The sequence below is a fragment of the Lonchura striata genome, chromosome 18 (assembly GCF_046129695.1).
Source record: "Lonchura striata isolate bLonStr1 chromosome 18, bLonStr1.mat, whole genome shotgun sequence".
Classification (NCBI taxonomy): domain Eukaryota; kingdom Metazoa; phylum Chordata; class Aves; order Passeriformes; family Estrildidae; genus Lonchura; species Lonchura striata.
This window is the reverse complement of record NC_134620.1, coordinates 12,604,326-13,019,548: the sequence shown is the minus strand read 5'-3', so window position 1 is coordinate 13,019,548 and position 415,223 is coordinate 12,604,326. Positions and strand designations below refer to the sequence as shown.

General features: G+C 45.5%; 16 protein-coding genes and 4 long non-coding RNA genes across 40 annotated transcripts; 10 read left to right on the top strand and 10 right to left on the bottom strand.

Moving 5' to 3' along the window:
- The first annotated feature begins 6,964 nt into the window (after window positions 1-6,964).
- On the top strand, window positions 6,965-22,215 carry CDK2AP1 (cyclin dependent kinase 2 associated protein 1). Of its 2 annotated transcripts, none has more exons than XM_021532758.3 (4): window positions 6,965-7,270; window positions 17,691-17,797; window positions 18,490-18,616; window positions 21,330-22,215. In XM_021532758.3, exons 1-4 carry the CDS (start codon window positions 7,063-7,065, stop codon window positions 21,395-21,397), a joined length of 510 nt encoding a protein of 169 aa, XP_021388433.1. In that variant the 5' UTR covers window positions 6,965-7,062; the 3' UTR covers window positions 21,398-22,215. The 2 variants fall into 2 exon arrangements, with proteins under 2 accessions (XP_021388433.1, XP_021388434.1); XM_021532759.3 differs by lacking the exon at window positions 6,965-7,270 and adding an exon at window positions 9,549-9,670.
- MTRFR (mitochondrial translation release factor in rescue) lies at window positions 22,131-25,836 on the bottom strand. 2 transcript variants are annotated; one of them, XM_031506193.2, is made up of 4 exons: window positions 25,768-25,836; window positions 24,321-24,631; window positions 23,404-23,646; window positions 22,131-22,465 (listed from the first exon to the last, which is right to left on the bottom strand). In XM_031506193.2, the coding sequence occupies exons 2-3, from the start codon at window positions 24,594-24,596 to the stop codon at window positions 23,434-23,436; spliced, it is 489 nt and encodes a 162-aa protein (XP_031362053.1). In that variant the 5' UTR covers window positions 24,597-24,631; window positions 25,768-25,836; the 3' UTR covers window positions 22,131-22,465; window positions 23,404-23,433. The 2 variants fall into 2 exon arrangements, with proteins under 2 accessions (XP_031362053.1, XP_021388431.1); XM_021532756.3 differs by having other exon boundaries at window positions 25,749-25,823.
- Window positions 25,837-26,024: 188 nt separating this feature from the next.
- MPHOSPH9 (M-phase phosphoprotein 9) lies at window positions 26,025-49,437 on the top strand. Of its 5 annotated transcripts, none has more exons than XM_021532748.2 (24): window positions 26,025-26,138; window positions 28,458-28,590; window positions 28,821-28,971; window positions 30,232-30,321; window positions 33,211-33,677; window positions 33,925-34,048; window positions 34,706-34,796; window positions 35,969-36,075; window positions 36,444-36,569; window positions 37,336-37,772; window positions 38,336-38,494; window positions 39,429-39,516; window positions 40,397-40,612; window positions 41,442-41,489; window positions 41,854-41,918; window positions 42,350-42,451; window positions 43,973-44,110; window positions 44,251-44,426; window positions 45,132-45,296; window positions 45,621-45,741; window positions 46,058-46,161; window positions 46,982-47,187; window positions 47,555-47,623; window positions 48,450-49,437. In XM_021532748.2, the coding sequence occupies exons 2-24, from the start codon at window positions 28,484-28,486 to the stop codon at window positions 48,549-48,551; spliced, it is 3,459 nt and encodes a 1,152-aa protein (XP_021388423.1). In that variant the 5' UTR covers window positions 26,025-26,138; window positions 28,458-28,483; the 3' UTR covers window positions 48,552-49,437. The 5 variants fall into 5 exon arrangements, with proteins under 5 accessions (XP_021388423.1, XP_077643388.1, XP_021388429.1 ...); XM_077787262.1 differs by lacking the exon at window positions 26,025-26,138 and adding an exon at window positions 26,315-26,376; XM_021532754.2 differs by lacking the exons at window positions 26,025-26,138; window positions 28,458-28,590 and adding an exon at window positions 30,925-30,957 and having other exon boundaries at window positions 28,865-30,321.
- A 2,392-nt stretch (window positions 49,438-51,829) lies between these two features.
- Window positions 51,830-177,020, top strand: PITPNM2 (phosphatidylinositol transfer protein membrane associated 2). Of its 5 annotated transcripts, XM_077787259.1 has the most exons (27): window positions 51,830-51,960; window positions 66,350-66,449; window positions 113,308-113,481; window positions 127,935-128,149; window positions 129,974-130,095; window positions 131,403-131,636; window positions 138,065-138,388; window positions 141,226-141,321; window positions 144,438-144,542; window positions 145,394-145,464; window positions 148,115-148,359; window positions 148,819-149,008; window positions 150,010-150,129; window positions 150,446-150,657; window positions 154,676-154,851; window positions 155,218-155,388; window positions 157,323-157,472; window positions 162,262-162,426; window positions 164,230-164,433; window positions 166,122-166,270; window positions 168,794-168,910; window positions 169,584-169,700; window positions 170,053-170,201; window positions 170,849-170,998; window positions 171,076-171,259; window positions 172,480-172,608; window positions 172,873-177,020. In XM_077787259.1, exons 3-27 carry the CDS (start codon window positions 113,404-113,406, stop codon window positions 173,203-173,205), a joined length of 4,206 nt encoding a protein of 1,401 aa, XP_077643385.1. In that variant the 5' UTR covers window positions 51,830-51,960; window positions 66,350-66,449; window positions 113,308-113,403; the 3' UTR covers window positions 173,206-177,020. The 5 variants fall into 5 exon arrangements, with proteins under 5 accessions (XP_077643385.1, XP_021388414.1, XP_021388418.1 ...); XM_021532739.2 differs by lacking the exon at window positions 164,230-164,433; XM_021532743.3 differs by lacking the exons at window positions 157,323-157,472; window positions 164,230-164,433.
- On the bottom strand, window positions 175,832-196,054 carry ARL6IP4 (ARF like GTPase 6 interacting protein 4). Of its 4 annotated transcripts, none has more exons than XR_013340937.1 (7): window positions 182,434-182,496; window positions 180,639-180,836; window positions 179,980-180,321; window positions 179,471-179,588; window positions 178,233-178,302; window positions 177,870-178,043; window positions 175,832-176,965 (listed from the first exon to the last, which is right to left on the bottom strand). XR_013340937.1 is itself a non-coding variant. In XM_077787261.1 (7 exons), exons 3-7 carry the CDS (start codon window positions 180,826-180,828, stop codon window positions 177,987-177,989), a joined length of 777 nt encoding a protein of 258 aa, XP_077643387.1. In that variant the 5' UTR covers window positions 180,829-180,836; window positions 182,434-182,479; window positions 196,050-196,054; the 3' UTR covers window positions 177,079-177,986. The 4 variants fall into 4 exon arrangements, 3 of the variants coding, with proteins under 3 accessions (XP_077643387.1, XP_021388421.2, XP_021388422.2); XM_077787261.1 differs by lacking the exon at window positions 175,832-176,965 and adding an exon at window positions 196,050-196,054 and having other exon boundaries at window positions 177,079-178,043; window positions 182,434-182,479; XM_021532746.3 differs by lacking the exon at window positions 175,832-176,965 and having other exon boundaries at window positions 177,079-178,043.
- Window positions 182,522-186,875, top strand: LOC110471802 (uncharacterized). The gene is made up of 3 exons (XR_002465643.2): window positions 182,522-182,636; window positions 184,151-184,299; window positions 186,550-186,875. It is a non-coding gene; the product is annotated as an uncharacterized LOC110471802 (long non-coding RNA).
- OGFOD2 (2-oxoglutarate and iron dependent oxygenase domain containing 2) lies at window positions 183,190-188,862 on the bottom strand. 3 transcript variants are annotated; one of them, XM_021532815.3, is made up of 7 exons: window positions 188,614-188,862; window positions 188,482-188,538; window positions 186,433-186,543; window positions 185,860-185,959; window positions 184,980-185,104; window positions 184,322-184,576; window positions 183,190-183,797 (listed from the first exon to the last, which is right to left on the bottom strand). In XM_021532815.3, the coding sequence occupies exons 1-7, from the start codon at window positions 188,734-188,736 to the stop codon at window positions 183,519-183,521; spliced, it is 1,050 nt and encodes a 349-aa protein (XP_021388490.2). In that variant the 5' UTR covers window positions 188,737-188,862; the 3' UTR covers window positions 183,190-183,518. The 3 variants fall into 3 exon arrangements, with proteins under 3 accessions (XP_021388490.2, XP_077643386.1, XP_021388492.2); XM_077787260.1 differs by lacking the exons at window positions 188,482-188,538; window positions 188,614-188,862 and having other exon boundaries at window positions 185,860-185,940; window positions 186,433-186,532; XM_021532817.3 differs by lacking the exons at window positions 186,433-186,543; window positions 188,482-188,538; window positions 188,614-188,862 and adding an exon at window positions 186,124-186,185.
- ABCB9 (ATP binding cassette subfamily B member 9) lies at window positions 195,955-209,375 on the top strand. Its single transcript, XM_021532738.2, has 12 exons — window positions 195,955-196,059; window positions 197,533-198,224; window positions 198,571-198,685; window positions 199,128-199,258; window positions 200,300-200,505; window positions 200,895-201,092; window positions 202,657-202,785; window positions 203,919-204,107; window positions 204,653-204,826; window positions 206,216-206,375; window positions 206,464-206,600; window positions 207,627-209,375. Exons 2-12 carry the CDS (start codon window positions 197,612-197,614, stop codon window positions 207,963-207,965), a joined length of 2,391 nt encoding a protein of 796 aa, XP_021388413.2. The 5' UTR covers window positions 195,955-196,059; window positions 197,533-197,611; the 3' UTR covers window positions 207,966-209,375.
- A 6,092-nt stretch (window positions 209,376-215,467) lies between these two features.
- Window positions 215,468-227,453, top strand: VPS37B (VPS37B subunit of ESCRT-I). The gene is made up of 4 exons (XM_021532737.2): window positions 215,468-215,618; window positions 221,295-221,466; window positions 222,093-222,175; window positions 223,299-227,453. Exons 1-4 carry the CDS (start codon window positions 215,514-215,516, stop codon window positions 223,800-223,802), a joined length of 864 nt encoding a protein of 287 aa, XP_021388412.1. The 5' UTR covers window positions 215,468-215,513; the 3' UTR covers window positions 223,803-227,453.
- Window positions 227,454-231,589: 4,136 nt separating this feature from the next.
- HIP1R (huntingtin interacting protein 1 related) lies at window positions 231,590-249,496 on the bottom strand. 2 transcript variants are annotated; one of them, XM_021532735.2, is made up of 32 exons: window positions 249,282-249,496; window positions 244,326-244,389; window positions 243,787-243,929; window positions 243,429-243,485; window positions 243,133-243,213; window positions 242,968-243,044; window positions 242,602-242,663; window positions 241,432-241,572; window positions 240,930-240,987; window positions 240,767-240,842; window positions 240,509-240,646; window positions 240,376-240,434; window positions 240,238-240,310; window positions 239,727-239,910; window positions 239,499-239,587; window positions 238,784-238,900; window positions 238,261-238,362; window positions 237,831-238,025; window positions 237,483-237,630; window positions 237,109-237,195; window positions 236,732-236,839; window positions 236,287-236,423; window positions 235,635-235,745; window positions 235,466-235,524; window positions 235,287-235,317; window positions 235,105-235,167; window positions 234,540-234,640; window positions 233,778-233,883; window positions 232,965-233,088; window positions 232,783-232,844; window positions 232,509-232,700; window positions 231,590-232,429 (listed from the first exon to the last, which is right to left on the bottom strand). In XM_021532735.2, the coding sequence occupies exons 1-32, from the start codon at window positions 249,372-249,374 to the stop codon at window positions 232,424-232,426; spliced, it is 3,144 nt and encodes a 1,047-aa protein (XP_021388410.2). In that variant the 5' UTR covers window positions 249,375-249,496; the 3' UTR covers window positions 231,590-232,423. The 2 variants fall into 2 exon arrangements, with proteins under 2 accessions (XP_021388410.2, XP_077643384.1); XM_077787258.1 differs by lacking the exon at window positions 241,432-241,572.
- A 2,464-nt stretch (window positions 249,497-251,960) lies between these two features.
- Window positions 251,961-256,868, bottom strand: LOC144247216 (uncharacterized). The gene is made up of 3 exons (XR_013340936.1): window positions 256,635-256,868; window positions 255,880-255,999; window positions 251,961-252,146 (listed from the first exon to the last, which is right to left on the bottom strand). It is a non-coding gene; the product is annotated as an uncharacterized LOC144247216 (long non-coding RNA).
- A 2,757-nt stretch (window positions 256,869-259,625) lies between these two features.
- CCDC62 (coiled-coil domain containing 62) lies at window positions 259,626-265,738 on the bottom strand. Its single transcript, XM_031506228.2, has 10 exons — window positions 265,678-265,738; window positions 265,337-265,473; window positions 264,888-265,080; window positions 264,147-264,313; window positions 263,769-263,870; window positions 263,276-263,447; window positions 263,090-263,191; window positions 262,026-262,114; window positions 261,137-261,237; window positions 259,626-260,542 (listed from the first exon to the last, which is right to left on the bottom strand). Exons 2-10 carry the CDS (start codon window positions 265,370-265,372, stop codon window positions 259,789-259,791), a joined length of 1,716 nt encoding a protein of 571 aa, XP_031362088.2. The 5' UTR covers window positions 265,373-265,473; window positions 265,678-265,738; the 3' UTR covers window positions 259,626-259,788.
- A 932-nt stretch (window positions 265,739-266,670) lies between these two features.
- DENR (density regulated re-initiation and release factor) lies at window positions 266,671-274,021 on the bottom strand. 3 transcript variants are annotated; one of them, XM_021532732.3, is made up of 8 exons: window positions 273,872-274,021; window positions 271,789-271,903; window positions 271,056-271,075; window positions 270,859-270,943; window positions 270,155-270,244; window positions 268,212-268,328; window positions 267,607-267,746; window positions 266,671-266,959 (listed from the first exon to the last, which is right to left on the bottom strand). In XM_021532732.3, exons 1-8 carry the CDS (start codon window positions 273,890-273,892, stop codon window positions 266,915-266,917), a joined length of 633 nt encoding a protein of 210 aa, XP_021388407.1. In that variant the 5' UTR covers window positions 273,893-274,021; the 3' UTR covers window positions 266,671-266,914. The 3 variants fall into 3 exon arrangements, with proteins under 3 accessions (XP_021388407.1, XP_021388409.1, XP_021388408.1); XM_021532734.3 differs by lacking the exon at window positions 273,872-274,021 and adding an exon at window positions 272,957-273,035; XM_021532733.2 differs by lacking the exon at window positions 273,872-274,021 and adding an exon at window positions 272,776-272,932.
- On the top strand, window positions 273,101-277,001 carry GPN3 (GPN-loop GTPase 3). Its single transcript, XM_021532731.3, has 8 exons — window positions 273,101-273,211; window positions 273,288-273,396; window positions 274,019-274,186; window positions 274,603-274,727; window positions 275,381-275,496; window positions 275,784-275,880; window positions 276,240-276,368; window positions 276,759-277,001. The coding sequence occupies exons 1-8, from the start codon at window positions 273,164-273,166 to the stop codon at window positions 276,819-276,821; spliced, it is 855 nt and encodes a 284-aa protein (XP_021388406.1). The 5' UTR covers window positions 273,101-273,163; the 3' UTR covers window positions 276,822-277,001.
- A 709-nt stretch (window positions 277,002-277,710) lies between these two features.
- On the top strand, window positions 277,711-282,324 carry ARPC3 (actin related protein 2/3 complex subunit 3). The gene is made up of 7 exons (XM_021532730.3): window positions 277,711-277,821; window positions 278,845-278,944; window positions 279,905-279,981; window positions 280,246-280,314; window positions 280,585-280,711; window positions 281,024-281,118; window positions 281,843-282,324. The coding sequence occupies exons 1-7, from the start codon at window positions 277,816-277,818 to the stop codon at window positions 281,903-281,905; spliced, it is 537 nt and encodes a 178-aa protein (XP_021388405.1). The 5' UTR covers window positions 277,711-277,815; the 3' UTR covers window positions 281,906-282,324.
- Window positions 278,607-284,038, bottom strand: LOC116184180 (uncharacterized). Its single transcript, XR_004148929.2, has 3 exons — window positions 283,052-284,038; window positions 282,798-282,948; window positions 278,607-278,692 (listed from the first exon to the last, which is right to left on the bottom strand). It is a non-coding gene; the product is annotated as an uncharacterized LOC116184180 (long non-coding RNA).
- Window positions 284,039-284,116: 78 nt separating this feature from the next.
- On the top strand, window positions 284,117-292,921 carry ANAPC7 (anaphase promoting complex subunit 7). Its single transcript, XM_021532810.3, has 11 exons — window positions 284,117-284,354; window positions 285,406-285,592; window positions 286,072-286,191; window positions 287,293-287,404; window positions 287,655-287,808; window positions 287,904-288,046; window positions 288,280-288,397; window positions 288,751-288,947; window positions 289,616-289,840; window positions 290,256-290,406; window positions 291,274-292,921. The coding sequence occupies exons 1-11, from the start codon at window positions 284,254-284,256 to the stop codon at window positions 291,461-291,463; spliced, it is 1,698 nt and encodes a 565-aa protein (XP_021388485.1). The 5' UTR covers window positions 284,117-284,253; the 3' UTR covers window positions 291,464-292,921.
- Window positions 292,922-296,908: 3,987 nt separating this feature from the next.
- Window positions 296,909-339,186, bottom strand: ATP2A2 (ATPase sarcoplasmic/endoplasmic reticulum Ca2+ transporting 2). Of its 3 annotated transcripts, none has more exons than XR_002465638.2 (21): window positions 338,830-339,185; window positions 337,753-337,770; window positions 337,579-337,661; window positions 330,802-330,906; window positions 327,192-327,330; window positions 316,837-316,917; window positions 315,352-315,437; window positions 313,948-314,412; window positions 311,663-311,751; window positions 309,285-309,387; window positions 308,648-308,779; window positions 308,437-308,559; window positions 308,049-308,267; window positions 306,965-307,300; window positions 306,513-306,733; window positions 305,343-305,545; window positions 305,091-305,176; window positions 304,561-304,694; window positions 303,453-303,570; window positions 301,786-303,338; window positions 296,909-298,013 (listed from the first exon to the last, which is right to left on the bottom strand). XR_002465638.2 is itself a non-coding variant. In XM_021532729.2 (21 exons), the coding sequence occupies exons 1-21, from the start codon at window positions 338,945-338,947 to the stop codon at window positions 298,000-298,002; spliced, it is 2,994 nt and encodes a 997-aa protein (XP_021388404.1). In that variant the 5' UTR covers window positions 338,948-339,186; the 3' UTR covers window positions 296,909-297,999. The 3 variants fall into 3 exon arrangements, 2 of the variants coding, with proteins under 2 accessions (XP_021388404.1, XP_021388402.1); XM_021532729.2 differs by having other exon boundaries at window positions 303,218-303,338; window positions 338,830-339,186; XM_021532727.3 differs by lacking the exon at window positions 296,909-298,013 and having other exon boundaries at window positions 301,683-303,338.
- A 30,377-nt stretch (window positions 339,187-369,563) lies between these two features.
- On the bottom strand, window positions 369,564-406,728 carry IFT81 (intraflagellar transport 81). Its single transcript, XM_021532725.3, has 18 exons — window positions 406,468-406,728; window positions 405,487-405,590; window positions 404,038-404,218; window positions 401,084-401,173; window positions 399,971-400,036; window positions 399,542-399,652; window positions 398,205-398,289; window positions 391,909-392,072; window positions 389,598-389,693; window positions 387,676-387,822; window positions 380,243-380,392; window positions 379,159-379,287; window positions 377,938-378,027; window positions 376,920-377,006; window positions 375,554-375,625; window positions 375,379-375,464; window positions 371,858-371,903; window positions 369,564-370,952 (listed from the first exon to the last, which is right to left on the bottom strand). Exons 1-18 carry the CDS (start codon window positions 406,609-406,611, stop codon window positions 370,770-370,772), a joined length of 2,031 nt encoding a protein of 676 aa, XP_021388400.2. The 5' UTR covers window positions 406,612-406,728; the 3' UTR covers window positions 369,564-370,769.
- On the top strand, window positions 377,289-404,112 carry LOC144247215 (uncharacterized). The gene is made up of 3 exons (XR_013340934.1): window positions 377,289-377,365; window positions 379,221-379,382; window positions 404,074-404,112. It is a non-coding gene; the product is annotated as an uncharacterized LOC144247215 (long non-coding RNA).
- Window positions 406,729-415,223: the final 8,495 nt, after the last annotated feature.

Here is a 415,223-nt window from a genome sequence, read left to right as displayed (position 1 = left end):
CAGCCGCTCTGGGGCCTCGGGCTCTGCCCTGGCCTCGTGGCTCGGCCGCGGTGTTTGATCGCTGGCGGGGCTCGGCCTGGCACTGCGCTGTTCAAATTCCCGACCGAGCCAGCAGCAGCGCCTGCCAGGGCTGTAAATCCTTCACATCCGGGATTGTCGCTGCCTTTCTGCGCTCACGGAGCACGGGGGCACAGCGAGGCGGCTGCCAGGCTGCAGAACCTGCCGGGGCAGCTGCGTGGGGAGCACCCTCAGCGTGTCCCCTCCAAAAGGTCTGGGGAGCACCCCATGGCCTCCCCTTTTTGCTTTTGTCGGGGGAAGAATGGGTTTTGAGGCAGTGTGCCAGGGCAGGAGGCTGCTGTCACTCTTCAGGTAGATGTTCAGGCAGAGTTTGATCTTTTGGCTCACTGAAAATACTTTGGTTTTAGCATCATCCTGTCCCATTGCCTCCACTGGGAGAGGGGATTTGCACCGCAAGACTCTGCACCCATATTCCCACGGAGCTGGGCACAGAGGCTTCACACCACGGACACCAGCTTGGCAAGAGATGTCAGGGCTCTCCCTTCTGCTCTGAGCAGTGTCCTGGGGCAGGAGCTCAGCAGACGTGTTAGACTCATCCTGGCAAAAGCTGTGTCTGGGCTGTGGGCTGGTGAGGGAAGGAAGTGCTGTGCCCAGCAGCGCCAGCCGAGGGCTGTGTGACACCGGCAGAGACACTCGGACTGTGCTCTCCTGTCACCGTGATTTACCTCCTGCTTTTCCTCCTTCCCCCTTCACCCTGCTCTTCTCTCCCCCGCCAACTCTGAGTTGTTGTGAAGCTCCACATTCCTTTCCTCACAGTCATTTCCATTTTCCAGCCCTGGGCTTTGCTTTCACTCTCTCCTCCACTTCCTTTGCTCAAATGACCAGTAACAAAGCAATTAGGGATGCTCCCGTCAGGCTGCACAGTTGGTGCTACGAGGAGGCTCCGAGGGACAGAGGTGTTTGTGCTTCTGATTGTTTCAGACATTTGACACTGGTCAGGTGATGCTTGCTTTGCACTCAGGAGGTTTTCTGTGGGGCTTAACCCCAGTGTGTCTCTTCAAACTGTGATTTGAACCTGCAGCTCTCCCAGGTGCCACGTGGATGATTATTTCACATGGACAGGGGTGTGTGACACCAGCCTGCCTCCAGGAAGCACTCCAGGCGAGCCAACACTCAGCTTTGCTGCTGTGGATTCCGGCGCTGCCAGACGCAGAGCAGGTTCAGGAGCTTTCCCAGACAGGGCTGGGATGAAAGCAAGTCTCAGAACCTCCTCTGCCCCAGCCAAAGGGTGGGGTATTCCCTGCCCCGGGCCCACAGCAGCGCGGGGAGGGAGGCAGAGGAGGGCCGTGCCGCAGCCCGGCAGTGCCAGCTCACTCCTTGGCACAGCCTTCAAGGGCTCAGGAGTGGGAGGGAAGCAGGAGTCCAGCCCACAGGGCAAGAAGGGAGAGTCCTTCCAGGCAAACTGAAGGAATCGGGCAGGGTGGAGCACTCATTTGTCTGGAAAGATGATGCAGAGAAGCTCTCTAATGTGGGCATAAAGTGATATTCCATCCCTGCGAGCAACAGCAAGAAAGGAGGAGCCCCTTGGCCCAAGCCCCACCATCAGCCCAGCTGCCTGTGCCCTGTGCCCAGCAGGGCAGGGAGAGTCCTCTCCTCTCCTCTCTCCTCTCCTCTCCTCTCCTCTCCTCTCCTCTCCTCTCCTCTCCTCTCCTCTCCTCTCCTCTCCTCTCCTCTCCTCTCCTCTCCTCTCCTCTCCTCTCCTCTCCTCTCCTCTCCTCTCCTCTCCTCTCCTCTCCTCTCCTCTCCTCTCCTCTCCTCTCCTCTCCTCTCCTCTCCTCTCCTCTCCTCTCCTCTCCTCTCCTCTCCTCTCCTCTCCTCTCCTCTCCTCTCCTCTCCTCTCCTCTCCTCTCCTCTCCTCTCCTCTCCTCTCCTCTCCTCTCCTCTCCTCTCCTCTCCTCTCCTCTCCTCTCCTCTCCTCTCCTCTCCTCTCCTCTCCTCTCCTCTCCTCTCCTCTCCTCTCCTCTCCTCTCCTCTCCTCTCCTCTCCTCTCCTCTCCTCTCCTCTCCTCTCCTCTCCTCTCCTCTCCTCTCCCCGAGGGGGCTTTGTAATTTTTTTTGCCAGTACTTACCAAGCAAAACGAAGCGGTTTCATTTCTACTCTAATACTTCTTTGCTGGTTTTCATTGGAATCTGGGCTGGTTTTGATATTGGTGCCTGGTGCTTGTTTGCCTGGCAAACTGCAAAGAGGAAAACTTTCATTAGAGAGATTCCAGGCCTGTGCTTTTGTGGCTGCGGGCTTGGAAACTTCTCATTCCTCCTCCGTGGTCCTCCAGGGAGACCTCCAGCCAGAGCAGGAGCGAGCAGGCTCTCTACTCACGCTGTCTCAGAGGTAAACCCAGAGCACCACCAAGGCCTCTTTATCTTAAACATTCCCAGCCCCTTTGACAGCTTTGCAGGTGCTATTTGCCTTTTCTCTGCTGGGATGCCACACCTCGGAGGCCGAGCGTCCCCCTCGGAGATGGAACGGGCCTGGAGTGGGCTGCTCAGCCCATAGGGCAGCACCCGTGCGGCGATGCGGAGCAGCTGTCTGCCTGGCAGGGCTGCTCCGCTTGGCAGCCAGACAAAGGACTCAGGAGCAGGAGGAAAACAAGGCTGGGAGGGAAAGTCGCTCCAGATAATACGGCATCTGGCCCTGGGAGGAACCATCTCCAAGTGGGGAGCAGGGCTAGACTGGGAAGAAGTTTGTCAGGGAGGATTTAAGGGGGAAAGCCTGGCTGGAATAGGAATCCACCTGAAATTGGGTTTCCACCTGAAATTGTTGCAAGGATTTCCTGGGGCCTGGCTCTGGACACGGTACCACAGCCCTCCTTGTAGACAGTCTCAGAGGGCTCTTTCCCCTGGAGGGGAGCAATCCAGAGCTTCCAGGGGGATTTTGAGGTGTAAGAAGGCAACAGGGTGGAGCTGGGAACATGTATTTTTATTCAGGATTAGATTGGTTTTGTGCATTTTGGTGAGGATGGGGCAGCAGGCAGCAAATATCAGCCAGAAAAGGCAGATCACAGAGGAGGGACTCCGAGGGCTGACAGCTTTCTCTTGGGAACAAAAAAAGCACGAGGGAAACTTAGTAGCATCAGCAGGAAGCAGTTGTGGGGAACAGAGACAGGAATGGAAGGAGCTGTAGCAAAGCGATAAGAAAGGAACAGCACTGATGCCAAAAAAAGCATAAAATGCACAATTTTCCTTCTGTGCCAGGGTCCCAGACTGCCCCAGGGGCTTGCTGGGTGTCCTGGGGAAGGAAGGGTTCTGCACCAGGAGCTGCTGGCTCATTACAATCCCAGTGAGAAAGGTACTCAGCTCTGCAAAGCATCTTTGAAAATGCTGTTTGTTAAAGCTGACACTCACATGCCTCTATCACGCTTTCCACAGAGGTTAAACCTTGCCTTCACTCAAGACTTAAAAAGCTTAATTTTCAGTCTAGGCCTACCAGAGGCTTTTCATTTTGTGTAGCACCTGATCGGTTTGGAGACTCAAAGATTAAACTGGTGCTCATCAACTTGAAGCTGCATCTGTGGTTATTTTATGTACGAGGCTGGATCACCAGAAATGTGAGGATAAGCATTTGAATATAAACTCCCTCTAGGAAAAGGAACAAACTTCCCACTTCTTTCCCCTTGGTGCTACATGGGGCTCTGTGGTGGGTAAAGGACAGTTAGAATATCCCCAAGTCACTCAATTAATTAAGCCTGATAACAATTAATTACATTAAAATTAATGCGCAAATTTAATGTTTTACACATGTCAAAGACATGCCAGGAAAAAAAGAGGGTCTTACTGTGCCATCTTTAATTCTTTTCATTGTTGGTTTAACCCAAGGTGATAAGGAACAAGCCTAGTTTGTGCTCCTCATTTGCAGGTCCCCATGAGTGTTACAGCACGGCTCTGTGATGACTATTTCGTTTTGTTTCCAGATAAAAGGGGACAAACAAGTTTGTTTCACAGCATGGCCCACGGCCCTGTGGCAGAGCTGCCAGCACCTTCCAACATCCCACTTTGCATGTGTATTCCTTACACCCTCGCCCAGGGCCATGGCACCGACCCACAGAGCTTTGGAAAGGGAAAACCTCCTTCAAATCAGTCACAGCGCTGCCTAAGCAGGGGCTGGAGGCAAACTCTGTGGAAATATTGGCTGCTCAGTATTCCCAGTGGTTTGGGAGGAGCAGAGGTGAGGAAGTCAAACCAGGAGAGGGAAAAGAGAAAATAAAATACCAAGAGAAGAAAGGGGAGGGGAACAGAGTGAATGTTGCAGATATTGCACAACTCAGAAGAGGCAGCTGTACCTGGAAAATACATCATCAGTGCTTCTTGTAGTGGCTGAAGAGACAGGCACACATTCCTGTCCATCCTCTCTTGTGGGAAAACAGCAGTTCACACGTTTATTTTTAAGTTGCATTTTAGCGTGCAGCAGGCTTGCAAATGTCACCTGTGTGATAAAATGGCTCTGCTGTGTTTCCTGCTCTGTGACTTGGCCACTTGGTGATGAAGAGCTGCTTTTGCTGTCAGCGAACACCACCGAGCCATCAGGCTGCAGAGCAGGGACCTGCAGCTTGCTGCACACAGCCTGGGAGCTGGAGCTGCCACACTCGAGGCACAGTTTGCATGTGCAGAGCACAACTCCAGCGGTGCAGCCCAGCTTGGGCCATCAAACAAGGTGAAACCGCCCCTCCAAGGGAGCTCGACTCTGTGGTCACCCTGCTGAGCAGCCAGCCCAGGGCCCGAGCACGACAGTGGTTTTGTTCTTGTGGCCACACCTGGTTCAGAACAACTGCAGTGAGCCCTCAGAGCACACGGCAGATGGGAAGAACTTGCAGGTACTTCCTACCCTGCAGTGAGTGCCAAAAAAATAGAGTAAATTAATCTTAAATAGAGTCTGAGGCCGAGCAGTAAGTTTGTCCTTTATCAGGGTCTTGTGTCTTGTGCCACCACTGCTACCTGTGCCCAGAAAACTGCAGAGCAAACATCAGATACCCAGATCTGACACTGCTGGGCTCCTGCTTACAGGACAAATGATGCTGCCCTGCATGCCTGAGCATCTCAGCAAGCCTGGCCCTCACACCTTGCTCCAAAGATCACAGTGCCTTGTGCTGAAGGAAGAATAATCTTTACAGGACTTTTTCCACATCACCCTGCCTCCCCCTTGGAATATTGTAAATTTTGGAGCTGTCTTTATAAAACGCAAGCAAAACACAGGGGATCTTGTTCTTCACAGTGTTGCTCTGAGCACAGTTTTGTAGAGTTGGTGTAAAGCCGTGAAAAACACGGCAAGCTCGGAGTGTTCCCATTTCTCACTCACTTGGTGTGACTGTAAACAACCACATGATGGAAAATCCCGGAGCGGTGTGCAGGACTTTGCTGGCCTTCCAGGATTCAACAGAAAGGCTGTTATTTACAAATCTGGAAGTGAAGCTTTAGGTTTGCAGAGTTCTCACTCACACGGTGAGGGTTTACCAGTGCAGTCTTTCAGGGCTCTAAGAAGAATTACACAGTTGTAATCACAAGCACCAATGTGAAACTACTGTCACTGAGCGTGTAATTCTGTGCCTGGGGCTCTCAGGACCCCTCTCTAATAGACCAGAGCATGGATCAGTTGTAAGGACAGTCAGTGCCAGTCTGGAATTCGCCAGGATCGCTGGAGTCAAGCATTTGGTCTGGAAATAAAATACAAAGGTATTTCATCTGGTACCAGTCAGAATTTTCAGATGTTTCTCTCATGCAGTGCACAGTCAGCAGGGCATGAGCCAGGGGCTCAAAGGCTGCTCCTCTTTTCCCATTCTCCCTCGATTCTCCTTTATGCAGAGGAAATAATCTGATTGCTCTGTGACTGTTTCCGTGTCTCTGTGACGGAGGTGTTACCTGCTTCCCTCTGCAGGGCCGTCCACTCTGGGCCTGAGTCAGTGTCACTGACGAGGAATGTGCCCCTGATTTCCAAAAGGCATGATCAGGCTCTCCGTGTCTGCTGTCACTGGCATTTAGAGCAGTATGAAGCCATGGATAGACATTAAGTAGCACATGAGGCAGCGCATGCAATAAAACTATCAGATCTCAGAGTGGCTGCTGGTAAAATATACATGGGGGTCTGATATGGGGGGGTCTCAGGCTGAGCTGTGCACCTAAGGAGAGAGAATGTCCAGATCCCAAGTAGTTTTGTTTGGATAAACCTGGAGTAACTGAACAATTTTCGAGTGTATTTGATATTAATTGACTGAAGGAGCAAACCTGAATATCTTGCAGTGAAAAGGATGAGTTCTGATGGCAGACGCATGCTGGAAAGCTTCGTCATTTAACCTGATTCTTTTAAAAATTTTGGTGGGGAAGTTTTACTGCTGCTAGCAAGCAGAAAATGTGCCGATTGTCAACGAGATCCATGTTCTTTTAGTCCCTCAGAAGCTGCAATCCACATTAACCTTCCACCTTCAAGCAGAAAGAACTAGTGGTTTGGAAAAAAAAAAAAAAAAAAAGAAATAATAAAAAGGGCAGGTTTTTTCTCGGCGGCATCTAGGGGGGTGGGTGAGAGAGAGAGAAAAAAAATTATTTAAAAATTATCAACAGGTATTTTCGAGGTTGGCGGGGGGATGAGCGCGGGGTGAACGCCCGCCCTGAGGTGAGGGGGAGGCGGGAAGGCGGCGGCGCGCGGGCCGCCCTGAGGGACGCCCGGGGCTGACAGCGGCCGCCGCCCGCCGCGGGCACAGCGCGGCCAAACCCGCAACTTGTGCCAAAACTTTCCGAAGTTAATTAAAACATCCCCCCCCCGCCGCCCCGCGCCGCCGCCGGGCTCCGCGCCGCCGCCGCCGCCCGCCCCGCTCCCTGCCGGCGGTCCCTGAGGGGAGCTCCATTGTCTGTGAGGGGATGGCCGCGCACCCCCGCCGCGCCCCCGCCCGCCGCGCCCCCGCCCTCCGCGCCGCCGTGCGCGGGGCGCCGGGCGGCCGCGGCGGGTGGCTGCCGGCTCTCCCCCAAAGTTTTTGGATCCGCGTCTCCTCATGATGTATGGATGATATATTGCATTGTGGGTGTCAATATAACTGACGGCCATATTTGCCGGTGCTGCTACTGCTGTAAACAACCCAAAGTGTCTGGGAGACACGGAGACGCTTCGCTGAATTTCAGGACGCTTCTCCTCCTCCCGCTGGCCATGTCTCTGGGAATGTCTTACAAGCCCAACTTGAACGCCCACATCCCCGGGACTCCCCTCAACCCGGGTAAGTGCGCGGCGGCAACTGGGTGGCAAGTTTGGGAGGCGAGCGGCGGGTGCCGCACCGGCACCTGGGGGAAGCCCCGGACTCGAGTTTGTGCCCAGTCCGGTATGGCGGGGCAGCGGCTCCGCGCCGCCATTACCGCGCCCGCCCGCCCGCCGGCCGGCGCCGCCAGCCCCGCTCCGCGCCGCCCCCGCGCCGGGCTCCGCGCCCGCCCGGCCCCGCGCAGCGCCGCCGCCGCTCCGGGGCTCCGGCCGCCGGGTTTCCTCCATGCTCGGCTCCCCGGGGCGGCTGATTGATCTGGATCAGGAATATTCCGGCGGCGCCTCAGCGAGGACCGCTGCTGGCGGGACGCCGCAAGTGCGGCCGCTCGCCCCGCGCCTCGCCTCGCGCCTCCTCCGGCGGCGGGGCCGCCCCGGGCCGCGCTCCGCGGGCCGCGGGGAGCCGCGGAGCCCCGACCTCCGCCGGCGCCTCGGGGCGACCCTCGGTCAGCGCTGCCCCGTCGGAGCCTCCCCCGCATCCCGAGCGGAAGAGCCCTCTCCGCTCGCTGGAGACTTTTGGGGATGGGGGGGCACACAGGGATTGCACTATTTCTTAAAAAACTCCTGTTTAAAAATCGCTCCTCATCCTTGGATTTGTACAGGAGTCCTGCCAACTTTCCTCTTTAAAAAGTTTCCTTGACAGCGTTAACTTTTTGCCTTTTTTCTTTTTTCTTCCTTTTTAAACTACGTTGCCCCGTTTTTCTCCTCCCGATTTCCGAAGGCATCAGCCGGCGGGTTTTTGCCGGTGCTGTGGTGCTGCTGTGCATCGGGTCTCCGTGTGCGAATCGGTGCAGCCTGAACAAAGCCGCAGCAGCAATTGCTTCGCTGTGGGATATTTGGAGGGGATCTCGCTAATCTGTGCTCGTCGGCTCCGATTAAACCGCACCAAAATGGAGAAGTTGGTTCTGACTTTAAAAATTCGTATTCGTCTCCCATGCCCGCAGCCCAGCCTGCAGGACTGGCATCAATCAGACAGCCACAAATCAGACTGATTTTTTTTTTTTTTTTTTTCCCTGAGAAAAAGTTTTGGAGTTAGGTTTAGGAGGGAGGGAAATGTGTCTGTGTGATTTTTACGGCACCGTTAGCGGTTGTGATCCTGGGAAGCTGAGGAGCGAAAGGGATCTCCGGGATGCATCTCTGTTCTAGCTACCAGGAGAGCAGCAATCGTATTTTACTGCAAGGACTCGTCACCAGCTGGTGGATGAGCCGATGTGGCTGTGCCACCTCGATCCTGCATGGAGCTGAGCTCGGTGGGGCTGCGAGGGTGCAAAGCTCGGGGAGCCGGGGTCGTGTGTGGGGAGCACCGTGGGGCTCGAGTGCTGCTCTGCGGAAGGGTCAGGGAGCAGGGGATGTGCCGAGGATTTCTGACAAAAAGCAGAAGTGTCACCGGAGGGGGGAAAAAAAATTAAAAAAAAGAAACAAAGCAAAGCCCAGCAAGGGAAACCGTTCTCCTGCCGGCTCCCACGAGAACCTGTGCCTTGCTCTCCGGAACAGCCGTAAAATTGCAGGGAAAACAAAGGTGGTATTTTGCGATGGTGGGTGAGGGGTGGGGATTAGGTCATGCAGTGGAGGGGATCCGAGTCTGGCTGCTCTGCGAGCAGGGACTGCAGAATCCCGGCTCAGACATGCCGCGCACAATGCGAGCCGAGCGGTGAAGTTTCTGTCTCCAGCCCTCTCGCTGCCGTGTCTGCGCTTTCCACCGCTCCGGCTTTGGATTCTTTCATGCAGTTTTATCTTCCCCTTCTCTCCCACCCTCCTTTTCCCCTTGTATCGGCAAGTTAGCAGCAGTTTGCTGTCATGCTGGAACTATTCTTGTCTAAGTTGTCCTCTCTTCTGAGTTCGGATCATCCTCAACACCCCCAGAATCTTTTCAATGAAAGAACGTCCTCCTCTGAATCCAAAATGGGCTCTCTCTTCCCTCCCTGTCTTCTGCCATTATCCTCACGCACCAGCTCTTCCTCTAGCTAGTGGTATTGCCAGCACCGTGGCCTAAGGCCAAGGGACTTAGACAAAGCAGTCCTTGCAGTTGCACATATCGCATTCAGAGTGATATGACTGCAAATGGCCCCCTCCTTTCTGGAGCTTAATTCTGATTTGGAGGAGATTGCCTCTCTATTGTGCCTAAATTAAATGCCCCCCAGCCAGGAGGATAAATCCTAGGTTTGCTTCCAAAATTGGGGTGGAGGACCCCCATCCCCTACCTCCCCCCCACAGCCCTGCAGAGGAGAGGAAAACAGGAAATCTGTCCCTTTTGGCCTGAAATCAGCCCTGCAGAAACCTCTCTATATGAATGCTGAATTTTTTGGGCTTGGCCGACGGAGGGCTCTGGGCAGCTGTGGATCTCACAGGGATTTTCCTCTGGGAGGTAATGCTGCTTCCCTGCAGTGCAGGGCTTCTGGTGGAGTATTTGGGAAGGCAGTGTCGACTCAGCTCTTGGAGCCGTGTCCTTGCTGCAGAGCAAACTCCTCTCAAGTTGAGGCTGAGAGTAGCCACTCTGCAAAATGATACTTAAACTGCACATCAGTGAGATGAAGCAGTTGTGGTTGGTGGGTGCCTGGGCTCTGTTCTTGCATGGGAGCATGTTTTGGGAATCCAATCCTGGACTGAAGTCCAGAGGGAGAGGAGCTGGATGTGGGGGAGGAAATACAGGGAGGAAACCTCCGTGGGTTGTCGGCAGATCTGGGGATGACTGTGGGTGAGGAAAATGCAGCTGCTCCACAAGTGACTCAGGATGCTGGAAGCATCTGGGTGCTGACTCCTCTGCCTTACACCAGGCTGAGGGAAGGAGAATGTGTTGTCACAGCAGAATTCAGTGCCTGTTCCTCTTCCCCGTTGCCCAGGTCAGTGCTGACACTTGGCCCAGGGTGGCTGCAATCGGGTTTGCAGTGTTTTGTCCAAATTTTGTCCGAAGTCACCTTCCTGGAGTGTCTGTGCTCAGGGAATTGGGTTCCTGCATGTAGTACCCCAAGCTTTCAATTCCAAGCTGCCTGTGCATGAGGAGCCCCATTTAATCTCCTGCACAAGCACCTTCACTGCCTGGGCTGTAAATGAGCTTTATTAGAGACCTGCAGTGGCTCTACCTTCCCAGCCTCACCTGACCCTGCAGGGTCCCAGGGGAACCTCTGTTACCTTTTCTAACAACCATGTTTTGATTTGTTTGTCTTCTTTTGCTTATCCTACTGATTCCTGGGAAGTGCTGTTTCCTCCTCATCTGTCTTGTGTTTCATCTTGTTTGACTATGTAAGGGACCAGCTGCTGAGCTGAGGTGAAGTAGAGCATCTCCATTGACTTAAGCTGAACTTGACACTTACACCAGCTGTGAATGGGTCTGTAGTTTGTTTTTCACCATATTTCCATGTGTTTTTTGGCTCAGTGGATATTCACCAGCATTCCTATTTTGTTTAGACTAAGCACAGGTCAGAGAAAATGCGTGTCAAGATACAGAAGCTAGCAGAAATAGCTTGGGATTTTCCTTTACTTTCATTCTCATTCTTGCAGAAATGTCACATTTTGAGACAAAGTCTTGTTCATGTAACAAAGCTTAAAAACTGTTGTCTGTAGGGTCTGGAAACACCAATTCCAGCTGACAGTGACAAGGGAAGGAGCTGTGTCTTGGCTCCATGTGAACAAGTGGCGGCCTGTACAAGTGCTGCTGTAGCTGAGGACCAAAGGGGCTCTCAGTGCACCTGCCACACCTCGCAGCAACCACAAGTTTCTTGTGAAAAGTGCAAATTCTCACTGGGAGGTGAAATGAAAACCATTTCCCTGTCTGGGGCCGTAGCTGGCAGCTGGAGAGACCAGTTCCACTGAGCCCTGAGAAACGATACCAGCACACGAGGCTGGCCCTTATGTTCTCAGCACTGCAGTGCAGACTTGCTCGAGCACATGGCTTGCTTGTCGCCCTTTACAGAGACAGCTTCTGTTTGATATTGTTGACCATATTGAGAGGTTGTTTTTGGAGTGGGAGTACTGAAAAGAATACTCTTTGTAGGCAGAACAGAGAGCAAAGTGTTTGTGCCTTAGCAGGGGGGATAATTTCTAGGAAATATGCTCCCCTCTCCAATTCAGACTGAAATTTGTGTGATCCCTGATCTCTCGAAGTCCATGTGACGTTAAGTATGATGCAAAGAGAAGCTCTCTAAACATGTTTCAGAATTAGTAATTTTCAAGTGGACTTGTTTGGGCATTCAGAAAACGGGCATTTTTGGCTTTGCCTTCCTGAGTGTTTTGCTTGAGAGCAGTTTTCACAGCGTGGTTTTCACAGTCAGCCAATCTTCATGGTCCCCACCCAGCACCTTGGTTTTGCTGCAGAGTGGTTTGGGTTCATTCTAACTGGATTCCTGTTGGATAAAAGTAGCCCAAAAGCTCTTCTCCAGTTGTGCAACACAGATGCTCCATCCCTTGCAATGGGAACAAGGGATCCAAACCAAAGATGGCACAGCTCTGAACCATACCCCCCTAGCCTGGGGAACCAGACTAAAATCTAACCTTAAGTCATACTCCCTCAGGCCAACTACATGTGGTGTACACATACCAAATGCTTTAATCTCTTGATCTGTTCCTTGTGGTGCCAAATAACTTGCTGGTGTAGGAATAGCTTAAGCAAGAAAAGAAGAATGGTGGGGAGTCAAGGGACTGGCTTTAGTTTTTCTGATACAGAAAGAGACAGGAGGGCAGGAAGAGGAGACATAAACCATGACCGTTATCCACATGGAAAGATTAAATAGCACAAGAGTACTAGAGGAAAGGCCCAGAGTGTGACAGATCAAAAGAGCAAGGCCTCTGGCTGTTATGATAAAGAATGTCCTAGTTCTTGAGAACATATTTATGTGTCTGCGCACTGCGTTTTTTAAAAGGAAATAGTTTTATTCAAAGAAAGGTCTGTTCCTTCCACAAGGGCTGTTCAAGGGAGAAATAGTGGGTGAAAATACGATTTTCACAGCCAGTGCTATAAGGAATGGTTTGTGGAAATGAGAACAGGGTCCATTCTTTTAAATTTAAAAAATTATGGGAAGGTTGGAGGGAGTGGGGGCTCTGTCTGAGCTCTGGGTTGGCAACTGCTGTTAGAATTCAGTGTGTGGCTTGGCTGTGCCATGGATCTACTTGTGCAGACATGCATGTGGTGTCCCATGGGTGGGAAGGAGTTCTTATTGAACTCAAACCAAAGTGTGTAGAGGGCTAAGGAATAAAATATTCTTGTAGTCAGCCAAAACACTACAGCTGTGTTCAGCTACTTGCTGCAGAAATAGCTGTGCTGGGTGAAGCTGTTACCTCTCCCCTGATGCTCGAGGATGCCTCATGGTTGGCAAAACAGCTTCAGGAGCGTTTCTCATGTGTTTTCTTGCAAAGTTGCCTTGTTTAGGACAGAAGAATTTATATCCTTTCAGTACCAGCCTCGTTGTCTGGTACCCCATATGGTCAGGACTCTGTGAGGAGGTCCTGCAGGCTGTGGCAGAGGCAGTAACCTCCAACAACAGAGGTGGTGACCACGAGCCACTGAAATGCCAACAGCCTTGATGTTTCAAGCAGCCTCAGCTTGAAGGGTCTGTGAAACAGAGGGAGAACTGCTGAGATTCCACAGACAGCACCACGTACCTTGGATAAAGTCCAGGCTACAGGTACCTCCTCTTACATGCTCTCGTGTTCATGTGTGGAAAGAGTCTGTAAAATGTGGCTTTATAGGACCTTACAAAATACAGGGCAGAAGAGAAACACACATCCAGTGGGACTGGGGAGCACACATCCAGTGGGATTGAGGAACACACATCCACTGGGATTGGGGAGCACACATCCAGTGGGATTGGGGAACACACATCCAGTGGGATTGGGGAGCACACATCCAGTGGGATTGAGGAACACACATCCACTGGGATTGAGGAACACACATCCACTGGGATTGGGGAGCACACATCCACTGGGATTGGGGAGCACACATCCAGTGGGATTGGGGAGCACACATCCAGTGGGATTGAGGAACACACATCCACTGGGATTGGGGAGCACACATCCACTGGGATTGGGGAGCACACATCCAGTGGGATTGAGGAACACACATCCACTGGGATTGAGGAACACACATCCACTGGGATTGGGGAGCACACATCCAGTGGGATTGGCCCTTGGCTTGTCTAAGTCAGTCCTACACGAGTAACTCAGTGAGTTGTGTGTCTGTTCCTGGTTTTCCTTTGCTGCCTGTGGAACAGGGGGTAGCTGAGCTGTGTAGATGCCTTGGCATCTGCCAAAGTGAATCAGGTGAGTGTACCCAAGTGTTCCTGCTCCTGCTGCTTCCTTCAGGGTGCTCAGCAAGCTGCCTTCCCTGTTATTTTTCCAGCAAGCAGCAGTAACAGAATTAAGAATTAAAACTTGAAGCAGCAAATTGGTCATCATTGCTCAGGCTTGGAGCTGAAGGGATCCCGACAAACCTATCAGGAATTAATGAGAAGGTTCCTGGTCAGCAGGAGTTTAGGCAAACAAAGATTTATTTGAGATCCTTTGTCTCTTAGGGTGTTAATTTGGGCTGAGAGAGACTGCTGGAAGGAAGAGATTTTGATACCAAAATCTCATTTCTGTTTGTTGTGCCCCCCTTAATTAATAAAGATTAATATTAATTAACAAGGAAATCACTATATTTTTGTGGGGGAAAATGGTTGTGGCAGTCTTCTGCTGGAATACAGAAATAAAAGACATTGTTTGCACTAGAATAAGTGGGGATCTACAAGGTTTTGTGTACATTTAATTGGGAAAGTGAAGGGAGGAAAGTGCATGTATTAATTTAGGTTTTAAACAACAGCAAGAACTAAGACAATTTGGGATGTGATACAGGGTGCCACTGAAATTCAGTACCAAGCACACTCCCTTTTTGATTCTGTCAGTTCTTAACTGTCTCCATTGTCATTTTAACGTTGGAGAGAGCGAGCCTCAATTTAGATCCCCCCTCCTTTTTTCTCTCTAGTGAATACCTAATCATCACACCGATTTTTGACTGGGTATTGACTGTGAGACTTCCTGGCCTAATTTCTAACTATAATAGCAATATCTGGTGATTTTTTTTTTTTTTTTTTAATCCAAGATACACAGACTGTTCAGACATGCAGATGAATTTTGGGTAAATTGAGTAATAGTCATCAGGCTTCTCCCTGAGATTAACATACAAAGTGATAGGTCAAAAAGCTTGTTGCCCTGTGAGATACTAATATCCCCCCCCCCCCACTCCCCCAATTAATTTCATTTTCATGATCGCATCTTTTAAAATTGAGGTGAAACCAAGGATTTTTCTTTTTTCCCCTCCCCTCCAGCTGAGTTTGACTGGCACAACTTCTGACATGGATGTACGGAGGCTGGTACCGCGGCCAAGCCAAATCCTTTCCTTTGTTCTCCGGGCCTGCTGCTGCTGCTGATAAAGTGGTCGGCGCATGGCATTATGTCTTATTACATTTTTGATGCAGACTGCAAAGAAACGGGTAAACTCACCATGGTTACCACGCTGTGTCACTTGGCAGGGCCGGCGCTCTCGGCGATCGCCTCTAGTGTCGGCAGCGCGGCTCTGCAGCGCCCCGGCCGCGCCGCTCCGCGCGTCCCGCCGCCGCCTCCCCGCCGCTTTTGTCCCTCGCTGCTGCCGGCTCCCGTGCTGCTTCCACGCCTCTGAAACTTTTCTTGGTCAGGCGGATTCGGATCCAACTCTCTGCTTTGTCCTGGAGTTTGTCTCTCCTGTCTAGGTGTACGCTGCTGTGTTGTCTCCTGCAGGGCAAGTGCGTGTCGTTGCTTAAATCGGCAGAATGGGAGACAATCACGGAATTGTCTGTGCTGTGATATGGCACAGAATATGCTGAGTTGGAAGGGACCCATCAGAACTATCGTGTCTAACACCCAGCACACCCTCAGACTCACAGCATGTGCCTGAGAGTGTTTCCCAAACACTTCCCAGACCACTTCCTTGGGGAGCCTGTTCCAGTGCCCACCATCTCCTCATATCCTTAACCAATACGTTTTCATCAACCTATATGGGATCAATAAGTTGCTCTAGATTTTGGATGGGCTAACACCCAGCACACCCTCAGACTCACAGCATGTGCCTGACAGCATTACCCAAACACTTCCCAGACCACTTCCTTGGGGAGCCTGTTCCAGTGCCCACCATCTCCTGATATCCTTAACCAATACGTTTTCATCAACCTATATGGGATCAATAAGTTGCTCTAGGTTTTGGATGGGCTAACACCCAGCACACCCTCAGACTCACAGCATGTGCCTGACAGCATTACCCAAACACTTCCCAGACCACTTCCTTGGGGAGCCTGTTCCAGTGCCCACCATCTCCTGATATCCTTAACCAATATGTTTTCATCAACCCATATGGGATCAATAAGTTGCTCAAGGTTTTGGATGGGCTGCAGCTCAGTTTTGCTCAGAGCAGGATTCTTGAGCCTGGTCATGGGAATCTGTGCCTTATTCACATCCAGTTTGGAGCTCCCAGCTCTTGGATGTGACTGCTTGCAACAGCAGTTCAGAGACAAGTCTTTGCAGGATGGGTCTTTTGTTTTGTTGTACATGAGGAAAAATCACTTAAGCCTTTCTCTGCTTAATTGAGGTAATTAAACCTTCTTACCTTGCAGCACAAGGGGCTCATTAATGTTTTTGAAGCATTTTGAAGTCCTTGGAAAAAAGATGCGGTTTGCTGTTGTGTCATGTTTAGTAATTGTTGAAATTCAGTCATCTGGACTTGAAGTACTGAGTTTCACATAGAGAAATCTTACACTTGTGTGTGTATTTTGAGCTGATAATGCGAAGAACTAATTGAGAGAATAACTGACAACTGTGCTGTTCCTACAGTGCCCTACTCTATGGGTGTGTTGTTTTTTTTGGGGGGGTTTAGTATGCTTAAGCTAAAACCTCAGTGATGAAACTGCAGGTTGTAATTACATAAAATTTAGCAGCTTTGTTAAAGACAAAGAGAAACCTTGCTTTTTTAAGGTGACCTAGTGACCAGCCCAATTTGCCTTATTGGGATTTCACATCTGGTTAACTAGTGAAAATTAAGAACATGTTCTCTTCTCGTAATGAATGATATCCTGTGATAATTCTGAAGTGACAAGAGACTTCCCATCTGAGGACAAGAGTCTTCTCCACTATATTCAGCAGAGCTTTTTACAGAGTAACTGCTGGCCCTTTCTTTTTGTAGAGAGGGGGAAATAGGAATGAAGTAATTTGCAACTTTAAAACAAAGCTAGAGATTTACACAGTTCTGAGCCCCAGTGACTTTTAGCATCAGTTTAATTTAGATTTAAATGAAGGCTGGTAAATGAGATCTGTTCCTCATATGAAAGACAGTTGGGAATTTTCAGCAAAGGAGTTTCTAAGAGGGGAGATATTTCCAGACAGCAGGCAGTCTGTGTCTGTGCCTACAGGCAAAGACAGCAGCATCCATGGATGCAAGGGCACTTGAGCTGCAAGACTGAAGAAGTTCAGTGGTGTGATGCTCCCTTGCTCCCAAGTGCATAACCAGCAGGGTTTTTAGCACACTTTTGAAGTGGGCAGTATAATTAAGCTACTTTAAAAAAATTTTTTTTGAGTTGTTTCTCAAACCAGAATTCTTACCATTGTGGGACAAGGAGAGAAAGTGTTTTGATTGCTCATTTCTGGAGCAGTTTGTCAGTGATGACATTAGAGTCTCTTTCTGGAGCTCGTAACTGACTCAAAACTCATTAGATGTGAATATAATCTTTTATAACTTAAGATGAAGTTACCATAACACAAAGTGATGTTATTTTCCCTTTGATCTACTGATACAGCACAATTTGACTGGCTAAAAATGTTTGATATCACACAAAGAGGAATAATGGTAGCACTCCTCGCCTCCCATGTCACACAATGAGCAGCAGATCTGATATACCTCAACTGACTGTTCCCTAGGAATAGTTTTGGCATTGGCTGAAAATAGTACTGAGGGTAACTTGCTTTGACCATGTGATGACACTTTGAGTTGCAAAATTACTTTCAGATAACTTGCACTGTAAAAGTAAAAATAGCACGGCACATTAGACTCATCTGTGTGGAATGTATGTATGCAAAAATAGGGCTCCTTAATACTTACAGTTTGTCTAGGGAGAACAACCTGTCATGCTACACTCTGCTTCACTTTTAGGCAAACAATTTGCACTGATAATGCTGCAGGCTGTGCTATTTCCAAGTGTTCATCAAACACGAGAGAAGCATTAATTCAGCCATTCTTTTCCTAGCTGTGACGTTCAGAAATGTCATTAGTGATCTTAGACAAAGGTGAGAGGTCACAGCTTTAGGAACAAGTGATTAAAATGTGTCTCAGTGTAACAGACTAATTAATCTTTAGGCAATAACAGGGTTTTTTTATCTCTCTTTTCTCTCTGCAGCTGGGGGTGTTCACTCTCCCTCCACAAGTATGGCAACATCGGCACAGTACAGACAGCTCATAAACGACTACGGCCCCCCATCTCTAGGCTATACACAAGGGATACAGGTACAGCTCTGCTTCTTTTCCTTTAATCAGAGCACTGACCCTACATTTGCATAGTAGCAGGGATTGTGGCCTGTAATCTGAGGTGTTCCTCCCTCCCACCAAGGTCTGAAATCAAACCCAAATGGCAGACTGCTTCCTCGCACATGTCTGGGGATCAAGTTAGGCTAAGCTGAGTGCTGAGTGAGGTTGGTTCCTAATTAACTGCCAGTTCTGTCCTGTCCGAGTCAGAGAAATGTCTTGAATTATGTTCTGTAAGGGCACTTACATATTTTAAAGTTATTTGTTAAAAGCCCAATATTTCTATTCAGTTTTATCTTCTCAGTCTCCCTGCCTGGTGAACTTCTCCATAAAATATACACTGAAACATTGAAAAACCAGTTTCAGGGTTGAGTAAGCAGTTCCAGGTTTTCTGGTTTTGCAGGACTCTTTTAACTTTGCTTCACCCAAAGTCCAAGGCTTGCAGCTGCATCCTCACAGTTGATCCCAATTTTTGAAGGGCACATAGCATTGTGTCCAATTGTAGCAGCAATTAAAAAAAAAAATCATGTTTATGTAATAATCTTGAAATTTTGTTCTTTTAAAAAGTGATTTACAGGTCTATCTCTGGTCTTCCATAAACTTCTGCTTGCTGTTTCTTGTAATTGTTTTGTTTTTACAGTATTTGACTGAGATTAATCCACTTTCAACTACAGGGCACCAGCAGCAGTCAAGTACCACAGAGCAAATATGCAGAACTTCTAGCTATCATAGAAGAATTAGGAAAAGAGATTAGACCTACATATGCTGGGAGTAAAAGTGCGATGGAGAGGCTAAAAAGAGGTAACTTTAAAATTTATTTTAAAAAAATAGTTTCCCATCCACTTTGTGCACTGATTCCTTGTATACACTTAATGACAACTGTTACTTTTGAACAGAGACAACTTGAGCTCCTCCTGAAAGTGGGAGTATTAACCAGCAACTGAAACCTTGGGATGCTCCGTCTGAGCAGTATTTGATAGATAAACAGTGACAAAAAGTGTCTCATGTGCATATGGGGAGTTTCAGTTAATAATTCCAATTAAAATAATTCTTACTGTACAACCTTTCACGGATACATTCTTTCAGGCTCCTGGTGATCTTGCCCTTTCAATTCCCTTTTCTCCCCATTCCCCAAAATGCACAGCCAAGCATTGTTTACATCTCATACCCATCACCCATCTACTTGGCCCAGGAATCTTCACTGAAGTGCACTTTGACTAAAGAAATGCAACACTGTTTTAGTTCTTACTGAGGCTGGTGGAGAAAAAAAAAAACCCAAAAAGGTGTTAGGGAAGGCTGTTCAGGCTGAGATGTCAAACGTGAACCAAACTCTGTGCAGAGGAGAGTGGGGCTGCTTAGGCTCTGTTACCTCCTGTCAAGTGCATGTCATTAAAAGTCCACTAGAAAGGGACAGAGCAGCTTTTAGGGTTGGCTGATGAGTGTCTCCAGCTTTGCTTTGTCAGCCAAAAGGGGTAATAAAGCCCTTTCCTTGCAGTGTAAAAGAAACCCCTGCATGTCCCACTGCTGACATCAGCCTGACATTGTCCTCTGCAGGGGACGTGCGGGGATATTTCTGAAGGAGCAGTGGGACATTCCACTGCTCCAGCCCCTGAAATGACTCTGAAAGGCCACAGACAACAGTTGTACTGGCAGTTCTCTCCTTCTCTAGCATGACATGCTTACTTTTTCCTCCCTTCCTCTGGTCCTTGTGATGAGATTGGCTCATGCATTCAACCCAGAATGGGAATGTTATTGTAACAGACTAAGTTCAGCACCTTGCAAATCCCCCTTACACTTACCCGAGACTACAAAGCTTTATTTAAGGCTCAGGCATTATGGAAGAGTAATATATCTGCCATGACATGCAATAAAATGACTAGTAGCTGTTCTGGGAAAGGATGCAATAAAGTCTGCTGATGAGTGGTAAGTGGAATCTGGCCCAGCTAAAATCAATGTTGCTGGAGTCTCTCTTTATTGCATTGCCTGAATCAGTATTAATAGATCATGAATGGCAACAGGCTAATGGGGACATCTTGAGAGAGACTGAGAGAGATGCAGATGTTCTCTGGACTGGATGGTTTAGTTCAGTGAGGAAAAAGTTGCTTTGCTGCCTCTTGCAACAAGGTAGGTTTAAGATACAATGCTGCCACTGTGACTTTGTGCAACACAGTGTTGCACAAAATCCTGAATAAATACTTTTTGCTGCCATCTTTTGGTCACAAAGGTACCTCTCTTTCCATTTTGGGAGCCTGGTGGCTGAAGGAGCATGTGCAAGTGTGAGAGCAGAAGTGATTGAGGGTGACACGTGACTGCTGCCTCCATGGCCATGGAAGTTATCCCTGAATAAAGTCCCTGTCCCCAGCTCTGCTACTGACCTCTAAAACTGGCCAAATTCCCAGTGTTCTACATTATTCAGAGTAGTTCTGCTGCATGGGCTGGGCATCCTGCCACCAGATCCAGGTCTAACACACTGCTTTGAGTTCATGTTTCTGCATCCCACAGCTGCAGCTTTCCTCCTCTGTGGCAGTTTAACCCTCTGCAAAGCCTTGCACTCATCAAGTCCTCCCAGGTCAGTAGGCTGCTGCTGTAATCTGGGCTAGCAGCCTTCTAGAAACAGAAGCCATAATCTCTTAGAGATTAACCCCCATCTATTGCCTTACTGCCCTTTCTCTACCTTGTTAAGGAGCATGATGAGCAGAGAAATCACCTTCTGTCTTGCCTAGTCAGCAAAATATAAACCTTTGTTGTAGAAAAATCTGGCCACCTCTCATTTTAACATCTGTCTCAAGCTCTGTTCTTTCAGTAGCTCTGTGAGCATGAATCCACATTTAGTTCCAGGATTATGAACCAAGGTCCAGATTGCTGGAACTCAAAGCAACAGGACTTGTAGTGGAAAATTCCACATTATGTCTATCAGATGAGAGCAGATACGGCAGCATGTAAAGTGATGATTTACACTGGGAGCTGAGCCAGCGTTAGGAGGTAACTTTCTACACACACCATAAAAAAGAAAAAAATCTCTTATTTTTACATGAGACACAACTTGTCTTTGAACACTATTATGATGGCTTGGAATTCAATGCATTCTACCATAGGAGAACTATCCCAAGGCATTAAGAGCTTGCTAAAATGACTTCCCAAGTAATTTTGTAATTTGTTTCACTCCACTAGCAAAGTAACTCACTGGTAGGTAAGATTTTCTTTTCCCCCTTAAATCTTTGATTTTAAGGAGGCCCACATTGCACATTAAGATCTACCTGCCACTGCAGACTTAAAAATCTTACTGTGTTCTGACTCCTGGTTTAGTCCCTTTTCAGTTTGTAATGCAAGTTTGGGAAGGCAGACCTGCTTTAGTGGCAGCTGATGTTTGGGGAGCGAGGGCTGTCCCCCTTTGCTGAGGCCTTCTGTGGTAGCCTTGGCAACGGGGGACAGAAATACATAAACCTTTCTGTGGACTGTCACTGCAAGTGTGGCCTGAATGGGATGATTTAAAACATGTCCAACTCTTTTGCAGGCATTATCCATGCTAGAGGATTAGTTCGGGAATGCCTGGCCGAGACGGAACGAAATGCGAGATCCTAGCCCAGTGGTTCAGCTGCAAGGTTCTCCATCTCCTCATGAAGAAAAAGTAACACTTATTCTTTTTGACTCTTGAAACATTCAGACAAACTCCTTTATTTTGAATGTTTTACCCTTCTTGTTTTGCCCTTGCAAAAATGTACAGTTAAAATGAAAAAAAACCCCCAAGGATTTTTCAACTTACTGAGGGTTTGCATTTTCTAAGGACGTTAAAACTCCCTAAAATGTTTCTAAAATATGGAAACTGAAGTGCATGCAGAAGAATGCTCTTTCTCTCCCAGGCTATATTTCAGTTCTCTTCTTATCCAGCCACAGCCTCATTCTGTTTTTTTTTTTTCTTTGACTATGTTCACTTATCCCCAAAACGTCAATCTTTCAAAGTTTGACATAAGCTCTAACGATTTTTTTAATAATGCAGAATAGCATGCTGTACCTAGTAGTCTGCTAAGTCACAATTTGTCATACAGCATAGACCCTGCTTAGAAATAACCTTCCCCTTCTCTTATTTTTTCCTTTTTTTTGTTCACTTTGCATAAACATTTGCATGACTGTTAGTGCTTTGAAGTCCACTTAAAGTGCATGAGCTATATGGAAAAATAGGGAAACCTATTAAATAATAACAAAGTCCTGGAAATTTAATTTCTACATTAAGGCTGGAGATTTCAGTTTAAAGTTTGCAAAAAAAAAAAAAAAAAAAGAAAGAAAAAGGAACTTTCGGGATGAATTACTAAAACTGTTATTTGCATCTTTGTATGTATTTATTACTTGACGTAATAAAGCTTATTTTCATTAACAGTTTGTATTAAAACTATGTACAGTCACTTTAATCAGATTCATATTCCAGGAGCAAGAACTGTCAACAGAGAAAACTTTAACCTTCATGCAGGAGTTTAGGAAGGGACAAGGGAAGGGGCCCTGCAGATTGCTGGAGCACTCCATCCATGGCACAGGGTACAGCTGGTCACTGGGAAAAGGAGGTGAAATTCTAGAAGTCTCTGTTGCCTTCAAAATCCATGCTCTGGCTTTGGGTCTCTGTTGAAGGCCAAAACATCGTAGCAGCTGGTGAGAGTGCTGTCCAAAAATGAAAGAGAAGTTCTGGTTAAGCTGCTGGAATTGTTAACAGGATAAAACCAGTCAGGAGTGGCTTCAGAGGAATGGTGACAAAGGAAACGCAGCTGCATTTGTTCCTACAAAATGGGAAACTATCAAAATGAGAGAAGGTGCCAACATGGCCAAGCTGAACTGTAGCACAGCATAAACATAACAAACAACTAATTATTTAATTCACAGCTTGGATGAATTGGACTCTGTTGCCTTGGGAGGCAGCTTCCAACACAGGTAATTTTTCTATCTGTAATGACTCAGTTTTACCTCTAAACTGGAGGGCCATGAGTGACCATCCCTGACCTGCAGGAGGGCCCTCCCTGTGCCCCAGTGCTCAGCACCACTCCAGGTAAGATCTGGGAAGCTGCTGGCTAAACTTTATTCAGAGCTGAGGGGGACAGAGCATTTGTTCAGCTGATGGGTCTGAACCAGTGACTGGTGTCTCTTCCAGCAGCAGCTCAGTTCACTCCATCACAACCAGCATCCAAACCTGGTCACAGTTTGTAAAGGATTTATGTCACTGAAGGCACTGCCTGAGGAAGGATGGGGAGTGAGAACCTTTTAGTGCTGTTCTCATGTGCTGGAGCTCCCAGGAAGCAGCCCAAGGTGTCATCTGCACAGAAGGAAATCTATTGATTTTTTTTGGTCTGTGCTAACAATGGTGGAAAGCTTATAGCTCCTCTTTAACAAGGATTCCTTTATCTCCTGGACCTGGCAGAAAAACTGATTGCTGAATGTGATTAATGAGATGATGGCAGGGAGAAGCAGGAGTACATGAGTGCTTTTATCTCCTCAGCTTTACAGGAACAGCAGGTCAGCACTGGAGTTTCAGCTGTGATTATGAAGCCCTTCATCATTTGTTAGCTGGAAAACTGTTTGGGTCTAATGACAAACAATTCTCTTACTCTGCTAGGGCAAGGCTGTATTTCACATGTTTATTCCTTATCCAATTGTTGCATCTCTTTAAAAAGCTTCTTCCTTTCTAGGTTTTCCTTTGCTCTTCTTTTTTTCTCCTGCTTTTGCTTCTCTGATGCTTTCTTCTCTTTAAAAACATCACTGTCTTCGCCTTTGTAGAAAAGGTCAACTTTTTCCTGCAGGATTTCTCTGGCAATCTTTCTGTTCTTCTCCACTGATCTTGTCTGATGACACTGAAGAAATAAAAAGGACATTTTTACTGAAACTTTAACCTATTTATTCTTCAGCTTTCCCTTTCAGTCTATACATTCCTACCATTAGAGTAAAGAAGATCCCCTCCTCCCCAGGCCAAGAGCATCATCCCACCAATAACAGCTGCAGCTTCTAAATCCAGATGATACATTTAATAATTATTTGCTACTGTAACTCATCAGACTGGCTTTTGCATTAATTTTTAATGCTTCCCATCTTACCCTGGAAAGCTGCTTGAGTTTAACTTAACTGTGTCTTCCCCTTGTGACAGGAAGCAAAGATTAATTTCAAGGTATTAATCCACAAGAAGTAGGTAAGAGAAATGCTTAAAAAGGATCTGCAGGAGTGATCAACTTGCTAAGGAAGAGATTCTAAGTCACACGAGGGACAGGAATGTGACAGCTACAATGAAGATTAATTTAACTGCAAACTGCAAAACTAACTGTGTGGCAAAGCCAGGAAAAATACCTCTGACCCCAAGTTTATTTATCTGCTGACAGCCAAGACTGCTTCTTGCTGAGACTCATTACAATATAACGATAAATACAAATATAAATACAAATATACTTTTCCTCCACGTGATTATACCTTATTCTGAAAGGAGACTTGGAAGTCCTGATGCAATTTGTGACTCAATAAAATAAAACACAATTACCTTCACTACAATCCCAGATGGAATATGCTTCAGAACAACACAGTTGTTTGTCTTATTTGTGGCTTGACCTCCTGGGCCATCACCTCTTACAAACTGTTCTTCTAAATCTGCCTCACTTATTTCAAGGAGATTCAAAGAGTTCCTTTTCCTTGCTGCCTGAAGCAAGGGGACGCTGGGCAGGGAGAGCTGCTGCTTCCTCAGACCCCACCGTGTCCATGATGGTGTTTGCACCCCTCTCAGTAAGAATGCAAACTGAAATAAACCTGGAACATTCATACAGAAACCAGGACAAGGCTTCTCTGGAACGAAACCTGGAATGGAATGGGAGAGAGGAGTTTATCATGAGAATCCTTGGTTTAAGATGAGCTGCTTCAGCTGCACATGTTGAGCAGTATTTCAACATTCAGATTTATTTTCAAGGTTATCTGAACTGGTTTCATTTGCCTTAAAATACTTATCATGCAGAATAGAATTTTGGTTCTCAATATAATTATGTTTCTTAAAATATTTTGAAAGGCATCTGGAGAGCAGTAAATAAAAGAATACTCCTACCAACATTTGGAAAATACAAAACATATAAAAAGAAGAAAATAAAACAACAGTGGGAAAAGACGTTATTTCAGTCTTGCAGTCTGACCTGTACAGTCTCACTGGGAACCTGATTTTTCCCAGGTCAAGGAATTAACAAGATTATTAACAAAGGCAAAAGGTATGCCTGGAAGCGTGCTTTTTCCTCGTGGATAATGAGGAATGTAGCTCCTACTCCTGTCAAGTGTCAGTCTTCAGTATTAGGTAAGCAATTAAAACAGTACATGCTGTTCTGCTTGAAATACTTTATTTGACTCAGAAGAAAATACTTCAGTGTGTGAAGAAGTGCCATAAACAGAAAATTTGACCATAACTATTGAAATTAAAAAATAATTAAAAGAAAACTTGGCAGCTGCTACAGAAGTTAGTACCATTTTAAAATGAAGAATACAGGCAGAAAAACGAGCAGCACTTCTGGCTGGTTCTGAGCCTTTATTTAACAGGTTTCATCTAGCTCTACCCATTACAGAACACTTTTTGAAACCAGGACTGGGGAAAAAAAAAAAGTTAAAAAAAATCACCATCCCTCTCACCCTATTCCTGCTGTTGGACAGGACTCTAAAGAAAGAGTAAACACAGAAGGAACCGTAGAATTTGCTCCATTTCCCTCAGCGCTGCGCCCCGCCGCGGCCACCGCGGCCGGCGGCAGCGCTGCGGGCTGGGGTCGGGCTCGGAGCGGCCCAGAGGAAGCCGAGAACCGAACCAGGGTTGATCCCGGGGAAACCGGGAACCGAAGGAGCTCCGGCCCCGGGGAAGCCGGGAACCGGAGCCGGGAACCGGAGCCGGGAACCGGAGCCGGAGCCGGCCCGGCCTCGCTCGGGCCCCGCCGCCCCCGCTCACCTCCGCCGTCCCCGCTCACCTCCGCCGTCCCGCCCGCACGACACATGCGCACTCCGGAGGGGGCGGTGCCACCAGGCTGATTGGCATGTGGATCAGCCAATCGCTACGCGGGGGGGCGTGGATTGCGCTCACCCTCCAATCGTTTCTCTCGGGGAACGGCGCCGCGGCGCGCGGGCTTTGCGGCGCAGCGAATCAGCGCGGGAGGCGCGCGCTCGAGGCGGCCAATCACGGGGCCGGGCTCAGTGCGGAGCGCCCTCTACCCCCGTCGCCGCGTTCGAAACTCCCGGCCGCCACTCGCCGGGCGGGCGGCGCAGGGCCGCGCCTGTTCCTCGCCTCTCGGCCGCGGGAGGAGGCGGCTGCTGGGCGCGCCGCGGGCTCTCAGCGATGCGGGTATGAACCGAGCGGGCAGCGCCGCCGCGCTTGGCCCGGTCCCGGAGCCGCGAGGCCGCCCCCGGCGCGCCGCCCCTTTTCCCCGCAGAGTGGCGGGCGCTGCAGCCAATCGGAGGCGGCGGCGCTGTCAACATCGCGGAGCGCGAGGCGCGGCCGGCCAATGAGAGCGCGGGGGCGGGGCTTGCGCGGGGCCGGGGGGTGCTGGTGAAGGGACGGGGCCGCGGAGGGGCCGCGCCGGGTGAGGGGCGGCGTGTGAGGGGCCGGGGGCACGGCGGGGGCAGCGCGGCGCTGCGGGCGGGCGGGCCGCTCGCGGAGCCGGGGAGGGGGGGACGGACTGATGGGAGGCGGCCCCGAGGGCGCGGACGTGGCCGGAGGGGTCCCTGCGCGGGCTGAGCCCTCGGGGCCCTGAGGCAGCTCCTGAGGGCGCCGCAGCCCCGGGACTCGTTTTGCCTCCTGGGCGTCCCTCGGGGTCCGTGGGGAGTGCGGGCCTGGCGGGGACCGGGACGCTCTGTCACCGCTGAGGTGTCTGCGAGGGGTCGGAAGGAATCGGGGCTGGCTCAGGAAGCGCTGCAGAGCCTCACGGGCTGTGCGTGCGCCGGCGTTTCTGAGTTAAAAACGCCTCGCAGCCTCTTGTTTCCCGTGCCCCTTTCTGCAGCTGCGTGGCCCTGAAAGGACCGTGCTGTGCTGTGGGATCGATGGAGGACGGCGCTCCCGCAGCGCAGTTACAGCTCGCTAATTTTTTTTTTTTTTTTTTTTTTTTTTTTTTTTTTTTTTTTATATCGAGAACTGACTTCTAATGAGGTTATGAAACGAGCCTGTGTCACAGCTAAGTCCCACCCATTTGCTGTGCTGCTGAGATAGGCCACCCATGATTATTCCATCCTGGGCTTTCGGGGGTGACTGATGCAGCCCCCATCCCTTGCTCCGGTGGCACTCCCAGCCTCAGCTTGAGCTGTCAGTTTAGCAGCCTAATAACCTGCAAGTTTTGCAGTCTTCTGACCTCTAGAAAACGAAGAAAGCCATGTTTTTTTTATTTTTTTTTATCCCACGAAGCTCTGCCAGAGGGATGTGTGTGTGTGTGATAACTTCCTCCCAGTTCTGGCATTTTCAGCCCTACCCAGAATAGATAGTAAGTGAGTACCCAAAAAACATTTCTGCTAAAGCCAGGCAGGCTCCAGCAAAACAGGGGAAAATAGGACTCTTGTCCATTAGTTTGCTTCTGGTGAAAATGTTTTATACTTCTGAAACTATTGGGGATATATCTCCAAGAACTTGCAAATAATGAAAACTTGAATCTGTAAAACCCCTAAGCCCTGTAAAAAGAGGGCTGTGCTTTGGAAGTGTTGTGCTTCTTTAAGGCAGCAGGAATTTGTTCTCTAGCATTATCAGACTACCAAGATGATATTTCTTAATGTCTCTTTTTACTCTCCATCCATGAAATGATCATAAGGTTTTTCTGCAGTGTTAGAACACAGGCTGAATTCACCAGGGTGTACAACATGCTGAAATAAGCCCTATGTAAAAACTGGTTAATTAATTATTTCAAGGGTTTTCTTAGTGAAAGCATGCAAACTGGAACAATGTTTTAATCTCTTTATGGCCAGTCTGCTTTGAGTGCTGTAAGGCTGTGGCCCAAGTCTTGTGTATTTATTTATTTATGATGCTTTCAGTTAACCAGCTGCTGTTTTCAGCCACTGTGGGATTCCTGTTTGACTAATTTTTTTTTTGTTGTTGTTGTTTTATTAATTGGTCAGAAATGTAGCTCAATTTCAAAGCTTTCTGGTTTAATGTTGCATAATAACAGTGAAGCAAGTGATCTGTGAAAAAAAGTAAGCCAAATATTACACACAGAAATGGCAGAATTGGTTGATCCCAGTCTAACTCAGCTGGTCTCAGTTTTATTATTTTTGGTGAGTGTGTTTCTTCCAGTGAAGGTTCAGATCCTCATTCACATCAATAATAGACTTCACACCTAGCACGTGGTCTGTGGAGGCCCAGGTTTAAGAAAAGCAGCCAGTCAGACCCCACCAGCACGGTTTTACCTGGAATGTTTTGCATTCAGCCATCCTTTCCAGCCCAGTCTGGATGTTTTGGGAATCCTTGGACTTGTGGGAGGCCCAAGGCTGAGTGAGCAGCACCTGCTTGCAGGGGTGGCACAGGAGAAGGGAGGGAGCCTGGTTCTTGTGGAATATTTGCACTTTCTGGGGTGGTTTGGCTAAAACAACTGTCTCTTCAGTTCCAATTCTGTTTCTTCACACAAAAAAGTATTTTTTTTTTTTTTAAAGAAAGAGAGTGATGCTTATTTCTCTCTGTTTTCAGGGTAATGTCATACTTGGCACTAAGATATGGAAAACAGCGATGTGGTGAATTCTGTACAAGAAACCCCTTTGTCCTCTGCAGATTCTGATGTCAGAAACACCCACAGCTCTGTCTGCAACTTGAATTCTAACAGGTAAAGTGCTGAAGGAATCACTAATTCTATTATTTTGGCTCTGCTTAGTTAGCATGCTTTCACAGTAATATTATATTAAGGTGAAATTTTTATTTCAACATGATGATAGTCCTAAACCGAGTGGATAATTCTCTTCTGGCAGTCTGGCATATGTAGTGTATTGTTTGGGCCACTGTGTTGCACACCTGACACAATAAATAATTGAACTGTTTTTCCTCATGTTTCTCTAGGAGTCCTTCATCCAATCCCAATGGAGTTTCTGGTTACTCAGGGAATACCAGGTCCTCATTAAAGCCTGGCTCTGTTGAGCTGCTTGCCTCCTTTATGCAAGATATCCAGAACATTGGACATGCCAACTCAGAAATTGTGAGGAACTGTGAGGTATTTGATATTAAGTTTATTTTTAAAAAGTGGTATTAATGTATTTGCTTTGCATTTTGGAAGACTAATCTAATGATACAATTCAGCAGCAAGATCTGTGTTTATTCTTAATTATGGGACAGATCCCTTTATAATAAATGAACTAAATAAATCGGATCCTTTTATAATAAATGAACTAAATAAATTGGATTTTACTACAATTTTATCTTAGTGTTTTACAATAATTTGTTTTTATAGCTTGGTGTTTTATAATATAATGATATTATAATAATAATATTTATATTATAATATAGATCTGAACATTTTTTCCCAAAGTTACAATAAGTTAGCAGGTTTTTGAACTGAAAAATTTAAACCATTAAAACTGTATCACATCAAACTGGTCTGAAAGGATGCTAGAAATTAGAAGTGGTTTTTTTTTCTGAAAATGGTTCTGTTTTGCTTGACTTATTTATATAATCCATTTGTAAACATGTGTAGGGGATTAGTTTGTTTCCAGATTTAAACCAATGCAAAAATAATTATGTGGTTTCAATGAACTGATTCTCCCAGATACTTTTTGGAACATTTTCTGTTCTTTTGTATTTTAAATTTTATCATTATTTTTAGCTATCTTAAGGAGCAAACACTTATCATAAGGTCTTGCACACCATGGGCTTGCTCTTGCAGAGTTTTGAGCTTCCTGGCTGGGATCCATCCAAGTGTGTGTTGACAGATGCTTAATTTGGGTTCTCTTTAACACCTCCAGGAACAGAATATTGATGTCTGTGTCCCGTGTCCTGTGCTTCAAGCACCAGGCTCCATAAACATTAGCATAAAATAATTTTTAAACATCAGATTTTGCCATGTTTCAAGAATGCTGTATATTTGATTATTTAAAAAATGATCTTTTTGTTTTCATTACATAATTACGCATTATGGCGTTTAGGTGGATTGCTGAGGGGAGGAGTTGCTTACTGAAGTGGATGGACAGAAGGGTGTTTAATTCTCAATTTTAGAATTGCCTATAATTAATGAAACTGGAATCAACCTTTCCAGAATTTGACTTTTCTTTGCTGGCAGCTGTTCCTACTTTTAGTTCCCATTGATTGGCATGGTGGGGGCTGAATGTACTGTGGGGTGGGCAACCACAGTGCTGTTACTCAACTTTGTATTATGCCAACACCCAAGGATAGGATTGCAAAGCTATTTGTAGCCAGAGAAAAAGGTAAGAGGTGCAATATTTCTGTGCTTTAATTATTTCACTTTGTGATTTAATAGACAAGGTGGCTACAGCTACTGAGACTGGTAGAAAAACAATGCCAGGAACAAATAAATGCCCAGCAAGAGCAGTTCCACCATCAAATCCAAGTAAGTAATGACTGTTCATGGAGCTAGATAAGGCTGAATGATTTTTTTCTTCCTCCAAAACAATGCAGGGAGGCAGTTAATGGAAGTGGATGACTGGAGTGCTGTTTAAAGGATGCATTTTTGAAACAGCCTTGGCTAATTAATAAAGTAACTGTTAGGAACCATTTCAGGAGTGATTTGTGGATTATTTGTTTTCAGCTATTTTGTTTTGGTTCAGAATGCTCACATGATAGTGGGATTTTGTAGGTACAAGGTTTTTATTAACTGTTAGACTGTGTAATTTCTAATTTTGAGACAATATAGCTTTCTTTTTGTTAAAATAATGTTATACAACTTATCATCCCCTCATCCAGCCCAGGAAAACCATCACTGTAATAACTGAAGACCTATTTCACCTTCAGTTGAATAGTTTCCTTTCTAAGAATTAAAAATAACCCATGTGAAGGTTCATATTTTTGTTGAACCCCATTTATCCATTAGAACAGAAGCAATGTTTATGTATCTATAACCGACAGTAATACTATAAATATATAATGCTTAATATCTTCATCATTTTGGTTGCTGTTTTTCCCTTCCCTTTCCTGATGCCCTCCACACTAGTAGTAATCAGCAGTTCCTGAACTGAATTACCAAGAGGTACTGTCCTTTTATCCTATCTCTTGTTTCTCCTGCCTCACCTCCCCACCTTCCCCCCCTCCTTCCCATCTTGTTATTTTCCTGTTTCCTTGCCCTTGTTTTTCCTTCCTCTTACTGTAGTGGTTTGATTCACTTGTTGCTGATCATAGTCTTTACTAATCCATTGTGTTGGCTTTGCTGGTTTTTGTCTTTTTTAATAGGAAAGGCTACCTCTGGAAGAGCTGAGGGTGTGGTGTCAGCAGGGGCTTTCTCACTGCACGGGTTGCCACACTAAATACAAAATCAACAGCTAGAACTGAGCTATTTTATGCATTAAATAAAATAGATGGGGCTATTCCAAACGTACACTGGTGTGCCAGTGACCTGGTGAAAACACTGAAACACAGGCAACTCAACACATTCAAGTGAGAGTAATAAAAAGACACAAAAAGAGTAATCTGCTTTTTGTGGTACAAAAGCAAGGAGCTGGATCAGCACTGACATGACTCTGAGACAAGGTTTGCTCCATGCTGAGTTTCAAGACCAGCTGGATAAAAATCTCCATCCATGTGAGAATAGGGATAAAAAACCCTTGAGTTCCTTTTGGAATCAGTGGGGTCAGCTCTTGGCTTATCTGATTTATACAGTAAAAGATAACTGTGCCAGGGACAAGCTGTCACCAGCTGTGGATCATTCCAAGATCAGGATTTATCACAGAGATTTTAAAACCAAAATTACAATCCCAAAATTTTAGAAAGGACATCTTAATTTTCCCCTTTTTATTTAATCTTGCAGTTAATTGTGACTATGCAAAAAGAAGTAAAAATGCAACTTAATTGGAATAGGAACCTTTCATTTTTCCTGCACAGAGTATTAATGACAAAGATTAAATGTCAGCAGTGAATCTGATCTTTCCCTCCACTCCAGTTCTGTTCTTTCCCTTCTGTTCTCCCTTCCCTACCTTCCTGACAGTTGGATCACAGAACTAAAATACAAATGATTGCTGCAGTCATGATTGAAATATTAGCAGAACACAAAACTTTGTAGTGGAAGGAAACTTCATCCCAAGTTTTTTGTTTGTTATTTTTGGCAGGGAAAGACTGAACTGAAATTCAGTTGTTTGTTCCGTTGCAAATTAATCAAAAATCTGAGGCTTGATCCTGACTAGCATTACATGTAGGTTCCTCTGAAATTAAATCTTCTTTTTTATTTCTTACTTTGAGAGAATAAATAATTTTTGTTCAATTTGTGCTTTCCAGTTGCTATTCACATGTGAGTAATGTACTGTAGTTCTGTGAAAAAACATGAGTGTCATGTTCTTAAAATTATTGCAGGTTTTTTTCTTCTTTGTTTCCTGAGGGAATTAGTTTGAAATATATTCTTGAAAACAATTCTGTGCTCTGTCCTGTCATGTGCAAGAGTTGTGTGCTCCTGCAGTTCAGTGTTCTCAGTTGAACTCTGCAGAAGTGCTGGCCACAGGCACAAATGTGAAATCTCTTCACAGCCCCTGGCAAAAGCATTCATTATTTCTCAGAGCTGTTTTAGTATTCCCAGTGCACAACTGCAAAACGTAGAAATTCAAAAAATTACTTGCCTAATATAAGTAATAAGTCTTGTAGACTAAAGAGTAAGGGACCTGTTAAATCTAGTGATCCAGTTTTGGGTTTGCTCCACTCCATCAGACATCAAAGCAATCAAAAGGAAGAACTTTGTACCGTATGAACCTAACAACATAATATCCAAATTGGGTTTTTTGAAGTTGAGTTTTATGCAATAATCTTGCAGAGGTACATTATTCCTATTCTCATGGTAAAGTAATGGTTAATACTTCCATCAAAGCATCCTTGCAATCTTTAAAAATGTGTATCCAAGTGAAAAAGTGTTTCAGACTTAAATTTAACCAAACACCTGGATAGTTTGTATTTCTTTAGCTGGTTGGTAGGTAACTATAGTTATGAGGGCAATTAGTGAATACATTCATGCATGTTTTTTACATGAATAAATGACTACTGAGACTCGTAATTCACTGCATGGAATTAAGGATTGTTCCCATGGACATTTTACTGTTATTTTTACTGTTTTATTTATATTTACTGTTATGCACAGTATGTATTGATCTACTTTATGCATGAGATGTCTGCTCATGAAAACTTGGAGTTATGTGGAATAAATACTCTAAATCTCCCACTAATAACACGAATGGAAGATGCATCTAAACAGGAATGTGACTGCTGGCAGGATCTGATGGCAATTGTTCCTTTCCCCCCCGTGCAGCTGATTCAGGATGAGATAAAGCAGCTGGTGAGGTCGCAGAGCAGCGCCTGGGCCAGGAGCCGGGCTGTGCCCTCCCAGCTGCCCAGCACCTTCCCCTCCCTGCCGAGCCCCATGGGGATGTGCTCGGGGGCGTCTGAGGAGCAGGAGAGCCTCGTGGTCCAGCTGAGATCCAGCGAAGGGGACGGCCCGGCCGAGGCCTCGGAGGTGCAGCAGGAATGTGCGGGCAGCGAGGCCTCCATGAACAGCGGCTACGGTTCCCTCTCCACCTCGGAGCTCAGCCCTGCCCAGCCCGGCCCCAGCGCGGGCGCAGGGCTGCACGCTGATGCAGGCAGCCTTCAGAATAAAAGAGAACTTTCAGCAAAGGAGCCTGAGGAAAATCGTTCATTGGGAAGGAGTGATATTTTAGTTTTTCCCACTGGGTTGGAGCATAAAGCTGATAAAGATCATCAGCATGGGAAAAAGCCCAGGTAAGTGATAAACATCCCAAATATGGTAATTTTATAGATAATCCCCATTCAGTAAAAGCTGGTGGCTACTGGGGATGTGTCTGAGTTGAACTGAACCTCTGAATGTTCTGCTGCTTCATAGATAAACATATTTATTTAGCCTGATGTTTCTGGGTGATGCAGGTCTGCATCTCCAGTATTTAGCTGTTGTAGATATATTTAGGGGACATACCTTAAGGTGTATGTGTGTGTTTTTCCTACCATCTAGTAAATCTTTAACATCATGGGCACAAAAGTTGAAACAAAGCCAACCAAAAAGAGTAACTGCAGATGAAGTATGTGTGAACTCTATGCAAGAAAATGAGAGCGTGAAGAGATTACCACTTGAGAATGTAAGTCTCTTCTTACTTAATTATGTTTTTCTAATGTTATTCTTGTAACTGGTATTTTTTCAGAGTTACAGCATGTTCTCATTCAGCATATACTTTTATATTTTAAGCATTTGAGTTCCCATTCACATATTTAAAGTTCATGTGGGCAAAGTTTACTTCTTGGATCATTCTATACTTAGGCACAGAGCTATTTTGGTTTATTATTCATTACCTAATTTTTGCCTTGACAACTCCCTGAGTGGCACATGTTCTCTCCTTCTAGAGGTAATGGCCACACTCTCAGCTGAGGCTTTGGGTCATGGTAATTTGTTGTGCTCTGTAAGTCTTGAAGGATCTTTGATTTCAGCTGGTGATGCCTCTTTTGGAACACAGGATTCTTTATGTGTTAAGGCATTAACCACTTTGCTCAGGACAGAAACACAGGCACATGTATTAGGAAATACCAGTTCAATTATGTGGTTTAGCTTAGTTCCACTTTTGGCTATGATTACCCTCAATATAAATTCTGTAGGTTTGGATCATGCTGTATAATTGTATTTAATCTCTTTGCTTAAAAAGACAAATAACATTTGTATGCAATTTTTAAACATTATACTCTTGCTTTTTTTTTTCCCTTATGATTTTCCTTCTGAATTTGTTTTTCCATTGTAATTTTAGACAAACCTTACTGATGCTGCTTTGCCACCATACACTTTTTACCTCAATCAACCCAAGGAAAGTCCAAATTCTGTAGCATCAGAAGCTTCAGGTATAGTTAATTTATTGTACTTAAATTCCCTTTCTTTTAAATTCTCATTTTTAAAGCTCTTACTGGAATGTATCTCCAATAACTTCAGGGAGGTAAGGAGGATTTAAAGCACTGACAAGCTTTGCTATGGCATTAATTCTGTTTCTTGCTCCTGTTTTCAAGCTGATGGCATCTCCTGTGTATTGCTGATGGCAAATGTAGGACATGTAGCAGTTGGGAATTTTTTGTCCAAATTTCTCAGCATTTCAAAGCTGAACTTTAATTTAAAACTGTTTCATAATGGAATTGTTGTTAATGTTGTGGTAGGATATGAAATATTAGCATGAGGACATGATTCAAGAATTGTGTAAATAGACAAGAACAGAATAATGCAGTGTGCAATGTGGTGATTCTTTAATTCTGGGGGGAGGGTTGCTTTTTTAGTGTTTTGGTAAGGTTTGACTTTGTTGTTTTAGGGGGTGTGTGTGAGGGGTGGTTGGTGGTAGATTTGCATGGGTTTGGGGGTTGTGGGTATTGCTTTTTTTTTTTTTAATCAAAGCCAGACAACTAATTTAAATATTTTGATTATAACAGGGTGGATTCATTTCAGTAACAAACAGGGGCACAGAGATGCGGCCCTGCAAACTGTGTATAATTATTGCTTCTTCACAAGCCTGAGAGAGGGACACATTTAAGAAATTGAAGTGGGATGGAGGCTGTGTCTGTTCCTCTTGTGCCATCCCACTTAGCCCTGGTAGTTTCTCTTTGCATGCTGCAGAGTGCTGCACAAAGTGAAGAGTTTGTAATATCAGGTGCCTGCCTGGGATTATTCCTTGGGTGGTGCCAGTTTTAAGTGCTATCCTCGAATCATGAGAAATGTAAGTTCATGGTAAATGAGGATTTGCCCCTTGAACACCAAATCTGTGTGTTTTAACTGATTTATAGCTTTTGTTGCTGGTGCTGTACGGTGTGAGAATGATTATGGGGCCTGTGCTTTGCATTGAGATTTTTCTAACTCCTGGCCCAGTAACAAATGCTCTAATGACATCCTTAAGCACTAAATGCAAATAACTAATAAGCTATTCTTGTTACTGACAAAATAACATTTTACTAATGGGTTTTGGATTCCTGTTCTATAGCTGCCAGCTTGAAATCTGTAGAATTAATTTTATTTTGATATTTTTTCTCATCAGGACTTTCATACTGGAAGTTGGATGAAAAGGAGATGTATAACACTTTACCAGAGAATTTCAGAAGTGAGTTGCCTGATGTCTTCTCCACAAAAGTATCACCAGTTCAGGTAAACTTTGTACATGTTTAAAAGTTATGTAGTTGCTTTTTGTCTTTGCTGTTTTCCTGTGATGGAGAGAACTCTTTTGTCATCTCAGTCTCTCATACCCGGGCTCTTCATTATTCCTGTACCCCACTAACCTCACTTGGAGTTTATTGACCTTTTGTCATTCAAAATAAGCTGTGTACAGGAGATGAGAAGTTACAAACTAATATGTTAAAGGTATATGTGCTTGTTAAAAACCCTTTTTTAACTTGAATAAAGCTGCATGTTCTGAGCTGCTTTATTAGCTAAGGCCACCCCAGAAGTTGCTTATCTGTGTTGGGGGTGGAGGATTGTGTTCAGAAAAAGTAATGTAGCAATTTTGCCTGTTGAAGTTGTCTTCTGCTGATGAAAGGAAGTTGTCATCACTGAAGGATATTTATCATAAAAGACAAAGGGAAAACAAGCAGATGCCAGACCAGAGTTTTATGCCTTCTTCCCAGCCAAGTCACCCACCAGAGGTAACATTAATTTCTTTACTTCACGTGTCAATTGAGGATGTGTTGGGCTGGTTTCACACGGCTTGGCCCCTGCTGCCACCTCCAGTGTTATGCTGGAACAGCAGTTTGAGCAGCCTGGGAAAGGATCCAGCTTGGAGGAACCTCTAAGAACAGCCTGAGCAGAGAAGCACCTTTGCTGCACAACCTTGAGGATGCTGCAGGGACGGATCTGCTGCTGCTGGGGCTGCAGCTGCTGAGCTGCACCTGGAACTGCAGTGGCAGGGTTTTCCCACAAGACAAGTTTGTTCCACCCATGGAACAGAACGTGCACAGGTTGTGGAAATGATTCTTTCTCATATCTATTTTTTATATAGCTTTCAGTCCTGTACATAACCCAGTAATGGTGGCTGCTGTGTGACTGTATTGTTTAGGTAATTGATGAAGTGCTTTTGTAACCCTGCAAGGTTATTGTTTCAACACACAGATAGACATCATAGTCTTTCAGGTTGCATAACTGAAATTTCAGAGGTTTTCTACAAAGCTACAGATCTTGGATATGTCCTTTATTAATGGAAACTTAGAAACTCAAGATGCAGTTATGGGAATGTGTATTGTCATTTCAGTGTTGCAGGTGCCTTCATTTTATTTGTCACTTCCAAATGATTGTAATAATATTCAATATAATACCTGCAGTATGTTGTATGGTTTACCGATGACTTTGGATAAATGTTGTTCTTGTAAATGGAGTTAAATCACAATTTTTTTAGCATTGTAACTTATTTCCTAGATCTTGACCTTGGACCCAACCCTGCATATGAAGCCAGGCCAGCAGAACCAGGGACTCTGTTTTTCCAGGACTCCTGCAGACTCTGCTCCCTTTTCTCCAGACTCTATGGCAGAGCCCGGATTTCCAAGTCATTGTGACACTGACTCTTTTTCACAGACAAGTCATTCATCTCAGTTAGATGATTCTCCAACACACCCTGCCAGCAGCAGAGCTGTGCACTTGGACCTGTGGAGAAATCACCCATTCCAGAGTGAAAACAAGGCCAGCTCTTCCTTCCCAGTAGCATACATGGATGCTGACAATGATAATTCTGTCAACACTGAGGAGGAAGAAACACTGACTCTAACTCCATCTTCTGTTACTCAGTGTGCTGACAGTGGTTTGCCAGATTACAGCCTTTCAGTGACATCCCTTGAAGATCCTGTGGTAATGTCAAAGTAAGTAATTTTTTCTTTTTTAAAAGTCAAAAGTTTGGTACTTTCATGAAAGGAATGAAACAATAGTAGTAGTTAGCCAAACAAAATATGTGAGTTCTCTTGGTCGTGTCTCTTTATACATAAAGATAAAAATGCATCCTTCCCTCATAGGCTTTGTGAGGGAGTTCATTTAGGCAGAGAAATTCAAATTTCTGTGGAGGGGGTTATTTTCCTCTATAGAATCAAATGCAGAGAAGTACAGAATTTACTGTGCTTAGGAAAAATAAATATGCTCCAATCAATCCAGCTCTGATTTGCACTGGACAAGCAGACAGGGCATATATTCCATGTATGAGGGCTTGTAAAAAAGTAAAGCTTTATATTGTGTTTGTATCATAATATGTATCTCTATTATTGTGAAGACTTCTCTGCCTTAGATGACAAAGCTATCTTTGGTTTAGGTTGAATGCAAATAGAGTTTTGTAAGAGACATTTATATGCTGAGTTCATTATGTGCGAATGAATCCAGCACTGCATGGTCCTGTGGATGGCTGGAATTTTAAAAAATTTTATATTGAAAATAGAATTAGGCAGAACCTGAAGGAAAAACATGCTCGACACATCGCTGACCTACGAGCTTACTATGACTCTGAGATCCAGAGCTTGAAACAGCAGCTGGAGTCAAGCCACAGAACTGCTGCATCTGAGGAGCTGAAGAAGATCAATCAAAGCCTTGCTGACAGGTACTGTTTGTCCTTCCTGTCTTTCTCTTTACGTGGTGCTCTTTATATTTTAAAGACTGAGTACTCTTGTTTGGAATATCTTGAACAGTTTATGTCTCGCTTCAGTTCTGAATGTTTCATGTATCCATGATTCTAATATTTCCTTGGTAAATACAAATTTTGCATTATTTAATGCTGTTGCTAAGTTGTGGCTGCCACATACCTGGTTAAAGGGCTGGACAGGGCCCTAAACTGCCTCATCTTGTGGAAGATGTCCCTGCTCTTGACAGAGGGGTTGGAGCTGGATGAGCTTTAATATTCCTTCCAACTTGAACTATTCCATGTTTCTGTGAAGATCAGTTCACTATTGTTAGACAGTAAATGTGTTAGGACCACAGTCTTTGTTGGACCTGTTTTTTTCTGGAGCCAGTGCAAGCTTTTCTCAGGTATGGCTGGCAGGCAGAGGTGCTCTGAGCAATTTGTAATGGAATGCTTTATGTTGGAAGTTTGTGCTTTCCTGTCATGCTGCTGAACATCATCCTGCTGTACCTTCCATGTCAGAGCCACAGGTGACACAGGACCTGAGTTCATTGGTGCCTTTACCCTGGAGTCTGTGTGCCCCAGCTGTGCATTCCATTATCTACAGCTTGAGTGTTTGCTGTACAGAGAATACTGGTGTGGTTTCTGTATAATTATTGCCAGTTAAAACACATATTGAAAATTTAAACAGCTGAAGTACTGCACAAAATTTGTGTATTCCCAGTTTCCTTCCCATCCCAAGCCACCACAGCCCTTCTGAGCAGAGACACTGTTGGGGCTGAAAAATGTGGGAGGAGATCACAGGCTGGGCACCAAAATTTGTGGGGATGCTTGAGGAAGGAATAAAAGGATATAAAATATAGGTTTATTATTTGAAAATTTCAAGAGTTTGGTGTTATGTCTATATTCTAAATAGGTGTAACCAGTTAGATTCAGCTCTGAATGAAGCAAGTGCTCACATAAAAGCCCTTGAAAATAGGAATAATCTGCTAGAAAAGCAAGTGGTAAGTATGTGTTCTTAAATCAAGTTGCTTTTTAAGTAAAAGGGTAAAAGAATGAACTTTTTCATTAATAAGCTGATCAGTGTTCCCATACTTATCTTTTTATTTTTAACCTTTCAACCTTTCCCTTAATATATAACATCAGTCCACATGTTACACAGTTACTTTCCTACCTGACTTTCATAGGATTCCTTACTTGAATCATCAGCACTTTTGCTTGTGAACTTTTTTCCAGGTTAGCAGGGCTCAAACAAAGAGTGAGATACTGTTATGTGTTTATCATGTTCCTCTTTAAATTTTCTTAATTAATTTATTTTGTTTTAATTACTTTCTTACTAGATCTGTGATAAAAGAAATCTCATTTATGCTGGGGAAAAAATACTCTTAAGGTATACTTGCAGTTTTTCTAGCTGGGCCAGACCTGTTTGCTTGTTTATAAGTTAATGCATAGCTGCACTAATTATTAATACAATTAATTATTAGGCAATTAATTATTATTAGGCAAAAACCAGGACACTTTGTCATGGCAGTTGCACTTTGTCATCAGAGTCAGACACCTGCAGGGTCTAATTCCACCTTCTGACATTTTTCTATGCTGAGAAGTAAGTCAATTGAATGGATTGGAGGCTTCACCTCTAGATATTTAAAATCTTATAAAAGAAATACATTTTTGATGGGTTTAGTCTTCATTTTCATTCTTTCCAAGTCAAAGAAATGAGCAGAAATCTTGTTTAGTTCATGTACAGGTGTACCCTTGTTTTCTGTGCAGGTGATTTTAAGAGAATTCATTGAAATAAAAATAATCTTAGAGATAAATAAGATTATTTTTATTTAGGGAATAAGAATGTTTCAAAGATCCTGAAGGATGTTTTCTGTCCTCCAGGCAGATTGGAGGGAACGTTTCTACACCATCAGTGACAATTCCAAAGCCCTGCAGGAGCGGCTGGAGGAAATGCGCGTGACCCACAAGGAGAAGGACAACACCATCAGCCGCCTGAAATACAGGCTCAGGGAGCTGGAGGAGGCTTTTGAGAAGGCTTACAAGTTCTCTGACAATACAAACACAAGGCTCCAGGAAGAAAACAAAATGTTTCAAAATGTGAGTAAGAAAATGGATGATGGTGTTGGCAGGGGTACGACAGTAAGTCCCAGGCGTGAAAAATACTCTTGAGTTTACAACTGGGAAGTCTTAAGGCACAACAAGAAAACAGAAATTCCTCAGTTGACTCCTAACTAGGCTGGGTGTTGGAGGGCACTGTGGAACTAAAAGATACTTAAAAACAATTATTTAAGGCAGCAAGTGTATATTTGATGTGGTAATCCTTGCAACAGTCTGTCTCGAGAATTTTATTACTTTAAGTTGAAGATATTACATGAAATTATTTTAGAAAGTAATCTTTCCTCTCTTAAGCTTGTTGGAGATGGACTAAACTTTTCATACCTCATCCCAACTTGCTAAAACTGTTCATTGTGTATGATTTTATTCTGAATCTAAGGAATTGCTCCTCTGATTCTTTAGGAAGATCTTTATGGAATGTTTAAATGGACTGGCAGAATGGGTATTAGCTGGAAAAACTACTTCATGCTTTAACTTATTCTTTACAATTGAAATTTCAAAAGACAAATTCACTTTTAAAATCACTGAGGAATTTTACTGGTTCTTCATTCAGTTTCTTTAGAGACAAATAATTTGAAAATTAGAAATACATTCTATGAGTAGCTCTGTCTCTTCTTGTCCTGTCTATAACTTTTTGTTCCAATTAGAAAATTATAATAACTTAACAAATACTATTAAAGTACATTTTGTATCCCCTGTAGTGCTCCTGCATGTGTTAGCCAAGCTGTTGAGATGATTTTACAGCAGCCAACAAAAACTGTTAATTGACTGTGGTCTCACTGTGGGTTGGTGTTCTTTTGTTTTGTTTTAGCTTTTAGGAGAATACGAATCCCTTGGAAAAGAACATGAAAGAGTAAAGGTAGGCATACAGTGATTAATTAAAAACTCAAACATGCAAACTTTGTGATACTATTGCATGGAATTAGCTAAATTAACTTAAATGTTTTGAAAAAGCTAAACAGAAAGATCCACATTTATCTTTACTGATGACTTCCTTCTTCAGAGTCCTGGAGAGAAAAGGAAGGAAACTGGAAATCTGTTATTTTCCAGTCACAGACAGCAAAAATACTGCAAAGTCAAACTGAAGAAATTTAATGGACCCATTGAACTAGGAAGGTGTAATTGATGTGTTGTTTTCAAGACTGATGTGGAGTTATTTGGGTTTTATTTAATGCACTTCTGTAGTTTCTGAACTTTTTACATTTTTCTTTGTGTCCTCGTAGGATACGTTAAATACAACTGAAAACAAATTGCTTGATGCAAACACAGAGATTTCTGATTTGAAAAGGTAACTGTGAAACTTATTGTTTTAACAATATGAAACACAAACTGTGGCCTAAATGTCTACTTCCAGAGTATGGGGGCTGTAGATCTTTCAAGTTTAATCACATTTTATGAAGCATTTCATGTTGCTTCATGCTACTGGTACAAACTAAAAATCTCATTAATTTAGGATATGCATTTTTTTTCTACTTCCTCTGCTTCCTCAGCAGTGTCTTCTGGTCCTGTCTTTCTGGCCAGATTACCTGATTTATTTAACTTCAAATTCAAATACATATTTATATCCATATTTAGATAGAGATGCATAGACCAAAATGCAGCAGTTGCTCTTGTTCTACTGCTTCAACCAGAATATCTGAATAAAAATGAGCAAAACTCTTTAGAAATAAAATCTTTCTTTTATGCCATTTAAATCATCTCCTAATGCATCTTTTTAAGGACAATTTTAAAACTTGAAGCTCAGCTCAAGCAGGTGGAACATGAAAATGCACTGAAACTTCGCCATATAAGTGAAAATCGTTTAAAAACCTCTTGTGCCAAGTAAGTGAACATTCAAACATGAAAACAATGTGTTTTAGAATAGCTTTTAACATGTTTTGGCTAAAAATGGATCAAGATGAGGTCAGTCCATGGGCTGAACTGGATTAAACACATGTGATGTAATCCAGAGATTGGATGTGCCAAGAAATTATTAAACCCAGCTGAATACTCTGGCTGATGTATCTCTGATTTGGCCAGCTGTCCCTACTCTTCCCAGATGAGTGTTTGCTAGGTCTCAGCTGCTCAGCTGAATTCCCATACTCCACAAAGATTTTGGGAATACAATCTTACAAGTCCAGTTAGGCATTGGAGGTTTTCCTTGGGTGTCATTGGTTTGAAAGGCTGATTCCTGCTTAGTGTGGTTCTAAATATAGTTTGTACAGGTAACCTAAGAGTAGAGGGGAGGTTCAGTTAGAATGAACACTGGTTTGAATTGGGAATTTATGTTGAAAGAATTCAAGTTGATCTATGCTCTGGTTTTGTTTGTTTGAGGGGATTTTTTTTATGTTTTAAAGGGCTGAAAAGCTTTGTCCCCTCTGGTTTTTATTACTCAGTTATGACCTGTTCAGTGTCTCCCATTTCAGCTCTGATGCTGTGGAGCCCAAAATGACAATTAATGTGATTTGGAGATGTCCATTTGGATGTATTGAACAGGAGTAGCTTGGGGGGATTTGAATTTTGATGATTACAAAGACAGAAATAATTTATGTATTATGATATTAAAGGGACAGATTTCTGTTTAGAGCTCTTTAATATTTATGAACCAGACCCTTCAACAATGAACAGAAAAATGGCAGACCATGTTCATCAGGGAGAGAGGGATGTAAAAGCCAATATGGATTTACAAGTTAATCTGTCCCTAACTGATCCCGGAGGCTCAAGGAAAGCCTCATTCCAATTGAATGCTCAGCAGGATAGATTTACAGAATAGTGCCTATAGTTCATAGCTTGGGTAAACAAGACCCTTTTTTTCCTAATTATCTGCTTTCCTATGTATAGAAATCACATTTTTCTTTTGATATCTCAAAATAATGATCTACTAATTGATGCTTATTAGTTGATATTTATCACTCTCAGGTTGTCAATGCTGGCTTTTTCTTGTTTTGTTTTGTTGTTTTTTTCCCTAATAATTGTTGTCCAAAGGAAAGCTGGGATCAGATGCTCTGCAATAATCTCCACCAAATGTTTTCATTTAATTAGTTGAGATCTACTTGCAACCCAAACCTGGGTCTGAGTAAGCAGCATTAAATTACAGCAAGATCTTTGTGGAGCTCTGCATTCTGAGCATATTGTGTAATTCAGACTGAAACCTCAACATATGGCTTTTTTACCCCCCAAATATTATATTTTTACCATACAAACATGTTTTTAAAAGCAGTTATTTTTTCAATAGTATTTATAAGTTTATTGTATTTTTGTTTCTGTTTACATGCATAAATCACAAACAAACATAAATAAACATAACCCCCTCCCCTCAAACTCCAAAGCCTTTAATAATTTTGAAGCTTTGTATTCCCACAGCAACTTGGGAACTCCTGATGTCAGCAGGCGAAAGTGGTTGATACCAGGAGCTGAATATTCCATTTTCACTGGGCAGCCTTTGGAGGGCCAGGAAAGCCCCAAAGACAACAGGCTGGAAGAAGCCTATATTCCTTCTAGGTGAGTTGGTATCTGAACTAAACTAAAATCTGAACTAAATTTCTCCATGGTTTTGTTTATTCTGTTTATGTTTGGGTACATGAAATAAAATTTAAAAATTGATCTTCTTTTTTTCCTTCCACCACCTCACATTATTCAAGGCACCATTCTCCTCCTGAAAAAGACTCCTCACAGGAAGACTCTTCAACAAACACAATTGAAAAGAAAGAAAATGAGATGTCAGAAGCACCAATTATAAAAGCCTTTAAAGAACTTGAAGAAGGAAAAATTCTTAAAGATTGGGGTACACAGACAGAAAAAGAAGATGCACCAGCTAGTAACTCTTATTTTTATATTCCTGAATGTGTCTTTACTGGCTTTTCTTTGCATGTCTTTTGGCTTTGGTATTCTCAGCATTCAAGTCCATCAGGTTTCAGTGATGGGATAAAAACAGCTTTGGCATGCAAACTTGTGGGGTTCTAAGAAAATTCAAAGTTAATTATCTTAGTGGTTTGTTTAGAATAGGGGGAATGCAGAGGTTGTTGTTAGGTCTCAAGCTGAAGACTAGTTAATGTCCCCTTTTCTAAGAATATCTCAGTATTTGTAAACAGTTAATGGAGTCCTAACAAAGCTCTGGCTGCTGTACATCCATTTGAGTTTCCATGGTGTTGTATGGGAATGGAATTGAGGAAGTGGGACTGCCCTGAGCTGTTGTAACAATGCTGATTTAGAGAAAAAGCTGAGTCTTCCTTAAAATCTTGTATTCTGGGCCTCAGGCAGGTCCTTCAGCCTTTCCCAAAAGATGCTTTTGTCCTGATTTCCACCGTTTCTCTGTCAAACAGTGTTACTCAGCATAATTTCTCCTCCACACACTGCAAAGATCCTTTTTCATGAGTTAAACTGTTCAGTGAGCAGGAAGAGAGCAAAACAGCACAAATAACATTGATGTGAGGGACAAAAAGCTCGGTTCAGGGGAATATTTCTGAGCTCTTGTGTTGAAGAAGACTGGTTAATATAAGAACTTTTTTTTTCTTTAAATTAGAACCATCAACTCGACGTCAGACTGTGGGGTTTGTTGAAACCTCTTTGGCTGCAAACCGATCTCCAGAGAAAGGGAGAGACCAGCACAGACCCAAACGGTTCAGCTCCCCCTGTGGCCAGAGGTCATCATCCCTTCCTCCTGCAAACAGGAAATCCAACACTCCCAGTCAGTGCTTTTCTCAGTTTTGCTTTGTGTCACTCAAAAAGCAGAATCAAATAATGAAAGGCTGCTCTAGAAGATGAAAAAATAGAGAAATAGAGACAGGGTTCTGCATTGTGCTGGCAGTCTGAAAAAAATCATGTCTGTAATCACAGAATATGTGAGAGTTCTAAGTTTATTTTTATTTTTCCATGTTGTGATGCACTTCTCATCTAATTTAGATAAACATGTAGACAGCTTTGAAGAGCATTATTTTAAGCTGTAAGCACATGAGTAGGAGGTACTGCACTGGGGAGTTTGGGGTAGATAAACACACTTTGTCTTTTGCAGCAAGGAGAGAGATAATGTTGGCACCAATGTCTGTGACATACAGCCCAAAACGATCTCCAAAGGAAAACCTCTCTCCTGGATTTAGCCATTTGCTCAGCAGAAATGAAAACACAGTGACAAGGTACGAGTCTGGCAGATACAGTTGTGTTCTGATCATTTTTAGAGCAGCAGGATGTTTATCCAGGCTTAATGCTGCTGTTTCTTCTTCATTAAATATCCTCAAAAATGAGTCATGAAGATTCCTGAATATAAAACTAAGTTGTGCTTTTTAAAATCTGGCTAGGAAAATCTAGAGTGATTGAACAGGATTTGGAAGACTTAGTCTTCTTCTAAAAAAAAAAAAAATATTTATTCAACCTAAAGGTGAAATAGTAGATAATGTATTGCTTGATACATGACTTATGACAAATAATTTCTGTGTGCTTCCTGCTCTGTAGATTTGATATACTTCTAGATGACCTGGAAACTGGTGCTACTTCTACTTTACAGCACAATAATCCAAGGAAAAGGCTCCAGTTTCACTCACTAGATGATATAGAAGGTAATTTGTCAAAGTGGAGGGAAATTGTCCTTAATATTTTTGTACCACAATTCTTTCCACAGTGGTAGTAGCTGCTTATCTAGAAAGCTGATTCTTTACTCTGTGAAGTTGAACTTAAACATCCTCCAAATCTTGCCTTATTCCTGTAGACAGAGAAATTGTGTTCATGCAGTATTTTATTTTTATGCATATGTGTGTGTGCGCAAACACAGTGGAACAAGAAAAATAATTAAATTGAGGAAGAAGGGAAATACATTTCCCTGTGCTTAACTCAGTTATCCAATGCATATCTTAGTGGGGTCTATATTAAGATGTACACACTGAGTCATAGTAATAAAATTCTATTACTAAACATTGCATTATGGACAGCAAAGAGTAACAAATAAAACCAGTTGTTTCAGATTTTCTGAAATGATTGATCTTTTCTCCCTTCTGTAATCCTTGTCACAAGTGTTCTGCTTTTTGGTTTTGTCCATGCTCTTATTTAGACTGGTGTTTGCATTAACAGCCTGTCAGCTTGGTGTTACTTAGAAATGTACCAGTAAAAGTAATTTCTAATTAGTCCAAAAAAGGAATCTGGTTGTTAACAAAAAAATATGCTGTGTTTCAAAGATCCCTTGAAAGTTGACCAATACAAATGTTTTGCATTCATTTGGGAAGCTGTTTGAGTCAAGGAGTGAGGCTTTGCTTGTCCCTCTCCTGAGTTCATGCACTGGCAAAACCACACTGCTTGTGCTGTCATTAGTTTATTTTTCTGTCCTGTGTAACAATTTCCTAGATAATTACAAAACAAATAAAAAGACCCCTGTTCTGTTGATAGGAAGGAAGCATCCAGGTGTCAGACACAGCTCCTGTACTGAATCTGTCAGCAATGGAATGAAGAAAGCAGCAGCTTGGGAGGAGAGCAGCCAGAGACACGAGGCAGTGCAATCACCTTGTGAGGAAGACTTCAAGTACTCAGCAAGGATTACAACTCTGGCTGAAACAGAGAGGCTTTTTGATGAGCTGACTCATGAAAAGCAACAGGCAAAGATTATTTTTGTTTTCAAGTTGTGAGAAATCATAATTGTTCTATGAGAGGTGAGGGATGGAGCCATTTATCCATGGAATACCTGGCTGAAATTCACCCACAGCTTCAGTGTCACATCAGGAATGTGCCATTATCCTTCCCTGCTCTACTTGCAGTCCTTCCCTGCCCCTAAATTCATTCAAGGAGAGTCACTGTAACGAACACAGTGTGGATGGGGGTTGGCACAGTATTATGGTGTTAAAGAACAAAACTCTCCATGTATCTGTAATCCATACACCTCACCTCTCCTTCTCTAAGAGGAGTTAGGAAGGCTCTTATTGGCTCTTGAAACTAATTTACAGCTGAAGTGTTTTCTGTTATTAGATTGAGGCTGCACTGAGCCGAATCCCTTGTTCTGGTGGAAGAATGACCTTGCAAGCAAGACTAAATCAGGTGAAAAAGCTTCTCTGTATTACTGTTCTCTTTTGTTTTCCACAATTGAGAATACATAATGTAGAGGAAAGATCCTCTGGGTAGTAAGTGTGATTACTGTGGGGAATTTTTATATGGGTTTTTATATTGTTTAATATCTTCTATTTTTTGTACATGGGATGCATTTTGCCAAATTATTGTAAGAATAGTCTGTTCTTGTGCTAAAAACTGAGAAGGAAATAAAGGCAATGCATTAACAAAATGCAGTGACTATGAAATAGATCCCTGAAGCTGCAGAGAGGATGTTGTGCTGAAGGAGGAATTAAAAAGTTCAGTTTTTGTTTGGTTGGGTATTGTCTCCTTGAAAGTACAAAGAAGAAAGTAAGAAGGTAAAAATATATGGTTTAAGTGGAATACAGGGAAGTGCTTTTTGTGGGAAACTGAGACTCTTCTAATAAAAACAAGTCTCAAAATTGTCTTTTAGAGGTCTCTGCAAAGCCTTCAACTTCAGCATTTCCTAAATTGTAATCCCAGGCTAATATTCTTAAATATGCCTATTTCCTAAATATGCCTAATATTCCTAATTATCAGCCTGTCCTCATTCTTGTCAGGTTTCTCTCATGGAGTTTTATTAGTCACATGTTAAAAAAGCCAACAAGTACATAAAAATAACATCACAAGTTTGTAGGTCTGGCTCTGGTTTTTGAGTGATAACAATGCACCTAAGGCCTCAAAAAAGAGACCAGGAATATAGGAAGGATAGTAGTTTCCTAATTTTAGAAGGATCACTGGATTTCGTGATGTATTATTAATGCTTTTTGTTCTTTCTTTAAACTCATCCTTTTAGGAAGCCCTGGAAGATCGTTTGGAAAGAATTAACAGAGATTTGGGGTTAATACGAATGACTCTGAAAAGATTTCATATTTTAAGAACCTCTGCAAATCTTTGACAGTTCTCTCTTGACTGCAAATATACTTCTTTTTTTTTGCACTAATATATAATGATGCACTCAGTAAATGCAAATTGTTTTGTATTTTTATAAACCCTGAAAAGTAGTTTTGCAACCATGTTACCCTTTACAAACAGCAATATTTTGTACTTCAAACAGCCACCTCTATTTTAAATGTATTTTGTTACACCTGAGAAATCAATGTTTATCCTGTATTGTAATATTTTTAGAAATATCGATTATTTTTAAATAGTGATATTCAATTTATAATAAGAAACTAAAAGGCAGCTTGTTTTCAGAAAAAATGGTAGTGTTACCCTTTTGCACTTGGTTTTCCTCCACCATTTTATAAATATTTATGGTGTGATGTAAATATTAGCCAAGAGGAGATTTTGGACTTTAATACAAAAAGCAACATGAGTTACCTGTGTTAAAGACAACCACTGTTCTGTGGCAAATCCTTTTAATTTAAACCTTTCACATGGATGTTTCTCGTTGGCACAGAACTGTGAGCAACACTTGCACTTTGGCTGGCTGGGGCAGGAAAATCCTTCTCGGATGGATCTGATGCCTCCCAGCAGTCACAGTGAGGGGTGTTTTGATACTGTGAATACCAGGATTCACCTGGCAGCAGCCTCCTGCCTCCCAGTGAACAGCTCAACTCCAGCTGACACTCCAGGACTGGAACTCCTCACGTGAAGTTGCTGGTTCCCTGTGCCAGGCTAGGTTTTGTGCCAGTGTTCTGTTCCTGTACATTTCATGTATTTGTGAACATAAATTTTTCTTGGTGGAAAAATACATACTTGCCAGTTGACATATTGTTGCATTACTGTCCAACGTTGATATTTTGGTTTGTATTTTAATATTAAATAAATGTTTAATTAGATTCTTTCCTCCTGCCCAAGTACAGTAATAGGCTCTGGGATATTACATCAGTGATAATGTAGGTTTTAATCATATTGTGTGTTTCAAATTCTGTCCTTGTTCAAGATGTTTAGCCACCAATGATGTGATTACAGGGCCAGAATAGCTGTCATAAAGGAAGCTTGAGAAGGTCTGATTCTAAAATTAGAGTGCTGTGGTTCAAGATATTTGATGAAGAATTGTCCAACCCATGCATGGTCTTTTCAGAAGGTCTGTAGTTTTTGCAACCCCTTCTGCCCTGTGGGTACTTCCAGTGCAAGATCAGAGCTGGGGAGAAGTCAAGGATGGGAGTTTCTCATTTTCTCCTTTACTCCAAAACGCAGAAATTGGGTCTGAATGCTTGGAGAGGACTTGCTCCAATGTATTTCCAGTCTCCACAAAGAGGCGTACAATTCTGATGGCATTCCATGTTCTCACTGGTAATTTTTACTTGGAAGGGGTGGAGAGGGGGGAAAAAAGAATCTTTACTTCCCTGCTTAGCTCTATTCAGCTGCAGTTTTCCCACTATTTTGTTATTAACAGGTGCAATTTTAAAGCATTCTTCAGAAATATCAGTCAGCCAGCAGGATTTTTCCAAGGAATCCATCACAGGAAAAATTCATGAGTCCAGTAATGGTCTTGTTTTCTTTCATCAGTGCTACAGCAAAACCAAAGAATTTTCCTGACAGACATTAGAGGCAAGTAGGTAAATCAGCTCAGCTCTTTCACTGCCTCTCCTTGTAACCTCCCTTCATCTCCACTTCATTCTCTCCAGCACTATTCATATTCATGGACTCTTTTTTATTACATGCAGAAAACTGAATTGTGAGTCAGAATTTATTTTTTAATCAAAAGTTCTCCTCCATCTGTTGGAGCTCTTTAGGCTATTTCTGTTCTATTATAACATTGAAGGGGGAAAAAAGTGTTGCTTTTAGTAAACTTCTAGGCCAACCTTCTCAAATATCTGTGTGACCTGTTCGGTGTGGTGCCTTTGGCCTGATTCATCAGAGGGGCAGAGGCTCTGCAGTTCCAGATTAAATCGGTGGGAGGCCTGAATGCTCAGTGCTCCTGAAAATCAGACCTGAAGCGCCAAAAACTGGGACACAGGGAGCGTTCACTGTGTGCTGGCCCTGCCCTTTGCTGGACATTGTCCTTTTGCTTATAATCCCCTTTCAACTTCCCCTTAACGTGAGAAAATTGCCTCGTTCTCTCTTTGAGGACACATAAGGATTTCCAGATAACCAGAGAGGCTTTTGCTTCCTCTGTGGAGGACTTTAGTCATCTTCCTCTCGTGTTCTTACCTGACACCTCCCAGCTATGTTGGCATTTATCGCCTTTCCAGATCTACAAGGTCCTGCCTGGAGCCCCAGGCTCTTGTCTGCCTCAGTTTGCCCTTGCAAGACACTCCCATGCATATTTTTCTCTATGACAATAAACATTTCAGCTCCTCCAGCTCTGAGATTTAAGCTTTGGAAAATAAAATTTCTGTTCGCATCTCTAGAAAGCAAAATTTTAAAATTTTGTCTTTGATAGGTTTAGGCATAATCTGCCTTGCACAAAGCTGAAACGTGGATGATAATTTAGTGTAGAAATTCAGGGAGCAGTTACAAAACAAACTGCGAGTACTTTGCAGAAGGGAAAAAGGGCTGGGATGATGCATCCTGAATGAGAAACAACCGCAGGAAATTAACAAAGGTTTAAAAGGCCACGCTAAATTTCATCGCAGGATCTTTTCCTGAGGTTTCGGCATAAAACAATCGCCGAACTTTTTGCGATTTTTATTTTTCCGCAGTAAGCTTAGGCGAGAGTAAAGATCGATGAGTCCCCAGCGCTGCCCTGAGGGCAGCTGAGGGCACAGCGCGGGCTGGGGCTCGGTAAGCCCCGTTACCCGCGCTGCGGCCACCGCTACCGGCAGCGAGCGAGCCCGGCAAGGGGCGGCGAGCGGAGGAAGGCGGTACGAGCCCGGGGATCCCCGCACCACCCGTTCTTTCTTTCTTTCCCCGTTCTTTCCCCGCTCTTTCTTCCCCTCACGGCGGGGCGGTCCCGCTGCCCGCGCCCCTCAGCGCGGCCGCTAGGCGGCGCCCCCGCCCCGCCCGCCCGGCTGAGGGCGCGCGGAGCGGCGCGGGGAAGGAAGTGGCGGCTCCCGGTGCTGCCGGTGCGCGGGGCTCGGCTCGCTCGGCGGGCGGATAAATCCGCGCGGCCCGCCGTGCCACGGCAGGGCAGGGGCAGTGCCGGCGCGGGGCTCTTCGTCTTCCCCGCTCCCTCCTCCCCCGCAGCCGCGGCGGCCTGCCCGCCTCGCCTCCCCCCCGCCTCCGCCGTCCCCGCGCCGCGGCAGCGCCGGCGGGCGAGGAGCTGCCCGCGCCCGGCCCGCCCGCGCCGGGGATTATGCCAGCGGTGCGCGGGCATGCCGGCAGGCAGCGACCCGTAGGCAACGGCAGCCGCCGAGCCGCGGCGGCATCGGCAGCAGCAGCAGCGGGAGCCGCGGCCGCCGCGCCGGGAGCAGCCGGTGCGTGGCGGGGGGCGCTGAGGGCGGGCGGGGGGCGGCGGCGCGGGCACCAGCACCTGGCGGCCCCCGGGCCGGCCCGGCTGCGCCTCGGCGGGGGCGGGAACCGCGGCGGGACCGAGGGGAGCCGAGCTGGGCTGGCCGGGCCCGCGGAGGGGCCGGTGCAGCGCGGGGGCCCCTCCCGGGACCGCGGAACGGCCCCCGCGGGCCGCGGCGGATCCCGGCCGGCACCTGGAGGGTGCCGCGGCCTGAGCGGGGCCGGGCTGTCCGTCCTTCCCCGGGATGCGGCGGTAAAAGTTTCCCGATGGAGCGGTCGGTGACCGGGAGGGCCCCGCGGCCATGGCAGCGCCCGGCACCGCACGCCGGGGACGCGGGACCGCAGCCCCGCGCTGCCGGGGCGCGGCGTGAGGCGCGGCCGGTGCCCGGCTCTCCCTGTGCCCGCAGGTCGCGGGCGGCACGCACCGCTCCGTGCCCGCGGGGCACCGGGCACGGGCGGACGGACCGAGCACCCGGAGCGCTCGGGGCGGCGATGGGCCGGGGTCAGCCCTCGGGACAGCTCCGTCCTGGCCCCCTTCCTCCGGTACCGCATCTCCGAGCCTTGAATTTCACCGAATTCTGCTCTGGCAGGGGCCCCCGGTGGAGGTTCTGCCGTGCGGTGGCCTAGGAGCCCCTCGGACGGGGCCTGGCCGTGGGGAGGGCGTGAAGGGGCTGCCGCGGGTGCCTCCCATCCCTGTGGGAGAAGAGCGCAGCAGCCTCAGAGAATAAAAAGAATCAATGCCGCTGGCTGATTACAGCTGAGGGACAGCCCCGTGACATTTCGGGGCTCGAGGCCCCCCTGTGTCAGGGCACTGCTGGCCGTGCTCCTCAGGCGGTGCTTTTCCTTGTGGAAGTGGGAGGAAGAGATTCTTCCCTTTGGGAAGAGCGGAATGCCCATTCCTTAGCTGGATGATGGGCTGCAAGAGGGGATTCTTTTTGCTGGGCCCGGCAGTCCTTTCTCCTGGCCTCCCCACCCCTTGATAGAAGGGGTCCTGCCTTGTGTTCCCGAACAACCCCGGGCTCCATCCTGGAGCGTGAAGCTGCTCCGTGGCTACAGCGTGAACAGCTCCAGCTTTTTGCCCAGCTGTGGGAGGATTAAATCCCTTCCTTCACGTCCTCCCCAGCCTCTCCTGCTCCACAGAAGAAGCAGAAGCACAGAGCGCACTGAGGTGCTCAGCCTGGGGCTGGGAGCGTCATTCAGGGAGCCCCTCAGAGGAGCGCCCTGCTCAGTCAGCTACACAAGCCAGTCCTGTCACATTTCACTTTTAAATGCCACGACTGAGGTGAAGTTTATTTAAACTATGTATTTAAGAAAAAAAAAAAAAAAAAAAAAAGTTTCTTCATGTGTTGGTACCTGCTCTAAAGTGATAGCTTCCATCTTCTTTGTGCTCTGTGTGTCTGGAAGCTGCTAAGTGGAAATTTGATGTCAGGAAGCGTCTTCAGTCTTTGAAGACAGAATCTGTGAGTGCTCAGCTCTGAACAGGAAAGTGACAATAGATCAGTCTTTGTGGACATCAGGACTTGAATAGGCGGATGTTTGAGCGCCTGTGAGAATATCAGTGGCTGTAGGACTCCTTCTCCCCCGATGGCACCGATTCCTGTTCCATGCCCACATCTTTTTGCTCGTGCTGTATTTTTATCGCCGGGTTTATTTTTGTCATGACTGCGTTGTGCTCCGGGTAACACAAGACGACTGCCTGCCTTACAGAGTTCAGCACTGGCTTCTGGGCGAGGGGTTTTCCCCCCACCCACTGTTGAGCAGGAGACTGCTGTTTGTAGGGCAGCTCTTTTCCCTCTTTTCCTGTGGCAGACCTCGTGCCTCCGATGGATCTCTGAGTGCCTGGTTATTGTGACAGGTAACCAGCTCCTTGTTGTGGCCGCAGGCTGCTCGGTAATTGAAACGTCTCCTCGGGATATACAGAATAAAGAATGGCCAGGCATGAAAGCATTGTTGCAGCCTTGTCTTGGCTTGTGGTTTGTATCAGGATTTCTGCTTTGTGGTCCTTGCAGCGCGTTCTGGTTGTGGCAGCATCTCTGAGAGGGGAAGAAATGAGCAGCCGGGGCTGGGAACGCAGCTTGTGCTGCTTTTGATGGAGCAGACTTCTGGTAGGCTGCTGGGCTTCATTAATCATATTTAAGTTTCTGTCACTAACTTTTAATTAAAAGCATAGTTGATACCACTTTAATGAACGTACAGATGTTAGCCATCTTCATGCATAAAAATGCTTTTTAATTCCCTTACTATTCCCTTTATGGCCCTTAGATGCTTTTGTTGCCATCTAAACCGTGTACAGTAGCAGCTCTTTATCTTCTTAATAAAACTTTTTCTTGCGTGTGTGTTCGGGAAACAATAATGGTTTGAGTAAACAATTCCCTGGTATCTTTTAGCAAAATTCTTTTTAGAACTTGGCAGAAAGGGTCAGAAGTGGTGCCTAAATAGTGAACTCCAAGGCTGTTGGTGACTATAGCCCGGAGCCTAATGTAAGTCACCTGAAATTCTTGGCTGTTCTCAGGCTTATGTGAGGTGATGAAGAAAATAAGAAGCCCTCAGTGTATGACTTTTGATTCTGATGAGCTTCATGAGGATCTTTTCCCCAAATGACAACTTCTTATTAAAATATCTTTTCTATTTTGGGCTTGCTGCTGATGGTGTGTGTCAATGCTTTGTCGCTTGTTGTGCATCTAACAGCCTGAGCATTTATTGTGATTTACCATCTGGCATGTGGGAGTTTTATCTAACTTCTCATTTTACTTGACAGCAACCAGTTTGGAAAGACCTTGTCCTGATTTTTTTTTTCTTCCCCCTAATAGAAATTATCAAAACTTAAAACTGACAATGGAGCTAAAAGGTTTTGGATTTAAATAATTACTCTCTTTTTATTCACAAATTGTTACTGCTTCTGTGAGCTGGCCAAAGAGAGAAGCAGCGCATCCTTCAAGTGAGCTAATTTAAAGAAGGTTCCCCCAGTTAGTCCTAAGGAGCATTTATCTCCCCTCTGCATTCAAATAAAACTCTTGTCATTCAGTTGCTGTCTTGGCAGCCTGAGTGGAAGGCTTTGGAAAATGGCAAGTGAAAGCTGATGCTTGCTCCTGAGTACAGTTTGACTCATGCCTTTCATGCATATTCACCATAATGTCCTGTTCCAGGACAAGCAGGATCCCTCGAGAAACATTTCTTCTTTTAAGGTGTTTTTCTTTTAGGCTTCCTCTTGTTAGAGACTCAAATAAGAGGAGAGGCCAGAAACAGGCATCGATGTGTTGCTTTGCTTTATTTCTATTTTCTTAGAAGGAAAAAGCAACCCATGGTTTTCTTAACAGCCGATTTCTCTAAATGGTGAAGATGCCTTCTCATTTAATTTTAAAACTGGCTGACGTAGGGTGTGATGCAATTAATATTTCTGTTTATCTCCCCAAATTGGTAAAATATGCCTAAATTTAATTTTGAGCCCAAAAGCATCTTATAAACAAAAATGTTCTGTAGTTTTCAGTGTGAATGGAAATGGAATAATTAATGGGGGAGAGAGGAGGGAGTAAATAAACCACTTTTTATTTATAACTTTATTTCCTGGGTGTTGGAGGAAATCCAAGTGCCACAAGATTGTACTGGGGCAGAGTCTGTCTGAGCTCACCCACAAACTGAAAGGGAATGTGGCTTCTCTAATTGTGGTGTCCATGCCAAGAGTCCTAGGAAAATTTAAATTAACAAAGTAACGAATGATATTTGGATGTTCTTAGTGTAAGAAGAAAACAATCTAGCCTGGTGCTGGCCCAGATCCTGTCACTACAGAGAATTCTAATCAGCATGATGCCAAGTCAATAGACCGAGCTCCTGAAGTCAGGCTCGTGCATTTTCCATAGGAAAGAGGGTTTGCTGGTGTGACTGGATAGTGGTTTCAATTTTTCCTTTTAACTGAGCTAATATTTCTTAGATGCTCACGGCAAAAAGCTTCAGTAAATCCCACTGGAGTATTTAGAAACCAGTTGGGAAAAGGTATCTTTCATTTTGAAGGAGGGAGGGAGAGGTGCAGGGGACCTCCGGAGGGATGGCAGGATCTGGAGACAGCTGCTTCCCCTTCCTGCAGCTCTTCCTGAGCGTGTGACACAGGGTCAGGCTTCAGAGGAGAGAAGAAACAAGAGGTTGCTCAGGCAAGTGGAGTTCTTGGGCAAATCTGGGTGCAGGGCAAGAAGTCCAGTTGGCAGAGGGCTAAAACCCGCCCTGGGGAGCGCACCTGAGGAGGTGCTGGCTTTGCAGGGAGAGGCCATCCAGGAGGGAAAGCAGTGCCCTTCTCCCTCTGGCTGTCCCTGTGCCGGGGGTGGTGAGAGGATGAGCAGCACCCTGGGTTTGGTGGCTGGGTCAGTGCAGGGCGGGGGCCTGGCAGTCCCGGGGTCATTGTCCCAGGATTATTGTCCCGGGATCATTGTCCCGGCAGCCTCAGACCTGGCGCCGGGCAGGGACGCACATGCCAGCGCCCTGAGTGTGCCCAGGGTGCCACTGAGGGCAGGGACAAAGCACACACCTGGCTGAGGAAGGAGTGCTGATAGGAGAGGGGCACCCACAGCAGAGTCTTGGACTCCCAACGGCAGCACGGGCTGATTTTGGCTTCTCCTGACCTAGGTAGAGAACTCCAAATTAGATTTTTTTTTTCCTGGATTTAAACAGCCTCAGACAGATTTGAAGACCTACAACATCCAGAAGTCTGCACCCCTGTGGACCTCAAGTTGTTTTCCTGCAAAAATAACCCAAGCCTGAGTACTGAGTACCTTGGATAGCGAGGACTCTGCACAGCTTTTGCGGTCCTGGCTTTGTGTGTTTGGACAGCTGAGACTGGTGAGTGCTGAGGTGTGGGCACAAACCCTAAAACTCTCCTTGGCAGGAAAACAGGTGGGATTAGGTGAATTGGAGGGAGTCCCTTGATGTGATGAGGAAAAGTGATTTCCCCTCATGGCTTTCTTTAAACTTTTCAGTCTCCAGTTGTAGACCAGATACTGGGATTTCTACTCAGGGGTTTTCCACAGGTTTCTGTGGTCTCATCATGGTGGGGGGAAGGAACTGAGATCCAGTAAATCCAGTAGTGGAACAGAGGTGGTTTGCTGTGAGCTGGTAATGCAGTTGGTGAGGACTTGGTGAAGAAAATAGTGAATGAACTGCTGAACAATTTGTAATTCACCATTGGACAGGGATTCCTGTAGTGGCCAGGGGAGCTAACTCTGATTTGTTTGGATTGCTGGCACTTACATAACGATCAGGGAGCTTCGGGATACTAATTCAGGCTTAACCCTCAGAGCAGTGACCTGGGAAGGCATTTTAATGGTGTGATAACCAATTTGGAGGGTGGGAGTGTGTAATCACATCAGCATGCTGAGGTATCTGGGCACTGCAGGGGCGAGGCCGCCTTATCTCGGGCTCCAAAGAAGTTTGGTATTTACATGACTTAACTCTGGATGTGTAGAGGGGCCTCAATTCCATTATGTATTTTAGAAGGTTATGGGAGGATTTCAGGTTTTTCTGGTACAGCCAGCAGTTTAGCTTCAGCTGTGTTTTGTACAGGTGTTCATAAGGAGTTGGGTTTGGATCATTTTGTGTCTCTTTTCAGATGATTTGGGTTGGAGTCAGAGTTGTCCATAAAACAACCTGGAGGGCTGTGGGCACTTCTGAAGATGTAAAAAAAATAATGGGCTGCCATCAGCTACTACATGTTTGGAAGGAAGAGCAAAACAATTTCAAATATGCATTTGTATATAAACGGGGTGTAATTATGTTTTGTATACATCAGAGGACAATTCATTGGGAATAATTTCACTTGTAATTTGTTTCAAGATCAATACCATAACTGAAATAACCTTCTAAAGGTACAAACATGGTAGAATCACTTTCTCTATGTGGGTGGCTTACCTATTTTAATGTTGCCTTTTTTTTTTTTTTTTTTTAAAAGAAGGAAATAGAGATTTTATATTTATCATATGAGATTAAATTGAAATCTAAATATTTACATCTTTTCACTGGATCTGGGGTTGAGCACCAGCTGTAGGCGTTGCCAAGCTGTTGAAGTTGTCTCCTCCACAGAGCAGGTTGATTTCTCCAGGGTGGTGGCGAGATGGAGCCTCGTCTTTCTGCCTCTTATTTTCTAGCCCATCTCTGCATCTGGAGGTCCTTCCCTCTGTGGGCTCTGTGACCCGGCCTCACGTTCAGAACAGCCTAAACAGGCTGAAGCTAGACATGTGTTGTCTCCACCAGAACGCAGAGTAAACTGCAAGCTGTGAAACTGGAGGGGGAGTCTGGGACACGAGGATGTAAATAATTGGAGATATTTGGTGGAAAAGAGCAGGAGGGGGAGGAAGGCCTCTCGCTTGATTTTTTCTGCCATCCCATCTCCTCAGTAACATTCTCTGTGCTCTTCACAAGCAAAAGTGGAGGATCACTTCTGTCTTAAGGAAGGGTAAACCAGGAGCAGACATAGGAAATGCTGGAGGCACAATTCAGCAGAAGAGACACTAAAATTCCTGAGATTTCTGTCTCTGGTTTTGTTTTGCTTTCCTCGTTTCCCCGTTAATTTCTTGAGCAGGCTTGACATGGGGCTTTTAGGCTTCTGATCCACCAAAGTGAACTGATGGAGAACACCTAGCCTGTTTTGTTCTACCTCTCTTTTTTTTAAGGATAATTTATCCAGACTCATGGGACTGTTTGTTTGTCTAACCTGTCTCTGGCTTGTAAAACATTGTTTCTTGTGTTAACTTCAACAAACAGTAAACATCTTCCATCAAATATCCTCAGAAATGTGGTTAGCCTGGGCACAACTGTTTCTATTGAGACTAGAACAACTTTAAAATTGTTTTAAAATTGCTCTCTTTTGCTTACATTTAATACTTATAAATAAGTTTTGCAGAAGGGCACCTTCATCTAGCACACTGCCACTGTGAGGAAAGAAAAGCGTATTTGGACAAGCCTACTTGAAGGATGAAACTTCTGTGTGTTGCCCTGGCTTCCCAATTTTCATTTATCCTTTTGTTCAGAACAGGGACAGATGGTTTGATTTGCCTTGGGTATCTTTAGGTCGAATCTTCTGCATCATGTCTGCCAAACATCTGGGCAGAGAGGATGGAAAGAGCTTTCTGTCCTGCCTGTTCCTTTGTACAGGTGCCCCAGCAGCAAGAGGAGTTTGACATAAAGGGGAGATTTATTTCACGTCTAATGGAGCATCTGTATTATCAAAGGCAGATATGTCAGAGTACTTTCCCCCTCCCTGCTCTGTCTTTTGTTGTCTAAATGTCATTTTTGCTGATAGAACTTATGTTGTATTCCTTGTTATCAAAGTAGAACTAAAAAAAAAAGAAAAAAAAAAAGAGGTGATGCTGTGTTTTGAATGTTGTTACCAAAATCATTGGCTAAACCAGGTAGAGTGAGGATTTTAATTCCTGGTTTAAAGACTCAGTATAATTTGGCTTTCAGACCTCCCATTTTTCCCAAATCAAGTTTATGGTAGCAGCAGCCGTGAGTGTCAGCTTCTGATTATAAACAGATTTGGAGCCACTAAAAACCTCCTTGAAATCAGTTTGACAACTGTTTGAGAACCACCTTTTTAATATTCTCAGCAAGTTCCCTGCTGAGGTTTCTTGCAGCAGCCTTGTAGATCTTGTAGATGTTAGTCTTTCCTGCATATTTTATTTTAACTTGCTCATAAGCTTCCTAGGAGAATGCACATGGATAAGCTTTTCCAAGCTTTTTGAAAATTCATTTTTACAGGGAAACCTGGGCTCAGTGAGATGAGAGTTGAGTGGAAACTGGTTGTGCTGTGCTGGGGAGTGCAGCACCTTGGTGCTCAGAGCACCTTGCAGGGAGGTGCTTTTTGCTTTTGTTTGGTTTTTTTGAGGCTGAATCCCAGTTTCTCCCCACAGTTTCTGACTCCAGGTGGGTCTCTGGACCAGCAGAGGGGAGGAGGGTGCAGCAAATCCATCCCCATGGGAGACAGTGGGATGGGATGGACTGGGGCTCTCAGGGTGCACAGGCTCAGGTGGGAGAGGGGAAGGGGACATTGGCTGGTGCTGGTTTTTATTTCTGCAGCCTGGGACAGCCCCTGGTCTGAACCACTGGGCTCAGAAAACCTGAGCAGCTCCTCAGGGAGCATCGCCCCAGGCCTGTGCTGCGTGCCCAGGGCTCTGCACTGCAGGGATCAAGGGATATTCCATGTGGAGGTGGGAAAAACAACCCTGGCAGCCTTTCTTCCTTCGAGGCTGGCAGCGGGAGCAGAGTCAGGGACATATTTCCATTTGACTCATCTGTTGTTGAGATGGTGACACCCCTGAGTCACATTAAAAACGAGACCTTGTAGCTGAATTGGCACATCACGGAGCAGGTGTTTGCTGGGGTTTTGGGGGGTTGTCCTTGCTTAGGAAATGATTTTCCTGTTCTCTGAGATGGGATGAAATTGATTAACGGTGTTGCTGATGTTCTGGGTTAAAAATAACAGGAAAACCTGATTCAGGTGGAATGCTGGAAGTTAACTGTCAAGATAACCTGCTTGAAATAGTTGTAAAGGCCTAAAAAATAAAATAAAATAATAAAAAAGATGAGTGCCCAGTAGCCAGATGGTTGGAAGAGAACACCCCACGATCAATGAGGCAATATGTAAATATTTTCAATCATTACCATAGTACTGCTGTGTTGACATTGAAATTCAGAGTGTTATTCTGTGGGACTCCTCATTGATCAGCAGATGAGCTCTGATAAAACAGAGGATGAAAGCACAGTGCTGAGCATTATTATGGATTGTGGATTTCATTGACAAGGACAGGCTTCCATCAAGGGCTAGGAATGGATTTCAGATGCTCTTTAAGCACGGTGCTGAGCCACTGTGTTTCTTCCCTGGCTGTCAGCTACCAATTAAATGGTGTTTTATTTCTTGAGCTGCTTTATTTAAGGTGAAATACTGCATAATTGACTAATTTTTCTGTGCTAATTGCTACAGTTATATGGGAAGGGGCAAGGTGGAAGCTGACATAGAGTTCTCTGCTTGAAATATTCCTGGCTAGAAATGACTGGAAAATAATAAAACAGCTGAATTAAATTTTTTTTTTCCCCTAAAAAGATTCTCCTCAAAGCTGGTTGTAGAGACCCCGTCTGGCTGAGTCACTCAGAAACCCTCACAGGGTGATGGCATTCTCATGAATAAAACACGAAGTGCCTTTGGCATACACAGGTGCTGAACCTGCCCAGAGGCTTTTTCTTTTTTTTTTTTTTTCTTCCTTCTCCTTAAAAAAAAAAAAAAATCTTATTGGTTTTACTGCTCTCAGAGGGGACTCTGAAGCTTGACACTAAATGGACTCTTTTGAAAGCTGGTTTGGGAAGGTGATGTGTGCGAGGAGCAGGTTGCCACCTTTGTGTGATATTAAATGTGATTCTTCCTGTTTTACGTAGACTGGTGTGAGGTTCCTAAAAATCTTTTAAGTATGCATATATAGCGTAGGGTTTGAGTTTTTTCTAATTTTTTTTTCCTTGCAGTTGATCAGAACAATGGATTGTAACATTTCCCATTTCATATAAGGGAATAAAGACTTTTAGGAAAGGCTTAATGACTTCTAGGGAAGGAGGGAGAAGGCTCTTGGCAAATGAAAAGCTCATTATAGCTACAGCAGGGTCCAGAGCCCAGGCAGCTTCTGGAAGCATTTTGCTGTTTGTTTTTCCTCCCTTTCCCTTGGGTCTGGTTGCTTACAGTGCAGCCAGGACCTTGTGCTCCTTTGGGAATGTAACCCCGGGGCATTTGGAGGGTCCAGATGCTACAAACATCAGAGAGGGAAAAATGGTCTCAGTGCCTTTCCAAGCTGCTTGTATTTTCCAGTTAACTGCTGCATTTCTCTTGCATGTTGATTAATTTCCTGGCACGTCCTGAAGCCTGTTCCTCCGATTAGAGTTCTTCAGGATTCTGAATTTATTTCCTTGTGATTTGTTGGTTTTTAGTTGCTCACTTGTATCCCTTTAGTGCTTTCGTGTGGCTGGTAGGAGAACAGAATCCACCTTTTCTGAGGATAAAGGGCTCTGGAGACTCTGTGGTCTGAAACTGATGCTCCCAAACCATGGGCATGTGATGTTTGACCACAGCTGACACTCGGTAGGACTTAGAATTTATTAATGCAGATTGGGCAAGATCAGGAGGCTGAGCTACACCAGTTGTGATCATGAGGAACAGTTGTGCTGCTTCATTTCTCCCTGCAAGGCGGTGCTGTCAGTGCCTCTGGCTTTGCAGGAACCTTTTTACTGCCTGTGCTTGGTAGGGCTCTGCTCCTGAGGCCGGTGAGTTGTGGTTTGGGGTTGTCACCAGGTGTGTTTGTGCAGGTAATGGTGAGGAGGGAGCTCTGCCCATCCCACCAGTATAAAGTGATTTAGTGGTGGCAGCGATGGTGCCTCCTGGAAGGACTGAAAAGTGAAGTGCAGCACATCAGTTCAGCAGAGAAGCCTTCAGAAGCCAGCAGAAAGCATCTTGTAATTAATTAATCATCTTCCATGGAAAGGTAAATGCCAGTTCTGTTAGTGCAATGTGGTGTTTTCAACATTAGTGCTAAAAACGAGCCGTGTGGCACCTCTGCCTCTTTGCAAAACATATTTACATGTGAATCTGTCTATTAATAGCTGAGGTCTGTTTTCCTGTGCCTCGGGTGCTGCTCCAGAACCAGAGGTGGTCTTTGATTCGGTTCTGGGCTTTCCTGAAAGCCTTTCAAGGAAGGGAGGGAGTTTGTAACGTTCCTTTTTGCAAATCACCCATTATAAAAATGTTGTTGCAGCCTTTTGGGAGCTCTTGTATTAACTCACATTTCTGTGTTTTTGTTGCATTGCTTTTTCCTGGTGGTTTGGACAAATGTGCCCCTTGTTTAACAATGCTGAATCCTCCCACACTTCAGAAGTTTAATTTTAAAGCAGAAGCAGTTTTAACTGTGTAATTGATTTCCATTTAGCACAGAATGTTTCTGAAATGCAGACAGGGTTAATGATTATAAAAGAGGATGAAAAACTGACAATTTTTAAGTTTAAATTTTGCCTTGGTAATCTGTTCTCACACCTAAAAATAAGTAAATTAAGAATAGCATCAGCGAGGCCTCTGCAAACTGCAGTGACTTTAAAAAGTGATGACTTGGGAATACAGTCAAGGTGAATTGTTTATGATCATTCCAGAAAACAAGTTTCATAAATGTCATAATGTCCTAGGATACATTAATTATCTATTACTTTTAGTATTTGCTGCGGAGAAAAGGCCAGTGTTTCTGTTTTCCCAGAGGCGATACTTTCACTTTCTCTTGTACAGAAATGTTTTTGCTTTTAATCACTTTTGATTGTAGTACCATTAACAAGTGTGCAGAGAAATCAGTTTTTCTCTTTGGAACAATTGCTACAGACTTTCTGTCACTGAAAAGAAGAACTTTTGTCTTCCTTCCCTAATCTATAACACAGGGGAAAAAACCCAGCCCCAGAACAAAAAAGAATAAAGGAGGTAGGAAGATTGATATTTCTTAACTGGAGGAGGCTTTGTGGTTGCCCTTCCAGATTTGCAGGTACCCACCCTGGGGGCTTTGAGATTTGGCCTCACCCAAACTCTGAAACCCTTTGAAGCCCTGTGTCCAGGCCCTGCTAAATCTGAGAACTGTTCCCTGCTCAGCAAAGCCAGCAGAGAGAGCAGGGCCCTGCTCTGACTCCTTTTTTTTGCAATTTATTTGCCAAAGTGCAGGTTGTAGTGGATGGTTCTTTTGGGAGGATGGTGTCTGGCATATCCAGCACCTAGAGTGACTTGTCTTGCTTGTGGAAGATGGGGAGAGAATGGATATGGACAAATCCCAGTGTGCTTGAGGAATGAATTATTGTACAACCCATAAAAATTGGTAAGGCTCAATCAGACTGGATGTGTATTGAGTTAAAAACTACCTAGCTATACTGAATCCTTTTAAAAGAGAAAGGTAATGTGAGGATTCTTGTTTACTTGCAAATCATAAGGATAGAATGGCTAAAAGGACTGATGAAATACTTGCTTTCATTAAAAGGCATTTAAAATTCAAAGGCAAAGCAAGATTAAAATGTTGTATTTAAATATATTTCCATCATACAGATTTGAATAGTTGCTTTAGAGGGAAAGTCCTTTGGGCTTTGCATCATCGTATTGTACATAACAGTAGGGGAAAAAACACTTTACATTTCCTTTTATGAAAAGAATTTTTACTTAAAGCATTCATTAAGAATTTAGTGGCCTAATTCTGCCCCAAAATACACACACAACATGCTGGCACAGGTATAAAATCATCAAATATTTTTTCTTCAGTTATAAAGAGGATGTAATTTTAAAAGTAGTGGTGATTTTCAGTGTTAATTTTGTTGTGAGCCTGAAGAATTTATTTTATTTATCTTCTGGTCTTGACTGTATTAATGTTGGCAGCAAGATCAATAGTCAACGAAAGAAAAGAAAACTTAAGATTCAGGTTTCAGATAAATTCTGATCAGATCCTAAACCACTGGGACACAGACTGGACCTGTGGTTTCCAATTCTGACAGATCCAATCTAAAATGTGCATCATTGAAAGTTTTGAGATAGGTTAAGCAACTTGATGCCAAACACATTAAACAACATTATTATTATTATTATTATTATTATTATTATTAATTACCACCCAGCCTGGGAAAGCAGAAGTGCCATTTGGGCTCTATGTGCCTGGCTCAGCTGTGAATCAGCAAATGACGTTAATAAGCGTTTGTGGACTAAATATATTTTTAAGCTGTCTGGCTGCTTGCTCCTGGTGAGATTTCTGAGATTAATGGTCCTGAAACGTTACTCGCATTGGCTCTTCCTCCAGGATGAATCTGACCTGTGCAAGTACTATTATATTTTTTAAATTGCTGTGCAAGAAGTTACAAGAGTGAAGATTAGTTACTGGGTTTTTTTTAAGCTGTTGGCAAGACATAAATTTATGTTAACTGAAGCAGTGTTTGCAGCTAAAGGTATTGATGCTTTTTCTAAACATTTCAAGTTCTTTAGGGGAGGGAACAGAGTGTATTGATGTTTTATTTATTTTTTGTGTAACACTTTGGTAGCAGGTGCTGGTATTGAGGCTTGGATCCAAGTCCCAGTCAAGGAGATGTGCTTTTAGTTGTGTGGTTGTGGAGCCAGATTTGCATGTTCCAGTGCAAAACACAGCCCCTGCTGCTGGGAAGGAGAATGGGGAAGGATAACTATGCCCTTCATGACCTGAAGGGGAAAGGGATATTTCTGCTAATGGGCAGTTCACTGAGATGGAGGCAGTTTTAATGTGAACATGTGGGAACAACGATGTTCCCTGCTCCATCACCCTGTTAGACCAGTGCTGTGAGAGCCCTGGCTGCTGCTTGGAGGACAGAAAAAAGACATTAAAGAAGACCTAAAGGAACCTGAATATACTTGGGGAGATCATCAGTAGAGAGGGGAGTGGAGAGCACATGTGTGTGCCCTAAAGTGCAACCCAGCTGCTTTAAAAGCAGCATTAAAACCATATTTAAAAAAAAAAAAAAACAGCATTAAAACCAGTTTGCAGTGGTTGGAGGTAAAGATGAGACTGCCCAAAGGAATCTCTTAGAAAGGCACTGGGGCTGCTTGGAATGTTGAGCAAGCAATAACTTGCTCTGCAGGCAGCGTTAGGTGTTCCTTCTGCCCTCAGCCCTCCTGACAAAAATCAGCCTTGGGGGGGAGCAGGTGGCTGGAATAGGAGTGTAAATGGTGCCTGGGCTTTCCTGACCTGGGTTTGCCCTCCTGGCTGCTGCTGCTTCTCCAGTCCTGTCTTTGTTCCCTGTGGGAGCTGCTGTCTCTGTGCTCCTCCAGTTGTGGAAGGATTTGTGGGATTACAAGGGCAGCTCCAGCTCTGTTTCCACCCTCCAACGTGGGATCCTACCCAGGCTCTGGGGCTCCCTGGAAGAATCTGTGACGTGCTGGGTTTGTCTGTGGTATCTCTTCTGTGGAAGTCACCAAGCTCCAAGTTTACAAGGGAAATGCTTTGAGAAGTGGTGTACAGAGGGAGCACGTGAGAGTGGTCAGTGCAACGCATGTGTTTTTTCTTCCCTCATTTTTTTCCTTCTTAATTTCCATGAGTTAGAGATGACGATGACTCATGGTTTGGAACACACTTTAAATCCCTGAGGTGCTCATTGCCGCCCACTATCACGTATTGAATTTCTGACATACCGGAGGGATGTCTGCAGAGAAACTCTGATGTGCAATTATAAAATGTTGTAGCTTTATGTTGTTTGCATAAGAGCCATTAGCATGGTGTAACTGGAAAAATAATGCAGCTTTATTCTTGTTCTTGATTTCCCATGGGCATGGCAGTTCAGCAACTGTGTTCTGTCTTTTTCTAGGATGTTGACACATGTGGACCAACACTGACATCCTTTTTCAGCAATGCTGTTTTTGCTCCCTCCTGCATTCAGAATCATCTAGAGAGATTTTTTGCAGAAGGTAGGTTCTGACATTTCAGCTGGATGGCTGTTCTTCTGGGTTAGAAAAAAAACATTTAGGTGTTACTAGGGAGAGTGATAATTTGTCTGAGGGATACTAACTTGCTGTTGGTGAGATATTAACTTTAGCTTGGGTTCCACTTGAATAAATGCTTGGGGAAAATGTGGTAAAATGGAGGCTGGAGAATGGCTGCAGAAACTCTGAGAAAGGCTTGGCAGTCACAGGACATGGTTGGCTTAAATTACCAATGCACACACTTCTTTTGAAAGCAAGCTCAGGCTCCTTGCCTTTTTCTGTTTAGTCAGCATCCTTTTCTCCTTAAAATATTTCAAATAAATAAATTAAAAGGGAGAATGGCTGCATATGATTTGCAATTCATATAATTTTAAATTTAAATCTTGGGTGTGTTTTTTTCTCAAAAAAAATCTTAACCTTGTTGATTCTATTTTATTTATTGGTATTGAAATAAACAGTGGTACAGCATCATTTACTACCATAAAATTGTAGTTTCTACCTTTCTTTGTCCCCTGAACTTTAAATTTGTTTTACATGAGATGCATAACTTTTCAATAAACAGTGTGGAAGGGGAAGCAGTTATCTGTAGTGGCTTTTAACAAGGAAAAGTGAAGAGATGGTGTTTTTATGAATGTGTGTACCTGCTACTCTTTTATTCTGTAACCTTTGCAGTGTTGCTTGGGGGTTCACTGTGTGTGTCCAGCTCCATCCAAACCTCTTGTGTGAATTTTAGAAATGTATCTCATGGTGTGAACTCTCAGTACAAAATTAGTGGCTGGAGTTTTTTGGTAGACAGGGTATCAGCCTTTAGCCTGATTGCACAGTTCTGCATCATCTTATTTTCCTCCAGTACATTGCTCAGCACATTAAGTGTTTTTTCCTTTATCAGAAATGGTCTTTTTGAACTTCACCAAATGTTTCTTTGGGGTGATACTAAAACTTAACAATAGTCAAGTTTTGCTTCAAGAGCAACAAATTGCTGAGAGGAAGAGAAGGAATAAATGAGTTTGGATCTGAGACTGTTCACTTAGCAGACAGAAATATGTTTTCAGTCTCTCTGGGTTTATACCTCAGGGTCACAGCAGTTACACTGAGACTGCAGTGACACCAGCTCTGTATTAACATGCAATATCTTTATCAGAAATTGTTGAAAACTAGGGGTGATTTCAATACCTTAATTGTCTCCTGTCAGGAAATTGGTTCCCAGTGAATTCACTGCCATTCTCCAGGTTGATTTCCTTCCTGAAGCCTCTCTTTGGGATTAGCAGACCCAGTGCCAGGCTGGGTAGGCTGCTCCCAGTGCTGTGTCTGGTCCCTCTGTGGAATACCCGGTTTCCTCGGGAGAGAGCTCCTGCCTGCCCACTGCAGTTCCAAAGGAGCTGTGGCCAGGTCTCTGTGGGATCAAAAGCTGCCAGCAGCAGCTTTAACAGAGGAGTTTATTCTCAGAGAGGCATTAATTGCCATGTAAGTTTGTGCTGCTGTGCTGAGGACGAACAGCTGTATCCCAAGAGCTTTGCCTCCTGTTTTAGGTCACACACTCCCCCACGGGCTGTTGTAGAGGGAACATTTTTCTCTGAATTAGCCATAACAGCAGAGAAGAAATGCAATCCTTGGCAGAGCTCAGGGTTTGCTTTGCCCCAAGGCTGAGGCTCCATTCATTTAGCTTTCCTGAAGGATTTTACAGGGCTGATGAGGTGCCCAAGTGGTCATTAGTTCTCTGGGTAGGTGAGGGGAAATTGCCTCCAGAACGGTGTTCACAGGAAAATGAATCCCCGCTCTTGCGTCACCAGAGAGGAGTAACGTCTGTGAGTTGGCAGGTAGGGAATGTAGGGAGAGAAATGGGCTTTAAACCTTGTCAGGGAATGCAGTGCTCATGGAGACAAAATGTCCAGGAGTCCAGTGCTCACGTCCAGGAAAATGCTGTCGGCACTGGGTAATTTCCCCCTCTGTTCTGCCAGCATTGCTGTGCAGCCTTCTGTTTTTCCAAACCTGAAGGCTTTCAATCCAATCTGCTGGACAGAGTGAAAATGTTGGGAGAATGCTCCTCTGCAAGTCATTCTTGGGAGTATTTTGCATAGAACTATTTCAGAATCTAGGGAAGTGTCCTCAATCCCTGCTGTGAGCAGAGCCCGAGGGAGGCGTGTGCAGACGTGAGCTGTGTGTGCTGGTGATGTTGGGAGCTGTGGGACCTGGCAGACAGCCAGGGGGAAATGCAGTGTGATGAGGAGATGGATGGGGAGGGACCTGCTGCTCTGTCCCTCAGCATCCTCACTTCCAGCTCTCCTGGGCACTCTGCTGCCTTTCTGTGCTTCCACTGCTCCTGCAGAAGCCTGGATGGGATGAATGTTCTCTGTCTGTAAGAAGAGACAGAGGTTGACATTGGGCAAGAGGGTAAATTGAGGGGAAGGTAGATGAGGTTGAATCCAAGGGTGCCTGAGAAGATGTGAAGCAGGTTAGGCACAGGGGACTTGTGCCCTGTGGAAGTGATATCCCCTCTAAGCAATTTGTAATGCCACAGAAGGAATATGTTGTGTCCTGTCAAAAGGAAGCACAGCTTTGCAGTTGCCTCCTATTGTCCTTCCAACACTTCCTGCCTTGCCTGCAGCACCTGTCCCTGTGCTGGGCAGTGATTTTCCACCCCTGGCTGTGTGATGTGACCTGCTTTGTGCCTTTCAGAGCCTTTTGTCCTTTTATATGGACACAAGATGGGCCTGAACTTTACTTCTTCTGCACCTTGTACTACATGAGAATTGTCACTCATAGGGGAGAACTCATTCATAGGGGTGAGTTTGTGGAAGCTAACTAAATGTGGAGAAATCCGTCTTCATGTTAGATCCTTCATCAACTGGATTGAAAAACTCACTGTAAAGAGTTAGAGCAAGGGGATAGCACTCCAGGGAGCTGGGTGATGGCTGCTTTTGTACTGCCAAGGAGAGGAACCCTATTTGGCAGCATAATGGAGCAGCACAATTGTGACATTCCCCTGCCTCACTGTGTAAAGGTTGGCTTGTTACTGTGCCAGGCAGGGAGAAGGAGGAGCTGCTGAGAGGTGAGGAAAGGAGAATGGGATCTTGTAAAGGTGGGAGAGAGTTACAGGTAAACCCATTTAGACCTGCCAGGATGCAGATGTTTGGAAAGGCACAGAAGGATCCCTTTTCAAAAAGAAGAAGAGATCTACAGAGTCTCTTGTATAATCTGGCTCTATGAAATTTCTCATGGAAATGGGTGAGTTTTTCTTCTGGTGGTTTTCCTCCTTTTACAATAGAAACACAAGACACGAGGAACTGTTTGGACATACATCTTTAACTGAGAGGAAAAGGCTGTGATGCCACTGTGGTTGTAACCACAAACTAACTGACAGTTTCCTGCTGCAAGTAACTTTCTATAGATCTAAACCTTCTGCATTTGTGTTTGTTTTTCTGTGCTGTTTAAATATCTGAGGAAGATTCTGTTGCTGCTAGGCTTCTATTTTTTGACAAAGTCTTTGTTATAATTTTGGGGGATGGTGGCATGAAGAGAGATCATTACAGCACTGATACCAACTTAGGTGGAGTCCAAAAATGTCTTTATTTTACAATCTGGTTTAATGCAGAAGTGAAGAAGTAACACCATTGAATCAGACTAGTTTTGCAGTTACATTTGCATGTACAAAACTCTGATTATTTCTGAGGAGAAAAGATGTCATCATGTGAACCTGCCTGTGTGGCTGAGATGCTTCATCCAGTATTTCCATGGCATCATTACTGGCTTCTAATTCTCCTGCCTCCTTCCCACCCTTCTCCCCTGTGATGTGTTAAATATCACAGCTGCAAAAATGAGGGCACGTTTTTTCCCTGCTGTTCCCATTCCAGCTGGAAAACTTGGACAGAACCTTCCCTTGTGGTTTGTGATACTGTAAATAAAGGCTTGGGAGGTCACACGTTTTCCATCTCAAGTTATTTTGATTCCCGAGCTGGAATTGGAGAGGAGGAGGAGGGAGGAGAGGAATAAAAATAAAAACAAAACCTCAAACTGTTGTAGCTTATTGTGGGAAAAAGAGCTCATTAATGCAAAGGGGAAGCAATTGGAAAAAAGGCCTTTGCAGAGAGGACTTAGTCTTTGACTGAAGCTGCAACTTGGATAATTAGGGTCAAAGATTTCAAAGAATTCTTCTTTGAAAGCTTTGAAATAAAAGTTATCTATAAAGCAGAGGCCCCGAACACCAGCTCCTGTGATCTGGGGCTGTTGCTGGGCAGTTTTTCTCTGCCGTAAAAGGTGCATCAGCTTGACTCTCTATAGGCATGTGGGTGAGTAATTTTACCTGTGTCCCTCTGAACATGGTTACTCATACTCTTAAATGTCAGTTAAGTGGGCTTTAAGTGCGGAGGTGAGAAATGGTGGTTGTAGGTCTCGCTGGCTGCGGTCGCGTGAGCTGGAGTCGCGTTCGCAGCCTGGGCAGTACCCCGTGGACTGTGGCGTGGGGGGTGGGAAACCTGCTTGCACATTTTATCAGCAGCAGTGGTGCAGTTCAGCCTTCTGAAAATCCCCACACAATCGTGGCTGGTACTGCTGCTGTTCACAGCTGCTGTCCCACATCTGCAGGCCTGGGCTCCTGAGCTGTGTCCCTTCTCATCTTGGTGTTTGAGGCTGTGTGTACTCACAGAAAACACTGCTCAGGCTTAACCTTGTCATATTTCTCTCTTTTGGTATTTGTATAGTCATGTTTTGGATTGAGTAAGAAATGAGCTCAGGACAAGGTCCACTGGGCTTTACTACTTGGTGGTGATATGCTGGGTGTGATGAATGTCGGCTTAGAGAGGAGCCACTAACTTACTGGTAACTTGTGTTGCTCACTTTAGTGGAGTTCTGAAGAGACCTTTTCCTGGTAATGATTTTTTCTGTTGGCTTTTTTATCAGAACAGGATACAAAATGTGAATATAATTTGTCACTGCAGAACTCACATTTTAACTTGATACTGCAGAAGTATTTCTTTTTCCATAAGCTGTTATATTTGTAATGTACAGCAGGAACAAAAGAGGAACATTCCACATCTAGATGTTAATCGGGTAGTCTTTTGATTCAATAACTTTTCTTCCTTGATCTTCTTTTCCCATTTTTTTTTCTTTAATAGGCACAGGACATATGGACATAAAAAATAATGGCCCAATTTCACCCCTGCTGTAGCTCATTGACGTCATTAAAGCTACAGCAGGGATGACTTGGCCCAGATTCTTTAAAAATAAGACCTGATGAACAACCTCTCCTGGAAAAACTCTGTGGAGAAGGTTGTCCTGAGCACAGCATAGAGCAGATGTGATGCAACTCACCCTGACATTCGATACCATTCTCCTTGATGCCTTCCAGTGAGATGCTGGGCCCTTCCTGGAGGGGACAGAAGGCTGCAGATGTATTCCAGATGTGTTTTCACCATTCACAATAGTGTGATGGAAAGGGGCAATTAATGAAGTGAGAGAAGGGCACTTAGGGCAGAGGCAGGCCTGGGTGGAAACCTCACTTGCTTGGAAGCTGTCTGTGCCTGAGGACTGGGCTTGGCACATGGCGAGGCAGAAGATGGAAATGTGGAATTATCTGTGAAAATCTGTTGCCCTGAGCAGGTTTTTAGGAAGATTGTTTAAGTGTGTTTTCTATTTTTGTACTTTTTCCTCGCATCCTCTGTGATGTCTGGGTCATTGCCACACAAGGATCAGCCATCTGAATGTGGCAGTTCCTGGCATAAAGGAGCACGGCAAGGTTCAGTATCTCAGGGTAGCTCTAAAGTGCAGCTGCTTTTTCAGGACATATTTCCCTCCTTAGAACTGGGCATAGAAATAGAAATTCCAGGTAACAGATCAAAAAAGGCAACGTGGATCATGGTGAAAATAGCAGATATGACCTTAAGTGCCGGGTCTGAATTAAGCTGAAAAATGAGCTTTCAGATCTGAACACACTGAATTCAGAAAGGTGAAGATGTGAAAGGTTTTCAAGAGCTGTTGACTGCTTTCTGTTTACTGAAATAGTGGTGGCAATTCATAGATGGTGACTCCAAAAATCTTCACGCTAAGGTACAAAGTGAGTGTTTTACTCACTCTTATTTACAACTGCTGGAAGAAACACCATTTAGAGAGCAGTCAGAGCCCCAAAGCTGTGTCTGAGGTGGGTGAATGCCTGAGTACTTTTTGTACGGCCACTATTCATCGCCCACAGTATCTTTAACTGAATCCTTGGTGGTTAACTGTGCCTGGCCAAGCCAGGTTCTCTTGCAGTGATTCCAAGAAATCAGATAGTTCTTTTTCCAATGCCAGACTCTTCTGGTCCATTGACTATAACTGCAAGAACACATAGTTCCCAAGGAAGAAAATGCTTACTGTGTTTTTGGTGACAGCTGAAGCTAACTTGGGGGAGGGCAAGATGGAGCAAATGGCACTTGTCTGCTTATGAGAGCATGTTCGTTTTAAGGGAATTTGAGTTGGAAAGTTTTTTGCAGGGAAAAGCCAGAATAGTGTCAAAGTGACATTGACTAGTATAAATAGTGAAGGGAGAATTAAATCTTTAAAATAAATTCAGTCCTTTGATTAGTCATCCAAAACTCTGCTGGTAAGGCAGTGAAAGAAATCTGGACTTAACCTGATAAATGTCCTTCTAATGGTGGAAGTCAGAAAACCCAAGAATTTAATTCGTGATATCCAGAGAGGTCATGAAGCAGCTAGCAGCAGACTGCTAAGGAAGAGTATTAATCCTAGAGGAAACAGGAGGAAAAGGTAACTGAAAACTCTGCAGCCTTAAAGACTTTTGGAAGTAAAAAATGTTTGTTGTAATGCAGATAAAAGTGATTAGCTTATTTTATTGCATAGAATACACCCTTGTCTGATGAAACTATCTTGCTTTGAAGTTCTCTTTCCTTGTATTGTCTTCTTCATCCATTTCAAGCTCCTTTGTCATTGTGGGTGGACCTGTTCAGGATCTAACCCTGCTTTTACCGAGGTTAAAAGCAAAATGTGATGGGTGTGAAAAGAGCCTGCCCTGGGACTTGAAGTGAACCCTCACCATCTCTCTAACCAGACTGATGAACAGCATGGATTGAATATTTATGCCAGTTCCAGTAAAACCTTGATGATTGCAGAGAAGGGTTGAAGAGAGGATTCTACCTGAGTAAAAGAATGTATGAAAATTTTAAATTGCATATCTTTGTGACTGACCTATAGCAGTTAATTTTCCAGAGCCAAGGCTACATTGTCATGAGTTTTAGCAGAGTAGAGAAATGATTAATTTCTGGGGCATACAGAGATCTTTCTTAATAATCAGAAGCGTGTCATCTGCTTGAAAATACAATTTTTCAGGAAGGAGGGGAGCTGTAAATGGGCAGCAGCTCGTTGTTATGGATGCAGTCAGACAGAGCACAGGCATCCCTGTGACCCAAGCCTGGCTCTCTCTCTGTGGCACTCGGGCAGTGCTGGGAAATGATGAGCTACAGCCAAGTCTGGTTTCCCTCAGCGCGTGGATGTCTCGCTGCACACACGTCCCCAGGCCGCAGGAGGTTATCAGGGAGATAACCTGCCTGAACCCCAGCCACTTGTGATGGTGTCTCAGCTTCACAGGCTCCAGTGGAAGCTCCAGGAAATTCCAATTCCTACTGAGGCAGTGTTGTGTGTGTTAATCCCCGTGCAGGGGCTGTGAGGGGAGAGAAGGATTTACCAGCACTTGAACTGACAGACTCATGTGCCTGTTTTGTTTATGAAGAGTTACAAGTTGAAATCAATATGCAGATCAGGAGTGTTCCGAGTACCTAAAGAAAATCCTTTGACTGTGGCTTCTGCATCATCCTGGCAGGATGGATTTTCTTTAAATTAAAAAAATAGAAGGAAAAAGAGGGGGAGGCAAAGATCATCTGTATTTATTCAGATTAAAAGGGAGTGTGGAGATGGAGCTGTAGGGCGAAGGGGAACTGTTCAGTGCTGAAGCAGAACTTTCAATTTATTTGATGGGAAATTTTAATCTATTCTGGATGATTTAACTGCTAAGCTCTAGACTCACTTCAGCTCATCACCTGCTAAGTGCTTGAGTTCCACTGGGTACTCTCAAGTCCTGCAGAGGCCCATGAGGTTCAGCTCTATTCCTAAGAGCTCACAGAGGGTAGGAAAGAATGAGGTAAAGGAAACTTTTTAAAATCACTGTTTGTGTTTATAAAAGAACAAAGAAAATAACCTTGAAATTAATTTGAGCTATCCCCTTGATCAATGACTCTACATTGTCCATTAATTCTTTTGTATATATAGCTAGAAAGCAGCCTACCAATAAAAGTTCGCTTCGTTTCTTACTATTTTAAGGTTTATTTTGATGGATTATGTTTCTAGGTAACAGTTGAAGGTTATTTCTGGGAAATGCTGCCAGAATGTTTATTAACATGTGACTAGATGCAGGTAGAGTCCCTTGAGAAAATCTGGTTCTTCTGTGCACTCTCAGCAAGGGGCAGTGACTGTGCTGAAGGGTGAGAGTCCTCCCCTTCCCTGCCCACGCTGGGCCTGGAAATAACTCTGTCAATAGTAGAAATGTCACAGCAGGAATGACTCGCTGGATGTGCCCAATCCCATTTATCTAAATGAGCTGTGATCCTGGATTTAACATGCTGTTTCATAGTTGAGATAAGAGTCACATGAATTAGATTATTGTTGGGAAAAAAAATAGAGGGGTTCTGATATAAATACTTCTGTGGGAAGTTTGGAGAGCATTAGCAAGTCTTTTTACTTTTATGAACAGCAGTGGTCAAAGCAGTTTCCCGCAAGAGATGCTTTCCACATGATAGGAACTCTAGTCATTAAAAAAGCATGAATCGGATTAAGAAGTGTAGGGTTATTTTAATTTGCCTTTGAGTCTTCAGATGTCAGTGCAAGCTTTAATCAGCAGCTCTGCCTCTGAGGAACCACCTTGTGACATGGAAGAAAAGGAGGATGTGGGCAGAGGTGCTCCTGGCTGAATGGTTCAGGGGCTCCACCGCAGCCTGAAGGGTCCTGCCCAGCTGCTTCTCAGTTCTCCACGATTCCATGAGCCCTCATGACCCTTTTGTGCCTTGTCAGCAACAGCCAAAGGTGTCCCTGTGGTTTGTGGAGCTGAGGACGTGTTCAGCAGAGGGGCAGTTGTGTGGACAGTGGGGTGGGTACCCAAGAGCACTCCTGCCTCAGTGTGAGACTCCTGGGTACAAACACATGGCAGAGGTAGTACAAGTCTTGTGACATCAACAGCTGGCTGTCTCCTGGGCAGGTGTCTGATGCCTTTCTTTCAGGTGGACTTCAAAATGCTATTTCTTCTTCCTTCTGGGAACTTTGCATGTGAAACAAAGTCCTGGAGCCCTTTGTCCTTAGTTTCACGTCACCCTTAGGGCCTGTGGTGCCCATTGCTTTGAGCACCTGGCTGTGTTCCCTGGGGTTCAGTGGGAGGTGCAGCAATGGCGAACGTTAACAGCTCAAATTCTTCTTTCTGTGTGTGCTTAATAAGCAAAACATCATCTGTGTTGTTTCAGAGGCAGTGATGAGCAGTTCTCTCCTTCCCTGTGTTCTCAGGGCACGGATGCTCAGTTCTGGCCCAGTACCAGTGATTCTGTCAGGAGGCAGAAGCAGGAGGGCACGGAGCGTGTCCCTTCTCAAGGCCATGGTGGGTACAGCAGTGCTGAACTTCTGATAACCCTGAGGGGAGGAACTCTCCCAGCACTGTGACTTCACTGGGGCATTCTTAATGCTGATGTCTGAGTGGATGGCTGTGTTCTGCAGGTCATGATCAGGGAAAAGGCATATTCCCTGGACAGGGTGGCAGGAAGTGCAGGAGGTGGGGCAGCAGGAAGCAGTTTTATGATCCTGAGCTCCTGTTGGTACAAAAGTTGCACTTGTTCTTATTTCTGCTCTGGCTCTGTGCTCTTGGCAAAGCTTATGTTTAATTTTGTGGGATGTTCAGGGCAGTACCTGCCATCTCTCTAGACAGCTGTACTCACTCCTCTTGTTATCACCATGGCTGTTCACTGGTGATAAAGGAGAAGCAGAAGAGGAGCCAGGATCCTGATACTTGGGAACAGGGCAACACTTTCACTTGAATTGTCTCTAGTAGCAGACAGAGTCCAGGTACTGTGGGGATCTGCCTCCTTGAAGACTTGAAATATACTTTTATTGACTACTCAAACTTTGAAATCGTGGTGGGACAAAGTACCAAAACCACAGGAAAGCTTCCCTCCCCATATCTTAGTGCTGTCTTAATAGCTGCCTCTTGGGAATCAAAATACTCTCTGTGCCATTCCCTTTCTTTTAATATAAGCTTGCCTCTACTGCAAATAAACATATTAATTTAATATCACAGTTGCCTGAAATCAAGTGGCTCCAGTGTTACCAAACTCATGTTGCTGGTAACTCAGGGGGATATTCTGCCCAGCAGAGACACAGATGTGCTGCTGCTGCATTGTCCGTGCTGTGACCATCTGACATTGGCCTTTCTTTTGTACAAGAGCAGGATCTGGTAACTCACACTACCAACCTTTCATAATCCTCCCTGCCATGCTGATTTAAGGGGAAGTGTCAATTCTCCATCTCCTTCCACCCATGCCATCACACACACCCTGACTGTTCCACTGACCAGCTTTCCTTGCCTCTGGAATCTGCCTCTTTTCCTTTCCAATGCCTGGCATCAGAGTGGAGCTTGGGGTGCCTGCTGCTTTTGCTGAGGTGTTACCTGGGCAATTCCCAGTCACCCTGAGCTGTGGGGTGCTGCTTCCTGATGTCAAAGCAGAGGAGTAACTCTGGCCAGAGGCTAAATTACATTGAGCTTTCGGAGATTAAGCTGATTGCAGATCTCTCATAAATAAATCTTTCTGTATTAATAAATAAATGCCTGCAATAGTTGCATTGTTACAGTTCATGGAAGCTTTTAGAAAGAAAAAATTCCTGAATGAGCCATTTCTGCAGTCTCAGCTGGCTTTTAAAGATTGGTGTCATTAACTGAATTTTGGCTTTTGCTCTGGAATGGAGCCTGTGCTCTCTGAGCATATGGTTGATGTACATGAAGGAGAAGAGGAGGAGATAAAGTCTTCAGAGCTACTTGCATGCTTCTTTGGCCATTAGTTTACTGGGAAGAGTGGGCAGCCTTTCCATGGGGCTGCCTTTTGCTTGGGTCTTTGAGGTGTGAGGCTTTCCCCACTGAAGCCCGTGTCATGGGTGTTGGCTGGCTGTAGAGACCTGGCTGCTTGTCTGCTGCTGACTCATTCTTCCTGCAAAATTCCTCTTGAAACCACAAAACGTGGTCTATGTATTACAAGTAGCCAGATTATTCTTTCTACAGGGAATGATACTTGTTGGAAATCTATCTTGCCTAATTCAGAGCATTGCAAATGTAATAATTAAATGCTCCTTAATTTCCATACTCATTTGGTGGGGAGATAATAGCTTCTTTTTTAAAACTGGGCTTTGCCTTTTGAAAATACTCTGACCAGTGTTACAAAGAAAGTATATTGCAGCTCACCCTTGACAGCCACTGATTAGAGGGTCCTTTGTGTGAAGTGTTATCTGTTTCTGACATAAATTAATTAATAAGAAACCAGCAAAACTCGTATGGAAACAAAACAGAAGTAGATTTAATACCAGATAAATGTGTGTTTTGGGCTATGGAAGTGATCACAAAACTCATTTCTTAACAGGACACTAGAAGAACAAACAAATCTATAGAGATGTGGTTGTAAGCCTCAGCTAGAAATGTATGTTTGTGGATATAATTAAACTTGAGTTAATAATGTATTGTCCTCAGTCTTGGCAGAGAGCTGTACTTGGGCTGTGGCTACACGTCCAAAGCACTTTTACCAGATGAACTTCTCTGTGCAGCCTGGTCAGGAGCTCTCGAGGCACTTGCAGCTCTGCATCTCTGCTCCTCTCTCAGCTCTGAGAGCACATGAACCCTTTCCTGTGGCCCTGGGTGGCTGTCCCTGTCCCCGACCTGCTCTGGGGGAGGCAGGGGGCAGCTGGAGACAGTCCTGCAGCAGCAGCCTGTGTGAGGTGATGCTTCCCCATTCACTTTTTGCATTGCAAATCCTGTTTCGTAAGTAAGCCGCTTCCACCGATACCTTAAACGATTTATTGTCTCTCAGGGCTTTCCTTCACCCTGGAAAAAAACAAAAGATCATCAGTGTCTTTGAAACCTCTGTGTTGAGCATTATATGATTAAGTTGTACTTTTGAAGTGATGGGTTTGGGCATATAATTTTCACGACCATCTTTGCTTTCAGGGGTCATAAATACTGGTTCCGGCTGTAATGAAGTGCTGTACTACTTACTATGTTCTTATCATTGTGTGTGTCTTTTGTTTAAATTACTAAATCACAGTGGCAATGACCATAATAATGTGGTTGTTTTATGTCTTGGAACAGGGGAAAATAATTTTATTTAGTTGGAATAATGTAATTGTAACGTGCCTCTGGGTTAAAGGGGGAGGTGATGCAGGTGGCTGGCAAGGCAGGGCTGTTCTCTGGATGATTTTCTGTAGCAAATTCCACTGCCGTGGAGTGGCAGCACATTTGTTTTTAATGGAACAACTTGTGAGCAAACACTGGGATGTTTATGATGACAAGGAAAGCACTAGAAAAATAGAGGCTATAAAATCCCACTGGTTAAGGGCAGCACATGGATAATTGGCTCAGTCAGGTCCATCTCGGGGAAGGGGACGTGGATCTGAGATTGGTCTAAGCCATTACCAGCAAAACCCTGGAGCTCTTTGCACCTCTGGAGGCTGGCTGTAGGGGAGGCAGCTCTGCCTGGGTGGTTTTGTGAGGCCAAGTGCCAGGGGAGGACTCGGAGATCTTCTGATGGGAACTGCTTTAGAGATAAGGTGTTTATTTCTCCTTTTGAAGGGAAAAGATGTCTGATGGTTTCTTGAATCAGGATGACTGCACCAATTCAGATCTAATTTGATAAATGAAGTATAAAGGCCCAGTAAATGACCTTCTGTAAAATACAAGAGTGCCTGAACTATTTGTGCTCTAAATCTTGTTTCTCATCTCTGTATTTCCTGCTCATGCTGTTCATTAGTCTCCTGTGCCCTGTTGTTTTGGGGCTGATAATGGATAGGTGAGTGGTGATGCTGAAAACAAAGCTCCTGTATAAATAACCTGCTTTTCTCAGCATAAATTCTTGTGGGTATGGGGCACATACCCACACACCTTTTTTTTTTTGTGTTCGTAGCTAGTCCCTAACACATATTAGTGTTCCTTAGGTAGCCCCTTGAAGTCCAGTTGATTGAGGCATCTCTTCCCCTGGTGAAAGCCACTGCTGTGGCTGCACAGGGACTGTGGTTTCTTTCCAAATGAATCATGAGGGTTTTACAAGCTGTAAAACTTCTCTGGAGAGCTTAAGGGTGTGACCAGCTTACAAGCGTGGGTGATCTTTTTTTTTTTTCTTCTTTTTCTGGTTTGGGGCTGAATATATCCTCAATATTTGCTTGATGCTCCAGGTTGCCAGCAGGATTTGTTTTTCCTTCAGATGGGATGCAGCACAATCCCACACTTTTGTGGCTTCCTTCAAAGCTCTGCTGGGACTCCCTTGGGGACTTGGTGTAGAGAGTGATAAAACTTCATTAGTGTAGGTTCCTCCAGCCAGCCTAAACCTTTTATGAGCAGTAAGCTTGTGCATTTGGGGACAAAATCGTTCATTTTTCTGGCTGGGCTTTGCTTAAGGTAAATGTATCTTTTTGCCTTCTACAGCAGCTCTTTGGCCAGGCCTAGGGAGGCAGATTTGACCAGTCCAGCTTAGTCCAAACCACTTCTCTCCCAAGCTGTTTGTTCTCCTGTCATTCCGTAGGTGGTGGAAGAGCCCTGCAGAGGGGACTGTGTGTTGGCAGAGCTCCTTCCCTTGGGCTCATCCCTTGACCTGCTGGGCTCTTCTGGCAGGGAGGTGACAGCTGGGAGGTCTGGGATGTACCCTGCCACTGCCTGGACTTGGAACGTGTGAGCAGCCCTGGGGAGGGCTTGGCTCTGGCGTGTGTGCTGGGCTGGGGAAATCTGGAAACCAAGGGTTTGCAGTAGTTGGAGCTCTGGGTGGGGGCCTGTAGGAGCATTTCTTGCACGTTGTCCTGCAGGGCTCATCCCAAGTTCCTGCAGCTTGGTCTCTCTGCTCTGACTCAGCCTTGGCTGCCCCAAAGAGAGACTTTCTCCAGAGCAGGGCACTGGCCAAGAAATCTGGAGCTGGCAGTGATACGGAGCTGGCAGAGGACAAACCAAGCTGGTAGGAACTGTCAGGAGCTCTGGGAAATAGAGGGGAACATTTTTTTCCCTTTTTTCAGGCATATGCCAAGGGTAGGTGGTTCAGAAGGGGAATACCTGGCACATTATGATGCCAACTTACCCAGCTGCCTTAACAGGATACTTTTGCCAGGAACCTTTGGACCGACTCTTCTTGGTGTAAACAAAATCAAATAAAATACTCGTTACTATAAATAAAATGAGTATGATTACCTGGAGTCTCTGGAGGCACCTCACATGGTCAGCATTTGTTCCTTTCTGCCTCTGCCAGCAATTACTGGAGAAAGAGGGAACCATCAGTGTGCACAGGCATCAGCCAGGCAGCATGGAGGCTCATAATAACTTTTTTCTATGATAAAGGAGATATTTTTATAGTCTGAATTTTTTATTTTACTTTCCCCCTAGTGGGAGAGAATTACTGGTGATGATAGTTGGTAGAGCAGCTCCTGTTGGGAAGCAGTGAATGGAGGAAGGATTGATTGAAGGGAATGTGTTGCGAATTCCTTTATAACGCACGTTTTTTCCTTCCCCTTTATTTGAAGAGCTTGTTTATAACTAAGAGACCGTTAGCACACAGGAGGTAATTTTGTTGTAGCAGTACCTTATTGAATGAAAGCTTGGTAGTCTGTTTCTGGATGGAAGCCTTGGGAACAGCTCCTGTCTAATGCTGTACCTAAGCTTTTTTTTTTTTTCATTTCTCCTTTTTTCTACTTTAAATTGCGGTTAGTGCTGTTCCTTCCCATGTAGTTGAATGAACAGCTTTGTGAAGTACATGTCAGCATTTGAATTATGCCTTTCATTTACTGTAGCCAGTTCCAGGTCTCTCCTTTCACCCCCAGGGTTTCTAGAAGGTTTCTTGACAAATCTCCCTTTTCACCCCCAGCAGCCCAGAGACAAAAACCCAGGAGCTCCTTTGTGTGCTGCTTGGCTGCTTTGCTGATGCTGTTACAGAAATTCTGTGATTTTTGCAAAGGTTACTAAACTTAGGGTGTGGCAGAACTGTGCTCAGAAGAGTCCCGCTCAGGTTACTGCTCTGCCTCTGCTAAGGAGCAGTCGGAATTTATCCGTGTAAAACCTTCTACACCAAGGGAGTAAACAACACAGATTAACTGGTGCGGGCTGCTGAGCACTCAGCGTCCCTTGTTGTGTAAAGTGGGGTTTGTTACTTTTCGCTTGAATACTGACCTCTTACTTATAATCCTATGTCTAAAGCACCTGCCAATCATTCCCCACTGTAGCAGTTAAGAGATAAGAGACAGGAGTGTATGGCAAAGACTGAGGATCATTGCAGGAGCTGTGTTCCTGTTTGGTTTAAAATAATCTTTCATGTGATCAAAGAAAGGGTGATGTGTTCCTAATTATCTCCACTGTAAAATCTTTTGAGCTGTTGCTGCAGGATGTCTAATCCAGAAATCTCTTTTGATGATAAAAATGGTGAGGGTGGGTCATGTGTATTTTGCATCTTGCCCCTTTTATCCTCCCTTTAGTTAAAGCATTTGGGATGGAATACACTGAGCTACCCAGGTGCAGAGGATATTACAGATTTCCATATTGCAAGCCCTAATTTTAGCTTCTCTCGGCAGGGTTCATGCCAATATTCACCCACTTGCATTTGCACTTTGGGTAGCACTCATTACACAGTGTGAGCTCCGCACATGTGCCACTCCTCCAGCAGTGGGGATTTGTGTTCCCCCAGGCAAACAGAGGGGTCTGCGTGGGGCAGGGGCAGGTGGGAGGCAGCTCACAGCTGGGGATGTGTCCCCGCAGAGCACCGGCCTCGCTGCAGCCTCTTGGAGCCAGTTGGATGGGAGCAAGGGGAGAAGAGCTCTGTAATTCCCTTCTGCTCTTCAGTGAAGTGCAGAAATGGCTCTGCGTTGCACGTTGTGCACTTTGACTGTGGAAGGACTCCCAGTCCAATTTGTCAAGGCAGAGACTTGATAGGAGTCCAAATGTACTTGACAATAGTCTCTCTGCTGTCAAAATCTCTCCTCCTCCTGTGATAAAAACACAGCTCCAAGAAACACTCCTCTCCTTCCTTCCTGTGGCTCTTAAGAAAGACTCTGCATCCCAGAGCTGCTCTGGGGAGGAAGTTTTTTCCTGGATTCAAAGCACTTACGCGTTTCCCATTAGAAAGATTTGACAGAGCAGTGCATTCAAAACAAGATAGGCACGGAGAATTTGGATTTATGCTTTCTTTAATTGGCCCACATAAGATTTTATTTACTGATAGTGTCCAAAGGGAGCTGTCGAAACATTGCAGAAAGAGTGAATGTGTCCATTGTGGTAATGTGCTTTTGATAAATGCATTATGGCATAGTTATGAAGTCAGGAAGAAGCCTTAATTACTGTTATGAAGCCATTAGAGTCTAAAGCAGCAATTTCAGCTCTTGTTGCAATTGTGTTTTATATTTCTTCATTGAAGACTTCTGCACAAAAAAAAAGTGCTTGTTTTAGAAGGTAATTTATGCCTTTTATTTCCTTTGCCTTTTTAAAATGGTGCAGAAGTGACTGATAGCAGTGAGCTCCACAGATTCACATAAATAAAAAAAATCCCACAACCTTTGTGCAGAGCACGTACAGGGAATTCATGCAGGGAAGTGATGCTATATGACCTCCTGATTGTTTTTTCTGTTACCCATATGGCATAAGAAATTACTGAGCTTGATCCTCCCATGATAAGAACAAAAAAAAAAAAAAATAGAGGGAGAGAAGGAAGGCTTGGTCTCTCAGAATCTCATGCAAATATTCCCCTAGGGTGTGAGGGAAGGAGAAAGACAGGTCTTGGAAACTTCTTATTAATGAAAATTGCTTTGGGAGATCAGTCAGTGTTATAATAACCTGCAGATGGGGTCAACAAATCGTCTGTCCCTGGAAGCCTCTGTTTTCCACATCATCTGTTCCCCAGCACAGCCAGAATCTCACTTGGCTCTCCCCTGACAGCCACCACAAAGCAAATTGTTTGGAGCTGGCTCTTCTACCAAAAATGTGTGCAAAAAAAAAAGAGCTTTGTTTTCAGATGTTTATGATCTTTTAATGTTTTAAGTTATTCAGCAAAAGGCTGTTTAATGTTCACTCCCCTGTTTTTGGTGCTTTGTACATGTTCTCTGACTCTTGTGTAGCACATTAGTTATAGCAGATGTTAATTTAATAGCGTGAACTCTGTTGCCCTTCAGCATAGAAGCATCTTAATTTCAAAAATGCAACTGATCAGCGGGGTTGTAAATCAAAGGTTAACAGGCGTAGCAACACGCAGGCATTGTTTGCTTGCTTATTAAACTGATAGTGAGCTGCTTTCTTAAATGGACTATTTCTTTAGCAACAGGAAGGCACGGTACAAGTTGTACTGTTATGAGAAAGGAGGAATGAACGTTACTTAGTGTTTTTCCAAAACTGCTTAAAACAATTGCAGGTGCAACACGGTAGTGCTGATGGTTTCTACAGCAGCTGTGGGTGCCTCCAGCCACTCCATGCCAGCTCTGAGCTGGCTCTCACTTGGCCTCAGCCTGGGCTCTGACTTTTGGCTGTTTCTTGGAATAGATTGCCCAGAGAAGCTGTGGCTGCTCCATCCCTGGAAGTTTGTGTGGTTCTAGAGAGCAGTGAGGATCTTTGCTCAGCAGCTTTGGTTGGAAAGCAGCATTTAAAAGAGCCCTTCCCAAGAACGGGGATTTCCTCGCTGCACCAAATCTCCCAGGGCAGGCAGGATGGGGGGCTCCACGTCCAGCATTGTGGAGTCTTGGGTCGTGTTGTTCCTGCTCAGTCTGGGATTCAGCCCCTTCAGCTGACACTCAAAAGATGTCAGGGATGTCAAGAATGTCTGCTCGATATGTTGGACCAGTTTTTAACTCTACCCAAGTGTGTTTATCTTTGCTGTCCAGGGTGGTTTGCGAGGGCTCTGCCCTTGGAATGGTTTTCTGGCTTGATTCAGTTACAAGTAATTAAAAAAAGCAGCAAAAGCCCTCCCAAACTCACCCCCAACACTTAACTATTCCAAGGCTGTGTGGTTTTCCTCTCCATGTGCTTTTAGCATGCTGTGCTGGGGAAGGTGATGATGGTAAATATCAGCACCTTGTTTCTGAAAGCTGTTGGGCAAGATCTCACTGCAGCATCTGAAGCATTACTGGAAATATTCAGAACTGTTACAACAACATCTCCGCATAATTTTTCTTTTCCAAAAGTCTTTCCCTTCCCTTAATTTAGGGTGGAAGACACTAATCAGAGAGATTCAGCAGAGAGCGAGTGCTGAGATGTTCCCCCTCCCTTTGGATAACAACATTAATTCTGAGTGCACTGGTAGTGCTGCTGCAGTTATCATATCTGTGTATTTTCAAACTGAAGGTGCTTGCAGTTATGATGTTTGTCCTGATTGACTATTGTTAGAGGTGTTCTGGAATTTGGGTTGATTTCTGAAGTCTGGCACCCAGCATAAACATTCTGTGTGCCTCATCTCTGTACACTGACAGCACTACAGATTAAACCTAAGTATTACTACTCCCAAGGAGATAGGCTAAGTATTTGTTCCTCTCCAGAGTACTCTACACTGTACAGCTTTACAATTAAAATGGATGGCTCTTTACCTACTTAATCTAATACCTATTATTTCCTATTTGTTTCAAATTTGAGTAGATTGTGGCAGTTCATGCTTCAGAGGTCTAATTTAAATGAATTTGTTCACAGCTGTAAGCTTGTATATGTGTTGGGGAATGTGAAGCTCAAAAGAAACACTGGAAGAGTCCAGAGAAATTTAAGCAGACAATTCCTCTGCTCTCCAGGCACGGTTCTGTTGGGTTGTCATTTTTCCAGTTTCACCAGCCTCCAGCACAGCCCTTCCACAACTGTGCGTGTATTTATTTATTCAGAGCATCTGGTGCAAATGTCTAACTTGCAGGCTGGTGCTGTTTGACCATTTTGTAGTTTGTTAAAATATTCCCCCAAAGGTTCCTGGCATTACTGCAGCTGCTTAGTCTGCATTTCCACTGACAGGGGCTGCCCAGCTTGTCACTGCCCCAGTGAGGGGATTTAACCAGTTCACCTCTGTCCCTTGCAGAATTCCCTGGGAAATCTTGCACCCCAGCTGTACACACAGACACACACACACATCCGTAGATGTTGAAACCAACCATTCATTCATCTTCAGGCATTTGGGGCAAATGCCGCCAGAAAATGGCACAGAGGACAAAAAAGTAAATTTGCCTTCTAAAATCCTTTCAGCTATTAACTATTACAGATATAATTAGAAACGCAGGCAAGGATTATTATCCTGTAAATGCCTTTCTAGTCTGTTCTGCTTTTGTAACCTTTTTTTTTTTTCATCTGTCATCCTGCCTCTCTGCGTTGTTTCTCCTTGCAGCCTGGCGTCTCCACCATCGTGTCCCATCGCTGCTCAGTGCTTTGCACTGACTCTGTTTGCTTTTCCCCTCTATTTACGTCAGAGCTGTCGTCGCTTGGCTCTGCACTGGTGTTCTCGTGAAGCCACCATCACTCAAACAAATCGGTGGTTCTTATTGCTGCAGGAAAATGAAGAGCTCCTCTCTGCAATTGCTCTCTCCCCAGGCTGCACATCTTCTGCCTTTGCCACTTGGTCGATAAGGATTTTTGGAGTGTTTTGTTTTGTTTCTAAAGCGCCTCAGAAAGTTGAAGCTTTGTGTAAATTGGTCCCCGCAGGTGCTGACGTGGGGGTCAGAATGGGTCCCTTGGATCAGGGATGCAAGTCCAGGCTGGAAAGCCTCCAGGAGCTGCCTGGACACGGTGGCAAGGAAAGCCATGGCTTTCCTGTAAGAACGTGCCACAGTTTGCCCAAACCAGACACCTGAGAGCTCCTGAGTGGGCAAGGGATGTGCTTCAGCCCCTGGAAGTGCACCTGAGCTCCCAGGGCTGAGCCCTTCCCTGCCTGCACACTGTGGTCTCCTGGGGTGCTGGAGAACCTGGGTGAGAATCCTCTGAGGTGCTGTGAGGGCACTGGCCTGAAAAACCCTTGTTAGGAACCACACAGCTTTTCCTCCCACACGTGATCTCCTCAGGCAGGAGCTCTGGAGTGTGGTTGTGTCTGCTCACTTCCATGTGTCTGTGTCAGTGAGGGGCTCAGCAGGACTGGGATCCAAGGTACACGGGCTGGGGCACCCACTGAGCAATGCCAGCACCTTGTAAAACAAACAACCCCCTCTAAAACCCACGTTCATCGTTTCCCAGACACAGCTGAGATGCTCAGCCCTGCCCACAGGGAGATCAATGGTGTGTCTGGACTCCCTGTTGCTTTCCGTGGAGGTGAGTGTGTTTATGTTATTTAAGGAGTTGGTACATAATCAGTCTTAAAATTAACTGCCTGCCTGTTGACTTGTCACCCTGTGAATGAAAACACATTGCTTGTAATTTGTTTGACATTATTCTGTCCTGTTGTCAGGCTTCTAATTACATTTAGAACATAACCCAGATGTCTGTCTGTCTCCTGTCTCTCTTTTTTTTTAAATTATCATAATTATTATTACTATTTATCTTTTTTATTGTCAAACATGAAAGGAAGTATTTCTCTGAAGTGATGGAAGTCTGTTTGTTCCTCTCTGTTTCCAGGAGATTAGTAGGTGGTTGCAGGCTTATCTCTTAAAACTGCTCCTTTAAAAAGAAGGTGTCACTTTGGGCATCCAAAATTGCTGATCCCTTGTGACTTTGGACTGACCTTCTGTGTGCTTTTAGGGTATTGAAATATGTTCCTATCTACATGAAAGTAGGTAGAAGGTACAGCTTTTTAAATACGATCACATTCCCCACCTTATTTATTTTTAAAGAAGAGATAAATTGCTTGTGCTTTTAGAAGTTTAAAATATTAATGTATTTAAATATAACAGTGATAGAGAGGCGAGGCAGAAGGGGTTGCCCTTTCAAAATGTGCACAAGTGAGCAGTCTCTTATGGAAGCCATTGGATAAGCCTGTCATACTCCTTGCCAGCAGTGGCTTTGGGTGATTAGCAAAGGAAACTCAGGCTGCTCACTGGGAGGTTTTATTGCTCCAGCCCTATCCTGTAGCTTGAATTTTCCTCAAACCACAAGATTTTAAGCACCAGAACCACAATTTATCTATAGAATACTGGATCACAAATGTGACCAAGCCCACTTTTCCAAAAGCATTAAGTCACTTAAACATCAAAGGGCTGCTACTTCTTTAATGGGAATTCTAAATACTTTACCTCTGTTCCCCACTGAACAAGCTCCATTCCCCTTGTGGTGGTTCTTTCTAAACTGATTTAAGTTTACAAAGCAACAGGAGTTTGTGGTAACTGTTTTTAGTGATTAGAAACTTGATTTTTGGTCCCTGCTGGCTTGGGGGTTTGGTATTATTGATCACCGACTATCCTTGTTCTGAGCTGGGGAGGGTTACTGTTATACTTAGATACTTGTTTTCTTAGGCAAAAGAGTCAGATCTGGCTAGTTCCAGCAGGAGACAGATTTTTCTGTTCTGCAAAACCTTGTTCAAACAGAGCTCATGGTAGGGGAGAAGGTGAAAGTGTATGAAAGACACAGTGGGCTGCCATAAGAGAGAAAAACTGGGGAGAAAGAATAAAGGAAATAAAGCAAGTGTTCAATGCGAGTGTGAGCCTTAGGCACAGAGACTGCAAATTATTAGTACAAATACATCCCTGATTTTTCCCCTCTGCATTGCAGCCAATGGGATCTTAATGAAGGACAAACTATGCAAACAAATTCCCTGAACCACTTGTGCCTCAGCTTGAGACGAGCTGTGTTCTTTATTGCCTGGTTGCTCCGGGTCGCTGTGATGGTGCTTTTTGATCCACTGCTGTTTTTCTGTGGGCTCTGGGCATCTGGCAGTCCTGCCACCTGTGGAGAAGGCTCCTGGCTGTGCTGCCAAAGGTCGTTTGAGTCTGTAAAACCGCAGGGACAGAAAGTAAATCTTGGTGGTTTTTTGTGATGGAAGAGCTGCTTCCCCAAAGGGACAGAACTGATGGGCAGTGTTGAGTTTGGCTGAAATGCTGCTGGAGTTTGCAGCTGGGAGAGAGGCTGGAGAGGGGGATGTTGTCACTTGAAGTTCCTCTTTGATCCCTTCTTGCTTTAGTTGGCAGCCAGCAGTTAAAGAAGGAAAAAGGCATTTTTGGCTGTAGGCATCTGGGCCCAAGCCTGGCTGCCACCTCAGCTGGCCTCAGCCACCTCTGAAGATCTTGGTCCTTACAGGAACTGACAAACAAGAATGAACTGGTGACTCACCAGCACAATAATGTCAGAAATGCTGGTTTTATTTTGCTGTTCCTGCATGTTCTTCAACCTGTAACTATTTTATGCAGTTTTTTAGCCTGAAGAGAGGCTCTTGTATCCATGTACAGCAGAGGATGAAAATGCAGAGTGGGTGCTTTTGGAAGAAAAGTCTCTTTGGCACGGTGGGATGTTGCAGGTGGATTGATGGCTTGGCTTTCACCAATATGAGGGGGATTGGCAGAGCTTGGTTTTAGTCCAGGTGGTTGGTGGAGCAAAAAAAGGGTTTCTTTAAAGGTTTTGTGTTCGGTTTTCTCTCTTGCTTTTTCTCCTGAAGCAGCACAAAAGACAACTGTGTTAACTACCTGCACTGGAGATCAGGAAAGCTCTGTCCATGTGTGTTTTCACAGGTTGGGGCTTTAAGTTACAAGTAATTCTCAGATTGAGGAGGGGGGAAAAAATCCTTGGAACAGCAGTGAAGCTATGTCAGTTTTGGGGAGGGGGGAAAAGAGATCTTCACAGACAGAAGAGGAAAAATATGCTAATTTACTTACTAATTTAATTTTAATTTAAGTTCAGCTAATGAAGCAAGAACATTTCTTGAGTTGTCTTTGTATTATTAGTTGCTGTGTTCACTGAGTGTGGTTTCCAGGGGTATGACTTTTCTTTCTCCTCAATTATGAGAAATTATCTTAATAAATTAAGGGATTTATTAGCAGGAGCTCTGTGTTTTCCAGCCTTCAGCCAGGCCCAGCTCTTGAGGATGCATGAATCCCCTCACGTTTCTCTTTGAGCACAGAGCAAAATGGGCTTTGCTTCTGGCTGTGAGCATGTCACACAGGTCCCTCCTCAGCTGTGGGGACTCTGTTCTGTCCCTTGTGACAATGTGCTCAGTGTCTAAACTGTATGGATTGTGTGAGTGCTTTTGATTTGTTTTTTTCCCCAAGTTTGACATTCCTTCTCCTTTTATCCGTTCTTTCTTGTTGTTCCACAGTAAGCTTGGATATTAATCATATGGTATTCAGCCTCTCCCACTGTGACAATAACAGCTGCTTGATGATGTTTTGTAAGAAATTTACCTTTACAACTGCAGCCTTCCAAAAAAAATCAACCAAAAATACCCCAAAGAATCCAACCTATGAAAAACACAGTAAGGCTTTGAAGAAATGTCAGTGTCATTTAAATATGTAACACACACACACACACTCAGGCTTTCTCTCTGTACCTGCTGTCTAATTTCCCTTCTCTCAATAGCTCTGACTAATCCTGGGATCTTTCCCTGTAGGAGCTCTGCTATTTATGAATAGAGCAAGTCCTGTCTGTAGAGTCATGAGTGCTTGGAGTATGTGGAGCGCTCAGATTAACAATGTGCATAAATAGCAGAGAGCTGAAGGACCAGATCCTCAGAATAACAATTGAGAGGAGATGACCCTGTGCAGTATATGATGAAGGAAACAGCTTTCCTCTGGTTGCTGCCCCCCCTGAGGTTGAGGGTGTGTTTCTGTTGTGGGACTTTCCATGAAGAATCAAGTTCAGCATCCAGAGGTGATGATCTCCCGAATTCTGCTGATCCTAACAGGGTAGTTTTTTTGAAATGGTGCTGAGGGCATCTGCAATAGAAACAATGATTTTTCCTCTTACTGCAGCCCTCCTGTGTGTTCACCAGGTGTTCCCATCACGCTTCCCTGTTTCCCTCCATCCCTGAGCTATAAAGGAGAAAACAAGAGTGCTGTTAACCTGTGTAGTGCTCCTCTGGAAACGGAGAGCTGCCTCTCCATCCTCACCAGGAGCAGAGAACAAAGCTGCACCTACATGCTTTCCTGACAAAGGCTTCAAGTGCTTTCCAGCTCTTCAGTGGATAAAATCCTTGGAGCACAATGCTATTGCTTATTTAATTACTGTTACTACCTAGTGCGTTTAGGGCAGCAGTTTGAGTGTAACTGGCATAAGGGATTTGCTAAACTCATTACTCGTTCTGCTTGTAACAATTTCTATGTCTCCCTGGCCCTTCTTGGGGAAAGTAATCCACGTAAAACGTCTTGAAAGAAGGGCTAGAGAGAGCCTGCTGAGGCCAGGGCAATTCAAAGAATGTGGTGGCAATATTGATGCTCGTTTTCTGCTGGGTGTCTGGAACTCCTGTTAGCATAAAAGATTTGATACACTGATTTCAGTGCAGAATAAGCATAAAGTGCTCTTGGCTGTGTTTCCAGGAGGCAGCTGACACACGGACCTTATCTCTGTAACATTTCAGCAATGATAAGGCATCTGTAGCTCTTTCCATGACACGGTTTAGTAAATCCAGCAGCAGCCTTTTGCCTGACTCACAGAGAAGATGTGGAGCTGCTTTTTGAATTGGCTGCACAAAGTGGTGTGTAATGAGCACTCTAAAATTGGGTCGTTTATCTGTTAAGTGTGAAGTCTGATTTCAGTCTCGTTGGGCTCTGGCTGCTCTGGTTCAGTCTTCCTTGGTCATCCCTGCACGAGGATGTGCTTCACAGCAAGGATAGAGGCCAGGACGTGTCGCTTTTTGGTTCTCCTTTTGCACATCTCTTGTGTAGGTAGTGGGAGAAATGTGCTCCTGATGTGCTCAGGGACAGGGTGCTGCCAAGGAAATTCAAGCCTGACTGGGGGCATGGGTGGCTCAGCTTGGTCTTGGGCAGGTGGGGCTGTTCTCCTGTGTGTGGTGATCACACTGCAGTAAAGATCAGTATCTCTTCATGATATTTCTGGGACTGTCACGAACTGGTGCAGCTCCATTATTAATGTTGACCTTTTCCCTGCCCGATGAGGCATCAATCTGCAGCATCCACTGCAGAGGCTCAGCAGAGCAGCATCCTGATACCTGCTGTCAAAAACAGCCTCTTTCCCCCTCATTGTGAACCATCTCTTGTGATGTTTCCACATGGCAGCCCCAAGTATGTAAAGACGTGTGTGTTTTCTGTGAACACAGCTGCTGCTCTTGACCCATCTGCCAGGAATTCTGCTCTTCAGACACAGCTTGCTTCCTCCTGGTGTCTGTCTCCCTGTTCCATCAGAAACAAACATTTTAACACAGCTTTGCTTAATGCAAAAGAATAACACACTCTCCTTTTAAGGGCATGGTTCAGAGAATGAATGAATGCAAGGATGAGCTGAATCTCCTGTCAAATGGGTGGTTTAGTTTGGACAGCTGTATGAAGTATTTGTTGCTGTGGAAAACTCTTTCTTCCACTGCATAAAAATTCCCTAAGCAAGTGTGTCTGTGTAATGCCAAACCTGGTTAGTGTAGGGTGAAGCTTCTTGGGAGTCTCAGTCCTACCTGCTCAAAACAAAACTGAGTCCATGTTTCATCTTTAATTGAGTTGAGTTTTGCTCTGTTACACAAACTTTCTCAATACTGGGACTGGAGAAAAAACAGTAATTTGTTTTACTATTGTAAGGAGGGAACAAAGGAAAAATACTAAAAACCCCTCAAACACAAAATAAACTTAAGGGCAAGCTGCTTTTAAAACACCTGCCTCCCACCTCTGCTAAAAAGGGCACGTAACTGAATTATGGAGGGCCTGGATCATGCACTCAGGAGTCTTTCCACACCATGCCCATGGTGCTGCCAAGGGCGTGCTCACGAGATGTCCTCTAATCCAGTTAGAAGTGCTCTTCCAGGAACCATATCATTACAGAGTTGGAAATTCTGGAAACTGGGTGGATGCAGTAGTACAGGAGAGCTGCTGTGCTCTTCCCCTCTTTGTGCTAAAAATGTCTCTGGAATCAGCCCTGTCCTGCTCTGGCTGTGCTCCTGCTGGCTGGGCACAGCAGCCTCTGAAGGGCTGCTCTCCCCTCCGGGTGCTGGCTCTGGCTCCAGGCAGTGGCAAGGGCTCTGCAGAGCTGGATGAAGCCTCCTCTGTCCTCCTGTGCCTCTCTTCCCTTTGGGACCACCTCACTGCTGAAGTGATTGGGTCTTTTTCAACATCAGGGTGGGCCTCCTGATCTTTTCATGCCAGAGGTTAAATTTTTGATGTAAACAGGTCTGCTTTGGTCTATAGGTCACATTGCCTGTGCCTGGCTCTTAACCAGCAGAACATCTGATGGAGGTTGGGCTTTCTGCCTTACAGGGCAGTGATTTGATGGGAAATAGCGACAGGCACAGGAGGAAAATCAGCTGCAGCCTTTGGGCTCTCTTTGCTGTTAGGTGGTTGTGTTTGTTTGTTTGTGTTTGCATGTTTTTTTACTGTGCTATGCCCCGGCCAGTCTGCTTGACCACCCCTGGCATTTGGTAAGTGTGTGCTCTTTTGAAAAGGACCATGTTTGAAACTGGAGTAGCAGCTTCTGGAATTCCTCCCGTGCTGCAGTCCTTCCTGTGGAGGACCAGGACGGGCAGTGACTCCAGAGGAGCAGCCTTCATCCCTTAGAAGAGATTCCTCACTGGGAGGTCTCTGCAGTGTGATGTTGGATCTGATGCTGCCGTATCCAGAAGACATTTGGGCCTTTTTATTGTAATCATGTTTATGCATTCAGACCAATTTTGATGGTCATGAAGGTTCAAAAAAATCCCAGAGATCCTAATAAGCTAATTCAGTAACTGTTTGTGGCTTTTGTTGTTCCTCTTTGTTGTGAGGACAGAACTGGTTCATGCTGATGAGTGCTGCATGAAAATTATATTATTAGTAATTACTGGTAATTTCTTGTCTGGAAGCTTCAGGTTTGTGGGAGCACTTGAATCCATTTGCTTCTGTATTCCCTCAGGCTTGGCTGTAGCGTCTCACGGTACCTCAAGACACTTGAGCAGTTCCCTTTCCTCCATGGCAACTTCTCACACCAGCTCTGGGTGGCAGAAGCAATTCCCTCTCTGTCCTGACGTGGATTGTCTGTCCAACCTGAAATGCTGAGGTTTTCCCTGAGCGAAGGGAGCAGCTCCAGCCCTCGCTCATGAGGGATGTCAGTGCAGGGTAATGGCTCAGGGATGAGGGGGAAGGCAAAGGACCAGAATGTGCTTCTGCATTTTCCCCTTAAAATTGTCATTTTATTTTAAATGTGCTGTGGTAACACCGTGGTTTCTGTCAGCTGGCAAAGTGAAGGATTAGTCATAGAGGTTTGTTTTGTTTTCTTCTAGGGAAGCTGGCAGAAAGGTAGAAAGAAAAAAGTGTACCAATAAATAAAATTCCCTAGAAAAAAAACCAATCCTAAACCACCAGCTTTTCAAAGAAAATGACAGTATTGCTGTATTTGCTCTTTATGGGGACCATCACCTGGCTATGGTGTCTCAAGTCCCTCTTTTAGATTTAGATTAGGGATATTCCTGATTTTTGAGTTGTGCCTGGAAACATGCATTGGAGGTAATTGTACCTGGGTTAGCTAAGGAAATGGGAATAAATGTAAGTACTGCTTAATTCTCCAGTTTGAGAGTTACCTTTATTCCTGTGCCAAATACTGAGTTTTTTTTCAAAGATCATCATTAGAATAGAAACATTTTTATCCTTCTCTCAGCCTAAGATTAATAGAGGAGGACTTCTTAAAAGCCATATCTTCTGTTTTGATTTGGTTTCTAACATCCTAATTACTTCTACTTCCAGCCATGCCTCTGTATCTGCTTTCCTTTCATCTTCTGACTCTGCCTGGAAGTAGCCTTAGAGCAGAAAAGAAGAACTCTTGGCTGGAGGTGGGCTAAGCAGCGTTTGCAGAGGAGGGCCCTGGCTGGCTCCTTGCACAGGACCTGCAGCCTGGCAATGCTCGGGAGCGCCGCGGAGGTGGGGCAGCCACAGGGTCATCTCACACAGCTCTGCCAAGGGCTGCTGGTTTGAGATTTGCCTGGGAGTAAATAGTAAATAAACCTTGGATATACTTGGAAAGGCAGTTCCTGCAGATGTTCCAAGCTTTTGTGAAAGGAGCAAGCAGGAAAAGCAGGAGGGCTTGCACCTTTTTTTTTTTTTTTTCTCCCCTAAGCTGTACTAAGTTTATCCACATTTTCAACCTGTTTGTTTTGGATACCCAGCTAGCCTTAATGAACACCTGATTCCTTACTGCTTGGAGATGCTGATGGGGTGGGGGCTCTGGGGTGTAAGCCTATGGCTCCTGTGTCCAGGCAACAAGGTGGCAGCAACTTTGATTCCTTTCCTCAGCATCTCTTCATGACTTTTTGCTCAGGAAGGTCAGTAAAGCTAAAGAGCAAATAACTTGTTTCCCAAGCAATGGGCTCGCAGTGCAGGTTGAGTTTATATTTGTAGCTTTGTTTTGAATTTTGTTGTTATTGGCTGAAGAAATGCTTGTGCTCTTCTGGTGCTCTGTGAACTCAGCTGCTGTGGTGCCCTTCAGTGCCTCTGGACTCGGAGTGGGAGGAATGCTTGTTATTTTGTGTGATAGAAGGGCCTGGCTGTTTTCAGACTCGGAGATATGTAAAACCTTCAAATGCCAAAATATTGGCAGGGTGATGCTAAACTTTCCTCTTGACCAGATAAGTAATGGGAGATTTACTCTGATTTGTAAAATAATAATTTCTTACTGATGGGGTTTTTTTATGAATTGATTCTCTCGCTGCCCCCTCCTCCCCCTGGGGAGAGATCTTTAGCAGCACATGGAAAATGTGACTGACCCACAAAGGTCAGATTCAGTCTACCCTTCTGCTTTTCTTATCCTGTTTGTCAGACAACACAACTTACTTGCTTTATCTCCTGTCCAGATCTGGGTTTTTTTCCTGTATATCTAATTTTTTTTCCTATGTGCGAATTTTAAATAGAATTTCTATAAAATATGGTGGCAGTAGAGCTGTTCCCTGAACGTAATTTACTGTGCTTTATGGCTTCTGCTGATCTTTTTTTAGTTTCTTGCTAAGGATGATATTGATTGGAGTACAGCATTTTTATGCAGCTGAAGGGAAAGGTTATGCTATTACAGATTATATATATTTTAAAAGACTGTCTTAGAGTAATAGACACATATAAGCAGTGGTTACCAAAACTTGTTATTAAGTAGCTGTAAAACCTCAAACAAGATAAACTGTTTAATGTATTGACTGGTTAGTGTCTTTAGCCCTGCCTTTGATGGCATGGTAGGTAGAGTATATATATTTAGAAACTAATTCCAGAAAAAAAACATCTGTCAGACTAAAGTATTTCTCAAGACCCAAAAAACAATCCTGTTTTTTTTTGGGGTTGTTTTTTTTTTTTTTTTTAAGAAGAAAATCATGTGCTCTGCATGAAAGATGCTGGTGGTAAAGCTTTGGGGAAAAAAAACAGGGGCAATGGGTTTGTAATATCCCAGCCATCCCAGGAGAGGGAGATTCACGTGGCATTCCTGCTAGGATGGAGAACTTGGATGAGTGAGAAGAACTTGACAAGAGTGTCGGTGTCCAGATTCACTTCCAAACCTCCTGCATTTGGGGTTGGCTTTGGTAGTAGAGTTTGGGGGTGTGCAGTCAACCGAGCTGAGCACCAGGCAGGCTGTGGATGTTTTTCCTCTGTCTGGAAGGGCTTTGGAGATGCATCAGGCATCTCAGGGAATGATTCAGTTTGTGACAACCCCCCTCCTTCCATGCGTCCTTGTGCCTCTCCTGGTGGAGCTGCCAAGCACTGGAACATGACCGGTTTTCCTGAACGTGAGAGAGCATCCTGAGCCATCTAAAAGCCATTGCTAAGCATTCCTGTCTTTTTCTTCCCATTTCTTCTTTTTCCCTTTTTTGATGTCACACAAAAAGACTTGTTGAGAGTAGGGAGGTGTGTGATGGAACATTTAACTTTCTAACTTTTTTTTTCCTCCAAAAGTGGCCAATTAGCTCATTAGCTGAACTTACGTGCTCTTGGTAGTAATATGGGGATTTTTTTCTTGGAATTTTTTTTTTTCCTACAGGGATGTGTATATGACTGAAAGAATCAATTGCTTCTCTTGCACATCCCAATATTTATTTGCTTAACTGGTCCTGCTAATGAGGAAAATGTACATTCTGAAGGACTTCACACACTCTAAGGAAAAGTTAAGGAAGTTCCTTTATTTGTAGTGACACTTAACTGCAAGAACTGGCCCAGTGACTGGGAAAAAGTTGCTTCTAATACCCAACATATTTGTCTTCTGAAATACGCTACTGGGAATGTGTGGTTATTCCATCAGGCAGCCTGAGTGATCTGAAAAAAAGCTTTATTGGCATCAGTTGGGTGTTACCTGTGTTAGCCCCGAGTGCCTGAGCTGCTGGAGAGCTGCGGAGGAACTTGCACATGCAGATTCTTCTTCACCAGAATTACAGATTTCACCATGTGTGTTTTATCTTGTCAGTTTTTTGAGGCTTTTCTCTTTTCCCTCTGTGGTTTCTATGGGAATGTCACGAGTTTGGGTGGTGTGTGTAACTCTCCACACTGCAGCACAGTCTGTCTCTGTATTGCTTAACTTTTGCAGATTTTTTTTGGTGCTCATTTTGTGGTGCAGGACAGGAGCAGAGGATGTTTGACATTTAACTGGGGGTGCCAGTTACAGGAACTGCAGTCACAGATGATTTCTCCATCCTCTGGCGGTGAAACAATTAAGTCAAAAAGCTGCACAAACCATTGTTTCCATGCAAGCTTGAGGATAGACCTTCACCATCCCCGGTCCCCTGGGGTGTGATGCCAGCTGGGAGAGCTGGAAACTTGGTTTGGGGAATGAAGGAGAAGAGGGATTTCTGTGGCTGATCCCAAGAAGGGCACTATTGAGTGAAAAGTTTCTCTCTACCACCTTTTCCAGAGGAACTGGTATGTGCTAAAACATCTGAGGGAACTGGGAGTGTTCCTAGCCCTGGGCACAGCGCTCCATGCATTTAAAAATAAAAACTGCTGACATTTCTTTCAGCTGTCCTTAGTGTGAATCAAAGCGCTCTGGTTTCCAGTATTTCTCAGCACTGACAACACCAGGCTGGGCAGCAGAGATATTTTAGCCCTGCATACAGGATTAGTGGTGTCTTAGGGAGGAAAATGAGGCACCTTGTGTTCCGGCAAAAATGAGCAATTGACTGTGCACTGAAAAAAGTCTGGTGCAGCCTGGCGGATGGGTCTGTGTTGTGCAAGGCTTTTTGATGTGGAAATGCTGTCAGTCACCTGCAAGCTGAAGAGCTGGAAGAGGGTTGTACTTGCTGGAAACTTTGTGCTCATTTGCTGCACTGGCTCTGGGAGCTTCTTCCAAAGACTGTTCAGTGCAGATTGTGCGAGCGTCTCTGGGTGTAAGAACTGAACGCCAAAGGTATAAAGGAATTTAGTTACTAATCTCCTTCTCCTTTTAGAACGTGATCACTTAAGCTTTGGTCCTAGGGCACCCCAAACCCTACATAAGGGGTTCAGGTGAGATTTTGGAGACGGTTGCCTGTGGTGCAAATACCACACTTTGCTGATTTCTCTGGTTTTAAAACCTCTTTATGCTCCATATCTTTCTGCCTGGGTGCTGCCCTTGCTCTGGCAGCATTTCTGCAGGAAGAGGTGGTGGGCCACTCGGGGTGAAAGATGCAACAGGAACCCAGTAAATAATTCCCTTTGTCCTTATCCTGGGATCACCCCTTGTGCTGCACCCAGAGCGTTTTGGTTTCGGTGGGGAGAGTGGAGGAGCCTCTCCCAGGAGGGTTTTTGTGGCCAATCACCAGAACACTCTCAGGGAACTTTGCTGGAGGTGTGGATAGCACTGGAGGTATTAATGCAGGCTTTTACCACATCATCTTAGCAAACCATTTTCTCCAATAAATGTGACAAGCTGACGTGGGGCTTCCAGAGGAATTTGTCCCTGAATCCTGGAGGAGCTCAGCACTGGGAAGTGTTAGGGAGGCTGACACTGCTGTCTTGGAAATCTTGGAGGTGACTGCCAGGGAGAGGAATATGAGAAAATTACTTCCTTCTCCTTCAGGTGTGTGTGCAGTTTGTAACTGTTTGGCTAATCTGATTATCTCATCTTGCCTGGGTTGACAAATGGGACAGATAGCTGTGCTCTGCTCAGTTGGGTCCTTTTGTGCTAAAGGAGCACATGGCCTTATTTTGAAAGAGTAAACTCCTGCAGGAATAAATACTGTGAAGATAAAAATGCTGCTTTCTCTACTTTCCCCTGTGACAGGCTTCAGAAACTTGTCCATTATTCTGTAAAACAGTGTAGATATAATCTGTCTGTCAGCATGGAACTGGAAAATATTTTCAGCTCAAAATAACCTCCACAAAGAAAATAGCTTCCATGTGATCCCCTATTCAGAGGAAAGCTACTGGACTTTAGTCCTAAATAAAGATTCCAACCAACTTTGGTGCTTTAAAGAGCAGTAGTGGTTGTCCTAAATTTGACTTTACCAAGTCCACTCTCCTGCACAGCCCTTTGCTTTGGTCAAGTCAACAGAGCAAGTTTCACATTGGCTTCTCTTTGTTGCTGGTGCTTTAGTGCTTTGAGAGTGGCTTCAGTAGTGTGAAATGCAAGGAAAATTTTCCAAAATGTAATTATTGAGCCATCACTTAGTTGGCAAGTCATTTTCAAAGCTTACCATTGTCCTTTTGTCCTCTTTTATCATCGCTGGGGAAAAAATGCATTAACCTGTGCTTGAGAAGGCAATGATTTGCTTGGTTTTTGATACAGTCAGACCTATTTATTTTGTCAGCAGGAGATGCTTCTAATGTATTTAGCAGTAAATCATCCTGAAGCCAGGGCTCTGAACAGCTCTTGCTCGTGTTCTTTCTCCTGATGGGGCTGTGGGGATGATGTTGCTGAATGTGCAGAAGAGAATGGCTGTTCTTCTTTCTCTTCTAATTTCAGAGATCAACAGGGATCAACTGCATTGCATTTTTAGAAGTAGCAGTTCTCGTTAGTTTGGAACTTGGAAGCTTTCTCTCTCATTAGCTAATTAGGACTATTATACTCTATTGTCATTATTGTCACTCGGTATTTTTGAGAATCAAGGGTGAAAAGTGACTGTATAAAATGAAACTCATCAACGAGGCTCCCTGAGCCTGTTGTGAGTCATCCTCACTGATTTTAGTGACAAAAATAAATCTTCTATTACAACTGTTGACTCCTGCAAGCCCTGCAGTTACTCATTGCAGGAGCTGGAGCTGGTTTGTGCCTTGGGAAGAGCCACTGTCACCAACACATGGCCATGGGTGGCTCCTGTCAGCCAGGCCCTTTTCTCTCCACCTCTAGCCTAGGATTAATTATTAAGATTTTACTACCTCTTGGTTGGTTTTGCTCTTTATCTCTTTTATTAAAAATGCTGAAGCTGAGTAGTGCTGTCCTGAGGAAGGAGGGGCAGCTTGTGTTTTAGTGGGAGAACAGAGAGGATACGGTCCTGGATTTATATAATTATTGATACCTTTTTTTTAAAACTAGAAACACTAATTGCACACCTGAGCAGCTGAGATAATCTTCTGGCAGTGGTCTGTGTAATTAAAAAAAAATGTTAGCAGCTTCTCACTAAAAGTATGGATTGTTAGTGCTGCCATTGCTTATGCTTTGCTTTTCTTCCTTGTAATTATCATGACTGGTATTTTTGGGGCAGCTTTGCAGCTTGTCTATTTTCTCCCAAGTTGGCTAAAAATGCTGGTCTCACGTGACATGATAAATATTCTCTTGGAAACTAATGCTGCATATATCCTGAACTTTCTATTCTGCTGTCTGGATTCATTCCTGAAAATTGCAGGAGCTGGAGGAAAGATGTCCCTTTTTATTGAAGCCTGGGCATGTGGCTGTTAATGGTCTTAAGAATAGCTTGAATGGTCTCTGCAGATAAATCTTAGACTAGAATGTTTTTGTTTGCTTTAGCTTTTGGGTGGTATTAGCCTTAGCTGTAACCTCTTTCAGTGTGTGTTAGCAGTTAATAAGGACTTCCTAGAGCTCTGGTGCTGCAGTGCATGCAGGATCTGGCTGTGGCTGCAGCAGCACAGCACGGGGCTGCTGCTGGGCTGCTCTGGTGTGCAGCTTCTCCACTCAGTGCTCCAACGTTCCACTGGAATCACAGGGCTCCTCTCGTTGCTTTCTTGAGCTGGAGGTTGCCCTTACAGGAGCTTTACTGTGTCTCCTGTGTGTGTCTCCAGGACACCTGAGTGCACGTTTCTCAGAGGTGTTGAGAGCTGCACATTGCTGGTGGCCAGCCCCAGGACTTGTCCCTGCTGTCCCTGTCTGAGCTCCCTCCTGCTTCTGGCCAGGTCTGTGGAGCCTCAGCACTGGCTGAACACCCACCCAGAAGGAGGCATCTGCATTTGTGTTACACATGATGACAATGCTTAACCCAAAAACTCATGGTTGCAGTGGGAACCTTTTGGTAAAATTACTCGATGTTCTCTTTTCAATGACACATTCCAATTCCAAGCAGGCTGTGAGGTGCTGGTGGGTAATCCTTGGGTGGAAAAGGTTTCATTTGTGAGCTCTGCCAGACAAGGTGCAGCTGGTGGACGGGCCTTTGCCGTGCATTTGGGCAGTGTTGTTTAGGTTGATCCCAAGGTTTCCTGCCTGGCTCTTGCAGGAATTGAGTGTGTTTGCTGGCATTGTTGCTTCCAAACACCCTCTGGAACCCATGAAGGACCAAGGCCCTCTTTGGGATATTGATTTCTGGACTTTGCTGTCATTCAGGATTTTGGTTTACTGACAGAAGCAAAATAAAAGCAGATCTGCAGAAGAGCAGAAATGGAACTTGTAGGCTAATGAAGCTATATTGTGTCTGACAAATGGGTGGCTAATCTGGTGGAGAAAGGGGAGGGTTGACTTTTAATGAGAAGTTATTACATGTTAAATTGCTGTATTAATAAAGTGGACAATCCTCTCTAGCTTGTCTCCTTAAAGTATTCTTTTAATTGAGAGCCCCCTTTAATCCATTCTTTTAAAATTTAATTAACATTTTGAAAAACACTTCTTTGACTGTGGTGGCCTGGTTCAGATGAAATTGGGGTTATGTCATGACTGCTTCCTTATGTACTTTAGCTGTAATTTATGGACTCAGTGGATAACACTAACTTCATAACTAAGAGCTTAACACTTCTAAGAACAAGACTAATGGTCTGATTTTTTTTTAGTCATAGTTCTTTGAATTGGCAGCAAACAGAAGAATAGAAATGAGACGACAAAACAGGATCTGGTTGCTTGGAGTGAGAACTTTGATCTTATTTTCAGTTCAGCTCCTGATTGTTTTTCTGTGAACCAGAATTTGCAGTGAATTTTGGACAGAACTATCCAAACTTTAATGTCCCTCAGATACTGCACTTCTTGTAGACTGCAGGCAGCTTTTTTTTTGCACAGACTGATTGTCCTTCATTGGAATGTTGAAGTCCTTTGGCTCCTCTTTTACATTTCATGGCTATCCCAAACCCTCCAGCTTTGGGTGGTTTTGAGTTCCCACCTGCCAGTTGTGGTGTTTTTGAGAGGGTGTCCCTCAGGACCAGCAGACACGTGTGCTCTGGATGTGGCTGTCTAAGAAAGCCCAGCTCCTGAATCAGGTCAGTGTTTACAAAGCAGATTGATGTCAGATATAAATACAGCTGTAATGCCCTTTAGCAAAGGGCACGTGGGGCTGTGCAGAGCTCCTGCAATCCGAGAGCTGACAGAGCTGGGTCAGCCAGGATGGAGAAATTCCCAAGGTGTGAAACAAATGGCCAGGCCATGGCAGGAGCTGGGAAACCGGGACAGGGACCTGCACCACTCGGTCAGAGCCGTCCCTGAAACCTGAAGCGAGGGGTTTGGACGCTTTGTGCTCGGCCCTTTGCTTCCTCAGCTGCTGTCAGGCTGGCACAAGGTTTCCATCCAATGGTGCATTGCGTGAAAAGGAAAATTTTGTGCTTGAGCCCTTAGTAAGTTTGCTTTTGTAACACTGTCTTGCAAGGGACACTTCAAAAAAGAGCAGCCCCAAAACAATTTGGATATTTGTTGGGGAACAAAGGAGAAATTTATTTGAATGGGTCAAGGGGGTCATGAAACAGATTTTGTTACTTTGTTTTAATTTACATTAAATTGCTTTCTTTTGACCCACATATGCAGTATAACACCTTGTTGCAGGACACCCTGATGGACTTGTCAAGCTGAATTTGTAGTTGGGGAGGCAGTTGAAATCCCATTTAATTTGAGGAATAAAACCACACACGAGTCCTCAAGGAACAGAAGAATTCCACCCTTGGGAAAGCTCTCTGCTTGCTTTGTCAGGTTGAAACCACAATATGTGCTCTATGGCTGTTAAATGCTTTGATACATCCAGAAATTTTCTGTAGAGAAGAGAATTGTTTCCTGGAGGGCATTCTGAGTGAAGCCAGACCTTGGTTTTCTGAAACCAGTGGCAGTGGGAAGGGCTGTGAGAGGGGTTCAGCAAAATGAGTCAGATTTAAGGGGCAAAGAATTTACTTCAAACTTTTGTCTTGTGAATTTGACAGCTGAAATGCGAGTTTGGTTTGTGATGCCCAAGATATCAAAGCAGAAGTTGGGTTCAGAGCACCACTTAATTACATCTGAGAATATTTTCCCCAGCAAGGATGATTTGCATGGGGTTTTGGGGATACTGTTGTGAGGGTTTGAGCATCTTTTTATCTTGAGTAGTTTCTTTCCTTGTCATTCTGGAAGAGGGAGAGTGTTTAGTTGTGGCCGTGCTGGTCTGAGTGTCACAGGCTGCATGGGCAGCTCTGCCAGTCTTCGTTCAAGTTACTGCATTGACCAAACCTGCATCTACCAAGATTTCAGCAAAACAGAAAAGTTCTGAAGCTCCCACGTGCTTTCCAGCAGGGAAAGGGCTTGTCTAGGGGTGGCAGGAGTTGGGTGATATGTGTGCTGAGAACCTCTGGGCACTTGGGGAAATTTGATATTTTCAAGAATCGTTTTGTTTTCTGCAGAAATTGCTGATATCTTGGAAGGCAGTCGGTAAGAAGGAAAAAATTCTTCACATTTTTTTCTTGCAGAATTGTATCAGTTATCAGAAAATTTAATTTGCTTGAGCTACTCCACTCCCTCCTCTCTTGATAAAAATTTATTTTGTGGAAAAAGTTGGATCCAATCTTGAATCTGCTCTGTCACTGATTCTCTCTTGGATATTGGACCAGATAATTTTTCTCCCTTTGTCTCAATTTCCCTGCAAATGAGGGATAATGATGGTTGTCCCTGAGGCCAGGGCAGAACTTTAATGGATCCCTCAAGTCCTGGGAGCTGATGCAAGGAGCATGGCTGGGCCCCAGCCAGGCACTCCTGCTCCTGTGGCTCTGCTCTGGCTGGGTGACTCAGAGAATGTTATTTCCTCTTTTCTTGCCAGTACCTGCATTTGTCTCCTTAGGTACCACTCCTGTCCTTGGCTTGGGTGAATTCATAGTTTGTTTATTTATTTATTTAAGTCCTGGGTTCAGTTTCCAGTTTCAGCTCTATTTTAAATGGTCAGAGTGTGTCCTTTGGGTTGTATGTTTTACGGAGTGGGCAGAGCAGGGAAGGAGTAGGTTGGTTTTTCCTGGAGGAGGTGAGAACTGGGGATGTGGATAACGCCTGGCAGTACCCCTGGGCTCTCTGCTGCCTGAAGTGGCCCTTGCATCCAGGTTTGGAAGCACGTGCAGAGCTCCTGGGTGTTGTGGAGGTGCAGCTGTGGCTCCAGGGCTGGGTCTGGGGCAAAGCCAAGGCTCTGGTGCCATCAGCAGCTCCCCAGACAGGAACCTGCAGCTGCCTGTCCCAGACCCTTTGAGCTGGGACTGTCCAAGTGACTGACAAAGTTTTGTCCTTCCTTCTCAAAGAGGAGTGAGGGACAGAAATGACCCAGCAGTTCGCTACCAAGACTAAAGAAGAAACAGAACTGGTCTGGCACTTTGAGCCTCCTCTGTCTCAGCTGGCAAAAGTGCTCAGCTGGAAACACCCTGGAAGCCTCTAAATGGTGTGGGTGGTATTTAGAGGCTGGGTGTTCCGTGTTGTGGTTAGCATTAAGGATGATTTGCAAAAGCAGTAAGATGTGATGTTTTAAAAATGCACCATCACTCTGTATGTGGGATGTGGAATGGTAGAAGGCAACAAAAAACACCAGCCCAAAATGTGCTGACTAATGAACTGAAAGTGGTTATTGATTAGCTGTGCACTTTCATTACCCTGCTGCAGTCCGAGAGCAGCGAGTGATTCTTTTTTCTGTATTAAAAAAAAAAAAAAGGAAAAAAAAACCTTTCAAAAGTGCTTATGAAATATTTAGTGTAATTATTTCCAAGATCAAAACTCCTAAGAAATTACCCAGCCACGGAAACCTTGTTAATCTGTTGGTGTTATGGATGAAAGGCGCAACAGAGGTATTAAACATTTACTGCTCTTGTGCAAAATGGCCCTGTACTTTCCACCTCAATTGCACCATTATTCATCAGCCTCCACTGCTGTTTCTGTCTTGCTCCCCATGTAAAAATTTTAGGTGTCATTACAAGTTTCTTCTGATGGAGTGGGACTTATTTTCTTTATCCCCAGTTTGCCTTTAGGCAAGGCAAGTCTCAGCCTAATGAAACCAGTGTGAAGTATTACAGTGCTCTAACACTGCCTTTGCAATGGTACAAGGTTTTCCTCCATGAAATAATCTTTTAAAACCAGTTTTGAATGCTCATTTCCTGTTCCACATGATATTTTGCATAAGTGAGGGAATAAAATGTTTTTTTTTTTCCATCAGGACTGTAACTACTGAAAAAGTGAAGTAGCTGTTGATGACCCTTTTCAGTTTGAATTGGAGTTACTGAGGAAGCAATCCATGGTCTGTCCAATGTTGACTCAAATCCCAAAATTGCATTTTTGTTTCTCAAAAGCAGGTTTAGTGGATCTGCAAGTATTTGGAGATAAAAATTCAAATTAACATTGAGAAATAGCCTGAAATGGGCTGTAGGTTGGAAAAGATGAGCATAAAGACCCATGAATAAATAAGCTATAAAGTGGGGAATGAGTGCTGTGTTTGCCATTCCAGGGGAGGTGGGGTATGACTGTAATGGGTTTGGGACTGAGTGGCTTTCAAGTGCCTTGTGCACTGGTGTAGGAACAAGAGTCACAGGAATTAATACATAAAGCTTTGGACTTCAGCCTCCCTGCTCTCAATTTCTTACTTTCATGCTTGGTGACTGGTGAGATGAAAGGATGGGAGTTTTCATTACTTTCTGCTCATGATGTTTTAATAGAAAACTGATTTCCAGTGCAGCAGCTGATGGAGAGAAAGAGAACAGGGGTGGTGTGGACATGGACATTAAGAGCCTGGATGGATTTCTGACTGGGTTTTCACTACTTAATACAAATGAAGCCTTGACCAGCTGGTGGGAACTGCACCAAGCTCCCTTGTGTTCCCTCTCCTGAGTTCTGTCAGGAAGAGGGACTGTAGCACCTGGAGCAGCAAAGTGTAAATGCAATAACCTCCCAGGGAGCCTACCTGGGAAATTAGATATGTTTATTTTGTTTTTAAACTTGGCCTGCCTCCTGTCTCCCTGTCACTGTTGCCACAGTGTGCAGGCTTCTGCATGCCAGTGGCCCTTCAGACTAATGGATGTGCCACCAACCAAAGAAAAAATCCTGTCCATGCTGTTTGCCTGTGGCATTCCATGGATTTTTTCTTTACAGTAGTTTAATGAGCTGCCAGCAATTTTCAGTCTGTTTTCAGCCAACACGCTGTACTTGCCACACTCGGTGCTGCTTTTATTTTTGTTTCTTTGTGTGTATATATATATGTATGTCTATATATAAAATATATATATATTGCACATCTATATTTATGTATTTTTGTGTGTGATGTCGGCCTGTTTTCAGTGGATAATGCTGAGTTTTGGACTAAGAGCAACCCCATTAAAAGCAGGATCTGCCCAGTTCCTTTGGCTCACCAGGTTCTGCAGCCTGGCCACAGGACACTGGGCTTGGTGGCTGCTCTCCTCATGCAGACTACTTGGAAACGTTTAAACTTTAATGTCAGCATTCTTTTTAATATTCATCTTTATCCCCAGTATCAGCAAAAGGATTAGAGGCTGGTTTGTCTTTCCCTCTGCACTCATCTGTGGCTCAAGTGTGCTTATTAGTTCTTTTAATGGCTTCTTTATTAGTTCGTTACTGCATAACCTCCAGGCACGGCAGGACTTGAAATGTTAATTTTCCAACCAAAGTTCAGCTGATGGACTTCACCTGATCCCCCCAGAGTCCGTGTGTGCGTGTGGAGGGCTGGCTGTCCTTGCACCACTTAGAAAAGCAAAAAGAAGGGAGTCAATTTTTCCTCTCCCAGGTGTTGACAGGGTAATAGGAATGGAAAGTACAAAAAACCAGCACGATATCCAAGAATGTTTATGGTGGGTGTTGTGGACACTTTGCTGTGGTGTTATTTCCCCCCCCCCCCCCTTTCCCCTCTCCTCACGTTGCTTCAAGCCAATATTTGGCTGCCCAGTGAACTATAACAAGATTTAATAGCTTCAGTGTCACTATATTGCATTTGGACTGCTTCCATCCTTCAGTTGTAATAAATGTCTACTTTACAATGAGCTCTTAAATTCTATAAGTGACGTCAAATTGTATCTAATAATGGAAAAAAGATCAAGTACTGTAAATGGGACTTTTCGCCCTGTCTTACCAAGCAGTGTTTGTCCCCAGCCCCTCCCTGTGCTGCTGCTCTGGAGCTTGCCCTACACCCGGGGAAGCTGATTTCCACAAATGCCTGTGTTTTCCTTGTGCCCTGGCTGTGCTGCAGGCAGTGGCCAGTCCCACGGGGAGCTGCAGCTGCTGCAGCACTGGCAGGACTGCTGCAGTGGTGCAGTGGGGGCACTTGTGTGTTAGCTGCTGATTCACTGTCGGGTGGGATCTGAGCTCAGTCACGAAACTCGGGCGTGCAAACAGCTGCATGGCAATTTTTCTCTCTGAAGATGTGACAGATGAGATGGGGGATTAGGATGAGTGACCCCACTGAGAGTCACACACTGACACAGTGGCCTTGGAGCCAAGAGCATGTGAACTGTGCACTTTTAAGGAGCTTTAACTTTTGATCAGTTTTCCTTTTTTTCCCCAGTCCTGATGAGTTTTTAAATCTGCTTAGCTGTCAGTGAGCAGGTACGACCCACAGTATAAAAACTGAAAACTGCTGATTTTCAAAGGCTCGTTCTCCCTTCAGTTTAGTGCACGTGTGTGTGAAAGAGAGACAGTTTTGAGAATAGTGATGAGTGTTTTGTGGCCACAAATAGCAATGTTGAGGCTTTTTAACTTTCCAGTGTAGATATGGATTGAAACAGTTCCACTGGAGAAGAGATCACTTTGGTGGGGTTGGGCAAGAGGGGCAGAGAAGGGAATGGTAAAATATGAGCACTCATTATTCATCTCCTTGGAAAAGCCTCATTAATTGTGTTTTCCCTTGACCTTTACAGAGTAGTGATCAGTCATGAGAGATTCATGGTGACACACTCCAGTCTAGAGTGTGCTGAGCACTCACAAGCCAAGAAGTTCCTCTCTGTCCTGTGTCCTTCCCATGGAGCTGGCAGTGGGATGTGGGCAGGAAAATTTCCAGGCTGTGCTGTTCCCTGTGGTGGATCTTGAGCTGTGTGTGCCACAGCTCCTGGGAGGGTTGGGCAGGCAAGGCTGGTGAGTGAGCCTGAGCAAGGTTTGACAACCAGGCTCTGGAGATACTCATGGAAAACTTCTGAGAGGCAGGGACACTGGACAAGCAGGACCTGAGTGACAGGGAATGGTCTTTGCAGCAATTCCACTCTGGACAGATAAAGCTGAGCAAGACTGCTCTGGGCCAGGAGGGAAAATGCTGCATTAATCAAGGTGTGAGCACCGAGGCTGCCTTTGGAAACTGCTGACTTAGGCCCTGGGATTCTGTTTCCCATTTATGCTGCAGCTTCTAAAGGCATAAATAAATCCAAGCACAGTAAGTATGCAGTGCTTCCATGGGAGAGCACCGTGTCCTCCTCCAGGGAGCTCTGCAGGAGAGGGAAGGTGGCCAGGCTGCTAAGCCTGGTGTTGCTTCCCGAAGTCCAGGTATTTTATCCACTTGGGATTAGTGCTGACATCTCTCTGATATCACTTTCTTCAAGGAAGCATCTTCCTGGGGGGATAAAGGCGATGTAGAGAGCCTAAGGAAGGTCTTTAGGGAGGTAGGTGAGGTTTTCAGGTAGTGCCTTTGCTCATCCTTTTGCTGTTACAGGTTTGGCTTAGTCTTCTTACAGCTGTTTCTGTAAAATATCTTAAATTTCTTGATGATGTGAAAATACTGCAAGGAAAAATGTTCAACAGCTGAGTCAAGGCTATCAATCCTTAACTCACTAGGGTGCTCTTTCATAGAGGAGACTTTTCTCAGCTTCTACAGAGAGCACAGCCCTGAGCAGGCAGTGGGTGATCAGAACCTGAGACCTGGGGCTGGGACCAGCTTTTGCTACCAGCTGCTGTGTAGACACCCCCCATGATGGATTTTCCTTTTAACTTTATAATGGCATAAAAATGAACCTCCTGTGTGAGACTGGAAAAAGCTCATTATAGCTGCTCTCTGTCATGTCTGTTGGAAAAGGGATGCAGCAGCCATGGCCTGAGGTGTGTTCCTGCTGCTGGGGCGTTGCTCACTGCAGCCCTGAAAAGCCTCTGCTCAGCAGCCTGAGCATGGAAAAAATGAGCTGGTCAAAATTTGTCATTGAGGTGGCAGCTGGGAAGAGTCATAACAGCTCTTTTGTAGCCTGAAACCACAGTGTGAGTGGTTCTCCTGTGTGTGAACCCCTCGAGGAGCTGGGATTTCTGCTGTCACACTCAGTTTCCATCTCCTCAGGGCCAGCCTGGGAATCATGGCTGGGATTTGGCCTCCAGCATTCCAGTAGCAGAGTCTAACCACCCTTCACACACTGAACTTACTCCTTAATTACGAGCTGTCAGTTGTTATCAGCCCTTTGCTACCTCCTTTAGTGCCAGGGAGGCTGCCCGGACGCTCCCGAAGTGAACCAAGTTCATGGGTTAAATGGAGAGATTCTTCTGGGTCTCTTGGTCTGTTCAGCTTCTGCAGATCCACATAATCCTCCCCCGATTTTAAAACACAGGCAGTTTCTTTAGGAAGTTTTTTGTGAGGGAGACTGTTAAAATTGGAAGTAAATGCAGCAGGCTGTGCATGAGCCTTTAGACAGCCTGGAGCAATGGCTCAGAGGTGGACCTGACTCATCTCAGCAGGATATTGACTCTGCAGCATAATTATGATGCTTTGAGAACCTGATTTTAAAATAATTGAGGTATAAAATTATGCGCCTGGCTCTCACAGTTACTACAGCTCAGGGTATAAATTGAATAAGGGGCTGTACAAATGTGCCACTTGGCTGTAGCAGGAGCAGCAGCAAGTCTGGAAACGTCACCGCCGCTTCCTCTTGCTGGGAAGCCAGTTGCAAACAGCCTCTGGATCTGGGGGTTGGCAAATCCATGGAAAGTCCAGCTTGGTGTAGCCAAAATCCACTGGTGAAACCCTGGCTGTTTGCTAATCCCAGCACGTGGAGCAGCTCAAGCACCTCTGGCTGCTTCCAGCAATGGGCTGGGTGCAGACGGTGCCATGGACACAACTGGGGTTTTGCCACCCGCTCTCCAGAACTCTGTGGTGGCTCTCCTGCTTCCAGAAGAGCTTTACCCTCTCTCCTGTCATTTCTGCAGACAAACTTCTGTGTTTTGTTAGGACAATACAGTGAGTGGTCTTTGATTCTCTATGAAATCCCAGGATTTTGGAGGGAGGCCACTGTCCTCAGTGAGTTGTCTGAAAGGGCCATTTTGTCACCTCTGTCCCACCTGGAATGGTGTTCCCCCTGACCTGAGTTTGGTGAAATCCCATGGTTTTATTTCATGGTTTGATACCTGGGCTCCACTGCTCTTGAAAGGATAAGAACAGGTTATTTTCAACTCAAGGATAACCCAAGCTGCAGACTTACCTCGATAATGTACTTTTTTTTGCTGGTTTGGCTAAAAACCAGGCAGACAAGTCAGGTTTGTTCTCGTTGTGCCTCCTTCAGTGTCAGGCTGCTGATCCCAGGTACCTTTCCCTTGGTTTTGAGGTTGGGATTTGCTCCATGATGTTGCCCAGTGTGTTTCCAGGGTTGTTTTCTACCCAGTTTTCAGGGGCTGGTCACTTCCAATGGGCACATAATCAGGGTCTGCTGCTGCCTGCAGGCCTGTGGGCTGAGCCCAAATGCTGCTTTTTAATCACCGGCCACAGGGAAGGAGAAACCTGAAGGAGGGCTCATGTTGAACCCTCAGCTCCCATAAAAACTGAGCAGGAAGCTGGAGCAGGAGCCAGTGCTGTGACCAGATAGGCTCCACATGCCAAGGCTGCTGCTTGTGCCTGCTTGGGACCAAAACGTTGGGATTTTTAGTCTGTAATAAAATAAACCCTCTTGTGTCTCAGCCATCTGAATTATTACCTGACTGGCACTTCATTATAAACACATTTTTTCCATGTTGATACTGGTTTCTTGCCATTTTACTGCCTTTTAGGTTCTATTTTTTGTTTTATTCATCGCTTCCAATCAATAGAAATATCCTGTTTTTAGCAAGCAGCAAGGACAGATATGACTGATGTCCTTATGATGGAGCAGAATCACTTTCAGAGCATTTGGGGAACAAGGGGAAGAGCTTTTAAATAAAATTCTCAAAGATCTCTAAAGCACAACAAACTGCTCAAGATGTGTAGCTGAGTCTCCTACAGCCATTATCTCCAAGAGTTGGGATCTTGGACCATTGCAGATCTGGTCCTTGAGATCCATCCTGTGGTGATAACTGTTGTTCCTTGCCATGACACTAATTAAAAACCACTTAATGAGATTATCTTCACCTGTTCTGGAGGATTAGTTTGATGGAGGAAATCCTGTATATACATGTGGATGCACATACTTCTGTGCAGAGCTCAGCAGTGTAGGGAAGCAGAGTTTTCCCAGAATCATTCTCTACAGGCTTTGCCATAGCAGAGACTTTTTTATCCTCCCCTCCACAGGCACAGATTGCTCTGACAGCAATAAAATGAGGCAGAGAATTGAATTTGGAAATAAATCGCTCAGATGATGCGGCACCAGACGGATCACTATTCCAGAAGAGTCGGTCTGGGGTGGATTTGCTTTAGTGCCAGACTGGAAATGTGGCAGTCACAGGGAGGAGAGCTGGGGGCACTGTGGCACAGGGCTGGGTGTCCCCAGGGCAGTGTCCCCAGGGCAGTGTCCCCATTTGTGCTCAGCACTGGGGCAGCTCTGGCAGAGATGTCACAGTAAACCTGGGTTATAAACACTGAATGTTGTCCCTGGTTGCTCTGTGACCATGGGCATGCGTTTGAGCCTCTCTAAACCTCGTAAAAGGTTGCTCAAGTGTTGTGCAAACACCGACGGGCAGCCAGGGCTGTTGATAGCGGTGCGGTTTCCTGATTCCCACCTCGTGGTCTAATCCACGAGATAAATTGGTTGGGTTTTTTCTGTTGGTTGTCTTCACCAGTCACAGGACTCGGGGGTGGTTTGGCTCCAGCAGCTCTCTCTGAAGACATCCAAGGAGCAGGCACAGCAGAAAGGTGGATTTTGGTGACAAGAAGGAGCCAAGTGAATGGTTTGTGTGCTGTGAGAGCCATCACCAGATCCTGCCCAGGCTGACTTGGGCTGATAACAGACTTTCTTCTTGTGTCCTCTTCTCCTAACTAGTCATCTTTTATTTCCCCCTTCCTTAGATAAAGTTATTGTCTTTATCCACAGTCCATAGGGGGGTATTAAAGGTATTTGAGAAATTCCTGCTTTGACCTGTGGTGTAGTGAATGCTGTATTCCCTGAATTCTTAACTAGAATTCTGTTACAGTGCCTTGAGGTGGGGTACGATGGGATTTTTCTCTGTTGCAGTTTGATCTTTGACTGTATTCTCATGCAGTGGGAGTGTAAAAATGAGACTGACATTGACAGAAGTGACAGGAGGATCTTGCCAGCAGACTCTTTTGGAGGTGCAAAAAGAAAGGGTCCTACCAAGACTATAATTCAGAATAAAGCAGGGAAGAAAATACATTTCTGATGTCTTTATTCTTAGAATCCGAAGGTCTTTCTTCATCATACTGTTACTGAGGGCTGAGGAAGTTGAATTATTGCTCTTTCTTGCTGCTAAATGAGTTTGAGAGGATAAAACCTGATTTGAGAAGATAAAACGTGGTGTTTTTGAGAGGATGCATCTCTGGTGTGTTGCTGACACTGGAGACTGTGGGCAGCAGCAGATTTGCCTATTTATTTGGAGCTTTTGTCACATCTCTTCCGTGGAGATGCTGTTGCATATGAAAGTCTGATTGATACTATGGCAAAGGTCAGGAGAGTAATAGCTTTGATGGTATCCCCTGAAGCAAATCAAAATTCTTCTGAAAGATTCTGTTCAATTTGATATCAAAGGTCTGGTAGCACTCCAGAGATTATTCTCTCTGCTATTATGCTTATAGCTATTATAAAAATTAATGTTTGCTTGTTGCTGGAGGTTTTTTTTTTTTTCCTAAATAGGATGTTCTGCCATAAGAATGGAAAATAACCACTTCTCTCTTTCCTCCCCCCTCCTTTTTGTCCGTTTCAGGGATCCTCGATGCATTTCCTTGCCATTATTTAAGGAGCCTTTACTAAAAGCTTTTGGATTGTGTTTCTGAGCGGACAAGAGGTTTCTGTATCCAAAATGCTCATAAAGGAATATCGCATTCCTCTTCCGATGAGCGTGGAAGAATATCGCATCGCCCAGCTCTACATGATCCAGGTCAGGAACATTCTGCTCCCTGCAGGGCTCTGGGGGCGTGGGGGAGGATTCCTGCAGGATTGGAAGTTTTTAATTTGGGTTTTGCTCTTTGCTTTAGCAGGGCAAGTAACGCAAACTTCAATTTCTGAGTTGCTTCCTCTCCTGCTCTGTCTGTCCTGCCTGGGGAAACAAGAATTTGTTCTTGTGGAAACGCTCAGCCCAAGTGTGTGGGTACCTACTGGAAGGGAACAAGCTGTAGGGCATGAACAGGCACTGCTTCCCAGCTGGGTGGTGGTCACTTGTCGTGCCAATTCCAGTTACAAACCAAATCCTGTTCTTTTCTTGGGAAGCAACGGTCTAATATAAACTTGAGAGGGTAAACCAAAGGTATAATTTGGAATTAAGGGAGGGAGAAAAAGATATGTAATATATCTGTGCTCATATACCACAATGAAACAGATACTAATCAGTTTAGGCATAAAATGTGGATTATTTTTAATAGGCTTCTGAATACTGATGGGAATTTTTGCAAAATTCCCTGTCTGCACTAAAGCAGTTAATTAAAATGTTGGGTTTTTGTAACTGAAGTCCTTTGTGCCCATAGTCTCCCAGTATTTGAAATCCAACCAGGAGCAGTTATGCAAGGAAATGAAACCAAAGTGTTATTTCATTGTCCCGCACTTTAAATAAAATGTAATTTTGCTCATCCAGCAAAAACACATCTAATCTTGAGCTTGCAAGAGAACTCTGCTTTCTGAAGAAGTGCTAGAAAAATTTGTTTTGGCTTAAAACCAAAAATAAGGGGGAAAAGCAAACCCTCCAAACCAAAGGAAAAGAACAACTCCCCCATTTCTCTCTTGGCCACCCAGCTGTGTTCCCTAAGAATTCATGCAATTGGGCTTGACTGTTAAAAGAATGCATAGGGTGTATTTTGCAGTAATAATGGTCAAATTCCATTTTCTGACACAACTGTGTCATCTATGTGTGTTTAACCTAAATCTTGGCATAAACAGGCAAACATTTTTCTTAGGTGGCTTCATTTTTCTGTACCTTTTCCTGACAGCTGCTTTGAATATTGGTGTAATTATTTTGTTAACAACTTTGTCTTCCTAATTTGTCTCAGCTGCTTTGCATGGAGAGCTGGTGGATGGCAGCAGAGTATTATCTGTGCAGAGCTTGTCAGTGAGCAGCAGAGCGTAGGGGAGAGTGATCTCATTAGGAAGGAGGAGTCCACCTGATTAAACAGAGGATGAATCCTTAATTGGGGAGTGTCTGTGGGGCCTCCTGGGAATTCTGGAGGACTTGGTCAGGGAGGTGGATTTGCTTTTTGATCTCTAAAGTTAAATTGCTGGTTTTAATTTTCTTAATGCAGGACATTGGGTTCTGCTTTGTTACTTGACAGAGATTTTGGCCATATCTTGACATCAAAAGGACACAAGAAGCCATAAGGGTTTCATGCAAGGGGAAGTTCACCAGCTTGAGAAGCTACATCTCCAAATTGCCGTCCAGCCCTGCTTTAATTTTCTGCTGCATTGCCAGGCAGCAGAGTAAGGTTTCCTCTTGGCTCAGGTGTCAAGTCAGGTTTCTGATCTCCCTCCACTCTCCTGGAGCAGGGGGCTAAGCTGGAAACACTTCATGGAGCCCAAGGTCTGGGGGAGCTGGAGGAGTGCATGACAAGCAGGGGACTTTGCTGTGTTACTTGTACAAGTAGCACAAGAGGAAAAGTTAGCTGTGCTTTTCCTTGAGAATACTAGTTTGAGCTCAAGTTTGAGATCAAGAAAAAGCAATAACAAAACAAAGACCACTTAGGGTAAAGTTCATAACTTGGTAGCAATTTGCTTCCATTATTCCTGCAATTGGTGGAAAGATTCCTGCTGGCTTCGGTGTGAGCTTTACTTAGTCCAGGATCTCAAATGTTTTCTTCAGTTTGATTTAAAAGTGGAGGTTTTGTCTTTGAGACAGGCAGTGGGGAAGGAGCAGTGGAAAGCGTGACTGTCTTTTTCAGAGAATAAGAAAGTGCTTCGTGTCTGTCCTTTTATTTTTCCTCTGGAACACCTAAAGAGGCCACAGGAGAAGTTCTGTGTGTTGAGCCTCCTTATGAGATATCTGTGCAAAGCAGCAGCGAAGAGGCATTTCTGAGAAGTCTCTGGCTGAAATGTGGAACAGAATGTTTTGAAGTAGTTCCTGGGAAGAGGAGCAATTCTTAAAGGCAAAAGGTTAATGTCTGAGAGCTTTGTCGTGTGCAGAATGGTGGCGTTACTGCTGGTGGCAGCCTGCTCCTGTGAGAAGCTCTTCTCCAGCAGTGGCAAAGGAGATGTCACAACTGTTCCTCAAGGCTTTTAGGGAGCCTCAAGCAGGTACCTGAAGTTGATCACTCGTTTGCCTTCGAGCTCATGAGTGAAAATGCCCATTAAATTCCACACCAGTTGGTACAAAGCTGCCTATTTTTTTTTACATCTTTTTGCATATATATATATATATTTTCCTAGATTTCAGCATGGTCCAAATGTAAGTTTTCCAAAAGGCCCTTCTCCCCTGAGCCCTGTGGTGGAAGTGATGCCTCAAAGCCATGTGGGCAGGGATGTTCAGACTCAAGCTGTAGTACTGTCATCACTTTTCAAAGCCATTTCCATGTAGATTTTTGCTCTGCAGTGGAAGGATCAATCATCTGTTTTCATGAGAGAACAATCCCTTCTTATTCATAGAAGTCTCAACAAAACTTTCCACCAGATTTGATGTAAGCAGCATCATGCCCAAATAGCAAAGGATCCGTCCATTAAATGGGAACAGGCTGTACTCATATTTTCTGTGTTTACTGGATGGGAGAATTAAAATTGTGCAGTATATAATCCACATCTCTCTTGCTTCTCTGCGCCACTGGGCAGGCAAGACGTGCAATAAATCATTGTGTGCATGCTTGTGTTGCTCTGTAATTCCTCTTATAACTACAAGTTCTCCAGGCTGGTGTATAAAGCTGTGAAAACTGAGATGAGTGGCCTGCTGCTTTGCTTTTTCGTGGTTTTTTTAAATTTGAGGTGAGAGAGCAAAAAGTCTCCTAAGTTGCTTTCTGCTGGCTTCAGAGATATTATCTACAGTCAGTGGTTTCAGTACTTTAAGTAGCACTTAAATTCTTCCTTAAATAAGTTAATTTTACATTACAGCAAGGACTTAATGTACCCTCGACTTGCTTGAAGCCTAGCAGATCTGAATTGTTTTTCTCTATTAAATTTCAGACTTTCAATATCCTTCCAAGGGAAACCTCTCACGCAGCATTGTCAGCCTCTCCAGGCTGGGAGCCCTTGCTCCATCCAGAGCAGTTTGGTTTAGCTTTTCCATAGGAACAAGACCTTTTTGCATCATTGCTGAGGTTTTGTCTCTTTTGAGGTCCAAATTAAAATATACTCATTTTTGTATCTGAGCTAAGAAGCAGCAATCTTCCTTCCTGCTGTGACCTGGTTTTATTCTGGTGCATAAAACGGGCAAAATATTTCAAAACAGTAAAATGACTCTTTATAGCTCTATTAATGTAACTTTTCCCTGAAATCTCTGTGCACATTTAAAAGCCAGCTCTGCTTCCAAGGGTGAGGGTTTCTCAATGAACTCAGCCTGGAGTTGAGTTGTCCATGGGACTGGGAGTGGTTTGATCTGGGGAAGCTGCAGGCCGCTGTCCTGAAGTAAGCAGAGAGGAGGAACTGGAGATGAGCACTGGAACGAGTTCTGTGAGACACAAACCATTTATGGAGGGAACAACTGTAACCTTCTGTAGGGATTTGTTTCTTTCTGCAGAAGTTTTGAGGCAAGAACTCTATCCTGGATGTCTTCTCAGACTCTGCACATCACATCCGAGGTGTGTGTGCTATTTCAGTCTCTGTGAGGTGAATCCTGTTGGGCACAAAGGGATTTGTGTTACACATTAGAGAGATCTTATTAAAGGGTCTCTTAATTCTTCCTCTCCTGAATCCTGTATATTTTGGTCTCAGGAGCAATCCTTTCCTGGAACAATGGCATCCTGTCCTTGTGTGTTCAGGCAACCTTCCTTTCTGTGCAACTCCTCCCCACCCCAGAAACAATGCACACATTAACGTAAAATCTCTGTTTCATAAAAGCTTGAAACATGAGCCCTGAATGCATTTGTTAGGATGTTATTAGCCAAAGGTCAGTCCTTTTATCATTTTTAATAACATTCATTACTGTGCTTCCATATGCCATGAGATTCCGAGAGACCGCTGCCCTTCTGACCCTTTCATGAGACAAGAGAATTCCTTTTGTTATTAAAACTTATTTTTGAATCAGTGTGCACAGCTTTCTTGTCTGTTGTAAATAACTCGTCTTCATTTTGTCTACGCAGATTTCTCTGGGTATTTGTGACCTTTCTCCAAAGATAGTGTGCTTTAAAAATATTCTTCTGCTGGACCTAGTGATTACCTTTTGAGGATAAGACTTATTTTAAGATGCAGCGTCATCTTTTTGAGTTAATAGCATTAATACTTTGTCATTCATCACTCTGAGGGTCCATGACTGGGAAAGGCCTCTGGCCCTGTTTGAGGCACTGCATGGAAGATAACCCATCTGCTCAACCCTGCCTGCTGAGCTCAGGCAGAATCCTGGGAATTGAGGATTTCTCTCATGTTTTAACATGAGCTTCTTCTCTACCATCCTCCAGGGCTTTGCATTTATTGCTTTCCCTGAAAAATCAAAGCGTGTTCCAAGCATCTCCTGTCCTGACTGCTGATGGAATATCCTGAGTCACTTTCCTCCTTTCTGGAGGATTCTGGTTTGTCCATCATCTCAGTTTCCAGACACCTGCACTGTCCTATTTTATCCCTTCATTTCCCTGTAGCTCTCAGGAAGCACCTTTGAGAACAGACTTAAAACTCTGCTTGTGCTGGTGGTAATTCCTGAGGCCCTGTCGTGATACCCAGGTGCAAAAGTCGTGTCCCCTAAACCCTCAGCTCTGCTTGGCATTTGCCAGCAGGCTCAGCAGATGGTGAAGGATTGATTGAGTGGGGGAAAGCAAACTAACCCTTCATCTCTGGACACTGAAAACTGGATGGCTGATTATTTTTGCTCTGCATGCAGATGCCTTGGCCATCTGCACAGACAGACATTTATGTTTCAGTTTTAAAGCAGGTGATGCTGCTGACAGCTCCAGAGATCCTGGAAGGCTCACAAGTCTAAAAGCAAAGTCTGGCTTGAAGCTTTTTCCCTGATTTCTGTGCTGCAGCATTAAAACCTATGGCTTCTGTATTCTCTGTATTTCCTCTGGTTTTCATAACCTTTTCTTTGTTATCTTGAGGATTTGCATCCTTCTGGAGGAGGAGAGTAAGGCACTTTCAGATGTTTAGTTTTGAGAATAAGGGTGGTACAGTTATGTTTGGTGGTACCACACTTGGGGTCTCATTTGCACAGGTGACAGTGACACGCATACAGGTTATCATTTTGGGAAAACATACAGAAGGAGCAAACACCTTTTCTACATTTACTTTTTCCTTGTTTTGTAGTCATTATCCTTGTATTTTTACATTGTCTGGGATTCCATATAATGTTCCAAAAAAGATTGATTTTAGGGTAGTGAACTTGATGTTGCCTTGACAGTTCATGTTCTCTCTTTCTCTTAACAAAGGTGAATGAAGCTGAGATAATGTTATAACAGAAACAATTTTAAACTTCATATTTGCTGATTTTAATACAGGAGACAGCACTGCCAATCCTACTGAACTGGCTGTCAAAAACCCTTTATCCTTCTCTATTTTTTTTTTATTCTTATGAAAGAAGGACAAAAATATTGTCTGGGATTAGATTCTCCCTTTTTCAAATACCTGAAGGCAAGTAATGAATTAAGTATTAGAAGCCTATGGGGATTTCTTTAAGCCAGTCCTGTGGTATTTTAGCACACAGCCCATTGTTAGTGAACAATTGCACTGGGTTCCTGAAGTATCAGGGATGTAGTCAGAGGATTAGACTTGATCAAGAGCAGTCCAAGTTGAAATTTTGTCTCTGACTCACAATATAGTAATGGGCAACTTGCTTTGCCTCCCTTTAAACCAGGGACAGTAATTCTCACAGACAGTGTCTGTGGAATAGTTAATGCAATGAAAAATCAGTTTAAAGACACAGAAGGAAATACTTAGATTAGATGAAATACTGAGCTGGAAGTGTAGTAGGCATTTTGAAAGATGAGGCATGTGGGGTAAACAGGTTTGAGGTATCTCCATAATAAAGTGATCCCTAATTCATGTGCCTGTGGCACATCCAGCCCTGACTCTAAAGGACTATGACTGGGTGTCTTTGTAAGGCAAAGTGATTAATGAGTGGCCATGAGAAAGGTTCTCTTAATGCTGTAAATTTTTTATGACCCTGCACAATAGATTGTCCCCAGAATATCCTGTTTTTGTACAAGCACCTTCATTAATATCTAGCCCTGATTCTAAATAATGTAGTGCCTACAACACTCGTGCAGAGTGATGCTGTGCATGTTTCTGCTCCACCTTGCCTGATGCTGACAGCCTGGCCTGCCTTCAGCTTTTAGGGCTTTTTTTACCAAAAAAGTGTATTCCATTGCAAGCAAAGCAGCCAGGAGAGCTGGTGCTGGTGGTGCTGCAGAGGCAGTGCAGGTGACGTGCACATGCCTGGGTGAGAGGTCCCTTCCTCAGGCTCTCCTGCACACCCAGCTTTGCTTGTGCAGCTCTACATGTGCCTCTCTCTGCCACAAAGACCCTTCTTGGTCTCCTTGTGTGCTGGAAGTCCCCTTGGAGGCAGCATTGAGGGTGGTTACAGGCCTGTCTGCTAGTCCAAATTCTTGCTTGGTAAACTTGAGGGAAGATTCCCCTCCATAAAATCTCTGCCACAGGCAGGAGTGACCAGGTGGCATCCCCCTACAGAGCTGGGAAGGACCCAAAAGAGAATTCTCCTGGAAGTTGCAGCAGATCAGTGCTGGGTTGGGAAAAGGGTAACTTTATGGTTACTAACAGAGGGTAACTACTTCATGGTTACTATCAGAATTATGTGCAGTTGGTGAGGCATCAGTGTTTGGGGACAGGGCAGTGCCTGGCTGGAATGAAGCATGGCATATTGCCCAGCCCGTTGATCAAACCTGCAAGGGGGATGTTTAAAACAGCTGCTCTTTTGCCTTTATTAATGAAGCCGTTGATGAGGAACAGATTTATTTCCCCTCTCCCCAGGGTTTCAGGTCATTCCCGTATATTTGGAGCAGTGAGGCTCAAAGTGCTATTGTCAGGCCTTGTGTTCTGATCATTATCTTGTTGACTCAAACTAACCTTCCTTCCCGAAATAAGTATTGACATGGCCCTTTATGAGTTGTTGTTGTTGTTTTTTTTTTTTTTTCTTTTTTAACAGCACTAATTGGATTAAAGTAATTGTCACGTGTGAAGGATGCGTGTTAGAGCACAAAGGGCACGGGGAGGCTCAGCTGTGGGCACCATGGTTACTGGTGACATCACTGGTTTGCTCTTCCCAGCAAGGATTCAGTGCAGCTGAATCCTTGCTGAGTGAGGATGGCCCAAATTGGGGGATTGCTGATGCAGCCCCTCCCATTGCCATGGAAACACAGGATGCAGTTTGAAGTTGCCTGCATTCATAACGTGGTGCTCATGGTGTAAAAAAAAAACAGGGTCCTGTGGTGCCCACAGCTTCTGGAAGAGCAGGAATGGTGTTATGGGCACAGTGGGGAATCCTGTTGTGGTTGGACTTGTTTTCCCATTGACTTTACTGTGCATGATGAGACAGAGTGAGCCTTGCTTTGAGGGACAAGAGCAAAACTCACAAGTCCCTTGCTGTCCTGAGCAGTTTTGTGATTGGGAGACTGTCCAACTTGATGTAATTGTTTCTGATTGTATCTTACAAAGTGCAGGCTCAAAAGTTCTGTTAAAACCATCCCTGGGATAACAGGATTCCCATTATTAAAGGTAAGCCCCTGCCGACCTTTAATATAACCATTAAGATTGTTCTCAAGTCCTGCAGAAAAGGAGTAGAGAAGCTTCCCTGTTTGAGGACTGTTTTGCTATATTTGCATAAAGATCTCTACTCCATCCCAGCAAAGAGCACTGTCACAAAATGGTAAGGGTGCAGAAATGGGGATTTAAAGATCTGGGTACTGGATGTAGCCCTGCCAGCAGCTCTGTGTCTTTAGGTTGCTTTCTTCAAAATGCTGCTCTTTTGTTGATTCCATGGTCTTTAATGTGAGGGACTCAGCTGTTCTGACTGGGACACAAAAGCCTCTGACAGCCAGAAATTTTGTGTGCTGCTGTACTTCAGCACTCTCCTGCATAAGTAACAGTAGGGGTGACTTTTCTTTTTAATTTAGTTCCTGTATCTTCCTGTTTGCTGTTAGAACATTGTGCACGGATAAAAATATGTTGGTTTTGATGTGATGAGAAGTTCTGCATCTTGGCTTCTCTGAGTGCAATAGCTCCATCTCTTCTGCTCCCTTCTTTCACTTGGAATAAAGCTTTTTTGCTCAAGTATTGCCCTGGTTATGGTGATATGATTTTAATTGAGTGTTTCAGGTTTTTGACACACACGTAAAGAAAAGAAACAAGAACAAGTTGTAAAGTATGAAACTATAGTACTTTTAGGATAACCCAGCATTTTGTTTGCATAGGTGGGTTTTGGTTACCTGCAGTAAATAGTGACCATGAACGGGGCCTGGTCTATCAGATATCTGCATCAGCAGGCAGAAGGTTGCTGGTGCTGAAAGCAGATTGCTGGTAATGAATTAGATGTCAGCTCAAATGCTCGTGAAGGAGTGGTTAACAGAAGCCAGAGCTGAGTCATTCCACAGCACAGGCAGAGGGACCCACCCTGAGCAGGCACACCCTCCCTGGCCACGACAGCCATGTGCAGCACTCTGTGCTGGGAAAACCCCTTCAGAATAATCCAAGCAGTCCTTCCAGGACCTTTTGGTGCTTCCCAGTGTGACCTTCCTTGGCTTTCTGGTTTTTGGTGCTGTTTAATTCAAGCATGGCTGGAGTGTGCTGTCATATTTTATGCTGGTTTGTTTGTGGTGTTTGACTGCTGGTACTGCCACAATTAGCCAAATTACATGGCTGAGATAACAGGCTGCTTTTCTCATAACCTCTCCCAGCTTTTCTGTTAAAGTTTACAACGTGCAAGGTCCCAGCCACAGTGTCACTGGTACCTCCTCAGTACCTGGTGCTTGCAGGTGGGAGCGAGGATGGCTGGTCGAGCATAGCAAGGAAGACTCTTGGTGGTGGGAAGAAGACACCACTTTGGAAAATCAATTGTAAGAGTGAAATATCCCTCAGCCTAAATAATGTTCAATTGGAGATAGTTGGGAATATTTTTCCCTCAGTGGAAGAGATTGAGAGGAAAGAATTTATTCCTGTCCCCCAGCCTAAATTTTGTTTATACTTCGGGTGCCTTTACACTTCCTTTCTAAAACTGAACAGAACAGGTCTGGTGGTGAAAAAGGTCTTAAGAGCTCTCCAGTGATGACAGCAGTCATCTTGCTGAGCAGCTTCAGGCATTTTTGTGGTCTGATGGATTGTATGAGGCACTTCATTCTTTCCTTGGTTCCCAAAGGAAGGGTCTGTTTCTGGGGACTTAATTGGTGTTTGTGGTAGCCTTAGCATCCAAAACAGTAAAAAAATAGTAATTGGTCATAGAGAATGTTTTTTCAGCCTCCCTTGCCACAACAATATGAGCAAGTATGTTAGCAGGGTCCTCTGGGGATATTTGCTGTCATGTTCTTGTTCTGTGGTTACAGAGATGTCTTTGCTGTCCTTGTTAACTGAAACCATCAGCCAGCTGGAAACTGCTCATATCCCTATCTGTGTCTAAGTGGGCTAAAAAAATCCTGAGAGTTCAGTGTTATTTTAATGCATTCTCCCAGAAGAGTTTTGTCCAGACTATCCCTTTCCAAATGGGAGCTGGAGGGAAAAAACTCAAAAAATCTCCTGGTTATTGTTTCCATACAATGATTTGTGTCTTCTGTGCCCATGGATGATAGGTCTGTCAAGCATGGTGCTGTCAGTCTTCATAATTGGAGTAATCTCAAATTAGAGCTCTCATGGGTCCTTTGTGACTGCACTGCTGAAGGGAAATAAGAAAACATCAGGAACGAAGGCATCCCAACCTTTTGTAAGCGCTGTCTCACTTATTTAGATTGAGAGGTTGTACTGCAAGCAATAATCAGTGGTGAACAAGATGAGAGTGTAGTTATAATCTATTTTGAAAACTAGAACATGCCCAGATCACCCATTATCACCATGCAGCCCACCCTGTCCTTACTGTTCTCTGCAGGACCATTGCAGTGCTCAGAGTAGTTACAATAAAAACAGACAACTTGAGGAGAAGCTAAACAAGCTGAGCTGTTTGCAGGGCTGCTGTTGGCTTTGCAGAGATTCTCTGCTTGTAGACCTGAGCCTGTGAGCAGCCTGGGCTGGATTCCAGGGCAGGAACACAAGGAGGGCTCTGGATTAGATTAATATTCTTCTTGGTGTTCTGAGTTGGTTGATGGTGCTGATTTTTTACAATTCCCTAAAAGCAAAACATTACAAGGCAATCTTAATTTACACAGCCTGACTTTTGTATTTCTCCAGCTGATCCAATAAGCTACATCCTTAACTGTTTGATTCAGCATTATGCATTCCTGTTCTAGGAATGCTGTTCCTTCAGCTGTGCTGAGACTCCTTGGGCTGTGAAGGTTTCTGTTGCCATCAACCATCATTTGTTTATGGAGCTGTGTCCCACTAGAAAAACAAACAAATTTCATTGAGTCACTTGGTTCTGTTCACCTGGGCCAGGTCGTTTGCTGGACTAAGGCTTTGCACAAAAGGTTTGCTCTGGTTGGCAGACACATTTCAAATGGGAAAGGAGATGGAAGGTCTGAGGTCTGATGAACCTGCCTGTGGAAAGCTCTGTTTACAGCTGTTGTCTGCTGTTGAGAAGGGCAGATGATAAACAGGCTTAGGCTGGCCCAGTGGTTAAGTGATATTCATGGGAATTATTCATCTGTGATTGTTGTGCTGAGGTCATGTGCTGTGTCCCATGCTATGCTGCTGTGCCAAGAGATTTATTTTAATAGAAGCCTTTAAGTAACTGGCATTCTTGCTAATCATGGTGCATCTGCTTCTCTGGGTTCCCTGTTATGAGTAATTTAATGCTATTACTTTAGCTAGAAGGGATCTGTGTCACCATCTGTCCTGAAAAGCTATTGATGGGGCTGTGGGGAACATGGAGTGTCATCAGCAGGAGAGGGGCTTGGAAAGGGATGACTGGATTTCCTCTTGTAATGCAATATAAGGTGGTTTACTGTGATTATGGTTAGATAACCTGCATATAAAGGCTGTCAGATACTCTTTGATTTTGCTGGGGACCATTCCTCAGGTATTTATAGAAGGGAAGATGTGTGTCAGTAGTGAGTGGCAGTGACCCAGGTAATCTGCTAAATTGTCTCTACTTCTCTCCGAGGCTGAAACCTCTGACACTGACCCTCAAGTGCCTGCACATCACCTCCAGCAGATGTTCCTTGGAGAGGCCCTGCCACACACTTCTCAAGCCAAATGTTTTCCTAATGGAGGGTTATTTTCTAACTGTTGTTTACAGACCACTTCCTTGTGACAAGCCCTCTCCAGGCTGTAGCTCAGGCACAGTAGGCATGAAGAGGCTGCATGGCTGCAGAGGAAATTGCTCTTCACTCCCACAAGTGCTTCACTTTCACAGCACCACTTATGCCCAGAATACCATCCTGGTCTCTCAAGTGCGTGTGGCTAAAGTCTTTACTTTTATTATATGAGAAACATATTTTCTCTTTGTCTTTCTGATTGTTCAGTAACTGCTCTGTTCAGTCTCTCCTGACTCTTGGCCCTTCCTTACTTCGCTGCAGCTCGTTGTCTTCTCACAAGCCAGCTGCTAAGTGTGAGAGCCTGGAGGGCTGGGAAGCAGCTTTGTGTGGGTTTATCCTGGGGAGTTTCTCTTTGATCATACTATCCTTCCCAGCAGTGTGGTGTGTTATGAGTATAAATTTGGCCTGACTCAAAAGTTCTGGCTCTAAAGATAGTTTGGGATATAATCTTTGATTTTTTTTTTTTTTTTGACAGCAGAGCTACAGCTCTTATTTCACATTCATGTGAGAAAATGGTCTTGTCATATCTTACGTAGATGACAAGTAGGAGGGATGTGGAGGGCCAAAATTTGCTTAGGGTTTGTAACTGGGTGACAAAGGCTGTGGGCTGGAGTTGGTCCTCTGGAAAGGCTGGAGGAGGAAGCACACCCTGCTCCCAGAATAGGGTTTGCAGTCTGCTGCAGCTGCACAGAAGTGAATAAAATAACCACAATTCAGAAGTGGGACGACAACTGATTTTTACAAAGAGTCTCAGTGAACTTGGTTTTTCCTTCCTGCCTTCTCTCCCAGTGAGCTGGGACAATGACAACGTGTCACCCTTGCATCTCCCACCATTGCCAGTTCCAGGCTGGGTGGAGAAGCTGCTGATGGAATTATTAGTGTACAGCTAAAATTGGCCAGTGCTGTGGGTTCTTCAGGGTTCTAGCTGTGAGGTGAGAATCAGGCAGCTCAGCCCCATGCAGAGAAGTTTTTGTTAAAACTGACTGAACGGGGAAAAGTGAAATGGGGAATAGCAGTGTTAGTGAGTAAAACCCCTCAATGGATTTTGGTCCCAAATGAGGAATTGCAGAATTGCCTGGAAGTGCTGTAACTCTGCAGTCTAGAAGGGAGTTTTGAATAACCTGGCACGAAGAAAACCCATCTTCCCTCTGTTTCTGACTTCCATGTGCTTCTGCCATATAATAAAACTCTAAATCTCTATAATTTCTATCAACTGTTTAGAGCAGATGCCGTGCAATTATTCTGTCTGACACTTCCACTGTGTTGGCTGGGTTACTGCCTTTTCTGAGACCTTTGAATTAACCAGATTTTGGGGTCATCAAGATTATTTAATGTTATTGTCATAAATATTTGTACAGGACTTGGTCAGTGCTTATATAAGAAGTGAAAGACAGTAGTTTGTTAGAAGAGGATGTGTGCTTTAATGAACTGCCAGCTGAGTGTTAGAAATAAACTGTAACAAAATACTTCTCTGTTTTTTGTTGCTTTTTTTTTTTTTCTATTGCTGTTTATGGGATAGGAGAAAAGTGATTATTTAGATTGTCAGTTATTTAAGTTTGTTAGTTATGGCTGTTTAAATTAAAAATCACTGGAGAGTCTTTATAAACAGGGCTACTTACTTCTAAGCAGCTCTGTTGGCTTAACATCCTGTCCTCAAAAGATAAGAAGTTGATCTCTTGCATCTTATTAATAATTTTCTGTTAAACCATGTTATCCTTTGAATTGTTTGTATGCCAAAAATGAAGAGTTGTTATTGTGTTACATTTCACAGTTGATTCTTGGTATAAAATTCCTTTTTTGCCCCCTTAATTTCCAAAGTACTGCGCTTTCAAATACAAACAATAATCTCAAAATGCTAACAGAATGAATCTGTTGTTTGGAAATGATGAAGGTTATAAATCATCCAATCTGCTGAAATGTGTGAGAAATTAATAAATATTTGGTTTGCCTCTAGCTCATCTTAGAAGCACTGAAATTACTATTTTTTTATTGAAGGAATTTTTGCCAGGTTTTCACTGAAGGACAGTCCTACAAATAAGCCAAAATGCGGAGGCTGCCAGGGGGTGCAGTGATCGTTCTGGCAAACTTGGGTTGTTTCTTCTAAATATCTTAATTAGCAGAGCAAAGTCTCCAAGCTGTTCTTGGAGAGCTGCTGCTGGGCCAGATCACATGCAACAAGCCCTCAAATCCTGTGGGTGTAGGTCACAGAATAATCTTTATCACTGCAATCACGGAATCATTGAGGTTGGAAAGGACCTCTGAGATCATCACTCCAACCTGTGACTAATTCCCAGCTTGCCAACTCAACCAGAGCACTGAGTGCCACATGCAGTCATTTCTTGAGCACCTCCAGGGGTGGTGGCTCCAATGCCTGACCCCTCTTCCAGTGAAGAAGTTCTTCCTGGTGTCCAGCCTGAGGTGCTGCTGCAGCAGGAGTGTGTGTGATTCTTCACACTCACATCACCACGGGGCTGTGCCAGGTTGGACAAACTCCCCTTGGCTGATGCAAAAGGGTTTTGTGCTGTTGGGTGGTTCGGAGCTGGAGCCAAGGGGTTGGGGTGTGATGTGTTACCTGTTCCAGGAACAGGAGTTGAGATGCTCCATTCAAACTGAGCATCCAAATGGAAATTGGCATGGCGTCCTGAATAAATCAAATCTCTGTGTTGGCCAGATGAATCTCTAAATTTTGATTTTATAATGTCTAGGTTTGATAATCTTAGTGCTGGGGTGCTGCTACAGCTCTGCTGTGCTCAGAAGGAGTCCTAGAAACCATCCCCAGTGTCCAGGTGCTTTGAGAGCCAAGTCCTCGTATGATGCCCTGGAAAATGAACATTTTGGTGATGTATTTGTGATCTGTTTTCCCTTTCAGAAAAAGAGCAGAGAGGAGACATGTGGGGAAGGCAGTGGAGTGGAGATCCTGGAGAACAGGCCCTACGTGGACGGCCCGGGGGGCAGCGGGCAGTACACGCACAAGGTTTACCACATTGGCATGCACATCCCCAGCTGGTTCCGCTCCATCCTGCCCAAGGCAGCTCTGCGCGTCGAGGAGGAGTCCTGGAATGCTTATCCTTACACAAGGACAAGGTAAATCTGGGCAAAAATGTCCACAGCTGTTTCCTGTCGGAGTCCAGCACATCCCTCTGGCTGCCCTGGCTGTCTCCAGACCTTGGCAGGGGGCTCTTGACCTTAGCACAAAGTCAATAAAACCTGTGGCTTTGATTTTAGCCCATGGAAAAAACTGCCAACTCTGTATGAGGAATTAAAAACCACAAGGGTTTGAGTAGTGTGATATTTGAATTGACCCAGGGTGGAAAATTAGAATTTTGGGGTTTTTAGAATGTAATTCAGGGGTACAATCTGGAGGGATTTGGGTGTGTCCTAGCCTTCTTCTCCTTCTTGTCCTCCATGTCTTGCTGTGATGGTGACACTTTTCTATTGGTTTAAGGCAGAGATTCAATGTCTAACACAGGTGATGGGCACTGGCACAAATCTGTAAACATACAACACGTAGTTTTGAGTATATAATGTGGGAGCTGCTTGAGGCAGACTGCCATGGCTTCTCTACTAGATGGACCATGGCAGGTCAGAAAGAGAATGTTATAGATAAGGAGAAATAAATAACTTTGAAAACTCGACCTTACACATTCCTCTTCTTTGGCTGCATGGGCTGGGGAACAAGAATTTTACAATTTCGGGGTCATTCCAAGCAGAACTGACCCCATCAGCTTCCCTGTGTTAAAGACAGGGCTTGATGTCACTCTCTAGCATGGCATTGCCCTCTCCAGTAATATCTTGGGTCAAGTCCAGCAACTCGGGTCAAGTCCTAAAATTCCTGTGCAGTGCTTGGTCTCAGGAGTTTGCCTGGACTGACTGCACACCTGCCTGAGAATTTGTGGCTCCTTGCTGTAAAATGTGGAGCTGTTTTGTCTGTCAAAGCTTGGGCAATCATGAATGGTTTCTATTTGTATCTGCTTAACATTGCAGATCTCTGCACGCTTGGGGAGGTTATAAATGTGCACAGTGCTGGGACAGATGTCATGCTGAATCCTGTCAGGGAAGACAGGATGCATTTGTACAGGGGAAAGAAAAATCTTAATAAATAAATAAATAATCACAGCACTTTTTTCCTGAGAACTGTCTGTCATTTAACTAGAAAATAACAAACCTACATCCTATAGTTTTCACCCTGAGGAGGGAAGAGAGCCAGAGGCTCTGTGGAGCCCTCTGGGACCTCCTTGTTTCATCTGATTTTGTCAGGGAGGACTTCACACACCCTGGAAAAAAATAACCTTTGTGCCAGTTACTCCATTTTAGAGCATTTGCTCTTTTTCAGATTTACAAATCTGATTTTCCTGACATCTTGCACAATAAAAAGGCTTTAATGGGTATTTCGACTTCTATGAAAAATCTGGAAAATTTTTCTGGTTTTGTTTTAGCTGGTCTCTGCAAGTAACATCAATCCTGGGAAGGTGGGGAGTCTGTGTGTGCATATGGGCTGTTGCCAGTGACTGAGTATAATGGAACTGCCTGACTTTTAAGTGATTAAAGTTCACTTCCAGTCAGTTTTTATCTCTTCTCTTGAAATGCCTATGAGTCAATCAGTTGGCCAGGAAACCTGTGCTGCACAGAACTAGTTCATGTTTTATTCTGCCACAGGTTCCAGGCAGGAGCTTTGCTTTTCTCCTTGCACAGGTGCATTTCCTGGTGTCCTTGTAACAGTATCCAGCTTTTTAATGTAGTAGGCCCAAAATTTATCTCCTTGCTGAAAACTGGTGAACTCCTGTCTTAAGAAGTAATTAAAGAACAATCTCTAGTTGGTATTTTAAGCATATCTGAAGGAAAACATGAGTGAAGGCTGGCTGGGATTTGAGGTTGATTTACTCTAAGCTGTGTTGTTCTGGCTCCCAGGTACACGTGTCCTTTTGTGGAGAAGTTCTCTATTGATATTGAGACCTACTACAAAACTGACCCAGGAGACCATAACAACGTGTTCAACCTTTCTGCTGCCGAAAAAAGACAAACCATTTTAGGTAAACAGCCTTCTTCCTCTACTTTTCCCTGGTTTTGTCTTTTTCTTTTTTTGACTTGGTGTGCCCATCTGCCTGTCCATCCTCCCTAAACACCCACCTGCACCCTGTCAGTGCCACTGCAAGAAGGGTTACATCAAGTAGGGTGGGGATACCAAAATGCTTTCTAGTCTTGATGTAAATTCCGTGGAAATAATTTGAATGCCCCATCAATAAATTTAAGCTGATGCATTTCCATCTTATTTATGCAGCTCCCAAGAGGAGTAAGACATCTAATGAATTGGGGGTAATAAGTAGAAATAACCATAAAAGAGGAAAAAAAAAGCTGTATAATTGTGAAAATATTGCTGTTTATTTGTGTTGCTCCTTCATGTATATGAAAATTATTCCTATCTGCACTTTCGAAGCATGAAGTTGCATTTAATTTTTGTTCCCTCTCCTTTGAGTCCTGCCCTCATGTAGGCTAACACTCACTTCACAACTGCCTTTAGAAGATTGAGTTAACGTAAGGAATTAATGAGAAAAGGCAAAAGTATTTCAAAAAAGTACTTTTGTACTTCACTTCATCTGTCCTCATTGCTGAGCAGGCTGGAGTCCCACCAGTGCACTGAGAGGTGTCACAGAGCTGTCACTTCTGGGGAAGTGTGATCCTGCCCTTCAATCCAAACTTCAGATGCTTCTGCTGAGCTCTGGGGGTTGCAGGTCTTTAAAATATGTTAATTCACTCCACTCCTGCTGCAGCTTCCACTTCTCCATTGTTGGGTTGCTAATTAGGCCTTTAGTTAAACTTTCTGCTTCCCACAGTACATCTGGGCCAACAATAGCAGGTGAGGAGTTCCCAGTCCCCTCCTCTGATGGACCCAGAGATGAGATGTTCCATGGGCAATGTCTGCTCCAGAGCAGGGCAGGTGTGTTTAACTGTCTTCCCTGAGACAGCTGCAGCACTGAGTGGTATTAGAAAAGCTGGAAGGTGGAATGTGCAACAGATCTGTGTGGAGCTGGAAAGGCAGAGTGTGCAGAGCTGCCAGAGTGCCATGGATCTGCAGTTACTGTGGGCAAAAACAGCTATTTGGAGCAAAGCCTCTGTTTGCTGGAACTGTGTGTGCTCATTCCTCTGGCAGAGCTGATCTCTGCCCAGCAGCAGTGTATAAACAATTTAAATATCAGTCGTTTAAGTGTAAGTAAAAAGAAACTAAATTGCTGTAATGCTTCTGGTACTTACTACAACAGAAATAACTCATGAAAAATTTTGGTTTTGTGTTTTGCTCAGGAAAAGGAAAGGTTTAACCGTTTCTGTTCTCTTTCTATAGATCCTATTGATATTGTTAAAGATCCTATCCCTCCCCACGAATACAAAGCTGAGGAGGATCCAAAGCTGTATAAATCAGTGAAGACTAAAAGAGGACCCCTGTCAGAAGATTGGATTCAGGAGTACAAGAACAACCCTGGGAAATACCCCATCATGTGTGCATACAAACTGTGTAAAGTGGAGTTCAGATACTGGGGGATGCAGTCGAAAATCGAGCGCTTTATCCACGATGTTGGTGAGCATTTATGTCTTGCAGAGTTCACTCCTTAATGTTTATCCTGAATTGAAACATGAAGGTGAGGTATGTGCAATGCATCACATTCCAGGACACGTCTGTGAAGAGACTCTCAGATCTGATGACTCTGTGGGTCAGCTCAGAAAAAATCCTGTTATTCTGTCACTTATAATTGTGGCATGTGCAAATCCAAACCATGTGTGCCCACTGAAAAGGTTTCCAATCCTGTGTAGGCAACATCTTGCATTCTCCTTCTTTTATTTTTTTTTTTTAAGATAAACCTGCCAGATAATTTTTAAACTCTGCCAGTCTTCTTTATTGTGAGCAAAATCTATCCTGAAGGGCTGCCTAAAGAAATCAGCTTCACTTCAGTGTCCTGAGTGGTTCCAGAAAACCACTCCCTGGAGCATCCCTAGTTTCTACCTGCCTTGTGACAGAGCTGGTGGGTCTCTGTGTAGCTCTGAGTTATGAGTAAATGTCTTTTGATGGATGTGTCATTTTTAGGTCAGGGCTTTTAAGGAGGAGGTGGATGTGTCTGGGAGTAACTAAGTGGAGACAGTACAGGTGGTGGCAGTGCTGGCAGAAATTTGTTCTTTGCAGAAAATCTATAAAACACCTGATACAGTTTCTGAGGTTTGCCACAAATGATGAGATCTATGGTCAAGTGGAAAACCTAGTGTTTTAAAGGAGCATTCCCATCTGAAAGGGCTGAGGTCTGGCTGTCCTCTGGCAAAGAAAATGCCAAAAAAAGGATACGTAAAGGTTGCTACCACTTTCCTGTGCACTGAGAATCCTTCTGCATGACCTCTACAACTCTGCTTTTGATGTGCAAGTCTTCATGAAGTGCCTGATTCTAGCATAAGTAATTTTCAAGCTCTTTGCAGTCACACTGTGCTCCTGAGAGCTAATGTGAAAACCACTGATAGAGCAGTGGAGAATAGTGTGCACCTCTCTCTGAATGCTCTCAGATTGTTTTCTTACAGCTCCTTTGCTTTTCTTTGGGCAGGGATGGAAGCTTTTCCTGCTGTAGGCTGTGTTACAAGTGCCTCTCTGCACTGAACTCCCTTGGCGTTTTGGAGGCACGGGTTAATTTAGTGTATGCTGGAAAACACGGAGGCAGAATAACAACTCCATTGTATCTGTTAAATGAAAAAGGAGCATGTGACTCTTCCAGTTCAGAGGTGTTTGGCATAGATTAACTGTGGTCCCTTAGAAATATTGCTTTTGTATTCGGTGAAAGATTGCCTGCCATTTCCCTCTTGATTGAGGCTTTGCACAGAGCAGAGCCGGTTCATTGTCTGCCTTTCAAAAGCTTTTCCAGCCTGTTATAAAGATGGCAAATAGTGTTTTTCAAAGTGGTTAAGATGCATAAAATCAGGGAAGTCTTTTAGGTAAGATGTAGAAGTAGAGTGAAAAGTGAGAGTAAAAGCTTGGGGTATCTGCAGGAGCTGTTGTGGCCTCTCCCTGCCCTGGGATACCTGTGGGGAAGCCATCAGTGGGCAAAGTGCCCCAGCATTTGTACCAAAGCCAGCAGTGCATGAGGATGTTTAAGCTGGAAAGATGTGGTTGCAACAGGACTGACCAGGCTTAGGTGCAGATCCTTGTGTGGGGTTTTCACGTGGTGGCCAAAAGCAGATGGAGACATTTGTGCATTGTGCACCTGATGGTGAGCCAAGTTCCCAGGAGCCAGAGTTGTTGTGGTAGGTCAGCCTCTTCTTCCTTGGCATTTTCCTCCTGGTTCCTCTGTTGCCAACTCGAGCAACTTCATTTCTTGGGGAATGAGCCCATCCTGTGCAGGGTCAGCAAGCCAGCAAGGAAACAAACAGCAAGATCCAAACTCTGCCCAGCGAGGAGCAATGCTTAGTGGAGCAAACTAAAATTAGAGAATGGGTTGAAAAAAGAGCAGGTGTGAGGTAAATGATGGATGGCTTGTGCAGTGTGGAAGGGCTGCTGAGCACAGAGGGAGGAACTCTGGGGGACGGTGTTGAAACGTTCTCACTCGTACTGAGTGCAGCAGCCATTCTTTCCCATGACTAATTGGACAGTTACTCAGTGCTTTGACAGCCTGAGACACAGACTAAAATTGTGATTGTGGGCTATTAGTCTGCTTGGCTGTAATATTTGTATGCTTTTTTACTCCTTTCCCATAGATTTTAAGTTTAATTGGACTGGCACTGCATAATGTTCTGCTCCCACTTGCTTCCTAATGGTGCATGTGGGCTCTGAGTCCTTTGTTGTTAAACAAGTGTGTTGACTGTGTATGGGTTATTAATTATATACTGTGGCAAAGTGTGTTCCATCCCAGTAACTGGAGCTTTGTCTAAGCCACTGTGTCCTGTGCTTAATATGCCCAAATTGCTGCACAGTGGTGAAGTGGTGAGGCCCTTTTGCCCAACTTTGGCTTCACAAAAGCACTCTAATGACTCAGTTCATCCATCCACTGCCCACTGGATCCCAAAGGCAGAGTTTTGTCTTTCCAAGGGGAGGGAGGCAGGTGGCAGTTGGCATGATGTGCATGTGACCACAGGCTTTTCTTTGTGAGGCTTCTGAGCAAGGGAGGGCAGGGAAGCAAACAGGTGTGACTGCAGGTGGCCTTTGGTTGGATTGTACTGGCAAGCCTTTGGGAACTCTTGGGACTGTCAGGGAAATAGTGTTGCACGTGGACAATCAGGAATCCTGTATTTGCTGTCAGGAAATTGTGACAGTGCATTTTAAAATTATTTGGGAGGTTGCTTCTGGGTACAGAGGCAATGGGTATCTGAACAGTTGCTTTATTTGGATATTGAGGGCATTAGGGGCAGAATTTGCTGGTGGGTTTTGTGATTTATTTCTGTTGAGATCTTATTACATTTACTATTTTAATTTCACATTGAAAAACAAGCCCAGAATTACAGACCAAAGCTTTTTAAATTCACATGGAGCCACCTTTCTGTCCTGGCTCGTCTAATGGTCATTTACACTTCCTTTTGCATGATGGAGTCCAACACCACAAATCATTTCCAGGAGTCAGCACCTCAAGGATTCAACCAACCTCTGAGTTGTTGAGGTGGTGAGCTGGAAATCAAATTATTTAAATGTTTGCACCCTACTCAGCTCTTCACAGATGATCTTTCTGCACAGCACAGTGGGAAATGTTACAATAATTAAATCAACACATGGTGACGGGTGCTCTGAACTCAGCCTGCACATTTGTGCATGTGTGGTGTTATTGTTTGTTCGTTTTTTTTAAACAAAGCATTGCACTCTGGAGAAATGATAGTCTACTTAATGACTGATAGCCAGCTGGTAGCTGCATCCTTGTCAAAAAATCTCTTCCCATTTTTTTCTGCCTGACTTCAGTGAGGTGTCTGATGAGGCTGTGGGGTTTTCCTCTGCTTCTGAAGAAGAAGGCTCAGATAAGCTTGGGGCATGTTGGTGGAGGGGGAAAACCTGCTGGCAAGGCAAACTTCCAACTGTGCTGCAGCTGGGGCAGTGTATGACAGGGACTTCTGAGGCTGAGTAGGACACATTTACACCTCCTCTCCTTCCAGGCAGAAAAAGGAAAGCCAGCTGGGCCACAGATTCTCTCAGCACTCTTCTGATGGGCATCTGCTCCAAAGAGAGTTTTTCCCAATTACTCTTTCCTGGGTCTGGTGTTTCCCCTCCTTTTCACTTTCCAATAAAAACCTTGTTTTTCTCTAAGATTTTGATACAAAAATGCTTTGAGACTTGTTTGTTTGTTTGTTTTCCACTGCACAGGGAGAGCAGCAGTGTCTGGACAGGTGAGTCTGGACAGTCATTTGTAGCTGGATCCTGGCTCCCTGTCTCTGTGTGGGACACTTGTTGTGTTCCCTGGGTCTCTGCAGGGAGCCTGCTGGCTGGGCAGGAATTCAGTGCCCACTGCTGTGCACAGAGGAACCCCTCAAGTTCTCTTCCCTGGCACTGAAGCCTTTTCTGCAAGCCATGACTTTTATTTCTCCATTTCTTTTGTACCTGCACAGCCTCATTCTCCCCCAAGTTTTCTCCTCGTGTTTAAGAAAGAGAAATGCAGCACTGCTGGCACGTCCCAGGTGAAGGCCAAATGCTGGGAAAGTAATCTGTTTTTTGGACTTCTTAACTAACCTGGAGGGGTAGAGGCACAGCAGCTCTGAAGCCCTGTGGTGCCATCCTATTTTCAAAGGAGCAAAGCTTTAAGGAAGGGTGCTTTAGGATGTCTAATCAAAGGGATGCGAGTAGGGCACATGGGGAGATCTGTGTGTTGGCAGGAAGCAGTGCAGGTGATGTTTGAGATCTAAGAAGGCAGAGAGGAACTTCAAGAGACTTTTTTTTACGCCCAAGTGGTTTTCATGTTCCCTGTGGTGCTAGTCCATTAAAACACAGATACGTGGTTGGTGGCACCTGCGCCTCTACACAGAGAATTTCTGAGGAGTTGGGGCACTGATACATCAAGGCTGAATTCAGGAGCAGGAGTGGAGCCTGCTGAGCCCTTGAACGGGGGAAGCCTTGGGATAAGACCAACATTCACTTCTGTGTCTGATCACAGTCTGTTTTCAAGGTGTTCCAAGCAAGGTGGAATTGCACACCGTGGGTGTGGGAGTCCAAAGGGTGGTGGGGACAGCAAGTGAAATGTTTTATTGGCTTCCAGTGTGGGTGTGATGCAAATTTAATCTTGGGTTTTAAGCTCTGCTGGTTGTCAATCATAACAGGAGGTGAAGAGGCTAAAACATTCTCTTGTAGTTCTGCAAAAAGTAATCTGGCAGGGGAAATAACTCTGAATCTCAACTCAGGTCGAACAGAATTAAGGTGCTGAAGGCTGTCATTCTGCCCCAGAAGGTCACACTCTGCTGGCTCAAACTTGCCTCTCCCTTCTGAAGGTCTGTCACCAAAATACATCAAATATTGATAGATTTAATCTTGCTGTGTAAATGAAGTTCAGGTTGAGCTAGTCCGTGGCGTTAGCTGCTGATCTCAGTGGCCATCTCCTCTTGGCAGCCTGGCTTGGGATGACTGGTGACATTGAGGACTGACCAAAGAGCAGAACAGAAAAAAAGTGCTCAGACCTGGAAGGAGATAAACATATAAAAACATGCTTTTTGTGTGTTTAAGAAAACAGAAAAGTGATTGCTGAAAACCAGCTGGATCTTTAGGCTGAACATCACAGAAGCTGTGACAGTGGTGGGATCTGTTTTCTGTACAGCAGGGAAGCTCGTTGCTGGCAGCACCTTAGAAAATCTGCACATGGTGGGACCATCCCGCTCTGGCCATGCTCCTGGAGATGGAGAGTGGCTTAAGAGGGCTGTCTTACCTCATGGTGGTGCTTAGAGAGCTCCATCTGCAGCTCCCAAAACCTAAATTATTCTAATGTAGCCTGTTGATTGCTCTCTCAATCCCACTGACAGAAAATCCCACTGATGCTTTTGTCTTGTCCTTCAACCCATCTCTGCCTCAGTTTCCTAGTAATTAAAGAGGGGGCAATATTAATTGATTGTTTATTAGCAGAAAAACTCCTGAGGATCAGTTAGTATTTACAGAAGCTTTAAAAGCATCATTACTGTTGTGTGATCCTATTAGAAATAAATAGCAGTTTGGAGGTTTGATCTGTTGTGAGCTTTTAAGGAATAATATTGGTGAAAATCCTGAGTGACTCCTATGTTTTAAAAGTGTTGGGGGGGTGATGATGTTACTGAGTGAGTCTAAGTCTTGGGGAGAGTATCTGTTGCCTGGTCAGGTGCCTTGTGTGTTAATACTGATGCTGCTCTTCCTTTCAGATATATGATACATTGAAATATTATAAATTGGCTTTACCCACTCAATTTTTCTCTTGCAGCAGAAGACAGATGGTATCTGCAAAATAAAGCATCTTTATTCCCTCCCTTACCTTGCTTTCTATCCCATTATCTCAGAAGCTCCAATTTGTGATGCTGTTTCACTGATACATAGAAACCAGGTGCAGAAAACGGGTTTCCAAGGACAGGAATGTGGGATGTGCTTCTGTAGTGTAACAACTGGGGAGGGCTGTGGAGCATCCATCAAGGAATGACTTGAAACTCTCCAGGATTAAAAAAAAATCAGTAGCTTTTTTCTTTTTTCTATTTTCTTTTTTTAATTACTTAGTTATATGTTTCATTTTGAAGGCAGGGTCCAAATGTTACAACTTCTAGAACTTTAGGGAGTTGAAACTGTGGTATGTGTTTGAAAGTTTTCCATCCAAAATTAGGAAATCCTTTTCCAAGTTAAAAGCAGTGACAGGAGACTGGCTGATCTCAGGTTGATTAGGAAGAATTGTGGAAATCAGGTAGATGAAGTGACCGGGTTGCCACCGTGACTGTGTGAAGGTCCAGCACTGCGGGTTGGGTGTCACTGTAATGTCCCTGCAGTGGTTTTGGGAGGGGACCACGTTGGCTGGTGCACTTTGAAGCTCTGCTGACGGGGCTGTTTTGGCTTGGCAGGGCTGCGGAAGGTCATGGTCCGGGCCCACCGACAGGCCTGGTGCTGGCAGGACGAGTGGTACGGGCTCACCATCGAGGACATCCGGCAGCTGGAGAAGGAGGCCCAGCTGATGCTGGCCCAGAAGATGGCCCAGTTCTGCGGTGAGAATGACCCAGAGCAGCACGGTGTCAAGGACACTCCTGGGGAGAAGGACGTGGAGCCCAGCACGGGGTCACCTGCAGACGCCGAGGACGCCTCTGCGAACAGCGACGCGGCCTCGGGCAGGTCGCTCACCAAGCAATGGTCCACCTCCTCCAAGTCCTCACGCTCTTCAAAGAGAGGAGGTAAGATGCTGTCTGTGACTTGCTCTTCTGAACTCATGGAGGTTGGGCTTTTGGGGAGGTGGATCATGTCTCCTTGTGATGGGTGCCTTTGGGATAATGTGTATTAGTCCTGTGAGTCCTGTTAGCTCGGAGGCCTTCTTTGCTGGTGCTGCTGGCTTAGTCTTTTCAGGTGACCTGTTTTGGGTTGGGGAAGGTTTCTAGTCATCCCATAACTGTGAGTCGGTGTCACGTGGCAGAGTTGCCAATGGCAGAAGCACAGAATCTGTAAAAACCCTGTAGAGAAGCAGGCAGGAGCTGGCTGGCAGCACTGGGGCTCAAAAGACAGCCAGCAGCAGAGTTAGTCCTTGTTACTCAGGAGCCACTGGTGGCTTTCTAAGGCCCTTCCATGGTGTTCCCTTCTGGAGATCTGCTTGTCCTTGATACCTGTGTCACAGCAGGTACGTGTGCTCCTTGGCCAGGGTTCTGTGGCACCATGTGCCTGTCATTTCAGGAGGGGTGTTTGGCTCCCTGGGGCTGCACACAGTGAAACATCTCATCAGCTACTGGGGATATTAGGGCAGGAACCCCCAAAGGTGTGTGGGGGCTGCTCCCTTGCCCTGGTAATGATGTGCAGTAGCTGTTTGGAGATAAAACCTCACCCTGGGATTAGGTGGGACTGTACATTGCCTTTGAAACACCATTCAAGGAAGCTTTCAGGATTTTGATGTTAAAGCTCTGCTGTGGATACTCTGTAAGGGCTCAGCTTTAAGTGTTGGATTTTGTTACTCACCTCTCCCTTGGGACTCGCCTCGTTTTGCTGTACTTCCCTTCTTTGGACCTTTCTGTACAAAGGGGTGACTGCCTGGTGAGTTACAGCCACAAGGTTCAAGCTCTCAGCAATTCCCTCTCTCATGAGCCAAGGGCTGCTGGCAGCAGGGAAATAGCTCTCACTGCAAGAGGAGAAAAAAATGATGAAAACCCCAAGGGGCTGGATTTCTTCTAGTGATGGTGGAAGGGAACATCTGGGTGAGTGAAGCTTCTCCATCTGTCATATGCACTAAATATGGGGAGCTGAGTCTCCATTTTTATTTCCCACTCCATCACTGATTTCATCACAGGGTGAATGAGAGAGGAGCGGTAGCTTTACCTTGCGATGACTCACTTGAGTGAGCCCCAGGGAAGAACCTACCAGATGCTTCATAAATCACTGCATAAAGATAAAAATACTGGCTACTTTGCCTACACCAGGATTTTATATTGATGCACCCATCTCCCATTATGCTCCTTGCACAAACCCTCTTTTCCACTGCTGACATGATCACTGGGAGCTGGAGTTTTCAAACCTCTCAGGATTTCACTTGAAGGTTTTCACTGGGAGTAAAGCATGAATTTCTTTTCAACTGCAGAATGTCTCATCTTTTACAAGGAAAAGTAACGAAAGAAATTAATTGTGATGTGCTGGGAAGTACGTCACACAGATATTTTAATCCTCCTTCATGCTGGCAGCACATTACCATATGGAAGCAAGGAGGGCTGTCGCGACGCACCGCCACCTCCAGCTGAAAAAAATGCCTTTTCTCCAGAAGATTTCCCTTTTCTCCACCACCGAGCGAGACCTCTGGCGATGGCAGGACCCTTGTCACCCTCCCCTGTGTTATTAGGTGCTCTATTTTTAGCAGCTATTATGCGAGTGCCTTGACGTCACTCCGGGTGAATGAGCTCTGCTCTGCCACCTCCTCGCTGGCTGCTCCCAGGCTGGGCAGAGGGGTGCTGGGGGCTGCTGAGCTGCAGTTACATGACTCTGCACAGTCCTTGTTCCACGTGACAACCGGGTGGGAGATGAGAAGAATTTTACTTATATTTTCAACTCTGTTGGAACAATAGCGTGAAATGGCTCGTGCGGCTGTCACAGTAACTGGAGCCTTTCAGGCTCTTGTACATGCTGAATGAGAACTTGTCCGTCTCCTCAGGTTTTTGCTGGGTTAGGTGGCTGCTGTGAGTGCTTTGTGTGCTCTGTGTGACAGCACCAGGGGACAAACCCCCTCTTCCATCGTTCTCTGGACAGCTCTCCCTTCAGCAGGCGGCTGTTCCGAGCCAACTTCAGCCGAGAAGTGCTCGGGCTGGATGGTTGCTAAATTATATCTGAAAAAAAAAAGAAAAGAAGGAGCCATAATGTGTATATATTTAGCTCAGAGAACTCTGGAGGCGAAAGTGAAAGGGAGTAGGTAGGTGTGGTAACAGGAGGGCAAACAGCACTACAAGGACTTTGGGGTTTCTCCTTGCTCTGTCAGGACCACTGCTTCAACAGCTTCCTTTGAAGTAGTTGGATAGCATGTTGTTTAAATCATTCAAGTTTAAAGTTTAAACAGATCTCTAATCCAATTTGTGTGGAAGCAATTTCCTTCCAGAAAACAGATTATTTCTCTCCAGGCTGCTCTGCTGAGCTACCCACCCGAAAGTTAGCAAAGCAGAGGCATGGCTTGTGTGCTGATGAGAGGCACGGAGAGAGCTTCCAATCAGCCTGCTTCCTTCCTAATTGCAAACTTTAAAACCCAGCTGATTTTGCACGTCCTACTAACAATTATAAATAGCTGCCATTCAAAATAGCAGAAGAGTGATCCAAGCAGCTTTGCTTTAATGTAGCATCTTGCTGGCAGGTTCTACCAACAGTAAACAAACAGGATCTGTAAAGCAGTACACTGACATCACACCAGCATCATCGGGGTTTTGTGTTTTTTAATATTGCAGCAGTGAATTTTCTTGGAGAACACATGATTCTTCCTCCAGCAAAGATCATGTTGGGAACTCTCTGTCTTGTCGATGTAGCGTTTCGCATAAAGCTTTTTTGTTTTTTCCAGCAAGTCCCTCACGCCATAGTATCTCTGAGTGGAGGATGCAGAGCATTGCCAGGGATTCGGATGACAGCTCAGATGATGAATTCTTTGATGCACATGGTACGTGGAGCCTAAATCACCATCGTTTCTTCCCTGAAATGGTGGGGTAAGAGAACGGAAAGCATGAAGGGCGGGGGGTGAGCAGGGAAGGAAGAGAGACTTTTTTGCTTTGAAGTCTTTTCTTTCTGACCGTGACGTACGGCTTCTTCCAGCATCACCCAGCAGACTCTTACATTAATGCAGCACCATTTCAGGTGCAGGTTGAGCTGTTTGAGGGGATCTTGAACAGTCTTAGCCCTAGGGGCTGTATTGTATTTGGTGCAAATGAGTGTGCATGAAATCCAGCAATACTAACTGGGGCTGTGGGTGTGTCCTGATGATTCACTGTGAGTTATTATTTTTCTAATTTGTTTTTTAATCAGTAAGAGGTTATGATTAATTGTCCTGTCTGGGCCTGAAGAGACCCAGATTTGCCTTTATTAACTCCTCATTCTCTCCAAGAAATACAACGGCGAATGCAGCAAGGTACTTCAGGTGCCAAAATTAATCAGTGTTGATTCCAGAGTTCTCAAATTAACTTTGATTATCTGCATTAAGAGAACGCTGTTATATTTTTTTCCTCTGTGCAAGTGTGTGTGAAGAAGCTTTGTTCCACTGCACTCATTTTATATATTGTGCTTAATGCAAATTTAAGCCTGAAGGGCTCCATCTCTATTGACAACAGATGGACTCTCCTCCTGGCTGGTCTGATGGAAGTGAGAGGTGCAATATTTGCTGATAAAGTTGGGAAATGCAGTTGTTAAAAGATGACACCCCAGTTTCGCAAAGCAGAATTTCGCTGGTGCTCAGCTGAAGTTCAACCTCCAAAAATGGATTGTGTTGTGTTCCAGAAGAGTTCTGCCATGAGTGTTTAGGCATGAATCTCAAAGTGTGGGGTAGAAAGGGGTGTGTTGTTGTGGTGAGCTGCACAGCAGCAGCTGAAATGTCTGGGATGTGTAAATTGGGATAAAAGTGTGTCTCCTGCCAGGAAGGGGAAGGGCCAACTTAGTTTAAGTGTCGCTATTTATTAACTTATGTAGCATTTACAACAAGTATGTGAGGGATTTATTGGAGCAATATAAGGGAAGAGGAGTGAGTCATCCAAACAGCACCGTCGCTATCCACTCGCTTTTTGCCTTTTTAATTACTCAGTAATAAAACTGAAATGGAGACAGCTCTGCCTGGGATCCAGAGCCCAGGGAATCCCTGGCATGCTCCTAACAGGCCTGGGAAGGGGAATTAACAAAAAATGAGCCTTGTGCACCTCTGTTGCAATACTCGTAGGAGGTTGCTAAGAGTAAAAGCAGCTGCTCTCCTGCGAGTCTCTGTGTATGCACAGTTTGTCCTCTGCAGTCGGCACGGTTGGGTTGAAAAGTCTGCTTAAATCTGGTGGGATTTTGGCTCATGAGTCAAAGCCTTGGGGTGCGTGTGCAGGACCAGAGCCCCATCCCCAGGAGGGACCTCTCGGTGCCCCTTGGCCTGCAGAGACTCAGGTCTGGGAGCAGGGATGAGGCTCTGCTCGCAGCTCACGCTGCCCCACTCGGTGCCATGGGAACTGGCAGGGCTCCGGATGAGTCAACAGCCAGCAGAGCTCCTCAGAAGTGCTTCCCATCCACACACTCCATCTCCTCACAGTGCAGTGGGCGTAACCTGAGCCCAAGAAGATTCCTTGTCTCCAGCTTCCCACTCACCCTCTTTCACTGGAAAAGATAGTGACAAATACAGTAATATCGAGTATCTATCCTGTAATAAATGCTAATAATGGGAGTAATATCCCATTCAGGGATCACTTGAGCAGCAGTAAGGGCTGTAATTAGACCTCTCAAGGAATTAAGTTTAATATTTAGATTAAGTTGCTGGAGGAGCTTAGAGTGCAGTCGTCCTCTTAATTCTCTGCCAGCACGTGTGTTACAGGCCTGTGCTTTCCACTTGCTCTGGACAGGCAGCTCCAGACTCCTGTGTGCAGGGAAATTGGGATTTACTCAAATTCTTTCCATGGCTGAAAAAGGAAATGGCATGCTGGTACAAAAATTTCCAGGTTGCTCTCTTTTTATGGTCAAAGTTGAAATAGAAACTCCTAAAAATAATCAGACTTTGCTTGCATCTTCACCTAGTGCCCTTCATACATTTTTTTCTTAAGCTATTGCTCAGATTTGCTGAAAAGATTCATATATTTCATAACCTTTTTTGTTCCCCATTGCAGGATTCTTCAGCTAATTATTTTCTTAGTAACTGTACAGCAATAAGAAAGGGAAATCCTAGTCTGGGACTCTGAAGATTACAGCTTTTAGATCTTCCAAGATATCTGTAATTACTGCTGTTATTACATTATAACTCTTTATTAAATTTACAAGCCCAAAATTTTCAGGAAAGACATACTAAGCACAGAGGTATAAATAAATTAGAAAGCACTTAACCATTGTAGCAGCAAAAGATGCATCTTGAATGGAAAAAAAAAAAGACAGCGAGAGAGAGAAAGGAGAGGTCCCCTTTGTATGTCTCTTCCTTTTAATTACACTTTTAAGAACATAATATTTTTGGGACCCTTATTCTTTGTTGATTACAGTTGAACTGAGCCAGGGGATTTGGAAGATACTGAGACAGACACACATGGATCTGCCTTTTCCTGCCTATCTCCTGAGGAAATCAGCCTGTGGAGTTCACGTTCCCTTTATTGCTCCTGCTTTTTTAGGTGCTTGGTCCTATGAGCAGCAGTGATCCTTGTCCCTTCTTCCCCCAGAGAAATCCCACAGCTCTCAAACAGGGCTGGGAGGATCCCAGTGGGAATTCTTGCTTTATCCTCCCCTGTGCTGGAGCATTCTGACTGCTTTGGCACAATCAGAGAGCATGGCAAAGCAAAGGCCCAACGTGGTACCATTAAAAATCCAGATTACTTCTTTCCATGTTTCAGGAGTTTTGTTTAAGTCATGCAACTAAAACATTTTGTTTACTTTTCAAAAGGTACTTTGGTTTCTATATAACAAAAACTGATAAAGTATATGGTTTATTTTGACTTAAGCTATCCAAATGTGTATAGATTGAACAGAGTTGTGGGGTTTATTTAGAATTCTGGGTTTTGCTCTTTTCTGTATACATGTTTTTCTGTTTGTGACTCTCAAAAAATCTGTTTTTTAAAGAGGACTTGTCTGACAACGAGGAAATGTTCCCGAAAGAAATAACCAAATGGAGTTCCAACGATCTGATGGATAAAATTGAAACCCCCGAATGCGATGATGTCCAGGGTAATTCTTTTCCAAGTACAAACTGCATGTGCTATTTTACAGTATTTCCAGGCAATTGTCACAGCCTCATTGTGAACAAGGTAAAACTTGTTATCCTCATCTCACAAAGGGAGAAGCCAAAGACAGAGCATTAAAATGACTGCCCAGCGCTGCTGGAAAACATTTGCTCAGTGGGAGCTGGGATAGCTTTTGATTCTCTTTTATTTTCCACATTGGTTTGGCTCCTTTGTGTGCCAGCCAGGGTTCTCTCATATAATGATGAAATATCCCAGCTCTGTCTCAAATGACTTGAATTTCTCCTGGCTCTTCTTTCCTTTTGCTCCATCCTTTGTTGCTGACTGTATCTGCCTTGGTTTTATTTTCTGCTCATCATTATGAAATGGTGAAAGGAAGCTGTAGCTCCTCAGCCAGAGCGATTCACGGTGGAAGGTGACACTCAGGCTTTTTCTACAAAGTCAGTCTGTGTAGGCACAGATGTAGGAATACATCAGATCTCTACTCCCCAGCGTAGTTCAAGCAATTCCTTTTATTTTCCCACAAACCAATCATTTCTGACAGTCGTGCAGGGATTTCCCATTGTTGCCATCCTTAATAAAGCAGCAGTACCAGATCTCTGTAATGAGAGAAGAGCTCACTAATGTCCTCAGCTCTCGCCCAGGTTATGTTGGAAAATAAATGACCCAGCATTGCCCAGGCTTCTCAGGTGGAAGGAGGCAGGAAGGAGGGAGAGGATGATTTGATGAAATAATGAAGGAGATGTGAGGCATTGGAACAAGCAGCATCTTTATGGAAGAATGTCTTTGCCAAAGAGCATCTGGCAGTGCTGACATTTTACACCTCTGTGCTTCCAGGTGACTTGTACCAGGAGACATCAGCAGAGTACCACGTTGGCTCCAGCGTGGAGAGGCTCAGCATCATCGAGGTGAGTGCTCTGGCTTCTTGTAAAGAGATCCTTTGCTGCTGGAATGTCTCTGTGTGGGATAAATGGGTCCCTTTGTTGGGAGCAGTGTCTTGTCTCCATGTGTTGCTGAACCCCAGTAACACCCGTGTCCTTCTGTAATTCCAATTTAAGGGATTTTTCACCCATCTTTGGAACATCATATAGAAAATGCTGTGTAGTTTGCAGGCAGCATCAGGTATCTAGCTGGAAAAAAATGGCAATACTGTGGGGATCAGAGCAGCTCAAGGGTAGAGCTATCCTGCAATGCCAGATGAGCAAGTGTGGATGTGGGAGCGGGAGAACAAATTCCTGCAGCACCAAGGTGCAAAGGACAGCACTCAGCTGTAGCCCACAGCATGGAGCTGCTCAGAGTCGTGTTTGGAATCCAGTTACAGCACAGCCTGTGGCAGTACTCTGGGCAAAATAATAAATAAATAACAGCACACTGAGCCAGCCCAGCTTTCTGCAGTTCAGAGTCCTGGTCAGACACCCCAGGCTGGCTGTTCTCATCCTGCCCTTCAGCAGCTGCCTGTCTGTGCTGCAGAGGTGGTGCAGCTGCTTTGCAGAGTGCCTGCATTGTGTCTGAGTGGTCCTTCAAAGATCATGAGTTGTGGAATTACTGTCTGTGCCAGGCTCTAAGTTCGTGGTGGTTTGGCTTTTCCATAATAGACAGAGAGCTCAAGGGCTGTGAGGAGAGTGGGTGGCTGGGAGAGGAACAGCTCTGGCCACCTCAAAATAAGCAAGTCAAAGCCCTAAGATTTCTCTTGGAGCTCAAAATGGTGTGGGAAACTCATCTTCCTCAGAGGGCTGTGCAAACTCAACCCCCTCCTGTTTCTGCCTTCATTTTAGAAAAAGAACAGACTTCAAAGCAGGATGAAAAAGACGGTTATTTGTAGTTGTTCACAAGCTGTCTGCTAAAACAGTATGAAATTCCTGTGCCTCCAATTGCAATGATTTTCAGGTTAAAAGCTTCCCTCACTTGAAGGTGGTTCGGGATTTAGGTGTTTTAAGAGGCTCCATATCTTACAAGGAAGTTCTAAATAGTTACCTCCACCCTTAAACTGATCAGCAGTTCCCCACTTCCTTCAGAGCAGAGGGTAATGAACTGAAAGGTGCCTCCAAATCACTGCTGATAAACTTCTGCATGACCTGAGCTTGGTGACTCATGTTGTTCTCCAAATGAACACTTAAAATCCTTGTCTGGAAGCAGAAGAGGTGCTGAGACGCTTTGAGGGCTCCTCCTGTGCCTCCACCCAGGGAAAAGTTCACTGTGCAGGTGCTAAAATTGGAGTCAGAGAAGGTTTGAAGAGCAGGCATGAACACAGTGGAATGGTGCTAAATAATTCAAGGCCATTCTTACGCAGGAGGTCTGGAAAAATCATTATTACAGACTTGGATGAGAGTTTTAATACTTCTGGTGGGCTGTGTAATAAGACAAGCTTTAACATTATCTGGCAAAAACGTGATGTATTTGTTAGGCTGCCAATGTGTGCCTGGGCATGCTTTCCTCCCACCAGCAGGTCTGCCAAGGACTCAGTCACTGCTCGAAGGATAACAGGTGACTGAAGATGCTAGAATTAGAAGAATTTGCCAAATGGAAAACACTGCTGCCCTCCATCCCTTCCTTCCCCCCTCTCAGTGGCAGCAGCTCAGGATGTTCTCAGGTGTTGTCTCTGCTAGCACAGGGGTCAGGTACAGAAGGATTTGCACAGATCTCGCAGGTGTGGGATGGAGGATTTGAGTCGCTGTGGGAGCTGTAAACACTGAAAGCCCTGGTAGCAAATAGATATTAAAAATAGTTACTGCTCTGTAGTGTTACAGTACGTGCACATAGAGGCTCTTGTACCTGCCTGGGGCATCAGGATTGGGCTTACAACCCTTATGGCAGGGCATTAATGATAAGGATACAATGCACTCCTTCCCCTAAATTACAGCCTGTCTCTTTAGGCAAGGAATTGGTTCAACACAATAAACAAATCACCTGGACAGCCAAATTGAAATCCCTTACTGTGTTCATGCAGCAGTCTCCCAGCCACATGCTGGCCATCCTTGTGTTATGGGTCACGAACTTTTTTCTTTTCAGTTCCTCTTTTGCAACAGTTTAAGCAATTCTGAAGTCTTATTTATAACTTCTGTGTTAGGCAAACATGCGATGACTGATCTTCCCACAAGCTCTCAGTAACTTGCCACTTGCTGACCTGTTTGATCTCATTTCTTAATTTTGCTGAATGTGTTTCACTGCCAACTGCTTCAGCTGAGCTCAGCACCCCACAAAAAACAACACCCATCTCTTATTTCTGTATTTTTCCACCCTAATATACACAAGGATGTCTTCCCTGCTGCCATGTTTTACCTGGATACAATTTTATGCAGTTTTGGTTTTTTTGGGTGGTTTTTTTTTTTTAACTTTCAGCATTCCTTCTGTTTCTGACAAGTTACACTGAGGCTGTGCGTGCATTTGTGCATGCACAAGTGTAGGATAAGAGACCTGGAAGGAGTACTCAGGTTTTTAGCATTGTATTGTGGTGTATCTAATGGCCTTTGCCATAAATTAATTTGCCATAAATTAAGCACAAGTCCCACCCCTTTGAAAAATGAGTGTTTCTGTGTGCTCTCTTCCATCCCCACCTAGGATGAATCTGTGCAGCCATTAATGCAGCCAAGTAAAATCCATGTCCTCCTCTTGGTCCTCCATGGAGGGAACATCCTGGACTCAGGAAGTGGTGACCAGAGCTCCAAGCAAGGGGATGTCAACACCATCACGACCGTGTTTGACACGGTGATGAGGGTGCATTACCCAGCTGCTCTGGGACACATTGCCATCAGACTTGTCCCTTGCCCAGCCATCTGCTCCGAAGCATTTTCCCTGGTGTCCAGGTAAGTTGATGCTGTTTTATCATGGAGTGGTGGTTTTTTGGGGGGTTTGTTTTGTTTTATTTGTTTCCCTGAGATGTTCTGCATGTAGCACTGGGAGCTCTGACTGTGCTTTGAGAATATATTTATTAATGTACCAGCCAGGCATTCAATCCCGATTTCATACTTAGCTGCAGTGAATACAGTAATTGTGCAGCACAAGTTCTGAGATTGATTTATTCTAATTAATCCAATAAATACTAAGGATTTAATTCCTTGTCTGGAGGTTGTTCTGTCAGTGTAAGTATGTTGTCCTTGAAGATTTATGTTTGATGGGAGGGAAAGATTTATTGCACTCTCACCCACTCACAGAGGAATAAATGGCCTTTCTGTCTTGAGGCTTTTTTTTATGAACCACAACACTTGACTGTACTGCCTGCAAGTTGTTTTCCCCATATTCTCAGTGTCTCTTGCCTTCTGCAGCCTCAGCCCATACAGTTATGACGAGGGCTGCCTGTCCAACAGCCAGGATCACATTCCCCTCGCTGCGCTCCCCCTGCTCGCCACGTCCTCCCCACAGTACCAAGAAGCTGTGGCCACTGTCATTGTCAGAGCCAACCAGGCCTACAGTGAGTTCATCAAATCCCAGGAGGGCACCTCCTTCAATGGCCAGGTGAGCCAGAGGCTGCTCAGGCCACAGCTAGAGGAAGAGCACGTGAAGCAATTTCTTTCTGAAACTCTCTTTGCCATAAATCTCTCAGGAGGGATGAAAATATGGCAGTGCTAGGCTGCAATAAGGAAGTGTTGTGCTTTCCATTTCTTTTTTTCTGAGAGGGAAAGATTATTGCTTGTATGCTGTCCTGAACCTTTGGGATTCGAAGGAAAGCTTGAGTTTGTGTTCAGAAAAAGCTATGAAGTTAGTCAGGTTTCAGTGTGACACACCTTGCTAGAGCAGGAATTTTGCCTTTGTTACTAAACATGGTCTTGTCCCTATTGCAAACCAAGGCTGTTTAAGCATTCCTGGCTTTAAAGGACCTTCAGCAGCTTGTGCTGAAGCTGTTGCACCCATGGGTTTATGTTTTGAGGCTGTGCAGCTGCTGCACCCCATAAAGAGCACAACTGAGCCTCACACCCCTGAGCAGTGTGACTCCCCAGCCCCACAAGGGCAGAGAAATGAGAGGAGCTGTCACACTGCACTGCTGAAATGTGGTTTATTCACCTTGAGCTTCTTCCCAGCCAGCCCTCTCCTTCCCAGGATCTTGGTGCTTTGCTCTGCCTGTCTGCTCATACCCTTGGAGGCAGAACACTGTTATCCCTTTGGGATAGAAATGGGCAGAAGCTTCCCTGAGGTAGCACAGGCAGCAGGCCAGGGGGATCCAGCTTGGTTTCTGCAGTTAGCACCAGGATCAGGGCTCTGCCTTGCTGTCCTGTTGCTCCAGCTGGCTGGTGGGGACAGCCAGGACAGCTGAGCTGTGTGAGAGGATGAGAGTCTGCAGGCAGGGATGGATTTCACTGGCTGAGCAGTTTTACTGATGAAGGCACTGGGCATCCATCACTGTAATCCAGCACTCTGTCCAGCTGTTAGTTCTGAACTGAAGTCAAGGGGCATTTTTTTTTTTAAATTTCCTTTTTATTCCTCCTCCCTGTCCTCCCCTGCTTCTGTTCCCTTCTCAGGTGTGCTTGGTAGGGGACTGTGTTGGAGGGATCCTGGGATTTGATGCCTTATGCTACAGCAACCAGACCGTGTCCGAGAGCCAGAACAGCAGTCGGCGAGGGAGCGTCGTGAGTGTCCAGGTAATGCTGGCTCCCAGTTCCTGCCCAGACCCTGGTTTGAGTGAGGATCTCCTCAAGCAGCAAAGACTCTGTTCCTTATCAGTGGCAGACATGTCTCAAGGTGCACATGAGCGTCAGTTTGGGTGTGTTTGCTCTAAACAGGGATGTTTCACCCTCTGGTGTGAAGCATCACCCACACTTTAGAGAGTGACTGGGCCTGAGATCCTGTACTGGCCTCAACTGGATCTTGGGTAAATGGGGAAAGGAGGATAGGAGGGAGGTGTTACAATGTGGGTGTATTATTAATTCAGCTAAACCCATACATTTCAAATCCCAGGATACCGACCTTCTGTCTCCTGGGATAACGGTGAACAACAGCCACTGTTCCAGTGGCTCTAATCTGGAAGCCAGCAGACACCTCAGCAGGAGCAACATTGATATTCCTCGTAGCAATGGAGAAGATCCAAAGAAGCAGCTGCCACGAAAAAGGAGTGATTCATCCACCTATGAGCTGGACACAATAAAGCAGCATCAAGCCTTTCTTTCAAGGTAAGATTTAAGATTTGGAAAGAACAGATCCAGCAGTGTCCTGGAGCTGAGGGTGGGGTATCTGTGGAACCCGAGTGTTGCTTTGTCATCCTGTGATAAGCAAGGTGTAGGAAAACAATTTAGATTAGAGGGTTATCGATTTCAGTGTGTTGTATATGCAAAAAAAAAAAAAAATTACAGCTTTCTTGCTGAGTGGCACTGAGAGAATCCAGCTTCTCTACTGCATCAGTGGTGCAATGGCAAGAAGCCCTTTGAGCTGTTGTGTGACAGCCAAGGCAGTCAGGGAGCTGCTGCTCTGCTGTGCTCCAAGTGTGGGATGGAGGTCAGAAGCAAATGGAGAAATCGTGTAAGGGAACTCAGCAAAGCAGAACTGGGAACCCAGCTTTGTATTAATCTTAAAGCATCTCTGAAACCTGATTTTGAGTTATTCTGTCCCCTGCCAGGGCTGCTTCATTGCACCAAGGACATATTTCAAATTTGCTTGTCACTGTTGAAGCCCCCAGTTTCACATTTTTAAGCTTTTTCAAATGGACAGTCAGAAGTGTGTTTGTTCACATAACCCATGGAATTTTCACAGCGGTCTGCCCATGGCCACTGGTCATTCGGGGATTATTTCTATAAATCCAGAGGATTTTTCTGACTGAATCTTCTTCAGCCTCTGGAAGTGGACAGCCCAGAGCTTTTTCTCCTGCAGACCTGGAGGAACTGCAGTAAATATGCTCTTAATCCCTCTTCTCTCATGTCCCAGGAACTGGGAAGCAGTGTCCCCCACAGTAAATCCCATTATCTGCATTGCAGCTGCAGCCAAGGCTGTTCCTTTTGCCTTGTGCTGAGCTGAAGACTTCCCCTGCATTCCTCCCCCTCCATCACTACTTGGAGTCATTGTTTTAGCACAGGGATTTGTGTTGTTCTGCCATGTCAGGGCCCTTTGGTAAATGATTTATGGGGAGAGAAGGTATCGAAGTGAATGTTGTTGGTGCACAGAGATAGGATATTCAGAAAGACAGCTGCATTTACAAAATCCACAGTGAGGTTCTTGGCTATTTCCAGCAGGTTAATAAAAGGAAATCAGGCTCTTGTTCTTGCCTCCTCAAAACAGTCTCCTGTATTACAGGGAAAATATGAGTTGTGCAAAAATGTGCTGATTTTCTTCTTGTTACTGACCTCAGGGGCACAGACTCAGTTAAGGAAATCAGGCTGGAATCTTCATGCATTTTTACACCTATTTTAGAGTAAGTGCTGGGCCTGATATGGATAATGGATTGCTCATTTTGGTGTTCCAAATAGCTTTCTGCTGCTCCTTCCTGTTCCAGCTCTGAAGGGCTCTGCCTGCACCCAACATGCAGCACTTGTGAGTCCCTGGCAAGAGCTGTTTGGATTCAGTGGGGTGACAGATTGGTGCATTTTTACTTCTTAAGAGTTTTATGTGTTTCTAAGCCTCCCTTTACACCTTGGGCTAAAAATTAGTCTCTTCCCAGAACTCAAGACCAGGTTTCCCTCAGGGAAAGGGGCCAGGTTGAAGCTGCAGTAGGAATTCTCTCTGCATGTCTCTCACTCAGCTCTGTGGTGCAGGGGAGGCTGGGGAGCAGGGATTCACCTCCTCCCTGGTACAGGAGAGGCTGGAAAACAGGGATTCACTCATTCCTGATGCAGGAGAGGCTGGGGAGCAGGGATTCACTCATGCCTGGTGCAGAAGAGGCTGGGGAGCAGGGATTCACTCATCCCCTCCTGCAGGTCAGCTGGATGTCACTCCCACGCCCATCCCTGGACGTTGTTCTCCCAGCCAGCACCAGCAGAATGCCCATTGGCCTCTGCCATCAAGGAATGATTTTTCCCATGCAAAAACCAAGCCCTTGTGTGACGTGGCTTTGAGCAGAAGGTTGGCAGAACAGAGCCAAGTTTTCCTCCAGGGCTCGGCAGACGGGTAGCCTGGCACACAGGGACCTTGCTGTCCGTGCCCACTGCAGATTTCTGCCTGTGCCAAAGACTCATTTTTATTCATGTATCAGACCTGCCCACTTCTCTGGGATAATGCCCAGCAAGCCAGAGCAGCATCTGGAGATTACAATCACACATTTATTTTTAAATTCAGTCCTTCTGCAAAACTACATTATTTCTGGCTGTGCCGTACTTGTATTATTGTAAATGAGTTGATTTGCTTCTGAAATCCATAAGCTCCTGTTTAATTAATGCACTCAGTACATCTGCTGCTCTTTAAAGGGAGAACAGGGCACTGCAGGTTGCTTGGAGCATGACTGATCCAGAGTTCCCCTTGGCTCTCATTTCTTTTGATTGCTGAAAAGACGATACCAAGTTCCCAGCAGAAGGAGTGAAGATGCCCAAAATGCTCCGTGCTGTGCCTGCTGCTCTGCTTCTTCCTTTCCCCACCGAGAGATGCTGAGGGAAGCTGTGGGGAATACACCAAACACCCCCTGCACCCATCCTGCCATGGGGATAGCTTTTCCTCTGGAGCCTTTGTTGGAATCCCGTCGCTGTCACTCTGCCTTCAGCGAAACCGAGCGTCTTCCAAATGCCTTTGCATTCCCCACACGCAGCAAACTCGCTGCCTTGCATCTTGTTAGCTGAGGCAATCGTGGCTCCACCAAAGGTGGCTTGTTCTCAGAGCTGTTTCAGGGCTCTGCAGCTCTGATCCCAGGCAGCCTCGTCTGCATCACAGAAACAGGAGCAGGCTCCTTTGAGCTGTCACTGCTGTAACCTCCCGTTGTTCCTCCCGTTTTTGACACCACTGTTTTGACTCCCTGTGATGGGTGTGTGTCTGGCATAAGTAACTTATCATTCCCTGGCTGGGAGCTGGGAGAGCAGAGCCGTGCACGCAGCTCCAGAGGGAACACGGCGGCGCAGCAGGAGCAGGCGGAGGCTCAGCATCCTCTGGGAATGGTGTTCAACACAGGAGCTGTCTCTGGGATTATTCCTTATTTGCCACGGCAGGAAAGCAAAGTCTGCCTGAAACCTGGTTTTCCTCCCCAAAAATGTGAGCATTTGCAGCTGCTCCCAGGCTGTGGCAGTGTCTGAGGGGTCTGTGAGCAACTCCTCCGTGCTGAGGATGGTGGGAACAGCTCTGTTTTGGGACCACAGCAGTGCTGGGCTGTCACTGTCCTCAGAAGCAGCCTTGATGAGCCAGAGCTGTTGCACATGAGGGTGTGACAAATACTGGTCACCACCTGGGGTTTTGTTTTGGGGCCACAGAGCTGTCAGGAGATTGTTGGATCTGCACCATTCCCAACTCCAGGCCAGTAAACCCTTTATCCAACCCATCTCTTACGGTATCCATGTCTCCTACATGTTTTATAGAACCTGTTCTGATGCTTTTTTAAGTGTTTGCAAACACCCTCTTAAGGCACTGCTGGTACTGCCTTCAACTCTCTGCTTCTAATTATAATAACCCATACAGCTGCCACTGGAATCTGCACAACCTGGAGAGCAAAGGAATATGCAGCTTTATGCTTTTGGCTGGGAACAGAAGCATCTCAGAAAGCCTTTTGTGAACCAGGTTATCAGTGTTACACATCTGTCACTTAATTCTCCCAGATTTAGACTGCAAAGAAGCAACTCTCCCTAACATGGGGGTGGATTCCCAGGATTTTCACCTAAGCAGCCCTGCTGCTTTTTCCTCAGTGTCCAAGGAAAATGAGAATTTAAATCTCTGTGTTAAACCTGTGCATTGCCCAGCCTGCACAACACAGAGGCGGAATTTTGCAAACAGATTTGACACCTGAGAGAGGAAGGAAAATCTGGACATGTTCTATATAGTAGCAGCAACCACGATTTTGCCTCCTTAAAAAACATTTTGAGGAGATGGTGTGCAAATGAACTCACCTGAAGCTTGGATTTGTACATTTAAATTATGCCAGTGCAGTGGGGTCACTGTGGGTTGATTAGCACAGTTCCTTCACTGAAGAGATAGAAATTATATCCACTGTCAATCACTAATCCAGGCTTTAATTATGAAAACACAGTAAGAATATAATTGAGATTTTATTTTCTATTCTTGTCCCAGTTTACATTCTAGTGTCCTGAGAAACGACCCCACATCCAGGCGATCCAGCAGCTCCACCATGCTGGACGGAGGAAATATTGGGAAGTTTGACTTTGAGATCTCCGACTTCTTCCTCTTTGGTTCTCCCTTGGGTCTGGTGCTTGCACTGAGGAAAACTGTAATTCCAGCTCTTGACAGTAAGTCCTGGTGCAAAGTGCTCCCTTGGTGGGTGGTGTAAGCACCTCCTGCTGCACTTGCAGGAGTCTGGTTAAAGCCAAACATTTCTCTATCACATTTATTGCACCGTAAAGAAGCAGATCTCCCTGTGCTCTATGCACCACCGATTATACCACTTCCAAACATGAAAAGTGCTGGGCAATTCTTGAGTCTGTAAACATGGTAATAAATTGTTTCAGTTGACTAAACTAGGAGATGAGAGAGATGATAAATCTTTTGCAATTTCGTAACCTGACACTTGTCCTTTTTAGAGACAAATATCTACAATATTCTAACAAGCGATATTTTGATACTTGAGGGATTTTTTTTTTCTTTTGTCTTTTTAGTCTATCAGCTCAGACCAGCTTGTCAGCAGGTCTATAACCTGTTCCACCCTGCAGACCCATCTGCTTCACGTCTCGAGCCTCTTTTGGAGAGGAAGTTTTACCTTTTGCCCCCCTTCAATATTCCCCGGTACCAGAGGTTCCCGCTGGGCGATGGCAACTCTGCTGTTTTGGGTGAGTCCCTCTGGAGCCACGTTAGCTCTTAAAGGCTTCCAGCCACAGTTATCAACACAGGTGGCAATGGTGAGAAGGAGAACTGGCCCTGTAGCATTAGCTTGTTCCTGATTTATCAGAAAAGGAATTTTCTTCCAGTGAAATCAGTGCCTTGTGTTCTATGTGCCCTCTGTTTGGCACACAAGGGCCTCCAGCTGCTGAGGGCCATGAGGTGGTGACCTCTCTGTAAAGGCTTCTGTTTTACACCCAGCCTGGTGCTTGTGATTGAGAGTGAATGAAACACAACTGAGTTGGCAGAATTTAGGACTTGGAGGGCCAGAGAAGACTGGAGGGAGCAGAGCCTACAGCGAGATGATGAGATGATTTACTTGTTTGCATCCCATTTGTTTGATATTTGAATCATGCAGGACTAAATGAAGAAGACAGTGTAACTAGAGCTGATAATTCTGGTGACCCTCTGCATCATTTTAAAGTTGAAAATCCAAAGAAGTGGCCTTCTATATGTATCAGTGTCTTCAAGTATTGTAATTGCTCAGTCTAGAGGCCTGATTTGTTAGATGGGCACAAACTAAACCCATGTTTAATGAAGTGAATAAAATGCTTTCTGCAGGCCCCACTCACTTGTCAAATTTAGCCAAGATCTTGCTGCAACACTTTTTAAAAATGGATCCACCCACAACTGCATTTGTACCCAGGCCAGTTACAACAGCTCAGGGAATCTATAGCAACTTGAAGAGCAATTTGCTTTTTGGGTGTATTCTAGGTATCAGCTGCAAGGGGCTTTTTACAAAAAAAAAAAAAAAAGCAGCTAAGCCTCTTACCTTCTTTCTCTTAAATACATCCCAGAGCCTCTGTTGTCACTGAAGTCAGAGGTAGAGGCCTCATTGACACTAAACCTCTGTTCTGGTTATCACTGTGGACAGCAGCAGGAATATTAGAGCCCCCCTGGACCTCTGAGTTGGCTGTGTTTGGAGAGACACTTGCTATGCAGTGAACTTGAACAGCAATTAGCTCTCCTATGAGAAGAGCAGAGTGATTGCAAAAATTGCAAAACCTCTAGGTCTGAGCCTTGTTATTTTAAGAGATACTGCTCTGCCTGGATGAATAAAACTGACAAAAACCAGCTTTAAATTCTCCTTTTCCTGTAAGACAAAGCCTCTTCATTTGCTTATCAGAAAGTAACAGGCTATTCCTTTCCATTAGGAGTCCACATTGTGATGGGCACATTACCCAGAAGGACTAACCATGATTCACCAAGCTGCTCCTAAAGTTAGTGTTCACTGGAGGGCACTCCAGAAAAGTTAATTGCTGCTATAATTAAGCTGTATGTTTTGCTGATCACGTAAAATTCAGGTGCTCAGTTATAACCGGTTCTGTACAAAACCTTGTGTAACACTGCTTGTGCACATCTCTTCATGCAGGTAGCTTTTTTGGGAGTCCACCATTCAAAAAGCCTCTCAGGCTGGCTTTTCCCCCCATTTTCCCATCTGTACTAAATGCTGGTCCCTGTTTCATTTCAATGAACTTGCAGAGCAAAATCAAACTCACATCCCTGCTTACTCCTGTGCTTTGCACTGTGTAGGCTGTGAGTCTGATTCTTCCCTTACAGCATATTTTTTCCACTCACAGTAAAAAAGATTTCTCTGGATCTGCTGTGTATTTATGGATTTGGCTCAGAAGGGGGTGAAGATGCCTTCCTTTTGTTGTTGAAATGCCATCATTGTGTTCTCCTCTGCTCCCAGTTAATCTCTGATGTTGGTCTGTTTGGAAATCACCCGTTTTGTTTCTTTTACTCTATTTGAAGGTTGTCTGTTCATTGAAGACTCATAATTAAGTGCTGGGGTGTAACTGTTTGTATGTTTAACACTTTGTGGCCGCATGTCTGTTGTTCTTTGTCCTTCTGTTATGTTTTTTTTTTCCCCATCTGCTTCTAGTTGAGACAATCCAGAACAATCCCATCCTCCTGATGGAAAGTAGCCCTCTGGGTGCTCTCCAGCACCAGGACAGCTTCATGGAAACAAGTATCCCCGTTCCCGTACTGAATTGGCAAGATGTTTCCAATAAAAGTGCTGGTTGTGCTGAGTGTGTGTAATCTACACTTTTGTATTGTCTGTGGTGTTGGGTTCTTGGGGTCCTTTTTTGGAGATCACACTGTTGCCTCCTGGAGTTGAAATCTCTGTGCTGTGCCACACAAAATCACCACTGGGGATCACACTGGGAGAGCTGCTGTGGGAAAAGTGCTTGGGGTTATCAACTCTGTCCCGTTCTGCTGTAGATGCTGGAGGGGAGCTGCTGCCACGCACAAACTGGTTTGCTCTGTGCTGCTGGAAAGAGCCTTTGGCAGAGACAATCCCTGCTGGCCCTGCTCGTGTGGTGCTCACCGAGGGCAGCGTCCCTTGGAAAGGGTGTCCTGCAGTGTGCAGCTCCCAGCAGCCACGAATCACCGTGCCCAGAAGTCCAATTGATGTCCATGTCACACCAGATTTTGTCCCTTTGAGTATTTCCTGCTTGGACACTCTGAGCACAGCACTGAGGCTTTCCGACCCCAGGGTGGCTCTGCGTGTTGGTTATTTAAATTAATTTCTTGTCTCCCGCCTTAAAAGCAAAGTTTGATGCATTTGTTTTGCCTTATTTTCCATCATCAGTGCTGCATGGCCTCATTTATTCTGATCGTGGCTGGTGCTACATCTGCAATTTTGATGAGATTTGCCTTTGTTCTGGTTTTTTTTTCTTCCCCGCGTGTCTCACTTGCCCGTTCTCGTTCCTTTCTCGGTGTTTTGCATTGAGAGCTGGGTTCTGCTGTCCTGCTTGCCTTTAACAAGCTGACCCTCACTGTCCCTGAGCAGTTTGGGCTCTTATGTGGTCATACAGGATGGCAACATCGCCGAGTTTTCCTGTGTCTCCTGGAGGTGCAGAGGATTTTCAGGTGTGCAGTTGCCATGTTGCCTGTGCTGTGAGGGTCTGTGGTAAAGCAGAGGGGAAGGATCTGGTGCTGTTAATTAATCACCTGGGAGGTCCCTGGTGAAATGCCATTTCACTGTGAGCTGATACTGCCTGTGGTCAGGACAGAGCTTGTCCCTTGCCCGTGGCAGGGGATTGGAATTAGATGGTCTTTAAGGTCCCTTCCAACCCAAACCATTGCAGGATTATGTGATTCTCTGCTTTTTACATTGTGAGTCAAGAGCACAATGTGTCCAAGCAGTTCTTGATGTGAGTGTGGCAAGTGCTGAATCCCAGTTCAGCCACTGGACTGCAGGAGATTTCCAAAATCACCAAAACTTGTGGACAGCAGAAATCTGTTGCTGTTGATCTCAAGGTAGTGATTGTAGAGTGCCCAGCACTGACCAGTGACTCCAGTGTGAGCAGGGCCTGGCCTATGCTGAGCACCTGCCTGGCTTTTCTGTGGTTTTAAATTTTTTTTTTTTTATTGACCTGTGCATATTTTTGGATGGCTTTCAGTATTTCCTGCTTCAGTGCAATAGCTCAGTCTCCAAATAGCACATACCATATTCTGTCTTTCAGGTACCCCAAGGACTTATTGAGAGGATGGCTCAGGGCTCTTCCTTTATAAGAACATTGATAAATGAGTCCAAAAGTGAAAGAGCACAGCACCAAAATGAGTATTAAAGATTTGTAGGTAGGCCAAAACAAAAAAAGTGATTTGGCTTCCCATTTCCACTCCCCTGGAAGTGCAATTAAACCTTGGGCCATGGCATGGTTGTGCCATGTGGTTCCAGCAGCAGCAGGTGCTCTGCTGGGAGGGTGCTCAGGGCACTGCTCCAGCCAGGCTCCTCTTCCTCGCTCTGCTCCAGTGGCCCTGAGGCAGCCCTGAGTCACAGGACAAAGTGCAGTAGACAAGGGCACCTCTGTCCTCACCAAGGGACAGAGGAACAGCTCATCTTGATAAAGGTCTTGCTGCTGCTGGACCTCCTGGCTTCCCTCTGGGCTTGCCTGGAAAGCCTCCCCGTGGCTGAGCTGTGGCTGGGGATGCACCCTGGGGTGCAGGAGGCTTCCCATGGCTCCTGTTGGGAACACCTGGCTGCAGGTGCTGGGGTCTGCCTGTGCCAGCATGGCAGATCTGTGCCATCCCACCCTGCTCACCACCCTCCCCAAGAAAGCCCCCGTGGTTTCAAAATTCCTGCAAAAGAGACATGATGCAGAGAATACACAAATTCAGGAAATGTGCTGTTAGCTTTGTGGGTTTTTTCTGCGAGTCAGGTCTCTGGATTTTCTTTGGAAGTTGCTGTCACTGCAGCTTTGGTGTGGAGGAAGCTTTTCTGAGTAGGTTGTAATGCATAAAACAGGTTTTTCTCCACATTTCCCACCCTGCCTTTTCCTGGCCTTTGTTTTTCTCAGAAACTGCCCTTTCTCAGGGACAGAGGGTGTGTAGCTTGGGGAAAGGGAGAAGCACAAGAGCACCCTGAGTGGGCAGGAACAGGGGAGCACTGTCAGGTGGCACCTTGTCCCCTCAGAGCTGACTCCTTGTCCCCTCAGAGCTGCCTCCTGAACTGAAGGGTTCAGCAATGCTGAAACATCTCAGGCTTTAACAGGAATGGGAATTGTTCCTCTGGTGACACCAGGATGGGGCTGGAAGGGCTGCTGAGGTTGGGTGCTTTTGCTGCAAACTCATTATATTCCAAAATCCCTGGTCAGCCCAGGAAAACGAGATTGGCTAAAAAAAAACCAACAGGCCCAAAATCTCACTGTTTCTTCCTTTATTCACTTTCTGGGTTCTCAGTAAGGAGTTGAAGTTCAGGCAGAGCTAAGTGAAGAAAATTAATGGAGTCAAAGCTGTGACCACCCCAGGCAGGTCACTTCGGGCCCAGCCTTTTCTCTGTAGCACTCCTGAACTGTCTTCTTAATTCAAGCCACAGGTGCTTTAGGTTAAAGCAAAGGAAGAAGTTCAGGTTTCTTTGGTGGTCAAACCTGAATCTGGCATTTTTCCTGACACAGACAAAGCCAAACCTCTCCTCACATCTGAGGAGATCCAGGGAAGGTGATGATCATCACCTGTGTTGGGGCTCCCATTTGGTGACACGAGAGCAGGACATAGGCAAGAGAGTGGAGAGGGAGGGGTGATCAGAGAAGAGAGGGTTCTTCCAGGTGCCCCAGCAAGGGGAATGAGACCCTTTACCCTTGAGACCTTTGTGGGGTTCCTGTTTTCCACTTGGATTGCCTCCTCTTGCTCATGCTGGTGTTTTGTACAGTCAGAAAACAGCACTGGCCTGGTGGGACTGGCTGGGTTGTGGATCCTGGTCACAGCAGCTCGAGGCAAGGTGGAAATTCGAGGGGGAGAGTGCTGAGAAAGTGATGCTGCTAAGGGCCTTTCAGGCACACCGTGGGCTGTGTGTGCAGCTCATCATCAGGCCAGGCTCCCGCTAAGGCTCAGCTCTCACAGTCCACAAGGCTTTTACACAGAGCAGCTTGTGGCCTGATTTTCCCTGCAGAGAACAGAACTCTTTTACTGACACTTAGCCACACATTTTCTGCTTCATACGTTCCCTCTCCCTCGGCTGCAGCAGGATTTGTGTGGGCACAGACGCTGCTGCTGCGAACTGAGGGATTGGAGGGAGAAAATCAGTAGCCCCAAGCAAAAAAAAAAGACTGATATTAAAATAATCCAGTTGCTAAAACAACGCCCTGTGTCAGCCATGTGCCGGGGTTAAATCCGGGGATAATTAAAAAGGCTGGAATAGGTGGAGAGTGTTGATGTATGGCAGAAATGTGCTCACATTCCTTGTGATATCTCCTGCCTGATACCTGGGAATAAATTCAGGTGCTGCTCCTCAAGTGCAGCAGAGATGGGCAACCATAAAACCACAATGAATCGCTTTGCTTTTGCATGTTACTGCCACGCTGGTGCTGCCTGCTGTGGGCACCTGGTGCTGGCATTACAAACCTCTGCCCTGCAGGAGCTTGGGATATCCCACTTAATTCGGCCTCACAGCACCCACTGAAGGGTGGGTGCTCTTAGCACTGTTCAGAGACAAAACTGGAATGCAGAGATCTTAGTGTGACTTTCAGCATCTCTCGTTTTGCCCCTCCTGAGTGTCTGAGGTCCTTTTCCCTCCCATCCATATGTAAGGTCCATGTGAGCATGATTTTAAACCCTCTTTTCTGTATTTATGTACTGAGGGGTTCGGCCTAACTTGGTAAACCTCAGGTTGGGTTTTAAGAATCCAGACCTGCGTGTTGTACCAAAAAAGCTCTGTTTTCCTAGAGCCTGAGTACTCCCTGATCTGCTGACTCTGATGGGAGATGCAAGTGCCCAGCACCAAACTCCCTTCAGCAGCCCTTTCTCCAGATTAATGAATGTTGGCTGTGTCCTTCAGCAGTAAAATACAAGTCCAAATTTAGTCTCTGCCAGGCATGAAGATGTTTTCTTGATTTTTGCTTTTTAATAACACTTCCATCTTGGAGACATTCATTTAAATTTAAATATCTCAAGAAAACAAATACTTCTTTCTAAGGTTGTTTTTTTTTTGTTTTCCTTACCTTGGTTATCTTGTCTCGATGTGAATGTATAAAATTGTGTATATTCACATCTGTATGTATGACACATGCTTGTTATTGCTGCTTGAACAAGTCTGCCTGGGTTTTTCTTTGGATCTGATTTTTGAGCTACTTACTTTGCTTCTCCCAATCAAAGACTGCTCCTCCAGCCACATGTCTCTGCGTGCTGTGCTATTTGCTTTCTTTTCTAACCAGAGCTCCAATGAAATGTGAGGTGTTTCTGTTCCATTCCAATCAGCTCTGAAAGGTTTTTGCACCCACCAGCTTTGTTTGCCTTCTTCCTCCCCCCCCCCCAAGTTCATCTTGCCCAGCCTCTGTCTGTTGGTCTAATATTTTGATTTCCCTGTTTCAACTTTGTAGCAGATGTTGTTCAGTCTCATGGTGCCGTCTTCATGGAAAACGCGTCCCTGTCCACCCCCATTTCAGCCCCTCAGTTCAGGGGCTTCCGGAGAGCCAGTGAGATCAGCATTGCCAGCCAGGTCTCAGGAATGGCAGACAGTTACACTGCTTCCAACATAGCCAACAGTAAGTGTTGCACCCCTCCGAGGCTCTGCTCTCAGAGCACGCTCCGGGCCGAGCAGCTTCTGTCCGTCCGTCTGTCCGGGGGGTGCCTCCCACCCATTACCAAAAGCTTGGAATTATTCTGGTTCTGCCCCAGTCAGTGCCTGTGGTACCACGTCCCCTGCAAGAACAGGTGATGTGCTTGGTGGCCACGCAGGGACCACGGCTGTGTTTTTATGCGTGTTGGACCTTGCTGGTGATGAATTGTTAAAGAGAAGGTGATGGTTGTGACTCTGAGCACCTTTTGGCTGCTGTGTGTGGCGAGGGTTAATCCACAGGGATGTTTCTGTGCTGCCACGGTAAGTTGGTAAGTCGTGCAGAACTGGTCGGGATCAGCACTTGAGACCAGATGGGTGATGCAGGATGTGGCTTGATGCAGATCCCTCAAATGTGGCCCACAAAAACAGGGATGAGTAAGCCCCTCTGTAACGCTGAAAGGCAAGGACAGGTTGGTTCAGAACAGAACATTTATTACTTTGCATTAGAAATTCAGCTCTTCTGCAGCCCGCAGGGCAGCTCCCAGTCAGTTATGACCCATTTCCCAGAGCTGAATGAGGAGTAAAAGGCATTTTTTATTTATTATTTTTCCCAAGACCTGTGTAACTTCCTAACTAATACAGTGAAGAACAGACTTTGTTAAGTGGAGAAGAACAGACTTTATCAATGGCTCAGCTCTTTCTTTGTTTCAGCTCAGGTATGAAATGAACATTGTGTCCTCATGGACCTCTGGTAACTCAGACCAAAAAAGGGCTGAATACTCAAAAAAACCCCCAAAAACCACAAAAAAAAGCAAAACAAAACCTAAAAAAAAAAACATATGAGGAAATTTTCAGCCCAAACTCTATTCCCAGAAGGTATCAAAAACGTAGAGATGCATTCCTGGCACGGACTGTGAATTACTCACTCCATCATTAATTGCTAAGGTTAATAATGCTCCCGGAGGCAGGTAGGAGTTGTTGAAGGTCTGTGGGCGCTGCTCAGGGGCTGCTGGAACCTCCTGCCCTGTTTGAGGCAACACTCAGAACTAAAAGTCCTTCTCTGACAAACGAGGTTTTCCTGCTCAAAGCGTGTCCAAGAGCCGACACCGCGCTCCCCGTGTGCCTCCTTTTACTTGTCCTGACATCCTGCCAAGCACTGCTAGGTAGGAATCTGCTTGGGAAGCAGCTCCTGGGGGAGAAGGTGTTTGTTTTGTGCTGCTTTCCCAGCCACGGGGAGCTGCTGGGCTGGGCTGGCACACAATGGTGGTTCATGGGGAGGTGTTTTTTGTTGGGGTGATGCCCCGAGGCCGGCGTGTCCCAGAGAGATGTTGTCCTGAGCTGCAGCAGGGCTGGGTCACACAACACTCACCTCTGCTTTCCCCATGCTCTCCCTCCTTGTGCAGCTTCTGCTTTGTGTAATTTATTCCTCCACACAGCCATCAAAGCCCGTTCCTGACATCAGGGAGGAAGAGTCTTCCCTCGACTCCGAGTGTCCCCCGAGCTCTGGCTCTGCCTTGGCTGCTCTTGCTCTCAGCCTCGCTGGTGTGGTGGTACCATGGAGCCGTGGCACTGAGGGCTGGATGTGATCCCTGCTTATCCCAGGGAGGGCTGGAGGAAGGTCGGAGGGGCACTGAAAAACCACAGCTCCCTCCCAGGAGCCTCCCTAGGGGTGCAGCTCCCCTGGTACTGTGAGTTTGTGGAGGATGACATCGGTGTGTGCCATAATAATAAGTGATTTCTGCTTTTACTTTTTTTTTTTTTTTTTTTCTATTTTATTTTTCCCTTTTAGAAACCAAACAACACCTTAATCATTGTAGGGGGTTTAGCCTTCTGTCCCAACTTGCCCTCCCTCACAAATCCCCTACCCAAACCTCGTTCAGGAGGCGTAGGCAGCATAAACACAAAATCCCTGCCAAGGGAAGGAAGCTCAAAGGGCCACGGAGCCGGGCTGCAGGCTGTGCTCTTCGGATTCCAGACCTGGACATTGAGACAGGTATTCTGGAGAGATCCACTCCTGGGTGCCTCCTCTCTCATTTGGTACTCACAGAATTCACAACAAATCTCTGCGCTTCACTGAGGCACTTGCGGTTTCTGATTACATCTTAACAAGCATTTCTGTCACTTGGCCCTGAAGATCCATCATAACACTGCTAACAACTTGGCAGGAGCAGGAATTCTTCTGGGCACAGCTGAGGGGACAACGCTTCTGCCTCCATCGCTGTCTTTTGAGCATGGAAGAGTCAGTCCTGTCTGCTTCCTGTAAAGAATCTGAAATTACCCAGGCTGGGGACTTGCATGAGAAATGAAAGTTGGGACATGACCAGGAGCTGTCAGTTTGGAAGGCAGGGAATCAGAAGTGGCTGCGAGGAGGTGCCTGTGAGCTCTGGAAAAGCCACACTGCTCTGTCAAACCTTGCTCCTCCCTCCCACGGCTCTTCAGAAAAGTGGGGACTATCAGGGTGAGGGTGGCCTGGCACCTGGCACAGCCAGGGCTGGGCTGTGGGGATGTGCTGAATCCACGTCCCTCTGCATTTGCTGTGCTGGGAGCTCTGTGCAGGTCTCTGGAAGGAGCTGGTGGATCCATCTTTTCAGTTCAGCATCACTGCTCATCATCAGCCAGATTTCCCTTTGCAGAGGGGTGTGTTGGATCGTACCTTAAACCTGGCAGCTTTCCTGGAAGTCCTTAAAAAGGGAACATTGTCACAGAGACAAACCAAGCTTGAGGAAGCCCTTGTCAAAGCCCCAGCTTGCATCCTGCATGCAAACACAAACAAAATTCTTCTGCTGCTCTCTTGATCTCCATCTTTTCTTTCCTTGGCTGCTTTTCTGGGCTGGAGTGCACAGGCATTGAGGACTCCTTGCTGCTGGAAAGCAGCCCATGGCTTTGGGTTCTGAGGTTTTGGACTGAGAATGCTAATTTCCAGGGATTGGGGCAGGATGCGTGTGGGGTGTCCAGGGTGAAGGGTGGCTGTCAGACTCCTGCCTGCGAGCTGTTGGCTCCCCAGGGGAGAAACTTGTCTGTTTTGTTTATATCCTTGTCCCCCACTAAATCCCAGTGTATTTTTCAATCTCCCATGCAATGAAGTCCCAATACTCCCAGGTACTTTCTTGTTGTCCACCAGAGGCTGTGCCCCTGGGAAGGCCGGGCTGCACATCCCAGTCACCCAGGAGGGCAATAAGAATTTGTTGGGGACTACCAGTCCCGTCAGCACGTGCCATATTCCCTGCCTTGTGGTGCCTTGTAGCATCCTGTGGATTCCCAGTATTCAGTCCTCTTTAGCGTGGCCAATACCTGGATGCAATTCCCTGGTAAAGCTAAAGGAGTTGGAAGCAGGGCTGGAGACGGGCAGAGCACACCCGCCCATCCTTCCTCCCACAGCTCCAGGGAGATGTGTCGCTGTCTTTATGTTTTGGCTCGTTGCACAGGAGCCTTGAGCCCCTTCCCTGGGGTCTGGACTAACAGCCAATTGACCTGCAGTGCCTTCCTCTTTGCTTAAAGAGGGGAGAGCTCACTGCTGGTGGCCGTGTGCTCCTCCCTTGGTGCGAGCAAACACCAAGCCCTGGGTCGCTTGTCCCCCAGAGCAGTGGGAGCAGCCTCCTGGCATACCTGGAGCAAGGAGCCAGAGCCCTGAAATCCCTTCTGTGAACCCCCTTTGTCTGAAAGAGTGTTTTGCTCCTGTAGTTGCTGCCAAGTGGTGGGGAACCAAACGGATCGACTACGCCCTGTACTGCCCCGACGCCCTCACGGCTTTCCCGACCGTGGCTCTGCCTCACCTCTTCCACGCCAGCTACTGGGAGTCCACGGACGTTGTCTCCTTCCTGCTCAGACAGGTACAGTCATCCCCTGTCCCTCATCTGCCTCGGGCTGAAAAATGCTTAAGGCTCTTTGTTTTTTCCAGTGCACCTTCCATGAGACTTGTTGATGTACAGAGGTGAAAAAATAACACTTTGCCTCTGCAGATCTGTTTTCTTCCCATCTTTTTTTCCCTCACCTGTGGTGTTGGAGCTGCACACATACAGATTTCATGGACGTGCTGTCACATCTGTTTGGTTTGGGGCTGGGTTTATCATCAGAGCAGGTTTCAGGTGGGCTCACTGGGGATCCATGGACAGAGCAGTTTCCTATCACATCCATAGTGGCAAAGGTCAGTGGCACTTGTTTCTTGAACTGATCTGTGTGCCAGGTCAGATCTCCAGTCTGAAACTGAAACTTCTCAAAGGACAAATAAAACCAGCACCAGATACAATAAAACCAAAGGGGAAGTTTTATATGAATTCAACATGAATTGATAGGCAGAATGCAGTTCTCCATTTTGCCTAAGTTATTGTTGTCTCCTCTAGGAGCTCACTGGGATTTAGTCTTCATTCCTGCAGCACAAAGCAGTTCTAGGGCCAGGAGAATGGGGATTGCTGGTGTCTGGAGTCTGACATCTCCGATTTTATCAACCTATATTTGGCCTAAAATTCAAATTTACTGTCTAAAATGTGTTTTCCCCTAAAAGAAATACTTTCCCTTCAGTTCCTTGGGGATGAGGAGTAGTTATTAGCCTTAAAAAATATAAACTCCCTAGAGCATGCCACTTAGACCATGGAGCCGGAAAAAACAAAACTCAGAGCAACTCTGTGGTTTGTGTTGCCCACTTTGGTGCCGGGTTTGCTTTGTGTTACCTCAGCTTTTAAATCCTCCCTGTTCTCCTCCAGCCTCCTCTGCTGCAGCTCTCAGTTATTTATGATTCTGTTGGCAACCTTCCTTTCAGTATTATCTTCCAAATAGTGTGAGAACCATAAACAGCAGCGGTGGCAGCTGAGCAGTGCTGATAATCCAGTGAGACCCTTCTGTCCCCAGGCTGTGCCTGCACACTCCTGCCTGGATGGTCCCACATCCAGCCCAGCCTAACAGGGCAGGAAAGAAGAGAGAACTCTCACTGTGCACAAGGGAAAACAGTCATGACAGTCTCATACACAAAATGTTCCACTTGGGAAACAGTCAATTATTCAGGTTTCAGCCCAAACCTGGGTCTGTAGCACTGTGTGGTGTTTCAAGCCTTGTGGCTTGGGTAGCTGGAGGTACCTCTCCATCCATTCTAAGCCTGCTGGTGGCTGCCTGGGTAGTCTGGCACCCCCTTGTCTCTGTCCTGCCTCTTTGCCTTGAGACCTGGGTTTTTTCTCATCTTTTGTCTTCTCACTGTCCTTCACCAGCACCACACAACTGATTCCCCTAATAAGGACTTGTTTCTAATGGCCTTTGAAAGTCATCTCTGGACGAAATGTAAAAAGAAGCTGTTGAATAGTTTTAGTCTCCAAAGATTAAATCTTGTTAAAACAAGCCCAGATAGGATCCAAAATACATTCCTGATTTGAATAATTTTCAGTAAAATTTGTTCTTTTGTTTACATTGGATTTCCATGCGCTTCCACCCCAGCAAGCTCATCCTCCCTGGGGTCCTTTTTCCATTTCCCTGGATGAAAACCAGCTTCAGCTCTGCAAAGGAGCTGGCCCGTGTCAGCCAAGCTCAGCTGGAGAGCTGCTGACCTCAGAGAACATGTTCAGGACCTTGTAAAAGAGCCCACATTTAGGAGGCTTCTTAATTTTTTGGTCACTAAGGTCTACTGGCAATTTTGGAGTTCTGTGTGCAGGGTCACCTCCCAGTCCTGCAGTGCTGTGAGTCTTTGTGGCGTCTCCCAGCCTTTGGGTGTTATTCTTCCTTTTCAGTTCTAGAGGTTAAGAGCAACCTAGGTAGGAGTTAACCCTCCTCTCTCCATGTCCCTGCCTCCCATCCCTGTCCATGCCCTGGTGACAGGCAGGAATTGCCCCACAGAACTGGCTGGTTGGCAGTCATGTCCCACCAGCACGAAGTCCTGGGGTTCTGTCAGCCAGGATGGACAGACAGCCTGGGCTCTGCCTCACATGCAGCCAAGCCAGCTCCCTGTGTGCCTCCACAGGGGTCAGATCAGTGAGAGGAGCAAAAGCCATGGGACAAGAGTTGGGAATTTCAGGAGGAATTAGAAAAGAGCTGAAGGAACAGCATCTGTCGGCATGCAGCCAGTCAGAGCAGCTGGTGCTGGATCTGTTACGGGATGGGGGAGGCTCGTGTTCCCTTGCAGACCGTGGGAAGGGACTAATGAATCCCTGGAGGAAGGGCAGGTATCTTAGTGCAGAGCTCATCCTGCTCTCTTTGAGTCAGTTTTGTACCTCCTGACAGTCCCCAAAGCCTGCATCCCAGCCAGGATTAAGTCAGCGCTGGCCACAGGCTTTGCCCGTGCAGAAAAGGCCACTTGTCCTGTCCAGCCTGCAGGCTCAGGAGATGCAGAACAGGAGAGGGCTGACGCCTTGGTGGGATCTGTCCTCCTGCAGGTGATGAGACACGAGAACTCGAGTGTTTTGGAGCTGGATGGGAAGGAGGTGTCTGTCTTCACCCCCTCCAAGCCCCGTGAGAAGTGGCTCCGCAAGAGGACGAACGTGAAGCTCCGGGTAAGGAGGGTCGTGGGGCTGCACAAGCTGCCCTGATCTGGGCTGCACAGACTGTTCTGAGGGCGTGGCACAGACAGAGGCTTGTGTTGCATTGCTGGGCTGTTCTAGTGGTTATATCATACCTGGGTGCCTGTAAAAGAGCAATGTTGAAGATGTGTGTCAGCAAGGTCTCCTCTTAGCCTTGAGTCTCTTACAGGAAACGTTGGCTGTGGGTCAGGGAACGAGTCAGAACGGAACATCTTTCAAAGTCCAATAATACCAGTTCTCAGCTCAGTAAATGCCCTTTGCTCCCAGTAAAGTCTCCAGTTTCTGAGAGGGCAATTCTGTGCTAGAACTCCAACAACATCAGCAGATTTCTCTGGCAGCTGTGTGTATTTCCTCTTAATTCCATAGTGTGAGAGTTAATAGAGAGTATCAGGATTGCACGTACAACCTGCCATGGAAATTGGCTCTCCAGCACTCCAATCCACCCATCAGTTCAGGGCACAGGGCCTCACCTCTGCCACAGGTCAAATGCTTTCCCAGAGCTGAGTGTAGAGTGGAGGGAGGGGAATGGCACAGAGAAACCCATGCTCCAATTTGTCCAGTTATGTTTGGCATTTCCCTGTGAGGTTATCCTTTGCTGCGAACTGTTTATTTCTTCTTTTTCCTCCTCCCTCCTTGCCTCGTGCAGAACGTCACAGCCAACCACAGGATCAACGACACCATTGCTAACGAGGATGGGCCCCAGACCTTAACTGGGAGGTTCATGTATGGTCCACTGGACATGGTCACACTCACAGGAGAGAAGGTACCCTGTGTGTTGGGGGGTTGTCACCATGTGGTGACAACTGTGGGACAGAGGTGGTGCTGGTCAGTGCTCCCGTGGTCCCTGCTGGGGTTTGCTGCACATGCGTCTTGGCCTGGTTCTCCTGCTCAGCCTTGTGGGTGCCTCCCACTGGAAACAGCATTTTTCATGGAGGTGTCACCACCGAGGGCAGGTTTCATTCCAGCCCCTGATGTTTGGGTGCTGCCCAGCTAAGATCCGTGCAGTGCAGAGGGTGGGAGCAGGACCAACCCTGCTGCCACCCAAAGGGGCTCGGGTGGGATGTCCCTGTGCCCGGCCTGTCCCGCTGGGGGTGACGCAGCGTCGCTGTCCCCAGGTGGACATCCACATCATGACCCAGCCGCCATCGGGGGAGTGGGTGTACTTTGACACGGAGATCAGCAACAGCAGTGGCAGGATTTCCTACGTGATCCCCGAGGAGCGGCGCCTGGGCATCGGCGTCTACCCCGTCAAGATGGTGGTCAGGTGAGGGGCCTGGGGCTTGCAGGAGGAGCAGGGAGGAATTGGATGGCTGTAGAACATGGGTCCCTCCTGTTGCTGGGTGGGTTCAGAGCCTGGTTTGCCAGCAACAGAGGCAAAGCCATTTGTACTCCGCAGCTGTAAGAGGAAAATGCACATTTTATTCTGGCTCCTGCATCAGCACCAGCACGGGAATTGAGCTCCCGCTGCAGGAGCAGGTCTTCTGCACCACAGGGCCTCGTGGCCATCTGCAAAACTGCACGACTGAGCATATTTTAAAGATCATAAACTTGTCCTTGAGGGACAGGACTTTGTACTCATGATGATTCACAGCCCAGGGGCTCCAGCTCAGCTCCACTGGTGGTGTTGGGCTCTGGGAGGAGGAGGAGGGGAGCATTTTCTTGGTGGTGAACCCAGCAATGTTTTTCTGGGGGTAATTTCTGAGTCTCTGCTGCCAAGGAGTGCTAATCCATCCTCACTTGAACACAGAGACCCTCACACAGTGCCTCTTCCTGCTCTAACCAAGGGTGGCATCACTGATGGAGCCTTTGGGTCAGATGTGGGAGCTGCTTTGGGCACGTGGTGCTCCGCAGGTCCTGGTGACGCCTTCTGGATATTTTGATGCCTCTAAACACCTGCATCCCTTCCCTCAGGGGTGACCACACGTTTGCTGACAGCTACATCACGGTGCTGCCCAAGGGGACGGAGTTTGTGGTGTTCAGCATCGACGGCTCCTTCGCAGCCAGCGTGTCCATCATGGGCAGCGACCCCAAAGTCCGCGCCGGGGCCGTGGACGTTGTAAGGTCAGGGCAGGGCCTGGGGCGCTTGATCTGACACCGGCCTTGCTCTGCAGCCCATTGACTCGTGCCTTTCCTTCCAGGCACTGGCAAGACCTCGGCTACCTCATTATCTATGTCACGGGCCGCCCTGACATGCAGAAGCAGAGGGTGGTGGCGTGGTTAGCACAGCACAACTTCCCCCATGGGATCGTGTCCTTCTGCGACGGGCTGGTGCACGACCCGCTGCGGCACAAGGCCAACTTCCTGAAGTCCCTCATCACCGACGTAAGCCTGCCCCTGCTGAGGCACGGTCGTGGCACGGGTTTAGATTGCTCCTCGTCCAACCGCCGCTGTCAGCACCAGTCTCTTGGCAGCAATGTGACCTGCAGTGGAAGATTAATCTGTTCATTTTATTTTCATTCCTTTATTGCTCTACAAAAGTGTCTGTGCTGTTAAATTGTGTTGCCTCTGCTCTGCACTGCTCCATTTCATCACTGTTCCTCTAACCCCTAATGGAACAGAGGCAGTAGAGCTTCCCTTCCCCCTCCACTTGCACTTTTTTCACCTGCTTGGTGGCTTTTGGCTTCCTGTGGTAGAGACAGCGGGACTAAGAGGGGATGGAGCTGCTGCAGAAATGGCTTTGCTGGTAGACTCCACAGAGATCTTCCAGGCCTTTGACCCTTGGGAGGTCCTGATACTGCTCAGCCCAGAGCCTCAGGGAAGCTCCAGATAGATCAAAGTTTTTTGTGTCTGGCAGGTAAAGGAGCTGCCAGTATCCCAAGCACTTGCCCTGCCTTGATTAGCAGGAAAAGCCTGTCCTTAACTTCCTTAGACTCCCTTTTTGGCCCGAGTGTCAGTGGAGGGAGCAGCTGGCCCTCAGTTGCTCTCTGGTCCTCCGCAAGTTTGGGACCAGGGTCAAAAATCATTTTTCCATCTCCTTGATCTCTGGTCCTGGGCTCAAAGGTGGCCAGTGTGTGGTGGCACCAATGTCCACACCTCCCCTGCCGGTCCCTGCTCCAGCCCACTACAGGAAGGGTTGTCCAGGAGCTGCTCTCTGCTTGGAGTAGAGGCAAAGAGGTATCCCTGAAAAGCAGCAGGTTTTGCTGTCTCTCCCTTCTTCCCCTGCCCAGCAGGTAACAGCAGCTTGGCTGTGGAGGGGAGCATTCCTGGCTAACGATTCCTGCACAGGCTTGCAGCTCCTCTCCCCCAGTGACAGCGGGGAAGTGTGCAGCATCCTTGCCCCCTGCAGACCTCAAGGGAAGGCCATGGATCAGCAAGTGGAGATCTGCTCTTGTATCACTGTCACTCCTCTTGTCACGGCCTGTAAACATCCCCAGCTCTGTTAATTAGCTCTTCCCTGCGTGGTTCATTACCCAGCTGGGGACTTGCATTACTTCCAGTGACCTGAGATTCCCACAAATGCTATTGGAAAACCCAAAGCCCGGCCTGCTGAGCAGCATGGGGTGCCAGTGTGTTCTGACCCCGTGCTGCTTTCTGTCCCCCAGCTGCACATGAGGATCCACGCAGCGTATGGATCCACCAAGGACATCTCCGTGTACAGCTCCATCAGCCTCCCACCCACCCACATCTACATCGTTGGCCGACCCACCAAGAAGCTGCAGAGCCAGTGTCAGGTAGGAGCCAACTTGGCTGAGCCCTGGAGGTGCTGCCAAGGGCCTCCCATGGGAGGGAGGTGGGAATTTGGTCATCACGAGTCTGGTGACTGAGCTAGCGTTGGCCAACAGGCGGGAACTGTCCAGGCAGCAGGGCCACGTAATGGGTCTGAGCGGTTCCATGGCCGGTCACCCCAGAGAACCCGGCAGGGCGAACATCTCTGGCCGCCAGTGGCTCTCAGGGAAACGTGTGCCACCCCTCTAACGCCTGCCCTCACCCCGCAGTTCATCACGGAGGGCTACGCAGCCCACCTGGCCCAGCTGGAGTACAACCACCGCGCGCGCCCCGCCAAGAACACCACGCGCATGGCGCTGCGCAAGGGCAGCTTCGGGCTGCCCAGCCAGGCCGAGTTCCTGCGCAAGAGGAACCACCTGCTGCGCACCATCTCCTCCCAGCCCGCGGCCGCCGGCCACCGGCCCGAGCGCACCCAGAGCCAGTCGGACAGCGACAAGGACAGGGACAGGGAGCGCAGCCAGAGGAGCATGAGCATCGCCACGGGCTGCTGGGGCCGCAGCGCCGCGTCCCGGCTGGAGTCTGGCCTCTTGGGGCAGAAATAGCCAGGCCAGAGCCAGGATTGTCACCTGCAGCCACCAGAGGAGAAAAGGAAAGAGGGACGAGGCCAGTGTTTCGGGCTGGAAGGGTAAATATGGTGCTACTCTAATAAACACGGCGTTCTGGGAAGAGAGGGGATGTTTCCCACGCAGAGCGTGCAGGCCTTGCAGCGGAAGCGTCAGGTTTGTGCAGCGCGAGCCCGAGGAACAGCTGGAAAGCGGGGGGAAGTCTCCAGGTCAGGAGGGCGCTCTCTCCTGCCTCCCTCTCTCATCCAGGGTCAGTGACTGTAAATAGGTGCCTCCTCGCCTTGTTAGCCACCGCTGCCACACAGAGCCGCAGGAACAGGGCGCGAGGCCGGGGGAGCGTTCTGGGCTGTCCCGGGAGTCAGATGGGGGCTCTGGGGTGGGGTATCCGCCGCTCCCCCGGCCCCAGCCAGGGATTTGTTGTGGGCTGTGCCAGGCAGAGCAACCGAGAGCTTTTCCTGGACAGAGAGCTCCACGTGCAGCCACTTTCTGGAGGAGCTGGTGCAGTGCAAAGCTGAAGCTGCATCGAGGCCGTTGGCAGAGGCAGAATGTCGGCAGGTTCGTGCCCAGGACAGCGGGGTCGTTATTGTTATTACTGTTATTTTTTACACAGATCTTTTAGAAGCCGATGGAATTTAATGTGTTGACCTATTAAAAGAGGAATACAAGCTATTTTGTTTGAGCTGTTACAAACCTCAGACACTTAATTGCTGTTAAAGTCTCCAAATAGTCTCGCTATGTATTATTTCCAACAAGTAACCACCATATATTTGGAAGCAGCTGAAGGCACTCAGCAGCTGGATTACATTGCAGTTCTTCTCATCCAAATGCAGGGTCTGACTCTCTCAACGTCCACCTCTGAGACCTTTTTTCTTCCCAGGTTCTCTCCAAGTTCAGTAGCAGCTTTCATGGGAACTAGACTCGCTTCTTTTACCTATAGTTACTGAACTGTAAAACCTCATTGTTTTTTGCACTGATGATTTTTAGAATGGAAACCTGTTACCATCTCATGTAGCTACACCAGTGTTTGTAGTGCATGACAAATATTGCTAAGCCAGGGTGTGTGTGGATATCTATACATATATACATACACACACATATATATATATGTATATATTAAAAAAAAAGCAATCTGTGCAGAAGTTTTTCCAGCAGTAAGGAGACTGTAAGGAAGCGTGCCAACAATGTCAGGCAACCTTAAGAAAAGGCCATATCTTAATTTTTCTGGTGTGTTTCTCAGTGGATGTGCCTGAGGCACTGGGTTTGCGCTGCTGGAGCGGGCGGGCGCGTGGCAGAGGGCTGGCACCCCGGTGACACCCAGACAAGGACAGAGAACAGTGCCTGGAGCCAGGGCTTGCCAGAAAGCCCCTCAGTCCTGTCCCTCCCGGGGCCAGCAAAGGTGTTACCTCCTTGCACACACCTCCCGGGGCGGGGGGCATCCACACAGGGGCTTCCAGGTGCCCACTCACAGACTCCAGCTGGCCTCTTCACGTGGAGATTTTCTAGTCCTACCGAGCTCCCTGACTGTGTGTAACCCCGCTTTCCCCACCACACTCTCCTGTCTTTGTATCACTTTCTACTTACGAGGAATCTTATTTATAACAGAGAATTTTTTAGACTGGCTGCTTCATTTTCTTACCGGTTTCAATAAGAACGGTGCAGGACGGCCGCACTGAGATACACAGCACTGTGAACGCTGCTCTGCTCGCTGCCTCTGGGCCACGGTAGGCAAATCCAACTCATCCAACTCATGTGTTCCTGGTGTGGAGGGTCCAGGCTGAGGCAGAGCAGGGACAGTGCGGAGCTGCCGCCGGCATCAGAGCCCCTGGAGCGCTCAGACCCAACTGCAAAACGTTGAACCACTTCTCTTTGGTAATTGTCCAAGTACAGAATGTACCTGATGACTTTTTGTTACCAGAAACGGACTTCCCTTTCTGCTGACTCAGCTTGGCTCTCTCTGAATGTACACCCAGAGCTTTTACTGGGTTTGAAAACAATGTGAATTTGTCCCAGCTTTTTGCTAGCCAAATGTTCTGTCAAACAGATGCCATCTGAGTAGGAAGCCAAGCCACAATCCATTCTGTGAAGTCACCAAACCACATCACTAAATAATTCCTGCAAATTTGGATATGGCCTTTGCAAAATTCACCTTTCCTCTGAGTCCAGAACCAAGGCATGACCTGTACATTTTCCAGTTGACAAGATGTTCACATTTCTTATGTGTAGATAGTGTAAAACAGGCGAATGTAAATGTTCAACATAAAAAGTGGATATATAAAATTGAAAGTTATTTATTTATGTAGAGGAAAAGGAGGGACTGGAACCTTCAGGGTTTATTAATATTTTAAAAATGTAGCTTTTTGTTTCAGGCATTATGTACAAAGCAATTATTTTATGGACCAAGTTTAATGTAACTGTCAATGAATGCAGAAGTGCAATATGATACTCACCCTCTCCATCACTTCATGTTTTAAACAGCTCCTAACAATTAGCCTGACAATCACAGCACCTCCGTCCTCATCCTTTGTTGAGCTTCTTGAACCTTGCCCGGGTCCTTCCCCTGGCCCCCCATCCGTTGCCATTGTACGGATCCAACACGGAGAAGCAATTGTAGAGCAGGACCTTTATTGCTGCAATAATTCCCTGGGAGGTGGGTGTAGTTACCAGGAAATAATGCCAGGAAGTTTTTCTTCACCACCTCAGTCCATCCCCGTCTCCATCGCTCAATCCTCAGCCGCCCCCATCTGGCACTCATCCCTCTGAAGCAGAGATCAACACTCACAGAACAATAGCAATAGTTTAACTCTGTGTTTATAACCTGTTTGTCCCGAGCTGTTTTGGAGAGCAATGCATGTGACCCGATGCCTTTCCACGTGTATGGAAGAGGATCCGTTTGGATGTGGTGAGGGCAAGATGAATGTATATTCCATCCTTGCTAAAGGGGCACTGCCAGGGTAAAGACCTAATTTATCCTTGTTATGAGTAATTTGTTTGCTTGCAAAGGAGAGAATGGGAAGTTTCTTGTCCTCCTCCCTCGGCCGTTGTCTGGGCAGCCCTCAGTGACAGCCCACGTCCTGTTCTGCACATCAGCACAACACAGCCTCGGGCTTTGGGGTTGCTTTTCTGTTTCCATGGGAATCAAACTCTGCTGCAGAGCTCAGATTTTTTATGAAAAGCAGCTTTTTATATTACTGCACCCTTAGGCCAGACTTTCTACCTGATGCTGTCCCTTTAAAGTCTTTTAAAAATCCAGTGAGAGGAGCCCGCGCATTCCCTCCGAGTCATTTTCTGGGGTTTGCTCAGATCACTCAGTCAGATGAGGCGAAATCCTAATACCAAAAACCGTTTACAGTGTCGGGGGCACGAGCCCAGAGCAGGAATCAGCCAAAGGGTCACCACCACCCTCCCAGCAGCTGCCATGCTTGCTGTAGCAGCCCCTTCTTCAGGTATCGCCACTGTTTGCTGCATTTCCTATTAGTTCTAGAAGCCTTACGGTCCCCTCCCTCTGCCTGTTGATACCTTTGACTGTCAATTTTATATTCCAACAATGTTAGTTATATTTTATTTATAAAAAATTGCTCTAGGGGTACCAGCTGTGTGTGGGGAACCAGCGGGGGGATGCCCGAGGGCGCCGGGTACGCCCCGCGTGTGCCGTGCCGATGACTCGCGTGTGTGTGGCAAACCTTCTGTACAACTTCCTTCTCCTCCTTGCTGTTAGTGCATCGTTCCAATGCCTGGTGTGCTTTGTGTACAGTACCATTGTGAGTTACACAGATTAAAGAAATGGGAAGGCTCTACTCCCGTCTGCTTTTTTTTGGGGTGGGGGAATACTCTAGAAATGGACAAGTCATCAAATGTGAGCAGGTGCCAGTTTAATGGAGTTACAGCCATGAACAGAATGAGGAAACCCTCTGTGGAGATCAGTCCTGCAGGACCCATTTGTCCTTTAACCCATTTCTCCTTTTCTTTTTTACAGTTTATAGACTTATGGACTTTCCAGCAAGGGAAAAGGCTGCTGTGTTTGCTTCACGGCAGCCCTGGGCCCTGAGAAGCCCAGAGCCCCAGCGCTGCGCTGTGGGGAAGGGACACAAGTTGCATGCAGGAGCAGAGAGCAAGGCAAAGCCACCTCTCCACAAAGCACACCTGCACAGATGCCAGTGCCGTGTGCCAGGTCAGTGCTCCCCTACCCGAGGCTGCAGAAAGGCTGGAGAAGCCCCGGGGCACAGTGGAGGGTGGCACTCAGGGGTGCAGCGGAGCTGCAGCCTGAGCAGAGTCACAGCCACTCCTCTCTGAGCAGGGCCAGTGAGTGCAAGGGGCCTGTGAGCCAGATCCAGCAGGGAAAGGGCCATGGGCAGCCCCTGAAGGAAAGAAGTGGCAGCCAGCTGCGTGTTTGTGGCCTGGGTACACCCTGTCCTGGCCACAGCGTTGGCTCCTGCCCCCCAGAGCCCAGAGCACCCTGAGGTGCTCAGCACCCTTGAGCCTGTCCCCTGGGTGCTGCTGAGCTCCTCCAGTATCCAGAGGAGCATTGGGGCAAATGGCTCAAGTACATTACAGCCACACTGGCCTGAGCTGGGACAGGGAGGGGAGAAGCTGTTTACTGGGAGATGAGCCACTGAAGTCACTCTCCTTCCCAGTCAGTAACTTACAGAGCAGCTGGAAAGGGCCCCTGGGGAACATCTTGACACGGTGCTGTCCAGAGGCAGAGGCTCCCCCGGGCTGGCAGGGGCAGCAGGACGGGCTCCTGGGCTGGCTGCTGCCTGCCCTCACTGCAGCATCCCCGTCCTCACCTGGAATGCCAGCCCGTCCCCACGCGTGGCTTGCTGCAAGGGACACACGGCGCTCACAGCACTCCCTGCCCAGGGCTGCAGGACCACAAGCACCGCCCCGGGGGCCCTGGCAGTGCTGCCAGGGCTCAGCTTGTCCCCAGGGTGGAAGCCCAGCCCCTCTGGGTGCAGCAGCTCCCTGGCTGTGCCCAGCCACCCCGTGCAGCTCGTGCCAGTTCCCACTACCTTGTTAATCTCCTTGTGCCTCTCCTTGCTGACGATTTCTTCCAGGACTTCCCCGTCCCCCTTAATGAGCCTGCAAGACAAGCACAGGAGCCAGTGAGGGATCTGGCAAGTTCCTGCAGCTGCAAAGGTGCTGACCCCCACCCCGAGGGCACCTGCTGTGCCCCAGCTCCCCCAGACCCAGGAGCAGCTGCTGGGCTGATGTACCTCCAGGCAAGGCCAGTGCTGACCCACCCCTGACATTGTATTTTGTGACTTTGTTTTTGTGTCAAGCTTAAACGGCACAGCAGGCTTTGCCATTGCTTCTGTGGGATAATTGTCACCACACTGCAGCAAGGACAGGAGTGTTCCCCTGAGAACTGAGGCCAGCTGGCTCTGCCCCAGGCTGTGGGCACTGCCTGCTGTGTGCAGTCAGTCACACTGGCACAGCAAAACACTCCTAATAAAAGCATCCCTGTCACCCTACAATCCACAGTGCCTCAATCCATGCAAAACCTCTTTTTTTTTTTTTCTTTTCATAGAATTCAGGTGTGGTCCTGGCTGCCCCAGGAAAGTGCAAAGCCATTCAGGAACAGGAGCCAGTTTGGGCCTGAAATGCAGCCAGGCCAGGGAATATCTTGCTGAGCAAATTCCATGCAGTGTTGGAGGTGGCTCACACCTCTAGACATGAACAGAAATTTAATTGTCTTCATTACGTGCCTTACAGGGAACCGACCTTTGTTCCACACCTCCCTGAGCCCTGCAGGCTGCCTTCTATTTTAAGACTGGACTTGTCATACCCAATTCTCTTCAGCATGACGTTTTCTGCTTGCTGAGAAGATGCAGTTTATTAAAAACTGGGTCATTTCTGTTTGGCAGCTAAATGAACTTGGGTTTGATCGCTGTCTGTAACCCCACAGAGCACATGCTCCTCATTCCCACCTGGTGTCAACCAGGGCCCAGGGCTTTGGAGCTGGAAGGTAACTGGATGCAACAGTGGGAGACTGGGACACAGCCCAGTGTCCCTTGTGTGGAGCCCCAGCACAATTCGATGATTTGGTGTCATTGTGTCACTTTCTGGGTAAGTCACACCAGGCCTGACGAGGGGGGACCTGTGAGGGGTTGGCTCAGGCCTTTGCTGCTGAAGGAAGGCTGGTTCAGCTGTGGTGCTGCAGTGCCATGGACAGGCATCCTGCAGGCCTGCAGCCCACTCAGCATGGATGGGAATGGAGAAGCCATCTCCCTTTTCCCCAGGGTCATACCTGGTTCTCCCCGTTTCGGGATCCACCACTCTCCTTATGACGCTCTGCCTCGCATCCCACTCCTCCTTGGTCATTGGCTTCATGGCCTGGATCCGGGATTTCTGTTCATCTGTCAGAACTGGAGTGCAGTGCTCAGTCAGGAGAGGGGCCCAGCACCAGGGCTTCAGCCCACAGACAACATCCCACACTGATTCCCGGCAGCGCTCGGAGTGTGGCGACAAACCTCACAAAGAAAGGGACGTTTCACATCCCACAGCCAGGACCAGCTTTGCCAGGATTTACTGCTGTGTCCTTCCATTTGGCCTCTTTGTTCCCCACTCACATCCATAAACCACATCCTAACACTTTACAAATCAGACTCTGAGTGTGGCTCAAAGGTGGGCAAAGGGAGGGGAGCCAGGGGCTCCTCCCTGTACCCAGCCCTGCCTCCCTCAGTCACCCCTCATGGAAAGGGAGCAGCACAACTCCTGTGTGCACAGGCTCCAGCAGGAGGGAAAGAGCTTCGTTACCTGGCCCAGAGTCCACCACTGATTCCTTCTGCCACTGCTCCAGCGAGGGGCCAGGCACCTCCTCTCCCTTGGCTTTCTCCTCTTTAGCCCTCTCCTTTGCCTTCTTTTTTGATTTCTTCTTGATTTTTTTCTTCTTCTTCTTCCTCTTCTTTTTATCTTTCTGTTTCACTTGCTTTTTTTTGCTGTCTTGACTCTTCTTCACTTTGGAGTCACTGTCACTGGAGTCATCAGAAGAGGAGCTGGAAGAAGAGGAAGATGAGGAGGAGCTGGTGGACGAAGATGTCCCAGAGGAAGAGGTGCTGGCCTTCCTCTTCTTCTTGTCCTTTCCTTCCTTTTTCTTTTCTGCAATACACAAGAAGAGGGTGAGTGGAGCAGCCCTGGCCCTGCAGCAGCAGAGATGTTGGTTTATCTCCCTCCCAGCCTGGAATTCCCCTCTGTGCCCACATTTAACCCAGGATGCTCTGTGGTCCCAGCCAGCTCAGCTCGTGGAGGGACTGAGGGCTCTGCACTTGTGAGAACGAGACCAAAGCGGGCACAAAGTGCAGGATGAGGTGACAGACACCAACGAGAACCAGGGACCCTCTTCTCCCCCCGGGCCCTCTCTGTGCACCTGCCCCAGGGAAATGTGGTGTGAGCACAGGCTCAGGGGCCTTCCTCACCTTCCCTGGCTGCTGCCGAGCTCGAGGTGTGTCCGTGAGAGCCAGAGATCCTCTTCCTCACCGGAGAGCTGCCGCCCTGCTGCGAGTCCTTGCTGCTCTTCCTCCGTTTCTTCTCCTTCCTCTCCTGCCTGCTCCGAGAACCGCTCTGGCTCCTGCTCCGCGACCGCTTCCGCGAGCGGCTGTGGGCCATGGCAGCTCCTGGGGGAAAGGGGCACGTCAGGGCACCAACCCTGCCCAGCAGCCCCAAAATCCTTCAGTCTGAGCCAAAGCCCTGGCAATCCTGCTCCTGTCAAACCCCCTCCCTGCTCACACCCACTCTGCCCGTCCAGCCCCCAGCAGGGAGCCCTGGGCAGGGAGCTGGCACAGGGACAGCGCTCAGCTGCCCCACACAGCTGTCCCCAGGCAGCTTGTCCACCTTCCTGCAGGTTTTCCCTGCGCTCCTGCTGTCCCTGGAGGATGGGGCTGGCCCTGCTGCAGAGGGGCATGGACAGCACAGGCAGGGGGGGATGGACACCGCAGCCACGGCCAGCAGAACAAAACGTCCTCCCCGGGTCAATCGCCCCGGTACTTAAAATGCTCTGAGCAGGCACAAGCCAAGGGGAAGAATGAATTTTTAATATTCCAATTCACTCTTAGAAATCAGATGATGCACTGAGCTGCTACCCCTGTCCATCAGCCCCAGGGATGCCGGCGGCCCCAGGCCAGTGTGAGCCGTACTCTCATTAATTTAAAAAACAAACTGGCACCGTGGGCAGAGCAGGAGCTGGGAAACGCTTTCTCACAGCCACCTTCCAACCTCCACATTTAATGAATTGTTTGTTTACCACCTCAGCATTCCCAGGCAGCAATTTGGATTTGCTCCCGAGCAAATCAGACCTTTGATTGATTTCCATAGGGAAATTTCAATCAGAAAACAAACCCCAGAACCAATCACAACCATTAGAGGGAAGGATGAGAGGATGAGTCCTCCATGCACACACACCCAGCAGCCGCCCCTAGCAGCAGGGTCTTGCTGGGGACAGCATCAGGGGCTTGGATCTTTCCGTTCTGGCTGTGGCAGCAGGAAACCCCCACTGTTGTACAGCCCCAGCAGCAGGATCGATCACCGGAGCTGGGCTCAGACAGCGGCGTCCCAGCGACGAATCCCAAATCCGCCCCAGCAGCACCCCGGGCTGGCTGTGCTGGGCTCTCGCCTCCGCCCTGGCACCAGGCGGAGCCCACAGCGACTCCTGCCCAGCCACCCTGCCAGGCCGGGCCCTGGGGCTGCAGGGCCGTCCCGGCACGGGGAGCCTGCGGCACGCAAGGTGCGCTGGCCCTTTAAGAGCTCGGCACGAGGTGCGCTGGCCCTTTAACAGCTCGGCACGAGGTGCGCTGTCCCTTTAAGAGCTCAGAACGCGGTGCGCTGGCCCTTTAAGAGCTCGGCACGAGGTGCTCTGTCCCTTTAAGAGCTCGGCACGAGGTGCGCTGTCCCTTTAAGAGCTCGGCACGAGGTGCTCTGTCCCTTTAAGAGCTCGGCACGAGGTGCGCTGTCCCTTTAACAGCTCGGCACGAGGTGCTCTGTCCCTTTAAGAGCTCGGCACGAGGTGCGCTGTCCCTTTAAGAGCTCCGCGGGCGCGTTCTGCGCGCGGCTCCGAGCGCGGCCCCTTTAAGAGCGCAGCTCTCTATGCGCCCCCCGGCCCCGCGGCCGCCGCCGCGCTCGGGCCTGCGCCCCCCCGGCCCGCCCTTGTCCGGTGTCCTCGGGCGGCCCGGCCCGGCCCCGCCGCAGGCCCGGGGGCGGGAGGGAGCGGGGACTCACCGGGCCGGGTCCCGCCGCCCCGAGCGGGGCTCCCGCCGCCGGGGCCGCGCTGGCCGCCTCCCGCCCCCGTCCGCCGCGCGCGGGGCCGGGCGGCAGCCGGGCCGCGATCTTTGGTTCCGGGGACCGCCTCGCCCGGGCCGCGGCTCAATTTTTGGGGTGGATTCGAGCAGATTTGGGAGCGCTCACGTTCGCCAGTGAATGAGGTAAAGGCTTCGAGACCGCGTTTTTGGTAGCGACTCCTCGCTCAGATACAACCGCCGGTTTCCTTCCCCCGGTGTAATTTCACTGAGCTTTGCTAATGAGCAGCTCATCAGCGCCCTGTGCGAATGGCAGCCCCGGCCAAAATGCAATAAACACCTTTTGTGCGAGCTCGCCCGCTCACGTTCAGCCTTGCACACTTACCGACGTGACTGCCCTTGTGCGCTAATTACTGCACTGAGCACATCAATGGAAAACCCCTCATGAACTCAGCGGCATAAAGTTCACAAAATAGTAACTCAGCTTAATAAGGTTCACAAAACCTTTGAAAGGGAAGTTTCTGCTCCCAAGAAGCCTTGGGAGATCTCTCAGCTACCCTGGGGACTCAGCGTTGCTCCTGGTGGATTTTTCTGAGCCTGGGTTAGACAAACATCCAGTGATGGTAATTCCCAGCAGCTCACTATGAATCCCCTGGATCTCATTCCTGAGCTGGTCCTTCCTGGCCACTCAGTAACACAAAGCTCCTCCCCTCCCCTGGCAGAGGACAGGAGGCCCCAAGAACGCAGAGAAATGGTTTATTGTACCATTCTTCCCCATTTCCAGTGGGACCTGGGGTGCTGCTGTTGGCAGAGAGGCCAAGGCGCTTTGGGTGTTTTCCTTGTGTACATGGAAATGCCGACAGAGCTCCTGCAGAGGATCAGAGTTGGGGTTTCTGTGCCTTACAGAGTCCTCCAGCCCCAGCCTGAGCCCTCAGGAACCGAGTTCCAGCTCTTCCAGCTGGAATCCTGGCAGGGTTGGCTTTGCAGAGCTGCTCCTTTTAGGACTCGTGCAGCCTGGGAGGTCAGAAAGGGGCTCTGGGCAGCTCAGCATGGGGAAATCCCCCCCTGCTACCCCAGGGCACAGGCACTGACGGGCTGGGGCAGCTCCTCCTGCACTTGGGGCTCTGTGAAGCCGTCCCCGAAGCCCTCGGCCTCCACCAGCTGGGGTTTCCTGTGGCACATGGGGCACAGCTGGTTCCGCACTGCCGAGCATCTCATCCACACGATGAGGTTCCAGCGCTGCCCCGAGCCGATGGGCAGGGCCCCGTGGATCTGCCCCCCCCGGTGCAGCAGCCCCCGGCCCACCACGTGCTCCACCTCGATATACTTGGGCACGGGGCTGGGATCCTGGAACAAAGGCAGGGGGATTTGCTGTCACACCACTGAATCCCTCAGATGGTTTACATTTGTCACCCCTTACCCCACAGCGCAAACCCTCATTCCCAGTGCCGAGGTCAGAGGGAATTTAGAGAGATTCAAGCAAAAAAAGCCTCATGTTTCACTGCTGCATGGGAGCTTCTGCCCCTCTCTTGCCCTAAAAACAGGTGCTGGAGATTTAGGTTGAAGTCACATCTGAAATAAATCTCTCCCTCAGCACCACCCTGCTCACAGTGTCACATGCAGAAAGGGGGGATGGTTTGTTTCACTCCAGTTTCTACTGTGAAGCCGTGTCTGTCCTCTCTTTAAAATAGTGAATATAGGTATTGGATGTGGGAATACTGCAACGAAAGAGGCTCCTGTATAACCAAGCCATGAAAAAACATGGGGAAGGACAGAGCGGGTTTGACTGCCAGAAGTGAAGAACTGCTTTGCAGAGCACAGTGGATGCCTTGAAGCTGAGGGGTGAGAGGTGAGTGGGACGTGTTCAGTACCTGGTTGAAATCCCCAAAGTACAAGTTTCCTTCTGTGAATTCTTTTCCCAGGGAAACGTTCAAGGTGACTTCAGCGTTGTCGTAGTGCGAGCTCAGGTCCAGGTCCTCGTGCAGGGAGTACTTGACCACGAAGGCTTTGTGGCTGTCCAGGCAGGCCCCGCCCAGCTCCGGGTACAGCAGGGCCGTGATGGGCCGGAGCCGCTCCCGCAGCGGCGTCAGGAAAGGCTCGTCCATGCCCAGCTCGTTCAGCAGAACCTGTGCCGAGGACAGCAGGGGGGAGCAGCTCAGGAGCCTCGTCTGCTCTGTCCTCCCCAGCCCTGCTGCTGGCTCAAGTCACTTTGGAGCAAAGGCTCCAGCTACAGGGAAAAGGAAGGAGGATCAAGGTGGAGAGGGATGGGGGGAAACACAGAGTAGTAAGATCAAAGGGTGAGTGCTCTTTAAGAACCGTCTCTGATTTAAATTTGGAGGAGAAGGTGCTCTTTGCTCCGAGCTATCAACTCCCTCCCCTTCCCCTGCATTCCCACTTTCTTCTGTCCCTGTAACATTCCCTCAGCTCTGTGAGCTCAAGTGTGAAATGAGAGCCCCCTTGGACTGGAGGGAAGTGAGGAGGTGAGCACAGTGAACGCTGCCCCTAAGGAAGCACAAGGATGAGTCCTACCCCATAGTTGTTCATGGTGTTGGGCCTGCCTTTGGGCATATCCGACTGCTCAAAGTTCTCCAGCTCATCCACCAGGGCCTGGCAGAACTGCTCTGTGAACACTGGGAGCCGATAGATCCTCTTGTCTGTGGGGACAGGGGGGACAGGGTTTGCTGGGGAGATTCCCAGTGCTCCTGCCTGCCTGTCCAGTGCACTGTGCTGGTGGCAGGGAGAGCACAGCTCCCACAGGCTCCACTCTGTGCTGGGACCATTTCCTGGATCAGCCCTGGGCTGTGTTTGTTGTTTCTCATGCTGGTCCCCCATTGCCGGAGCAGAAGGCTGTGTCTGGAACTGGTGTCCTGGATAAATCCAGGAGCTCTGCACACAGACATTGCTGTCCTTTGCCTTGAGGAAAGGAGGCAGCTCTGCCTCTTCCCCTCTGCATCTTGGCAGCTTTTCTGGCAGGCAGGGAGCTCCACGGCTGCCTCCAGGGAAGCTGAAAGCCCAGCTCTCTCTTTCAAAGACTGAAACTAGACTGAAGCTGTTTCAGCCCAGACTAACCCACAGGAACTGTCTGCAATGGGAAAGCACCTGGGGAGGGAAAACCAAGCTCCCTGGGCTCCCAGTGCTCCCTTAGCAGGATCCCTGGTGAGGTGTGGTACCACCAAAATCCCAGCCCTGCTGCAGCTGGAGCCTCTGGTGAGACATCAGCAGGCTGGGATGGGAAAGCAGAAAGCAGCCTCTGATCCAGAGCAGAACTGCTGCCTCTCCAGAGACCCTCCTGAGGCAGGAGTAACATCCCGAGTGCCTCAGCTTCTGTCACAGCAGAGCTGCTCCACACAGGCCTTGGGAACAGCTGTCACCAGGGAGATCTGTGTGCCTGAGGTGCTGTTTTCTTTACCTGAGAAGGACTCGAGGTAGCTCAGGAGGCCTTGGAGATCAGCAGCTGGAGATGTGCAGAACCTCTCGATTTCTAGAAATTCTGGGGCCAGGAAGGAATCCTGGTGTCAAGGGAGGGATGGGAAAAGCACACAGAAACACAATCAGCCTGCACAGCCCGAGAGGGAAATGGACTCCCAGGGAAATACCCAGGCCCTAGGGAGCAAGGCTGAGTCACACTCGGGTAATTCCACGGCAGGAAATGCAGAATGCACTGGTGCTTTACCTGGTGGGGCAGGGGAGTTGCTGCTTGCTTTAGTTCATGGATGTTTTTAGGAGTAACTGGCCAGAATTATCACAGACATGGCAGGAAAAAGCCTTTCCTGGCTGGAACACCAGGAATCCTGCCTGGAGAGCACACTGTGCTGTTGTGTTTTTAAAGTTTTAAATCCAGTTTTCACATGCTACACCCGTGTTTTAATTCAGTGCAGCTTCAGCACTGTGCAATCCTGAGGAGAGGGGAAAATAAACTGCCAAAATAAAAATCTCAGGTGATTTTTTTCTGGGTGCAAGAGATTCCAAACCTTCTGTGTACCTGCAGAGTGTACACCTCTGGGTGTTTTGGTTTGTAGCACTTGGAGATGATTGCTCTGCGTTCCACTGACTGATGGGTTAGCTGTTTCCTTCTCTGCACTTCTGCCTCAACCTGCAGGTAAACAAGAGAGCACGCTGTCAGAAATCAGCAGGGCTGAGTGAAACAGCTCCAGGAATCTGCTCATTGCTTTGAAGCAGTCATTTTTGTTTGGGGGCAACTCCGGGAGACAGAGTGTGTGGTCAAGACAAGTCCAGCAAATATCTGGAAAGCCAAATGCCTGAGAGGAGTTGATGTTCCCTTTACACCTGGCTTAAAAAGTGACCGAGGACTTTTCTGTGGAAGTGTCAAGAGGAGCTGGGAGGCATCCTGACACCTGAATCTGGCTTTTGTTCTGACAATAGAGGCATTGTCCAAAATAAAGACACCTGGTGGGAGTGAGACAAGTCTTGTCATGAAGGGATTACTGCTTAGTGTGGTGGAGACAGGCTAAACTGCCCTTTCAGAGCAAACAGCTGATCCAGGCAGCTCCTCCCGTTGATTTCCCCCTCCTGAGATTCATTTGTAGCAGTCCTTACTGAGGGGTGCGTGAGCAGCCATTCCCTGGACCAAGCAGCTCCTGTGCTCATTCCCTTTCCCTCAGTGTCAGGCCCTGAAGGTCTTGGGAACCAAGCAGGCAAATCAAACAGATTTCTCAGCTTCCTTCCTCTTCCTCTCCCTCCCAGCCCCAAGGTCCCTGGGCAGGGATCTGTAACCCAGCACTGCCTAAAAAGCCAATATCGAGTTCTAAGTGGGAAATTTGGTCTGGAATTGCTGCTGGACAGGGAGAGCTGTGCCCTCCCCCAGCCAGGGACAGCCACTGTCACCTGCTTCCTGCCAGCACTGGGTCACTCATTATTATTATTAAAATTACATTTGTTTATGTAATTAAGTCTCCTTTATGATGTTTATATTATTACAGCAAACCTTGTGTGCAGATCTGCAGAGAGCCCAGGTGATTTAAAAGTGCTTAGGACCGAGGTGATTATAAATTACAGCCAAAGTTAGGATCTTGTTTTATAAATTCTGTATGACATTGCTCGTTGTGCTCCATTGATTCTGCCTGGGGAAATCCTATGCTGTTCTACTCATAAATTCTCTGAGTATGAATCATAATGCCCAGTTAATAAAGCTTTAATTAACAGCATGATTTACAGCCACCATAATTCTGCCAAGAATTCCTAAAAGAACCTGTCTGTCCCCTTAGTGTCAGGTGACATTGGAGCTGGTGAGTGACTGATCCCTGTCCCTGGCTTGGAAAGAGGCAGAGATTCCGTGAGAAAGGGTGAATTTCTGCAGGTTCCATCTCGGGGCTGCCTTTACAAATGATTGGCGCAAGAAGGGACAGGGGAAGACAAACCAGGGCACTGGGAGCCAGCGGAATAAATCCAAGGAGGGAGCGGCTCTGCGGCCGCTGGGAGGTGTTGAATGACAGGATTTAATCGCAGGGTGTTGGCCGAATAAACTCCTCGCTGATGGGGAGTTCTTCCCTCGGGACTGGGTCGGGACGCGGTGCCGGGAGCTCCGCCCCGGCTCCGGGGGGCTCCGGGGAGTCCCAAATTCCCTCGGGGGCCGGGGATCCCCGGGACCGGGGCTGCTGCAGAGAGCCCCGGGGCAGAGGGGTGGGCAGAGGGGTGGAGCAGCGCTGCTGGCACAGCTGGAGGAGTCCTGCTGGACAGGAGAAGCTTTGGGGTGACCTCCGTGTGGCCTCGCAGGGACCGACAAAAAACGATGGGAGAGAGACAATTCCCAAGGGCTGGAGCGACAGGACACAGGGAATGGCTTCGCACTGACAGAGGGCAGGGGAAGATGGTATTCTGGGGGAAAAATTCCTCCCTGTGAGGGAGGCGAGCCCTGGCACGGGGTGCCCAGAGCAGCCGTGGCTTGGCTGCCCCTGGATCCCTGGCAGGACACCGGGGCTTGGAGCAGCGGGCGGTGTCCCTGCCACGCCGGGATGAGTGTTACGTCCCTCCGAGCCCCCCCGGGCGGTGGCCGTGGGGCTGCCCCGCTCACCTCCCTCAGCACCTCCCGGAGCTGCTCCTCGCTGCGGCAGCCGCGCTCCCGCAGCGCCTGCAACACACGGGCCCGTCAGCGCCGCGGCCGCGGGCACGGCCCGCCGCCCGGCCCCGCCCGGCCCCGCGCTACCCGGCCGTGGTCCCGGCGGAGCTGCGGCCCGTCCCGGTACCGCACGTGCAGCCCGAACCGCCGCACGAAGATGTTGTCGGTGAAGAAGCAGGCGCACCCGCGGAACGGCCGGCCCGCCGACATGTTTCCTGCCGGCGGACGCGTCTCGGTCCGGCCCTCAAAGCGCTCCGCTTCCGTCCGCGGGAGGGCGCGTCGGCAAATTCCCAACCGGGGCGAAGCGGAGAGCGGCGGGACTCGCCCGTTCCGCCCGGTTTGACGCTCGTCGTTTCTGTCGCCTCCGTGACGCCACCGCGGCGCGGCCCCGCGGCCGCTGCCCCGCAGGGCTCTCTGCCGGGCCGGCTCCGCCGGGAGCGGCAGCGGCCGCCGCGGGCTCTTTGCAGACGCTCCCTGAGCCGCGCCGGCGGGGGCGCGCACGGGCGGCGGGGGCGCGCGGCCCCGGCCCGGCCCGGCCCGGCCCGGCCCGGCCATGGACGCGGCGCTGCCCGAGGCCGAGCGGGAGGTGGTGGTGGCGGCCGAGCCCTGCGGCCACGGCAGCAAGTTCGAGGACATCTACCGGCTGCTGGCCGAGGGCTGCTTCCCGCCCAGCTTCTGCTCCATCAAGAGGAAGAACCTCAAGCGCTACGCCCAGAAGTTCGTCGTGGACGGTGGGGACCGGGGCAGCGCGGCGGGGTCGGGCTGCCCCGGGCCGCGGCTCGCCCCGGGGGCAGCCCGCGGGGGAAGCCGGTCCCGCACACACGGGGGGATGTGCGGAGCCCCGGCGCGGGGAGGGGACGCGGCTCGGGCAGCGCCGTGCCCCGGCCCCGCCCCGGGGCACCGAGCGGGGCCGGGTCCGCCCGGGCCGGCACGGCCGCTGCCCGGCTGCCCCGTGGGGACCACGGCGGCTTTGTTGTAGCGGAGGATTTCACACAGTCCTGGGTGCAGAAAAGCTCCGTGGGCGTGCGTAGGCGTGATTCCAGTTTAGCAGCTTCTCCGGGGGCAGCGCAGCCCCCGGAGCTGTGTCTCAGCTGGGTTTCCCAGTGTGGAAAATGACCCTTTTCTGGAGGCGAGTGTGGGAGGGCGTTGCAGACAAACCTCTGGCATCCGCAGGCGGCTGCCTCTACTACGTGGGACCCAAGAAGGAGGAGAAGCGCGAGGTGATCGTGGATCCCGAGCGGAGGCGTCAGGTCTTCCTGGAAAGCCATTTCACCGAAATCGGGAACCACCTGGGCCAGAAGAAAACCGTGCACCGCATCCAGAGCCGGTACTACTGGCTGGGCATCGTGAAGGATGTTGTGGACTGGGTAAGTGGAGGCAGTGACCGTGTCGGTGACACCGGTGCTGGCAGCAGTCCCGAGGCAGCAGCCACAGGAGCGCTGGTGCAGGGATGATGTCATTGCCTGTGCATGTGCTGGGAAGCCGCACACCGAGTTATTCTGCAGGTGGATCCTGGAACGTCCCGAGGCAGCTGGGTAGGCTGCATGTCTTCCCCTGAGCCTCCTCAGCCTCCTCGTGCGGAGCAGTTTTGGTCAGCATGGCGATGTGGGATTGTTTCTGACAAGTTGCTGAGTCTAGCTTTGGGCAGTTTGGATTCTTTCCAGAGCTGCCCAATTCCCTAAACTATGGCAAGAGGAGGATCTTGGTGTCTGCTCAGCCACTTTGCCTCTCCTGTTTCATTGCTGGCAGTTCCCTGCAGCAGGACTCTGCAGCACTGTGGTTTAAGGAGTGTGCTTGTATTGCATGGTCCAAGCTCCTCCAGCATCCTAGGGCTGAGGATTTCTCTAACCAGCAGTAGGAGGTCAAAATACAATAAAAATCTGCCTGGAAACAGGGTGAGAAATAACTTAGCTGTAGGCCACATTGAGAAATTTGGTTATTGTGTCAGAGAAAGCTGTCAGGTGAGCCTTGTGAAAGGTGAGATGCGTCAGCCTGTTGTGTTTTGCGCTCTTTTTTTCCTGCGCCTCATTATTTTATCGGGAGAAAGGAAAGTGCTCAGCCCTGCTGTGTGTCTCAGTGTGCAGTCTGAGTCTGACAGGATCCATCAGCACATTCCCAAGTCCTTTGATCCCTCTTTTCCCTCTCCAGATCAAGATGTGTGAAACGTGCCAGAACGCGGAGCACAACAAGAGCGTGACGCGGAAGGCCAAGCCCGTCAGGGTGGAATCCCCGTGGGAAGTGCTGGGATTAGACATCCACGGTGAGTGAGTGTCTCAAGTGGCTCTCAGGGCTCCTCCCTTCCAGCCGGGAGCGTGGCAGACCTGCTGCCACACGCACCGAGGGAAAGCTGCCGCTGCCTCTCAGGAGGTGCCAAGGAAGCCACAGCAGCAGCCCAGGCTGCAACCTGATCCCTGGGCTTGGCTCGGCTCCCTCTGCACACACGGTGAGAGCTGTGGGCGGGCCTTCTTCCCCAGAACTGAAGCTCCCATGGGTGTATTTTTGCTGACCAAGGTCACCGAAAATGTTCTGGCCAAATGACATTGCAGGAAAGAGTCGTGGTCACTTCTGCAGCGACTGGATTTTTCACTTTGCCCATCAATGACATAGATTTTTATTTTGTTGGCTGTTTATGCAGGGCCTTTTCCCGAGACAAGCCAGAGCAACACACACGTCCTGCTTGTGACTGACTACTTCACCAAGTGGGTGGAGGCAGCTCCTCTGCAGAAGAAAGATCCCTTCTCCGTGGCTAAAGCCCTGGCTACTGTTTTTTACAGGTGGGCTCCTCTGCTGTTGGTTACATTGCACCTCTGCAGTGCAATGGGGAGCACTGGGGTGTGTTGCAAAAATACCTAGTGTCCTCAGGATGTTTTCCTATGAGAGCAGGAATTCTCCCTTCTACAGGAGAGACCATGCAGTGGCTCTCAGTTGCTCTCTACAAAGTCCTTGGGAAGAGCCTGTTATCCTCCTGTTACGGGCTGAGAAGAAAGGCAGAAACATTTTTTGCGTAGCCCAAGGCCAGGGGAGCTGTGTCCCAGTTCTCTGCAGAAGCTTTAAAGCCATTCCCAGATTTCTCCTAGAAAGTGTTCATGTCACCATGTGACATTGTCCTTGTGGAACACACCGTGGGGCCAGTGGAGATTTGAATTCAGAGCAAGAAGCTGCTCTCATTTCTCCTGCTGCCTCATTATTCAAAAGCAAACAGGCGTGGCTGGTTTGGAGCAGAGGGACCAGCAGACCTCTCTCTGCTCTTGGGGACATGAGGTCATGGCAGCCTCATTAGCACCAGCTCCACTGGAGGGTCCTGTCCCCTTCCTATCCCATTTGCACCCATAAAAATGGAACTCCTTGGGCTCTGCCTCAGCTGATGGAGTAAAACCAGTTGTGTGTCCTCTTCTTGCCCAGGTTTGGTGCCTCCAAGAACATTTACACCAGTCAGAGCTGGGACTTCTGCGAGGAGGTAGGTCTGGTGTGGGCTGGTTCAGGGGGAAGCAATGTGACCTTCAGCAGGCAGCAGATCCTGAAGGCAGAGTTGTGATGTGCTGTGTAGTGGGGTGATGTGCTGATGCTGCCATATCCCTGCCCCTGTTGGGAGTGGGAGCTGATTTGCCATTGCTTTCACCTTGGCAGCGATTTAAGGTTGTGGATCAGTGGTGCAAGTCCTCTCTGCTCAGAAGGAAAGACAAGGTGCACGAAATTCCAGCCCTACCCTGGGATTAACCCAGCTTCCCACGTCTGTGGAGAGCTTCAAGCACGAGAGCTGTCATTGCAAAACATTTTCTCTGGCTCTGATTTTTCTGGGGAGCGTTTCCTGCTGCACCTCTGCTGGCACAGGGGGACAGTGCCTGTCGTGGCACAGGGGGGACAGTGCCTTGGAGGCTGCTGTGGGGCTGACACGCCGTGATCTCCTGTTGTCCCAGGTCAGCCGGCACCTGTGCGAGCGCTGGAACATCTCGCAGCTCCTCACACCCACAGACCCCACAGACCCTCCCAGCCCTGGTGACCGCAGTGCTGAGGTGCTCAGGGCCTCCATCTGCAGCGTGGTGAACGAGAAGCCCAGCGAGTGGGATGCACACCTGGACCCCGTCCTCTTCGAGTTCCGCACCTCGGTCAACTCCGCCACCAAGTACAGCCCCTTCTTCCTCATGTTCAACAGATACGTGTGCCTGTCCTCAGAGGTAACTGCCCGGCCCAGGGGAGCCTTGCAGGAGCTTTGTCACTGCCATAGTTGCAGAGTAACACCCCAATCTGTGCCTTGCAGGTGGATTTTGTCAAGGACTCTAAAGAGCAAGGGGCTGGCTCCGGTAAGGCCAACAGCCTCCCGCCGTTCACAGCCACCGTGCAGGAGCAGCAGAACGTGGTGAAGGAGATTGTAAGTTTTGTGGTGCCTTGAAATAATTTTGCAGCTAAGTCCAAGCCTGGCCTGAGAGGAGAGGTGGCACCTCAGTGCGTGCCAAGGCAGCAGGAGCAGAGTTGGACCCTCTGGGCCAGCACCACAGGGGAGCTGCTGGTGGTGCTGCTCAGAGGTGGGTGATGAAATACAAAGGACTGACTTGCCCCATCAGGGTAATGAGAGCTGTGTCCCAGCCTGCCCAGCTCCCTGCCTGGTAATCTGCATCCCAAATCAGCCAAGGGAGTCCCTCCTTAGGCAGGGGCAAGAAGCCTTCAGGGAGATGCTGTGTAACTACAAAGGTTTAAAGTAGCCCTGCTCCAAAATTCCAGAAGGTTTGGGCTACCATGAGGAGTAGTGGCCCAGTGAGATGGGCTTCGGGAGCAAAGTCAGCATGCAGCTCCTGAGTGTCTCTGACATGCTGGGTGACCTTGGGCATCTCATTTTGTCTCTCTAGTCCTTGGTTCCCTCACTTGAAAAATGACCTCAGTGTCCCCTGTGAAGTGCTTGGTGAGCTGCGTGCCAAAAATCACAGACAAGACTCAAGTGCTTTGTTTGCTCAGTCATTTCTCACACTCCGTCAGGGTTGTGTGGTTCTCTCTGATCTCACCTGGACTGTGGTTGTTCTTGGCAGGGAGCAACAGGAGGAATATGGGACAGGAGGGAGGAGGGCCTGGGAGCTGGATATGTAGGATCTGTTCCTTTTGGCAGCTCAGGCTCGCCAGCTCAGCTCCCCTTTTGTGAAATGGAGCTGCACACTGTGGCACGGGGCAGGGAGAGCTCTGTCCTGTCCCTAAGGGAGCTGCTGTTGGGATCACTGGCTCTCTCCTGCATCCAGGCAGGGGTCGGGCTTGTAATTAGCAGGAGGTGATAAAGCTTCCCTGGGCTTTGTGGCACTCCAGCCTAGATCCCCTTCTGCCCTCTACTGATGGAGCACTGACAGCTCTGAGTACGGCTGGCCGTGGAATTGCAGTTTCACATTGCAAGGTCCTCTGCTGGTTTCTGGTGGTGAGAACAAGGCTGGGAAGTCCCTGCTGAGTCCCTCCCTTGCCCCAGGTGCATCCAGCTTTGACACTGCCAGCTCTCACTCACGCTCAGCCTGTCTTATGAGGAGAGACCGTGGGAGCTGGGCCTGCTCAGTCTGGAGAAGACTGAGAGGGGATCTCATCAGCCCATAGAAATATCTCTGAGGGGTGTCAGATGATAGTGACAGGATGAAGAGGAATGGCCATAAACTAAACCGCAAGAAGTTCCACCTCAACAAGAGGAAGAGCTTCTCTCCAGTAAGTGTGGCAGAGCACTGGAACTGCCCAGGGAGGCCGTGGATTCTCCCTCTGTGGAGACTTTCCAAACCCACCTGGATGTGTTCCTGTGTCACCTGCTCCAGGTGACCCTGCCTGGGCATGGGGTTGGCCTGGATGATCTCCAGAGGTTCCTTCCTGGGATTCCCTGAGCCTGTGTCAGAGCTGAGCTGATTGCTGAGTGGCACCTCGAAGCCCAACCCCTCTGTTCTCCTGACAGGTGATCTCCAACATGACCACGGCCTGCAAGCGGGAGCGGAAGGGCGTGAAAAGGAAAACTCGGGGCCTGCCCTCTCTGGCCTTCAAGGTGGAAGACAACGTGTTTGGGGGCAGCACTGCCAGCTCCCTGAAGAAGCTGAAGAAGGGCCAGTTTGTGTCCTTCCAGATCGAGACGGTGCTGCCCCCTGAGCAGAGCATGTCTGGTGGGAAGAAGCCCAGTTAACCCTGGGGCGTGCCGGGGGTCCTGCAGCGCCAGGGACAGCACGGACTGTCCCCAGGGTATGTGGCCCAGCTGCGTGGGAGTGCAGGGTGCAGATGTGCCTGCCATGTCCTGGGAGAAAGGAAGGGGAAGGTTCAGACAAGGGGGTCTGTTCAGTCCCTTCCTGGTCCGGGTTTGCTCTCGGATCATCCCTCGGACCGAGGCAGGTGGCACCGTCCTCGTTTAGGTTTGGCAGGGAGAGACTTGGTCCTGCCAAAAAGCTCCACCTTGACTGTGGCTTGGAAGTTGCCCTTTGGGAGTGATTGGGTGCAGACCAAAGCCTGGGAGTGATCTGGGTGCAGATGGAAGAGAAGCAGAAACCAGACCCAGCTTAGTCACGGACAATGTTTCCTGCAGCTTAAAAGTGTCCCTGCTGTGAGCCTGAGCCAGGAATAGTCACTCCAGGTCTGACTGTGTTCCTGGTGGATGTCAGAAGGGCTTGAAGAGAGAGATTTTTTTGGTTTTTAATGTTTTGTTTTAAGCACTTATTAGCAGAAATAAAATCAACAACAGCATGTGGTATTTTTGGTTTTGGTTATCCAGGCAGAGAAAAATGAATTTATCTTTTGTAACATCACCATTCTGTTCTCTCCAGAAATGGTGCAAACTCCAGGAATCCTGACATCTGTGCCTGTGCTAGTGAGGGTAATAAGGGATTTTTTAATCCCAGCACTCCAAAAACACATGGAAATTTTGGGATAATTACACTGCCCCTCTGTCACCTGTATAGCTCACCTGGACGCATGGGTGCTGTCCAGGGAAGCAAGCACCTGAGCCCTTCCATTCCTAAAGAGTTGGAGTGGGAGGTGAAGGGGAAAATAATTTACAAGCTGCATTTCTTGAAAGTGGATTCCTTTATGTTAGGGGTTAATTAAACCCTTGTCAAGTCCCTCTTGAGGGGTTAATTAAACCCATCAAGTCCCTCTTTAAGGATGAACTTAAAATATTATTTCGAGCTCTTTTCCCGATTGCTTTTGAGCCAACTCCTGTGTTGTGTTTTCCCTCTCTACTGCAGAAATGACATAGAACCAATAAAATAATTTTTAAATATTTAAAAACGCGTCTATTTGGGGAGGATAAAAAACCTTCTCAGGCGGGGAAAGTTCCGGGGCTGCCCTTGCCACGTCGGGGCAGGGTTTTATCGGGACAGGGCGGAGCGGGGGGACCGGGGACCCCCCTCGACCCCCGAATTTGGGGGTCCCCGGTGCCTGCTCGGTCCGGCCGTGGGCGGGGCCGAGCGCGCGCCGCAGGAGGGGCGTGGCGGGGGCGTGGTCACGGCGGGGCCACGCCCAGCACCGACCTTGCTCCCGGGACGCGCCGCCGCCGCTCGCAGCGGGCTGCTCCCGCCGATCCCCGACCCGCCGCCGGTAAGACCCGTCCGGGCGGGCCGAGGCTGAGCTGCTGTGAAGGGGGAGCCGTGTGTGGGAGTCCGGCCGGGCTATGGCGGGCACGGCCCTTCCCGGCTGTCTCCCCCTCCCCGCCTCGGGACATTCTCCTGCGCGGGAAAGGCGGGATGCGAGTGGGGACCTTGGGCGGCTCCAGCTCGGAGGCTGGGGACACTGCTGAGGGTGGTGGGGAGCTGCGGTGGCTGCTTCCTACTCCTCCTCCTTCTCCTACTCCTCCTCCTCCTCCATGGGCCGGATCCGCGCAGCTTTGCAGCGGATGGCAGCAGCGAGCACCCTGGGAAGCGTGTGCTGCTCCTCCCTGGCACCGCTGCTCTGCTTTGCGTCCATCCCTCCTTCCCCACCCACCCCATAAACCCCCGTGCTTTCCCCAAACTGCAGCCTCTGCCCTGTTTTCCTCCGCTTTTTAGTTTTTTATCCCACTTGTCCGACCACCGAGCAGCTCTGGCCCAGGGGCGCAGCTTGTCCACTGCCCTTCGTCCCGGTGGTTTGGTTTTGGGGCGTTGCGGTCACACGGGCCGGAGTGTGGCCGACACATGGCACCCCTTGCGCGGTGCCTCCCGCACTGTGCACCGTCACCAGCTGCTGACCCAGCACAAATTTCAGGATCGGGTACCTCCCTCTTGCCAACGCGTGGCTACTCAGGGCATGGCACCGGAGCAGGTGAGCGGCTCGCTCGGCGTAGAGCAAGTCGAGCTTTCCGCCCTTTGCCGTGTCCGTTCAGAGCCTGCCCCGCCGTCGCTGCTGCCGGACAGACCCGGGCGTCCCGCCCGCCCCGGAGCTTTCCCTCCCGCGGGACGCAGCTGTGGAATTCCAATCGCTTTTTAATTTCCTCTCGGGATTTTTGTTGTGTCATTGAACTGCACGCTGACTGCACAGCGGGTTCAGCGGGCTACCCCGAATTGTTACCCAAGAGGGCTGGGGGGCAGTAAGGTGTGGCAAGCTGCGGTACATTTGGTTTAGTCTTATTTTGATGAGGGGGATCCGTTTAGAGCTGAGCTGCTCCCTTGTCTGCTTTCCTACGGTTTTGACTGCTTGGTTTCAGCTTTGTCCTGGGAAAGGTGGGCAGGGACTCTGGGATCATGACTGTCCAAGTTTAACACGAACCCGTCTCTGTAGTGCAGAACACGTGGCTGCACGGATGTGATGGCAGCACCCAGCAGCCGCCACAGCAAGATTCCCATCGGGATGTGCAGATTTCTGCCTTGGGATTCAGGATGGGTGAAGGCATCCGGGAGAGAAGTTTGTTTCCCTTTGTGCTGCTCATTTAGTGAAATACCGTGTGAAGCAGGGGAGGGGAGAGAGGTGCAGGCAGTGGTGTCTGGGGTCAGGATGGGTTGGTGGGGAGCTGGCACTGTTGCCCCCCGCCATCCTGCTTCCCTTTCCCTGCCTCCTTCCTGGGGTAAATAACCCTGTCCCCCTCTTCTCCCCCTGCAGCAGAGGCCGATATGAGCACGTCCTTCCTGTGTTAGGGCTGCCCCTCACCACGTCAGTGACCCCCAGCCCAGCGGCGAGGATGCGCGCCTGGAAGGCGGTGGCCAGCACGCTGGCACTCAGCGGGGTCGATGTGGTGGTCACCACGCTGCTCTACACCCATGGCCAGGGTGGCCGGAATGTCCTGCAGGATCTGCGGCACTTCAACATCTTCAACTCACTGCTGGACATCTGGGGAGGCTGCCTGTACCGCAGCTGCGTGCTGCTGGGGGCTGCCATCGGCGTGGCCACCAACACGGCCTACGGCCCCCGGCGCCTCCGGGCATCGCGGACCTTCATCGCCGTCGTCTGCCTCCTCATGGGCATCTACATGATGGTGAAGCTGCTGCTCTACTCGGAGGTGCGGAAGACCATCAGGGACCCCTGGTTCTGGGGGCTCTTTGCCTGGACCTACGTGGCGCTGGCGGCCACCTTCGGGCTGTGGCAGCTGCTGGCCTGTGTCACCTCCTCCCGCGAGGCGCTGGGGCCCAGCTCAGAGTCCCGTGCCGAGGTGGAGGAGAGCTGTGATGGGGGCACCCCGAGGGACAAGAGGGAGGAGGCAGCAGGTCCCACCATCCATAAACTGCTCTCCTACACCAAGCCAGATGCCTTCTTCCTGGGCATCGCCTCATTCTTCCTCCTCATGGCCGCCCTGGGTGAGTGAAGGAACCAGGCAGGCCGTGGTGTGCTCCCATTCCCACCAGGAGGGATGGAGGAGCCATGATGATGGGGCATGGAAGCACCCTAGGATCGCTTTTTTTGGGGGTGCTGGGTAGCACATGATGTATGGGGTGGATGAAAAATGCAACGGGGCAACACCAAATGCAATAGGGGATAAAAATCCCCATGTGCCACATTCTCAGAGTGTATTGTGTGATTGTGTATCGAGTATTGCTGTGGTGGGGATGGGGTTGTCCACAGGCTGTCACAGCTGGGAATACAGATCCCATGCCAGTTTCATGCAGTGGAGCTGAACCTCCATGTCCTGTGTTTGTCCTGCAGGAGAGACCTTCCTGCCCTACTACACGGGGCTGGCCATCGACGGCATCGTGGTGCAGAAGAGCATGGATCGCTTCTCCACGGCAGTGCTGGTCATGTCGCTGCTCGCCGTAGGAAGGTAATGCAGGGGCTGGATTTGGCCCTGGCAAGGAGTTTGGGGTTTTCCCACAGGAGCTCGTGGTGATGGTGGGCACAGGCACCCACTCCACCAGTTTGCTGCCAGGCCCCAGGGATGTGCTCTGAATTCTCTGAGCAGAGAGGCAGTCATGAGGCTTTTGTGTGGCCCTTCATGTCCATCTGCTGGAGGTGGGGGAGCAGGACTGGACACAGGGAATGGGTTCCCTGGGGAGTGCTGTTCCAGCAGTGCTGCGTTCCTTCCCAGAGCTTGTGACTGCCATGGTTAGGATCAGCCACCGCTCTGCTGGTGGCACCCAGGAGAGGTGTGGGCTGGTGATAAGTGGTGTCAGCACTGCCCAGGCCCTTGGCCTGGCGTGGGGATGTTGGTGTTGCTGAGAGGGTTTCGTGTCCATGGCTCTATAACGTTTCTTATCTGCAATTAGCTCATTTGCCGCAGGTATCCGGGGCGGCGTTTTTACGCTCATCTTTGCACGGCTGAACATCCGCCTTCGGAACTGCCTCTTCAGGTCCCTGGTGTCTCAGGAGATGAGTTTTTTTGATGAGAATCGCACAGGTTGGTTCCTCTCTTCCCTGGATTTGCTGTAACCCCTCTACTCCATCCCAGATTTTTTTCCCCGTGGCTTGCTTTACTGTCATACAGCAGACTGGGGGCAGCCAGAGGTAGCACCCACATGTTCATGGTTAGAAATAGAGGCAGGAAGCTCTTCCCTTTCTGTTGCCTCCCATCTTGGGGATGTCCCATTGCCACCTATCAGCCTGGCATCCAGAAGTCTCACTCCCAAAACTCCCATTTCCTTCCCCCGATCTGCACCTATCAGTGGACTGCTCTCCAGCTCTGCTCCTGTCCCTGAAACCTTGGATGTGTGAGGCTTGCTGGGTGTGCTTGTTGTTTTTCCTGCTTCCAGTTCAGACCTGTCCCAGTCCTAGGCTGTGTGTGCCACTCTGGTGTAACTTGCACACATTTAATTTTGTCTCAGTGGTATTTTTAGTTTTGAGGCTGTTGCTGTATTTAGCAGTCACTGCACGGTGCCTTGGCTGAGGGCAAGCAGAGATGTTACTGGAAGTGGGATACAAATAACCCTGGACTTGCACAAAAGCATGGGAATTCAGCTGGACTCAAACACAGGTCAAGGATTCAGGAGTTCAGTGTGATGTTTGCTGACTGTAACACTCGGCTCCACCAAAAGGCACCGCCAGAGCTTCATCCCTTAGTACTGGACCCAGATCCTCAGGTCCCTTGGGCCAGCTGCAGTCTGTGGGCTGTCTGTGGCCTGTGGGCTGCCCTCCAGCACAGGCTGCTGCCACAGTCCCTTTTGCTGTCCTACAGCCACCCTTGGTGACCCAGGGATGTAGCCTGTGCCTTCAGATGCCACCTCCTGCTCCTCTTGCATGCAGCAATCCAAGCTCCTCTGTTTTGCTCTGCATCCACAGCGGTGGAGGGTTGCCCCCCTTCCATGCCATCCTTCAGACTCCCAGCTGGTTGGATGGGGAGCTCCATCTGTCCCTGGCATGGGATGTGGGACACGGTTAGGCAGTGACCTGCCGTGGTAACCACGTCCCTGCTCTCTCCTTCCCCGACCCCTCGTTGCTGCAGGGGACGTCATCTCCCGCCTGACGTCGGACACGACCATTGTGAGTGACCTGGTCTCCCAGAACATCAACATCTTCCTGCGCAACGTGGTGAAGGCTACGGGTGTGATCTTCTTCATGTTCAGCCTCTCCTGGAAGCTCTCCCTGGTCACCTTCATGGGCTTCCCCATCATCATGCTGGTGTCTGATGTCTATGGGAAGTACTACCAGGTAGGTAGGAGCAGCTGGCATTGCCACAGGGCTGGGCTGGACTCCCTGTGAAGCTATCAAGGAGCTTGTGGGTGGCCTTGGATCCAGTGGGAGTGATGCTGGAGTGTTTTGCTGCCAGCACTGGGGGCAGGAAGGTGACATTAAACCTGTGTGGGCAGACAGGTGTAGCTTGGGCTCTTACCTTGCTTCATGCTCAAGAGTGGAAGCATCTCAGGTCTGATAGAAGAGGTGGCTGGGCTGTGGAATGTCCTGTATGCATCTGCCTGTCCTTGTGCCATCTCTCCTTCCCCTTTGGAGTCGCCTGGTGGGGTCCCAGAGCCTGGGGCGAGCTGTGCCATGGGCAACCTGCTGCCCGCTGAGCTCCCTCTGCCTCCCCCTGCTCCCTGCAGAAGCTCTCCAAGGATGTGCAGAGTGCTCTGGCCAAGGCAAACAACACGGCCGAGGAGACCATCTCAGCCATGAAGACCGTCCGCAGTTTTGCCAACGAGGAGACAGAGGCAAACGTGTACTGGCAGAAACTGCAGCAGGTGTACAAGCTCAACAAGCGGGAGGCCATGGCTTACACCTACTATGTCTGGTCCAGTGGGGTAGGTGGATGGCCCTGCTGGGGCTGGGATGGGCAGGGGAGTCTCTCCAGATCCCAAAGCACACGTGGTTCTCCTCTGCTCCCAGGGAGCTCTGTGGAGTGAGCCCAGCCCTGCTGTCTGCTGCCAGAGATTCCCAGGCTCTTGATCATTTGTTATTTTTATCCATCAAAAAATGCATCCCGTTCTGCCCCGAGGCAGCGTTGTGTCGTCCCATGGAGCTGCCTGTTTTCCCTGCAAATGGGGCAATAATTGATAAGAGCTCAAGGTCGTGGAGCAGCCCATGGCTGCGTGGTGCTGCAGTGCGTGCCTGTGCCAGCTTCACTCCGGGGCTCCGGCTGGGAACAGCCGCGGCGTTGGTTGAGCTTCTGCTCAGGAACAGAGATCTTCTGCGTGTGGGTGGTGGCAGGGGGAGGCTGCTGGGCTTTGGGCTTTTTTTCTTCCCCCCCGCCTCCCCCCCTCCACAAAATGCTTTTTCATTGTTTTAACACCAGACGGTTTGGGATTTCTCCAGGGCAAAACCCTCACGTGAGGCTGCCCTTGTCTCTGCACGTTCAGGGATCGAGGCAGTCGCTGGTGAAGGGTCTGTTAGTTATGGTGCCTTCATGCAGCTGTGAGAGACTTTATGGCTTCCCAAGTTTGGAAACAAAATGGGAGCATTATTAGCATTGGTTTTGGGCTCCCAGGTGAAGCTGGAACATGAACTGGGTTGAGACTGATCCTGACAAATCTAAGAAGGCAAAAGCCCTCAAAAACTGCTGCTGCAGGGCTCATGTAGAAAGAAGACAATGGATATAGCTCAGCCCTGGTAGAGTCTTTCTTGGAGGGAATGCAGGAGCTTAAGGTCAGATCATGGCAGAGCTATAGAGGAGGCTTTTTTTCCCCTGTATTTTTGTCTGTGTGAATTTACAGCCTCTTCTGGTCCCACAGGGCACTAGGACAATGCTGATTTTTTGGAACACCTGGACAGCATGGAACAAAACCAGCAGAATAAAAGGGGCTGGTATTTGTCACATCAGAGCAGATCTGTCTCCTTTCTAGAGTAGGTGGTACCCCCCACACTGATTTCAGGTGACAGCTGGGGTTATGCTTCAAGGACTTGTGCTGGCAAGGAGGATATTCTGCATTAACTCCTGGCTTGCTTTTGTGTTCTAAATTAAAATGTGTCATACTCATATAATAGAAGGTTTATTTTAGTGATAAGGAGACCGCATGCCTTGGATGATTTGAACATAGATTATTATGCTTGAGGACCTTAGTCCAAGAGAGAAGTTCATGAGATGCTCTGTTATTTCAGATAAATTCTGCCTCCTTGGCTGTTGTCCCTCGGGACTTGTTTTGCTGAAAGATATCTGCCCAGCTTCTTACATCAGCCCATGTACTTGAGTTGTTTTTCTCATTTCTATGCTCGCTCCTAGGGCTGTCAGCTGCACTGTCAGGGATCCTCAGCACAGGGCTCAAAGAATAAATGTCAGCACATGACGTTTGGGCTGTTGTGTGAGTAATGACAAATGCACCAAAATATCAATTTGTCCTTGCTGATTCCAGGGTGTTTTCTTGCTTTCAGCTGACCCTGCTGGTGGTCCAGGTCAGCATCCTTTACTATGGTGGGCACCTCGTGATCTCTGGGCAAATGACGAGTGGAAACCTGATATCCTTCATCATTTACGAGTTCGTCCTGGGGGACTGCATGGAGGTGAGTCAGTTTTAGCAGGGAATCCCAGAACGGGTTGGGTTGGAGGGGATCTTAAAGACCGTCTCATTCCAGCTCCCTGCCATGGGCAGGGACACCTTCCACACCTTCCCAGATTGTTCCAAGCCTCATCCAACCTGGCCTTGAACAGTTCCACGGGTGGAGCAGCCACAGCTTCTCTGGGCAACGTGTGCCAGGGCCTCCCCACACTCTGGGCTGCCCCTTCTATCTCCCAGAAGGTCCCAGGGCAGTTGCAGGGATAGATCCAGCGCTGACTTTCTCATTACTCATTTCTTTGGTGTTGTGGCACTGCCAGAGGGGGCATTCTCCCCCCTGCTGCCCATTCCTCCCTTGCTGTGGTCTCACAACCTTCATGGTCCTGAAGCAGCTTGTCCCCCAAAAAGGCAGCTGGGACCAGAGGGGTCAGCGTGGCCCTGCTGAAGGGCAGAGCCCTGGCTGCCTGCCAAGCACATTTCCTGGTGTGAAGAATGAAGCGATTACAAAGCTGCCTGTTAAATTTCAGGCTTAATTAAGAACTTAATTATATTACTTTTTTTTTTCCCTTTCCCTGGAATAGGCTGCAAGCTGCTGCATTGGCAGCACATTATTAAGGTGGGATTGTGGGTGGGATGGTAGAGCCCACCCAGGGCTGCCTTCCCCTTGCAGAGGCATAAATTTGGCTAATCCAGGCAGGAATAATCCAGTTGAGGTTTCCTCACAGCCAAGTGTGGTTTTGGTGGTGCTTCAGCTCTGTGCAGGGGCAGAGCAGAGCTAGAGGCAGCTCGCCCGGCTCTCACCATCTGTTTAGATGACTGCAGCCTCTGGTGGGGTTTCCAGGCTGTGGTTTTGGTGTAGATTTAGTTTGGTTTGGGGTGTTTTTCCCCCTCCTGGTGGGAGGGGCAGTTACAGTACAAACTGTTCTGCAGCTCTGGGTTTAATACTGAAAAGCACCCTTTCCCTGGGTTGTCCATATATCCCTTCCACACCCAACAGAGGAGGGAGTGTTTTCTTCCCCTGTATCTGATGCCTGCAGGCGATGGGAGACTTGGGAATGCTTCAGCCATCCCCCTTTCAAGTGGCACTGGCTGATTTCCCCATCACTTGGGAGGCTCTCACCGCTGCCTCTTCCCTTGCAGTCCATCGGCTCCGTGTACAGCGGCCTCATGCAGGGAGTGGGAGCTGCTGAGAAGGTCTTCGAGTTCATTGACCGCAAGCCCACGATGGTGCACGACGGCTCCCTGGCCCCGGATCACGTGGATGGGATGGTGGAGTTCAGGAATGTCACCTTTTCCTACCGCACTCGCTCCGCAACCCAGGTCCTCCAGGTGAGCCCCGTGGGCACTGTGCCACTCCCAGCACCACTTGCTGCTGCTCCATCCTGGCCCCAGGAGCAAACTCCAGCCCATGGGGAGTGTCAGCTGCCTGTCAGAGATGTGTAAAGGCAGGCTCAGTGCTTGCTGGAAAACAGATTAAAAGGAGCAGCGGGTGTTTAGGGCCGGCCTTCCTTATAAGGAATGAGATTTATTAATAAAACCTTTGTTCCCCACTCAGGCATTAAACATGTCAGCGTGGTACAGGGCTTTGTGCCAAGCTGCCTCAGACTGTTTCCATGGGAGAGGGGCTGGGATCATGAGGCAGAGGGAAGCAGCAAAGAGGTCAGTTTACTTTTTAGAGGACCTGCTACATCAACAGGCAAAGCCAAAGCAATTTGGAAGCTTTTTGCTTCCTCAGAACCAGGAGAAATGGCTGATGTGGCACATCACCAAGGCAGAGGGGCACTCTGGCCAGATCCTGGCTCCTTCTCTTGTGTAATACCCCAGAATGTTGAGAAAAGCCTGGACCTGAGCATGCTCTCCCATCCATGTTGCAGAACGTGTCCTTCACCCTGCACCCCGGCAAAGTGACAGCGCTGGTGGGTCCTTCAGGGAGTGGGAAGAGCTCCTGTGTCAACATCCTGGAGAACTTCTACCCTCTGCAGGACGGGCAGGTGCTGCTGGATGGGCGTCCCATTAACATGTACGATCACAAGTACCTGCACTCCGTGGTACGAGCGACTGATACCTGTATTCTGGTTGTGATACCTGTGTTCTGCTTAGCCCACTTACCACCTTCAGGGCTCTGAGGGCATGCATGGCACTGCTGCACGTTGCTTTGGATTTGATCTAGCAGCTTCAAAAATGTCCAGAAAGCTGGAGGCTGGAAGTGGTCCAAGAAATGAATTTGGATAATTTGTGGGGGTGGAAGGGAAGGGGATGGAGGGTGGTTTCAAGAGGAAGGGGAAGCCTTCCAAAAACAGAATAAAAAACAGCTTTTGTTTGGTGTTTTTTGGCCAACACAGTAGAAATATGTTTTTGGCTGTTGGATTAATCATCATCTAAATTGGGGTTGGAAAAAGAGTTTTGTATTCCTCCAGCAATTTCTGCCTTAAGATCTTAGTGTAATTCTCAGCTAACGGGGAGTTAAACCTCTCAGGATCCTGACAGCAGCTGGAGCACCAGAAGGGCTGGTGCTTTGCCTAGGAGAGGGGTCTGGGCCCCTCAGCTCTCATCTGTGTGTCAGCACAGATCAGCCTTCATCTCTGCAAGTAACTGCCTCCTTTGTTTGCCCCCAGAGCAAATGGCCTCAGCAGTCAGCAGGAAAACCTGAAAACAATTGATCAGAGACAGGCTGGAAAGCCAAAGTCACTGTGGCTAATTTACATTCCCTACCCGTACAGAGCAAAAATCAGACCAAGCAAATGTTTCAGTTTAGAAAGCCTGATACGGTGTTATGGGCATGGAGAGAAGTCAATTAAAATATGACTGTGTCTCCCTGGCTCTCTCATGCACAATTCCAAGTAATAGTTTGAAAGGTTTAATTTATTCCAATATCAAGGGTTTGATAAAGTAGCTGAATGTGACGGTGAGCAGCCATGGCTGTAAGGCAGGACAGGGAGACTGTTGCTAAGCAATTAAGGAATTGCAGCAGTTACCTCCCTAACTTGCTCATTTGGGATTAAAAGATGCAAGAGGGCTCATTCACATGGCCCAAATGTGATTACTGGCCTTGAAAGGAAAATCAGCAAGGGCCTGGGAGAGGGTCTCTCCAGCTTGACTTATCCCAGGAACTGGTTTTCCATTCTGGGGAAAGCAAACAGTGATGGGAGTAACAGATACGGAGCAAAACTACAGCAGGCTTTAGGAGGGTGAAGCCCATCCCAGATGCCAACATGCCAGCATTGCATCAGGTTTCTTTCCAGCAGAAGATGCAAACTGGGCACCCTGACATTGGCATCCTCACTGAAAGCTCACCTTGAGCACTTCTCTATCTTGCTTAATGACATTTCTATATCTTGATCTCGGTCTTTACTCAGCAGGAACAAATATCAATGGTCAGAGATATAATGCAGTGCATCTTCTGCTCCTGACCCCTGCTCTCCCTTTGCTTCCTGCAGATCTCTCTGGTGAGCCAGGAGCCTGTGCTGTTCGCCCGCTCTATCGCAGACAATATTTCCTATGGCTTGACTTCGGCCTCCTTCGAGTCCGTGGTTCAGGCTGCCCAGAAGGCCAACGCCCACAACTTCATCACCGAGCTACAGGATGGCTACCACACAGGTACCCACCCACTGCTGGGCCTGCCAGCTGCATGTCCTGGCACCTCTTGATTTGCATCTTGACCCCTTCCTCTCCCTTGACCCAACAGAGGCAGGGGAAAAAGGAGCTCAGCTGTCAGGTGGGCAGAAGCAGAGAGTGGCCATCGCCAGGGCCTTGATCCGAGCCCCTCCCATCCTCATCCTGGACGAAGCCACGAGCGCGCTGGATGCAGAGAGTGAGCACGCGGTGAGTGGGTGACCTGACTGTTTGGGCCAAAGGGGGTTTGGAGGACAGACTGTAGCCTCAGTTTCCAGCCAGTGGACAAACTTACTTTTGATATGGTGCAGTCAGAGGGATAAGTAAAGCATGAATTCCAAATTTGCTTCCAATGCTCTTGGAGCCACCAGGAAAGGAATAATTCCATGCTCACAGCAGCCAATGCCTGACAAACCTGATGAGGTAGGGATCTTTGCTTATTTTTTCATTGTGGAAGGTGTTAATTGGCATACAGAGACTCTGTGCAGCCTTTTAGGACAGAATACAGAGGAAGACCCTACAAAATTGTGCTGCAGCAAGGAGAGTAGGAGTGCCTGAGCTCAAATCCTAGCCGAGGCACCAAAGAATCCACACTTGCAGGAAAAGCCTTGAGCATTCTGTAAACTGGTTTCTCTGTCTGGAAGTTTGGCTTCCCTAATGCAGTGATACAAGGGAAAGGCCATTCAAGGTTGGGATTTGAGATGTGCCTCCAATCCCAGAGGACAAATCCTGCTGGGGCAGCACAAGTGTCTGACCTTGGAGCAGCTTGCTGCCTCACAGGTGTCACGTGTGTGGTACCTGATGCCAGCCCAGGGCTGGTTTTGGCTACCCAGGGGTGTCAATGTGACATGTGCCTGATGGCCACCTGCCTGCCCTTAGACGTCAGTGCTATTGTCTCTTGCCTGGGAAGAAACCTCACTTGCCTTGCCTTGATACACTGAGGAAAGAATCCTGCTTTTCTGAGCAGCTGCATTCACCAGGTGTCGGCTTCCTGCAGTCTCTGCCAGCACCACATGGCCAAGCTGTAACAAGTCCCCAGCTTGCAGGATCAGACCTGTGCTCATAGCTCACCTGGCTGGACTGAGATGGTCTATGGGCTGCGGCCGGGAGCTGGGCTGGACGTGCTGGTGCTGCTAGTGCTTCAGGGAGCAGAGGAGAACACATCTCCTGTCCAGAGGTTTCTGGACACAGACCACAAAGCTGCTGCCCGGGCACTAACGCCTTTTCTCCCCGCAGATTCAGCAGGCGATTTACGGCGACTTGCAGAACCACACGGTGCTTGTCATAGCTCACAGGCTGAGCACTGTGGAGAGGGCACACAACATCATTGTGCTGGACAAGGGCCGCGTGGTGCAGCAGGGCTCACACAAGGAGCTGATGGAAGAAGGAGGCCTTTATTCCAAGCTGGTGCAGAGACAAATCCTGGGGCTGGAGGGGGGCGGCACGGACAGTGTCCAGCCTGCAGCCCGGGGGGATGCGGCCAAGGCTCCTGGAGGGCTGGAGGAGGAGTTCAGGATAGACCATTCCCTGCCGGCCGTGGCACAGGACGATTTCACCAACGCTGCTCCCAAGTGAGGGCAGCCGGCGCTTGGACGCTCCCTGGGATGGAGGTGGCAGAACAGCTGGGATGGAGGTGGCAGAATGGCGCCGCTGGTTCGCCCCATGTCACACACCCTGCACACCCAAACACACACCATAGAGCTTCCTGCAGGACACCTGCCAGCTGGCAAAACAGGGATTCACTCAAGGGAGCTGGGTCTTTAGCAATTTTCAGCATTTCTTACTGGGTTTCTTTTCTTACTACCAGTAACTCCTCTTGACTGGGACTTTTCTCCCATCGATCTGCATGTGTAACTGCTATTAACTGTAATGGATGTTAAATGCATGCGTGGAGGGGAAGGTTGAAAACCCCTCCAGGAATTTCAGGGGGTGGCTTTTGTGGATGGATAGAAAACCGGTGACTGTAAAGCAAGGTCCTGCTCCCTGTGTCAATCTATGGGGCTAATCCAAAGTTGGCTGAAGCCTGTAGGGAGTTTCCTTTGGCTTTGGTGAAAACTGGATCACTCCCATGGAGCTGAATTCTGAGAGAGTTTTGCACTGAGTGCCTGCAGGCTCAGGCTCTCAACCATTGCTGCTGAGCTTGTATTACGTAGTATCCATCCTTGCTGGGACAAGCCAGGGGACCAGGAGACATGTTAACTTTCTGATTTGCTCTTGGTGCTTGGTGGGTGTTTTTAAGGATGAAACATCTTATCATAACTGGGTTAGGTTTTGGGGCTTGGGGTTTTTTTGGTTTGATTTGTTTGTAGTTTTTTAACATTATTTGTGTGCACTGTGCAATGTCTGTCTGGCTCCAGCATCCACTGAAAATTGGTCTGTTATTTCAGATTTTTTTTTAACTCACAACCCCGGTGCTGGTGTAAAAAAAAAAAAAAAACACTACTAAAGACAGGCAAAAAACACTAAAAGACAGCACTTTATAAATCCCACCAAAGCTTTGTTCAGCTTCAAGCCATGCTAGCGACTTCACTGCATGGGAAATCCATTCTGTCACGTTCCTTGAAGTCCAACTTCAGCTGCCTGAACTTTATAATGTGTTTCTTTGAATATAATTTATTTTAGTATGAGGGATAGAAAGAAATGTGTTGCTCCTAGCCCTTTGGGGTAATGGCTCTGGCTTAGTAGTGTTATCCTGCTATAGACTGGTGAAAAATCCTATGCAGCCAGGCAAGTGCTGTTTTAAAAATAGCATTTCTAGGGGAACACTGACTTCAGACTCTGCATAGTTAAGAAATTCTCTCAAGCACTTTAGCTCTCATGTTTTCTGATACTTGAATGCTGCTGCATTTTCCTTTCCAGCAGGTTTGCATTTTTGTTATTAGCAATGTTTTGTTTTCAGTTAGTGATGTTTTACAAACTCTAAATTTAGTGTCCTTGAGGAGGGATGCTCAAAAAAAAAAATAAAATACTACCTCTGCCACTCAACGTCGAGCTGCTCTGGTTGGGAGTGTTTTTTGCTTTCTGGGTTTTCAAGGTAACGTTCATCTGACACCACAGCTGAAAGCAGCTGCTCTTGCACTTGTTCTGGGGAATGACAAGAGGAACCCACAGAGAAAGAGGTATGTAAAACACTTCAGCATCTGATAACGGCTGTGAGCCCAGTCAGGATAACTCATTTCCATCCCAGATTCCGTTGAGTGTCAGTCTCCCAGGCAAGGACAGGCAGTCTAACCCGTTCTCAAAGCACGGTGCTTCCTGACTGGAATCTTTTCAGCTGCTGGCTTTTGTGATATGATAACAATCTGTGCCTCAGAAGAAGAACAAGATCTCTTTTTGTTTTCCTTTCCTCCACTTAGGGAAATTGTGTGGCGCTCTGAGCTCCCCCATCACCCCTTCAGTAAATGGCCAGGAGTTCCTGCTTGATGAAAATTTGCACTGTGGGTATGAGGAGGTTGGGGGTTCCACCCAGTGCTGACAGGCAAGTGATTCATTCTGCATTTTTATCAATATCTGGGAGCAGAATGTGGCCACCAGTTCATAGAAGTGGAATTGATTTCTGCTTTATTAAAAAACTGGGGGAAAACCCAAATTGGGCTGCCTGGAAACTAGGAAAGCCAACTCAGCCTGCAAAGTACTGGTAGGACAATGATCATTAGTACATGAGATGCCAGGAAAGAGAATTTGATTATGTCCTGCGTGTTCCTCCCAGGTGTGACTGCAAAAAGGGAGCTGGAGGATGCAATTAGATTCGTTTTATTTCAAAAACTACACTGAATTTCAGGAAGGGAACCCTGTTTCCCAAGGCTGCTGTGATGATAATCCCAGCATTGTATTCCCAGGTTAGGTCTAAACAGCTTCAACTGAAATGGCACACTGGAAATAGCAAATTGTCTCTGCTGGTGGCACCAGTCCAAGCTGATAACAGGGCCTGATTGTGTTCATTGCCACAGGTGCTGAATTCTCTCTTCTGCATCCAGGTAACTCAAGGCTACTTTTCCCCTGAGCCTCTCATTTTGTGGCTTGAACAGGCCCTTTTATTCTGCTGTTGGCATGTGACAAGTGGCACTGCTTGTGTGCTAAAGCTGTGAGGGTTTTCTTATGCCCTGGAAGATGTGTGGGAGCTCCACACACCACCAGAGATCCAGCAGATCTAATCTAATGCAGATCTTTTTGCCTGCACAAACCCTGGGACTGTATAGAAAATCCTGTTTTTTAAATCATTCCAACTATGGCTTCTTTTTGAAGTGAAAATCAGGGTCAGCTGTGCCCATTAGCCAGGCTGAGCCTGGCAGTAAAGAAAGCTGTGCTTCACCCAGAGCAGCAGTGGGAACTGCTCCAGTGCTGGAACACGAGCTGCTTCCTGGAGCTGCCCAATCCCTCGGGCCTGGCTGCCTGCGGGCAGTCTGTTTCAGGCTGTTCTCCTGGAAACAAGGCCACTGTTCCCTCTGAAACCCTGGACTGTAGAATTGTGTGGCTGTGGCTTTGCCCAGAGTTGGGAACGTGAACAAAATCAGATTGAGAGCTTCTCAGAGTGATGGAGAGAAAAAGTTCCTTTTCTTCAAAGGGAAAAGTCCTCACAGGGAACTCAGAGGGGCTCATCTGAAACCTTAACCCAGGGGCACTGAAGACTGTCCTGGCAGAACTGTAAGCAATTAAGCATTTGAAAGCACAACCGATTGCAAAGTTGACTGTATATCCCATGGCAGGTTGTTTGCCTCACTATTAATAAGCTCTAACCATTCCCTGTAATAGGTATAACCACAGCTTTATTTGATTTAAATAACAGTGAACCCCATCCAAGGTGAAATTTGAGAGTGGATCCTACAGTCCCAGTGCTTCCCCAGGGACAGGGATTTACCCTGTACCTTTGCACAGCCAGGGTCTGTGGCTGACTGACCCAGTAAATGAGCACACTGATGGAAAAAACACAGCTGTGTTTATTCCAACAACTTGTCTCCTGCCACACCAACCTCTGCCTCAATAACCAGCTGTGTGTGTGTTTCAGTGGCTGCACTTTCTAGGCCTTCAGCAGGTCAAACAGAAAGTGCTTCTAGTTTGGGTTGAGAGATGTGGTTTAGTCTGGGGAGAAAAAATAAAATTTGCCTCTTCTATTGCAGCTCCACTGTGAGCTTAGGGCAAAGAAAATAAGTGCAGGTAAATAAACCTGCTGCTCTTCTGACACCTGCAGCTCCCTGAAAGGAAGGAGTACCTTACAAACACCTAATTCCTGCTCTCTCTCAGACAGCAGGGCCACTGATCTCTCAAATAGAACAGCTGTTTCTCTGCCAGGGTGCTGAATATGCAGGTCATGTCTGTGAAGGAATCTGGGTTGTGAAAACTAAACAGAAGTATGGGCTGTGCTTAATATACAGAAGGAAGTTAAATTGCAAATAAGCCCCAAAACTTATCTGCACATTGAGCAACCAGACTAATAGGGGTTAATGTACACCAGAGATGAGATTTGCAAATTCAATGTGTACATAACCAACCTGTTTGTCCAGGAAAAGAAAATAAGACATGAAGGTGACTTGCAAAATATGTCTAAATCTAATAAATATGCATTAGGGCAGTGCTACTGACCGTAAAAGGATATAAGGTAACAGGAGGAAATTCAAGATCAAGTTTAAATAGGGAAAAAAAAAAATCTAACATCTTATCTAAACCAGTCTGGATGCCAGTTCTCCCCAAGATTGGAGCCTGACTTCTTATTCACCATGACATGGTTTCCCCTGTAATCTTCACAAATTTTTATTCCATTTCTCCTGTAATAAGAAATCCTGACTTCTGTACTTTGCCTGCTTACAGTTCTTATGCACTCAATTGCTGTCACCCTTCAAAAGGATTTCAGCAAAGGCAAATAGGAACCCAGCCTGGGGAGATGATAAGTCCCAGCCTGCAGCACTGCAATATTTTATAAACCCTGTAGCCAAAATTCTGGTTTATCTGCAATCCTTCATATCCTGTCCCAGCGATTTGCTGTCACAAAACCTTTATCTTCCATGAAGACTGCAGAACAGAAAGGCACCCTCCTACCCATCCAATAGAAAATATAATTATACAAAAACAGTTGACTTCTATCTTGTGTCTCAGCCTCAGCTGCTTTTCTGGACAACTGGAGAACTCAATTACATGCAGGTGCCAACCAAAGTACTCCAAAGCAACCCAGATGTTTAATGCAAACTCCTCTCCACCATCACCAGAACCCAAATTATCCACCCAGGGAAAAGCAGTATTTTCAATGTATGTTGTACTTGAGCACAGATTAGTTATGTTCTTACCTGTGACTGAACAGTTCTTATTATCCCACTTTTTCAGCAAAAGCCACCATGGTTGAGGGAATCTGAGAACTCCACTCATGATCACACAGCAAGGCAGTGGTAGAACTAGATTTACAACTTGAAGCTGAGTCAGACTCTTCTGAACCACACTCCCCCCAAACCATTTATTTAGTTATGGTATGAAGTTGAAATTACCAATATTCTTGGGAAGAAAGGGCTTTGTCTAATCCCTCAGCTAATTCCTCTGTTTGCATGTGTGTATATCTATACATGTGTTTGCATGTGCAGATTTACAGCAGGTTTAACCCGTGGCTGTAATTCTGTTTGATGGGCACGTACAAATACAGGCTAGGTGGAATGGTGTTGGCAGGGCGACTATCTGCTGGTTTTAAAGAGCAAGGCAGGGCTGTGGTGACTGTGCAAACCCCTGCCAGTGCCCAGGGCACGGCTGCTGACTCACCTGGCACAGAGCACATACCTGCAGCAGGCAGGTGTGCTGGTGCTGTGATACTGGGACATGCCTGTATCACTGAACACCTTCTCCCCACCCTCGGCTCAGCTTCCTGCTGTGCAAACATCACGCCCTCACCTCCCTCTGAGCGCACCCTTGGATCTGCTCGAGCTGCCAAAAGAGCTGGAAGGCTTCCTCTAGCTGGAGGAAGGTCACCTTGCTGGTCGTTATTCCCTGTGGAAAATAATGACAAAGAAGGTTTTCAGGAGGGTGGGAAGTGTAGGGAGCCGAGTTTAGTTACAGGACAAAAGAACAACCATAAAGCTGTCACGTCATTGCAGTGTCCTGCCAGGAACTGCTGGGTCACTTCCTGAGTGTGACTGCAACATCATTCCATCAGAATTGCATTCCGTCACTATATGGATTTTTTTTCCCCCCAGTTAGATCGAAAATATCAACTCCAAAGGACAAGGACCACGTGGCCATTCCCTCCCCTGCTCCCTTGGCTCCTGGCTCCTTTTGGCTCTCTCACCAGAGTTATACACACGGAAATAATACACACACCCACGGAGGGACAAAAGCAGGCCAGGAAGGTGCTGCATGCCAAGTGATGCATATAACTTAGGCTCTTTTAACACAATTAATTGTTTCCAGACATAATTGCCTTTATCAGCTCTGCTAACAGCAGCAGTAATTGGGGAGCTCCTGCTCCTAAGGGTTACCACACACTGCCTACTCCAGTGCTGGTGACACGACTGATAAAAATCAGAAGAACAAAATATATGGTGGTTTAATTGATGCAGTTTTTACTACATTGCATTTCAAAAGTATTTAAATTTACAATGAAACACATCTTTGATGGATTATTTATTGACCTTCACTGTTGAAGAAGAACGTGCTCAAGATGGATGAAATGGCCTAGCACCAAAGCTTGGCCAGATATGATTTTTAGCTATTTTTAACCTAAGTAAGTACTCAGCTTAAGCTTGAGAACAATAATGCAATCACGCTTTTGAGATTTACCCCAGCCAAGTCCCAACCTGGGTAAGGAAATGCGAGTTAAATCTAACTGATTTTCCTTCCGAATTTATAGCTCCCAAGGAACACGAACAGGAGGAGAGGGAACAGCCCCAGGCTGGGCCAGGGGAGGCTCAGGCTGGACACCAGGAGGAATTTGTTAACTGAAAGGGTGATAAAACCTTGGAAAGGGCTGCCCAGGGAAGGAGTCCCCATCGGCGGGTGGCGTGGCACTCACTGGCTGTGGTCTGGTGGAGAAGGTGGTGATCGGTCACGAGCCACACTCGATGATCTCAGAGGTCTTTTCCAACCCCAGGGACTGATCCCTCGGGATTCCGAGGCCCCTCATGTGAGCACAGTGCACAAAGCTGGCACTGTGCAGGGCTCTGCCCGGCGCTCTGCCCATGGAGAGGCCTCATCTTCCACAGATCCCTCACAGGGGCTTCATCCCCTCACAGGGGCTTCATCCCCTCACAGACCCCTCACAGCGGCTTTATCCCCTCATAGAGGCTTCACCCACAGACCCCTCACTGGGGCTTCATCCCCTCATGGGGGCTTCATCCCCTCACAGGGGCTTCATCCCCTCACAGACCCCTCACAGCGGCTTTATCCCCTCATAGAGGCTTCACCCACAGACCCCTCACTGGGGCTTCACCCCCTCATGGGAGCTTCATCCCCTCATGGGGGCTTCATCCCCTCACAGGGGCTTCATCCCCTCATGGGGGCTTCATCCCCTCATAGAGGCTTCACCCACAGACCCGTCACAGGGGCTTCATCCTCTCACAGGGGCTTCATCCCCTCACAGGGGCTTCACCCCCTCACAGGGGCTTCATCCCCTCACAGACCCCTCACAGGGGCTTTATCCCTCATAGAGGCTTCACCCACAGACCCCTCACAGAGGCTTCATCCCCTCACAGACCCCTCACTGGGGCTTCACCCCAAAAGGGGCTTCACCCCCCTCAGCGGGGCTTCATCCCCTCATAGGGGCTTCATCCCCTCACAGACCCCTCACAGGGGCTTCACCCCCTCAGAGACCCCTCACAGGGGCTTCACTCTCACAGGGGCTTCACCCCCTCACAGGGGCTGCCCCCACAGACCCCTCATAGAGGCTTTACCCCCTCACAGAGGCTTCACCCCCCCCCCCCAGGGTCTCCCCTCAGCCCGGGCTCGCTCAGCCACCGTGCCCCCCCTCGCCGGGCCCCTTGGTTCGTTCCAGCAGCGCCCCCCTCCCGCCGCGCCGCCCCCGTGGTACGGCCCGTCACGCCCCCCCGGCAGGGGGCGCTGAGGGCGGTGCCCGCCGGGCCGGGGCGAGCCCGCGGCGGCACTTCCGGTGCGGGGCCGGGCGGGAGCGGCGGCGGGGCCGCGGCCGGGGCCGGGATGGCGCTGGACGCGCGGCGCCTGGAGGCGCTGAGTCTGCAGGAGCTCAGCGCGCTGCTGGACGACGAGGAGCAGCTCCAGGACATGGCCCGCGAGATGGAAGAGGTGAGGGGCCGCCTCATACTCCCCGGCCGCGGCCTCTCCTCGGGCCGCCCCCCTCAGCCCGCACGGTCCCCGGTGCCGCTCGGTGTTGGGGGGTTCGTGACTCCGCGGAGCCGCCGGGCGGTGTCGGCCCCGCCGCGGAGCTGCCGGTGCGTGGGGAGCCCCGGGGGCTGCGGGAAGCGCTGCCGGTCCCTTCCTTGCTTCCCTTTCCCTGCCGCCCCCGGCCCTCGCTCTCCCGGTCCCGGCCCTCCCGGCCTTTTGTTCGCCGGCCCGCGGCGGGGGGATCGGTGCCCGCCGGGTGCAGTGAGGGCTCGGCGGGCTGAAAACGCGAAATTAAATAAATTCAACCGCTGAATTAAGAGACGCTGACGGCCCGGAGGTGGGATCCGTTCGCACAGCCCTTGTGTTGTGCCTTGGCCGTGGTGAAGGATTTTGCCAGGGTGAATTCAAAACAATTTCTGTGTGCCTCGGTTGGTATGCTGGGCGCAGCCAGGGCTGTCAGGCTTTTCTGCTGCTTGTTTTGCCTGTTTGAAGTGTCTTTGTCAGTGCATCACGCTCTAAGTCGTGCTTTTGGATCCGTGATTCCTGAAACAAAACAGGAGCTTGTCTTCGTCTGGCTGTGGTTGTCTTTAACTGGGTTTTCTATGTGCCAGTGGACACTGGGTGTTACAGTTCAGATATGAGACTGTTCTGCGTTTATTTGGCCACAGATGTCCCTGAAAGGACCTTACTCTTAGTCAGATAAGAGCAAATAAGATTAAACTATATGTATGAAAACTTGAAAAGAAAAATATGTGCTCTGCTTTTCTGGGTCCTGTATTTATTGGGAGTTTTTTGTTTTCTTAAATTAGAGGACAAAAGCCTCAGGAGAAGAAAAACAGTGGCAATGTGTTCTTGAGAAAGAAGCTTAGTTCATTAAGTGAAATCAGTTTTAATTGTGTTCTCTCAAACTAAGATTCTGGTCCTTTTGGTGCTTCTGAGGAAATTGTTCCCGATCACCTCGAGCCAAATTGTCAAAGTATTACCCATGGAGAGGCCCACTGGAGGCTGGGGCTGAGTTGATGAGGTGTCCTGGGGAATTTATTTGCTGTATTATGCAACAATTTAGATCTCGAACTTTGTGCCGATAGATTTCTGAGAGTGGGGCAGCCATAAAAACTTTTTGTGCAAGCCTGTATTTTGAGAACTTGGACGAAACAGACGGTGCTGTAGAAGTAGAACATGCAGAGAGCTTTTGGAGGCCCCGTGGTGTGCAGGGGGCAGGAGCACCCTGCTGAATAAAAGCTATTTAAGGAAACTCAGCGGGTTATAATGGGCTTAACTTGGTGAAGATGGAACTGGTGCAGTGCTGCTGGTTCCAGTGTGACCCCTGACAAGGGACATGAGCACAAGGCCTGCCTAGGTGGTCTCTTTATTATCATTTATTTGTCAGTGTGCACTTAAGACTGTAGGTCAGAAGTGACAGAAAACCTCGTGACCTCAGTAGAAAACCTCTCTACACAACCAGCCCACATTCTCAATTTGACCCTCAGGTTTTCTTCTTCCCTTGGCATCTTAAGGCTTTGAAATTGTAGAGCAAAGTTCTGTGGGCCCGAGGGAATATTTTGTGGTGTTTGGAAAGTGTGGCCAGGTTTGAAGGTGCTCAGGCTGTGTGGAAACACGGCTGTGCTGCTGTCTGCTATAATCCTCTTTTATTGCAGGTGGAGGCTTTTACTGGAGTCTGTTCAACTAGAAATGTGTTTACCCATCTTGGAAGGAATTGGCCATGCTTGAATATTTCTTCCTCCTTCTGTTTTTGCCTTCGCTGAATTGTTTATTGCCTGTGCTGCTGAGACCTGAGTTTTTCACTGGGAAGTGTGTGGCAGGAAGAGGGAGAGAGGGAAATCCTGAACATTAAGGAGGCACCATGGTGACTTCACTGCTGCTTGGCTGTCAGTCCCTATGTATCCAGGTTGTGGGGTTATTCCAAAGTCCTTAAATTCCAAATTTTACTGTGACATGCCAACTAAATCATTATTCCCGAATCCCTTCTCTAAGGCCACTTGTATTTTCAGTGGCAGACTTGGTTAAAGCTGATGATTCCACAATTGAAAAAACCCTTTGTTCTCCTTGTTGCAAGGGAAACCCAGCTCAAACCCCAATGTTTTGTTCACAGAGGAGGAGGATTTGGAAAAACCACTTGGCTTTCTTGCTAACAGCTAAAAATAGGCACTTCCAGCCTTAGAGGGAATGTATTCCTGTGTGACATTTGAGCAGGATTTGTGGGGCTGTGTGTCTGTGTCTGTGTGTGCCCACAGGGTGATGTGCTCCCAGAACGTCCCGCGCGGGTGTCCCCAGGTGGGTGACACTGTGGCATCAGAGCTGAGCTGCTGCTTTTCCTGTCTGAGGTTGGGTTTGCAGGGCTTGAACAACGAACATCTTGTCTGCCAGAAAAAGGAAGGAAGCTGCTTGTCTGGTACTCCCAGTCTTTTAAAACTGAGGAGGGTTTTTTTTATCATTTCTCAGGGTGATCTTTGTAGTGCGTATACAGCATCCATCTTCATGAAAATTGGCAATTACAGGATGGTTTAGGTTGGAAGGGACCTGAAAGATCATTTAGTTCCAAACCCCCTGCCATGGCAGAGTCATAAAAGTAATTTGTTTAGAAAAGTCAGTCTTGGTGAGATAACCCTGAAAAGCACAGATGAGAGAATTTGTGACCTGACGCTGGTGATGATTTGATGAATTTCCCTGTGAAAGTGAATTTTCTTTTTATCTCCTGGAGCATCCCTTCTGTAACAGTGCAGTATTGTGTTACTGACTGCTAAGGTTCCATGGCCAAAAATTGTTTGCTTTTCAATACCTTTATTATGTGAAATCAAGAAGTCAGAAATGTACTTCTCATTCCAGCATTTCAGAGTACACTGGCAAGCACAAAAGGAATTTTTTGAGCATAGTCCTTTTCTCAAAAGCTGATTGAACAGATCACACAGGGCAGAAAATCCAAGTTAAACTATGTGCATTCATGCCCAGATTTCTTGGATTCCTCCTCCTGTCCTAAAACCACATTGTGCAAGTGGTCATGTTCTTGTTGGCCAAACATGAAATTTAGTTGCAAAGTTAGGAATTAGACTTGGTGACAACTACAGATTTTTCTCTTCTAGCTGAGCATCAAATGAGTAACCCGTCTGTGTCTGATGAGTGCAAATTGCAGTGCTGAGTGTCTTGCCACTGCAAGAAATGTCTAGGAACTGCAGCTTACCTTCTAAGCTTTATTTTTGTCATTTTCAAGTAATCAAAAGAGCTAAATTTAGCCAATCTAATTACTTTGCAGTATGTTTTAATATTTATTACAGAACAGATGTTCTTAGGGGGTGTATTATTATTCACGAGTCCTTGATGAAAAGCACTCCTAAATCTTCTGTAAAAGAAGTCCCTTCTCCTACTCTGCACCTGTCAGCTCCTGTTTCAGGGGTTAATTTGACACTCCAAATGTGTATCTTTATACTTCCACAGTGTGACTGCATATTTTCTTAATTTACAAGTATGTGTAAGTGAAAGAGAATGTGGGAATGATAGAGGCTGGAGAAATCTAAAACTACCATGGATGTGTTGTATGTATAAAGCAATTAAAACGGTGCCACACAAAGCTGCTTTTTATTTATAGCTCCTTAAGAGACTTTTTCTCAAAGGTACCGAGAGACTCCTCTCTGTGGTGCTGGCCAGAGCAAGTTTATAATTAGAGCAGCTCTTGATGGACTTTGTGGGTAGTCAGGATTGCTCAGTGTCTCAGGAGGCAGCTCCTCTGGAAATGTGCTTTTGGATGAGCCAGGCTGACGCTTCTCAGAGACATCTTACACAAATAACTCTTGCTGCAAACCATTATTTTGGAATAAGGGATCAACATTTATAGTATGAATGTTGCTAAGCTAGTACTAGTGCTGGTTTAATTTTATCCAGCTTTTTTTTCTCCCTTTTTTAAAAGTGGGATGAAACAAAGCTGCAGTTCATAAAAGTAGTAGGCTCTAAATTCCCAAAGCAGTTCTGCTTCCTGCTCTTGGAAATGCTTATTAAATAAATCCTTGAGTAAAGTTATTCAAATTATGTACATTAAAGAAATTCATTTTTTAAGCAGCTGAAATTTTGAAGTGCTGCATAAACCATAGCTTTTGGTTTTAATAACCTCTGTGTGTCCATGGCTTCATTTTCTTGCAGCACAGTTTGGTGTTGAGTGGCCTGCTCAGGAGTGAGCAATCCTTGTACCATGAAAATCCCCTTATAAGCAGCTCAGTAGGGTTGCCCTGTTTGTCCCATTCAGAATTCATAGTGAGAGCTTAGCAGTTAAAAAAAAAAGTGATATATTCTCCTTAATATTGTCCTGTCTCACTGTGTCTCGTGATTCTGACTGCTATTTTCATCTGGTTTCAGATTAACAGTTCTACAGTTTCCTGCCTGTTGAAGTGCTCATGACCTCAAGAGTCTTGTTAGGAATTCTGCTGGACTCCCATGCTCCTGACTTTTATCTCTAAATAACTTTTTTTCCTTGCACTTCCAGTGGGCAGGCGAACAACCAGTGCAGGAGCAGTTCCCTGCTAATGCACACTTTTGTCACATGTGACAACAAAATACCTTTTGTTGGATTTATTCCTCCCTCAGCCTTTGTCTTGGGCTTGTGGAAAGCTGTGGATGGATGCTGAAAGCATGCTTTGTGCTGCACTGATAATCTTAATAGACTGCTCATGCTGGGCCGTGCCTTTGACCCTTGGATGATTTTGCAGCTGGTTTTCTGGTAGTTTTAAATTACTCATTTTTAGAAAGCTTTTCTACAGCACACTTTAGGCAAAGTTTACAGTGTTTGCTTTCTGATTCCTCAAATTAACTTCCAGTTGTAGTGGAACAGTTGCTGTAAGGATTTTACACAGACCTTAACATCAGTGACAGAGATTATTCTGGTTTATAGATTGTGACTGTATTCAAGTTGCATCACTCTGAGATTCTATCTATTTGTGAAATAGAATTCAAAGACTTCAAAATTCTTACAGTGACATAAAATGTTTCAATGTCCTGAAACAAGTGGCTGGGTCTTCACCAGCTCCTCCTTAAGTTTCATTAAACATCATTCCTATGTTTGCTTTGTATCTGAGGAACTGGTTCTTCTCATGGCTTTGGATGAGATTCAAGTTTCTCATCTCTACAAGTGTGCATTGTTAAAAGAAATTTGACACAGACCATTGCTGGAAACTCTTGCTTGTCACTCTTGAAGTGATATTTGCATTCATCATTAAGTGTCAATTACCATTTTTGATCAATTTCTGTTAGAAAAAATACGTCCTTCTCTGAAGTGCTTTAGTATGGAGAAAGTTTAGTCATTAAGTCCTGTGTCATTTCAAGTACTGTAATTTACAGTACAATTACAAATACCTTAACTTCTTCAGTTTAAAACAAGTATTTTTAAGACTTTTGCTAAAGATTTGTCTAGTCCATAATTATTAGATATCAGATGCAAGGGACAGGATGTCTGCTTTAGATGTAGGCAGGTCATATTAATCACATTTTTCACAGCACTAATTCTTGCATACTTTTGTTATTTATTTAAAAGTTTTCACAGAATCAGTCTCATTTCAATGTCTCATTTATTGCTTAATGATTTCACTGTCATTTCACACACTTTTTTTTGGTTTTTTTTTTATTTATGTCTAGGCCCAAAATGTTCAGCACAGCAAGGACATGACTCTTGCCAGCAACCGCAGTCTGGCAGAGGGAAATCTCCTGTACCAGCCAAAGTTGGAGTCTCTAAAATCAAATTTAACTGAGAAATACCAAGAGCTGCAAGTTCTTTTTGAAGCATACCAGATAAAGAAAACAAAACTAGGTAACACTGGCTGTTGACAATTATGATTTGCTGTTTTTTAAGTGAATGTAAATCTGTTGCCTGTTTGTTGTTTGGTTTTTGGCATCTCATTTTTAGCTGTGTGAATTAGGGTACAAAGTGAAATGTCGTTCTTGTGTAGTGCTGAAATAGATCACACTTCTGATGATTTATTAAGTGACTGTCACATCTAGTAACAGATACTGTGGGTTCTTCCTGTTACCTACCTATTCTTGACCTACTCTTCTCTACATTGTCAACTTCATTTACCTTGCTAAAGAGCAAACACTTTGAATTTCCAGTGACTATTTATAAATCAAATGGAATATTACATTTAACTTTCATACTGAATTATAGTGTACATCTGATACTGCACTTGCTGAAGTGCTTTCAATATTATATTGAATTTATATTTCAATATTTAATTCCAATACATAATTGGAATTAAATTTCAACTCTTAGCACTCTGACAATATTCCTGAACTTGTTAATGTATTTCTTACTGCGCATCACCCTGTGTAGGGTACTGCAGGGTCTGCTGGTTGTGCAGATGTGCTTTGGAGGTTGTTGTGCAGTTCCAAGTCACTTAGAGCCAGCTGTCATTTTCTGTCCTTCCTGTGCCTTTGCAGACAGACAATCCAGTAATGCTTCCCTGGAGACCCTGCTGGCACTGCTGCAGACTGAGGGGGCGAAGATTGAGGAAGACACAGAGGTAATAACACAAAACCCAAATTCTGCCACTTCCACCCATCACCAGAACCTTCCATTGTCCATGGCTGCAGTGCTGATTAGAGCATGTGACAGATTAAGAGTAGTTTTAAGGATATGGTCTTGTCTCTGCTTTGAACTTCAGGCAACAGCTATTTGATTCCAGCAATTTAATTTCTTTTTTATCTGAGTAATATTTTACCCTTAACATCATTGAGTTCAAGAGAGAAAGTACTCTTTTTTAGAAAAGATAGGCAAACCCTCTTAGTTCCTTGGCTTTGCCTTCAAACGTGTAGAGTTTAAAAACGTGGAGTCTTTTTGCAATGGGATTTGCCTGGTACATGTATTGCTTCATAATAAATGTCAATTAGTAGCCTAATTAAAAAAAGAACGTGCCTGTGCTGCTTTTCCTCCAGTGTCTCTGGTGAAATATTCCCCTGTGATTTCAGTGTGTCTGTGCAGGTGCCAGTGGTCACCACTTGCTGAGACACAAGTGCTTGAAGGGTGGTGTGACTTCAGAATAATGGGAGTATTTGGTTTTGTTCGCTGATTTGCATGCAGGCATTTTCTGTAATTAATCAGGAGAAAAAAACTTGCTTATTAACCTTGAGTTGTGATTGTAAAAAGACATTCCCAGGGCAAGCTGAATTTTGTGATTTTATGTTTGTTCAGCTCTCAGTCATTAAACATCATTTACCCAAAGACACAAATAAGGGTGAGTCTTAAGCCTGACTTAGCAATAATCTCTGTGCTGAGTCTCACAGAGTTCTCAGTGTTTCTGTTGGCATTCCAGCATCACTGAGCTGTAATTAGCTTAGCTGGCAATCTGGGAAGCTGCTGGACTCGGTTCGTTCCCATCTCTGGTGATCAGGGGAACGCTCAGAGTGAGATTCAGATGTTTTTACTGCTGTTACTTCAGTATAAATTTATGCAAGAGTGATATTTAACTCTCAGTGCTTCTGAGTAATAACCAACTCAAAGTTCTGCTCAGAATTCTTCAGTATGCCAGTCATCTTCCATATGCCAGCTGGAAAATCACAGGCAAAATGCTGCTATTTTTGGGATGTGAGCCATTTAGATTCTGTTGCAGTAGGCCGTTTCCTAAGAGAATGTTCTGCATTTGACAGAATATGGCAGAAAGGTTCCTTGATGGTGAAATACCCCTGGATTCCTTCATCGACGAGTACCAGAGCAAGAGGAAACTGGCTCACCTGCGCCGGGTGAAGATCGAGAAGCTGCAGGAAATGGTGCTGAAGGGACAGAGACTCGCTCAGGTTCAGGCGCCGCCGCAGCCGAGGGCAGCCGAGCCCGCAGCAGCCCCCGCCGATCCCTACAGGGCGGATGCCAACCCTCCTCCCTCGGTGGTGCCGCGGCGGATCCCGCCCCCGCCGCCTCCCTCAGGCCCGGCTGGACGCTTCCCCACTCCCTTCACCGCGGCCGTGAGCTCAGGACCAGCTCCCTCCTACCCAGGTGCTCCGTACCCTCCTCTCCCGCCCCGGCCGGGAGCAGCTCAGCCCACGAGTCAAGCGGCACAGCCGGGATACCCAGCTCAGTTTGTGCCCCCCTATCCTCCACCTCTGCCCCAAAGACCACCTCGCCTTCCACCACACCCTGGCTTCATCCTCCAGTAAATATTTGGGTGCGCCTGACTTATGTATTGGTGCTTATATTTCCTTTTCCCCCCATCAGAGACTTGCTGTAGGCAATGGGAAGCCTCTGTTCTTTGCACAATGGAGCACAAAGGCCGAGCTGTGGCACAGAGGTTTGCAGTTGCTTTGCTAAATGTGATGTTTGCAAAGGTCAGTGGTGACAAGGTTTTCCTAGGAAGGTCTAAATTCTGTAAATCCATCAAATTGGGAAGGCACTCGCAGTGGATTTGCTGACATTACAAACCGAGTCACACTCTGAATTCCTCAGTGATGGTAAATCAGCATCCTCCTCTGTTCTGATGTATTCCCATGGCAGCTGGATGTACGTGTGGCACACGGGGAGCTGGTTGTCCCTCTGAGGAATTCTGTGACAATGCTGGGATGGTAACAACCATATCTGACTGCCGGGCAAGGGGTGTGCACAGGACCCCCCTCAGCATCCTTTTGCATCCAGGGCCAGGTGCACGGCGTTTTCAGAGCTCACTGAGCTGAAACTCCTGTCAGAACACCTTGGGGGGTTTAGGCAGGGAAAAGGACAAGAGTTTCATTTCTGCATTTCAGTTGTTACCTTAGTGTGTAATCAAAGTAGGCACTACTCCCACTCCTAAATAGCTTGGTACCCTCAAAGTCCTGGTCTCTTGAAATGCAACTAAACTGTTTGTAGAGCCAGTTTAGGGTTTTATAGACACTTTACCAGGCAGTTTTATTTCCTTGCCTATTAAGACTCTTTCTAATGGTTGGTTTTTCTCTCCTTTTCCATACCTTGAATACAGAAATGATTTTTTTACACAGGTGCTTAGCTTTTGCTACCATGTGATTCCAGGAATCTAGGCAGGGTATTTTCTTAATCAAATACTGGATTTTCACATGTAATTGCCCACTTGAATTTCCACAATTTAATTTTATCCCTTAACTCCGTCTCTCACTTTACAGAACTACTTTTAACTTTCCCATTTAGTTTAGTTTTACAGTTTGGGGCATGTTTATCTATCTGGAGTTGGCAGTTAATGTTTCTCTGCAAATAGACAAAAAAGAAAAGCCTTTTGAAGTCCATGGTGGCTGTTTGCATCTTACAGAATCTGTTCTTAACTTCTGCCTCTGGATGGGAGAGGCTTTTTAGGGCAGCTCAGATTTCACTCTCAATGTGACTCTTGAAGCCTAAGGTGCAGACACATGCTGGTATTTTAATCCAGCACTGGGGGAGGCAAATTTTAACACTAGTTGTTTGCACAGAATGTGTCTGTGAATTTGTTATCAATCAGTAGCTGTCAAAGCCCCTGGTTATTTCAGTTATTTTGGTATCATTGTGCTGGAATGCACTACATTGTTTGGAAGTTTGTACTACAAACATCAGTCAGAATAGAATATCTATTTTTTTTTATGTAAGTCCTGGATTGTCCCTTAATCATTTCCTCTGGAGTGTGATGGTTAGCAAACACGAATCTGAAATTAAGCTCATAACAGGAAGCTCTTGATTCTGAAAATATGAATATGGTCATTTGGCTTGGTTTGCCTTCTGCAGACAAAGGGCAGAAGGTTGATCAGTGTTACTGGCATCTGAACCAATTCCCCAGTGGAAGTCTGGCAAGTATTTATAGATGGGGCGTTTTGTGAAGCAATGTGCATTGGATTTGTTTGCAAAGTGTGTTTTTTCTGTAATCTAGTGGTGGTACAGGATGTGGTTGTTTTTTTTTTTTTTAATAGTGTGATATATTTTCTTGGTATTATTTTCTCACTGAAGCTTTGTACAAGCATGGTTAATTATGACTCGTTTCAAAGTAACTTTGCTGTGCTGTTAGTGCTGGTATTTGGGTGGCAGCTGTTGTATCTGGATGCTAAACATGAGTCTGCTGTAGAAATGGTTTGTGTCCTAGAAAGAATTAAAGTGGGTGGGGGCTACCAGGGTGGTGTCCGAGTACAGAAATTCATACTTTGAGCCTGCTACACAAAAACTCTAAAACACTCCTAAATCAGTTTTACTAAGATTACATAAAAATAACCAGGTCTATTTTACACTTATCAAGTGCCAACTTTTTTTCTGAGAGTTGGAAATCCTCAGAAGTGATAGGGGTGATAGATAAGTGTATAGTGAATTTGCACTGCATTTTATGTATCAGACTTTATTGGTATTAGTAGTCCAAAAATATTTTTACTACTTGTTAAATCTTCTGTCTTTTGGTAACTTTTGTGATAACAATGACCTTTCAGGGATACTTTATCTAAAAACAACCTCTTGTGCACACTAAATACAGACAAAGCTAATGCAATTTTTTTGTCTGAAAGCAAAACAATGCATTATTGCATATGCATGTGGCTGATGTGCCTTAGGATCACTACTTGTGATTGTAATTCTAGGATATTAGCATTTTTATCATTTGAATGGCCATTGCTTAACTCTAATTTAAGGGCTCTTCAAGAGCACTGACTTTTACTAAAAACTAACCCTCATACTTCAGAAAAAACAGTTGTATCTGCTATTTGTAAGCTTATAGTTGCCTTCACTGATGGGTAAGTTTGAACATAGCTGATGTAACTAATGTGATGTTTCAGTTATTGCAAGCTCATAACTGAAGTCCAGCTGCTCATGGAAAACGTTTTGCCATTAATTTTGTGTGTGTGTGTGCACACAAACTGTAAATATTTACTTGACTGCTGGTGATGTTCAAGGGTAAAGGAGAAGAATGACTGTGGAAAGCTGTTTAATCCTTTCAGCAACAAACTTGATGAAACACTAACCTGGCAAGAGCTGTGTCAGTGCTTTCAACCTGTTGCCCTTCAACAGCTTCTCCTGTTCTCTTATAGCTAATAAATTAATTCTGCTCTGGCTAGGATGTTTAGAATTGTACTAATTTGCACTGTTTATAAGATAGATTAAAATGCCATAGGCAAGCTGAGACTTGAGAGGGGGTGGATCACGATGCTTGCCAAAAAAAAAAAAAAAGATATATATATATATTAAAAAAAGGATTTTTGATGTCTGCTACAAATAGCATATACTTCCCCAAAGCAATTGGAGTGGAGAAAAATCCTTTAAATACAATGTGTAACACGGCTTTAGAGTGTTGGTAGCATTGGAAATGCTCTCTTTGGGCAGCATTATTTGTGCCAGTCTTTTGTGTGCAGTTTTGTGAGTTGGGACTTGGAGCTGGGACTGCAGGGAGCAGTTGTGGCTCCTGCCTGGGTCTCCCTGCACTCAGGGCTGCCTCCCAGAGAAGGTGGAGTCGGTTGTTCCAGCACAGCTGCTCCAGACAGGTCACCTCGGTCCTGCAGGAGGGAACAGGAGCTGCCCTGGGATGCCAGGAGGCACCTGGGCACTGCCTGGTCGAGGTCACCATCCCCATTTCTGCCCCCACCTCCACAGCCTCGGGCTCCACCTCTCCTGGGACTTCTCTGCCCTCTCAAACTGGAATCACAGAGCTCAGACTGATTCTCTTGCCCTCCCGTGGAGCTCAGAGGGGGCAGAGTCATCCTGTGCCTGAACAGTTCCTCTGTGTGATCCCGGACTCTTAATAAGGGGCATTTTATAGGTCGAGCAAATTGTGAAACATCCAGTGGAGTTGTTTGCATAAAAAGTCTTTCTGTTATCTACTGTGTTCTGATTTTAAATAAAACAGCATATCTCTTGGTGTCCTGTCCCCTTGTGGCTCCATTCATTTATGGTGCTGATTGATATTAATGATATATTAATGATTTTCAACCCTAATGGTGCTTTTTTTCTGTAGCAACCTAAATACAGTTGTAGGTGGATGTAGAACATAACATTTGCAAAATGCTTTAATTATTCATAGTAAATCTGTTGGCTGTGTTTTTAGTGACTGGATATAACGAGTCCATTTTGTACAGTTAATATAGGATGGGTTTGCTCACAGAGGATTTCACGTGTTGTAATCAGGGCAATGAGGTAGGTGGGCTGTCAGTCAGGTAAAACCCCTTTGCTTTTCTAATTCCCTATAATTAACGAGTGGGAATGTTCCGAATCACCTGGAAAGGCTGAAGGGAGAAAGCCTTTCTTTAAAGAGAGGAAAATCTTAGCTATCAGCCAGTCAGGAGAAATGAGTCAACCAGAGTTATTTAGGAATATGAGTCAGAGGGCAGAAAAGACCTGATGTAATTTTCTGTGATATCTGTCACTTTAGCAGTGATGCAAAATAGAAATCCTAATGGGGAATAAGTGATCAGGGAAGAAATTCCCTTTTTTTAATTGTTTCTTGATTCCTTTGTGGTGGCTGCAGAGATTGGATAACCTTCTGCAGAAAAGGGAAAGTGCAGATGAGGAAAAGCTGAGGTGCTGACTCAGTGCAGGTGGGCGAGGGCAGGGGAAGGTGTTATGTAAAAGCTGCAGCTCCTCAGCTCAGCTCTTCAAGAATTTGCTGTTTTGTGGCCTGAAGAGTGGTGGGATCCCAGCTGTGCCTGTTCCAGCCCCGGGGCTCTGCTGGCCCTTCCCTGTGGTCTGGCTGGGATTGTTCCCAGTGCAAAGGAGCTGTCACCTGCTAGGGCCAGACCTTGCCAGAGAGGGGACTCGGGTGGCACTTGGGTGTTGGAAACAAAAGCAAAATGCCACAATAAAAGGTTGTGTTGTGTTGGGGACACGCTGCAGTGTCCGTGTGGCCTTGGCTTGTCCCTTCCCTGGAGGTGGCTTGGGAGGCTGTGCAGGTCCTTCCCTCAACCTTGCTGCTGTAATTTGAGTGCCCCGAGTTGTACATTAACATCCCCCATGCCAGGCTTTTACAGCTTTGCCTCTTCCCCTCTCTGACTCGGTCACCAGGAACTGGGCGTGCTGCTTGAGGGTTTTTGGGAGATGTTGGGTCTCCACTGAAGTTCTGGAGGTGCCCTGCTGAGGCTGTCCCTGGCAGCCTGTGCTGGGCTCTCAGCCTCACTCCCCATTTTCCCCCTACCTGCAGGACAAATCCAGGCTGCTGAGGCTGGGAGATGTGCCAGTGCAGACCCTGGATCCTGCTGTAAGCTAAAAGCTGTTTTTTAAATACTGCTTATTATTTCCAAACTGCTCAAAGGTGCTTTTTCTGCACCTTTGATGAGTAGGAATTATTTTTTCCTTCAAAGCTAAAAATGTTTCCTTCTCACCACATAATCCCACACCTTGCTACGTGCACTTAAAACTGCACATTATTCTACCAACCACTGCTAAGGATGAGCTAATTTCTGAGGGGTTTGTTATTCCTGAAGGGAGCCAGTCACAGAAGATGGGAGGTGGCAAAGTGGCTCCAGTTCTCAGCACTGGAATGAGACCACCTGGCTGAGGAGAAAATGCTGGAAATACCTTTTGGCCTGGGGTGTGTTGTCTCACATGGTATGAGGGGAATCCAGATCAGCTTTGCATTTTTTTTGTTATTATTTAAACTTGCACGAAGCAAGTTAAACTTCCATGAAGCATTTCTTAAATTACTTGATTAGCTGGTGCTTCTGGGTTACCCCAGTCATTTTCCTGAGTGGGTCATTCAGGAAATACCATCCCTAAATACTCTGCTGCCCAAACTCATCTAATTCATGCCTGGTTGGGCACAGCAGAAAAATAACTTTTCTCGTAAAGAAGCGGCTGCTTTTTGTGGCTTCAAGGGCTCTTAAAAACTTCTGCAGAAGTTTTGTGGTTTGGTTTCTGTACCTGACTTCCTAGAGCCTGCACCAGCCTGTTTTCTACTCGTGTGCTTCATTTCAATGCACTTTTTGCCCCAGTGATCTGCCACCTGTGTTTTGCCAGCTTTGCTCTCTGTTGCTGAGCTGCAGCTGCTCTGTGTGCTGGTGTTCAAACTAACCTGTGGCCACTGGAGGTTTGGCTACAGAAGAGGGCTGTGGTAACAGCCTGCTTGAAAGCTGCATCGAGAAAAAATAAAATCCACTTTACTCACCTCGGTGGACGGGAGCAGAAGGTGGATTATTTCACAACTTGGTTATTTTCCACTGCTTCTCTTACGGGCGCTGAGTAAAATTTGTTCTCAGGAGCACGTGGAGTGAAATATCTTCCTCTGTCCATAGCCACAATAATGGTATTTAAAAGTCATTAGCAAATTGGATCCTGCACAACAGGATGTCTTGATGGGATCTCAAAATAAACCTTTCCAGACACACAGTTTGTCATTCTGATATTTTTGTCAACTACAAATAGCATACACTTTTCCAAAAAAAGTATAGGACTGAAGAAAAAAAAATTAGACTGGACAGTAAGAATTTTTTTTTGTACAAAAATTAACTTAGACTACATTTCAAGTGGTTTATAAAGCTTATTTTTATTTGTGCTACTACTTTTTGAGACTTTTGATTATGCTGGCCTGGATGGTTTTAAGTAAATCAGTGTGATTTACTTAAAAGTTCCATTTAGCATCAATCTCAAAGCCACATTTTATTTCTAAGTTCTTTAAATATAACAAATCCTTTAAGTAGCACTGTGGCTAGACTTAGGGTAGTGAGAGTTTAAAAGTTTGCATTCCTGGTTAATCAATATTTCCGGGATGAAATGTGATGGTGTGAGTGGCTGGGTGACGTCAGTCTCCCAGCAAATATATCTTTATCACTGTCTATAAATAGACCCTGAGCTACTGCAGAAAGCACTTCCTTGAGAGAAAAGGGCTCTGAAAGAAACGAAACTCAGCAGGGAGCTGGCCCTGTCACTGCTGTGCCACTGCCACTTGCTGTGGCAGCAGCCACCCCCGGGCTGTGGAACCCCTGGCAGGGCTCACGGAAAGGCGGAGCAGGGAATAAAGCAGGGAATAAAGCAGGGAATAAAGCAGGAATAAAGCAGGAATAAAGCAGGGAATAAAGCAGGAATAAAGCAGGAATAAAGCTCTGGGCAGCTGCAGATCAGAGCTCACCTCGCCCTGAGCCCTTCTGGCACTGCCCTTTGGCCATGCCACGAGCTGGTCACTGCCATAAACCCAAAACCTGTGCAGGCACTTTGGTGATGTGCACCCTCAGGAAGCTGCTTCGTAACTAAAATAAATAATGAAATACCTTATAAATGTGTTTACCTGAGATACAGCCACTCGTAATTCTTGTTAACTGCTTCACAGCCCCTTGGCAGTCACAGAGATGAAAAGCCCTGGGTTTTACTGTGGCTTTTATGAAGTTTGATTGTAATTGGGCCTGAGGGTAACAAGGGATGGGATGTAAATGTTGACTGAACATGACAAGGACCCTCACAAGTCACCACCCAAACACAAGGCAGCTGTGTCACCTTATGCTGAGCTCTGAATCTTCAGTCTTATCACCCATATGAATCATATACAGCAGCCTATAATCTATCTATCTATCTATCTATCTATCTATCTATCTAGATAGATAGATAGATAGATAGATATATATCTAATACATATATATATATAAAATACATATATATATGCAACATGTATATAGTACATACTAATATATATTATAAATTACCTAGATTACCTATCATATATCTATAATAATATAATTATATATAAAATATAATTATCTCTTACATATTACATTTTATATAGAGCGCATAACAGTATAGGTACATAAAATATGCAAAAATGCATATATATACATGTGTGTGTATATATATATATATATATATATATATATATATATATATATAGGCACATGCAGAACCATAGATACATAGAGAGGACTCTATATATATTTATGTGAATATACTAATATATTTATTCACATATTTACTGATTTACTGCCTCTCTCTGCTCCACAGCTCAGGCCCAATTTCCTGCAACTAACCCTGTCATGGCCCTGGCCCTGTCATCAACCCCCTCCCCAACAACAAAGCAACACAAAAGTATTTTAAATATTGCTCATTTAATAATCTACATCCTGGTAGGTGCTCCAAGGGAAGACACAGCTGACAGGATTTTGATTCTGCCCCCGCTTCTGTCCACATCAGCAATTCCTTATTGCTGCAAACTTCTCTAGTCCACGGTTCCCGTAGGCCACAGTTAGATTTAATTCTGCTAATTATCTTAAATATAAAACATAATGCAACTGATCCCTTGACATTGCTGTAGTAATAAAAAATAGAAAAGGGAAAAAAAAATAAAAACGTTTGTATCCTTATTGCCAGTGTGTGTCAGTAACTGCTTTTCCCTAACAAAAACATTTCCCTTCCTGCTGAGGGCTGATCCCACACCAAAATGAAGTCAAATACTCCTCAGGCTGGAAAAAAAGGGAAGTTAAAAAAATGGTTGCAAGAAAAGTCCACCAGTTTCCTACTGTAAAACCAGTTCACAGTTCTTGGAAAGGGTCTATGCAGAACAGTAGAGCTACATTTACTGAAAACTTCTAGTGCTGATAAAGTCCTTAAAAAAAAAAAAAAAATTTAACCCAAATGAACCCCAAGTTAAATTAAACAGGAAGAACCGGATGGCAGGCGAGGAGGAGGAGGAAAAAGAGGAGGAAGAGAAGAAGGAGGAAGAGAAGGAGGAAAAGGAGGAGAGCGCTCAGCAGTGCCTGAGGAGCACAGGAGCCCCACCACTCTACAGACCAGAAAAAAGGAAAACTAAAATCCGTTCCTGGAGAAAAGCTCCGGTTTGGGATGGTTTCCAGGCCGGGCGCTGAGGAGCCCCCACGCGAAGGCACAGCAGCGCGAAGGCACCGCGGAGCGCGGCCGGGGCTGGCTAGGGCTGCAACGAGAGGGGAGACACAGGCCAGTCAGAACGGCGCCGGAGCCCCCACCCGCCTGCACCCCCGGCCGGGCCCCACCTCGCCCGGGCCGGCCTTCTGGGCGACGGGCGGCTTCTTCAGGATCCCTCGCCGCGGCGCCGGCGCCGGCCTGGCCTCCCCGTCCTCCGGCGCGTCCTCGCAGCCGCCGGCCAGGACGTAGTGCTGCTTCCTCAGCTCGCCCAGGCGCACCCGCTCGCCCTCCAGCCGCTTCTCCAGCTCCAGCACCTTCACCTGCGCCCAAAAAATGTCCTGGGACCCGTGCTGGGGGCACAGGGACCCCCACGGCCGCACTGAAGCCACCTCAGGGCCGCACCTGGGTTTCCATCTCTTCTTTCTTCAGCTTGATGAGGGACATGCCCGAGAAGTCCATGGTGTCTGTGGGGGACAGCAGGGCCCCTAATGAGTGCACCCCTCATGTGCCAAAGCAGAGCTGGAAAACACCTTGGGGTGTTGCCCAGGCCAGAAAGGGATTTGGGGTGGGTTTTTCTACCTCACCTTTCTCCTCAATCTGCTCTTGCCCCGACTTGGTGGAAGCCACCACGTTTGCTGCCATCTCATTGACGTTGCGTGAGCACTCCTGGAGCCTGGCCAGGTTCCTGCTGCTCTTCTCAGCCTTCACCTGCAACGAGCACAGGAATGGCTGTGGGTGCCCACCACAATCCCCCCATGGAGCTCCAGGGAGCCCCAGGCAGAGGCAAAGAGCTTTTGGCATGAAAACCTGGCAGTGGAAAGAATGGATGGATGGATGGATGGATGGACAGATGGGAAGGTTTATCCTCAGTGATCCCATCATGGCCAGACAAGGTGATCCCTGCAAAGCCTTTCAGCCCCAGGGCACCAAACCAGCTCTGCTCCCACTTTAGCCAAGCACTCAGCAAAGACACAGCTCTGGTTTTGTAACCGTGCTCTTGATTTTAAACCCATCTGGTATAAAAATCCCTATGGATCCCCCTCCCCTCACACCTGCATCACTGAAAACTCCACCTCTCACATCAACAGCAAAGGTGGCAAGGACCAAAGTCCACCATCCTCAACTCCAGCTCCTGCAGCTGCTTCTCTGGATTTCTTGCTAGTTATTAAGATTTCCTTTACATAACCAGCTTGACAGGAGGGAGACGGGGGTTTTACACATCTTCGTTTCCAAGGCAAGCCTCGGGAATATTAACACACGGATTAAAATCACAGACTGGAGAACAGCAAAAGCTTCCCTTCCCCCTGCTCTGGGAGACTGCAGGGTCGGCAGAGAGGAGGGGAACACCCGTGGGACAGAAGGAGGAGACACCCAGAGGATGCTGCTGGGACACCCACCTTGGAGGCAGCCACCAGCTGGGCCGTGCTGGCAGCGATTTCGTGGGAGCAGACGATCAGCTCCTCGTACTTCCCTGTGTGCAGGACAACCCTGTCTGCAGACTCCCTGCAGTGGGGGTCAGAGGGAGACCGGGTCAGAGACACAGCAGAGCAAGTGCGGATTGTTTATCTCCTGCTAATACCCTTGGAAATCAGCAGCTGGATCCAGCAGCTTTGTAATTACAGAATCATGGAATTGTTATAGTTGGAAAAGATCTCTAAGATCTTTGAGTCCAGCTGTTATTAAAGCTCATACACAAAGCAATTACTCAAAGACATGATCCAGGTGATTTGGACCCAGGCAGGATTTTGTTTTCATAATGGATGAGATTTTTAAAGCTTTGCCCAAGAGAACCCCCTTTCATTTTCCTGCATTGGCAAAGGGCAATTTCCAACCACCCCATCCACAACCATCTGAGCAGCAACCAGGACAGGGGGATTTGATTTCCCATTCTGCAGACAGGGAGCAACTGCCATCCCCAGCCGGGTGACCGTGTGGTCCAACCCAGGCCACGATGTTCCATGAGGAATTAGCAATGAACCAAACTGAGGGTCCATAAAAACAAAGACCTCCATAAGGAGCCAGCAGTAAGGCTCCACAAGGAATTAGCAATTGAGCAGTGGGAATTCTGCAGGATGGGGTGACAGGGAAGCGTGAGCCAGCCCTGGGTGCAGCCCATGGAGCTGTTTTCCAGGGGAAGCTCCCAGCCTGGGGGTACCTACACGAGCTGTGTGGCTCCCCAGCCCACGGCCTTGGAGGCAGAGATCAGCCCTTCGGTCCAGCGCGAGTTCTTGGCGTAAAACTCCTGAGTTGTTGCTGCCCCCTGTTGTTATGAGAATATTATGGCCTGGATTAACTTGTGTCTAATATACGACAACATATAAATCTGTATTAAATACCCATATAAAGTGTAACAGTGTGTAAATTAATGTATAAAGCCATAAATCAATGGAATGACAGCATTCCTGTGCTCTTCATGCTGCTCTTACTGCTCTGTTTAAATAATTATCAAGAAAAACAACATCAGAGTCCCAAGCCTACAAATTTGAGCTGGGATTGGTTTAAAACACACGAATTTGAGCCATGATCTTTATATGGACAAGGCTTTGCAAGGGTGACAGTGATTTGTGCAAGAGAGCACAGGGCTGAGCAGCCCATCTCCAGCAACTGGGACTGCTGGAGTGCTGCTAACATGGGAAACCAAGAAATCCAGAGTGTTTCTGCAATCTGGAGGAAATTCTCCTGTATTTCATCAGCACAAAGAGATGAGTGTAAGGGAGGACTTACCCGGCCACTTTCCACTATCTCCTTCTGGAGGTTCGTAGATGTTGTTACAAGAAGTCTGATAGCCTGGAATGAAAGAAAACAGGTTTTGGGGTTTGATGGGGGTCCTACAGAGGAGGATTGATGCTGCTGCTGGTGGGAGCTGACAGTTTTGTGCACCCCAGATGGGTTTCTGCAGTACTGACCTTCATTAGATCTGTGCAGGAGTTCAGAATCCTGAAGGGAAGCAAGGGAAAAGTGTTCAGTATCCAGGGAAGCTCTGGCCTCAGAAAATGGAGCTTTTTTTGAGACCAGCAATGTGTTTTGGAGCAGAGCACACTCCAGCAGGGCACAGACCTGTCACATGTCCCTCCTCCAAACTCACCGCTCATTCACTTCCAGCTTCACCCCAGAGCTCTCGTTCCTGGCCTGGTTCATCATTTCCTGTTGGGAAACACCAGAGGAAGGGTTGGGATGTCAGGGAGGAAGGTGGAGTGATGGACACTCTGCCTCCCCAAGGCCCCAGAACAGCCCATCCTGCAGCTCTGTCTCACCTCTATCCTCCTGACAGCATCCTCGATGGCCTCGGAGGTGGAGGCCATCTCCTTCTCAACCATGTCCCCCAGCTCCTCCTGCTTGATGTCCAGGCTCTTGGGTCTCAGCTCCTGCCAGAGGAGGTTTTAGGCAGAGAAACAGAAGGGAATATTTATAAGGAATAACTCCAAACCAATATATCCAATTCCTTCCCACCTCCACGAAACAATTAAAGCTCCAGGAGCAGCATCCTGCAGCCTGCACAGTGAAGGTACATGTGCCACCAGCTTGCAGCAAACATGGCATGGGAGGTAAGAAATGCCCAAACCAAGGTGACAAAACTCCATCATAGGAGCAGTTTCTGCTCCACAGGGCCCTGGAGAGCTGAAAGTGGTGCAAAATAAAATACTAATAGGGGCTTCAGCAGGAGAAATATCTGAAAGATGGGAACTTTCCTTCCACAGGGGTTACTGGGCTGAAAGACTTCAGCTGATCTGAGGGTGACCAGCTCTGTGCACCAGCAGGAAGGGTCTCAGTGCTTGGAAGCTGAGATGGCTCAAGGAGACCACCAGAACTTGTGGGTATGGGGGACAAACCACCCCAAAGTGTTGTCTGGGACCCACCCTGCCAGTCCCAAGTGGGAAGGTGGCTGTGCCGGGCTCCATCTCCTACCTGGGCCAGCTGCAGGACCCCTCGCAGTGCCTTCTGCACGTCCCCCAGCTGGGCACTGCCCAGCCTCTGCCTGTCCTTCAGCTGCTCCAGGTACTCCAGGCTCTGCTGGCCACACTCCCGGCACGTCTCCGTCAGCCCTGCAGGGAGCACAGCCTGGGCAAAGGGTCCCTTCACCCCAGCCCTGCCCACCCTCACCTTCCTCCTCCCCTCATCCACAGCTGAGCACCAGCAGCATCCAGCAAATGTCTTCTAGGAGGTTACAAATGAATTTCCAGGAGCAGCATGGCCCAGGGAGGGGTACTAGAGGGCAGGGAATGTCAGCAAGGGGAGCATGGGGAATGTGCTGCCCTTGGTAAAATCTGCCCCTGGCAGAGGGGACTTTGGCATGGCCTCCCTAAAGAAAAGGCCCATGAGAAGAGATCCCCCCAGCACCCCCTGCACTCACGGTCAGCGTGGTCCGTGGGGGCCAGGTGGGAGGTGGCGCTGCCGTTGACGATGGTGTCACCTGTCAGGTGTGCAAAGAGGGCCAGAGCCCCCACCAGCCCCGCAGCATCTGCCACAGACAGCACAGGGTCAGGAGCTGCCAGCCCCTGCCACGTCCTGGGGGCCGCAGCTCATCCTTGAAGGCACCCAAGGGTCACTACAAGCCTCAGAGATGCTGGGATTGACCCCTCCAGCTTGCAGGAGCACACGGGAACCCCCCCAGCCCCGCCCGTGTCCCTCTGTCACCAGGGCACTGCTGCTTGCTGGTGGTTCTGGGGCTGCTGGGCGCATGGAAACACGAGCAAGCTGGGAGCAGTGCCAGTCCCCAGCCCCAGGTACCTGCCATGGAGGCCACGTACTGCGCGTGCCCCTTCTCCAGGGCATCCGTGGACTCCAGCGCCGCCTGCGCCCGGCTCAGCAGGTAATCTGCAAGGAATTCCATTTCATTTCCTTAGCACGGCCAGCCTGGTGGGTGTCTGCACCAGTGCTGACTCCACAAGGCACCAGAGAGTGGATCCCTGGCTGGGGAACAGCACTAAAATCTGAGCAAAACAGTGCTGAACATGAGAGCTAAAAATTCGTCCTGCGAAGTCTGACCCCGACCACCTCAGGCATGATGGAAAAAAAGCCACTGGAGAGCTGAGATGCAACATTATGTGTCCAGGAAGGAGAAGGCACGGCGAGTTTCAGCCCCTGGCATGAGCAGGACATACCTGGGGAGCTGGTGCAGCGGAGGTGCAGGGGGTCATCCAGCTTGGCCATGGCATCACGGAGGATGGCTTGGGCTTCTCTCACTGTCTCCTGCAGGACTCCAAACTGCTCATCCAGCAGCTTCTGCTGCAGGCTCTGCTCCTGGTTGCTCTGTGAGGCAGGAGGAACACGTGAGTGGCACAGCACCCCCACCAGCAGCATATCCCTCAAGAGCCCCTTTCCAGGATCAGACCCAACCACCCCATGACTGCTGCTGCAAGGGAAATCCCACAGGCTACATCGGCTGGCACCCCCCAAACATCTCACCCTGGTGAGCAGAGGGGCAGTGGGCTCCTCACACAGCACTGTACCTTCTCCAGGAGCCTGCCCTGGAGCTCTCGGATCTCCCTCGTGGCCTTGTCGGCCTCCTGGCCCAGCTGCAGCTCCTTCTCCTGGATGAGGCCCCGTGTGGACAGCAGCTCGCACTCCTTCTCGCTCACCGACCGCCGCAGCAGCTCCTTCTCGGCGTGCAGAGCATCCACCTGGGCACTGAGCTCCACACCTGCCTGCCATGGGGGCCAGGACACCCTGTCACTGCCCTGTCACCACTGGCAGCCCAACAGACACGCGGGAGGGAGCTCAGGATGTGCCCAGCCCCTGGCACTGATGGGCTGGGCTGGGCTCAGCCCTGTGGCAGCTCCTTGGGCTGCTGCAGAAGCTCTGGCCCAGCAGTGGTGGAGGTGCAGCCCCTGTGCCAGGGTTGGATGGGGACCTGGCCCGTGCTGCCCCCAGCCCCTGTACCTGCTTGGCGTGGCTGAGCGAGCGCTGCGCCTGCTCCAGCTCGTCCCGGCGGGCGTCCAGCTCCTGCCTCAGCTGCTCCAGCTGCACGCTCTGGTCCTCCAGCTGTGCCCACACACCGTGCCCAGGGCTCAGCCCCTGCCCCGCTCAGCACCAGCCAGGATGCAGGGCAGGAACCCAGCCATGCTTTGCAGGGAGGGGGTTTTGGGGTCTTGGGCAGGGGGTGCCCCCTGGAAGGGCTCCTTTTCCCACACCAGGAATTTTAGGAGCAGCCCCCCATCTTGATCCCCAGAGAAGGAAAGCACTCAAACCCATCAATTTGCATTGTGGCATTTTCTTAGGGGAAGAAAAGGCAGAGTGGAGCAATGAGTCATATATTAACACCTTCCTGAGGAGCCAGGGCAACTCTTCCTTGGAATCAGGGCCCAACAGCAACAACCACCCCTTTCCTTGCTCCCAAACTGCAATTCCCAGGCTGGGGAGGGCTCAGTGCTGACAGGAAAGCAGGGAAGGATCCAGAGCTCACCTTCATCTCGGCCTCTCGCTTGACCTGCTCCACCTGAAATGCCAGCTGCTCCTTGACACGTGCCACCTCCTCCTGGCTCTGCTGTGTCACCGTCAGCTGCTTGGCAGTGTCAGCGTTCTGTGGGGGGACAAGGGACTCGCCTGGCGTTCCAAGGGGGACCCTCACCATCCCCGCACTCATTCCAGCCAAATTCTAGCTCAGAAAATAAATCCAAGATGCATTTCTCACAGCATCCAAAATGCCAGTGGACATGGATTCAAGGGGTGTCCCCTGCTTGGTGCTCAGAGGGCGATGGGACCAATACAGGGGGACTGGACAGGCACAAGCCACACCAGTGGGGGCAGAGGAACCAAGGGACAAAAGCAAGACTAAAACACCCAAAGCAAAAAATTAAACATGTGAGTGGCACAACTGAGACACAGGATCCCCATCAGCAATGTACCCCTCGAGAGCCACTTTCCAGGACTGGAGCCAAGCATGCCATGACTGCTGGTACAAGTGATATCCCACCAGCTACACTGGCCACAGAAACCAGCAGATACAGACCAGACAACAGCAAAACACCCCAAAAAACAACAAAACCACCCAAAGGGACTAGGATGGAAGAGGGAAAGGGTGCTCAGCTCTGCCCACAGCCCCAAAAGGGAGAGGGAGGGATTCAACTCGGGGACACTGCCCTCAGTGTCAGGCCCTGCCTGCAGAGGCAGCAGGTTACCTTCCTCAGGAGCTCAGCGTGGGTGTTGATGAGCTCGCTGTGCTTCTCCTTCAGCTTCGTGTAGCGGATCTCAGTGGCGTTGGCTTTCTCTGCACGGGGAGAGACCCTCAGGGACCGCAGCGAGGGCAGCCACGGGCCCTGGGCACCACAGGACACCCCAGGGCACCACAGGACACCCCAGGGCACCCCAGGGCACCCCAGGGCACCACAGGACACCCCAGCACTTACTCTCGGCCTCGGCGCAGAGTCGCTGTGACCTGTCGCTGTCCTGCTTCACCCTCTGCAGCCTCTCCAGCTCATCCCGCAGCTGCTCGTTGTCCACCAGCGCCTTCTGCTTCTGCTTGCGCTGCTCCTCCACCTCTCCCTCCAGGCTGTTCACCTGTGCCTTCAGCTGGGTGATGTAGCGCTGCGCCTGCGGGGTCAGCGGGCGCTGGGGCACGGCCCTGCCCTCCCCAGCACCCCCGTCCAGCTGCCCCGCTGCAATCTGGGCAAAGCAGGCGTGGGATGCACAGGAAAGCTCTGCCCTTTACCCCAGCAGTCACTCTGTCCCTGGTGTTAACATCAGGACAACAGGGGACAGGTCTCACACGCCTCCACCCCATCAGGAATCGCATCCTGGCACGGGGAGAGGTCCCAAAACACAACACTGGATGCCAGGACCCCACTCCTGCTGCACCCCTTCAGGGTTTCCACAGCATGGCACCAAACCCACCCCAGCTGCCTCCCAGCCAGGCTTTACCTCCAGTTTAATCTTCTCCATCTCTGCACGCAGCGTTTCCACCTCCTTCTTCAGGCTCTCGATCTGTGCATCCCTGTGGACAAGGGCAGGTGGGTCCCACGTGGCAGCGGCCACCCGCCCCTGCCGGCCCCCCCATACCTGTCATCCCAAACGCCGTTGGGCGGCCCGAAGGTTTGCTCAAACAGATCCGAGGTGATCTGGGGAGGACAGAGGCTGCTGAGCTGAGCCAGGGCACGGGAGCCTGCCCCCCACCCCAGCCCCAGGCCCCCACCTGCGGCTCCGTGGTGGAAGTTGTGCTGATCTCAATGAGGTTCTCTGGCTCCTCATCCTCGGGGGCCTCCTCGGGGATGACAACGACCGGCTTCACGTGCTCGGCCAGCGCCGACGCCCGCAGGAAGTTTGGGGGGCTCTGCAGGGACAAGAAGTTGGTGCAGGGCCAGAGGGTCCCTCTGCAGTGTCCCCAGACCCCAGACCCATCCAGGGGGGCACCCTCAAGCTCCCCAGAGCACCACACCAAATCCTGCTCTACCTCCGGCAGCCGGGGGATCTGGATGAGCCGCTTGAAATACAGCATGTCAGATGCCTTCCTAAAGAAGTTTTTAAGGCTGCAGAGGAGGAAAAAACAAAGGGGAGATGAGAGGGGGCTTGGAAGGAGAGAGGGGACCCCACTGCCCCACCCGGGCCCCAGTTACCTGCGGAACTGCTCGTGGAAGCGGTCCCGGTGGCCCTGCAGGGTGTCGGCCGGCAGACCTGGGTGAGGAGGGACAGCTGTGACTGACCCGGGGCTGCACGTGTGCTTACGTGCTCCCAGACCCTTCCTCTGCAAAAGGCAGCAGGGGAAAAGCCAGGAGGGAGTGGGATGTGAGGGGTCAGCATGGGAGTGGGGTGTTCCCATCGCTGGCACAAGGATCAAGGATGTGGCACAGGGAGATGTGGGTTTGGGAACTCCAAAATTCCCACATGAGGCTGCTGGCACTGTGCTGCCCACGCAGGGGATGTGGGTTTGAATTAATCAAGAACAAGTCCTTCTAATTCCTTTATCTGGAATGTCTGTGTGGGATGGAGCAGGCCCCTAGAGCCCAGCTGGGACACAGGGACACGGTGATGGATGCCTCAATCCACACCAGCCTCATCCCCAGACCCAGAGGCCCATCCCAGGAAAACACCAGCACGGAGCACATCCCCGGGACTCACAGGAGTGCAGCTTGAACATTAACTTGACGGAGTAGTGGTAGAGGTGGCTGCAGTCCTGGATGACCTGGATGAGGGGGGCCAGGCGGCACTGCACCGCCGACATCTGCGACACGGCCATCGAGGTGTTGAGCTGCCTGAAAACTGAGGGGAGCCGTGTTTGCAGAGCCGCCTGCGCCCGGCCGCCCGCTTGATCATTAACCACGGCGGATGTGGGGCACGGGGAAACGCCAGGGCTGCTGCCTGAGCTGAGAACAACCCTGCTCCAGCAGCAAAAACAGCCAAGGGACCACGCTGGCACAGGGAAAGGGTGCTCGGCTCTGCTGCGGATACCCCAACCCCAAAAAGGAGGGATTTAACCCCAGGGTGCTGCCCTAAAGCTGCCGCTGCACGACACAGCTGGGGAAAGTGAGAGGTTTTGCTCCATTCTATTTAATCATGCAAGGATCTGGGAGAGGATGCCAGGGCAGGGGACGAGCCCGGCGGCACCGCAGCCTCGCCTGCCCCTGCTCGGAAACAGATCCCTTCCCTTGGCAGGGATCCAGGCAGCATATCCACCCTGGCTTCTTCCCTGCTCAGCTTTAAAGTATTTATGAATATAAATTCTCTGTATAACTGGGTCAGGAGGAGAAGCAGGAGGCTGTTGGGAGCTTGGTCTCTCCCGCTGTGCCGTTTTCCAGGGCAGCTCCGTGTTCCTGACTCTCGGCAGAGGAAGAATCTGCCACCTCTCTAAAAATTCCTAAGGAGGTGAGAGACAGGAGCAGGGGCCTCCAGCCCTCCCTGAAGGCATTTCAATTAGGGGAAATGAGTCTTTAAAAAAAAGTACAGCCCCATCCTCTGCTTCAGAGGGACAGAAGGGATTTGTGTAATAGATATGATTAATGTGGTTGTACAAAAAAGAAATAGAAACATATTTCAGAGCAGCTCTGCTCTGAAAACAACACTCTGCCTTGCTCAGGTGGGTTCAAAGCAGCCACATGCTCTAAGTATTTTCCTACAACCGCCTCTACAGAGCTTCAATGGGGGAATCCAGCTGAGAAACCACCTCAGAAATCTCATGGGAGGAGGAAGAGGAACCTGAGCCTCCCGGAACTCCATTCCCGACCAGAGAGTGAAACTATTGCTCAAGAGCCCCGGGCGAGCGGGAGGGACCTGCCCCTGCCGCCTCCTCACCTGACTCCGACAGCTTCAGCTCACAGTCCAGGTAGTCAAACAGCTCGACCGTCAGCTGGAAGCTGCCAAAACAAACCAAAACTCCATCACTTGAGAGCAGAGACATCTTTGCTCCAGCTGCTCGTGTTCATGGAGAGTCCTCATGATGGCAAGGGCTCTGACTGACAAGAATGTGTGGCTTTTTCTCCCTGCATTTACACCCCACAGTGCTCTGTGGGTGCAGAGGGATCGGGCACCGTCCAAACAATTCACAAAACCCTGGTGACTGCCCCATCCTGGGATGGTTTTGTCAGCAGGACACTGCCAGCTGGGGGTCATGGAGCTGGTGACCACAGCCTGGGCTCTGGGCCCCACCAGGACACTCACATGTTGTTCACATCCGTCCCTGCGGTCTTTTCCAGCACCTCATCCGACACTTCGAGGCCCGGGGGGAACTCGGGATGCTTTGCAAAAGGAAGGAAAAAGCCATCAGCTGCTTCTGGCATGGCACATCCCCTCGTTCTGGAGGTGTGGAGGCAACAGAGGTCTCACCTTGACATGGAAGGAGATCTTGGTGAGCAGGAGCCGTGTGTAGATGCTCACCAGCTGCCCGTACCTGTCGTGCAAATGGCCCTGCAGAGACACAGGGGAGATGGAGAATCCAGAGTGAGGTGACCACACCCAGCAGATCCCACACAAGCCTGTGGCTTCACCATGCACACAACCATCACCCAAAGAGACAGCAGGCTGTTTCAGGCAGCGCTTCACCCTCTCTGTGCTCACAGTGTTCCTCAGCAACCATCTCCACACCCCTTGGGAGGCACAAGCCTGCACTGTGCCCCACTCACCCACAGGTCTCCCGTCTCTCGGATGTTGCTGCGGTACCTCTGGCAGTCCTGGAGAACCTGGCGACACAAAAGGGAAGGATGTGGCACAGTGGGGCTGGTTTTCTGCCCTGATGCTGGGGAAGAGGAGGGATCCAGCCCCTTACATCACTCCAGCTCTGGGAGAAGTTCCAGACTTCCCTCAGCACCCAAAGGTTGGGGATTTACACAGGGGAGTTTCAAAGGTGTGAGACAACAGAGCGCCTGGGGAAGGTGGCTGGGGTAGGGAAGGGATCCCACTCCCTGTGCCGAGGGATGCTGGCAAGAGCCAGAACTTCCCCCTGGGAACGAAGCAGGAGGGACACACAGAGGGGACACTCACGTTGGGGTGGCCATCACGCAGGACCTTGTGCAGGACGTGGCAGAACTTCCAGCTGAGGATGGCACTGCTGGGCAGGGGCAGCCCGATGGCGTAGGACCAGAAGGTGAACGCTCCCTTCTCGTGGTGTGTGCCCAGGATGATCCCTTCCAGGGCAGTCAAGGCCAACTGGACACACACAGAGCAGGGGACAGGCTGGGGACTGTTCCTGTTCAGCTTTCACTGAAAAGGGGACGCTGGGTGCCCCATGAGCACAGGGATCACCGGCACAGCGCTGCACCCCCAAACAAAACCCCCAGTTGTCATTTTTGGGTGCACCTCCCCCTGCTGAGGGCACAATGGGGCTCTCTGCATTTTACTGCCAAAGAAATGCAATTTTATTGCACTGCTCGTCTGCCTTTTCACTGATGGATGAACTTCCGTGATGCCAGCCCCCAGCACGGATCTTTGTCTCCCAAATCTCCTGTGGCTCCAGCATCAGGGGTGACACCCCCAAATCCCAAACTCCTCTGTGCTGTCCTGGGAGCCAAGGAAAAGGATACGGCGGGCATGTTTCTCCTTCACTGGTGCTTCCTGTGTGTTTATGGCTTTGCTGATGCTGATGGCCTGCAAGAGGAGGGGAGAGTGGCTGTCAGACACGGTGTGATCCTCATGGCTACCCCACACCCTGACATGCTAATGATCCTGGGGAATACCCTGAATTTTAGAACACATTTGTCACCTCAAAGTCATTTTTAACACATCAGAATAGGCCTTTTTATCCACAAACAAAACATCCATTAAAGCCCCCATCCCCAGCAGGATCTGACCACTGCTGTTGGTGCTCCCGGCTGTCCCTGTCCCAGGAAACCAATTTTTGCATTTTTGCAGCCTGAACTCAGCGCCGTGCCTGGGGAACATTAAAGCACAATAGTGAGATGCCAAATTCCAGGGTTGTTTGTGTAATCACAAGGAGCCTTTGAACCACGGGGGAGTGGTTTGGGTTCTTCTGAGGATGTTGCTGTGTGCAAACAGCACATGGGGAAAAGCAGCCCCCAAGCAAGAAGGGAGTGGCAGCCTCAATGCCCATCTTGATGGAGCAAAAATCCAGAGCAATGTGATTATCAGAAGAGGATTATCTATGTTTTGATGTGTTTGATCACAGCAGACTTTAAATTAGGAATTTATTCCAGAAGATGACCCCAGAGTGGGGTCGGTTGCATCCCCCACGTGTTGATGGGCTGCAAATCCAAGTTGCTGTATTTGATGAGGATCTTTTTCCTCCTCCTCAGACTCAGCTGAGCTGCTTCACCCTCGCAGGAGTGCTTGGGCTGTGCCTGTGTCCATGAGCCCTCTGTCACCAGCAGAGGAAAAAGGTCCCAGCTGGGAAGGCAGGAAGGCGCCTCGCTGGCAGCACTTGTGCTGGAAGAGCAACTCGGTCCCTCCCTGCAGCTCCACAGCCCTAAAACCTCATAAAAATCCTATCTACCTGCCCAGGAAAGCACCTGCTTCCACAAGGCTGCTTGTCCAGGGACACCTCTGAAATGGAAGTGCTTTCCTGTAGGAGGAGGAACCTGACCCCGAGTTATCGAGTGCTCCTGACTTATGCAGGAGGAACCCAACACCGAAGAGACAACGTCAAAGGTGTCCATGCACCAAACTCACCCCAAAAGAGTCCAGAACAGCTTACCCACAAACTGACCATGACAGCAGCAAAACTCTGAATGTTCCCAAAGAGTGAACCTGTCCCAAAAGGCTGAGTCCAGCTGCTTTGCCTTTCCTGCACCAGGAGAGTCCCGGTGTTACCCCGCCATGTGGGGCCGTAAAGCAGCAGTGGAGTTAAGCCGGTGACTTGCTGTAATCCTCTTATCCCCAAAGGTTAACGAGCCTGGAGTGCCCAGGAACAGGCACTTGCAGCACAGCTGCCTCTCCAAAAGTGCCCTCACAGCCACCCAAAAGCCTGGAGCTGGCAGAGGCTGTGCCCTCGATGGCAGCTTGGCCAGAGAGATGTGCCACAGGTCCTCAGGGATGCCAGCACCTCCCACGGGATGCTGACAGAAAGGATGGTTTATCCTGGACCAGGCAAGGAAGGATTTGGAAATGCATTTATAGTGAAGAGCTGCTGAAGGAGTTACAGCATCTTTCCTGAGGTGTTTTGCATAGAGGGAGAAGGGCAGACACACCTCCCAAACTGGAAGTTTTACTGCCTGCCCTAAGACAGGCCTGTCCCAGCCCATCACGCTCATCCCAACCCATCCATGGAACCTGAACCCCACGGGGGTTGGAGGAGGCGCAGCCAGAAGGGTCAAAGTGTGAGATGGGCAGACCCCCAGGAAAGGAAATGTTGTCCCCTATCTCCAGGGACAGGACCTCAGCTGCTCATTGAGCTGAGACCCTGCTGGTCTGTCCCAGAACAGAGCTGTAATTCCCAGTGGCAGTGGTGGTTTTATTGCATTTACTGCCCTTAGTCTCACTGATAGCCTGACCAGCCAAAATTCAGCCCAGGAGCTGCTGGAGAGGTTGGTTTCATCCTTGGGGATTCAGTGCAGAAGTTTCATTGAGCCATTTCATGTCCAGCACATGGACATGCAGGGTCAGCCCCAGCCCACCCACAGCACCACCACAAGCATGGGTCCAGCATGGTCCCAAAAAAACCATGGTGGCACCAAACCAATGCCAGTCCCTCTGGGCAGCCCACGTGTGCTTTCCCTGCCTCCAAGCATCAAGCTTGCCAGGAGATCCAGGAAAATGGGATTGGTGGCACCAGCATGGGGCAATGCTGCAGCCTGGCACACGTGTGCTGACAGGATGCTCCTGCTGGCTGTCTGGCAAAGCCAGGCTGTGGAGGATGGCTCCAAAACGGGGAGATTCACCCTTGACCCAACCTCTTGGGACACCGCTGGCACGTCCGGAGATGGGCAGGTCCTGGCTGTCACTGCAGGTGCACAATCAGCCTGGCCAAAACTTTGATGCAACCTGTGGACTGTTCCCCACCACTGGCAGGCCAACTGGGTGAGGAGCCAAGCCCAAAACCTGCCGGGCCGTGGGCTGTGGGATCCCACAGGGCTGCAGCCCCAGCTTTGCTCACAGCCCGCACGTACCAAGCCGCTGACTAAAGCCGGGATCAAAGCGCCCAAATGAAGGAGCGCAGTTTAACATCCACCCTTTCATTCCTGGCTGCTTTTAATTAGGGCTGATCCTCCCGCCCACGGCTCCCCAGAGCCCCGGCATCCCACCGGGGCCCAATCCCCTCCGGGCAGTGGATGCCGGGTTCCAGCACGGGATTATTTGGCAGCTGGAAACCTCCCTGGCCAGGCAGTCCGAGAGCTGTCAGAACAGCTGAGCTATGAACTCCAGAGTTCCCTTCCTAATGCTGCTCCTTTCCAAATTACACCAGGAAAACACCACTTGGCAGTCACACACAATGCAATCCTGCAGGTTCCAGAGCTCATTGGATTTTTAACCTTTTTCTTTAAGAAAAGCAAAAACGGGCAAGTTTTTCCTCCTGCAAGGCTGCCGAGCAAGCGCCTGCTGTGGGATGATTTCCTACTTCCCATGCACGGCTTCTCCGAGGGGAACATTAAATCACCCTGACACAAAATATGGAAAAGCATTTTCAGGGAAAGCAGGTGACCTTCACGTCACCCACAAGGACCTGGGATCACAGCAGGGCCAGCAACTCCTGTCTGTAACCACAGACATCACCTGAGCCCTCACAGGGGAAAAGGTGATGGGGCTCTGGACTCTGGTACAGAATCCTCAGGCAACAGAGGGGATGTGCCAGCAGCACCCCTGTGACACAGAGACAAGGAGGTGACGTGCCAGCAGCACCCCTGTGACACAGAGACAAGGAGGGGACGTGCCACCAGCACCCCCGTGACACAGAGACAAGGAGGGGACGTGCCACCAGCACCCCCGTGACACAGAGACAAGGAGGGGACATGCCACCAGCACCCCCGTGACACAGAGGTGACTGGCGGCCAACTGGGCAGCTGCTATAATTAGAGGTAAAAGGCAGATCAATACCCACGTTCTGACACTGAACAGTTCTGCTCTCACCGAAGCACCACTACAGGAAACCACACCAGGATAAAGCTCCTTTAGGACAGTTTTTAGCAGTTCTGGGCAGGGAATGTGACCATCAGCCAGCGAGCAACCACCTCTTTTCCGTGTCCACATCTCCGCTCACAGCATCCCTGTGACTGCGCGGATCTCCAGAGCACAAATCCCAGTGAAAAGCCCCAAGTGCCCTGGAAGGCCGGGGGGAGCGGGGCCCCGTTCGTGCTGGGCACGGGGCAGCGTTCACCAGCGGTGCCCAGCGGGCCGACTGAAGGAGACGCGTCCAGAGGGAACCGGAATTGCCGGTTTTCTCGTGTTGCTCCCCAGACACGGCAAAAGCTCCGTTTCCTACCCAGCACCGTGACCCTGCGAGGCCTGAAATTCCCACCTGCCTTCACTGGCGCTCTCCGGGGCCAAACCAGCCCAGGGCCTGAGGAAGGAACCGCAAAGCAAAGGGGCAGAGGGGAAAACATCTGCGATGAATGCACAGCCTGCAAAAGCAGAGGGGTCAGAGGAGGCATGCGGCAGGGCACTGTTATTTTTGCTGGGGCAGCAGCGAGCCCGTCACTCTGTCCATCCCTCTGCCCATCCCTGCCCACGCTGTCTGAGTAGTTCGTTTCCCCCCAGCCATATGCCGGCCCCATCAGTGCCCGAGCATTGCCCACCCCGTGGGGTCTACAGGAGCACGGACACCCCCGCCAAGCCGGACACGATGGAGCACGAACGCCTTTGGGCTTTGTTTCCACTCTGCCACCGTCCGTGGGTCCAAACACCCCGATCCCCGCAGGGTGACCCGCGGGTGACCCGGAGCCGCGGGGTAGGGGTGGATCCAACTCCGGTGCGAAACATCCCCCGGTGCCGGTGGGGCCGGGGCTAGGCAGGGATGCGGAGATGCCCATTCCCGGGGCGCGGGGCTGCCGCGGAGTCCCCGGGCTCGGCCGCGCTGCCGCCAGCACCGCAAAACTTTCCCCGTGTGCTGCCGGCCGTGTTGACCTGCGGTAAGGCCCGGGAGGCGCGGGGTGCGCGGGGCCCGGCTGCCCGCGGGAGCGGCGGCGCACGGCGGGGCCGCGGCCCGGGGACGGGCGCGGGGCGGCGGGACGGGCGGGTGCCCACGCGGGACCGTCCCGCGGCCGCGCCGGGAGGAAGCGGCGGCGCAGGTGGGGGAGGGGGAGCGCGCGGCGGCGGCACCGGGGACGGACGGGCGGACACGGGGACGGGCAGAGGTGCGGCGGCCCCGCTGCCCCACCGGGGCTTCCCCGGAGCGCGGCCGGGACCTGCGCCCCCCATCCCGTCTCATCCCATCGCCCGAGAAACCCCCGCGCTCAGCGCGCCCCGACGCGATGCCCCGCGGAAAGGGCCGGCCTGCCCCGTCCCCGAGCCGGGAACAGGACCGGGACTAAAACCGGGACCGTAACCGCGGCCGGTCCCGCGGCCCCGCCGCCCCCTCCCGCTGTCCTTGCCTGGCTCTTGTCGAACTGTTCCCGCTCCGCCTCCAGGCTGTGCCCGCCGCGGCGGCTCAGCACCCGCGCCGGCACGCTCTTGATGCTGTTCATGGTGGGCCGCGCTGGGAGCTCCCCGCTCCGGTAGCCAGGCTCCGGTATCCAGGCTCCGGTGCCCGCGCTCGGGGCTCCGCGCTCCGGGCAGGAGCGACCGGCGCCGCCCGCCCCCGCCCCTCCCGGCCGCGCACTGCGCCGCGCGCCGCCGCGCCCCCAGCGGCCACGCTCGGAACTGCAGCGCCGCTCCCCCCGCGGGCAGGTGGGACCGAGAGCCCCGGGGGGACACGGGCAGAGAGGGGACACGGGCAGAGAGAGGAGACACGGACAGAGAGAGGACACGGAGAGGGGACACGGGGAGGGGACACGGACAGAGAGGGGACACGGACACGGGGAGGGGACACGGACACGGGGAGGGGACACGGACACGGGGAGGGGACACGGACAGAGAGGGGACACGGGGAGGGGACACGGACACGGGGAAGGGACACGGAGAGGGGACACGGACAGAGAGGGGACACGGACACAGAGAGGGGACACGGGCAGAGAGGGGACACGGGGAGGGGACACGGAGAGGGGACACGGAGAGGGGACACGGACAGAGAGGGGACACGGAGAGCAGACACGGGGAAGGGACACGGACACGGAGAGGGGACACGGACAGAGAGGGGACACGGAGAGCAGACACGGGGAAGGGACACGGACACGGAGAGGGGACACGGACAGAGAGGGGACACGGAGAGCAGACACGGGGAAGGGACACGGACACGGAGAGGGGACACGGGGAGGGGACACGGACAGAGAGGAGACACGGGGAGGGGACACGGACACGGAGAGGGGACACGGGCAGAGAGGGGACACGGGGAGGGGACACGAACACGGAGAGGGGACACGGAGCGAGGGACACGTCCCTTAGCAGCCCCCCGAGGCACCAGGCACCGAGGTGCTTGCCCAGCTCAGGAAGCACCAGGAACAGCGGTCACCGCCAGCGCGACCGTCCCTTCTCAGCGCCCATTTCACCCCTCTCCCACTGCACTCGCACCGGAGCTCCAGCACCGATTCCCGTTACCAAAGTCAATGACCGGAGCTCGCACCCACCCTGCGGAAAGGCCGTGGCTGAACAGGAGCTTTGTTGTCTTTAAATAATAATTCAAACCAAGGATACAATAGCAAAGGGCTCCCTGGAGTATTTGAGCTGCTTCCAGAATTAAGGCACCGAGTTTGAAGCGTTTCCATTTGAGCACCAGAGTGTGGTCAATAATGTAGTTGGGCTTTAAGTCACTTAGTGCTGAATAAATTAACAGTTATTCCCCTTCTTCCCATTCTACAAATCCAGGGCAGCCCCGACACAAAATCCTAAGGCTCTGCAGATCCTTGATGCATCGCTTGAGCTCAGTTTTCTATATTGATCTTAAAGTCATCATTTTAAACTCTCCAGGGGTTTAAACTCAGTGAGTTGATCCAATAACCTCAAAACCATTTAAATGCAGCTGCTGCTTGGAAGTTGCACCAATTTCTCTGTGTAGCTGCTGGACAGCTTCAGGGTGAGCATCATGGCATTGTCATCACTGGCTTTTTAGGGGGAATTCTTGTCATACCCACAGCAGGAGATTGCGAGGATGGAGCCTGAGAAGGTTCTATGCAGGTAGAGGAATAAATGCACTGTAAAGGCTTGAGGAAACTTGGAAAGAGCTGGAGCAGCTGAGCTTCCCTCTGTGGGTAATGCTGGTGAGCAGGCAGGGAAAGAGTCTGGAGAACAGCAGCTCTCATCAGAACTGGCCACCTAATTCTAGGGCCATTAATACCTGCAGGAAAGGCTGTCACTGGAGTAATTAAAGAGAAAGCAGAAAATGAAATGAAAGAGTTAACAAGGAGACTCCACGGAATGTTGTGTTTCTCAGCAATAATTGGTGGCACTGGATGGAGCAGAAACTCCCACCCTTGGCTCCCCCCAGCAGGAAAAATGCTGGCACAGGGCTGTGGGAGGGGCACTGGTGTCCCAAAGTGCTCCCAAATCTACACAGGACTGGGCAGCCCACTCATGTCTGCTGAGAAATGTCAGAAATCAAGTGCTAAATGTGTTAAATGGGCAAGAGAGACACAGCAAAGTATCACCTTTATCAGATTATTTGATCTCTACATTAAAAAAGAAGTTCAAATTGTGATAACAGCACATCTTGCCCAATCAGCAAACATAAATCCAGTTTAAATGCTAAAAAAAGGTTACATCATACTTGGCTACCTCTACAGTGCAAACAGAGGCCATACACACCTGATCCCATAGACTTTTGTTGGAAAACCAGCTCCTGAGTGTGGAAAGATGTTCTGCCCACCTTGAGGGTGACAGTTCTCCCATTTCAGCAACATCGGAGGCAGTTCCTGCTTACAACACTAATTAGGAACTTCCTATAAACATTATTCATCTCTCTCTACAAGGCAAGAAATCCAGAACAAAAACAATGTGCTAAAAAAAAAAAAGGAGATTGCTTGGCTGTGTCATAGTCTATAAATATTTCTGAGCCACCATAAAAAAAAAAAAAGAAAAATAGTTCCTATGTTGTAACAATTACACACTTCAGATTCTTAAAAAATAAGCTAGTGTTTAACCTGAGCTCTCAGCTGTAAAAATAGCTTTGTTAATCTTGGTGTAATTCTGTGTTTTATTTCAAGATAAAATGCATTCTTGCAGAGTCACATCTTCTTGCCACTTGTGAGTCTTTCAAACACTCAGGAGGAACCACAGGAAAAATATGAGGTAACTTTCTGTTGTAGCTGCTGGGTCAATGATCTTCAGTCCTCAGTATTACCTCTGTGTTGGAAACACTTTTTCCTCTGAAGAAAAAGGAAAAGATTTTAATGAAAAAAGCAGGAACATTTCCTCTGAAATATCTGAAGCAATCACACTTACGTGAATTTATTACACAAATTTTCACACTGCAAACAGAGTAAGAACATGGAGTAAAACTATAAAGAGGAAAAGGTAAACAAAGTACTTCACAGAAAGGCAACAGTCTCAGGGCCACCACTGGGGTGCTGGGAAATAAAACCTTTCCAGTTGGCTTTGAGGAAAGGAGTGATCTTTGTGCCCCAGGCCAGCCACTGAGTCACCGTTTATGAGCACTGGCACATGCTGCTGTGTCCAAAAAAGAAAATAGCCTTTTCCTAACTTCTCTCCTCCTGAGTTCTTCAACTCCCCCCACCCCTCCAACCTCTCTCTTAGAGGCAAAACAACTGACTGATGAGAATAGCTAAATTACTGGCAGCTAGGGAGGAAATTGCCCTAATGTTTGCCAGTGCACCTGCCCTCAAATGAGTTTCAAAGCAATTTAAAACCAAACAAACACAACCAAAATCAATTCAATCACTTCTGTATATGAAACTGCACAAATGTTTGGTTATTTCTGAGCCTGCTCTGCTTCAGATCTAACTGATCACAGTGATTCGTTGCTTTTTAACACAGAAAGAAAATGAAAATTATGTATTAGCCAGTGACTTGGAGAACCACTCATTCTTGTCATGGATCTGCAGTGGATTGTGGCATGTTTGTTCCACCAGCTCTTTCTCACTTGAGGCAAATGTGATTATTTCTGTAGGCTCAGCGTGCTCTCCCCACTCTGCTGCCTCAGCACGGGGCTCAGCACTTTTGGGGATTTGCTCCTGAAGCTTTGTAACATCAGTGGTTTCAGGATGCAAGTCACAGTGCTGGCTCCAACCTATAAAACCTCTGTCTGCTTTTACCTCAGGGCTCTTTTCAGGAAAGGAAGAGTTCTCTGTGCACAGGAACGTTACAGCAGAGGAAAGTTTGGCACTCGAGCTGCTCAGCATCCATCTCCCCCAGGTGCCCCATCAGCTGCACTCCACAGTCCCCACGGGCTCACAGAGGAGTCTCAGTGACTCCAGGCTTAATGCAGAACCAGCAGAACATGAGTGCAGCCAGCCAGCCTGACTCCCCAGGGCACAAACAGCTCAGGGACTGCAGCTGGAATACCCAAGAGAGAACTGAGCAGCAGCTCCCCATGGGCTGGAGGCTGATCCACAACTGGAGTCACACAGTGTCACAGCCCAGCTGGCTCTGGGGTAACCTCCCTTTGCAGGCACGAGCCTGGGCTGTGTCAGCACTGAGAGGTTTCTCTTTTTTTGCCAGTTTTTCTCCTCATTGTTGCTGGTTCTTATTCAGTTTTGTGTGCTGTTCAGGATTTTAACCATATCTGGTTACTCTTTTGTCCTCAGAACCAGACAAGGTGGTGCCTACTGCAAGCATCCAATCCACAATAGGAGAACAAATAATCAGAGAGTGAGAAATTTCCTGACTCAGAAAGAAAAAAAACAATCTGCAGTGGGCAAGGCTGCTTTGGATATTCTGAAACAGCTCTATTCAATACATTTTATTTTTGGGGCTCTGAGCCCAAGAACAGTATCCTAAAACAGCCCTTGGCCTTGGCACTGGAAAAAACTTCCCAATCTCTCATTCAGCAATGTTCACATTCTTGATCCTGTTATCTGTAACACACAGAAGGGTTTTAACTACAATAAGGAGAGCACAGGTACTGGGGAATGAAGCTGTGAGATCTGACTGCCCCAAGGATGAGGAACACACTTCACAAGAGTTTAATTGTTTGACTAAAGGAACTACTTGCTGACTTAATATCTGTTTGCTGTTACAGTACTCACAGGACTTTTATTGGAAATGCACTTAGAATCCTGTGCCAGGCCCATCTCAAAAATCCATAAAGTGTATTAATATTGCAGATGCATTTATAAAGAGGGAAGCAAACAAAAAAAGATCAAGCTGAAAACACTTCCATGCTCAGGGAACATCACAGAGAAAAAAAAAGGAAGCTTAGCATCTCTTTCTTCTGCAGCAGGTAACTGGCTTCTGTGAAGAGTTCCTGCAAGTTCTGTTGTTTCTATTGTAATGTAAAAATACTACATGGAAATCAAAGGACTCAGAGAATAAAATTTCCAGAGCTGCCAGGTTCAAGCTGGTGAGCAGCAGGGGTACAGCTCTTAATTCCCCCTTCTCCTCCCTGTCCCAGCAGGGCACAGAATCCAACATGTACCACTTCCCCCTGATTAAATTTTAAGGGCTGTATCACATATTTATTCTGTTCTAAAGCTCAGTTTAAAACAGCCCCAGGTAAGCCTGGTTTTAAGCACAGGTTAGCTGGCCTGGTTATACATAGATTAACTCAAACATGCTTGACGAGTTTTTGCCCGGAACTTCTCTGAAAGTAGATCAAAGATTCCACAAATGTGGCTCAGGATTTGCTCCTGCCACTACACAGGAGTTTCCTTCATTTTATATCCACTAAAACTGAAGGAGAAGCCAATTTCCAAGCTCAAAAATGCAGCATCAGATCCTAAAGCAGAGTCATGGGCAGACGGAGGAGCTGAGCTGTGCTGTGACGTGCCAAGCAGTGAGCAGGAGCCAGACAGCTGATGGGGCTGGGCAAGAGCCACAAGCAAGCACTGTGTGCAGGGAGCTTTTCAGGAATCCTCCTACTCAGGAGCCTTTGCAAAAGACTAAACTGCTGCTGTCTTTGCCACTGAATGAAATCCTGCAGAGGAACTTCTGAACAGAATATCCTTTCAGTTTATGCAAACGCTGGCACACAACCTTTACAGTGAGGCCCAGCATAGCGAAGGGTTTATGGTTCTGAATGTTATAAAAATGGCTTTGTCTGTTCCTTACAGCAACGTTGTTCTGGTCAGGTTCATCCAAGGCTAAAAGAAGTGCAACTTTTTAGAGGGAGGTGAAATGTGTGAGGAAGAAGATGAGGGTTCAGCACTGCTCTGAAACCAGGAGCCTAAATCCTCCCTTTGGGATATACCCCAGTACAAGTGTGCTCATTGCTAGGGACAAAAGGTACAATGTCCTTGTCAAACAAGGTAGAAATTCTTATGGATATTTACCCACTAAACAAGTGACCCTTTCTCTGATTACTTGTGCTGCCCAAATACTCAACAGGAACTTTATCAGCACTTGTGCTCATAAAATAAACTGCCATGACAGCTACATACAGGTTCTTTTCTTTGACCACTGAATATATTCTCTGATCCTGCTATGAAGGAGCTAAAACTACTAACACACAAGAACTCTGCCTTTATTTAAGCTGAGTTTCTGGTTTAAATTCACACCCAAAGTATCCTATATATTCCCTACACTGCCCTCCTTTCCATGAATAAAATAATAAACCAGTTCTGACTGCGAGTCTCTGGGACAGCAAAGCAGTGAGTGTGTGCTGAGCCTGAGAAATCATCTAATTTGCTTCAAGTCAAAAAAGATCAGTGTTCACTTTTTTCTAGACCTCCTGCAGCTTGCCCCAAAATGACTTCTGCCTTCCATCTGTTCAGACACAAGCAGGAGTCAAATCCTGTCATGACCTTGAGCAGCCAAACAGAATCCTATAAAAAATTCAAGCACTAAGGCAAGCAGGAATTGTCTCTTCACAACCAATATCCTCCTCACGCTTTGCTAATGCAATGCAAGCCAAGCATAAGGGAAAGGATGTTCCCAATCAGTATTCCTGAGGCCTCAGCCTTGTTCTGGGAGAGCAATCTGTACCTTACTCATGTTGTTGGTCTTGGGAATGCTTGTGTGGAGAAGGCTGAGCTCCAGATCAGTCAGCATCTGTCGGGACTGGGCCAACGAGCGCTCCAGCTTCCAGAACAGGGAACTGGTGCCCTGCAGGACACAGAGAAGGAGCCAAAGTTATGGAAGGATCTTTTTTTTTTTTTTTTTGGAGGATTTCAAAGAATTATAACACACCAAGAATCAGCATTTTGAAATGTTTCTGTTCAAAATACTGCAAAGTAACAGACTCAAACTGCTGGTGTTCCTAATAAACACAGAGCTCTTTCCTAATGCCATTTTAAACAGATTTCCACATGTGGGTATATTAACCACTCACAAGAGAAGTACTTAAGGGATAAAAGGAGAGAATAAAGTCATGAGACAGAGGGAAAACCAAGTAGAACAGGAAAGAAACAATGTCCAATAGCTTCTGATAACTGCATCCACGTGTACCCAGATATTTAGTGGAATTACCAATTAGCCAGCATCCATTTTCCTCAAGCTTTTCATTCCAAAGTCTTATTCACTTTAAAAAAACTCATATTTATGTTGTCCAAGACCTACTGCGGCAACAAGGAGCTATTTTGAAAAAATGCATGTTATCACCTTTGCCATAAGCCTGCTGTCTCATCATTTGAGTACCCAGTTCTTCCATGCCTGGAGGCATTTGCATTCCTATCATCAGTCTTAATTCCTCATAATTCCCCTCAAAATCAGTCAAGGACACTGTGCAATAAGATACTGACTGTGTTCATGCAGTATCTCTTTGCTGGTTTAGTCACTGCCAGGTCACTGATGTCCAGAGGGGAATCTTCATCAGAGAATTTCCCAGAACTTTGGGTCATGTTGGTCTTAGTGGATGTCAAGGGAGGAGAAGTCAAGCAGAGGGAATTCAGATTCACGATTTCTTCACTGTTAAAAAAAAAAAATCAAGACATTGGCAGAAGCAGCATCACCATCCTTTTTAAACTTTCAAGGGAAAATCATGGCACAACATAAATAACTTTGGGCCCGGAGCCAAGGAAACCAAGAAGCCTGGGAGGTTACCCTGTTCCTCAGAGCATTGCCATGTTTAACAGCTTCCCTAGATCAGCTTCATCCTCTGAGCACAAGGGTTTGACATTCAACCAGTCTCAACCAGCTCCATGACCATGTGCTTGAGTGTGTATTTAACCTTGCAAGGAGCACACAAAGGGAAAACTTTGCTCTTCCCAATACTCTGCTACTCGCTCTCCTCTCACCCTCAAATCCCTTTCTGGTTCTAATCAACCATTAGGCAAATTAATATTTGTAGGTGTACCTTTCAAGGGAATTTCACAGTGTTTTACAGTCACCATCTCAGTTCAGAGATCACAGGAGAGCTTTCCCAAAGAGGCTCGAGTTTATTTATTTTTAAATGTAGGGGCAAACCATATTCATCACCACAACAGAAGCAGACTGCTAGCCCTGCCTGGACTGGCAAATAATGAAAAAAAAATGTGTATTTTATAACAAATATCCTTTTTGAATTGATGGCATTTCAGTAGATGCTCTTTAGATATTTATTTTGGTGTGACAATGCATTCCATACCTGACAAGACTGTTAAAAATAGGTGTATTTTTAACTGACATTCAATCTAGGAAAAAGCCCTCATGAGAGTTACCAGCTCATGAGTGTCTGCTGTGTCCCATTTCACTTCTCCCATAAAACACTGGGATAAAACAGGCTCTTTTAAGAGAGAAAAGCTCACAACTGTGTTTCTGACAAGGAAAGGTTCTGTGGAGGTGTGAGGGAACAAGCAGCCTGGAACAGGGATGTGAGGAGATGAGCAGGGCCTGTCCTGGAAAACACACACAGGTTTGATTTTGAGGCAGGGAAGTGGCTCAGGAATGGGTGGTTTAGTCCAGCCCAGGCAGACTCAACAAGTACCTGCTGATGCACCATCTGTAAAATGAGAATTGAGATAAAAATCCAAAGGCAGCAAACGTTGGCCCAACATAAATGAAGTCACCAAGTCAGAGCACAGAAATGATTCCTGCACTCTGGGATTTCACAATCCCCTCTGCCATTGGGGAAGGCATTTGACTGTTAACAGCCTCCTTGTTGGCTGTTCCAGAACTCAGGAACTCATGGCAAAAATATTTGCTGGGATGACAGGGAGGTGCCAGCACCCTTCCCTAAACACAAGCTACATCATCAGCACTCTGAAAGCAGCGATGGAAAACTGGAGGATCCAGATCCAAGTCCCAGGAGGAATGTTGTGCTGGTCTCTGCCATTAATCCCTTCACAGAAGCAATGCTCCTGCCTTCCTCCCATTTAGGGGTGAGGATTTATTGCCTGCCAAATCCGAGTCAGCAGAGGCTGGAGAGCAGAGAGTCAGAGATTTGCACTGAGTCAATCCATCTCCAATTAGCAGGGCCCCAGGACCAAATGTGGGCATCAAGAAAACTGGAGAGCTCAGCAGCAAATCCCACAGCTCCCCCCTAACTGGAGGATATCTTCTAGCTGCACTGCCCAGGTTGAATTTGTTCCTTTTCCCCTTAAAATTCATTCAAGGACAAGACAAATAGGGCAAGACAAAAAGTGAGAGCAGCTTTCCTGATGCAGCCTCAAAAGGGATTTGGAGGGATGGCAGTGTGTCATTGGTGCTGCTGGGGGAGTTGATAAGGAAGGTCAGGGTAGACAGAAGGGGAGTGGAGTCTTTCCAATGATTTATAGGCAGTGGAAACTAGAGAGAGCCCACATGGAGAGTGAAGCTCAGCTAAGGCACGTGGGAATGTGCCAGCATCCAGCATTCTTTTGCAGTGGCTGCCCATTCACCTTGTTTCTGAACAGGTCTGCCCCACTGCAGCAACAATTACTACAATATTTCTGTTTCAAAAGCCACACAGAATGAAAGCATCCATACATCAGATCTTTCCATTCCATAACATTAATCTGTTTGGATGCTGGGCAGCTTGCTGGCAAACACTGTGAGCAGGTTTAAACAGCTGTTCATTTACTGTGCTTGTCAAACCACCAGCTGGAAGGCTCCTCTCCTCTGGCTAAAAAACAGCTGTGAAATCGTTGTGAAACTTCAAAAATCCTTCTAAAATAGAGCTGGGTAAATCAATTTTTTTGAACAGAAATAGAGGAACCAACAGAACAAATCCACAGCAAGTCCCAGCTCTGAATGCCTTTGCTTATCCAGGCACAAAGCCACCTCTGTAAATGCAGAGCAGGTTTTTTATCTCAGAGACATTCCAACATCACTGAGGCACCTGGGTCTTCTTCTGACACTTCTCACCATTAGAAACCTCACCCTGCTCGTCCCCGACCACATGTCCTTCTCCTCCCACAGCACAAACAGAAGGATAGAGTCCCATGAGCTGGAGAGTGGACAGATTGCTGTCCTTTAAATCTTGCCATCTAATTTCTTGCCCTGACAGAGGCAACAGCCTGTGCTCAGAGCTGTGTTCTACATTCTTGCCCAGCCAAGATGTGATTTCTCAGTAGAAATAAAACAGTCACTAAAGCATCACACAAAACTTGCATCTGTTTCTTGCCTTACAGAAACATCACTGTAGAAGTCCAGCTCTGTCCAGAACATATTTTACCCATCAGAGTTATGAGCAACACCTGGGATTTCAAAAAATTGTAAGATTTTCTCAATTAGTTTATTTGGCTAAGTTATATGCTATTGCAGCTTCTCCTGCCCACACAGCTCTCGGGGATAAGAGAGGAGAAAAAAATAAATGCATAAAAATAGAATCACAACACTTTAAGAGCTATTTTTATTTTAAATTTCTTACTTTTCAGGTTGAAAAACTATATTTAAAACAGCACTTACTCTAAACATAGCTTGAGATAATACTGAGAGCTTATATACCTAAGTTTCTACGCAAGTCTAGCTTATGCTTATTTCTTAAAGGCAACAAACTCATAACCTTTTTGAGCAGGTACATTTCATCTCTTGTGCAGTCTCCAAACAGCTGTCATCTCTTCCATGGTGCGTATCTCCATCTCTGTTTTTGGGTTTGAAAATCTCCAGCCACTCCAGATCTGAGAGTGGCTTCCACCGTGTATCTTTATTTACAATGAAGTTATTAATACCGGAATCAGAGTCAGACTTGCAAGTCGCAGGAGTCTCTCTGCTTTTTTGGCCAGACTCAGTGTCAGATCTCTCTTCCCAGGTTTTGTTTGCATTATCAGTTTTGTCAGACGTGCTGCTGCTCTGGATTAAAGTGCTTTGCAAATCTACACGAGATTTGATTTTAAGCCAACGATCATATGAAGGCAACGACACCTCAAAGGTTTTCTCGTCTCTGCTTTTCACTCCATTCTCTTCGACTTCCCTGTTTCTCAATGGCTTTGTGTTGTTTACCTCATGAAATTTTTCACTGTCTAGCTCATCAAAGCTTGATGCAACATCCTGCTTTTCTCCTTCTTCCACAGGCAGGGCCAAGCCTTTCACAGCTTTTTGACACTGGTTTAACAATGCTGAGGTAGTTTCCTCCAAGTCTGAGGCATTCAGTGACTGTCTATTATCTACTTCACATATCTCAGGAGTGGGTTTTACCCTACTTGCTGGAACTGGTGCAGTTCCACACTCCTCGCACATCCTGTGGCTGCCCTCAGTCCTACCCTTGTCTGTCTCGCTGGAGCTTTCAGAGGCAGGGAGTGTGGCCCCTGAGCTACAACGGCACGACAAAAACAAGTCAGAAACACTGCAGGTGAAGAGCATCCCCAAGTGCACTCCTAAAGCTCTACAGAACACACGCTGCTGCCACGGTTCTGCAGCAGCTTACACACCGCCAGGCAGCTGTATCCTGCCAAAACCCCACAGAAAATCTGCCCAGATTTGGCTGTTAACTTTTCAAAATCAGTCCGAGAGTTCCCTCATGTTTTAATCACAGTATGGTGATCCTGTCTGAACCTCCAGGGTGTGCACCAATTCTCTAAGTTTAGTTCCTAAAATAAACGTTGCTTTTTAAATAAAAGTAGCAGGGAGCCAGGTTAACACCCCTACCACCAGACTAGTTCACTTTCTAAAAAAAATCATGAGCTGTCTGGCCTGCTACAAAACTTGGTCTGTAACTGATGTTCATGGTCTCTCCTGACCAAATAAAATACAGGGTACTTGACAGCTTCACTGGATGTTTGTGGTCAACTCCAGCAAAGCCATCCTGAGCCAGCACACACCCCTGTTAGGGTGTTAGCTGGGGCTGAACAGTGAAGTCTCTCTTTGAGGACATACTATTTAAGAAAAAAAATTAAAATGTCTTTACCTCCTTCCACTTGATGTATTTTCATGTTTTTGCCTGGAGTCCTGAGAGCTATCAAAGTTGACATGAAGGAAGTGCAAGTCCCGCTGCTGTTTTACACAGACCTGTTAGAGGCAGTGGGGGGCACTGGTGAACGTCTGGGTGCAGGAACATCATCAGGTACTACCACAGTGCTTGTCTTCCAAAAACATCCTCAAAATGTTTTTATAAACCAATGCCTATGGTCAAATTATTGACAAAGACTTCCAAATCTAAGAGGACATCTCTGCATGTATTTAGGAAAATAATGTTTTGCAACAATAAACAGGATTTTTATTAGATTAGAATATTCTTCTAAGACGGAACCACGCTGAACAATAAATATATCATTACTGTTACCTGATATTTAATACATGTTGTTATTACGTTATTCACAGCTACAAAATTACAGGACATGGATTATGATCATGGGATTTGGCTTTTACTGCAGGGGATTTTTTGTGAAGCTAATGAAGAAGGTAACTACCCATCAATTATTTGCAATTAAAAAGTGGAACATGCTTTGAGAACCTCAGCTGAGAGCAGGTGAACACACAGGGTTTAGGTTGTGAAAAACAGACCTGCCAGGACACTGTGTCCCTTACTCAGCTGAGTTCACCTTGGGCAGGTGTGCAATCCCAATCCTGCTGTCCTTCATGTGACTTCCCAAGACTGGAAGCACCATGGGCTTTTCAGCTTAACCCCAAATGAAATAAATCAACATTCTACAGGGATCCCAGCAAGCCACAAACAGATTTTTAGGTGTTCCTTAATTAATAATATCTATCTAACTTTTTTACACTGCTCCACACAGGTCTGATGTTCCTGAAAATGCTCCTCTGACCTCGGAGCAGAAACACAATCAGGGCTGTACCTGCCGCAAACTGGACAATTCTTTTTCAATCCGCAGTTGCTTAGACTTGGCAAACTGAAAAAGTTGGTCCTTTCTCTGTGCTTCTTCCACTGTTTCAAAAGATAATAATTACTTTTATTACTTCAGGTGAATAGACACAAAACAAGTGCATTGCTAATGCTGTGTCTGTAGCAGTAGGAGGTGGTACTGAAACAAAACAGAAGCAGTTTCTTAAGATCAACAGATAAAAAGAGCACAAAACCCACAAGAAAACAACAACAAAAAAAATTCAAGTATTTTCCTTGGACTTTTCCTCAGCGCCTGGCTTCATTTTACTAGCAGCAATACTGTGCTTTGCTGACTGATTTATTTAATGTTTTCAGAAAGGAAAAGAGAAAAGGGAAAGGGAAAAGGGGGAAAAAAAAGGAAAGCATAAAGGAAATTCAGTTAACTAATTTTAATTCATGCACATAGAGAGAAGTGCAGCAAAACAATTCCCCATTTTTTTTTGTTTTAAAATAATGAGACATGGCATCAATATCTGACAAAGGTCAAATAGCAGACTAAAAATGATAGGCAAGGAAATTATCTCACAGCAGAGAACACCTTTGGCCACCTAATCTTTCAAGGTCTCTGTGGTTATCCCCAAGAATACTGCAGTGACCTTTCCTATCCACTGCAGCACCAGATGTTCTTCCACCAAAAACCAAAGGTATTATGGAAAGCAAGATACAGTTTACCAAGTCCTGCATATTAAACCAGCCTAAACCAATTCCATTATCTAAAGAAAGCAACAGAGAAGAGAAGGTCTCAACATTTTCAGGAGAGAGTCCCCCAAGCCACTCACTCCTCCCCTTGTGTAATCCCCTTGGTGAATTTGTGCTTTCTCAAGACTTTATAAAGTGTCCCTGCAGAAGCCCCAGATATTGCTTCATAGAAGAATGGCACACAAGGGATATACTTTTATTAAACTGCAAGGAAGGCAGGTAACAAGCTGCCTCCTTCACAGATACCAGTGAATTGCTGCCCAGAACTCCCTGAGCTGTTGAAAGCCAAGGCATGAAAGGCCAGCTGCCCACCCTCACCTGCCAGTATCAGCTCACTCCTCAAGCAGCCATTTTCTTGTTTCAGGTGACTGATTTCTTCCTGGTTCTTACTGCTTTCTTTCATCTTTTCAGAGAGGATATCTGCAAAACAAAATGTAGCATTTCCCAGAGTGAAAAGGAATCTGCTGGCCTACACTTAATTAGGTGCCCAGCAGAAACATTTACCTTTCAGTGTATTTACGTGACACATGAAATCGTTCAGTGTCAGCTTGAGGTCTGGCTGCTCTCTGCTGTGACTGATGTCAGCAGACTTTGCTGTATGCAGTGCATTCTCCAATGTTTTAAATATAGATTTAACCTCGCTAATCTGATCGGTTGTTTCAAGTAAGGCCTTATCCTGAAATAGGAAACACAATGAATTCTTATTTTTTATATCATGGATGGGTTTGGACAAAACAACAATACATCCTTCTGCAGTTGTTAAAGTGACCCACAGACTTCCTTCTGAGCTTTTGAGGGAAAAAAAACCCACCCAAATGAAATCTTGGAAACAAGCTTGTTTGTGACAACAAACCATTTTTCTCTTCTCAAACAAGCCTAAGAATTAACCATGAGTGAGATCACCAATGATAGAAGCCTTGTGGCAGAGTCACTAACAGTTGCACTGCAGCTTGACCACATTTAGTGCCCATGAGCTGACAGATGTTACAGATGTTACCTTCATCTGAAGCATAGAGAGAAGCTCCTGTTCCCTCGCTTGCAGCTGGCCTGTTTTAGCAGACAGTTCCAAAATTGAGCAGTGAAGACTCTGATTTTTCTCCTAGTGAACAGAAATAAGTGTCAGCTATTACTTCAGTGATTCAAAGTTATTTTTTTCCCAGTAGATGCATCCACAACGTTATTTAAACGTTGTGGATGGCAATGTGGTATCCTGAGCAAATTGGAGAAAAGAAAACTGGAGTAAAAATTATTCCCCAACTTGCTTGTGATCAAGGGTTTTAATACCCTGCATGTCTCAGTTTTGAAATGTTACATTTCATCACAGGCATCCTGTAAATGCATGGACTACAAAATCAGACCATTACTCAACCCCTACCTCCAGAGCCTGGCAGCGACCAGATGAATCTGTTACTTTTTGAGTGAGCTCTTTAAACTTCTGTTGTGTGCTTTCAAGTGTTACCTTACTGTCATTATGCTGGGATTCTAATAACTTTAACTTTTTGGTTAGTGATTTTATAACTGCATTTTTCTCCTTCAGCTCCCCTGAAAAGGAAGGAGACAAAGTTATATGTGAGAGAACAGCTGAGAGGCTGTCATGCAATTTCTTAAATCTCAGAAATAATTTAACCCAGTGTTTTAAAATCACAGGATTCAGACCTGGATGCTTATGTTGCACACCATGAAGGATTCCCTGGCTACCCAGGTCAGATGGAACAGGAACTGCATGGTGAGCTCTGTACTGAGACTGTTCAGAGCCACCAGGTGTTTGGGTGGTTTGTGTTTGTTCAGAGCTGTGCAGTGAAACCTCAGGGCACAAAGCTCACCAGCAGGTTGCAAATTTTCCTCTTCCCCCACATTTATTTAATCAGATTATTTTTTTTTAAGAATTCATAGAAGCAATTTAGACATTCGGACAAGAAAGAGTTATCTGAACATCACACCCCCTTCAAGATCACTTCAGCACCATGTGGAAGTTTAGATCCCAGAGAAACAATAAAATTTAAGGCTGAAGGGTAGGAAATGGTTCCTTTTATGATGCAAAACTATTATTGAGGGGTTGAAGCACCTGAACATGCTTATAGGAGAAAAATCTCATTCTTTACATCACAACACTTACTAGTTAACATGCTGCATTGTTCTCCTAAAGTCAGTATTTTTTGGCGATCATCTTCCCAGGCCTGAATGTGTCTCTCATGCACTGCCACCATGTCATTGAGCTCCCTGTCACGATCTTTCAGTTCTGCAATTAACAGCTTGAGCTCCTGTCTCTGCCTCCTAATGATGCTGTTCTTTCGATCAGGGCTAAATGCCTACGAAAGGCGAGACACGGAATGCATTTCAACACAAGGGAAGTGACAAATTCTCTCGTAATAAACTCGCGGGGTTTATTTTTAGTTATGTTTATATTATAAATAGAGACCATTCCAAGAAGTTCCTTATGCTGGTGGCACCACCTGTGGCCCTTGACCGAACAAGGTGGTACCACCGGCGCCCCGTGACTCACGCCGGCAGCAGCGCCGTGAGCACAGAACAGAGCCGATTGTTAACGGCGCTTTCATCTTTTACCTGGGGCGAAGCAGAACTCTGTGGTGATGAACTCATAGGGGACTGGGGGCCAGAGCTCTGCCAGGCATTCGCGGAAGCGGGAAGGCTCCAGGGATGTCACGCTCAGCATCGGAGGCTCCCCGCGCTTCGCGCCGGCCCTGAGGGAGCACGGGCGGCGTTGGAGCGGCCGGGCCGGGGGCGCAGGCCTGAGGCGGGGCCCACCCCGGGAGCGACCCCGCTCCCGGGCAGGGCTCCCGGGCAGGGCTCCCCCGCTGTCCCGCCCCGCTGTCCCGCCCTTCCTAAGCGCAGGAGCCTCCCCTGCCCTCCGGCCCCCTCATGAGCCGCGGTGAGCCCCCGCTTACCCCCGGCCGCCCCGACCCACCGGCCCCGCCCGCCGTTGGAGGAAGCTCCGCCCCCCGCAGCGAAGCGGCCGCGGGTTCGAGTCCCGCGGCTGCCGCCTCACCCCGGGCCGCTGCTGGTGAGGCTGGAGCTGCTAGAAAAATGTGATAATTGAGGAAGAACCAGCCGGAATGTTAAGGGTTGGAGGCAGCTTCCCTGTCCAGCATTAAATGGGAGGACTATAGTGGTGCAGGCAGCTCTTGAGAGACACTATTTGCAATGACAGGGATGGAGTTATCTCTACAGATACACCCATGGTATATAAATAGAAATCACTGTAAAAAGCAGCCGTACAGGAAGACAACAGAGAGTTTGACACATCACCCCCTTGGCTTTCAGCTCTGAGGTTCTGCAGTGACAGGAGCATGTCACTTCCAGGACTCTGCCACCAGGGAGCATTTCTTGTTATTAAATGGAACAATGAAACAAAAAGGCACCAAATCGATGCTCGAGGCTGTCTGTGGGAGTACAGACAGCAGAGCTGGCACCCCACCTCCTAACATGACCTGTGGAACAGTGCTCACTATTAATTTGTATTCATTACTACCATTCTAAAAGGAGCTGCAGGTTAAAAGCAGAAAGTCATTACAATTGCCTCACCTAGAAGCCCAGCAGGGTTAGATCTTTGGAATTATGAAAATAGGCTAAATTTCTAAGTCATATTCACAGATGTCTCAGTGTTTCCACTTAACAAAATAATTAAATTGGCAGGCATGTAGAATGACCCCTTCAGGACTCACTGTTCTTCCACTGCTAACAAACCTTTAGAATGCTTGTTCCATTCTGATTTCTAAAATTCTCTTCAGGTAAATGAAAGGTCTACATCAGCCAAGTGCCTTATTCAGTTAAGCTCAGCAGAAAGAAGAGCAGATGAGAAACAAACTTCTAATGCCTTAAATTCTTATTTTCCTGTAAGATAAGTAGAGGAAAGTAGATGCAAAAAACCTCAGAAAGTATTCAGTGAGGAACAGTAATTTTATTTAAATCTACTTCATGCTTAAGCATGGTAGAACCTCAATTTAACTTTGGCAAATATCACAAAAAACCCCCCAAAACAAAAAAGAAAACCAAGCAGCCTATACAGAGAATGCCAAGGAAATGGGTTCTCCACAGTTTCACTGCAGAGCAAATGGATTTAGAAGCCTCACTTTTGCTATATCATTTATAACCATGTAATTAAATAAAGATAGTCTTCCACTATCACTTCTTGACTTCTCCAAGATCTTCAATGCTGTCATCATCCACCTAGGGAGAAAAAGCCACAAGACAGCAAATTAAATATTTTCTTTTTACATGCCTCCTTCAATGTGCACCCCTGTAAGTGTAGTGAAGTGGGAGAAGTGAACAGCCCCATTCCAGATCTCCTGCTGTAAATCCTATATGAGTGACATGTGCTTACAGGACACAGCTGAGCCTGCAGGGCTGGGAATAAAGACAGGCCTATGGAGTTAAACCATAAAGAATTCCACTTGGGAAATGCCAGGACAAGGGAGAGCCAGAGAAAGCTCTTGCAATTACAGCTCTCAGCCTTACATTTCAGTCCAACCCACACTAGCTGATCTCTTTTGAAGCACAAATGTGTGGGGCTTGGGGATTTTTTGTTTGATTTAATTTTGCAATATTTTAAGACGTGTTGAGAAACAGGATGGCAATGTAAGAACACTTAGACACTCACTGTTAAGAAATGGTCACAAAGAAGGCACAGATATTTGACAGCTGCATTTATTCTGACATGCCTCCCTCACTGTAGGGTGGGAATGCAACAACTGCTCTTTTATTTTTGTGCACCAATCTGTGCCGCCAAAGATGAAACCCTTTTCCAAAATCATTGGTAAATCACAGGCTAGTGTGGAAAAGCAGGTGTCTTCCTGAGAGAAAGAAGGGTTTATTACCTCAGGCCACTTCTCCTGGATTACATCAATAATGTCATCTGTAAAGTCCCCCTGAATAATGATTTCATCTTCTCCTGTTACTGAGGCACCGCAGGAAAATTTCTGAGCAAAAAACCTTTGTGCTTCCTTAAGATCGATTTCTGTCCAGGGGAAAATGAACAATTTAAGTACAGTTATTGTCACAAAAATATTTTCTCAAGATTAAAGCCAAAATCTTGTTTTAACTTGAAAAAGTAGTGGCACTTTACAGTTGAAGTTTTGCTAGAGTTTCCACTGAAAGCCAAGTTTGTTGTTTACACCCAAAACATCTGACTCTACAGATCTACAAATGCTTCAAGGTAGAAACTGCTGAATGTCCTCTACATGTTCTGCTGAGGTGAGTCTGCACCTGTAACCCTCTTTGTCTGAAAAATCATGGCAATAAGTGCCTTAATAATTTATCCCTGTGGGAAGTCAGTGTACCTTTGACATGCTTTGGAACTGCTAAAAGCACCTTGGGACTTTAATCTCACAGCTGGAAGCAGATTGCCCAGTGGAATACAACCAGAAGAAGCATCATGAGGTTAAAGGCAGGTACATCCAACACCAGGAAAACCCAAACTCACCAAATGTGGCAAGGCCACACACTCTTGTGACATATTTTTTCTTTGCTCTGGGAATTTTAGCTATCGTAACTTTCTGTGGTACTGTCTTCTTCTTCTGTTTTATCTGACCTCTTCCACCTTTAAAACAGAACATAAGGTTACATGATTAATTAAATTATGTCATAGTTCATCAAAGAAAAAAACATACAAGGTCAGATTTTGTCCCTATAAACAAAGAAGCTATTAACTCCCCAACACAAAAATGTATATTGCTTATTGTCTGAGATTTACTATTATTTAAGAAAGATCCCATGGCATCAAAGTCCAGTCTGATGGGAAATAACAATATATACATGTGAAATGTGCATTCAAACACAGGCTACTCAAAAGACCCCCACTACAATCAGCAAAAAAAACCCCTTTTCCCCACACTTTACCAATCACTGTGTTTGGGCTACATTTACATTGTTCCTTGGGTGTAGCCCGAGAAATAAATTTTTATTTTATATTTTCCACAACTATTTTAACATCCTCACGGTTTGTGTCTGAGGCAAAGCAAGCTGCCCATGCCCATTTCCTGAGGCCACAAGGTCTTGCTTTCCTCAGGTTGCTGGGTTTAACAGCAGATCAAGTTCTGGACACCCGTGCACGACCCCACAATGAACCAGGCATGGAAATGTGAGCCAGCAGCCAACCCCACAGCTGTGACAGCAGCCAGCCACAGCACCCCAATTCCACACCATTTACACCACCTTTCCCCTGCCTGCTCCCAGGCCAGCCTCTGGGAACACTCCCCATTTCAGGCATTTCTGAGTCAGAGTAAAGCATGCAAAAGATACATTCCACTCATTAGGATTCTTCCAGCCAGATTAAGATCTCAGCTAACTTCGTGTACAGTCATCATGTTTTTCCAGGGTAACTAAAGTTTCATATTTCTGAGCCTTCTCAGCATGAAAACCTAAAGAATTTATGACAAGTAAACCAAGCCCTGTGACTGCTTCTAACATGCAGCACTTTCAATTCTATTTTATTATAAACCAGTGTCTGATAATTTTTAGACAGTAAATTTCTGCCTTAAACTTCGTTGAGTTTCAGCAGTGTCTTATGAAGTTTGTGCTTGTTTTCCCTCACACTCTTATATTATCCTGCTTAACACCATATTGTACGCTTTCATGGAACTTTAGATTCTTGGAGAAAAATCACCAAATATTTTAAACACTATTATTTTGGAACCAGACTGAAACACCAGACTGAAAATTAATCATACCACCCCTCATAAAATTGAAAACTAATCATACCACAACAAATTAATGTTAAAGTAAAATCTCCTGAAATCTCTGGGAGAAGCATCCAAGTTACAGAACATGAATTACTGTTGTCACTACACATTGCCTGCTAAGAAGGTAAATTAAATTGGTTACCAAGATACCAAACTTAAAACACAAATATATGTGGCATAAAATATGAAGGTTACTGGGTATTAACCATAATTTCTGGGGCATAACACACAACTGACACTGCACAAGCAAGTGCATATTAACAGCTCGAGAACTCTAATTTATGGTGGAAAGCATGTTAATTAATTCAGCAGAAAGAGCTCCAATGATTGAAGATAACCGTGTGTTTAAATTATTCCACATAACTTTTTATCTTCCAAAGTTGGGTTTTGAAAATGTTTTTCATTAGTACTGCTGGGAGGAGACACAGCTTCTAATGGAGACACAGGTAACAGATTTTAAAACATGAAACCAAATCCTGTTCCATGAATACAGAGAGGTGGAAGGAACAAAGGCAAAAGCAGAGTCATGAGGCATTACCAGATATATTTCCCTATGTATTCCCTATATTCCAGAGCTAACCACTAAAATGCAAGGAATTCGTGCCCTGCTCCAGACCAGCAGGTGAGAAAGGGATGTCCCAAACTGTTTTGAAATCAGTACCACAATCAACTATTTAGACCTTGCCTCTCTTTTGCTTCTTCTTCTCCTCTTCTTCTCCTCCTCCCACATTTCCTTGGCCTTCTCCAACCCCAGCTTCCTGTTTAGGTGAATTTTCTTAAATGCAGCAGAAAGGAGTGAGGGAAAAAAAAACAAACAAATTTAGTGATCAAACCCCACAGCCTTACAGGAACAGAAAGTAAGGTAAAGTGATATTTTGCTGAATCAGTACACTGTGCTGAATTGCAGCAGCCTTTTGACTGATGCATGTTACATCTTCATTACAGCATTTCTGCAAATTAAACTCCAGAAAAGCCTCAGCTCCAAGCTACAGGGACAATTTCAATAAAGGCTCTTGCACAGAGGGACAGAAATAATGATAATATTAATACTGAAATTCCAAATGCAAACAAATAAGTTCTCCATTATTAAAGACCTTTCCTCCAGCTATCCACTGTAGACTGGAAAGACATAAAATCCAATAAACTATCTCTGATGGGAAACAAGTGCATGGATGACTGTTTATGGTAGGAACCTTAAGAAAGCTCAAATATTATTAATGAAACTACAAATTGATTATTTAGTGTTTTCTGACGTTATAAAACCCATTTCACAGCATCCAAAGCATTAACTCTCACATGATACATCAGGAAAAGAAAAGAGGATAAGCTCAGATATTTCTAAATACGTCCAAGGACACATATCAGTTAGAAAATAGAAAAGACTCTTACCGACTGTAAGCTTTGCAAACTCATCTGGAAAATTCTTTTCTAACCATTGTCTGCATTTAGTCACATCAGGCATGTATTCACAGTACTAGAGAAAAGTCATATGAATGCTGTTAGTGGAGGAATGACAAAATGCATCACAAATACACCAAAACAGGGCATAACAGGACAGAAGGAAATTTGGACAACAATGAACTCACCTCTGTTGGCAACGAACAGACTGGAGAAAGAAGGAGGAATAAAAAGAACAGATTACAAAAGGAATTTTTACTTTTCACCTTTTTACTTACAGGCTTAGTACTTAAATTCCAAATGGTGTTTCAAAGTCAGGGATGAGTTCTTACATAACTTTTGGTTATAACCACACACTGACTCAAAAACTTTTCTTTATTGTTGCCACTCCACATTTTAATTCCTCTCTCATTACACCTGTGCTCGCACGCTCTGCATTAGGATAAAACATCACAGCAAGAGCTGCCAGTCACTGAGGGAAGGGGAGGAGAAGCCCAAGGTTGGGAAAAGCTACAGAACAAAACACCACTTCTACCTGAGGCAAAAGAGACACTGAACAAAGCACCAGGTGGTTTGGTCAGCTTTCCTTTCTCTGAGAGCTGCCAATGTCCCAGAGAGGGGACAGCCAAACCAACTGTGCTGATTTTCACACACAACAGGGCTGTTTCCTACTGTATTCCAGCCTGAAGCAAAATGACATCCCTATCTAAAAACACACCTGTCAAGACAATTTACTTCCCTTCAAATTTCACCCACGTAACTACAAACAGAACATGCAAAGAATACTTTTAAACACAGTATGGCAGTTTAATGCATTCCATTTTTTCTATCACACTAATGCCCAGAGGCCTTTTCTGTGCTTCCTGCAGGCAGAGATGTGTGCTCCCACTCCTGCCCAGGCAGGAAGCTCCCAGGACTTGCCTCCACAGTAGAGCACCCGCAGTGGGTAATCGGCGTCGGACCTGGCACCGCTCCTGCCGTCCCCTCGGCAGTCAGGGACCACGGGCTCGGCCACCTCCGTGGCCATGTCACAGGCCTGCGGGTCACAGGGCCACAGCATCAGCACCCAGGCTCTGGGGCTGCGTCAGTCACAGCCCTCCCAGCTCAAAGAGTGCCACAGGAAACAGGGGAAGTGTCAAAAGAGAGTGAGAGATCAGGGCGAGGAAAATGGGAGCCAAACATATGAAAACATGGGGAAACTGCTTCAAAGGATGCCAAGCAGTACTGGAATTCTAGCATGTAAGGGGAAAGCAGCCAAAGCGCCACGAAATGAAGAAAAATCTTTCAGAAACCCACATGGAATTACAGAACACACTGGGTTAAGGACAAGTATCATGTTAAATCAGTGCACACGAGCAGTGGGGACACTGGAGGCAGGCACCTCTTGCATATTAGCAAAGGAAAGGGGTCATTTAAATCAGTGCCTGAAGAGTCACTATCTGATCCAAGAACACTGGGAAAAAAAACAACAGAGGGTAAAAAAAGGAAAGCAAACTCAAGGCACTAATGGATTTAATAGTGGTCTACACACACGTTTTCAAGCAAGGGACTTAGAAGACAGGAGTCAACAAGGAAAGAATTTGGAACACATAAGAAATCCCGCAGAGGATGGGAACGCAGGGGGTACGTGTGACGGAGCTCAGGATGTGGTGCGAGCTGTGCTGAGCAGTGGGGAACGCGGAGGGAACTCCAGAGGCGGTGGGTCAGGGCAGGGGACAGGCACAGGGGCACAGCGCGGCTGGGGGAGCCGGGCGAACACCCCAGAGGGGCGCGGGGCTATGCCGGGCGTCACGGGGAAAAGCGAGGGCGGCCCGGGGGAAGGGAGCCGGGACACCGGGCACGGCCGGGGGGATTCGCGGGGGCAGAGCTGAGGGGATGGGGGGCAGCCGGGGGATGCGGGTCGGGTACCTGAGGAGGGACGGGCTGGCGGCGCGGGGCGGTGCCGGCGCTGACGGAACGGAGGGCGCCGGGAGGATGCTCGGTACAAGCACCGGGGGGATCCCCGCCAGGGGCGGAGCGGGAGCGGGCGCGTGTGGGAGCCGGCAGGCGGGGGCTGCGCGGGGGGGCCCGGGGGCGGTGTCGGTGTTACCGGAGGCCCCTCGGGCCGCGGCGGGTCCCGGTCCCGGTCCCTCACCGCGCGCGCACGTGCGCCCGCCCCAGCGCCGCCGTCTCGCGAGAGGGGCGGGCACGGTTTGACCCCGCCGGCTCGCCGTACGGCGGCGGGCGGGGCCGTGCCGCGGAGCCGGCCGGGCTACGGGCCGCCGCAGCGGCCATTCCCCGCCGGGCCGCCGCAGCCATGCCCCGGTACGCGCAGCTGGTGATGGGCCCGGCGGGCAGCGGGAAGGTGAGCGGGGAATAGCGGGGAAGGGCGGGCGGAGGGAGCTCCCTGCCGGCTCCTGACGGCCGCGTGTGCCTTGCAGAGCACGTACTGCTCCACCATGGTGCAGCACTGCGAGGCGCTGGGCCGCGCCGTGCAGGTGGTGAACCTGGACCCGGCGGCCGAGCTCTTCAGCTACCCCGTCATGGCAGGTGAGCGGCGGCCCCGGGCACGGCTGGGCTCCGGCTGCCCCGAGAGCGTGCGACCGGACCCGTTCTGTCCTCCAAAACGGAGCCCGTGCAGCGCCGGGGGAAGATGTTGGAAAATCGTTTTAATAAAGTAACGTGTGATCCGTAAATTAAGGAATAATTCTGGTCTGCTGGCAAATAATGCTCAGTGCCTATGTCAGAGGTTGATGCACTCTCAATCCCTGTATTTACCTACACCAGTGATTGATAGGTACTGGCAGATGCCTCAGTTTCAAGAAAAACAGCAGTGTTTGTATCTGAACAAAGATGATAAAAGCACACCCTGACCTGCCCACATAGATGAGATACTTTCAGGAGGAGATATTCATTAGACCATAAGAGGAAAATCTTGGGGAATGAGATGTTTCCTAGACAATCACCAGGAACCCTCAAAAGACCCTCCCCAATAAATCCCGGGAAGTATTTAGCTTATATTTACCTGTTTAACTTTCCTGAACATAACGTGTTGTGTTTGGTGCTGGCTGTGCCTGTGCCAGGGAGATCCCCCTGCACCCAGCACTGCTGTGAAGTTTCCTCAGCTGCCAGAGTTCATTCCCTGCCTTTGGGGCCGTTTGTGTTGTCGCAGACATCCGCGAGCTGATAGAGGTGGACGATGTCATGGAAGATGAGTCCTTGAGGTTTGGCCCCAATGGTGGCTTGGTGTTTTGCATGGAATACTTTGCCAATAACTTCAGCTGGCTGGAGGAGAGCCTCGGGCACGTGGAGGATGACTATGTTTTGTTTGATTGCCCAGGTAAAGCCACACCAATGTTTTGGCATCACTCTTCATAAGCGTTGGAAAATTCGCAAATTGGAAAATGTGGTTGTGGAGGTTGTGATAATTCCCATTTTGTTCAGCTATTATCAGTTGTCAGAGTCACTTTCAGGTGTCTCAGGAGTGAACTTGGTCCTGGGCTGATCTGGGTGACTGCGCAGCTATTTGGTAGCATCATGAGCTGTGGCAACTGCAAACTAACACTAACTGGGGACCAAAGGAGGAAAAAACCTCCTTTTATTTCTTTTCTATTTCACTCAAACACAGGCTTCCTCAAAAGAAGGTGCTTTCCTTACTAGTTTTTATTTAAGTGCAGTTCCCATGTCTAAATATAACTGTGTACTGTTCTTGTTTGCTTCACATTCCTACCTGTTAACATCCTGAGTGTGCTCCAGGTCAGATTGAACTCTACACACACCTGCCAGTGATGAAACAGTTGGTGGAGCAGCTGCAGCAGTGGGAATTCCGTGTCTGTGGAGTTTTCCTTGTGGATTCTCAGTTCATGGTGGAATCTTTCAAGGTATCCATTTGAAATCTGTTGATAAAGTTCATTTTAATAAAGAACAAGAAGTCTTAGCCATTCAGGGAGCTGGGTTTGCCCAGAGGGAAAATTGCCAGGTGCAGGGAGATGTGGTTGCTGTCATCAGCTGCCTCAGACACAGCCTGCAGCAAGGACAATCCCAGGTGGATGTAAAGCAGCACTGGGAGAGTGAACAGACTGGGACAGGCACAGAGGGATTGTGCAGTGAATGTTCACAGAGTCAAAACTTGACTGGGCAAACCCCAGAGCAGCCTGCTCTGACCTGGAAGTGCTTCTGTTTGAGCAGTTGTAGGAGCCAGATAACCTCCAGAAGTCCCTTCCAACCTAAATTCTTCTGTGATTCCATGAGAGCTTTCTCAGATCCCAAGAACAAGCAGGCCACCATCCCCATTTAGCAGTAACTATTCCAAGAAGGGTTTTGGTTTTCTTAATGTCCTTTTCAGTGGCAGATCCATATTTGAGGCTCCAAAAATTTTTCCACTTCCTCTTTTCAACAGAGAGAATGATTCCTCATATGGCTTTGTGTCCATGTTCCATATATTCATTACCAGATTTGGCCTGTGGTTGAGTGTCCTGCATGTTTGTGTTCTGTTTTTGTGTACTTTAATACATCATTTTTCATCCTCTTCAAGTTTATTTCTGGAATCCTGGCAGCCCTCAGTGCAATGATATCTTTGGAGATTCCACAGATTAACGTCATGACCAAAATGGATTTGCTGAGCAAGAAAGCCAAGAAGGAAATAGAAAAGTGAGTTCCAAAAAATTATTTACTCTGTGGTACAATATACTGAAACAAAGTTCACTTGAGTCATGTTTCCCACAATTAAAACCTACTCATTTGGAATGGGAGAAGATGGATTTTGTTTCAAACAATAATCTCTAAACATTGGGTAGGATGCTTAATTTAGTCAGAGTCAGAAAAATAGCTCCATGTTTGTACTGATCTCTGGCTATTTCTGTAAATAATTATCTTGGATCTTTTGTGTCACTTTGAATGACAGACTTTCAATGTTGATGATGACTTTGTTTCTCCAGGTACTTGGATCCAGATATGTATTCTATGATTGAAGATTCTACAAATATATTGAAAAGCAAAAGGTTTAAAAAACTGACCAAATCTATATGTGGATTGGTAGGTACATTGCTTTTGAGCTAGTGCCCTAAAATTCACTATCACTTTTTGCTTAACTAATATTTTTTTGTTTTTTCAGATTAGCATGAGATTCTTGATACTACTGATAAGATACTCTTGATATCTGGATTATAGCCAATACATTTTCTTTGAATTCTTTTCTGTCGGCAATTTTGGGAATTTGCTGCTGCATAGAATTTAGGATTGGTAGCCAGGTGTTCTGAGTGGGGAACTGGGAATTGCCATTGGTTTGCAGTGTGAGTTTAAATGCTATTTTAGAAGTCCAGAAAAGAGTGGTTTAAGGAAGAGGCTTTGAGTGCTGTGATTGAGAATGAACTTTCTGCATTTCCCTTCTGTAGATTGATGATTATGGCATGGTTCGATTCCTGCCTTTGGATCGCTCTGATGAGGAAAGCATAAACATCATTCTGCAGCACATAGACTTCACCATTCAGTATGGAGAAGATCTGGAATTTAAAGAACCAAAGGTAAGGGACTGTTGCTGAGAAGATGAAAAATTAGAAAGTATCCATAAGAGAAGTTGTGATATAAGTATGTTCTTTGCTTTGCTAATAAATTATTCTCTTTGTACGGTTCAAAATAAGCTGTGTTTAGTCTTTCAGTGGTAATGCTTGTATCATCTTCATTTAGTTATAGAAATGAAATTCTTTAATATAATCTTGCATATGCAGGTTGATCAAGTGGTTGTTTAAAAGTATTGGTTTGGTTTTCAAAATTAACAGAGTTTTAACCTTCAAATACCAGAAAGGACCACTGAGATCACCAAGATTTTTTCCTGCATGACTGTTCAAAGTCCCCTAATGATTCCTGTGTTCAGACCAGGAAGGTTTATGTTTTTCTGGGGTTTTTTTTGACAGGAATGTGAAGAAGATAAATCTGCTCTTGTGGATGAATACTTTCAAGATCATGTGGATGAGTAAGAAACATGTTCAAACTCTGAGGAAAATACTTTGTTTTTGATAAAAAATAAAAATAAAATAAAAACCCCCCAACCCCTACACAAACACGCCTGATGTTTTATCTGTAAAATAACTAATATTTATAATGGAGAGTGAGTTATATGACCTCGTAACTACTTTAATAAACAATTTTTTTTACTATGCTTGGGTGTGTTATAAAATACATAGGCCAGTGTTAGTACATATAAACAAGCAGAACCAGAAACGGGCAAGAGGTTCAACAGACCAGCAAATCCTCAAAATATATTGAGGAAAAAGACTCAGAAAAATCTGTATGTGGCAGGTCTTGATCTGACTGAATTAAACCATTCAAAAGCTGGGGAAACCACCGTGGTTTAATTCACCTCCAGACTGCCACTGGGACGAGCCACGCTTAGGGCATGTTGAAAGGATAAACCCCAGCCTTGCAGTTGAATTATTGTGACTCACCTTCCAAACCTCCCCACTTTGTCTCCCTGACTCATGCCGGGAGTCAGATACCAGGGAACAATTTCAGCAACGCTGGATATCAGGGAAGCAATTGATAGCAATTTGAGTGTGCACCCTAAAATAGTGTGTCCCTCTGAACACAGCGCGTTTGGACCCGTTTTGTGTTTCCTTGCACGAAGTGCCGTGCTGGAAACACCCAGGGGAGAAAACCAGCGGCCAGCGAAGCATCCCGGGACCCCTTCCCCGAGCGGGCGGTGCCCCTCCCGGGACCGGCAGTGCCCTGGGACAGCAGTGCCTCTCCGTGGCCGCTCCCCGTACGGGCAGTGCCGGGGCACGGCGCTGCCTCCCGGGATCCCTTCCCGGTGCGCTGCCTCCGGGGCGGTGCGCGGCTCCTCCTCGCACCGCCTCTGCCGCTGCCTCATTTCCTGCAGCGTAGCGGAGGAGGAAGCTCTGTGCCCGCTGTCCTGCCCGGCTCGCCCCGCTCCCCTCCCGCCCGGCCCCGCCGAGCCGCCTGCTGCCCTTCGAGATGCCGGTGAGCGGCTCCGCGCCCGGCGCCGCGCGGCCCCGGCGGCGGCAGCGCGGGCGGGAGGGCGCGGGGCGGCGGGGCCGGGGGCGGCGATCCCGGCCGGGGAACGGGCTCTGCTCGCTGCGGGGTCCGGCCGGGGCACTGCGGGGGAACGAGGGGCTGCAGCTGCGGGGAGCGCTGCTGAGAGCGGGGATGGCTCTTCATGGGAGGCTGCTGCAAGGCAGCGCCTTCCTCTTCCTCTTCCTCCTCCTCCTCCCCCTGCCAGGGATCCACCCGCAGCCGGGAGGGTGCGAGCCCCGGCAGCAGCGGGGGAGAGGGCGGTCACAGCAGGGCTTTGCCCCGGCTTTGCTCACGCCACCTCTCAGTGAAATAAACTGCTTTTTATACATCCAGCCTCTCCCAGTCACATCCTCCTCTGCCCCCCCACAGAGGGTGGGTTGTGAGATGAGGGATTCCCAGTGGCTTGCACAGCACCTTGGAAAGTGCCTAGAACTAAACTCCTTAGTTGTTTAAAATCGGTTTTTCAGGGAGAATTTGTTGTATGCGGAAAGCTGGTTTGTTTGTCACTTAAATCACTTTTGTTGCTTTTGTTGATTTTTTTTTTTACTGCACTGAGCCTGCTTTTATTTATAATTATCTACTATTAATAGCCAGTCGTGGAATTAAATTACCTATTTTTTAATGACCAACTAACTTTCAGTGCAATGCCCCAAAACTCAGGCAGGTGAGCAGGGCTGTTACCCCTTGGTGCAGCCAGGATGGGGTAACAGGATGAGGCAGCCTGGGGATGAACTGTGCCTGCAGACCAACAACACAGATTTTATCCCATCTCCTGGTGCTTTCCTGGTCTTCACCAGAATGGCACTAAGATCTGGACCTAAAGAGAAAATAGCAATTGCTTGTGCAAGGAAAAAATGATGGAAGCATCATAATGAACTAGGCTGTGACTCCTGTTTGATGAAGACATGTGAATGGATATGGAAATGTCCATTTTCAGTAGGATCAATAACCAGCTCTCCCTGTCTCTAGGCTTACCACTCCACTTTAATGGACTCAGACACCAAGCTGATTGGGAACATGGCACTGTTACCCATCAGAAGCCAGTTCAAGGGCCCAGCACCTCGAGAAAGTAAGATTATAATAATCTCTGAATTACTGGATGTAGCTCATCACCTCAGGGGTTGCTCTAAGACAACCCCATTAAGAGTGATGAGAAGAATCACTGGTGGGAAATAGAAAGATTCGCAGTTTAGAGAGGAGGAAAGTTTTCAACTACTTCAGTTGTGCAAATTGTAGAAAATAATTATGCACAGATAATTGTGCTCCGTGTTGTGCTGAGTTAGGGGTTTCAGTAATCCAAGCCTCTGGCTGCTGTTCTGGTGCCTCCCCCTGTGCTCCTGAGCAGGGTTTTGAGGAGGCTGTGGTGGTGTGAAGCCTCTGTGTCAGAGGAAGTGGTTCAGCTGCAGAGAACTCGTGCTCTGGGCTGCTCTGAGGGACAGCAGCACTTACGGGTGTGGGGCTTCAAAAACTGCAGTGAAGTTCCAGGCACCCCGAGAGGGCCCACAGGCACACGTTCCCTTTCAACACCTGAACTTCCCAGGTGTGGTATTCCCCAGAAATGTGGGATTCAGTTTGGAAAGGGAAATGGAAAGGAAACGTTTCTGGATTTAAGCAGTCTTGGATGGTAACAAAGGTCAGATTGTCACTGTGTTCTGCCCCCCTCCTTTATTTGAAGAGGATAATGGAATCCGAGTGATGTGCTTTCTCCAAAAACTTTTTTTCTATCCTTTTATGATGTTAAAACTGTGATGAGTTACTCAAAAGTGGTAGAAAAGTGAGGAACTGCTGAATTGCTGCTATTTGTGAAGTGACATATCAGAGGGGAAGGAGAAAGGAGTAGGAAGCTTAAATATTACAGTCTGAACTCATGGTGTTTCAGAAGTTTTCTGTTACGTGGTGCTGACTTCTGCTTTTTGTAAATACCATGGTTTTGTTCTTGCAGTAATCCTTATTTATATATTTCAATGAGTAAAAGTTATGACAAATGTAGTGTAACAGAGCACTCCTTAACTCTATCTCTTCTTTATAGCTAAGGACACAGATATTATAGATGAAGCCATCTACTACTTCAAAGCTAATGTTTTCTTCAAAAATTATGAAATTAAGGTAATTTTTTGAGATACTGAGTATATTCTAGTTCTTTGGAGGGTTGGTTCTGTGAATATAAATTTATTTTCAAGGAAGTAATTTTAAGAAGATCACAAAAACTCCCCTTCCACTTAATCTTTAAAGTTGGGTAAATGTCATGAATTGCAAATCTCTCTCTCATGGGGAAACTATAGCCCAAAATGGCTTGAATTAATTCCTGTTTCAGACTTTATCAGTTCCACAAAGTGCTGTCATCTAAGAGTTCCTGCTCTTGTTTTGCAGAATGAAGCTGACAGAACACTGATCTATGTGACCCTCTACATTTCTGAGTGCCTGAAAAAGCTGCAAAAGGTAAGAAAACTGAATTCCTGTGCAGGTGGGAAACAGTCTGTTCTGAGAATTGTTCTAAGGAAAGGATTTCCTGATATTCTCCTTCCAGGGGAACAGATAATCCTGTTCACCCCAGTCCCAGTTGTCAGAGCCTCCAATACCTCAAGGCTGTGGATGTGCTGTGTTGCTCTTGATGAGTATTCATATTCCAGATTTGTAAAATATTTGGGTCTAATGCTGTGTCAGTTTTTGTTCATAACTGCTAACCCATTGTTTGCCTGGTTCTTCCAGTGCAACTCCAAAGGCCAGGGAGAGAAGGAAATGTACACACTAGGAATCACTAACTTCCCAATCCCAGGGGAGCCTGGCTTTCCACTGAACGCCATTTATGCCAAACCTGCCAACAAGCAGGAGGAAGGTAAGGCTGACCCAGGGCCTCTGAGGGTCACACTTGATTAACTGCACTTTTATGACTGCAGTTAGTTACTTTAAACCTAAATCTTCTAAATCTGCAGTCTGTCTTCTGAAGGCAGCACAAGCTGGATTTTCTGACCTTGAGGATTCCCCTGGTTCTATAGATAAATCGAGCTAATCAACTCAGCCAGCTGGGAGTGCCTGCAGATGTGAAACTCCCTCTCTGCTTTAAGCAGCGATGTCTGATGTGTCCCTGTTAAATCCAGTTTGGGTTGGTGCTGCCCAGTTTAGCTTGGTTTTGCTGTGCTGCTTTCAGAGGTGATGAGGGCCTACCTGCAGCAGCTGAGGCAAGAAACCGGCCTTCGCCTTTGTGACAAAGTGTTTGATCCTCAGAGCGACAAGCCAAGCAAGGTGAGACCTCAGTGGCATCAGCACGGAGTTAGTGAGAGCTTGGGGGAGTTTGTTCAGCTACGTGAGAAGTGAGACAAGGGGGTGAGAAACTTCAGCCAAGCCTGTCTGATTCTGCAGTGAAATGGCAGCTGCAAGTTATCAATAAGTTTAATCTAATGTGATATGACAGTGAATGCCACTTTGGGTTGCTTTCAAAAGCAGGGCAGTAATAAGAGGTGTCTGGTTCAGCTCTTCAAAGCACTGCACATCTGCTCGTGGCTGGGGTTGCAAATGGAGTTCACAAGCAGGAGAGGTGCTGTGTCTCTTCCCTGCAGCTCTGATGTGAGAGCTGCTTTGAAGTCGATTGTTTTGCCTCATGTCCAGATTGAAAAAATCGCTAATCAATGAATGAGTCACCTCCTGAGTGTTCACATGTTTCATGTGCAAATGTGACTGCATTTAGTGTCAAAATCACTTAGGCAAATTTACTTTCAAAGGCATAGCTTCCTGATGCATCCCTCATTTATGATAAAATACAATAAAAGTAAAATAAGACAAAGTAGAATTTCCCATAAGTCCTGTAATATGAACTCATTGTGTCCATTCCTGTTGTCTTGTTCACCTCAATTTAAGTAGAAACCAGTGTGTAAAACTATGTGTAAAATATTTGTTTTGTGTCAGAGATTGAATACTTCAGTCATTGGAAACCACTTCTGATTTTCTGACTCTGTACTTCCTTCTGCAGTGGTGGATCTGCTTTGTGAAGAGGCAGTTCATGAACAAGAGTCTCTCAGGCCCTGGGCAGTGAAGCAAAGTGGCAACAACTTTAAGCATTTCCACAGCAAGATGTTTTGTCTTTTGCCTTTGTTTTGGATACATAAAAAAAAAAAAAAAAAAAAAAAAGAAAAAACCAAACCTGTCAATGAGTGATAGAGGGAGAACAAAAAGATAAGTTGTGTAAGCAAATATTATTAAGCTGGTGCTTAATAAGTGATTTCTAACGTGCTGTTTCAGATGCAAGGTGCTTTGTAGTCGTGGCTACAGCATTTAAAACAGGGCTTGTATTTAAGAGAAGAAGTGGGCTTGGCTGTGGGGCAGGGGAGCTGTGTCATTGCTCTGCTGGCTGGAGTCTGGGTGTCGTGTGTCCAGGGAAAACAGACCTCTCACGCTGTGTTGTCCAGTGCAGTGATTTTTACCTTGTTTTCAATAAAATTTGCTTGTAATGAACGTGGTAACTACTGTGTGTCTTATGGACAGCCTTCAAAGAAATCAAAGAGGTTTTCTTCTCCTTGGTGAAAGGCTTTGGGGTGACCTAATTGTGGCCTTCCAGGACATGAAGGGAGCCAACACGAGCCTGGAGTGCCAGGACAAGGGAGAGTGGCTTTGAACTGGCAGAGAGCAGGATTAGATTGGATTCTGGAAAAAAAATCTTCCCTGTGAGGGTGGGGAGGCCCTGGCACAGGGTGCCCAGAGAAGCTGTGGCTGCCCCATCCCTGGAAGTGTTTAAGGACAGGTTGGATGGGGGTTGGAGCAACTTGGGATAGTGGAAGTTGTCCCTGCCCATGGGTGGAATGATTTTTAAGGTCTCTTCCAACCATCCTGTGATTCCATGATTACTGTGTAACATTAATCAGTAGGAAGTGAATCATTCTCACTGAAAACTGGGATAAGTGCCAGGCCTGCAGTTTGTAGCCATTTACCTGTTTGTTTAGCAGTCTGTCTCCTCAGAGCTGTGCTCCCAAAATGCCTTTACAGGGTAACACAGATCCCACACAGCTGGGTCTGTGGCTGCCTTCTGATGGTGCATTCAAACACTCACAAACTGGTAAAAAGTGGCTGTCCTGGGGATTTCTGGAAGAATACAAATCCACTTTTAGTTTATGTAGGTTTTGTCTCTCAATGGCAGGATGCGTGTCACAGTCACCACACAGCACTAACACACTTTTAGTGTTACCTGAAGCCCAGTGCTGATGTTTTGCTGCCTGCTGGATTTGTCTGCTGAGAGCTGCGTTCCTCTCCCAATAGCAGTGATGGCATGTGCAAACTGAAAGTTCTCACTGATTCCATTTTTAGGAATAGTGTAGCCCATGTTTTAAAATGTTTCTGTAACAAAGGTGGGAAAATAAAGTTTATTATTCATCTCTCAGTCTATCCTTGTAGTTAACAGAAGGCCTAGTGAGGCATTTCCCAGAAGAAATACAGGTTTTGAAAGGTTTTTCTCCAACAATCAGCATATTGGCAGAAGGACAAGGGTTGGACTCAGGAGCTGTGGAGGCACGGACAGTGTGTGTCTGGTGAAATGAACAGGGCTTATGCCTTTATTAATGTTCAGCTCTTTATTAAAAAGATCAGCTGGGCAGGGGGCTCGACACGGAGCTCACCCCCGTTGTTGTAGCTTTTTCCAGGTAGGCGAAGGGGGAGAAGGCGTGCAGAGTCTGTCCCTGAAGTCTCTGTGGCACACTGGTAGCTGAAGGGTGAAGAGGTGTGCAGTCTGTGGCTGAAGTCCTCATCAGCAGACTGTCCTTTCCTCCTGGTAACACCACAAAAATCTTGCCTCTTTATTCCTGCTTCCCACAGCCCACTCCAGTCCAGTCTTATGTAGGTGATAGTGACAGGTCAAACGTCGATCAGGGATGTGGTTCCCTCTTCCTCAGCCAGCGAACCGTACCTGCCCAGCCCCCTCTACTGTGTTTAGGTTTCCATCGAGGGTGTCCTTATCCCCGAAAACACGCTCCCATGGTTCCCAGGTTTCCGTCTTAGAACGGCAGCATGGGTGGGGTAGAGAAAACAAACAGAGCAATTACCTAACTTCCATTTCCATATGAGTACCTAGCTGGTGCCCCAGTATTGCCACGGGAAGCAGGAAGGCTCTTTCGCTCCTCACACCTGGCGGCAGAGCGGCTCCCCTCACGCCCGGCCCGCCGCCGCCAGGGCCCCTCGGCGCGGGCTGCCCTCCGCGCGCCTGCCGGGCCGCGCGGGCAGCGCCTCGGCCGCCTGCGGGCGGCGGCGCGCGAGGACCCCTGCGAGGCGCCATTTTGGAGCGGCGGCGGCGCCGGGGCCGGTTCCTCGCTCGGGCTCTCTCCCGGTTCCTCGCTCGGGGTCTCTCCCGGTTCCTCCCTCGCCCCGTCCTGTCCCCTCCGCCCCGCCGGCGGCAGCATGAGTGTGGTGGAGCACGTGCGCGAGATGGCGGCCGCCGGGCTGCACTCCAACGTGCGGCTGCTCAGCGGGCTGCTCCTCACCATGAGCGGCAATAACCCGTGAGTGCCCCGCCGGCAGCGGGCGTGAGGGGCGTGAGGGAGCGGGGCCGCTCCTGGGCGGGCCCTGTCCTGTCCCTGTCCCTGCCGGGGATGGAGCCCGCCTCTGTTCGGGTATCGGCATCACCGCCCCTTTGTGGTGCCCACTACAGCGTGGGTATCATGGCAGAGAATCACAGAATCAGCAAAGAAGGAACCTTGAAGATTGTTTTGTTTCAGCCCTCCTGCCTTAGGCATGGACATCTTTCATTATCCCAGGTTGCTCCAAGCCCTGTCCAGCCTGGCCTTGGACACTTCCAAGGGGTGCCACAGCGTCTCTGGACGACTTTTGCCAGGGCCTTCCCACTCTCACAAGGAATAATTTTTACTGATACCCAATCTAAAGCTGCCCTCTGTCAGTGTGAAGCCATTCCCCCTTGTCCTGGCACTCCAGGTCCTTATAAATTGTCTCTCCATGGTTTTTGTTGGCTCCCTTCAGGTCCTGGAAGGCCACAGTTGGGTCATTTGTTCTGCACACAGAACAATATTATATTAGGGGTTTTTATAATGTAGGAACAGGGACTAGGACCACAACTGCTGTACAGGCTGGGTTGCCTTTTAAACCTGAGTCCAAACAAAACACTGTTCTTTTAAACTTGAGTTCAAACAAAAGCCTGTTCTAAAATCTGAATGGGCAAAATGCTGGATCCTTACCTAATAAAAAGTGAATGAATCCTAGGAGAAAGTTGGTGCAGTGTAATGGATATTTACAGCCCCATGCTTGTTACAGAAAGGATGAGGGCTGTGCCCAAGCAGCCAAACATTGAGCTGCTGTTGCTGATGAGGTGTCAGGAGTGGCTGTTGGGTTTGTTTGTTTACAGATAAAAGAAATTGGTGAGATAAGCCCTGTGTGAGGAGTCAAAGCTGTTACTCAGTGGTCCTTCAGTGCAGTGGAGGAGCTGCAGCAGTTGCAATGGAAGCCACACAAACCAAAGCTACAAATACTTTGGATCTGTAAGGTTTGGATTCCTTTGCAGCCATCTGATCTCAGCCTCTCTGTGTGTATTTCTTGCAGGGAGCTGTTCTCTCCCTCTCAGAAGTACCAGCTCCTTGTCTACCACGCAGATTCCCTCTTCCATGACAAGGAGTACAGGAATGCTGTCAGCAAGTACACCATGGCCTTACAGCAGAAAAAAGCCTTAAGTAAAACCTCCAAAGTCAGGCCTTCTACTGGGAATGCTGCATCCACACCCCAAAGCCAGGTATTTAAGAATTGATAATAATTATTAATTGATAATGTGCTGCATCAAGCGATCACGTTCCCCCTGCCATTTCATGTTGCTGACTCAATTTTCACTGGAAGAGATCCTTGAGGCTGAATCCTCTGCCAAGTGCATCACTAACCACATCCCTGAGCATCACCTTTACATGTCTTTTAACCACCTTAGATTGTTCATTTATCAAATAAACCTGACATTTAAGGCTAATTAGTGGGATAATATCTGTGGTGCTTTCTAATGCAAAACTTAAAATGATCTCCAGCATTAAATTTTTCTGTATGTGTACTTTGTACTTTTAATTTGAATACAAGAATAATATGAACTAGTAGTGAGTTGCAGTGTTAACTTACATGCACCAGTTATTTTTCAACACAGTATAAATATTTATGAGGAAACCTTATGAAATTTTTCATACCTGATTGAACCAACATCATATTTAAATATTTTATTTTTTGTTTCAGTGTTTACCATCAGAAATTGAAGTGAAATACAAAATGGCTGAATGTTACACAATGCTGAAGCAAGATAAAGATGCCATTGCTATTCTTGATGGGATTCCTTCCAGGCAGAGAACTCCAAAGGTAAATCTGGCAGGTTTTTGTCACAGCCTCGTGGTCAGTGTATATAGGGTAGAACATATTATGTAGATTTAATGGCATTATGTCTTCTTCATTAGTTAAATATTGCTTGGTATCATTTCCTAATCTTAAATTAGCTGATATGGACCCTTTTCTTTAAAATAATAACAATTTTGTATTTTCTCTGCTAGAAGGAATTTAAAAAAAAAAAAAAAAAAAAAAAAGAAGGAAATAAATGTTTTGTGCATTTTATTAACTTCTTGTATAGTTGGGGCAATGCCAAATCCTTGAAAGGCTGGAGACTTTGGCAAGTAGAAAGTTTGCTAGTGCTCCATCTTTTAAAATCTTTTAATCCTGTTCAACAACAGTTTAGATAATGTTAAATATTTAGATCCCTTTGTGGTCTGCAGTGCCAAATCTGTGGAGTCTTTCCTCGCTGGCTCTGTTACTCAGAAGGGCTTAAAAGATTAACACATCAGATCAGTCAGCTGTGTTTCATGTTAAATTGTCCTAAAAGTGTACATGGCTTAAACTCCAGTTAATGTCTGAGTGTTCTGACCAACTTGCAAAACAGAAAAAGAAGAAAAGATTGAGAAAAGCAAACTTTTTACTTGTATAGACCAGCAAATGAAAATGCTGCAGCAGAAACCAGCTACTTGTGTTGTGAGGAGCTCAGATAATTTCTGTTCTTTGGTCAATCATGGCTCCTTTCAGGAGCTGAATGGAAACTTTCTCTGACTTGCTAAGCTAATTCAAACACTTGTATGGACACAGAGGGACTCCTGGAAGGGACTGATTAATGGATATACAGATCCTTCTTGGCACCGTGTACTTGCCCATCTTTTGACTTCTTTGATGCAAAACACACATTTTAAGGTGCACAGTGCACATACAAAAGATGTAGATTTTATTTCTGTACTCAGAAAGAAGCCACAGCTTCCATTTTGTACTACATGGTACCTTGGAGTGTTCTCAGAAATGCAGGTTATTTTGTCTTCTGCCCAGAACAGAGGCAGGCAGGCTTGAAGACAGAGTTGTGACCTTTCTTAGTGATTCTTTCTCCTTCCTCACACTCGACTGTCCCCACGTTTCTGTTGTCTGCAGATCAATATGATGCTGGCAAATCTCTACAAGAAGGCAGGCCAGGAGCGCTCCTCGGTGACGAGCTACAAAGAGGTGCTGAGGCAGTGTCCCTTGGCCCTGGATGCCATCCTAGGTGGGTGTCTGCACTCTGTCAGCCCTGCAGTGCTCAGCCCTGTTAAAATTTTAATTACACTTCTCTAACTGTCATGCATTTGCATGTCATACCCACACTGTAGAAAATGTAGCAAGCCCTGTGACCAGCTGTTTGTCAAGGGACGGAGTTTCTGCTCCTCGGACAATTTATTAAAAGCAGTTTGATATCAAGCTTTATATCAAAAGCAGTTTTGGGTGGTTGAGGCTGATGTATGCACCCCTCTAAACAGGCTTGCTCTCGCTGTCGGTGAAGGGAGCAGAAGTGGCCTCCATGACCATCAACATAATCCAGAGCATTCCCAACTTGGATTGGCTCTCCGTGTGGATCAAGGCATACGCCTTTGTGCATACTGGAGACAACACCAGAGCAATAAACACCATTTGGTAAGAGTTGGAAGAGCGTGGTGCAATCAAATCAGATATAAATTCTTCTATTCAAAATGTCATTTATAAATAACAGGCATTTTTTTCCCTTTAAGCTCTTTAGAGAAGAAGTCATTGCTGAGGGATAATGTGGACTTGCTGGGGAGCTTAGCAGACCTATACTTCAGAGCTGGAGACAATAAAAACTCTATCCTAAAATTTGAACAAGCACAAATGCTGGATCCTTACCTAATAAAAGGTGAGTAAATCCTGAGAGAAGGTTGACCTGAAGAGTAACAGCTGCACGCAGTAGAATATTTTATATTATTTACCCAGCTTTCAGTTCAGAATTGTCATTTAGAAGCTGCATATCATGAACCCTTCTAGGTAGTTGCACAGTTTAAAGTAGGTGTTTGTGGTTTTTGTGACTTTTTTTTCTTGTGAAAGAGCTTTCTGTTTCTTGAGGGTTGATCCTCCAACGTGTCTCTTTAGGAATGGATGTTTATGGTTATTTACTGGCACGTGAGGGTCGGCTGGAGGATGTGGAGAACTTGGGCTGCCGGCTCTTCAATATTTCTGACCAACATGCAGAGCCCTGGGTGGTGTCTGGGTGAGTTGTATTCTTTTCTTTCTCACCTCAGCTCTCCGTGTGCTGAATGTGGTGGGTTACAGCTGACACAGTGGTTCAGCTTGTTTTGTTCAGCAGGTGCTTTTCTATCCTGTCTGTTGTGTCCTTGGGTAACTCTCTGTAAATATCTATTGTGGTTATTTTCTGTATGTGAAATTTAGAGTTACACACCCGTGCAATATATTAAATAGTAACAATTTTAATATCTATACTGGGTGTTCTTAAATTTCTGAAGAAGTTATTTTCTTAACTTGGAATACAAGTTCAAAACCCCCACGACTGCACGCAGGCACCGCAGGCAGCGCGTGTTTCCAATCCCTCTCCTTTTTCTGTAGGTGTCACAGTTTCTACAGCAAAAGATACTCCCGTGCCTTATACTTGGGAGCCAAAGCCATCCAGCTGAACAGCAACAGTGTCCAGGCCCTGCTGCTGAAGGGAGCTGCTCTGCGCAACATGGGCCGGGTGCAGGAGGCCATCATCCACTTCCGAGAGGCCATCCGCCTGGCGCCCTGCCGCCTCGACTGCTACGAGGGTGAGCCCTGGGCAGCTGCTCACAGCTGCTCTCTGCCAGGGCTGCTGCCATGCTGCTGCTGGGGCAAGGGAATGGACAGCATTCCAAGCAGTTCTTCCCTCCTGTAAATAATTATTACCCCAAAAGCTACGATGTGATCGGGCGAGCGATGCGAGAGAACGCGTGGGTTTGTAAGAGTGATGTTCAGAAAGGGGTTTTCTTGGGTTTTTTGTTTTGTTGCATCTGGAGGGAAGCAAAACTTTGGTGCTTGGAGCAGCTCACTTTTGGATGATGACGTTAACTGATGGTTCGTTCTGCTGGGACCTTTGTTTTGTCGTATTTGTTTAGATATTTAAATCTGGTTGATCTCAACAGCAGCTTCAAGTAGTGAAGAGTCCAGGTGAAGTATTAATTCTCTCAGTATTGGAGTTGGACAAAACCATTAGATTAGGTGTACTTAAGGTTGGAGTTTTTTTTCAGTGCCTGACCATTAATAAACATCAAGTCAATTATCTGTAAATGAGTATGTTGACAAGCATAGATGCACTTTCTCAATTACAACGTGTATTTGCTTACTGGAGTGTCAGCTGTTCAGCACCCGAGTGCTGCTAAGTGCAAATAATAGTGGAGGGCTGAGTGCCTGAGGTGCTGACTCAAACCCTGAAGTGTTTCCAATCTGACATCACCAGGTCTCATCGAGTGTTACCTGGCATCCAACAGCATCCGTGAAGCCATGGTGATGGCAAACAACGTGTACAAAACCCTGGGGGCAAATGCACAGACCCTCACCCTGCTGGCCACAGTCTGCCTGGAGGACCCAGTCACGCAGGAAAAGGCAAAAACGTTGCTGGACAAAGCTCTCACACAAAGACCTGACTATATTAAAGCTGTGGTAAAGAAAGCAGAACTTCTCAGTAAGTTCCTTTTTCCTCTGGGTTGGTTTGTTTAAAAATACCCTTGTACATGGAAAGGTGTTCTGGAACTACATCCACGTGAAGGATGTGACAGTGATTATAGAGTCCAGGGGTTTATCAGTTCTATCCTGAGGGGAAAAAATCACAGAAATTAATTGCATCCAGCGGTTGATACTACATTTAAATTACAATTGCAAACAAAAATGGTTTGACTTCAAAGTAGATGTAATTGTGAATGTAGCAACTATTGCAACAAAAAGTAATTGTTCAGAGTTAATCCTGCAAGAAGCAGAGCACTGCTCTACTGACAGGTCTAGAGGGACAAACAGCCTTGTGTTGGGAAGACCATGAACACTGTGATTTTTATAGCTTTGTCTCAGCTCTTGATGAAAGCAGTGGTTTTGCCTGTGCACAGGCAGAGAGCAGAAGTATGAAGATGGGATTGCCTTGCTGAGGAATGCCCTGGCTAACCAGAGTGACTGTGTCCTGCACCGCATCCTGGGGGACTTCCTGGTGGCTGTCAACGAGTACCAGGAGGCCATGGACCAGTACAGCATAGCCCTGAGGTAAAGCACACCCTGGCACTGCAGGAGGTTCAGAAGAACCAGTAATCAGTTCCACTGAGTAAAAAGATGAGCTACTGAAGCATTAGGATGGGAATCAGAGGTGGCTTTGCATCATTCTCCCTTAAAATAACAAAACCACACTAATGACATCCTGTTTGTGAACTGGTTGGTCTTAAGATTTCAAACTGAGAAGTGCATAATGTAAGGACTGTATTAGTGCTAAATATGTCACTAGGCTTGTGATTCCTTGACTAACAAAAGGATTAAGGCATGGAATTATTTATAGTTATTAATTATTTTATAGTCAGACTTGAGGATCCATTTTTTTACACTAGAGGGTGCATATAAAAATGAGCTGTTTGATAAATGCAAATAGTATGATTCAACTTAACATAATCTAAATGCTATTTTAGGGTGTTACTTTGTTAAATATTCCCATGCTTTGATTGCAACGTCTTCGATTTGCCTTACACCCAGCACATTATGTCCCCTGCAAACTTGCATAGTTTAAATGGGTCAGCTGGTTTTTGCCTGCATAGATTATATTTAGTCAGAGTAATTTAAATTTTTACTGCTTTCATGATGCTTTATAATTAGTATTGTTGGGAGAGGTGACTAAGTTTTCTGGAAGAGTGGGATGTTTAGATAAACGTGTTCTCTGGGATCAGAACTGTTTTATAAAGAGGTTTAAGACTCAGTGTTAGAGCAGCTCAAGGGGAAGTTGCATCATCACCTAAAATAAGCTTCTTGATGGTGTTAAACAGGAAGTGCAGACAACAGGATGAGATTTTATTGTTACTCTTTACACTGAGGCCACAAAGAGAAAAAAGTTTCAAGACAATGCTTTATTTTCCTTCCTTTCTTCAGTTTGGATCCAAACGATCAGAAGTCACTGGAAGGATTGCAGAAAATGGAAAAAGAGGAAAGTCCAACAGATGCCACCCAGGAAGAGGATGTGGATGACATGGAGGGAAGTGGGGAAGAGGGGGACTTGGAAGGCAGTGACAGTGAAGCAGCTCAGTGGGCAGATCAAGAACAGTGGTTTGGGATGCAGTAAAAGCCTCCTGCTGCTTCTTTTGGCACTTGAACACACCACTGGGGCCACTCTTCTTAGAAGAACAGAAACTCTGATTCTCTTTCAGTAACAAAGGACTTGATTTTTTTTTTAATAGACTCTGAAAGCAGTTAGTAGCTCTGTGCATCTCAATACTGTGGAGATTCTTGATGCTTCTTATTTATTAAGTGTAAGGGACTAACTGCATCCAAGGTTATTTGCAACTTTTATTTTGAAAAATTCCTGCTAAAACTAAAACCATCAGAATCTGAGGTGTGTAACGAGCCTGTTGTTTGTGATGAAAACAATGTCTGAGTTCTGTCCAGGCTGAGTGTGCTTGGGCAAGTTGTAAATACAGTGGTTTGTATTCCTTTGTGGGAAAGGCCTTGCTCATTTGTGTTCAGCCATTTGAGTCTGGGGGAGCTGCTCCCAGTGAAGTCTGGGGGAGCTACTTGGGTGTGGCTGAAAGCAGCACTTTTCTTTTGCTGTTTCTTGAATTAATTAGTCTTTTTCCAGGGCATTACCTGTGCTGTCCACAATAAATTTGGGACAATAAGCAACTTGGACTTCCCAGACACTTTTTCTAGCTGATTGATTTGTCTGTGCACAGAATTGAGCCAGTGGTGGAGAATTAAAGTAATTTCTTCAATCCTTACTAAACTCTGCAATCACTTCAAGTCTGTACATGAACATGTATTTTAAAATGCAGTTTAGTTTTATTTCAGTATGTTCCTGGAAGGTTTTGCAGCAGTGACTCAAAGCACTTTACATTCTGTGTACAGCACTGACATTTAAAATGCTATAAAAAGAATTAATCCCTCTTCCCTTGCACTGCTGAAGAAATGTTAAATTATGCAAATACACATATTGTCCTGGTTTTTTCCATGTTTATATATTTCCTGGCTTTGTCAGGTAATTTTTGAATTCATTACTTTTTTCCCTCACCTTTTGAAGCCAAATTGCTTCATGTACAAATTCCTAACCTCAGCATTTCAAGGGTGAACTGCTTTGGGTAATCTAGAAACTGTTTCAGTTCTGTGGGCTTGATGTGTGGGAAGAGGAATTACTTATTTTTCTTACAGTTCTGATTCCCTTAGTCTTTACCAAAATGTGGTTTTATAATCTTTATATCAAGAGTTTAAGTCCTTTTGTATTTATTTTGTTACCATAGGTATGCTGGAGCACACAGACCTTTTAGAAAGCTAAAAAAATAGTTTTGAGTATCAGTTGGAGGAAGAATGGCTGTTTGTTACAAATACATGACATGGAAAAGAAGCTTCTCCCTGAAAGGCAGATATGGGTAAATATCCCTCTGTGATGTTGCATCAAAAATGCACAACAAAAGAGGGAGATTATTGTCTGTTTTGGAAATGTTCTGGTGTGTCATGGCTTACAGAGGAGGAGTCCAATAGTTCATCCATTTAAGAAAATAAAACAGCTGCTTGTCTGTTCTCTCTGGAATTCTGTGGGCTTTAGAGTTTCCAAAATACCAAACTGAGTTTTGGTTCTTTGAAGGTGGTAGGGGAAGAACAGCAAAGCAAAGCTGTCGTGGCAGTTGAGTTGGCACAAGCTGCTCCTGCTCTTCCAGTGAGCAGATTCACCAAATGTGTAACGTCTCAGGGAGAGCAAATATTTCATTAATGACTTTAATTAACAAAAGGCTTTTGTCCTCTTCATATCTTTGCCATTGCTGTGGGATGCACTGAATGGATTTCAGCTCATCACGTGTCTCATAACAGAAAAAACGTGCAAGATATTCAAAGCATCTATTTTTATATTAAAAAAACTTTGCTTTCTCCTCAAACTCAGCATTCACCAGCTCAAAGCTGGGTAGCTGCATTAGCTTTCTAGTTGTATTCCAGACCTCTGCTGAGAATGAAAATTGAGTTGGGTTACTAAACTAAAGGCAGGATACATTTAATTGATGAGGAGTATATGAGATATGTGCTGTATTTTTCAGCCATTTAATTCTAATAGTTCCTTTGAATAGGTTGTTCTTTTCAGGTGGAAACCACTGTCTTTGCACATTTCTCTGAAGTGTTTACATAGAAGAGGAAACTGGAGAGCCACAGTTCTACTGAAACCATTCTGTAGTGTGTTTGTAGATAATCTGATAATCTCTGCTTTTAGAACAGGCAGGAAACTAAAACTACTTCAAGATGAGTCTTTGAGTGCAGCTTGAGCAAACAAGTCCAGGCACAGCTCAGAACACCTAGAGATGGCTGTTAAAAGTGATTTGTACCCTCACAGCTTTGGTTTCCTGAGAACTTGGTTCCTTACTGGAAATGAGAAGTTGTCAGAGTGTGCAGATGAAGGCTGGTAAGTACCTGATGTGTTGGGCTTACGTAGCTGTGTGTGATCTTTGCTAAGAGCTGCACCGTGGCTGTGGAACTTTGAGGTGCCACACATGTTGAGATTGTGGAGAGAGATATATTTGGCCCTCACTTCAGAATTCTAGAGGGATTCTGCTTGCCTATTAATGAGCCTTCATTACTGCTTTAATTTTAGAATGTGATCTCTGGTTCTGCACAGGTCTGGTACTCTCCAGTGCAGTTACAGGCATTTAGTTCAGGGAATATAACAATTAGCCCTTAATAAGCAGCTGACCTCATTCCCTGCCTCAATCACATGCTCTGCACCTGAGAAGAAAAGATCACAAAGCCAAGAACTGAAGTTCAGGCTGTGTTAGATCAGTGATGGGAGTGAAACAGTTTGCACATGAGGCAAGAATTCTGTTGCCATCCAGTTGTACTGTGAAGTGTTGGTGTGTCTGAGGTGCTGGGTAAGGGCAGAGTGCCCCTGTTTGCCTGAAATCCTTCAATTTAAATCACATATTTCATTACTACCTTTTCATGCTTTCCTACTTTGACAGGAAGTGATAGGAAAGGGACAGAATTTCTTCAGACTGTACATAGACTTGGCTAAGGGCTAGAAGGCTGAATTTACCAGTCTGAAAGCAGCACACATTTGTGGTGTGGTTAGAAATTGCCTAAATAATGCATTTACTCTTATCATGTGCTGATAACACCTGCAATACTGGCAGTGTTTCTAATTTTGAAGATTTCTAGATCATGGGAATCCTGGAATTGTGAAGCAGAAATAACGGAGGGACTGAGGACTGCTGGCCAATATCAGTGTTCTCTGTTGAATTGCAGCAGAATCTTCTTTTTCTGCTGCTGCTTGCTGGTTACAGAGAGATTTTTGATTAACTAGGACTTTTTTCCCCCCTTTCAGTAACTGTCTTCCTCATTAAGCCTCTTTGTGTTGTGATTCTTCCCTTCCTGCTTTTCAGGAGCTCAGTGATGTGGAAACTGATCCATCCAGGGCAGAAGCAGGCAGGATTTCTGATTCAGCAAACCTTATTCCCTCATTTAGATCTCAGTGGTAAGGAAATCTGAAAGGCTGTGTCTGCCATTGTTACTTCAGGTTACACAAACATACCACCACCAAATATATTTTAAAAACCCAGATCTGCAGTCTCCATGGGTCTTAAATTTAGTGATCTTAGGAGGGCTTAAACTTAGTATAAACCTGTGATTTCAAACTAAACAGCCTGAGTTGGTTAAAATGTCCTTTGGAAGCTGGCCAAAAGGAGGCAAGGATGTATATAAGACTGGGTTGTTTAGGGAGGAAATTGATAATAAAATAGAGTTATTTTGGTGCAAACAGAGAAAAATAAAATGTACACCTGGGGAACGTCAGTGTAACAATTTATGTATTAAGGAAAGCCCTTTGGCCAGTCCCTGTCACTTGATGGAACTTCAAAATAGAAAGAATAATCTCTTTTCTCTCACTGGCTTGAGCCTGGCCTTTGCTTTGCAAAGTCAGGGGTGTGGAGTGGGTCCCCAGTGGGTGTTTACTCTGTACAAGCCTCTCTTTCCAAGAGCTTCCAGAGGGGCCAAGGACTTTTATGAGTTTGGAGATCAGATTCCTTTTCCTCACCTATCATCCCATCAAAATTGCAATGTGGCAAACAGGGTGATGGTTTGGGGTATGAGGTAAAATCCAGGGGCCTGATAAATTGATGTTGGAAGTCTTCTCTGCACCTCTATGTGGGTAAACTGTTGGGATGAAATCTTTTAGAAAATGTCCTCAGGTGCTCAGAGCTGCTCTCATTTCTCACCCCCTCTCTTGGGGGTGGACGTGGGCTCTAATGATACTCAAATTCACCTCGAGGTAAAAATAGGGATATTGCCTGCCCTCTGTATTTAGAGTTTAATGTAATATGTCCATAATGCCTCATAACTTGAGCTGTGGGGAGTGGTTTCTTTGCTCTGTGCTGTCAGTGGGCTCATCCATGTGGTGCTTTAGAGCTGGGGGTTGGCAGGGAGGAGAGGAGGAGGAGGAGGGGGAAGATGAAGCTGTTTATTTCAGCATCTCTTACCACATATTCTCACACTGAGCACCTTGGCAACCCACTGAGCATCACGTTCTCCTCACATGGCTGTCCTCCAGCTGGGGGACTCATTCTGCTTAAACTTGCAGATCATCATTTAAAGAAATGTTTCAGGCTGAGTTGGTGTGAGTTGGCTCAGGAGCTGCTCACCAGCCGAGGAGTGCAGCTCGCTGTGACAGCAGCACGGGCTGGTGCTGAATAACGATTTCCCATCGGGGCTGAGCTTTCCTTTGGGCACCGTGCTGGGGACAAGTTCCACACGCAGAAAACGGGGCCAGGAGCGCAGCCGGGCTGGAGGGAGGCTGAGAAAGGTTTTCCCGGCCAGGCTGAGAGGTGAGAGGCCGGAGATGCTCTTCCCCCGGGCTCGGGGCGCTGCTGGCAGCGCTGGCCGTGCTCTGAATGCGGCTGCGGGAAGAGCCGCGGGAGATAAGGGAGAGCAGAGCCGGGCTCCGACAGCCCCGGGGCGAGCAGCAGAGCTCAGCCTGCCGGCACAGCACTTCCATAGGTGGAAGCAGCCGCCAGCAGCTCGGCCCGATGCGTTAACACACATCCTATAGAGCTGCTGGACCATGGAATTCGAGCCTTTTATTTTTAAACCTCACACTGCTGCGGTTGAAGGGTCTCAGATGTGTCACCTCATTAGGATAACGCTGTTTGCCAGCAGGGTGCTGCTATCAGGGGCTGGAGGCTAAGAGGCATTACATTTAACGTAAAATACATTCCTAAATTGTCTCTGATTCCAAACAAAATCTGGTGTTCGGGCTTTGAGCAGAGCATTACAGGATACTTGGAAATTCCAGCTTTTACCCTGGGAGTGCTTTAGCCTTGCCCAGCAGCAGCCTTGTGAGCTCGTGGCAGAGCAGCCCCTGGTCTGGGGAAGGGAGTGAGCCCAAACTGCCAAGCACTCCCAGCAGGATGCTCGTGGTGTGGTTTGGAGCAAACCCATTTGGCTCATCTTCCTTTTGCCTACGGAAAGGGAAGAGACCAGGAGCTACTTTAAAGCTGGGGCAATTTAGAAACTAGAAACGGACAAAAAAAATATAAAGATGTAGTTGGGAAAGAATTGTTTATTTTGCGTTTCTCAGAGGGATTTTACAAACAATGGAGCATTTTAAAAAAACTGAGTGATCAAAGTACTTGACAGTGTCCCTTAAACACACACACAAGCCCCTGGACAGAGGAAATCACACCAGCGAAGAGGTCAATACTGCCGAGGAGCAGCTGCATCTGCATAGTTCTAGGAGGAAAGATTGCAATGGTGTTGGTGCTAAAAAGTGTCATCCTGGCATTAAAATAAGAGCGCGCTGCAGTGCCTGCGCACGGACCTGCAGGAAACAAAGTGCATCAAATAACACGCCGAGTACGTATTGTAGAATAAATTTATTTACCTGATACAAATGAAACTAGGTGTGATGCTCCTTTACTGTCAGCATGTCAATAGACAATTGATCTTATTTACAACTTCTAAAGGTCACACATGCAGCTGTGGGAACTGGCTACGTCGTTGTTGCTTTTTAGATAAATGCATCACGATATTTTGTATTGCACCAACATCTGTCTTACTGCCTTAGATTTAAATAAGTTACATTACAGTGCAAAAGAGGTTGATTTGCACAGATGATAAAAAAAAATCCAACGTTATGAAGTGGAGGCTTACGGTTTAACATTCATCTGTAATCGTTTCCATGGATTTATAAATAGGAGAGCATTGTACAGAAGCTGTTGGAGTAGGATGTTTGGATGATACAATACAGAGAGAGATCCGTCTACACCCCAAGGCATGCATTATCTGATATTGTACATTGTATAAACGGACGTTTTACATACAGGAATATGGAAATCGGCTGACAGCTCCGCAATTCTTGTTCAAGGATAACCAAACTCTTCTCCATGCAGCACAGAAACCCAACTTCTCTGGAGAGAGTTCCGACTCGGTAAGCTATATTGCACGTTTGTACATCTGTATCATGGAGTCCTAATGGTACCACACATTTCTTCCACAGAGAACACAATGAGTTTTGTTTTTAAGGGAAAGCAAAGAATCTTTACACGATACATGCAGAAGTTTTGGTAGATGTGTTGCTAAAAACACATGCACGCAACAAAACAACCTTACATTTCTGCAAAATTGTTTAGGAAGCGATTACTCCAGTATTGCTGAAAAGGAAAGAAAGAAAAGGCATCAGTTAATGAAAGGATGAATGCTAAGTATCATTATACAAGCAAGACTAAGATCAACAGTGACAGAAGAAAGAATGTTAAGTTTGCTAACTGGCTGCTCTGTCATTGAAGGGACACTCTCAGGTTACTTTGTTCTTGAAACTCAGAATCCTCTGGATTAAGGCTCAGCTCCCTTGATTATCATCAGAGCCAGCGCTTCCTACTAAGACTGCAGTGAAAAACAATTAAGACACATTTAATTAGCTTTTGCCTGACCAGTGGCAACAGACAATTCTCACTTCTTTGGAATTTTTACTTTCAAGTTCCATTTGTTTGTTTCAGTCGAGGCATTAGGGCAGGATTGGCCCCAAAGTGACCTAACAATGTCCCTTTTCCAAGTCAGGCAGCTTGTTCTGGGAAGCAGTAGGAAAGCTTTGGAGAAGTCATTAAACTACACGGATTATGTGTAGGCAAAGGATAGAGTACAAGGTCCTAAAGCTCCTGCTGTACTTCACCCCTACCACAGCATAAGGTCAGCCTTGTGTCTGGAGAGACTGCTCTGAGTCCCTACAGCTCCAGGGAAGCTCTTCCAAACACTGCTTCAACACTAAAATTTGGGCTCTCCTGCTAAGATTTGAAAATGCATATTAATGCAATTAAGGATGTAATTAGCAGAGATTAGGGAAACAGTTAATGGTTAGAAGTGCAAAAAAGTAAACAAGACAGGTGCAAGAGACAGACGACTCTATTGGTTTTACCTCCCTTCATCTCAGCAAATTGAGCCCCCTTGGGCTGTGTACCATCAGCTCTGGGCTCGAGCTGTCTTGGGCTGGCCCTGCTGTACTGCATTCTATCATCAGATTAAAAACTCATTTCGTACCAGGAACCTCCCCAGCAGCCTCTCTACCAACACACGCCTCGGAGCACTTTGACAGACCGGTAGAAATGTTTTTCTGCAGCCTCTTTCGTACTCATTTATTTGCAATAACGTTTTGGGAAACCAAGTATGAACTATTTTTATTGCTTGGATGCCAGCAAGAAGGAGCAGCTCGTTGTGTAGCTCAGCACTTTGGATTGCTCACACGTGAAAGCAGAGAGAGCCCAAGGCACTGCAAAGACAAGAGTTCCTGTCTAAAAATTCATTGCATGACTGCAGCTGCCTGAGCATCCTCCTTGCTACAGAACACAGGAGTCAGGAGGAGCTGCTCTCATTCCAAACCCCAGTGGGTTCCCAGCACAAGCCAATATCCTTCCTGGTGTTCCCAGCATAAGGCAGCATCAATCACACGATTGATCCTGCTCTTACACACCCCTCTCACAGGAGAGAATAAGCAGTGATGTGTGAGGGCACCAAGGAATCCAGGAAACAGCAGAGATGAAAAAGCTCGGTGAGATGGGAGCAAAGAGAAACAAAAAATATGAAGTTATTTTGTAAGAATGGAGTGGGAGATCAAGCCTGGGGAATTATCAGTTAGTCCTGCTTGAACAAGGGCTGCTGTTTGTGGGCTAACATGGTTCAATAGGAGTTACCTCCTTCAACCCCAGCTGGGGAGGTTGGAGAGGAAACTTCTGGGGAAACAAATGAGTTTTGACTTTGAGATGTTGGCAAATGACTCTGTCCTAAAAAGGCCTCCCTTCCTGGCTTCTCCAGCTGAAAAGACTGAGGCTGAAGGATGACAGGATCTATACAACTAAGGATAAACACTTTAGTTCAGACATTTCCTGCAAAAATGACAAACTTTGCACTGCAGTTCTGTACTTCCTATGACAGAAAAGCCCTCAGCTCCTTAGGCTCTTCCTGCAGCTTCCCCCAGCCTGCTCAGCTGCCAGGGCTGAAGCCCAGACCTGGCACCCCAGCTCCAGGATCACAAGGGTGTGATGCCAGGGCAGGATGCTTCATCACCCAGGGGGAAGCTCATGGTAGGTGTGGACATCCAACCAGCCAAGGGTGGGATTTACAGCATCTGGAGAACAGAACCCTGGAAGCACAGCACAGCTGCCATCCAACCCGAGATCTGCAGCTGCTGATCCTGGGGAACCCCATGGCTCCATTTCTCCAGGAAAACTTGGACAAGACTGGGAGAAACAGAAGAAAAACAGGGCAGATGAAGATTGCCTGGGCTCTGAAGTAGCACCTTGTAAAACCTGACTGTTCTGTAAGTTCAGGAGCCTGTAGGGATGGATCCAAACATCTCCATTTGCCTCCACTCATCCAGATTTCAAGGCAAAGTCCAAGAACACAAGGCCCTACCTCAAGAGACAGAGGCACGAATGAGCCCTCAGATCTCTATGGAGATCCATGACAAGCAGCAAGATTCATCTTCAACATTGACAGATCCAACAGAGAAGGTGCTGAATTCTGAATATTTTAAATCTACTTATTGACAGTCATTTTCCCCTTCAGCTTCTTAAGAGAGGCAAAAAGGGGGTGTATAGCAGGATTATTTGGCATAAAAGACAGGAACAGGATTGTACAAGAAGCAGATTTATTCATGGTGGCAGCCAGACACGTGGCTTTAAACAGGCCACCACACGGTGCTCTGAGGTTCAGCAGAGCCTGTGTTCAAGGATTCAGTGGCACTCCTGCCCTGGAAGTGTCTGTCAAGAGCAGTGGGAGCACAGAACTAAGCTCCTAATTTGTTTCCAACAAATAACACACTGGTACCCACTTTGATCTCAAGGAATCCTACATCACAGGAACTATTATTTTTTGTTTCAAGAACAGGGATGAGTCTCAAGCTGCTCATTTGTTATTGATACAGCTAAAGGCCGGTGAAGGCCAGTGGTTTTATGAAATGCAAAACTGTAGTTTGGCTCTTCCACACCAAAAAAGGGCATCTGAGGGGATTTGAACGCTCACAGTTTGGCAACACACCTGCAACATCATCAGGTCAGCTCCTCTGAGCCCCTTCAGCATCAAGTCAAAATCTCTATAAACAAAGTATCACAATGCAGTGGAATTTCTGAGAGAGCCTCTGTGTTCGGAGGGAGCACCTCTCCACTCGAGAGCTTAAACCTAGAGAATTACGAGTGCCCGCTGGATTGCAGCTGGCAGCAAGAGAACATAGCCTGGAACTATCCTTCCCCTCCAAGAGGGATCACAAAGCTGTTTGAATTTGGTTACTAAAGCACACTGAGCCAGCACAAGAGAACAGCACCTGCTGCTCTACAGACACAGTGACCCCAGGGCAAGTTTCAAAGACTGCCCTGTTAAGCTGAGACTGTTCTTTTGCCTTCTCAGATGGCAAATAACAAATAAGGAGCTGGTTTTGCCAGGAGCAGCACCTGCCCTTCGAGCACTGCAGGGACCAGGGGAGGGTGCTCAGCTCTAAGGGGGAGCCCCTGTTTCAGAGCAGGGAAAAGCTTTGGAATAATCCAGCACCTGACCACGAGTACCAGAGAGTTTTGGACACTAAACGTTCATGGTAACAGCTGCCAGGGTCTTAAGTTACAGATTTGTCTGATTTTATCTCAAACTTAAGACCAAAAGCTGTAAGACCTTGGGGCACTAAGGCTCCCAGGTGCTATAAAACAAGACCCTAAAATACACTAAACCAAAAGCAAGTGCTTTGCCTTTGGAATCGGTAATTTGAGCTTCAGACCACAAAACAAGAGTCTAAAGTGGTGATAATAATGTAGCACAGCAGAGTTTGACAAAACACAGCATGGGAATGAAGGAAATTACTATTTATTCTTCAACATGTATACAGCATATGCTATTTTACAGCAAGTCACCACTGGCAGGGTGAAATGGAAGAAAAATACTCACTTTAGTCGATGAAAGTTGGAAGGCATTGGAGAAAAACACCACAGTTAGGACTGTTAATGACTTACACATTGTTGATACAGGACTGAATTTGAAAACATGCTTTAACATTTACCGTAATAATGAAGGTGGTTAGTGCCACATTAAAATAAAAATAGTTCTATACAATATGTTCAATTTGGTCATGTGCTATTTACAGATTTTACAAAAAACACACACGAGCTTGTTACTTCAAGTCAGGCTAACAACAGGCCAGCAGAGTAACTCCATGTATACAACTGAGCATTAGTGCCCTAAGTGTAGGAAATCCAATTTCTAGCTATGCAGTGCAAGTTATTTTTTTCAGATCTCATTGCAAATTTTGATCTTAAAGGGAAAAAAAAAAAAAAAGAAAGAAAAAGAAAGGCTCTGACATGTGTAAAAAAGGTATTGAACCCCAACTTTAACCCTCTTTTGAACTGAAACAGATTGTGTGTGTTAGAAAGGCTTTAGATTTAAGGAGACAGAAGTAGCCCTCCCTATCCCTGCATAATGGGCAACACTGGCAAAGTAAGGTCTGTTACAATAAAATACAATAGACAAATAAATAATCCTTAAAAAAAAAACAACCCTATGTGTGTGGAGAGTATGGAAGAACCCCAGCAGGCTGCACCTGGAATGGTATTTTCTGCACGAGCAGGATCAGGCATACCTCATACAGAAAGTGGTGTAAACAAGGACAGTCAAGAACCAAGAGTGAGGGAAGAGGGGACCGAGAAGAAATCCTGACCCAGGGAGCAGGACTCTACCCAGTGCAGAAAGTTCTGCTTGTGAACAAAACCTGACTTTATGACAAATTAAGTTTGGATGATCATGCAGAAGACAAACAGTTACATGCTTTTTTAGTTTTAGACAACACACATTCATTCCCTAAAATCTGCTGCCAATTTAGTTTGATAGTGTCCGCTGGCTCAAAACAAATTTACTTTTTTTTTACACGATGAATAGACTATTGAACAGAACACTGTACATGCTTTTCATCTACAAAAAAATATTTGCATAAAATAGTGTTAGTTCTCTGTACATGTCAATGGACACTTTAACTGTGTATAAAAGAGGAATATATTGCCCCCACTGAAGTCAGAAAAAGCAAAAACCAAAATCTAGATTATGAAACCTCCATCACCGGCAAATATGTTCATGTGAAAATTCAGCAGAAATAGACAGTTGCTCTAAACAATAAAAAAATTAAGTTAAACTTTTTTTTTTTTTTCCTTTGAATGTAAAACTCGTCACCATGTCAGTCAAGACCAGAACATATCACTAAAGTTAGTGTCTGTGCTGTAAAGCCAGATAACCAGGGGCATAGTAATGAACACAAACGGCCAGGAAACTCCTTCGGTGCATGCTGACAGAGCACAGGGTTTGGTGGCAGGCCGCACACTATCATCTTTACCAGGTTCCAGGTAGTTACGGGCCACATATTTAAGTGTTTCATCCAGCAGAATGACAGGGAGGGAGATTTTCAATACCATCAGCCACTGAGTCACGTTCAGAGGTGTGATCTGGAAGATAATCTGAAAGAAAAGCCAGGGGTTACCAAGCTCCCCCTGCAGCCCTGGCCTCGAGCCCCACACAAGGTTTTGCTCTGTTGGGAAGTTCAGGGGTGGGGGTAAGGCATGAGCACTTACTGGCAGTGGTTCCACATAAAGGATAAGGAAGTGGAGGGACATGGACAAGCAAATGGCCCCCACCAGCCAGATGTTCTCCCACGGGGGCATCCTCATCAGGGACTGGTTTTCTGACAGGCTGCAACAGAAACATGGCTCATATGTGACTCTTTGACACCAACAGGAAGCTCTGAGAACCACAAAGCAGCCTGGCACAGCACAGGGATCCCAGGCAGGAAACAGCCCAGGACATGGTTCGGATGCTGCAACTTCAAACTGGCCTGGAAGTCAGCTCAGCAAATCAGTCAGCATCAGCCTCGGGTCTGTTCTTGAAATCACCTCAAGTGTTCTGTCCTGACCTAGTCTATTCTTCTCACTATGAGCCCAAAATCTTCTCCATGGGAGAGAAAGGCTGCCATGTCCACACTTCCCTAAGAGAGCTGAGTCTACCAGGGCCCCGAGTGCACCCATTTTTGCTGGAGTTCACTGAAAGACTGACAGAGGGCCAAAAACTTTCACCTTCTTAATGCTGGCTCTTGATTCCATCTGCCTTTAGGCTGTGCTGGAGAAGAGGCTGAGATCCAGAGCAGCAGATGTAGAGCAGTATCTTTATGTAGGACTACCCTAGTGCAATGTATTTCAAGTTTATTTGTTTTTAAATTAACTGACCTCTAAGCTATTTGAAGAAAAATACCCTTGACATTGTGCTATTTAGTGGTTTCCATTTATAATCTAATATTAATTGGCTAAACCCATACTCCCTTAGGGCAAGGAAAACTATTTTCCATATCTCCAGCATTCTTATTTTAGTTCTCCTTGATATCACTTTATACCAACATAGTAGGGATAATCTGATTGATTAATCTTAGATTAAAAATAATGGAAAATATTTCAGTGGCTTGTGCTTAGTAAAATACCAGAATGAATTGGCAGACTTAAAAATACACCTTATGATAAGAGATCTCAAATGTTATCTAAGAGTCAAGTTTGTTTGCACTACCAGAACTCAGAAGGGAAATGTGACTCACTCTTCATTAGCTAAGCTGTTCACCAAGCATCAAATTGCACAAAAAGCAGGATTTTGGATAAGCTGTGCAGAAGCTTGGCTTTCGTGTTGGGACATACGAACCTGTTGAGAGCATTGCACATCTCTATGGTGACAAGCACAGAGAGAGCCATTGTCATCGGATACGGGGACTCAAACACCACACAGTCCACCCCATAGAAGTCTGGATTGTCCTCCTTGCACTGCAGAAAATGGCTCTGGAACAGAACAGAGTCAACTCACTTCCACAGCTTGTTAACTTTTAAAATGTAAAATAGGCAACCAGGAACACAGCAGTGAGTATTGCAGAAAGGAAGTATCTTCTGTGACTTCTAAAAGTCTCTGCTTACAGACTCCTGCCTGCTTTAGAAAAATCCTCTTTAGGCTTTCACTTAACAAGACAATTTGTCCTTCAAATTGTTAGAAGCTCAGGTATCCCACCTCTGAGCTTTGCTATCAAGATTAATTAATCATGATCAAGTTTCACAGGTGCAAGTCTGAAAATATTTAATTATATAAATTTCCGTAACCTACCGCATTTGTACAGTCATTTCAAGTATGAAAGCACCAGGAACCTCCCCTCTCCCCCCAAAGATATTAAACTGAGCAAATACCAGCTGGTAAAAGGAAACTTTTGGACCACCATCAGCAGCAATAAACCACCAAGCAGCAGCACCCACTGTGGCAGCACCAACATAACCTGCAAGAAAACAAAAAGCTTTTCTCAGTGCTGGGAACTGTATGCAAGACATACTTGAACTTGCCACACTTGAACTTCTCCATCAAGACTTCCAGTACTGAAAAAACCCAGGTTGTAATTCATGTCTTAGTTTATTTAAGGAACAAAAAAAGCCATCAGGACTTACATCCAATAGCCAGGTAACGGAAGAAGAGCCACCCACTGATGAGGGGCTCTTTGGGGTTGCGCGGCGGCTTGTTCATGATATCAAGGTCAGGAGGGTTAAAGCCCAGGGCAGTGGCAGGGAGACCATCCGTCACAAGGTTAACCCACAGCAGCTGAACAGGAATTAGAGCTTCAGGAAAACCCAGGGCAGCAGTCAAGAAGATACTACAAAGAAATCCACCAGTTACAAGCTTATTCTTGTACATGTCAGTAACGTTTAAGCCTAAACCTGCAGCAGCACTTCTGTTCTCTCTTACCCACTGAAGATCACAAGCTGAATATTCACAATCAGAAAACTAAACACACACCCAAGAGCAAAGACTAACCACTGGCATGTAAGCTTTGAAGTATTGTTGCTTCTGATAACTTCAAAAATTGAAGACTTTTCTCCACTCTACTTGTCTGTATAGATAAATATATACAGACACATGGATAAAGGCTTGCAAACCACTTTCTAAAAGACACATTTTGGCTCAAATAACTAACCTTCATTTCCCTAGATTACTGCTATTCCCTGCAGAAGTTTATTGAACCTGTAACTTTCATGGCTCCAAGCCTGTGCGAATAAATAGAACAGAAATAAGGGGCTGCAGCAAGAGCCATATGAAGGACGGCCCTAAAGCTGACAAGAAACAAGGTGAGAGAATTGCTGTGCTTTATCCCACTCTGGGAAAAGTCTGCTTTGATGTAAGGTCTGTGAGCAGATCAATATTTACATTTTGTCACCAGCAATGCATTCTGTGGTGCTGGGTGACCACTGCTCCTCCCAGAGGAACACAAGACGTGTTTCTGGAACCTGAGGTTAAACAAACATCTAAGCTATGCCTGGGACTACGTTATCTGAAATTCTACATCTTGTGCTGTTTGATTAAGGTTTTGGTTTTCCTTCTCTAGAGAATTATTCCAATCATGGAAATGACTGGAAAACATTACCTACTGAGCTAGAATATTCTAAATAACACAATGCAACTTCTGTGGCAAGCTACAATTCTTCACTGAAGACAGGCCAGAAACATGCAACTTCTACAGAGATCCAATACCTGGAAAACCTCCTCCTCTGGTTTTAGTGAGAAATACTGGAAGACACCATCATCACTACTCTAGCTCAAAGAAAAAATAAATTTAAACCTACCAAACAACTTCCCCAACATTGGAGGAGATCAGGTATCTGATGAACTGTTTCATGTTGTTATAAATTGCACGTCCTTCTTCCACAGCAGCCACAATTGTGGAGAAATTGTCATCTGCCAAAACCATTTCAGAAGCAGTTTTGGCCACTGCAGTACCAGAACCCATGGCAATTCCAATTTCTGCTTTCTTCAGTGCAGGGGCATCATTGACACCATCACCAGTCTAAAATGAGAATTCAGGGTTGGAAATGAATCAGTAAATAAGGTGGGCATTCACATACAGATCCAGAAAGGAATTTTGCACTGGGTGTGGTTTTGGATCCTCCAAAAAACTCACTAAATGCAGGGAAATATGGAAGCAAGTGTTTTCCAGAATGGGAAGTTACTCAGAGAAGGCCCAATTAGGGTTTAAACAGCATTTGTCTTTCTTTCTAACCAAGTTACCATCACTTACCATGGCTGTGATCTCATCGAAAGACTGAAGGAACTCCACAATTTTGGATTTGTGGGAAGGCTCTACCCGGGCAAAGCAGCGGGCATGGTGGCAGGCATCCCTCTGGGCAGCCAGGGACAGCTCATCAAACTCCCTGCCCGTGAAGGCTTTGGTGGACACATCCTCATCCTCCACAAAGATCCCGATGCGGCGGCAAATGGCCACAGCTGTGCCCTTGTTGTCACCAGTGATCATAATAACTCTGATGCCAGCCTGTCTGCACAGCTTTATGGATGAAGCTACCTCAATCCTTGGGGGATCCAGCATTCCCACGCAGCCCACAAATGTCAGGTTGGTCTGAAACAAGACACAGCGAGTTTTAGTGCAAGATCCTGCAGATTTCTCCTCTGGTAGCAGTGAAATAATTGTTTTCCCTGCATGTTATGTCTGTGTTGTGACATTTGGGATAACTCCTTGTCCTGCTTTACCAAATTTTGCTTCAAGTGCACTAATTTGAAGTTAAACTGTGTTCTACTTGCCAGCCTTGCAAATTCAACCTGCAAGCATTGAGTCTTTCATTCTTACCATCAGTGCCAGGAGCAGAGAGAGCACAAGGCAAGAACTCATGCAACTGTTGTTACTTTCCTCCTAAATACCAGATACAGATTTCATTGGAAAATTACAGAGCAGCTAAGATGATAATCATGGATTGAGCCCTTGCAGCTGACAGCACAGAAGGCAGGGAAGTGAACCCGACTCCCAGAGAGGTATGTTCCATCACAAAAGCCCCAAAAAGGTCTTGTAGTTGAGCAACGTCAAACTGAAAAACCATAAAAGCTGAAACCACAACACAATTTTTGGACTGTTTAACTGATTTCTTCTTGTGCTTTTAGCTAAAAAAAGCTACCTGCCATCAACAATTTCTTCTAAAACAAAAAGTCTCTTCTTATACTGAGCATTCCCTCCATACAAGTGGGGAACTGTTTGTCTGACACCAAAAATACTCAGAAAGAAAATTCTCAGATGTAACTTCCTCAAGGAATAATCAAACAGAAGGAGCCACCACTCTCCAGTTTGGAAGAGGGAGAAGTGCTACTGATCTTACCTCATAGTTTATGAAATTTGAGGAGTCCTCCAGATTCATTTCCTCTTTTTTGGGAGGATTATCATGGGTTGCCAGAGCCAAGCAACGCAGCGTGTCCCTGCCAGTTCCCCATTCTCTAATGACAGACATTATTTTCTGCTTAATTCCTGGGGTCAAAGGTATTTTAGCATTTCCAACACGGACATGTGTACATCTGTCAATCACACCTTCAGGAGCACCCTGCAGAGACAAAAAGAAGAAGTAATTTAGCTTAATAAATCCCTTTCCATTACAAATTACTGAGTCTTTCCTCCCACTCCAAGCTGCAGTTAGTTGCACTGTAATTTTTAAGTATTTAAAATACTCTGCAGCCGTTCCATCACCTTTCTCTCTCCAGAGAGGGACTGACCTTAACAAACATCTTGCTCATGGACGTGCGGCTCGGTTTGTTCGGAGTACAATAGACAGACATCGACTTCCTGTCCCTTGAGAATTCCAGAGTGAATTCTTTCTTCATCAGTTGTTTTATCACCTTATTAAAACAAAAAGCATAAAATGCATTTAGGTGATACACACTACAGAGCTGTGTCCCCAGGCAATGGCAGTAAAAGAGGACTCACCGAGTTGCAGGCGTTGGCACGCTCGATCCTAGAAAGTCCCTTCAGGTCTGTGTCGAACACGTTCATTTTCTCAACCAGACACGTAAGCGCCGTCTCTGTGGCTTCACCAACCTTTTCATAAACTCCTTTAGCCTTGAGTTAACACAAAGCAAACAAAAGCACAGGACTTTAAACATCACCTGGAACCTACCAAGCTCAAGTGTCACAATGGGTGGGGGGAAGCTTTACAAGTTTTAATGTGGCTCATGAAACAAGTAAAACTATTTTAAAAGACCAGCTTTGAGGAGCTTGATTTGTAGGAATTTGAAGCCTTTAACCTCAGGAGCAGCAGGGAGAGATGTCAGAATTTTATCATCAAGTATTTCAGTCATTTTGAGACTTGGTAGCACCCATAAGGCAGCAAGGCAAAGCAAGAATGCAGCATCAGGAGATCTCCAAATTACAGATTACACTTGCTGCTGGATTTAGTTCTCAGTGTTCAACAAACATGTATTTCTCAGAACTAATACTTCAGAGGGCCTAAATACTCTCCCCGCCTTGACTAGAAGGGGATTTAGCACTGAAAGGTATTACACAGACAGATGAGAACATTTATCCTCATTGCCACACTCTCCTCTGTTCCAGAATATGAACTTACTTCATTGTAATCCAAAGAGGAATCATTGCAGAGTGCACAGATCGTTGCAAGTTCCACAAGACCATCATACTGGCTGCATTTAATGAGCTTGTCATCTTTATGCCTTTGCAGAGGAAGAAAACGGGGAGACTGAAGTTAGTTATTTAGTATCAGCATCTCGTATTTTCTTCATCCTCTTTACTGCATTTCCATTCAGTACAATGCTCATTAGTTATGGACTTGGAACCACAGAAGTTGTTGGGAAGAGCAGGATTGATAAAGGGGAGTTCTGAAGTTTGGATCAGAATCATGAATGGAATGAGAAGCTCACTGATGACATCACTCCCTGAGTGACAAAAACTCACTTCCTCCAGTGACAGTCGCACAGCAGCCTGGAGAAGGCTCAGTGACGAGCTCAGGAAGGCACTGTTGGAGCCCCTGTTTTTGCAGGGCTTGGAGGGGAGGTCCAAGCAGGGGAGGAATACTGCTGGATACTTGTGGAGCTCAGCTTCCTTCCTGCTGCATATTCTGCAGCTTTACTGCAATGCATGAAGTGCATGCACTGGGCAGGCATTAAAGCAGATTTGCCTCTTTAGTTTCCTAACAATTGATTTGTATTATATGTCAGCATCCTAAAGCCATGAAAAGTGAAGTTATTTCAGACTAACTCCACGAGAAAAAAAATGCTCTTTTCTAGGAGTGAAACACAATAATCAATATCTCGAGGCTTCAGAGAGGGAAGGTACATTTTTCTGAAGTAAAGCACCATTTTGACATCCCAACTAAGAAGCAACTTCTCTGCTTTCACACTTGGAAACAGTGAATTTACTCCTTTTCTGGAATATTCCCAGACTTCTACAGCAAGCACAAGAGAACCAAGACAGTGCTCAATACTGTTGTTTTCCCCTAGCAAAATTACCAAGGCTGAGCTAATATAGAATATCTTTTATTAAAGCTCTGAAGGACTGGGGGAAAAAGGTCTGATGGTGGAAAGATGTGGATCATTACTCTAAGAATTCACAACACAGACGATGACATGTCCCATTATGTAAGCTTTTGTTCAGTTGTGGTACTGCAAACAAATTCCAGTGTTGTGTAACACAGCACGAAAACAAAATGAATCTTAAGGAAACAAGTAAGTTTTTAATGTTGCATTTGGCATATAATCCCACAGCCATAAGCTGTGGCTTTGAAGTCCAGCTCTCACCTCATCCATCCCACCCAAAACTTCCTGTTTTCACCTGTTCTGAAGTCAAAGAACACCAGCATATTAGTGCAAGAACACTTAAAGGTTATGAAACTGAATAGGCTGTGGAAGCCAACAGTATCTGAAGTACCAAGTACCTGTTAGAAATGCTTCATATCTGGAGCAGGTCCTGCTCTGGGCCAGTGCAATGGATTAATTGCCTCTTAACCCCCCCAAACTCCATTTTCAGTGACAGTCTGCAATCCAAGGTGAAGTCAGTCACCTTACTTAAAAGTGGTTTTAAGTAAGGTGACTGACTTCAAAGCCACAGCTTTAAAAGCTGTCCATAAATGCAGATATAAACCAGGCCCAAGGGCTGGAGTTGAGCTGAGTTTCCCTATGCTCCAGTAAGAGCCTTTCTGTGGCAATTTCCCTCTCTCAGAATCCTCTGTGTCCCCGAATGCAGTGAGTTTAACACACTTGTTCACATTCCCTTAACTTCAGAAAGTGAAAACAGCACATTAACAAACATTGCTGTCTGTCTCATTATCCCTCACATCTGTCACCACACTATTTTATTATTTTGTTTATCTGGAGCTCTTGTAAGCCCAGCTAAAGTGCAATAGCTTGGAGTTTTTCAAGGTCTGGAGTCACCTTGTCTAAGCAAATGCTGCCTCCTGAAATGAAAGCATAAGCTTTTGACAGCAATTAGCTTTGAAACAAAAAAGAACTGGGGAATTAAGATTTCCAGCTGCTGGGAACACCAGGGTCTTAACTGCCATGGAAATTAAACAGAGATAATCATTATTGAGATGGGCAAGGAGTCAGAGGCACACGAGTGAAACCGCACAAGGCTGAGATGTTTACAATAACTGAAATTAAATTCTACATCATCCACAGCAGAGTTCTACTCTGCATGTAAAACTGAACTGATAAGGTTATAAAACACATGTAGGACTGATCAAGTAAAAGGAGCTGTAAAAACCCAGTGAAAAGAGGCTTTTCTTCAAAAAGCAGAGTCCTAAAAATTTCTGGTCTTCAGGATGAACCACTTACCTCACTAGTAGAGACTTACAGCTGATGCGTGCATTCTCACTGGCTGACCTTTCACTCATTAACTATCACTATTGAATATAACATATACCCCTTTTCTAGACTAAAGTAATAGTGAATGCATGAACAGACAAATATTTAACCTAAACAAGACACTTACACTTCTCCCATGGGAGCATATGTTGAGCCAGTTACAGTAAATTCATTCAGGGAGCAGCTGTCTCCTTCTACTCTGTCCAGGATAAACATCTGAAATGAGAGAGTTAGAAGTGTTACTACCTTTGAACAATGATTAAAGCAAGAGATTTAAACAGGCCTTAGGCAAGCAGGTACAAGAGGCAAGTTCAGTCTGAATAAACAAACCAGACAAGACCTGATTCTGTGCACTTGGATCCCACATGTGTTTGAATAGCTCCATACACTGAAGCACAAAGTACAGGGAACAGCTCTTCTGCCTACAGAGCTCTTTGGAAAGCAGAGCTGAAAACCACAGGAACTGTGTTACTTCAGCTGGGAAGCCCATTCACACACCACCTGACAAGCCTCACTAGAGCCAAGCTGTTCCTAAACTTCACACCTGTGAATTAATTCTCATGTAACACAAATAATGAATTAGTTCTCTGCTTTGGAATAGTCAAACACAGCTCAGCTGGACACTGTCAATTTCTTCCAAAATCATAATAAAAGCATCTACAAATAGGAGAAGCTGAGATCTAAGGGGTGAGGTTTTAGCAAGAGCCAGACTATGGCCACTTTCTCCCAATACCAGCCTTAAATGAAAGTGTTTCCTGTCCTGGTTTCCAGTTATAAGTCACTTTACCACATGGGATACTGGGAGTTTAAACCAATCAGCCAATTCAAGTGCTCTTCTAGCACTGGTGAAAATGGTATTTTCAAATTCAGACACCAATCTGAAGGATTCAGTTCTCTAAGAGATCTGCAAATCAGTCTTTCCTTCGTTTCCTTTCCAGGAGAGCTGCAGGCAGAATCACATGTGAGAGGATAGAGATAAAAACCACAGTGCCTGAAGCTGTCTTACTCTCCGTTGGAGTAGCACTAGAGAAGATAATTTCTCACTAATTGATGGTGTATCCTAATGGAACTTCTGATCCACTGGTTAGCACAAGCCATTTTGTCACATCACATTTTAGCAATATCCTCCTCTCCCCTCACTGTGTGCCCTACATTTTAGACAAGCATCTTCACAAAACACAGCCCAATAAAATAAACTCATTGTTATAGGTATTAAAATTTTGCTATGTATTTGCAAACTTCAATTCACGTTCTTTTGCAGCCCTCAGAGGCTAACAAGGAACCAAGCTCTGCTGGACAAGATCTAAAACATTTAGCCCTCTAAATAAGGAGCAGAGCATTTTGAGCTTTTAAATAAACACAACTTAAATGATGAGTTAACCAGGGAAGCCTCCTGCTTTTGGCATCTGCAGGATGAAAAAATCCCTGCAAAGACTAGGGCAGTTATGCAACTCTACTGCAAGTAACCTCCTCTGGAATACTGATGAGCAGCTGCTTTGTGTCTCTTAGGTATAAATACTATGATACTTAAGGAAGTACAACAAGTCAACCACCAATTAGGAAGAAAAAGCCATCAATCACATGAGAACAAAGTGCTTAGGGCTTACAAACTTTCACCACTGGTGTGCAGAGCCCAACATGCACACATTTGGAATTCTAACCCAATGTAATGAGGCTCTGGACATTGCATGCTGGAGTTGCTGTGCCACTGAGCATCTAAAGTTATTAAACAGAAGAATTCAGTGTATGGGGGGGAAGGGAGAGGCACAGAACTCCTGCTTACCTAAAAATACACCAACATTGACGATGACCCTGGCAATGCTGGTGACAGGGTCAACTGCACCTCAAGCTGCCAGATTAGTCATTGTTGCACACTGAAAACACTGCAGTGATCCCCATCAGACCAGCAAAGCCACTGAAGGCAAGATAACCAAATAAAGGTGGAATCACCCAGGAGTGAAAACACCTTTGACTACCTAAGTTACTGCAGTAAATCTCCTTTTCTTATACTAAGTTTCTCCACTATTGTTATCTTTCTCAACTGAAGTCAAGTGTTTGACACTTACACACAGCCCGTTCTACAGTGTAACTTTCTAATAAAAGGCATAAATCACACCAAAGAATTGGCAGTAACCTGAAAGGCTCACACGAAAGTCAATGGAAAGCTGCTTACAAACAGTCTGCTCTGTGAGTGTGGGTACAGCTGTTTTTGGCCATGACTAAGTAAGGAAAGAGACAAAAGCCTTCAAGACTACACAGTGGAAAACCAAATTCAAAGTGGAGGCTTATCTCAGGAAAATAAGAGCAGGATTTTGACGAAATGAGAACGCAAAAGAGCTGGGATCAGGAGAATTTGAGCAGTGCTGACTCCCGAGAGTGGCTGAGGAGAACAGGAGCAGCAGTGTGACGTACCCTGCACACAGACATCTGGTTGGTGGTCAGCGTCCCCGTCTTGTCGGAACAGATCACCGAGGTGCAGCCCAGGGTCTCCACGGAGGGGAGGCTCCTCACGATGGCGTTCTTCTTGGCCATCCTGCGTGTCCCCAGCGCCAGGCAGGTGGTGATGACAGCGGGCAGGCCCTCGGGGATGGCGGCCACGGCCAGGGCCACGGCGATTTTGAAGTAGTAGATGGCGCCGCGGATCCAGGAGCCGCCGTGCACGGGGTCGTTGAAGTGGCCGATGTTGATGATCCACACGGCGATGCAGATCAGGGAGATGACTTTGGACAGCTGCTCCCCAAACTCGTCCAGCTTCTGCTGCAGGGGGGTTCTCTCCTGCTCAGTTGCCACCATCTCGTCACGGATTTTCCCGATTTCAGTGTTTACCCCTGTTGCAATAACCACCCCCATGGCCTTACCAGCAGCAATGTTGGTACCCTGAGGTAAAGGAAGAGCAGGGAAAACTTGGAGTCAATCTACAAACAGGTTTTGTCGGCGAGTTTCTTTTGTTTGGTTTTAATTTAACAAAAAAAAAAAAAAAAAAAACAACAACAACAAAAAACCACCCTCAAACCAAACCACATCATACAAGTTCAGACTGTGCTTCAGCCAGGATATGGAAAAGGGTGAAGAGGAAGAGGATGACACTGCCTGTGTCTGTAAAGGAACACTCCAGGGTGGAATTTCTGCTCCCAGAACAGGCTCAAAACAAGTCAGTATTGATCTCTCACAAGCACCACAGCCAAACCCAGATGCTGAGCAAGCAGTATGTATTTCAACTGGAATACTGAATGTGTTTTACCTCTCTTTTTCTAATCCAAGTTCTATTTTGTCAGATTTAATGTTACTTGCTATGAGTAACAGATGAGTTCTTTAGGGCTCCCTGTGTGAACATATTTAACATGGAAATTAACAGTAAAATTAAGCTACCTGCCAGCAAAAAATTATTTTCTTATCTGAAATATATTTAATCCTTCCCTTCAAATAAACTTGAACAAACTATTTCATTCCTATACAGAAAGCCAGTTCTCAATTTTAGCTGCACAACACCACAATGTGTGGCCTCTTATCACACTGAAGAACTATTACTTTAGAAAATTACAGCAGAAACACTAAAAGTGTGTGTGCTCCACCCTCCAAGATTTCCTTGTGAAGGACAAAAATAATTTTCCTGATAGACTGGTTTCATCTTCCCCTGAGGACAGCTTTTATTAAAAGTTAATTTAGTTCAATGTGTATGGAGACACACATAGATATATACAGAGAACATAGCAAAGTCATGCAGTTTTTGGGGGAAGACCTGAAGTTTTGCACATTTTTTATCAGCTTCAGTGTTATTTTATAAATATTTTGAAAACGTCACAGTAAATTACTTACAGAAAAGAGCATGTTCTTCTTGTCTTGATTTACAGCACGAGGATCAGGCACAGGGTCCGTGTGCTTAATAACAGACACAGATTCACCTAAAATAAAGATTATAGTCTTAAGAAAAGATTTTGTATCTGGAGTCCTGAGGGAATCAAAAAGTTATAATCTTCAGCTCTGAAATTTTTAGGATGTCAAAATTCTTTCCTCAAATGATGTTAATTTAATTGCCTAAGTGAAACAGGAAATATTTCAGTTGGCCAAGAAAACCAAATGTCTGGCTTTCAGCAAAAACTCTGTATCAGTTTCTACAAGCATGTCACACAGGTACAGAAAGGCTCATTTTCTTTAAAAGCAGATGTTCATTGCTACACCAGATTTCACAAGGTGGTGCTCTCAGCTTCAGTCACTGAGCTACAGTACTTTGTGTAAGCTCAAGAGAGTCAAAGTTTCCTCCCTTTAAAAGGATTTTGTTGAGCAGCATCTCAGACTTCAGTCCTGTTTAATCTGACAGGAGACTTAAACATCAACTTGGGTGAAAACAGCAAAGGCTTCCTTTAAAACAAGAATTCTGTTCCTTAAATAAATTGTCCTTTTTTACAGAATTCTGATGTGCTATTTCTACTTATTCCAGCAGCTTTACAGGCATGGAATGCATCCATTTTCCTATGCTAAACATAAGTAAAGCTTGATCAGTCCTGTGCTATTCAGGAACTGTGGTGAAAAACTCTGAAGCCTGTTTCAAGACAGATTCAAGGATGAAAAATAGGCTTCTTATGAATACTTTACTGTTTTAAAATTCAAAGCTAGTTAACAACAACTTATGCTACCAAAACAGGCAGACAGATCTCCATGTTCCAGTTGAAAGAAAACTGTTGTAGCATGCTTGGTTGATTCCCAGTTTTTTTCCTATATTCAGAAGTGCTGCTACTTTGTTTTGTTTTCAACAAATCTGAAAAGGGCTCTAAAAATAGCTCCTGCATTTGAGGGCTGGTACCAGAAAACACACAAATGTGTGTGCATAGAATTTGAGCAAATAAGGCTTGAGTGCACTGAGTCTTTAGTGGCAGCAGCTTAAAAGCTGCCAGCATTGCAAAAATTGTTCTCTCCTGTTGCAGAAGACATTTAGTAAGATTTACATACTTTCATATTGGAGTGGTGACACGATGTTCAAACCTAGAAGACTCCGTGAACTAGAAGAGAAATCCATATTTTACAAAAAAAAACTTAATTTCCCACAGATTGCTTGTGTCTGTTGGGGAAAGAGGAAGGCCAAAAAAGCATTACAAGACTCAGTAAGAATGTTCATCCCACTAAAGGGAAAACAAAGCCAATGATGAAGCAACACATTCAGCCACTCTACAAGTTACCAGATCTGAAATTTACTGCACTTGAATGCAGAGAACTTCAATAGCTGCAGGCTTGTTTCTAATAACAAATGGTGAAAATGCACTTTCAATTATGCACATAATTACATGAAAGTCACAGAAACTGTACCTGTGAGAATTGACTGGTCTACCCTTAGAGTTGTAGATTTGATAGAAGTAATTCTTATATCAGCAGGAACCTTGTCTCCAACTACAAAGAAATGAGAAGACAAAGTCAGAATTTTGCTGTTTGAGACATGACTGACCAAGTGTCCCTTCCCTCCATCAGCCAGAAAAATGACTTTCCAGTAACTGCACAGATGACTGAGATCACCAGCAGCTTATTGCTGCTTTTGTGACTTGCAATACTCCCACTTTCTGAGTATCCAATACACCTTGGCAATTTAGACTTGCCCCTACCTAACCTCCAAGAAAGAAGCTGTAAATCACTGAATTGTTTTTTTAACCACATAGCCACTTGAAAGCAAAGGGAAAACATTCTCAAGAGCAAGATATCAATTTCAGGAGACATATTTATAAACAATCAAAACCCGTAGCTAAGGTGAATCGAGTTCCCTTTTCAGAACAACGAGTCCTGCAGAGTCTTTTAGCTGTTTTCTCTATGCCCAAAGTGAGTCCTCTGCTCTCCAAAGATCACATTATCCACATCTATTTATTTAGAAAACTAAAAGAAGTTGTATTTTCCTTTTCTTTGGCACCAATTGTGAGAATAACGTGCTTCTGCAAATATGCTCTTGTAATGCAACACTTTGAATTCTGCCAGATGTTTTAGAGTTGGAAGTTAACCTCAGATCAACACAGTAGCTTTATTTTCCAGTAATGCTGCTCTATTAAATAACCACAATCCATATCCCAGTTACAATTTTCACAGATCTCTGTTGTGTTTATCTTGTCATGCACATTTCTACTTTGCAAAAGAGAATACAGAAGAAAAAAAAATAACCCACAAACAACAAAACATCCATTAACAAGTGCTTGAGACACCCAGGCAGATGATAAAAGTTAACACCACAATCCTAAAAATGGCAGAGTGATAAATCCAGTTGTCAGTTGAGCTCCAGCATCCCTAACACCTCAACATTATCTTCTCCCTTCCTACGTCCTCTTACCCAGCTTTTCTCAGTTTTTAAGAAAAAAACTAAAGTTCTACCATTTTGTGACTACTGCAAATAAATGGCTTCATGCAAATTAACTTGCTAAAGCATATTAATGAGGCACATTTCTGATTCACATGGAGGGGTTCTACATTCTGCATGTCAATATTCCTAATTAACACATGATTGAACACTCCTAATGTAATTTAACACCGCAAGCATTCAAGTGTCAGCTATTTTATTATAAAATAATGCAAAGAAATAAAGAAGGGAGAATAACTAACAAAAGACAATTGATCCTTTCAGTAGGTAGAATCTGTGTCCCCGCAGTGAAATTAAAATAAGCTGCAATTCCTGCAGGAACTGCTTATGCAATCAGCAGCAATAATGCACATTAAGAAATAATATCACAAAAAGCTCTACAGTGGTGACACAGCCTTGTCTCATCCAACCCCTCACACCCTGGAGTGGAAAACTGTGGAACAAAACCCTGAAGAGGAGAATGAAGTGCTACTTCAAACGTTAGGAAAACTTGCACCATGTGACTTCCTGTAAATTCAGAGTAACTCCAACCACTAAAACCAGCACACGTTTGTATAGTTTTGCCTGTGTGTCTTTGTGAGCATGTACATGAAGGGACAAAAATCCAGCTACAAATGTGTCATTATACCATGTGAATACTAATTTAAGCCACAATGCCCTTGAGCAGCAAGAGAAAATAGCCTTAGACAAACGGTGACCTAGGCCAAAAAAGGCAAAACGATTCCATTTGCTCTCCTGGTGTCCTGAGGAGGGTTATTTGCAGACACACAGTAGCAGCTGTTTGCAGATATGGCTGGACAGGCCAAGCCCTCAGAGCAATGTGCTGAGAGCTCTGGCAACCTGCACAAACATCTGCAGAGCACTGCAGAACTACAGGCAGCCACAGCCACCACGTCTGGCAACACTGGTGGAGATGCAGAACATAAAAAGGAGCTGTTAAAAAAACAATCTTAACAGTAAAGTTCACAAGTCTAACATACTTCTGAACTTCTCCAAGTTGGTCAAACTTAATATTCACAAGATTTAAAATACTTGGAGTGACCCCACTAACAGACTGTTGATACTAACATCAGTATTTCCATGAAAACTACTACTGTTGTTATCAATTGCCTGAATCACCAGAACTGAAATGTTAAATTTAGTATGACAGTGCAGCTTCATAAATTTATCTCAACAATTTAAGATAAGACACATTATCCACTCGCCCTCTCTGACTGGGAAGGCTGTAGTAAAATATTCAAGGCATTTCCAATAGGCAGGAAAGCTGTATGTCAGGGTCAATTACAGAAACATTTTAAACAGCTCTTTGCAAAATAACAACTACTATGAGACTAAGTCATTTACAGTCTTTAATATACTTTCAAGAGCACAAGTGAAACTGAATATAAATAGGAAGCTATCCTATGACAGAGATGAACCACAGGAAATTTTCAGTGAGCAGTGTACTACAGATCTCATCTACAAAGAGAAGGCTCTTTTAACACATACTTTAAAACAGGAAAAAAATGGGAGGTTGTTGTTGTTTTTTGGGAGGCTTTTTAAAATTCATGTAATTCAGTCCACAGAACCAATGGAAGTAATACCCAAGGCTTGAGAGAAATGAGAAAGTGATTATGTGTTTGTGTTGCTCAGCACAGAGCTGCTACAGTAAACAATATAATTCCATAGTCTGACATCTAAAATAAAAAAATCAGTTGCAGAAGTATTTTCATCCATTATTTCAACCCAAGTTTTTAATCCTAAATAGTCCCTTGATTTCCACAACAGCTCTGAAGAAATAAAATAAGCTGCTTTCCAAAGTGCCCAGGTATGTGCTCTGAAACATAATGTAGCCAAATACATAACTACTGATTAAAACAGCCCCACCAGCTACAGCACTGACTGCTGTCTGGAGGAGTGAGAAGGGTTTGGTTTGAACCATTACAGCTTTACCCACAGAATCCTTTTATTCCCACACAGAATTTTAGAACTTTCATGCTGAGCTTCAGCACACAATAAATGAATCTGTGTAAGAACAACTTGGTCGTGACAAGGGGTTAAGAAAGATAAACATCCATTTTATTTAACTGTGCATGAGTCGACACTGAAACAGACAATTTACAATTTCTACTCCTTGGCAGAAACTTTGTTGCAATATGAATTTAAAGTTTATGTCAGTTGCTTTTTCACTGTAAACAGGGATAACTTAGTACTTTCAGATACTGGGTTCTTCAGCCATCTAACCAGCAATGCTACTTTTCAAAGCTCCCACTGATTACACCCAACACTCCAGCCTTTCTTCTCAAGCTCCCAGCCCTGCTCCCAGGGCTGTGGCAGTGTTATGGGTCAAGTTCCCTCCATGTGGACAATCACTGACAGAGATATTTGATTTTTACACAGTCCAACCCTGCTTCTCCACAGACTTGTCCCAAATTGACTTCAAGTACAGAATGTACTATTAAGCAACCCGAGTCCCAATTTTATCCTTGGCACTGGCCAAGTCCTACAGTGAAGTTATCAACTCATTACCTGGGTGTTTCATTTGAGCACTGATATCCCTTTTAATACTTCACCAGTTTCCAGCATAGCAATAAAATTAAATATTTCATTTCAGAATTCTGTCAGTCAATTGTTTGAGGCACTCCCTGGGAGACCTCTACAGCTAAAATACAATATTAATTTTGCAGGCTATGGCAATCTGTGCTTCAAGCAGCCCAGGAAGATGGGCAGAATTGATGGGATGTATATTCTATGAAAAATGAAGGTGGAGGGAACATAACTATTAAAGCTGAGTGGATTTCAGTCCCTTGTATTTTTAGTTACTTCTGGGTACTAACAAAGAACCTTAGACTACAACAAAACCATACTCCTCTTTCAAGTCTCAAATTATTAGACCAGATCTAAATATAGTCTATTGGGATCCATATTCCAGATTTTCTTGTCAAAACTGCTGGTGGCAGAGGGCTCAGGAAGCAATTAACTGTACCCCAAAAGCCAGTATGCTATAGAACAGTCCTCAGAACAAAACTGAGGCTTGAAATGTGTACTTTGAACACCAATATCAGCTCTGTTAACTCTGGCCCCTCACACCCCTGCAGACTTGCTCAGGTTTACAGGCAGGTACATTATAAAAAATTTTGCTTCTTTTTTATGTTAATGTGTTATAATTCCTCTTCTATGCAAAGAAAGCGATCTGTTTGCAGCAAGTCCCTTTTCGTGATCACAGCAAATCAAAGATAATCTCCCTGTAGATATCAGAGGAGCTGTTCATATACAACACGTACCTCACACTTTATTTGTGTTTATCATTAACTAAAGCCAGTGTCACCCTGGATCTGCTATCAGTACACTGAAGTTTGGAACTGGACTTTTGTAATAAAGATTATCAGGACAGCTCCAATTATTCTATAGTTCCTGAAACTGAGTAAAGCATCCCCAAACCAATGCCAAAACCCACCAAATCTTAAGAATTGAAACAAATAGATTTAAAATAACACATAAGGGATGCTACACGCTTCAATCAACAGAACTGAGAATTTTCTGAGTGTTGAATTGAGTATTTCTGGGGACAATAATATTTAAAGCTCACACCTGAACAGAATGGTTTGCTTTTATTTACAGGTAGAGCTGCTCCAGCAGAACTGTTTTTTTTATTAAACTTCCTTGACACAAGCTCAGCTTAGCTCCTCTTCCCCCCTTGTAGAGAGACAATCCCATCTTCTTATTGTGCTTGATTTCCTTAGACCATCAGAAACGTAATTTTTCTTCCACAGTAACAGATTTTAAGTAATTAACACTTCCTGAACAGGGCATAATAAAATGGTACCAAAAATCAGCAGCTCTACGAAACAGGAACATAATTGAGTCCATCTATGCTTTCATACAAGGCCAAGAATGTCAAAGTGCCAAAATTAGAAGAGAGATTATGAACCAAATTTTAAGTCTGAGTTTCCACTCCAAACCAGGAAGGTAAAATTTATTTTCCATCGAGACAGAGTACACCAGCAAAAGTCCAACAGTTGTAACCATAGCAGTAAAACAGTACTTGCTTTAACTAACAAGGTGACAGAACAATACATTTAAATTCATTCTTTGCATTAGACAATGTGCATGAAACAGCCTCTATCATTCACTTTCTGCATTCTGGGTAGACAGAAAATATCCCCACAGCTTAGTGTGCAGTGCATGCAAGGTGTGAGTATCCTAACCCAGGAACTGTTCAAGGTAGAGGTTAAAGAAAATTTAAACAACACATAGATATTGCTTTCTTATAAAGGGAAGCCAAAAGGACAGAAGAAGCCTTACTTTCTGGGAGCAAAGTATTTCCAAGTCAAAACTGAGGGTTGAGAGACATGGACATACTGTGTTAAACAGTACATAAGACTCAAGTTTTTCTTAAACTTCTTTTTTTTCATTCTCTAAAAACAGACTTGTCATTCTCTCTGAAGAGGGCACCAGAACATTAGATAAGATGTGCTGATGGACAGGGACCCTGCTTCCAAGTCTGCACTCATTTCTAAACCACATTTGTCTAGTTTTAGCTTTTAATTAGTGGATCTATTTATACCACTGCCTACTAGATGGAAAACTCTTGTGATCAGCCTACAAAAATATCTAATAGCAGAAAGAATGCACTGGTAAGTTAAGCTTCAACTTAAGCCAGGTCAGGTAGAGAACAACAACTTCTGCACACCAAAGCTGAAGTCCTGTTTCCAAGTTATGCTGCATTTGGGTAACAGAAGGACCAAAAGTCAGAATTCTGGAAGTGTGGCAAAGTTTCAAGTGCAAATTTTCTTTAGGCTTAAAAAAACCCCAAAAAAACCCACAAAAAAGAGCTTCCTTTGCCAGGCTAATACAGCAGTAACTGAACATTATCTTGATGTCCAAGCTTTTTGTTCAGTACTATTTGTCCTTACAATAAAACCCACTCAGTATCAGCTCTGTCAGAATATCAGGTATGTTCTCAATTTTCAAGCAGCTATATCAGAATCAGTTTTGCTATTTTTACCAAACAGTTTGGTAACTCTGAAGGAAAATGCTACAAGAATTGGGGTAGACATTGGAAATGTATTTTGCAATGTTCCAATGTGTGTTAAAAGTGACACAGTTTTAGGCCATGCTCAGAGCTGAACCTCACATAACTCCAGACTCAGTGAAGTATGGAATGGAGTTTGGACTGTATCTGGTTATCCCCAAGCTGCCTCTCATGGGTTGGCCAAAATGTTCACTGAAGCTCACAGACTTATGCACTACTCGTACATGTATTTATTAACCACTGATCTTATTTTTCTCTCTTTTCTGGCTCAAAAGTAGTACTTCAGGAAAAAAAAAAAAAAGCAAAATATATGCTTTAAAACACAGACCCAACAGTTTGCACCTGGTAAGGAAATACCCACAACATTTGCAGCAAATTCTTTTTCCCCACCAAAAGAAGCTCTCAGCAGTTTGCTTCAGGACAGCCTCCAGCAGTTCTCTGTTCTGGGTTTAAGCTTTCCCCCATCCTTTTCCTTATCTTTTCAAATCTCAAGATTTTCCCAGAAAAAGTAAACCTGCATCTCTAGAACAGAGTCTGAAAATCAAATCCTAGTTGTTAGAAAAGTAACACAGGCACAAGGACCCAGATGTCTGGGAGTAAGAGCTGCAACATCCATGTTTTCAGTGGTACCACCCAAGAGAATCTGGAGCTCTTCACAACCACGTGGGAGTGACACAACCCACATCAAGAATCTTCTTTCCTGACTTTCTTCATCCCAAAATTAAACTTGATTATAAGGCATCCAAAAGTCTTGAAGTGCTCTGCAGTTGGAATAAAAACCTTCAAAGAAGTTCTTGCCTACTCTGTGCCAGGTATAAAACTAAATTTTCTGGAATATACACTAATTTAAAAGGCAACAGCTTCTGGCAACTCTGTGTATATTTTTAACATGTTGAGTACTTACAGATACAGAAGGAGATGACAAGCACCATCCTTCAGAAATTCAGGAAAAAGAGGAACTACTGTGGCTGCACTTTGGTCATTTACTAACTGCGACTCTTCAACTTTCTTTTATTAAATTACACAAACTCAGATACAGTGTATTTGCTCCAGAAAATTTTAGACCAGAAAATACAGTGGAAGTGAACAAAGATCATTTCTGCTCCCAAATGTGCTTCTATTAAAAAAATACATTATTTACAACCAGTTTATCCCAATTTTTCAGGCTAACTTCATACAAAACTTGTAAGAAGTAGGGCCATGCTATTCTAAATTTCTCTTTCAAATATCACTTTAACCCAGCAAACAAAAAACTAAATCAAAGTGTATCTAATCTATTAAGATAGCCCCTGGTTACAGATTTAGAGTGTACCCTGCAATTAACTCCAGCTTCTACAACAATATGATAATCCATTTAAAGGCAGGCAAACTGAAAAGCCATGTGAGGACAGCATCTGGATGTCTGTCACTTCATCAGTTCTAAGATTCTGTAGCTTAGTAACCATCACACACTACAGCTCAAGCAAATTTAAGGCACATTTTCTAAATCTGTGACCCTAAAATCCCTAAGAGCTCCTGTTCATTGTACAGGACCTTTTCCACCATCTCTGCTGAAGTAAACATGGAGGAAAGTCCTTTAACAAAATGCAGTTAAGAAATTAATATCTGCATGTATCAATAGCAACCTAACAATTCCTACAATGAAGTCATCTCTGTGTCAGACCCACACACAGCTATTTCAAATTAGCAAAGCTGTTACAGCATTAAATACAACTATTTGGCAAGGGACGACTTGTAGAAATTTGTTCACTCTTACTTATCAGCACAAGGGAGAAACCAATCACCTGGTTGTTTATGCCACAGGGTTGAAGGAGATTTGCCTGGACACACAAATGTCATTGGCACTTGGCCAGGAATTCCAGAGCCAGATATGTATCCCAGCATGAAGGGCTCTGTCACTTCCCTACATGGCCATATTTTGCAAACAACATGTCAAAGGCCATCATAGTCCTGCTGCACTTGAGGCACAGCCATGCACAGAGTCTCTCTCACCTCCGAGTCTTGACACCAGTGCTGGGACATGATGCATTTATTTGGCTCTTCTCTACTTGCTCTGTGGCTTTTCTCAGTTAAATTACAATTAAAACTCATCATTGTCTAGCTACAAGAATTTATTATTTCAATGTCAGAAGATGTGTTACAGTGAAGCACTGATTTCTCCATTAAACATCCACATGACTTATAATCAACTGCAGCTTCAAGTGAACGTAATTTAAGTGTATTGTTTGATCCACAAATTTAAGTGAGTATTTTACCCAGAAAAGTTTCTACAATCCAGCAACAAGCCAGACCACCTATCTTAAAGGACAATCATAAAACTTGGATATTTTTGGGGTTTCTACATGAGCATACTGGCTTAAGCTTGCCCTTATCTTAAAAAAAGATAAATTCTACATAGGCTGAGCTATCATTGTTCTACAAGCAGATATTAATAATGCAATAGTAACCCTATGATAAAGAGGACACTATGCTAGTTAAAGGCAGTCTGGTGTTACAGGCACATTGGTTATTCCCAGTTTGTTTCTCTCCCTCAGACATAGGCTTTTTAAACAGAGTAATTGATTTTATTGGTACTGACAATATACAGCAGGTAAGTAAAAGCCCACACATCCCCCAGGTGTTCTCATACAGAATAAAGGCAAAGCTAAATTTGAAGATAAAAACACAATCTGTGCCCTTCTGAAATGGCAATGACTCAAGGAGAAAGTGTTCTGTGCTCTGTATACATGCCAGAGCACCAAAATCCAGCATTTCTCCTCAGTGATACACCAAACCAGTGCAAAACACACAGTCATCAAGTCCCAGTTCTACCAACTCTGCTTTAAAGTACCAAAAAACACAACCCCAGTGTATTCCCATGACGAAAACTCCTTCCAAAACCACCATTCCATTGCTGACATTTAAAAACAGGATAAGGATTTGACCCAGCCATCTACTGTAGTCTGTAACTGATAGAATTCTGTTTGCCTCAAAAGGACAAGTCAAACGCAGCAGAAACAACCCCCCTTGCAGAGCACACAGCTCTGGCCATGCAGAGCAGGAGCAGTGAGGCAGAGCACAGTCACTGACAAGGCATCACAGTGCACCCTTCATTTCACTATCACCACTTTGGATTTGGACTTGTAGCTGAACCATCCTGTGCACAAAACAAGGGCTTGAGACAGAAAGTTTCTCAAGGAATGAAAGCTGGGCAGGCAGCCAGCACCAACTTCATTCTGAGTGCACACTCTCTTTGCCTGCTAATTAAAACAGGAGGATAGTCGAGTTTAAGGGTATATATTTATCTCCTCTTGAGACAGCTACCACCTCTAAAATCAAAGTGACACAAGTGCAAAGTAAGTTTGATGTACACCCTGCATTATTCCCAAAGGAAAAATCACTCAGTTAACAGTCGATAATGACCTACAAAATCTGAACATGTAACACTCCTGACACTCAGCAAGAGCCACCTAGTTTTATCTGGGAAGGAACAGTCAAGTCCAGTTCAGAGAAAATTTATTACTATGGCATTATCACCAAAATTATGGAGTTTTAGCTAGAAGTATATAACCATTCTATTTTTGCACTCCTTCCAGACAAAGACACAGCTTTTAGAGCAAAACTAAGATATTACAAAGCTCTAGGCAAAAGTCCAGGCTTTTAAGACTGGCACTTCAAAAGCCTACCCAGGAGAAACAGGGCGCACTACTCTGCATAGCTTATGTATCTGAGATCTATACAGCAAATTGTCAGAAGAAGCAATAAATAATTGTGGAAGATGAGAAAAAAGTGAAGTCACATGCCAGTCACACTTGCTGAGAGGACAGAAGACATTTGTGAAGAGAAGTTCAAAGGCACTGCTACTACAAGCCCAAGAGCTGGAGAAACACATTCAGATGAAATAACAGACTGTGACAAAAAAAAAAAAAATCTCTGTGCTCCCAAACCCAAGGAAACTGCAGACATTTTAACACCAGGAACAAATATCTATTTTGTGACAGAAAAGCAGACAAACTTTCAGACACTCTTAAACCAGACACTAGAAAACAAAATTTTAAATTTGTGACAAGTGTTAAAACCACAATTCCAATTAAGATGCCTTCACTTTCAGACCTACCAATTAAACTAAGTGGCAATTTGAAGAACAATCCCCTCCGTACAAATGCACATTTAAGGTAATTACAGATGAACAGGAGCAAGATGGTTCTTAAGAGAAGCATCTGCTTATGAGTGTTTGAAAACTCCCCCCAGGGCCTCAAATCACTAAGACAAAGCCCCACAACAATTTTACATTAATATGCTAATGCCTGTATGCACCACATAAGTGGGTCTTACCTGCCACTTCCACGATATCACCTGGGACAATGTCTCTTGCTTTAATCCTCTGGACACTTTTTCGGTCCTGTCGATACACTTTGCCCATCTCTGGCTCATATTCTTTAAGAGCCTCAATAGCATTTTCAGCATTTCTTTCCTAAAAGACAGCAAAAATATGTAATTTTGAAAGCCTCAAGGAAAATAAGCCTGTCAGATCCAATTTTCCAAAAGCATTATCATATGAATGCTACCAACTCAGCTCAGCTATATTTCTTCATACAGAACATTTTGTCCCCTCCCCTTAGGAGATTGCTGACTGGAAATTATTAGTGTAATTCAGGTGTTTTTGGGCCTTCAGAACACAGAAATTATTTATTTCAACGCTGCAGCATTATCCATCAGGAATCTCCACTGTGTTGTTGCAAGGAGGCCACACAAAGAGTTCCATGTCACATATGGATGCTTTTTGACATTAAAAAAAGCACTAATCACAATTAAGATTTGTGGATGTAGGTGTTGGCTGTACTTGGACTGGAGCAGCTTACACTCAGCCTGGAGTGGACCAGCACTGTTGAATTTCATTTACTGACACAAATCAAGGATCAAGTTATGATGAAGCCAACTTATTATCAACTTTATTTCAGTAAATCAAGTCATGCTGAAGTGAAATTAAAGCATACACTAGAAACTTCCCCAGGATCTCCAAACAATTTCCAAACTCTGATTAATCCCCACACAGCAAAACCTTTTGATTTCCACCAACACATCAGCTTTCCTATCTCAGCTGCAGCCCTCTCACTGAGCTCTAGCAGAGATTGGTATCAGTATTGTGATGCCACCTGGATAAAGAACAACTGCAGAAACCAGCAGCTTATCAGTGCTCCTTCTCCAGCTCTTGGAGAAAGAACTTATTTTCCATTTCCCTGCCTATTGACAAGAACAAACGTCACTTAGCCCTGATAATTATAGATAATGGTAGAGTGCACAGAGTTTTTAGAACATCTGCCCTTCAAATATACATCAGCCTTTCCTGATAATAAAAAATTCCTCCTTGCATGTCAAAGCAGAAACAAAACCATCAGAAATTCAAAAGTTGAGGAACTCGCTAGTTCCTTGTAAAAGTGCAGCTGAAAATTACTGTTACCAAAACTACCTTAAGGAAGTAACATTTACATGGCACAACTTAGGGTCTGGCAGGGCAGACAGCAGCAGCACAGAGCCATAAAACTACAAGTAATATCAGCCCCATATTCCACCAGGTGACTTAATTCTGCTCCTCCGCACTAGAACACAAACAGTGCTTTTCTGTGGACTACGTGTCACTGTGAGGCAAAACCTTAAAGTCCCACAAAATTAAGGTTACTTCAACAGAACTTTTTCTTCAAAAAGGAGAAATAAAAATTCAATGTGAATTTTGGCCAGGTAGCCAAGAAGGCCAATGGCACAAGGCTTGGAGCAGAAATAGTGCAGCCACTAAGATCAGAGCTCAGGGGATGGGCACTGCTGAGGTATCTCCAGTTCTGGGGGCAGTTTTGGGCCCCTCTTGACAAGGACATGGAGGGGCTGGAACATGACCATGGAAGGAAACAGAGCTGGGGAAGGATCTGGAGCACCAGGAGCACCTGAGAGAGCTGGGGGGGAACTCAGCCTGGAGAAAAGGAGACTCAGGGGGGGACCTTGTCACTGTTTAGAAAAGCAACAGAACAAGAATAAACATTCAAGTTGCACCAGGAGAAATTCAGAATGGGTATTCGCAGCAATTTCTTCACAGAAATGGTTGTCAAGCATCTAAAACAGGCTGCTCAGGAAAGTGGATGAATCACCATGCCTGCAGGTATCTAAAATGTACATGTGGCCCTCAGGGACACGGTTTCATGGTGGCCTTGGCAGCGCTGGGTTAATAGTGTGACTTGATGATTTTAAAGATCTCCTCCACCCTCAACAATTCCATGATTCAGCTCATGCAGCCAACTCAGAGTGCTAGACTGAGTCTTTTTGCTGCAGTTTGCCTGAAGTTATGGTAGCCAGACTACCCTGCAGGCACTGGAGCGCTGGCAGGTGCTCCTGGGGAAAGGTGCACGTGAGAGGAAAGGCTGAGGGGGCAGAGCTGTGACTCAGTGCTCACATCTGGTACCTGTAGGAACAGATACATTCATGGGTGGAGACTGTGTACTGTGGCTGATTTTCCATGCCCATTAGATCAAGGGAATGACTCACTGCATCTGGGCAGTAACTCTCTTTCACAATGAAGTTCCATCTATATAATATACATAGAGGTATTCTTTGCATACTGCGACATCAGAAAAAAACCCTGATTATTTCCTACAACAGGGGAACAGCTACACAAGAAAAATCCTCAAACTGCACAAACAGCTTTAGCTTCCATGCTTAAAATTAGTACCTGCAGAACTGCAACTCAAGAGTTTTAAGTTAAACATTAACTCTTGCACAATTACTTTATGCAGACTTGAATATAAAATGTCATTTAAGGGGGCAGTGCTGTCACCCCTTGACCAACATTATCTCTTCCCTGCAATCCTGCTCCAGCAGGGTGGGCAGCAAGCTGAGTACTGCTAAAAACTGAATTTTGAGGTACACTCTTCAGCCAGCTCACTTGGGATAGCACAAAGCAGAGCACAGGAACGGGCAGCAATGCCACTCAAGGCCACTTCTTCCAGCAGGCAGGGTCCTCTCTAATATGTTGTAATCTATTAACAAGACTCCTCCTCTTAATTGTTGTTATTTTGACCAGTTTGATGTTTTTTAAAGCATGAAGCCTCATGCACTAAGAGAGCAAGTAATTATACCAAGCTAGCACCCTCCCTTACAAAAAATCCCAACCAAACCAACCAATCATACAAAGAACTTACCATAAAAACCCAAAAACATTTTTTATATGCAGGAAAAAAAACCTCTAACAAAACATCCACTGTCTAAAGTGATCAAATTAGCAAAGTGAAGTGATGTGAACATTTTTGTTTTGGCATCTCATGAAGTGTGATTTTATGTTATGGTACTACTGTCTATATGATTTATAAAAAGGCATCAAATTAATGTCACAGCTGACAGTGTATGAAAAGTTTTATGGTATTTAAATGTTTTCTTTAGAAACTTGTGCCTTTTGACGGACTTTAAATGTACACTTAATAGGTACTATAGTAATTGAATAGGGAGAATTAATACTGTATTAATAATTTACTAAAACACAACAGTTGTCTCAAGAGGAAACAGAAAAGAAACAAGATTACAAGTGCTCCATCCTTTGTTCCTTAGTCAGGAAAAAACCCAAGCAAACCACTCCAATTGTTCTTAGCTTTGCAAGGCCTGATTTATTGCCTGAATTCAGGGCTTTACTCTGGCCTGTCTCGTTCATGTGCTCAGCAGTGTGTGGCCAAACACACTGATGGGCATTTTGCCTTTCTGGCAACACTTCTGAAGCTTTCATTTTACCTTTAAGTCAACACTTTCTGTTGAGAAGCTTTATGGTTTGCTGACTCTCAGGAATCTGAAGTTAGCATTACATCCTACTTGCTTTGTAAGAACACCCAACACTACAGGGTACAGTGCTTCTTCCTAAAACATAAAACCCCAAAACATTTGTGATTTGATGCTGTAAAACTCTGCGTACCTGCCACACTCCCACAATTGCATTGGCTACTAATATGAGTAAAATTACAAAAGGTTCTACAAATGCTGTGATTGTTTCTTCACCTTCTTCAAACCAGGCCAGGACCTGCAAGAGAAACACAATGATTTAAATTCCTGATTTACACAGACACCTTGCAAACTTTATGCCTGTTAAGTCTCAGCTGCTTAGACTTCAGCAGTTTTGGAAACCCCTCAGTCTACCAAGTCTGTAGCTTTGTAATTCATGAATGAGTTGGCAAAACACAATGGAAAAGGAGAAAGAATCTTTACTAAAGCAGTACAAAGTTCACTTTAGAGGCTGCTCTTCTTTTAAAGGAATAAGCTATTTATCTGGGAAACAATTGCTACTGTTGCTTCAGAAGTGAAAGCAGAAGTTGTGACAATCGTTATGACAATGAAAAAAACTACTTAATTACTGTATAAAACAGGACATAGATTAGTTTGACTGCCTAAAATGCTAAAAACTTGCCAGAATCTGAATTTTAAGCAAGTTAATTGCCTTTACCAGTAACTTAGCCACACAAATGGAAACAGCTTTACAAGTTTTCCGTGAGCAGGTACAAAAACCAATCTACTTATTTAAACACAAGTGGTGTCATATTGAAGCATCCAGGTGAATGGTATAGTTATATCTGAAGCTGGATTGTAAACCCAGTAGCTGATAAAACTCAAAATTGGATTTTAAAAGATAAATCAAACTTGAGGACTTGCATATAAGGCTCCACACAGATTTTGTTTTAATTAATTTCTTTTAAAAGTGCACTCCAGCGTTAGGTTTCTGTCATTCATTTGAATTGAACGTGTTAGGGTCTCTGCAGAGTGCTGGAGTCACTGATGAAAAGTCAAGTTAACATGACCAGAGAGGAAGAGCATTTTCGTCTACATGTTGAGCAACAGGAAGCCTGGAAAGTGACAGTAAATAGGAACAACGTGTTGAGATAATTAGGGCTGGTAGTCAGGCAACAGCCCTCTGAATCACTAGAAGACTGCAGCGAGCAAACTGTTACTAAAGCAAGCCCATGATTCCACCAACATGCTGCTCCGAGCTATTGCTCAATTGTGAGACACTCCAGGATGTCAAAAGGAAGGAGCAGCAGCATGAAAGCCTCAAGCAGAAAACAGACTGTCAAGCAAATCCAAGGCAACAAGAAATTTTTATTACAAAGGGATAAACCTGTAAGATGCGGGTTGTGATTAAAACGACTGCAACATTCCAACTGGTAACACAACACTTCGAGGGTCTGTGTAATCCCCCTGCAGAACAGATTTAGTTGGGATCTCTCCAATCCCTGGAACAGCTCCTGCTCTGTGGGGACAGTGGGACAGGCCCTGCTGTCCCTGCTCAGCCCACACACATCCCTGTGTCATGGGCAGCCTCCCCTCTGCACCAGAGCTGCTGCTGCCCGTGGAGCTACAGCAGAGGCCAAGGGGCATTTCCAGATCTCTCTGTACACAAGGTCACACGCTGCCATCAGAATCTCTTTCCTCCCTCCCGTTCTTTATTGGAATTCTGTAGAGCCCACTTTGCTTCCAAACAAAGCAAATAAATTCAATTATGTCGTGATGTGCTTATCTGAGCAGGCACCTACAAAGTTAACTGGAATAAAACATCTGCTTTACACAACGTTAAACCAGAATATTTTCTGATTTAAGACCATGTGTGTTGTAAAATAACATTGAGAAAGGCCACAACTTCCAGATGTAAGGAAAAGGAGCTACAAGGACAGCAAGATCCAAGTATGTCAAGGAGACCCAAAATTAAGTTTTCAAAATTAAGTTTTCAAGGATCCTTTCTTTCAATAAGCCATTATTTCAAAAAGAGTAGATGAACTCAAATTGGAGATCCTGAGAGTATAAAGCCTGAAGGTTTAAATCTTCACTGCTGGCTTTTTTGGTGAAACTATCAATCTGTGACAAGACTAAAGTGAACTATCTTGTTAACCCTGGAAGCCAGCAATACACATTTCTCGCTCCAGAAGTTTCTACACAATTATTATCACTGGAACAATCCAAGCTCTAGTTCTAGAACAATTTAGTAAACACAGACATAAAATAACCCAATACATTGCAACTTCTTGTTTTTGCTATAGCAGACTACAGCTATATTAACACTTCACTTAGGATATTTGTGATACACAACACATTCTGTAACAGACACCATTTATTATTTGATAGCAGCCTGAAGTAAAAAAACAAAACAAAGGCAAGAAAAACAAAGAGGAAGTAGAACAAGCAATAACAAATATTTAGCTCTGCATTTTCAGTAACAATAGACCATATGTCAAAGCCTGGTAAAGACTAGACAATTTTTGTCCAAGTCACCGAGTCCTTGTCAGAAAGTTTTCCACTAGCACACTTTTAAGACTCTAGAGAGTTTTACAGTGAGAGATCTCCTTTTTTATTTCCAATTTCTACTCAGAAGGGCCCCACCATGTTTCAGCCTAATCACTTAAAACTTACATGTAGAATAGCTTCACTTCCAGGTCATTGATCTCCAATGCTCTGGTCAGGCACTACTGTCAATAGGTAAAGTCACCATGTATTTTAAGAAAGAGTAGGAAGAATAAGAAAAGAGTAAGATAATTGCTTAAGAGAAATGCAAGCCTAAAAATATAAGGGAAATAATAGCAAGACATGAAAGCCCCTTATCAACAGCTAACACAAGCAACTTAAAGGACAACTTTAATTCAGCATATCTGCTTCAGGGCTGCCAGAGCTATGGCTTGCAGAGCCTATTTTAAACAAAGCCTAATGGGGTGGACCTGCAAAACTCTGAGGCAAAAGATACACAATGACAGGCAAACAGCACTTTTATTTGTAAAAAGGGGACAGAGGTACAATGCCAAAGTCAGCCAGCAATGAGGTGAGCGCTGATGGAAGCGGCTGAAACAGCACAAGTGCCCTTGCAGCTTTTTCCATTTCTACAAGTGAAGGATCTCTATTGTCAGGGAAGTTATGGAGACAAGTTACCTCAGATGACTATGCATCATTAAGTAATAACAATTGAATTGGAGACTGGGAGTTTGGAGACAGAATTGTGTTGCCCAGCAGGCTGGACCCGCTCACCACTAACAGAGGAAAAGCAAATACTTTGTTGTCAGCAACCAAACAGGGATTTTTGTTTGGTTTTCATTTTGACAATGGAAACGTATCAACTGAGTATCAACTCCTGCTCAGAAACTCCTCTTTCAGTGATTTCTCCTTTCAGTACAAGTTAATTTAAAAGTAAGCAGATGCAAAACTATTTCAGTAGTCCTGTTCCATCCATGTCAGTTATACTGAACACCAGGTAACATTAAAGAAAAACCTCCCAATTTTAGTTTCATAATTCAGGAGAGAATTTTGTCTGCTACACAAAGAGGTCAGAGGAAAAAATCTCAAATACAAACCAACCTCTTGACCACATGTATAAGCGCAAAATTAAGAATTTTACTGAGTTCACAGATTGTAAGCACCCATCAATGTCATGCTGTATTTCTGAAAATAAATATATTATTATAGCAATAAGAGGAAAAAAAGATACCTGTCACCCACAGTTTAATTTTTGCAACATAAAATGGAATCACATTGACTTCTCACATTTTTATCACCCCTACCCTCATGCTAATGAGCCATCTAAGTTTAGCTAAAAGCATGTCAGTGTCACGTTCTTCAGCAACCCTTATCTTGTGCCACACACTCACTGCTGCTGACCTTAACAGGTAGCTTTTGGGGTGATTTCAGGGCAAAGCCTGCAATACTGCTACTGACACATCCTACTTCTCCAAGGGGACCTTTGCTCACCTTTTACCACAAGCTAGGTTGTACTCATGCTAATTCACAGGCTAGTACAATCTCTTGGCTAAAGCACAGCGTATTGTTTTAATCTAAACACAGATATCTAACACTATTGGAAAACATTGTCAGGACATTCACTTCTAAGTCAGCTTAGGAATTAAAGGAATAACCGAGGGGAGGGAATGCTCTTAGGATGCTGTACAAATACTTCAAGTTTTGGTAGTTTATAGCCTACGCTGCACCTTGTAGGAGGAAATCCACTGTGTGATGCAGAGTTAAGACTGCAGAGTTCAGCACACACCACTGCTTAAAGCAGCCACACTTCACCAAGGAATTATTCCACATGAGATGCAGTTCACATTTTGCAACCTGTCAAAATCATTTATACTGCAAAGCAAGCTGCTCTTTTCAGTAAACACTGTAGATGTGAGCACATGCTACACAAGTATCAAGAATTAAAAGCCATGAATACACTCCACAGGTTCATTTCTGCAGAGGCTTCACAGATCCAACAAAAGACCAAGACAAGTCTATGCAGAGATACATTTACTCACCATCAGAAATTATTTATACTGTTTCTCTTCAAAAGCCATACTTAAGGCTTTGACTAACCAGGCACATCCCTTGGAGCAGTTCTGACCTGGAATGTAGGACACAGGATCCACAGCCCACAAACACGCAGCATCTGACCTCGGCAATCAGCCTGGCTGACACAGATTGAGCTGCTGCTCTGAGGTATTTCACTGACACGTACCTGACAGGCAGTGTGGGAGCAGAGGGCACAAAAGGCACTCTGAACACAAGATTTTGTTCTACATCAGAGGGGATGTTTCTGCACAAAACCCAGTGCAGGTTACAGATGTGTGTTGCTGCGCAGGCAGCTCTAATGGCAAGAAACTAATATGATTTATGATTGTAACACAACCACCATAAAAACTCCCTCAACACCGGAAAACCAAAATTATCTATATACTTCGAGATCCTCTCTCTCATACCTCAATCTTAATTTTTCTAAACTGACAATGTGCAGCTGGTCAAGAACACCAGAACTTAGGTGATGTAATTACATCCTATTTTTGCAGTAATGCAATCCTTGTATCAACATATCCAGTGGTGCTTTACAGCTACTACAAAAGTCTGTATTATGCTTTCATCAAGAAAAAGTGTTAAAACCCAAGAAAAACAGATAACATGATCACCGTCTGAGCAAAGAAAACACCAGAAACAAACACAAAGGGGAAGAATTTTTAAAGTACCAAAATTATAATATATCTAGAGGGGTTTTACTTTTCACCAGAGAAACATCCTTACTTCTAACATCAATTTAGTGTGCCTCTGTAGCTCCAAAATAGAAGGCAGAAAAGGCAGGGCAGTAGCCCAAGGTCATGTACCATATCAGCTGAACAGAAGCAGAAAACCCAGATCTATCCCACAGTCCATTAGACTACAGTCTCTTCTTAATTAGATAGAAAAATTAACCATACTGAAAAAAGCAACTGAATTCAGCTACTAATCAAGTTTTCCAAGAGGACTTAGCAGTGCATGTTCTATGACCTCTGTCAGTCTGGTCTCATACTTACTCAGACTCAGTAATCAAAGCTTGAGTTTGGGAAATCAGATTTTTCACTTACTTGTTTGTAATAAAAACAACTAATTTACTTTGGCATGGAAAGCTAACAAACTTCTGTGCTGTCATTTGTCTCATGAGATGACAGAAACACTCCTAACTTTTCAGGAACAAAAAGACATCCCCTTCTCACCCTCTGTGCGGAAAAGGGGAAAAAAGAAAAAAAAGCTTTTCAATGACTGTTTATTCAATTTTCAATAGCCAGCCTGATTTCCTCTCCAGGAAACAGAGGAGTGAGAGAAGCACATCTGCCTCCATGGTCAGGTCTGATGTCACTGAGGCACTGCTCAGCTGGTACTGGTGAATTACAGAAAGCCAGAGCCCTCTGGAAGGTGTCGGTGTGGGGAGAGCAGATCCCAGCACAGCACAAACTGCAGCACCAGGGCAACCCTTCCCCCACCACACAACAGCTCCAGAGCACATTCTCCTCTGCCCATCCTAATTAGCTTGCCCTTAGCTAAAGAGTCACCACAATTTCCACTCCCCCCAAGAGCTGCAGCATTTACTTTTTTTCAAGTAGTTAATTACAACTCCAGGGCAAAGTCTACTGTAAACTTTTACTCCCTACCTAAACAATTTAAAATTCTGCAAGCTTTTGTTTCTGTTGTCCAGCCTTCACCTTCCTTCTCTGAGTCTTCATTTTCCAGTTTTTCAGCAAGCACATACCATTTAGACATAATGTGATTGCCTAATCATGCTTTTTTTTTAGGAAAAAAAAAGTTAAAAATGTTCTTGTTCTTTTAGTCCTGCATGCAAAGCAAGATGTCCATTTAATGACTTGACTATCCAAAGGTCAGTTACCAAATTTGGTCAACAATGGTGCCATCACAGCCGTCAACATTCTTGTCACTGTCAAAAGCAACAACTGTCACCTTGCTATTATCAGAAAGGGAAGGCAACTGGAATATTCGCCATGTAGATTCTATTTACAGTTTGCCTTGCATCCAAAAACATCTTCCAACGATTATACATCGAGCTTGATAAAGATTAACCCAAAGGCAAGAAGAATGTCCAGTTAAACGCTTACTTACTCAAGGTTAGTTTTAAAAGCCAACAGCAGCATTGGGAAATCCCACCTCAAAGAAGCACACTGGATTGAATGAGAAGCACTTTTTAAAATACCTGTCTGGTGTAGTTATGTACTTATGACTCATGCAATGAAAGACTCCCCAGAATTTTTGTTGGCCAGCACACAGAAACCTCGTCACAAGGAACTAGTTTAAGAGACAGCAATCTTGCATCTATCCAGCAAAAAAGAATAAATTCAGTATGTACAGGTCATATACACTGGAATATGTCTCTCTGCCATACAGAGCCCTAGGAAAAAAAAAAAAAGAAACAAATCATACTTACAAAAGATATGCAAGCGGCCAGCAACAAAATTCTAACAAGTAAGTCTTCAAATTGTTCAATCACAAGCTCGAGTAAGGTTTTTCCTGCAATATGTAACAAAGCCATTGAGTCACGCACATTTACAGAAATAAATTATCAACAAGAATTAGCAGAAGATTTCATAATCATACTCACCTTCCTCTGCCGGCAGCTCTGTCAGTGGAAGATTTTTCCAGGAAGCATGTGAAAGAAAAGAAATCATCGAAGAAACACATTAGAGAATTATCAGGCATCCACACCAGATATTCCTAAATTGCACGCTCAGCTGGGTTGGATTTGACAGACACACTGAAATCCCCACTAAGGCTGCTCTTTTCACCAGAGGGTGTGAATGGGCCTGAGAGTTTTGTATTTTAAGACACATAAAGGTTCGCAGGAAGGTGCCAAGGGTCATAATTCAGCCAAGTCATCACTCCAGCCAGCTGTGGGACTTCTACTGCTCCTGCACACAAAGGGTCAAAGGCTCAAAACGCTCTTCAAATGCTTTCTGACAAAGCTTTTCCTCCACATTCACTTCAAAAAAAAAAAAAAAAAAATTCAGATTCTTTCCTCCATTTTAAGGGTATGTCCTTATTTCTGCTCTCCCCTTTATGTTCCTGCAACTAGATTTAGTAACCCAAGAGTCATAAAAGCAGTGTTAAAGCTAAAAAACCACCTCCACCGTGTCATCTTCTCATAGATTTTCATCTTTACACAACGGCAAGGGAGTTCAGAAGGGACTAGGACAGCCAAGAAGTGAGGATTATAAAAAATCGACTGATTTTGGTGTCCCGACTGGAGAGACTATAAATTAAGGGGCTGAAAGGCGCTAAAAAGCTGGGGAAAATGAAGGTCAAGGCGGGGGGGGTGGGGGAAAAAGAAAAAATAAAAAAAGGCAAATCCTAAACGCCAAAGCGCTTCATTTCAGAATGGAAGAAGGTTTCCCACCGTTACGGTGAAAGGGAACGGGGGTGACACCCTCCTCCCCAGAGCAGCCCTGCGAGCTCGGGATTGAAAGAAACCCACGAGGTGGAGTTCGAGTCAGCCATCTTCTCTCCCTCGCTCCTATTCCGGGTCCTGGAAGAGATGCCGGCTTCGCCAGTGCACACGCGTTAGGCCTCGCACAGGGCCCCGGCAGGGATGAGGGAGAGCAGAGAGGGTGGGGAAGGGAGCAGAGGGGGAACAGGGCGAGCGCCGGCGGCAGCATCCCCGCGGCGGGGCCGCCTCACCTACCGTTGGAGCCCCATTTCTCCTTCAGCTTCTTCACTTGCTCGAGGCTGAGCCCGGTGCTCTCGTTGACGCCGAAATAAGCCAAAACTTCCTCCACAGTCTTTGTGTGCGCGTTCTCCATGGCTGGGGCAGGGAGCAGCAAATGGTGCCGTGCCTCGCCTCTTCCTCCTCCCTCTCCTCCTCCTCAGCGGCGGGGGCGGCGGCGAGACCCCTCCTCAGCCCTCACCACCCCCGTGCTATCACCATACACCCTCTCCCGCAGCACAGGAGCCCGAGCACACCTCTCTCTTTGCGGAGGAGGCCGGGAGGGGCAGGAAACAAATAAAAAAAAAAAAAAAAAAAAGGGAAAGCTGCCCTTAAAAAAAAAAAAAAAATTAAAAATAAAGCCCCCACCCCCCTCCCACCCCTCACGCCTCCGAGGGAGCCGAGCCGCCTCTCCGGCAGGGACGTCGGGCGGGGAGAGCGCGGGCCCCCGGAGCCGCGGTCGCCTCGGCGGGTCCCTGCGGGGATGGGCCGCGTCCAGGTGGCCGAGCGGCCTCTCCGCTCGCCTCAGCGGCTCCGAGCCGCCCCCGGTAACGGAGGGCGATAACAGCGCGGGGGAGAAAAAGCCGCAGCTGCCCCGCTGCCCGCGAAGGGTCAGGATCGCCCCCTTCCTTCCTTCTCTAGCAGCTCGCTCCCCCCCGGCCGGCCCAGGCCGCTGCTGCCGTCACGGCTCGGGCTCCCTCGCGCCGGCCGCTGCCTCCGCTCGCTCCGTTCGCACAGCGGCGGCGGCGGCTCTAATGTAACTCGGGGGCCGCCCGGCGCTCTCTCGCCGCCGCGGCATGTGGACGCCGCTCATTGGCGGGCCGGGGCGCGGGGCGGGCGGGCTGGCGGCCCCGCCCGCGGGGCGGAGGCGATGGCTGCGGCGCTGCCCCTGCGCAGCGCGGTCCCGCTGCCGCCCGTGCTCCAGCCGCGGGCTCGGCGGCGGCCGCGCCTCACGGCGCGGTGGAGCCGCTCCCGCTGCGCATGGGGACAGCCCCCCCCAGTTGCGGTGGCCGCTTTCCCGCCGCTGCTGCCCCGGCGGGAACCGCCCCTGTGCCGGCCCCAGCCCGCCGTGAGGGGGACGGGGCGGCCTGAGGGGAGCTGCCCGCCATTGGGGTCTTGGCGCGGAGCTGCAGCGCGACAGGAGCGCCAGCCGGGCTGTGAGCACTGCCCTCACCCTGTGGTGATAGCAGCCTCATCCAGTGCGGGGGTGAGTGTGGGGTTGGCCCCCGCCTCAGGAGCATCATCCGGTCAAAGGGTGACTGAGGCCGGCGCGCTGTGGCGCGACAGGAGCATCATCCGGTCAGAGTGTGAGGGTGAGACTCCCTGAGGAAGGCCGTGAATTCTCCCTCTCTGGAGACATTCCAAACCCACCTGGCCGCGTTCCTGTGTCACCTTGCCTTGGCAGAGGGTTGGACTGAGTGATCTCAGGGTCCCTTCCAACCCTAAAGGCTGTGATTCTGTGGGGCTGCGCCGGCCTCTGTCGCGACAGGAGCCTCACGCGTGGCGAGTGTGCAGAGGTGAGGGCCGCGTGCCTCGGGGCTGTGGCGGGGTCACTGCCCAGCGGTCGTGCCCTGCTGGCACTGAGCAGTGTCCCCAGCTGCCGATAACGTGAGGGGAAATAACCTGCACGCTGTGGTTTCAGCGCGGCTGTGGGGTGAGGTACCAGCTTTCCCCAGCGCCGTGGCTCGGCCCTGGCACAGGCGCAGGAACTGAGAGAGAGCACAAAAATTGATCCATCCAATCTCACAGTGAACACAAAACAAAGAGAAATCGGTGCCAAGTGACATTAATACACCTGCAACATACACGCACAATGCAGCAAGCAGATCAGCATAAACACCTTTAAAACTTGGTTCCAAGTGATGTTTCTGTGTACATATGCCTGTGCAAATACCAGAGCTGATCCCTACATGTGTGCTGGCTTACATAAATGCAGATCCTACCTACAATCTGCATTTCCACCACTTACAAACCACCCACAGCACCACGCTGTAAGAAACCAATCTGGAAGGACATAGCTTACCTCTGTGCTAGAAAAGGGATGGAGAGGGGACAGCCCATGTAAAATTATGATGTTCTAGGGTATATGTGACCCTATATCCTTTCTAACTAAAGTGTAACTGCTCAAAAATGCTCCTCTGTGAATGGCCAAGGTCCAAGGAAGGATAACTTGACAGCCTACACTTCACAGGGCAGTTCTGAATGAAAATTTCTGAGCTAGATCTGATGACCTAGTTCAGGTAAGGCAATCATTTATTCCATGCCATGCCCATATTAATTTCATCTTGCTTATCAGCAGGATTAATCAGCATGGCCAAATGTTGCATCAGTACAGTTATGTTGCTTTTCATACCTCACACTACACATAAACAGACTTAGCCTGTTACAGAGGTGAGGAATGTCAACATGACAGGTGCATATAATTTATACAATTTACTGTAATTTTAAAACCAGTTTTAATAATTTTCTTGATATGGCATGAACCTGTGATGCCACCATCCCCAAAACATGTACATATGCATATGCAACATTAAAAATACATTATTTCCACAGTAATTCCATATGGAATAATGCCAGCTACTTGAATTAAGGTATTTCAATAACAGCTCCATATATCTCTATGAGTAGTTTCTTCCCTTCTACCACATTAATACAACCTGGATTATATATAAGGTTTTTTTGTAAAAATGCATTTACCAAGCATTATTTTTTTTCACACAAGCATATTTACTAGCCTTCATATACAAGTTCACATGTAAAAGACTTGAAAGTCCTGCTTTTCGTTTTCTTGCTATTTTAAAGTATTACAATTAAACATCTGTAACAATTCTCAAAACAAAATGATAATAGAAAGAAACCCAGGTCATATTTCATATTATGTGTTGTATTTCCTATGTCGTTCTTGGTTTCTTTTTTGTGCCTGTTTCCTAAAGGCCTTATGGAACATTATTTTAAGCATACCAGAGGCATGGCACATGCAATTAGATCTTGGCAGAGGGCAGAATAAAGTAGTTACTGTGTTCTTTCTATCCAGCTTGTTAACAGGAGGAAATGGTGCTAGGAAGGCAGAGCCTGAATTCTAGCAAATCCTGGAGAACTCCTGGCATTCTCTGGAGTTCACTAGTTCAGCTACAGTTTCTCTCACCCATTCAGTAGAGAGAACTTGATTCTTCCCCCTTTCTTCCACCCTAGATAAAATCTGGAAAGAACCTGGAAGCACAGTCTTCTGCCTGTGTTTATTTCTGTCACGTGTTCTATTATAGCTCAGTGAATTTTGAGAGAATTACTGAATTAAGGGCTGTTCTACAGTTCTTTCTCTTCCAGGGCAGAATAACCTCTGCATTTCCTTCACAGTCCTTTCCCTGTGCTTCCCTAAAAGTGCAGAACCACTGCTGCTGCTGAGGACTCCTTTGCAGGTGATGCCTTCCAAATCCTGACAGCTACACATTTGAGAAACATTTGCAGATACAATTCATGGTCCAGACAGCACAGTGCAGAAGGAGCTACAAATACCCTTGTAGACACTGCAGCAGAAGCAGTACCTGCTAAATTTGGCATCACTTGAGATCATACCAATTTAGAATTGTGAGTTGAAATCAGTGTTGTTTCCCATCACTCTGCACGGATTCATAAAGCTTTCCATGACATTTGTCTTGTCTCTTAAAGAAGATGGTTATCTAAAGGACATGGTTAGCTAAAGAACATGGTTAGCTAAAGGACATGGTTAGCTAAAGATGGCTATTTTGACCCAAATCAATATGACAGCACCTCAGCTTGGCCTGAAGCAAACAAGCTCATGAAAGCTTCCAGGTGGTGCCAAGAGCTTTACATTCTCAATTTTTAAGAAAGGAAATAAATTAATTTTGCTGCTGCGAAGTTGCAGTTTGTCATTAGAGTGGAACCCCTTAGAGTGGTACGTGGGAAAGAACCACAACAAAATGGGGTAGTTTTGGCCTTGCTGAGATTCCATGCACGTAATGGAAGCGTAGATTCCTACATTTGGCCTATTACCTTTTTTCACTGTAATATATTAAGAAGAAGCAGCCAACACATCAGGCAGCAGCATTAAAACAGTTCCTGTAATGCTTACTAATTGAAGTAAATGGGAATTTGGCCTGAGAGAGGACTGCAGGATGCTTTCCTTCAAATTGCAATAACATTAAGTCATCCCTACTGCTGCAAAGCAGATTCACAGCAGAGTTATTGGTCATAATGTGAATTGTCTCTTGCTGTACACAAACACATATGTTTTGTAGCTCAATTTTCAAACAAGATTAATAGTTTTGAGTGGAGCTAAACTCAGCATGGAAGAGCACAACATAAAATGCCAGTTGTTGAGCCAAAACACATGGATGCTGACCTGCAATAGGATCTCTTTCAGTGAATGTAGCAAAGTGAGAATATTCTGCTTAATTGTGCCAAATTATGTCATGATTTTTGCAGACTGGCTAATTGCCTAATGGGGCTTATGTTGAGACCACCAAACTCACTGCTCTCATCACCCTGGCTGATTTCAAGTACAAGTCTTCATGAGTGACAAATGGGGGCATTGTTTCTTCCTCCCACTATTTTATTCCTCTGAAATTACAGTTATTAAAATGTTTCAGCCAGTTGAAATCTACTAAGGCATATTAAAATGCTGCAAAAGTGCTGTATCAAAGTGGAAAGGTTTTAAGTCTGCAGTTCTGTCATAGGATAATGCAGTTTAAATATAGTAACTATTTTTTTCCAGTCAGCTTGCTCTTTGAATTCATGGTATTATGTCAAGGGGTTTTTTTTCCCCTCTCTCCCCCTTTAAGAAGCTTATAGCTTAAACAGCAAAATGCAAAAAATACTGAGATGAAACAGTTACACAAACCCAGCAGAGGAATAAGTGATAAAATATGAGTTTGAATGTTGATAATTAAGATAATCTGAGTTTATTCTGAATAATTTTTATTCCTTGGCAATGTGTGTTCCTGTATCAGCAGCAGGTACATTTTACTTCCACAGAGACTGAGAGACTGTGAACACAAAGGACGGGGTTGCTGCTGGGAGATTTCTGGAACTGGATCTCTGTTCCTGCACAAAGAGCTCCTTGCTGCCTTGGAAGTGTAAAGAGGCAGTGAGAGAGAGTCTGATCTCAGTGACAGTAACCATGAGAGATCACAGTTTGGCTTGGTAGGTTTCTTATTTTATTTCTATATCTTATTCATGATCATTTGGTTCCTCTCCGATGACTCCATAGGAGTATTTGCCACAAAAATCTTCATTTCCCTGCTTGGAAAAATCTGTGTATCCCATACTGGTGTCAGTAAGAGATTTTACTGTATGGGAGGGAGAAACATTTTATCAGAACCAACGTCCATCATACATATCTGAAAACATAATTTCTCCTTATTTTGATGGTGAGTCAGTTCCCTGGAAAAGAAATCAGCTGGACTGTTATTTAAAAAAATGCACAGCAACTTTAGAAATAAAGCATTGGTTGGTGCCCACATGATTTGAATTCTTATCTCATCCTGACCTGATTTTTCCATCTAATTATGGTCTAATTCTGATTAATTTGGCAGCTTGCTGCCATTTTTTTTTTTTTTTCTTGTGTAAATATTCCTTGTAGGCTTCTGGATCTCAGTTTTGCTCTCTGTAGATGGGGCTGGGAGCTTCTAGAGGGCTGCATGGCCAAGCACAATGTTTAGAAAATGGTAGTTTGTTGTTTGTAGGGTGTTACAGAACTGCCCTGTGTTTTCTCTCTGTAACAAGGTGAGGAATGTCATAGCTGTAATCATGTTGTGTAGTAGTAACCTGCAGGATTCATACTGAGAGTGCACTCAACAGAAAATTGAATTATTTTACTGGTGGTCATGGGCCACCAATTCCTGAGCAAAGGAGTTACACAGGCTTTGTACAGTAAGACTGGTTTAAGTGAACCATCTGAACTACTTGGTTTTAAAACTTGATTTTTTTAATCTCTTGACCCTTTCAGAGGCATTAATCAAGGTGTTTGTACAACAATAAATATTTCCCTTTTTCCTGAGTTCTTGCATAGTGCCATGAACAGTCCCACCATGGCACAAGCTTCTGCCATTCCATGTATTTGCTGAATCACAAGGAAAAGTCACACTCTCTCTGACTTTTCAAGATTGAAAGGAAGACATGTAGGTGCACTCCATGTAGGTGAGTAGCAATAATGTAAGAGTGAACAGCTTTTCTTACTCATGGAGATGACTCCATTTTCAGGCATTGTTTGGGACTAATGGCACATGACTACCACTTTTCTCAGACTTCTGACACTTTGTGATATGACACAAGATGTAGTTTCTGTGTTTCTGGTGGAGGATTTCCTCCAAACTCATAGGTAGTTATTAGTAATACAGTGAAGTATGACACTTCAGTTTTCAGACACTGATAAAATTCTTGTATGCCATTAAACCATCTCCTCTATTGGTTATGGGGTATATTAAATAGAATTTCCAAAATTCTGTTTAATATAAAATTCATTTGAGGTATTTATTTTTTCTCTCTGTCTTCTTTTTGTCTTACGAAATAAGACAAAATGAGGGATTGAAACCAAATACTCTTTTTGGTTTACCAGTTAAAGTCTTCCAGTCTGAACCCTCAGAAGTCTGTGTAACCCACAATCCACATGGGTTTTGTTTTTTAAAAGGCAATATTTTTGTGGTAAGATTAGTGGGTACAATTACAATGTGTCTGTCACCTTTCCCTACCTTTCTAAGGTTTTCACAAATGCTTCCTAACATGGGCTATTCAGGAGGAAAAAAAACCTGCTGGACTGCCTTCATCCTCTATTAATGTGACTCTAACCAAACCTGAACATGTTTTTCTTTAGTGGAATAAATGTTATATTGATCTCCTATGCTTCCATTTCCTCACCTCATTTCTACCACTTAATACAATCTATCTAGGTATTTTACAGAAATGACAGGTTTTCAAAGGGGTTTAAGCTCCCAAATTACCTGTGGTAGGTTTTGATCACTCACAGAACAGAAATTACAGTTTATCTGCCAGAACTCAATGCTTCCAATATATGCCATCTGCTTTTTTATGCATAGATTTATTATATGTCAATGATGTTGCATGTGAACTCAAATTATCCTGACCTACAATTCTTGTTCTATTTCAAGGTTTTGGATTTCTAAAAGATTGTTTAACTCCTGGGTGTTTTTTTTCCCCCAGTTCTGTTAGAAAAAGAAAACCTCCCCTGAGTCATATTTTAAAAATACTGTTAAGCTCTTAAAGCTACTTCTGCTCCCATGTCACAAAGCATTATTGAAAATATATTCATTTTTACCACCTACAATTGCTCAGAAGGAGAACTTAAAGAAGTCTTTTCTAGTCTCATATTGAAACTCTGCTGGCAGCATTCTTGTTCCTAGAAGTGAGAGAGCTACAGTGATTTTCCTGCTCTGTGCAGGTTGTGCTTTTTGTCAGAACAATGCTAGTGAGCTTATAATTTGATATTAATGACATTAGCAAACATTATTATTATTATTAGCAATAATAATAGTAGTGCTGATACTGTTTACTGTGACTTGATTAATTATTTGCATTTGCAGCTTCTAATCAAGGGTTTCAAGCATTTTATAAACCTTAAAGAAATGAAAGTTATGTTATAAAATATCCTTGAGAGAACAGGATTGTCATCCCCATTTCACAAAAACAGGAGCTGAAGTTCAAAGTCACAGTCACACAGTCTATGGCAGAACTAGAAATAGAAATGGTCTCCTGGCTCCCAGTCCTCTTTCTTCTCCTGTCACCCTAAATAGTTTCTAGTGTGGTTTTATAAGACATTTATCACATGATTTTCAAAAATTGTGTCCTATTTGTTAAGGAAAAGTAAAAAATAATTTTTAAAAAATATAAAAAGTGATGAAAAAGAGACTATCTAATTTTTGCATGAGGTTGCTGAAACTATTTTAGCCATTTTATGGGAGATGCCATCCAAGCTTCATGAGTTAATCCTGACCATAAGTACACCTAAAATAGATATCTTTGCCTCCAGCTAATCAACAGGCTTACTGCCTAAATAATTTATGTATAACCAACTAGTGGAAACTAGATCTTCTGTGATTTCCCTAGACACATATTCTGCATGTATCATGTATATCCTTGCCTATTTCTGATATTCATTTGAAATTCAGTTGGGACATTTCAGAACACTTTCGTGCTCCAGCTGTATAGCTCTAAGAAAAAGCCAGCTGGAGACATAATACAGGATCTTTGAACTGGGCAAAATGATGTTTAGAATCCAAGTGCATAGTAAATGAAGATTCTGACTTTTTCTTAACCAACAATGGATTAAAATTTTGAGAAATACAGTTCTAATTCTAACACTCATTCATGTGGGTAAGGACTTTGTGTCTCTGCCCTACTAATGTTATTTAGTAACAAAATTCAGTTGCTATATAGTGATAAATAAATACATATAAATTTGTAGAGACAAATATATCAGAGGATGATTAAATAAAATTAAAAATTAAAGAATCAAATTTTATTGCTGGAAATGTGAAGAAAATGCAGCACCACACTGTGCTTTTTGGACACATTTGTATAAAGTTGCCTTCAATGGAGTAGTGAAAAGAAGCATTATCAGACATTGTCCTGTCATATCTGACTGCAAATTCTAGAATCTATAGCTGAAATGGAAGGTACAATACAAACTGTCTATGCAGGGCTCATAGCTTTTATCCAGAATTCCTAACTGGAAAATAAACTCCATGTCTTGTGGATGGCAACTGCTAAAAGGGGAGCAGTTCTTGCTCCCGTCTGCTCTGTGTGCCAGGAACGCTGTGGACTGTTCACTGCTCTTGTTGAGACTTGCTGCAAAACGAGGGCCACGTTGTAGCTTCAGTCAGCCGTGCAGGAGGGGGAGGAGGAGCACCAGGTACTCCAGGAATAATTTAGGTGTGGCAGCCAGAAATTTTGCAGCGCTGGGAGAACACAACCAACATTCTTGCTGCTCCACTACTAGCTGGTGCTGCCTTCACATGGGGAGCTGAGGCAGCACTGAACTGGAACAACACTTGTGGAGCTCTTTGTACCCGTGCAAAGGGAGGGAGAAGCACTGTTGTTCCAAATCACATCATTTTCCATGCACCTCTGCCTCCCCAGTCCAAGAATGCACTTTCCTTCTCACAGTGAGCAGTGTCACCATGCTCCTCTGTCCTGGTGTTGCCTGGGACAGAGTTAATTTTCCTGCCAGTATCTGTTAAGAGTGGTGTGAGTGAGGGGCTGTGTGGTGTTTGGCTGCCTGCTGGGTTAAACCACCTCCTATTCCTGTCTTTGCATATTCCATCTCTGCACACTTGGAATTCCTTCAGGCCTGGGCCTCGGGGCAGTGTGTAGAGTTCATGTACCATTCCCAAATGTGAACTTGATTACCTTGCAGATACAAGAGTCTGCTCATTGCAAATGTCACAGAAAAAAGCTAAGAAGAAAGACAAATGAAAATCTCATTGAGAATGGTGAAGATGTGAATTGTTTCTGGCCTGTGTTCATGCAGCACCTGTTTATGACAGCTGTGGGAAGGGATAAGTGGATTTGCTAATTCATATTTGCTGTGCAGAATTCCCTGGTGCTCTGCAAAGCTGGGAGATCTCCTCTGATTAAAGTGACTTTTAAAGGCAAGCACCACTTGGAAAAAAAAAAAAGTCTAATCACTGAGCTGTGGGAATCTGGCAGGTTCAAAGCCTGGGGATGCTCATCTTCCATAAGAAAACTTGGACCATTCAGTATTGTGATGTATTGAGACAAATTTTGGGTGGTTTTGTGATACCTGTTAAGGCCTCAAAATACTGGAATTTGGGGCATTTCATAGCCATTTTATGCTGGATGTGCTGCAGCCATGAAGAGCTTCTGTTGTTTTTATATTTCTTTTTGTACAGACATTTTGGCTGATGGGAAAGAGATGTTTTCCATGTGGCATGGGATGTATGCAGCTCATCTCAACTCCTACTAAATGTGATGTCCTTTTTTTTTTTTTTTTTTTTTTTTAATCAAACCCCTCATATCCTATCCATTAACAATTTTTGCTTGAAAAATTGTGGTTGCCACTGGAAACCATGACTTGCCAGTTAATCCTTTTGTTTGATCCTGGCTGACACAAGACTGGGTTTTGTTACTCTTTCTGTACATTTTGATTCCTTCTGAATCATCCAAACAAGAGGCCTGAAAGCCATTATACACCAAAGCAGTACCAGTAGTTTATTTTTTACTGTTTTGGCTCAAAGAAGCATCAATTCAATTATTCTGATTAGGAAAGAGGCTCAGTTAAACTCATTCTCATGTCAGTTTGATGAGAGGACATTCTCCTTCTTTTAAGTGCAGTGAAATAAAAAGCAGAAATTGAAGGGGGCTTTGGGTTGGGTGTTTTTTTGTTTTTGTTTTGTTTTGAGTTGTTGTTGTTGTTGTTGAAAATACTATAAAAATCTCAGGCTATAAATTCACCATGACAGTGAAAATAAGTGTCAGATTTTGGGATGGGTTGGCTTTGTGTCAGTCACTCTCTGTACACTGGACCGTGTGTTGGCTCCATGAACCTTTTTTAATTTATGCTGCCATAAGCTTTATATGTGTGTCCTCTCAGAAGCTGAATAAATGTCATGTAGGACATTCTGTCCCATCTGCCACAAGTGCTATTGTGTGTCTGGATCCATATTGGATTAGTATTGATGAGAGATCTCAGGTATTCAAAATGTGTATTAAGGAGGATGTATAGAAAGTATAGATATGAAAACAGACCACTTCTGGAAATAGCTGTGTTAAAGCAGTCTGTTCAAGCATATTTGAAGATATGTTTGAAGATAATTCCCTTATTTCAGAGATGTTTAGGAGGGGTTTGACATTTTTATTTGTAATTGTTTATTCTTTTATGTGTAAACCAGCTGTTGTGGCTTTCACATGACTAACTATGCACAGATCTGAGAGAAAAATTCCTAATAAATGCTTCCAGAAAATTCTAGAAAAAGCTGTTCCAGACATAGAAATGCCTCCAAGTCAGCTCCTCCCAGACTAAAAAGAAAGATGCAAGACAGGCAAGAGAGGAATCTCCCTTTTCTGAAGGCGTAGAGTTTCCACATTTAGCTCTGGAGTTTCATGGCCTTCCACCTGCCACTGGGCAGAGTGGTGACCATTTGTTGTCTTGCAGGGCAGTGTAATTTCAGAAAGAAATTCCACTTGAAATGGAGAAAGTGACCATTTTTGTGAGGCATAGATTCAGTTACTTACATGACAGCTGCTTGCAGAAGTAAGCCAAGCACTTAAGAGAATGATTTTAAAGAGGCAGAAATTCTCAACAAACCACTCAGCCTTCTTTTAGCTGGATTCACACAGAAACAACAAATAATTAATTGAGGCCAAAATGCATGTCGTGCTGAGTTTGCATGAGCTGGAAGGTTTGGAAATAATTAAGAGCAAAACTGTTAATACTCCATTTAAATAGCTGCTGCCTATCTGTCCAGTCTGAAAGCCCAATCTGTTGTGCTCAATCAGCTTTCAGCTGCTACTTGCCAGCAGCCTAATTCCCCAGTCTTGTCTCTGTGCTGTGCTTGTGCATTCCACTACCTGCTAAGTTAAACCCTGCTGTCCTGGTGCTGCATGGAGATTTCCAGTGCTATTCCAACCATCCACACTGGGTCAGAATATATCCCAAACCTGGGGTCTGGGTGTCCACAGCAGCATGCCTGGTTCCAGTGGAGCACCACATGGGGAAAGGGGAGCAGCAGCTGTGTGGTTTAGCTCCCAGGATTAGGGCTGTGCTCATTCAATCCCATTCTCTGGGCATTTATGCAGTTTGGACAAGCTGTTGACCTGCAATATTTCCACCTCTTTTTTAAAGTGATCTAATGCAGAATAAGCTGCTGTTAACCACAGCCACACTGCAGGTTGATAATATTATCTCCATTTTCCTACACCTCTTTGCACTTGTGTTGCACGTTCAATACTTTGGCTGATCATTTATATTGCAAGAGGATTAAAAGGAAATAAGTAATTGTACTTCTTATTGATTAGCTTGTGCAAGGTTCTGTGGAAATTGAGAGTGAGGCTACAGGGGAGTGAGTTCTAAAGCTGTGGGGGGGTGTGGAAATACAGTGCAGTGAGAGGTGTTTGCAGCTGAAGAGTCATTTTAAGCCTCAAACCTGTACCACCAGTTCTTTGCTGAGAAATGTGTATGAAAAATGACAAAGTTCATTGCACAGGCATTTGGAAGGAACTAAAGATCAATCCATTGACCTTTGCAGATTAAGTAGTGCATACTGTCATAAGGAAGTGCTATTTGAGCACCAAACAGCAAATGTACACACTTATCCTTCATTAACCCCTCCCTGGAGGCAGTCAGGATTTCCTGATCCCAACGTGGTTTGTGTTCTTGGCATCTGGGGTGTTTCCAGTGAGCACATCAGCTCCCTGAGCCTGTCAGAGGGTGCTTGGTGCTCTGCCTGCCTTTTTGTCCTCAAAGTGTCCCCAGGCAGGAAAGAGGGAAGAGGCCATGGGGTGGGTTTGCAGGTCTGTGCTCGGCTCCTGGGTCCAACAGAGGCCTCAGTGCCTGACTCCGTGTGCTTCAGTTTTCACTGAATTAAATGGGACTCAAATGTTTGCATAATACACAGAGAAACTTCCACTTGAAGGCAGCAGCAAAAAGCAGTTTTGCTGCTTTTGCAGAACATTTCTATTACAGAGAGAAGACATGAATGAAAATGAACCATGTGTATAATTCAATATTTGAGTGCAATAAAAGTTAAATATGTTCTTTTTTTATTTTATAATTTGTTAGGTCATTTATTTAATTTATGGGAAAAAAAATTATAGAAAACATTTTTTTTCCTGGAGGATGAAATACTCTTTTCAAGTACAAATGAATATGTCATATTCTTATATGACTTGCAAGAAGATGAATTAGTGTGTCTCTTCTTCTCCAGCCTTTCTTCCACTTTTCCAATTCTACAGGAAGATTATTATCAGATTCATTGTGTTGCTTTTTCTTTATGTGGTTTGTTACATACTGAAATAAATTTGCCACACTCTTGCTAACATAGTGTTTTTAAAACTACTTTTATTTAAAAATTCTTGGCACAACATTACACATTCTCAAAAATTAAATCAGTGAAAAAGAAGAAAAATTCTGTTCATCAGTCTTAGCATTTGAGCCCGTAATTGTGTGTCAGATGTGGGGAAAAAAAAACTGGAGATCTCCAGAGCCCCTGGACAAGAGAAGTCACTTTACCAGGACATTGAGATAATTTATCTGGGTGACTCAGAAAAAATGCTAGATAAGATTGAAATTTGGAGAGGCTGAGCACAGTCAGTCTCAGCCTTTGAATTATCAAGAATAAATCCAGCAACTGGCATGTGAATATGTTAATGCTGTAGATTCTAGCATGGAAACAGGAAACTGTATTTATGAGGCAAAATATATCAGAGATTAATTCAGTTCTATATATAATATATACATTTTACAGATACAAAATCTTTGCCAAAATATGCATAATTTGCAAGTACACTGAAGTTAGAAAATGCCAGAATAAAGGTTGCCTTTCCATGCATATGCCCTGAAGGCATCTTTAATTACAAGATTCCTGGCTTCTTTTTCCTGTTTTTTTTCCTAACACTGAAGTCTTCTAATTTCACTGCATGCTTGATATTGAAGTCCTATTATTTTCTCTTTTAAATAAAGACTAAGGGATGCATTTCCCCAGGTTTAAAAGAAAAACAACATTGGAAAACAACAATATTTCATCCTTCTATCATCATTAGACTGCAAACTCTGTGTGTCATCCCAGGAGCCTCCTGAGTGGATTTCCCCAATGCTGGTGTGGTGCTGGAGCCTGAGCAGTGATCCTGTGTCATGTAACACAAAACTACTAGGTGTCAGCAAGATGACTGCAAGGTAAGGCAGCACCTGAGCAGAGTTTTAAATTAGTTATTTATTATTTCTGTCATCATTTTCATTGTAGTCCTTATTGTGCGACCATTTCCAGCCTTGCTTGGAGCAGCCACGTGAATTTTCTGTATGCACGGTCACTTCTACCCACGCAAATGAATGTAAAAAGTTGATTTCTGATCTGCTCACGTTTTAAATCTCTTTGCACTCAGTTTGTGCAGCTGTGAGGGACAGCACATAGTGCTACAGCCTGCAAATCCAGGGCCATGTGCTCAGGAGGGTCCCACTTGAAGCTGTTTTTTCCCTCGTGGCTCCTAAGTCAGAGTAGTCACGCTGACAGCACAGAAGTTGATAATGATTTATCACACATCCAGTGCACTGAATAATTATGACTTGTCTGCCTCTTTCTGCTGTGGATTGAAGAGTTTTGATCAATAGTGACAGCATGCAAAGCCTCATAAAATTTGTTCATTTCCTAGAATCTCTTTCCATGCTTTGGTATTTTGTATATATAACCAAGGGGGCAATATTTCAAATCTCTCTCTGTGCACTACAGAAAAGCCCCAAAATTAGTGCTTACCTCTGCTGCTCTGAAAAGGCTGTTCATTCCCAAATTCCAAATTGTCATAGTCTTAAGAGGAAGGTTGGAAGACTCAGGACCCTGACTCCAGTGAGACAGCTTAGAGGTAGAAAAACACCCTACCTGTGAAGACCCATGGTGTGAGAGGGTTAAATACTTATTTTATATTGCTTTTTTAGTTGATTAAACCAGGACTATACACCTGGTACTGAAACTGCAAACTGAAAGTTCTCTGTAAGATCTGGAAACAGCAACAGGCTTGCTTCCATAAATAATACTGAAAGTTAAACAGTGATTTCACAAGGTCCAGGACCTAGTATAAATAAGAAAGCAGAAATATCCAGGAAATCCTTAGTTAACAAATGTTTTGTTTTAAACATTATATGCTTTTCTTGATCTCTGAAAATCATCTTCACAGTAGACACTAAACTGAGAGAAGTAAAAAAGAAAAATTTTCTGACTTGAGCAAGATATTCTGTCACGCTGAAAGAAGAGTTTCTTCTGAAGCTTTTCTGTGTGAATCCAAAAGCTCACAAACCTGGTGAAAAGTGAAAAAGCAATTAAATACTCTATTAATGGCACCAAGATTGTGTCAAAAAGTCTCAGATGCCGTGTGCTGACACCGAATATCACAGCATCAGAGCTGCAGGATATTGGATTAGTGCAATGCTTGGAATTGAACCATCCCAAAGGGGTTTTTAGGCATGTTGGGTCAAATTCAAAAAGAGGGTAACTGCATGGAATTGACTGGATTTATACCCAGAGAAATTTAGTCTTTTTTGTCATGGCCAAAATGTAATGCTCAGGTTAAAACTGGGCTTCTGTATAAAAGTTATGACTCCTGTTTGTAAAGAAATATTTAAAAATGTCATCTAGTTATTTCAGGTAAGCATAGGTACTACTTCAGACCATCAATTCTGCTGTTTTCATTTTTAGCTTCTAGACCAAACTGGATTGCTGAAAAGTGAAAAGGAGGGAAATGAGAGAAGTTCTGTGAAAATTTTTCCACTTACAGTGTACATCACTTGCTGTTTCTATGTCCCCATTGTCCTTAGGCCACCCCATTCTACATTCAGGACCTGTTTCAGTCACAAGTGTTCCTGTTCTGTCTAAAGCATCATCTCTGTCTGGTATTTATTACATAGTCCAGTGGACTGAACGACCTGGGATCAGGACAGATGCCAGAGGAAAATAAGCACAGGCTGAGGCAGCCAAAAACCTGCTGACATTGAGTCATTGAGAAGCTCTGAGGGGTATTGTCCTGCTTTGGTTTGTTTATGCTTTTTTCTATCTATGTGGTTTTTGAAAATCACAAACCCTGTTCTGGAAAATACATATTTTGGCTTTGTACAGGTTTCTAAATTCTGTTCAGCCCACTCAGCAGTATATTAACTTCTGCCACATGATTTGTTTTTTCTCTTACAGCCTCCATGGGAAAAAAGGTGTTGGAACTGTAGTTCTTGTTGTCTGATGTTTAGGTTTATTATTTCTATGTTTGCATGTAAATAAGGGAAAGGGAAAAGTAGCCAAGAGCTCCTGGCAAGTTCAGGAAGCCTGGTGCTTGTATAGAGCTGATGTGAACTGTGGCAGTGGGCAACAATTCTGTATCAAAGGGAAGGATTTTCCTTATCCTGTCTCAGAGCAGTGGGGAGGCATTTCAGCAACCATTACAATAATTTCTGTATCTCAGGAGGCTCAGAGTTGCTGTAGCAACCTTTTGCTAGATAGGAATTTGGCTGGTGAAGCCCCACAGGAATCTGCTCCCACTCTTGCCTAACCTCTCACATCACCAGTCTCAGCTGCCAGGGAGAAGCCCCAGCTGTTAATCAGGCAGGGTGAGGGACCCCTTTCCACAGGTTACTCACAGAACTTTCCCCTCATTCCTGCTTTTTGACATTTTTCCGTGGAGAAGAGCTTTGCTGTGTGTGCAGAGTTCTCTGCCTGAACCTGAACTGTGAAAGTGGTCACAGTAAATTTGGTGCACACAAACAAGCCCTTATTAGTGTACTTGCAGATGTAGACAGTGAAGATGCAAAAGCAGGGAGTGCAGATCGGTGTGGGAAGTTTGACTGGGAGGCAGCAGGAGTTGTGGTGACACAAAAGAAGTATTATAAAGTCACCAAGGGGATCAGGCAGATGGAACAGACTTGAGTAGGAAGGAATACAGACAAGGTCTCCAAAGCCTGTTACTTAGATTTGGATAAAAAATGAAGTGTGAAGTTGGTCAGAGCATGAGGGGATGCATCACTCCTAAACCAGTTCCTTCAGAAGTGTGAAGTAGTTTCTGGAGTAATGAAAGACAGGTTTTTGGCCTTCCAGACTGATGTATGGTTAAGAATAATATTTGGAAGGCTTTATTTATAGATAATTTTTCCCAGTGGTTACACAGAAAAGACAGTCCATGTTTTGGACTCTTGGCTCTTACTTCTAATGCTACAGGTGATTGACATTGTCAAACCATGGGCCTGGGTGATGCCTGCTGTTGTAACTCTTGGAGGAGGACACGGCATAACTGCTGCTTCCCTTCTATAAATGCTGTAATGGTTGTTACTTTAGAATCAGGACATGTAGGTCCAGTTCCTTCCCTTGTTTCCTGTTCCTACTCCCAGATCTGCTTCTCTAAGTCATTATTAGTCTGCTTAGATGAAAATACCAATCATGGAGCAGGTACCAAAATTAGGGCTAAGTTGAATTAATGTGCTGAGCTGGAGAACTCGGGGGCTGAGGAACCAACCCACACTCCTTTTTGCTAGCTGTGGTGCAGGGCTGCTGCCTCTGAGGAGCAGAAAGCTGAGGAGCTGCAGTGCAAGGCTGTCCAGCAAGGAGCACCAAATCCAGGCTCTTGCTAAACCAAAGATGCACCAGCTTAACAAAAAAATCCTGAGTCTGTGAGGTTAAACCAGGTTGAATCCCTAAAACTAATGCAAGATTTAACTCTCCCAGATACTATTTTAAGTTGTCCAGGAGGTCACTAAACACAACCAGATGTGAAAAAGATACTTCAAAATATGTTTGATTTGTGTATGTGATGATTCTCACTGGTTTAAAGCCCAGGTAAAGCAAGGCGAATTCCAGGAAAAGAATCTCTGGTTTGTTTGGGTTTTTTTTAAACCAAGTACCTTCCAGTGTGAAGCACTTTTTAATTATGCAGAGAAGGAGAAGATCCCTCCTGGCAGGTTTCTTGGGCTGCAGGGAGCTGTTGGGCCTCAGACAGAAAATGGGCCCATGTATGGTTATAGTCAGAACGTGTCGCTGAGTGGCAGCGAGGAGGGCGAGTGGGCTTTGGAGCGCTGACTGATCTCTGTGCTCTAGCAGAGGAATCAAAACTGAATATGGACTGTGCCCTAGTTAGACTGATTCTAACTACCCAAAGCTGTGTGTCACTCCATGAAATTTGGGCTGCAGCCTGGGCTCTGTTTCGGGGGTGTTGTGTGTATTTTTTTTACTGTATATTTTTAAAAGAGCACCCAGTTCTATGGAATCTATTCCCAGCTAAAGCACACAAGCACAAGAAAGGTCAGAGAGAAGCATCTCTAGCTTTGATAAATAAACAAATCTCTTCTCTGTGGCTGGGATGTTGTATTAATAGCAGTAGATTTGGTTTCGCATTGTGGAGCTCCTCCTGTTTCATTGCTATTGAAGATAAGAGAACACAAAATGTTCTGTCACCCTCCCTATGAGAAAACAAGCCAACAGGCAGAGACTATTATATTTAAAGATATTACTGAGGCAAAGACTCAGAGCACACAAACACCCGGGTTTATATTCAGTAACTACTGGATACCATCACTGGCACACCAGTAACTCAGCCTTAGTTAATGCCTCGCATGAAAGAGTTTGCAAAGACAAAGTCACTGCATGAGAAATAAACTAAAAATAAGGGTTGAGCCTTAAGCAGATGGAAAGGCATAGCCTTAATTTTTTCCCTTTTTCACTTTTCTTAGTGATTCAGTTGCAGCAAAAAATTTAACAGGTCTTTTTTCTTCTTAACCTTCTTAACCCACCAGGCTGCTGCAGTCAGGCTTACTTCAGCTGGTAACCTGGAGTTGTTCCTTCATCACAGGACACCAAAACTGAACAAATTTTTCTAAGCAATTCCTCAAAGGAAGACTTCTTGTGAAATTGTAAAACCCCCTAACTTGGCAGCAAGCATGCGTAAAATAAATTAACAGAGCTGTACCCTAGAGCTTCCCTACACAAGTTCTTTGGGAATAATTAATTCTAAAATTTCATATGTAGAATATTTTACTTGGGAATATGTACCTTCTGGGTGGAAGGCAGACTTTAGCCTAGTGGGTAAGAAGCGTGATGGGAAGAAATGAAGAATTTATCCTTAACTAGTTGACATATATGATACAAAGCATTGCTTCTCTAACACTGGTTACTGTTACATGAGTTAATCCATGCTCAGGGTGTACTTCTTGTCCTTAGTGGCACCATTGCTCCAGTTGGGCATCAGTCCAAGAAGGAGACAGCTTTCTCCTCTACAAATAAGCATCTTCTGTTGGACAGCAGATTGCTGGAGATAAGTAAAAATAAACATGAACCAAATCAGATAATTCTCCTCTCAACAGTAATTTTCCTTGTCCTTGAAATGTCCTCAGCTACAGGTTTATTTGTTTCCCTGATGCTCAGGTAGAGACTGTTCAGAGGGGAGTTATTCTGCATGCAGGAGGCGTTTTGGAAAACTGCACCTCTACATAGGATTCATAAACAAACCAAATGACTCAACAGATAGAAGTTACATGCAGTGAGATTTTTTCCTCTAGGGGTATTTTTAGAGAAAGAAAATAAAAATATTGGCAGAAGATAGACACTGAAATCACCAAAATTGTTCTCTTTCCAGTCTGACCAGTCTGGAATTTAAATTATGTGCTTGGTGTGGCCCCCTGGTAGCAGTCCACCTTTCTGTGTTGTGGCAAAAACAATCTCAGCTGGGGTTAAGATGCTGCTTACATGTATTTGTAAGTGAATATCACTTCCCATCTGCTGCACTCATTGCATTTTACATAAAAAAGGGATTAATTATTTCTTCTAGATCAGCACATATGCAAATTCCTCTAAAAAATTCAAAAGAAATTCTGGGCAGAGACAATGGACTTCTTTGACAGCTACTGATGAGTCTTTAAGATGATTATAAATGTTCAGAGAAAGTAACAATTTCTGTAGTTAGGAATAAAAAAAAAGGTAATTGTTCCATATTGTAGCTTCCTTACCATTTGAGAACAACGCCAAATTTAATTCTGCCATCACAGGAATTTCTGGCTGCGGTACATGTGAGAAAAGATTTCCATTTTGAGCATGAAATTTCTTTTAACTGTGATTTCTGATACAACATATGCGATAGAAATGAGGGGAAAAATCCCTGCCGTTTGTATGAGGGCCTTCTGATCCTTTGGAAGGATTCTGTGTGCCTCGGTGTGTTAGTGCTTGAAAGGATTTAATCCAGATGGTTTTGGAAAGGAATGAGTTTTATTTGTACCTGATACCGATCAGAATTTCTTTTTCAAACAGATTTAAGTGTCATAAGGGCTGTGCTGTGAATAAGGGATTCTGTATAAAATGAAAATCTTTGCATGGAACATTTTTCATTTAATTGCATCATAAGCTGCTAAAATGGAAATATTTATTTTTAAGTGATATCATTGTGGAATTTCAAAGCCACATCTAACCACTACATTTATGTAATGACCACTGAAAAAATAGTGCTGGAAACAGAGTGTATAAATTTGAATTATCCCAAGAATATCAAGAAGTTCTTGAAAGGTAAGAGATATTAAACACCCAATATATGAGAATAATAGGGAAATTAATTATTTTATAACTTCAGTATTGATCCATTTTTTTGGCTTTCTAAAAATTAATTTGTATACAGGGTGTGCACAGCTGAATTTCTGGGTAGTGATTTTGGCAGATTGAACCTGATATGAAGGATCTTAAATCTGTTTGAACAGCCTCTGAATTTCCCTTCAAGGTGTAATAAAAGGCAGCAAGCAGCCCCCAATTGCATAAGCAATAATATAATTGCTGTTCTGCTTGGCAAGGTCATCTGATTCCTGATTATATGTTAATGGCAACAAATTAAGATACTTCAAGACAATGAATGTCCAACAACATTATTTTAGTATTCCACGTGCCTGAAAAATTTATCTTTTCTTTCAAGAATGAATCCTGTTCCCTGAAATGCAGCTGGGGAACGAGGGCAGCTCAGGCCACCCCAGGCCTCAGGAGATTGATAGTGTTGGCAGCTGAGGATCTAATTATGGATTATTTGGGTCGGACTCTTTTATCCCAGGTAGGTGTGACTTGATTGACTCAAAAGAGGTTAGTTCATCCAGTGCACAGGGGTTATACTGAGAGCAGGAGTGAATTATTCCCCTAGAAACTGTCATCCTTTTAATCTTAAGGAGAGTCTTAACAATTCCTGTAAGTAGACATCTTGATTTTATATGGCATTTTTATGCATATCTTCATGATATTGCACAAACTGCTGGCAATGAGGTATGTTGTTATTACATTTGCATTAGTTATGTGTGTTTTTAATAAAGCTCAGGATGAAAGCATTTACTCAGAAAAATACTGTTAGGAATGTTTCCTTTACAACTTCTCTCTCAATTTGGCAAAGGCAAAGCCCAAACCAGATTGGCACAGTCTGCAGTCCTAAACTGACCATAAACAAGACACATGGCACTGTTGGGTTTATTGCATATTTTAAATTTTCATTGCTTAAGAGATTGAAAAATATTGTCTACTTTAATTACATAATAACCCACAACTGGATTTCAGTATTTTGATGTTTTCCACAGTTTCTTACATAAGCATTTTTAAAATCTCCCCGTTCTTGTATTTTACCTCATATTACCTATCAACACACAGGACATGTACAGCGTGTCTGGGAGTTATTGTAGCATTAAATAAGAGTTATGAAGTCAGTGTAAATGATGGGGTGCACTAATTAGGGCAGTCTGATTTCCCTTTGTTTGTTCCAAATTCTTGTGGAGGAGCTCAGGAGGGATCTGTCCAAGACATTACATCAGGAAAGAGGCTCAGTCTGATTTATCCATCGTGTAGGCGACACATTTCCAGAACTATATGTTCCACTTTAACAGATGCATACGTTCTCAGAGGGGAGGACAATGAGTTGATGCAGGAAAAAGCATTCCCTGAAAAATCAAAAGCCCAGGTGATCATTCTGTATCTTGGTATTTCATTTTCTGAGACTCACACAGAGGAGAAGAGCACGACCCTGCTGCCAGAGTAACCAGAAGTTATGAGTATTAATTTCCTGCCTTCCCAGCACTGATTGCCTGGTAGGCATTTTTTAAGTGATAAAATTCTGTCTTGTTTTCTGCTGTTTAACTTTGTGATCACTCAACATCCATTAGGGGAGCAGGTTTTGATGAAGGGAAGATTTCACCTTGGCTTGGGAGGTTTTTAATAAAACAGTTGTTACTCTTCTAATTTGTCTTCATACTGTCCCTGAAGCACATTGAGGACAACAGGGACTGCAGTCAGAGATGCAGCTCTGCAAAAGTTGTTTCCTTTGAGGGAGAGGATAGTTTAGGAAGCTCCAGCCCCATGTTCTTCATGTCCTTTTCTCCCAGCTCCTCACCTGCAGCTCTCCACCCCTTCAGTTGTTCTCTAAGTTGTTTTGTGGACATAAACTGTACAACTGAGTTAATAATCATCTTTCACCAAGAGATTGTGATAAGCCTGACTATGCAGCCCCACAGAGTTGTGCCAGCACCACTGAAAAAAAACATTGTCACCATAATTCCAGGCTGGTTTAGACTGAGGTGCCACAGAACACAGAACACAGAAGGGCTGTCCCACCTCTTCCCTTGGGTTTTCCTGACTGTTCCGTGGAATGTGTTGGTATGTGCCAAGGAACAGCTTCAGCTGAAAGCAGAGCTCTCACTACCATTTTACTGGAGGGATCCTTGTTTTGAGGAATCTTTGGCTGAATTTCCACACAGTCTATGCAGTACCCTGCAACTTAAGAAGCTCCATTCAGTTTTTATTTTGGCTTCCTTTTAGATTCCAGGTGCGAATTATTGCTGGGGTTAATCTCCTGGAAACCCACATCCTCCTTGCAATCAGGGAGCAACCACTGTGTGTGCAATGAGAGGGCAGGCCTAACCCATGCTCTCTGAATGTTCTTTTCCTCCAGCCAATAATCACCCCCAACTTAATTAGCTAATGTTGTGTTTGGGGATTCAATATTTATGCACCAGGGAAGCCACAACATTGCAAACCTCTCTGTTGAATGCCCTTTTGTAAAAACTGGACGTACCCACGTGAATTGTTTCAAATAAAGATAAATTGCATTAGCACTGTGTGTTTGCAGGTGAAATTGGCTCTGATGCAGCTGCTATATCAAAGAAATTTCCTTTATTATTAAACTCCAGTATTCATGTCTCTCCTTGTGGAATATTATACTGAGCCTGTGATGAGGAATTCATCTGATTCGAAATGAACTTCTCAGTAATGGGCTGTACATGGTATAAGGAGAACATCTTCATCAAGCATTTTGAATTGGTTTAGATTTTTTGTATTGACTAAAGAACATGGGTTTGGTATTTTTCCCCCCCCACCAAAAGTCTAAATTTTCTCATGACAATTTTGACTTCGTATTCTAAAGTTGTGGGGGTTTGTTAAACAAGCCTTTATTTCCATGAAATTATATGAATATTTAATTATCTTCCTTTCTCTCCACACTGAATTTCTCATGGGGGGAAATATTTTTATTCCCCTATTGTATATGCTTGTATCAAAAAAAGTTTTTGTTTAAGGCCAAATTTATCAGACTAAATAGGAGCTTTCACCATTGACTGGGTTATTCATTAACTAAGGTTACCCAGGAGTTGTTCTCATATGTAAAAACAAGATTTAGTGCTTAGTGATAAATCTGCTGCTCTTCTCTTTGAGGGGTAATCCAGCCAATTCCAGCACAGTGAGGAGGAGACAGACAAGCAGAAGCAGCAGTTTTGTCCAGAGCTGCCTGGGGCAATAAACCAGAAACCCAAACTCTCCCATCCCTTACCATGCTCCAAGCCAGCCAGTTTTTCTCTGGCAGCTCTTTCATATTCATGCATCTTTACAATTTTTGAAGACAACATTGAACAATATTCCAATAATATAATACAATATTAAAAATAGCTTCATTTCCTCTAATTTCCTCTAAGAAAAAATAGAATTCCCAGTTATTTCAGTGTCAGATTATATAATTAATATTTCAGCTACAGGACAAAGTATTCACTTGTTAAAAACGGAAATGTACAAAGAACAATCCCACAAATTTCAGGTTGTATTCTGGCCTCTAAGTGAGACCCAACCTTGTGTGCACACATGCACACAGGGCTTCTTCTGATCTTATCTCTCTGGCATTACAAAAAAATCTCAGGGTACAAGAAAAATCTCACATTTCATTTTGTTGACTCCATTAGCTCCATGAAGGAGTTGTGGTGCTTTTTATGTTTGAAATTCCTCGTTGCAATATAATTAAAAGCTCCTTCAGGAGTTGGCTTTATCTCTGTCTGTATCATATTTGTTTATTTTTTGTCTGTTCTGACCTTTCCATTACACTTTTCAATGAATTGTCACATCTCAAATGTCCAGAGATTTCACTCCTGAATTGCTTTTCAGGCAGTGGCAGGGTCAGCTGAGGATACTCCAAGTGAGGACACTGAGTCGTGTGCTGGGAAATTCGGTGACGTTTGAAATGTCATTCCTTTGTGCTCCAGCAATCCAAACCTCGGGCTGGATGGGGGCTTGGGGACCTGAACAACAAAATTCAGGATCAGCCTCAGGAGGTTTCACAGGGACATCAGGTTGGGAATCCTGGGTATGCCTTAGACCAGAGCCCAGAGACAGGGACTGGATTCCTGCTTTTGTTTCTGTTCAGTTCCAGAGTGGGTTTTTTTAATCCAGAAAATAACATTAATGCAGCAACTTGTTGATCTGGCTATATGGCCAACAGAATTTACTATGACTTTTTTGTCAATTATTTTGAGATTCCGTGGTGGGAGTTGCTGCACCAAATAGTTCATTTTAACCTGATTTGTGGATGTGCCAATGTAGTCACATGGATTCAAAGGATCAGGGTCACTTCTCTTAAGCTGTCCACAAATACTTTACATGACAATGCCACAAAATCAGGAAACTGGATATTCTGGAGTTAGAACTTGAGCCATCAGTCAGAGTCAGAGTGTAACAGAGCTTTAAAAGCGTGCATTGACACGGAGTGTGATGGAATTAATATAAACAATATACTCCCAAGCACATGCCACTTATCCCAGAGAGAGCCCACTGGCATGTCTAGATTTAGTTTCCATGTTATTGCTTGGATTTGATCATTAGGTAACACTGGACAACATTAAAATTAAAGGGAGCAAATCTTGTACAGGATAAATGACAAGAACATTTACTCTGTCAGTTCTCCTTTTGTTTTCAGCAAGGAAACTGCATTATCATTGCCACAAACTAATCCCATTTTGTCCCCGAGTGCAGGTCTGTAGCAGAGCAATACAAATGAATTAAAATATATTGATTGTATAGAAAATTAAGTGCAAACTATTTAACACATCCTAAGTGATTAGATGCAATAAAACCTTGCAGAGACGATTGCACAGCTGGCAAACACAAGTCAGGAGAGAACAATTGGGGGAGAGAGGACCTGGCTCCAGACCTTGGCTTTTCCACTGGGAGCCTGACAAACACCCTTTGTGCTGGAGGGGACAGGTGTCAGCCCCTCCCAGCCCTTCCCACTCCCCATTTAGATTTTACATCAAGTCACTGTGAGCTCTGCCTTGAAATCCCATTTTTCTAAGCAAAGACAAAGGCAAACACCTTTTATTGGCACTGGTTCTAGAGGAGCAAAGGTGTTACATAAAGGGCTGCTGAGATTCTGGATTACACAATATTTTTAAGGGGCATGTGATACATCAGAGACTATTTATATATACATTCAAAAGTAGCTGTTGATTACCCAAACTAATTCTTATCCTAAACAGATCAACACCACCAATAAGGTACAGAAAAACAATTCTGCAGTAGCATAAAATTAAACTGTCTTGTTTGTGGGTACACGAAAGGATTAAAGAGTATAATTTTACTCTCTTAGACCAAATGAATTCCTAAATTGGAAAAGCAGCTCTGTCCAAGGTCGCCTCTGTTGTTTCCAAAAATATCTCGAAACAAACGCAAGAGGGGCACTTTGTTGAGTGTTATCTAGACATATATAGTTTCAATCAAATTCTTCAACAAGTGTCAGAATAAAAGTCAAACATTTATCTGACACTGCCAAGTCACTGGCAAGTGAATCCCCTCAAAGGTTGAAAATAAATTTGATAGCAGAATTAAGAATTATGGAATGTTTTCTTTAAAGAAAAAGCCACGTTAATTTGGGATTGAATTGTAAACACCTTTTAGGTATTTCATGAAAGGGTTGTCTAATTCTTTCCACAACACTGGGTGAAGTGATACAAGGTTGTGTTCATGACCCTGGGAAAATATTTATAGTGCTTTTTCCAGTGTATGAGTTCCCTCTTTCCCTCTCTTTGTGTTTTATGATCACCCTTCAATTAAACCAAGAAGCAGAAAAGAACCTTCATGGTATGAGAGTTTAAAGTGGTGCATTTCCTACAGGAATATTGAAGTGCAGCATAGTAAATAAAAACCACAAAAGGAGCAGTAACAGCACAGCAAGAGCCCACTGTGAGTGAGCCACGCTGCAGCTCGCTGTCAGAGCCTGGTCGGGAGCTGTGGGAGACATTTTCTGGAGGAGATTTAATTAATGTCAGGGTGATGCTGGCACTGCCCAATTCCTGGCACTGCCCAATTTCCCTCACTGCCCCAGCAACAGGAACTGCCTCCCTCGCTGCTCCCTGAGCCCACGTGAAGGGAAAACCAAGGAGAGAAACCCTTTTGGGGCAGGAGATGTAACATCAGTGTAAAATACTCGTGGAACAGGTTGTCTGTGGGTGACTTTCAGTGCTCTGATAGTTCTGTTTGCTTTTTAATGTGCTATAAAAACACGGCAGGCTCCAAGCACAGAACGAGCGAGATGGGGACAGTGTTTTATAAATACTTTATAAAACCTCCAAGGTTTCAATGCTGCAGTCCACAGAAAGCTGCTTTAGGGCACTGCATCATTTAAATAGCCGTTGATAAGCAAAATGTATGATTTTAAATGTTTCCATTTTTAGAATCCCGAAGTAATTAATCAGCCCTTCTTGCTCTTGGTAGTTCTTCACTAATGGCTCTAAAACTTCTATGATAACTGCAAAGAAATGCCTAAACTCTGGTTTACTCACCAGAAAATGCTGTGGTATTGTAAACCAAGTAAATTGCTGAATTATTAATTCTTTATAACCTTAAGAGTTTCAATTGCTGTTTAAAAAAGAAGAATCCAAGTTTCAAAAAACCAAACATTACCCCCCACACCAAATTTTAACTGCAAAGAATCTTAATGGTTTTTAGGTTTTTATTTAGTATGAACCAGTTGCAAAATGTATAAAGAAACTGGGTGATTGGTTCCTTCATTATTTCCCTTACTTGGTCATTATTTGTATGTGATGTAAATCTTTATGGTTTTGTTGGTTTTGCTCCTAAAGAGCAAAGCATATTTCCTATTCTATTCCAGGAAAAATAAGTAGGGAGAGAGAAACAAATTTATCTTTGATAGCTGGTAAGATCCCATTTTCCATATTCCTGTCAACTGCATTTTTCATGGTATTAGCAAAAAGTGCAGGTTTTATCCTATTTCAAGAGTAGACTTAATTAAGTGCTTATTGTATAAATAAGTGGGTTTAGAACTTGCAATAAAATGTAGAAGCTTAAAAATGACATCTTATTGCGTATTAAGAGACTGAACTGAAGCAGGAAAATAGATATTGGCTTGAGTAGATCCATTTGCAGAAAAAAAACTCCAGCTCCTGGCTTTCAACAAACGCTGGATGTGTGTATCCTAATTAGCAAAAATGGAGTTTTTTCATTACTATGCAGAATGGAATGGCAAAAAAAGGGCAAAAATACATTTTTTAATAATAAATAGAAATAATGCATTTAAATGCAAGGTAAGAAAACAGTTTTAATCAAATGATAAATACTCTAAATATTTCAGCACTGGATTTGTGCAACAGCCTCTCATAAATGTCTACTAAAAATCAAACCACTTTGCTCAAGACTTGTTATTTCAATTGTTTGTGCTGAGAAAATCTTCCACAAACATTTAATTTTTGTTATAAATTAGAGCATGTCCAATGGAACATTGATTTGTGTTGGCTGAAAGGCGTTCTTTTAGATAATTACTGTTATTTTTATTTTCAGTGTGCTATAAATCTGATGATGGGCCCTTTAATTCCTGCTTGTTCTGTCAGGATGAAGAACGGAGCTAAATCCAGCAGACCTTGTTTCAGCAAAACTCCCAATGAAGTCAGGGTTTGTGAAAGTCAGGTTTGTCTCCCAGTTCCTGCTGATTATTTGGGACATTTTTGCTCCCTCTCCAAGTCCCCAGAGCTGCTCACCCAGAGTGACACCAACACGGAAATCAGGGAAATCGATGTGAAAAATGCCCTTTTCACCCACTGCCCTGGGAATAACACGGATTGCCTCGGGAATTTGGAGAGCCCGCTTTAAATTCAGAGGGAATTTAAAGAACTCTTTAAACGAGCTGGAAATAGGTCAGATTCAGATTGTTAGAAAACAACTCCCCACGTGGGTGTTGCCAGACAGGTGGGACCTTGTGATAAAGTTGTTGATTCGTGTAACACTTCCTTACTGCAACGCTGGCCCGGCCCTGGGGTGTCAGTCCCGTTACAGAGCACCGGAGCCAGGCAGCTGAAGGGTTAACGGCGTGCCCTGGGCAGGAACCTCCTGCCGGCAGTGATAACAGCGGGCACTGGGATTTGCCTTTCACATGGGCTCTGGGCAAACAGGGCCAGAGAGAAGCCAGAGCTGCCCCTGTGCCAGCCGGGGTGATGGAGAGGTGTCCCAGCCCCACTGTGTCACAGCCTTACCCCAAGGGCGCTCTTCAGGTGACAGCGCTCCGGTCCCCTGTCCTCTGTCAGCCACCATCTGCCTTCCTGCAGAGCCAAAGGGCTCTGCATCCATCCATGGCTCTCTGGGGACAGTCACCAGGAGTGAGCACCCAGCTGCCTCTGGGCAAACACAGAACACTGATCCTAGGTGCGGCTCCTGAACAAGATCTCACATTGATTCCATAGGTAATACAACCATGGACATCCCCAGGCACTGCTGAACACCTCTGCTGCAGCGTGTTCTGCAACTGAGAGCAGCATCACACTGCAGGGAAGTCTTGTCAAGAAACCTCTGGAAATTGGGATATTTAAACACAGTAACATTCATGACTGTGGGCACCTATATGCATGTGACATCCTCAGTAATAATCTCCATCACAGTAAAGAGATGAAAATAAGCAATCCTAGATTTGGGTAGCAAAGGAAATTTTATAGCATCCATTTTAGTTATTATAGTTCAAATGGAAGTGAGATGGTACCTCTAATATAAACCAAATTAATCTGATACCCAGATGGCAAATGGCTGCTCCCACAAAACAGTGGATGTGCTGCTTTGGATGTCTGGAACTATTTCCTCTCTCAGGTCCATGTGGATCTTGCTGTAGCTCCAAGGACAGCTGAAATCGACATCACTAAATCCCCCAAAGCTGCAGAATATTACAGTAGTTTTATAGCTGGGATGCCTCCTCATCCAGTTCTGGATAGGGATAAGGAGAAGTCTTTGGAAACAAAGTGAACTGCTGCTCATGTGACTGCTCAGAGTGGTGCTCCAGCTGGGACAAATTTGGTAAGTGCTGATGCTCCAAATTTACCTTTTTTTTTTTTTTTTTTTTTTTTTTTTTTTTTTTTTTTTTTAAATTTTGGCTTTTCCAATAGAAATGCAAGTATTTGGAATATTTAATATTATTAACCAGCCAGGCAATTAAAAATAACAACAAAGTAAAAAATGGAAAAGTTAGCTTTATGTTGCAAGATAGGAAGATAAAACTGTGAAATTCTAAGAATTTTGAATGCTCCTACCAAATCCTGAACTAGGTGGAAAAGCCAGTGAACAGAATCCATTAAAGCTGCATTTATTAAATGTCCACTTGTATAAAAAGCTAAAAATAGTGTTTGAGTTTTTCCAATTTTCCTTTGATAACAGTTATTATGATTTTTTGCTTCATCTCAGAAAGTAATTTTGCTGCTGCTGCTGCAGTGTATAATGTGTGCCCTTTCTTGGTGCAGCACAAATGACAGAGCACTAATCAAATCAGAACAACAATCACGTCATCTTTGAGTAACTAGCAATAAACTGTTTTTATAAGGAAGAAATATGAACTATTTTTAGGGTAACTGAACAGAAAACCAGAAAATGATTGTAATCAGTCTTACTCCACATCATTGCTGTGAATTTCTAAGGCATTGCTTTTTCCCGGGCAGCAGGCTAATCCCTGTCATGCATCTTTGTGTAAATGGCCCAGTCAAATAGGATTTCTAACGTTTGGTTTAAAGTTTTGACTTCCAGTCTATGAAATCCCCTTTCTCCCTGCCCTATCTAGTGACTCTGAACCACAGGCTGATTCCTAAGTAGCCTAAATGTCCATTTTTGGTGATTATCCCACGTTTTCAGCATGTCTCACATCTCCTTGTCTGTGTTATTTTGCTATTTGCTGTCAAGCCTTCAGCGAACGCCTCCGTTGGAAGTCCAGGAATGGGTTTGCCATGGCTCTGCAGCTCTGCAGCCCTGTGCAGGTGCTGTGTGGGAATGATGGCACAGGGCAGGAGGCACAAAGCACCCAGGTGTCTCTGGAGGTGGCTGTGCCCATCGCACACAGCCTGGCCTTTCCTGAGCTTCTCCCTGCCAGAGGTTCCTTCCCTGCTTCACTGAATCCTGCAGCAATCAGCTGCTGGAGGCAGGGGGTGGTGGCACAGCTCTACCTGTGCCTGTGCCTTCCTTCCACCCTGTGCCAGGGCACCCTGCTCTTCTCCCTGGCCTGGGAGAGCAGGGTCAGTGTGCAGCTGTTGGGAAAAACTATCTCCAGCTATTTGGCAGTGTGGGAGGGCTGGCATGAGGATGTCCTGGGATCTGAGACCCACTCCTCACACTGTGAGCCCTTTGGAAGCTTCTCAAATAAATGTCATTAAATAACCCATTTTTCCTGTGGCCCAGCCACCAACAATTTCTTTCTTTCACCTAAAAATTGTAAAAAAGAAGAATACCATACAGTCAAAATGTAGTTTTGCCAGCTTTTATTTTAGTCCTGTTAACAAATATATTTAATGCAAAAGCAAACCAGGAACTCTATAATTACCATCCTCTCTGGATATAGAATCCAGCGGAAGATCTGACATAGTTAGGTATCAAAGAAAGCAAAATTACTTTTTTTATATCCTGAAAAAAGACATTCTACTTCAGGCAGGAAAAGCTATAAAAAACCCCACCAACCTATCTAGGAATCCAGTAAGCCAAAGGAGAACAGCAGGAGTTCTGGTCCCACAGAATTATCTCTGTGCTGCTGATCTGTGACGGGGGCCAGGAGCTGCTCATCTGGAATGGTGACGTGTGAGGGACACTCTCAGTCCTCACCTCCATCCCTGTGCCCCAGGCTCAGCTCTGGGGCACCTCTGAGGCTGCTCAGGGCTGCACTCCAAGCCAGATGCAAGGAGCCCTGGGCCATGTCTACATCCATGGATAACCTCCAGCCCTGGGATGACCCTCTTGGTGTGTGTAATCCCTTTGGAATTGCACTGTGCAGACAAAACAGCTCAAAACTCCTCCCTGGGGAAAGCTTCAGCCGAGCTCCCTTTACATTTTTACACTCAGGAAATACAAAGGGGGTAAATGTTCAAGGAAAAAAACTTCTGTTAAAAACAACAGCAAAAGATAATGGAAAAAGCTCAGAATCCAAGTGATTGTTCTCCAGGCAATCAGCCGAGCCCAAGCGTTCAAGGAAAGAATGGCCAGGAGTGCTGGGGCCAGGCCGACAGTGGCCCCGCTCCTGCTGCCACACTGGGTGGGTAAGGACAATAGGGACAACAGGGCCAAGCCAGGAGGGTCACAGTTATACAATATCAAGTCTCTCAGGCCTTGCAAAAATGTAACCTTATCGATAGAGAACGACAGGCAGAGCAATTACGTGAGTTTTCTGTGACCCTGAAGAAGGATTTGTTTCCCTTTGATCTCCCTACAAATGCATGCCATTCCTGGCCTCATAAAACATAGATTTATGAGCAGGTTCACCCCAGTGCAGCCCTCCCAACAGCTTCCAATCATGGCACATTGTCATTCAGACACTGGAGCAAAAGATTTCAGAGGGGTTTCTTTGGTCTCTCTGTTTATGCACCAAAACCAAACCATGGACAAAAACTGTAGAATTTATGAAAGCAACAGTACTTAACAAGAGTCTTCCTAATTCATGTGGGTATCAGGAAGAAGAATTCATAACACAAGCCTATCTTTACCTCCTTCCTGAATGATCTGACCAATGGCTGCTTGATTTTGTTGTTTCAGAAAACATTCTCTCTTACATTCCATTAATTTCTCGAAGTCCTGCCACATTTTCATTTGCTTCATATTTGGCCCATGACTTTCCCGTACAATTTTCTGCTTCTCTCGTAGTTTCTGTTAAAAATACAAAAATATCAGATTTCTGCAGCAGCTTTACACCACAAAAACTGTTACATAAGCAGCTTGGAATGACAGAGATTTTTATATGCTATGGAAATATTGGTTTGTTCATATTGATAACACTCCCTGCAAGTGCAAAAGGCATTAACACCTAGGACTTAGACCTTTCTATGGATTGACAACTATTTCCATGGTTTTTAACTGTCTAGTCTTATCTGTTTGAGAACTTATGCTCAATATCTGACATCATTTCCATGCAGAGCTCTTGCAGTATCAAGGTACAACCTGCAATGGATTCATACCATGACACGCTAACACAAAATCAATGTTTTACAATTAAACCCCCTCCTGATTATTAAGAAAGGCAGCCCAGACCTGTAAAAATCACTCAGACTGACTAAGAAAAGGAAATTAATAAAAGCTGTTTGGTGTGACTTGCTAAGCCCAGCCTTGTCCCTGCTGATCTGAGCTTCAGACAAGATTAAAACTGGACAACTGCTTTTGTCTGACGCCGCTGATCCCCTGGCCTTTAGCAGCAGTTATAAGGGTGACAGGCTCAGAATTTATTGTCTTCAACAGGTTGCTTTATATACAACAGAAAATCTGAGCTGGCACAGTTCATTATGCCCCTGTTTCAGGGTCTTATCCAAATGGTTTTCAGGGAATGTGCTGCCACATTGAGCTGTTTGCCTATCCCTTACAGCAGCTCATGTTATTCCCTGCAGGAAATCAAGCCCTGAGGAGGGAGCAGGATCCTTTTCCAGGGTATTAATTACCAATGCCAGCAGTGATAGAATTTTCTTTGTAGGCTGCACAATGCTTTTTATAAAAGACTGACCACAGCCCCACAAAAATACAAACTGTACAATGGCTGAGCAAGGTAAAAGCCTCATTCTTACCTTCCCAAGGTTTTCTTGTTCAAGGATTATTCGTGTATACTGTTCTCTAAAGGAAACATAAAATGATTTTATCATGATTTGGTTCTATGTAACAGGACAGAATAATGATGCAAACATGGAAAATTATGGAAGTATTGGGAGGTTCACAAATGAGACAGAAGAGAAAACACAAAGAAACCTTTTTGTTATTGGACAAAATTAATCTTTGCTATGAAGGATCAGATCTCCTTGTCTCAGCTGTGCAGCTGGAAAAAGTGATACTGGCTAAGGTCTCTTACATTTTTGAAGATGACATGATCACTGCTCCTTCCAGCTTGAGGGCAACAGTGAGACCATACAGATGAGATCCTGATCCTTTTTGTAATTAATTTATCCTGGTGACATCTCGAGGGGAGCCACAGCCTCACTCATACAGGTGTCAGAATTTACTGACCCACAGCCCTTAACTGCTGTGAATGCAGCATTGGAATGAGTGGGAAAGTCCAGGAATGAGGGGGAATGGCATTTCAGCCCAGGCCTGACAAGGCCACTGAGTGCAGTGGCAATGCTGCACGTTCCTCTCCCAGAAAACAGCCCTCACATTTCGGGGCCTAGGCACAGGCTGAGAAGTGTTAATGCTGACATTCAGCATGGAAAGCCCTGGCTGGCCACCTCTGTCTGTACCAGGTGGCCTCATCCCTCTGCCATACCCAAAGCTGACACGACCCCTGACAGTAAAATACACAAAACACAACAGCACAGTCCACAGACAGCACAGAGACTTATATTTAGCTTTTCTGAAATGTGACAATAGAAAAAAAAACCTTGTGCACTGAGCCACTTGGAAAAAAAGATCAATTATCTTTTGTGTGTAATTATGACATTTTTCTGGTGTGAGAGTCATCTAGTGGAATTCAAAATAACCCAGCTCATTTAAAGAACTTTCCAAAGTGCTCTATTAACTCTATAAACCTAATTGTAACCTCCAAGTACAGAAATCATAATTTCAGGAAAGAAATGTTAGCCTCCACAATGCCAGAGCCTGAAGATTTCCTGGAGTGTGAGAGCAGCTGTGTGGACCCAAAGCACTGTGTTCCCTTAATCCTTCCCCTTCTCCCAAGTACTCCAGGACTTAGACTGGAGCACTTGGGCCTGGGGCCAGCTGGTCCTGCCTCCACAGGAATGGAGCTGGATCACTTTAGGATCTCTTGCTCTTGGACAATTCCAGCCAGAACAGAGCAGAGCTGTGCTGAGGCTGCTCCAGGTGCTGTGCTGTCACACTGATCCCAGCAATCTTCACCCATCTGGAGGTGAAGCTGAAGCTGCATCTTTGTCCTGGCACACAGTACGTGTTCTCACACATTTGGCCTCCAGAACACCCCCTTTTTTTTTTTTAAAGTAGAATTTTCAAAGTAATCATCAGAAGGTTTTATGTCTTTTCTAGTAAGTTTTTCTTTACTATTTATAATGATGACTGGAAAGAATGTAACTTAATAACTTTGTTAAAACTCCACAACTTTTTATTTTTAGAAAAGAAAATTAACTTTTCACATTCCTAACAAGTGACTCTACGGAACAGAGAGTTTATATTCAATAAAGAGGGTCTGAATTAAGACATTTTTTGTTCAATACGTTGTCAGGAAAGTGCAATTCTATTTATGGTTCATTTTTACTCTGTTTACATTCCAGCACTTGCTGAAAAATACATTCAGGTTCTAAAGAGATATCCAGAGAAAAATGTCATCGTCTCATTTTATATTTTGCTAAGATCTCTCTGCTGAACTTTGCTGTAACTCGCTGAAACGAGACAGCTCTGTGACCTCTTAGCAAGGTCAGGACTGTGGCTGGTCCCTGTGGGAGGATCATTTCCACAGTGGGGAAGTGAAACGGGGACAGCACAGAGGGGTAACAGCCTGCTCACATTCCCTCCCCATACCTGGGATTGCATGGCTGGGCTCGTGCTCCATCCCAGCACTGGGCTCTGATGGCTGCTCCGTGTGAATTCCCACATCCTGCATGTCCAATTCCCAAGGATTTGAGTGGAGTGAACCAACCTGAGCTCCCACTCCCTGCTGTCTGACCCTACTGCCTCAGGTCCTCATCTTCATGAATATTCACATCATCACTAAGCTTTTATCTGTTCAGCCTTCTGCTTAATTGTGCTGCTTCAAATGTTTATTTCCTACAGCCTTTCATTATTTTGTGAGATGAGCAAGAGCCCTCTTAGCCTCCATCATCTTTTCTCTCCTCGTCCTCTTCTCCCTCCCCAACGTTTGTAGTTTGGCTTCTTTGCTTACTCTTACTTTCCTACACTCTTTACTACAGTGTTTGAACACTCCCATGCCTCACATCCTTGCAGGTCTCTGTGATGGATTTTACTCTGCTCCTTCCCTTCCTGGTGATCTCTGCCTCCTGTTCTAGACCATGGAGATGCAGCTCCACTGGTACCAGCGCAAGGGGCTTCAGGAAAGGGTCTGATGGATTCTCCAGAAAGAATCCCTGGAGTTTTCTCACTGTCTGACATATTTCCCTATCAATGGCCATAAAACTGAGCAAACACGAATTTTAAAACTGTTTTGATAAATGTTTTCATGACTGGGAAATACTGTGGTGGGAAAGCAAAGACCACCTTGTAAAATTACTGACACCAACTGGATTATTTTGTTGACAACAAGGATCTAGGATTCACTTTTCTGGAAAAGAGAATTTCTATTTCATGCAATATTCTGAAACTTTGAAAAGCTAATTATGAAGAATAAGCTCTGGGTATTTTGACACTTCTACCAACTGGAAATTATTAATGTTTTGGATTTTCCAGATGCTTAATTTTGAAACAGTTTGTTGACTGTTGCCTGAATTTTGTTTCTTCTTTTATGTTGTATTAGAAGATTGAACATACACAAAATTTTCAACAGGATACTTTCACAAAAATATTTAGTTAAGTTTCACTTAGTTAAGTGTAAAAAATCTCTACAACATGGTAACGTTTAGACTTCTTAACACAGATAATGAATCCGAAATATCTCATTCTCAGAAAACATTTCCATCTTTGGCAGGAAAAATATCTATTTAAAATAGAAAACTACACCAAAAATAATCAGCAGCTCAATTTATAGTATTTCCTGTTTCTCTTGCTGCCAGTCAAAGGCGAGGGGTCCTGAAAAGAGTCATGGGATGAAGGAAGTGGCTTTTTACTGGAGTCAGTGAAACTGAGGGTAAGGATGGAGGTTCATGGGATGGTGCAGAACCATCCTCAGAGTGTGGGGCTGCCAGTTAAAGCCTGTCCTGGGCTGAGAAAATCCAGTGGGAAGGGCAAACCTCCTGGTATGTCTGACAGAACCTGTATGTTCACAGCAGTATAGGCTGGAATCCAAGATGCTTATTTTTAGATTATTATAGTGATTCTAAATTTATCAGGTGAACTCCTCCGGCCCAAATGCCAATGAGAAAATTCCTGACTTCAGCCTCAGTTTGTGAACCTCCTTCAAGTCACCCCAAGGGGAGAGAGCCCTGCCAAGGGGAGAGAGCCCTGCCCCGCTCACCGAACCGCCCTGCGCCGCTCCTGCGGGTCTGGGGACACGTAGGCCTTCATTTCCTCCTTGGCACGCTGCAGCTGGATCTCCAGGCTCTGTGAAGAAAGGCATCATTTCAATACATATATGGGTGTGTACATTATAATTGCCATTTCATTTCACAGTGAACAGTTTGTGCTCTCACCCTTTTCATGCAGTTAATGTAACGGTAGTTGCTCTCTTCCTGGGCACACTCCTCAAGCAGCCCCTTCACTTCCTGTGGGAAGAGTAAGATTCCAAAGCACATGGTGACTGCAAGCTCCCAGGAGATGCCCTGTGTTGCCATACAAACCATGAGAGTTTATAATAACAACAATACTAATAATCCTGAACTGATAATTTCTCAAATGTTTATAAAATTTAGGTTTCTCACAAGTCTCTTTTAGAGTGAAAGACAACTGAGTGGTTTTAGATTTGCAGCTTCAGCCACAGACAGAGATGCAAAATGGCTGTTAACAGGTTTTTATTAATGCCTGACTTGTAACAGACACTTCAGCAGTGCTGCCAGGACTCTGCTCCTCAGCACATCTGAAGTGCCAGGCACAGCTGTGAACAAGTATTTCCTGGAACACATCTGCAAAGTGCATGTTAGAAGCTACAGACATGCCAATAGTATGTTAATCACCAATCAATAGTTATATGGAGGACTCTGGACTTAGTGGGTTGCTCCCATCTCTAAATGGTCCATTCCCAAAAAGCCTCATGATCCCAATGGAATTCCTGTACACATTCCAGGCTGCACAGCATTTGCAATTCCAGAGCTCTGTTACTGTGTGATTTCCAGACCATCAGCTGGAAAACTGAATTCTACAGTTCAACTCATGTCCAGCTCAGTCAGTGGATGTGATTGTCACCATGTGGTAGAAAATGACTGAGTTGTCTGCCAAGAAGAAAAGCCTTGATTGCTGTTGTAAAATAGTTCCTTTGGAAGGTTCATTTCATAGCAGGTCCATCTGGTATGAAGGACCCTACAAAGGAACTTTTAGAGCAGGAAAATAGCTGTCTATGTATCCACCCACACTTTAAACTCCCTGTTTACCTTGCAGTATATTCTTCTGAGGGAAAGGCCCTGAGAAACCAAGCCCAGTCAAAATTCACAGGAGTGATGGAGTGAGACAAAACAGGAATACAAGGCAGTCCCATTTAATCAAGTCTCCTCACCACCAGTTTCAGTCATTAATTATCCACTGAATTTGTTGCTAGTGCAGTGAAATTGCTAATGACATATAAAGATTTGTCTTGATCAATTAATCTTTATTTTATGGTCAAACTCTTCCCTATCCAGGGCATTTCTGGCAGACTCACGTCCTTGCTGATCAGAGCTGGATGAAGCACCCTGCGTCCATGTGCTGCTGCTCAGGACCTGTATGACTGCACCCACCCCACAGAGCAGCTTCAGGCACGACCTGTGGGTGACACTGACTGGATTTGCACTTTCCTCATGCTGAGGGAGGGCAGGGAAGCACTGCAGCCCAGCATTAATCCAGGAGCAGCAGCCAGCCCCACCTCACCTGCTCCAGCGCCGAGCGATTGGTCTCCAGCCCGGCCGCACAACTGTCATACTGGATTTTCTTCTCATCACATTCTTGAGTTAATTCCTTGGTGAAAAGGGCAAAAGGGCACATCAGTGAATTCTTCCTTTGGCTGGCATGTGACACTCAGCCCCTCACACACCAGCCCCAGCTGCTGGAGTGTGACCCTTGCTGGCACATGGCTGTGGTTACACAGGGAAGCCACCAACCCCCACATTCTGGGATCAGAAAGAAGGAAATTCCCTCTGTTCCCTGCCAGGCTAACAAGGCTGTGTTTGCAAGAAGAAAAAACAAATAATTATAAAAATAGACAGTAGGAAAGGATCAATATAAGTGCTGCCTATGAAAAGCCAGATTTCCACTTGTGCACAATCAACCTTTCTGCTGGATTTCATCTGCTGACACTTTGAATGGAACTATTAAAAGTAGGTTTTCTGGAAATTTCATTGATAGATAAATGCATCAGTTTATTGAATTCCATGGTAATGAGCCAACTTATGGCAGCTATACACCCAAAAGACTTTTTTCCCCCAGCTCTCTATAAAATTTTGAGAACAAATGGACAAATTTATCAGTGCCACAGACAAAAGCAGAAATTAAATCAATGTAGCCAACATTTGGATGAGAAGTTATCTGCAATCCACTCAAAAAGACAGCGTTGGTTGGGATCACCAGTGCTGAAATACAGAAATAGCTTTGCAACTAATCTGAAACAAACTTTGCTTTGGGTTTGAACTATGACTTTTCACATTTTCCCCTGATGTAGTAATTTTTAAAATTGCTGTAAAGGACTGAATTCTGTGCCTGCACTGTCAGCTTTTACAAATCCCAACCTTTAGCACGTTGCTTGCTGCAAACGCTGTTGACAAATTCTGCTACTTCCAGCTTTCCCTCAGAGTTGATCATGTCCTTGTAGAGCACTTCAGAGATCTGTAAATTGGATTTATTTGTGGGTTTGACTCGGTGTACACAGAAAGAGAGGAGTGTTTCTACAAACCTGGCAGTTCTGACGCAGCTGCCTCAGCTCTTTGATGACAGGAGCAAGGCTTGCCTTCTTCTCTGCCACCATGGCATTCAGTTTCTTCACCTGAGAAAGGGACAAAATAATATTCGCTAACTCTATAACCCTAATTGTACATTTCTGTAATTAGGAATGTGAAAAGAAAGGGAAGTAAACCAAAATACAGAGAGAAAAAATGTGTGATGAAACCTTAATTATACAACTGAAGTTCAGGCCTAATTAAGAAAGGGGAAAAGCCCATCTGGCAGTGGGGTCATTCCCACAGATGATGCAAATTCTGCTTCCATTGTTCCAACTGAGGACATCCCAGAAAAGTCCAGGGCACTGCCCTCGTGCCAGACACCAAAGAGCTGAAGGAGCAGGGGAGATGAAGGGGGTGCACAGAGGGGGCTCAGAGAAAGGAAGAAATCCTTAAGAAAACAAATACACTTGCATAGGTTAAATAAAGCTTGAAAATGCTAAAACTGAGTCACTTTGATATACTTAGACTGAAAATTCAAATTGCATCCACCTTTCTGTTTGAGAGTAATTCTATTTTAGTTGCACCATTGTATTTGAGAAGTGCCCTAATGAGTTAAAAAGATGCTATTTTGCTTTTTGCTCTCTTATAATATTTTTAAATTAGAAATTCAAGTTCCTTCTTGCTTCTATGGCTATGTGGGCAGGTAAATTAAAACATGACAGTTTTAAGGGCAATTGAAACTCAGGCTATAAAGAAAAAGACAAGAATTTAGCTCTTTAAGCATATTAAGTATCTTTTCAACAAATGCTTAACTCCAGTGATTTACAAACATTTTAGAAAAAGACTCCATTACAGATTCAAACCATTCGTCTTTTTCAAATAATGTGTCAAATAAGAACAAATATGAAACCACTTCTGAAATGACAAAAAAAAAGTTAAAAAATCAAAGACAAGAAGATTTGATATCCCTAAAGTTTCTGAAGGGGAGAAAAGGATTTATTTGTAGGATTTTAAAGAAAAGAAATGCACATTTTAGTAAACTTTGTCAAGATTATCTTTGCAGATGTAGTTGTTAAAAATATTTATATACATATATATATATATATATGTATATATATATAAACACAGATTACAGGAAATTTATAAATCCAAACAAAAACATTAAATTGGGTTTTATATCCCAAGGAACTTGATACTCTAAATGAGGAAATGCAGTAATTTAAGACAAAAATCACCATTTCAGACATGTTATCTAATGTCTGGCCTTTCACTTCATCCATTTCACTCTTCACTGCAGAGACTCTTTCCAGCTCCTCCTGGGTGTAGCTGTATCCAGAGATTCCTTTCTTCTCCTCAATTGCTTGCTGCAGACACAAACAATAAATGCTGGATGTGAGTCCATTAACCAAGAAACAGCAAATGCCTTCGTGGAGCCAAATATTGTGAAGAAGTGAAAAGGGTAAGTACTGTCATTAATTTATTTTATTAATCAATGAATTATAATTAATCTAGCTTCCATAAAAGTAGATTTTATCTCGTGCCTGAACAGCAGGACAATAAAAACCCTCTGTACATACAATATTTGGTCATCCAATGCTCAGTGAAGTGAACAGAGAGTTTCCACAGAGCAAAGTGGGCTGGAAGTCAGGCTCTGAAGAAGTTCAATGTGTAAAACCTGTCTGCTTGATCAGCAAATGCAGCAAATTATTTTGTAAAGTATTTTGGTAACGACAATACAGGGATTGGAAGAAAATACCACAGAGTGTTCCTGCATTTGGGATGCTTATAGTTATCCAGAGCAGAAATCCTTCTGGCTTAGGGAAGATTCATCCAGTTTTAAATTTTAACACATTTTCTTCTAAATATTGTGGGGTTAGAATGTTTCCTTCTTGCCTGCTCTTTCTTTAAATACTACTCCTATATATTTTACAGCAGTAACTTGGATCCTATTTGCTGCTGGTCATTCTCTAAGCTCTCACTACATCTATGAATACCAAAAAGTAATGTAAGCATCCAGCCTTGCCTTTAGCAGTAATTAGGAATGTGAAAAGACTGTCAGGGTAACAAGACTGTGTACTAAGTTTTGCCTTAGTCAGTCTAAAAAGAAGCTGCAAACCAGTCCTGATGAACACAAAGTACAGCAGCCTCAGAGTCAAAGCCAAAAATACCTTTTCTACCCCAAAGTCCCCTTCAGCAAGTAAACAGAAATGGAATATTTGCATATTCAATTTTCAACAGAATAAATCCCAGCAGCATCCCTGCGATCCTCGGGCTGTTCCCAGGGCAGGGAGGCGGGGGAGCAGCACAGGCTCAGGTTACCAGCTGCTGCTGGGTGGCTTCGTGGCGCTGCCGCAGGAGCTCCTCCGTCCTCTGCAGGACCCCGCACTCCGCCGTGATTTCCGCTATTTCCTGCCGCTTCTTCTTGTAAAACGTGTTCTTGCTCCGCAGCTTGCTCACGTACCGCTTGAACTGGGGAGAGAGAGCAGAGCTCACTTCACTCCTAGCAAAGCAGGGCCTTACCACAGCGTCAAATGTAATTATCCTCTTGGTCCTGCACATCCAAAATGCAGTGGTTAGAACAGAGGGTTGGAATTCAGGATTCGCAGGGTCTATTTATTTTCAGCTCTGCATTCGTTCACTGAGCGAGATCAAGGAAAACAGCTCCTCTGCTTTCTGTCCCAGCTCACTCATTTGCAGGCCTGAGATCACTCCCTGCTGCTCGCCACCATTTGACAGCTGGAAAAGTAAATATTCCTTGCAAAACGTTATGGGAGTCATGGATAATAAAAACTTAATGCAACAGTAATTAGCACTTGTAACAGAGCCCCAGCCCTGCAGACCAAAACATGGTAACAGACAGCAGCAAAATTGGAAGGGGACATGGGAAAATTTTTTTTTTTTAAATGTTCTCAGTAGTTAAAACTTGTTGTTCTCTTTCCTTGACTCCTGCAGACCAGGATGATATTGCTGGCTAAGTTTTCAAAGACAGGAAAATAAAAGAGTCCTTGCAGAGAAACAGAGAAATGCAGTATCTATTTCATTCAAAATCTAAAGCAATAGAGAATTTATATTTTTATTAAAGACTAAGTAAAATAATAAAAAACCTTACAGTCTAACAGCCTTAGCTAATTTTACACCTGGACCTGTGTATGTTCAATTTGTAACACAAGCACCGGGGTTGAAAGAACCAGGTAAGATTTTTCTGTGCTTTAGTGTTTTCCATTTGTTGTGTAGTCTCAGCTCATATTCTTGGATTTTACATGAGAACTACAAGGTAAATGCCAGTCACAGCTCAAAAAATGCATTCAGATCCAGAGATGGAAAGCAAAATTTATAAGAGTAAATGATGTAAGAACAGGCTTCAGAATGCTCCTGGATGAGGAGGCATTCAGTGTGTGCAGGGAGCACAGACCAGGCAGCCCCAGGAGGAAAATTAATCCCACTCCCACTGATACAGGATTGAAATTCAAACATAAAATAACTTAAATTTCAAAATTTACAATAATTTTTCTTTTTGTGAAATTATCCCTCTCCCTTCTGTGGAATAAACCCAAACCCCTAATGTGAGCAAAGGCTAAGAGCCCCCAGAGTAACTGTATGTTCTATAAAAAGTGTCCTGGGCAAACTGCCCACAATGAAATCAACCCTGTTCATCTGCCATCCTGTGTAATATCTAGGCCAAAGCTGCCTCTCTCTTGCTACGCTCCAGAACTATTTTTAAAGCCAAAAGCTATAAACGTTTTTGGTGAAAGAACAAACCCACAAATTACTCAATGTGCTCTATGCAGATTGGCCTCTGTGAGGCTTTGGGATAACATCCTACATCCTGCTACTACCCAGGACAAGGATACACAAGGTCACCTGAGCCCCTGTCACACTCTCTGCTACATTACTGGCACATTTAATACAGTAGCACCAAATTCATTCCTTTTTGTAGCAAGTTTAATCACATCCTCTTCTTTAATACAAAAGACTTCTTTTTTTCTTCTTTAATTGCTTTGACAATACCAAGCTTTCTGTGATTTCCAAGTGATTATAGAAGTAGAGATACAATTTCTCCAACCAGCTGAGGAAAATCTAAGGGAAGCACAGCCATCTGTCTTGATCCTTGGGACATTTCATTTGACCAGTGAAATATAATAAAGAATGAGGTAAAGGATTAAATTTAATATGTGACCATACAGAGCTATCAAATCTGAATGATCTTCTGTCAGTGCATCCCAGGATGAAAAGCAAACTACAATTCTCTTCACTTTTAAGGTCTTGAAAATAGCTCAAGTGGGAGGTAGGGTATTTGCATATTCAATTTTCAAAGCATAATGTATTTTACAATGAAAGTCAAAGGATCTTGTTGATTAACGAACCAATTCCACCACTGTTCTATTATTAGCTGATTAACTTAGGACTATATAATACAAATTTCATCAAATGAACTACAAGTTGCTCACAGTGACAACTGAAATCTGTTCCTTTTATGAGGTGGATGCACAACTTCTGGTTTTTTAAAGGAAACTTAACCTTTCACACAGCTTTTATTGCAGCAAACAAGGTAAAACAGATGTAAACAACAGTAGGAAAGTGATAATCTGTGTAGAAAATCAACCAATAATGTGGCAAAATGTTCAAAAGACCTGATTTACTCCAAGGGCAGCAAAGGTTAGCCCCTCAAAATCTCACTGACTGAAGGCTCCTTTAGATCTACAGCCAAGTTCTGAGCTGGAGCTCTTAGATTTGACTCTACTTAAATCAGCAGCTTGTAGGGATCTTCCAGCAAAATTAGGCTTCTTCAGCCTAAAAGCTGAGAGTCATTCCATAGGTTTCCAAAAAATAAAAGAAGTAGAAAATGCCAAAAATGTTTTCATCTGTGTGAGCATTGCTCCTGAGGCTTTATACACCTCATGTGTACATGAGAAATCAATGCCACAAAACACTGTATTTTACTGTGGTGAAATTACTGTGGTGAAATTTTCAATAATTGGAATAGTTCACAGAGAAATAACATTGTTGGGCCACATCACTGTCAAGTGAAGTAACCAAAGGAGCAGCAGCATTTTCCCACAGACCAAGGCAACTGCTCCCTGTGTCCAAACTCAGCATGGATCTGCCTGTGCAGTGATGCTCCAGTCAAGGCATGGCCACCAGAAGCTTTTCCTTCTCAAGCACTTGAACACAAGCAGTTATTTCAGCCTCTGAGATTAAATGACTGGATGAGAACCAAGTGCTGGCACTAAGGGAAGCAAACCAGCCTGGAGCCTGTGTCAGCCCAGTCAGAGCCCCTGGAGACACAAAAACCATCCAAGGGAAAGCAAGTAAATATTCTGCCTTTTAACTTGGCTATTTTTACGGGTGACTGTAGCATAACAAGCATGGAATGCAGATTATGGAACACAGTGAATGAAAACAGGACTTTGATTTCTCATATAACACAAGTATACACCATCCCTGGGCAGATTTCCTGGGTTATGCTCCATTTTTATTGGAAGAATCCAGCAATGCACCTACTTTATGCTTTTCCATTTATTAGGCTCTGGAAGAGGTTGGTATCACCAGATTCAGTCTCCCCACACTTCGTGAAGGAATTACCATAACAGTTCTAAATAAAAATCCAGTCAGGGATGTAGAAATGGCTTCTCCAGGGGCATCCAGAGCCTGGCAGGTTATCCCCCTCCAGGAAAGGACATCAGCCTGGTGACCTCTGTGGTCAGAACTAGGACCAGAGCCCAGCTCCCCTTTGCAGCCTTGGCTTTTCACTACAAGCTCCTCACCTCATCTCCATTAACCTCACATTTGCCCCAGGAGACATTTTCACAAGGTTTCTTATTCCAAGATTATAATTAAAGGAGAAAATGGATAAAGCTTGTTTTCTCCAAAGAACAAACCCCAGATAAATTGCTCAATTTGGAGTCAGATTTTTAAAATAATATTTTCTGGATTAATGCAGCAATTTGATTGTTTTATTGTAATCAAAGTATTCTTCATATGAAAATATTACAGAAAATAAAGTGTTAATTGCAAAAAAAGTGGTTTCCTACGAAACACATTACAAGGTTCCAAATAAAAAAAATTAGTTAAGAAAATTATTTGCATAAGCACAATAACTGCAGAAAATCTTGCCTGACTATATTTACTTTCATTAATAACTGAGGAACAGATGTTTTTAATTTCTAACTATACTAATTAATGGGATACAGACTGTCCAAAGTATTAAAATTCAGTTAGGAAAAGTTCCTGAACATAACAGACTTTCCATATTTTTTTCCTTAGAGGCTCTAAATTCAAGTTAGTACAGCCAGTGTTGGACAGAGTTAATAACTCAGACATAGAAGGATGAACTTCTAAAAGATAAGAGCAGTAGAACCTCAGTCTAATAAAATGAAAGTATCCTACAGCCTGCTCATGGCACAGCTTGGCCAGGAAAACTCTTCCTTAGCATTTTCCAGGAGTGCTTGCTTCTGGTCAGGCAAGAACTATTAAGGCAGTCATAACTAATACTGTGAAACAATCTAAATATTTATAATGAAAACCCATTTTCAGTGCTCAGGGAAGATTCACAGGTCATTGAGATCCAGGATTTATCCATGGCAGGGGGTGCTGAGGGAGTGCTCAGCTCTGGGACATTTCCCTGAATCTCTGCATATTTTTAGTTCAGGTGGCAGGGAACTCCCCAGAGCAAAAATCTGCCAGATTCACGTGGATCAACTGTTTTTGAGGAAAAGTGGCAAGATCTTTTGTCTTGTTTTCCCAGGGGCAAGCAGGCATGGATGAGCATTTGCATGGAAAAAAGATCAAACTCCTTAAGTAAATGCATGTGCAAACCTCACACACCTGTGAACAACAAAGTGAGAGGATTTCCCATGCCCTGTTCTCAAAACCAGATTAATTCCCAGTCCTGCAGCTTAGCACAGCTCTGAGACAACTCTGAATCCTTGGGAAACTCCGTGTTCTTGGGCCCTGTGCTGAACTCTGGAAAGTACAATGGGTTGTGTAAAGGGCTAAAAATATCCCAGCTTTACCTAGGATCACTTGTAATTGAACCATCCAGCATTCCAAGTGTCAACATGTGATTCCCTAATTTTCAGGATCTGACAGCTGCAGTGAGGAGCTGCCAACTGTGCCCCCTGCTCACTGCACTTTGATTGAAGTACTTAAAAAGACTTCATAACTCCCAAAGACAATTTATTCCTACATTTTTTGTGTTTGATGTAAATGAATTGGTTATTCCCTGCCGTTTCTCCTGAGTTCTATCCAGGTGTACAATCTTTCAAACCCAGTGGAATGCTTTTCATGACCGTGGAAGAAAGCAAAACACCAACACCTAAAAAACGAAGCCAGGCCTAAGCTTTTGGTGAAGAAGGGCTAAAACCACCTCAACTGGAGATCCAAATGCTGCTTTGGGAGCACGAGTTAGGAAGGTGCTGATTCTTCCATTGCCAAGTCTTGAGAGTGCCATGGGATATAATAGGACAGAGCAAAGTGAGACAAAGCTAAGATTGGAAATGTTGGGTATAGGAGAAAAAACAATGCTTTGATTTAACTGCAGCATTTTGATAGGATTAAAAAATCCATTTAAGACAGCAAAGCTATTTGTTAAAACACCCTCTTTCTGCCTTTTTAAAAATGGAGGAACTAAATGTCAAACATGTCACTGGAAGAGGAAAGTGTAAGGAAGCTCTTGGCTGTCAGTGTGAAGTGGAGGTTGGATGGACAAACTCCTCCTGTCCCATGAACTGCAGCACTGACTCACCACCACATTAATCAACACTTCCTTTGCTATTGCCTCAAAGCTGGAGCACTGAACCAGAAAATACAAATCCTACCAGAAACAAACCTGCAGCAGGAGGTTGGCTGGCAGTGAGGAACCCAGACTTTCACTGGGAGGCAGAACCTGCTCATGCCACTTTTGCTTCATCACCTCTTCCCTGCCAGCCCTGGTTCCTCTCAGCCCTGGCTCCTCACACCCCCACTCTGAGGCAGGACTGGCTCTGTGCATTTGCCATGGACTTGGAGGAGATGCAGAATCTACAGCACCAAGGCCCTGTGCAGCAATTCTGGCTGCAGACATTTACAAAGAATTAAACATCACTGTCTCCACCTTCCAGATGAGGAAACCATGACCTTTGAAACAGAAGTGACCAAAAATCATCAAGAATTCAAATCCTTTCTTAGTCTTTCGGCACAGGAAACACCCTTTTTACTGCTTTGCACGTGTGCCTGTGAGTACCACTGCATTTCACCTGAGGAAGTAATAAACATGAACAGGACATGGATTTATATATTCACTTCCTTGCCAATACACATTTCCTTGCAGAAAATATTTTACAAACCAGGAAATGCTTCTTATGAAAAGACAAAACACTTCTGATTTTAAGCCAGTGGTTTTTTCCAAATTGCTCATTTATCCTTCTCTGTGCAAACTGAAGACTTGAAAATATTTTAAAAATCAAAAGCAGAACATATTTGAACAAAAGGAATGCAGATCATGTCCAAAACAGATCTTGTCCTTTTTCTGTCTTAAGCCACTTCCTTGTGTCAGAGTTAACTTGAGTTTTTCTTTACTAAGCCTTTTACAATGTTATGAGGCTTCCTTCCTACCCAGTTCTCAAATTTCTATGGATCAGTTTCTTGTCTCCTGAAGAATAGGCACAATTATTTCTTACCTTACAGTGCCTGTGCAGATAATGTAAAACATATGCTGCTGTCTTGGTAATACATTCTTGTTGATTAATTAAACATTTCTTTCCATCACATGTCACAAAACACAAATTGTCAGCTTTCTGCCTTAATTTTCACTTAAAAACTTGTCAAAGACTCCAGCAATGTGCCCACTGGAGCTGAAAACCTTGGAGTGGAGAGAAATCTAATGCAGTGGGTTCTTTATTATTGCTGCCACGGGAAAGGGTACAGTGTGTGATGGGAAGAGAAACCAACATCTTCATTTTCCACATCTCTGTGCCATTACTCCCACCTGAACTCTTCATCTACACTTTCAGACTCCTTTAAAAGTAACTGATTTTGTGGAGCAGCCACGTCCTATGGGATTAGGAAGGGAGTTCCTTCTCAAAAGGGCGTTCCCTGTATTTAGTAGTATGTAAAAAAAAGGCATAAAAACAAAGAACAGGCAAGCAAGGAGTGTGTGCTTCTGGCTAAATGATGGCAATGCAAAGACAATACATGAGAGAACGATATTAACTCAGAGAATGATGCAGATAAAATTCTCTTTAGTTTAGTGACTCTGCCTGTAAGTTCCCTTAGCAGGATTCTTCCCAACTCAAAAAAATTACAGGCTGAAGAAAAGTCAATTTATTTTACTGGCAAACCAATACCAAATTGCAGCTCCCTTATTCTTTGCAAATTTCTGAAGCAGAAAAAGCTGCTTTGAGAAGTTCAGCTGCCAATCTCACTGTGCCTGGGCCACACTATGCCAGTCACTGTGTCACAGCTGAACCTCAGGAGGGTCTGGGAAATTTGGGTTTTAAGGAAAAATTTTTGTGGGTAATAAATACCACAGGACTAATTGCATCTCTGATAATCACTGGTATTATGCTTTATAATCATACGGACTTTTTATATTATTTATAATCATATTGACCTTTATGGTTAGTTATTCACCATCACACCACTGTGATGATACTGCCATTATTTGGCTGGAATGTTAATCCAGCCCAACACTGAGTCCTTGTATAGCTTGCAATGGATTAGGCACAATGTGAATAAGAGAAATTAATCATTTGGAAATAGCTACAAATCCCTACCTCATCCTCAGTCAGGACTTCAGAGCCTCCCAGCTCGTGGGCCTGACTGTTCTTCTGCTCCACCTGCTTCTCCAAGCTGGACATCTCCTCCTTGGCAGCCTGAAGCTCTTCTGCCTTGGCTTCTTTTTTCCGGGAAATTATAGAAGCCTGCAAGATCATTAATGTAAAAATTGCCTGGTTTAATCAGGAGAAAAATGATTTTTAGATAAAATGTATAGCTTATATACAGCAGGTTAAACCACAACCTCATTGAAGTTGGCTGCAGCATCTCGACTTTCTCCAGAATGGGTGAGGTTTCCAGCACAGCCTTTTTGTCCAGACTCAAGCTGATGTATTTGACATTTTAGATTTACATTTTTTTCACCTCATTTTTTCGTTTTCATTGAGGAAAAAGGCAGGCATTTTAGCTGCTCCATTTCTTCTGCTTAGTCCCTCTTGGTGAATATGTAAGATATACCAGCATGGCTTAACCGAAAAGTAATCCAAGATTTCACAAATGTCATAATACAGATTTTTATAACTCCAACCTACTCCAACCTACAGAAATATGTTACACTAAAGCAGAACTGAGCCACTAAATCTTGGCAAATAGCTACAAGATGATGAATAAAGCAATAAAGTACAGAAATAGTGTAGATTACTGATTATTTTTCTTTCATAGTCTAGAAGATAAAGCACTTAAAAATAATATTTTATACAAGACTGAATATTTAATAGTACCTGAGTTTTGACCAGAACAGATTTGGTAATATAAGTATACATTAGTTCAAGGATAAAAATAAAAGCATTTTTCTCTTGCTAAAGTATCCTGTTGAAAAATACTCTAAAATAATACAACACATTCATTTAGATGCAGGTAGAGGAATTTGAGGCATGGCTGGTTTCTTCAAGTGAAAGGAAAAACTTACAACAAAATGAAGCCAAAACACAGCAGCCCTCTCACACTCAGCTGAGAGGACCAGCTTTCTCCCTAAATAAATCTCCAACAGAATTGTGCTGGGGTGGGAGCTCAGCTCTCTGCTGCACGAGGTGTCTGTGGTGACAAACCAGGGGACAACAGAGATGATTATTTTGTGAAACTGAACCCAGGCCCTGGCAGAAGAAAGCAAAGAGCTCCCCAGGCTCTGAGCTTCCAGCTCCTGAGGTGGACCCTCCTTGGTCCCAGCACATTCCAGAGCAGGATTCTCTCTTAGGAAGAACATCTCTTCCAAAATAAAACGGTGTTTCACTTTGCATTTGTGACTGAACTGCAGTGCATATCTTATCCCCATTTTTTCCCTCTCACTGGTACATTTTACTTAAGCCTTTTGATTTTTCAAGCCATGACCATAAGCATCACACTGAAGATCTTCCATAAAATTAGCAGTGCTGCAAGTAGCCTGGAAAAGGAATCACTCAGGTTCCTGCTTAAGCTCCGAAAATCTCAGAATTCATAAATCCTTTTTATAACTTGGGAATTTACTAAGACTGGACCAGACAGCCTATTTTATAGCAAGATTATTTTACAGCCTCAGGATGAGAAATCAAAGAATTCATTCTTAAGAGATGCAAAGGAGAAAAATGGCATTTGGTCAGACCTAAGGAAGGGACAGAGCTGCAGCAGGCAGCCCCCATGCTGCCTTGTAGGAATCCATCCAGAGCTGGAACTTTACCAAAATAGCTCCTCCAAAATGCCCCTACCAGAACTGCTGTGCTGCAAGGACAACAGTCAAAACATTCACTGACACCACTAAAAGCAAAGTTTGACTCAGCCCTAAACATACATATGTTCAACAGCTCTTTATTCTCCTTCTCACCTCCATTATTATGTATTTCTACTGATGATGCTAGATAAATCAAAAGAAAAAATCAGCATGTAAACCAATCAGAGACTGATTTTTTTTCTCCTATTTCTGCTTAAAACACATTTTATTCCCTCTTACCTGCTGGCGATACATGGAGAATTTACTATCAGTTGGCTCATACGTGATGATCCTTTTCTCAATCAGCTGATTAATTTGTGCATTGACTTCCTCTATCTGCAAGACAGAGTGCAAAATTAAGGAAACAGAGCTTGGTGTCTTTGTCTTCTCCAAGAATTAAATGCTTTGCAATGATGATTTACAATCCAGCCAGTTCTGTTTTTTTGAAACAGAGAAACAGACCCAAAAAGCTCTGTGAGTCATTGAGTACTGGCCAGGAAGAGGCTGTTTTTGGATTTCCAGTTCTGTGCCTTCATGATAAGGCAGAACCATGACGCTGGCCCTGAAAATGAAGTAAACTGGTGCATGTGGAGAGAAAGTGCAATGAGTTGGTATAGAAAAAAAGAAATTGCCACATACTGAGTGAAAAATGTAATTTTATTGATAGGAACTAAAATTCCCTTTCATTCAACCATTTAACAGAAGTTCAAAGGGAAGCAAATAAAGGTTAAGTGATTAAAAATTTCATCAACAATTTGTAAAGTCCCAGACCATCATATTGCAGCCCTGTGGTGCCTTCTCCTCCTGCCACAAGATGCCCTTGGTTGTCTTTAGTCCCAAACTGCTGAGCTTCATTCCAGCCAAAGTTCCTGGAGCTCTCAGCCACACCAGAGTGCAGATTCCAGCCTTCTCAGTGCCACCAGCCATGGAATACACAGCCACAGCAACCTTCCTTCAATTCTCTGCTGCTGCTAAGGGAGCAGTGTAAACATGCTGCAATCCCAGGGAGTCAGACCAGAACACAGGGACAGTGCTGGGCATCACCCTGGAAGCTCTGGGAGCAGCATCCATGTGCTTGGAAAACTGAAAATCTCAAATAAATTGCTCAATAGGACTAAAAGTACTCCACCACCTGGAGGAAAAAAAACCCAACTCTCCAGTGAATTCTATTCTATAAGTAGTAGAACAGGCTTGAATTTGAAAATGGCATAAGAATTCTCTTCTGTGAATAAATTCCTGGGTTTATATTATAAAATGCATGGTGGAAACATGCTTGGTGCACTTCAGTTCCTTTTTAAGGCACTGTGATAATAAAAAGCCAACTAAAAAGAAAAAGCTGCCTAAGGCCATGCTGTGATAACAGCTAAGTGCATGACATGGTTTTATTATCTTTCAAGAAGATACTTCCAAAATATAACAAATCAAAGGTTACATCATGGAGAAAGAGGGAAAACCTTAAAGCTTTTTAAAGTATTGTGATAAACCAAACAACACTTGGAAAAGAAATGTGCAAAAAAACAGGGTTCAAGCATGCCTGAAAGACATAACTGCAGCCACAAATATTGTTTTGATTAGATGAACTAATCTAAGAAAGCAGAGGCTGAATCACAGAGCTGGTTTATTATTTCAGCCCTAATCTGCCATTTATTAATGCTGTCATTCTTTAATATGGACACTCTCTTTCCTCATTATCTCTATTTCATGGCAAAGCCTAAGTTGGAAATCCTAGGGGTATTAAACACCAGCTGGTAAGAAACTACTCTTCTTCCCTCTAACACTGGTGTAAATCTTCATCATTATCATCCATAGAAATACTAATAATTAACATTCCTCTAAATTCTTCTAGGAGAATATATTTCATATTTAATCTTTTATCTAGGATTATGCAAATAGGAAAACTTCATTGAGTCAATATATAAATGTACTTGTGTGGCAACAAACCCCTCTGCATGTTCTGGATATATCTGACAAATGAGAGTTTTTCTAAGACTATTTGCTTTTAACTTATGAAAAAGCCTGGAAACGTAAATCAAGATTTGATGGCCAAATTTTCTTTGTTCTTAAAAACTAAAGGAAATAATGCAGAGTTCTTCCAAACACTGAGGAGTTCTGAACCATTGCACATGGATTAAGGCATCATCTTGTGAGGATACATCCCTCAGGGAATGCTGTTCCCTCCACAAGCTCTGGATGTGTTGGGATAAACCCCCTTGATGGCAGGGAGAGTTCCAAACAAGTGAAATCTGAAGAAAAATCAGCCCTTTAGTGCTGAATTAACACAATTTCCTCAATAGCACCTAAGGATATGTTTGGGTTTGGGGTTTGGTTTGGGGTTGGTTTATTCATGTCTCTTTTGTGGGTATGTAAAAAACACTTTATCAGAGAGTTTGTGCTTAGTGATTGAGACCCCTTTGGTTTTACAGCCAAGGGATGCTGCTTTGGGAATGAAACATTTTCTCTGGGATATGAAGCAGGGATAAGAACATTGCAGAGTCCAGGCAGCTCAGACCATGCTACAGAACACAAATGAAGGGTGACCTTGGTCCCTCACCTCACTTTCCAGTGCAGTAAGATCAGCTTGAGTCATGGCTGGCTCTGCAACCACCTTTTGTAAGAAATACACTGAAGTCTTTTTACTTTCCATCTCTCTGGGTATTTTTTCATTTACCAGGTAGGAATTGAAATTTATCTCCTCTTCTAGTTTCTTCATTAAACCTTAAAAACAAATTAAATCAGTGAGTGTCTATAAAAGCAATGTAGCAGATAATTAAGTTTGATTTCCCCAACACATTAAAGTATTTAGCAGCTGATTACAATAACACCACCATAACATTTGAGTCTTCAGTGCTCAGAGAAAGGAGGAGTTACTCGATTTAAATTTTTAATCTGGATCTCAAACAATACAAAAGGATTTATTATTCACCTATCTTGAACATGTAACTATCAGCTCCTTGAGAGATTGTTCTCATTAATAACAAGTAAACCCCATTTCACAGGAAACTCCAGCTGAGTCAGATACAGAATTCAACACACACTGCTGATATAAACAGCCATTGAACCTTTATCTGTAGAAAAATCTTAATTTGGCCTAGCTCGTTGATAGATTTATTATATCCTTGGAGATTCATGCTTAAAATAAAGCTTTTTTTTTTCTGTCTGGCATTTAAAAAGGCCTTAAAATGGGCCAAGTTTAATGTGTGCCTACTTTAAGGGTCCTTTACATTGCTGGAACACAGATTGCCTCCATGTAAAGACTTCTTCTTGAAAGAACAAACATTTAATCTCAGGACAGTTTATAGACTGAAAATGCAGAAAATAACAATCCAAAAGAAAAAAGCAACCCCATTTATAAGCTTTGCTAGAGACCAGCCTGATGCACCTACACCTTACCAGGCTCAGAAGGACTTGGCTTTTTCTAGACAGAGTAATTCAGGCTCCTTAAGAGATCATTTATAAATAAAGCCAAGATAAGAACAATTCACAGATAGAAAAATGAAACAGGATAAAAGGAAACATCTATTTAAATGATACTGCACAGTCTCCACTGACAACAGGCAGTTCAGTGCAGTAATTCCTCAGACAGCTGTGCCAAGGACTACAAGATTCAGAAGCTGCATGTCAGATGAGGGTGGGAATGAGTATTTCAGAGTATTTCTCATGATCTAGGTGATCCAGGACTCTTTTTCAATTTCAAACAACTTCTTATGGTTGGGATTTTGGTTCTCTCCATATTAGGGAGAAGATGGAATTGTGATGAAATGCCAAGGAAAACAAGAAGCTCACAATCTCCATCTCTTTCATTTACTGCACATGCAGAGAGAAGTTGAGCACAGAGATACAAAAATGCAGCTGATGCTGCTGAAACAGAGATGGGAAAGGATGTAGATGAAAACAGCTTTTGGTTCTCAGGCTAAGAAGCCTGACTGCCAAAGGGAAAGGTCAGAACAAAGTGAAAGAGTCCAGGAAAAGGGGCCCCCGTTTTTCTGCTGCTATTTACCTCTAAATCAGTGTCCTGAGAGATCCTCCTGAGCCCTGCTCCCAGCCCACTCTGACAGGAGAGCTGCCAGAAGGGAAATAAGCCATCAGCTCTTGAGAAAACCTCAAGAACTGGGAGAAAAAACAGGCCCTGGGGAAAGCAGCGCTGCCAACGAAGTCAACACAAACCAAAAGCGAGTGGGAGTTCCTCTTTCCCAGTTTGTTGGTTTCTGTGTTTATGGAAAGCAACGCTACCAGAGGACCTTTTCCCTTTTGTGAAGGGGCCATTTATCAAACCAAACAGCCCCCAGACTGGTTCTGGAGTGGGACAGTGGAGCTCCTCTGCCTCTGGACAAGTGGCACTGCAGCTGCACCCTGGGATACACACTGGGACTTACTGGGGGAGATTTCCCACTTCCTTCCTCCAGAAGAACTGAATTCCAATTTTCCTCAGCCCATGACAAAGCTGGGCAGGAGGGACCACATTTTAATGTCTCCCTAGAAATCTCCCACCTCTGCAAATGCAGCAAAGCTGCTTCCCATGTACCCTGTGAGCTGAATTATCACCTCAGAACTGATTGGAGCACCCCTCCCAGTCTGATATTTATAACCAAGATCTTTGGTGTGGAAATCAATGTTATATAAATTACATTATTCTGATATGAAATAATAATATTTTAATTAAATCAATTTATTGAGGTTTTTAGCAGCAAATAAATCTGCATATATAACCTACACTTCATTTCTTGTGCTACTCCAGTTTTCTGATAAAAAGGTACATGCTTAAATGATTTGTTGTAGATATGACAAGAAACTCAGCAAAGAACCACAAGAGCTTTGATAAGAACAGAGACCTTTTGACTCTGTGGAGTATAACCTTGATCACAATCTGATTTATTTCTCAAAAGACTTTGGAGCTGCTGCCAAGTCCTGTTGCCCCCTGAGTGGTTCTGTGTTGTGCTGAGTCCTCATGGAGCAACAAAACAAGTTAAAACTTGATTTCTTGGTGGGGAAAGACATGATGTCAACATCCCTCATGAGCAATATAATTTCTTTCCTGAATATTCTGGATATATTTTTTCTCCTATACAACCCAACACATGGAGAAGTAACTATCTAAAAGCTACTTTTACTTCTTAACAGAACCTAAAAAATCAAAACACAGGACAGCTCCTGGTCTGGGCTTTTTTTTTTTTTTTTTTCAGTGAAAAGCATTCTTTTGAAATTCCCAGGCTAGAGAGGAAAAAATGCCAGCATACTTCAGGTCTTTCCATTACACATATAAATTCTGTTTTTAATGTTTCAACATTGACTTATGGTTACAAAATCTATACACGTAAGCAGCACAGAAATCTGGCTCTGTGCCCTCAGGTTATTTTAACAAGCTTCTGCCAACCACATATTTACATGTGAAGAGCTATTCAGAGCACTCCTCATGTTTTCCATTCAAATTTTTTTATTATTATTATTATAAAGAGAGGGATGGAATAAAGAGTTTATTCGTGCTTGCTCAGTCATGTAGACGAGAGGCAATTTTCTCTGCACAATTCTGTTAATGGAGCTAAATCTTGATTAACTTTGTGCTCAGAATCCCACTACAGACTGCCAACTGGGCATCCTGGACCAGAACCATTTGCAACAGGAATTCAATTTTTAAAGGGGGGGAAAAGAGAGAGGGACACTCATTTCATAGACTCTTTGCCAACAATTTGTTTAATACCACATGGGAAGGCCATGGCCAACTCCAGAACAGACTTACAGCATCAAATCCTTCCCTCCCCTTTCTGCAGCCACACAGACAGGGCTGAAATTATTTCCTCCACAGCTTCCATGAACACTTCTACTTCCCCTCTCTTCAACAGAGGCCTGGGACATGCAGACAATGGCAGATCAATTATCCTTCCATATATCCTGGAAAAACCAAAAGCTTCCTGAATTTGTGATTCTAAGTTCTGTTTTTTATATTTATAATTATTATTAGAGCTCTTTGAAACCTCTCTGACCTTTCAGTGCTCTTCTTGAATGTTGAATTTGCCTTGGGCTGCAGGGCTGGATGTGCCAGAGCCAAACCCAGAGGCAAAGAAACTTTCCTGTGGCATTTTCTCCCAGAAATGAAAGCAGGGAAGGCACCTCATCTATGGCACTGGGAGCTCCAGCTCTCCCATTCCCAACCTGACCCACAAATTCTTCTCAGACACTTCTAAGGAAAGAGCCCCACATGCCATAAATACATTGCATGTACATTATTCCTGGAGGAATAGCCTGGAATTTGGCTAGTCCTTAAAATAAATACTGTTGGCACAAGCTTGGCTTCCCAAGTGATTGTGGTCACTTGGAATCAAGGGTCTCCTCATTATTCAGTCATTTCCCTCTTTTTATTTCACCAGTGATCCTTTGCTATTTTCTTTCAGAAATCTGGTGTAAATACCAAACAAAAAAAAAGCCAAACACCCATTCCATTTCTCTAAACCTTCCACTAAACTCCTTTTAATCCTTTTAACAGAAACCACATTGAATTTTTGCTGCCTTGTTTGTTCAAAATGGGATAGAAGAGTTAATAACCTTAAAAAAATCAACCACAGCAACACAATCAATCTCTCCAACCAGACTTGTAGTCTCATCACAGATATCAAATTATCTTAAAAGTGTTTTACCACAACCTCTTATCGATTGACAGTGGCTTTATAATAAATAAAATAATTTGAAGATGAAATAAAGTTCCACCTAAGCCACTCTCCTTTACCAAATACTTTTATAACTTTAATTGTAATGGGGTCTTGGAGGAGATAATTTAAACTTTGAATTTTAGGAAAAGATCATTGTGTGGAATAGAAAAATATTAATTTTTTATACCAAATAGAATATTTAAGTAATAGGTTCCTAAATTTCTGGTTTTCATCGAGAATGAAATAAAATAGGCATCTGTACAAAGCAATTCCTCTTTGACAAGTATCTTTGAAATTCTCAGTGTTCTAAATCTATTTCTACATATTAAATTAATGAAGTTTATAAATTACACATTTCACTGTTCATCAACAAAATCATTTTAACACATTCTTTTAATCAATATTTTCAAGCTACTCCTTCACTTCATATTTCTGCCAATAAAGTAACCAGTAATGTTCTGCAAAATGGACAGAGACCAAGAATTCAGTGATTTGATTATTTTTGTGGGTTTTTTGGTTTTTTTTTTTTTGGGTTGTGTGTTTGTTTTTTTTTTTTTTTTTTGTGTTTTCTGTTTGTTATCAATTTCTGTTTGTGCAGCAGAGCAAAATTATATCAGTCTGGCAGAGTAAGTGTGAGCTGGGTTGTGGTTATTCAGACCAGAGCCCAGTGTTAACAAAAATGCTGTTCATATTCAATACAGCAAACACCACAAAAAACCCCTCCAGAATATAGAAATTCATGCTACTTAGTGCTACCAGCAGCAAATCCTTCTCTAGACAAACAATATCCTGAGTAGTGCTGAAGTTATCAAACAGAGCAAGACTGAAGTTAATAAAGAGGGAAGGAATGAAATTAATAAGCAGGGAAGGAGCATTCTGTGAACCAGCAGCAAATGGTTCCACTTCCAGCTCTTTTGTAGAAGTTCATAACATTTAATGATACAATAAAAAGTCTTCTAAATATGATGTTTCTAAGAGTTAAAATCCTACCAACCACAAGGCATATTCTCCTGGCACAGCTCAAGAAGGCTGATGCTAATTGCATGCTAATGACACTCATGAATATGTGCTAGTTGCATTCCTTACAGAGTTCCTTTACATTTCTTTAAATATAAAATTAATTATAAAGTGAAGTAATCAAATCCATAAGACAAACAACAAAGCTTCTGCTCATTAGCAACAACTCTGAACATTTCATCTTGTTTAGGAAGTAAAAACACCTGAAGCATTAAAAATGCAAGAAGTTTCCTTTAAAGGGAAGGATCTGACTTCCAGTGAAAATCCAGCTGTTGCACTGTCAGCAGACAAGGCTGATACCAGGAGGCAGCTGAGGTACTACACTGCAGCCAAAGGGAATCTTCAAAATGAAATAAATTGTGCTACCTTGTAGACCAACAAAGCTTTTAGAATAAATGGAACCTATTCAGTGCACTGTGGTCACCTAATTTCAATTATTAAAAAAAACCCACAGTTGGCATTCAGTAATTGCTGCTACAGGCAGTGCCTTTGTATCTGGGGAAAGCAATTACAAAGCTGAGTCCTGAGGTCTTTGTTTGGGCAAAATTTCAACAAAAGTTTTCTTAAGTAATGACTTCAGGCTTTGATTGGGAACATCGAAATACTTTTTGTTTCTTCCCCGGCAAGCAGGACTTAAGATAAGGAAATTAAATATGTTAACTTTATTTTCATCTCAATGATTAAATGACATATTTACTGGCTTTTTATTATGTTACCTTTGCTTCTGTGAACTGAACCCATTGAGTTTCCATTGGCCTTAAAAAAACCCAGGAACTGAAATAGAATTGTTGACACAGCTTTGCTGTATAAACTCTCTGATAGCTACTGCAGAAAAGGAACACTTATAAAATCCAAGTCCCTGTGAGATGGTTCAGATACTCCCTTATTTCCACTTGTGGTACAGTGGCAGATGAGAATCATTAAAAAATCGAAGTAAAATTATAAAGTAATAACAATGCTATGAGGTGGTGACTGAGGAAAGTCCTTTCAACTCAAAAGAGCTACCAAAGCAGTTGTGTGATGCAACTGAAATAGTAAATGTTCTTGAAAGAGCAGGACAATGACTTGATTTACTAAATTTAAATTGAGAATTGGTCAGATTCTATCATTTTGCAAGTAATTTATACACCATTCTATGGCATGTCTTGCACCACACTAACCTAGGATGCAACAGAAAAGCCCTACTCACTTTCTGGTTTGGAATCTGCCACCACTTGCTGCATCTCCTTCAGCTGGACCTGGGCTCTCTGCAGCCTCTGCTCTGCATGGAACAACTTTGGAGAGACAATTGGACACACACAGGGTCATTCCTTGGAAATCCATGTGCAAACAACTTAACCAACAGAGCCCCAAAAGAGCCCCAAACACAAAACATGGCAGCTTTAATGTCTGGTGATTTTCTGTTTCACAAGGGAAATGTGCCAGACCAAATTTTCAACACTTGGCTTGGGTTTACTTGATATTCTCTCCTGTTAATTGAGAAGAGTGTTCTTGTTCTCCCAAGTGATATTTTCTCTGATGGCAGAAATTCATCCAACAATTTTCAACCAAAAATATGAGTGGCTTGAGCATTACAACAACAACAAAAGGCAGCAGGAATCAGGATTGCAGCAGATAACTCTCCTTATCCTGCAATGCAGCTGAGTTGTCACAGCAATCCACTGTCCATCCACTGCATCCAAGAGCAGTCTGGAAAGCTTCCTGCCAAACAAGCCCCAGCTGATTTGCATTTCTGTGACTTAGAGAGATGTGTAGTAAGAACTGGCATTAACTGGACATCACATTCATTTCAGTCGTGATCTTACTGGGGCTCCAGCAAAGACACAACAGCTTGAGAGGCCACTGATTCCCACTGATCCTACATCCAGACAAAGGCTGCAACAGAAGGAATCTGAGGGCTTTCCTCATTTTAATAGTGTTGAAATTCAGGCTACAGAATTTGGTGAGACAGTGTAACAAAATGGCACTGGATTCTGTTGAAGTATCTTGTTTTGACAACACAGGACAGAAATAAAACCCACCCTTACACCGGGATGTCAGATGCTCCCAGGGTTTCTAAGGACATAATTTTTCCCAAATTCAGGGGCCTAAATCCCAAGGTTGCTCCTGAATACATATTGCCCTCACCCAGGAAAAAAATGAGGTACTTGCTGTGTTGCTCAGCCCCTGAAAACTCTGTGCAGATCACAGAGATAGAAATCAAACCAAGGAAACATTTGCTCACTACTATAAATATGAAGAGTTCCCTTTGGGTGCTCCAGCAGTAAGTCATGGAACATTTCCTGGGAATGCTAAAGGATGATGTCAGTGGGAGATGAGGCAGCCAAGTACCTTCAGTGTGGTGTTCAAAACTTGCAGGGTCAAGCCTCTTCCCATAAAATGTACATAGATCTTTTAAATGGGATTTAATTTTCTGAGGTTGGGAGAAACTCTCCCAACTACTGCTGTTCATGATGTATTTTTAAAATGCACAATTCCCAAACAAACATCAATGACTCTTTAACAGGTATGTTATTATGCCAGTACCTGACTTTTTTGTTCTTGTTTCTGTTGAGCCAGAGATTCTTCTCTCTCTTTCTCTAAGCGAAGCTGTCTTGCTATTTCAAGCATCCGTTGATGATTTTGTACTGTCTCCACCTACAGCAAGCAGATAAATAGTGCATGTTGCTGTCAGATAGCTGAGAAATACATTAAAGAGATCATATGTCTCACAAGCCCACTTAGCACTTCCCTTCCATACACGTTACTACTCAGAAATGACAGCAAAGTACTGGACTCAAGATTCTTAAAAGCTCTGGATCAACGCCTGGGGAGATTCCCTGTAGGTCAATTAGTTACTTGATTCCTTCCTAGACATACAGTGTGTTTATCTTAATCCTTGTTTGCATTCCAAAATCGGAGTTGCAGGCCAAGGATTATGACACTGAAATGTAGGAGTGTTACTTCTCTTATTACCCTCTTCTTAAGGCGCTCTACTCTTTTGGCCAGTTGATCTTTCTCCTCTTCCATTGCACTGATGTCCTAAAAAGCAGGAAAAACAGATAAAGAAATATTAATTTATTCCTCATGTATATTTGATTGGACTAAGTTCTCTTCAAATTAATATGAAAATCAGAATTCTTCCCTGAATAGACGGAGGCGGTTATAATTTTATTGATCTATGATCAAACATCCAGGATTCCAATCTCTCTTCTCTCTTACTTCCCCCACAGTTCCCACTCTCTTTATGCTAACATTCTTCATCTGCATCCTTGCATATTACAGTGAACATTTAAAATAAAAGCAGGTGGATTTATCTAAAATAAAAACAAACAAACAGAAACCACCAAGGAACGAATCAGTATGAATTCAACATCTGATGCAGTCTGACATATGTTCTTAATGTCGCCAGCATTACCCACTTCTTGGCAGACCAATTTGCATGAAGTTGCTTATGAGAGATGTCTGCTGCCACTTTTTGTATTAAAACTGTCTAAAAAGAAACACTTTCTACTGCTGAAACATGTATCTGATTATTATTATTCTCCTTTAGTTCTATTTTACAACAGCCAGGCTCTGCAGATTGGTAGTTATGAGAAAGGAAAATGAATCCTCCAAATGCAGACCTTAGCTCAACATTTACTTGGCTTCTCTGTGTGTCCACTATAAAGCTGTACACAAGCTCAATTATTTTGCTGAAACAGAGCAAATATCTCTACTTAACACTTGAGCCACATGGGTTCATCATTTCTGTTGACTTAAGCTCTTAATTCATTCAACACCCTCTGGAATTATTAGCTGCTATCAGGAAAGCAAAAGGCTTTGTATCAGTCTGCATTCAGAGGAAATGGAGTTCCAATATTTGGAAATCATGCTGCACAGAGTCTTGGCAGCCTCGTTCCCCAATCTGCTCCAGAAAGTTCAGCTCTAAACACGAGCGAGGACCTTGTGTTTGCCAACAGAGAGCAGTGTCAAGAGGCAGCTGCAGTGCCCACCAGCTCTGGCCTCTACATCTTTCCACAAAGCCATCAAATATGGAACTGACGTGCAAAACACCAACTAAATAAAAAAAATGAGGAGTTTGTTTACCCTTCTTATTTCTGCAGTTGATAAACCAGATATTTTGAGCTGCTCGTGCTCCTTATGTAGGTTTTTAAATGCTTCCATGAGTTCTTCATACTGTGAAATGAAATGGAAATTGTGCAGAATGAGCTCTCTGTCTAAGGATTTTCAGATCAACTGTTTTACTACTAAGACAGTAAATGTAGACATAGAAATATGGTGAGAACAAGATAAAAAGGCATTTTCTCATTGCAAAAGCCTGTCAACTTAAAAGCAGAAATAAATCACAGTGTATTATCTTCCATTTGAAGAAACAATCAGAACTGCACAATTTCCTCAGTATTTTCACCTTTTGTAATATACAGTGTATTTGCAAAACAGGAAGATAAGATGTCACCTGAGAGGGACAAATTAACAAATTACTCTCTCTTACTATACTTCTGTGTATACCACATATATAAATCAGCCCCAGAAGGAAGTGTTTGTTCTAACACTTCTGAAGGAAGCAATGGGGCTTGAGTTTCCAGAGTGGCCCAAGAGCAGTGCTGAGTGAACACGTGAGAAATGGCTGTGCCACGTTGCATAACCCTCACAACATCCCAGAGATTGACAGATGCAGCTCAGCACTCAGAGACAAGGAGACAGTGTGCTACTTCCACACCAGTACTTTGCCCACCAGGAATCTTAAACTGAGAGGCAGTGTGAAAGTCTGTGTGGGTAGAGAAATAACAGGGGACAGCAAGAGTTTAGAAATATGGAGAGGAAATAAATTTAGATTCAACTCGGAGAAACGCGAGCTGTGGTAGAAGGAAAGATTATCTCCACAGAAACAGCCCTTCAATGAGATGGAAAAATCTAAAAGGAGAGTATCAAGTCATTTTTTACTTCCTGGAAAGAGCAGTTGATATGAAAGGTGAATACCAAATGGCAACAGCAAAGGCCAGTTCAAACAAAGGCATCAGAGCCCTGAGCAGTGAAGCAGCACCTCCATTCTATAAAACCCTGGGGAAGCAGCAGCCAGAGCGCTCTGCTCGGTTCTGCTTGTTTCAGTAGCAAGCACACACTGACAAGCTGGAAGGAATTCAAAAAAATAGCAATAAAATGGCTAAGGAGAAGATAAAATCACAAAGAGCTGGATTAAGTGGGAAATAAAGGTGAGACAAGGAATGCACAGGCTGGACGAGGAAGAACAAGTTACAAAATGCAGGAGTAAAACCCAATTGGCTTCCATGATATCCCTTATGCACTCTGGAAGTCCTTTAACAAGAATGGAAATGAGCAGGTGGTCTCTGAGCAACTGCATTCTCACTGCTGGAGTCCAAGTGTCTTCCTTTGTGTGTCTCTACCTCTGTCAAAAGAGGAGTTCCATAAGATTTTTCCCCATTGGAACATGAAATTTCAAGGCCAATGGCAGGATTCAAACAAGGCAGAGCAGAGTTTGATGGATCACAACAAAAAAAGGTTCTCACTTTTCCCTTCGGGTGCTCCACATGCACCTGAAATATGGGACACACTCAAATTACCTAAAAAACACCCAGGTTCCTACATGGAAAGAGATCTCTGGCACCTGGGAGCAAGTTACTGAAGCCTGAACAATGAGATTAATACCTGAAGTTGCTTATTTCTTAAATTATATATTGCAGGCAATCCAGTGTCTAAATCACAACACAGCTGGGAAGGTGACAGGTTTGCTGAGTATCTTCTGTAAGTAATTTACAAAAGTTAATTTTAGCTGGATTCTACACACCCACAAAACTTAACTGTGTTAAAAGATGTCCGAACTCTAATTTTTGAAATCTCCCTTAAAAGACACAATTGCAAGACTGTATCTAAATAATTAAGGCTAACTGTTTAATTCATTAATATCTCAATATTTGCACTGTCATGTTATATTGCAGTAAGGCATTCTACTACCCCAGCTTCTGTTTTGAACTAATCAGCAGAGTATTAGTTTAATAAGATGGTTCTTTTACTGTAATTCCAAAAAGGAACACATCTTACGTAATGGAAATTATGGAGGTGGATATTTATACACATTAAGGCTGTGACATATTGGACAAAACATACAATCTGCATTCCTTTGTCTCTCTGCTACTTCTGCTGAGTTATTTCAAGGTATAAATCCAATATTGTTAGAGGTAACAAAAAAATAAAAGGCTTAGTCAAGTCTCAGTCAGACTGTTCAGCTTTGCTGGTGCAGAGTTAACAGATCAAGTTACCTCTCACAAACACTCAAACCCACGGTGTTTTAACAGAACAAAAGGCACAGAAAACGGGAAAAATATAAGTAAATATGTACCTCAGATAATAAACCCAAAACTTTGGTTCACTTCAAGTTTTACGTTTCAAACCTACCCAGTCTATCTAAAATCAACATTTAATGCTCACAAAAGAAGTGGGAACATAATAAGTAGGAATGACAGCACGGAGAGAAAGAAATCTTTTCTTCATTCACAAAAAAATAAATGGTTAAAGCAAAAGTGGGGTAAGGCTCACAGATATTAGGCATCAAATCCTATCAAAGGACTATCATGACTAAAACCACAATCAATGGACAATTAGGACACATCGACTTTTGGTCATAACATTTTCTGGACTTGCTTGAAGTGGTAATTTTATAAAGTTAAAAATATCCAGGTCATATTTCATAGGAAAAAAAACCCAAAGCTGCTCAAAAATTGAGAACTAAAAGTCTGTCTAAGCCAAAATGGCTCTGAACATTATTTGGCACCCAGTGCTTAATGGGCTTAAGGCCTTTTAATTCAATGCTACTTATTAATACATAATTTCAGGGTTATTGAAAGAAAAGTGGTCAAGACATCAACTTTTTATTATGAATCTTTGCTTATCCTTGATTCCAACAAGCTTTTAACATAACTCACTTGAACATGTATGCCAGCATTAACTCCCTGATTCATTTATCCCTCCTCCCACTGGCACTTCAATTAACGTGAAATGTTGGCATTCATGAGAAATGGTACCTGTTTGTTGAAGTCAGCCACAGTATCATCCTGCAGGAACTCTGCTGGCACTTCCAGTTTCACTAAGAAACGTGCCAGGTAAGCTCTTGTCCTGAGCTCACTGGTCCTCTGAAGAAGCCAATGTAAGACAGGATGAATTACAGTTTTGCTTCCAGTAACCAGCCCTTGGCGAAAAGCACTCCTGTATGGAACAAACCAGGAGAAAATGCCAATAAACTTCCAACAAAAGGATGATGGCTTGGAACAAAAAATCTGCAATGTTTTGACATTTCTTCTCCACTTGCCTAATGATTTTCATAATGCTGTTAGAAGAGAAAATGCTCACGATGAGGCTTGGGTTTGATTAGCCTGGAAAAGAGAAGGCTGAGGGATCTGCACATCCCAGAACATGAAGGGATCACAAAATAGAGATGGAGAGGAACTTTTTACCAGGACAATGGGAATGTCCCCGTAACAGTGACAGAGGGCTTTGAATTAGGAAGCAATTCTTCCCTGTGACAGTGGTGAGGCCATGGCACACGGTGCCCAGAGAAGCTGTGGCTGCCCCATCCCTGGAAGTGTTCAAGGCCAGGTTGGAAGGAGCTCAGAGCAACCTGGGACAGTGGAAGTCAGATAAAAACCCCGTAACACACGAAAAGGATGAAGTCAGCAGTGACAGCCTTGGAGGATGCCGGCAGAGCGGGAGGAGCGCGGGATTTGAGATCACCTGGCACAGGTGAGACGGGACCGGGACCGGGACCGGGACCGGGAATGGGCAGGGCCGGGCGGCGCCCTCTGCCGGCCGGAGCCGCCACTGCAGGCAGCGCCCACCTGGAGCCACACCTGGGACCCCAAAACATCCACAGGGACACGGGAACAGCGCCCAGCTGGGACCCCAAAACATCCACAGGGACACGGGAACAGCGCCCAGCTGGGACCCCAAAACATCCATGGGAACAGCGCCCAGCTGGGACCCCAAAACATCCACGGGGACACGGGAACAGCGCCCAGCTGGGACCCCAAAACATGCACGGGGACACGGGAACAGCGCCCAGCTGGGACCCCAAAACATGCACGGGGACACGGGAACAGCGCCCAGCTGGGACCCCAAAACATGCACGGGGACACGGGAACAGCGCCCAGCTGGGACCCCAAAACATCCACGGGGACACGGGAACAGCGCCCAGCTGGGACCCCAAAACATCCACGGGGACACGGGAACAGCGCCCAGCTGGGACCCCAAAACATCCACGGGGACAGCGCCCAGCTGGGACCCCAAAACATCCACGGGAACAGCGCCCAGCTGGGACCCCAAAACATTCATGGGGACAGCGCCCACCTGTAGCCACACCTGGGATCCCATTCCAGCATCCATGGGGACATTGGACAGTGCTCACCTGAGCGAAAGGTCAGTACCATATAACCCAAAAAAGATGTTTTAACATGATTTGTAGGCAAAAAGGTACTCACAGGTCTGACACAGTCCCTGGAGGTTTGTATTTGAGGATTCCAAGGAGATTCAGCATTCTTTTAGCTGTTTGTTCTGGCAGCTCCTCTCTAATGTCGACAGCATGCTGAAGGGGTTTTATAATTAAATAAGTAAATAAGTAATTATTCTTTGTTATTATTCATATAGTAAAAATTATTGTAACTATTATAAAACAATATATTTAATAACTAATTACTAGTTTTTAGGATAACACTATATTTTTCCTACCATCAATTATATATATATTTTTTTATAAACTTATTTGTCCAAGTGATCTTAATTATTTGGCAAGACTGCAAGAATTGACTTTATTAATTTACCAGACAATTATGAGATGCTCTGTACAGAACATCCCTTAAATCACCAAGCTTCAATTCTCTTCTAATGGATTTTCTTGTCAATTTACTCAGGAATCTCTTCTCCTTGCTCATGGGAACTCATCTGTGCAGTCACACTGGCCACATCCACCTGGGCAGTCGGATATCCTGGCACAGGTATCCACACCCCAGGTGCATGAATGGTCCCTTCTGATCTCACACACGCTTTTGGCAGCCTCCAAGGACTGGGATATAATTTCCATTGCAACAGCACAGTCGTCAGGTTCAGTTCTTGATCAGCTCCTGCCCTGGGTGCGTGCAGGACACAGCCTGACTTTGACTAAACACGACTGTCAGTATGAACTAAGATCTTTAATTTCACAGGAAAAACGTCGTCATCAGCCTCTGGGGAACAGGGATGCTGCTGCCCTGCCCCAAGAAGCATTTGCTGGTTTGCCAAGAGCACTCGGACGTACAGGCAAGAAGGATTCTTGCCAGGCACATTTATTTCCTGGAAGATTCATACAAGCTTCTTTCGGTGAGACAAACACGCCACAGGATTATACTGAGCCAGGTTTAAATAAAAGCAAATTCCGGTGTCAGGCCACCTCAGGAGGTCTGAGCACCTCAGAGTTCCCTCCTTACCTTCGGGTCAATCTCCCCCAGAACATCACTGAGCAGCTGCAGCAGCTGCAGCGGCTCCAGGGAGTCAAAGGAGATCAAATTGTACTTCTTCCTGAAGGGCTCCTGATTGAGCTTCTCAACAATGAACTGCATTTGGTCACCCATAACCGCGTCCCGGGAAAACCTTTGCAGAGAACGCACAGCAGATGCCGGGGGGGCGGTGACCGGGAGCGGGCCGGGCCCCGGCGGGGCTGCGGGAGCGGGACGGGCCGGGCTGCGGGAGCGGGTCCCGGGCCGGGCTGCGGGAGCGGGACGGGACGGGTCCCAGCGGGGCTGCGGGAGCGGGACGGGCCGGGCCCCGGCCGGGCTGCGGGAGCGGGTCCCGGGGCGGGTCCCGGGCCGGGCTGCGGGAGCGGGTCCCGGGGCGGGTCCCGGGCCGGGCTGCGGGAGCGGGTCCCGGGGCGGGCTGCGGGAGCGGGTCCTGGCCGGGCTGCGGGAGCGGGACGGGCCGGGTCCCAGCGGGGCTGCGGGAGCGGGACGGGCCGGGCCCCGGCCGGGCTGCGGGAGCGGGTCCCGGGGCGGGTCCCGGGCCGGGCTGCGGGAGCGGGTCCCGGGGCGGGCCCCGGCGGGGCTGCGGGAGCGGGTCCCGGGGCGGGCCCCGGGCCGGGCCCTGGCGGGGAGGCCTCGACCGGAGCCTCGCGCGCGCGGTAGCGGGCCCGGTTGCCAGGAGACGGGCGTGGCGTCACTTCCGGCGTTGCCGAGGAGCGGCGCGAACCGGGCCGGGGCCGGAGGGGGCGTGGTCTGTGTATGAGGGGGCGTGGCCCCGTGTGGCGGGGCGGGGCCGAGCTGTGAGGGGGCGTGGCCTGGCCGTGAGGGGAGCGGCACCGGCCCCGGGACAGCGGCCGGCACCGGGCTCCTCTGGCCGGTCGTGGCTCGCTGCCCTCACAGCGAGGAGCCCTCCCGCCGTCCCCACATCCCGCCCCGGTCAGTCCTTCCCCCGTCCCGTCCCCTTCCCGCCGGGAACTGCGGCTGAGGGGCGCTGGGGCGGGCACGGCACAGGGCAGGTCTCTCGTGGGGCTCCTTCGCGGAACAAGTGCGAGGAGTGGCAGAAATAGGTCCGGGATTCAGCCTCTGGAGGATAAACTTGGCTCTGCGGCTCCTTCTGAGGGAGGTTGTTGTCGCATGTGTAGGAGATGTACAAACAGATTGCTGCAGTTACCCAATTAAGATTTCTGGCAGCCTTTGATAGCACAAAGGGATGTCAAGTGTGGCTGATGTACGTGTCAGGTGAATGGTTACTTAATTCCTTCGAAATGGAAACTGAGGATCCCTGTGGAACAGGATCAGCCAGTCCTGGGCCCAGGCTTCATCTCGGGCAAATGGCAAATTTATGTCCTTGAGGCTGAACATCAGTTGTCAGCATGCCTCAAAGTAGCAATAAATATGTAGTGCATACATCTGAAATAAGAACAGCAGCTTCAAGAACACCAAACAATCCCAACCAGACCATAAATTAAAGTCAGACTTGCTCATGGAATCTCTCAGTCTGCAAGTTTGTTCTCGCAGATCCTTCAAAAGCCATTCTTAGGCCTGAAATAGTTGGATTTTGGAGCCTCTCTGCTATTTCAATTAGGTTCTTTGATAGTCTTAGAATCCCATGTGAGTCCCCAGATGATGGATTAAAATATGCAGTGAGTCATGTTAAATTGGTGCCAATTGAAATGCACAGGTTGTAAATCACTGCAGAATTTGACTCAGTAAGTAGCAACCATAAATGTAATACTTTGCAATTCTAAGCACTGCGACTAACTTAGATTAGCTCCTCTTTTCCTTCTGAGAAACATAAAATGCTTCATAAAATAATTTCATAAAATGTGTTGGTCTTCACGGGAAGGCTGGGAAGTGACACTGATTGGTGTCTGAACTCTTAACTGGTTAACTGAAGTGACAAAAGCGATGGACGGGTGCCTTGAGGTTGGGCATGAGAACTGTGGTAGAGCCAGGAACATAATCCAAGTCTCCTGACTCCTGGATTTGAACTTTAAAACCAGATCATGTTTCCTTTGTGCTTTCAGTCCATATACTGACCTTTAGGAATCATATTTACCTACAAGTTCCCAGAAGAGATCTGCTTTCCTTTGTCATGCTTTCCTGGTATCAGTTACTGTTTTCTCCGTTGAGTATTTCGAGTATGTAGAACACAGAGAGAGCAGATGAGAATGGTATTTCTGATGGAGGTGTCTGCAAGTTCCCCATCATTTAATCCTGGAGAAACACTGTTCTGTAAAAACTGATGCTCATCCTTTCTTCCTCAGTGCTGAGGGGAAGGCAGTTGTGGTGAGGGTGGAGAGGGATCTGGGCTGTGTGCACTGGGAGCTGCTGCTCTGAGATTTTGCTTTCTATTGAGACTATTCCAGTCCTCTCACCTTCCCAGAAGGAAAGGAACACTCCCCTCTTCTCATGTCTCTGTAATGTTAAAGTAGAGGAAGGATGAAAACTTGAGATAATGCCAAGATAAGAAGAAAAATAGATGGTGAGAGGGAAACCCATTAAATCTGATTATTCTGACTCTGGGAAAGGAGACCTCCATGATCAGGCAGTGTTAGAACTGGACTGGCTGAATTTGTTGTCATGTTTGAAAGCTCAAGTGACTGGAGGCAGGAGCAAAATCACACATTAGAGCCCAGTTTTGTGGGACTTCTCAGCTTGGGGAAAGCAAGAGAGATCCTGTGTCATCCTTAAAGTTTTATGCTATCATGATCCTTTCTTCCACCAGTTTTATGCTCTCCATACATGCAGTCCCCTGGCTGCCCCCCTGCTCCTTGGTATTTATAGTCCTCAGTGGTGTCTGAATATTCAAAATTACTGCCTGAAAGAAAACAATCAAGGCTTAGCCCAGTGCTTTGACCTCTTTATCACAAGAGAATCTTCACAGACATGAAAGAGATTATAAGCTCTCAGTGCAGCCTTGGGTAAATATTACAGGAAGCAGCTGAGATTTGTTTATGCTTAACTTGTCTTAAGTTATCTCAGTTTAGGTGATGTGCTATCTGAGTAAATTCTTACAGACTCGAGGGCCAGTGTTCCAGTATATTTGTTGTATAATTCTGGGGGCATTTTCCACAGTCCCAAATTAGTTTGCATGGAGAGTGATACAGATTTTGAAGGAAGGTTTGACGTGAGAGTTGTTTATAAGAGTTCAGCTCTACAGTTGCATCCAGTTATCTGGATAGAATTTGTATTTTATTTAGTTTGGGAAAGGCTTGTGGAAGCTTCTTATTGCAAAGACATCCTGCAGAGGTAACTTGTGGAGGACAGAGAACAGAAATAAACAATCCAGAGCTCTCTGGATCTGCAGGCACAGCTTCACTGCTCCCTCCTGACTTTCTCCTCCCTTCACAGCCACTGCTGTGCCGAGCAAAGTGACAGAGCTCAACCACAGAGAGCAGCAAATCCGAGTGGGACGAAACCTGAGCAAATGAGAATCCTGCTCCCCGGTAGAAGAGAGATCACCTTATATGGGAACACCAGGGACAAGAGCATGAACGCGTCCGGCCGTCTGCTGAGGTCAGATCCCAGCAGATGGAAGATGTTACTGTGAAAAAAAGAGCATTTAGGAAGAGGAGACAATAATTCTGCTTTGCTCAAGCAATCTGACCTCTCCTGTTTGTTTGTTTCTGTTATTATACATACTACGCTCTATGTACACATAGCTCTGTGTTATATTAAAAAATTAATTTCTTTAATAGCTATTCTAGTACCTAAATGCATCCTCAGCCTACTTCTGGTTCCCACTAGCAGCTGTACTGTGGTCAGCTAAAGCATAAGGAGTGATCACAGACGTCTTTAAAAATTAAGCCTGTTCGTGCAGAATGTGGCTTGTTCCTGTGAGCTGAGGCATTTAAGACAATACCAACAGCCAAGAAGTCTGTCTGGTTCTGAATGTTTTGTCATGTCTACAGTTGTAAGTGATTTAAAGTACTAAAGGATTGGAAGAAAAACAATAGTGTTGTAGGGTTTGTATATTTTGTGCCTTTATGAGAGTATTCTGTTGCATTAGAGAGGATCCTGGTCCTTTAAATCTGGGTCTAATGGATTCTTATCCAAACTTGTGTCTTTCAGACTCTGAGCCTGGGATTTACAGGTTGGACCTTGAGAGCTGTGCACGTTCCCAGCCCCACCTCCTGTGTGCACAGTGTCAATGGTGGCCTCACACCTCTCCCTGCCCCCTGGACCAGATGCACACAGTTGGCTCAGAACACACAGAGCAGCTGCAGCTTTCTGTGACTGTGCAGCAGGAGAGGCACAGCCAAGGTATGTGCCACCAGCTGGCCCTGCTGAGAGGAGCAGTGACTTCATCACTCCTTTTTGATCCCAGCACCTGATATAAAACCAGGCTAAGACCAGGTGGAATGGTGTCCCAAGCAATAGGAGATAAGAAGCTGGAGATCTCTGTGGCCATTGATGACCCCAGAACCCCACTGCTCTCTGCTTTGCCTGGCAATGCCAGCCCTGTGGAGTGGGTGCTGTGTGTCCTGCCCAGCCCAGAAGAGCATTACACTTTCTTTGCACTGGTGTGAAGTTTTGGGGATGGAAAGCCAGGCCCGGAAGAAGGTTGGCCTGATGCTGGCTTCCATCCATTTAGCCCCAGTTGTCCCAGCATTACTTCAGACTGGCAAAGTCTGGCAGTAGATGATGCCAAAGCAGCAACAAGACCAATGATGTGGTGTTAGACCACCTTGGAAGGTGGATGTGGCTGTGGATCCTCTGAGGTGGGAGTGTGGCATAGAATGTTATTTAACAAGGAGGGGTTGGTTGGGCAGAGTTAACTCAGCTTTCTCTAGAGAACACACAGTTTTGTTTCTTGCCATGTTGTTTGGTTTGTTTCTTGTCTGAAAAATCCAAAATAACTCCACTGATTAGTCTCAAGTTTACACCAGTGTTTCTGAGATTAGAGCCTGCTCTTTAGAGCCTCCTGTTCAAGGTCAGATGAAATGGCCAGTCACCCTTGCAGCAGATTCCAAGAACAATAAGATGTTTTAGGAATGTGCCATAATTGAGTGCCTCTAAAGGGCAAATTTTGCTCTGTGCTGCCAAGCAAGGGCTGTTCTCAGTGATAAGTTTGCTGAACAAAGTCTGCTGAGGTTCGTGGAGTTGGTTTCATTCTCCTGGGAGGGCAGCAGGCCAGGACATTGCGCACACTGATCCCAATCACACCAAGGATCAAGTCTGCAGGAAATCCAAGTGGCATTACTAAGGTTCTGTGCCCACCTTCTGCTACTCAGAGCTGGGTTCCCTCTGCCACTTTCCAACAACACTGTTATCCCAAAGCACTGTTCTCCAGGAGGAAAAGGCTGAAATACTGTCAAAATAGAGGATATAAATAAAGGAACATCGATCAGTTGCTTTGTATTTTTGTTCTTCAGATTCTATTTTATCTCCATCCAGAAAAGTCTGTTGTTAACCTGAATTGGTGCAAGTGCTTGTGGCTTGTTTTTCAAAGCAAGCCTTTTATATCACTTTTATGTAATGAAGAAAGTATCTTCTGAACATACAATAGTTTTTCAAACTTGACAGTGCTTTTATGAGTTAGATGAGCTGGGTGGCATTCCTGTCAGCTTTGGAACAGAGGTGTCCTTCCTCCTTAACACATTCAATTAATGAGAAGTAAAAATGTTAGGCCAAGGTTTTTGAAGCAATCAGCATGAGGCACAAAAATAGTCACTCTGAAAAATTAAAGCTTATGTTTTTTAAGCTCTTTTAAATAAAAACAACATGGACAAGACACTACCATTTGTGACAAAAAAAGTCAGAGTCTAGGTGCACAGCAACACAGCATGGGGGAAAGTTTTTTGATGACATCAAGGCCTGCTGCAGATAAATGCTGTTTCCCAAATGGCATCTGAAAGGTCAGGATGTCACCCCACATTGTCTGTGTCATTTAGGATGGAAAAATACAAAATCTCTTCTCGTGTACATCATTTCAAAGCCAAAAGCTGTGAAAGTGAAACCAAGGCAGAGTTTGATCCAGCTGATGTGTCTCATTCAAAAATTCTCTCACCTACTTAAAAATGTCCATCTGACTTTCATCTTGGAGTGTGTCTTGTTCAAGAATGGTACAAAGAAGCTGACGTGTTTTATTCTTATGGGCTTATTTGTCTTTTCTGTTTTGTCCAGTTGTCTAGCCACTTCTCACAGACTCTGACAGGAGAGAATGATGTTAACAGCTCAGTAAGTACCAGTGTGAAGGAAGTGGCTCACAACAGGATCTGGGTTACAGCAGAATACACTGTACCAATGCAGGCAAGTCTTCAGGTAATGTCAATTCAATATTCAGAATTCAGATTTCTCCCCACTTTTACATCCTTAGTTAATTGGCTTATGTTGTTGAATTAAGCTTCTAGCTGAAACACTTGATTTCTCAATCTATCACCAGACCCAGATATGAAACTTAATATAAAATTTTGAAGGAAATTACTTCACCCTCAGCCCAAACAATGACAAACACTGTTGACCCAAGCAAAGGGCTAAATAAGGATTGATGAGGTGTGGCAGGACCATGGTTTGGGTAGTTCCTTCTGCAGCTTCCTCCTATAGAAAGCTGCAACAATCTGAAATGTCAAGTTGCCTATCTTATATTTGAGGAGGACAGGTGGAAACTGTCTCTAAGTGGCAAAAAACCCTTGAGTAAGAGTTTATTTATTTACAAGAGTTTAAACAGGACAATGTGTAAATTATAAAGCAACTGTCAAAAACCTGTAAGGTCTGGGTTCCCTGTAGAATCCATAGAAAACCTTCCTAAGTAAGTGAAAGACATACCTACATTTTTTTTTGTGTTGAAAGAAAGACACATTGACAACATACAAGATACATTGAACAAAATTTCATTGACATGAAATTTTAAGGTACTCCCTCTGCCTAGGCACTTATAGATCTCATGTATGTAAACCAGCTCATTCCTTCACAGCCATATTGTTAAAACTCATTATAATACCCAGATAATTGACTTCTACCAAGCTGCCCTGCTGTATGATCCTGCAGTGAAGTCATAGCCTCCAGTTTGTGCCATCATGCAGCTGCCATAGAAACAGCTTTAGGTGTCTCAGACTCATTTTGAATTCACTGCAGAAATTTGGCTCATTAATTCAAATGTCGAGGAAAAATGCATCAACGTAAGAGAGCTTTAATCAAGGACTGAAATAATAATAAAAAATAAAGTTTCCTAATGTGGGGTTTTCTTCTGCAAGAAAATGTGGAAGTTCTCTGTGGGTTCATTTATCACATTGAAGTTCATTTCACTTCCCCGTGGGGCAGATTGGTTGTCTGTGCTTTGTGCTGTAGGCTGGTGTTTGGGGATCCCCTTCAGACCAAAGAACAATCTCTTCATCCTCCCTACACAGATCATGAAAGCCTCAATGCTGTCAATCTCATTGAGATAACACAGATGTGTGTTATCTGCTGTGACCTAGAGTAGGATGGAAGGGCCTCATAGCCATCTTTTGTTGTGATCCCATGACTGTACAATATCCAAGATAAAAATGTTCTATTTCTAGTCTGTAGCAGCCAAAGAATGAAAAAAATTTAGAAACTGAAAAAATTATTTCAACTGAAATTATGGAATTGATACTCTAAAGAAGCGAATTGTAATGAAGTTTTAGTTCCTCTCAGCCAACTTTGAAATAGATGCATAAGAAACTAGGTCAATTAGCAATTTCATTAGCTCATTTACAAGCCCATATGTATAAAATATAAGATACATGTATGTTTCAACATTTATATCTCATCTTCTCCCTAATTTGAGTGTTTCTGCAGAAACAGAGCAGTTTTTCCACTGCCAGGTCCCCTCTAGTGCCCACAATGCCTCCTACAGCTCCTTCTGCTGAGGTTTTTCAGCACTTGAGAGCAAATTCTGTTCCCTTCTCATGTGGACAGAGTTAAGGCCTGAAAAGGCTTTGTCCAACAACAGGAAGGCTGTTAATTGTTCATACAGTATCCGGGAAAGATATGCATGAGCTTCCTGAGTTAATGAAATCCTAAGGGTTTGTTATAATGTTTCAGTGACTGCCAGTCATTTTGAAATGTCACCCTGTGTAGGCTCCTGCTGGGGTATTACTGAGGTTAGTTTTGCTTTCAATTACATTGCACAGTTGACACATTCTGCTTTGTTCCCTAACCTTCCTCTAACATGCCAGGAGCTGGTCACTAGAGGCACCAAAAATAATGGATGAGAGATTTGGTCCAAACATGTGATGTGTAAAGTGCCTTCACAAGTTCCACTGGCAAGAAGAGAAAATGGAGGAATCGCTAAAAAGCAAAGCTGAGTGTTTATTTTCTACCAGAACAATACCAAGGTCAGAGCCCAGGAAGCTGTGGTTGAGATACTGAGGTAGCAATGTGGGGCTTTGGTTACACCCACAATTGTCTTCATTGATCAAATTCCTTTGGAAGGTAAATCTCATAAACTACACAGGAGGCCTCCTTTTCCTTCCTGTTAGTTATGGCAGGAGCTGAACAATTGCATGTTGGCAAGAAGGTTCTTTTATTTTGGATTGTTCGTTTCTGCCTGAGGCAGGGCACTGTTGTTGGATTAGCTGGCTGAAGGACTGGTTTTTGTAGCACCTTTTTCAAAAGAGCTTTGGATCAGGTTCCAGATGCTCCCCAGTGGATGATGATAAACAGTTTCCCATTATAGGTTTAATAATTTTTAGTACTTTAAAAATTAACACACATAATTAATTGTCTTGAGTGTTATACAGTGAAACTATTCAGTGACTTTC

What these genes read in the sequence shown, in the direction of transcription:
- VPS37B (XM_021532737.2), top strand. Translation starts at nt 215,514, where the DNA reads ATGGCGCTGGACGCGCGGCGCCTGGAGGCGCTGAGTCTGCAGGAGCTC. An exon ending in TGGCCCGCGAGATGGAAGAG is followed by an intron (nt 215,619 to 221,294) that starts GTGAGGGGCCGC and finishes ATTTATGTCTAG; the next exon opens with GCCCAAAATGTTCAGCACAG. An exon ending in GATAAAGAAAACAAAACTAG is followed by an intron (nt 221,467 to 222,092) that starts GTAACACTGGCT and finishes GTGCCTTTGCAG; the next exon opens with ACAGACAATCCAGTAATGCT.
- ANAPC7 (XM_021532810.3), top strand. Translation starts at nt 284,254, where the DNA reads ATGAGTGTGGTGGAGCACGTGCGCGAGATGGCGGCCGCCGGGCTGCAC. An exon ending in GGATCCTTACCTAATAAAAG is followed by an intron (nt 288,047 to 288,279) that starts GTGAGTAAATCC and finishes GTGTCTCTTTAG; the next exon opens with GAATGGATGTTTATGGTTAT. An exon ending in CCGCCTCGACTGCTACGAGG is followed by an intron (nt 288,948 to 289,615) that starts GTGAGCCCTGGG and finishes TGACATCACCAG; the next exon opens with GTCTCATCGAGTGTTACCTG.
- PITPNM2 (XM_077787259.1), top strand. Translation starts at nt 113,404, where the DNA reads ATGCTCATAAAGGAATATCGCATTCCTCTTCCGATGAGCGTGGAAGAA. An exon ending in AAAAAGACAAACCATTTTAG is followed by an intron (nt 130,096 to 131,402) that starts GTAAACAGCCTT and finishes CTCTTTCTATAG; the next exon opens with ATCCTATTGATATTGTTAAA. An exon ending in TCTCCTTCCTGCTCAGACAG is followed by an intron (nt 166,271 to 168,793) that starts GTACAGTCATCC and finishes GTCCTCCTGCAG; the next exon opens with GTGATGAGACACGAGAACTC.
- CCDC62 (XM_031506228.2), bottom strand. Translation starts at nt 265,372, where the DNA reads ATGAGTTCATCACCACAGAGTTCTGCTTCGCCCCAG. An exon ending in TCACGTAAATACACTGAAAG is followed by an intron (nt 263,192 to 263,275) that starts GTAAATGTTTCT and finishes TTTGTTTTGCAG; the next exon opens with ATATCCTCTCTGAAAAGATG. An exon ending in AATTGTCCAGTTTGCGGCAG is followed by an intron (nt 261,238 to 262,025) that starts GTACAGCCCTGA and finishes TGCCTCTAACAG; the next exon opens with GTCTGTGTAAAACAGCAGCG.
- HIP1R (XM_021532735.2), bottom strand. Translation starts at nt 249,374, where the DNA reads ATGAACAGCATCAAGAGCGTGCCGGCGCGGGTGCTGAGCCGCCGCGGC. An exon ending in CGCTCAGCCACGCCAAGCAG is followed by an intron (nt 238,026 to 238,260) that starts GTACAGGGGCTG and finishes CCCCCATGGCAG; the next exon opens with GCAGGTGTGGAGCTCAGTGC. An exon ending in CCCCACGGACCACGCTGACC is followed by an intron (nt 236,424 to 236,731) that starts GTGAGTGCAGGG and finishes TGCTCCCTGCAG; the next exon opens with GGCTGACGGAGACGTGCCGG.
- ARPC3 (XM_021532730.3), top strand. An exon ending in TCAAAAATTATGAAATTAAG is followed by an intron (nt 279,982 to 280,245) that starts GTAATTTTTTGA and finishes CTTGTTTTGCAG; the next exon opens with AATGAAGCTGACAGAACACT. An exon ending in GCCTGAAAAAGCTGCAAAAG is followed by an intron (nt 280,315 to 280,584) that starts GTAAGAAAACTG and finishes TGGTTCTTCCAG; the next exon opens with TGCAACTCCAAAGGCCAGGG.
- GPN3 (XM_021532731.3), top strand. Translation starts at nt 273,164, where the DNA reads ATGCCCCGGTACGCGCAGCTGGTGATGGGCCCGGCGGGCAGCGGGAAG. An exon ending in CAGCTACCCCGTCATGGCAG is followed by an intron (nt 273,397 to 274,018) that starts GTGAGCGGCGGC and finishes GTGTTGTCGCAG; the next exon opens with ACATCCGCGAGCTGATAGAG. An exon ending in CCAAATCTATATGTGGATTG is followed by an intron (nt 275,881 to 276,239) that starts GTAGGTACATTG and finishes TCCCTTCTGTAG; the next exon opens with ATTGATGATTATGGCATGGT.
- MTRFR (XM_021532756.3), bottom strand. Translation starts at nt 25,794, where the DNA reads ATGTGTCGTGCGGGCGGGACGGCGGAGGTGAGCGGGGACGGCGGAG. An exon ending in GGTGAGCGGGGACGGCGGAG is followed by an intron (nt 24,632 to 25,748) that starts GTGAGCGGGGGC and finishes ATTCCATTCCAG; the next exon opens with GTTTCGTTCCAGAGAAGCCT. An exon ending in CATCTGGGATTGTAGTGAAG is followed by an intron (nt 23,647 to 24,320) that starts GTAATTGTGTTT and finishes TTATTTCTTCAG; the next exon opens with TGTCATCAGACAAGATCAGT.
- ARL6IP4 (XM_077787261.1), bottom strand. Translation starts at nt 180,828, where the DNA reads ATGGCCCACAGCCGCTCGCGGAAGCGGTCGCGGAGCAGGAGCCAGAGC. An exon ending in CTCGGCAGCAGCCAGGGAAG is followed by an intron (nt 180,322 to 180,638) that starts GTGAGGAAGGCC and finishes TGTGTATTGCAG; the next exon opens with AAAAGAAAAAGGAAGGAAAG. An exon ending in GGCACAAGGAGATTAACAAG is followed by an intron (nt 178,044 to 178,232) that starts GTAGTGGGAACT and finishes TGTCCCTTGCAG; the next exon opens with CAAGCCACGCGTGGGGACGG.
- ATP2A2 (XM_021532727.3), bottom strand. Translation starts at nt 338,947, where the DNA reads ATGGAGAACGCGCACACAAAGACTGTGGAGGAAGTTTTGGCTTATTTC. An exon ending in AGACCAGTCAATTCTCACAG is followed by an intron (nt 315,438 to 316,836) that starts GTACAGTTTCTG and finishes TCTTTATTTTAG; the next exon opens with GTGAATCTGTGTCTGTTATT. An exon ending in CAAATTTCATAAACTATGAG is followed by an intron (nt 307,301 to 308,048) that starts GTAAGATCAGTA and finishes GTCTTGTTTCAG; the next exon opens with ACCAACCTGACATTTGTGGG.
- CDK2AP1 (XM_021532758.3), top strand. Translation starts at nt 7,063, where the DNA reads ATGATATATTGCATTGTGGGTGTCAATATAACTGACGGCCATATTTGC. An exon ending in CGGGACTCCCCTCAACCCGG is followed by an intron (nt 7,271 to 17,690) that starts GTAAGTGCGCGG and finishes TTCTCTCTGCAG; the next exon opens with CTGGGGGTGTTCACTCTCCC. An exon ending in GATGGAGAGGCTAAAAAGAG is followed by an intron (nt 18,617 to 21,329) that starts GTAACTTTAAAA and finishes ACTCTTTTGCAG; the next exon opens with GCATTATCCATGCTAGAGGA.
- OGFOD2 (XM_021532815.3), bottom strand. Translation starts at nt 188,736, where the DNA reads ATGTCGGCGGGCCGGCCGTTCCGCGGGTGCGCCTGCTTCTTCACCGAC. An exon ending in TCCGGGAGGTGCTGAGGGAG is followed by an intron (nt 186,544 to 188,481) that starts GTGAGCGGGGCA and finishes GTTTACCTGCAG; the next exon opens with GTTGAGGCAGAAGTGCAGAG. An exon ending in CTACCTCGAGTCCTTCTCAG is followed by an intron (nt 185,105 to 185,859) that starts GTAAAGAAAACA and finishes CTGTCCCCACAG; the next exon opens with ACAAGAGGATCTATCGGCTC.
- IFT81 (XM_021532725.3), bottom strand. Translation starts at nt 406,611, where the DNA reads ATGGGTGACCAAATGCAGTTCATTGTTGAGAAGCTCAATCAGGAGCCC. An exon ending in CCAGGGACTGTGTCAGACCT is followed by an intron (nt 404,219 to 405,486) that starts GTGAGTACCTTT and finishes TGTTCCATACAG; the next exon opens with GAGTGCTTTTCGCCAAGGGC. An exon ending in TCTCCATGTATCGCCAGCAG is followed by an intron (nt 387,823 to 389,597) that starts GTAAGAGGGAAT and finishes ATGATCTTGCAG; the next exon opens with GCTTCTATAATTTCCCGGAA.
- DENR (XM_021532732.3), bottom strand. Translation starts at nt 273,892, where the DNA reads ATGTTCAGGAAAGTTAAACAG. An exon ending in TCTGTTCGTTGCCAACAGAG is followed by an intron (nt 270,944 to 271,055) that starts GTGAGTTCATTG and finishes ACTTTTCTCTAG; the next exon opens with TACTGTGAATACATGCCTGA. An exon ending in GTGTGGCCTTGCCACATTTG is followed by an intron (nt 267,747 to 268,211) that starts GTGAGTTTGGGT and finishes TCCCCTGGACAG; the next exon opens with AAATCGATCTTAAGGAAGCA.
- MPHOSPH9 (XM_021532748.2), top strand. Translation starts at nt 28,484, where the DNA reads ATGGAAAACAGCGATGTGGTGAATTCTGTACAAGAAACCCCTTTGTCC. An exon ending in TGTAGCATCAGAAGCTTCAG is followed by an intron (nt 34,797 to 35,968) that starts GTATAGTTAATT and finishes TTTTCTCATCAG; the next exon opens with GACTTTCATACTGGAAGTTG. An exon ending in GAAGCCTATATTCCTTCTAG is followed by an intron (nt 44,111 to 44,250) that starts GTGAGTTGGTAT and finishes ACATTATTCAAG; the next exon opens with GCACCATTCTCCTCCTGAAA.
- ABCB9 (XM_021532738.2), top strand. Translation starts at nt 197,612, where the DNA reads ATGCGCGCCTGGAAGGCGGTGGCCAGCACGCTGGCACTCAGCGGGGTC. An exon ending in CCTCCTCATGGCCGCCCTGG is followed by an intron (nt 198,225 to 198,570) that starts GTGAGTGAAGGA and finishes TTTGTCCTGCAG; the next exon opens with GAGAGACCTTCCTGCCCTAC. An exon ending in ACAGGATGGCTACCACACAG is followed by an intron (nt 206,376 to 206,463) that starts GTACCCACCCAC and finishes TTGACCCAACAG; the next exon opens with AGGCAGGGGAAAAAGGAGCT.